This window comes from Melanotaenia boesemani, chromosome 23, assembly GCF_017639745.1.
Source record: "Melanotaenia boesemani isolate fMelBoe1 chromosome 23, fMelBoe1.pri, whole genome shotgun sequence".
NCBI lineage: Eukaryota > Metazoa > Chordata > Actinopteri > Atheriniformes > Melanotaeniidae > Melanotaenia > Melanotaenia boesemani.
This window is the reverse complement of record NC_055704.1, coordinates 19,002,249-19,578,964: the sequence shown is the minus strand read 5'-3', so window position 1 is coordinate 19,578,964 and position 576,716 is coordinate 19,002,249. Positions and strand designations below refer to the sequence as shown.

Genomic DNA, 576,716 nt, shown 5'->3' with positions numbered 1-576,716 from the left:
CAAGACTGTCAAGGGATTCTAGAGAGAAATGTGCTGGCCAGTGTCAGAAAGCTTGGTCTCAGTCGCAGGTCATGGGTCTTGCAACAGGACAATGACCCAAAACACAGCTAAAAACACCCAAGAATGGCCAAAAGGAAAACACTGGACTATTCTAAAGTGGCCTTCTATGAGCCCTGACCTAAATCCTATTGAGCATCTTTGGAAGGAGCTGAAACATGGCGTCTGGAAAAAGCACCCTTCAAACCTGAGATAACTGGAGCAGTTTGCTTATGAGGAGTGGGCTAAAATACCTCCTGAGAGGTGCAGAAGTCTCATTGACAGTTACAGGAATCGTTTGATTGCAGTGATTGCCTCAAAAGGTTGTGCAACAAAATGTTACGTTAAGGATACCATCATTTTTGTCCACATGTGTAACTACTGTTGCCATCCCTTTTTAGGTAAAAAAAAAAAAAAAAGGGCTTATTTAGTCACGTAAAATCCTTCTTTTTAAATACAGTAGTTGCCATTATAAAATATAAGAATTTTTAAAGAGAGACATATGCACTAAGACGACATCCACAGAGACAAAACTATTTTCTTTTTAAAGAAAAGCCTAATCTTAAAGGCAGATGACACAAAGTTGTCTGTTCTTGTTTTTTAGAAAAATATTTAGTCTTTTGGTATTTCATATCAAAAATCTGCTCTGTAATGTTACTGATTTGGGTTTCATATGAAAAGTGACAGGAAATAATCACACAAGTTTTCTGTGAAATTGATTTTACAGAGTAAAAGTAAATAATATTGGAAGTTATCGCCATGCACACACTCTACACCCTTTTGCTTACATTAACTGTTATACTTTTCCGCCCTGTGTCCATGAAGGGCCATAAATAAAGGCGTTGAAGAGGACTAAATTATGCACATTTGATATTTAAAAAAAGAAAATGTTTAGTAGTCAAATGTTTCACTTAAAAATCAAAGATTAAAGGATTTCCTTGGATCTGTAATTAAAGAAAAAAAAAAGACTTTGGTTGTGACTTTGAGAAAACTCAAACATGCTTGGAGGTCAAACTTGCAAACCCACTAATTATTTCAACAAAAGAACAAGTTAACATTGATTGCAAACTCAGTACAAATTAAGCTTTAATTGGGGATCTCCCACAAAGGCAGAATCCTCCTTTTATTTCACTCGTGCACACTTGCTCTCGACCATTTGTAAAAATGATTCATAAAGAGCAGCGTTGGGAACTTATGATTCTTTGCAGCCTTGATGCCTTTAACTATGCAGACATCCATGTGCATGTGCACACACACACACATGCACACACACAGACCAACCCAACGATTCATATCCACCATGCCATCCATTTTCATTTGCTGAATTTACACCCTACTCCAGAGATCTTGGCTTCCTCCTTTAAATCCATAAGTTGATTCACAGCAGATATAAAACACTATTGCTGTTTTTTTTTTTTTTTGTTTGTTTTATTTTTTTTTCTCCTTCAGATGATTGGTAGTTTACACTTTTATAACTAGGGTTTGATATTTCTTTTTGTGGGTCAGATGACTTATTACTGGACATACTGTAAATCCTCACTATGATTGACAGAGAATCTTGACCGTGCTAGCTAAATATAGCCATAGAAATATGACCACACTACTGGACACTGAATTGTAGATACAACAGCAGTAAAGAAGGCAGTAATGAATTTATAAAGTTCAGTTTTATATTGGATAAATAAGGATATTCTCTAAGACATTGCTTTACTGCCAAGAGGTGCATAAAAGGGTGAGCTCTACCTCAAATCTGTGTACTGCCATTATATAGACAAGAGGAGATGTATAGCCAAAGCTCACTTACTGACACATACTATATCTTGTTTTTGTGATCGGTGCAGTTGTGCTTTTGCAAGGAATTGCATGCTAACAACCTCAGCTATGTGTAGTTTATTCTAAGAGACTTTTTTTTGAGAAGAGGTGTGGTCTAATGACATCAACACCCTATATCAGGTGTGCATAATTCTTAGGCAACTTCCATTCCTTTGGCAAAATGGGTCAGAAGAGAGATTTGACGGACTCTGAAAAGTCAAAAATAGTGAGATGTCTTGCAGAGGGATGCAGCACTCCTAAAATTGCCAAGCTTTTGAGGTGTGATCATCAAACAATCAAGCATTACATTCAAAATAGTCAACAGGGTCGCAAGAAGTGTGTTAAAAAAACAAGGCGCAAGATAACTGCCCATGAACTGAGGAAAATCAAGCGTGAAGCTGCCAAAATGCCATTGGCCACCAGTTTTGCCATATTTATATATTTATAGGACGGCTGAAAAACGACCACCACTGAACAAGACACACAAGATAAAACGTCAAGACTGGGCCAAGAAAGATCATAAGACTGATTTTTCTAAGGTTTTATGGACTGATGAAATGAGAGTAAGTCTTGATGGGCCAGATGGATGGGCCCGTGGCTGGATCAGTAAAGGGCAGAGAGCTCCACTCCGACTCAGACACCAGCAAGGTGGAGGTGGGATACTGGTATGGGCTGGTATCATCAAAGATGAGCTTGTGGGACCTTTTCGGGTTGAGGATAGAGTCAAGCTCAACTCCCAGTCCTACTGCCAGTTTCTGGAAGACACCTTCTTCAAGCAGTGGTACAGGAAGAAGTCAGCATCGTTCAAGAAAAACATTATTTTAATGCAGGACAATGCTCCATCACACGCATCCAAGTACTCCACTGCGTGGCTGTCCAGAAAAGGTCTAAAAGAAGAAAAAATAATGACATGGCCTCCTTGTTCACCTGATCTTAACCCCATAGAGAACCTGTGGTCCCTCATCAAATGTGAGATCTACAGGGAGGGAAAACAGTACACCTCTCTGAACAGTGTCTGGGAGGCTGTGGTTGCTGCTGCACACAATGTTGATCGTGAACAGATCAAGACACTGACAGAATCTATGGTTGGCAGGCTTTTGAGTGTCCTCGCAAAGAAAGGTGGTTGTATTGGTCACTGATTTGTTTTTGTTTTGTTTTTGAATGCCAGAAATGTATATTTGTAAATTTTTAGTTGTTATATTGGTTTCCCTGGTGAAAATAAATAAGTGAAATGGGTATATATTTAGTTTTTGTTAAGTTGCCTAATGATTATGCACAGTAATAGTCACCTGCACACACAGATATCCTCCTAAGATACTAAAACTAAAAAAGCCCCACTCCAACTTCCAAAAATATTCAGCTTTGATATTTATGAGTCTTTTGTGTTCATTGCGAACATAGTTGTTGTTCTATAATAAAATTAATCCTCAAAAATACAATTTGCCTAATAATTCTGCACACCCTGTAAAATAAGAAAAACTTTGGTGTCATTGATGATTTCTGCCAATTATCCCGATAATTATTACAGAGCTGTGAGAGTGGTAATGCCATTAGCATTCATTAAGTAATGGTATGAGAAATGTGAAGATATGTCAAGATAATTTCATAAAATCTAAAAGCAGAATACTGTTTTTTTCAAAATAGAGTGAAACTCTATTTTGTAAACATGGTTATATCAATATTCTAGAGTCAATACTTCGATATCTGCCTGTCAAAATATCAGATTTGATACTTTTTTAAATATTAAAATACCAATGTGGCAATACATAGCAAGACATTTGTTTTCACAACTGGGAAGGGTATCCTATTATCCAACCCAACACATCCTAATTATTTGGGACCCTAAGGAAGAGATTGCACTGCGATGGCTTCATGCAATAACGTAGCTGAGGCATCTATTGCTATCTGGCTCCTAGTCCACCTCTCAGGTAAGATTATGGTTGGCTATGGGAAAGCAAGGAGATTACAGTTTACAAACCCTATTCTCACCCTAACCGTCTGTCCCGACCCATACCCGTTGGTGGAAACAAGGCTTTTGTGTCTCCTCTGTGTCACATGATTATGGTAGCCTAGATGATATGATGATACAGTTGCTTCAATATTTTACACCTTTAATGCAGGTTCTCGAGCATTGTTTAATTATACTCATTAAATTTCTATTATATATTTTATTATATTAAGTTTAAGACATGTAAATAACTCTAAAGACCAGATATTTTATTAGCATTTAAAAAATATTTATTTTAATCTAATCTTTATTAATTGTATTACAACTTGATAAATCTTTCTTTTAAGTATTTATGTTCTTAAGTTTTATTGACATTTCAAATTTCCTTACAAAAATATGTTAATGCTTACAGTACAAGTGTGTGAAGCAAAAAGTATCAAAATTGATATTAGTTTAAAAAAAATACTATCAAATTGAGATGAAAAATGTTGTTATGGTCCATCTCTAACTTTTTGTGAGGCCATATTGAACACTTTGAGTTGGAAATCTTGGAAGGTTTCAGAAAAGTGACTAGATCTCTGGCATGAAACCCCGAACACATCCTTACAGAAATGTAAAAAATAAATGACTATTTGCTATAAAAGGCATCTGGAGGAAAAGTTTCATTTAGAGGCTGCTCAATAGATTTCACATTGACTTATTCACACAGTACACAGAGCTCATACATTTTAAATGTAAATGTAATACCTGCTTACAAGAAAAAAATGTAATAAAATCCCAGAAACTAGAAAATAGAAAAACGTTTGTAAGTTTTGTTGCCATTATGAACTCTATTTGGGTTGCCTGTTGCACTCTGACAAATGTTTAGGGTCTTAAAAGTGAGATGAAGTCAGCTGATTTATTGTTGTGGAGGAGGATGAAGCTCCCAGATTATTTACTGCTCATGTTTCATCCCTATCAGACAGGAGTATTTTGTTGTGATCAAAACAATGGGATGTTTGGTATTTGAGAATTATGTTTTTCAGAGTCTTTGTTCATCCAGAGAGACATTCTGTGCAGCTCAGATATCCAGATTTAGTTTAAAAGTGAAATTGATGTGTTACTGTATTAAAAGAGGCCAAAATAAGACGGTACAGTATCCGATAAGGAAGACTTCTAGACATCGACCTCCCGAGGTATTCTGATCAGGTCTGACATGGAAGAGATTTTGAGGCAGAACCAGAACATGTTTAAGGAATTACCTTCCAAATCTGAAAGAGGAATGCATCAGAATCCCTACAGGATTAGCTTTATCCACGGTCAGGGAATATGGTAATGCAATCACAAGTAGTGCCATAGTTGCAGTATACAGAATATATTTAGATATTTACAGAATTATTTCGACTAACCTTTCAGATTGTTCTTGAATCAGAGTTTTGTCTCACCCCGGGTTTATTTGTGAGCTCTTTTCTACTGTTCTCACTGACAGTCTGTGCAGTATGCTACCCAGTGGCCTTCAGCTGGTTAGAAGCAACACATAAAAAAAGAGGAATGAGTAATGGTGGTAAGAAGGAGTTAGACTGCTCTGAGATCCAGAGGAAAGAAGGGACCATAAAACCTGCGACTGGTGGATTTATTTATTTATTTTGTGTCCAGAGGCACAACTTGTTAAAGACCCTTTTAATTCCTACCAGTGCCTTTGGGATAATATCACTTCCTCAAATCAGACTTAATCTTATGAGGTCCGGAAACAACATTATGACTTCACTAACCAACTTAGCGTCAGGAGCATTTTTAAGCAATTAACAAATTCTAACTCAAAATGTGCCAAAAAGCAACATTAAAGGAAGAAATCTGTGGAAAAGAATAAATATTTTTCTTCATTAGCAGTGGGATATACATTTGTACAAACCTGCATAAAAGTAAAAGATACGTTAATCCTGATTTAACATTGGTTTTAGGCAAAGGAAAACATTAAAAAGCACCTTTACTGTCCCTGTGTACTGGAATTTCACCGATTGTGGGTGAAACTGGAGTCAAAATAGAATGCTGCAGCAAACGAAGTGGTTTATAAAACAAGTGATGAACAAGCACTAATCTCAAACAACCTGAGGCCCAGTATTTGCATTGGGGAAAGTGCTATTTATTCTTAATATATGCTGGTTTGTATGCTCCAAAACCACACACATGCACAATAAAATGTCACTGGTAATGGTCTTTTTCAACTTCTTTGACTGTGACATTTAAAAATCTTTGGAAAAGCTAGACCACTTTGCCCCAGGGAGGCATGGAGAACAGTGAAACCAGCCACATTATTGTTTGTAATTTTAATTGCTAATTTGATAGCGAGGGACAAGATTAGATTCTGGTTTTAATCTTTCAAAGAAAATTAAAAATCGGCTGTTTCCTGTGGTCCCCAGCAAGGAATTCAGCTACGCCATTTATTGTCAGTGCTTTTCTAAGCTGCATTGACTGTGGCACAACAGAACATGACTCAGCAGAAAGAAGGGCATCAAAAGGGACAAGCAAAAGGAATAGTCTCTATCCCACATTTAGATTTATTTCTCCAAATTTATATCAATACAAGAGAGCGGCTCAGAACTTCTCCGTCTCTCTGATAGATGGCAGAACTGACTAAGCACCAAGCATTTACCGATTCAGATGGTAGAGAAAGATGGAAGTGGTTTTGACAAAGCAATTTCAAGGATAGCCAGTCATGTTTCCTTCTCTCAGCTTTAAAGTCAAACAAAGCCTTGATATGTAGAACTTTGGGACCCTGGTCATCTCACAGTAGTAGATATAGATTAATGCACCTAAGAATAAAAAAAGAGAATATATACTTTTTTATAAACGAGACAAATAAACTAAACATTTTGTCATTTGCAACACATTTTATACACAGCATACATCACACCCTCTGGGCTTTAAAGGAAACATGAAGCTGAAAATGTTCTCAACATTCTTTGTTACCCTTTTGGCACCATTTTCTAAAGTTTCCTTATTTCTGGAGAACAGGAAATTAGGAAAATGAAACATGAAGCATGATCAAAGACTGATTAGTTGATAATAAAAGTTACAGTAATTGACTGTAATAAAAACACTCATCTCAAATATAAAAATCCAAGCATACCGTCAGGAAACGCCAAACTAAATATTTCTCTACTATCTGCCTTCCTTTGAAGTAATGTCATTTTCCTGAGGAACACAATTGGCAGGCAGATTAATTTCCTAAACTTGTAATATCTGGTTGCCAGATAAACACCCACATTGCATGAAATATTAACAAGTTAAGCTAATGGGGAGAATGATCAATGTGCAGAGGGGATATTAATTCTCCCAACTGACTTGAGCACAAATGTTCATTACTGCCAAATTGTTATTTAGTGTCTCATTTTTATGTTTCATAGCTCAAAACATTTGGTTTTAGTTTTGTATCACACTACTGCTGAAATGGTGAACATGTTTATTTAAAGTCAATCTACAAATCCTGTAAACACAGCATTAGAAATTATTTGGACATGATTCTGGTCATCAGATAAACGCAATTCTAATTTTAGTGTATTCAAAGCCTCATCAGCTCCTCAAGGAAATATCAGACTTTTTATATGCCACCATGTTCAGCTGCTACATATCAACTTCCTCCATTTATAGTTCAGTTATAATGGGATCTCCTACATATTAGGGCTGTTGAGCAATTGAAAAATTAATGAATTACTTTGTGATAAATAAATTTAAATCACATGAATCAATTTTTGTTGTTTAAGCACTTAAAATGAAACAAATGACAGACTTTTCCACTCACTGATAACAGTGTGTAGTAACACTGAAGTAATTGTGATTGCAGCTGAAGTCCAGTGACTCCTGATCCTTGTAAATCCTTGGTTCTGGGTATGACACAGGATTGAAAACAAAAGAGGAGAAACGTTCTGCAGCTGTCGGCTCTTTAAGTGTCATTCATGTAATAAAACAGCCTGACATGGGTTAATGATTTTTTTTATTTTTTTGCTTGTTTGTTGCTACTTATCCACTGGACAATTATAATCAGTTTTTAGTTGTTCTGAGCTAAAACTATTATAATGCCATGCTGCAGGCTGGGGTGCACATCGGGTCTGGAAGAGGTGCATGTCAAGCCTCCGAGGACTGACGAGGAGCATACGGTGGTGATGCCGTAACCGACCTTACGCAGATGCCTCCTGAGTATAAATCCAGCTTTAGTTAAATGTTTGTACTTCAATTTCATTGCCATTATAAAAATCTACTTTTAATGATTTTTAATAAACACTCAAGTTTAAAATATTAACAAGCATAACAGTAAAAACTGTGTTGTAAAAGTTTGCTAGTACTTGGTAATAAAGATCCACCATCACTGGTATTAAGACCCAAAACAGCAACAGAAAAAAATAATAAATGGACATAAAAAGACTAAATGAATGACAAGAAAAGAGTAAAATCTTTTTTTGTAACTTTTAATCAAATATCCAACAATGTAGATTCTTTAGAGGAGGGTTGAGGGCACTCATAGGATGATAATTGTTCATATCTGTTACAGATCTAATGTAAGCTGAAGAAATAATACGATTCAGCAATTAATTTTTTTACATTAAATAAAAAGAACATGATTAAATTCAGTTCTGGTCTAGTTGTGTGGAAGAAAACACATCCCAGACTAGCAGAACGGGTGCAGCGCTGCAGTTCAGTTTCCAGAAAAACAATATCTATGCAGCACTTTTCCTGGATCACTGGCACATCTTAAATGGCAAAGCATAGAAGTGGAACCTAAAGCTACACAGGGTGTGAGACAGGTGAATAAGATTAGAATAGATGAAAGCTAGAGATAAAAAAAAAGAATGATATAGTCTCTGTTGCATTTGTAGAGTAACGATGACAAAGATAGAGAGCAAGAGTTTCATTCTGAGAGGATTATACGACCGTTCAGAGTGGATACAGACCCTAGAGCTATGTAGGTGAGAGTATTGCTTTCACCGTAGTGGGATCATCCAGCCCTTAACACAGAGAGTAGCAGCAACAGGAGTGCAGATCTTTTCTAACCCTGCTTTAAAAAAAAAAAAGGATGTGACTCTTATGACAAAAGGCAAGCACGAGAGGTTAAATGAACTAGGAAGGCAGATGGAAAGTAACATAGGTAGCTTTTAAAACACACAGAAAAGAAGTGTGACCAAAAAACATGGAAAAAGAAGGCAAAAATCATCCATTTAATGCTGATGCAAACACTTACTGGAACAAGCCCTCTGCCATTGATTTCACAGCCAGAGAGAATTTCTGTTCGATACGCAAGTTATTTAGCACAGCCATTCACTGTGACCATCTCAGCTGAAGTAAATCAATTAAAGTTAAAAATCAAATCTCATTTCATTTCACCAGACCGGCCCCCTCAGTAGGATTTTATGTCAAAGGAAAGTTAAAGGTTTGGAAAATAGGAAGGCAGAAATCAACAAAGGCATGGAGGGAGATTAAGGGAAAGCAGAGAAAAGAGGATGCTGTCAGAAAACAAAAATTAGAGAAGTGATAGAGCGACAGAGAGACGATGAAAGCTGTGAAATTTGTGCTTTTTCCTTTTTTTTCTTCTGCCAGAAAAGGCCTCACCATCAGAATTACAAAATCACAAATGATGAAGATTACATGAGGTGCATGTAGGATAGTCCTCGCACATTCTTCACAACCAAGGTGTTCACGTTCAAAAAGATCTGGGTAAATGAAATAATACAGTTGACCTGCACCAGAAGGGAACTGAATTAGCTTCTTTTACAATCTATAAATAAGCTTTCCAGCAGGTCCTTCATTACATTTGCATTGAGAGCGTACCGTCATAGTTAAAACACCTGTTATCTGCAAAATCATCATGAGCAAATTCAGTATGACAAAAGATAGCAATCCCTGCTGTGATAGCAATAAATGGTAGCGTCTTATGATACTGTACAGATGACTTGATAAAGGACAAGCAAAGGTGTATTATTGACACCTGCATTAAACTCAGAAGAACTTCTGCTTTTGTTGATGTTTTACAGCTAAATAGCATGCACAGGTGGAAAGTCCAAGTCCAGGCTACAAAGCAGCTTTTGTAAATACACCTGAGCGCAACATCATATACTGAAGGATTTTCAAGTTACTCATCAATGCAACATTCAATGATACAGAGTTTAAGCAAATATTTTATATTGTGCACACACACACACACATACACACACATATATATATAGAGAGAGAGAGAGGGAGAGAGAGGTTAATAACTGTAGCCATGGACCATGATATTGAGATTTGCTTCCACAGAAAATTTAAATGAGTGAAAACTTTATGGTTGCCAGATAAATGTAGTATAATATCTATACAGCAGTTATATTAAAAGAGAGTTTTGCTTTGAATCAAATTATCAGGAGGAAAGTAAAACTATTGTGCATACTGTAAAATTGTTCTAATGTTTTAAATACAGTGTAAAATTAACATATATTTTCTCTAGTTAATTCCTTTTACAGCTGGGTTTGGAAACAGTGGTGCAATTAAAAGTAAGTAAATGTGTACATGTGCAGTACTTTATAGTGCATGTCATGACTGGTTTTACATTTAATGGGAGAGAAGAGGATTTATGACATTTATGATTAAAATAAGTTAAATCTGTAGCTGCTGAAGCGTTGAAAACTTAACTTTCACTCTATAAATAAAACTAAACTAAAGAACACAACAGTTTCATGCAGTACTTGGATCTGTGTTTGTATTACAGGAGAAGAAGTTGCTATTACTGACTTGAAGATCTTTCTGTTGTTTTGATAAACTGCAGTGCATCATCATAAAGTCTGGAAATAAAAATCTTTTGCCTGCAAATGAAAAGAAGAAAATGAAAAACAAAACAAAAGAAAAAAAAATGCAGATTGGTCCCTGAATTGGGGATAAAAGTTCAATATAGCAGTTTTGTTAATTGCTGTTATTATTTCTTTATATAGAAGAGCAATGCACACCTTCTCCTGTCATATTTAATCCAAATGGTGCTTCAAGTTTCCTTTTAAGATTCCTTGTATTTCACTCTGTTCTTTCTCTATCATTTACATCCCCATTGTTCTTTCTTACAGCAATCATCTCTTCCACCTCATTGTTTTCAACTCTGCTTTTTTTTTTTTTTTTACATTTTCCATTTGTGTCTCTTTATAATCTCGTTTTCTGATATTTTCCCCGAAATCTGCCATCTGATTTCCTTCTCCGAAAGTCTTGCTTCATTCTACTTCTTTCACCTTCTTCTCTCTTTTCACTCCAGGAGCACAGTCCCTTTTATCTTCCACGCTTGTTGTCTGTAGCACTTGTTGATTTCAACCTTGACACGTCTCCTCAGGGAAAAGCCGCTGCCATCTTTAGTGACTTTTTATGACTCTCAAAACACAAGGGAACTTTTGGAAGATCAAACTTTCAAGAGAGTAAATTTACATAAACGAATCCTCATGGGGTAATTCATTGTCATCAAGTTCTTTGGTAAGATGAGGACATAGAAATAGAAAAATGACATTTTATGAATTATAATAAACAGAAAATTAAACAATAAAGATTTAATTACATTTTTATTTTTTGTATTAAGCTGTTATTTGTTTCCAGTGTTTGCTTCAACTTGCATAACCTTGAAAGCCTCATTTAAAGTTAAGCAAGTCCTTCTGATGGTGTGTTCGAGAATGCAGAAAAATAGATGACCAAAAACTCAAATTCAAAATAAAACCACCCAACTGTAATGTTGTAATTATGTGATTATTGCGCAATGCATGGATGAACCTCCAACCTCCTCCTCACCTCTTTTTCCTCCTCCCTCTCTAAACTTCCCCGTTGGGTTGAAAACACAGTTTTTATAGAAACTGAGTCACTGCCTCACTGGAGGTAAAGGAACTGCCAGAAAAGAAACTAAATAACAGGGAAGTCAAACTTAATGTTTCTATTGTTTCCACATGACACTGGGCTCCTGTTAGGATTTCATTAATTTTTAGTAAAAGTTTAATAGGCTGGGGAGGCTGGGAGGACTCAGAATTCTCTAAAATGGATTAAAACATAACTTTTCACATTAGCTTGTTGCCTTGAAATTAACATAACTTCACATTTTCTAGGTGTATTTTAATTAATGTTCTACACTATACTGCATTATGCAATACATCAATATATTAATTCCAGTACTCAAGATAGTTTTTGTTTTGTTTTTGCCTCATTCATCAGGGTAGAAGGGTACATCATGCATAGCAGGGATGTCTCCAATAAGCTTCATGCAATATTTATATTGAAGGATTCCTTGATATGTTCTCGACCTCCTGGTATAGATTTAAAAAGGAGAAATATTACACATTGCAAGTGGAGCTCTGTTTATTCCAATGGTTATTCCAATATACAATCACACATGGACAAGGCTGAGCAGGCTCAGAAAGAAGCAGGCGATGGGTTAATAGAAAGCCAGCACTGGTAACTAAAGTTACACATTTACACAATTACATCTGCTGTTATTTGATTATGCTTCTGTTTCATGTGAATGATTCAAGTTACTGACTTAATTTAACTACACAAACCTAAGGCAGGTTCTTCATTTTTCAGTTTGAAATTATGTGATCCATAAATAATAGAGCATGTTAAGAATGTAGGTTCTATTTAGTAAATTATCTAATTCTTATGATGAATTTAACATGATTTAATTATATAATTCTAAATAAATAATAATATAATTATATATAATTATACAATTAAAGGTTAGAAAATAAGATAAATCATTGAGAAAGTGATGAATTACTACTTTATATCATGCTATGATATGGGGCAGCTAAGCTGAGGGAAAATTTCGTCACCCTCCCATCAAGTGGCCGAGGGTTTGATCTCCAGTCTCTCCAGACCACATGTTGAGATGTCCTCAGACAAGAAGCTGTCTCCAAACTGGAACTCTTACCGGTGCGTTTCTTAGCCTGTATCGCTGCATAAACTAAGAAATGCTGAACGTGTGTGTGTGTGTGTAAATAAGAGAATATTGTCACACTATGATCGCGACTAGAAAAGTGCTACAGAAATGTGGTCACCATTCATTTTTTTTAAGGGGTAGGAAAAAGAATAACAAATGTTGGGGTAATCGACATCAAGTGGGTAATTTGTTTCACTACTACTAGTCGATGTTTGGTAGCAAAGTTAACAAAGTCCTCAAAGACTGTGTGGAATGTGCTATTCAGACATGAATATATGTGTGCACTCACGCTAACTGATGTGCTATCCTTATTGATGTTATTGTTTGCTTCTCACTGTAATGTTTATCGTATTACTGGAAGAAATCCCGGAACAAATGACGTACTCTACACATCGGCTTTTTTTGTGCCATTTCAATGCTTTGCACTCAAACCTCTTTTATGTTCTGTTGAATACACATATATGAAACGAGCCCTCTTCATCGTTAAGGTAAAGTCAGGTTATATAGCACATTTCCAACAGGTCATGCTGCCCAAAGGGTTTTACAAACGACAACACATCTAAAACAAAGTAAAGTGAATTACAAATTAAAAACAATTAAGACAACAACGGGTGTTATGTGCTCCCTCTGTTTTGTACCAGTCTGCAGATGAGCAGCTGCATTCTGGACCAGCTAGAGACGATGGACAGAAGATTTATCCAAGCAAAAATTTCATTGGTATTTCAGTCCTTTTTAGAGAGCTTGTGGATGGGTACCCAGACGGAGCAAACGGAGCAGTACCACTGCAAACTGGAGGGGCAGTGTTGCACAAAACAGCTCATGTGTGACCAGCGAAAGTAACAAAGAAGAATAAGAAGCTGCGTTGTATTAAATAATTGCACAAACCACTGCTATCTGTCACACTACTGCTTTTCATGTCTCTTTCTGAGAAATTTGCATTATCATGATCTACTCCATTGTTGCTATTGTCTGAAACTGAAATTGGAACTCGTCTCACCATGTCAGGAGCCACTCCACTAAAGAGCAAGTCCTGGTATGTTTGTGGCCATCCTTGATGCTAAGACAGTTGCTATAAGTTGGGCTGCCAGGCTTGGTATGAACAGCTGAGATATGCTAATTCTTTAGAGAAGTTACTTCAAGATTAATTAAATTGCTGGACACGTTTAGATTTCTTGATTTTTCTTTTCTTTTAGACTCAGTTCTTATATTAGCCCACTGCTAGAACGTGGTAAACTGAGAAAAATGCTCTTATCACCAAAAAGTCAAAATAATAAAGACTGCCATAATGACAGTGGAAGGCAGCAAATATTCAAAAGCTATACTTATTTTAAAAATGCAGAGCAGTTGTGATACTTTGTTTAAGTCCCTGAGTTTTTAGTCTAGAACTTCAACCCATGCAGAAAGTGATTCAAAAGCCAGCAAGTGTGCATGCTGATAGCAGCTGTTTCTACAAACTGTTTTCTGTCTGCCTGTATGTCACTGTAAACCTCCGTCAATATGAACACATAAACGGCCTTTGTTAAGTATAAGCTGCTTGTATCGTCCGTCTTCCTTGACGGACCATTTACATAACACTGATTTCCACATCATATTTCTTACATTATGTGCTCTACAGCAATTAAACTAACTTTTTTTTAAATTATTCAAACTAATTCTGAAACTGACAAAGGGATTTAATTATCAAGCACAGCACATGCTCTTTGGACAGCTTAAATTGCTTCTTGTTCCAGTGCCAGAAGAGACTGGCTTGCAACCAAGAACTTCCAGCCATTGCTGCCTCATATGCTCATACACATACCTCAAAAACAAGCCACAGAGCTGGTTAAAGGTCTCACAGCACGTATGTGGGTAAAATAGTTTTACCTGCTGTTGAGTCAAGTTGACATATCTCTTTATTTAACTGCTTTCCCCACTATTCAGTCAGAACTCAGGGTCACTGTGGCCTTACATCTGCATGTGGAGTTTGCAAATGGATCGCATTGTGAGACTCTGTATTGCAGATTTATTTGCACAGTGAACCTCTGACAGCATGAATCATCAGATTTAGTTATTGACTTAATTTCTGTCACACAGTCTGTGGAGTCTTACTTAACAATATCAATCAAGAGTCTGATTCAGAACTTGATTGAATAGCCACATTTTTTTCTGCTCTCCTGAAATGGTATCTTCTCCAGTTATAATGAAATACCCTATGATCAACTTTTTATCCAGCTAAAAAAACTGTACTTGTACAGTACATAAAGATCTGAGTTTAAATGATTGCTAAAGGCTGTGAAATGCTGTTTAGCCTAAAGGTCAACTGCTTTGAAATCATACCTTGTTTTGCCCTTTGCTCTGCTGTACTAAATATTTATTTTTACATTTTTGAAAATTACAGTGTTTGTAGATTTAAAAGGGAGCAGGTGACTGTTGGGATCTATATAAAATCATTTCTGTGTATGTTTAAGAGACCATTGTTCTCCCATATTTTATTTCTTAGGGAATTTGTTTATCAGGCCAATTTAACTTATAATGACATATGTTGCCATGGTATCCAGTTCCCTACAAAAAGGATGTTACCAGAATATATACAAATTTTAGTTTGTATTTAAACTTAAGTGTTGTTTGTTTTAAATGAAAGTAACTCACAAAGTTATTGTTGATGTCGAATAGATGTTTCATTTGTGCAAACACTTGAAAGCAAAGCATATAAGAACAATTTCTCTCTATCCTTCATCCTAATGAGAAATTATGGCTAGTTGAGAGAAAGCTAGCTTCTTCAGTGTGGAAATACCAATGAATCACATGTTCCTTTCCACCACTTGTAGGGTCAGTACTTTTTAGGATTCTGTTTTTGGGAATAGTTGGTTTTAAAATGTGACAGACCGATCAGAGTCTTTACATGATGTACATATCTGTCCCCAATAACAGCATGATAACTTTAAAACATAGTCCTTTCTAGACCCCTCATTTAGTTAAATATGTGTTGAAATTGTGAAAACTGTTAATATGACCAACCTTTTGAGGTAGTGTTAATCTGATGCCATATTCCTCCATGGTTGTATTTCTTCATCCTCAACATTTACCTTTGACCAGAAAGAGATCAGTGGGGTTCTTAATATCCCTTTCATATTAACCATAAACATTAGTTTGGTCTACTATTCTAATTAGCTTTGGTTTATTTTATACATGTATTTAATCAAACGCCTGATAGTGGTAAAAGGAAAAACTGTTCTTATTAAAGCTGAAGGCTCAAAAAATCAGCATCTATCTATTTATAATATATGGTGTAGTAAAATGTCTTTATAATAGAAGAATCCACTTTACTTCATTCAGCAGCCTGAGGTTTATTGCAAAGTTATTGCTATCAAATCCCTGTGTTTAAGGAAATGCTGCTGAACCCAACAGTGTTTTTATATCACCATGTCAGACCTCAGGATGCACAGCATGCGCTAAACAAAAACTTCCCTCTGAATGAACAGGGCTTGAATCATTGAGGAGGGCTGTCCAGTGAAGTAGATTTACTGTATATTACAGAGCTGAAATTGCAGTGATGTGAGGTAACGCGTGCCCTTTCCATCATGACACTTGGTGCTGGGTCAGCCGCACGGAGTGATTCAGCTACAGTGTGATGTGGAAGTAAATCTGGGGGCTTGATGTATTTGATAACATGTTGTAAAGTAAACAAGCAGATATGGGTGACGTTTCAGACAGTTTCCATCATGTTTCGGTATTGAGTAATACAAACTCTTTATGTTTTGTTGTTGCTGTTTAAATATACATGTGTCTAAACCCCACTTCTAACATGTATAGTTAAAATATTTTACTTGAGATACAGTGATGGCATCATGTGTGATTGTATTCCATATTTGTAACCCTACTTCTGCCTGTTCGTGGCATACTGTGAAGACACTGTGTTCAAATGTGCTGTCCTTTAAGCTACTGTAGGCTTTCACATGATGTAGAAAAATCTACATTCATGATGTGTGCTATAAACCAGGGAGAGCCAGACACATTTGCAAGAACCGAGATATGATTTGAAATTCAAATGAGAGCACATGAAGGTAAATAAGTGCATCTCTGTGTAAAATAGTTGTGGATGTATGTTGCGATCAAAGCACCTGCACACACTGTGTTGCAAAGTTTAGCCAGGACAATTTACCACAGGTTTTTTTTTAGACTTCCTGTTCTTTAAGCAGAGAAAACAAGTTCAATTTAATGATAATTCACATTACATTTCTCATACTCCTCACTTTCTCTTTTGCCTTTTCTTAAGCATTGAAACGTTTAACTTTGTATAAGACATAAAAGGATCAATTTTGGTTGGAAAAAAAGTCTATTTGACTCTAGTTAAACAATCCAAATAATTTAATGCAACTAGTATCTTTTTAGGTTGCCGTCTCATTTTAAATGTGATTGATGTGATGTAACAGGCATATTGCACAGAAAAAATTTTTAGCTTTTGATCACATAAAATACAAGACAAGTAAATGGTTAGTTGATCAGAAGTCTGAACAAAGAGAGGAAATTAGCCAATTTTGTCCCAAAGAAATACATGAAAAAGTATCTAGAAATGATAATAGAGATCTCTGGGAGGAGCAAAATTACTTCTTAAATCCTTCAACAGGGTCAAAACGGAAATATTTACCAAAAATAAATTTCAAGTTTAATTTGCATATTCACCTTTTTGGTACCTTTCATAGCTGAAGTACATGCCAGGTGGCTGCACTCCTCATTCAGTAATTTGAATAATAAACAAATAAAGGTGTAATTACAGCAGTATGATACAATAACTATGTTTCACACTGGTGAACTTTGACTAGATAAGCCTTTATTTTCATAATATGACATATTCATGTGCTAAAATTATACTTTTTTGGTCAGCAATTTCTAACCAGACTAGCAAAAATGCCATCATATTTTTAATGCTGTACACATTTGTACATATTTATTATGATGTACAAAAACAGTTTGTTAATACTATAATGCTAGAGTATCCTTGTGATAAAGTTGGCCTCTGCTCTGCTACTGTCACCTACTTGCTTATTTGTCTCCTTTCCATGTGAACTGCAAGTAGCACCTGCTCACTGACCTGGAACCAGTTCCAGCAGCTAGCAAATGCTCATTTAGCCTGTGCGGTGGCTAACTTCCACCCCCCCCCAGTATCTGTTTGCTTTTCTATATTTTGTTAATACATATTGCATTTTATTGCAGCTGGAATATCAATAAAGCATTTCTCAGTCATCTGTTTCTATTGTTTCGTCAGATTCTATTGTTTGACAATAGGACAGCTAAAATAGCGACAAGTTGGACATGATATCATATAGTTAACTAACAAACAAGTCCTTAATATAGCTTATAAACCAAGACATCTTTCCAGTAATTGACTGGGCAGCACTAATGATAGATACAGTATATTTGATATAATAAGAGTTGATTTAAGCCTGTGTAACGTCCTCATGAACTGAACTTGTGTTTTATGCATATCAGTCAAACATTAAGTTTTTTGGGATTTGCTTATGCCATTAATGCAAATATATTTTCCAGGAACTATTGCATGGGTTACTAAAAAAGAGGAACAGGAACAGTGTGGGTATGCGTACATTCAGGTTATCAGTGCTGCACTATAATTGTCCTGTTGGGTTTATACTTTTAGAAATACTATGTTTTATGTATCCAAATCATTAGAACACGAATTCCCACTTCCAATAATTTAATGTCATTTTTCTGTCAAGAGGGAGGGTATGACGATCAAACCCTGAAGATTTAAATGTGATTACATGTCATGATATAAATCATGACATTCTTGATATCAAATGTAAAGATGCTGTTGGCATTATTTTCTCTAAAAAACCGAATGCATCAGAGCCCAAAGTCTGTAATGATAACAAATTATCTACTATAATTTTTTTAGTTAATAAAATTAAACAGGAGAGACCAGGAAAAATGGCGGTTTTAGAATTATTACTGAATTACTTCATTCAGTGCCATTACTAGAGAATAAGGGACACGAATCAGAAAGATGTCCATCCTGCATGTCATAAGACACAGAGTAGAAGACGTTTTCAGTCAGACAGAAGGTACCATACAAAACATGACTTGCAGGTTTGTTGATGTATCATCACAAATCACATGGTCCTCAGTTTCAGACTCAGGAGCAGCAGATCCATCATCATGTCCAAATGATCACTGAAGATGTGAGACAAGATGAGCTCATGTAGGCAGTTAGGTTATTTTATTTCTTAGTAACACATTAAGGTTTTTTCTATCGTATATGATGCTATAATCAGATTAAAATAATGTTGTATATAGCTTGTATGGGGTCTGGTCTTGTTACAAATAGTAACATATAGAAAATGTAAGCGAAGAAATGGGAAGTGAAGGTTGCTCTGATGGTGAGGAGGTTGTGGAGAGGAAAGAAGAGGAACAGGAAGACAGTGAGAATCTGAGCAATGCAGAAGAGTTTCTGCCAGATGAACCAGGACAATGGCCAAAGAAGCCATTTTGCCACTTAGAGGTGAAACTAAGATCATATTTATTATCTTTGCTTTAAATCAGGGGAAAAGTATTCATGAGAACTATTGATCGAGTCCACGTAGGGGCCCACCAAGATGGTTTGTACGCCCCTGTGATTGAATATGGTTGATTTTTTTAATTAGTGATAAAGTGACTACTACATTGAGATTTAGTTTCAATCTTCTCTAAACTACTTGTGACACATTCAGTAAATAAATAAAAAGTGTATGAGGATAACTGAAATCATTCTACAAAATAAGATACTCTTGCAAGTTGGTGATGCACACTGTATGTTCTACAAAAAAATGTTTAAATATAATTTAAATAATCAACTAGCCACACACCATAATCTTCAGTTAATTATTAATCTTATGCTGTCATTATTTTTACTATGTACACATGCACAGATGAACCTGTTGTCTTCACTCTGCCTTACATCACCCTAGAGGAGGATATAAACCCTGAGACTTCTCCACATTCAGTCCACTTTTACTCAAACCCTGAAGTCAGCAGGTAAGAGATTTTGAATTATTCTTCAAGATCTAAAAGTTTCAGTGATGAATTACTCTGTTAAATTTATTAAATTAAATATACCAGTTATGATCAACAATGAGAGATTAGGAATGACGTGCCTTGTAAATTTTAAACCTGCAGCAACTTGATTTCTTTATGAGTTTTTTTTTATTAATTAGTTAATTTTCTCATCTCTGCTTTTCATTTATTTGTCTTCAGTCTTTTCATTGAAAGAAAGTCACCTTAACATCAACAATGATGATCCTTTTCTTACTGGTTCTGCATTCAGGTAAAAACTCATTACTTTGATTTTTGTATTAATTTAATCATCTATACTGTCGTGTGTTTAGTGAATCATGTGTTACAGACTAGTGGTTAGAATAATTCTTAAAGCTAGATCCTATTATCAACAGTTCTTCTGGGTATTTTCACATGCTTCCAGCTGTTTTCTGACTTTAACATCATGTAACACATCTGCACAACATGATTATGTTTCATTGATGTGTGGACACGATAAACACTTAGTAGTTTTATGAGAAGTGTGACAGTAAATTGCCGCAAACTACTGTATTTGTTTTCAGACTGAGGCTACAGGATGTTGTTTATAGCATTACATTAGCTAAATAAAGAATCTGTGTGTGTGCGTGATTTTTCTCTCTCTTCCCTTTAAACAGGATTTCTGCAGTTTATTTTTACAACAAATCGTCTACGATCTTTTAGAGAAACTGGAAAACTGCAATGGAATGATTCTCTGAAGAATTGTACAGATACGGGTGGATCACTCATCACCTTGTATGATGAAGATGATGCTGGTTTTGTAGAAAATTATAGAAAGGCTAAATCGCCAACTGTCTGGCTTGGCCTGCACAAGGATCGAATCAATGTTTCCACCTGGTCAAATGGCAAAGTACCTACAATGTCTGAGTTTACAACACCTTCAAGTTTAGAAGAAGGGCAATTATGTGGAGCAGCTGAGGGCGGAAGATGGCCGGCTTATATTTGTAGTGAAAAAAAGAAATTCATGTGCCAAAAGGGTAGGTTTAAACAGCCAATATAGTGTGTGAGTGTGTGTGTGTGTGTGTATACATGTTATGTGTTAGTGAATATTTCAGGTAAATTCTGATATCATGCAGAAACCCAAATTCATTGTGAGTATTGTATCGATTATGTTGCTGTTTTGTTTTTTGTTTTTTTTGTTTGTTTTTGTTTTTCTTTCTCAAAATATGAGTGGGGATTTTAATGTATTATAGTTACATTTAGGTGAAAATGCTTTAATTCTAAATTATAGATGTAAAAAGACAGCTATAGGTTGATGTAAATTAGATCTAAAAAAGTTCATTTGTTATTTGCTCATTGGATAAATCTATTTTAAAACCTGTTGAGCAGGAAGTATAAACATAAAATGGATGACATGTAATCATTAAACATGTTTTCCAGAAAAATCGTTTGAATGTAAATAAGTAATAATAATACTTAATAAAATGCAAGTATCAAATTTCTAACAAATTCTCTTTGAATTTTCAGGTAGTAATTACATCCTAATCAATGAAACAAAGAACTGGTGCGAGGCACTGGGGTACTGCAGGAGACACTTTACTGATTTAGCGATCATTAATAACCAACAAGAAGCTGACTATGTCCTAAGTAGAAGTATGGGCACCAGATTTTGGATCGGGCTCCTGCATGACGAGTGGCGATGGGTGGACCAAAGCTGTTCAACATATAGAACCTGGAATAACATCAGCCAAACAGAAAACTGTTCAGTTATGTCAAGTGATACTGGCAGAAGTTTTAAGAGGCATGATTGTGAAGGTGCAGAACTAGGATTATGCTCCAAAGGTAAGCAATAAGCAGAGATAAGTTAATGGTCACACACAGCAAAGTTCACATCAGATTACATTAACTAAAATCACTTCCTAGAAATAAATTTTTTATGTGCAGTCTTTAATTTCTTCTTCATATAACTAAAAAAAAACTACTGTTTTTTTTTTTAGTTAAGAAAAAAATGTTAGTCACCATAAGCTGTAGCTTTACGACATGAGGTAATTTTTTTTAGTTTAATAATGCGTTACATATTTATATTTAATATTTAGAAAGTCCCACAAACTCAAAAACACTAGTGTCAACACAAACATCAAAATGTCACCCAGAAATATAAAGAGAAAATAGTCGAGTGCAGATTAGGGACTGAGTGGGTAAAGGAGTCACCTTCAAAAATACAAATCCTCACATTCATAAAATATTTTAATCAGTGAAAAGCTCTAAGATGTTCCATCATGAGGATGAGACAAGCTTTTTATTTATGATAACACTTATATTCTCTGTATACTCTAAGAGAGAGAGCAAATCATTGAGCCTCCGTGCCACCATGTAGTGTTGTCGGTAGGAAAAAGGTCATAGTGATAGATCAGAAAACACAGAAACAAAAACAGAGTTAATCCCTTCCAGAAAACTCAGCCACACAGAAGAGGAGGTTGGCATGTTACACATCCAATGAGTTATTGAAATTATATTGATGAAGTCGATCTTCTGTTTGTCTTGTAAATCTCAGCTCTGACTTTTCTTTGGTTTTCAGGCAAAGTGAGAATCAAAGTCATCACAAGCCCTCAATTAAGTTGGGAAGAATCCCTGGAATATTGTGAGGCAAACCATTCACGCTTGCTGTGGATTGAGGGTGAAGAAGATCAAAAAGCTGTTCAACAGTGGTTAAACTATACTTATACAGGCTCTTATCCGCTGTGGATCAGTATGAGGCAGAGTTCTGTCTTTGGATTTTGGATTTGGAGTGACAGGATTGTGAACTGGACCAACTGGGACAATGGAAGACAGCCAGAGTTGGACGAACCATTTCAGTGTGGCGTCATCAATAAGAACTTCACATGGAGTAATAGAAGCTGTTCAACACGGCTGCCTTTCATTTGTGAGGAGGATATTGTGTGGATGAATAAATGAATTACAGCTGCAGACGTGTTGCTAAAATGAAGGAAAATGTAGAATCAGTCTGAGTTTAATCTTAATGAGTAACCCTTAATCTATTATTACTGATTCTGTTTATCTGGTTCTGATGTGTTTATTTGTATTTAGTCAATATAACAGTTAATATTGTTTTTATTAGAACGCTAGTTCTGTGGGATACATATATCTATATATTTGCTGTGAATTTTTGTGGTTATTGGTTGTGTGCTCTCATCAGATTATTGAAAGTTACTTTACTCCACCTGTAATAGATTAATTAAACACTGGTTATTAAGTTGTAATGGAAGGCTGTAAATATCAGTGATTGATAAACATGAGTTATATTTAATAAAGAAACAACTTGATTCTTTCAAATTGACTGGACTCTGGTTTTGTTTTATAAAATTCAACATTAATGACTATGTTTTATAAAGATAACTTCAAAATAAAGGTTTATATAAAAAGGTGGTGTACAACCCAACCCAAGAACTTCTGACTAAATGTTTACAATAATTATGCTGAAGAACCATTTTCAGTCAAATACAGACATTTCGATGTAGATTTTTTTTTTTCTTTTAATAGATGTTCCATAATATTAAAATGTTATAGAATATTATCATTATTCTTTTATGCCGTTGACTATTACCGTGTGTAAATTGTTATGTATGTGGACAAACTTTAAAGGAAGGCTGAATCCATCACGTCCGTCTCGCAGAGGAAAGCCTGAAGATACGTGTACAAAATAAATGTGATTTTATTCAGCATAACCAAATGAAACATGTTACACTGTTTTTGCTTTTAAAAAAGTCCCTATTGTGTTTTTACTTTTAGCTTTTTGATAAAAGCTACTCTGATGTAAGCAGAAGAAACACACCAGCTCATCTGTGAAGTTTCCTTTTGTTTCGTTTTAACTTGGTCACATAAATGTTTTATCAATGAAAATATCTGGAAAGGAAAAAAACAATTGTCTCATTCAAAGTAAGAACACAAATAACAAGGATCACATACTGCTTACAAAGTTTGTGAAGTAATGAAATTATGACAAATCAGTAAAAGAAGCTAGCTATGATCTTTTTTTAATGTACAACAAAGAATATGTTTACACCATTAAAATCTTTTTTTGACGAATCTGAACATTTGCTGTAGAAAAAACAGTTTACTGGAGATGTCCATTGGTGCTGTCTTTTAGAAGGACTCCTACCTGTAGTGTTTAATTTACTGGTTCGGTCAATTAAATGTATTTCAAATTAAATATTTAATTATTTATTTATTCATTTATTTATTTTGGCAAACATCATATGCAGGAATTGTCAAGTTTGTCATGTCACAATCCACATTTTTAAACTTCATTTTCTTTAAATTAATTTTTTTCTCATGCTATTTATAAAAAAATACTTAAGCGGTACTTACACACACAAAATGTTCTAGTTTTAATTTATCTATGTTCTAGTAGCTTTTACAAATGTGTTTGTTTATGTCTCATTTAAAACTGATTAATAGAACATTTTAACCAAAAGAGATGATAACACAGTGTTTTCTAATTTGTAATTTTATTTAACAAGTTACATCAGTAAAATTAAATTAACAAAACAAAAAATACAGAAATATGAAAAAAAACAGAAATGTATTGGCACCATTTGGCATCCATCCATCCATCCATCCATCCATCCATCCATCCATCCATCGAGCAAGAGATACAGTACCAGTGAAGTTTTAATATTTTACTAGTTAACAAGTGAAGAATTTACTTGTCATCTAGTCACATTAGTTGAATGAACTGTATGGAAGAAATTATTCTAAGGTTTTGAAGGATTGTAATTTTGTGACTGAGATAAAATTGTTTGTGGGAGCACTGAACGCAGCAAACGGACATCTAAATACAGAAAATGTTTTTCAAGTCTCGTTTATTACTGTCACTCATTTCAGTTGTTTCTGAGTTTGTTAAAATGATGGTGTTGCCTCCTAAGGTTTCCATTAAAATAGCTGAAAAGGCGGTCATGATCCAGCTTTTATTTTCTGTTTTAATTTTAATAATTTATTTGTGTTCAGTAGTCGTATTTAAATCTGCTGCTTTGACTGGTCTGTGTGGGCACTGAGATCCCTCACATTTCCAGAAATGGAGAACAAGCAGTCAATACAGGAAGTAAAGATAAAAATAAAAACAAAATGAATAATTTAGACAGCTGTACTGAATTAAAAGTAAAGCTAATATAACAAAATGAATCTATTCCACAAGCATAAGCATGTAGTTATATTTATATCAGCTCTAAACCTCTCACTTACTTTAGTTTTGATAGTAGTGGAGGTATGAACAAGTTACACATATATTAAAATTGTCTCACTAGTGATATTTGTGATCAAGACGATTTTGAAGTTTATAGTATTTTGACTTCTTTTTTTTGACACAGTTTTATTAAAATACATTTTCTGAGCAGTTCCCAAAATACCAGCCACTAAAAAACAAACAATTTTTCTAATTTGATGTTAAGTTTAAAGTTTTTTTTAAGCTCTTATGTCATTCATCTACTTTAGATTGAACAGGACTTAACCCTGTAGTCTGGAGAAGACATCACTTCCAAAATTTTTGGAGAGGTTAGTGCCCCCCAAAAGAAATAAAAAGTGTTCCTCCAATGAGTCTGGTAAATTTTCACCTTCGGTGTCACCTCTACACCTAATAACTTCATATAGGAATACTCCTGGATGAAGCAGTACTTGTATGATGTAAATTGTACTCAGGGTAGTTCAATTCTGGTTGAAGCATTATAGTTACTGTAATGGGGAGACAGTGTGGCCAACTGTTTTCAAGCAGAAGATCATTCAGCAGAGTAAAAACTTTCCTCAAGTGACCTTGAAGAACTGATCTTTTGTGCTGAAGGAGCATCAAGTGAAGAAGACTTTCTAGCTCTGGTATTATGCTTTCTTCTTTTTTGTTTTCTTGGTCAAGCTGTTTTTTAAAGAAACTATATTCTTTAAGTTGCAAGATCCTTTTTAACATTTAGCTGTGTTGTGTTCACAAGCTGAGACAGTGATCTTGCTTCCATCATTCTCTACCTGATTACTCCTTCCTGTCAAGGCTGCAAAAGACCTGGCAAAGTTTCTGCATCGCTTTATTCAAGACAACTATGCTGGAGAAGTGTGTTTTATGTGTGTGAAACTGATTCTAGTGTCACTGTAGTGTAACCTGAGACATGACGGACATACCCTCTGTCTCTTACCCTGCCATCTAGTACCCTGCCATTTATTTTCAATAGTACATTATCTATCTATCTATCTATCTATCTATCTATCTATCTATCTATCTATCTATCTGTCTATCTGTCTGTCTGTCTGTCTGTCTGTCTGTCTGTCTGTCTGTCATTAGAAACATGTTCAGCCTAAGGCACTACATGTTATTTAAATATAAAATATACAGATGAGTGAAAGAAAATGTTCTGCACTAGTTAACAAGTAAGACATATATTAGGTTCACTGGAGATTTTTTTTCACTGACCTACTTCACGAGTAAGACAGTATGTGTGTTACTTGATAACAAGTAATATCAAACAAGATATGAACTTTTGTAACTAGAGACCATTTAGATCCTCACTTGTTAATTAGTTCATGTTTTTAGTCTCACTAGGGAACATGTAACATCAAAGTATACGTCAGCTGGTCAACTAGCTGGTGTTTTGTCTTTACAAGTTTATATGTAAGCTGCAACTTGCAGCCACTAGGTGGCTATTTGCAGTTCCTGGACCACATAGCTAATATCTCACATGTTAATGAACTGGCTGGGCTATTATGAAATCCTAGAGGTATGACTCGTTGGCATTTTAATTTTTGAACTGGGGAGCCAATAGGATGCCTCAATGAGCCTTTCCCCCACCTATTTATTTAATATCTTACAAGGGAGTGCTACATTTTTAACTAGTCCACTAGTGTTGATTTTGTCATTCACGTGTTCACAAACTGAGAAGGTATGTGAATCACTAGTGTTACTAGAGGGTATTTAGGCTTCACTAGTTCACTAGTAATCCATCTTTAGTCATGCTTATTCTCTAGTAAGATCAAAATGGGCATTTAATAATTAAATAGTAAGCTTTTTCATCTTTAGTAGATCATTAGTTACACATTTCGGCTCCACCTGGTAATTTAGTGAAGATAATTGCTGGTGACTAGTTAACTAGAGGAGAAGGCCATATGTTGTCTAGTTAACATGCCAATATTTTGCAGTTCACTAGTTAACTAGTAAAACATACTAGTCGACAAGTTTGGTCCAAAGTCCTACTAGTGTATTAAAAAGCTGATTAGATATTAATTTTATCCGACTGTTGTAGCAAGTGGCCTCACTAGTACAACTTCTGTTCAAACTACTTGCACAAAAGTGTCACAAGTTGTAGAAAAATAGTTACAAGTCAAATTTTTGTGTTCAACTAGTATAATAAAATTCCTATAAAATGTAAGCATTTGCTCAACTAGTCTATGCATAGTGCAAACTAGTAAAAGAAACTGATGTCTGATATCAAGGATACGGAATAAATGCTCACTCGGCTTGCCATAGTCCTTGAAGTGACTGTAGGCTTTCACGTGATGAGGAAAAATCTACATTTATGTGTGCTATAACCCCGGAAGAGACAGACATATTTGCAAGAACTGAGATCTGATTTGAAATTCAAACGAGGGCACATGCATATGTGCATCTCTGTGTAAAATACTTACTAATGTTGCTATCAAAGTTCCTGCACACATAAAGGTGTTGCCGGGAAAATTTACTAAAGGTAAATAAGAAAATAAGTTAATTTTAATAACTGACATGACATGACCTATACCAGGGGTGTCCAGCTCCGGTCCTCGAGGGCCACAATCCTGCAGATTTTTGATGTTTCCCTGCTGCAAAACCACCTAACTCAAATTAATGAGTCTTGTGCAAAACTTTATAGGCTGTTGGATCTATTTGATTTGAGTCAAGTGTGTTGAAACAGGAAACACTGAAAACCTGCAGGACAGTGGCCCTCGAGGACCGACTTTGGACACCCCTGTCCTTTACTGATCACTTTCTTTTTTGCCTTTACTTAAGCAGTGAAACTTTTAAAAATATTTAGATTCAGAAAGCATAGTCTGTTTGTTAGGTATTCATAAATCCAGGTGGTGGAAGAGGTGTCCACCTGGAATTAGTGAGCTTCTCACATAACATAGCAGCTGAATTGTATTGAAAGCACTTCAGAAATCAAAGAACATGATCCTCAAAGTGCTGCTCTATAAAGCAGGTAGATGATGGCATCTTCAACCCAAGAACAGTATGAGAAGCTAACTGTGGGTCCTGAAAGGTGTTCACTTGCTTATTGAGGTGAGGCAAACAGTCTCTGAAGAACTTTCATGATCTGAGATGTGGAATTTGGTTCAGATGGTTGGGATTTTTTAGGTACTAGAAGAAGGCATGATGTTTACCACAGCACAGGAACTCTTTTCTGACTCAGGCTGGTGTTGAAAAGATGCTGAAGAATCCAACATATTTGTACTGAGCAAGTTTTCAGAATCTTGGTTCTGACGCCATCTGAACATGCAGCCATGTTCCGGTTCAGTTTCTCCAACTGTTTGACTGCAGGAGACAGACAAGCTTGTATTATCAGGCTTGTCTTCTGTTTTTATTGTTTGACAATAGGACACCTGTTGTCCACTTAAGCAAGTGCATAATATCATTTCCTTGTGTCTTTTGCTTGTGTTTTCTATCAGTCTATCAGTATCAGTCTTTTGGAATTTGCTTATGCCTTAAATGCAAATATATTTTCCAGGAACTGTTGCATGAATCACTGAAAATGCATCTTTAGATGCAGAAAAAGCATTTGACAGAGTAAACTGGAAATTTTAATTTGCAACATTAAACAAATGTGGGTTTGGGTTATCTTTGATAGACTGGATAAAAATATTATATAACAACCAAAATACATGTGTAAAGACCAATAATCAAACTTCTCCAAGCTTCTGTTTGCAAAGAGGCACCAGGCAGGGCTGCCTGCTTTCTCCCACACTTTTTGCTATTTTGACTGAACCCAGACAAAATAAGACAAAATAATAAAAAAAATAAAACAAAATAAAGGAGTCTATGCCAAAAATATAGAACATAAGATAAATCTTTATGCTGATGATGTATTTGATGATGTATTACTTTTCCTCCAGAACTCATCGACATCTCTCCCCCACACAGTCACACTCAACAAATTCTCATCAATATCTGACTACTCTATTAACTGGTCTAAGACTATAGTTAGACCAGTTTAATAGAATTTTTGCTTTTGACCTGGACAGGGCCAAGTAGATAAGCAGTTGATGAAAGCCTGGGTTTGCCTGAATGCCACTGGCTGCTGTCACCTACTTGCTTACTTGCCTCCTTTCCATGTGAACGTCACCTGCTCACTGAGCTGGAACCAGGTCTTTGTTGGTGTCTTCTTGTAGCCTGTGGTAGCTTCTCAGTTTATGTGCACAGCACAGTTCCGACCTGATAATACATCAGGAGTCTGTGTTTGTGGTGCAAAAATATATGCTTGGGACTGGGACCATTAGATACTGCATCTCCTGCACAGTGCCTGGATAATATAACCATACAAGGAAATTAAAAAGTTGTAATGTGATAGCGGCCCCCAAAAATAATTCCTAAAAAAAGGTGAAAAGGTTTGTATGTCTCTTTACATGTTATGTAAGATGGTAATACACAGTTTCAACACTTCACATAAGCCAGAAAATATGGAAAAACATGACACGAGCCCTTTGTTTAGTCTCACCATGTCTATGTTTCAAAGCTGCGTGAGAAACTTTTATTTTCATATCAAATTGTGGGCAAAATAAATTTGACTGGCATTACCTGAGCCCTCAGTATCTGTTTGCTTTTCTACTTTTTGTTAATACATATCGCATTTTATTGGTGGTAGAATATCAATAAAGCATTTCTCAGTCATCTGTTTCTGTTGTTTCTTCAGATTCTATTGTTTGACAATAGGACAGCAAAAATAGTGACAAGTTGGACTTAATATTATATAGTTAACCTAACAAACAAGTCCTTAATATAGCTGTATAAACCAATACATTATTCCAGTAATTGACTGGGCAGCACTAATGATACATACAATATATTTTAAATAATAAATGTTGATTTAAGCCTGTGTAATGTCCACATGAACTGACCTTGTGTTTTCTACTTATCAGTCAAACAGTAAGTTTTTTGGAATTTGCTTATGCCATTAAAGCGAATATATTTTCCAGGAACTGTTGCATGGGTTACTAAAAAAGAAGAATACAGACAATAAAAGTATGTGTACATTCAGTTTATCAGTGCTGCACTATAATTGTCCTGTTGGGTTTATACATTTATAAATGTTAGGTTTTATATATCCAAATTATTAGAACATGGATTCCCACTTCCAATAATTTAATGTCATTTTTCTGTCAAGAGGGAGGGGATTGTGGAGAGGAAAGAAGAGGAACAGGAAGTCAGTAAGAATCTGTGCAATGCCACATGGCCAATGTCATCATGCAAGCCTTGTAGGGCTCTGTTCCTACACTGTACAGGCACTACTAGCAGATAGATCATGTCTCCTCTATCAAAGGACCTACTGTAAAGGATTCCTTCTTGGAGTTTGAACTTGTTCAATTCTCTCACTAGCAACTTGACTTCAGGGTGTTCAGAATTCACAGTTTTAAAGCTGGGCTTTTGTGCACTTGTCACCACAGTAATGACCTTTCCAATTGATGGGACTTTTGTCATTCTGGGTAAGGTGGTTTGGCCTTGGTCAGCAAAGAAACCATGTAATGAGGGAGCATCCACAGCAAGAGATTCTGCAAGAACAGAAACATTTGGTGGATTTGCAAAGTGATGCTTACACACTGCAGAGATAACATCAGTTGAAAGATCTTGGTTTTTCCCCTCTAAGATGTGCTTCACCATGTCATTAATCTCCCGCAAGGATTCTTCATCCTCCTGGGGTGTGGCTTGTGGCTGTCTAGACAGACCGTTTGCATCTCTGTTAAGAGTGTCCTGCTCAATACTTGACGGAGAATCTGAAGGTAGACAGGGAAGTCAACCAACAGTGTCACAAAGCACAAGGGACAGGTGAATGTTGTCTTAGGTTTATCTTCCTCTTCCATCTCCACCTGATAATACCCAGACTTGAGGTCCATTACTGAGAATCACTTGGCTCCACTCAGAGCTGAGAATGTCTCCTCCATGTTAGAAAGGGCATATGCATCTTTAATAGTGCGGGCATTCAGTTTCCTATAATCAAGGCACAGCCTGATCTTTCCATTTTTTTTCCTAACCAGCACCAATGGGAATGCAAAGGGGCTCTCAGACTCTCTTACTATTCCAGCAGTACATGGTGATGCAGCTGGTCAGGATAGACTCAATGACGCAGCTGTAGAAGTTTCTGAGGATATTTGGTGACATGCTGAACTTTCCCAGCCTCCTCAGGTTGTACAGCCGCTGCTGAGCTCTCTTCACCAGCTATGTGGTGTTGAGTGTCCAGGTGAGGTCCTCACTGATGTGGACCTTCAGATATTTAAAGCTGCTCACCCTCTCCGCTACCAGCCCGTGGATAAGCAGTGGCTGATGGAGGTTCATCTCCTTCCCTGATATCCACTATCATCTTCTTGGTCTTGTCCATGTTGCGGGTGAGGTTGTTGTCCTCACACTATGACACGAAAGAGGCCACCTCCCTCTTGTAGGCTGATGCGACCTACCACAGCAGTGTTGTCCGCAAACTTTAGAGTGGTGTTGTCCTTGTGGGAGGCCACAGAGTCATGGGTGAACAGGGTGTAGAGGATGGGACTGAGGACACACCCCTGTGGTGTGCCAGTGTTAGTGATGATGCTGGCCGAAGTCCTGCTCCCGATCCTGACAGACTGAGGCCTGCCAGTCAAAAAGTCCTGGAGCCGGTCACAGAGGATGGGGTGTAGTCCCAGGGAAAACAGTTTATGGGTGAGCTTGTGGGGGATGACCGTATTGAATGCCGAGCTGTAGTCAATAAAGAGCATTCTGATGTAAGAGTCTTTATTCTCCAGGTGTGAGAGGGAGATGTGCAGGTCACATGATACACAAGTCATGTGATATGTTTGTTTGGCTATTAGTGGGTTAGCATGACTAACAGATGAGATAAGTTTAAAATGATTCACACTCGATCCATAATATATTTATCTAGAAAGCCCCTACACTTACCAGATTCAGTGGCATTCCTGGTTTCCACCTTGGACACTTCCACGCAGCGCAGGAGCATGGACGTAACTGTGGTAGAGTTCACAGCCTTATTAATTTGTTTGCCAGGTGATCTCCCCAAACAACACACAACACAACAATTAAGGGTATAAAAAAAGAAGAATGTATTATAAGCACACCAAATGCCAATGACAATGGCCACAGAATACACATTATATATATATATAAAGGGAAGGGAAGCAAAGGAAAGCAGATAGAACATAACACTGTTCATTTTATAAACAGCAGGTCTTTATAATAAAAAATATAATCTGAGCATTGGTATTTGAATGGGGCTGTAGAGCCCGATGTCTAGCAACACCCCTGCCCTCACTGTCTCTGCAGTCTCTACAGCAGGGGTAGCCAACGTCGGTCCTCGAGGGCACCAATCCGGCAGGTTTTCCAGATTTCCGTGCTCCAACACACCTGACTTAAATTAAACGAATCCAACAGCCTATAAGGATCTCCACAATTACTCGTTAGTTTAAGTCAGGTGTGTTGGAACACGGAAATCTGGAAAACCTGCCGGATTGGTGCCCTCGAGGACCGACGTTGGCTACCCCTGCTCTACAGGCATAACTTATTGACCATGAAAGTCTATTTTCGGGTTCAACAGATAGATCCCAAATAAACTCAGTGATCAGCAATGTGGCTGATATTTATTACTGCACATCTGAACAAAACAGGAAACCTTAGCTTTAAGATTGCAGGGACTCCAGTTGTTCATCAACACAAAAACTTAAACCAGCAACAGACAGACGTAAACCACTTTCCCAAAAACCAGTGACAGATCTCCACATATCCAACCAGCTCTACATTGTATCCCTCTGATAGTAGTTGGATAGTACCTGATACCTTGATATTACCTGCCTGCAGCACTAAAGGACTCAGAGTAACGTATGTCTCCACCCTAGCATCACCACCTCTGCTTCTGTGTTATGGTAGATTTTCTGATGTTTAATGAAGTTGGCTTCACACACACATCAAACTGAACATCGTTGCTGTTTGTGAAGCTGAAATATCTCCACTCATCGCTGCGTGTCGGACTGATCACTGAGCAGTGAGTTAACCGCGATGCTGCGCCTCTGTCACATTTGCCTACAGACAGAAGAAGGTATAGTTCCTACATATCCTGAAAGTCTAGTTATACAAATGCTGGTATGATGAAAAGATATTTCACTATTTATCCTCACATCACTTCTTCTCTGATACTTAGATCATATCATAGGTCCGTTCCCACTTATTTATTTATTTATTTGTTTCACAGACTGCTTTGTTTCACTGGGTTTCCTGGGTAGGCTTTCTTGCCTCATATGAGTCTCTCATCCGAACCAGCTGGTGTGTCCTCTCTCAAATTCACTCACGCTGCAGCAGGCAGGGCACGTGGCAGGGAGGAGGACAAAGAGCGTGTATATGTAAGATGACCACTCCTAGCTCATTTTCTAACGCTAAACATAACTTAAAGGTCCCATATTATGCAAAATTCACTTTTTAATGGTTTTGGAACAGTCATACTGGTCCCCCCGCATGTGTAGGAGACCCGTAAGTGTGAAACTCTTTCAGGCGCTCTCTCTCCCCCCTGCTCCACCTCTAGGGAAGTAAGCGCTGAATTGAGCGAGTTTGAAAGCCTGTACGTTAAGACGTCATAAGGGACAATAACCACTCCCCACAGAGCGATGGACCCGCTTACCGGCTCTCAAAGCCCGCCCTCTAAAAATCACCTAGCGCCCAGTGTTTTTCCCTCTTCGGCAACCCTCGTTAGCGGACATGGCTAAGCGACAGAAGCACTGTTCTGTTTGTGGCTGCATAAATGAACACGAAAACGTTTTTTTTACTTCCATCCACTGAACCCACGAGGACTGAGTGGATTAATTTTATTTTTGGAGGAAATGTACCCGGAAAACTTCCAAAGGTTTTGCATGTCTGTGGCCAGCATTTCAAAGAGGACTGTTTCCACAACATGGGGGCATGGAAAGCAGGCTTCGCCAACCGTTTGAAGCTGAAGCCAGGTTCAATACCAACTGTCCGTGACACAGCTGGAGAGGTAAGAGCTGGCAGTTATTTTATCGTTTCGGCCTTATTAGTCTGATAGCTTGAAAATATATTAGCACTGTTGTAAATGTAGCCAAGTCACTGTTTCTACTGTTTGTATCCGGTGCCATTGTGCATCAGATTGATGAGCGTAGCTAGCTGTGTTCTCCGTGCGTCGCGGTTTGGGTCGGTAATGGGGGCTTCAGGAATGGGTTCCGGTGTTCCGGCGTTTGTTTATCCTTCACTACGCTGTAATCAGCGTCTAGTTACCGCTAAGGCCTAACCTGTCAATCACCTCATGACGGGCGATGCGATGGGCGGAGCCAACAGCTGAGCTGCTCCACCAGGGTTCCGCCCACCATAAACGGCACATTTCTGAAGCTGCTAAAAAGAGGGAGGTGAAGAGAAGCCGCTGCACTCAAACTGAGGGTCGATTTGTCCATACCATGGCGGAAATATTTCATTTAGATATTAATGAATGGTCTCAGATTGGGAATAAAGTGTATAATATGGGACCTTTAACTAACTGGCTGCCTTATAGTGTCTTAGTGGAGAGTTTAAAGTTAACATTTATTTATAGGGAGTGATACCTCTCTATGACACATTATTTTAACCTGATTACAACAGATAAAACACATTTAGTGTAGCTTGACCTAATGTGATAAAGAAATAACTCAGGGGGGTTGGACTACCTGGGTTAAACTTTCATTATTTGTACTATGTACACATGCACAGATGAACCTGTTGTCTTTAGTCAGCCTTACATCACCCTAGAGGAGGACATAAACCTGAGACTTCTCCACATTTAGTCCATTTTTACTCAAACCCTGAAGTCAGCATGTAAGAGATTTTGAATTATGCTTGAAGATCTAAAATATTCAGTGATAAATTACTCTGTTAAATGTATTAAAATAAATATACCAGTTATGATCAACAATGAGAGATTAGGAATGATGTGCCTTGTAAATTTTAAACCTGCAGCAACTTTTTTATTTATTAGTTAATTTTCTCATCTCTGCTTTTCATTTATTTGTCTTCAGTCTTTTCATTGAAAGAAAGTCATCCTAACATCAACAATGATGATCCTTTTCTTAATGGTTCTGCATTCAGGTAAACACTCATTACTTTGATTTTTGTATTCATTTAATCGTCTATACTGTCGTGTGTTTAGTGAATCATGTGTTACAGACTAGTGGTTAGAATAATTCTTAAAGCTAGATCATGTTGTCAACAGTTCTTCTGGGTATTTTCACATGCTTCCAGATGTTTTCTGACTTTAACATCATGTAACATATCTGCACAACATGATTATGTTTCGTAGTGATTTAGCATCATTAAACATTAAAGATGTTTAATAAAATTATTAATTTTAATAATTTCATAAAATGATGAATTATTAGTCAAAATCTTGATTATACATCAGGCATCACCACACAGATAGCTTTGATACTAATCTAATGGCTGTGCGGACACCATTAGAGTACAAAATTAATTAATTTAAGCTAGTCAAATCAGTCAGTTATCAATCGATCAGCCTCCGCACTTCATTTTTCGTGAATGGTAAATGGTCTGTACCAGTTTAGGATAAATATGTGATATTTATTACTAATCTAATCATGCACAAATGAAAAAGGGAATATTTACAAAAGGATTTCGAATGAAAATATGAATCAAACATAGTAGAATGCAAAATATGGTGTTCAAATCGGACACTTATTTCAATGTAATGTGTTAGAATGAATAAAATGTGTATAAGAAATTAAACAAACGTTAATTAATCTGTATGTTAATTAAACTAATGTTTAAGGAAACAAAAAAAAGGATCTCTGAATCCTAAAAGCGAAAAGAGGGAAAACTGAATTTCATCTGTTTAAAGCTGGAAGTTTTGGATCAGGCAGTTCTGCTGAGCAGTCTCGTTCAGTGATTTGGTTGGGTCGGTTGTGTCTCAGATGGCATAGGATCAAAAGAGTCCAGCTTTGGATCCATCCAAAATAAAACTCTGTGGAATTGGTTCTGAAGCGTTTGTCCGCCTGCGTTAATCAGTTATTTATTTATTTATTTATTTCATACATAGCTATGCACAACATCAAATTATAACAGAACAACAACATCAGAACACTTCTTGTTGCACCACCATGATAGAAAAGGAGCAGGACCACGCCCCCTCCCCTCTGGTTGGTTCTATTGTTGTAGTATAACTCATAACTCTGGATGTGAAAATCACTGCCTTTTTCTTCATTTAACCATGTCTCTGATAAAGCAATCAATTTAAATTTATGGTTCAATGTATTCAAGTAATCTTTGATCTTAGTGAAATTTGCATAGATGCTTCTACAATTAAAATGTATTAACGATAAGACATTATCCATCTCTACATTGTTATTCAACTCCTCATCAGTATAATATTTACAAGTGTCATTGACGGAATTAAACACGTGATTTTCCGGATCGACATCATATTCAGAATCATATAATTTATGTTCCGTGTAGTCCGATCTAAGTCCGTGTAGTCCGAAAGTTTGACTTCTGTGTGGCTCAATCATTAAAATTGTTTATAATAATAATAATAATAACTTTATTTATAAAGCACTTTTCATACCGGGGCAACACAAAGTGCTTTACATGAAAAATCAATTCATCCATATTAAAACAAAAAGAAACTACATAACATAACGCGGGAATATGCATAAATACACACAAAGCAAACAAAGGGGTTTCTTATCAGTTGAAGGAAAACACAAGTTTAGAAAGAAAATGAACACCTTCAAAGGACGTTCTGGATGAGGTCCATCTGAAATTCATCAAACATTTAGATGTTATTAAAAAAGTTAAAGTTCAGAAACTTCCCAGATCTTTGATATAACTTAAACACAGTACTCCCCCATTCCGGGTTGGAGTTGACCTTTGTTGACCTGTGGAGCTGAAAACCATGTCATAAATCTAAGTCCTGGGTTTTGCCAGTCAGACCCCCACTTTGGAATGAGAGGGACTGTTTGTCTGTAAGGAGAAAAAATCCTCAAATGTTTTATTCAGTCAGGATTAATCAAAAGTTCCAATCTTTATTTTGAAGATGCTGGAATCCACTACAGTTTCATTGATGTTTGGACACAGTAAACACAGTAAACTGCTGCACACTACTGTATTTGTTTTCAGACTGAGACTACAGGATGTTGTTTATAGCATTACATTAGCTAAATGAAGAATGTGTGTGTGTGTGTGTGTGTGTGTGTGATTATCTCTCTGTCTCCTTTGAACAGGATTTCTGCAGTTTATTTTTACAACAAATCGTCTACGATCTTTCAGAGAAACTGGAAAACTGCGATGGAATGATTCTCTGAAGAATTGTACAGATACGGGTGGATCACTCATCACCTTGTATGATCAAGATGATGCTGGTTTTGTAGAAAAGTATAGAAGCACTAAACTACAAACTCCATTTGTCTGGCTTGGCCTGCGCAAGGATCGAATCAATGTTACCACCTGGTCAAATGGCGAAGTACCTACTATGCAGTTTTCAACATCTTCAGATTTAGAAGGAGCACAAAGATGTGAAGCAGCTGAGGGCGGAGGATGGCAGCGTTATCTATCTAGTGAAAAAAATAAATTCATGTGCCAAAAGGGTAGGTTCAAACAGCCATTATAGTGTGTGTGTGTGTTTGTGTACATGTTATATGTTACTGTATATTTCAGATAAATTCTGATATCATGCAAAAACCCAAATTCATTGTGAGTATTGTTTTTAACACATGCTGCCATTTTTTTTTTTTTTTTGTTTTGTGTTTGTTTTTTCTTTTTCCTTTCTCAAAATATGAGTGGTGATTTCAATGTATTATAGTTACATTTAGGCAATAATCCTTTAATTCTAAATTATAGATGTAAAAAGACAGCTATAGGCTGATGTAAATTAGATCTAAAAAATTTCATTTGTTACTTGCTTATTGGATAAATCTATTTTAACCTGATGAGCAGGACATATAAACATAAAATGGATGACATGTGATCATAAATCATGTTTTTCAGAAAAAAAAATGTTTCAATGTAGATAATTAATAATAATTCTTAATAAAATGCAAGTATTACATTTCTAACAGATTCTCTTTAAATTTTCAGGTAATTACACCCTAATCAATGAAACAAAGAACTGGTGCGAGGCACTGCGGTACTGCAGGAGACACTTTACTGATTTAGCGATCATTAATAATCAACAAGAAAAGGACAATGTCCTAAGTAGAAGTATGGGCACCAGATTTTGGATCGGGCTCCTGCATGACGAGTGGCGGTGGGTGGACCAGAGCTGTTCAACATATAGAACCTGGCAGAACTTAACGGGAAACTGTTCAGTTTTCTCAGGTGGCAGTAGTTTTGAGAGACATGACTGTGATCTGGATGCAATAGGATTATGCTCCAAAGGTAAGCAATAAGCAGAGATACATAAATGGCCACACACAACAAAGTACACATCAGATTACATTAACTAAAAATCACTTTGTAGATATGCACTTTTAAAGTGCAGTCTTTAATTTGTTCTTCTTAAAATTAAACAAAAGACTGTTTTTTTTTTTTTTTTTGTTTTGTTTTTTGAGTAAAGCCTGGTACATATATAAGGATTTTTGGGCTGTTTTTGTCCCAATTTTGTCCTGATTTTGCCTAACCTCAGACGGCAAACGCCCTATCATCATGAGATTCCCTGTACAATTATCATTTGGTCCAAGGTGTGTTATAAGCAGATTTGTCCCAATAGCCGACAATTGGAAATATTGAACATGTTCAATATTTGTTCAATATTTCAGAGCTGATTTCTGAGAAACATCCACAACTTGTGCAGTGTGACTGCGTGGATGGTGACGTGGCACGGAATGTAGCCAATCAGACAGCGAGCTGGCTGGAGAACAAGGAAATAAAGTCTGTGTTCACGCCGTCTCCATTCTGTTATTTTTTTCATTTCTGGCTTTTTCTGTTAACAATAGTCCCAAGACCCATCATTCCCTTGTCCTATATATCCTCTTCCATGCTGTGTGTTGTGTTTTCCGATTGTTACTATGTTTCTTCTTCTTCGTTTTTTCCAGTTGTTGCTATGGTTCTTCTTCTACATTTGTGTTAGATTACGTTTGGTCATGTCAGATGTCCGGCTGAGCGGACTAGATTGTAGATTAGTTGCGGGACAGCATTGTTATGTGCGATCAAAACTGTTTAATGCCTGATTTTTTTATCTTCACATGTGAGGTCTCGAACCAATAAAAGATCTCATAAGATTTAAAAAATGTGTGTACCAGGCTTTAGGTAAGAAAAAAATGTCACAGTCACCATAAGCTGTAGCTTTACTGATGTGAGTTTTTTTTTTTTTTTTTTTTTCGTCTGTTTGTTTTTGTTTTTTTTAAAGAATTTCATATTTATATTTTATATTTAGTCCTCCACTGTCACAAATTTAAAAAAACAAAAAAAAAAACAAAAAAAAAACACTAGTGTCAACACAAACATCAAAATGTCACCCAGAATAATAAAGAGAAAATAGTCGAGTGCAGATTAGGGACTGAGTGGGTAAAGGAGTCACCTTCAAAAATACAAATCCTCACATTCATAAAATATTTTAATCAGTGAAAAGCTCTAAAATGTTCCATCATGAGGATGAGACAAGCTTTTTATTTATGATAACACTTATATTCTCTGTATACTCTAAGAGAGAGAGCGAATCATTGAGCCTCCGTGCCACCATGTAGTGTTGTCGTTAGGAAAAAGGTCATAGTGATAGATCAGAAAACACAGAAACAAAAACAGAGTTAATCCCTTCCAGAAAACTCAGCCACACAGAGGAGGAGGTTGGCATGTTACACATCTGATGAGTTACTGATGTTATATTGATGAGGTCGATCTTCTGTTTGTCTTTTAAATCTCAGCTCTGACTTTTCTTTGGTTTTCAGGCAACGTGAGAATCAAAGTCATCACAAGCCCTCAATTAAGTTGGGAAGAATCCCTGGAATATTGTGAGGCAAACCATTCACGCTTGCTGTGGATTGAGGGTGAAGAAGATCAAAAAGCTGTTGAACAGTGGTTAAATTATACTCATGTACAATTCTCTTATCCACTCTGGATCAGTATGAGGCAGAGTTCTGTCTTTGGATTTTGGATTTGGAGTGACAGGATTGTGAACTGGACCAACTGGGAGAATGGAAGACAGCCAGAGTTGAACGAACCGTTTCAGTGTGGGGTCATCAAAAAGGACTTCACATGGAGTAATAGAAGCTGTTCAACACAGCTGCCTTTCATTTGTGAGGAGGATATTGTGTGGATGAATGAATGAATTACAGCTGCAGATGTGTTGCTAAAATGAAGGAAAATGCAGAATCAGTTTGAGTTTAATCTTAATGAGTAACCCTTAATCCATTATTACTGATTCTGTTTATCTGGTTCGGATGTGTTTATTTGTATTTAGTCAATATAACAGTAAATATTGTTTTTATCAGACACTATTAAGTTGTAATGGAAGGCTGTAAATATCAGTGATTGATAAACATGAGTTATATTTAATAAAGAAACAACTGACTTGATTCTTTCAAATTGACTGGACTCTGGTTTTGTGTTTTAAAACTCAACTTTAATGACTTTATTTTATAACGATAACTGCAAAATAAAGGTTTATATAAAAAGGTGGCGTACAACCCAACCCTTTACAATGAATTTTCAATAATATTAAAAATGTTTTAGAATATTATCATTATTCTTTTATGCCATTGAATTACTTAAAAAGCTAATTCTATTACAAGTGTGTTAATTTTTATTGCAGCAACCTGAATATAATCAAAGGTTGGGACAGTTAGAAAATAGAAAAATAAAGCAGAAGTGGTCCAACAGAGCAACATTTAGCTAATATGTGGTAAAGCTGCATTTTAGTTTAACGATACATTTAAATCAAACTCTCTTCTTTGGTAGTATTTTACAGGAATATGTTTAAGTAAAGATGACAGAAGAGAAGGAAAACAATGCAAATACTCACTAGAAACACTGAACTGGGAGGGAGACTGGTGAAAAGCAATACCATCATCTGAAGAGGAGAGAAAGAGACGTTTGGATGTTTTCCAGGATATTATTCACAACGTGGACAAACTTTAAAGGAAAGCTGAATCCATCACACACCCACTCATCATTACAACACATCATTTTGACTGTGTTAATGTGTGTGTTTGCAGATCTCTAGATCATTTCTCACTCGAGGGAATAGTCTCTCGACTCGTCGGCCCGCTCACTTCTCTGACCGTTATGAAATGTTTGCGTCCACGTGCAGCATCATTGCTCACTGAAAGGATCTAAGCTTCTCATGAAACAGACTGCTCCTCAGAGTAAATCACCAGACACGGAGGATCCGTCTGACCTGCGGCCATTCACGTTTGTTGCTGCAAAGCCAAGTTTTTAGTTGGCAGAGCCAATAAAGAGCTAAGATATAGTCCCATTTTGGATAGAGCTCTAGTCACAAGTCTGGTGTCTTTCAGGTAGGCATGAATTGCAACATACTGAAGGAGGAGTGAGCAAATGTGGGGGCCAGATGAACCAGAGCTCAGTCTGATGCAAAATGTTAGAACAGACTGCATCAGTCTATTTACATAAAAGCATAGAACCATGAATTCAGTTTAGGGGAAATTTGATTCAGCTGCATAAGTCACCTGCTGTTAGTTACATACAAATCTGGGATGTATGAAGTCTAGTTTTAACAGTGTGTGACTAAAACCTCGACTTAAGGGAAATGCAAAGATTTTTGCCGAAACGATTGTTTGGTCACATTTAAGGAGAGAAATAAGAAGAAGATGTTATGGATTAAAAAGAATTAACGTTGCTAATTTAATAATGGTCATTATTAAATACATTATTACTACGTTATTTATTGTTATAAATACACATGCTTTGTGTATTTGTGTTTCCAACTCTGGGTCAGAGGGAGGGGGGGAGCCAATCCCAAAAGCCTCAGTCCAAGAGGCAGAGATTCGAACTGTACAAATCAACATTATATCACAATACTGACTCAAATTTATGAGACAACTGTTGAAACTCACCATCAAAATTTGAATTATTAACCAAACACATATGCTTTTTGACTGTGAGAGGAAGCCAGAGTTATATTTATATTCAACATGCAAACTCTACAACATTTGATCACCTAAATAAGAAAAAGAGAAACACCCCCTCTAGGTTGGACACCACTCTAGCAGAAATTTGGGGAAAAAAAATGAAGCGTGGATACCCAAACCACACTTGCAATGCACAAAGTAGTTTTTGGAATGACTGCATGTAGGCGCACTCACGTTACAGAGAAAAAAAAAAATGTTCATCAATCCATACATTTTATTCCACCCACCTGGGCAGGTCACACAAGCAACAGGTTCAGGAGACACACCCAGATGCCCCTCCCCTCAGCAGCACTCCTTATCTCTGCCTGAGGAATCCCAAGGTGTTTCCAGGTCAAAAGGGATATATAATCCCTCCAGTGATTCTTAGGTCTGCCCCAGGGTCTCCCAGTAGAAACTGCCAAGAAAACCTTCAAGGAGACAGAACCAGGAAGCACTATGATCACATGCCTAAACCACCTCAGCTGATTCATTGTGAAATCCAAGCTGCCTCTTGATGGGTGAGTTTTTAAACCAATCTCCCAGGCTGAGCCCGACCACCTTCCGAAGGAAACTCATTTCAGTCACTTGCATCTGCAATGTCTTTTTTCAGTCACCATTAAAATATTCAACTCTCTCCTCCCCACAATGGACCAGTGCAGTGCCTTTGTTAATGCCGATCATTTACAAACAAGATCCTGAGATACTTAACCTCCTTCGGTTTGATAGAGGCTCATGCACAACCTGGAAGGAGTGCACCACCCTTTCCCAGATAGGAATCATGGCCTCAGACTTAGAGAAACTTTCATGATCACTGGAAAAAGACAGACTTTGGGTCAGAAAAAAAACAGACCTTCCAAAACCTTTTCCCTTTCTGATTTTATAACTGTAACCTGCATTTGTGCAAAGGCAAAAGAAAAAAATGGGGAGAAAATCAGAGAAAACAACTAAGTGAAATAAAGTAAGAGGGAGAGCCGGAGGGAGGAAGAGAAAGTGCAGCAGATGGAGGGAGGAAAAGCAAGAGGAGCAGTGTGGCCTGTCAAACTATTAATGTCATGGTGTGAGCCCAAGGCTCCTGGTGACACCGGAGATGAGTGGATGCATTTAGCATAGCACATTCAATGTGTGCATGCACATCCGCACATGCCAGACAACTCTGCTTCAACTAGTCACTCTATTACATCCTACAATCACCCATCTGAACTCCCACTATTAAGTACTCATATACACAGATGAAGCACTTCTGACCTGCAGAGACTAGCAGAGATATTGTTCTCAAGTAAAGTGGCTATAAGTCTGTGTGAATGTTGGACTGACTGTCCAAATTCTGGGTCAATAGACAATATGACAATAACTTGACACATGCAAACAGTTACACATTAAAACACATGTTGTAGTTAGTAATAATCAGATTTTAGCAGAACCCTTGATACCTAATATGGATTACCAAACGCAGCTGTTGTTCTACATGTTTTCATTCTGCTGTTAACACTCTCTGACAGTTTTGTGTAAAAGTAAATATTTTTAAGCCAAATGGCCAAAAGGTGTTAGCTTGAGAACTTTATAAAAGCAATATTGTGAGTTTTTGTCAGGGGAAAATAAGCTTGGGTACACTCAACTTCAATTTGAATATATTTGTCTGCTGGGAGCTCCAACTAAATAAACACACACTGACTATAATGCATTGAATGGATTCAAGATGTGTTTATAATTGCCAGTTAGCCACCACTAGCTACTGTGTCCCTGCCCTTGATTCATCAGTGAAATTCTCTTATAATTAGTATTCCAGTCCAAACCCCAATAACCTTTCATGAGGTCCCAGTCGCTAATGGCTGATTTCACAATATCTGCATGAGTAATGGCATTTCAGACATGTTCAGGGTAGAGATCGCTAATTTACATTGGAAATTGCCCATCAGAGCTACCTAAGGGTTACGCTAGTTAAGATGATGCAGAGGTAGACCTGTCTGTAGCGGTTCATATGCATGTGTGTGGAGCTGTCCTTCACAAAATCACTTCTCTCAATAAACCTCAGACCACGAGAAGTTAAAACTCATCACAACTTCCATTTATTTTCATGGTCGCACTTTTCTGCATATTCATGCTCCATTATTCCCATGCACAGTCCTCTGAGCGCACTGTCAACCACTTAAGTAAAAGGTCACACAAGAGATGCCCTTCATTCCATGCCTCACTATTACCCATCTCTCCTTTATTTCTTGTTCTCCTCTTTTACTTTGGTATTTCTCCTCTCTAGTATCCTTATTTCAGATAGAAATAAGCACTTTTCTTTTGTATTGTTTTTAAAATACAGTATAAATACTATTTTCAAGTTGTCCCGTAACAGCATAAATACAAATCACATTTTCAACGGTGACTCAAGTAAGTGTGTACTCAGAAATCTAACCAGCCATCAAAAACAAAAATGTGTACATCAGAAAACAGATGCATTGATTTTCTACTTTGATGAAAGTTTTTGAAGACATAAATCTGTTGAGAAGAGGCAAAGAGCATCGTTCCTTATGGATTTCCTGGTCATTTTCCACATTCTGGAAGCCCTCCAATAACAAAGAAAGAAAATTCAGGTAAAATTCATAATGCTGCCTAGAGGGATTATTCTATTATTTCTAAATATTAGGCCCTAACTATTTTTTTCCATATTGCAGGCATCATCAATAATTAAAAATGAATGCAAATAAATGAAAGACAAGTAAAGCCAGAAAACAAAAAGCAATTTGACAAGTCAAATTTAATACACTGTTTTCCAAACACAGGAATTGTTTGGAAAAAGAAAAACAACCCTGAATACATAAAACTGATCTAATTTACTGACTGGCCACAGATCAGTTGGTATTGGCACATAGATATGCAAAGCCAGTTTGGGCAATTCAAAAATTATGTTCTTGCATAGTGTGCCCAGCAAAATCCACCTTACCATGTTCACAATGCTCACGACTACAGTTATGAACAGTTATAAAACTCACACAAACATATATATATATATATGTGTGTGTGTGTATATACAAAGTTGAACTGTTTTGTGTTATGAGGTCCAGGTCCAGTCAAGTAATTTGTGGTAATAACTTCATCAGTGTTGTCTCTGAATGAAATGAAAATGACTAAAAAGCTGGTGCCCCTCACATCATTTTCTTACCCTATGTTTTTTGTCTTCCTTTTCTCGTATCCAGATTTCACTTTCTTCAGGAAATACACAAAGCAAAAGTAAAATAATGCTTCTCAACAACATTGAGCCTACACACCTTAAACCTGCACATCTGAGGCCATTAGCTACTATCACTGCAACAGAAGTGTTTCAAAATCTTAATTATTAATTATTGTTTATTGTAATGTAAGACATAACACCTTAAATTGCTAAAGATGCAGTTATACTGGGAGCCACTTCTGACTGAATGGATACAGTGACCTAGGTTGATGAAGGGTTTCTAGCAAATCCACTGTATTCACGCTGCTGAATAATTTTAAAACATCTGTTAAGGCTGCTAAAAAGTGGTCAACATAGAAATGGATAAATGTTATTCAGGTCAAACTTTTTTTTCTTGGATCAGGACCTGGTCATTTTAAAGATACTTATGTGCTTTAGTTAGCTCAAGGAACTAGGTGATCAGCTCAGTAGTATAAAGTTAAAATGACCAAGTTAAAATTAATTTGCAGCAGTTCCAGATGCAAAATCTGGTCTGGGGGGAGTTTCGGGATCAGTGTTGAGCAACTACTAGTTAACTTTCTGGAAAGTAGTTAAACTGCCCAAGAGAGGAAGGGAGGACACGCTCGCCTCTCGTGTTGAGTGATGGAACATTTTCAGGAACTTCTAAATCTGAGTTGCATGTCTTTAATGCAGTAAGTCTGCGAGTCGTCAGGTACGGTGGCTGGGAAGTTCAAAAATATATTACATCGCGAGAAACACTTTTATATTGTAGAAACCGTATTTACATCATAGAAACTATGTTTACATTTACAAAACAAATTTACAAGTCTGAAACACTTTTACTAAGGGCTTAACAACTTTACATGCAAGGGTTGGTGTTGAATCTATGTCTCCCCTTATGTCTGTACTCCTCTAACATAATGTGACCCTCACATGTCACCATTTTTGATAGCCATCAGAATGTATTGCCCCCTGCGGTCACAAATTCTGACGGGTTACAGATTTTGGTGTAACACTAGCCAGGTCATTTCTTTGTAATTGTATTTCCTGAATTTGTAAAAGTATTTCGGTAAATTTGCAAAAGTGTTTTGCAAGATGTAAAATCATCCTGAAAATTGTAAAAATGTTTAGTGTCAATGGGAAGTTGCTCTGTTGTCGGTAAGTGTTTCAGCAATGCATTCAGAACTTTGTAAAAGTGTTTTGCAGCTGCACATCTAAGTTTGCATCAAGGATTGTAAAAGTGTTTCACTTTTTTAAAGTTGCTTTTTATGAAATACAAAGTTGTTAAGCCCTTGGTAAAAGTGTTTCAGCCTTGTACTTTTGTAAATGTTGTATAGTGAAAATTTAAGTGTTTCACTCGATGTAATATGATTTTGCACTTCATGGCCACCATAGTCAGAGGATCGAGCCCATCTCGGGGGGCAAGATAATTGACAAAGTTCTGGGTTGACCAGAATTTGAGTTTTTAAGGGCTCTTTGTGTTGTGGGACTGTCTCTGGGATAGTGGGTGTAGACACTACAAATACACTGCATCTCAGACATGAGAAACACATTGTAAAGCACTTTGTAGAATCTAGATAAGGTTAAAAGGGAAGGGAGTTTCACATCAATATTTGATTCACAAATCCATAAAAAAGGCTCCAGTCCAGTGGACCGTTTTTGTAGTGTTTTGTTGACTTGCAGTGGGTCTATGACTAGTTTCCTTAAGGATTCTGTTACAGCTGCTTAGAGCAAGTCTATAGTGCTGCTAGGTTTCTATACACTAGAAGTTATGTCCCTTTGTTTGGAAGTGAGTCGAGCCTTTTCGGTGTGTGGGTGTCAGACCTTGCCAAGGCTGCATTTTGTCTGTGCTACACAGTATTGTACATTGTGTCCTTCAGTGTAGTAAAGTTTCTGTTGCCATCCCTCTATAGCTGCAATAACATTGTGTTGTCTGTGGTTTGCAACACATCAAATAGTCATCAAGTGAACAACTTTGCTTTTGAAGTAAAAAAAAAAAAAAAAAAAAAAATGAAGTAAGAGATTAGCTATTAACCAAGAAAGTCATACAGATTAGCATTTATAAAAGCACATAAAGGAGCATAATATATAAACCAGCACTGCCTTACATTCTTTGAAAAATATGCATGTGTATGCTTACAGGCATACAAACACTGTTTAAACACTTGGTGCTGAGCAAGCCGCCTCTTCCCTCCACTTTTACAATGTCTGCTGATTCTTTAAAATTCATTAGAAATGTATTTATTGGGACATGCTGTTGTACGATATTTTACACTGATTAAATTATGCAAGTAAAGAAGTGTGTTTTACCAGACAACGTGATAACAATGTATGTGTAAGGAATAACATAATGGAAGTCTGTTGTCCTTTACATTAGAAAGCTGTAGCTTAGTTCTGTACCCATAGTAAAAAAAAAAAAAAAAGAAAAATCTGCAAAATAGCAGAACATGAACTGATAATAAGCTAGTAATTTGGGGTTTGTTTAACTAAGAAATACAAATTCTCAAAATGACAGTTGACGAAGCAGCTAACATTTGTAAGGGTTGGTGTTGAGTCTCAGTCATCCATGGTATGACAATAACTTAAATGGCAATTGGACTTCTTTTTTCTTCGGTTCTTATGATGTTTTGCTTCAAATCTGAAAGCCTTCTTCAGTTCAAAGATTCAGTTCTGAAGAAAAGATTATTCTGAACTGAAGAAGCCATTTGAATAAATGGTGAAATATCTTCAAGGACCAAGAAAGAAGTCCATTTGCCCTTCTTCAAGCTCTTAGGAACACCTGCATCTGATGGAACTTAATGTTCAGTAGTAAAGATTAAATACACTCCGTCACTAGAGCAGTTAATTGTAAGCATGGTGTGTCTGGGTAGTTCAGAGACAAGAAACAGAGAAGCATTAGACTTGTTATGGGCATTTTAGGTATTCTCAATTCTTTTCAGCTTTAGTAGCACAGTAACGACAATATAGTGGCTTTTCTCCTTCTTGTGAGTAATGTTTTTCTCTTTTCCAGGGCTGGTGGCTCTGCTCTCCTTCAGCAGCTCCCCTTTGTAGAATGTCTAAATTAAAAATGTTATTTCATGGAGCTGTCTTGACCCAGTTAAGAAGCAGAAACATGGGTCATAAAACCAAAACTAGGCAGGTTTTAACCAAATATAACAGCTAACTTTATTAACAACGCAAGAAAAAAAGAGAACAGCCTCGTGGTACGTCTGTTTTGAGTGTGATGCAGGTGGAGGAGGTGCAACACAGTGACCTAACATATTGTGGTCTATTGGTCATAATCCAGGCACGTGTGGTTGGAGTGTTTCAGCACTGGCACGATGGAGTTTGAAGCATGTTGGTACAATTGCTTGGGCAAGGGACAGGTTGAAAAAGATCTGAAGATCCCAGCAAGCTGCTCCACTCATGCTCTGCTAACGGGTTTGCTAATTTTAGCCACTTTGACATTGTTATCATGATAATCTGGGCTTTCTTTTGTTAGTGGGCTGATGTTTTAAATTGTTGAATTGTTTCTGATCTCTAACATTTTTGGATTATTCCTCCACAGTGTTTGACCTACATAAGATTGCAATCCTTGGATCACAGTGAAAAACAATTTTTATTTTTTTATTTTAAACTGCCCATAACAAATTATATAAAATAAAACTTGCCAATGGTGGTTATCAGCAGAGTTATCTTAGCATCCATACTTAGGAGTCAGTTCTGCAATATCCCTGGTATAGGTTTGGATAGGTTCTTCATTAAGGCCTGTTGACTGCGAACTTGCACCTGGTCAGACTCTGTATTAGACGATCTATAACGGCCAGCACATAAAAAATGGTGACTTCAAATACAGTATATTCAATTGCTTTATTATCTCCCTGTGTCTTTAACTTAAATTTAACACATTTTATAGTACTTTATTATCTCAGTGCCTTGCAACAGTCTTAACCTCCTTCTCTCTACAACTTCTTTATATGCACATAATCTCTTCCACATGTAGCAGCCTACAGTGCATGCACTTTTCTCCACCTTATTCGTTTCTTTGCCAACCTTACAGATCTAACAGTACCACAGCTGCAATGCCATCCAAGTGAAAAAAAAAGAGCAAACCTCCTGTTCTTAGAGAGAATCCAATGGTTTTAACAGAGTGAATAAGTAAAGAAGAGGTGCAAAGCAGTGAATACTAAAACTACTCTTATATTACTCTGTTATCGTTCATATTTAGAGGCCAGTTGATTTATAAAGTAACATCTAAGTGAAGTTCATCTTACCTCCAGCAAAGCCTGGATACTTGAACTGAATTTGGTAAAAGCTGCAGCTAGGAAGCTCTGTGCTGACACAACTGGGGAGAATAGATGAAATTGTTGAGGATCTTGAGAGGCAATTGTTTGAGAGGCTTACTAGGTCCCTACGGCGTGCCTTTCAAGTGGATGAGTCCACAGATACTAAATAAAACGAGTGATTTTACGGCATGTGATGGATCCATGAAAATGACTTTCAGGGGGGAATTTATTCTCATCTTTATTGCTGGCAACCAAAACAAGACGACAGGAAACAGTTGTTCAGTTTACTGAGTTGGACATTCTCTGTGTTGAAGCAATGTGGCTTTCCAGCTTTACTGGAAGATAGCATTGAAGCATCACAAAAGATTAAACTACTCACCCTGTGGTGTTTGTCATGAGTATGACAAAGTATTTAATTATGTCATTGTGTATTACAAACAACCATGTGTCTTCAAGTTATTTAAACCTTATTAAAAGCTGACTACTGACCTCACTGTTAAGAAGAATAAAGATGACTTAAATATGACTTCAGTTCACAGGAAATTATATTTTTTTTCAAACCCTCAAGGCAACACTATCATCTTCATTGGGTGCTGCATACTGTACATGCATGGAGGGAGGAAGAGATCACCACCTGTCTCTACATCAGGTGGGGCTGTCTTCCTAATTTGCCATAAATCTTTGGCTGTTTTTAAGTAATTCAGTGTAAAAAGACACTACTAGTTAAGGCATGCTAACATAAATGACAAGCTAACAGGAAAAAAAAGTGCAGTGAAGAATCGAAGCAACTGGAGGCTGTTTCAATATCACAGCAGCACTTTTTCCACAAGAGCCCATGAGGTAAATGAAGATGCCACAAAGAAAGCTACGAGGTGGCAACGCTGATTGTGAAGCATTGCAAACCTTTTACTGAGAGTGAATTTATTAAAGACCGCGTAATAAGAGCAGCAGAGAAAATCTGTCCTGAGAAGAGTTTGCTAATGTTTGCCTGGCTCATAGCACTGTGGCGTAGAGAATGAAAGACATTTCATACTGAGGGTCAGAGGAATGGAATTAGACTAGTTTCTAGACTCAGTTACTGGCGTTTTTTAATAGAATAGAATAGAATAGAACTTTTTTGTTATTGCAACAAAAGTTCAACGAAATTACAAATCCCTCCAGTCAGAGCAATAATTTCAACAACATAATATATAAGACAAAATGAACATATAGTAAATAAAATAAAGTAAAAAATAGCTGCTAAAGTATAATATTGTAAAGAAAATTATATAAATTATCATGTTTTACTATTATAGTATGTGATTCATTATACTTTGAACCAAGCTTTTATTCATTGTGTGTTTAGAATCTACTTTGTATCTACTCTGTACCAGTCTTTATATTTTAATCAATAAGATTTAGAAAAAGTACTCAGCAGCATTCTTTGTGCATGTGTGTGCCGGTTTATGCTTGGGAACCAAGGTCGAGGTGTGGATAGGAAGAAAAGAAGTGATTGGGCAAGAAAGAAGATCACTGCATCCTTGACTTTTATCTTTAGTGGAAAAATACTGTAGCGTGAAACTTGTGTAATTCTGGGAAAGACTTCATGGTAATGTCTTGTAATGTGTGAAAAAACTCAGTGTATCCATCATACTTGTATGGTGCATGCACTCCTTGCAAGTAAAATGGTATACATTGAATAACTCTTTGTGGTTCTTCCTTGTGTTGAAGGTTTAGCGTTGCAGTTCTGGTGTTGGGAAGAATTTTCCTAGCAAATATGTAATATATAATATTGCAATGCCCTCTTATTTTAGTTAAGGCACAAGTGTTAAGTGCAATATAAAGGACACATGAGCTAACTTACTAAAGCACATGAGTCGGAATTATCAAGTACTCAACCATTTGTTTGGGGCTGTTACTGCTGTCGGGTAAAAACTGTCCCTGAACCAGTTTGTCCTTGCAGTGATTGATCTTTACCGCCTCCCTGACCAAACATGTGAAGACCGGGGTGAGAGGTGTCCTGGATTATCTTGCTAGTCTTCTGGATTCAGCGGGAACAGTGCAGTTCTTCCAGTGTGAAGGCAGCTGAGGATCTTTTGGGCAGTGTTTATCACCCTTTGCAGTGATGTCCTCCTGCAGTGACCGTGCAGCAAGATGCTCTTTGTAGTGCACCTGTAGAAGGATACCAGCAACCTCTGGGTGATATTATCCTTCTTGAGCATCCACAAGAAGTGCAGTCTCTGCTGAGCCTTGATAAGCTCCTGTGTCTTTGATGTGTTAATGAGCAGGTTGAGAGGAGTGGACAATGAAGTAAATGTGACTGATGAGATTCTTGACCTCCAGAGCCTTAATGACCAAACAAGAAGAACAGATTTATTTCTTTTTTGTTTGTTACACTGTAAATGACATGAAACTACAGTGGAATAAAGTCACTGGGATTGTTACAGATGGCTCACCTGCCATGGCTGGCAGAATATATTTAGCTAAAAGAAACCAACCTTGTTTGTCATTCACTCATTTACATTCTTTGACTTTTTGCCCCCAAAGCACTCGATCTCATCACGCTGGTATCATTTAATACCGATACTCTCCTTGTTATCGATAATATTGATATTTGGCTCAATCAGCCAGGTCCTCTCAATGCAGTCCACGGGCAGCATTTGTGTGGTTATTTTTAGCTCACCTGGTAGAGCAAGTGTATACACACAAGTGCCTGCCATATCTCAACTGAGCCGGCCCTGGTACAAATCCTAACTTGTAGCTGCAAGTTGCCCCCTGATCTCTAAAAGCCACCAGACTGACATAGTCATTTAAAAAATACCGCAGTTACCTGGATTTGATGGCATCAGGTGTCCTACAGTAACAGTCCTACTGCAATGGAAAAAACTGTGAGAGAACCATCAAACCCAGAGCTAATCCCTGTTTAGCAACATCATTGCTCTGTATTAGATTAGCTTGATTAAATTTTTGCTAAGCATTTATTCACATTTTTTTATTTCACTGCAGGATTTTTATGATGTAACACAGAAATTAACCTTAGATGATCTGGGAAGACACGTAATTTACATTCACACTGCAGATAAAACTTTTTATCTCCTATATCTTTGTCTGATTTAAAATGTTTTCATCTGAACTGCACAAATTGGATTTTTCCAACTCGGACCTAGTCTGCTTTCAGTGTCGTCTTAAATTAGATCTATATCGGATGTTTTCAGTAACCTAAGTCTGTGTGATCGTGTCACATTTCATCCGACATTTACATCACTGAAGTCACGACACAATCTGCACCCGATGAGGCAGGACGGGGTTAAATGTAAACAATGGGCAAAACAATATTTTATTATACATACGTTAACTCTAATTGCACATCTTGAAAACTGATACACATACACTGACACGTGTAGCATCCATCCCCAAACAGCGCGCTGCGTGTGATGTCACCTTTTGATTCTGTGCATGAGGGTCACTTCAGGACTGTAGACTGTTCAAACTGGAGTCTGATGGAGGTCATGTTTAAATTATAAGGGGAGGAACCATGCAAAAAAAAAAAAAAACATCTCAGCAAAAGATCGGAATCTAGCGTTAGTGTGAATGTAGCCTTACCCTACATTTTAATGATGGGGGACAGCTGGTGACTTGGATATTCGGTAACTTGCTCAAAAAAGGCTGAGAAACACTGATCATGTTATGAAACTGGTGATAAAGCCCATTAATTATATTCACTCCAAAGTTTTGTGCCACCAACAGTTTCTACAATTTCTACTCGACAACCAGGCTGAATACAGAAAGGTTGTATATCACAACAACATACAGTGGCTCAGTCGGGAGTCTGCCCTGCAGCGCTTCTACTCTAGAAGAAATAGGACAATACTTGATAAAAAAAAAAGGGGGCATCCTTCACCAGAGTTATCTGATCCTGTCTGGCTGGCTGATTTTGGGTTTGTAGTTGTCATAATGAAGCATCTGAACGCGCTGAATACAACCCTTTAGGGGCAACAAGCAGTGGTAAGCCAGCTGTAGTCACAAATCAAAGCCTTTGGAACCAAGCTGCAAATTTTCCAAAGGCACCTGTCACAAATGCAGCCCAATATCACACATTTCTCAGCACTACAGGGAACCATGACCAGCTTTCTCCAGAACAATATCAGTGTGCAAACGAGGAGGTATGCAGCCGACATCTCATCTCTGACTGAGGAGTTTCAATAGCACTTTTGATATTTTCTGCTATTGAAAAGGTGATAATGCTTTTTTTCCTCACCTTTCTCTGTGGATCCTGATGAAGCTCCGGACCACCGGCAGCTGAGCTGCTGGGTGATGCCGAGTGATGAAGTCAGCACCAACAGCTCTCTGTTGTCAACTTTTACCAGAAACTGGATTAAGGCAGATTCCAAGGGGTTAGAAAAAAAATGCTGAGCTTGTTAGGAGTATTTTTATGTGGGAAGACAAGAACCACATGAGGACAAGACTAAGTGACTCACCAGAGGGACATCTTGAGCTTCAAAACCACTGCCTTTGAGCCAGACCAGAACTATGTACTGCAGTCCAGATCTGTGTCACCCTTCACATTAGTGCAGGCAGGTTATTTATTGAAGTCATCTGACATTAATAAAATTTTGAAATCTCAGTGAACTAATTTTGTTTTGTGATGATCAAAACACCAGTTAAAAATATTTGACTTGACCCTCAATGCGTTGCACCTCTGAATAAGATAACTGTTGGTGGTTATTTTCCTACTTCTATGTTTTGAATGTAAAGTTTACAGTAAATAACTAATTGCCAAAAAATTCAGTTTTAAATTAATCAAAATATAAATTTAAGCTTTGTGGAAGTTTTTTTTTTTTCTTTCAAAAATCTTCATTTTATATGTCTTTCAAGTACGAAAGGCAGAGTGAATCTGGCAAAACTTGCTTAGATTTCTTTATGTTCCATTTGAGGAAATGAAGATATATACATAGATCTAGAGTGTAAAATGGTCATAAATGAATAGACATGTTAATAACCAGTTACTGGTCATTTGCTAACAATGGTAATTTTTTTTGTAACAAATTAACAAGTAATGATCCAGCTAACTGCTTAAGGCGGATTTATACACATGCATCTGCCTGCGGTTGGTTACGTTTGCTCTCACACTCGAGCGTATGGGGTGCACGTCGTTTAGGTGTGTTGCAGTTTATCCTCCTGATCTGAAGGTGCTTCAGAACTAACCAGAGTCAGGACAGTTCCAGCAACTATGCCTGTATTTTGTGCAGCCTTCGCTTGCAATAACCAGCACAATATTAAAAGCCGATCACGTGGCATTACCTTTCACAATTTTTTTTATTTTATTTTTACCGTCAGTTCTTTCTGCATGTCTAGGAATTATTGATTTATTGTGTATAAATATAATATAATATAATATAATATAATATAATATAATATAATATAATATAATATAATATAATATAATATAATATAATATCCTTAGTTTCCTTACTTACCCTCAAAAGATATATATTTCACGACCCTCACTGTCCCCACCAAACAGCCCTTTAAGTGTGTCAATGTTTGGTTTCATTCATTCATTCATTCATTCATTCAGGAGGCTGGAATAACAATCCCACTGCAGGGCAGTTCCAGGGCATTTTTCGCCATCTTATGGTCCATTGTGGTGTCACACCAACTGGGTCAGGCAATGTGGCAACACAAAATGAGACAGTGTCCCGATCAGCTGTGGACATTCACTCTACTTTAATGGCAGAGGAAGAGGTCCCCTCCCCATTTGCAAGCATTTCTGCCTTTATATGTGACCACAGTTACCTGCCCGTCCACTTTGGTGGTCTTGTGGACAATGCCCTGGTCTACATTTCAGGGTCTGTTTTCAGAAATGTACTAAAAAAAAAAATCTGTCTTGTGAGGTGTGCCGTGCAAGCCTCGTCACAGCTGCTGCACCCTCATCCCTTAACCAGAGCTACAATGGCGGGCTGACGGTCCCACATTGTTAAGACTCAATTCAGAATTGAGAATCACCATTTCATGCTTTTGTTATTTGTTGTCTCTGTATTTCTTAAAGTAAGGCTGAACAACATTGTAAAATTAACTACCCTGGAGTTGCAGAGTGCCAGCACACGCAAGAAGCTGTGGAAAACAATTCTTTTTCAATGGTTTTAGATCTGTGTGTGTGTGCGTGCGTGTCCATGCGTGTAACAAAGATAATTCAAATTATCAAACTTGTTTATTAATGTTTCAATTAATTTATACAGTTTGATTGATTGATTTATGCTTTTATTATTATTTTACCACATCTTTGTTAAAGAGCAAAATAAAACTGATTTCAGCATGAAAGCAGGAATTTTTAATGTGTAACAGTGACCTGTATCATAACTACATCTCTGCTGTTTGTAACAAAGCAAACCGTGAGAAAATCGGGTAACAATTCATGGAGCTGTGATGATTGTAGTTGGGCATACGCCTTAGAAATGAATGCATTGGAGGCGCACGGGACACCTATCCAAGATGGCAGTTGATCGTCAGCTCCAATAGGCAGCATCAGTTTATGAGGCGTAAATGTATATACTGTATGTCTATGGGGGTGCATGTCAGGTCTGGAAGAGGTGCACATTGAGCCTCTGAGGACCTACGCGGTGCTTACGGTGGTGACGCAGACACCGCAGGAGTATAAGTGAGTTTTTGAAAATATTTAAGCTGTGCCAGTGGATCAAAATGACTTTAGTGGCCCATTTCTTTAAAGAAATCTAATTTAACATATTTAAATGTCCTGAGACCTCAATTTTCAGCTTTTTGGCAAATTTATATTGACAAGATTTTCTCTTTTACAACATTCACCTTATGAGTGATGCTAAAAATAACAGAAACTGCTCACTTTACAGCCTTTTTTTAGTAAAACTGCTAAATTTGCATGTATACCAACACACTGGAACATGCTGATAAGGGCTACTCAGAGGATTTCCCTATCCCTCCCTCTAACATACATGTAAAATACAAACACACAGATACCCACACAATCCAGCCTCACATGAATTATTAATTCAACTTGTCATACACACAGACAATAGGCACTCATTCTCCAATAGAAGATACACACACAAGCCTATGCCACATATCCACACAAACAGGCATGAAATAATTGTCCAACCACTGGAACAGAGATTGCGGTGAATGATTGCAGATATAATCATGAAAAAATAATGAAGGTGGCATCAAAGAACTATTTTCAAAGTGTTCTTGGCTCGACTGTTTCTTTCAACTGCTACTTTATACAAGGGCAGAACAGTGAGTCGATTGTAGCACAGAAAATAAGACTCTGGAAGGTTTTACAGAATAGTAACTGTACTTCACTAAGTTCAACATTTTGTCTTACTTTTCTACATCATTTTTTTCTGTTTAACTTTTCCTCATGGCTTGTCTGTGCACATGTCTGAATTTACAGCCCCCCTTATTGCACACCCCCCTTTTTTATTTTACCTTTTTTCCTTTCAGATATATTGCCCTATTTTTGTTTTTATTATCTTTACTTGTTTTTTCTGCATTTCTTGCATTGTTTCTAACTTTTTAAAGGGTTCTTGCTCCCCTTTTTAGTACTTCCTTTTTTTATTCTCATTATTATCCATCTCTTCCTTCTCTTTGAAACTTTAAGCTTCTTCATCTCTGGGCAATGCACTGATTTCTCACTTTTAGAAAAGAAAAAAGTACCTAATTGTACCTTTAGTAGTACAAAAGTTTATCACTACAGTGGTACCCCCAAAGGTACTACTCTTTGTACCCTCAGTAGTGGGTGGGTACTTATACACTTATGTATCTTTTATTACACTGAAACATAAATTTACCTTTTAAAACTTTAAAAATGCATGTTAACTTGAGGTCCCGTTTTAAGTTATTGCTGGATGGAAAACAAACAAAGAGATTTTGCTTTAAAAGACGGAAGGATTTTTCTACATTTTATGGCATTTGGTTGTTAGTGAACATTCTGGGTTCAGGTCTTCTGTGTAACTATACAGCATAGTTCCTAAATTATTTGCCATCATAAAGTCAGTTTATCATATTTCTTGCTCACACTGTACTTGCCTCAGTCATACCTATAATTGAATATCTACCCATTTAATGTTGTTAAACCTTAAATTCATCATCATTTTGTACCAAATGAGATTTTCATTCCACACTTTCTTGTTTGCATATCACTTCTATTCTTTGTCTTTGTGTACCTTTATGGTTAGACTGAAGAAAAGCTGACTGTGTCCTGTCATACAGTTTTGTAAAACATCTGCCCAACAAGTTTTACTGCTGTGATGGGAATGTTTGGGTGAGCAAAAGTCTTAGGCTGAATGTTAAACCAAATGGTCTAGTAATTAAAAGTAGGAATGACTAATTGTCTCCTGCTCCTCCCTCTGAGCAGAGGTTGGAGTGTGAGGATAAGCTCGGGTCTTAGTCGTGCCTCACCACCTGCTGTGTGGTACGCATGATGATTTGTCTCACTACAATCACTTTAGCATTTACTCTGATTTTGTAATACAGTATTGGTGTGTAGAAGCATACGTTGCATGAGTAGCCTCTCCCGTGGGGGGTTATGAATAGAAATGTAAAGCTCCAAGCCTGACATGGTGTTATCGAATTGCTCTTTCTGCCACTTCACACACATACACACTCGTGCACTCAGACCTAATCACGTTGCAGTAGCAGCAGGGGATGGCAGAGTAACAGTCTTGATAGATGTTGCCCTCTCACACAGCATCTGAGTTGGTCAAAAGGAGGAGAGGAGTTCTATCACTATGTGGCTCTATCCATTATTGATTAGAGAGGATAGGAGGAGTGTGCATCTCTGTGTGTTGTGCAAAGATAGTCGTAGAGTGGCATGGAGCAGGTTTATTAGCAGAGGAATGAAAGTGATGTAGAGGAGCAGCAGAATGAGATTAATTACCATTTTAAATATAGTTTAAACCTCATGTGTGCAGGATGTTGTAGCATCTAACAGCATGAACTGCTAAATTTGAACCAAATTACTCTCCATCCTTCATTTTTTCCTTTCTAACCATGTGGGATGAACTGAAGTGGCCACAAGCCACTGTTAAACTCTTTTCCATTGTGTGCAGTAGCAGCTTTTTCATGAATGCCCTGTAAGCTAAAACATACTGGTCCAGCATGCCTCTAACGCCCAAAGGACAGGCGTATCACCAGAAAACATGAAGGGATGACAATTATACTGTATCCTTTAGACACTGCCTCTGATATTCATGACTCTGTGAAGTAATCAGATTTGACAGGACAGTGGACATCAGCACCACACAGCAGGACACAAAATGAGATTCCAAATGTCTTAACTACAGGGTCAAGCATATCTCTTGAATGCAAATGTATCAATGAACAAAGGGCTTAACTGACCGGCTCAACACCACAATAGTGGTGGCACTACTACATAGTGGAAAACTATAAAGAAAATAAATAAATAAAAAAATGAAATTGTTTAGAAAAATTGACAGTCAAATTTTTATACTCTTTATGTTTTCTAAGCTAATTTGTTAAGCTTTATCTTTATTAAGCTGTCCCATACCTAAATTTCTTTAGCTATGGTAAAGTTTATGTCTCACTATGTGGCAAAATACAATTTTAATGTCTTGCTTTATTGCCCAAGTGATGTTGTGTATGCATTTGCAGTGCCTCCATTCAACATCTCTCTACAAGATGATGTGTACTCTCAATAATCTTGATCTGTCCACTTGTGTGGAGCAGGGCAGTGATGGTGGAAGATGTTCCTCACAATGTTGAATCAAAAACACAATTAGCTTGAGATTCAGCTGACAAAGTTTACTACAGTCCTTCACTTAGCTAGGAGTTAAAAAGATATTTTATCCCTTATTGCCAATTATGTCACTCTAAAGCCTTTTAGTTATGAATATGTGTGATCATAATGGCTTTTTACAGATTTTATGTTAATATACAGCATTGTTTGTGCACATCCTCAGAAATTAATGCTATGCATTTGCTGCTGCAATATGGGAATAACCACTAGGGGCAGTGTAGGGACTAATTAGCGGTCCAACAACCGTCTGCGGCTGCAGCCTCAAAATGAACACATACTGACCTTATCTACTGTCATCATGTTCATCATTTTGTTTATATCCTACAAATTTGGCAACTATATCTGGTCTGAGTACTCTACTGTGACCCCTTGTGGAATCCTCCAGTAAAAAGCATCATGTATAATTTAATGTAGCCCAGTCTCCACCAGTGGGTCTGAGTTGGTGCAGGATGGGTTGGTATGCATTTGTTTGTGTTTCCACTGGCAAAACTTAGGAAGGGTCCCAAAAAATGCTGTGTGTTTGTTTTTTGTTTAAAACCACATGCCATTTTGTCCATTGTTTCTATGTTTCTATGTTTTGAGGGCGGAGAGTGGGCGGGTCGGGAATACATCGGTGAAAATTATTACATGACAGACAGCAGCTCAGCTACCACTAGCAAGATGGAAGGTGATACACACTGACAAAGCACGTACGCCACAAAGCAGTATTTGAGGTGGAAGACTTTTCCCTTCCAAAATCTCCTTAGCTAAGCAACACAGTGGTGGAAGAAAGAGGTGGTCCTGAACGTATCAGTCTGAGCCGTAAGGTAAGCTGCCAGAAGTGTTGCTATAAGTTGCCACTGCTATGAGTTGAGCTGCTGGCTTTCGGCAGACGAGAATCAGCAGATAAAGAATAAAAGTGTTACTTTTACACCACTCATAAGCACAAATTCATCCATTTGCAGTGATATTTTCTCAAAAGCTCTTGTATAGACCAAAAGTCTAAAACTGGAGAATCTTCATCAGCCAACAACGTCACTTTTGAATATGTGTCGGTGGACATGTTGTGTATGCTTCCAGGCAAAGACATGGCTTTTGTTTACATTTGGAGGGAGGAGGCTGTGAAGTTTTTAAAATTTTCTCGTGACATAGAGGAGCACCAAGTTTACCTTTATGAAAAACAAAACCTGGTTTTACCCTGTAGGGGGGCATTTTAAGTCATATTTGACCCACAAAGTTTCGATTGTTAAAGAAATTATAAAATTACAAATTTTATCATTTTATCATGTAGTTTACATCACAATTAAATAATACTATGTTTTTTACAACAAGAGCAAAAAAAAAAAAAAAAAAAAAAATAGGGTGCAATACCCCTTTAAGTGATGCTTTTTTTTTTGTTTTTTTTTTGTTTTTTTGTTTTTTTACCACTGCATTTAGGATGTAGAAAATCATACATATTACACCTGTTTTAGCAAGTAAAGATGTAATGTTTGTTTTACTTTTCTACTATGAAGTGAAGCAAATGAATTTTTTTTCCAAATTATCCCTTTCAAAGAAGAAAGAGTATAGCAGCTTATGGCCTCTGAGACTTCGACTATGGCTTCCTAGTTGTGCCTGCATAAATGGATTAGTTAGCATGCAGGGGCTGGACCTTTAAGAATTACTCAGGAATTAACCTAAGAATAAAAATGGTGCCAGACAGGCACAGAATGGAGAACAATAAAGAAGTGCATTAAGCTTTCAGGGCAGCAAAATACTTAATTATCACTGTACTTTATTCATGGTGATCAAACTTATATCTCCAAATAACTGGGTGATGATTTATAGATGTTACCTTTCACTTTGACAGATTCGCTCATCATGTGACTTTTTTGTGTGAGGAAACATAACTCTGATCAACACCCATGGGATGATATAACTTTTATTTATCATTTCAGTAATCAGGTGTACAAGACTGAGGCTTCACTGGTACCTTGAGGCTTTTCTAAATGCCAAAGAAAACTCGAAAAGGACTGAACAGACGTTTGAAATAAAAAAGTTAAAACAGAATTTAGACTAATTATATACAGTATATTAAAAATCCATGAGGCAAATAACAGACTTTCTTGACTGCAAGCTGCTCTCACAGACTGTGGTACCAGTGATGGAATAGAAGCTGACATATCTTCCCCTCCTTCAGCTACGCTCAAGTTCAGAAATGCCTGTAAAATATCAACACGCTTAGCAAGGCAATGCCCAGAGGTGCTTTATGTAGCTGTGAAGATCTGCACTAGACATTTTTGTGTCATGGAAAAAATTTAAGTCATAATTTAGATTTATTTTCACACACAGGCAATTTAATTAAATATAAAGACTTCAATTGTATTAATGTATACAAACATCATATTTATAAGTGATTATAACTGAAAAGTTTTGTACCCACGATTAACGTAACACTGAATATACTCATATAGTAAATGTGTTTTCTATAACTGTCCTTTTTATTTCTTTTGTTTTTAAAGTAAAAAGGAAAAGAAAATTTGTTCATTGACAACAAAAAATATAGAAGTAAAGCCACTATGGTTTAAAAAAAGTGACTAATCTTTAGTTCAGATCATAAGTAGGCATCAAATTTCAGACAATAAGACCATTGCAAACCATCCAGTAATTTCCTTCCATGGATGAAATGAGAGTTGATCTCTCCCAGCATTGGTAATACATGCCTTTAGGGTAACAAACTTCTACAGCATTTAATGGAAAAAAAAGAGTCCTTCCTTCATTAAAACTTTACAATAAATCTCTTCTTTGTTTGTCTAATTCGAGCCTTATGCTTTATTTACATTAAAAGAATTTACAGTTGTTTGAATATATGTATTGACTAGCAATAAGAGAATCAAGCCTGTAATAAATAATTTAACAACACTACAAAGAAAGACTTGCACTTGCTTAATTAGCATATGCAATGCACACAGTTTGCCAGGCAAGTAAGTGTCCCATTATGTCTGTGCACGTATTCCAGCTCCAAATCATCTTGACATAAATGCTCTCTGAATTCAACCATGTGACATGCATTAACCTAATCAGGGAAGATGTGGCCTAAACTCATTAACACCACTTAATTAGATGCATATAATCATTTGCCAATGTATTTATTGCAGGTAAAATGAGCCAAGAGTGATTTAACTGATGCTAAAAAGTCAAACTCTGTACAATACCTTACACAAACAGGTCAAAATCGTGACATATTCTGCAGATAAATATTAGTTTATGACTAACTTTCCAAAGGAAAACAAAACTTATTTAACTGATTGTGAAAGAGTTAGGAAACTGAGCTGCCAATATCATCTGACAGAGACAAAATCCACATTGTCTTTATTAAATATTCATCTTTGAGGTTCAATAACATCTTGCAATGGCTAACAGTATTATATTCATCCAACAAATCAATTATTGAAAAGACAAAAAAAGCCTTATATTTTTGCACAGAGAAAATATTAATAAATATTTAGTTGCCTATCCATTTTAAACCAGCAGACCATAATGCATACAACAGCTTAATATTTTTCCCACTGTTTCATTTAATTGTTTTGCATTAAATATTTCATTTCATCAAATAAGCTTTTATTTAATCAAGCTTCCTAAAATGTGTGTTCCTCTGCCTTTCTTGAAGCTCATCATTTAAATGTTCAAAAGAAGATTTTTTTTTTTCCTGTCCTAAATGATGATGATATGATTTAATGCTACAGTACATCCATGCCTGTATGCCAAATGTGAAGCTGGAGACTGCAATCAGCTAGCTTAGCTTATCTTAGCTTAGCACAGAGATATAGTCAAACGGGAATCGTAAGCCAGGCAACTTTTTTCACACTGGGTTTTGTGACATATTAGTACATTACCAGTTGGTTAAAAGACAACTAGAGCCCACCAAGAAATGTCAAGTTTTATTTGTTTATTCATTTTGTTGTTTTTGTAGACCATATGTAAAATTAAGATATCTGCTGGACTGTCTGTAACTTTGGCATGACAGTGTAGTATTCACACACACTAAAGTTATCTTATGACTAATTACATCTGAGCAGAAATTTTTTTAAAAAATCATTTCAATAGAATACATCACTCTTTGTGTTTTCTCTATAAAATAAAGAAGCAAATTCAATATTTCAACCAGAGGGATATGACTGAAGCTGGAGAAGTTTCTCCCCTGCAAATAGCATGCAGACATAGAACAACTATGTGTTCTGCTGTGTGCACACTTACACACTCGACAGCTACCTCAGTGACACACCCAGCAGGCATGGCATGACATGACCAATCACTAAGACTGCAGTAAGATGCCTTTTGGCATTTTCTGAATGGTTCCCCTGAAAAGGAGAGTGGAGGAGTGCCATTTCAGCCATTAGATGAAATGCCTTGACGTGCTGAGGGCAGAGGAAAGGGCTTATATGTATGAAATTGTGGCTCTACAATGGGCAGTCCTTCAGGGGCATCCATTTTCAGAATCAAACACCATTACGATGATAGGCTGGAGCTTTTAAAGGTACAGTTTATCTACTGGCTAGAATGCTTTTGGTTTTTTCTTACTCTGTTCAATCCATTCTCTAACATTCTGATTGCACGCTGGCAGATAAAAGTGGTCTAAGTTGCAGGTGAAGATGCACACACCAACACATATGTGCGTCCAAATGGATAGGCAGTACCTTGAATCCTCAATGTATATGCAGTAGTATGTGTCCATACAATAGTCTATAAGTTTCTTTGTTGAACCCAAATGCATCACAACCCTTTGAATTCAATAATCAAAGCACTAATAGGAAACAGTTGCTTGGCTTCATGGGGAAGGTGTGGGCTTTTTAAAAAGAGAGGAACTTGACAAAGAAAAAACCCACTGGTGTTCTTTTCAACTTAGACTTTGTGCAACCACAGTGCATTGCAAAAAGGGTAAATGGCATAGTCCAACTTGACTGCTGTGACATATAAAGAAACTGTTTAAAAGAAAAATCAGTGACTATGCCTTTCTTTCTTTTGCTTGGAGTTTTAAAAGCTTGTGATTCCTTAAACGTCTGTAATGCAGTGCGACAGCTTCAAGATCAGTAGCGCTGAATACCACAAGAAGGTCACAAAGTTCCTATGGTAACTTAAATAAACAAACACACACACACGCACACACAAACGACAGCACTCAAATTAACTGTATAACAGTGTGACTTTAGTTTTGATTGAAATCAGATACATAAGTTTGTTGACTTTGAATCATGTAAAAATATGAATATTAACTTCTTTTTTGTTGCAGCATCACTGTAGTAACAAAAACAGATGAAATTGCAAGTATTGCTTCTCTGTTGTTGAATAGAGCAAATTAATAACGATCACTGTAACACTGCATGAAGAAAAGACAAATATTCTTTGTTGACTGTTCTTTCGCAGTAGTGATTATTTTGACCTCAATGGCTTCAGATTCCTTGTTGGGATTTCTATCTTGGAGACATAACAAGATACGTAAAATTTGGCTTACTGCAATTTTTGTAAAGTATCAAAAACTCTATAAAATATTATATAAAATTTAAAGGGCAATAAGTCATGCATTAGTCTAGGGAAGTTATTCCCCCCATACTGGCCCACTGTTTCTGTACCCTGTGATTATTTGGGATCTATTTAAAAAAAACAGGCCCATTTCCCTCTTTGAAAATGCTCAATAAATAATGCTGTTTCATTGTTATGTCCCAGTAATTGGCAACCACAATAGTAGATAATCTTCAAACGACACAGGGTGCTCTAACATACCTCCGAGATCCAAGCCTCAAGCTGAGTGCAGTTGTTTCGCTCTCAGTAGGGATCCACCCTGCTCTTAACCTACATGGGGAATTTCATTTAATTTTTTTCTACAATTCTTGGCCATGTGAACTGTCTTTGGCACCACACAAATATCTCTCGTTTGAATCAGTCTGCAAAGGCACACACATGAGTCATAGTAAAAACTCTGCCAACATGGAACCCTGGAGTGAACTGGAATGCCTTTTGGAAGATGAGAATTTTCTTATTCTGTCACCTTACTCGATTTTTTTTTTTTTACTTGTCTTGTCCAGCATTGTTGCAAACAGAATGATGGACTGGCTGCTGTGCTGTGCCAAACAAATTTGCTGGTTTGTTCTGAATTTATGTGATCTTGCTGGACTTGACTGGAGGGTACAGAAAAAAAGAACAGTAATAAAGAGAAGTAAAAAGGAAAGTGGGAAAAAGGAAGAGGAGACAAAGATACAAAAATACCAAAGACACACACACAAAAAAACTAAACGAAAGTAGCTCTTAGTGTATAAACCCACTGGACAATTCAGTGATTGTGTCAGCATGAAGAGTATGAGGAATGAGGAGTGATCAGAGAAGAGTGTGATCGTGCAAATGTGACCAAGCCACTCCACCACAAAGACTACCTTGGACCCACCCCAAGGGCTGCAAAGGAAGGCCCCAGCCAGAGCCCCCCGCAGTCACTTGGCACAGGCTTCGGTGGACCATGATCGGCAGTTGCAGACCCTGCCAGGCACCGGCCATCCAGGGCAACCAGAGCGAAGGGCCCCGAGCCCCAAGAGCCAAGAGGAGCCCCAAGAACCCAGAGATAGCCACCTCTCCCAAGTCAGAGGGCCAGCACCATACCCAGGAGAACCAGGCCCCCCCAAACAACCACCCGGCATGGGCCAGCACCCACCCCAATGTTTCAGCCGCATACCCCGAGAACCAGAGCACCATCTCCCTACACTCCTCTTGTTAACAGGGTGAAACACAAGGAAAGGAAGGCAGCGGCTGCTCTGAGAAACGGCTTTATTACAAGACGTCATTCATACATTTTACACCACTTCTCCGCTCTCTTCACTCCTGATGTGCGTTTCCCTCCGCGTGCACGTTCACTCACACACGCGCTGAGCTGACTGAACCACACACACAGCAGTTAGACACATCCCATGACACATAGGCTAGGTTCACACTGCAGGACATAATGCTCAATTCGGATTTTTTTTTTAAATCCGATTTTTTGAGAGTCCGTTCTCATTTCCAATTAAATGTGACTTGTATGTGATCTCCTGTATGAACCTTATGCGCACCAAAAGTGTCCTGCATGCGTAGAAGACACAACGACATGACAGTGAGTGTGCGGGTGACGTCTTCGTGTTTGCGGAAGTAAACATGGACGGTAACAGCGGAGCTTATATTGCAATATCCAATACATATATCCAAGTGGCCTGGGTCTCATTGAAAAAATCAGATCTGTGTCGTTCAGACTGTCATGAAAAGATCAGATACAGGTCGCATAGGGCCCAAAAAATCGGATTTGGGTCAATTCAGGCAGCAGTGTGAACTTAGCCATAGATGAATCATGACGGCCGCATCGACAAAGGGGTTTAGTGGAAGCGATAAAATGATATATATAGACATATTTTAACTATAATCTATCATAATTTCCCTGGTTCCCAGGTCAAGTTGAGCATGTGTTCCTCATCCATTGCTCATATTTTATGTGTATGTTCAGGGTGGAGTATTTCAATTCAGAAAATTCTCAGAAATAAAGCCACAGTTACTAAAGTAAGGATGTTGTTGCTCTTTGCTTTTTCGGAGTAATTGATTACGGTATTTGCTGTTGGCTGGGAATCCTTCTAAGTCTAAAACCAACCTTTTAATTGTGTAATTATTGATTAAAATAACCACACAACAAGCTCACAATGTGTTGCTATATGTTGAACTTATAGATCCTCTATTTTCGTGTGAGACTTTTTTGTATAATGAAGTAGGACATCAATTCATGAAAGAAGCTGAAATTTAGAAATAAAAGGTTTCTGCCCAACAGCACGGCAGCATTGTATCCCTGTTGATGGGAAAGGATCTGGTTATTATGCAAAAGCATTAAGATTAACTTGTTTTATGAATTGCAATACTTGTTATAACCTGACAACCTTGATTCCACTTTTTAATACATATTATTGACCTAAATTAATTTGTTAAAAAATAATACTTTTTTTTATTTGACTAAAACTAGACTAAAACCTTTCTGAGTTTTCATCGACTAAAACTATCAAACTTAGACATGACTAAAACGTGACCAAAACTAATAAGCATTTTCGTCATGACGACTAAAACTAAGACTAAAACTAAGATGCCTGCCTAAAACAACACTGGCCTCACTCAGCCTCCCCCACGCAGTACCCACAAACACTCCCTTTCACAGACACACATCACACTTAGCCCTCCCACCATGCCCTGTGGGAGATATCCCCAGGAGCCCCAAATCCAGCTTGTTTCTCCCAACCTCTTGATGACATCTCGGAACTATGACTTTGTTTCACGCAAGTAGTAAATGGCTTTTGATTAACCTTCATCACCAGTTCATCAAAAATTCCAGTTCATAACACAAAGAGAAGCAAAAAGATTGGCAGCAATTAAAAAGTACAGTTTATGCGCTTGTGAATTTTATTTAATATTTTTTCTTCTCCTTTTCCAAGAAAATATCTGAACTCTCACGCAGAAGACTTCTTATCACCAAGAACATCTGGTTTTATGTTCCTCATTTCATTGCCCAAACCAATTGCATCAGTCAGTCACCCACTTTTTCATCCAGCTCAGCCAAGTTCTCGTCTTTTTCATTTGTTGGTTCATTTTAGGTGAGTTAGGATGAGAAGCAGTACTATTTATCTCTGCAAATATTTGTTCTTATTATATGTGCACAACTTAAAGTTGCAGATACACTTTTAAAAGCCTTACTGCTATTTTTGAGCTGATGTTTTGTGTTAATATTTACTGAATTAAACCATTTCTATGCACAAAAGAATACAAGGTTTTCCCAAAAATTTTACAGTTGGCTGAATAAAACAGCTTTTAAAGCAACATGACAAAACGTACTATTGAGTTTCCTAATGATTAAATAGCTCTCGAAGGCCAGACTAAGATTTCAGGAGATTTGGTTATATTTATCCCAATCCTTGTGGAAATCAGTATTGATAATAAACATTAAATAAAAGTTTTTAGAAAGTTCTCCAAAATGCTGAACATCCCTTCTGGTGGAACTTAATTCAACTGACCTTTTTGATAAGTTCAGAATCAGCTCTCTCATTTTTGAAGCATTCAGAAAAAAAATGACTCACCAAGTAAAGTAAACATGCAGTAATTCAGAAGGTTTCTGTATTTCTATATCAGTTGGGGGTGAGGTGTATTTGTGTGTGCATAGGGTTGGAGATGGTGTTTGGGGAGGGAGGAGTAGAGCTTGGTGGTATCCTGGTACCCAGAGCACTTGGCTTGGGTGGGTGCTGGTTCATGTTAAATGGTCGTGCAAGGGGGGACTGGTCTTTTTGGGCATCAGGTGGGCCCTGCATTCTGCCAGCCTCTGGGTGACTAATGGTCAACTGGGGCCTTCCTCTGTCGTTTTCTGGGTGGATGCAGGATCATCCCTGTAGTAGGCTAGCTGGGATTCATGCTTTGGTGTCACTGCTGGCTTTTTGGTATTTGTGTGTTGTTGTTTTGGTTGATGTTGTGATTTTCATGTATTCTTCAGCTTGTCTGTCTTTTTATAGGTAATATATTGATCTGACCTTAAATGCCATACATGAAGCCAGGGGTCCTGAAAATGTAACTATGTGACGCTGTCATAGTGAGATTTAATGCTCTGATACTTCCTTAATTCAGTAGGAGTGGCTTGTCTTATTGGAGGTCCAAGTTGATCTGATACAGGAGATGATTTTTAGTATGATTTCGTATCTGCCTTGGAAGAAAAACAGCCCTGTATCCAAGGAAGGATGACTACACAGAACTGATTATCCTATCTTTTTTGATTATATCAAAGAATGTTCCCATCACACTGGCATTAATCTGTCCCTTTTTTTTGTGTATGACTAAAAAGACTTACCAGCTAAACAGAATTATTTCACAGTAATATGAGAGGTGATGCTAAACCACAATCAGAGGCTGGGTTTGCTTTTGACCCCCTTGGATAGGCATCTATCCACCATGAAAACTGGTTGTATAGTTCACTCTCTTGGAGACTGGAAGAAAAGTAGCCTCGATACTTGTGGAGACATGGATTGCAGAGCAGCTGGATGTCCATAATGGTTGGCTGCAGTAGGCTGTAAAACTAAACATTAGTGTGGTGGCCATTCATTCTGGAGGGGTATTTTTATGGGTAGATAAGTCCACTTGAGAATGAACTAAAATTCAATGTTGTTTTTACCCTTATTTACTAAAATGTGCTTCTTTTGGCTCCAGTTTCCAGTCAAAAGACCAAAAAAAACAAAAAAACAAGCAGTTTCACTACTTTCAGAGCAATAAGAACAGAAGAGCTGAGTGGGAGAAAACTAGTGGACAGAGACAACTTTTTTTAAAACCATCATTTATGTCTTTGACTCACGTCTCACGATCTTTTGAGTCATTTTTTGACCACAGCTGTGAACAAAGCTAATGGGGCTGAAAGGGTTTAAACAAAGGCTGAAACCAACAATTTTGTGTCACAAGGTGCCTTAACACCTCAAGCTGGCGGGCAAAAAGCAACGGGAGAAACTTCAGAGACAGAACATGGGTGGTATATTTGTAAATAAAAAGTTGGGGTTAAAAGACAGCAAAATATAGTTGGCAAAATCAAGACACAGCTGAGGTTACCCCTTTGTTTAATTTGTTCTTTTTTGTAGTTTAATTTTACTAAGTGTAGGTTGTTTTTCTAACAACAGTTTTATCTTTCTAAATGTTTTCCTCCACACTCTTCATTAATAGACATTAATATCTGAAGGTAAGCCAGTGGTGGATCAGCCAGCAGCAGCTTTGTATGTTTAATTTTCAGACTGGTCAAGTAACAAAGGTGATCGTCTGCTCCGAGTGCAGCTGGGAGCTGCTGCTGCATGCTTTTGGACAGGGGAGGGGCCTGCGCAGCACCCATTCCTCATTGAGAATAAACTATGTTCATATACGTCAGTCTCAAAAAGTCTCCAATAAAAATAGAAAATGTCGCTAGATTTGTCAATTGTCGCTTTTTGGAAAAAGGAAAAACAAAAAAAGGTCGCTAAGTTGGCAACGCTGCACACATCGTGTTGCTGTGTGAGTGTGCCCCCTTGAGGTGAGGCAGAGTACTGTTTGCCTCACCTGCTGACTTTTCTCACTTTATTCTACAATAAACAGGAATATTTCTTTCACAAATAAATTAAAGACATTACACAGACTGTAGAGAGTCATGGTGTATAACAAATATTTCTGTAAAGTTCATACTGGCGATATGCTGAGGAACGGAAACAGACATGCGTCATGCAACCCAGATTGTATTGGATGGCTCAGTCAGAGTTGAGGCACAGCTCGCCAGTGCCTCCACCAGGGTTTCTGCCCTGTATTTGATCAGGAAATACTCAAATTCATCAATTTTTACTTAATAAACTTTCAAACTGTTAGAGCCATACTGAAAATGCATTTTTAACACAGACCAGTGGAAAATATTAATATTTATTTTATGTTTTTTTTGTTTTTTTTGTTTGTTTATCATGACAGGTGAGGCACTGCCTTACCTGCCACTTATTTCTATGAAACCACAGTTTTAGTTTATTTCTGTTTATTTCTGTAATCGTCTTCTCCCCCTGCTTAACGGTTTATACTTCAGGAAACAATCCAATGCAGTTAGATTGCTTGACTTACAACGTTTATGAAGAGTTGATGTTAGGTGCCACCTATGCTACACTATAGCTAAGGACATTAGTGACATCATCAGTCAGAACTTATCACAAATCTCAACACTGATAAGGCAAATAGTTTAAGGAGACTGCTTGCTGCAGATCCATCCAGCATTCAGAATATGAGTTTCTCTCAGAGTTTGATGAGGTTTAGCAATGAGAGAGCTGTTTATACATCCGAAGAGCAGCTGGGATTGGTTTAACTTGGCTCACTACCCAAGGCCCCCCAAGTCTCATGCAAAAGCTAAATGGAGACAATAAACTATAAAGGAAATCCAGTAGCAAAAAAGATTTAACAATGCAGGGAGGGGGAATGGAAATGGAAATGGGAATTACCTTTGTATAAATGTATGAAAAAGAAAGGTATTTATAACCATTTTTATGAATTGTGTTATTTCTTCTTTTAGAAATGGAATTTAAACTATACAAATCATGATATTTAACAATGAATTATTACTTCAATATGAAATTCCCTTTTAATATTTCAATTTAAAATGTTCAGTTATGAAACATTTTGCAATTTTATTTAATTTTGTATGAATTAATTGTTGAATGAGAAATATATTTGTCAAGCAATATTTTTTATGTCACAATTAATTAGTCATCATCAAAATGCTGTTTTGCCATTTCAAAAGAATACCTGGTCCTCCATAGTTTCAAACCGATTTTACCCATCCTGTCAGATAAGCTAACAGACATGAACTTGACAAATTCCTGACTTGTTCTGTGTCTCTTGTGTTTCTGCTTTTCACCTTTTCTTCTTCCACCTCTCTTTAGTTAAGCTCTTCAAAACTGTAAGGAGAAAAAAAAGATTCCGGTCAGCATGAGTGACAACAGCAAAGTCAGCCATTGTTTGAGACAAATGGCTGTGACAAATCCCTGAAAAAACACGTACGGATTGCACTCCAACGTACAATAGAGGACAAGATTGTGCGTCAGCTTCATTTTCACTGTCAAGCCTCTCACTAGCAAAGTGCAGCCTGAAAAAGCAATTACATTCAACGGGGAGACATAAGCGTGATTTGAAATTAATTCTTATTGTCACACAGATGGTGTTGGTGGGAAGTTTTATTCCCCCCCATTTTCCCTGGATGGACAGACTCAGTGAGACAGAGCATCAGCAGACATGCTTGTCAAGAAACATGTCATGTCCAAAGAAAGTTCCCTGCATTTCTTTATAATTTCAGGCACCATTTCTTAGGATTATTTTGTGCTTTCACCTGCAGTTTTATACCTTTGCAATGCAAATTACATTTAAAATCTCATCAGGAATAATCAAATTTATCATTTTGATGCAAAACAGCACATCGGGGTCACAGTAAAAGTCAAATTAAGAGGGTGTTTTTGGATTTAAATACTAGATCCAAAGTGCAAGGAAGATGCATCTATTGCATTTACAAGCAGAGATGAGTCATCCAAGTCCCAGCACCAGACACCCATGGGTGTTGGTACACTTTGTAGTCGCTTATGTACAGCTGCTATTAGCTATTTGCATGTGGTTAGTATATGAATAACTTTGAACAACAACAGAATGCTTCAGATTTTTCTCTTCATGTGTTAAAGATGTAAATCTAATTAACTAGCTGAGATTTGCAGAAGAGTTGTCTCAACCGGAACCATGTGTTAATGTCTCATAAAGCACAGGCCTGTTAAAACACCTGCTCCTCCTTCACAGTTCCCTCTGCACAGCTTAGTTTGCCAGCTAATATTTATACAGCCACATGCTACCGCAGATGTTAACCACATGTAGAAAGCTCTAATCAGAGGCTAAGCATGCTGCCATGTAGCTAGGAGAGCTTCTTTTATCTTTCCCCTCTGTCTACCATTACCTCATTTTCATCCTCTTTCAGGGAACATTAAGCCTCCTGTAGACTGCTAAAAAATGAAGCCAAAGTCACAGATTTATGGTTTTGGTTTATATCTTTGTCGCCAGAAATATCATCAATGTGTTATCTTTCATTCTTCCTTTAACATTTATCCTCTTTCCAGTTATTTCTTTCTCCACAAGAACTCCCACATTTCCTTCTTCTTTTCTTCCTGAAAATAAATGCAGTTCCCTTTGCTCTGATTCTCTTCACAAGATTTAGAGCAGCTATCTTCTGCTGAACCATATGCCAGATGCTAACACCATGCAGGCAGCGCAGTAGCTATTAACAGCATGAGTCAGCTCAGCAGCTGCTTCTATAGGTGTGAGCCACAGAACTGTCACCGTTGCACCTCAAAGTCTTGTCAACATGTGACCTTTCAGTTGTGCAGATAATCTGAGCCCTTAGCGACAGATGTCCTGTTATGATACCAAAAGAGAAGGACAAGGGATTTATAATAATGTGCCCTGCTCTCCCATTAATCTAATTAGTCATCAGCTGGTCTTTAAGGGCATCACATTACTTGATGGATAGAAGATGACATGTTACAGATGCAAACATGAAGTTTTATCTTAGCATAAATGCTTTACCTTAATTCAAAAAGGAACTGAATTTATTTATTTATTTATTTTTGTATAGAAAAAAGGTTTGTTTATTCATCCACATGTAAATGCAGCAGTGGGGGATGAGAAAATGTTCTAACCTATTAAAATGCTGGGGGTAGAGTAGTTGATTTGTAATAAAGTGAAGTGTAAATAAAGCAGCATTTATAGTTATATTTGCAAGTTGCAGTTATGTTGTGATTAGCTTGCTGCACTCAAACTGAGAATCGACCACATGCTGAAAGTAACAGCAAACATGGTCATTTAGTACAAAGTTCAAACTACATTTTTCCAAAATAAACTTAATCAAATACCTGAATATGAGCAGTTCTGAAAAAAATAACTAAAACAAGGCTTGCAAACCTAAATCATCTCAAAATACTGCAGTTATGGGCAAGACAGAAAACCTTACCCTTGTCCATTAAAGATGTGTAAAAATAAAGAATAAAAATACCAGAGGAAATAATGCCATTCAATGAGCCCGTTTCTTGATGGATACACCACGATAAGCCGGTCAACATGTCTCAGTCACTGGAGGGACTTGCACGTTTACCTAACACGTGCATGGGACTGACTGGGACAGGTGCTGTAGCAAATGTGCAGTTAATCACAATGCTGCTGTGCTGCCAACAACAATTAAGAAAATAAGACGGAGCAGAAGCTGAGATTCAGGTACGTGTCACTGAATCATTTACTGTAAATTAAGAAATAGATTGGGATATTCTTTAGCGACTCAAAAGCTAATAGCAGCCAGTTCAGTTGAGAAACAATAGCTGCCGTTTAGAGATGGCCATTATTTATGCACTTGCTGTAACAAATGGAAATTGCACTGCTGCTAACATGCATGAGGTCAGAACTTACTTCTGAAATAGTTCAGAGGAGGAGGAGTTTTAATAGCTTTACATTTTCACCTTTGCATCATCCTCTCCAACAATAAATGGGAAAAACTGAATTGTGTGATGACCAACCATAGTCTTCAAAGCCTACTGTCCTAAGGTTTTAGATGTTTCCCTTCACATGATTTAAACTCAGTAGATCTCCAATGTATCTTGTGGTTAAGAAACATCTAAAACATGCAGGATAGTGGTTCTAGATTACCTGATTTAATGATTTCTGGTATACATGGTATGTATGATATGATAATATGATTGTGTTATTCCAAATATCACACATACATGCCAACATATTTTATATTCTTATAGGATAAGATGAAATAAGATAATAAGCCCTGTTTGACATTATAAAATATGTACTGGGGGAGGTTAGGGATCACATAATCCAAAATGGGACTTGTTTAAAGCGTCTATTGTAGTTGAACCTTCCTGGAGCACTGGCCAGCAGGTTGTCTGTTTGTGGTGGCAAATGGAGAATCCACAAGTGAACTTTAGTCTGAGGGAAGCTGTTAAGCTAAAGAATGAGGACTTTTAAGTTTAATTAATGTTGGTAAAGTTTTCCGGCAGTAAAATTCCAGATGCAGGAAGTCTTTTGGGGTAATGGGGCTGTCTTAGCCAGTTCTTCTCATCAAAGTCAAAGGGAGATCCGGGACAGCAGTTCTGGAATATGTCCATATTTTTAAAACTGGAGAGCAAAAAGTGTGCTCAAACTATTCAACCTCACTAAGTTTATGCCAAAGTGTTAAAAAAGGATGCTCTGGCCAACAAATTCTGGAGCAGCGGTGTGGTTTTTGCCCAGGTAAACTAACAAGGCAAAGAACGAGTATAAAGGAAAACAGTGTTTACTTATAAATGAACCATATTGTGTTTTACTCAACCTTTGCTCTGCTTATTTTTAAACATAAAAGTTAGGAATTATATTTTAGATTAATTTTTGTTGTTAAACCCAAACTCTTGTATTTATGATCATCCAGCCACAGGGATTCGGTCTGTTTTACCACTTTGTGATCTGGCAGCATTGTAGAGCATCTGGTCTCAAGCGGTTTGGCACATTTCACCTTGAGCGTCTTAAATACTGTATTTAAGTATTTCCAGAATATTAACAAGGATCTATTAAGTAAAACTCATCCGTTGACATGTTTTGTGAGGATTCACCCCAGCACCCATCTGTTTAGTCACACACACATTAGTCTAACTTTGTTGTATTGTAAAGATTGTTCCACTGAGTGAGTGTTTTTTAATAGAAGTATGTTTGCCTCTTTTTCATGCTCAGTGATTCATACGTAGTGTGTAGTGTACTGAACCCTTTGTTCAACCCAACTTCTATTTTATCCATTTTATTTTTGCATCATTAATTAGGCTTACAAAACTGTAAAAGCACCCACCCAGCCAGCTGTAACTTTAACAGGCATGCAAACATCTGTAAGAACCAGGATCTGTATCACTGTCGAGTCTATTTAAGGTAATATCTTCCCCTGGCACAGTCCATCTGACAGAGCTAATTACGATAAAGTCTCGGCTGGGAGGTTTCACACAATGCCTGAGAAACCTTAAACACAGAGATGCGGGCTGTTTTTCTTACTTTGTTTCCCTCTCAAATCACTGTTCCGTTCCTTGAGCACTCTTAACTCCCACGTGGAGGCCTTCCTCATTAAGAGGATGGAAGAATCTCAGATTTCTCTACCTTCTCCTCCTCAGCATGACAGTGTGGGGAGCTCTTGATTGACGGGTGAGACATTTCTGTCGTTGGCGTCTCTCCCAGGTGCTGTGTTTACTCACCAGGGTACTTTATACACACACACACACACACACATATGCACAGAGCACTGACAAAAACAATTGTGCACAAATGACATCAAATAGAAATAACTGGAAGTGAAACTAACACCGCACGCAACGCCACGGGACTACTGATGCATGTCCCAAAAGACAACCTGTGAAACTGTTAAAGGTGAAAGGATGGGGGTGCTAAAAATAAAACAGAAAGTCTGATGTTAGTAGATGCTGACGATAAACCATGCAAATCAGCTGTTCTCACATCAGTTTCAAAGCTCTGTTTGTGAATGTGCTGAATTTTGCCAACATGTCTTTCTGCCATGATTCAAGAATAGACCGATTAGCTACAAATACATCTGAGCATATGCAGAGAAATATGTGCGAGAGACTGATCCCAGCATGTGTTACATAGCAAGGAGAAAGTTTGCATTTGCCCCAGAGAACCAATAAGTTTTTAAATTAAACTCATTTCCCTGATAGCCAGTCACATGGATCACTTTGCACACTTACACTAAGAGAACATGCATTGTTGGTTGCCCTAAATATAATATAAAACTTAAATTTAGAAAACTAGTATTAACCCCCTTTTTGTCTATAAAGTGTATATGAAAAGAAACAGGGAAGAAAACAAGACAAAAATAGAAGAATAAACTTCAAAACTTCAGCCACAGTCAAAATGCTAAACAGTATTTCTTTGCAAAGACAGATACAACTGAGGTTCTGTCAGTGACCCTTGTGATGCTTCTAACTAACACACCTCCAGGTATTTGCATAAGTCTCATAGCTGATGGCACACTGCAGTAAAAACCAGGACAGGGGGTCTAAAGCAGCAACTCTGATCCTCTCTCCTAAAAGTTTTAGTTGTTTCTCTGCTTCAACAGACCCATTCTCCTCAGGCTCAGTGCAAGCTTGTTAATGAGCATTTAATTTGGGCCAGGTGAGAAAACACATATCAGGGTCTCAGGTAAGTATTTTCATGGGAGCCGAGCTGCCTTTAGCTTCTCTGTAGTTTAAACCCTGTTAATGTCTTAAGATCTCATGTTAATTATTGTGTCATCTGGAGGTCATGAAGCTCATTTACGCATGATAAATTAATTTATCTCCATAAATCTGCTTTTCATTTTCTTGAGACAAGCATTTGTTTTGTGATAACAAAGATGCTCAAGACAAGCGCCTACATTTATTGTTCATTTTTGCAGTTGGAAATAATTTATAACTAAAAGGGTTTAGAAATAACCAACCCGATATGTTTTGAAAACATTTTTTTCTCATCTAAAAATATAAATTATTCTGTTAAAGAAAATTATCATCACTATTTCAAGGTAAGGATAGTTGTTATTTAGAGAGAACTGCACCAAAATGCTTCCTCAAATTTGGCTGCACTCGGCTTCCATACAACACAGATCTCAAATTTAAAAACAAGTACAATACTTTGAAGATTGTGACATGAAGCTTTGGTTTGAGATGGATAAGCCAGTGGTCAGGATAAGGGGGATCCAGAGTCCTTAGAAATGCTACAAACTGATAGAAGGATAAACAATAGCTCATCAATCTACTGAGACCTAGTGAGACCTTTATGGTGGAGTGACCAGACAGAATAAAAATTCACAAAAAGAAACATAACAGTGCAGAAGGACACCTGAAGGACTCTCATATTATCTATGTTGTTTCATGATTTATTAAAGTTGCCAAATATTTTGTCAAACCCTGGGGATAAAGAAAAACAAAGTCAGTTTCTTTGATTATTGATTAGGAAATATAGCAAGAAATGTAATCAATATATTTTTAATTGTTTGGTGGCATCTTTTTTTGTCTATATGAACTTAGCTGTTTTCATAAAATATTTTTATCTTGTGACAATTATGATTGACTTGATCTGTCAGTTTGCATTGTTTAGATATTATATACAAAAACAGCTGAGAAAAAGACTAGAAGACATCATAAATTAGATTTTTTTCTGTCACAAAACTTGTTATGTCAATTAATCTTAAAGAAAACTGTTTCTTCCCAAGACTGCCATAAAAAAATCTTATTAAATTACATAAATCTTTTGCTTCTATCAAGTATTTCACTGCAGATTTAACAGAAAGTAGACTTCCTAACAGTAATCCAGAGATGCAGCAAACATACAAGTCAGATCAGAACTCTCTGACTCTGACATCTGGTCTGGATGCCATGGCAACACCATCCAGCAAGCAGGTCACCCCTGAGGCTCTGGAACCTCAGTTCTCTATTCATAGAGACAAACAACTCACACACTTAAACACACTCATGCTAAGTGGGAGGAAATATGTTTTTGCAATGAGATCAGTTTTCTCTAACCTCCCACTTTTTCCTGTTGTAGTGGCTGCACTAGTAGCAGTCTGAGATCGTTAATTTAATCATTTGGCTGAGGATGACTCAGATTATCGCCTCTATTTTTCTGCAAAGAAAACACTTGCAGTTTAAAGTAAAAAAAGTCCAAATTTTGTAACAAAGCTGACTAATAAAGAAAAATTGACCTTATAGAAGGGGTCAAATTTTACAATGAGCTCACAATTTCCTCCTTTTTGTTCAACATTTTTACATACTATATTACATGTGCAGTAAGGCTGTCTTTTACAATAAATGCCATTAAACCTAACAAGGTCCCACTGAGGAAAAAAGGAATAAAGCCACCTTTAAAAAGCCTTCAATTCAAAGCTACGGTCACTGCAAGAAAAGGTCATACTTCTTTATAAAAGTGTGGTTCAATCACTTGTGATACTTATTTTCCTTTTTCTATTTTTGTCTATTAATAAAAAACTGATGTTTCATACTGACTTTTTATATTTGTATGTGCAAAGCATGACATGAAGCTAAGATATAAAATGCTAAGAAATTGAATTTGGAGTGTGACAGAGGAAAATAATTCTTATTGGCTTGCTAAGTCTAAATTTATACATTATCGTCAGGTTGATAATTTATTATGATTTATTTTTATTTAATATTATTAAATATTTATTTTATTTTACTTACCTTTCATTTCTTTACTTTTTAAATTTAATGTGGTTATTTGTACATACACATTGTGTTAAAGGTCACATTGATTACATTGAATTCATACTTGAAGAAAAAAAAATCTTTAATAGAAAATGTATTTATTATGTAATTGTTTCTAAAGTAACCACACGTTCAACACCTGCGCCTTGACGCCAATGTTCATCTGCTTCACTAATTAATTGCACCAAAATCCATCCTGTACACAAACCAGCTGCATCACTCATAAAGTGACAGTGTGGTCAAACTGAGACCATCTGGTTTCTTTCAGGAAATATAAGAAGACTCATTGATGGACAAGTGTTGACACATGCAGGCAGAGATCCCCTGGTGCTTATGCTTTTTATCAGGAGGAGTTACTGACATCTGGTCCAGATGGAGATATCTCATAATTCCCAGAGCCACTTTTAATAAGTGACATGAGAACTTCTTAGATTGAAGTCAAAAAATGACAGCAGCAGCAAGAAAGACGCTCAAATGTGTGCTTGAATTTATGGTTATGATGTAAATGTTGGCGCCAGCAGGATGGAGGTGTGATAGAAAAGATACTTTTGGCTTTAGGATTGGATCACTGAGTAATGTTGTTTGATATAAAATCTCCCAGGAAAATGATGGGGCTTTTCTACGGAGCCCCCCAGGTAACATGGACATTTTTTTTTATTTTGCGTGCCCACGCAATACTTTTGCGTTCCCTCGCAATACTTTTGCGTGCCCACGCAATACTTTTGCGTGCTCTCGCACTACTTTTGCGTGCCCACGCAATACTTTTGCGTTCCCTCGCAAATACTTTTGCGTGCCCACGCAATACTTTTGCGTTCCCTCGCAATACTTTTGCGTGCCCATGCAATACGTGTGCTTTTCCTCGCATGCTGCAAGTCAAGTTAGTGTGCTGGATCGTTTGTAGACGGACCCGGAGAGTGTTTACAGTTTATGTGTAAAGACACAGTGTTTACAGTTTTATATGTGTAAAGACACACAGTGTTTACAGTCTTATGTGTGTAAAGACACACAGTGTTTACAGTCTTATGTGTAAAGACACAGTTTACAGTTTTATATGTGTAAAGACACTTATGCAGTTTTGTATAGTTGCAATGTGTTTGTTGTATTCTGTCAAATTGTGCCAGAAAAATGTTCTACCCTTAACTTGTTGTCATACTGTTATTGTCTTACTGAAAACATGTGGAAAGTGTCCCGTCCATCAGGTTCCTAGGCTCCACTGTCTCTTAAGATCTCTCTTGGTCTACCAACATCAGGGCCCTAGTGAAAAAGGCCCAACAACTGCTGCACTTCTGCCGCATCCTGAGGAAGTTCAGCATTAACCAGAGGCTTCTGGCCTTCTACCACTGCTCTGTGGAGAGTTCCTTCATCTACTCTCAGAGTGTGTGGAATCCAAGCTCCAAGGTTGAGGACAGGAAGGCTGTGCAGAGGGTCATAAAAACAACCCAAAAAATCATTGGCTGCCCCTGGCCTCCCTTCGAGGATATGTCCAGATCCCGCTGCCTAAAGAACATCAGGCAATCCTGAGGAACCCTACCCACCCAACCTGTTTTACCTGCAGCCCTCAGGACGCTGCTACAGGACAATCAGATCACACACCACCAGATTAACAAACAGCTGCTTCCCCTGGGCCATATCGACTGTAAATCACGAGCAAAACATTTAATCCCAGGTACCTAGGTTTATGACCTTTTTAATGCTCTTTGATGATTTTTTTAATGATTTATTTATTTGATTTCTGTACATATTCCATGTTACAGCACACTGGCACTATAAATAAATTAATTATATATATATATATATATATATACATATATATATATGTATATATATATATATACATATATATATATGTATATATATTTATTATTATTATTATTATTATTATTATTTAAAAACACAGAAGGTACACAAGGTAAAGTCTTTGAGTCTCACGTTTTTCCCTCCTCGGAATACCTCCAACTATTCAGAGAACTGCACTGATGGCTTCTCTGAGACACATGTACAAGTCAATAGCCTGATATGGATCTGTTGGTGCCATCCGGCGGAACTCAGACATGAACAAATTGCACAGCTCATATACATCAGGATCACATGGTATGGTCAGCCGAAAGACACATTCATTTTTGCATAGTTGCACATGTTCATTTTCAGTAGGTGAAAGAAAATCTCTCGTCCTGTAGAGTTCCGGAAGAGCGTACATTTGGACGGCCGCTGGGAACGTTTATGTTTTTCGATGGCCTGATTTGGTGTGCGTTCCAGACTTGTGCAGTGTCGTCCAGCTCATCCTGTGAGACAAACAGGAGTGAAGAGTATACAAATGTTAACTTTTAATGAGTTGAGATTCATGATATGATGGTTAATTATTTTATCTCACTTCACTCTTCCTGTCCTCTTACCCCCCCCCCCCCCCCCCCCCCAACCGACACACACACACACACACACACACACACACACACACACACACACACACACACACACACACACACACACGACCTATAGGGACAAGGCTGCTCCTAATCCCCTATAAATTAATAAATCACTTTTTCGAAACTTTTCTAGCATACAGCATTCTCTAATATTCTTTCTAAATCTGTAAAATAAGCAGTGCCAGACGCATACTATAGTCCATTACATTCCATCGACTTACTTGTATAAGTCCCATACAGCAAAACTGAAGTATGCTTTTGTCCAGAAAACCACCGTCAAAATATCCATTGTCTCTGAGATCAGCAAACAGGGAGATCCAGAACTCCAAGCACTCGCTGCGAAGAAACCGCCACCAATATTCAATTCTTTGATTAGCGGTGCTTGCCCCTTCCAGGAAGCTCTCAGGAGTCCGTATGGCTTAAGTTTATCGTAGGAGTCAACGTGCCAGATAAAGTTTGGGCCTTTACTAAAGTAGTTCCTTCGCCTGAGACGCCTTGCTTGCCTTCTTGAAACTCCTGAGGGATCAAGCTCTTTCAGCACCAGGCGCACATCTTCTTTCCTCACACAAAGTCCATGCTGCCTGCATTTAGCGTACATCCATCGGTACCCGTGAAGCTGTCCTGAATGCTGCAGCTCCCTTCGGATGAACTCGACCAGTACTGCAAGTTCTGAGTAGTCCTTTCGATGACATCCACTTAAATTCAGAAGTCTTTTTAAATGCGTCAAGCTTATATGTAACCCATGTTTTTGGGCAAGCACAGTTACAATATCTTTATACTGCAGACTGATCTCAAAATAAAACTTAATAAACTTCTCCAGAGGGTGAGGAAACTCCATTGTGTCCACGGTGACGCAACTAACGAGTGTGTTGTACATCCTGCTTAATATAAAAGTATTGCGAGGGAATGCAAAAGTATTGCGAGGGAACGCAAAAGTATTGCGAGAGCACGCAAAAGTATTGCGTGGGCACGCAAAAGTATTGCGAGGGAACGCAAAAGTATTGCGTGGGCACACAAAATAAAAAAAAATGTCCATGTTACCTGGGGGGCTCCGTACTTTTCAATTGTGCAACCAAATTTCTAACTTTTTTTTTTCTCTTTATTTTCAGTCAACCCCGTTCTCTTTTATGACGGTGCACAGTGGTGCCCGCTTCTCGAGCTCCCGGGACTAAGTCCTTTTTTAGTGACTTTGAGGCTGAATTTATTGGTAGTTCTGCACTAAAAGCATGTGTGAGGTAAAGCATTAAGGAACTCATCTATTTTAGAGACAGTTCAACAACAACTTTTTCACCCACACTCAAAACTACTCTTAGCAGACTGCAGCTGCTGAGGACCATGAAGTGGTGCTGCAGAACATGTGGACACGCCAGTAACAGGGAGCAGTGCTCCTGCAAGCAGAGGAGGGGCAGGCTAGGCGGCTGGCTAGGTCAGCTAAGGGCAAGCAGGCCATCGATTCTATCACTCTTCCTGGCTAACATTCTTCCCAGGATAATAAAATGGACCTACTACGCCAGAGGCTGGGTGTTTCAAGGTAAATGAGGAACTGCTCTGCGCTCTGTATAACGGAAACGTGGCTAAACGGCAGCATGCCTGACTCAGCTTTCCAGATCAATGGGCTACAGCTGTTCGGGGTTGACCGGGACTCCTGTTCGGGGAAAAAAAACGTGGAGGGGGCATCTGTGTTTTTGTCAACAAAGGTTGGTGTATAAACAGTGCACTTATAGGAAGTTATTTGTAACCCAGAAGAGAAAACAACTTCTTTTTCCTTTTATTTGTCGCAATACAACTGTGTACTTTTATTTTGAAAAAAAAGGAAATGTAATTCTCTTCCCTCACTTGTTTTCCTGTTCGGGTGGTCACGTTGTGTGATAGTGGCTTTCCGACTGGTTAAGAGTAACGTTAGTCCCGCCTTCCAGTAAGTGGACTTAATCATGCACTAGCTTATGTTTTTTTGCACTTGGAGAGTGAGCGAGGCAGGTAGTAGACAGTCTGCGGTAAGCTGTTTGAGTTACCTTGATGAGTTTCTGTAAAAAAAAACTATTATTGTAAACAAATTTAGCATGGTTTGAGTGCTAATTTAAGATGTTTACTGTGCTAAGTGAACGGGAACGCGAGCTAGAGAGGCTGTTTGCTGGGCTCATGCTGAAACTTCTTGGTGAGTTGAAACCATGTGCGTGCTAGAGGAAACATGCTAGCGCTCTGTTGCTATTAGCTTAATGCTAATCTTGAGTAAATGTTAATGTGTAAAAAATACTGGAAATGTTATTTCTGGTAGAGGTGTGATTTGGTCAAGTGGAATTTAAGTTTGCAACAGTGTAAGCAATTTCGATTAGTTTTTTTTTACTATTTTCTTGGTCAAATGTAATGTTCATTCAATGTTAATGCACATTTTTATTGCTTAATATGTTAGAGCTTACAGAAAATTCTTATGTAAAGCTGAGAATAGTAATTAAATGGGGTTTATTGTTATCCTTTGATCTTGAAGGAAAATATTTTTGTGTCATTTCATGTTATGCTTTTCAAAAGCTAAAAGATGGTTTAAAAATCAATCATTTCATTGGTTAAGGATAATGAACATAATTTCATGATTAATAAAAAAAGGAAAAAAGGGAGAAACTCATTTATTTGTGTACATGAGTTAAAACGTTTTTGTAAAACAAAGGATATTTTGAGTTAAAAAACATGCATGTGAAATATTGTTTATTGTTAAATAGTAATATGGAAAAAAGAAATTGGAAATTAAGCTATAGCTGTGTGAGAGCGAAAATATTTAGCTGCATACAATAATACCATTATTGTTGTGCAGGCTAGGTTTTTTTACGGTTGAAGAACGTTTGGATTGGATTCTTGGACACCCAATGTTCTCTGGATGGAGATGGCGAGCCTGTACCCAGAATCAAGTTGAACTCTCTTCTGAAGACCCTCGACTTAACGGTTAATCAACAAAGTGGTAACCATTCACACCCACGGGGGAGGAAAGGAACTGAATTAACAGGAAAGTAACTTGACTTAAGTTTGACTGAAGAAAACAAACACTGAGCTCAAGAACTGGGTTTTATTTCTTTTGCTGGCTTTTACTTTTATTGTTATGGTTATTGCCACTGTTGTAATTATTATTTTTGTTCCTATTTTCTTTCTTTTTGTACAAATAATAATCATTATTTTTGAGTATTGGTGCCTCCAGCCATTTCATTCCGCACTCGCTTTACTCCCATTGTACTCCTGATGAACTTAGTAACTGGTCCACACGGTTGTAAAGAATTATAGTCTACTCAGCATTAATCAGGGGTTACATATTGGTCTGAGGAAATAGAGCATCTGACTGTTAGATGCCAACCGCCCTACATGTCCCATGAGTTCAGAGCTGTGTTCATGACTATTGTTTACATCCTACCAGGTGTTAACACTAACACCAATGCTACCAAGGCACTACGGGAGCTACATGACACCATTAGCTCTCTGCAAACCAAGCACCCGGACTTTAACCATGTAAAGCTAATTGACACGCTTTCTAGATTTCACCAGCATGTCATCATACCTACACAGTGGAACAACATGCTGGACTGTGTGCACACATTCACGGAGCATACAGAGCCCTCCCCCGTCTCCACCTGTTATGGCCACTGCCTATTGCTGGCAGCTGCTGCTCTGACTGGAGTGGCTGGATTCAACACACCTCAGTCTCCTCCCCTCTGATTGGTGTTACGTCCCCTTCGGGACGTGAGTTAAGTGATGATCATTGCCGACAGCTGGGACTTGTTCAGCCTCAAAAGGCTGGGCCCTGATGTGTCTTTGGACTGGCTGCATCGGATGCCCATCACTCTCCTTCCCTCTGATTGGTTGGCTTTCAAGCCAACCGCCTTGCAGCTTCCTGGATAACTAGGAAATAAAAGAGCTGCTGCAGTGTGTAGTCGGGAGGGAGAAGTGGGCTGCACAGGCTGCTTCCCCTTACTTGGGATGAGAAAGAGGCTAATTAGCACAAGTGGCCTCTTCTCTTTGTGTTTGGCTGGATAATGGCGGCGATGTTTTACTGGGTGTTTGTTGTGCTGGGTGGTGGTCTGTTTGAGGTTGGACAGGTTGAGTGTGTGCAGCAGGACAACTCCTGCCTGCTCGTGTGTTCCCTGTGGGGGGAACGGTAGAACAGTCCATTTAGTTTGGGCCTACCTTTTGTTCTACACTCAGTATTGGTTTGAGCATCGCTGTGCTTTCGTTTGTGTTCAGCCATTTTGTTATCCTTGTGTTAAGTTTTAGGTTTATGTTGTGTTGGGCTAGCTTAGGCTTTTGTTTGTGACGGATGTCACTCAGTTTATGGTAACTGCTGGTTTTTTGTTTGGTTTAGTTTTCACCCCGAGTTATGGACACACCTTTGTTTCACTCGGTGGTTTTTGTATATGGTTTTTGGTTAACCCTTCTGTATTTCTTTTCAGCAGTTTCACTAACCCCAACACTTTACCTTTTTTGTTCCAGGTTTTATTTGTTGTTTTACATTTATGTCAATAAAATGGGTTGTGTATGACTTTTACACCTGTCCTCAACGTGCTACGCGATGGACCAATCAGGCTGCCGTTTACTAGAAGCCTATGCTGAAAAGGCTGCAGCAGAAGCCAGTTGGGAGGAGAAGCCGAAAATGGCTCAGGCCACTTCCCCTCACTTTGTGCACTGCGTGTGTGCATGTGTGTGGTATCAGGGTGAGACTGGTTGGCGCAGGTGGTCTCATCCTGATCTTGGCAGAAGTTTTGGTAGTAGGGCTAACTGGGTGTTCGCTGTGCTTCATGTGGGTGATTCCGTTTGGTGGCAGACCATTTTGTGCTGTCCTGTGTGAGGACTTAGTTATGGCTCTGTTTAAGTTGGATTCACCGTTCTACACTCAGTTCTATTTAAACTTTGCTACACCTTTATTTTGTTCTGTCATAGTGGGTGTTTTGTGTTTAGTTTTAGTGTTGGGCTAGGTTAGTGTTTTTGTTTGTGACGACGGTCACATTAGTTATGGATCCGCTGCTCTTTTGTTTGGTTTTAGTTTCCTCACCGAGTTTTAGTCACTTCTTTGTTTGCACTCGGTGGGTTTTGGTATGTTTTTTGGCTTTTCTTTCAGCAGGTCCGCGAACCCCAACATTTGTTTATTTTGTGTATTTTTCGTTACAGGTTTCACTCGTTGTTTCACTTATGTTTAATGAAATGTGTCGATTATAATTTTTCAATCTGTGTCCCAACATGTTTTTGTTGCGTCCTAGCATACCCCTAAAGTGGGTCGTAACACCACCTCCGGGTTTTCTAATCACACCTCCATCCTGCTGGTCCCAGCCCATCATCCTCTGGTGAAACGATCCAGGCTCACAGTCAGGATGGTCCCTGTGTGGCTCAGTGGTGCAGCCTATGTGCTCCAAGACTGCTTTCAGTGCACAGACTGGAAGGTATTCAGAGATGCAGCCACACAGGAAGGAGAAGTGCACCTGGGGGAATATATTTCATTTGTCCCAGGCTTCATCTCTAAATGTGCTGATGATGTCTCCACCACCAAGACAATCTCCGCCTACCCAAACCAGAAGTCCTGGCTGAATGCAGAGTTGAGAGCAATGATTTAGCACCAGAGCCACTTAGTTCATTTGTTCAGAGACAGAATAGCAATAGAGTCACCAGAGGTTCCATCAGCCAGAACTGTAAGCGTCCAGACTGTAGAACTTTGTTTGGTCAGTCTGTCTTTTCTTACAAAAGTGCAAAGCTGTGGAATTCATTACCAATTGAACTCAAGACCATATCTGAGTTTAAAACCTTCAAATCTAGGCTCAAGTGTTGGCTACAAACAAACCAAAACTGTACCCATTTGTAAATAGCACTGTATTTGTGTGTGAATGAATGAATTATAGATTTTTAAATGTGTGTATGGGTAAGTTTTATATAGGTTTTGTAATGTATCATTGTGCTTTAATGTAGTGTAGAAAGGTCCAACCAGGGACAGGAGTTGAGAATTCGAACAGACAGCAGCGATGGGATCACTGAAGGTGGAAACTAAATAAACATATTATTGCTGCACATACACGTTTGTCACCGAATGCTTTATTATGTTAATGTTGATTTAACAGATTAAATAAGTGTAACCACAACAATTTCATAAATTTTCGGAGGGAAATATCCATCTCGACCAACAAGCTAGCATTTATTAAAGATCAGGCATGATGGTCCTCATTAGCCTCTATATTTCTTACTGCTAACCGTCCTTACAATTCACTTTATAAGGTTAAATGATCAGCTTGTTAGAGCTTATTTTCATCTATTAAAGCCAGCCGTGTGGTAGCATGTAATGTCTCAGCAGTATGGACTTATAGTCAAAGACACAATGAAGATCCCCTTCAGACAGGACTCTGTCTCTCAGCTGCATTTCAATGGTTTGTATTTAAAAGTCCAAATCTGCAGTTAAGGTGGATTTTTTTAACTTTATCATGCTTAGCTTATGTTCTTCCATTTTTGTCTTTTTTTTTTTTTTTAAATTATGCTTCCTATATTATGTTTGTAATGTCTTTGTAAAGCCCTTTGAATCACCATGTTGTTGAATTGTGCTGTACAAATAAAGTTGCTTTGCTTTGAATGTAAAAGGTAAAAGGAAAAGTCTCACTGAGTAAAAGCTTGATTTAACTAAAAACGTGCTTGACCTACTGGTGGGACTGGCACCAACAGGACAAGAAAACAAATGAAACCTTGAAAAAAAAAAAAAAACCTAAACTTTTTAATGACATAAGACAACAGGGCAAGGCTATAAAGTAAATAGATCAGTTGTAGTATGCATAATGAAATGATAAAAATAAACCTTGGGGAAGGAAAAATGACAAACTGATGGATGTTAGTGTTCCTGTTGGAATAAATATTTAAAAAAAAAAAAAAAAGACAGTAATGGCTAAATTAGCTACAGAACGTAAATGTAGAACAGCTGTAACATGAGCTAATATCAATGAGTGTTAACCAGATAAGTAAACAAGTATGTGTGAAAAGTAAAGAGAGAAGATAAGAGTGATAGTGAGTGAATAGAGATGCACAGAGAAATAGGTTTATTATTAATTAGGAATAAATTTAGGTGATTATTAGTTATTGGTGAGACATGGAAAGCAAAAGGGGATCAAGGCAGTTTTAATAAATATTTAGACAGTTTAAATAAAATCTGATGGAGAAAAGCCAGTAGGCTCTGGATAATTACCTAACAGGTCATCTGCTCTGTGACTTTCTATTATATGTAATGGTTATATAAAACATTTTACAGACAAGAAAACAGTCAATCATGGTGAACTGTGCACCATTTGGATGCTCCAACTAGTCTGAGAGGAGCTTCCCAATGTATGGATTCCCGAAGGACCCAGAACGGAGGAAGAGGTGGCTTGTAATGGTCGGCAGGAAGGATTTTAATATAGCTGCACGAATAAGCAACAATAAGAAACTGTGCAAGGTACGTTATTTCTACAGAGGTGACCTTTTTATTAAATTTTTAACAGGTTTCCACTAACCTAAGTCATATTGAACATCAAATTCTACAAATCTATGAATAAGACCTGATCAGTACACTGAAATAAATAAGACCGAGTCAATGAGAGTGTCACGACTCTGAGTATATCGAGGGCTCTGGCTGAGGTCTGCTGACCAGTCACTTCCTGCGGTCCCGAGATCCAGGCTGAAATGAAGAGGTGACAGAGCTTTTTTTGTTGTCACCCCCAAAGTGTGGAACAGCCTCCCCATTAATATGAAGATCTCACCAACTGTGGACATTTTTAAATCTCGTTTCAAGACTTATTTTTATTCTCTTGCTTTTAAACCAGACAGCGTTTTGGCACTTTGGCTGATTATTTCTTTCATGTTTGTGTTTTCATAGTCTTTTATTTCTGTTATATTGTGTTTTATTATTTATGCTCCCAAAATGTTGTTTCTATTTTCTAAATCTTAGTTGTCCAGCACTTTGATCAACACGTGGTTTTTAACTGCTGAAACTTTGTGAACATTGAAACGATTGTGAGCTACAGACATCAGTTTAAACAGTGCTGGGAGTTTTTTTTTTTTTTTTTTTTGAACAGAATATTCAGTCAGAGCCTCTAATGTGGATTTCAGTAACAAAACTATCCAGCGTGTATCTAAAGTAACGCTCAACAGTGTTAAGTAAACAACCTCATATGTGTGTGATAGATGTAGGGCATTCAGAAGCAGTCCCACTTTTCTGGAAGATCAAGGGCATCTTAGACATCATGTGGTAAAAATGCTGCTTTCTATGTTGTATGAGCACCACTTGTGTGCATACAGTCAGAGCTCCAAACGTTGTGAAAGCAGATGATGTTGAGGAAGGGATCATCTCTGCCTTCTGCACATACTTTGTCTTCAAGCTGGCATACCGGAGATACCTGAAGAGCTGCATGGTCCAGAGGTGCATGGTGGTGACCATAGCAGCGCTTCTAAAGCTCCAGGGGAGAATTTACCTTAATAAAAGTAATTCAGCACATAGTACTTTATAGAATTTATTATTATTATTATTATTATTATTATTATTATTATTATTATTGTTGTTGTTGTTGTTGTTGTTGTTGTTGTTGTTGGCTCAGAGTTAGAGGAAGAAAAACCTGTAGATTTTTATTTTTGTTGTGATAAATTGAACTAATTACAATAAAACCACCAATGACGCCCTGAGCAATGTAGGAAAGACCAAAACTGTTAGTTCCACATGTATCTGATCATCCAGTGTGCAATAGCAACGAGCAATGCAAAGTAACATGTTTAGTTTGTTTATTTGTCACATGTTCCATCGTACAAGTACAACATGCATGTAAACTCAGCCCCATCCAGTCTGCAAATATAAGTGTAAGAATAGTAGAACACACACTTTTTGCTGTTGTTTTCATGTTCATGGTTTTCACAGTGTGTCTTTCTGCAGGTGCTCCTGATGATTGTCTGCTGTGTTTTCATATAGAGGCTATTGGATGTTTTCTGTTTCTCTACCGGTGTTGCAGCTGGTTATCCCATTGTTTCTGTTTTTTCTATCTTTGTCCTCTCTCCACTTTTTACTCTCCTTTTCTCTTCTGTTTATTTCCATTCAACTTTATTTGTACAGCAACACTCTGCGACAAAGTCCTCTCAGGGCTCCTTTCTTTCATATCCTGTGTCAAGTCCAGCTTTTAAATCTATTTTCAGCAAAAAAACTCATAAAAAAATGAATAATACTGAAGTATCAGAGGAGCGTTATATGTCATGGTCATAGGTGATGTTCTTGGTTTTGTCATGTTTAGTTTAGTTTCCAGTTTTGTTCTTTCCCTTGTGCGTTCAGTGTTTCTGTTTCCGGCTCGTTAGTTCACCTGGTCTGATTGCTCCCTCACTTCACCTGTTCCCTGTATATATAGGCCTTGGTTTCTCTCACTCAGTGTTGTTGTTTCCATGTTCAGTCTGTTGTTCCTTGATATTAAATCCTGGATAGTGGCGTTGGTTTGTCTCCTGCCTCATCAGTCTGCGTTTGGGTCCTCACCTCTGCTGTCCTGTCACATTATATCCATAAAGCTCCTCAAATGGGGGAAGTTAAAACATTTCCAAGGCAGGAGGAGAGCTTGTTTTATCTGTTATATATTTCTTATTTCATACATCTGACTTCTGTACGTATTATAAGGTGAGTCAGTTCAGGTGGTTAGGATTACAACTCACATGTGGAAATGTACACGTATGTTAATTTAAAGATAACTTTTAGCTCTTGACAATTTAATCATGTGAAATACTGGATTTTTCACTTCCAGATAGCAGTGAATAAAGGTTGTGGGATTTTGTAGATCCATTGTGAAGTTGTAATGTATAGAGAGATGTTTCATTTATAATTAAATGTATAAATACTGAAAATTAATATTTTATTCAATAAACAAATGTACCAGTGAAATGCATTTAAAAAGTTAATAAACTAAAAACATGTAGTTGCTAATCGTGACAATTGTACCGTTTATGGGATGGTGTAAAAAACAACACAGAATGTGGAAATTTAAAGTATTGATATCATGCATAGCATAAAAAGTACATTTTTAGTGGTATTTTTATTGACACTTCTATATATCTTTTAATGCATTTACATTTTAATTATCCATGAAGCATGAAAAGACGGATCAATCTGAAGTCGGAGCAGCTCAGCTGGTAAGAGGACAGATTGTCGTGGCTGAAGATGTGACGAATGCTCTGAATTCAGCTCCTGAGTTAAAGAGTCAAACCTGCTCAGAAACTCTGAGGATCCTGTGATTGGGCAGCTCAGGATGATGTTCAGCTGCAGCTGGAAGCAGAAGCTTCCAGTTCAAATCCTCTAAATGTTGTAGAAAGACTGATGTTGGTTTTTAAGGCCAACAGCCAAAAATAAAGAGTGAAAAACTTTAACAAAGTCTTTCAGAGTGTGTGGGAGAGTAGCTCACCCTGATGGGTGAAGCCCTGGAAGATCAGTAGGACTGGGATCAAAACCTCTGAATGACTATTTTTTACCCTTTAGATGCCAAATGAAGGAGTTAGAAAACTGCAGAGGCTGTAACTGTGTGTAACTGTGTAACTGTGAGGATAGCTCAGGGGGATGGAGACCTGGCTCAAGTTCAACAAGTTGTAGGTTCAAATCCTACAGCATACAGGTGATCAGTTCCAGACACCATGAATTTAAAGCTTCTTAAGGACCTGGGATTGAACGTCTTCATTCACATCAATTTTCATGCCCAACGACCAAAATGAAAAGATAAAAGCGCCACGAGAACAAGGTTGAGTGTGAAGGGTTCTTGGTGGCGTGGTGGGGTTGGCAGAGAACCGTAAGTCGCCAGTGGCGCAGCGTCTAGTTCGAATCCTGCCCGTCTCAGGTACCTGGATCAACAAAACCATCCTGCTCCGGTGGGTTGGGGAGGGGGCCGTGTCCCCTCCCCGTACTCTGGGGAGGTAACAAGTAGGGGTTATAAATCAGAAAACTAAAACTGGCAGGAATTTTACTGGGACCATGAAAGCCTGGATGGCATGGTATTTAACATCGGCATATTCCAACAGTTATAGCAGAATGTAAAATGCAACTTGAGACAGTTGCTAGCTAACTAACTAACTAACTAACTAACTAACTAACTAACTAACTAACTAACTAACCAACCAACCTGGGGTGTATCCTATCCTTCATAGGTGGGCCACATACATCATCATCATCACAAACACATACATATCATTCTATCACAGGTGTCATCTGTGTTGATCTATCCCTACTTTAAAACATCTTACTTCAAGGGGGGAAGTTAACTCCCCCTTGTGTTCTGGCGTCCTGGCTCCCCCTTGCCGTAGCATTTAGTGGCCTCCCAGATTTGAACCCTGGTCTCCCGAGTGGGAGGTGGAAGCCCCGCCAGCTGAGCTAGTCAGCGGCTCAGTATGATGGGCTGATAGCTCCAATAAATTTCTCTTTGCAAGTCCCAATGAAGAGTTAAAGAAGCTTTCTGAGTGATTCACTTCTGATGGTATGCTAGGGAATTGAACCCAGGTCTCCTGAACCAAAACCCACTGACATAATCACTACACCACCCCACTACTCCTGCATGTAGGGTTGAATGTTGTCGTGAAACAACAATCTGAGGTGCTGCAGCAGGATTTCACTGACCTGCTGGATACAATCAGCTGCCTGGATGCCTGGTTATTCATCAGTGGCCTCTCCCTCCCATCAGAGGAGGAGTGGCAAGATTCAGTAGTCTGTTTAATCTGAATACATGGCTGTCGGCTGCATGTATCACACATCCAGACAACTTCAACTTCTTCTGCCACTTTTTTAAGACAGATGGATTCTGCCTGAACAGGTCAGGAGTGAAGCTGTTCACCTCCAACCTGTTTTATTTCCTGAACAGACTCTGTTCCCTTGGACAAAAACAACAGACAAGAGAGACCAAAACAATGTGATGAGACAGAGCCTAGAAAACAACACCTCAGCCCCCTCCTGAAGAGGACCCACCCTCTTCATCTCATCATCCTCCATCCCACCCCTCCTGGACTTGAAGGAACTGGTCACTATTGCAAACAAACGAACCCCGTGCCCCAGTATGTTTTTGTCCCCCATAAATCTTTGTCCCCCAGCATGAGGGCAGCCATGTGGGATGTGTGGAGGGCTGGGCGGGGGTTCTAGGCTCTGGTGCCTGGGGGTGGTCCTCCTCCTTCGGGGTGGTGGGGTCTGTATGTGCCGGGGGTCTGGGCCTGCCCGGATGTGCTGCCGCGGTGTGGGTTCATACCCTGGTGGGTCCAATGGGGGGGGGGGGGGGGTCAAAGTGTTGCTTTAACCCTTGGATGCTGCAGGGCTTCCGGGATGAGCAAAATATATGTCAGCGTAAAACCAAAACAAGTCTGAATTACATAGTTTTAAGGTTGGACATTTACATAGTATTGTTTTCATAACAATTTAATAGTTCAGAATTAAATTTTGTCCAGGGTCTCTATAATTTCTCACAGTTATACCATTATGACATCGCTATCAAAAGCTCCACATCAAGGTCATATTTGAAAGATTTCATTGGAACATTTCAGTCCATTGTCAATTGTCTGTCCTGCACTTATACATAAAGATAAAGAAAATGGCCTGGTTTATATGTTTATACTTGATAGATTATTCATCTTTGAAGTGAAATTCGAGATGAAGCTGCACATTGTATACTCTATGTAGTCAGGTAGTACTATTACTATTTCCAGCATTAAAGAATTTAGTGTCTTGTTCACTGAAATCTGGGATTTGTTGCTTTGATTGCTAAACAGTATGTCTGTCAACTGCAGACATACTTGTCTTTGTGCAATTATAGAACCAAACCTTCTTTTAGTGGGGATACATTTAGAATTTTGTCTCAACATCAGCATTGCATCGATGAGTGAGTACATAAAAAACAACCACGGCTTCCAGAGGTGACCACAACCACTAAAAGAAAAGGTTGTAAGCTCACAAATTTACGAGAACACATTGCATTTCACACTTTTTCTAGTGACAAATGTAACTCACACCATCTTCTAGTTACAGGTGTGACTTGTTATTTTACTTTTAAATACCATCTTCTGTTCCTCACTGACAATAAGAGCAGGCACATGTAAACGACACTGGCTTTGGCAGATATAAAATAGTATTTTTTTGCTAAAATGTTAGATGTTATGCCAACATCACTGTAAAGTGGCATACGTCAGTTTTTGCAGAAATCTTATTGGACAAGCTCAGCAGATCACCCTCAGGTTTCAAAAGCATGACAACAAATCTAAACATTTGCAAAACATTCCTTTATTATAAATAAATCTCCTTTTTGTATAAAAACTGGCATGCTTCAACCATGGCATTTTACAGGTTCATGACCCAAGGCTACAACCTGGCTTGCCAAGACAGCAGGAGGAAACACACTCATCTCATTATGCACGGGCGATCCATCAGACAACGGTGAGACAAGAATGAAAAAATCGTCACGACCACAAAAATACTTACAAGTAGAGAACAACAGCAAACATGTTTGAGTCTCATAGATTTTTCTTACATTTCTCTTTTTAAATATCTTTTTTAAATGTAATCTGTTAAATCTGCTATTCAGCCCCACCTTCACCCTTTTATATATAATGTCTACACAGTTTGAGTTGGTTTTTTTATAAGATTTTTCATTCTTTTTATGAATTTTTTAAACTATTTTTAGGTTTTAATGGTTTTGCTGTCCACCACAGTGTCCTATGGTATGTCACTTTTTAGTTTTTTTTTTTTCCTTTATTATTTCTTTGTTTTTTGTTTTTTTTTAAACAGGTAAGTTCACGGTCGGACCAATGAGCTGTGAGCAGCAGCAAAGCAGGCACACTGACTGGCTGTTTACGTGGTCCCACCTCCGTGGTTTTGATGGGGAACAATACAAAATGTCTCATGCTTGGATTCCATTGGGCGCTCAGTCCATCCGCCAGTTCTTCAGCCCATGGGCTTTGAATGACGACTCCTCTCTTTCTTGGCCCTGCCCCAAGACACAGCCCCTCTCCTGTCCAATCCCCTTCCTTCATGGTCCCTTCAGATGGCATGATTACTGTAGCTGACATATGTCGTCTTAGTTGATGAAGCTGCGTGAAGACGGGTGAAATACAAAAGATGGAGACAAACAGAAACAGTATGTTTGTGGAAGAAAAGATAAAATTGAGGATGGAAGGAAATAAAATTTGTGTGTAAACAAATGACAAATGGGGCACATGAAAAGAAACAAAGGAGAAAAGGGCAGTTAAGAGCAGATTTGAGCTTAGATGATCAGCATTACTGTCACATTCGCAGACCACTTCAGTGGTTTGGGCTTCCAAACCCGGGATGTCTCGTGTCCCCTGAAGCATCCTGTGGTAAATGTTGGTGTCTGTGCAGCATCACAGGCCTCTAACTGCACTCTTGTTATATGATTCTTTTTCTTCATTTCACTTGTTTTGTACAAGCTGCTGTAATAATAAAATAAATATGATGCTGAAAAACATGGTACTGATAGCACAATTTCATAATTTACCTAATGAATCATTTCTTAATGCGTTTCCTTCACTGATGCAAAAAATCCTGCTAACAGACATGCTAGTTTTTTCTTTGCATGTCTGAAACTTATCTCCTAGCATGCAGGACTCACAGACCACATACTGACATACAAAATACAACTCCAGTTACAAGTGCACTCATTTCATTGCAGATAAAGACACGTTTGTACAAACTGGAGACAAATCTAGTTACATCACAGACTCATTCTAAAAGTTAGCATCCACCTGGGCAACTGAAACATGTTCATTCTTACACACTCCTCTCATTTTACATACAGAGATGCTGTCACAAAGTGAAAGAATAGTAGAGATTTATGCAGATTTAACAGTGATTTGAACTATGCTATTTATAAATAGTCGCTGTTACAGCTGTTTTAAAGCCAGAGAAAATATTAATGCAAGTGGTCGATATAAACACAGCATGCACTTGGGAAAGGTTTGTTTCTATGGAGCTAATTTATTGTAACATGCAATTAAAACAATGTAAATGTATTACCCTAAACATGAATGATTGGTAAATTATTTGCTAATAAATAATGTCACATGAGCACATGTCATATTCATAGTACTTGTCTTACTTTGTAAAATTTTCCATATGCTTCTGTAAATCATTCGTACCAGTCAGGATTTCCCTGTTTCACAGCTGACATCTGTGTACGTCACATCTGTATATTCTACATTATCAACTATCTGTTCATTGTTTTTCTGATTATTAATTTTGTTCAAATTGCTTTTAAACTGCACAGCCAAATTGAGGTAACACCTCTTTCTTATTTATTTTCTATTTTTAAGCATTTATCTGTATTAAGTCCTTATATGTTGTGTTGCAGATTTTATATTTAATACATTTTTTGCTTTTGAACCTTTTTTTTTGTTTTTCAGCAGTAACTACACTATTTCAAGTCAATAAATTAAAAAGAAGCTGTTTATCCTGCTTAATAACACAATTATGTCTGTTAGTAAAAACATCATTTTAACATTAATTTGGATTTTTACTAATTTAAAGTCTGCACATTGCTTATTTGATATTTAACCCTTTCTATTCCATTCAATCTTTATCCATCCACATTATTTGAATGATAATGATGGGTTATTTTGTCAATATATTTATCATCCAATCTCATGTAGTTTATATGTGTAATTATAAAACTTTGGTGTTCTCTTACTCACTGTTGGTCTCCATGCTCTCACACAGTTCAGTTTTAACTTCTCCATTTGGCCGATCTCCTCCCTTCTGGGCCAGTTTTCCCGACATGGTGGCTGCTGTCACGATTGCCTGTGGAATCATGCATTCAACACATCAACTTAACGCAGTGAACTATATTATGTAGGTATATTTTTAGAGGCATCATCCTTTTTTCTTGGTTTTTCTTTTAATTTTTTAGGGGGGTGGGGAGTTGTATGTCTGTCTGCCTCTGTGACTGACTGGACTGACTCCACTGGCTGGGCTTCCACCCAACAGCAGCAATAATTCCAACACCTGTTTGAAAGCGAAACTGATCCATCACTCCTGGCTGCTGCGTTTCATGTTAGCAGCTTGCCGTTGTGTCTTGTTTTTCCTGCATCCACATGTTGGTGTTTCTTTGTCTCGGCCGAGTGATGAATTTAAATGTGGTTGGTTACTTTGTGGTACTGTGTGGACTTAACGGCACACGTAATGAATTTATGAATAGATGGCAGATTTTCTTTTCTTTTTTCACTTGTTTCTGCTTTTTTGTGGTTTTGTGGATACATGCAAGTACTTTTTCCCAGGAAGCTGAGCCACATCATACACAGAGAGAGACTTGCGGAGTGCGTTGTGTACATTCAGTCTTTAGAATGTCTAATTCAGAATAAGATTTGATTTGTTACTGCAAGAGCAAGCAGTCATCTATTTATTGTATTTCCATATGTTGTGTTTGTATGATAATTTTTCCAGGGTGTTTATCTGGTGAGTATAATAACTCCCCTTACCCTGATGAGCTCAGTTGTTAAAAGACAGGTGCAACTCACCTTGAAGCTGCGTTTTCGTTTGGGTACGTTCTGCTCAGGGTGGAAGAGGATGATGTAGACTTTGGGCATGTAGAGCATCCCCAGAGACACGGAGGCAGACAGGCTGAGAGAGATTGTCAGGGTGGTGGTTTGGATGTACATCTAAAAAAAAAAAAAGATATAAACACAGAGACGTTGAGAAATTTTTTAATCACATTTGAGACAAAAATAAAACTTGAGAAGAGAGGAAAAACTGTTGGGAGGTTCATCAGCATAAAGTCACTGCAGTTTACAGCATCAGATAAGAAGGCAGAGAAAGAAATTTGACTCAAATTTTCAGATCTGCTTCCCGAAGGTTTGGATAAAATCTGGCTAATTAATTCTTTGCTTATGTAGTTGAGAGTGTGCCAACTAACTGAGAAAACTTTGTCATATAGACAGCCAAATTGATACTCTCCACTTCACTGAACAAGGTAGAAGACACTAATCAAAGGTTATAGAGGGCTGAAGACATGATGACACCTGCAGAGGAAATGATTATGTGCATCCTAGAAAAGAGTTAGGCCACATCCATTCTGACAAGTAAGTTGGAGCACAGCTATAATGAAACAAGATAGTCAGTCATAAAACTGCACACTGTAGTGAGCTGAGCACTAGTCCACATATCCTCTGTGAGTTTCATAGAGTAGTTTGGAGGAGGACAGATGTAATGACAGGCTTCACCCACAATCTGGAGGCAGCTGACAAGCTCTCAAGACATTTGGCTTATCGGGCAAACACTGCCCTCAGTGTATATAAAATGGATGGAAAATGGGTAAAAATGGAAAGCGGTAGCCTGAAGGGAAGAAACATGACACAAAAATGTATATTTAGGGAAGCAGTAAATAAGAAAAAAAGCTGATGAAGGTGCCTCATAGTGACATCCGTGAGGAGAAAAAGTGTGGCCAAAAAGATGATAGTGGTCAACATTATTAAAAAGTAAATACAGCCTGATGACACCAAATTCCACTTTCACACCAAAGCAGGTCCAGTGCTGGTTTTCAGTCTGATTTAGAACCAGTTCTTACTGTTTGACTTTGGCCCAGGATATTGCAGTAGTGTAACTCAGACTCTGCTGTTGTAAAGAACTGCTATTGGCAAGGGGTGGCGGCGGATTTATAAAGACCAACCAGACCAAATAAAACCTTGTAGGCGCTATGCTTAAAAGACAAAAGTCTGTTTGGAATCACCAACCCATTTCTAGAGATAATAACAAAAACTGATCTTCAACATTATTGTGAAATACATGCAACACTAAAAGCACGAGAGAACGTTAACACCAACAGTTGTTTACAATTAACCTGATTAATTTGTCTCCCTCTGATAAAATCCTACAGATAACACTGCAGTGAGGTTTTAAAAATATTTAAATAGCTGTTTAAAGAATATAATGACTTTTCTATATATATATATATATGTAAACATGTATAATGACTTTCAAACAATAACACACCTGATTGTTGTGTGTGATGTAGTAACGTTAAAGCTGTGCTCGTCTATTTATATTACACAGCTCAAAAGAAAGATACCCAGCCAACAACATGATTCATTTGAATTAATAATGAACATACACGAAATGCCACCTTGAAGCCACATCAGGTGTTACTATCCGGTGGGACCAAATCATGCCAAGTCCAAGTCATTCATATTGCTCAACCAGACAGTGCTGGTTCGGGGCCAGGATCTCATCTCCACCCAGCTCTTTCACCAGCCAAAAATAAAATGCTCTTTTCCAATAAAAAAAAAAACACAAAAAACTGTTTCTAGGCTGTACCTAAATCTGAACTTCCCCAAGCAGAAGGTGTGACAGAAAGTGAATGTGTAACTTTGGAAAATTACTTCAGAATTTATAGATCAAGTTATTTGTATTAACTTACTTGGAGACACATTTGTCTTTCATAAAGCTGCATTTATTAGTACTTGGGTTGAATTCATTCACTATTAACTCTAAATAGATCTGAAAAAAACATCATTCTTGAAGAGGCAGAGATTTCATCACCTTAAAATATATATATATATATACATATACTCATTATTATGTTACAAAACTTAAATTGGCCCACATAAATACATAATAACATCCATCTGCCCTATGGTGTAATGTGGTCACACTGACAGTTGCCAAAGGGGAAGGGAAGTATGGAGCGACCAATGAAAAGTGGCGTTAACACTAATTTTAAACTATTACACACAAAAATGACCATCCTGAATGCACATTAAGAGAAAGTATAAAATAAGTCAACATGGTAATTGCACAAAAAGTTCAGCTTTTTTCTGGGTGACCTTTCTTTCAAACAGTAACAGCACAAAGGTAAAGAGCTCTGCCCGGAGCACTCCTACAGGCTCTGACTGCATGCTAACTCTGAAACACGCACACGCGTGCTACAAAGCACTGACAGAGGATGAGATTTTGTCAGTTAAGCAGGAAGAATGAATGAAATTATAAATACTATATTTATCCAAGAGGAAAATTTCATACCAAAGACGATCATGGGAGAAATACACAAGAATGAATTTGCACATTTATTTATTCTTAGCCAAACGTATTATTATTATTTTTTTTTTTAACATTTCTTGCCAACAAACTGCTCCTGACTGATAGTAGTGATACACAGATCAATGATTCACCACATCAGAGAGAAACAGATGGAGACAGAAAAACATGTTTTTACATGGAGAGAGGGGAATGAATCAGAGCTCAAGAAAACACTTTAAATAGAATAGTCCACAGAAAAAAAAGCTGTATAAAAGGAAAAGAGAGATTCCCTTAAGCAGTGAACTGGCCTTATCAGAACAGCAGAAACTCTGCTGGAAGTCGCTTCCATTACAGTCAGCCTTTGGTCCAAAGTTGTATCTCCACACACACAAACATTCGTGCACACATACACATAAAATGAATGTGGTTATCCACCACCTTGCATTCTGGTTTACAATCACTTTAAATGTGAGTTCTAGAGAAACACCCTGCACTGAGAAACAGTTAATGAACTACGGATGTCTGTATTCATTATGCTGCCTTAAGGCTCTGAAACATTTCAGATGTATTGCCTCTACTCTATGATGGAAAGAGGTTCAGAGACAAAAATAGAGATGAATAATACTGGCTGATTTAACACCTGGGTAGAGATGACAAAGAAAAAAAAAAGATAGAGACGAATGGCATTATGAAAGAGAAATGATTGGGTTTATGTAATTACTTTCAAGGTCATGGGAAATGATGCTTTAGCTAAAAAATGTTGGTCAGTGTCAGTGAGTAATATTACCCACGCTGACTGGAGTGAAATGTTCATTACAAAGTAGCATTTTTATTGTCATTCATTTCATTTCTATGCTATCAAAGACATTCAGGAACTTATTCTGCAGTTGTGCTTATATTTTAGGTTTGTTTGAATCTGCAGGTACTAAAATCACATAAGGAAAATGTGGGTTTTGGAGAAATTGTAAACATACACAAAGTTTAGAATCAGTTGTAAAGGAGCTCTAATCATAATTAAATGTTATTTAACCTTTATGTTGATGAACCAATAGTACAAACTATGCAATAGCTTGGCTATTTTCCAAAGCAACCTCATTATTATTATTTTGTTAATAATGTTGAGATTTTTTTTAACATCCTTTAAGAACCAGAAACAGCTGAAGTATCTCCGTCAAATGGGGCAGTTTTGGCTTTAAAGGGAAGACAACGAAAATCAAGAGACTGTTCAGACCAAGATGATTGTTTTGACTGGTTGCCAAGGTAACAGGAGCACATGAAGACTGATAGGGGGCAAAGTCAGGTTCTGAAACTCCCTCATTATTCATTATTCATCGTCATCTTTCAGCAGCAGTGGATATATGGTAAGTCCTTAATACTCAATATCTGTATAAGACTCCAGTTCATGAGACATATGTTTGATGATGACAGGCAGCTTAATAGTTCAGCCACACATTAATGGGTGTAGAGAGAGCAATCTTCCTTTCACAGCAGACCCATAATAAGTGAAGCATGACAGTTAAAGTAAATGGTTAGTAGGACTTAGTTTGGCTACACTGAAGACATCACCCAGAAATATATTGAATTTATAAAGACTACGTCAGAAAAAAATGACACCCATTTCTTTTTTTAAACACTCTAAAATCAACTCACTCAACAAGAAGACACTGAATTCATCATGCCCTACAATAAACTACGTTATATCATAAAGTTATACTAGTTTCTCTAAAATACCAATGTTTGACAAGTTTGCATCCTTTACATTTTTGTAGACATCCTCTCATTAAAAAATTGTCTCAGAAGATTTACATTTGCACCTAAGAAACAGTACTGAAGCAAATAAATTCTTAAAATTGAAATATAATGCAGCAAAATGTTTGAAAGTCAGTCTGACAATATGCATGTTCATCCACAAATCACCATGCACTGCAGTTGTCCAACCATCTATTTTACACAGTTATCTTAGTCACAATTGTAAGTAAAACATCTTATAGTTGTATCTGTAGAAAAACTACCAATGGAGAAGAAGAATGGAAAGATAAAGAAGGTTGAAATAGCACATGTTCATTAACAAATCACTGGTTAATTGTTTCATTGGTGATTGCCAGCCATTTTGGGCTAATTGCAATTAAAACAAGCTAAAATGATCATACTGCCACCTCTGTGTTTTACAAATAGTATACCCTTTATATATTGAAATCCAGAGGCTTCTCTTTCAAACAGATCTCCTACAAGTATGCTATGTAACATTTAAAAAAAATCTTCAGATTTGCATTAAAACAGGATGAAAACCAGAGACATGTAGTTGCTCAGACGGTACTCTTGGTTTCTTAATGACCTGATGAGCCTTTACTCACATTGCTGCTCTGCAAGTATTTATTGTTCAGTCACTAATGGGAAGGGACAATGATCTTGAATTAATTGAATGGAGACTTTTCCAGCCTGATAAGCATCAACAACACTTCTAAAGTTCTAAGAAAGCTCTTTTATATAAGTCATCAGACAGTTTCTCAAGCATGTTGTACAGATGTACAATCCCTACTCTTTAAACAAGCCTGTTATTCCCTTCATTGAATTTACCAACAGCTTGAATCTGCTTTAAAATGATCTGCTAATCCTAGTTCAAGTTCATTTGCCACTCACAAATACGTGTCATTAGACAATTTGCTCCCTAAATATAAAATCAAATATAACATTTCCATATCATTTGAGTAACCTGGGTTATTTTACCTACATTTAGGTGAAAATCTGACGGTGTTTTAGACCATGTTTATATAGAAATATGTATAACCCGAAAAGGTTTCTAACACATAAAAGCAGACCCAGAAAAACTTTCTCTCACTTCTCATGTTTGATGAACCAAGACATAAAACAGTCTTTACACAGCATCTCTGATTATTGCAACTCTTTCCATACCCAAAAGCAAGAAAAAGGGTGGTGAAATCAAAGAGGTGTGACAAGCAATATACCCAGCTTAGCCAACAGAGAGAGGAGGAGATGCAGAAGGAAGAAAGAAAGAAAGAAAGCAAGAAAGAAAGAAAGAAAGAATTGAAGCCATTACAGCTAAATAAAATTGAGAAAAAATACACTAAACTTAAAAAAAAAAGAAAATAATCAAGTAGTGAAACATTTGCTGTGGAAGTGAACGTGATGAACATCGTAATGAGGTAATAAGTTAACTGAAGATTAATCTTCCTTCATCACAGAACAACTTTTACAGTTAATCGTGAGCTGCTATCACGTATCTGTACCAGAGCTCTTAAATATGAAAGCTATGCTTAAAGTTACTGTGCAGTAAATTTTATAAACCTTTATAAACACAAACAGTGAAGGGTAAGAGAGCATAGTTTTGTTTCAAAAGATATCTGCATCTTTTAATCAATCTCTTTTCCATGCTGTTCTAGTTGTTATGTTGTCTGGCCCTACGTAATGCACTTCAAACTATTCTATATTTCTCTGAGGAATGTTTCTCTGTCCTCATTTCTTTGTTTTGCTCTACTTTATCATATACTTTTAGTCTCCTTCATATATCTTCCTTATGCACTGTTTTTCACTTTGAGATTACTTTTTCTGCAGTCTCAGCTCCTCATCATTTTACAAGCTAACTGATAAGGATTCAAGGTGTGTGTCCTATGAAAAATATGAGCTGAGTCATTTAAATTGCTTACAGGTCCTGAATGTCATGGGGCGTGTCTGAAAGGTGACAAGGAATAGAACCCAGTTGCAGGATGATGAGGCAAGAGAGAGGCGAACATTGGAACAAGGGCTTCAGTTTTAGAAATAATAAAATGCACCAAAAAGGCAGAATGATTTGGAAACTATACTAGAAAACTAGAAGCCAAAATGTAGGCGAGAACACATAACAGCGGGACAGAACAGCAGAGACAATATGATGACAGGAAGGACAAGGATCTGACACAGAGTAAAGTAAACCAAAAAGTATTTATATAGAGGGAGTTAACAAATAAATCAGTAGCAAGTGTTATAATAAACAACAGAGGACCAGGTTCATTTCCAGAAAGCAGATTTAACTAAAAACATAAAAAAGAACTTATTTGAAAAATTTGCTCTAGGGATGTCCAACTCCTGTCCTCTAGGGCCACCGTCCCAAAGGTTTTAGATGTTTTGTTACTCCAACAGGCTTGTACAGAACTTGAAAAGCTGTTGGAGAGATCCATTTCATTTGAATCAGCTGTGTTGGCGCAGGGACACATCTAAAGCCTGCAGGATAGTGGCCCTTGCGGATCAGAAATGGACATATCTCAACAATTTGAAGATACCTCATTTATTCTGACTTGCAAACCCTCAATGCAAAAGTTGCAGCAATTGCATTGAGTGTTTGGTTCAAGCCACCACTTGTAGTTGGATATACTTTCTTCAGGAAATCTTTTTTTCTTTTTTTTTGCAGAAAGGACAACTAGAAGAGGAGAGGAATAAGAGATTTTTAAACCCTTTGGGAGCTCACACAGTTTCTTTTAAAGTCTACTTTTTCATCCACAGCTTGTTAAAACCTCAATCTACACTTCTTGACACAGATATAACACACATATTTCTGACCATGGTCAACATGATGAGAAAAAAAAGGCTGTGACACAAGAGTCTGTGTCATAATATTTTAACTTTGAATCACTGCAGCTTAATTGGGCCCAAGCTCACTGCTCACTGGCCACAAGTGCCTCATTAACTACTACAAAATAGCACTTAGGGACATTTTTTTTCCATATAAACCAAACTGGTTTCAGGTCTGTGTGTGTGTGTGTGTGTGTGTCATAAAAGAAGCACACCGGTTGTGTTACAGCTATATTTTCCCTGCCGCAGCTTGTCAGCGTTAGCTCTTATAAACTTGCATACCGGCCATGAGCTTGAGCTAAAGCTCTGTGAGAATCAAAATGTTCTGCAGGTTGCAGAAAAATTGTGTCACACAATGAGCAAGTGAAACAGAAGTTATGTTTGCTGTTATCTTTGCCCAATGTTCTAGTAAATAATCCTGTTCCAGTAGCCTAATGTTGTGCAACTGTGAGAAAATTTTGGCTGCTAATGATGAAAACCCTTTTTAGACAGTCAATGAGCTGCACTACATAGCCCCAACCCTCTTTAGTAATTCTAATGAAATTATTTCAGGAAGCAGGCAACACAAAGATGCTCTTTGATTAGGTGACTTTGAATTTAGGGAAAACTACTGCGGTCCACTACTAAGTCTTTATTCAAAAGGATCAACTAACACTATTTAATTAAAGTTGTTGTTTTTTTTAATTGCAACAAGTTGTGCAGGAAACAACACTGGTCCTGCTTGCTTTGCATTCATTGATGGTCCACCCTAATACTTTTTATAATTCGATGTCCACATTGTCATTACACTGTTGACTAATTCAGTTGCTGTTACGTAAAGGATTATTTCTTAAACTTTGCTTGACCAGAAAGTTGTGATGAGTTAATTGTCTGTGGTTTGCATCCTGCACCAATGCCTAAGTAAAGCCTTTTAAATTAGTTATAAATACATAAATTAAACTGTGATGTGGGGCTTTTGAATTGAAAGTGCACCACAGGAAAACTTGGAAATCTTTTGTGTGCATGGTAACTAGAAACTGTAAAGAGGAACAATTAACTATGAAGCTGCAAGTCATTGTAACAAATAACAATGCCAAATGTTATGCGGAGTAGCGTAGACCGACAGGACTCTCAGACAGTTATAACTTTAGCCCCGTAGGCATATTTATTTCTCTGGCGGAGAAAGTTGCGGTGTTTCCGCCTCTCAACTGGGTTTTCCGGTAAAAGTACAGAACAGAAGTAGGTATAGACAGTGACGTCACATTCAGGACATACTGTGTAAGGAAACATTGCCCCCTGTAGGACACAATAAGTAATTGCGTACATGTTGTGACAGTTAACACCAAACTTGTATATTTACATAAATGCTCAAACATGGGTGTGTTGTCAAACAGGGTTTTGTTTGTGTACCACAAACTATTACATCCTACCCTTTAAAGCAATCTTTCTCTAACACTTTTCAGCAATGTACTGTCTATAGAATACTTTTTCAGCCAAGCACCCCAGCTAATGCAGAGCTTTATTTGGTTGGAAACAAAATTAAACAATGTTGTGGTATTACTGCTTGATTCGTCATTGAATGTCAATAATTTATGACTAGATTCATGGCAAATTCATGATTCTCATCACGGTCTGGCTGCCATGCTGTGTAGAACAAATTAGCTTTGCCAAGTGGTGCCTTTTGGATGTGAGGCTCTCCTTGAATCTTAAATGTTACTTTTTTTATTATTCTTTTTATTTAATTAATTTTTTTTTTTTTTTTTGGTTATTGCTAAATTTACAGATAACTGCTGGACCGGATCAGAGTAATAGCAGAGGGGAGAGAGTAAACAGAGGAGCGAGAGAAGGAGCACTGCAACTGTAATTGTACAATCAAAGCCAAACAGAAAAACTAGACAACCAGCTGCTACTCCTGTAAAGAAATGGTAAACATCCTGAAGCCTCCAAGAAAACACAGCAGACAATTATCAGGAGCACCTAAAGAGCACATTTGGTATGTGCCAGATTGTGTCAAAAATCCTGGTAAATATACAAGATTAATCTAACATCATTGTAGAAATTTCTGAGTTGTAGGTTTTATTAACATCAACATGTTATCTGGGATCTAAACTTTAAGAATATTTAGAGTGACTCCACTGAAAAGTTGAACCTTTTTTCTATCTTGAGTGGGGTTTTTTTATCACAGTATTTCTGGCTGTCAATCTGGAGGAACACTGTATTCCTATGGTATTTCAGAAATGCATACAGATGTGTCAGATTAGATTATTACAGTAATCTGATTACTCTAAGATAACAGACTTTGATTGTCAAGTAAATGGAAATAGTTATCTAAGAATGTCTTTAAAATTCAAGAACATTAAGTGGTGTTGCTCAATTAGCTGTAAATAAATTGATATCAAATCAAAATTGTATTGAAATAGGCTGTTGTGAATTGAACTGATTTAGGAAATTAGTGACGATACCCAGCCCTACTACTGAACTTTGGCAAATTTTTTGCACTGTGGTAACCCCTAATGAAGGCTAATGGGCCTGACACAATGGAGGCGACGTCACTCCTTCTCCATTCATTTCCTATGGAACGTGAGCGATGAGGCGAGAATCGCTGCCCTCCTCCAGCCAAGCGACAGGCAACATTCGTGCATGTGAAATGTTGCGCTCGTTCATGAAGCCGTGCACACAGGCGCTTGTGACACAACACGAAAATAGAAAAATGTTCAATTTTTGTCGCTGTCACATGGCACTACGACCAACCAGCCAGGGGCTTCATTGACTGACCAATGAGCTGAGAGCAGGCTAGACAGCGAAGTCTGCAAACACTTTCAACATGGACAAACAGATCATTTTAGCTGTGTCTAACTTTCCTATACTTTACAATGCTTCACACAAAGATTATTGAGATGCAAATAAAAAGGCAGCTGCGTAGCGGCAGGGTGAGTTTATCCAAACGTAAGTTCTAGATTTATCTGGATCAGCCTTGAAGTCCGCCATCAAATGATGATATTCACCATGTTGTTTCCTTGTATGCTGTCGTTCTCTTGTCACAACCTGTAGCCAATCCAATGATGATTCTTGCTTTTTCTCTTGCTCTGTCACTTTCTCTCTTTCTTTTCATAACTTCTTCTTATATTGTCCTCTTAGGTTTCTTTGCTGATTCATGGTGCATATCCAAAACAGCCAGTGTGTTGATTTACAGTTGCTAGCATGTGATGTGATGCTATAAAGCAAAATGCAGCTGTCACGTGATTCCTCAAGGCTGGAAAAGAAAAAGTTTCTTTGCCCTGGCAATGACAGCCCCAGAATTGTGCATAATGAATGTCTGTACCCAATCACAATGAGTCAGAATTTTAAGGTCAGAAACATATGTAGTTTAAGTGCAGACAAAAAGAAATAAAATTATCAACTTCATGGTCACTCCTCACATCTTTGTTTGCCAGGCTTTATACTCTGCATTCAGGCTTAAATGAGATCTCCCACATTTAATCTGAGTGAACACTTACAATCAATGGCAACTAAGAGATGCAGAATTATTGCAACAGCATAGCAACAGCTTTCAAGGCAATGAATTGTGAATTTCTCTTGGGATCATCAACACCACACTAATTAAATTTGGCTTCTACAATGGTTTAATTTATCCATTTCCTAATGTTTTAATTTTGTTTTTATTATCATCCTTGTGACTAATTAATCCTGAATTAATTATTTTAAACATCATTCATTAAACTTACCTACTATGTACTGGGGTTTTTCAATAGAGACAAATGCTGAATTTTTAAAAATCCCTTAGGACACAAATGAAACAGGGGGCAAAATTAAAAGTTTTTGTTTGAATTTTTTTTAAATAATAATTATAATAATAAACAGAAACATTGTTTTCAGAGATTGGAACTTGAATCATCTTACAGAAACTAAATGAATACATTTTTTTGTGCATGTGAGTGTGCTTGCATGCAGGTGTTGTGAATGTGAAGCTTGCAGAGCTACAGTAAATATGTGACAGGAAGTGTCGCTGTGCAAGGTCCCCCCGGGTGTCCCCGCCTCCCCCACAGCCACACACAAAATCATTCAGCATCTCCCTGTTTGATGTCAGGATCTGACACTTGCTGTACATCTCCCCACTCTTAACCAAACAACCAAATCCCAGCAGAGTGCTGGTAAAGGGGGTAAAAGCACATTCCTTCAAAATGAAATGAAAGTGCACAGCTTTTGCCCACACAGCCTGCTGAAGATAATCACCCTCATGAATGGTAATTTCTTTCAGAATGAAGACAGTTATGTCTTAATCCAACAGAGGAAAGAAAAAAAGCCACAGTTTAGAATTAATGTGGTTTCTGTTCACCATTGATAATTGTTCAATGCTAAAACAAGTTTTACAATCGTATGCTGGAATATTATCATTTCCACAACATACATACATTTTTCATTGTGTGTATTATGAAGACATTTTCCAACACAAAACCTGTTTTCTCTTATAGTATCCACTTTTCCACTGACAGCTCCTTACACACGCAATGTTTCTATAGAATTAAGAAATGAGGTTTTGAGAAAATGCTATGGGGTTTAATTTTGTCAAACATCCTTGAAAAAGCATTCTACCTAAAACACTGTAAGCCAACTAAAGCAGTTTAAGCACAGCATAAATTATATTTATAGCACTGTCAAGATACTGTAATCTAATACAGTATCTGACAGAAGCGAGTACATCCCTCACATTTTTGCAAATATATTATTATGTCTTTTCATGAGAAAATAGTATAGAAATGAAACTTTTATGTACAGAACACAAAACTAAACTTTGATATTCTGTATGTCAAAGTTTCACTGTATAAAGAAGGCAGATTTTATGTTTTACTTCATGTTTATTGAAATGTCATATATCCTAACATGAACAAAATTAGCTACAGGAAAATTTCCTGAGCTGTAGTATAGATGAATTTTCTGTGTTCAGAGAACGCTATGAATGGGATATTCTCTTTTTTGTTCCAAGTAGGGGTTGGGTAAATACTTCAAGTAGTCATTGTCATATCTGGAGTTGACAACAGTGAGGGAGTAAAATCTCATAAATTTGTAGCAGTATTAAAGGTTCAGATTGGCATTACATGTTTGTTTTCTTTTTTAGAAAAAAAAAAAACAGTGCCAATGCAAATAATCTGTCTAGTGATGTGAAAATCCTCGACAGTATTCACTCATATTGCTGCATTTTGGGAAGTTTGAGCTTTTCATATTGTAAAAATGTGCATTTTCCCTGTCCCCATTTTGATTAGCTGATAACTAACACATGGTTACTACGATTCAACAGTAAGTACAAGTACAGTACAAGTATTGCTAGTTTTGTTAAAACACTTTAAAAATACTGGTCCTTTACACTTTCTGTCTATCCCATGGTATTTGTAAATAACTGAAGATTATATTTAAATTTTCTATGCCTCTGAAAACATCTTAAATTACCCTTGTTTGTTTACGTAATATTAGGTTATAACTATTACATAATTACTGTTATGATCATATAATAAAAATTTCCCTCAAGCTTTAATACATTTTTATTTAATTCATTTAGTAGTGTGATGACCGACAACAAACGTTAAAGCATTTAGCTTATCTTAAAAGTATAACAAACTGCAACTATGATAAATAAAATCTCTAAGCAGATGTCCTTGAAACTGAACAAACTGACCAAAAAGGCTGTTTCTGGTCAAGGAGTAACTCTGGAGCAGCTGATTGTACAGAGAAGAATGCGGCACAGCTGCTGAACAATTGAAAAATTCTTCACCTCTTCATAATACAAGGAAGAAACAACAGAGTTTGTTCAGTGTAAGACATCTTCAAGTTCACTGAAAGATAGAAAGGTACAGGAAGTCATTTCCGACTGCAGTTGTCAGCCTCCAGAACAAGTACTACAACATTCCAATTTCCCTCTGGGACAAATATAGTATATTTCATTTCATTTCATTGTTTTCGCTGACTGTATGCATGTTTGCATGAAGGTGTTCTGAAATCAGGAGCAAAACTAGCATTTAGGACAACGTTCCCCAGCACAACGAACCTGGATTCAGCTCAACTCCACTACCAACTTTTAGTCAAATCAACAATGCTCCCCACCATTCTGTGAAAACTGTGAAGTTAACTGAAAGCAAAGCATGTCATGTTTGCTGCTCTGCTGCAGCACTGCTATCAAGCTCATCTGCTCCACCTGCCCTGATTGCCCATTCTCCACACCTGCTCCCCACCCTACTTAAACACACTCCAGTCTCCCGGCCAGATGGTCATCTAACCTTGTCTTGTTCTTGAGCTTCCTTGTATTTGCAGACCTCCCCTCTTTTTGACCCGGCCACGTCCCTGGATTTTTGCTCCTGCCCTGCCCACGTCGGATTGTTCTCCCTGCTGGTTGCCTGCCTGGATATTCACCCCTGCTTGGAATGACCACAGAGTTTTTGCCTGCCCCCTTTGATAAGTAGCCTGATATCTGCCTTTTTGTGCTTGACCATTGCCTGCCCTCTTGACCATGTTTTTGGATACTGGATTCATGCTGTAACGCCTGGAGTTCTTTCAGAATACGGCGACACACAGTCAGCCCAGATCCTCCTGCCATATTCCATCAGACAGCTCCAGTTTCTCTCTGACTCCTCCTGCTTTAATAAACCATACTCTGTTCAAACCTTAAGATCTGTGTGAGGCTGAATTTCCAGGTCTTCAGGAGAAACCATTACAAAGCAGTTACACCTTAAACAGAGTCTACAAAATAAGTTAAAGTTAATTTTTCTTCATCCCACTGTCTTAATATTTATATTACAGTTTTGCATCTGCATACATATTAGCTAGCATGTCTTCCTGCAACTTCCATGATTGACCATTGTCAGTCCCACCCTTCTTTGAATCATCTCCAAAGTAACACTTAGAACACTCACGCTGCCTGAATCATTAATTTGCTTTGCAACCTTTTGTCTTGTATGTTCATTTGACATTTTGCCACCTTTTTCTACATGCTCAACTCCCAGTCCTTCCATCTCTTTTGAGCATTGTGTTCACCTTCTGACTTCTTCTGTTTACAGAAGATTGATTACCAACAATTACTCCCAGTTAGGGATCTGGCCTGTTGCTGAGTTTATAAGGACTTTGCTCAATATTCCCTTATAAACTCCTGGGAATCTGCAGGAAATGGCAAAAGTCAGGAATCTTACTTCTTGGAAAGCAATTTGCAAATCTTTTTTTTTTTTTTAAACTTGTACTTCAGTTTGGATTTTTGGGTGCTGTTTTTTTGTTACAATAATAAACACCAAAGTATTCATGTCTATATCTAGTTGAAGTGCTCAAAATTCCTTAAACTATTAGTTTCATGTATAGAACCTGATTAGTTGGAAAGTAACAGCTTATTGTCTCAAGCACTTGTAGAAACTTTAACATACAAACATAAAAGAAGAGTAAAAATGATTCAAACAAGTCTTTGAAAGCAACTGACACACACATGATTCAAGAGCAATACACCTGCTGTGAAGAAACGTGAACACACATTCAAACACACAGCAAGTGATTTTGCAAGTTGAGGGGAAATGCTTGCCTATTCCGCTGCAGGAGGCAGGAAGATAACCAGCTGACCATATTAAAGATATCCAGAGAAAAGGAGAGGTGGCTCACAGGGAGACAAAAAGGGAATCACAGAAAGAGGAAAAGACAAACAAAAGACAAGAGTAACGTTAATGGGCTTCTGCCCATTGTATCTGGCAAAGGAATGATTGGGCACACAGAGAGATAGATGGAGAGAGGCTACATCCTGTGGTTAGGGTTTTACAGCAAGCACAGACAGGCAGAGGGGAGCATACTTGCACATTCTCATCACACAACCTTTCACATGTCTGCAGGGTGCAGCAGAAGCTGTCTAAAGCCAAGGACCTTGCCATAGTAGCGTGACCTATTTCAAAACAATACCACCCCCCATAGGTGATGGTTACTGTAAGAATCCTTCTCACTTTTTCCTTCTTGATTCATTTCTCACATTCATTTTCTAAGTCTCACAGTTTCCCTGACATTCTTCTCTGTGGTTGTAACTTTTTCTTTCAGCTGTTCTCACTCCCTCATTGTGTTTTGCTTTTTTCTTCTCTCTCTGTGACTCAGAGCTACATTGAGTATTCAAGGCAGTTTGAAAGACAGGGTTAATTGTGAGGAATGAACAGACATACCACAACATCCACCCTTTTTGTCAGGGTCTGTGGCTTGTAAATTGAAGATGAGAAATACATCAGGAAAAAGTGATTAAGGGAACCAGGAATGGAAGAAAGGCAAAACCTTGGCAATGGGTGGTTTAGATAAAAAAATAAAAAAATACATAAAAAAAAAAGTAGGATTCAGAATTCAAATTCAGCATCCAGGCTTTGCTTATTTTGTTCAAACAGTTAATTGTCCAGAAAATCCAGAAAGTAAAGAAAGTCAACTAGACACCATCTATGGATCCCAGTGGTCTGAAGAGTACATAACTGTTCAATAATATGAGATGTATTTGTGGGAAAGGCCATTTAAGACTTGAAAGAGGAGCAAAAAGATTTAAAAATCAATATAAAATCTAACAGGAAGCCAATACAAGATGGCGAGCACAGGGGTGATATGTTTGTGCCATTTTGTCTCAGTAATGAGTCTAGCTGCAGCGTTTTGAAACAAATGGACTAAATGAAGGGAATCCTGCCTGTATTATAGAAGTCAGGGTGAGAAAAGACAAAATCACCAACAACACCAGACATAACATTTTCAATAGACGCATGAACTGAATTTAAAAACTAATTTTACTCCTACTCTCCTTTTCTACTAAAGACGAACCCCTACTGGTTAGGTGATGTGCTAGAGCCGGTGCTTAGCTGGTGCTTCCAAAAAGCCTATTTGGTTTTCCACCAGATGAAGCCAAGTCGGTGCTGCGTCATTGCATCATCTAAGACACAACTGAATACGTCGCCTTGAGGAGAAGAAAACAGGAAGAGCTCAGGCAAAGATTAACATGGAGTTTACTGTGTCCTGCTCTTGTTCTTCCAAAATTGTCTAGATTCCCACAGATTGGACAAGTTATCTGTTCGTGGCTGTGAACGTTTGATTGACATTGGATTCTGATAAGGAGGCTGTCTGGTGTCAGGACACATCCACGGTCAAGATATTGGTGGTATTGAATTGTTCCGGATTTTACCACTTTGTAGTTTGTGCAAAACTTCCTTGTGTGTTCAGAGTCCTCCCTGTACATCTGTGATCGGACCACAGCCATCTCATTCTACAGAAAACATACATTATTGATTGTGTTAAACATTGGCATGTATGAGCTACCGGTGGTGAATACAACTAATGTTGAAGGGACTGACCTTGGGTCGGCTTTAAGGGAGTATTTTAACCATGAGGATTAATAACTGTCTGGCATTTCATTTCTTGTGTAAACAACTTTGCATACCATAAACTTGTATTATTCCATCAATAAAGACGAACCTAAGCTGCAAAGCAGTTTACTCTGACTTTTGGTTTTATTGAAGTTTGGGTTAGAGTCAAATAAATAATTAAGTTTGGTTTTAATTGAGCCATGAATGCAGTGCAATAACACTCTCTCTTTCACACACACACAAACACAGACACACCGAAACATACATTTGTCACATTGCTGAGCTGAGATAATAAGTATTTCTATGTACTAACGAAAGCTGTATTTCCATGGTCAGTTCAGCTTATTGCCAATGTTTATATTTGATACCAATTTAATAAATATTTGAAACAGATAATGTGTAATCTTTGTTGCATTTATGCCAAAGCCAACTAATAATTTGAAACAGATGAGACATTTTGAAACAAATAATTAAATGTTCAATATTGTTAAAATTGAGTACATGAATACAAATCAAATTCTTAAATGTTGCTTATTTTTATTAAGTAAAGTTGTTTCGAAGCAGCCTACAGGAGGGAGGTGGCCTCTCTGGTGACGTGGTGTGAGGACAACAATCTCACCCTCAACACAGACAAGACCAAGGAGATGATAGTGGACATGAGGGAGGAGAGGAACCCTCATCATCCACTGCTTATCCGCGGGCTGGAAGTGGAGAGGGTGAGCAGCTTCAAATATCTGGGGGTCCACATCAGTGAGGACCTCGCCTGGACACTTAACACCACACAGCTGGTGAAGAAGGCTCAGCAGCGGCTGCACTTCCTGAGGAGGCTGAGGAAGTTCGGCATGTCACCGAAGCTCCTCAGCAACTTCTACAGCTGCCTCGTTGAGTCAATCCTGACCAGCTGCATCACCGTGTGGTACGGCAGCTCTACTGTCACGGACCGCAAACGCCTGCAGAGAGTGGTGAAGACTGCATCTAAGATCACCAGGACTCCCCTTCCCTCTCTGCAGAGCATCTACCAGCGCAGAGTCCTCAGGAGAGCTGCCTCCATCATCAAAGACCCCACCCACCCTCAACATGGACTGTTCACTCTCCTCCCCTCCGGCCGGAGGTACAGGAGTGTGAAATGCAGGACTAGCAGACTCAGAAACTCTTTCTTTCCCTCAGCCATCAGACTCCTTAACAGTTAACAGCAGACTGGAGTCTGTAACAATGGACTGTACATTTACACATACTGACTGTTTACATTATCAATGCACCTTATTATTTTTATTTGGTATTTGCACATGTATCATACCGTCTACCTCATGACAGTTCTTTTTTTGCACAATTACTCATTCAATGCTGAATGTTGCACAGTTTATGTAGCACGCTGCACATTATGTACATAGATTACTTTACTTACTTATATTTTACCTATAGTTTATATTTATGTTTACTCTTTTGCATGCTCTTCTTAAACTAGTCTTTTCTATATACTTTGAATATTTATGGCATTCGGTGTGGACTGTAAAGTAAGAATTTCACTATACAGGGAAACCTGTTTCCTTACTGTGCATGTAACAATAAACGCTTTGAATCTTTGAATCTTTGAATCTTGAATCTTGTTTCTGATAGACTCCACTTTACCATATGCTGAAGTCAAAGTTTTCCCAACTGAAAATAAAAAAGTCCTTGGAGGGGGTGTTGGAGAGCACTCCTTCCGGGGACTCCCTCTTTATTCTGGGGGCCTTTTTGGCCCGATAGGACTCCAGAGGCAGCAGATGGGTATCAGCAGGCTAAGCGGAACGCAGCTTCGGCAAAAACTGGGTCATGGGAGGAGTTTGGAGAGGCCATGGAGAATGACTTCTGGATGGCTTCAAGGAGATTCTGTTCCACCATCCGGCGGCTCAGGAGGGGAAAGCAGTGCTCCATCAACACTGTGTACAGTGGGGATGGGGGGGCTGCTGACCTGGACTCGGGACGTTGTGAGGCGGTGGAGGGAATACTTCAAAGACCTTCTCAATCCCACCAACATGTCTTCCGATGAGGAAGCAGAGTCTGGGGACCCTGGTGTTGGTTCTTCCATATCTGGGGCTGAGGTCGCTGAGGTGGTTAAAAAGCTCCTCAGTGGCAAGGCCCCCGGGGGTGGATGAGGTCTGCCCAGAGTTCCTTAAGGCTCTGGATGCTGTAGGGCTGTCATGGCTGACACGCCTCTGCAGCATTGCGTGGACATCGGGAACAGGTCCCCTGGACTGGCAGACTGGGGTAGTGGTCTGCCTCTTCAAAAAGGGGGAACCGGAGGATGTGCTCCAACTACAGGGGGATCACACTCCTCAGCCTCCCTGGTAAGGTCTATTCAGGGGTGCTGGAGAGGAGGGTCTGTTGGATAGTCGAACCTCGGATTGAGGAAGAGCCCTGTGGTTTTTGTCCCAGTCGTGGAACAGTAGACCAGCTCTACACTCTCTTCAGGGTTTTGGAGGGGGCATCGGAGTTTGCTCAACCAGTCTACATGTGCTTTGTGGACTTGGAGAAGGCATTCAACCGTGTCCCCTGGGGACTCCTGTGGGTGTACTTCAGGAAGGATGGAGCGGGAGATCGACAGGCAGATCTGTGCGGCGTCTGCAGTGATGCGAACTCTGCATCGGTCTGTCGTGGTGAAAAGGGAGCTGAGCCAAAAGGCAAAACTCTCGATTTACCGGTCGATCTACGTTCCTACCCTCACCTATGGTCACGAGCTGTGGGTAGTGACCGAAAGAGCAAGATCGCGAATACAAACGGCCGAAATGAGTTTCCTCCGCAGGGTGGCCGGGGTGTCCCTTAGGGATAGGGTTAGAAGCTCGGTGATCCGGGATCCGGGAGGGGCTCAGAGTAGAGCTGCTGCTCCTCCACATTGAGAGGAGCCAGATGAGGTGGCTCGGGCATCTGATTAGGATGCCTCCTGGAAGCCTCCCTGGTGAGGTGTTCCGGGCACGTCCCACTGAAAAAAGGCCCCGGGGAAGTCCTAGGATATGCTGGACAGACTACATCTCTTGGCTGGCCTGGGAACGCCTTGGGATCCCCACAGATGAGCTGATGAAGTTGCCGGGGAAACGGCAGTCTAGGTTTCCCTGCTTAGGCAGCTGCCCCCGCAACCCGACTCCAGATAAGCGGCAGACAATGGATGGATGGATGAATTAAGCATCTTTACAGTGTAATAAGTTTAGTCCTGAATCCTTCATTCCAACCAAGGACTAAGATGTTATGTTCCACTGTATAAAAGGCTACACATAAATCCAAGAGAACTAAAATCAAAGTCCCCCTCCCCTTGTACACAGCAGCAGATCATTGGTCACTTTAATAAATCCTGTCTTTCTTTTATAAAGTGCACTAATAACTTCCTGCAAAAAAGACAGGGCAGTTTAGAGACTAATTTGTAGTTATTAGAATGTAAAGGGATTCAAATCTGGTTTCTTTCGCAGTGGATGAACAACAGCATGTCTGTCTTGAAAAGAACCAGAACCAAGTATTTTTTTTTAGAATGAAATTTAATTTAATCATTCTTCTTCTCTTCTCTCTTTCTCTTTTTTTTCATTAAAATATAATATAAATTAAATAACAAACACAGACAGGGACATTTATGCATGTATTTTGGAATGTAAAACCATTCTTGGGGAAAGCTGGGTTTTATGAGACCCAAATCATCAAGAGTGCGCCTTCTAGGGGAATCATACAGAGCTACTAAATGTATGAAAATATGAGCCTACAGTAAAAACAGTTGCAAACATCACTGCTGCACAGAAAAAAAAAAAGTTTTAACATAAGGAAAAATCACTTCACTTAAGAAGATTTGGACTATAATCAAGTTAAATAATTGCAGTAAAATAATCATACCCTCATACAGAACAGGGCTGCACGGTGGTGTGGTGGCCTCATAGCAAGAAGGTTGCTGGTTCAAGCCTTGGCTGGGGGGCCCTGCAGCAGACTGGTGAACTGTCCAGGGTGTACCCTGCCTCTCACCTGCTAAAAATGCTGGGATAGGCTCCAGCCGTGATGGACTAAGCGGTTAAGACAATGAATGAATGAATGACTGAATGAATGCACTACACAACAAAGCATTTATACTTAATGAAGTCAGTAATAATGGATTAGTTTTATATAGAACTTTTCAAGGAACCCAAAGATCCATCCCATTTTCAAAGATCCATCATTATCTTTGATTTACTCCATAGCTGGTGTGACGGCCCAAACCTCTTTGGATCTTGTTTTGTTTATTTGTGTCAAGTGTTTCTGATTTTGCATTGCAGATCTTGGTATTGATGGCAAATGGCTGACAGCTGGCCAGAGTCTCCATATGTCATAAAAAAGTCTGACCTTTCCAGAGTAGGGCCCAGGTCCATCTAACCTTTTAGTGTCATGGTTTGGTTTTGGTTCGTCATGTTAAGTTTAATTATGATCTTGGTTTATAGCTTCTATAATTTTTATGTTTGGTCATGTTTCCTTGTTTTTATTCTTGGTTTTTGGTGTTCAGGGTTTAGTTTTGTGTTTCTTTGGTTTCTGTTCGTTAGTGCACCTGTCTGATTGCTTATTCAAGTCACCTGAATTTGTCAGTCTATATTTAAGTCCTGGGTTTTCAGTTACCCCCTGTCAGATACATATTGTTTATCTCTGTTGTGTATGGTTTCATCCCTGTAATGTGTCGTTCCCTGTTCCTGAGTTTTTGGGAAATAAACCCTCTTACCTGCACCAATTCTGCCTCCTGCCTGAACTATCTGCATTTGGGTCCTCACCTCTGTTGCTACACATAACATTAAGGCCTCGTTTTTTATTTTTTTATTTTGTTGTGTCTTATTAGTTTTGAAGAGTTAAATTTGTTTCAGTTGAATAATAAAATATCTTTTATGTAAATTCTATTATTTGCTCTGGTTCATGAGCTGACAATAACGGCAGCGATAAGCCACATGTGTAGTCACAGCTGGGGTAGGATGGAAATTTGGCAGCGTCCATACATTCTGCACCGGTGGCTTTTTCAATTCTCCACAATGAAGAACAGGTGGGTGAAGTGTCTTGCCAGATTGACTGGGATGAAGTGGGAGTCAACTGAATGACCTGCTCTACCACCTGAGCCACACCACCAACTGTACTGTTCACTGCCACAGAAGAAATTCTTGAATTCAGAAAAATCTAATAAAGTTATCTTACTGCTCTGGCAGATTGTTTGACTTGATCGGAGTCTGAATCTTCTCAACTTCAAATGTTTTTAACAGTGTGCCATAGAGATCCTCATGCTCAAATTAAGGAAAAATACAACTCAAAAAACATAACCCAAAAACGGTTGGATTCTATGTTAGAAATAGAGCACAATACAAATGTTAGCCAATGATGAGGATGAAAGTTTTAAGAGATTTTGGAACAGTTTCCTTTCATATGTGAAAACTGCTTATGAAACTGCTGCGTTTCACTTTCATTATGTTTCACAGTGTATACTTATCATTGGACAATGAACATCTGACAATGTAATAATGGTACTGTCTGTCTTGCTTTAATTAAGTTTAAAAAGGATAAAGAGCTAAATTACACAAACGAAATTAAAAACAAAATTATTCTGAGACCCGGTAAGGACCAGATAATTTTCCACCAGTCAATGGCTTAATACATAAAACCTTATCTTTGAAAGAGTGAGCCTTATTTTTTTTAGGACTGTGTCTCATTAACATCTGCAAAAAATGTCCAATATCAGCTAATACAACCATTTTGGTCAAAGAAAAGTATTTTTTAAATCAAATTTTGGCATGGATGTGAATAATTTTCATTTCAAGTGGTATTTTCATAAAACTAAAGAAATATGACTATAGACTGAAGTGTGGTTGATTGGAAATCATGTTAGAGAGTGGACTTTGGAAAAAAGATCTGTCATAAAATATATTTAAAATGCTCCCACTGAGAGGGTTTCTCGGTCTCTCTGACAAGTAGCATACATGGTGCAGTCATACAGAATGAGGCTTGCACTCACAGATAAAAAGACAATGTGCAAATCACTTCTTCTGAGGTTTCATCATCACTTTTGTGCCATTTATCAAACGATTAACCCTTCTGATCTTTTGAAAAAGATGCACATTTCACATACATAAAAATTTCAGAGGAGGTGTATGACATAAACTGTAATTATGTCTGGAGAGGACATACCAAAGTATCCAAGCCTGACACCATTATGAGGAATTCCTTGCGTATGTATTCATTGACAGCAATTTGATGACAAAGTTAATCAAATTGTGAATCATGATGTATTATAACCTCAGACTAACTTCACTAAAGACCTGCCCTCCTCTCCTTATTCTGGAAAAAAAGGACTATACCCTCAATGAAGTTCTGCTCATTAAAGCTTTATCAGCAAGTCACATCATTACCTGTTTACTCCTTTCACTCCTCTCTCCTCCCTCTCTTCTGCTCTCTCTGTTAGCCAGCCAGCTGCCACACACTCCAGAGGATATTCCAATTAGAAACAACACACAGAGACACGCAAATGTGCACTGGTGGATATTCCAATTAAATCTAACACACTGCACAAACACACTCAAATGCAGATACACGGGAAGTTGCTGGTGGACGTGCTAATTAGCAGTGCAAATATGGCTTGGACACTGTTTTGCTCATCCAGTGAGATACGGCTGATAATGTGCACACAAACACACACAGATATACTCTTATAAGGTCATTTAAAAAGAAGAAAGAAAAAAAAACCACACACATGCACACAGATGATTTTACACATGAACACATCCCACAGTTGCAATGACGCATCAGCACCTATAAATGGTAACAAGCACAACATAATATATAGAAGGTCAAAGTCTTACTCTGCCATTCACACTCAGTCATTTAAAGGTTAGAGAAGCTGCCAGTAGCAATGCGATGACCCGTTTGAAAAAGTTAAGTAGATGAAGCCTTTGTCTGAGGAAAGTGAGCAAGTTACCTCATTGTCTGTTAACGCTCAGACTCTATTGTGTGGATGTGGTAAAATCAAAAAAAGGTCAGTGATGGGAAGTAAAATGAAGACATAAAAAGACTCAGTTGCTTATAACTTTCCTCCTCTGATAACTACCCCAAAACTCTGGATTCTTGTGGGTAAAAAAAAAAGTCAGAAAAACACTATGAAACATCCAGCAGGCGAATGATTTCCCTGATGTGTGATTAGACAGGATCACTTTGATGTGAGATTCTTTGCCAAGCAGCTGAGGCTGGTATCTTGCCCTGAAAAGAAAATGGGCTGAGATGTAGGGAAAGGGAGAAATGAAAATTGCCTGACTGACACTTCGAAACAGGGGGAGATTATAAGAATTTACTGCCTTCCAGAGGCCAGCTCTGTACTGGGATGCCCCCTGGACCCAATAGAGGTGGTAGGAGAAAGGAGGATGATGCATAAGCTCCCATCCCCTCTAGAACACGGTGACAGCAGAGCTCCTTCAGCGACAGACACCTTCACCTCAAATGTGTGAAGAAGTGCTTTTGTAGATCCTTCCTTCCTGCAGTGGTAAACTGTATAACAAGCACTGCTCTCAGTAGTAAAAAAAAAAAAAAAAGTACAATGCACAATAATAAATAGCCTAAATTATTATAGTAAATATTGTAAATAATGAAGAAATCGTTACTTTTTTTTAATCTCTTTCAGTTTTGTTTTATTGTATTCTTTTTTATTTTGTTTTGTGGTTTTACTTCTGATCCTTTCTGTCTTGCTGCTGTTGAACTGGAATTTCCCCACTGGGGGAATGAATAAAAGGTCCTATCTATATGCTGAGAGAGAGGAAGGATGTTTGTGCATTCAGTGGACACAAAAGTTTATAGAAGAGAATGGCACAGAGGCACAATAATAGTATTTGGGATTGTGTTGGTGGCTGTCAAAACACAGATTGATGTCTTCTTTTAGACACACAAGCAAGCTTACATTTCCTGAAAACGTTTGGTTTTAAATCTCTGTAATTTAAGGACATGCATCATATTTGAGAGCAGTGAAACACTTTAGGCCATCAGTCTGTTTGCATGCCTGAGCTGCTTTACTTCTTATCTGTCTACATGTATGTCTATATATCTGCACATTCATTTTATAAAGAGATATGTGTTCAGCTTTGTTAAGTGCAAACATCTGCAATCAATGACCTGCCATGAATCTAATTGAGTGTATGAAGTGTTTTACTTTTAGAACCAGAGTAGTCACACTATCAAAAAATGGAATCGATAACCCACCACTGCAAAAGTGCCAGTAGACACAATGATATGAATCAGATAAGCTATATTGGCTGTTTGGTGTGTGTGTGTGTGTGTATTAGCGTCTGTTTTTATGCTAAGATGAAAGGATGTGTCCCTCTTGGCTGCCAAACTGGAACCCAATGAGTTACCGATAACCATCTTCTCAGTGGTTGTTTTTCCAATGTATTACTTAAAATCCATAAAAATCAAGAATGAGTTTCTTTTTTTTTTTTTTTTTTTTTTTTTACTGCCCACCTCAGGTTACAGCCACAGGTCATAATCTGTGATGATGAGCAATTCACCGGAACAATGTATGTTATCTTTTAGGTTTACTTAGTTGAGGAGGTAAATCCTTTAAAAAGAAAAAAATAAACAACAAAAATATTCAGTTTACTTATAATTTTTTCAAGTATTTAGGTTGGTAAAAAAAACAACGTTTTTCTCTTTTTTGTGTTTCCCTGTCAGCATCAGAAAAAAAAATTGGCCTTGATTGAGTATCGGCTGTTCAGTTATTAGATCTGATATTACTTGTTATTGGTGGTAATACTGAATTTTATTAACTTCCAGTGAAGTAAATTGAACACAAAATGAGCTATAAAGCTGCAGTCTGTTTTCATCTGGTATCACTCAGTGGTTTTTAATAATGTTCTTGTCATAAGCTGATGCGAGGTGCAGATTTGCAGGGTTCAATGACTAAGTTTAATTAACAACCATCATTATGAGTATTAGGATGAAAGCAAAAAAAAAAAAAAAAACAGGCCTAAGAGAGGTTTGTTCATTCTCTATAGTTATTGGATCATACCAAAGAAGCTATAAAGGTTATTTGCTTTCTACTTGTAACAGCTCAATGAATCAGGTATCAGGTAACTCTTCTGATAACCTGTTTTGAATCCTTGTGTTTCTATGACTTTCTAGAATACTGGACAAAGGACTGACTCCAATCATTCAGCCAAAAAAAAAAAACTCTCCTGTCTCCGTGAGCTGTTGCTGGCTGATGCTAAACTTAAAGCCAGAAGTAAACACATCTGTTCCACAACACCAAGACCCAAAGATTTCATCTAAAAAAAAGTTCAAAGGATGGAAGTCAAGAAATTTGTTTTGCAACAGAAAAATATTAACATCCAACATAAAAGAATTAAACATAAATTTTTATCAAGCTCAAAGATTGTGCATTACATACACAAATACAGCATTCAAATCAAAGTTATGTCACATGATTAAACTCAGAACATCTTCTAAAATCAACTTGTCTGTGAGTCCTAAATTAAAGCTGCTAACACGTGAAGTTAATAATAGTTATTATCTGATTATAGTGCAATGCTGTGCTAGGAATTCCCCAGTCTGGGTGCTCTTGTGAATGCCATTTGAATATCAACACATTCTCAAAAAAGCTGTACACCAAGCACCTTCAATATACACATTCATTATAGAGAAACTCACCCTTTCTGCAGACTGTGACGTTCCAAAGAAGATGGGTATGAATGCCAGCCAGATGATACATGTGGTGTACATGGTAAATCCGATGGGCTTGGCTTCGTTGAAGGTTTCAGGCACACCTCGTGTCTTGATGGCGTAAACTGTGCACGTCACCATAAGCAGGATGGAGTAACCCAGGGAGCAGATGAGGGACAGATCTGAGATATCACATTTCAAGACTCCACGTGCCGCCATGGGGTCCTGGGTGCGCTGCTCTCCGTAGTCCACTACTGTGTGGGGTGGGTCTACGGCAAACCAGACGAAGACACCGAGGAGCTGAACTGAGATCAGGGAGAAGGTGATGACAAGCTGTGAGGCAGGAGAGATGAACCTGCAGAAGAGGAGATTATTGATATGAAAAAATGACATGGTGGTGTGTCACCATTGCATAAAGATATCCATCCATCCATCCATCCATCCATCCATCCATCCATCCATCCCCACTTATTCCAGTTCAGGGTTGCAGGGAAACTGGAGACTATCCCTCTAATTAGAAGGTGAAGCAGGGTACCTCCTGGACAGGTTGCCAGTCCATCAAACAAAGAGAGACAACCATTCACACTCACTCCAGTTAATGTCCAATTTACGTTCTAAACAAATCAACTATAAGCCGTTTAATAAGAAAGTTTGGCAAAAACATACTGTGCTTGCATGATAAATGCAAAGATATTTTGCTCAAAACCAGCAAAAACAGAAGATTTCAATAGGAATTTAAAATGAACAAGGAGATATGCAGTGAAAGGGTAAGCCACTCCCAACATGAGGTGCCATTATTTCAGTTTTTTAACCCTAATCTAGGAATATTCAAGAGCAATAAGTTCTCAAAATGTAGTCTACATCTTAGAGTTTATGGTTGCTCTGGCCAAACAAAATAGTTTGTTTTGTGCAGGTTGAAGTCAATCGTTTTCCATGACTCCATCTGTTCAGATAGGCATTTAGATTCATAGCATAACTCAAAAAAAAAAAAAGAAAAAAAAAGTTTTTTTTTTGTTTTTTTTTTCTTTGAATAAACTCCATTATGCGAAAAAGATGGGGCCCAATATGCAGCCTTGACGTACCCCATAACTAAATGGGGGTCGAAGATGACTGGTTTTAATATGACTGATGTCACTTAGGGGTTCCACATTTAATGCCTATGTATATTAGATTAGAACTTAAAAATATATATATTTGACTTCATAAGATCTCTAGAATTTATCTTTTTTTAAAAAAAAAAACATTTCTTGTCCTGAAAGTAAACATTGAGGCATTTTTGTGGTATCTCCTTATTTTCAACAATGAAGGTTTGAGGCAATGGAGATGTTTTGAAAAACAGCACCAGAAAGACAAAATGTAACATTAATGTAAAATGCATGAAAGAAACAAAAAGAAGAGACACCATGATATGCAAAAACCCTATATCTAGACAGCATAAAGGGAAAACAGATAATCATCTGAGCACGAACATTATTAAATGCTGCATTAACATTTCAGCCCCTGAGATGATGCTTACTTCCAGAGTCACTTACACTGACTGCAGAGTGCAATAGGTGAGTGTGAGTTCATGGCACACATAAATTATGTATGAAAAATAAATGATGAGTAATGATTGCAGGTTGCTTAATAAGGAGGAAGTTGAGGTTAAGTCTTTGAGGGATTATACACAGCGGAGTGCACAAAAACCACAATTTAAGCACAATAACTGACACTGAACATGCATAAGGCAAACAGAGCATGCACCATGATAGACAGCTTTTCTTTTTTATTTTATTTTTTTTGTTTTTAGTTACCTTGGTGCCGTTACAGACTTTTTTCCTTGTTCAAAGATGCGATGTATCCTGTTGGTCTTTGTGAGCAGTGCAGCATAGCTGAAGCACATCCCCAAACCTAAGAAAATCCTCCTAAAAGAGCACACACCCACATCCGGTGTGGCGATCATCAGGAAAGTAATGGCATAGCAAAGAAAGATCCCCGTTAGCAACACGTAGCTCATTTCCCGCCCGGATGCTCGAACGATGGGTGTGTCATTGTAGCGAACAAAAGTGACAATGACGAAAGATGTGGTGATAATGCCCAACATGGAGACAAAAACTGGGACGATGGCCCAGGGGGAGTGCCACTCCAGCTTGATGATTGGGATTGGAACACACCCAGTACGATTGACATCAGGTCGCATCTCATATGGACAGAGCTCACAGGTAAACTCTGAAGCCTAAGGGAGAAAGTAACAATAATGTATATTAAAAAAAATAACTGGTGCATTAATGTGTCATTTAATCAAAGGATATATGTATTTTATAATGCATTCAGTTCAATTGCAGCTCCAGCCATAGCCTTTCTGAGCCAACTCCAGCCTTCTTTTAGTCCACACACTGACCAATAACAAAGCTCAAGCAACACCAGATGACACCATTTTACACCAGGTGTGTGTGCACTGCATTACAGCTGTGCCAAAGCCTCAACAGCTATTTGCAGCTGTTTTAGTCAATGGTTTGGTCCACACTGGGTTAGGGCTGCAACGATTAGTCGACAATTAAATAGCCGACAATGAATTTACCTGTCGACAAAAAAAAAAACCTACAGAGTGAGACACCGTCTTCTTCTCTATCTCTGCTGAGAGTTGCACATGCACAATAAAGTCCGCCAGGGGAAACTATGGCGGCAGACCAGGGAGCAAATCGACGGTAGAGGACGTCAAAAGTCTGGGATAAAAAGTGGACCTTGCGTACCACGGAAGTGCGTTTGCAACATTTACATTTAAGGAGGAGGAACGTCGGACTTACGTAACAACCTCATGCAAGATTTCAAAGCTGAAAGTGAAATAAGAGTCATTTATAATAATCATGAGATTCATAATTCGATTGGTCGACTAGTTGTTTTAATAGTTGGTGAATAATCGACCATCAGAATAGTCATTAGTTGCAGCCCTACTGGGTCAAAGGCATCTCAAAAGCGCGCTGTCGCGGCTCTCCATTAAAGATACACAGCAAGTTTATTTTTGATGAAACACACATCCAGAACGCATCAAACTCAGCAGCTCAGATACGGGCAGACAGGAAATCAGACGTTTTTTTTTTTTTTTTCATCATGGACAACAATACGTTTAACCTGGAAGTGGAGAATCACAAAATTCTCCAGTTTTCTGCTGATTACTTGATCTTGCTGATCCAGCTAAGCGGACTGCACTTGTGGGTATGCACCCGGTGTGGACTTAGGCACCACGGAGGTTGGAACAATACTGCAGGTATTACTGGTGTAAATTTGGCATTAAGGCCCATTCACACCAGCCTTTTTGATTCAAGTCCTAGTCTTTTTGCTCCTCTTCGTTTGGGGTATTTGTGTGTAAATGTGCAAACCCTAACCATACAAACACAAGTCTTGGTCCTTTTCAAGCGGACCAAATGCAAGAAACGGACTACAAAACAAAGTGCATTATGGATTTAGCACACATTATGAATCTGGAATACTTCAGTATATGGAGAAGTTAATTTTTGACTCAAAAGCTGCAAGATGTTTGAGCCCTGTGGTGGAAAAACAAGCCCAAATTACCACTAGCAAACTGCTGCTTGAAGAGTCTGAAATGTACCTTTGTTTTTTTTTTTTTTTTTTTCAGTTTCTTTGTAAAAAAAAAAAAAAAAATGGCCCAACATCAGGGTCAACTTACTGGGACATTCGCTCAACGGAAGGTTCATGGCTTTGTTTAATATTTTTTAACTTGTGAATAATCTTTCTCACTGTAGAATATTAGACTTTAAGGTGTTTAGAAATTACCTTACAGAAACTGGTAAAGGGATGTCTGTTTTTAACATACTGTTTCTGCATTATGTCTTCGGTTTTGTTAATAAACAGTGGAATATGTAATGTGCTGCTTGCTATTCATCTCAAAACGTGTGCTTCTTTTTAGGACATAGAAAGAGGCAGATTTTTTTTTAATGTTTTGATGTGTAAAACCTCCGAACTGAATTTTTACATAACTGTATTTTAGTTATGCTTCTACACAATATTCCACATTTATGTGCCAACAGACTATTGATTTTACAGCAAATGAATGAAAGCATAAAAATATGTGGGTCACCCTGACAAGAATCACCTGCTGCTGTTATGACTGAGATTTTTTTCCTTTATTACTTTCTGGGCAATGAAAGTCTTTGCTTATAAGCTTACTTGTTCTGGAATTTTCTAACATAATGAGACAGACAACAAGCTTTCAAACTGTCCCAAAAATATAATTAACATAAGAGATATCTTTATAACATACAATCAAACCCTTCCCCTTGCATCATATCATGTACTTCCATTTGCTTTAACAGCATCGTTGGGGTTCTACTTGCATATAGAAACTTAAAATGGTACACTTGTTTTGATTGCTTAGGATGCTTTGAAGCAAAAATTGCAGCTCACAATTGTAACTCTGGAGAAAGAGTTGGCACTTAAACTGGTCTGAGTGCACATGCACATCAAGATGAACCTCCTGTCTCTGCAGCAAGTCTAATAGTTAATTAACTGTTAGAACCTTCTAATAAATGGGGTTTGGTTTGTACAGAAAGTGCAGAAAGTTCCACAAAGGTTAGACATTTGGTCCTGGTGTATATTTTAATACTTTTTTTATTCTGACACATAGCTTTAGAAACAGCAACCTGTGAAGCATATGGCCAAAAAGACAGAAAGGAGTGCCATGAACTAAAAGATTAAACTGCATTATTCACTATATCGTTTTGATTACACCTATTAGTTCTGATGTGTTTTCTTTTTCGGAGCTCTACCTGATAGTGGTATCCCTCACAACGTTCGCAGTGCCAGCAGCACGGCACACCTTTCACAACTTTCTTCCTTTCACCTGTGCGGCATGGGATGCTGCACACGGAGGCTGGAAGACTTGGGTCACCGGTCCTCCAGCGCATGGCCTCCATCTGAAGGAAAAGTAAAGATACCGGTATTTTTTTTTTTTTTTTTTTGTGTGTGTGCGTGTGTACAAATGGCAAAATCAAACATTTCAGTCTTCTCACTGGATATTATCCAGCAAAGAAACTGGCAGCCATCTGCCGATACACACATTATTGTGTGTCAACAGTCCTATAATACTATAGGTATCTTGAGGGGAGGTTTGAGAACAGTTAACAAAAGCAGACCCTCTGATTGTTTTTCTGAGCGCTTCCAGGCACAAATCTCACACAAGCTAAACTGAAAGGCAGCAGCCCCAGCAATCTGACCATAATCAGACCTGGCACAAATAGGCCATCTGTATTTCCTTCTGTGTGTGCATGTGTGTGTGTGTGTGTGTGTGTGTGTGTGTGCATATGTTCTTCCATGTGTGCATTTAGGTTGTTTGTGCTTATGTCACAAATGGCATTATAGTGAAGCAGTTAGCTTCATGTGTCTCTGGTAAGTGTGCATTTCTATGTGTGCTGGATTTAAATTGTGTGTACCTGTGCATGAGTCTCAGAGAAAGTCTGTTAGTACATTAAGTCCCTGAGGTCCATGCACTGCCATGAGTGTTAAAATGAAGCATTATGAGCACAAGCGTAGCAGTCCAACAACTAGTTAGCAGGAAGCAGTCACTTGTATACCTGAGCTTTTTTCCACTGAGTGATTTTTTCCTCATTATTTATTCATAGCCCACATTCACACACAAACATTTTAGCTAAAAATACAATAAATAATGCACTTTAAACAAATCTTGTACCTCTCTATCATTAATCGCATAAAAGTGATATAAGCTGCCATGATTCTGTTTAAGCTATAAAGGATCCACATTACACATTTATCATGAAACTCATACTTTACATGCAGTTCTTCTCCATCTGCAAAGACCTGGCACTATTTATTCCAAACACCACTCAGGCTGTTTATTGATCATGAAAATGTCCTCTGTGACTTCAAACCCAACCGGGTTGTTAAACAAATCGCAGACATCTGTTGATTCGTCAGCTGTCACAGTGTCTAATCATGTGTGTCTCAGCTGCATGTAGCCCTTGCATTGACGCAGTCTCTCTCTCTCTTTCTCTCTCTCTCTCTCTCCTTCTCTCTCACTGTGTTAGACCGTCCATCAGCCAGGATGCATTTTGTGTCTATTAGTCTTCTCATCTGTCATCTGGCTTTTCTAATGAAGTCCTGGGTGGATTTATAGCATGGCACTTCAACATGCTCAAAGAGTTTATGTGCCTGCTTGTGTGTGAGGATTAGGTTAGTCAGAGAGAAACTGAGACAAATAGAGTGTTAATTCAGTCTGCTTGAACACTATGTTTTGTCATCCAAGTACATTTATACTGCTAGATTTTATAGTTGAAAATTGAAAAATCTGTCTACAACAATTTTACCTTTGTCTGTTCATTTTTTATTCAAGCTTAATCCAATTCAGGGTCACTGAGGAGGTTGGAGTATAACCCAGCTGACATCAGGGAGGGAGTAGTGTTCATCCTAGATGGGCTGCCAGACCATCACAGCACAGAGATAAACAACCATGCACACTCATACTCACTCTTAGGGGCCAATTTATGATCCCCAATTAACCTTACATGCATGGTTATGGACCGTGACAAAAAGCTGGAGTACCAGGAGAGAATATGCAAACTCCACACAGAAAGGCCGTTGTTCAGGTTAGAAACAGGAACCTCATTGCTGCAAGGCAAGAAGGTTCCTGCAACCCCCATGTTACCACTGTGTCAAAACCATAAGAAAAGAATTTAAAGCATTTGGTCAGAAAAACAGAGCAGAGTGAGATCAGAAAAAAAGTGTAACTGAACAAACTGAAGTTTGTTTTCCAACAATTAAATCCAGCCTGGCTGAGTTTACACAATTCTGACAAGAGGAATGAGAGAAACTTGCAAAGGAGAGGTTGCGACAGTCTTGTAAGATTATTCCAAAGAATTCCAGGCTGCCACTACGTCCAAAAACAGTTTAACCAACCAATATGTGAAGTATCATTCTCCACTATGTCATATATCAAATTGTTTGTTTGTTTTTTTTTTTGTTTTTTTTAAGAAGTGTGAAGATTTATTAGGATTTCACTTTGGGATCAGAATCCTGTTGATTCTGTGGGACCTAATGCAGGTCTTGATGAAGTGGAAGGTTTTATGGAAGCCTCTTTTCTAAGCTAGATTAAACCAAAATGTTGGAATTAGCAAATTAAGTTGAGAAGAAGATTTAATTTCAAAAGCAAAGATGCATGGCCGAAAGGCTGTTACATACTCTGCGAGACTGAAAACTTTTTACTCCTGTTTGAAAACTTTTTAGTACTGTTAAAAAGAAGTTCTCCTGTTCACTATTGCCCACCAACACATGCTTGAACAGAAATGAGAGACAGACTTAAACAGAAAATTCAATAAAATCAGTTTCCTTAGCTAGGCTAGTGTGGGAGGGGTGAACAGCAGGATGCAGATTTTATAAGCAGAAGATTGAACTGCAACAAGGTGAGCCGTGTTACTTCTTTCAGTAATTTTAGCCAAGAGTATGCATGACTCTTACACAGATACTGAGTTAGTTTGGTGTCTATTACATAAACAAAAGTCATGCAAACATTTTATTTACTGCTGAGACAAAAAAAAAGGCAAGTGGAGACTTCACTGAAAGATGGAAACCAAACTTCTCTCCTCTCAGATTTGATCACAGCAAATATCAAGAGCAGTAGGGGGTGGAGGCAGGTGGGGGTTGACTGATAACAAAAGTCCCAATTGGAATTTTTCATTAAAAACAAAAAACATTATAATGACACAATCTGTAATATTCTGAATGGAGAGAAAGATAACCTGAACTGAGAACAATAACTGAAATAAATCCAGCTGAGTAACATGGGATTTTTAATTCAGGCAGCTGCAAAGAGTGAAGCCAAACTTTCATTCTTTTAGGATATATTACATTTTAATGCCTCAGAGGCACCAATAAATTCCTCAACTAGAAAAAAGTTTCAATTTTTATAAAAAAAAAAATTCAATTATTACACAGAAGTCATCCACTAGAACAATAAGATGGAAACACACCCGTAACAGTAAACTTAACAGCCAAGAATAAAAAAATGTATTTGTTAACAGAAGTTTGGAAAAAAAAAATAATAATAATGAGTGAAACAGAATTGTGTTTTTTTCAATTTCTTTTAAACATTTTAATTAGATATCCCCAGTTTTCAGGGGAATTCATTTTACTGTCTAATTGTTGCTATTGAACCTTTGTCAATTTATAGTTTAGTGCAAATGCCAAGTTTGTTTGTGTGTGTTTCTGTAGGAATCTCACTTTGAGGTGTAGTTTATTGGTCCAGGAGCCGATGACTCTGTACTCAGCCGTGGATCTGTTGGTGATCTGGTACTGGAAGATGTCGTATCTCCCTGGAGCGTCTCCATTCTCATTGAACACTACTGGTGTACCGGCACTTCCTGAAACAAATGCAGAGCATCATCTGAGTCATTTATCACAATGGCGTAGTGATTTGGTGTCAGCTGGTTCAGGTGTTGGCTGATCGTGACAGGAGTGATTTCTACTCCCTAAAGGTGAGATTTTATTGCCAAACATTTTACAAATAAAGGGTAGATCACTCCTCGAGCTGCTTTTGGTGAAAAAAAAAAAGAAATGGTTAAAGATAAATATAATTTTTTGGGTATTTTAATGTTATATTACAGCAAAATTAAAAGGAAGATCAAGATGTAATATTATGATAGTGTTTAATTAAACATTTATACAATATCTTAGAGGAGATTTCAAAACATTGAGATATATATGTTGATAAAGCCCACCAAACACGACAGTGTTAGTTATTGGCAATACTGTGCATGACTACATGAAACTAAACAACAGCTGTTGACAATCGGTAAATGACTAAAGTAAATGCAAACATTCTGTAAGACTCAGCATATTCTCTGACCTGATTTGCTGAAAATTAAGCTACTCAAAATGCTTTTTATTTATTTTATTTTTTTTATTTTTCTATTATTTTATGTCCTTTTCTAAAAATGGCAGTAACATTTATGAATTTCTAACTGCTTTTATTCAAATACAATATAATTTAACTCCTGCAGTGTTTCAGTCAAAGCTTTGGTAAATACTTTTTAAATGACGATACTTTCTTTGAAATAAGCACATTCGGAGAGCACCATTTGACAGAGTGCTCTTAAAGATGCAACATATTACTGAAATAGCAGTGTGTAACACAGCCAAAAGTCAATGACAGAAAAAATCATATATTATTAAAGTTTCTATTGGTATCTAATCACTTTACCAAAATAACTATTTTTATTAACTTAGAATAAGCCATTTATTTCTACTTGCTATGGGTCTACGTACATGGCAGCTGACATATTTGTGCCACTATTTTTTTACTATAGTGTCTCTGACTAGACACACAAATCTGTGTGAAGTGAAAATCTTCTGAGCCTTTTCAACTGCAGTACAACTGCTTTATTTGATGGGTACTACAGCACTGTTTGGAGTAAGTGATGCCTTGAAAGGCATACAGAAGAAGACAGCACACATTTTTGAAGTAGTTCCCTGTAGTGCAGTCACCGTTGTAGTAGCATATTTTTATATATACAAAATTTAAAATTTTAATCAGATTAAACACAGCTTTCAAATTAATCATGATTAATCACCATTTGTGACTATGTGGGAAGTTTGCCCGTTTTAACTGTATTTTATCAACAGAATGAGCCAATGCTAAAAATATAACTGACCTATATGTTGTTCTGAATAGTCTCTACCATGTTCTAGATCAGGCATGTCAAACTGGTCCAGCAAAGGGCCGTGTGGCTGCAGGTTTTTGTTCCAGCCAGCCAAGAGCACACAGTTTGACCAATCAGCTGTCTGAAGACTGAGATCAGTTGATTGAATCAGTCAAATCTGGTGTGCTGCTGCTTGGTTGGAACAAAAACCTGCAGCCACACGGCCCTTTGCTGGACCAGTTTGACATGCCTGTTCTAGATTATAATTTAGAATTCATATATCATCATCTCACCAACCGTCTCCATGGTGAATAGTTCTGTAATAAAACCACCAGATGTGACGACTGACGTTAAACAGCCAACATTGATGAAGAAACTGATAAAACTGATGATCTGAATAAAAACATGTTTTTCCTTTTATCATTGAAGTGTGAGTGTTTGTGCAGCAGTGATAAAAGTCCTACAGCAGCATTACCCAAAGTAAACACCTGTTGATAAAACAGATCATTGGCTGTTTGTGTTAGTGAGTTTTTCTTCACTTTTTTATTAAATGATTTTTTTTAGTTGTAATAATCAGTTCAAAATTTAATAAAATATAGACCTGAAAAACATCTAATTTGTGCCCCCTTTTCCTGCTCAGTGCACCTGCCTGGCCCCCCATCAAAACTTTCCTAGACCCGCCCCTGCACAACTGAAGTATAAACCCTGGCTACCAACAGCCAACGACTGTGTTAGAGAAGGTCCTGCCAAAAACAATACTTTTGGGTAAATATGTGATGGTGTGAACTATGAACCCCAAGTTTCCTCCTTCTCAGTTGAATAATAAACACATGCTACAAGAGAGAAAAGCTGATGAGCTGATCACCGACAGCCAACTAGATGTAGTAACTAATTTATGAATAACATAACTTAGTTACTGCCGTTAACGTGTTGACAGCCCAAATATATATATATATATACATATATATGTATATATATGTCAAAATGAATGAAAGAAATTCTTATCCCTTCACCATTTGCAGCAGATCTGGATGCTATCAACTCTATCATGGTGATTAAACTTACCTGTTTGCATATTTCTGACATTCTCTTGTGATACAAAAATGCTTTTCAATTGCCAGCTTTTGTTTGCAAGTTGTACAAAAGTGTGAAGAGAACCTCTACTTTCATTTAAAACACTCAGAAAATGCCATGCACAGTTCATGGTGGTGCTTCTAAAAGTAAGATTCTTCATATCTCTCTCTTCTTCTTCAGTGGGTAGAGCAGGTCAGATGCATCTATGGTGTATTGCTGCCATCTACCAGGTAACATTTCTCTAAATTCTAAATCAGACACACTAAAGCAGGGGTGCCTAAGTCCAGCCCCCGAAAGCTATTATTCTGCAACTTTTAGATGTGTCACTTCTTCAACACACTTGAATCAAATGAATGGCTTGTTACCAGGCCTCTGCAAAGCTGAATGACGTGTGTATGAGGCAATTCAGCCATTAGATTTAGGTATTTGGAGAAGGAACACATCTAAACGTTACAGTAGTAGCTCACAAGGTCTAGACTTGGATGACCCCTACAATAACGTAAAGTTGATGATTTATGTATATTAGGTGATGATGAAGAGTGCTGCCATTTGTCAAATCCCTTTTCATTAATAGGTTAAAACTGTGAATGAAAACACCTTAATATGGAAGACATAGGCTGTGCAATAAAAACAAATGTCAAGCAACGCTTCATTTGTATTCTTTGCTTTGCAGCTTCTTCAGGGATGTTAATAACCAAGTTTCTCGTGTTACAGTACAATTCTACATTTACTAATGTAATATTATTTCAGCATGTTTATGAGCTCTGATGGGAAAGGCCTCATCTGTACTCTTAGCCGTGTTGCACCTGCTCATGCCTGTGTGTGCTGTATAGTGATGTGATTGAATGTGTGCACGCATGGGTAAGTTTATGTGTCCTCCCAGATTTGGTTTTCTCACCACCAATAAGCCTTAACACAACCTTTTATCCTCTCTCTGTCTTACTTGCTGCCTTTATTTTATGCAGCGATACAATCAAATCATACTGCTGAATCTGGAAAGCATGAAGGAAATGCAATTACAGTGAGCATAAGGAGAAAACACTGCATTATGGTAATCCCACCTGTGTGAGATAAGCCATTTATATGGTGGGTTGATGTGGAACAAAAAGGAAATAAAAAAAAAACAGAGTTTATGAGCAAAAACTGGATGATATTGTGAGATTGGAAACTGAGGCAGTAGGGAGTGTCAGAGAAGAAGGAAAGGTTTGGAAAGGAAGGAAAAAAAATAACTGAAATAAATTAATGAAAGGAGAAAAGTGCTTGAGATAAAAACAGATAAACTCAGGGACACAAGGTGAGGGAACACAGATAAAAGGAGAAAGGTGGGGAGAGATTTAATTGTACTCTGAAGGAAAACCAGTCACAAAGATGGGAAGGAAAGATGAAAGGTGAAAGAGAGAAAGAAAGAAAAAGCAGAAAGCAGTAAATACTTTCTCAGTTTGAGCAAAAATAATGAGAAATATACAGATAATAGGTAAAAGATAGATGGAGTAAGAAAGGATAATGAGTCTTATTGAGAGAGTGTAAGAAAGATGAATGGAGCAAGACTGAATCAATACTGAGACCAAAGTAGATGTCTCAACTTCTTATTGATGCTTCACATTATGAAGAAAGTCTCTGCAAGAAGTGTTGTGTAACTCTGTGTATTATCCCACTTGCTTTAACTTCCTGCTTTACTCACACGACTAGACTTTTTAATATCGACCAGTGCAATTATTTCTCAGGTCCTTGAACTGTATTATGATGGAGCGCCACAGTTATTCAAGTTCAGTTCCACTCTACAGTTTCTCTTCCAAAGAACTGCAAGCAGTGAGCAAAATGCAGCTAAATGTTTTAAATCTGATGGCAGCAACAAATTAAACATTAAACGAACCTTACAGTAAATGCCCAGTGCATGACTGGGCATTTACTGTAAGGTTCGTTTAAGGCATCTGCCTGTTAAAAAGCCACAAACAGAAACAACAAATGAAAGGTTTATGACAAGCACGCCATCTTTTAATCCCAATCTTCTTTTTGATTTCAGCAAAATCATAAAATGCACAGAAAACTTTGGATTCCATGAGTCACTGAATGTTTTTACTTGGTAAAACATCTGAACTGCAGGCTGAACAGTCCAGCATCTGGACCATGCTTCTAAGCAACCATGTTGCTTTAATGCATGCAGCATATTTAGTATTGTGTTGTTGAAATATGGAATATATGTCCCTGAAGAAGACATTGTCTCAGTGGGAGCTCGTATTCCCCTGTATGTACCTTTCAGTATTGACGGTGCCTTTGCAGATGTGCCAGTTGTCAATTCCATAGGCATGGATGCACTCCCCTACCACCAGGGATGCCAGCTTTCTAAATGAGCGTTGATTATAAGACAGGCAATGTCTTCCTCATTAATGTTTTTACAAAAAGAAATTAGACTATCAGCTGTCTGGCCTCAGAACAGTTTTACACTTTGCCTCCGTCAATTAAATTAACTTGCAAATTAACTTGATAACCTGCATTTGTGGACACAATTAACTGTGTCCAAGGACCAAGTCCATATGGTGATTTCCATGCAGAATCATTTCCTTTCTTAATGCAGTTCTACCTGGTGACCCAAAGATTACAGCAAGGATTTCCAGCCTTTTTCTTTTAGCAGGAAGATTTCTCCAGATTCTCTGAATGTTTATTATATTCTGAACAGCAGCTAATGATGAAATATTGAAAGTCTGCATAATTTTACATAAATAAAAATCTGATTTTACTACAGAACTTTAGATACAGCTTTTTGCAGATAGCCAAAGATTTCTGCTCCCTTTACATTTGAGAGACTCTACCTCTTAAAGTGCTTTTGTATTGGCACCATTATATTATTGACATGTTACTGATTAACATAATCAGTTACAACATGTTTATCCAGCTGTTTTGAGACATAGTGGTCATGAATAAGATTTCATTTCATACTATGGTTTACAAATAAAACTGTGAAAGCTGAACAAAAACTGCAGGTAGCAATTGTCTTGGCTAGGAATTTTTTTTATCATAGTTTTGCCATCTCTTGGCATTTTTGAGAAAGATGAATAAAAAGTAGCATAATTTACCCCAAATACTCAAATACACGATAACATGAGGTAATTGAGCCAATATGATGGTAAAACAGGTATTTGACAGCCCTCCATCTGTTTCCTGTGGCAGTTTAAGGAATGCATGAGCATGCTTGCTTTGCTTTGGGGCTATCTGTGTTTCTGTAGAAGAATTCATTTTATTCTAATCAAATATGTCATTTGAAATGTTTTGTCTGCTGGGTGAGTAAGAGACAAACATTCCAAAAGAAAAAAATGCTACATGTGAATGTGTTGCCATGCTTTGCCTGACTCCATCTCTTCTGATGAGCCACATATCAACTTGTACATTTTCACAGCGTATTGCTTAAGCTGGAATAACCTTGAAAAACAAATGATTCACCTGTCGCCGTGGTAACACACCTCCACCTCATCGTGTCGTGATTCCTTGTGTTTATACTATTTACCAGGACAACGTTGCACTGCAGAATATTTTGTGATTACCTGAAAGTCGGTACTCCACCCAGTCTTGATCCTTTTGTTATTAAACAAACATCAGCACAAGATTACATGAATATTTCATATTCATTTACATGTGCCCCTTTTCTTTCATAACTGCTGTAAACAAGGTTCCCACAATGCTTCAAATTCTTGTAAGAACTTGAATTTGTAGAAGCTCCTACGATGAAAACAGAAAGCACTGAAGGACCACTAAGAAAACACAAGTGAGCACAACACACTGATTCACTTGCATTAACATAAGAGCCATCTCTGTCAAGTGTCTGAGCTTGAGTTTAATATTTGGGAGTGTATGAAGTGCTTAGAATGTGTTTCCTTTGCTTGTAAAAATCCTCAAAATGTTAACTGAAAAGAGAATGCGAGGGCCTGTAAGTGCAATCTAACATTTAAAAAGGGCAAGGTATCATAGTGAAAAAGTCCCTGCCGATGTGGTTTCAAGGAAGATGTTGGTTCTCTGCCAGTCAAAGACCAAATTTTGCAACTTCCACGAAGAATTAAGCTTCACTTCTGACTGTTGGCAATAAAATATTATTTGTCCTGGAACTTTCTCAAGAACTACCAGAGAAGCTCACAATGCAATAATTACAAAATTAAGCAATAATGAAGTTAAGAAAAGACAAATGGCAAAAAAAGAGCAAAGTTGGCGGAAGAAAGAAGACCAGTTGATCGTCATCCCCATTACAATTAAAGTACATTTGCTTTCTCATCTTAGAAAGCTACAAAGTAGAATACAAGAACGCAAAAGAGCTAGACAGCACAAATGCATCTACCCCTGCAGTGGTTAACTTCACAGAGACAAAAAGACAGATAAAGGGAAAAAAAGTTGGAGGAAAAGTAAGCCTGACATTTCCTGAGGACCTGCTGTCTCTCTGATGGAGAGATAAAGAGGTTAAAACTCCTGCAACACACCAGAACAACTTTATTATTTAACTATTGCATTTTGGCTCAGGACCCTCAAGGGGTCACTGTGCAACCAGTACTTCAAATAATTATGAAAAGAAAAAAAAAAAAAAAACAAACAAATAAACAAAAAAAAAAAAACAATCATGTGCATCCACACACAAAAAAAAACGCGATTGGGCAAAGACCAATTATTATTCCAGACTAGAAAAGGGAGGAAAATGTTCAAAAGAAGACATTAGGGAAAACATGTTTACTCCATATAGAGACATACAATCGAAGGCTGGCCCAAACCTTGAAGATGTCAGGCTCATATAACATGGGCCCACCCAAAGAACCCTTAGTCAAAGTGCTCCAATAATAAAGATGTAAATGTATTTGAGATCAATTAGCACAGCTTTTTAAAACCTGGCTAACAGAGATAGAAACAGTCAAGTGGAAGTTGAGGGTCGAAAGGACAGCCTACATGCAGAACCAGTAACCGCTTTCGTGTACAGTATCTTTTCAAGCCAAGACTGATTGGGTAGGGGGTAAAAATTGACCAACCTTTGACATGCCAGCAGAACTGGCCCACCTAACGTTTGCATTACAGCATGAGAATATGGTGCTGTGATGATGTGACTAGCATACACTGTGTGCTACTCATGACTATCTGGGTAGATGGTATGAGGGATATATGAGACCCACATGGTACAGATCACACTATAGTCCAGCACTGATGAGATCATGTTACACCTTCTCTAATTTTGCACTAGCGTAATGATTTGTTAAAGGAGGCATGGGCACAGAAAAGAAACAGGCTTTTTGGTTCATGTGCAAATGGTCAAAACTGGTTTAGAGAGGGCCTCATGAGTGAAGCCATATAGAATAACTAATGCATGAAAAGGGGTTAGATAGACCTAAAAATAAAGAAAATGAAGAAGTGATGGGCTGATAGAGAAAGCACTAGAAAACTAAATGTTTACGACAGGCAAATGCAAAAATGACACTGCAGCATGCATTAATAAAACATGGGTGTGTGTGTTTGTGTGTTCTGACTTTGTGCCAACAGGCGCCCATCTGTGTGCCATGCATCGATAGTGCTAATAGGGGAGAGTGACACAAAGACAGACAAAGAAACTCAGAAAGAGAAAATGAAATGACAGACTAAAAGGGATAATGAAGCCTGAACTCATGCCTCATGCCACAGAAACAGTCATTTTCACAGCGGTCTCCAGCGGAGGAGGTAACAGAATCTAAGCAGCTGCTTAATTCCAGTCACCACAGCTTCTTGCTTTTTTTTTTTTTTTTCCTCCTTGTGCTGAAATTTTTTATCAGATAAATTCACTTCTTTTTTTTGTCTTTTCTGAGTAAGTTCTCAATGATTGCTGCAAATATACCCTCATGGCCAAACAGCTGCTTTTCCTTCCTCTTCTCTCATGTTCAAAGCAGACCCCATACCCTCTGTTCATTTTTTACCTTCTGGCTTTGCTTCATCCCTCTGCTTACCATCTCTAAATCTAGTTTTCCCCTCCTGTTTTCTGTGCGTTTTCAAAGCCCCAGCTTTCCTTCCTCCTGCTGTATATCTGAAGTGTTCTCTCCCCTCAGCCTGTTATCACTTTGCCTTGTCTAAGCAGAAAAAATAGACAAGAAGACACTTGAGAGAAAGGGAGTAGATGAAAGAACATCAATAAGAAACAATACTTAGTTTTAAGAAGTCTATCTGCTAAACATTCTTCCCTGTAAAGACATTAATCAAACACTTTGCTACAGAAATGTAAATGTAGAGGACAAGCTGAGAAGACAGTGTGGATGAGGAGTAAAAATTGAGGTTATTTCGTAAAATGATGTACTTTACATGGACACAGAGCCAGCTTTGTACTGCAATCTCAAGTAATTTACAGAAACAATATTTTTTTCATGATCTGCAGTCTGAGTAAATGGGAAAGAGAGAAATAAGAAGAGGCAAAAAAAGAGGGAGAAAACAATAAAGTTGATCAAAAGAGACAAAAAGAAAATGTAATTTAAAAAGAATGGAAGTGAGGGAGTGGAAAAATAAATAAGCCAAAACAAACATGACCATGCTTGGCAGCAGAAAATGTCAGGAAAAAAATAAAAGAGAGACTGGGGTGGCATGAAAAGGATGTTACATTTGTGCGAGTCATTAGAAGCATATTTCTCGGTTTTAATGAGTGTTGTTGTGCATATGCATGAGAGGAAACAACCAGTTTATTTTTTCTTTCTTACCTTTCTCTTACCTATAAATTCATTGGTCATTAAGCATGGACAAGCAAACTATAAATAATTATACAAATGTTATATTAATATAGTCCAAATTATTAACTGGCATTCAAAATTATTCTCAAAAGCTGGAAAAAGAAATGGAAAAAATAATCAAAATTTGTACATTTAAAAAATATTGATGTAATATTAGTGCTTTATTTTGTAAAAAGTACAGGAAAAGTTTTGGTACCCCAACAGATTTTAGATTTTGGGGAAATGGTTTGTTTGCATGCCTCATTTGGAAAGGCTGAATTGTGAAAAAAATCTGAGAATTGCTAATATTCGGACTTCTTAACCATAACTTATGCACCATTTACATACGTAAATATGTATGTCTGAGTAAAAGGCTGACAAACATCACTGCCCATTTTCATCCATGCTGGATTTACATTTGCAGGTCTTAGAAAAAAAAGAAAAATAATAAATTAAATGACATTGTCATTCATTTTATTAGGAAAGCAAAGACAACTCCACATCTAACATGTAAATGTTATAAATATATCTATTGCATTAGCCTTGAGTGCAAAACTAGTTAGTTAACTGTCACATTTGCTACAGAAATGCATTTTTATGCATCTACTTTAACTGCAGCAGAATAATAAGAATAACATGTCAGAAGTTACAAACTGCAGGTTAAATTTGTAAAGAGCCAACACAGATGTGTGGAGGTTTCAAATCATGCCACCTACACACCTACCACATACTATATGGAAAAACTGCAGTCAGTGAATGCTTAATGGATTATTTTATGAAGAGCTGCGATAACAGAGTTTATTTATTTGTTTATTATTTCTGTATTTGTTTGTTTATTCCTTTTACTTATTTATTGTCTGGTACTTTTACTAACATTTTCCGGTTGCAGATGGAATTATTAGATTTACTGATACATTAATTTAACAACTGGACTGCGTCTCTAACTTTTTGCTGACATGCTGCACCAATGTGTGTTTGAGTAATCCTCAGCAGCTATGACAAACCTGCGATGAAAATGTGCCTAAGTTACACAATTAACCAAGTATCCAAGTTTTAACTAGACTAAAATCCACCTTGTTTTCCACATGTGTTTCAGCTGGTCTGAGATGTCAGTCATGGTGTTCCCCAGTGTGTGACAGCAGAGAGCACTGTTCATTATCTGGTTATTTTGAGACCTAATTTTTCCAAATAACTGATGGTTTTAATCATTCATGTTAGGCTGGTTGGTTAACCACATATTATTTGTCAAGTTACCATCTTGGAATACTGATGAAGGTTTGTCTAAACAATCCGACACATTGTCATTAGAGAAAACGAACAATAACATCTCCAAGGTACACTGAATGAAAAGACTCCAATGTCATTGACTGTTTACTTCAATGACAATAAAGAGTTCAAAAGTGGCCACAAAGCTCATAAAACCTGAGGTTTACAAAGTTTGGTGTTCTTTACAATCTTTTTATATGCTTATTTAACCACATCTTCCTTTATGGCAGTTGGTTAGGTTTAGGCATCAAATACACTTGGTTTACAGTATTATAATTCATTAAATTAATAAACATTTCACTGCACAACCCACTGAAAACTGATTGTAAAGGCTTTGAGTCCCATAGTTTGTTGTCGGTCCTAGCACAACAACAACGTTCAAATATGACAAATATAAACATATATGTTGATGATGCTCAATCATCTTTCATGACCTTTTTTGTGTCATTGCCTTTATCCATCCAAGCTGATTATACTACAGCACAGCCTTACCACACAAACACAGTATTAAAATAAAAATATGCAGACTTTATATCAGTCAGATCAATGCTGTCTGCCATCTGGTGAAGTATGCCTGTAATTTTCTTTTGCTGAAGCTTGCATTTTAACATCAACGCCACGATCCTGACATTAAAAAAAATATATATATGTGGTGTCAGAGGAAGAAAAATGTGAAAACCTAAGATTTAGTAGTCTTTTGGGATATGAAAAAACAAATTATTTCTGTCTGTCATTCCTTAAATTCAATTAGGCTTAAATTCTCAGTTGTTTTGTATCCACGTAGCTGCATTTGTCTGTTCTTTGTTTGGTTTTTGTCAGATGGCTTACATATCCATCTATTCTGACTGAGAAGATAATGACTCAACAAGAGCAAAACTGAACAGTGGAACATGGCCTATGTCCACTTGAGCTGCTGGTCTGTCAGTATATTATTATAGTAGAGCTATTTGGGTGTCACTCCATAACTGACATGGACATTTTACAACAACACAATCACAGTTTGCAGCTAATCAAAGGATCTTCTAGTGAGATGTGAACTGTAAGAGGGTAAGCCCTCAGCTAGAAAGAATCACCTGGAAAAATCAGTCTCCGACTTACAACCTGCTGCTTGTAAGTGGGCAGCAGGTAGTGTCAATTTAAGGATTTATCTTTGTGTGTGACAGAATAACAGCAGAACACAGCAAAAAGACACCTGTGGATCATTGTAATCAGCAAATAACCATAATTCTCTGTTTCAACAATGACATCACCTGACATTTAGGAACTCACTAATGGTAAACTAATGTTCATTCTGCACATTCCTGGAGCTGCCGTCGCCCCGCAGCATCCCGAGGCTGAGAAACAGCACTTTTTTTCAAATGCATACTGGTTAATTCAGCAAAGAAACACAAGAGGACATTATCGGAGGAAGCAAGGAAAAGAAAGACAAAGAGCTCAGAAAAGAAAGATGGATGCTAAATGAAGAAATAGCAAGGAACTTTTTGAAGTTTTGAACGTACTTGTGTTTTAAACACAAAATGACAATGTAAACCACACAAACAGTGACATCTATTGACCACTGTTGGAATTGTTGACATATTTTAAGTCAATTACTCTGTTCCACAGCAGGACTGAATTGCTTTCCCAAAAGTTGATCAGAAGTCTCAGATGAATGGTTTTCTGTATATTGTAGTTTTGTTTTTTCTTCTGGGACAACAAACAAACAGACTCTTCGAACACTTTGTTATTTTTTTCTTTAAAATTGACAAGTTGTTAGTAAGACAATGATTCTATGTCCATAAATATTATCTGAAGCAAAATGTTAAAAAGGTTAGAAAGTTAAAGGGCATCAGGTATTTTATCAGTGAAAATATCTTGGTTAAAATGACCAAAAAAATAAAAAATAAATAAATACATCAAATAAATGACCTCCCCCAGGTTAAATAAATGTAATTCTTGAGTGGACGTGATCTAGATTTGTAGTGTTTCCAGCACAACGTATCCCCTCATCTAGTTTCCTTCCTTCAACCTGGAGTGTGAACATCGAACTGAGACATCTTCCTCTTTCCCTCATTTCTATTAAAGCTATACTGCCTACAAAACATTCCTTTTCAGGTGCTCTTGCAGTTTCTTGCCCATTAAGATCATCAAGCCAAAGTAAAGTTTATTATATCCCAGTCAACTCAACCCATCTGCATTACTGTCTTTCTTTTCTATTGGAGTTGATTTTACTCTGCATTTGGATGTCTCCATTAGTCTATTCTTTAATTTTACTTTTGCTGTGCACTGCCTATTCTACCCATTTTTCTTTCTTTGACAAATAAATAGAGAGTAAATGACTTTTCCTTCTCACTCAGTTTCCTGTTAGCCATTACTGATCGAGCAAACTTCATCCCTTTTAATTTTTTTCCCAACACACCACTTTTTCCATTGTTTCTGCACAATCTTCTGCCAACAAGCATTTACATTCTTCAAGTAAGTAGCCCGTTCTTTACCTCTTTGCACTCTGATTGATTCTCCTTCCCCCTGTTCCCCCCCTCATCTATTCTCTTCATGCACTTCTCTTTAACACCTTGGTACTCCCTATTCCCTCTAACCCTATCTGTTACCTTTCCTTCCTCAAGCTCTCTTCAATAATAATGCCTAGTCAAGTTTATCAACTCAAAGCAAGTTGCTCCTCTGCTACTATTGTGTCCTCCCAGAGGTCATTATGAACAGGTGAACTTCGTCACCCTCAGCTGGTTAGTCTCATCAGTGCAATCCCACCCCATTTCTGTATATCCCCAGGGTTGTTCAGTCAGGTGTACAGATCATGATCTCAAAGTCAAGCCTCTCTAATTAGAGCAAGCTGGTTCCAGTGGGGATGTCCATCTTGACTCTCAGCAGGAAATATTATCCAGCAGTGAAACCAATCAGTTTCTTTCTATGACATGATGCAGACACGTGCATGAGCCTTTAGCATGAAAGACAAAAGTTACAACTTCTTTTTCTATCCTCGCTTTTACTTTGCTAATTTAACTGGCAAGCTTACAACTAAACTCTGATTAGTGAGAGAGTAAAGTAAATTTATATACAGCCTGATTCAATACATGATCAATGACACAGAAATGACAAGAAAGCATAAAGAATATAGTCCATTCTCAAGACTTTCCAGAGATCCACAAATCATGTTGCACAGGAGCTTGTGACTTCTCAAGAGGGCCATTTGTCAAAGTGGTGGAGTCAGAGTGAAAGACTAAAGCTGCAGACTGTGGCATACGTATTTTTTTTACATTAAGTTTTGTCTGATTGGGGGGATGGGATCAGGGTATAGGAATCATCATTGTACGAATATCATTTCTGTTTCAGTCAAATTCAGAGTTAAGTATGAGTCTATATTCAAGATTCAAGATCTTTATTGTCAATATGCAAGCACAACAAAATTTGCAGGAGTCTCTTGGCTTAAGCAAATATAAATAAGAAACTAGAAATATAACAGGCACACACACTTTAATAAAAAATAAAGCTATAAAACATTATACGATACAAGAACACCTCTATATTTACAGAAAATGAGACCAGTGTCAAGTGTTCACAGTCCAGGAAAGGTCAGAGAAAATGTGGATGCCCAGGAAGTTAATGTCGTCCACATGTGCCACTGCCTTCTTGTTGATGTTAAGAACCAGGTTGTTCTTGGAACACCTTTTTGTGAGACTCTGGATCTCTTCTCTGTCTCATCATTGTTGGTTATGAAACCCACCACGGTGGTATCATCTGCAAACCTCACAGCCATGTCCGTGGGAGGATGGGAGAGTAGTCCTGTGTCAAGAAGGTGAAAAAGAGAGGGCTGAGCATACAACCCTGTGGCATTCCAGTGTTGAGGATCAGTGGTGAAGATGTTGACTTCCATATCCTCACCACCTGGGGCCTGTTAGTCACTGATCCAGGCGCAGAGTGATGCTGACAGACCCAGGTTGTGGAGCTTCAGGGCCAGGTGTTAAAGGCTGAACTGACGTCCACAAACAGCATCCTAACATAGCTGGTAAGATGCTGCAGGTGAGTTAGGGCTGTGTGCAGTGTCATTGAGATAGCATCCTCCATAGAACAGTTCTCCCTGTAGGAAAATTGCAGACTTCTACCAGTTGGTCTGCACATAATTTTAGTGGTAGAGTGGGGTCGTGGCTGACCTGCTGGTCTCTGCTCTTGTACTGTGTGATGGTCTTCATGCTTTCCCACATGTTAAGTGTGCTGTTGTCAGGCTGTTGTGGTGTGGACCCCAGCCTGCACTTATTTGGGTGGTTGCTATTGGCACACCTGAGTGGACATATCCCCAACATATTGTTTCCTCACAGCAGCTTTAAGCCAGATGTTTAATACTTTTAGTAGTTTTATTCAGTTTAGAGACAAAAATTAAGGAGTCATGTTTGTGCAGAATGGGGAGGGGGGGCAACTGCTTTGTTTGTGTGTGTATGCATGTGTGCATGCGACTGTGTGAAAGAATATAATGAGAGGGCTTTTTTAAATTGCTATTGCTATTTTACTGTTTGAAGGCTTGTTTTATTTTAATATGCATTAATTGTTTTTATCATATAAAGCTCTTTGTGTTGCCTTTGGCATGAGAAGCACTTTATAAATAAAGCTTGATTTGATTAGATTTGATTTAACTAATCGAACATGAGTATGTATTAAAAAATTTGTTAGATTAAATAAATTAAATAATTAATATATTAATGGATATAGAAAAATGTTAAAAGAACTTCAAGATTTTTTAAAAGTTTTTTTTATGAGATTTTTTTCTTTATACTTGACTTTCAAGGTTTCATTCAACCTGTTTAATTTTTCAAATTTTTGTCCTTAACTGCATGTATTACTCAGGCACTTTGCAGCTTTTTCTGTACTCCTTTAGTTTAACCAAAAGAAAAAAGAGCATGCTTTGGAAGGTGGTTGTTAATCACACAGATTTCCTGATTCAACAAGTCTGTTTTTCTATTCTTTTTTTTTATTTCAACTCTTTAACTGCCACTTCTTCTCCACCACAGAATGAAGTTACATTGTGTTTTTTGATTAAAGCTAAAAAAAGAGTCCAATAAGATCTTACATTTTATTCTATACGGATACAGCTTGATCTTTAACTTGATTTGTTTTTGTTTGGGATTTTCTCATTTATATTAACTCTGGTCTACGCTGTGTACTGTTTTGTGTTTGGCTGTATGAGTTTTATATAAGTGAATGTGAGTGTTTGCCCAGATAAGCCAGTAAACTCACAGACAAATAAAATCTGGACAGCACGTTGTGTCACTGCAGCTCCAGGGTCAGATTCCTTATTGTTAATCTTATTTGCTCTGCAATGCACCAGACCCTGTAGTAGGCTTGTGTCTGTGATTCAGAGGTAAGTCTGGGCGGCTTACTTCAGGTTAGCTCTTCTTTTGAATAAATGTTGCTTATAAAAATATATATTAGTTTATTTAATAAAAAAAATAGATAAATATTAAATAATAAATAATTAGAAATATATATGTTCCACTCATACTGTGTCAAGTCTAGTTGATATGTATTCTTCAAAGCGGTATGATACATAAACATGGTAAATTTCTTGCAATCATGAATTATCATAGTAAGGCTACACAAGCCACACTCAGAATAAAAAAACAACAATAATAATAAAAAAAAATCAACAAAAAAACAGAGTTGTTTTGGAGAAGGAGCATTTCAAGGGTTTGAGGACATGGCTCATTATCTGTCAGCTATTGGCACAAGCCAAGCATGGGTTAGTGTTTCAAACAGCTGGGGACTCAAGTCTGGGACTCAGACTCACGTTGCTCCTAAGTTGCACATACAGTGACTTCAGATTTGAGTCATAATTTGAGTCTTATGAACAATCTTTTATTTTAATATGTTTCTTCCTGATCTTCTTTCTGTCTCTTCACCTCCCATCTGGTGTATGTGATTCATTTCTTCATCACTGACACTGACCTAACGTCACAAAACAGATGCGTCTGCATGTGCAAACAATGTCAACAATGGCAGCTCCACTGAGCACACCTGTTGCCGCCTCACCATTTTTTTTTAACTTGTGGGTATAAAAACTTTATATAAGAGATAAATAAAGAAATATACTGGGTCTGCCTCGTGTAAATTCATCAACCACCTTCAACACACCTGGAGAGGTTAGTCACCGTAGTATAAAAGCTTTACGTTGGAAACTATGTTAGCAACAAGCTTACTGCCACAAAAAAGAAAGCATTTAATAATGCCTAAATAATGTACGAAAATAATGTTAATTTCATTAGATTGACAGTCATAGAATATGTTATTGTGCCATGTCCTGCCTCAGATAACATTAAATTAAGACCAATAAACCATCGGACCCATTGGAAACAACTTGATGTTAAAAGGTCTGTTTATTTGAAAAATGAGTTACAGTTGTTTCTGCTTTTAGATCTATCTATCTATCTATCTATCTATCTATCTATCTATCTATCTATCTATCTATCTATCTATCTATCTATCTACCACCTCTCTCTCTCTCTCTCTCTCTCTCTCTCTCTCTCTATACATATATATATATATATATATATATATATATGTCTTTCTCTTATGGTACATATTAAAAATTCTTAGTTATTTCATAGATTAGGAGCATATTTACAAATCTGAAACAATTTCCATGTTCATCAACAGGTTTTTTTTTGCAAATTGTCTACAGAAATTGTCCACAGGAGAGGGATAGAGGGTTTGTCAGTTCAAGCTAATGATCAGTGCTGTTATAAAATGTTGTCATATAAAGGGAAAGTATGGATCAGATAATAAAATATCAAATGTTGATACTAAGACATTTTCACCCTTTTACAGAACATTGTTAATTTTGAATTTGATGGCAGTAGCACATTTACAAAAACAGAGCAGGAAAAGGCTGGAAAAGTAATTGGCACAAATCAAAATCAACTAAAGAAGCATTTGAGAAATTCAAAATAGCCAAATAGTTTTTATGAAATAGTAAAAACAAATTCAGGTTTTAACATCTGATATGTTGTTTATGTTCCATTAGGAATAAAATATGGTTTTATGAGATTTACAAATGATTGCATTTTGTTTTTATTTACATTTTACACAGTTCTGGTGACCTGTCCAGGGTGTACCCTGCCTCTCACCTACTAAACGTTGGGTTAGGTTAGGTTGTTGGGTCAGCTTCTCCACGACCCTACATTGGATGAAGTGGTATAGAAAATGGATGGATGGATTTTATACAGTGTCCCAACTTGTCTGGAATTTGATGAAGATAAAATAATCATTGATAATAACTTCTTTCCGTGGCTTAACTACATAAATAATGTTCAGAAAAGATTACTTAAAATATAGCCTTTCACATAGCACACCTTATAAGACCAGACTTCTTTTTTATTTCTCAGCATAAATTCTGTTCCTTTCCGTTTCTGTCAGTCATATTAATCTCTTAGGTTGTGTAAGTGAAGTGGGCTTGTAGCGGATTCAGCCGGTGAACAATCCCTATTTTAACAACTAAAAATCCTCCTCTCCCTCTAACTCTGCCCGTTCTGTCTCAGAGCTCCTCGACAGGTAAATTGGTATGGATCCAAATTGAGCATCCAGCAAGCTCAGTTGACTTTCATTTTCTTCCTTTGAGTGAAACAGTAAATAGTTAGAGCTACCCTCAATATTTACCCCTTATCTTCTTTGTTGTTATCAATATCATGTTGATCTGAAACAAAGGCCACATTCACACTGCAGGTCTTAATGCTCAAATCAAATTTTTATTTTTATTTTTTTTTTTTCTGTGGTCACACATTATCAATGCAATGGAACCTTCATCACGCTGAACTATGAGCATTATGTGGCCCTGAAGTGACACAAATGCGCAGAGTAGCGATGTGCCATGTGCGAAAGAGCCGATGCTTTGAAGAGCTGGCTCGCATTGAGTGAGAGCCGGCTCCCAATTTTTTTTGCTGCATGCTTAGCTCTTAGCGCTCAGCCCCAGCTCTGCCCACAGTACTGCTTTGTTTGTATTGGCCTGCATGGACAGGTGGCCAATCACGTGTGAGGATATAGGACCATACCGTTTTGTGAAAACAGAGGGGGAATGGACGGCGCTAGACAGCAGACAGCCATGAGGACAGTATGTGAATGAGTGTGTTGTGTCATCAATCCCTACTCACAGAGAGGAGAAACTGGATCAGTCATCCAAGATGGCATCTTGTTTTTCTGAATGCCAATCCACACTGAGGATATTAATGCTGCTTTCTTGAGTTTGGCTGTCATTCTGTTTTGTGGATTTGTTTGCTGTTTTTTGTTCATTTGTCAAATAAAAGAGCTTCTTTGAAATATTAAACAAAAAGTAAGTGGTTTTGTATCAGAATAAATGCACAAAAGTAGGCAATTTATAAGGCTTCTCGTAAAAATGCTAAACACAAAAGGGGTTTAAAAACCTGTAAATTTTGAGAAATTAAGGTAAATTATGGCGCTTCAAAGATGCTAATTTAGAGCCGTTCAGGAGCCAAAAGAGCCAGTTCTTCTTTAGGAGCCAAAGCAAAAGATCCGGCTCTTTGAAAAGAGCTGAACATCCCATCAATAGTGCAGAGCAAACACATCACGTAGTGAGTAGTATTTATGGATGTAATAGATGCTTTATGTCTCTTTATCAATTTGGAAGTACTTGCCCGCTCTGAATCGATAAAATTATGCCTAGTTGATGAATAAAAGAAAGAGACTAAGAAAAAGGAGAGCACAAATGTTAACAATGGCCTTTTGTGGAGGAGTGGCTTCTATATCTGTACAGAGGCACACAGTCAATGCAGCTGAGTTTTTCTGTGCAGAGTCCTGCACGGATCCAATTTTGCTAACTCCAAACCGCTCGACCCGTGGATAACTTCCACTGAAATCTCGACCCGACAATGTTGGATATAAAACGTGACCCGACTGCATGTTAACACTTTGTAATTGTATAAACAAACCTCATGTCCATCCCTTTATTGCATTAAATTAGACTGCATTAGATTAGTTAACAGATGTAGCAAAAGGATCCAGCAGGCTTTACAGGCCTTCAACCTTTAAACAGAAGCACAGCAGAGGCTCAGACCCTTTAAAGATAAATCTAGAAAGTACCCAAAACAAAAATGAATAATACATCTGAACTCAGATCACTGCTTTAAGAAATATGACATATAGATTCATATTATGTTATGCTCTTTAAAACACACTTATAATCACCAAGCCACCCGGGTTTCATTTTACAATTTGCTATAGATCACTGCATCAGACCTTAATAGTGAAAACAAAATTATATTTCTGAAGCAGGAACAACAATAACTTCAAGTGGGCAAAATAGAGTAATCATCAGTTTTCTGTGGAAAAAAAATAAAACAAGAAGAGATTTCTTTTCAAAAACTAGATGGTAAAGGTGAACAGAGAGCAACTGATATTATGGAATCACTGTAGCTTGTGTTAAATGTGGTACAGACAGTGGAAAGAGTGGAAATAGTTCAGCACCAGAGAAAAGAATTTATTTTTTTTGTACGACTTTTTAGACGTTGAAACAGATTGATCTATAGAGGATGTGACAGTAAAAGATGTCCATATGCACATTTATTACATTATAATTTTTAAATTTTAAGAGTGTTCTATCAGAAGGTGTCTCCAGATTATGAAACAGCCTTATCGCTGGACATCCAACATCTCATTTCGTTTTAATACTATCTAATCCAGTATTTTATTCCCTTGGCTCTCTAGCAGCTCGTTCTGTGTACGACAACCTTCAGTGATTGAGAAGGGTTTAGTGATTCATCTGGGGATTCAGTTTGTGACCTTGAGTTTATGGGATGATTTCTGTCGCCTCTAGGCCTGCAGCAGATAAAAAAATAAATAAAAAAAACACAAACCTGCTGCTGCAGTATGAAAGAGCAATCAACACCTGTCTGCAAATGGCTTTCTAACACTTGTAGCAAAAGCTGACAGGAAACAACATGCACTGACAAATATGTTGCTCTCATTCTCACACAGGCATTTTCATGCTTTTTTAATATTACCCCCTACATCAGACAAGCATTCCTGTAATCTACACAATAGAGCAGCCTCTCTGTATGCTTTTCTGCTCTCCCTCATTCAGATTTGATGTATTCCACACTGTACTGGGCAGAGGAACACAGGAAATGAAAAAGGAGGCAGAGGAGCATTGAGAGAAAAAAACGGACATTAATAATAAAGTATTAAAATTAGATTTTTGACGCTATTTGGAATTCAGCAAATGTTTTTCACCTACTTAATGACACAACACTAAATATCTTGAGAGGTAAAAACACAGCACCATATTTAAGCAGAATAGACTAATTAACTAAAACTGATGGCTTACAAAAAAAAGAAAGAAAATACACACATTCATAGAATTTCTTTCATTATTTTTCAATTTATTGACCTTCAGCATTTCATTTCAATGCATCTAAGTTTTCCATACATGATGATTTAAACAAATATAGATTTTCTCATATGTTTGCCTTTTGTCCTCATGCAAAAGCAGTTTTGTGGTCCTAAAAATGACAGGAAAATACTTCACCCTGGAAGAAAACACCGTCCAGGGTAAAATTTATTAGATAATCCAGTTGTGCTGTTTCTATGTGAACTGGCATTTGTGGCTTGACGTGATTTGTGCAGCCATGTGTGTGGCTTGCATCACAATACGCACTGTTAAAGCAGCACTACTGAACTTTAGCAGCCTAACAAAGTCTAATTTGGCATCTGTCATGCATCCCGTCTCCTCTCTGGGATCGTACCAATAAGTAAAAATCTGATTTTGATTCTTGTCGTAGCTCTTGCTCTGTCATGATCCCTTGTTCTTTTTCTTGCTTCCTCTGATAAAATCCTCTAGTGTTTCTTTGCTAAAGCAGCCGCAGTTTGCATTCTAATTTGCCAGTGTATTGATGCTGGTGTGGGATGTGGTGCGTTAAAGCAACGGCAGCTGCAGGAATGTGCATAATGTCATTGTGCCATCAAAAACAGGTCAGAGGCACAAAGTTTTAAGGTCAAAAAGTTTTCTAGCATTACTAGATAACTTTTTGATTGTGATGGTGCTAATGTGTTTACATGTTTGCATATAAAAGTAAAGTTAGTTGCCAACTCAATCTCCGATGCAAGACAGAGAGATACAGAAGATCCTTCCTTCCAGCAGCTATCAGGCTGAAGAACAAAGCCCTTAATTAATTAATGTGATTGATTTACTAAAAAAATTACTACTACTACAATATTGAATTTCCCTTTGGGATTAATAAAGTATTTTTCATTCATTCATTCATTCATTCATTCATTCATTCATTCATTCAACTACATTGTCGAATGAAGGGGTTAGAGATGGAGGCCAGATTACTGCTGTTCAATCATGTCAGTGTGTTTTCATGGCACTGTGTGGACATGATTCTTTTGGGGGAACCTCTAATTCACTGTAGTTTCTCTGGTGTAAATTTATGTGGCAGTGTGTTTGTGCATTAGAAAAAAAGTTACTGTTGCCTGAGTTCATAACATCCATGTTAAGGGACCAATAAATACGGCTCAGATGATGGACTCAAAAAATAGAAAAGACGCTGCTATCTTGGTCATTCTTATCTTATGAGTCTCCTTCTTATGATTTAACAAAGGTTAAAAATATGCCTTACAAACAAAAGTTGCTACTAATTAAAAGCAGGTTTCTGGTAAAACTGAGTTTTCAGAAGCAACTTTAAAGAAGACACTGAGTTTGCAAGTCTATGGAAAGTTGTTTCATTACAGCCGAGTCCTGACAGAAAGAGGTATAAGATCTATGTTCCGAATTTTTCACTGTGCTCTGCATTAAATTGTGCAGTTCGTTATCTCATGAGTCTATCCTTCCCTTTATTTCCCCATAAATATAGTTGATGGTAAAAGAATATAAAAGATGTCTAAGATAATACACATGCATTCTTGAGAAAGGTGGCACCCTTAAATTTTACACTAGTGCTAGCAACTAAAAGAAAAGAAAAGAAAAAAAAAAAAAAAAAAAAACGACTTTGATTTAAAGTCTTGCCATTTCTTTCACTTTAATTGCAAAGGTTTATTTTTTCCAATTCTACGCTCTGTCTAGAAGCACTGATAGCAGAAAAAACACACTTGAAAGAATAGAAACATGGGATGAGGTGAGGAGTTTATAGGCCAGGTGGATAAGGGGTCTGGCTTTGCTTAGTGAGATAGTGTGTTTTCTTTGTATGCATCTATGAGATGTTCCTCTGTGTTTTTCCAGCATCTAAATCCATCTTGAATTGGAGAATTTTTGTATTGATATGTGAAAAGGTTGAAAGCCAGTAAAACTCACCCGTGAAGTTTACAGCACGAATGTGGCTGAGCAGCTCTTTGCCATCAATGTTGTTGGCCATCCGTGGACAGAGGCCTGGGTACCCATAGCAGAGCTCCCGATGCATGCGATGCAGAGCGTGTGCCATGGCGTAGACTGCATCCATCACAAACTGAACCTTCCCTTCTTGCTCGTAACTGGAATCCCGGCCAACTTTTTCTAAACCTGTTAAGAGACACAAGAGCATACAATTTTTATATTTAGAATAGAAAACTTCAACAGTTAAGATGGCAAACAATTGAGCAATGATGGAGAAAAGTGGTGGCGACTGAGGAAAAACGACAGTGGAGGATGAAAGAAAAGTAAGGCAGAGACAAAAGCAGGAAGTAAGCGAGAGAGAGAAAAAAAAGAGATGAAAATGTGCAAGACAGCTTGACCAGTGGACAGGCAGCAGGGCACTCAGCTTAGCAATGACAAATACCTCCTTACAGTCCATTCTCGCCCTGGTAGCAGAGCTACTGGAGGAAGAACAACATGTTCCTTCCTAAAATCCTCTGAACTACTGATAATGGCATTTCTGTGTATGAGAGGATGGTCAGAAAGTGCTTGCAAAGGGAGAAAAAAACAAAATTCTCTTTCATAACCATGTTACAAAGCAACTGGCCAGGAGCAATAGCCTTTATTATATATGATAGTATATCATTAGGCTGTTTTGATCCTTTCCCTTAGCTTACCTTACAGATTAAAAAATTAAAATATCGTGCAAAACTTAATTTATTTCAGTGATTCAATTTGAAAAGATAAACTATTATATACAATCATTACATGCAAGGTGAGATATTTCAAGCATTTATTCATTATAATTTTGATGATTATGGCTTACAGCCTATGAAAACCCAAAGATAAAAATCTCAGAACATTAGAATATTACATGAAATTAATAAACCATCTTGTTTAGTATAGTCATGCATAAAAACTCAGTACAAGGTTTGAGCCCCTTTTGCATTAATTACTGCCTCAGTGTGGTGTGGCATGGATGTCATCACCCTGTGGCACCTCTGGGGTATAATGGAAGAACAGGATGCTTCAGTAGTGGCCTTCAACTCTTCTGCATTGCTCAGCCTCATGTGTCTCATTCTTCTCTTGGCAATGCGCCATAGATTTTCTATGGTGGTTCAGGTCAGGAGAGTTTGCTGGCCAATCAAGCACAGTAATCCTTTGGTCATTGAACCAGGTTTTGGTTCTTTTGGCAGTGTGGGCAGGTGTCAAGTCTTGCTGGAAAATAAAGTCAGCATCTCCAAAAAAGCTTTTCTGTTGAAGGAAGCATGAAGTGCTCTAAAATCTCCTGGCAGACGGCTGCATTGACTCTGAACTTAATAAAGCCCAGCAACACCGATGACATGGCTTCCAAACTAACCCAGACTGTGGAAACTTCACGCTGCACTTTAAGTGTCTTGGATGGTTGCTACTCCATTCTTCTTCCAGACTCTGGGACCTTGATTTCCAAATGGAATCAAGGCCTTTTCTCATCAGAAAGGAGCATTTTGAACCACTGCTCAACAGACCAGTTCATTTTATCTTTAGCCTAGGTAAGATGCTTCAAAAGTGGTGTTTTGTTCAGGAGCATTTTGAAAGGAGGAATGTGACATTTGAAGCCCAGATCCAGGATCCATCAGTGTGTGGTGGCTCTCGAAGCACTAATTCCAGCCTCAGTCCACTCCTTGTGAAGCTCCCTAACATTTCTGAATGGCCTTTTCCTCTCTAGGCTGCAGTCATCTCTGCTGATTTTGCACCTTTTTCCTCCACACTTTTTCCTTCCACTAAACTTTTTATTTGTGTGCTTTGATGCAGCACTTTGAGAGCATCCAAATTCTTTTGCAATTAACTTTTGAGGTTTTCCCTCCTTGTGGAGAAGGTCAATGATGGTTTTCTGCACAACTGTCAAGTCAGCAACGTTCCTCATGATTATGAATTCTACTGAAATAGACTGAGAGACTATTTAAATGCTCAGGGGTCCTGTGCAGGCGTTTTGGATTAAATAGCTGATTAGAGGCTAAAATATTGAACCTTTTCACATTATTCTAACTTTTTTTTTGGGTGGGGGGTGGTTATCAGCTGTAAGCCTCAATCATCAAAATTATAACAAATAAATGTTTGAAATAACTAATCTGCATGTAATTAGTCTATATGATATATTAGTTTCCCTTTGTAAGTTGAATTACTGAAATAAATTAAGTTTTGTCCAAATTTCTAATTTTTTTTTGGTCTACCTGTACTTCTGAAGTCAAATTAATTACTGCAGAATAATGTTGAGGAATAAACATTTGCATATGTGCATTTGGGCTGCATGCTAATGTGCAAAACATACACTTGTAGGCATACACTCACCCAACCTCCATATCTGCCACCGACACAATAAGCAATGTATATTCACTCACAAAGAAACACAAACACACAAATAACCTCCAAAGTGCGATTTATTGAGGCCTTTTATGTAATAACTCATTAGCATAATGAGCTAATGAAGAAGGGGCGAGTGAAAATAAAACCTCTTTGATGCATTAAGATGGAAATCAGAAACTGAGTGAAAAATTCATTTTCTGGTTTTCCTCTGAAAGTTCAGAGAGGAGCCAGCACTATTCATTCTTTGCTGTGATTGCTTTATGTATCACTTCCACCTCATTCTCTCATACTCCCTCTTTATATCCTCTCCTCTGTCTCCCTCCTCCCTTTACTGCATCTCTCTTCACCCATTTTGTACAAATGGCAGTCACCTTCGGGCGACTCAAACTGAATCCAAACCCATCTGGGCCGAGCTGAATTAACAAGACCAGAGGCACCTTCAATCAATACGAGCACCCATAAGGAATTAATGATGTCTTGGGGATGAAATCCAATCCGCTGTTACAGAAGGCTGTCTGGCGCTCTGTATGCATGTCTATATTTGTGTTTGTTGTGACCAAGGTGATGCACAGGAGCACTAACAGAAAGTTAACTTTCAGAGCTGCATGTGTGGCAAGAAGAAAGTACTGTAGTCTGTGGGAGACTCCAATCAAAGTACAACTTCCTCTCTTTCAGCTGTATCTTCTCTAGTAGAATGTCAGTTTTTCTCTGCTGTATGTGACAGAATATGTTCTCTACTGTACTCTACACTTTTCCTCATAGCAACCTGTCAAATCTCTTAAACCAGTTCGGCTTAACTGAACATTATTGGCTAAAGCAGGTTGATTTCATGCAATGCAATATTGATTTTTGTGTGCACATATAGCAGAGGTGATCAAGAGGGCCAGTTTGATAAATATACGTATGAGAACAATGGGAACAATCAAAATGTATTGATTTGTTACTGTGACCCAGATATGAAAAAGTAACTTGCTGCTGTTGCTCATCAAGGCTGGTCAACAAGAAAGGCAGCTGAATAAATTGCACTAACCTTTGTTTAGATGCAAAAATGTGTATTTTTGGCCAACAAGCTGCTCAACATTCAGATTTACCCACAGTCACACATCAGTGGTCACTGAAAAAGAACTTTTCTCATTAACATCTGGTGACGAGCCCAGTTTTTAAACCCAGCCAAATCTGAATGGAGTCTTCTTTATTTCCTGCCAGATGCAAGCACACTCTATGGAATAACTTTTATTTTGTTTGTTTCCTCCCTGCTGTTCTTTCTTTGATTATGATTGAGAAAGATTTGGTGTACAACCCTTCTGTCTAAATAGATGTTTTGAAACACATTTTGTTGGTAACAAAGCAGTGCACTGCTGAGGTGTATGATAACAAAATATATTTTTAAAATGACTTTTTGTTTAGGATTTCTTTTTTTTGTCGTCTCTGTTTTGTTAAGTGCGGTTTTGTCTCAGCTGTACTTTCATAATTGACATTTAAAAAAAAAAAAAAAAAAAGTTATGTTTCAGACACCTTGAAATGTTGTATTTTGATGTTTTTTTTTTTGTTCTGCTGTTGTATTTTTTGTGTAATCTTAGTTTTGAGTTGTTGTAACGCTTTTGATATTTGTCCTTGGATTTGATACTAATCGGCCACCGTACAATCTGACTATTGTGTGTCAAACTGTAAAACTAAGACCTCAAACAACCCTAATAATAATGGGACCTATGGTGCTGAAGCCAAATGAAAGCGTTGATCAACACTGTGGGGTGAATATCCTATTTGACAAGCTGCTGTGTGTTACTATGGAAACAAATGCTGTTAGAACAGTTGAGCAAACGGAATTTAATGTAATTAACTAAATGATTGACTGCTTGGATGGTTTAGTTGGGTACCAGTTAGCATCATTTCTAACTCACAGTATTTCATAACAACTATTACCTAACACCATGATGTAGATTTTACACTGAACAATAAAGACTCCATAGACCATTTTCCAGCACCATTTAAACCAGTCAGCTAAGGGAACTAAAACAATACAAATGGAGCTTTAAACTAGAGTTGATCTGAAGTAGTCTTTCACTGAAACATTGGTATTTATTTTTCTTTCTTTTGTTATGTTGTCAGGAGCCTTCATTGCAGCTTGCATTGTTTATCCAATAATAGATTGCCCATGAAAGAAATTTACCAATATCTTCAATTAAACTGAGAAGCTATTTCTCAGAATGTGATACACTGGTACATACTTAGTATAGCTATAAAAAATGAAAACTTGCACTTGACTTGGCCCAAATGACATCAGAAGTGTTGAGGGAAGTGCATTGCATGAAGTGCACGATGCATTACCTTTGATTAGTTTAAAGTTAACTGCATAATAAAATGGCAAAGACTAATAAAACTTAACTTAAGGAAGCTTAATTTATGTGCACAAGTCTGGAATATGTGCAAAAGAATTAAATATTTCCTCAAGCCCTGTTGACTGAAGCAGCAGACTGAACAAAATGACTGTCTTTAAAATACAAAAACTGTAAGAAAAAAATTAATAAAAAAATAAACAGTATCAGTGGGGATCAACCAGATTTAACAGCTACAAAATACTTAAACATCCAAAAGAGGATCAACAAGTATGAGTGTATGGGGGAGACGAAAAGGACACAAACACTCAAAACCTCCGCTAGAGTTAAATTTGAGTGGGTGGTGCAACAAAGAGGCAACAAAACTGGCAAAACAAGACTAAAACTCCAAACCAAATAGGGCTTTGAAAGAGCATGTCAGCCTGGGATATCTTTTTAAAGCTGAATGTAGCATAAATAAATCTCTGTTCAGACTGTCAGATTACAGAAAAATGGGTTATAAGTTACAAAGCCAAATATTAATGATTTATACTTTTACCAAGTACATAAAATTAAGTTTCAAATCATGAGAAACTGATCTGATAGAAATGTTTAAACATAGGAAATGTGTTTACTGTTGTTCATGTGATATTTTGTTACCCAGATGATGGTGACACATGCAGGAAGCCTCTCCTTACCAGTGGTTTTTAATCCTGGTTTGATGTAAGAGTCCCAACAAATAAAACATTCTTCCATGTTGCTTTTATTTGTCCATGTATTTTATAGTAATGTTTTGACTGACTTTTTCTGCAAAAGGATTTAAAAAAACAGATGCCTTTGCGGTCGAAATAGATTTGATTTTCTCTGTCAATTAAGTCTGCTGTAGTATGTAATTTGAGTTTTGTATGATTTGACACAGCATAGACTAATTATTCATTTATTTTTTTTATGAGTGATGATGTAAAGCCAGATTACTTTTCTGTGATTTTAGAATTGTTTTCTACGTTATAATAACGGTACACAGACACATATACTCTGTATATGCACCCACACCCACACTAGATGACTATGTGACTCATCTACTGCATCTTTCCCAAAGCATCAGAGGATGTTGCAACTTGTGCTTTGAGGGGTCAAAGCCTCAAAACTATTTAAATGGTAATACAGAGAAACTCTGTCACTCAGGCTCAACGAGAAAATAACAACAGTGGCAGTGAAAATATGGATTTAAACATCAGGGGAATTGCTCTATTGTACAATCTAAACTGAATAAAATATGTTCTAAGAGTGAAGCATCCTCGTTTCCTCACTAATAAACCTCACACCCCAAGGCTGTCTGTCTAATGTTCTACCATAATCACAGAGCTACTCTATTTTCCGGACTATAAATCGCTCCAGAGTATAAGTCATATCAATCATAAAATGCATCATGATGCTCAGGTACTGAGAAAGTATGAAAATGTATACATGATATTTGGTATATAAAGACACCGACACCACTGTGTAAACAAGTCTGCCCTGCCGCTGATGAAATTTCACGTTAAATAGGAAATAACCAGGTCAGTTGTTCATTGCACATCAAGACACAGACATTGAGCCGCAGTAGAACCGGACAGGAAGTTGAGACTTCAGTGTTTGTTTTTCTAAATTACATTTGCAGAGCATTGCCACATTTCCGGAGGAAAATTCCACTCTCTTATTATGGTCTGTAATAGTTCGTAAATAGACTTTATGTTCATATGGATCCATTCATATCATATAATTTACATTTGTAACATCTGAAAAAAAAAAATCATAATTCTGAAGACATGGAGGCTTATTTTGCCATGACAGTGCGCCAAGATCGTTTATGTAGCGGAAACCCTGAACACATTCAGCTTCATAATAGCATAAAGAACATACCTGGGAGGCTGAATAGGCTAAGTTTACATAACAAGCCAGCAACTCCAACAAGCAGGTTACCAGTAAGCAAGTTCACCAAGCTCCTGATCCCATTGCACATCACTGAATCCATTGAAATCTTCATCCTCAGTGTGGCTTTTAAGCAACTCCCCCAACTGCTGCTCAACTACTGTTTTCAGCTGCGCATTTTACTACCTTAAGTTTGTAATCTGCACAATAGGATTTTCTTCTTGGGGGCATTTTGTACCTTACTATCAGTCGCAGGACCAGCCAAACTATGAAAAAAGGGCAACTTAATACGGTAGAAAATACAGTAAATTATGTCAAAAGTCTGGAAATTAGGCTAAACAATACACGGATTGGGTAAAATTGTAAAGTAAAATTTGTAAGCGAAGCTTAAAAACCTGAAAAAACAAAATCAAAACTCTGAATGAAAATTTAATACAACTGTTAAAGAAACCCGAAGGTCATAAGTTCCTTCATGAATCAAACAAGATTGCTCCATGTACTCATTTCCAGCTAAATGTCATGTTTTCTGAAGTTGAAGGCTCCTTTTTTTCCTAAAATACATTATAAGCTCACGCTTGTTTGCATTCAGCATTTGTGCAAATTCCCATTCAGTGGAACAGCAGAACAAAGTATTGTACTTTGAGCCATAGATCAAGCTGCCATGCAATAATGAGAATTTCTCTCTGCTGTTCTTATGAGATGTGAAAAGACATGATGCATCATTAATCAGCATATCGCAAGAAAATGCAATCCTGCCCTGAGACAGCTAAACGACTGTTACTGTTATGAGTAGCGCTAACTGGAAAGATACTCCTGTGTCTGTTTCCTGGGATTGCATCAGGTGTTGAAACTGGAGCAAAGGATGTATATATGTGTGTGTGTGTGTGAGAAGTCTAATACAATGCAGCTTTGTTGAATCTGTCCACACATAGTCAGCAGCTTGTAGGAGCATGTGACGTCAATGAAATCCATTTACTTTGTTTCTGAAAATTAGATGTGCAGGTGCAAAGCTAAAAATAAAGCTTTGCCGCAGTCTTTGATGCGTTGATTCCAAAATTCATTATGGTGCACTTTTGAGAGAACTGTGGAAGAGATAGATGGGAATCCAGCTTGAGATGAATAAAATGTTTACATGTTGATATGCAGTCTGTCAGTGTTGTAGGCATTAAACTCTATTCCATTTTCCAGCCAGCAGCAGCTAAATTAAATTCAGCCTTTCTGCTTTCTGTTAATGACATCGGAGACCACAGGCAGCTTGGTTGGTTGGCTGCTAAGTAAGAGAGGATTTGCACTAAAATTCTGAGTTAAAAAAAAATACTGAGGCAGAAGTACAGATGAAAAGTAGCTTTTGATGTCTCATAAAATTTCTGCAAACCAAAATCTGCATGAGGAGGCAATCATCTCTATATCTGTCTGCGAGTCATTTTTGCATTTTGTGGTTGATTATTTGTTCATGTTGCATAGGAATGGAGGCTAGGTGCTGTGAGGTGTTCAGATCTGTACAAATGCATGCCTCATCTGGGTTCTGCTTAAAAGGCCACAGGCATGGAGAGAATGAAATGTTCAAAAAAATGTTTTCATGTTGAAAGTTTTATATGAAATGAGATTATTGGCTGTTTGTTCATTCTGACACCTGCTATTATAAATAAATATTATTGTTGGATGACGTATAAACTAATAAATTTTAAGACAACAATAAGTCAAGGTGCTTTAAAGGAAGTTTTTCTAGATTAATTTATATTTTCCATCATTTACAATATAGATTTTTTTGTCTTGATTTTTATTAACAGCTCTTCAGATGCCTTTTAAAACTGCATGAAAGCACAGTGGCATCTTCCAACTTGCCACTTCAACCCTGGTGCAGTGTATGACTCACTGATAAGAACAGAAGGACTGCAGATAAAAGACAAAGATTTATTCACAAAGCTTGAAATAAAAAGAGAATTCTGAGCAATAAGCTACAGATTTACATAATAAATGTAAAATAAATTGCTATTTTTTGTCTTCCTATTCAGGCACAGAGAAAATTTTTGTAACAGACTATGATCATGTTATTTTTCTCTTCACTTCAGAACATGTTTGGGAGTCTCAAAAACTCAAATAAAACACAACCCTGACATTTTGAGTTGTTCAGAATTCCAGGAGAAAGTTATGTCCAGTGTCATCCGGTTGTATCTCATAATTTTAAGCTCAGGTGATGCTGAATTTGTTGCACCTTAAAAATTGAGGAGTTAAAAAACTCTTATTATTTGTTTTGCAAAAGACATATTCGAATCAAATCTATATTAATATAGTCAACATAAGAAATACGCTCTGCCCGTGTTTATTTTATTTCAATCTGTCATTAAATGCACCATCAGTGCAGTACCAATGTCACTGCAAAAATCAAAGGTTAAATACTGGCCATATAAATTATAATTATTAATTTTAGCCACAAAAAAAAAAAGAAGAAAACATGCTTTGTATGTTTAAATAGCTTGGACCAGCTCAACACACGACTTGCAGCTACATTGTGGCTAAGAGAGAGATCAATCACCTGCCAGCTGTCGCTGGTCAAACAGCAAAAGAAGTATATGAGTGTGTGGTCGGAGCACTCATTATTTACAATAACAACCTCTCTCATGCCATAAAAACTTTGTCCAAGGCTTATTAAGTACTAAAGATATCAATAGAGTCAAACCCTGAGGAAGAAAGGGTGGAGAAGAGTTGTCACTTCACATCTCCAGAATCATCTACTTGACCAGAAGTGTAAGTGTAAAGTGTAAAGATTTGTTACAAAATGAAGAAATAAAAGGGGAGCATTGGTGTCCTTTAAATATGTGACACATATACATTTCTCAGCCTCAATATTGAAATGGCTGACATGTAAAGTGTCCAGAACTACTAACCCTGTTCCAATGCAATGTTCTGCAGTGAAAAGCGGCACCATGGGATTTACACTGATGCTACTTTGACATTTGCTACTTACCTAAACACTTTTGCAGCAAGACATTTTATCTGCTTTGTGCCATCTAAAAGCTGCTTAGGAAAGGCTCAAAGTACACGATAATGAGCCTAAGGTATTCATCCACTCTCCAAACTCTCAACATTCTGACTGATTACGGCTCCTTCGGTAGCACAAGGACATCCTACTCAATATAAGGCTGATGGTAATAATATTTTAGATGACTCCTATATTTTCTAATAAAGCTACTAGTCAATGATTTCAGGGGGATGCCAGACTCTTTCAATCCCCTAGTAGCAGAGAAAGAGTGAAGGGTCATGGGAGTTCTGTTGAGTCAAATATGCTAGTCTGACTGGAGCATTGATCCTTTATTGGACTGAGATTTGTCCAAGTCAGAGTCTATTGCTGTTCTGTGTTTGGTAAATCAATGGATCTGTCCATGGTGCTGAAGCAGCAGACAGATTTAAATTTAGGCAATTTTCTCTCCATCATGATCAAAGTGCCAAGCAACAACATATACTGTAGATGTCTACAAGGAGGATTATTGCAAGCTGTTCTGTACAAGAATCTTATAAATATTACATCTCTATGTAAACACAACCGGTCAAGCAACATGGCTGCATAGAGGATTTACTTTGTAGATGTGATATGTAAACTAATTGTGAAAGTTTTCAGAGACGTGTAAAACATGTGTCAACAATTGGATGTTGGGGGTGTAGCATTAGAAGAAGTCATCGCTTATAAACACACAGTTCAAGACTATCCTGACTCCCATTAAAGGCCATTGTTTGGTTAAAAATCAGCACCAAAAAGTACTTGGCATGTTATGACAATTCATGGTTTGTCTGAAAATGCAGCTTATATTGCAAACCAAACATTTAAAAAAATGTAAAAGTTTAACTTTAGATGACTAGAATTTCAATTCTATTCAACGTTACATTAATCAAAATCACAAATTTCATTACCAAATGCCGTGTCTTTTATATTCTATTATATTGTAATGTAAAAGCAGCACTTCCACATCAGCAGCTGCGGTTATATCTCCAGACAAATTTACCAAGAGGTTCCACAATGAGCAAAACCACTAAAAGTGCAAGCTTCACTGACTTGCTATAGCAAAGCTAGAGCTGTATCCAGTATAAACACAAACCATTAAATTAAGGCAGTGAGGTGAGACTAAAGCTAGAATGGCTAAGTGCTTTGATGGATGCCTTCATGGACCAGTGTGTCATGCAGATTTTACACATATAGTGATTGATTGCAGCACAGATGACAGACAGATTAATGGTTTCAACAAGCTTCTTAATTAAACATCAATTTGGAACATACATCCAATCCCCCTCTTCACAAAGCTCATCACCTAAAAGTACTTTTTAATGTATGGCTGTTATTCTCCTTTCTTCTTTATGCATGTTTGCTCAAATTATGGAGGTTTTTTGTAAATGTAAAAGGAGGAAATTTGTTTATATACCTCAGAAAAATGAAAACTCCGATCAGATGTAGATGAATATATTTACATAAAGGTTCCATAATTAGCCTCTCTCCCATTTATCAGAGTTGTTTGAAAGACATTAAGGAAAGACATTAAGGAGATGACAGGAGATGCTGCCTACACACTACATCATCTCTATACATTTATAACTCGTTATTACAGCACAGATACGCTTTCTTAATATGTTTTTGCTTTACAATATAAAAGTGCCCCACCAACTCATGCAAACCCCCACATTTGTTCTAACCCTACTCTGGCTCAGAGCGAGCTTTGAGGCTAATCTTCCAAGAAGAAATGAGTAATCAATCGAAGAGAATAGGAAATGAGTATAAGACAGAAAATGTTCTCTGCATACTTTGACAAGACAGCATTAAAGCCTGGGGTTATGTCAATAAAATGCTGCACAAATACAAATTCATCGCATTCAAGTCGGCCTGAGATTTAGAGTTTGAACCAATATAACCAAGTGTTTGTATGTGTGTTACTAATCTGGTGTTTGCATTCTGCCTGTGCAGAATACAAGAAAATCATTATTTTTCTTGAATTATACAAAACATTTAACACAGTCTAAACAAACATACTGTTTTATATTCTAGTATGATTCATCTGCCAGCGTTCAGATCAGAAGCCCCCTACATTGGTTGTGCACATAAAATATATTTTTGGGAGTTCGAAACAACATTATGTGACTTTACTGTAATGACTGTAATGAAAACCGCCTCTTCAGATGGTAAAATTTAGTTGTTTCTATTTTTTAAATGCAATTTTTATGGGTAAACAATGGCTTAAAATGCCACCTTGCAGCTTAAACTAGCCTAAATGTGACATATCGTGACAATTTCTTAGGTATTATGATGAAACAGTTTCAGACTTTTATTGCGTGTCAACATTTTTCTCCATGTTTTGCTACATTGGTTTTGGATTTGTGTTTTTGAAGGCTGTAGAAGTAACATGGGACTGCATTCTTTCCCTGTTGATCCTCATGTTCATCCACCTGTTCATCCTGTAGCTGAGCAGAGGTGAGCCACAGCAGCAGATGACAACATCTGCATGCAACCCCTGCATATTTACTGAAACACAGTAAAAATATAGGTTTGCAACAAACATGACTTTTTCCAACATTGTGTAAGTTAAGATGAGAGTTTTTTCATCTGCCACCTGTCTTCACCTCAATCCTGCCTGTTTCCCAAACCATCTGAACCTTCTGAATCATCATGCTCTCATAGGTCTGCAAAATGACGTAGCCTGTTTGATATGAGCAAAGTGTTGTAACAGTTAGTATTCCTACAGTATATAATATATGGACTAATAATGTTTTCCTCCAGCTCCTCTTAGCCTTTTGCATTTTTAAAAGTTTGCAGTGGGTGGAGTTACTCAAAAGCAGAAGGGTGTAGTTATACTTTAAAGGTATAACCACCTTAAAATGCTTCAATTTCAACTAAAACTAATTTTTATGGATTAAAGACTTGAGACTGTTTTCCTGGACTACTTTTACTGAACCCTTGCTGATGTAACAGTGCTATTTGTGTTGCTGTATCATCTACTACTGGAGTATAGTATGGATTAAAAATTAAATTGGAATGGTAAATATCATTCAAATCCCAAGATGCCTGCCTTTCCAATGGTGTGTAGCATGAGTAGGTACTCGGAAAGTAGACTGAGTAAAATACATATTAATTTCTCACATCCCACCTACAGGAAATCAGGTAACAATAGTTTAGTTATTCTACAAGTGTTACTTCTGACAATGCAGGGTTTCCCAAAGTGGTAAAGTAGTAGTCCCAGAACATATCTATGTGGCAACATGACAGTAAAACTTTCTCCAATAAAAAAAAAAAAAAATAATATTGTGCATTTGAAAATCTGAGCAAACATTTCGCCAAATTTTAAGTACTTAAATGGCCAAAGAAAGCATTAGGTGCAGCAGTAGAATGAACAAAGTCAAAATGAGGCCTGGATGTAAAAATAAAAACCGATAAAAGGGCAGGGTTATGCCTGGGCTCAAACATGAGTTATATGCTTTGGGTTCAGGTGTTTATCTCCTCTTCTTCCTCCTCCTCCTCCTCTTCCTATTCTTTTACCATGGTCTGTTTCAATTGTTCATAGACGATTTATAGAATTTTCCCTTACTGTTGTTTTTACTACTGGCACAAGTGCCAAGAATCACTTTCCACCTCTGAAAGATAACTGGCTAATTGCAGCCATAGAGCAGCTCCTTGTGCATCTACAAGTGGCATTTTGGGAATGGTAGTTCAGTTTGGGTCTATATAACTGAATAAGTAATTAAAAACCTTCCGTTAAAAGTTAATTACAATGAAACTTTTGCAGAGTTTCATTGTTAAGAAACAAATTTTGCTCATTATCATCACTCACTATTGCAAACCTTGACAGTCCTGGTCAAAATATTTGGCACCCTGAAAGAAAAGTATGAGAACTACAAATCTTTAGAAACAGATGCAATTTAACTTAAAAAAAATTACACTTGCTAAACAACAAAAAGCCAATAAAATAAATAACTAGTCATTTTTTCAGGGATTGGGACCAGGATACAAGGTGGAAAGACACAAATTCATGACTTACAGAGATGGATGAAGGTAGGAGGATTGTTTAATTAAACAGTACACATTGCAGGAGTTGGAACACTGGGAACTAAAATAACCAAACTATGAAAACTGGAACACTAAGACTGGAAGAACAAAGACTACAGAACACAGCAGACTTACTGCTGAGTAACACACAATGAACAGCACGAAGAAAGGAAGACCTGGAGCATGTTTACATTACAAGACAAGAAGCAGGTGTGACAATTAATGATCGGAAACAGGAACAGGAAGTAAAGCGCACAGAAGACACAAGAGGAAACAACTTTTCAAAATAACACAAGAAATAAGGCAGCATTAAAAAATGGCAAAAGACCATAAAACTAAATAGACGGCAACAGACCATGTCACTGTTTCAGATTACTTCACAGAGTCTGAAGCTCTTTAGATTTCTTAGGTGATGTTTAAACTGCTGCAAAGCCTGTGAAACAGCTGGCTGGAAAATCATATTCCTGTAACCACCCTGTATGCATATCACTTGTCTTTAGGTTTATTAATACAAAACTATGGAAATTTTATTAAAAACATACACATGCCCATTCAAGATGTACTTTAGGTTTTTTTTTTTTTTCAGCTTGTAGGATTACAAGTGCAATGATCCAATCACTGATGTGGTTAAAGCTGCAAAAATATTAGAATCTATCAGACTTTAGAGTTCTCATTGATCTGCCCTCTTATCCTCGTCTTTCATCCATGTTTCTTTCCCTCCTCAAACCTGCTGTCTGACAGCAGCCAGGGTGTTTTCTGCTTCATAAAGATCAATTTCCAGCAGAGCACCTCTTTTCATGAATAATGTGATTCCACTGACATATGTGGCTAATTTACTATATATTACATCTCTACATTATTACTGATATATATTACCACTGATAGTACACTCAGCCAATATAAATTATTTATTAGTCATTATTCATATTTTGCTGAATCATTGCCGCATGACTTAGCTTGTCTCTCTCTTTTCTCTGCATTTCACTTTTTTCATTTCCTTTTGTCATTTTGCTTCTTTTCTATCTTCATTCTATAGTTTTCACTTGACCAAATGTCATGTTGGTGTCACTGCAGGAATGTGTTATTGTATTTATGTAAATGAAGTCAGGAAAAAGAGAAGATGAGACTGGAACTTGTGAAAAAAAGGGCTGGGAGAGAAGAGATTTGGTGGCTAGAAGGGTGCAGCTATTCTCATGTCATATCAGTTGGGCAGAATTAGTTTTGTCCAACTTAATACAGAATTATACATCAATCCGTAGGCACAAATATGCACGAACACCTGACATTACTGCACATTCTTACACAAATGCTGATATCCTTTAACCTCATATAATCAGGCTGGTGGTGTCGTGATAAATTTGACTCATAAAAATGCCACCTGTATAGATCTCTTTGCAGAAGTCGTTTACCTTTTAACATTTCAATCATCCCTTAGTGGTATCCATAAAATGTCATCTTTTTTTTTTTTTTTCTTTTTTTTATAGCAGTTGTAAAAGTGTTATATTAAAAGGTGTTAAAAAAAAAGAAATATGTCACCAATCTTTAATTTTTTATTTCCATTTTTTACAGTGTCAAATTAAAAAAGGGAGAAAAAAATTGAGGCAAGAATTTGGTCATTGGTTAGTGGAACCACCATTTATCACAGTTTATAAAGAACTGAGAGGCTTTTATCTTGTTTGAGTCCACTGAGCCTTTCTGGAGATAGTATCTCATTGTTGTGAGATTTTAAGCAACCATACATGTGTTGCCGTTTTCCTGCATAGCCTATATGGAAAATGTGAAGACCTTGGGCTTGCACCACTTGAAGAAGTCTATTCCAGTTGATGAGCTGTGTTTAAGGGTCATTTTGACTTTTTTTTCCCCCTAAAAACACATTTTTGTAAATGATAACTTAACTTCATCAGTTTGCAGGTTTGTTTAACTTGCAAACATTTGATGTTTAGTTTTGCAGTAAGGATACAACAACAGTTATCTTATAAATGGGGATGTGTGTAGGAGTGGAATAAAATGGTGCGTGTACCCCTCAAGCATGCAGAATGTGTGAATATGTATGTCCTTGTGGTGTGCACAGAAACACTAATGCATTCAAATAGCAACAAATGGCTTCATGTAAACATCCACACAGATGAGGTTTATCCCACTACAACTAACAGCTCTTTATTGCAAGACTGCCTCTCATAAATCAGCCATAAGCCACACATTCATGCACATTCACTCAGGAAGCAGTTAGATAACCATGTCCTCTACAGAACATAAAAAAAAGGATCATTTCACTGCAGGTAAGACACTTTATCTCAGCTAGTGAAAGCTTTCCCCGCAGAGAGACGTCAAGCTCTGTCTGTGATCTGTGTGTCCACTCCTGTCCATCTCTAATTGTCCATCAGGTTCTCCGTCTGTGTTTGTCTCCATCTATCAGTCTGTTCAGCCCTAAAGCCTTTTCACAGGGGAGGGAAGAGTTTATTCAGCCTGTGAGCCTAATAACTTCCAGTCCCTATCGACCTCGTTAGGATATGGTCTATTTGCAACGAGTGAACAAGTGTTTGTATGCAAGAGTAAATGCATGCTGAGCTAAGTCGGGATGTAATTAACTCCTGGAACGGTAGTATGCATCTCAGACAGACAGATCAAATCACTGGTGTAGGATAGAGATTTTGCATCATCAAAAGCATCAGTTTTGCTGAGTAAGAAAAGCACTGCAAGTTCAGAAAGCAAGGGCATCAAACTATTGCTTAGTAGCCTTTAGAAGATAAATTGCCAATTAATAACAGTCTATAAAGTATTAATTATTTAAGCTGAACTAGGGAAATATAAAACTCCTTGTGAGGAGGGTAGGCATTTAATAATCTTCAATGTTTTGCCTTTTAGGAAGTATGTTAAAGCATAGCCTTCATCAGGCAGCTGCAAAAGAAACTAGTCTCATGGTAATATCTGGCACATGAGGCAACGTAGCCCACAGAGTTAAACCCATATGTACGTATGTATGTATATGTATATATATATATATATATATATATATATATATATATATATATATATATATATATATATATATATAAGATTGCATACATACATAAATTTTATTATGTAAAGACCAAGATTGAAAATATTTGTTTGATGTGCAAGATGTTTGAGCTGTTTGAGCTGTGAGGCAAGCCTGCATGAGAAACTGTCATGCAACCATGGCCAGTATAGTCGCATGGGGTCCAGCGTACCTTGGAAAGCTATTTTCACTGAAAACAGTCCCCCTGTGGCTTCCAGAGATGTAACTTGAAACTTTGATATACAGGTAAGAAGTCATATCAACTGAGAAATGAAATACAACTGAAGCACAGCTGAGTTTTCTGGACACAAGGTCACTGTGTATCAGATTGACTGAACAAATGTGGATGTGTGTTGTGGTCAGATGAGACCATGTTTCACATACTTTTGGGTAATAGCAATGTCAGGTTCCATGTACAAAAAAATAGAAAAAAAACATGCAGCCTGTCATAAGAGAAAGTGGTAAAAGCCAGTGTGTGATGGTTTAGGTAAGCATCAGTGTGTATCCCATGTATACCGTACATATAAGATACCATTCATGCAGAGGTGTGTATTATATTTGCAAACATTACATTAACTTATTTTCCAGAAGGTAATTGTTCATTTCAGCAGGACAATGCCTGACCTCATGCACAACAGGGTGGCCTCATTGACATAATGTGTCCTGATCCGTTTCCCACTAAAAATAAATGGCACATAATAAAGAGGAAAATCAGTAACAATGATACGTAAGCAGCTAAAAATACATTTAGCAGGAAAGGACACAGCTTTTTTTTGCAAAACTCCAAGAGTTAATTAAAATCAATTCCCTCACAAATACAAAGTGTAATTAAAGGGAAGGGATGTGTAACTAAATAGTAAACATGTCCGTATCCTAACTGTCTAAGTGTGTTCCCGGCATCGAGTTTAAATTTGGTACATATAACGAAATTGGTCAGTGAGGACACAGAAAACTATTTATTTGGCTTCTTTCTTTAAAATAAAATATTTTTTAAAAGTGAACAAATTACAGATTTAAGCTTCTAATACATTTTTTTTTTTAAAATAGCCCAAATTTTCTGAAAATAAGAAAGTTGATATAATAAAGGGAATATTGCCTTTGCACTGCATGCATCTTGTATTTTGTACTGTATTTGGACCTACATCCAATATACTATTTTATATTTTTTATATATACATGTAGCTGAGCCTATGCAGCATACAAGATTCAGGTACAAAGTACTGTTTATGGCATTATAAAAAATCAATATTATTACAAAATGCTCTGCAGAAAACAGCTCTTCTTTAAGAGTTAACAAGCATAATTATTTACATTTAATGTAACACTCATTAAAGTCAACTAATTTGTCACATATACACATTATTTATATATATATATATATACATATAACAAATCTGATTTGCTTCTATGACCATGTGAGCAATTTAAGCTGCAACTAAAACACAAAGTATGCAGGGCCAGACTGGGACACATAATCAGGTTAGGAGTCAAACACTCACCCAGGCCATCCTTTCTCATACACTGCATGTACAGTATATGCACACACTCATGCAAGTGTAAATACACACATATATGGTCTATGTAATCACCAACGCTCATTATTTTAGACAAACTACAAACCATTAGTCCAGTGCTTTACATGATATGATTTGTGTAACAAAAATGAAAAAGTCAACTCAACTTAGCTAACAACTTTGCAAATAACTAGCAACTTTGAGAGGGACTCCTAAAATTTTTCAGACAGGCAATCTACCTGTGGAGGCATGTTTGGACCAGCAGAACACACTAAATGTTTCATGCAGTAAAAAATGTCTTTACCATGTAAAAAGAAACACACCCACAAACAACTAGCCACAAACCTGAGGTATACATCTCCTGCCACAACAGATGTGTGTGTAGATGTGCTTCCACACCTGGTTTTCTCCTGTTTTGTTTATGTGTGTGTGGGAAACACAGAACAAGGATGTGATGATTTAGAGATCAGAATGAGTCACGCTGTGATGAGGCTCTGTGAGGAGTAATGAATCCATCCTGCAAAGCATGATTACACACAGAAGGAAGCATGACAGAAAGCAAAACTGTGACAAGTCATGGCTTAAAACACATTTGAGACCCAAACAAATGAGAAAAAAAGAAGATGAACAATGGTCATATTCACCGGGTGGTCTGGCAGGTAACAGTTGCATGTAGATTGTGTGTATGTGGGTGAGAAAGTGAGAAAGATGGAGCTTGCCAACAGAACATACACCTGTATCTTTGGAGTGGTATAAGTAATGAACACAGCCCGTGCACTCGTTTGTGATTTTATCTGCAGCCTCTGGGAACATGAGTGTGTGTGAGCATGCAGGCTTATCTGTGATCAGGTGTCTGCCTCAGCCAGCTTCCCCTCAGGCATCAGTTTTACCTGACTGCACACTTTCAGCAGAACAGACTTTTACTCCAGCTTTTGAGTCAGTCGTCCGAGCTCGAGTGCTTACAAGCCATTTGTGAGAGTCATGGGGTTCCCTTTTCTTGTGTGAGCTATTTTCTTGCTTAAAAAAGGAACTTATGAATGTCGAATGGTGCAGTAATGATGTATAATTAAATCATTAAAATTATTTTTTGGGAGTGGAGAACATATGTCTGATGTTAGTGGTCACAGCACCAACAATGGAGATATTACAAACTGAGAGTTATTGTGTAGCAACTACAACACTATTCTAATATTGCTTTATGTAACTTTAATAATGGCACAAAGTTAAATAAAAACATGCAGCTGAAAGTAGGATTTTAGGCTTCTTTTATTTAAAAGAAAAAGTTGAATGAGACAAAATAATTATTCAGGAAAGAATAAAATACTCTTTTTTTTTATTAGAAAAATAGATTTTTCTAATTATGGAGAGGCCTTGCAACCTCTAAACAGCTGCAAACTAATTTAACAGGTCAATCAATTCCATCAAAGTGACAGTGTGTGTTTACTGATGGGATTTCTTTTATAATGACTAGAGTGCAACCACATAATGGAAAGAACAACAGTGTATTAGCTTCTTTTATTCTCAGTTGCATCATTCATCTCAGTACCTGTATGGGGGGGGGGCGACATTATGTAATGTTAAAAACCTGATCATTTATTTTACTGATGGCCTCAGATATAGAGGGATTGTTTGAATTATTTCATGCACACACACACAGCAGTATATCTAGTTGATTTTCAACTATTTGGATGTGGAAATTCAATTTGCAAGCCATCCGATTTATTAAAGCTGAAATGCAGAAAGAAGTCTACAGCTATAAATGTGTGAATACTGGGCAAGAAAATTGCTTTAATGCTGTCGTTAAAAAGGTTTCTTGGCTGTGCTGCTACCTTTTCATTCATGCAAACAGGGTTTACACAACAGGGACTGCAGACATGGGAGTCTGTACTTGCTGTATGTCTCAGTCCTGTAAAGGCAGCCTGACAGTGTGGCTGATCATTTTGATGCTACAGCTTTAACTTCACATATGTAGAAATTTTTGTTTCTAAAAAACTACACTTTGTTCTCCAACTTTGCAGGATACATCTGTGATATGTTCATAGAGTATAAACCTAGCAGAGCTCTTAGATCCAAAGACTGGTCAACTAGTCCAGACTAGAATCCAGACTAAACATGGAGAAGCAGCATTTACTTGTTAGGCTGTAAACAAGTGGAAAAAAACTGTTAAAAAAAATATTTTCTAATGCGCCTATGCATGAAATCTGCATGCTAACTTTTAACTTATCTTGCTTTAAATAATTTCAATTTAATTTGGGATTTTATTGTGATTTTTGCCATTTGTTGCTGCCTTTTACAACCTTTTAATGCTTTCTTTGCACCCTAGTGAAATGCTTTTTATGTTTCATGTACATGAAATGTGCTGTACTAAGAAACTTGCCTTGTCTTAAAACTCTGGGCTTCTGACTCAGTTTGATGGCACACTGATACTCATTATACATTTTCCTGTGGTGATCATTGCCCTGCAGCCTCGCAGGGCTTAGAAACCACACTTCATAACTTTGTATTCCAGCATGGAGCATCACATGACAGCTGTGTTTTACTTTACGGCATTGTGTCACACCCCAGCAACTGAATATTAACACACTGGATGTTTTGAATACTGATTCCAAGTCCAACAGCGTCTTAAAGAGGCCCTTTTATGTGTCTGACACTTCTCTTAACTCCTCTAGTTAGAACTTCATGTTATAACACAATTTACACTGTTCAATAAAGATGATAAATGATAATGACGGTGTTAGAAATTTGGTAAGGCACATCAACTCCTTCCTCCTTTTCTCAATTTGACTGTGATTTATAAGTCTGTTTACTCTAATTTGTTGTTTGGATTTTATTATAGTATATGTAACTGATTATCACTGCATTGTTGAGCTGTAATTTATACATCAAAACATGATTTTCCAACCTCTACTCCTGTTGGGTGTTTATCTACCCTTGTTGATACTATCTCACTTCCTATTTATCTTTCTGTCTAAGAGCAGCCACATGCAATAATCACAGCCATTTCCATATACTCTCATCAGCTGCATCACCACAGCGACCTTGAGCAGCCTGCTGCTGATTGGCTTTTCTGTTGATGATGTGAAGGCTGCAAATCCCAACAGTTGGAATTAATGGACTTTGTCACAGGAGGACAGGGCCCCTTGAAACGTACACACCCACACACAGATGCATTGGTTAGTAATACGGCCAATGGGAGTCATAGCCCTTACAAACCTAATTATGTGAACTGATGGCAGGCATCAGCTGGGGAATACTCACATTGCCACACACATAAACATAAAGATTTGATCAACTGGCACCCAAACTGCAGAGGTCATACTAACAAGTCATGTCCCATGCCATGCTAAATCTGCTCTAAGTATGACACTTATGGGCTGGTGACAGGCATAGACGCTGTGAAAGTGCACACACACTGTCACACGGGTTTCAAAGAACTTGCAGAGATCGGTCTTCTGTAAAATAACAAGTTAATAACAGGCTGCAAATATCCTCATATGATGGGAAAATACTAGTGAAACCACACAGATCACATAAACCTAATACTAGAAAATTACAGCAGGGAGTTGTTGATGACAAAACAAATTCACACACACAGACTCTGTGTTTCCATTTTTACAAGCACAGACTCCTACACTCATGAAAAGTTTCTTTCTTCAGTCAATGGGGGAGAAATGATGACGTCCCAGTTTGTAAAAGCAGTTATTAATGCTTCAAACATAACCATGAAATACATCATAAAAAAAAACAAAAAAAAAACTATACAATCACACACCTCTGATGCTCCAGTAAATTCAATTCTCTTTGAAACAACCTAGATCACCATGGTAACTAATACCAGACTCATGAGACAGAAGTACTGAATCTCATGTTATGACTGATGTTTATTAACATCAGATTTTTTTTATCTACAAATGACAGTAAGTCAATACTGGTTCATTCATTCAACTGACTGTGGGCTTAACTGTGGGGGGGGGGGGGGGCTGCCATAGGTCATGTTGCAGAGCAACAGGAGGAAAAGCGTTAACAGCCCTCTTCCCAATGACACACTCCATCTCCTAATGTGTATCTTAAAGTGTTCCCAGACCAGAAGGGATACATAATCCCTCTGATGTATTCTGGGTCTTCCCCAAGGTCCCGTCCCAGCTTGTCATGCTTGACAAACCTCCAAAGGGAGGCAGGTAGGCGGTGTTCCAGTCACATGCCCATATCACCTCAGCTGATTCCTTTCAATGTGGAGAAGCAGCAGCTCTCTTCAAAGCTCCCAGGATGCTTGAGCTCCTTACCCTTCACTAAGGCAGAGCCCTTCGCTCTCCGAAGGAACCTTAATTTAGTCCCTTGTGTCTATAATTTTATTCTTTTGGTCACGACCCAGCTCTCTTGACCATTGGTATGGGGTTGGAATGAAGATGGGCCAGCCCTTCTGTTCAGTTGGTGCAACAGCCATATTACTACTGACCCCACACTAGTCGATATTTGTAGGGTTAGATTTGGCATTGCTACAACAGGTCTGAAAGGGTTGGTCTGTAGACTGGGGTATTAGAAAGTGTTAAAGTTGCTTCTAGGGTGAACTGGCCTGTCTGGAATGTCATAAGCTGGGACATATAATTCTTGTATATCGATAAGATAAGATGAATAAAAACAATTATAACTATCAAGCTGTGTACTTTGTCAGGGGATAAAACTATAGAACATCTGTGTAATACAACAAACTTCCTCACATTGGCACAATCATCTTTCTATCAAAAAGAAAAAAAAAGGTCAATTAATACTTGTGCTTGTCGTTGATATCTGAAAAGAAAATGTAGGCTTATTTGTCCAAAAGCTGGAAAACAGTTATAGACAGGCATCTCAAACCATCTTACCTGTACATTTCTTCAGGCTCCCAGGTCTTTTGCCATGCATCCCCAGCTTACAGTTGAAGTTCTCCTCCCAGAACTCAGCAAACCAAACATTTCTTCTGTTGTTGGACAGCGAACGACTTCGGAAATAGCGGTCAAAAGCTGTGATGAAGACAAACAGGGTAAAAGTCAGAAACACACGGGGATGAGGGGCTTTTTCATTTTCGATACTGTACAGTATACTTCTCAAGTACTCATCCATAAGGAAGACTGAACCAGCAACACTCTGAATAAAAGATCACTTTTCAACACCTTATCTTGTCTTACAGTGTAAAATGAGGCTGAGACTTGTGCTTCAGGGGTTAAGGGCTTCAATTCAACCAAGCCTGACAGCACTGAAAAAGTCTGATGTTCACAGCAGTGTAATACACACTGACGCACAGACGTGTCTTATGAAAAACCCGTAGATGACTGAAAAGCCATTTCTGTGGAGCGTAACGAGAGAATGAGAGAAAGGGGAGAAAACATCTTAAATGCAGCTTTCACAACAGCTTGGCTGCTTGTCCAATTTAATAACTTCAGAAGAGGAAAGAGACACGGACAAAAACAATTCCCCACTAACAGGAATGGAAATGCATGTCAGCAGCTGGCGGGATGAAATGATGAGCCGGGCAAAAGACAGGGAGAAGGAATAAAACTCCTTGTACTTGTAGCACTTTTTTCACCGAGCATGTACAGGGAAATTAGGGAAAGAGCTTTTTGAAGAATTTCCATTGTTCTTGTAGAGCTTGATGCACAAAACAGCTGCAAAGAATGAGTTAAACTCATTTGCCAGCACAACATGCACTAGTTAAGCTGTAACAACGTGCATCTGTAACATCCAATGCAACCATCTGATTGACTCAGACACCCTGTGTCATGTCTGACTCGGTGTAAAAGCTGACAGGAGCTGCCTTGATTGATCACATCTTCTGTCACAGAAATGGGTTCTGTCTGCACCTGTGCTGCTTTACTGATAGATCGACCACTGGGAACAGTGGGTTCACTCCCCATGTTGCTCAACGGGAAGCACATGTCATATGAATCAAACGCTCCCCACTATGACAGCAGATGTGACGCTCATAAAAATTAAAATATAGGCATCAGTGATTCTTCGACTTTCTTTGGGGAGAAATAACTGGAAAGAAAACTGTTGTCACCAAGTGGGCACTTGTGTGGAAGCAGAAAGTTTCTACAATTATAGGCAGAATATTTAAAGAAACAAATTATTTTTTTTCTTTCTGACAGAGAGTAAGATAATAAACACCTTCACCATATCATCAAGTCAATGTGTTTGCTTCCTGCTGTGTCAAATGATGTGCTATGCAACCCCAGCTTTAGCTAAAGATGAGAGAACAAATTACAATGCCAGGAACTCTTAAAATTCAAGAAATTTAAAACAGCAAAGTATTTTGTGATGTCCACTTCTAATCTACACTCTAATTGTGCCTCAGCAAAAATATATATATAGTCCCAAACCCAGTCCCTTCTCACGACTTGGTCATCCATCTACATTTTGTAGAGGTACGGTGCCCCTTTTCCTTAAGGGATCATTGAGTATTATTCATCTAGCCATCCAAATGCCCCCAACACCACAGTTAAAGGACTTGATGACCACTTATCTTTGATGCCCATGAGAAAAGGTGTTCCTTGAATCTAAAAAGGGGTAGGGCCAGGTAATGGAGCTAAGTAGAGGGATTGAGTTTCACATTGCTCACCCATAACATTATAACCACTGAGAGGCATTTTAACAGAGCTGTCAAACTAGTAGCAACACCAATATAGTAACAGCCTTCCGACAGAGGATAGCAATGGACCACCCAGACACTGATTGGGAAGGGCTCAGAATAGTCCAAACGAGTTCACCTGACCTCCTAACTTCACAGATACCAATCTGATAAGATCTAATATAGTCTGTGGAAAGCTAGCCCAATCCACAAAGGACCCACAGCACAACCAAGGATATTTCTCTCACTTTCCATACAAGAAACTCTAAAGACCAAGTCATATTTTCACGGAGGTATCCATCTTATATACATATGTCTTACATGCATGGCATGATATTTTCCCATTTAACTTACTGTTATACAACCTGGTCACATACAACTGCAAGCACATTACAACCCACCATGTCTCTCTTTAAAAAAACACAATAAAATTGTTATCATGGTTAGAAAACCTCATCATTTTCACCTCAGCGACATTAAAAAAAAAAAAAAAAAAAAAAAAAAAAAAATACAGCATTCTCAGTTTTGACAACTATCAAAATTTCTTGGACACATGTCACATTTCTAAAGTACTGAATGGACTTGCACCTCCACCATTAAGCACCTGTATTTATAAAAATGAACAATAGCCGAATCACCAGGGCAATAACTGGAGGAGACTGTAATATTCCCAAACGATGAACAAAATTCCATGAAATCGTTACATCATTCAGAGCACACAATGCTAGAGTAAGCAATGGTTACACAGAAGTATGCATGGACCATAAGGTGTTCTGGCTGAAAAAGAGCAAGTCTGACTCTTTCAAAAGATCAGAATTAGATGGGTTCTACCACTTCTAGAAGTTACCAATTAGCATATTTTGCATGGTACTGAGATTCTTGCCAACGCAGTAACAAGCCTTTTCTTTTAATTTACATAAAGCCATTCTAGCTATAGCTAGACTTTGTGATAGACGAGGTAACCTTTAAATAAAACCATATTTCTGGAAAATGCAACTAGCTGACTAATTCCAAAGGAAAACCACTGGAACACTGGAACAGGTGAAAAATAACTAACTACTTCAGATGTTGAATCATCCCTTCTGTGAAGGCTGAAATCAAAAGCTGTTTATGGCATCTGTTAATGAATAATTGCACTATGTTGGTTCATATGACCAGTTGTATCTAACATATTGATACTTCAGAGGATACTCTTTTTTTAATTAATCTTATGTAGGTACCATCTCACTCTGTGCCCTTTTATCGTCTCTAGTGAGTGCATTCCTTATGTGGAGCTGACTTTGATTCATTTAAACTTCTACTTCTCTCCCTCACTCTCATTTTATATCTTGTTGCCTTAGTGGCCCTCCAGGAGTCAATTATCTAATAGGGAGCTCTGACAGGGAGCAAATGAGGAAGTCCTTCATGGCCTTCTGGCAAAAACGTGTTGGGGATCAAGAGTCTGTGTTTTTCCTCTGTTCACTTAATCTGATTTATCCGACTGAGTACACACATTGTCAGGCTCTTTGTCACAAGGCTTGATGCAAAGAAAATTAGATTGTTATAAGTTATTACCTGCATGCATCATGACTTTTTAACATGCTACCAACGTGTAAATCTAACTGTCTTTAAAGACATTCTTACCATCCACAGATGCTCGCTTAGGAAGAATAGTGATGGCACCCTCAGCCACTCTTTCCTGACCAATCACAGGAGAGATCTTGGAGCCCCAGCTGTCTGAACCCACCCACAGGAAGTGGCCAGTCTGGTTGTTCCTTTTAGCGGCATCAAGAACTCGTCTGTTTAAAAAGAAAAGCAGAAAATAAAATATTAAAGGATGGCAAAAAGAAGTATTTGGGTGCTTCAGAGGTGATCCTGTGGCCATGCAAGAACTCTTGTCTTAGCTACTTTAACTATGGTGGAACAATTCTAGGAGAATGGCTTGTTTAGGTTTTTGTAAATGAAAAGATTTCCCTGTCTAATTTTAATTCCTTCCCCAGTATCAGCACAATAAGAGGGCTAATAGGCATGCAGCTGACACGGCTGTTCTGTAGAATACATTGAAAATGAGAAAAAATAAGAAAAAAAAAAGTATGACTGAAAAACAATTTGAAAATCATGCAGCAAAACGTCAAGAGCACAGCACAAACCGTATATCGTCCTCATTAGCGAACATGATGATGGCCCTGGCATTGGAGGTCTCCAGCAGACGCCTGATGATCTTGTCAAATTCCCCTGGCCTGGGCTCCCTGGGGATCTTCAAGGACTGGGCGATACACACACCACCTGAGACAGAAAAAAGAAAAGAACAGAATGCATCATTTATGACAGTCACTGATTTGCACTTTTCATTCAGCGCTCATCATTCGCTTTCAGCCAGTCTTCCTTGATTCAGCTGCACTCATTTCATACAACTGGGTCCTGAACTCGGTTGAAAGCACTCAGTGTTGAGACCTTTGATGAAGGGCTCTGGTGCTTCCAGCAGCCACCCGAACAAGGGTAATTAGCATAGCAGTAGAAGCAGAAAGCAGAATAGCCAAGAAAATCCAAGACAGAGGACAAAGCGATATTGGGAAAGGGGTTTCAGGGGGTGTAAAAATACCATAGAAGAAGTATAACAGTCATGAAAAACAAAGTAAAAAAAGACAGAAATAAAGAAGTGGAAAACAAGCAAAGAACCACATTACAACAAAAAACTTAATAATTTACAGGAAACAGCAAAAAAATTATTTGTAATAAAGAAAAAAAACAGAAGAAAAACTGAGGTGAAAACAGAACTAATAATAAAAATGAAAATACATGCAAAATGCTTAAAATATTTGGTGCTGGAGGTTTTAATTGCAAGAGAGAACTTTGAAAAACAACAGGGGAAATATACATGGAACCAAACTGTTATTCAGAAATAACAACACTGTGGAGTGTGGGGTGAAGAATATCTGAACCCACATCAAACTGTGCACACCTTGTTTCCTGTTGCTAAGGAAAATTGTATTATTTCACTCACAATAAGCGTTAATTAGTTTTGATTCCCTCCAGCTATGCATACTGTTTAGCACTAATCCAGAGTTTAGATTTATGCACCGACCTGTGAACTGGCTATGTGGCATTCTGTCTTCAGTCCAGATCAATGTAAGGTGAGTACTTGTAATTATAAGGATTATTTCATTCTCATTTTAGTCTTTTGTCTCCATGTGCATGTGTACTTACATTTGTGTTTGTGTGTGAAAGAGAAAGTATGAATGATATCTTCTTTCTTCCCTGCCTTTTCCAGCCCATTTATTGAACATCTCTACAATCTGTCGCTTTCACTATATCACAATCTTTAATCACATACACTTGCATTTGTGGACAGACAGTCATGCAAACACCAGAGTGCATGACTGCTAAAACAAATACTCATTAGCTTCAAATTAAAAGCCTCTCAAGGCTAATCGCTAAAATGACAAAACCTGCACAGACACGGCATCTTCACCCTCTCTGTCGTCCTCTTCTTCACACACACACACACACACAAATGCCGAACCAAACACACTATTTGTCACAAATGCTACTAATTTTAAATTGGTTTCTCAATGACCATTTCTAAGCACTTTTGTAGACAGTGATAACAGAAAGTTTTTAACAGCCTTAAAATCTCTTCATTTTGTCATGCTTCAAGTTAATTTTGCAGAGAAATTTATTTCATATAGACGTTTGTTCCAATGATGCCAAACCAAGCTGCAGCTGATGTAAACCTGCCTCAAAAACAGTTTCACATTGCATTTTAGAAACAGCTGTTAGTAGATGTTCCCAGCTTTTTTAACCTTTTTTTACTTTAACTGAGGTGTCTATGGGTATCTTCTGTTCTTTCTCAGCAGTTTGCTCATCTTAGTATATTCACAGCCTGAAATAACTGGAAATGATTTTGACTTAAGAAGATTAGTGTACCCTTTCCTGTTGTAGAAATTGTCCCCACAGAATGATGCTGCCATCGCAGTATTTGCTTGTAGAGAGTTCTAATGATATGATACTCAATCTTTTTTTGTTTTTTTTCCTTATCTACACGTCATTAAGATGGTTGCCAAATAGATCAATCTTACTTTCCTCTGATCAGAGGGTTTCGCTTCTCATGGTCAGAGTCATTTAAGTATCTTTTGGCAAATTCCCAGCAGGCTGTCATGACCCTTTTAGAGAGGAATGACTCTACACTGGCCAGTCTACCGTAAAGGCCTGATTGGTGGTATTCAGCACTAATGGATGTCCTTCTGTATGATTCTCCTCTTTTCACAGTGGCACTCTGAATCTCTTTCAATTGATGGTTGCCAGTCTGATCAAGAAAAGAAACAGTGGAAAGGGTCTAAATAATAGCCAAATGCTACATCAAATGTTTAATATTTTCATTGTTACTAAGGAATATTTAGTGCAGGCTGATAAAAAAACTGCTTCTATTTTAAGTTGCACTTGAATAACAACAATTAAAAAACTTGAATAAACAAGGCATACAGTATACACACACACGCGCGCTGATGTTTGTATTTGATCGCCGTTGTCCTTGGAGCATCATAAAAGCGATTAAATCATCATTTGGTTTATAGCATAGTACCCATCATCAATAACTGTCTCCATTCAGAGCAGACTTTCCTGATAACAATATCACATTTTGTCAGTGCACTTATAAGAAAGTGTTTGCATACACACACACACAGCTGTCATCACTGCATTCATGCTCAACGTTACTCTTAAAACCCTTCTGGTAATAGCTGCTCTGTATAAGGTAACACCAAATATTAGATAATACTATGAGAAACCTAAACAGTAAACATACTGAAATGCTTTTATGCTAACAATCTTCTCTATTTAAATACGTTTAAATCAGCCACAGTTTTTTGAGTAGTGCGACAGCTTGTATCTGTTAACCTTTAACTGTAGCAACTGTTTGCTCACAACATGAAAGCACGTGCTTTGGCTGACTGTGTTTTAACTGGATCATTTACTGTTTAGTGACTTCACATCACATGCTGGGAAAGCTAATGGGAGATCAGTTGGAAACCCTCTTCATTCACTTCAGATAAAACTTAGTTGGATCCCAGTAATAGTTTCAATATAATTCACCAATGTAACACATTCATCTATGAAGGGCTCATAGAATTATGAGCTCTTCGTCCACTGAGCAGCAACACACCAAGATAACCTGATTACGACGCTTCAGTGTGAAGCTGAACGCAACTGAATTTGACCTCTTTCCATATGGATGAGTGTGTTTGTTCAACTCGTTGAACATTGGTGAAAGTCGTATTGTTTTGATTCAAAACATCCCTTCTGTGAATGAGTTATTGATGTCCCCTCTGCAACTGCTAAATATAAAGACGCAATGTGCAAACTGTGATGATGAAAATTTTAAGTGTGCTCAACACCTCTTCAATCGAAACCCCCAACAGTTGGCAAATTAACTCCATTCTGTTTTCAGACTGAAATCTTTCCCTTGCAGGACATGAAGCACCGCTGTCTCAGCATTTAATTAGCAATCTGTTTCCCTCCCACACACTCCTCTCGCTGAACTATTTCATCTATTACCCAATGGAGGCATGAATGCAGCAAAAAAAGGGGGAATTAGTAATTTTCTCAGTGTGTGCTTCTGCTATTTTCTTCTTACCTTCAGTTTCTCATATTTGTCAGAGAGTTTAAACAATGTTACGAACGAGCTTTCTTGCTAGACCTCTGCTTTATCATCCATTGCTATACACATAAATGAAGGCTTTTATGTCTTCATTTGTGTGTGCTTTGGTTGTGTTTGTAGCTGCACACAAAAGCTTTAAAAGCAAATTTATTAGCAGTTTTCAAAAGGAATCAGTTGCGCACCATGTGGCTGTACTTAAAAGTGCAGAAGTGCCACACACACTCATTGTACATTAAGGGATTTTGTAGTGTATTTAAATTAGCATTATGGCTTGGACACAGAGATGTTAATGTGACCTCCTGTTGAGCAGGATGAGTAATAATGGCAACAATAAAGAAAGATGTCTTCAAGCCATGGCGCCAAAGAGTGTGTCTATTTTTATGCATATTTCTGTGTTAAATAAGTGTGTGTGACTCAAAGAATGAAAGCTAGTGGAATCAAAGTCCTTGCCTTTAATGATTATTCCATTAGAATAAAGCTGTGTCACCCACTGATTATTCTCAGTGTGCCCCAGTAACTCTGATATGAGCACACAAGCCTTGACAATTGTTACTTTTATACATTCAGGGTAAATGGAAAAGTTCAAATTAATTTCTCTCTCTTAGCAACATTTCTTTGATAAAAAAAAAAAAAAAAAACTTTCTCTGCAACAAACACCTGCCAGTGAATTGTTACTAGGGAAGAATTCTTGCGCTAACACAGCATCTCAGCACATGAGAAAACACAAGCACAAATACTGTGAATTTGATGCTTTTTTTCTCTCCAAACCTCATTAGCACATGCTTTAAAATTAAACTTGCCCTCTGCTTCTCTTTGTTCATAGCTTGCAGCGCTGCAACATAGGCCTTTGAAGTCACCGACTTTTGTGTTTCTGTGTGTACGGATGTATGCTTGGCCTTTCAGACATGCTGTTGTGACTTTCCGTTTCATTTCAGTAAGCAATGGGCCTTGTTTGCAACTGTGTGAACTGAAACTATTCTGGTTTTCCTCCCTGGTGTGGATTAAATTGTGTAATAAATATCACATTTTTTTTTTTTTCCTTTCTTTATAATTCTCCTGTTCAGAGTAGAAGCTTCTTCCTTTGCGTGGTAATGAATCATTGAGGACCCTCACTAAACCGCTGTCCCAAGAAACTTTACATCCTCCCATTAAAATGTGCCTTAAAGGACGAGGTTTTCGAACATTAAATTGGCTTAAAAATTAAGGGCGGCTCCAACCCGAACCCACAAAACTGCTGTTCAGACCTGAACTCAGCCTGAGGTGAAGAAGCTTTTGTGAGCAGATAATGGAGTTAAGCTTGAAATTGCTTATAATTTGCTGATAATGAAATACTGATAAGGGCATTGGAGAATGAACAGGAGTTACAGAAATGGTAAATTCCTGATTAACATGATGTGAATGCACACTGTGTTGCAATTATGAGCACATACTGTTGCAACACAGTTGCTCATAAAGCTGAGTTAAAGTATAAATGAGAGCACCAGTTCTATTTCTACATCTATATAAAAACACAAATTTACTCATATAGTTATAACTGCTGGAGTTATCCTTCACTCTGAGTCTAACATATTTGGGTTATTATTTTAATCCTACACCCTGCAGAGATCCTCATATTCTTTAATCTGTTTTACCCACTGAGCTGCTCTGCAGAATATATGCTTGTACTCAACTGGTCCAGGCAGGGAGGGGAGAATGACATGAGAGAAAAATTCCTCCATAAGTATCCATTAATATTCACTCATTTATTTAAACTTCTCTTTTCAAAAATGGTTTGTAGAATCCAAATCGCAGCATTTTGCATTTTAATGAGCTGAATATTAGGGCCTTTAAAAAAAAGAAAAACTTACTTTTTAAATTTAATTTTGGAGTAAATGTATCAATAACATAAAAACACTTAAAAAAAATTCAAAAGCACAGAATATTAAATTTAGACCATTGTTAGCTGAGAAGTTTACTTACACAAACATACATTATGAAATATCAACATCTCGGGTCTGCAAATAATACTGTAAAATTATAGAACTTAAACCTGGATAAAATTAATTTCAATGCTGACTGAATATGTGTTCAGATTTAATGGGTTTGGAGTTTAAAAATGTCCCAAAAACAACTATGATAAGGCTGCAACACCCACTAACCAGACAGATGCACACAAGCAGTGCGAGTGTAAAAACTGACTTGTTATGCTGCGGTAGCACAGACATTAACAAACTGCCTTCCTATTAACTTCCATCCATCTATCCATTTCTTTTAAGTCGGTCAGGCTGTAGTAATCATACTCATTGTAGTACTTCTCCTCGAAGCTGAAGATTAGGCAACAGGTAAGGTACACCCCAGATGGGTTGGCAGTCCATCATAGGTCCAACACACAGAGATAGAGAACCAGTCACGGTCACACTCACTGAATTTAGAATCACCAACTGACCAAAGGAGCGTGTTTTCAGAGTGTGGGAAGAACCCAGAGCATGAGGAGAGAATCCACCCATGTGCAGGGAGAAGATGCAAACTCCAGGTCTGTGCTGTTTTCAGACACAGGAAGAGCAGAGTGGACAATATTCAAAGAAAATTTGTCCTGTTAACACCTGACTTTGCTTACCAGCTCAGTGAACGTGTGTGTGTGTGTGTGTGTGTGTGTGTGTGTGTGTGTGTGTGTGTGTGTGTGTGTGTGGTGGCAGGAGCAGCAAATCTGTCCTCACCACAGGAGTCAGGAAGTCTAGCTGAAGTCAGCACTTGCTCAAGTCTTAGGAGAGATAGCTACTGCTCATATGTCAGACGTGCAAAGACAGAAGTAGAACCTGTGAATGCAGTTTCTTTTCTATAATTACAAAAATATTTATGATTATATATTCAAAATTTGAAGATATTTAGGAATTACTAAACAAAACAATAAAAACATTGAGCCAAAATAACAACAATGATTATATATATATTAGTCTTGCTAACACATCATTTTCCCAGAGTATGCTAGTGTGCAGGTCAGCTAGGAAAGCTATTTATTCCTATGGGAATCTCCAAATTTCTCCAATAGACATGCAAAGCTTTGCCTTCTTTTTTCTTCCCTTCATCACTGAAATTTGCATAGAAATATTTTGACATCTGTGGTGGATTTTAGACAAAGATATACAGTGTTATGAAATTTAATAAACACTGCTACATGAAACTACTTGCCTGCTAGCAACACACTGATCCCTATTTTTGTTTTTAGTACATTTAAGTAAAAACTTTACGATATGCTACTTCAGTAATAGCTAGAAATTATCTAGTAAAACAGGTGGATACATTTAGATTTATGGGATTTTTAAATAAAAACTAACAAAAGGAATGAAAACAGTCTATGTATGAGGACATCAGTGGGAAATGTTCATCTTAAAGACCAAATTTGCATAAGGATATAATCAAACATTTAAATGTCATGCACTTATTTAAAACTATAATATTCATACAGACAAGCTTGTTCCAAATGTAACACTCATTTTTGCATAAGTTTTGTCCAAACTGAAGAGTAACCAATACTCATTCATTTTTTTTAAGATTAATCTTAAAGCCTAGCTCTTTGATAGAGCTTATATTTAATTTATCATTTGTTTTTTACTCACCTTTCTCTTAATGAGCTTTTAAAATGTTAATTTTTTTTAATATTCTTATTTCCACTTTCAGTGCTATAAAGAAAATTTGTATTTACAAGCGTTTGTGCTTTGTGCTTTTTGTAAAGCACTTTTTGATACACAATGTTGAAAAATGTGATGCAAATAAAATGGATTTATTTTTATTTAGAAGTATTTAAAAGAAAGGAGAAAGCTTTAGAAGAGGAACAGCACTTCATGACAGAGAGGTTGGATAAACAAAGTACCAAATAAGCTACTACTATCCTATAAGCTCAACTACTTGCTAGTCAAACTGCTCACTGTGTGTGGAGGTAATGCACATTGGTCAAAAGTCTACAGACTATATGATGAGACAACATACTGAATCCCTGGGTGCCAACAACATTGAAATAGACAGATATTGAAATATTTTTTTCAATCACAAATAAGGCAAAAATCAGCCATTTTAAGAGTCATTGAAGCTTCTATTAACAGTTAAACATTTACCAATTTGGATTTGGGTTGAAAGTGTGTGCTTTGGTGACATTAATACAGATTATGATTAAAGTATTTCACCAACCAAAGAGACCTAGACATGTATAATAAAGGGAAAAATTAATTTAAACAAAAATTCATTTCGGACTGCTTTATAAACTACAAAACATTACTATAATTATGTTATAAAGATAACTAATGTCTTAGCATAATTTACAAAGGATTTTTAATATCTATATTAAGAAAATACTATAAACCACATGTTGGATATCATCAAATAGTTCTATTTGAAAATGAAATATATTTAAATAGTATCTTACCCTGTGACATAGATATGCATTGAATAGTCTTTTTTTAGAGAGAAATACAAACTAGTATTTAGCCAACTTTTAAATTAAAGGTCCCATATTATGCAAAATTCACTTTTTAATGGTTTTGGAACAGTCATACTGGTCCCCCCGCATGTGTAGGAGACCCGTAAGTGTGAAACTCTTTCAGGCGCTCTCTCTCCCCCCTGCTCCACCTCTAGGGAAGTAAGCGCTGAATTGAGCGAGTTTGAAAGCCTGTACGTTATGACGTCATAAGGGACAATAACCACTCCCCACAGAGCGACGGACCCGCTTACCGGCTCTCAAAGCCCGCCCTCTAAAAATCACCTAGCGCCCAGTGTTTATCCTTTTCGGCAACCCTCGTTAGCGGACATGGCTAAGCGACAGAAGCACTGTTCTGTTTGTGGCTGCATAAATGAACACGAAAACGTTTTTTTACTTCCATCCACTGAACCCACGAGGACTGAGTGGATTAATTTTATTTTTGGAGGAAATGTACCCGGAAAACTTCCAAAGGTTTTGCATGTCTGTGGCCAGCATTTCAAAGAGGACTGTTTCCACAACATGGGGGCATGGAAAGCAGGCTTCGCCAACCGTTTGAAGCTGAAGCCAGGTTCAATACCAACTGTCCGTGACACAGCTGGAGAGGTAAGAGCTGGCAGTTATGTTATCGTTTCGGCCTTATTAGTCTGATAGCTTGAAAATATATTAGCACTGTTGTAAATGTAGCCAAGTCACTGTTTCTACTGTTTGTATCCGGTGCCATTGTGCATCAGATTGATGAGCGTAGCTAGCTGTGTTCTCCGTGCGTCGCGGTTTGGGTCGGTAATGGGGGCATCAGGAATGGGTTCCGGTGTTCCGGCGTTTGTTTATCCTTCACTACGCTGTAATCAGCGTCTAGTTACCGCTAAGGCCTAACCTGTCAATCACCTCATGACGGGCGATGCGATGGGCGGAGCCAACAGCTGAGCTGCTCCACCAGGGTTCCGCCCACCATAAACGGCACATTTCTGAAGCTGCTAAAAAGAGGGAGGTGAAGAGAAGCCGCTGCACTCAAACTGAGGGTCGATTTGTCCATACCATGGCGGAAATATTTCATTTAGATATTAATGAATGGTCTCAGATTGGGAATAAAGTGTATAATATGGGACCTTTAAGTTATGGATTGCTGTGTAATGCATGGTTTGTACATTTTTTTACATATTTCACTACCAGACTGACCACTTAACTATCTGCCCCTTTAGGATTGTTAGTGTTGTTAAGTCACATTAGTTATTTACATCTTCCATAACACTGCACAGGAAAAGTATTAAAATCACACTATTTTATTGCTTCAAAGAAGTTTTCATCTGTTGAGAAAGATTTGAGTTTCATTACATTAAACACTAAAAGGAGAATACACGCTTTTCCAAATGTTACTAATGCTGCAGTGAGAACTAACAAAGTGTGATACACGAGTCCTTGGGCAAGTTTCCACTTAGTCATCTGACCTTCCAACACCTGTCACGCATCACCAATATGTCTAATCGATCTGATCAATCCCACTGGCTTCCTGCTGGATGGTAGGTGATTTAGGGTGGAATTGAGCGTGGCAGACAGGAAGAAACACATGACGGGGAGCTTGATGGGACAAAATCCAAAGTTAAAAGATGAGAAGTAGGATAGATGGAGAAGGGGCTGATAAGGAGAAAGAGAGATGAATCAGAAGATGGAAGTGGGAAAGGGACGGATAGATGAAAAGATGTATACGGTGAAGGAGGAGGGAGATAAGCAAAGGATGATTGGATGTCAGAGCACAGATAAAAAGCACAAGGTCAACGTTAAGCTCAGAGATCACAAAGCTACAACATGCCCACTCCTCTGTCTGGTACTCTCTATTCACCCCACGCTCTCTATGACTTCTGAGTGTCAGTTTCTCTTTCTTTAACCTAACTGTTGCAACATCCTCCCTCCTTCCCTCAAAGAACTTTCTTTCATTTTTTGGCACCCTCTCCTCCTCCTCTCTCTCCCTCCTACACACACTACCTGACAATAATCAGACATCCAATTACAGGAGTGTCCTCAAACTAGGGTTGTGTGTGTGTGTGCATTCAACTGAGTGTGTATGCGGAAGTGAATACGTGTGTTGGCTTCTTTCCTGCACACAGCAAGCACAGGTATTAGATTCCTGCTGATGCCCGTTATTCCCTAAGCTGGAATGCCCCACTCTCCACATGCCCATGTCGTATCTGGAGATGAGAGATCTAACATGTAAACACACAAGTTCACACAGGCTCACAGTGAATACACAACCTACTTTAAACATTTCTGAAGAGAAATGAAACCCTTGATCCAAACAGATAACAGAAATATGATAAAAATTTATTATTAGAAACAGGTGAAACATCTATGCTGGACAGAAGAAGGTGACAATTTAAAAAATGAAAGTTTTGTGCTGTTTGGCATCTGTAGAGTAGATTTGGCAAGTTTTTCATGAGTGCATCCCACAAACTCAATTCTGCTGCTCATCCCACAAATGAATTTCAATTACAAATGTGGCACCAAGTTTTTATTCTCAAATGACTTTAACTTGTCTTCTACATGGCTACAGAGAGTTGGCACAGATTCCTCTTTTAGACACAATCTTACTAACTTGCAAATTACCAGCCTTTTTAAGTTTTTCATTTATTCTATCTTTATTTGTTATTATTACCCAACCCTAACAACAATAAAAATAATTTAAGAATATCTACACTACAGGTCAAAAGCTTGGAGACAAGTGTCTTCATGCATCACTTATCACCATCCTGTCTAAAGATAGAAATGTAATTTTTTTTGGCCACGTAAGTTAGTGCTTCTGTGATTTTTGGCACCTTTTCCAGGACTTCTGTCAAACTTCCTTTTGAGACAGGAAGGGTGATAAATAAATTATATGACCCACAAAAAATTGGATACCAGCCAAACCAGAGTACAGACTATCTATCCGCTGTCTGTTTATTGTTATTATTATTTATTAAAAGACAATGGGGCAAAAGACACCCCTAGTAACCCTCCACTAACAAAAAGGTTTTTAACCTTGTTGATATGTTTTATAGGAACTATCATGGCCAAAATTAACCATCGATGCTGTGGCTGGTATTATCTTTTTTAAAACCTAAAAGCACAACCTACAGCCTTAAGCCTATTTCAGACCAAATACCACATGCAGTGCTTGCTCCTGGGTTACTGCTCAGCAAAAAAGCAGGTACGACTGTTGGTAAGTGTGAGTTCCTCAGTTTGATTTTTTCATTGTCAGCAACACAGTTGCACCTATTGAGAACAAGGTAGCAAAAGGATGTTGTAGGTTCAAAAGGCCTAGAGAGCAGTCTGGGGAATTTAGGCTTGAAGCTCTGTTTCCAGTGACTAGTTCCAGGTCTTTCTGCTCACTGTGGACCAGTTTGAGGATACTGTTCAGGATATTTAGACACAATATTAGATTTTCCTCCATTTTGCCTTCTGTGTCTAGATGGATGCATCAAATCTACTGGCTACTCAGGCAACTCACCGCCAATAGATTAGTGCTGAGCATGTGCTCCGAGCAGCGAGAAACCATCAATGTGCAGCACAAGCCACTGAAGTAAACCAAAAAAAAAAGCCTTATTGTTCTACATCTTAAGATCTTATACAGCACATTTGTTACCATAGACTATACTTTCTATAAAATACAATATTAGCCACTTAAAGATATTTTGTTTAAAGGGACAAGTTTTGATAACCGGGAAAGATCGGATTTGCTTTGACTACATTAAAGGTTCAGGGCATTTATGAAGAATGATCATCATGAACTATCCAGTTTGGATAAAATATGTTTTATTTTTAACATTTAAAATCAAAATATACTGTAGAAGTTCTCTTTTTTTCACTCTTGTTCAAGTCAACTGTTTTTATTTTTAGGAGATGAGGCAATGTATCAGCAAATGCTGTGTTTTTGATGATTAATTTAAAAAGCAGAGGAGTTCCTCCTAAGGGCAATTTCTGCACCATGAAATTAATGGAGGGTTGGGTGCAATTCAGTGGAAAATGTATTTAAAATGTTGCACACACATGAACTTTATTTGGGTATGTGCAGCTTATTTCCTGTCATATTTAATATATTGTTGCCTTATGGTTCAATGTTTTGTATGACATGGACATAATAGACAAAAAGGCTACAGAAGTTAGGAGAGCTTAATATATTTCTTGTATCTTAATATCAGAAAGAGGGCAGTTTGCTCAAAAGAAAGAAAAACACAGCTGCTGTTTTTCTTTTTTTTTCTCAACTTGCACTTGATGTGTACTCCTAATGAGGCATGCATTTCCCATTAGTTAATTCTGAAGTGAAAATTCATTCTAACACTTCCACTAAGGCACACAAATACACCAGGATGTAACATATTTTATCAGTCATATCCACCAGTTGGGATCCACCCAATCATTTACCCAGGATGCAACTCGTAAAAACCCAGAAACAGAAATGGATGCAATTGTGCTTGAGCTCAAACATAAATAAAGTTTATCAATCTTTATCTCTGCCAATTCACCAGGATTATTCTGTCAACAGTGCACAAAGAGGCAAATGAAACACATATTGCACAGCAGAATTTTGACGAAGTCACTCGTAATTGACAGTTACAGTGTTAGCAAAACACAAACTCACATCTGTATTAGCTATTCATCGATAAGCCAGCACACATGCAAGCACCCTAACAAGCCAGCCCATGGAAAGTTCAGTTAGCAATTTGTTCCTGTTAGAATCCGCCACAGAGCAGAATATATAGACGACATTATGGTTTTTGAATAGCAATGACCACACAGGCTTATTGCTGCTGATAGCATCTTTATTGGAAAACATGACGCCTGAAAGGCAATGAGAAGAATGAGCTTGGCTCTCCATGAATACATTACTGGCTGTGCATATACCAGGGATTGTATATGTGCACACTTCATACCACAGAGTAAAAAAGGCTTTAGTGTAATATTGTAATGCATTTGCCTGGAGTAAGGCATTACACTTTTAATACCAATAAAAGTTTGGGCACGTTGTGAAGATTATTCACTTGGTTGGTTTTCAAAGTGAAAAGAGGCAGAAAAGACCTCTGCAGATAAAATTAATTTTTTTTTTTTTTTTTTTTTTTCAAATGCCTTTTTCTTTTATTACATGAAGAAAATAGAAAAGTAACGGTGAAATACACAGAAGTTATATATATATATATATATATATATATATATATATGGATTAATAGTTTAATGCTTGACTTCTCCAGTGGTTTAAAAACATGCTATCAAAGCTTCACAAACATTTGCACACAAACTGAAAGAATTATCTTTAAAACATTACTTTTAATGTTGCACATCACTGGCCAGGGATGAGATTTGTGGTCTTATGCTTCGGAAAAGTCAGTAACTCTTTTTTTCCTGTCAATTTCTTTATAACTTTTCCTATTTTTAAAAGTACTGAAGTCTGTCCTCAGGAGGTTCATAGACTGAATAGGAAAAAAAAAAACTGTGAACTTCAGGCTGATTTAGGTAGCTGACTAGAGTAGCTGCAACTTATTGTTTGACACTGAATTTTAGCTCCAAAGTCAAGGAATTCTACAATCTCAAGGGTACAAATTAAAGCCCGACCAATATGGTTTTTTGAGGCCAATGCCGATTCTGATATTTGGCAGAAAAAAAAATCTGATAAATGATTAATTGACCATTTTTATTAAAAAATATGAATGAATAAAATAACTTATATTTTATTTATTTTATTTTAAACTTGCCTTGTGAATTGTTTTTTCTATGGCTCATTCATTAATATTGCTATCAGTTGTACTAATGAATTTGTCTTTAGATTTAGACCATAGGTGTATGCTATATATAAGCAATATAATGAGTGATTTACTGGCAAAACCTTATTTATGCAGCCCTTTAATGATAAATCACGTTTTATCGACTCCATTATTTTCTTTGCTATGGTCACAAATAGCCTGGCATATGTGTTACTCCACAACACGTTTAAGTATTTTCTGATATAGTAAAACTAAGAGTGACAAGACATCATGATGGTTGCTGAACACAGACAGTAATATTCATTATTTTAACTTCTCCCCTCCTCTCTGCGTTCACATCACTCCTTCTTAATTGCGTCTCAACACGCAGTTGATGGAGTGATGAACGCTTGTTCTGTACTCTCAAATATTTTGTACACTTATGTCATTTCTGCAGTTACTTACTGCCTTTTATGCTGTTAGCTAACGCTATGCTAGGTTGGTATAACCACAGCAATGTAACTATTAACATAAACGGACAGGGAGTAACGTAAGCTAGGTTAGCACAACTTAAGCAATGCAACGTAAATGAAAAACATGACTGATGCAACGAAGCATGGGTCACTATCAGGACACCTGGCAAACAGTTGAACTGAAACTGGAGACATGTTGAATCCTTTTTAACTTCACAAAGTCAAATAAATGTACCTGTAGTAATACTGTACTGTAGTGTAGTGCTGCCTGGCTCTAGCTGCTGCAGCAGCTAATGAAGACTGACAAGTGAAGGGAGTCAGAGAGCCATCTAGTGGACAAATGGCGCAACAACATCATTCTGCACAACTCCGACACTTGACAGCATTTACTGTTTTCTGAGAAATTATGAATATATCAGCGTTTAATTGGACAACTCTGGCCGATTTTGATTATTTTGAAAAGGACTATAATCGGCCGATTTAATTGGGTTCTAAATGTAAAAACACAGCAGCATTGGTGTTTAAATATTGTTAATGCTACGTATGTGTGTAAAAACACAGTGTGGCACTAGGCTGTTCTTTTTACCTGCAGATGGCATTGTTTCAACTCTATATTTGAATTTTTTTTTCAACTCTGCATTCAGATTTGCATATTAAGAGTGTCTTTGTAGTGTATCTTGTTTGCCTCAGAACCCTACATCTGTCTGTTAATCTAACTGCAGAGGGGGGAAATATGTACTAGGTATACCATATTAATCATAAAAACACATCACTCAGCTGTTTGTATAAAGTCGTAGATGCACTGATTCAAACATGGTTTTATTATGCAAATCCCTAAAAAAATCATTGCCAATCAGTGTGTCATCCTCTAACACTTTTTTTGTTGTTGTTTTTCATAATCCAGTGTATGTGTTTTGATTTGTACCTGTGCACACCAAGGTTTTATAATGTCTGTGAAATTAAGGCCTTAACCCTTGTGATATACCTCCTGCGATCAGAACCATTGTTTTACCACATGCTTTCGGCAGCCCTCTCAACTCAGTCACTTGGGCATTAACCATAAGGTTTTACTGGCAAATCAATTTGAACATTGGGTATTAATGGGAAAACTTGCTATGATAAATGAAACAGTAGATAAAAGGTAGATTTTGCAAATCTTTCATGCATTCATCTGATATTTGCATGACAGTGGCAGCATGTGCAAACAAACTGTCTTAAAATGAGGATACTCGTACAGTATTTGAATGGCACTTCAACTGAGCATAGCTTTTTTTCATACATCCTTGACAACATCTTATGATGCAATTCTCGTAGCTTGGTGCTATGAATGCACCATTTAGACAACAATATCCAATTTATTGTGTACATATGTGCACTTTGCTGGCATAAGGTTCTGCATCTCATAGCATTAGTGGACACAGCCCTTCTTCCGATAGTTTAGGTGACAAGGTGAGGAGAAAACATACATGAGTCAAAAGTTTCCATTTTCATGACAAGGCATAGAGATGCTTTGTTTTTTTGTTTTTTTTCTTCTTCTGTTTTTTCACAGAGATTTTACTCTTAACACCAAGTGGTTGATATTTTGGTGACTCAACCTAAACTTGACTTCACTTAAGTAGGAAGGGAGGTTCAGTGGGGGGGTGCAATAGAGGCAAAAATGCCTCAGAGCGATTTCAGCACTTGGGATTATGGTTATCAGAGGTTGTGCTGCTTATCTGGTCAGGCCATTTCACAAGCACAGTTGACAAAGAGAAGCAAATAAAATGTGCTGTATGTTTTTCTTTATTTATTTTTTTTTTTCTTTTCAGAATTCAAACCTGCTCATTAGATAGCAAACATTTTAATGGCAGTTCATACAATGAAAACCAAATTCAATAAAATGACCTTTCATATATGCATAATATTTTATTTTTGAGTGTCTTTTCACACTAAAATAACATGGAAAATATGCAAAAACAGGACCCAACGTTTTTATTTTTATACTTTCCAAGGTGGCAATTAAATGACTTACAAAGGAAATACACTGTAAAAAAATTCTCATAATATTCACTCTCTAAAATAAACACAAATGTTGTCAACAGTAACTTAAAAAAAGTTCTATTTGATTGATTTGGTAGTAGCCATTTTCAAGTCACCCATGCTTTCCTCTGCTCTTGTATTTCTTTTTCCATCATTTTTCCTTCCATCGATCACTTTCATAATTATTTTCTTTTGTCTACCTTCAACAGCAAGGCGCACATCTCTCCGTTCATACCTCCCTTGATCTCCCCATCCTCCGTCCAATCAGTATCCCACTGTGCATCCTCCAACTCAGTCAATCCTCCCCCAATCTACTGTCTGTACAAGATCTATCCATGCTCTGACTTTGTAGATTTCCTCTTTTGTCTGTAGAGCAGACTTTGTTGTGCAATTCCTTTCCCGTTGGCCCATCCTTACAACCACCCCTCTCCCTGTGCTCCCAGTGGGCCATATCAGAAGCATATGGTTTGCCCTTACTCCACCTCAATTACGTTACCCTCTGCAACAGAGAGAAGGAGCCACTGAAATAGACACCAACTGGTGGATCTATCTAATTAGGCTCTTTATATCACCATCATATTGAAAAGGTTAGTTCTTCATTCACTTGGCAGTGAACCAGCCATTAGAGCATCCACTTGTGAATGCATTGCCCATTAGGTTAAGATTGAAACAGTTTGCCACAGCACTAAGCTAACACTGGCTACGCTTTTGAACTGTTTTTATATAGGTAACACCTGACAAGACTGAGAATCTAATATAACAAATAAAACATGTGCACACAAATATGGGAAGAGAGCTCTTTAGTTTGTCTCCTGAGTGATATGTCATTTGATTATACTGTTTGGCAGAGTGCTCGGTTGCACTGAATTGTGAAGGACAGCAAAGCATGTTGGAAAAAGGTTAGAGACAGAGTCCAGTGGCATTTACTAAGTACTTAATAAGGTGAGTGTGTCACAGACAAACAGAGAGAGGATGCAAATTTACTCTGGGTGAATAACCACTCACAAACACACACAAGATATGTTTTCGGCCTAGCGCATGCCATAATCACGTGGGTTTATGCAAGAAGTGATACACACAAGCACATAGAAAACAAAAAACATAGACATGTGCACACACACAGGCTGACTGAACCTTGACTTTTCAATACTGAAAAATCACAGAGAAGAGAAGAGAAGAGAAGAGAAGAGAAGAGAAGAGAAGAGAAGAGAAGAGAGGTTTTTGAACAATCAACCTGAATGTATTGATTCATGCTCTGGGACATGAATTTCTTTAACAGAGAAGTTTGCTATTAGCAGTTGAAGTAATTTAAAGGTGGCACTACAGGCATGACTGTCATACAGGTAATCCTAGCTTCTATCCATCTGACTCACCCCGTTGCTGCTTTACACATTACTGACTACTTGGTTAAATTTTGGCATGAAGCAGTTATCAGTTAGGGTTATGTAATAATAATTACTAATAACTAGTTGAGCGTAGAAAAGCATTATAGTTTTAAAAACCTTTGAGGTTTCAATGCCTGACCAGTCCCAACCTTTTTACTAAACTTACAAAACCTGTTGGACTCTGCAGCATTTGATTTAATTGACCATAACTTCTTGTTGGAAAAACTTGAATGTTATGGGTTTGAAGTGTCTGCAATGTCCTTTCTTATGAACTGTCTAACAGATAGAACATAAATAGTTTTCTTTAATGGATATTTTTCTGATGAGAGTGCTGTGTCTTGTGGAGTACCACATGGAAGTTGTTAGGGACCTTTATTGTTTACCGCTTTTAGTAATGACCTTCCACTTGTTCTGAGAAATACAAACATAGGAATGTATGCTGATGACTCAACCTTATATACATCTGCACTGACTATCGTGAGTTGAATTCAGTTTTAAAAGAAGATTTAAAATTATTTGTAAACTGGGTAATACACAACAAACTTGTTTTGAATGTCTCTAAAACCAACTGTATGGTAATCAGTTCCCATCACAACATCAGTAAAAGCCCTCAGCTAAAACTGAAAATGGAGAAAGTATTTATCAACCAAGTGCAAGAGACCAAGCTGCTGGGAGTTGTCATAGAAGACAAACTTTCATGGAAGACACATATAAATAAAATAGTTAATAAAATGGGAAGTGGGATCTCTGTCATTAGAAGATGCAGGCCATATTTGTCACTAAAATCAGTTCAATTAATAACAGAAGCTTTAATCTTGTCAAATCTTGACTACTGCCCAGTGGTCTAGTCGAATGCCTCAGCAGACATTATCAATAAACTCCAAAGAGTGCAAAATAGAGCAGCTCGCATTGTTCTTGGTTTTGATGTTAGAAAACATGTGTAGTTGGAATGCATAAAGATCTCAACTGGCTAATGGTAAGAGATAGATTACTTTATTCATTATTAATATTTATAAGAAATGTATCCACATCAAAAACCCTGCACATTATATACAAAGAACTATGTTTTAGTTCAGAAACTCACAGTTATAGCACAAGACATGCTGTCAGAGGTAATTTTTCACTGCCAAATATAAATATCCATTTATGATATTTAGGCAATTATTATTAAATAAATAAATAATAACAAAATAATTAAATAAATTATATAAATTATATAAATATTTTAGTTAAATGGGTCATTGGCTAGAGTTATAATTATACAATGACTTTATTGATGCTTCGTGATAGAATGTATAAATATGTATTGTTTTGATTATCGTTGAGTGTGTAACAGGACTACATTTTATTTTATTTTATTTTATTTTATGTGTTTTACATTTTTATGCTTATAATTAAAATTATTCTAAGTTTTATGTGTCAGACCCCAGGAAGAATAGCTGCAGTTTTGCTGTAGCTAATGGAAATCCAATTAAAACAATAAAACAATAAAAATAAGACTAATTACTTTGAGTCTTCCTAAGTGCCTAAACATAAAATACTGAACTTTTCCTCTACAGCTCCAATAGTAGTCCAAAAAGTAACATTTAAGTACCATTTTAAAATTTAAGACTGGATGGTATGACTCATTGCTCACTTGCTACCAACTTTACCTTCAATCTTACCTCTTTTCAGTCATTTGTTGCTTCTGCTTTGAGTTGCCATTTGGTTAGGTTTAGAAACTGAAACATAGTTAGGTTTAGCCTTTACAAAGTAATCGGTTAGACCATGAAAAGTTTTGGGCACATTTAGGCAGAAAGCCATTGCAGAGCTAGGTAGATAGGGCTATTTAATCTAAAACTTCTTAATATCTGTCAAAGAAGAATTAATTTACAGCCATAAAGACATATTTTAAAATTAATTAAACTGTTAACACTATGTGAGGGAGGATTAGACATATCTTTGCAGGTTGTGTCTTCAACACACAAAAATAGCATGGGCTTAAAGTCAATGACTCACTGAAATGAACACGCAACAAAAACAGTGGTAAAGCAAGCTCATTTTCAATGCTCTGACTTCTGGATGAGTCATGTTCAACTCAACAGCACACTAAGTTCTTTAGATTTGCTCAAAGAAGACACACATTGCATTTCCTCATTCATCTTTAAAGTTTTCATTTCAAAGAGGCCTTCACTCTTTTGGTTTACTTGACAAGTTTCTCCCCACTACTGCAGCTGAAGATAAACATTGTGGCAATGAAAGCATGAAACACTGGTCCCTAACAACTTAGAGACAAATTTCCTAGGAAAAAATTAACTTTAATGTTGAATAATTCATAACATTTTTTCTACTTCACTTTGAAGCAGTCTGTATACTTAAATAAGAGCATTGTTTATGAGGTAATGTTTCTTTGTTCTTTCCCTTCTCTTTCCCTTAAAAAACATCTAATGTGATCCATCTCTATGCTGGATGCCCTTTGACCCTGTAATCCAAGGAGAGTAAGACTGATCTGCTCCAGTGCAGGCCCCCATGCTGATTATGGCCAATCAAGAAGCCACATAACACCATTATTTCAGCCTTCTTCTCAACAGGAGTGTCAGTATCCAACCATCGATTCCTCCCTTGTTTAATCCACCTCTCTGGTCATATTCATCTTTTCTCTCTCACTGTCTACCCCCTGCCTTTTTTCTCTTCCTCTCCTGCTACACTTTTACCTCCATCTACCAATATCTGTCCTCCCTCTATGTTCATTTCAATATCCCTCCTTTCCTTAGAAACTATCCATCCGTCTATCCCTTCCTCAAAGGCCCTTGCGGCAAAAGCTCCATAATGAAATCTCAGCAAGCCTTATTGTGTTGATCAAAGCTGTCAGAAAGGAACTAAGAGAGGAAAAATACAGCCAGCAACAGGGGAAAACAAGGGCTCAATGGTGCATTTCCAGTGCTCTTGTTTCAGATATTGTTTAGCCTCCCTTCCTTCCTTTCCTTCTTTCTTTCAGTTTACATAAACACACCACCTCCAACTCTTTCCACCCTTTGTCCCCTCAGTATTTCCACCCCCATCCATTTAAGTGTTAGCAGAACCTCTTGGGGTAATGTTCACTCCAAACAGAACTAAATGTAATTCTATCAAACGAAATCTGCCCCTCAAGTGGCTTTCTTAAGGCATTTCCCTTACACTTTATCACATAAATATGAGTTCTACTGATCCACAGCAGTTGCACCTTTGTTCATTTATCTACAAAATCAGAGCTGGTCAAATGTTTAAGGCTACAGTTTGTGGTTTTTAATGCTTTTAGGTTATCATTCTATAAAATGTTATACTGCATAGTAAGTGTTGTTAAAGCTAAAGCAAAAACAGGGAACCATAACACAACAACACCTGCTTAGGTAAGTTTAAGTAGTAAGTAAGGACATATCTTAACAGGGAGCAAAACAGCCACAATCAGATGATAACGTATGATAAAAAAAAAAGAAAAAACAATCCCTGCATTTTAATTTTCTTCTGGGCATCCTGCAAAAATGTTTCCCTCTACTGAAATATAAAGCAAAAAGCTCAACAACATTTTTTTTCTACACACACCATGACAAAGATCCACCATTGATTTAACATTGCTAATTTCCATGGTCCCGGCACGTCATTTTTTAACAATTATGTGCCGCAAACCCATAAATAAGTGTCAAGACCTCGTGGTTATTTCACATATTTCTGTGAGATCAGGTTGATAAATTGAAAGCCTGATCAATATGAAATCATTAGTGTGCCTCTATTTTGATCACACAGTGCGCAGAAACTTCAGTGAATAGAAAAAAAAAGAAAAAAAGTGGAAACTAAACTAAGAGTATGAATCAAAGGAAGTCATTTCAATTTAAAGGAGATTAGACTAGGAAGAAAAGGAAGATATAGGAAAACCTATTTGAGTCGAGAAAGCACTTTAAATAAATATGTTGAACATGGGTACGACAGGGAAAAGAAATAGGAATTTGCACCATATGTCAGCCCCCAGCCTATCAATTCAGTGAATAAAATGAGTTAGCATAGACTTAAGCGGGTTATCTCCTAGTGATACTGATAACACAAACTATGCAAGCAGAGTACACAAGTACAACATGTACATAGCCGGAAATCAAGGTTAGCATATGCACTCCTTTTGCATGCAAAATGTGAATCTGTACAAACCCCTTTTTTAACAGAAGAAGAAGAAGAAAAAAAAAAAAGACCAAGCACTTCCATTACCAGGCAGTCCTGGAGGGTATTTCCTCCGGAGGTCAACCCTCTAATAACATTACATTAACAGAGAGGCAGCTGTGTGACAGCTTGACATTGTTGCATATCAACAGTTTCTCTTTCAATTACTACGATGACAGAGGAACCACAAGCAATCTAGCCAGGCATCCGCAAGGGGTCCTTTGTGGAGGCTTTGGAGGCAATGAGCCCATACGGTCGCAACAGAGCAGCTAGCTGCAAGCCATGTATGAAAGAGCCAGAATTTTCTCAGGCTGTTTAACTTTGTCAAAAATTAGCATGTTCTAAAAAAAAGTTCACACTTGCTTGGGTAAATGAAGGCTTATTACATTCCACTGACGATTTCAATATTTCATCATCCTAGCAAACATATTGTGCTCTCACGAGAGCAACAGTGCGATTCCAATTATTTAGTTTTATTTAAATTAAGTTACTCCCATTTGCTCATTTGTTTATCTTACACAGAGAAAAATCACAATGGCTTGAAACATATAAACTACAATATGCAGACAAAAAAGCATTGCATTGCAAAACCTATTAAGATTAATTATTGCTTGTGTGTTTAAGAATAATGATGTAAATATATTTTCACTACAGACTTTAAAAGTATATGTTGTAATATGTCTAAATGGGTCGACTCCTTACAGTGAACAATAATTTTACCCTTGAACACACGTAACAAGTGCCTCTAACTTCCCAGTCATGATTATAATTTTCTCTTTTAACTTTATTTGTCGTCTGATTAAGCAGTTTAATCCTAATCAAGGAACTAGCTTCTATAATGTTGCTTTGCTTTGAGAAAATTGTATGCCATAAATGAACATGCCATGATGCCAATCCCAAGAAAATGAATGCTGTTCTGCATCAGCAAAAACAAATTCTGACATTTTCTATTATCTTCCACTGGGTGTTGTTCAGCTTAGCCTACACCTGCTGTGTCACAGCTCTCCTTGATAAATTGAAATTTAGAAGGCAGCAAGGTTTTCTTTCACATTGGTATAATGCATAAGTAGGTAAGTAGGTTCTACAGAGGCCATCCATAATTTGTTCATTGTACCCAGCCAACAATCCAAGCTTTCTGTGTGAATAAGTATCAAGAATCCAATTACTCCTAATGATACTAACCAAATATTTTACATCATTAAAAAAAAAATATATATATATATATATATATATATATATATATATATATATATATATATATATATATATCACACCTGTTTTCAATAAATCTTTTTCACCTTTATGCAGCTGCATATCCATACCGATACAGAATACAGATATCAAAATTAACACATTAGTTTTAAGAGATTAATCTGTGGAATTATTGGATTCATTCTTTGAACACATTATTGGATAAACAACAAAGTTATTACTTGTAAAAATCAGACTTTGCCATTATCTCAGTGTGAGAAGTTGTGGTGAACCGAATCCACCAAAATACCACTTTATCCTCTTTATTTATGAAGATTCTGACAGTTTTCTCTTACAGTATTGGTGTTATCACACTGGTATCGACTGATATCAATACCAATGTTGGTATCAATATTACTGATATTTGGATCCATCCGCCCATCACTACTTTAAAAACTATTACTCAGAGTTTCTACTAACAAGTATAACGGGTGACATGTCAGAATTGGGATTCAGGTTACACCACATAAGGTGGATTTATGCAACAAATCAAAAGCGCTACACAGTGTTAAGGTTTGATGACTAACTGATACTAACACTACTGGTAGCAGGAAAAAATTGCTGAGTAAATGACTTAAGTGACTCATTGCCTATAAGCAAGTCATACCTACCTGGCCTATTTCACAAGAATTAAAACCAATCACCAGTAATCAACAAGTTTTAATTTGTGGTACATGAGGGTTGGAGGTCGGGAAATCTCCAGACTCATGACATGACAATTGTTGGGACGTGCAGCTAGGTGATTCTGCCACAAAACAAATCGATAACTTGATCAGAAAGTCATTTTGAGGGTTATTGGTGGTCTGTGTAAAAGGGCTGTTTCTCAGAAGCCAAAAGTACAGGAAAACACATGACCCAGCCATTTCTGCAACAGCTCGAATCAATAGCAGGATGATCAGGGAAGATATTGGCAACATGTGAGCGTGATGAGCAATACTCTCCCTCAGCACAAAACAATTGAATGGCAATCTATCTTTGCTACAGCCAGGAGACACAAACAGCCTGTCAGACAAAAGATGACTGGTTTCACACATGCTCTCTCTCTCACACACATACACAGAGTCGGATTAAATCTTAAAGACTCAGAAAACTAGGTGTGAAAAGAATGTGTTGGAATTAGGACAAACTTTCTTAAAGCTTCTCCCAGTTTATCTGGCATTCACTTTAATGGGCAGAAGCACTGCATGTGCACAAATACGTGCTATGTCAAGAAACCTCTTAAATGCTTTGCTAAACAGGGGTTTCTGGTCTCTTATAAAAACAGAAAGAAAAAAAAAGGAGAGCGAGAAAGAGAGAGAGGAACCCCCCCCACCCCCCACCCCCCAGCCGCTCTTGCATCCGTTGGGAAGCCCTTAGTCCTTGTAAACAGCTGCATGGCTCCTGGCTAGTAAATAAAGCAAAAGGGAGTGGGTGAAAGTGGAAGGCAGGTGGAAAAGTGTTGGGAAAGACAGAAAGAACGCAGAGGAGAGATGTAGGATAGAGATGGGCAAGGGCTGAGGCTTGTAAAAAGACATGAGATTCATTAGGAATTCACACTGTGCACTGGAGAGCCCTGATGCATCACAGTAAAAAAAGAGAGGGGATTACAGATGTCGGGGGGTAGAGAAGAGTAGGGGCAAGAGGAGGGGAGGAGTAGTAAAATGGAGGGAGGAAAGCAAGTGAGTGGAAAAGATTGTGGAAAAGCAGAAGGAGGTGAGAATTTGGGCACAAAGACAGTGAAATCGACTGAGACCGACTCTGAGACATCAAAAAGGGAGACAGGGAGCAAGAAGATGGGCTGGTGTGTGAAGGAGAAACGAGGAAAGCTGTAATGCAGGGAAGGGGAGGTGTGGGTGTGTGTGTGTGTGTGTGTGTGTGTGTGTGTGTGTGTGTGTGTGTGTGTGTGTTGGGGGGGGCAGAGAAAAAGGAAGGAAAAGTGAAGCAAAAAAAAAGGAGACAAGCAGCCAGTAGAAATGTTGTGGTGCCATAAAATGCCAGCTGTATGCCGCTGCAGTCTCTCGACTCTCCACTGTGAGTTATCACTGTGACTGCTACCTGACACACACACACACACACACACACACACACACACTCAAACACACATTCATCCGCCCAGTTTACAGCATGTCCACTGATTACTTGGATTTCCTTTCCTGGTCTTTATGAGCCATGAAGATGAAAGCAACAGCACCATTTACTGCCCACTAGTGGGCATGATGGTGAGGATATCTGTGTTTGTGCAAAACGGTGCCCAATTTTTTGTGCACGTTGTGTGAACCTGCGCATGCAAAGCAGTCTTGCCCGGTCCCTTTAAAGCAAAGTTGTTTCTATGAATGTTACACTACAGCCTTATAAAACATTTCCGTATGCAGATATGCACAATAGATTTTCAGTATGAGCATAAAAGCTCATCTGCAGTGCAAAATAAAAAGAAAACTGCACAAGTAACAATTCTCACGTGATCAGAGTTTTTAAAAAATTGATGTACCATATCATTAGTTTTGCATTGAATATATTAAATATGTACATTTGAAATTACTGCTGACCGTTTTCTTTAAACTTTGGAGATTGAATTTCTGTCTTTAAGGCAGCCACTGCTTTAATCCATTTCCTTACGCTATAGAAATCAACTTTCAAAGACTTAAATCTTGCTTGAAATGGGCAATCCATCATGAGAAACACTTCACTGCCTTTTTTTTTTTTTTTGCTGCAAAAGATGCATTGTCATCTTGTGGTAACACATTTGTGCAGGGACAGATTTAAATGTTGACGTTTCTGGGGACAATATGACATTTTACATCTTCTGGTGGTGAAGGGAAGCATTTTCATGCATGAGATGGCCACGTTTCCAATGTCCTTCCCAAAATATCAAATTAAGATCACTTGCTTGAGAATGCCTCTGGCATCCTATTATCAATCCTCAGGTGTCTGAGCATCCTTGTCTGCAGCAACAAGGAGAGCTGTAAGAATAGTTGACAACTTAATAGCCTTACACATGCAAACCTATCGGTGTGTCACTTTAAGTTGTTTCTAGACCATTAACTTAGATAAATCTACATTTTATTTTACATTTGTATGCTTTGCCATCCTGTTAATGTATTCATTCTTACTTCCTGGAGAGTCCAGGTATAAATGAAATATAATTCGGTGCAAATAAAACCGATTTCCCTACAGACTGTGACTCACTGCATAATTACTTGATGAAAATGTCCTTTAGAAAAAACTTTAGTTGCTTAATTATGCATGTACATGCTCGAGTTTCAGTCCGATGAGAAAGCTCAAGGAAAGTCTTAAGCCCACTCAGTCATAGCTGGTTTCCTTATTATTGAGTGTAGGGGTGATGCAGAGAGTAATAGGGTGTCATAATACATGCATACGCATGTCTCACTTCTGCACAAGCACACACAACCACATAAAAAAGGCACACGCAGCGATTGACGCTGTTTAGTTTTATCTGTGGTTCCCGTAGGCTTTAGACCTGGTTCATTTTTTTCTTATCTTAATAAGGTTGTTGTTAACGCTAATGTGATGGACTGCCTCTCTCTGGTAATAGATTCACAGTGACACACACACACTTACACAGACTATTCTAGTTTGCCCATGCACTTAAGCATTTACACACAAACTATTTCATGGTCAGTTACAACCATTCGACCTCTCAAGGAAGCAGAACTCCAAGTTATGCTCACTCTGTAAATATACAAGGTTAGGACATGGAGAAGACCCAGTCAGTTCTGTGATACAGCAACACAATGTTCGGATCAAACTGCAGTGGCAAATAGTTTTTAGGTAACTTTTAGAGTAGTTTTATAAGATAATATATATTTTTTAAAGCATTTAAACTGCACCTAAAATTGTTTAGATGATAGGACTAACAAAGATTTTTTTCAACAATGAGCCTGTTTACATGAACACCAAAAATATGATTCTGCTTTCCTGAAGTGTTCATGTAAAGAGCAAAATCTGATATCCTTTATTAGATAACTACCATTATATGATTATGAGAAATTGGATGAACATACCTACATTGATCCCTTATACCCCAATATCTTTGTTCATGTAGACTAGTTTATTTGATTTATTTAGTCTTTTTTACAATTGGGCATGTGCAAAAACCTCCATATCTGTTAAAATGATGGTAGAAATGGTATCACAACATGAGTGGAACACAACCAATAAGATTTATTTAACCAAAGGCTATCCCATCAGAATCTCACAGGCTGGTGTCTCCTGATAACCTAAAGTAAAAATCTAATTAGGGCCTATTTCCAATTATATTGTTTTTCACATTAATCATAAAGAAAATATCTGCCTCAGTTTATTAATCTAGATATTATTTGGATTATGTATTGATTTAATGTTATGGTCAGAAAGTATCTTGACTTCATAAAGTCGTTCTCACATTGTAATTTTTTGGGAGGGGGGGATCTTGGAGCTAAGTGAGTGAAGCAGTGACTTAAATCATAATTTGATTAGATAAAATACATTTAAGAGCAGAAATGTGCTGTTCTGTCCATCTCCACTACCGTCTCTAGGGTGCTCTAACTAAATTCTCTGGGTCCTTCAAATCAATTTACAGCTCTACTGATATATATATATATTTTTTACTCTCTCCACTCATTTATCTTTCTATCTATCCTCTTTCTCCATTTTTTCTGTCTATTAGAGTCACTCCAATCCCTTGACCACTACCTGTTCACTCTTTTTTCTTGATTTTTCTACAACTATCTCTCTCTCTACAATCTATATTTGCCTCCATCCATCACCCTCATTCGTCTCTCCTTCCACCCTTCAGGTCTTTATCGCTCTCCCTTTATTTCTCTCCATCCCTCTTTCCCCATTGCATTTATCTTATCTACCATTCCTCTTCCCTTTCCTTTTCAGTCTCTGTCACCAGGAGTGACTGGCTGAAGTGAATTGATTTTGGTTCCACCCAGTCAATGTACAGGGAAGCCTGGAGTTGAAAATTGCTTCAGTAAAAGATTATAAGGCAGATCCATAACCGCTATCAAAGCTAACAAGGTGAAGCACGGGATCTCACAGACTTTATACACCTGTATAACCACAGTCTGACATAAATTGAAGATTTGTACAGATTAAACAAATGAGATGTGACATGTTATTTAATGAGCTTAAATAGTACTTGATAGAGGGCAAGTCCTTCCTATTTTAAATCAGCTTTACAGTGCCACGCCACATTAACGCGCACCTTATTGGCTGATTGATGTGAGGCACCAACTTCTGAGGCCATGGTAGCAACTTTAAATTTCTTTTTTTTATTATTGTTTTGGTAAAAGGAAAACCAGCTAAACGTTATTGTTTTTTTCTTTTACTAAACATCTTCTGCATAAATCATAATCCAAAAGTGTGTTATTGGTTGTAATTAAAGTAAACACAACCCACAGGATTCCAAGATTGTTTTTTTTAATGCAGTCGGACATGCAGCATGTATTAGTTGTAAGTGCAACGAGTGTAAAAACGACATTAATTCAGGACAGCCTTTCACAGTCTGAGGGCCAGACCCCCAAAAGGGTCCCATGATAATTTCCAGATCATTGTAAAAAAATGTAGTCTAAATATATCAATTATTAGAGGTTTCAAAATGAATGTGTTAATGCAAAGAGTTTAATCTTTGAAATGAATGTGTTAATTTTTTAATGCACTAATGTGTAAATGGGTGCTGAACATAATTAACCAAAAAACACTTTTTCCTGCTTATTACTAAGATTCTAACAGTTTTCAAGCCTTACATTTAGAGGATGACGGCAGGATGTCCTATTTGATAAATCACACAATTAACCACCTCCAAGATATGTCATCATAGTAATACTTCATGTAGCACTTTCATGTCTTTATTGTAACTTCTCAGAGTTTTCTTGTGACTTCGAAGGAGACACCAGTCAGCAAGATGGATAATCACTGTAATACAGATTTTTCCTAAGGGGTTAGAAAGGTAGCAAAAGCTATTATGACCAGAAAAAATCTTAATAGATATATTCACTTTACATCTTTGTCAGCCCCCCCGAAAAGATAAAGCCAGAAAATAATACTTTTTTTCCACTTCTTTTTCATTTTTGTTCCTTCTCCTTCATAGTCTCTCTGACCTCCATGTACCTTTGTTTGTCAGCTGCATCCCATTTTTCCTCACTGCTTTTCATGTGCCCAAAGAAGGAATACAAATCAGTGCTGTAATAAGCCAAAGTCAAAGACAGACAGAAAGAACAGGAGAAGATTTAAAACACTAAGATCGATAAAGAGAAAACGAAGACAGAAGGAAAGGGATTCATGAGAATGTCAATAATATGGCTGCATTACAGACTGTAAATATTAGCTGTGTGTGTGAAAGGGAGACATACTGTTTAACTTCCATCACATCCACTGGAAAGAAGAGAGGTCTCAGCTCTCACCTGCTGGGATTTTTCCTCCTGAGGGAAAAGCTTCCTCTCTTTCACAGTTCAGCAGCCCTTGCTGGCATACACCTGAGTATAAAAGCCTCTTTCTTCTATGATCACTCACTTTTCTTGCATCCCTCACACACTTCTCTGAACACCTTTTAAAGCATTTAACTTTTTCTTTCTTTATTTTTACGAGTGTAACTAGCATCTGAGCCAGATCATTAAAAAAACTGCTTTCTCTTATTAAGATGTACACCTCTATTTTTAAAGTTTGATTTAAATTTCTGACCTTATTGACAGTAAATAACTATATATTTTTTTGCCTCTGTTTTTCTTCATCTACTTCATATACATTTTAGAAGAAGGTCCATTTTAATTCTGCACTAAGGATCAGCCTTTAGGCTACTAGGCTCATCCTTAGCATGAAGAATGTCCACAGTAACTAAATCTTTTATTACGTATGCAGATGACAAATCCATCCTACTCTTTACATTTTTCCAAAGAGAAATATTCTGACATTTCTCAACTGATTTCAGACACACAGTCCTCCAGAAAGGTGAACACCTCCTCATATTTACTTTAGATAAACTCTGTTTCTCTCTTTTTTTTCTTCTTCTTTTTTTTTTTTACAAGTAAACATGTTATTGTTAGGAAATCATTTCTTTGAAATCCTCAACACTTGTTGACATCGTTTTATGCTGCATCTGAGCAATCAAGGAGGTTTACTCATCTGGATGGCATTTACAAAATTAGTGTCTTTTCTGTCACCAGCTTTAGTCAATGAATTAGCAAGATTTTTGCTCTGTGCTTAAAGCTGTTCGGATGAGTCGTGACACAGAGAAAATCAATAGTTATGCAAGCAATTATTTTAGTGAAGTAAAATCCCTACCACCCTAATGTTTACTTTAGTCATATCTGTCCATTAATTATATATCTTTTTATTTTTATCCCAGTTTAGCTGAAAGGAAAGCTGAATTATTTTGAGTGGGCATGGGTAAGCTGGTTTGCTAAGATTTGTTGGGCATTTAAATCAAACTATTGAGAGGCATTATGTAAAAAAGTGAAAGATGTATAAAAGGAGATAAGAGATACCGCTCGTCGTCTCAGTATAGTTGCAAAATGCAAAACCTTTGAGAGAGAATAATGGAACCATCATGCAACATGTCATGATGTGAGATGAACAAACAACAAAGCTGACGGTGATTTCTCAGATAAAGTACCAGACCATGGACCCGGCACTGTACATTTTTCAACAAATTCAAAATAGTTCTTTTCTTTGCTTCTCATAGGTAGAAAATATGCATAACTTGTGCGTGATAAATGGACATCCCATTTTTCATCTTAAAAAATGGAGCACACGCACAACAATTAAAGGAAAAAAAATCAGTCATGAGTCATTTTATTTGCACATAAATATACATAAAATATTTCTTTTCTGAATCAGATCATCAGCTTTATACACTAAAAAAAAAAAGAAAATGACAGACCATATTGTCACTTATTCAACTAGAGATCCTCTACACTAGCAATATGCCATATTTCAAGCTGCTCCAACAATATAAATTGGAATAGACGCCTGGTCTCCCACAGTAATTACCCACGATGTTCTATATATTGATGGATGAAATAACTGTGGAGGTCTGTCACACTATGTCTGATTTAACCAATGTTTGTGTGAACAAGAATTGCACAACTTTTCTGTCAAACAGAGAGACCAGCAAGGACAGCATCAAATAGCTTCCAAGCTGCTTAAATCATACCCTATCTCTACCTGTCCCTCTTTTTAAAGGCTTGTTAAATAAGTATCTGCGATTCAAATTATTCACTCCTCCATCTGAACGACATCATCCTCACTTTATTTTTTACATTCTTATTTGCAGGAACAGGTTAAATTAGTTGCTCTCGCACACCATCACTGCCTTTTTTTTACCCATCTCTCTGCAACTTAATTATTCTCCAAAGGCCACACTTCAGTGTCAAACTGAATCTTTTGTTCCCTTGCAACTCTCCTCACCCTTCCAAAAATATGACTCCATCCTCCACAAGCCACCAACCTTATTGTCTCTTTTGTCCCCAAACCTCCCCATGCCTCGTTTTACATTTCACTGAATCAGAGAAAACAGAGATGTGAACTGTCCTTACATTTAGGTTTGTCCTTCTCCAAAATGCCCAGGGGGGTCATAAAGTGGAGTGAAAACAATAAGCAGCAATCATTTCATATCAGGTTCACAGAAACAATCCTTGCACAATGACCAGCTCCAGAATCAAGATGAAAGAAGATGTCAAACCTGTAGGTGAACATCGAGAGTCCTTTCTGAAAAGGCTGCTTTTACAGGGTGCGAGTAACACATCATCATTACCAAATTAACAGGTGAATAGCCATACACACCTATCAAAGGGTTTATTCTTCAACATTTTTTAAATCATTTTACAATAATATGTAATCGGAACTCAAATTAAAACCACAAACACTTACTCATCTGTGATAACAGGGAAAAACAAGGGGTAGGAACTTTGGTTGGGAATACTACTCATGTTTAAATTTTAGTATTTAGTTGAATCCTGTGATTTAGGCCTTTAGACTGATTGGAGTAGCACTGCATTTCAGCTAGGGCCTGCTAGTGTGCGCAGTGAAGATTAACAACTTTTAGTTTACAAGTGGACATGCACTTCATAATGCTAATGAGAGAAATTATAAAAGGTAATCATAGCATTCAGAGGCACTTTAATAATCTTGCATCCGTGAATCCAAACAGTGTGGGATTCAGACTGATCTGATTTGTCCTTCAGTCCAAACCTTGAAACCCCAGCTTATTCAGACTGTTATGCTTTCTGACATTCCCTATCATCTCTATGCAGTGGAAGGATAAAGTAATAGGTGGAAAGATGTAGCGGAAGCATACGCATGATCAAGTTTGTGGAAACAGACTTATTTAGACTGAGGACACTGGCATTGGACAGCCTTAAGTCATTTGGATGCCATGATATGTTCACTTTCTGCTATTTTTTTCTCAAACATGTGTTTATATGAAAAAAGGCTGATTTGAAATTAAAGGGCTATGTCAGATATCAGTCTTTACCAGTCCTACCATGTTATTTCCTTTCCGTGACTGTTAAGAAACCAGGTAATTTTGTGCATTATCTGCAGCTTGCACAACAACGGAAGTCTAATAAAAGTCTTTAAATGCTTTTTTTTTGGGGGGGGGGGGGGGGGGGGGGGTTGTTAGGGTTGGACTAACTAGTAGAGCTCCTCATTCCTGGATTAAAAACCATCCAATATAACTGAAACCATGCAGCAGATATTAACCCATTTTCAACAATTAATTTATTGAATAAAAAAAAACATTGTGGGACAAAATTAAAACCTTTTTAGGGAAATTTTTACAATCACTCCTTTTGAGGCTTTCACAGTGTAAGACTAGAGGCCCATTTATGCTCCCTTTTGTACATAAATAGTGACGCCCGCTTCAAACGTCAAACATCGCCGTCCTCATACTTCCATGCATGTTGTGCGTTGCCATGGTTGTTAAGTCAGTTCTTCCACTAGTGGGCAGTGGTAAGTTCAGAGTTCACTTCCTCGAGCTAACATCAGTTTCAGAAACCGATAGCCGCTGATAATGCATCGCTATAAAGTTGTTTCCAACCTCCCAACACACCCTAAACACTCGCATTTAGTCTTTCTTCAAAAGCTTGCACCATTTCTATAGTTGTTGTCATTGTCTTCATTCTTCTGCATTTTTGCTCCCTTCCTGATCCTCTGCTTCTCTGCTTTGTTTCTTTTGCTGGTCACTTGTCAGCTATTGTGCTCAGCACTGCCCTTGCGATTTCCGGCGGTATTGCTCAGGTCTTCTGCACCAAGCAATGGAAAGCTAAGCTTCCTGACAATGGACTAAATTATGCACGTAACCAATGCAGAAGATGGACTAAACTGTCCGTCTGTGTATCTGTCTTCGGCGTTAAATATAAATTGGCCTTAAGCTGTTTTCCATTATTGCATAAGTCACTGTTTACATGGAGATTGTCTGAAAACAAGCTGTTGGCTCTTGATCAGCACCTTGCTGGAACTCTCAACTGCCTATTTAATTTATAATGACAATATTTTTTAAAACAGAAACACAACTACGTAATTGATTCTCCAGCATCACTCATCGTGGCTAATCTGTACATGAAGAACGTGGAAAGCAAAATAATATTATTAAACTCCTAAAAGGGAGCAACACCAAGCCATTGGACAGCAACAGACAATAAGCTGCCTGTGCTGAGAATACTGAGGAAAATAAAAGTCTCAACAATGTTTACCACAGACCAATGCCAACTTTTTCCACTCATTCCACCCACTTTAAGAAAGCACTTTATACCTGTAGATATTCATTCTGGGCCTTTGTGAAATCCACTATGAAATCTGAAAAGTAAACAGAGTCAAATAAAGATGAAGAGAACATATGCCAAATCACAGCCAGTCTGCATTTGGCAGCAGTGTCCGAGAAACCAGAAGGCTCTTCTCCAAACACAAGATGCAGTTCAAACCCAACACCACCCTCTTGTGAAAACCTGTTAGCTTGTCAGATAAGCAACTCACAAAACCTGACTGCAACAACTGTGAAAGGGTGAGGTTACATTCACACAGCAGGTGTTAATGCTCACTTCTAATTTTATGCTCAGATAAAAAAAAATTTCACTTGGTTGTTCAAATTATAATTTAGATACAACCACTATCAGACTCCAGTATGAGCCATCTATGACCCTGAAGTGATCCACATGCATGGAGGATGTCACATGTGTTTACAGAGATGAATATGGACGCTACACTTGATAGCATTTCAAAGTTGTTTTGCAGTTAGACCCAAAAAGAAATTATAATATTGTTTTGTCCATTATTTCCATTCAATCCTACCGTGTCCCGCTGCACAGAATTGTGATGTGAGTCACAAATGGTAAAAAAAAGTAAGATTTATAGTGTCTTTAGTGTCCTAACAACCTAAAATTCAGACTTGAAGAATCAGATAAGAGAAGAAACCTCTTGAAACCAGAAAAGAAGTGTAGCCTTCTATTCAAGCACTTACAGTTGATAAAGATGACACATTTTAACATTTTTCATCCAATTATACAAAATCATGTCCTCGTGTTTAAAATACACTTCACAGAGAACCCGAGGGTTCTGGTGTTCCTTTGGTAATTGCATGATCAGGTGTTTTGTTTAAGCACCTTCAGGAGAATGGCCAGATGTGATGTTAAACCGTCCTGTTATAGTGGTCACTGTAGCAACACTTTTCCACTTACCTTTTTTTTCTCCCTGTCTGTGCTATGTGAACACCTCACACATCATCCCTACAGGCCATGTTTTTTTTTTTTCTAATGTCTCTTTTTTTGGTAATCTCTTAGGTACTCATCCCATTAGTCTAGTATAAATAAATTGCCCTGCCAGGTATCAAGAGCAACAGGTGCAGAGTGCATCATGGGAATTCATTATAAAGTCAAAGAAAAAAATGCTAATATATGCTAGGCTGCAAACTGTACTCATGTGAAACATGATCACATTGAAAACCCTGAGAGATTATATTTATAAAGTCAAAAGAAGGCAATGAACACCACCAAAATAATGTATTTGGGTTTTTTTTTTTCTTTATGTACAGTTTTTTTTTATTTATTTAATGATCCATAAAATGTTGCTGTTCATAAGTATTAGCCAACTAAAAGTCATTAAAGTCTAATTGTTCATGTCAAAAAGGCCCTAAGGGTTCTAATGAGTGCATTTGATGCAAATCTAATCACTTACATCCACCAGGATCTGGATGGACAGTAATGCATATAGCCCAAAAATATGTGTAAACATAAAGTGCATACTTGTCACCTGTACACAAGTAAGGAAAACTAAAGTAATGGACGTTATTCCAGTCATAAGAGTTATCATGGCCTCTTTTGAGGCAGTGCTGTGGAAAAGTATGCAAAGTTATTCAAACTTGTCACTAATAGAAAAAAATACATTACGAAAAAATCACTGTGCTAGAAGGCAATGTTTGTAAGATATATATATATATATATATACATCTTTTTTTTTTCTTTTCTTTTTTTTTCTCTCCTCCATAAATGTTTTCACATTCCTTCCCAGTATGCAAACATAAACAGCAGAAACCACAACGAGATTCATGGTACCTAATTAATGTTATGAAAGAACAGCCTATGACTATAATCACAATGGGCTTTCACTGACAGTACAAGCTGATTGGTTATTAATGAGTGCTCATATGCACACTTTGAAATAGGCATAGAAAAACAATTAGGCGCTAACATGCACAGACACATATGTACAACATTAAAGCTAAAGGTTGCAAATGGCTCAAGTTCTGTTTACACTGTGTCTTTTAAGAATTTCTCAAAATACTTTAAGAACTGATTACATCAGTGACATTCCTATGGGCCTTCATTAGCTTCTTCTTCCACTGTGTCTTTCTCACATGATTATGTATACTCACAAGCACATATTAGCCTTGCAAGCCAATTACACAGGCAGAAACGGTGGTGCTGGTGAACTTGAGGCAATTAGATGTTTTTTAACTAGAAGACCCTGAAGTCCCAATAGATGAAGCACATACACACACATTCATATGTGTTCACCTTTTCAGTTTTATAATGTGCTGCAGACTAAAGTCCTGTATTTTTACCTTTAGATTTACAATAACCACCCTATAGTGATGCAGTAAAAGCATAATTTTAATAACTTCTTTTGCAACTGATAAAGTTGGAAAATAACAAAATATACTGACTGAAGTATTCATTATCAGCAAGATGAATCACCTTCTGCAATCATTACAATGCAGTGCTCTTAGTTATGACTGAGAGCGTTACAATATTAGCTTTGAGGATTTTCTGCTGGTGAAATTATCTTGACTGGATTCAAGTCAAGGCTATGGTTGGGTCATAGGGACAAATAATGCATTTCACTTAGCCAAGTGCATTGGCTCACTGTCAGGTTGGAAAGCTAATCTAGTGTCCAGGCTGAAGTCCCACAAGGTCTGGGGTTTGTTGTAATTGAGGATATCGCTTGTTTCTTTGAACACACCTTCCTCAAGCTAACCATTCTCTTAAAATGTACTACAGACAAACAATTCAACACTATAATACTACCACCACCATGTTTGGCCTTAATTCAACTGGCTTCAGCCTAACCCAGGGGTATGGAAGTCTGGTTCTAGAGAGCAGCAGTCATGCAAGTTTCACGTTTCCCTGTTTCTACACATCTTATCAAATGAGTTACTGTGCAGAACTTGATGAACTGTTGGATTCATTTAACTTGAACCAGGTGTGTTAGAGCAGAGAAACATCTACAACCTAGAAGACTGCAGCTCTCCAGGACCAAACTTGCCTACCCCATCTGCTGTAAAACTCAGATCAGTGGAGTGCTGCAGTGACTGTACTAAAAGTTTCCCACATCTCCACACAGGATATCTGGAGCTGTATCAAGAGTGGCCATTAGATTTTTGGTCTGTACCTCTCTTACCAGGACTCCTCTCCCTTGCTCAGGTCAGTCAGACAGCCAATTCTATCACGGACCCTGGCTGTTCCTAATTTCTTCAATTTCAGAATTAAGGAGGCCACTGTGCTCTCGGGAAGTTTCTCTGCCAAGATACAATCAAGTGTGAGCTCTGCAGGCCAGCTCCTGCCTTATCTTTTCATCTTGGATATGCATTGGCAGCTGTGGGCACTTACAGACAGGTGTGCTTCTTTCCAGTTCATGTCCATTCAGCTGATTTAAGGTATGGAACCATCTCAGCAGCAATGAGGTAAAATAAGGGGCAATGGAGCTCATTTCTATTCTGAATTCTTCTCCTGATGTGATATTTCAGTTTGTAGAGTGCAGAATGAGAGAAAAACAGAAAACTGGCCATCAGTCAGATGGATTTAGATAGCTCAAGACCATGTACTGAAAGTTAAACTCTACTCCCACAACATACTATTTACATAAACATGTAAATGTAAAAATCTGCCACTGTATTCAAAACCTGATTTCTCAAAGACTTGCATTTCAACTATTTCAACTCCTTCAGATGCTTTTCACTGATCAGAATGTGGACAACAGAGCAAACAAACATTGATAACTAGAGTGTTTTAATACACTTGAACATGCTGAGAAGTACATAATGCACAGATAGAGATGTAAAGAAGTGAGCACGCATATTTTACAAAAACCAAAGCTGATGTCAGTTTTGAAAGTTTTCACAGCTGAAGTCTAAGCCCCCTCCTCCTGTGCATTTTAATCTGTCACACCAATGGAATACACCAAACATTCAGAGACGGTATGCTGCTTTCTGATGTTAAGTTTTGATCACATTCTCAAAATCATCAGTCATAACAGAATTCCACTGTCACAAATCCAACAAACAAGGATTTTTGCTGCAGCTAAAGAAAAAAGTGTTTTATCTTTCCAAATATCAGGAAGAAGAATCAAAGATGATGGAAATATGAATATGAACTTAAGTGCTGACTGTTTATGAAATGCAATGTGAAGCTGGAAAAAAAAAGAAGCAAGCTGAAAAGAACACAAGTTGGCTCAGTGACCCCCCCCCCCCAAACATGAAGCATGAACACAGCTGGTGTTACAGCTGCTTATGAACCTTGTCAAATCAAATGTCCTGTGGTACAACAGCTGTTAGGTAGCCTGTCAAAGGTAGAGAACCATGAAATGACATTCGCCTCACAATAAAGAATAAGACCTCAATGTCACTTTGAGATCACGTAAATGTCTCCGCTGTACAGAAAAACACTTACTCACTGCCTGATGATTTCTTAATCTGTACTGCTCTATCTTTACACATCTCTCTGCTTCAGTGTTCCTGTTTTGAGAAGAAAGATGCTGCCAACAAAGATACCAATTGCCTGGGGCATAACTTTATCTCTCTTTACAAAACACAATAGTTCAAGATGGTAAAAAATGATGGTGATTTGATAATTTTACTTAGTGCATGCTCGGTGTAATCACACAAAACAAAGAGACAAATCACATCTGGGACAGATCTAGGGCAGCCTATTTGAGGGGAAATGGAACTTTATTATTTCGAGAAATAAGGGAGCATAAGAAGAATCAAGTGTGAAACACACAAAAGCAGGGAATTACATTTTAAAATGAAAGCACCACAATTAAAGATCATATGAAGAAATAGGCACTGTAATTTCACAGCAAACAGAGAGAATCAATAAACACACACACACACACACACACACACACACACACACACACACACATATATATATATATATATGTGTGTGTGTGTGTGTGTTTTACCTGAAGAAGAGCAGTTACACACAAAAACACACACAAAAAAACAAGCAGGCAAACACAAAACAACTTTGACAAGTGACATTGTCGCTGCTGCCAAGACCAGACAAAATGGCTCGAAGACAACTGCAGACAGCAAAAGCATGAGTAAACAGTTATATCACCATCCCGTCATGAGGCCACAGTGGGCATACTTCACACTGATGCATTACCGTCATCACTGAGGCCGTGAGATAATCTTTTGTTCACAAAATGTAAGTCATGCTTCCCAACAACTCTGTGTTGAGGTATACAGGAGCATAATGTTGGAAATATATCATAGAATGTCAATGCAATCACACATTTCATTCATTATTCATGAACAATGGTCAGTGTTGTATACATTTTATTTTTCATCCTGTTGTTTCCATGATCTGTATCATGTACGACATGGATGTTGTTTGTTATTTTATGTATTTTCATGCTCTTTAGGGCCTTTTGGCATCAAAAGTATACAACTGTTTATTGACACCACTATATTACTAAACAACATCTTTAGTGACCGATATATCCTAACAGACTACTTTCCTTCGTCTACATTAGTGTCATCACAAGACAATGCAGTTTCAGCCAGTTTATGTCACATAGGAACGATAACCTAGCTAAATCATATATCTTGTAAAGCACGGAGGAGTACAGGTAGACTAATGTTGCAACTGTTGGCTGTTTTCCTTTCTTTACTCATACATTTTTCACACAATGTTGCCATCCAGGGATTTTATCCTTGTTTTCAAAATCAGCTGCAGGCAGATTGTCTGCATGTCTGATATGTGTCATTGTGCAATGTTGCGTTCATGGAACTGTGCAATTCTCCAGCTTCAGAGCCTTGATAGTGCCCTGAGGAAAAGCAACCTTTTGAACAACATAAGATATCAAAGTCAGATCAAACTTTGTAATATAATGCATGGCTATTGATTGTTGGAGTCACTACTGTGAAACGCTGACATCCGTTTGTTCTGTGGTTGTTCTGTTTTGTGCACAAAGCAAATTAAAATACCATTTAATACCTGTGGTTTATTTATGGGGTTAAGTACATCCGAATAATGTAAAATAAAGAGAAGGTGCAAAGCAGACATGCAAAAGAGCTTGTGCTTATTAATTTAAATGAATATTCAGATGAAATATAACTAGTCAAATGGCACTGCGCTCAAATACATTGATTAATTAGTAAGTGTTACTGTGTGTTGAGCCCATCGAGAAACTGAGTCTATGAGAGTTGGTTGTTCTGACTTTACACAGACTGGCATACCTGCTGACCCGTTGAGACATGTTGACATTTTAATAAAGTGAAGGCTCTGCCACTTGACTTTCCACTGCCCTGGAGGTCTATTGCAGTGTCTCATGTTCAACATTAAACCACTGGCACAAGTCAGGGTAGGGAATCTCATGAGTTACTGAGATAAAGAGGGGGAGAGAGTGAGGTAGGGGTAATAATAAATAAACTAAAAAAACAGAGAAAATCAGTATTTGAAATTGAAAAAGAATGAATTGGAGTGAGAAATGAGCAGCAAAAAGATGTGAAAATGCCATGGATGCAACACTAAGAGATTCCAGAGAGAAACTAGCTGACTGGACATTGCCCTCAAAGCATGCCTCGTCATGAGCTGGTTTCCATCCAGTAGTGGAATAAATCAGAAGCAACCCCTTTGAAGTGGTGCTTCACAAAAAATTAGGCTTGGATCCTGGTTTGGAATGAAAAAAAGTAGCTTGTGTAAGATTGGCAGAAGATGGCAGTATATATCAATTTGCATGGGGAAGTTGACGCTGAATGGAAACATGAATTTGGAAGGAGAAAGAACAAAGAAAAATTAAAGCACTGGCCAAAATGCAAAGGAGGAATGTACAAATGTTTACAGGAATTATTTTTTACTGGGTCTGCAAGTACACACTTTCTTTGCTGCTGATACAAATAGCCATAAGTAAATGATTCGCTATGCAAGAACTGATTTGTTTGCATCTCCTCTAACACACCACAACTCTTTCAGGAAAAATGCAAAAATAACATCAAACATACATTTAAGTGGAAGACATTATTTTTTCCATCAACATTACTAAAACAAAAAATGCACAAAAGAAAAAAAAACACTATTAGGGACCTCAGTAGGGATTGTGATCAATGCCAATACCTTGTACAGTCATTTCAGGAAAAGGGTGGCAACTTTGAGTAATTCCATTACTTCTGTAACATATTTAGGTTTTTTTTTTTTACTGCCACCTGCTGATGGGAATACGGTTGCTGTCGCATGAGTATGAGTCATACTAATACTCTGGAGGATTACAACAAAGTGATGATGAGGATTAACAGCATCATGTTTGTTCTACATTCAGCTAGATGTTTTCCTACCTGATTACAAATTAATAAATAGACTAGTATGATGCAATGTGGCTGTGAAAACATGGTGACCATGAATAGATTAAACTAATGGAACTGTGTGTGCTATATTGACTGGGATGATAGGCCACATTGGCCCATACAATGAAAACTTTGAACTATAAAGCTCCCATACAAATCACTTTTTCCAGGCAGATTATTTGAAAAGAGAGAGTCTCATCTCATTGGATTTCAGATGCTTAGTTTGCTCCATTTCCTTGTAAAGAATGAACAACCTGGAGACAAAATCTACAACGTTGGCAGTTTTAACTGCCCATTTTTCACCAAAGCCCATGTTGATAGCATGATAGCATTTTCATTTCTCAATTTTTATTTCTATATTTATTTAAATATATTGTTTTATCTTATCTATTTTGATTTATGGAATTTATGAAATCTTGTTGGACCTGACCGGAGGGGACAGAAAAAAAAAGAGGAGAAGTAAAAAGGGAAGTAGAAAAGGGAAAAGGAGACAAAGATACAGTAGATAGAAGCAACAGCCCTTCAATCCAACCTAACACCAGACAACCAACTGCTACACCTGTACAGAAACACAACAGAGAATTTCTTACAGCTTTTACAAATAAACTAAGCTGACAATCGTCAGAAGTTCGTAAAAAAATAACCAACTTAGCAACAATAAAGATGTATCACAACAACAACCAAAATACCAAAGACAGTAGATGCAGAGTATGAGGAATGAGGAGTGATCAGAGATGAGTGTGATCATGCAAATGTGACCACGCCCCCATGGAGGCTAGAGGCAGACTAGGGCAGCCCAGAGACCCTGGCGATCAGCACCAATTCCGGAGCATGAACCCCAGCCACTCCACCACAAAGACTACCCCAGACCCACCCTAAGGGCGGCAAAGGAAGGCTCCAACCAGAGCCCCTGAGGTCCCAGGGGAAAGGCCTCGATGGGCCAAGATCGGTTGCCGCTGACTCCACCAGGCACCTGCCATCCAGGACAGTCAGAGCAAAGGGCCCAGAGCCCCGAGAGCCCAGAGGCAGCCCCACCCAGTGTGGACCAGCACCCACCCCAATGTTCCAGCCGCCACCCTTTCAGCACTGCCTGTCAGCCTGGATCCCGGCCCTTAACCAAGCTAGCAAAACAGTATGAGTTCAACAAAGTGCTAAATGACACCATCAGAGACTAACTGGTGTGTGGACTGAGAAGCAAGGCAATCCAGAAACACCTGCTAACAGAAAGTATGTTCACATTGGAGAAAGTTATTGACATTAGAGTCTGTGAGCTCCCAAGAAGGCTCACTATGGAAAACTGGACCAGGTCTTCACTGAAGTAAAGGACCTCAGAACAAGTTTTACAGACTAAACAGGACATTTTGTTGCACAGTTTTGACGTAAGGCTAAAAATTCTAAGAAATGTGGAAAAAAGAGGCTTGCAAGAGTAAGTGAGTTGATAGAAACATTAAGCAGAACAAAAATTGAAAAAAAAAAACTTTAAAGAGGTTATTTGTACATAATGTGCAGCTAAGTCACACCTCAAATGAGAGTATCTCATCAGATGAGTCAACAATTAATGTACTGTGTCACTTACACAATCAACAGCTGAAACTGATTTAATTTTTAATTTAAGCTTTAATTTTAAGATTAAGAGACTTTATTATCATTGCAAACATAAGATCAAATGTTCTTGGTGACAGTTATATAGCAACAACACTAAGATAAGAACAAGATAAACAAATAAAAGTACGCTAAAAGTGAGGTTGACAGTAGCAACACAGTGTGGAAAATAACAGTACATAATATTATATATACACACATACATAAATTCACCTTTACGTACATATGTATGCACACACAAACTGTATCCTATCATTTATGTTCTATCTAAATTCAATTTGAAACATTATCAATCACATTTGATAGATTTTCTTTAGATTAATCTCCGTTAACTGTAGTTAAAATTGCCCATAATATTTAGGAGATCCACCACATCATGAAGAATGCCCTACCAGAGTCAGTTCCGATGTAAATCACTAAAGAAAGGTTTGCTGTGTTTCAGATCAATGGAACAAAGCTAATCTCGCTGTCAGTCAAGCCCAGAGCTAATTCCACTGACGGTCAGCAGTAAATGTCTAATTTGACTGGAGCACAAAGAAGACAAGAACAAGGGAAAGCTGGATTCATGGCATGCCAGTAAAACCACATTTCTTCCAATCAGCAAACAAGTGCTAAGACAGCTTCACTTGTGTCAAAGTTACAAGAATCAGAAGCAAATGAGAGAAAAGTTACAAAAAAAAAAGTCTAAGAACTAACTCTCTTTGTCGCTTAATGTATTCCTATAACTGAATTTTATTAGAATAAAGAATTACAACTTCCCTCCATTTATGGTCTGGCGTGCAGTGCCAATTTGCTGCTGGGAGACTTTGTGTGTACTCCTGGTAAAACGAAGGGAGAAAATGAGAGGTAGATGGGCTGATGAGATTTTTATTCCCTTCCCACATCACTCATCTTCCTCACTCTACATATGTCTTTTAAAGAGAGATTGCTCTCTCCACTCTTCTATCTTCAACTCATGTCTGTGTCTCTTTTTCAGGCTTGCAGGTGTAGATTTAGTAAAGCAAAATGCAGTAGAATCCCACAGGAGCACGAGCAGACGCCCACAGCATCCCACAGCTCCTGATAACACAACAGGCTGTCTCTGTTTGTATGCCAGGACTGTTGTGGTGATTGAAACGATGATACAGACCATATTGTGGGCTCAAGTATGATTTGTTGTATTTATGACATGAAGGCTTTAAGGATCTATACAGAGGAACTAGATCATTACACCAGCAAAACTGCACAGTGTTTGATCCTCGGATATTGGCTGTTTAGATCTAGATATTGAACTGTTGTGAACTTTTTTACAGACATGAAAGAATTCTAGCATATGATAAGGTAATGTGGATCTAAAACATAGAAGGTACTTTGATTACAAATCACACAAAACACAATAAGTACAAGTTCCTATTAAAATGAAAGGATCTCTCTGGCTCCTTTAATGTATGATAATACTACAAATAAAAAAAAAGTGAAGGACATCATGAGATATGGTGCATCTCTTCTACCACAGTCAAACTTTAGGTTGTCCATGTTCCTTATCATGGTCAGCTTGTAACCTTTTACAGGTAAAAACGTCTTTTAGCAAGGTTAATACTGTAACACTATCTTGGTTTGCTGTTGCCATTTAAAACAAAGGGAAAATTGGCACATTGAGACATTAATCCAAAAAGATAGCGATCTGAAATCCCAAGCCAAAAAGGCTGGTTTTCCAGACCTCACATGAACATTATAATTAGAGTCATGTAAAATCTTCAGCTTGGACAGCATTTTCCAAAATATTTTCATAATGATGACAAGTACAAAGACATAAAAGATATCAATATTCAAGTACCGGATCAAAGTCCCTATATCTTCATTTATTCTTCATTTTATTTATAGATAAAGAAATATTAAATGATGAAGTCAATGAAAGGAAATAAAACTTGATTTAGTAAGCAAATAAACACAACTGCAAATGAATACATGTGGGAAGTAAGCCAGAAATACCTATTTATTTTGCATTTTATATAATCCAATTGTGGCATTTTTATATATTTATTGGGCCATTTATTAATTTTCTATTTAAATTTGATTATGCAGTTTTAGTCATCCATAGTTAAGGCAGCTGGGTAAGAAAATGTTTCACTTCTAAGACCACCATTTAAAATCCTTCCCTACAGCACCTTCGTCTCTACTTGAAAAGACACATGCACACACTGGGAAGTCACACATTGCTTGGTGGCATGGTACACACATATGTAAATTCACATGGTCGCACATGCCCACAAGTGTAGCTGCATGAAGACATATGGTCATTCCCACCACAGGGGAGGAAGTGGCCAGAAAAGCTTTGGCACAATCTACACAATATCCATGTGTATGTGCAAGTGTGTGCGTGGCAACACTCAGTGTGGTGTTTCTGAAATCGTGGCTCCTTCCACTCCACAAGGAGGCCATTTTGCTTTTACACTTCAGTGAACCTATGACTGCACAACAGACAGAGAGAAGAAAGAGAGAAGGAGGTGTGCCGCAGCTGAGACAGGTAAGTGTGAAGAAAAATAAACAAAGAGAAATAACAGCTTTGAACTAATAGCAGGAGTGAGAAGCTGGGGGGTGGGGGGATCCAGGTGTCTGTTAGATGCAAAGGAAAGGGCTTGAAAAATATAGGGGAGTGTTGATTTCTGTGTGTGCGTATATAGGTGTAGGTGTAAGTGTGTGTAATATGGCTAAGCCTCTGGATTTGTCTCCTCAGAGCAATTCTGACAGAACAAAGGGATTAAAGTCATCACACTGCAGGGATTTGTTACGCATATGCAATGCAGGCCCATGTACACATCCCACACAGAAATTTAGAAATAAACACAAATAAACTCCTTTACATCTCGGGGAATACTACACATTAAACATCCAGAGATACAAAAGAATAAAGAAGAGCTAAACAAATCTGGTAAACTATCACATCACGATGAGAAAATAAAAGGTCAGATCATGTGACATTGATGATATGTAACAGCTTTTCCACAAGGAGCAAACTGAAGATATATTTTCTAGATTTTTTCTCCTGTCTCTTATACATTATTCCAAAAAAGTTTGAGAGGATCGATTGCATTTCATCCAAAGTTTAGAGTCAATATCTCCCTCTACTTCTCTCAATCAGTTTTTGTGAGTTTTTTTTTTTTTTCCAATTATAAAACTTCATGAAAAAACATTCCCATAATTCTGCAGATATGTTATCCAGGCCGTGTACTCCTCTGACTTGGAAAGCTTCAATACTGATTAAACCAGATCAGCAAAAGAGTAGATTTGAAATTAAGCATTTGCAATTTCCAAACTGAACATGTCAAACTTCGTTTAGTTTTATAAACCTCCTTTTAGGCCACTTTTGTCATTGGTAATCTTGAATTACAAGCAGTTGGTCCTGAAATTGAATAGCAACCTGTCCAGGGATCCAGGGTTTACTTTCTGGAACATATTTTAGAATATATTAATAAATAAAGCATAGCCAGGTTTGTTTTTAGAAAGTATAAATATAAATAAATGTCCACAGCCACTGAAAAAAAAATACTAAAAGTAAAAAAGCTATTTCAGTTGCTCCTCCCTGTTATGGCATAAATGCTTGTTTTTAAGGATTTATGCCAAAACTTCTTTTTGGCCAGTTTACTTATTGCATTGCTGTCTTCTTTATACATTAGTGTCTGCACTTCTGCTTTATTATTTGTAAAGAAGGGGAGTGTTATTGTCTCAGTGTTTCATCTATTGGTTAACCATCACAGTTCAGAGATCCTTCCAGCTCTTAAACAAATAACTTGCTTACGCAACTGGCTGTGATGACTCGTATTCTCTCTAAATTATCTGCTTAAATATAGTTCTTCAGACAAATAAAAGAAAAGGCCATGCTACATAAGTGACTGCTTTTAGACCACTGCTGCGCTCATCTCTTTTCTAAATTTGGAGATGCTGCTTATATCTTGCAATGTTAAGATGGCAACGTTCCAGATCTTGCTGAGTGACGAAGATGATATTTCTTTAGTTTTATAATACCTGAGGGAAAGACACTTTTTTCCCTATTTCTGTCTCTGAACCATCTTGGTATGTAAAAATGTAAATATTCAGCGCTGGTAACTTGGCTGGAAGTAGTTATAGAAAGGTAGGAGGAAAACAGTTTGAGGCATAATCCATTACACATCCATGCATCCTGACCTTTCCCATGCAACAACTTTCAACTTTACTCCTACTCTCAACTCGTTAGTTGTAGTTCAAAATAAGTGGTTAGGGAATCAATATGTAGGGTTAGGTTAGGATATTAAAAAGAAGCTTAAAACAATACACTTGGTAAGCGGTCACACATTTAGCTGACCGAAAAAAGTGACATCATAACATGATTGTGACAGATGGAAATGTGCCTATGGATTCCTGTTACAGGTTTACTGCTGAGACATGGCAATATCGTTGTACTTATTATCTGTTCTAACTCAGGGGTGCAAATCAGTCTGGCAGGAACAGTGGCTTCAACTGGCTTTAAGACTAATTTTCTCTTTAATTTAGTCCCAAAGTTAGTTAAGTAAGAGGGGTGAGGACTGTGTTTGTGTGAAGTGCATGTCTGGCAATTCCTTGGGAAATGAAATGCAAACTTTGGGCAGATTATTTTGATCTTAATATAACTGTTAATCAGGACATCAAAACAAGCTGAAGCAGACAAATACACACAAGCACACACACACAAAAATGCATGTCTACAGTGGTGGTTTCAGTTTGCCATTTTCATCTGCCTTATGATTAAGACTTTCAAGCTTATAGAAAATATAGCAGTTTCAAAACAAGTCATATCCCAAGGTTTATAATATGATTAGAGGATGAAGACTAATCTCAACTGCAAAGCTGTGCTTATAAAAACTGTCAATGTAATTTAAAGCAAAAGCACTAATTGGTTACAGGCTCTGGGTTTGAGAAAAAAAAAATCCACACTTCTGATGGGTAATCTGCATAATCTACAGAGCAGCGTCTATTTATCCATCCATCCATGATCCATTTATTCTCTGGAGGGTCACAAGGAGCTGGGGTCTATCCCAGTTGACATGGACAAGTGGCATGGAATACACTTGACAGTTTGTCTGAGCCTTTGTGTTAGCGCTATGATGGATGGACAATCATTACTGCTTATAGCCAAATTAGAATCACCAATTAACCCAACATATGTCTAGATGATGGCGGGAACTCCATCTAGAGGTCCCAGACAACTAGTGGTGAGGCGACAATGCTAGCAACTGTACCCACACAGCTTGTACTAACAGACGTACAAATGGACGTCACTTGCAGCACAGCACACATGCAGTCACAGCTGAGCATGAACATGTATGTAAATTGCCTGGAGTGCTCCACAGACAGGAGTTGATAAAATGACCTGCTGAGATAAGAGTTTATTCATATTAGGCAACGAACACCTTATTAGATTTAGATGAATAATTGATGTGTGTGCAGAGAAGGATAAGGAGATCAAGAGACATTCACAGACTGACTGCAGGCTGCTTGCTGGAGACAAACAAGCTGGTAAAAAAACAAAAAAATTAAAATAAAACAAGGCGAAGACTAACAAGAAGTTTGACTGCAGACAAAGCCTTTTTCTATTTTTTGTGAAAGTTTCCTGCATTCTGCTATGCTGTAAAAACAGCCGCAGGCACGTGCATCGACAGCCACAAACACACTCACTCACAGGGAGGTAACATAAGCAGCAAACCACTGCTTGTTAAGGAGCATATTCCCTTGTATTTTCTACCTCATGAATTTAGAATAGGGTCAAAGATTCTGGAAGGAACAGGTGAACACAATTTTTTGGGTTTGTTTCTTTCATTTTCTGTGTAATTTTTTTTATGTTTTCTCAACAGACTAAAGATATTGTTTGGCCTGCAAAAGAGTCAGAACCTTTTCAGTGAAACCTTTTAATTCTAATTAAACACTAGCCTGAAGTATTCCATCTCTACAGGTCTTATTCTAATTCCAATTGAACATGTGCACTCATTGTCAAAGGCCATAATACTAGTAAACCTCTGTGTGTGGGAAGTAATTTCACTGAAAGCAGCTCATATATTCAGGTCAAGAGCAAATATGAAATCATAAAACATTCTCCCTCCATATGTAAAACCTTCACCACAACTCTTTATGTCAATGTTTAGAAACACAGCAGCTGAAAGACAAAAAGGAATTGATTCAGAATCCTGAAGTAATGCTAAGCTCTTTCATTTTAACTACATATTTTGCTCAGTGATTTTAGAGGGCAGGCTTAGCTAGCCGGGGGATGGGTCAGTGGCAGGATCCACTACCAGGGGCAGTGGTTATTTCCCTTTGTGAGTCCATAAAGAGAAAGATCTCAAACTCACCAGTTTGAGCACACATTTGCTAAAAAGTGGAGCAAGCAGGTGAGAGAGGAGACAGAATTTTTGATTCTGAAAGTGACTTTTGCATAATATGGGACCTTTAACAATTATCTGTAAAAGTCTACAAAATGAGGCTCTGCCTCTCTGAGGTGCTCTTTTTATACCCAGTTATGTAAATGAGCTGTTTCTTGTTAACCTAGTTAGTTGTCAAATGCTTCTCCAGTTGTTTTTGGATTAATGTCAATTACTTTTCCATTCATTTGCTGCTTTTTTTTAGATGTGTTGCTACCATCAAACTCAGAATAAGCAAGAATTTTCCATGAAATGGTAAAAAGTTTCAGTTCAAACATCTGATATGTTTTTGTTTTCTTGAGAATAAAATATGGGTTTGTGAGATTTGTAAATCATACCACTCTGTTTTTATTTACATTTTATACACAGACCCAGGGTTTCTGGAACTGTGGTTGTACTTATCAATATGTCAAATAAAAATTTAAAGATATCAACAAAGATTTATTCAGGTGAAGCAAAATCAGTCTCAACGCTGTCTTTTGTACAATGAGCTCTGAACTTAAGGAAACAGAAATCAACCAGATGTCATGGAAAAGAAAAAAAAGGAAAAAGTTCAACTGCTCCACAGTTTAAAAAGGTTGCAGACAATCAAGGTGGGAAAAAAATTACATGAGTACTACTGTACTCTACCAAGAGATTAACCGTCAAACACCTGTGACAAACCATCTAACAGATGCTTTGCAAATCCCACCTCTATCAAGAGTTCATTTATCCAGAAAGGCTTATTAGAGAAAAGGAAGGGATGTCAAAAAGTGCCAGCTTCATGAAGGCTAATTTGAGACTCATTGTCACCATTATTGCAGTTATTGCACTTCTCTGATTCCCTTCCACTGATAATTCCTAACTTTTCTTCAGGGCTCTCACCAGGAACTGGTAAAGAGTTTAAAAGTCGTACATGGTCATATTTACAGGTTGTAAAACATATGGCCACACATTTACAAAAACTACATATTTTAAGCTACACATCTTGGTATTCATAAATTACAGGTTATTTAATGTCACATTAATGCTACAGTATAATAAAATGTCAGTATAAATAAAATGTATAATCACACAATTTCTAAGTACTCAGATTTCCCAGCAATTAAATGTTAAATAGACAGTTTAAACCAGATGTAAGCTAATGTTGCAAGTGTTACCCGCATGCGTGGAAATGCATCTATTACATTTGTCTCTTGTCAGTTTTTTAGTCCTCACTTCAACCAACAAAGTGAAATATAAACATGTTAAAACAAAAGAAAACTGTTCTATGCAAATCAGTATAAATTTAAATGTTTCCAAATGTTCATGTCAGTCCTACAATGACTGCAGCAGTAAGATTGACCACAAACAGCAGAGACAAAGTTTGATATTCAGCACCAGTCAGTCCTGCAACAGATGGTGTGGTCTACAGAATATTGGCTTCACCATTTACTCCATCTGGAGTTACACGATAAAGCACAAGTTAGAGAGCAGTACATATATATATATATATATATATATATATATATATATATATATATATATATCATGATATAATAATCATGATTAATTAATTTAAAAAGCTGATTATACAGTTTTTAATCAGATTAATCACAGCTTTTTTAATTAATTAATCATGATTAATCACTATTTGCAAGTTTTTATAAGCCTGAAATTTGCTCGTTTTTACTGTATTCTATCAACAGAAAGAGCCAATTAACTGACCTTCCCTACATCAGATGTCAGTAATGGTCGGTAAATGCAGCATGTAATTTACTTCTTTCTATATGTTGTTCTAAATCATTTCTACCATGCTCTAGATCATTAATCAGAATTCATATATCATCATCTCTCAAACAGTCTCCATGGTGAAAATTTCTGTCATAAAATAAGCAGATGTGACAACTGAATTTAAACAGCCAACACTGCTGAAAAAACTCTGATAAAACTGATGATCTTGATAAAAACAGGTTGTTTCTTTTATCGTTGAAGTGTGAGTGTTTGTGCAGCAGTGATAAAAGTTCTGCAGCTGCATCTCCCAAAGAAAACACTTGTTGATAAAATATATCATTGGTTGTTTGTTTTACACATTTTTCTTCACTTTTATACACCTTTTTTCTGGTCACTGCTGCTGCCTGGCCCCCATCAGAACTTTCCTAGACCCGCCCCTGCATAGCTGAAGTATAAACCCTGGCTACCACCAGCCAGCTACTATGTTAGAGAAGGTCATGCCAAAAGCAATACTTTGGGGTATACATGTGATGGTGTGAACCATGAACCAGTAGTTTCCTCCTTCTCAGCTGAACCATAAACACACACAACGAGAGAAAAGCCAATCAGCTGATCGCCAACAGCCGTCATGATTCACGGAACAACATGAGAGAAGAAGGAAGAAGCAGCTGCTCCACAAACAGATGACCAGAGAGCTGCTAGAGTAGACACCTTGGCAAAAAATGCAGGATAAGTTTTTAAAACAATACAGGAAGAGTGCGGGTGTGGAACACTCTCAATGGGAAAAGATTGTGTGTTAAAACACCCTAATTCTGCATGGAGGCGACATCCATTAGTTGCTCCATTATCATTGTGTTTATTCTCAAAGCCATCCATAGAACCACCCGGCTGGTCTTCTCCAACAAATTAGACCAGTACAGCCATCCAATTCACCACTGGAAATGGTAAATTGTATCCAACAGGTCACCTGGAAGAAGTCCAATACAAATTAGTGAAAATAAGCCATATCACCACCTGGCATCAAACCTTTGGACATACTTTGTTTAATAACTTAATTTTCCTTGCCCTGCATGAAAAATGGGAACAAGGATTATGGTCCTATTAATGGGTGAGTTCAAACAAATTCTAGCTATATTACCTTAGAGCTTCTAAATTTACAGAGACAAGACAGAAACAAGTTCTCTGAGATACTGGGAATAGAGATGCCACAATTATAGATTTTCTCAGTACAATTACTGTCAAATAAATTATCACGATTGTAATATTATTAAGATTATTATGCATCGATCCCAGTATAGAGCTGTTCTGTACTGAAATGCCCCAGTATAGTCAAGCCAGCAGCGGATGCGAGCTGACATTAAATGGAGAAACATCTATCACTGATCAATACATCCACTTTACTTCTATCACGTATCAAAAAGACTAAAATTGTGATGTTTCTGACAATTAAGTTTTACCATTAACTCGTTCACATAATTACACATATATGTCATTCCTTGTAGCCCCCGATCCAGCTGTCAAGTGGTCTATTTTGATCAATAAAGTTAGATCAATGTAAGACAGTAACCACTTACATTTGAGTCCACCTAAATCATCTTATCTTCATTTTCTCAAGATAACAAGATGAATTAGCCCATTATAACGAGAAAAAGGACCTTGTTATCTCGAGGTAACGATAAAATGAACTCATTATCTTGTGATTAGAATAAAACTTTATGTGTCATTTCAACAGAAAGTGCAACGAAATTATTTACGATAAAAAAAAATAATCATAATCGAGCATGGCTGCTGTCATAAACAGCTACATATTAGTGAGGTACAGACACTATATTTAACCCCATTATGATAATTTCAGGACCACTTGTGTTCATGCTAAATGTGGCAGTGAAACAAGTGCTTTATGAGTTTCTGAGGCACAAAAAGATGGTAAAAAATGTGTGCTGCCATGTGCAGCATTTGCACAATCTCTGGAGTGTAGAAAAATACCTGTGGACTAAAGCTCTAAGTGGGATTGCTCCTGAAGGATTTCTGTGACTGTCTTCTCCCATGAGATCTGGTTCAGGTCCCACAGGATGCTAATCCCAAAGTAGCCTTTAGCACATAACACATAGCTGAACGGGTGGAGACAACCAAGCTTTTGGCAATTTCAGTCTTAAAGCTTCACATTTCTACTGTCTGTGTTTAAGTCCTGCTTTAATCTCTGGCTCAACTTCATTCATTTCAACACTGGTTAAAGCTAGTTAAGTACAGCAACCAAAGCAGTGCTGCAAACCAACTCCTATTTCAGCCCTCTGCTGTAGACATTTGCTCTTTTACTTTGTCACTCCTACTTTTTCTTCTTTCTATTTTACAGTACTCGCCTGTTTTTGATGTTTTTACCAGAAAAAACAAATGTTCATTAATTAAAAGCAGTCTTTACTTCTTTGACTTCTTGGGGCCATTACATTTGGTCTGATTACAACCAAAAAGGGGATTTTTTTGTTTCTTCAAAAAGGGTTCCAGTTTTATGTTTGGCCACTAAGGGCTCATCATGCTCCCTTTACGGACATAAACAGATATGTCTCTGTCAAATATTGTCAAAAGGCACTGCTCACATACTCCCCGTGAATGCTTTACGTTGGCATGGTCAGGCTATCCATCCACTCGAAGGGCAGTGCAGAGTTCACTTCTGAGGTCAGTTTCACTAGCAAAATACATAGGAAACAAGGCAATGATGGAGAAGATCACAATAATGCACATTCTCCAGAAAAAAAGCATAAAAAGGAGGTAGCACAGTAGATGATGGTGATCTGTGTGACCATTAAATACATCACGGCTTCTTCTTCTTTGTTCCTTTTGCCGATCACAAGTGAGCTAAACTGCTTCCATGGTCTCCAGGGGTACTCTCTGAAAACATACTGAAACATGCACGCAATGAATGCAGAAGACTGATAGAGGTCTTCATCTGTCTGCATATTTATGGAGCATAAAGGAACCTTTACAATGACTGGGAGCGGGATTGAGGTGAAGAAAGGTTGCTGACTGCGGCTTTAAATTCTGATCATGTCTGTCAAATTACATGAAGCTGTGGCAATATCAGACATGCTTCACACAAACTGAGTGTGATATTTTTACTCTGTGCTGCATATGTTCTTGAATAAATAAATAAATAAAGGACATAATTCACACAAGCGTTGGCGCTGCAGTATACAGTACATGTTATAAATTTCCTGTAAAAAGTAAGAGAAAAGCCTTGTATGAGGTTTGAAAGCATTGATGCACATCTATCTTTAGAGCACTTTTTTTTAAAGTAATTATTCTTAAATTCTTGTACACCTCATGAGGCTACTTTCTTAACTCTGAAAATCAGCATGAGTCCAAAACCAGTCTCTCACTTGAATTAACAGATTAATGTGAACTGCTTAATTTCACAACATCTAACCCCTCTACAAAGAAAAAGAAACTAAAAAAGGACATGCTAAATCAGCCAAGCATTGTTTCCCCAAAAACAAATTAAATATGCTAGAAAGCTCAGCAAGGAAACACCTGTAATAAAAAAAAGAACACACACACCCACAAAGGCAGCAAATGTTGGAGAAAGAAAAATACAGAGGGATGAGAGAAGAAGAAAAAGTAAGTAAAGATATAAGGCCATGTCTAAGCCTGCATAAATTCCTATTTTCTCTTTTGAATAATAACAGTTTCATTTTGGAGTGAAAAATGGGGAAGGCTTGGGTAAGTAGTGAAACTTTTAAATCCGTGGTTCCATGCTGGCAGAGTGCGAATAAATTACTTTGTCAAACTGTGGAGACACAGCTATGTTTGTTGAAGTGGGAAGTGTTGGAAATGCCTCCAATTCCCAGCAAATACCCTTCATTTGTCAGGGTCCTCTGCTAACTGTGTCACAAAATTGGGTGTGCACTACCTGTCACAATTAGATGTCACTTAGATGTAAATATGAGGGCAGCAATGTAAGAAAAATAGTGTCTTTTGATAGGTAAGACTCCACTGGCTTCTCTTTTCTCACCTAAAATTGCATTACCAGTTAAAACAGACTGGGTTTGTTCATTATTTTCAAGCTGGGCTCCGACAAGATGAGAGTTTTTCTGGAGGGAAATTGGAGAAAGCATGAGTGTCAGTACATTTCATCCATCTGTTTTTGGGGTAATTTTCTTTCTTTATCTTTGGTTTTTAAGCGTTCAAGCAGTATGCTGTAGGTCTCTTCATCTAATTTAACATTTAAAATGTTGGCTTTTTCCCCCTCGTCTAGCCATATAGTCAAAATGAATTTGCATCTTGCTGCATTTAATTATTTTGTTCAGGCAAGGCATCAACATCCCTGTGCTGCTTTCTCCTCAACCTAATGAAAATGAAACAAAAGTTGAACTATAATGGGGTAAAGAAAAAGTTTTTGAAAAGCTACAAAGGCTGGATGTCCACAGGGGAAATCGTTCACCATCTGCTCGCCTGGTAACAAAGCTTGATATTTTTTAATCTATCACTTATCTCCCATTTCTTCTCCATATTCAGAAATAGTTTTGAGATAACAAAGTACCTTAGAAGCATCAAATCAGATTTCAGTTCCCAAAAGCTGCATAAAAACCTTATATATACTTGCATCTGTGATCTTTCTGAAGAAATGTGGCACACTCACAGATCAGAAAATCAGTTAAATGTAGTTACACAAGTGCCACCATGCAGATACAATTTAATATGCTTTTAAAGAGCGGGGCTTATGCAGATAGCTCACAGGCATTACATGAGGAGAACAGGGAGGGGTAAAGGAAGGTCAGGAGATGGGTTAAAAAAAAATGAACAAGTAGAGAGTGAACTGTGACAAGGGAATTAAATGGTAAGAAGAAAAATATTGAACTTGCAAGCCAACAGTCACATAGGTCTACCCCAGGAATTGGATTGTTGAGGGGCCAAAAGCTGGCAGGGTGTTGAGTGAAAAAGGAAGTGAGGGGACACAGAGAAATAAACAGAGGAATGAATCTGAAAGACTGCTTGGTTGCTGAGAAATAAACAGACACAGAGACAGATTGAGAGCATTGATTACTCTTCCCTCATCCCAGCATCCCGACATGGATCGTTGTCGAAGCAACAATGCAATCGCAGAGCAGACACAGTTGTAATTCTGCCCCATTCACTCCCAGCTAATCAGCCTCTGCCAGCTCCCCATCCATCAGCCTGTTGGGCTATACGTGTGTGTTTGTGTGAAGTTGTGCGCACACTCACCCACTCAAAGGGGAAGTGAGAAAGACACATGGACAACACAAGGATATGTCCATGCACAGGTTTGTAGTAATCTAGGCTTGATTTATCATTGCTAAGACAGGACATAACAGAAGATACCTGCCTTAAGTCCAGCAATCAGCTGCCAGCTCTGCCAGGTGGAAGACAGCAGGACTCTGTGTCTGTGTGTGTTTAAGGAGGAAAGCATCACACCTGATCTGCAACTCCAGAAGAATCTTAAAACAAGGTTGTCGCTCTGAATTTCAAAAAAGTTTAGATGCTACTAAAATGTAAAAATAAAGAGGAAATAATTTAATAAGCCAATATTTTAGTGCTCTGTTCCAAAGGGCGATGGCTGCTGGAAGGAATGATGTCTGCTACCTTTCTGCCTTGCACTGGACTTGACTTGCCTCACACTGAACACACTATTGTGTTGTGTAAAGGTTGCCAAGAATCATCCATTATTTTCAACAGCTTGTGGAGCGTTCTTTACTGGACAATGAGCTCCAGCGGCTCCAGATTTATCTCCCGTACAGGAGCAGCTTTTTTGATCAGTTTGTTCAGTTTCTTTAAATATCTGGCTCTGATGCTAAACATTGCTCTGAACTGAACCTATTGAAGAACATGTTCTTTTGTTTTTATGTTGTCTTCAATAACTTCCTCTCTCACTCCCTGAAGGCCTTCTTTTTTATGTTTAGCAGCAGGGCTTGTCATGGGAAAGCATTTCACTGCTCTTGTTGTGACAATGCTGTCCACACAGAAGTTGACATAATCTGTCACACACTCAGTCATGGCACTGAAGTCATTCCTAAAGGAGGCAGGGCAGAGGAGCTGTATGTATTTTTAACATTTGCATAAAATAAATGCAACATGTAAAATAACTTGTTGGTTATTTTACTGCTTTGGTGGAGCAGCTGGCAAACTGTTTTAAATTTTGCAGAGAGGGAGACGCTGCATTAGGATGCTGTGTTTGTATCATAGCAACGACAAAGCTGATCACTTCAGAGGGTGTGTCCGTGGCGGTACGAGGTATGATGTAAATCACTAGCAGAATTACACACGTAAACACTCTGACTAAATAAATAATATGGACGAAAACTCACGACTAACAGTTTGAAGTCCCTTGTGCAGATCTTCTCCTTTACAGTGACAGGTCCAGGATGGCACAGGCGGTGGTTAAAAAACACTGCAATTTCACTGTTTTTCTCTCTAACTCGCTCCTGCACTGCATTCTCTTCACTTCCTCTTCAATTCCTTTGGAATTTGGTGTGTTATTTTGCTGATTATCTGATTTTGGAGAGCTTCAACAGTTGATCCCATTGGTAAACAACATTTCTGTTGTCTACTGCTCAATATCTCAAAGACCAAGAAGATGGTTGTAAACTTCAGGAGGAGACAAATCCAGTTCAGTTCCTGTCACCATCTACGCCTCTGAAGTGAATTTTGCCAGCAGCTACAGATACTTTGGAGTACAACTGAACAACAAATCGGACTAGACCTGTAAAATTAATGTGTCAAAGCCAACGGTACTTTTTTGCTAAGACTTAAGCAGACTACCCAAATTCCATCACACTGGTCTCTTCAGTCTTCCTCATCTATCAGTTTGAATCAGTTTCATTATTCTCCACATGCTGTAGTAAGCTGATGTTTGCAAAAAAGCACTGATTTGGTACATTAAGTCCACATCAGGGTGTGAAAAATATTATTTCTTCTGAAATAGCAGGTGGTTGTTTAAATAAAACTCCGCAAACCAAAACTTAACACAAATAGATAACAACTAATGAACATTTAATAAAACCCAACATGAACAATGTGATCAATGCATTAAAATGTGTAGTTGCTGCCATGGTTTAAACTTTGCTTCCATTCTCCAAGCATGTTGCTTTATTTTGCTTGGCATTGTGCAGTCATCTCGTCTAGGCTGAAATAATACAGTAACGCCACACAACATCCATCAATTCATTTTCTATACCCACTTTATCCTGTATAAGTTCACAGGAGCCAGTCCTTCCACCATGGAGCCAAGCCCACTGATGAATAATAGGGTAATTTTCCTGACTGTTGGGTGATTGTGGTGGAGGGGATACAGTTAAAGATTGGGCCAACCATTACAGCTATTACACCTCTGTAAAAACGATTTGATGTGTACATAATACCTGACTTAATTCTACAAATGAAGTCGGTTAATGACTCTCAGAACAATGCTTGCCTGATTGCCAGAGACAGTCCATTGTTGAAGAACTTTGAAGGAATCATTTCCAAACACCTGAGGGTTTCCAGGACTACAATGATGATTACGTTTAGAATTTGTTGTTTAATTAATTCACATAATATAATATGTGCAAAAGACTGTTGGATGCAAAAGTTGTTCATTGCAAAAGTCACCACAGGGGGGGTCTTGCTTCAAAATTTTAGAAATTTTACAGGTTTGAGTAGTTTAAGTTAGTTGTTAACTGGCTCCATTGTAAGTAGGTTAGCTTTGCTCCTTGTCAGAATTCTTCCCAAGCTGGACTCGGATTACATCAGGGTTTTCGGCTGAGCCTTATTTTCGGCTGTGCATCGCAACTTTGCATGCACATATGTATTAGTGCATGGCAGTGCAGTAAAAGCAGGATTACTCCCAAAAAGTAAATTCTATTACTACTGTTTGCAGCTGATCCAATCAGAAACATGCCATAAGGATGGAAAGTTTTGTCAATACAAAAAAGCAGCAAATTAACTGGTTGGTTGGACAGCTCATAACAAACAATGCTGCTGTCCATGATGATGAAAGAAGGGGAGCATATCACCTGCATCGTATCATATTATTATATTTATCATATTAAATAAATGAGCACACAATGCTGGCAAGTTAATGCTATTAACTTTGAATTTAAGAAACATCTGGAACTACATGGAAAATAAAATTAAATATAACCTGAAAGCAGACTATTTTTAGAGCTCTGCCTTAGTTTTTTGTTTTAGGGGATGTCATCTGCTTTTCAGCTCTTTTGTAATACAAAGCCCTGCTCCTAAGTTTTCCAAATTGAGAGTACTTTGATCATTATTATTTCTACAGGAATACACTGTCCGCTCATAAGTACTTCCCACAACCCCACTTCAAAAAAACTAAATATCTCTCTAAGGTTTTGAGTGTCTTCTAGATGCTTCCAATGATGGTGACTGGATCATTGACTCGCTCAATACAAATTAGAGCTAATGCCCTTATTGTGCACCATGTCCTTCTGTGAGCATACTAAGTGGGATAGAATGTATTTGATATATATTTTTATGCTGTCGGGCTGAGGCAGAATCAATTATGATTGTGACCAATTCTACACAGAATTTTGATGCTATGATTAGAAAGTGATATTACAGATTGGTACACCAATAACTTTACAAATGTTCTCATTGACATATTGCTTCATTTAGTCTGCATGCCTTATTCAGCCACTATTGAGCTTGATATGTAGGATTATGCAAGATGCTCTAATGGACCCTTATCTTGTTTGCACCATCCTATTTATTTCAGTCAGCTGCCAAGTTATCCAGCAGTCAAAATCTAACATGGCATTTGAAAATTCTCTGTGTTTTTCCCATCAGGACACAATGGTTTGGAAAAGATCCTGAGCGAGTGAAAACATCAAAGTTAAATGCTGCTTTGATCTCTAAATGTAAATCTAATTTTCCACGTATGATGCTCTAAGCTCAAAGCCACTAAGCTATGCTAAGCCTTTTCTTTAAATCATGTAAGTGACAGTTTGTTTAATGGTGAACATTTTTTTAACCAGATGTAACAAAGATTGCATTCAAATGAGCAGATATTATGTTTACTTGAACTCATATTGAATACTATTGAATTAAGGTCTATCTTTATTAGTATGCAAGTGATATGCATGTCAGATTTGCATGTGGTGTTCATCCATATCAAAGGATTTATTCACTTGTCTGTTTTATCAAACAGCCCTTCTTCAAAATGGTAGATATATTACAGGTTGAAGCTTTGGAAAGGAATTCTCAAAGCACCTTGAGGTTTTACAGTTAAATAAGTATTTTCTATTTATTTTATTTATCTGTTTTTTTAACCGTTCCAGCCAACATTGGTTCTTGCCATTTATTTTAACTGTGACCCCCAAGCCTTGCTGTGCAGACACAGATGAGAAATTGAGGGAAAAGAAAAAGAAAAAAAGAAAAAAAAAACAGATGAGGGTGGAAAAAGAAAGAAAGTCACTGGAGCATAACGGTGAAGAGGCTTGAAAGTGCTTTTAAGTTGTGCAGGCAGGTTTCTACTCTCAAAAACACAAAGTTTGCACATCAGAACAGTGCACACACACAAAACATAAACGCATACACTTCCATATATACGCATAAACAAATATGCAAATGCAAAATCGCAGATAAAACCCACAAAAAAAAAAAACACCTCCACCTGACAGAAGCTGTTCAAACACACAGACACACACGTTTAACAGCTGGTGCAGTAATATTGCTGAAATTTCTTTTAGGGCTTAGCAGCGAATGGCTGAATGTTTTCACTCCCTGATCGGCTGGTAAACTTGAAGAGGCCAAATAGGACAGAAAATGGAGAGCACGATCACATATAAATCCACAAGCACACACTAATACTCCATATCTCTCTTTGTCTGTACCACTGTCTGCCCAGCACCCTTTCTTACCCTGTCATAAGGGAATATGAAAAGTTCTCACCTCTGTCAAGAAAACCACTGGAGCTGAAATGGACACTATACATACAACTGAGGCGCAGTTTAAAATGCATAAAAGACACTAAATCAGATTTCACCATGGGCAAAAGTAAGCCGTGTCAAAGTATTTGGTGTATGGTAAATGCTGGTGAACTGTGAAACTGAAAAACACAGATTTACATTTTGATTTGCAGGGTTTTGAAATCTGCTTTGTACGGAAGCGTCCAGCTGCCACAGCCATGAAAAAAAATATCGAAGCAGTTTCTCGTTAAAACGAGATAGATTCTCGTTATAACGAGATATAAATCACGTTTTAACTAGATGTATTTATCTCGTTATAACGAGAATCTTTCTCGTTATAACGAGATAAGTTAAAAATGTATTTATCTCGTTATAACGTGATAAGTTTATTATAAGAACATAGCCTGTACTGTATGCAGATGTTGTTACGACCTATATTGGAGCAAAATACATTTCATGGAAAATATACTCATCAAGCAGAAACTTTTCAGTTCTTTGTGACAATGATTAATTGTTCTACTCTGGTTTATTGCTGTACAGAAATGTGGGACAGTTATGAGAAACACGTAGGTCACCTGCCTGCGCACAGTGACACGGTGCGTGCCTGTGTGTGTCTGAATTGCCACAGAGCAGGCATCCCCAACCTGGGACCTCTTGAGCCAGTGTCCTGAAGGTTTTCAGTGTGGTTTATTATTTCCAGAGAAATTCCTAATTTACTACATGGGATTAAGTTTTACTTCATTGGAGAGATTTGATGAAGCTTGGAGGAGACTTGTTGACGTTGCACCCTTTAAGTAGACAGGACCACGTCTTTATGTCGGCAACTTATTTCTCCCAGTCCCAGCGGTGCATAAAGCCTTTATAATTTTCATTTTTATTGTCAGGAGACAACATATTATTAACTGAAAGCAGCGCGCACACCCTATTGTCACTCAGACACATGCACGCACCGTCTCACTGCGTGCAGGCAGGTGACGCACCGTGTTGCTTATAACGGTCTTGTGTGCAAGAATAAGGTCTGCACCAGCCTGTTAACGACCCATTATTTGAGTCAGGTGTGCTGCAGTATGGACCTACTGAAAACCTTTCTCGTTATAACGAGAAACTGCTTCGATATTTTTTTCATGGCTGTGGCAGCTGGACGCTTCCGTAGCTTTGTGACACGCAGCAGCCAAGTGTTTCATTATTATTCTTTCAATTCCCACCAAGTTACTGGAACAAGCCTTAAAATACTGATGTAGATTTACAGGTTAAAAAAGGATCTCACGCAACAGAATGTGATGGGAATCAGCAGCCATTTTCTTTTGGGTGTTTTACTGGAGAAGCTAGGGGGCAATTGCTTAAAATGGCTTTTTCTTTAAATGGAGTGGATGGAATTCACAGCACTGCTCTGGTAATAATTGCCTTGATGACCTCTGGCAATACTAATGCCATCCACAGAGGGCTGCTAATATTTATTGATATTGTCAATTCCCACCCAGGTGTAAGACAGGGACAATAAGGCTAACATCAGCCAGACTATAAATTAATATGGAGATTTTTAAAATTTCCCATCTCTGCATCTTTGTGGTGATTTCTTTTAAGAGATGAATCACAAAATCCAACAAGATGAGGGACAGAACTGCTGTGTTATACTTTTTAATTCCAACTGACTGTAACTGAACTCATTCTGGACAAGTCTCCACACAGAAACGTAAAGTGTAACGAGCACAACACAAACAGTTTAAACAAGACTGCAAACAATTTAGAGTTTGGGGCCCTTCAGACAGAAAAGACAGTTTCACCTTGAGATGAAAACCACGGCTTGTGTAATTAGTTACGAATGGACGGTCTGATGTCTGTGCTACACGTTTGTGTGTGAGTGTGAGTGTGGTGATGAATCGTAGAAGTCTTAAACTATGAGGGGAGTGTAATCAAGGACAAAAAACAGAGCTACAGTAATTCAACCTGAGAGACATACAGTGACAGTTGAGAAGTTTTTGTGTTTCAGGAAATTATTTTCTAACACAAAGGTGATCTAAAACTATGAAATATAACTTATAAAAAGATGAGGGATATATATACATATATATATATATATATATATATATATATATATATATATGCATAGTGGACATCAAAGTGCATTTTAATTACCATGCAATTCCCTGTTGCTGAATAAAACAACTTAAGCTGGCAGCAAGACTCAGATAATGACAAGGATTGCTCCCATTGAGGAGGCAAGACTGCACCGAACAGGAGCTAAAGTGGCAAAGCTAAGCAAAAAGGTAAAAGATTAGTGTAGAGCCAGAGAACTAATTAAATGAATCTGGAGATAAACGTCTAATTATTTTCTTTCTTCTGCTTATTTCCTTCACATCTTCAGCTCTACCTTGTGTCTAAGGGAGAGGACTTGTTTTTTTTAACAGGTGAATTTACTCCACACACTCAGACCTTCTTGCTTTGATTCCTTTACCTACAGGGTCCCATACACAGTCACTAATAAAAATATTCTACCCACAGTCGCTGTTCTTCCCTCTTTTCATGCATACACACATCAATTTTGAGTCTCTCTGCTTGGGTCTGAATGTAGATGTGGCAGATGAGGTAGTTATAATCCCAGCTGGATTCCACTGGGAGGGTAGGACGGATACTAGAAGGAGAAAGGGCCGTGACTTGATTTAAAAGATGTCTTCTGTAAACCTCTTGCTCTATAGTGCACAAATCTCTTTGTTACACATTCACAGCTTGACATTGCAGGCTGTAGTGTCAGTGCTGTGGTGTATGCTGTATGTGCCCCAGTGAAGGTCAATAGGAGGGTGGCCTTGTGAGATGTGATGCTGGTCAGCTGGAGGTTCTGAGGTGGACTTTTTTCATGAAGCTTCCACTGTCTGAGCTTTAAATTTAAAACTGATTCAGCAGGACATCTGTCTCCCACGCGGGAGACCTGAGTTCGAATCCCACAGGGGATGAATATTAATACCTTTTAGTTGGGCATTTAGGCCAGACCCATAACGCTACTGTCTTCAGATGTAAGTCTCTTTGGAGAAAAGCATCTTATAAATGACTGTAAAATAGAATAAATTTAGACTTTAAATTTTGGCTTTAATGTGGGAACTATTTTAAGCATCATTTTCTGTGGAAAATCATTATTCCCTATAATGTATAAATGACCCAAATCTTTCTTACCACTACAGAAGAGCCAATTTCCTCCACAGTTCCATGTGAAACCACTCTCTGAAATGAATCTATGCATCATTCGTTTATCAGTGGGCTACAATGGTTTATTGGGTACAGACCCGGAAATCTTGTGCATCCCCTTTACTTTTTTGCCCGCAATTCAAGAACAGTTTCTAATAATGAATAAACATGTTTGGAGCATGTTTACTGAGCTGTGCCTGTTAGTAGTTCTGCCTGAATTGATAGGCATAGCTGGGGGTAAAATCACACAGGCTGCAGGATGCAAAAACCACAGTAATGTTGCAGGATGCAGGCATGACTGAGCAAATTCTGCAGATTATCACGCTGGGGATGATTGCATATTTGAAGCAAAACAATTCAAAAAGATGCATAAGTAATGGAACCACATCCCTTCATAAATAATGTAGGTTAACATAAATTAGCCAAGATTTCTGCCTAATGACAACTCCACTCCTACACTCACTGATAATGGTAAAAAGTATAGAGTTCTCTGTGCATCCGGTTTTGTTTGTCCAGCATGAATGTCAACAAATTGCTGCAGCATCTGCTACTTGTTGAAATATTGCTATGTAAAACAAATCAACAAGCTAGCATCTCTCTATGTTAGCATGCTAACATTAGCTAGTTAGCAAAGACTACATGTAGCAAGAGTTCTGAAACATTCAGCTCATGAGGCAGTGCCATACAAGTAACGGCCACTTGGAAGTGGCAACAAACATTCCCGTCTCCAGTAGATTTCCATTAAAATAGTGTCAAGTTTCATTAAATACCAAGTCAACAAATTTCCCCCTCTAGATATTATGGTTGCCTTAGCTTAATTTACTTGTTATGATCCTTCTTGGTGTTAATTTTTTTATATCAAATATATGTGTTGATGGATATTAGGCCAGAAGAAAAATAAAGGTGAGATATTCTATACTGGGGAATGGGCTGTACATCACCTGTGAATGTAGTAAAATTTGCATTAAAATAGATTTTATTGAGTGTTATTGTGTCAAAAAAGCCATATTGTGAGATGGACAATATAACACTGTAAAAGACGTATGTAGAAATAATTTACTAAAATGCTAAGCTAGCTGTCTCATATTAACGAAAGATATACTGCAATTAATTTGCAGATGGATTTTGGATAGACACAATTTGTGCAGCAACTTACAGCACTTTTTTTCAATATTTGAGAAAGAAAACATCCTGTAAAATGGGGAATCTTGGAAAATTGCTTAATTTTCAATGTTTCAGTGTCACCAATGTCATTTTATTCTTTATTTAGGAGAATATTCAAAACAGTTATTTCAAGTTTCAACTCCAGTCTAAAAGATTATAATAATTCTATTACTTTAGACAGCCACATTATATCAATCAATTTTTTCCTCTCTGTTTTGCTTTGGAGAAATTTTGCAGTGACAAGAAAGCCAATGCCCTCCACTGCCAACACTTAGTGCCACAGTAGTACTGATGATCTTGTACTGCAGCAACAGTGTGGCAGTTCATGTGTTTAACAACAGCATCCAGGTTTGAATTTATGCATTACTGTAGCCTAAAATAAAAGCTATTTCCAGCCCTTGCAAAACAAAGATTTTGCTGACTACTGTGTGGGCTTGGCTGAAAAATTAGTTGTGCAGTATTTGCTACCAACTCCTCCTGGGGGTGGCACAATGCTGCAGCTGTGCAGCCTCCAACAGAAGTAGGACATATTCTATTTCCACCACTATGTTGGAGATGCAAATATTTCAATTGCATTGTGTTCAGTAAGAAAGTCATGGGACAAGAACAGGGAAGCATGACGAGGCACCGATAAATGAGCTCCGTCACGAGAACAAGCACCCAAGACACAACATTCAGTGACCTGTGACTTATGCTAATAGGGCTTGAGCACCTTACTCTAAAACTTTCAGGCGATTAGCATGCATGTACACACTCACAGGCAGACTCTCTCACTCTCTCATAGGCACAGTCAAGAAACACCAGTGAATGATTACACACCAATTAATATGGCTCTGTAGTACCTGTAATCAGATTGCCTTGCAATTATTACACTGTAATCACAAAATAATCACCTAGGAATTCCCGTGGCTCTTCGTGTAGGCGCATATCATCCACCACAGTGTGTATATGCATAAACTTTATGGGTGCATTTCTGCAAGTACATGTGCATTTTTGCCAAGCCGGGGAGCACTGTTGATCTATAACAGGATCATTACTCTATGTTGTGGTGCTCTCAGATCTAATTTCTTATATTCCATCAATTTCTCACAGTATGGTTTAATTCATAATTTTAGTGCAAAGAAAAGACCAAAACACTGGACTTTTTATCATTCACTTTTACCTTCTCCACTCCAAGTCTTATTTATCAACATTTTGTCTCCTCTGCCACCCCCTCATCTTCTCTGTATGGTTCATAACGTCAGAGCTACAGATTAAACAAGTGACTGACTGCTGCCACAGCATGCAGCTCTCCAATACACACAAATAAGAATCAAATACACTATGCTGACCTATAGCACAAATACCCACAGTGCTAAGGACTGCTTTACCCAGATGCACACACACACTCAAAGAGATCTGACACCACAGAAAATATCTGTGTGCTGACTGTCACAGCGTAAAGCCTCAAGTGAACTGGCTCAAGAAATGGACAGAAACAAAGATGGACAGCTAGACTGCAGCAGGCAGACACACACTCAGCTGTCATACTGGCAACAGCACAGAAATAATGCAGAAAAGTAGCAAAAGTGGGAACATCTCAAGTAAAAGGAGCGATCAAAATGGATAAAAAGAAATGGACATTCTCTCAGTGGATTCTTTACTTGGCTTTAGCCTCATCAGTCTGTAAATATTTGTCAACATCCAATGTAACATGTTTTCCATAAACATTTGAGATATAAACAGAGAAAAACAGAGCATTTTGATCTGTCAACATCAGTTGAAGTATTTCATAAACTGATTTGAGGCTGTATTCAGACAACTTGATGCTCTCAGGACCACAGAGACATGTGCACTTTTAAGATGGAAATCAAAACAGACAAGGAATCCATCTCTTGGTATTTCCTTATTTTTTTATATCTCTGTCACTGTCATTTCCTCTAGTTTAACCTTTTAAAGCCCATTCCAAGAAAAAATGGAGAGAAAATTGTATTTCCTTTTAATCTGAAGTTTTTATTTGGTCCTTTAACAAAACGTATATATATATAAAAAAAAAAGTTAGGATATTTGCCATTTATTACCGTGTGATGTAAAAATTATTGTAGCGTATTGATGTAATATTAAAGCTTCCACCAGGGGACAAAGGACAAGTATCAGATTGTGTAAAACATGGTTTTAAACCAAGTTTATACAATAAAATCATGCACAAGGCCTCAGAAACTGTATGTATCAAATATGATACATGCAGCATTGTATTCAATTCATACACTGATTTAAACTCAATTTTCAAGTTTAAGAAATCCTTTCACACCTGGATCCTTTGCATTTTTCTGAAGGTCTAAGGGTTTATCACAATATGACAACACCAAGCTCTCTGCTGGTCCTTCTCATAATTCCAGCATTTGAGTAAAAGAACAGCACTTGACAACACTGCAAAGCCATCTATCTGTTAGTCAGGGGTCTACCATCTAAACCTGTGTGTAAGAGGACAAAACTCAAGCACAGAGAAGCCTGTGGTTCATTTATGGTGTAAATAAGGTAAATGTGAGAAGTGTCTGAACAATTATGTAGAAATTGCAGTGTTAGCTTGTGATCACACCAGTGCTGAATGGATCTTACAAATGGTAAAAACTGGAACTTTGAAATCTAATGTTGAGAAGGATTTGTATTTCAAGAACAGCAAATTGTACATATTTAGTATGTATGCTGATGCAATGCTTTAAAAGAAACCCATTAGGCTAATTTAGGTCCATATTTTGTTTTAATTGTGCTGACATAATATAATGATGCAGAGCATCACAGCTTACTAGAAATATCCAAGTAAGAGTAGCTAGAAAAGGTTCTGCTGTTAGCTTTAAAGACGTTAATTGTCTTTAATACAACTCGTGCACTTACCATGAAATCAGAGATTTTCAGGCTTTCTAAATCTGTGATGAACAAATGTCAGCTTGTCACAACATATAATAAACCTTAGAAAGTGAATATTTAAAACAAACTAATTATCAAGCTATGGCAGTCTACAATCATGTAAAGAAAAGCAATGTTTTCTTTAACTTTTTTATGTTTATGTGTCTGCATAAGGGTTGACTGGAGTGGAACTCAAAACTGATAAGAAGATGATTTCACTCTCTGCTAGTCACATCAGTGGTCTCATCACCCTGCTACACGAAGCATAAAGCATAACAAGAAAACAACACATAGAAAGAAATTCTACAGAAAATGTGATTGTTGAAGAATACAGATGGCAAGAAGTGAACTCTCAACTCTTCAAAAATGTGTGTGAATTCTTTTCCAAAATGCACAGTTATTGCAAAAACAAAACAAAAAGTGGAATAGATATAATGTGATTTTTGTTTTAAATGATACATTTTGAACAATTTCCATAAGGAAAAAAACCTCATGTCCTAAAAATGTCTTGGCTCTTTTTTTTCCAGATATCACAAGTTCTTGAATAAAGGACATTCAAAGATATTTCAGCAGAAGGGTACCTTCATACAAATACAAAAGAGGAATAGCTACTTTTGGTTAAAAGAACATGAAAAGAGGCAATAACATTCATGAGTTTGAGTCTTAATAATTACTGTTGTGCCCTGCTGTTTTCAGATGTCTGCTGGGACTTAATGAACTGTAAAAGAGGCTTTCCACAGTATGAAGCAGCTGTAAGAAGCAAGTACTGTAAGGATCACTTATGCTAATTAAAAGGTGAATGAGCATTATCTTCTTGCTGTAAATTTTGTTTACTTTGCTCTCACTTATATAATCATATAGAAGCACCATATAAATGTAAATGTTGCATTAGCAACAGAAGTTAACTCTGCAGCACTATAAATATGGCAGCCATGGCCGTAGCTAGAAACTAGACTAGAATGTAACTGAAATATCTTTTCCTTCATTATTAATTTTTCTTATTCTAGTATTAATTCTCAAACTAAATTTCATTCTCTTATTAATAATTGTCATTAACACGAACACAGTGGAAACTAACTAAATTGTCAGGATAGGTAGGAACTACTTTTTCTTCCGCCTGTCATTGTCATATGTGAAATAAGGCACAGCGTAGCGTTGTAGCAGCAGGCTGCTCACTCACTGTTCAGTGATCAATCAGTCTGAAGCAGTTATGTGTGGCGATATTTCAGTTCCATAAACAGCAATGATGCACAGTTTGATGTGTGGAAAGACCTCAAACCCCCTTAAACATCTAAGAATCAATATGAACACAGCAGCAGAGGTGAAGGAGAGGGACAGGTGCTGCTATAGTTCATATACTATTTAGGTACAGAGTTTGTGTACTGATAATCAAACAACAGGTGGTACCTATCTTAAAATTAAGGCTTCCCATTTTGTTCAAATGTGCAGTAATAAATATGGTTATGATATAAGTAATGAAATCAGTGTTACAATAAAAACCTGCATAATTCACTATGGACAGGGTGCTATGTTCCTAAGATCAGCTTCCATAATTTCAACAGGCCTAGATAAGATGGTTTAAAACCGTCACTGGGAGCTTTAAAAGAAAATAAAAAAAACAGAAAAATATTTAACAAGATTGACAATAACATTAATCTGTCTCATTTGGATAACTCTGATGGTTAACTGAATATTAGGTAAGAAGGTGTATGTAAGGTGTATGCCCCAGTGTTGTTTAAAACAAAATCTGATGGCCTTATTCCATTCGGTGTAGACTAGTTAGGGGGCCGCCCCCGGCGGGTCCCGCAGGTTACCTGCGGTTCGGGTTGGGGCGGGTCAAAGAATTTTCGCTTCACTGCGGGGCGGGTTGGTGTGGTTTACTATTCTGAAATATCTAGTTCTATCTATTAATTTTATTTTTTGTCAAACTGAAAATAAAGACCTTATTCAGTGTCTACATTTTGTTACTATAACATGTAAGACAAAATATTTATTGTTTTGTATTGCACTGATATTATTAAGTCTCAAAAATAACCCTAATTTTATTTAATTTTATTTAAAACACTTTATTTATTTGCCTATTTATGTTTATAGGCTTAAAGTTCAAATGAAAATTCATTTGTGTTGCCAGTTTCCAGTGCCAATTTAGGAGACTATATGCACCTTTTTTCAGACTAAATAGCATTCATCAATATCATAACGTGTTTTAATGGGGCGGGGCAGTTCGGGTCGGGTTAAAAAAATAGAAGCGGAGGTGCGGGGCGGTTTGGTGGCGTCAATTTTATTTAAAAGAGCGGGACCCGCGGGTCGGAAAAAACCCCGACCTGCGCATCACTATGGCCCTCAAAGAGATATGTTTTGTTATTATAAAGATTAACTAAGAAAGGTGTAGATAACTTTAAATATTTTTGATAATATTTTTGATTAGAGGGAAGTAGAGAACAGAATAGATGAGGAAAAGAGACGGGAGGACATGAAAGAGAGGGAGTGGCTTGAGTGATACATAAGTTGCTTCCATTTTAAAAAGATGTTGGTCTTCACTTTGGATGAGGAGAAAGCAAGGACCAAGGTTTCCCTTGCCCGGACGTGGGTCACCGGGGCCCCCTTCTGGAGCCAGGCCTGAAGGTGGGGCACGGAGGCGAGCGCTTTGCCAACGGGGCCCGGTCGGGCTCAGCCCGAAAGGGTGACATGGGCCTCCCCTCCCGTGGGCTCACCACCTGCTGGAGGGGCCATAGGGGTAGGTGCAAAAGCTAGCTCAAGGGACGTGGAATGTCACCTCTCAAACGAGTTTTCTCCGCAGGGTGGCTGGGCTCTCCCTTAGAGATAGGGTGAGAAGCTCGGTGATCCGGGAGGGGCTCAGAGTAGAGCCGCTGCTCCTCCACATCGAGAGGAGCCAGATGAGGTGGCTTGGGCATCTGGTTAGGCCTCCTGGACGCCTCCCTGTTGAGGTGTTCCGGGCACGTCCCACCAGAAAGAGGCCCTGGGGAAGACCCAGGACATGCTGGATGGACTACAACTCTCGGCTGGCCTGGGAACGCCTCAGGATCCCTCCGGATGAGCTAGTGAATGTGGCCGGGGAGAGGGAAGTCTCGGTTTCCCTGCTTAGACAGCTGCCCCCGCAACCCGACTCCGGATAAGCGGAAGAAAATGGATGGATGGATGGATGGTCTTTACTTTGGTCTCTTGAGATGTGTGGGCTATAGTGGGCGGTGGACCTCACTATTTCTAAAACCCTGGATACGGCCCTGATGTCAGCAAACATTTCTATAAAGGTCAATCTGAATAGAAGAGCCTATGGCACAGTTACATGAGTATAGACCTAAAAGGAAATACGATGTCTGTGACACGCTTATGTCTCATTCTGCAATCTACTGTAAAACCTGCAATTTGCACAAAGACTGAACTTTCTCTGTAGTTCCCCAGAAGATTTAAACAACCGGTTTTCAACTCAATCTTTGCTTGAGTACCTCTAAAGCTGCAGACTGCAGCCAGTTATCATCTACCATACAAAAGTGCACTGCCAAGGTATAATAGTGATCATGTGGAAACAGTGGATATGAAGCTGCTAACTTGCCTCAGAAGTTTTGTTAATGATGAAGCCCTTTATGCTGCTGTCATCCAAAATTTAACAAAGGAGAGAAAGGCCGGCAAATGTTTTGTACAAAACAGAAAGAGCTACAATCCAAAGGTGATGTAAAACTTTACACATTAATAAAAATCTTCTCTCTAATGTGCACCCTAATGTCTCAAAACCACACTTAATTTGGAAAAGCTAATGTATGTCTTGTAGGCTGAATCCTGTGCAGTGAATGGCTTCAACTGTAAAGATCAATGGCAGCTCCTACCAGTTTCTCTGGAAATCTGGATGAAGGCCTCCACACCGCTTTCGCCATAGTTGCCCTCTGAGGCGAGCGTGGACACATAGTTCCACTCCATCGCTGTGACAATGTCCATCATGGCCTGGGCCTGATAGGAGTCTGGTGGCACCACACGGGAAAAGAAGTCATAGCGACTGTTGTCACTCAGTTCAGGAGCTGTGGAGGCGTAGCTGATCTGGGGGATCTGGAGAGGTAAAACAAAAATGAAGAAGATGAAAGGAAGAAAAGAGAGGCTTTGCTAATTTGTAGCTTGATTATTTATAATTCAGAAGCTTACTCCGAGCAGCTCCAGTGTAAAAGTAATTTTTGAAAAAAAAAAATGATCATGAAATAGCCATTACAAAAGCAGGAATGAGAATGATTGAGAATATAAATATGGGATGACATAAATAGGTGACAAAAAGGTTAGCTAGCAGTGCAAAGTGTCATTTTTGAACCCTGCTGTCATGAGTGACAGATTAAGAGTAGAGAGATGATCTGATGCTGAAGGAGAGACAGGGAAGACAGCAATGACCAGACAGCAGGACAGACTGACAAAAAACACTCCTCAAAAATAGATAAGAGGTTGAAAGAGTGACAAAAGAAACACACACACACAAAGAAACACACATACATGTTGGTGGTGATAGGTAACGTAACAGGCCGAAGGTGTTTAATGGCTGACAGGCAGATTGATTTTACCCCTGACGGAGGGGGACAGCTGGGTGGGGGAAGGGTTACCCTGTACCCGCCAACATTCACAAACACACACATTAATGTTGGCCACGTCTCATTGGTATTCATCAACAGTAAGACTTCACTGCCAATCTTGACCAAAGCATCAGGGGCTGTCAGCTGTCTTTTACACACACATACACACACACACACACAAGCTTCTTCAATTGCTGAACACAGCAAAACCCACTGGTACAGCTTGAAAAGTATGAAAATGTGAACGCATAAGAGTGTGTGTGAGCGTGTTTTTTTGTGATACCGGAGTGTTGCTGAAGCACATTACTCACTGTCTTTATTCCCTTAAGGCACCATGTGAAGTCTCTGTCATCCTGCATCTACACTTGTCCTTTGCCATTTTAAAAAGGTTAGGTTTTTATTTTGCAAGGTTTCTGACAGTTCTGAGGATTTGCTGTAAACAGCTCAAAATCGCCTTAAATTTCAAGACTCTATTCCATCAGGAAGCAAAATTGAGTCTTAACGTGAGCACTATCCACACTTAGAGCAAAACAAAGACAATATTCCGAGGATAAGGACACTGAATTATCCATTTTAATCTGATTTCCATAAATATTTGCATTTTTTAAAGGTAGAAAATTAAATTTTGGGGGGGTAAACAAGTGAGGTGTTACCTATAGACAAAACTTTTTGTGATTAAAAATGGAATCTAAAAGCTTTTTTTCATATTTAACAGTATTAGCCCAGATGCTTTAAGTGTGAATTTAAATGTGAGATATGAGCTTTTATTTGCAGTTTTGAAATGCAATAAGATGACTGAAACTTTTGCATTTCATTTCAATAAATATCAAAGCTGGGCGTAAGGTAAGCATCTAATTAATTCCTTAAGTGAGGAAATTTGTATTTGGTAGATTATTTCTTTGTTGTAACAATGCTCGTTGGCAATAAGTCTTATACCGCTGGAAAACCTGTTTATTTCCCTTTTAAAATGGTGCCACATTTGTAAGGAAAATGCATTTGTATGAGGAGCAGAGTTGAGGATGTAGGTTGCGTCCATGAAAAACTTGCCAAATCTCCTCTGCCAATATTAAATAGTTTATTCTGCTAGATTTTTGTGGGTGCAGTCACACATTCTCACAAACACACTTTCCTTACAAATGAGGCACCATGTAAAGAGAAACCAATACACTTTCCAACTGTATATGATTTACTGCCAACAAGTATTGTTAAAACAAAGATATATACATATATATATATATATATATATATATATATATATATATATATATATATATTACTGCTTACATAGTCCATATATACACACATACTTTTAGTTGTTGTACTATACAGAAATCTAAAGCTATTCCACATTTTTAAGTTAGAAAAAACCTTTTTGCATCTTTTTAAGTGGTTTTCTAAAGTTTTTCATTGGATATTGACTCTTCATCCTTTCTCATTTTTAGTCTAGTCCTTGTACTTAACTGTTTGCAGACGAATCCATTTATCCATTCTTAACTGAGGGGATGAGTCAATGTTACATCTGGGAAAATAATACATGGAAAAACACACCAGAGCTCCAGTATAGGTTTATATTTACTGTCAGGACATTTTCAGTGGCAAGGCTTTGCTCCTCAAATTTTGGATAATGCAACATATAACATAAAAAAAAGCAAAGAAACCATTTTAGAAAGTATCTTTAGAGACTATTATTAACCACCTGTCGCAAAGACCCAGAAATTGCTCCAGCTTGTTTAGTTGCATCTACAAAACATGCCAAAGAGCAGCCAAACGTCAGCCAAATAAATACCTATTTTTTCTTTTAACAGGGCCCTTTCCAAAGAGGTATTAGCTGAAAACTTGTCATATCTCAGAATCGTGTGTAAGGTCTGTCAAAAACTGAGAAGTCGGTGCAAATATATTTGCACCTCTATAGAGCACAAAGAAATAAGAACTGGCAGGCATGAAAAAAAACTGACTACAGCAGATAAATGATATCTAAAAGACCTGACAGGACCTTAACTCTTTAAAGTCCAGCTGTACTCTTTGGTAACAGTGACTATAATTAATTTTATTAAAAACTTATTGAAATAAACCTTCCTGAGCCATCTTTACCACTTGGTTTGAGTAAGTTATAACAATAATGACAGTTACTTAACTATTAAAAAAAAACAAAAAAAAACATTGATTCTTAGAAAAAAATGCAAAGAAATATTTTTTTCTCTTCTCTTCTCTGGACCTTCAGTCAATGCAGCTACTTTTCACTGAAGCCTCATCAGAGACGGTCTCCATGCAAGGGTGGCTGAAACTCAGGAAAATTGAGAGAAAAAGATGAGGTATGCCAAATTACACTAAAACTGTTCTAAAAATAAATGGCAACTAGTCTTATTAAAGGATGAATCCTCCTCAGAGCCTGGACTTCAGTGTTACTGAAACAGTTTGGGATGATCTGGACAGAGAGGAGCAGAATAAAAGGAGGCCAACATAAAAAGAAATTAGGGGTGGCACAACTCTCAGTTATATAACTTGAAGAATTTGTACACTGGAAGAAATGAGTCCTTGGTGTGTTGTGTTTGTTGAACATGAAGATTAAAAACCTTGACACGCTGATCACATTTGGATAGACTTGGCAGCAACAACACTCAATACTCTGCACTCACTGTTGCCATGACAGTGATGTCTATGTCTATTAGGAGGCTGCATTCAGAAACATTTATCTTGGTATAGGATTCCAGTAATTTATATCTAACTCCACGACATGTTCAGCATTACTAACATTTAATTGAAGGAATACATTCATCTGATCCAACAGTTTGTTTTACCTCCATGATAACCATCAACAATTAATCGTGGACGTTGTCTTGTTTAGCAGCTGGATCCAATTTAAGAAGAAAGCCATCATAAGCTTATGATTTCTGCTGTAAGATAACTTCTCACTTCTCTCAGTGATCTTAGGAGTTTGTGTGTGAGATATCTGATTCTCATTATTAATCTGCTCTGCCTGGGGAAAACAATCAAAAACTTTCATAAAGTCCAGGATGTGTATGTATAATTTATAGAGAATAGATATAAACAAATCAAAGCCAAGCTGGCAGATAGAAACCACTCCTTTAACAACTTGTGTGCATGAGGCTCTTCACTGCATCTGCCTTTGTGTGTGTGTGCATCCCCGTCCTTCTACTCTGTGTACATTTAAATATGTGAATACCCATTTCAAAGAGAAATGAATGCTAGGCTCCAGGAATACTGAATGTTTCTCTGTTTATAACAAGAATGGGAAAGAAACCCAGCAACCTGGACAAACCTGATACTTTGATCTTTTGTTATTTCACTCCTTGGATGGAAAACACACCAGCACAGACACAAACACACTCCTGCACACATGGCACAGTCATCGTCTCATCGTATTCCCCAAGTCATTACTCGCAGAGTGGAGGAAAAGCATAAAAAAAAGAACAAAAAATAAGAGAGGGACAGCCACAGTACAGATTTGGTTATAGCCAGGACTGTTTGCTGCAGGCATAGAACCAGTACTGTCTTCCACACCTGCATATTCTATAACCAAACATCCCTTCAGACATTTATGTGGTCCCACATGTACTGATTGGCCAGAAACACACATACTGTGTGCATAAGCAGAAGAACCTACGTAGCCTGAGCATGTCTAATGTCATGTAACATTTGAGTTTTGTAAATCATTCATGTTGTGCAAGTTGCCAACGGCTTGTGGCTTTTTCAAAGTAAGTGGAGTTGGAGTAAGAGGTGGGAAATGAAGGGCTTGGTTGCTCCACATCGCCGGGGAAGAAGATTATTTCTTCAATCCCCTTTATTCCATTTGCTCTAATGAATATGTGTGAGTGTATATGAGAGAGAGAGAGACACAAGTGTGTAATAAAATACAACAGCCTGATGTGTTGTTTCTATTATCATTTTCTTAATCTCACGTATTTACCATTGGGGTGATGCTTCTATGTTTTTATACCCAACAGTTAGCAGCATTAAATTGATCATCTAGAGTCATGGCAGTATATCTCTCAGATCCAAGCTGAAAAATCATTAATTATTGGAGGAACTGCCATCAGTTTTAATAAACACTAATATTCTGTTACATAAAAATCCTAATGGCTTTAATTAGGTGGTGGGATTTGAGTGAAATGTCTCTAACATACCGCATGTAAGTCTCTGGATGCAAAAGCTTGTGTCTTCTGGGTTAAAAAAAAACTGCTAGTGTGAATGATAGTGAGAAGATAAACTGAACAACGAGATCGAGACGATAGCTTCACTGCAACAATCCAGAACACACACTTTAACACACTTCAAAATCTATCACAGGGTTCCTAAAAAGGGCTGGGTTAAGGTCTTACAGTGATCCCAATCCTTTAAACACAACTGAAAATCTGCAGAAAGATCTTAAAGTTATACTGAATATAAGATACCTAATTTAATGGAAATCCATTAATCAAGTAATGAAAGACTTACAAGCTGTGATATCACAACCCTGCTGCTCCACTAAGCAGCGCTGGGACTGTAAACATTTAATACCTAAAAATCAAATATGCTTGATATTATAGCTGCAGCCCTTATGACTTTGCAAGTAGTTTGGGAGGTTCACGATTTAATTAAAACTGGACCCCATACATTACCTGATATATGAGTCGATCATTGGCATCAACAACGGTCTCAGAAGGGTTTTTCCTTCTTTATGGTGAATCAGTGTTTAATTGATTAATTAGGCCATTAATCGTGATGTTAGTTTCATAGAACTAGTTGGCTACTAATTCTTTATTGGGTATGTTTTTTATGTGCAATAAACAAGAATTTATGTTGAAATACATCTTCTTTGGTATCAACAGTTGCTTCGCTGCATCTCAAACTGAATCTTTTATGATTCTGCAACGTCTCAAAAATGGAATTTGGAAATGCACACCTATCCCAGATTTGTGTCTAATAATAAAGCTGGTTAATATTTCAAATGTTTTCAAGGAGCTCTGGAAAAAAGATAAATAAATAAAATTTTACTGTGAATTAAAATTTGAAGGCTTCAAGGCACAAAGCTCTTTGCAATCTATTTTTAGTCAAAGTCTAGTCCTCATATTCCATCCAATACTCATTTGAAACCTAAACTCACAATTTTCCCTTGCAAAAATAGATTCATTTAAAGAGCTGATTCATTTTACCCTCCATGAAAAGAAGGCACACCAGCATGCTAATCATGCCTAATTTTGTGGGGTTTTTTTTTTGTTTTGTTTTGTTTTTTTTTTTACTTTTTTTTACAGAGAACTCTGTAGGAGTGAAACCAATACGAACCAATATCTTTGAATTCCTGTAACAATAGACAGTTTGGTCCTTCTCGTCTGTTTCTTAATGGCTTTGGTGGCAGAGAGGAACAGTTTCCAGCCCTCACTATAGATCAGACTCAATCCCTCATGGGAGCAGAGCGGTTAACTAACAGCCGCATTTGGACTCTAACAAACCTAATGATCCAGGCCAGACACTTTTCTGTACATCCCTATAGCTCTGGACCTAAGTTGAGACAATTCACTTCACAGAGTTGTATTCATTCTCACAGAGGGACCAAATAGAATAGGAAATACTGTCAAACACACCATGCTTGAGACTACTGGAAATTTATCTTATAAAAACTTCTGTACGGTCAGTAAATCGAGTTAAAGAAACCTAAGAATGACCACAAATAACCTCCTGAAATGCCACTTAAAAAGCCCATGGTGCAATTTTGATACTTTTAATTTCTAGCCCAAAGGTTTGCCTAAACATCTCCTGCCATGTAAAGTCCTGACAGAGGTGCCAATACGACCTAAACTGGCCCCTGCCTGTGTTTGTGTGTGTGTCTGGCAGTAATGGAGCTGTCGGGGGGCCAGAGCCTGAGCATTAGTTTGATAGATGGCAGTGGTGTGAAGCTAATTAACCCCAGTGCATTACACACATACATATCCTCTCTGTATGTTACAAGCACAGAAAAACAAAAGTGTTATAAATGGACATTAACACTAACACGGGCACGGCGAGTCAGGTGTATAGTGACTGCTGAGATTTTTAAATAGTAAAATCCGTCAAGCAATATGAACAAAAACAAAAAATAGAATGCAAAATACTGGAATTTGTGGAAGATTTGTCACCATCAGAACAATGCTACAAAGCTTGTGTGTTTTTTAACCAGACCGAGACTGAGAAATGCCTGATAATCAGATAATATAATACCAAAGATGGAAGGTACACATGCTGTAAATTGATCTGGCTGTCAGGATCCTTAGTTTGAGTTAGTTTGGAGAGTTATGTGCTTCCTCAGAATGGGATTCAGCATTTTAACAACCAGCTCTGGTCTCTGTGTAATGAGGAGAGCACTGGCATCATGGGACCTTACCAGGCTAATTTGCCAGAATGAAGACTGCTGGAGCTGAGACTTAGGAATCTTTGCTCTGGCTAACTTCACTGTTTCTGCCTGCAGCCATCTGTCTCTTCTTTTCCTCTCAATGATTGTCCTTTTTCATTTACACCTGTCTACATCCTTTATGTTTTAACCCTGTCTTGCAGATTCTTCAAGGGTTTTTGAATTATGACTATAGCATGCAAAATAAACAAAGCAGTAAACATGTTAAAGAATACTAAAACTTTTCCAAAAAACAAAACCACAAACCACAAACAGAAAACACATTAACATGACTTTAGAAAACATAACAAAAACAAGGCCAGTTTAAAAATAAGAAAATTTAAATTATTATTATTATTATTATTATTAATAATAATAAGCAGGGTGCAGTTTTGGCTTCCTGTAACTCAGTGAAATAATTTTAATTGTGATTGGTTTAAATTTTGGAAAACACAGTAATTGTTTTTGGTTTGTTCCATGTGGGTTTTCTGTATTTTTTATTTGAGTTATCTGGTTAGTTTCGTCCTTTTTCTTGCAAATGCTATTTAAAAATAAAGAAAGAAACATCTGACTGGCAATACCTTATTGATGAAAAGCTTGTATTTAGTGCAGAAAAGCACAAAGTCGGAGCAATTTAATAACACAAAGGCACAAAGAGAAAATTAAATCAACCCCATTCTATCTCAGATCATTGTTTCTCCTTCTGATGCTGTTTTAACTGCTGAACAACAATGACAGCCCCTTTACAGACTTGGTTTCATGCCCACCACATCACAGCGAATTCAGAACAGAATATCAGCTTGTCATTTCTTTGTTGACAAGCAAATAAAAAAATGTTGGATAGGAAGAAAAAAAGAAAGAATTAACGGGACAACGGGTTATTTAAAAGAAATAAAAAAAATACTTTGAGGGAGCTTATAGAGAAAAGAGCTGAGAAAGCAAAACCACAGAGAAAACAACATAACCAAGTGTCAATAAGCATGATGCAGGGCGAGGGAAGTGATGAGAAACTCCTCGCTGCAGCAAAGAGGAAGGAGAAGCGACAGAAAATACAATGAGAGGGAAAGATGAGAGAGAATTAATGAGGGGATGTTTAACAGAAGCATAACGACTAGAGAGGAGGTAGGGGAAAAAAAGAAAATAAGAGGACTGATGAGGAGGAAAAACTATGAGAGTATAAATGTTGCAGAGAAATAAAAGGGTTGGCAGAGGAGAGAAAGACACAAAGAAGCCGAACGAGGGGAAACTGAGATAATTGGTGCAAAACAACAAACAGAGGCAGGGGGTAAATCTATGTATACTCCAAGAAAAAAGCTTGACAAATGAAAGAGCTGAATAAAGCAAGAATCTAGAGAAATAAAAGAAAAAGCTGTTTAAAATGCCAACAGGTTAAGAGACAGGAGATGACACTGATAGAAAATGAAAAACAAGGGCATAAAAAGAGGATTATAATGTGGCATAAAGACGATGAAAGTAAGAAAGAAAAAGAAAAATCTTAACAGAGAAGCTTCAAAAAAAAAAAAAAGGCAAGTAGACATGGGGTCTGTACTTAAAACTCATCCACTTAACACCTCAAATAATTTTCAAATTTAATTTCTATTCTTGCAAATATTACCAAAAACTGCACTGCCATATTTTGGTAATCAAAATATAGATTAATGTTCCTTTAAATGTCTTAAAATCCCATGGATGGACTCAGTTATTTGTTTTCTAAGCTCTCTTAACAAACACTGAATTTATCTGGGAGTCTGATATATAAGCGAGGGAGTGAATAAATTGCCCAGTGAGCCATTAATTCCCTGAAGCTCTTCAGTGGCACACTGTAGCACAGAAGGAGTTTGTGCGATGATAATAATGCCTTCCCACTGAAGTCGTAGGACTTGCCCAGCAAGACTATTTCACCCCTGTCTGCTTTGCTACAGAAACCAGCTACCCACTTCCAATATTAGTAGCTCATTAAATGGCCACTGTCAGTTGTCATCACTCCTATAATTATGCATCAAGTTGACCATATTGCACATACTACTAGGCAAAAGGGTGCACACTTTCCACTATGATCATTACAAGTCACAAAGGAAACCTTTTTTGCAGTTGTGTGAATAAAAGTTAAACATGCTTTGTTCGGTTAGGATTAGGGACCAAAGCTACTTGTTTAGGTTTAGTAATCAAAACAATTTAGTTAAGTAATGTATAAATGTGACAGGGTTTGAAAATGTGTAACTATATCACCTCAATGCAGCTTCTTGGATTATGAGCCAAGCATGATTTAACAGACAAATCAGCAAAGTATTTTCTCTTTAGGACTAAGAACAGGGTTTTCAGGATTCATTAAGAAGCAGAAAGATCTGTCAGAGATACATTCAATGTGGGCATTCTGTGCTCTTTTATAAGACAAAAGGATTTATTCTCTAATTACTTAATTGAGGAAATATTGGACAGCTCTAATTTCAAAGGGCTTATCTATCAGTTCTCTTTGCAGCATTTAATATAGCTTCCACATAGGAAGACAGAGCTTTACAACTTAATAATAGATGAAATTAAACAAACCCATAATTAGCAGCCTGTTTGACCTTGTCAAATAGGCTGCTAACATTTGCAAGTAATTACAGGTAAATTGTAAACCAATAATGTGTTTAATGTGATTTTTTTTTTATTAAACCACTGGAATCTGCAGACTAGAAGCTGGACTTTTAATTGAGATAAGAATAGCATGGCTTACTATAATCGCCTTGAAGACAAGATAAAATGTGTGGATTACAAGTCACTGGAATGAAGGTATTGACCAATTATAAAGCCAGTCCTAGACAGCTTAACCCCATCAAACCATCCATCTAAGAATTTGTTCATTTTAAACTAAGACTTCCAATTAGCTGTATAAACACATTTTAAAACTAAGCTGTTAATATCTGCCAAGCATTCATAGACGGTGTTGGGGTAATTCAGGTATTTTGTGCCAGGAAAAATGACCTAGTCTGACAATCTGTTCAGTATCACCAAGTGGGAACATTCATGAACATTCATAAATACAGAACAGAAACTAAGAGTCAACCCTTCTCCTTCCCTTGCAGGTCTTACATGCTCCAGGTGACAATGAATTAACCACAGTGACACCGAAAGTTCTGCAAGAGAGGCAGGAGCTAAAACACCCGCTCACCGCCTCAGTTCATTTAAATTTCAAAAGGGAGCCTTATTAAAGAGCGCACTTAGTGTCTGAAAGATTTACAAATGCAGCAACTAATCTGCACCTGCTGCTGGGGGAAGGTCAGAGGGTTGGCCGGAGGACAGGTGAGCGAAGTACGGTGCTGCTTCCAGAATCACACTGTACTCACACACTAGGTGAAACACACAGAAACGGAAACCCTGAGGTTAAACTGGTAAAATAATGTGGGGGCCTTTGAGCCTGATGCAAGTTTCGCCAGGGCAACATCTGTGTTCGTGCACATACTCACTAATACACACACCTAATGCCAAATTACTGGCAAGGATAGCCAGAAAGCCGGAGGCCAGGGACCTGAGGCTGCAGCCTTTAATATATCCGTCAATACATCATCACTTTCTCTCTCAAACCAACACATGTAGCTCAACACACACACCGATACACACAATCACACAATCTGAGGCCAACACAAGCTGCCACACACTGAAGAAGCATCCATCTGTCCTCCCCTGACTTTAAATGCCCTGAATACAAATGTGTTGGTACATAAAAACACATGACAATTGCTTACATAAACACACACACACACAACCAGATGTCTCGAAGAAAGAAAACATGTCCTCTTATCTTAACTACCAATGAACACCTTTCAGTGTGGGCATTTTGACAGATTGCCTAAAGCTGCCCTGGCTATGGCCTCCTGTCATTTCAGCCTTCAGACATGGTGACACTGTGGCAAACTGAAGCTTTGCAAACTATTTTAATGTCTTTAGAACCTGCATGAACTGACTGTTATAGCATGATGCATTTGTAAATCCGTTCTTTTTTTTTTTTTAATTGAGGTGTTGAAATGACCAGAAATGCATTTGGCAAAATTAAGTTGGAAAAAATTGTGTGAGTTGCTTAAAAAGGTTAATTTCAGGTTTTATTTTCACCAGAAAATAAAAGTAGCAATGGGTGACATATTTGAAATTAATCAGTTTGTATATCTAGGTTATTTAAATTACAGAGAACCTTTAACGGTGATTTAACACTGCTTTGATTAAGCTCCTCCTCTCATCATTAAGTAGCTTTTTTTTTTCTGAAAGGAAAAGTGCTACTGATTATTCTGGAAATAAGTGGCATTAAGGTTTTGGTGGATAGTCTTCCATGTCTGCTTTCTTTTGCTTTTTGTTTTTTTCTATCCATGTATCCAGGGAGATGCAGAGTGTCTACTTGTAGCTAAAGATCTAACTGAACGTTGCAGGAGAAGAGAAAAAATACAATGAATACTCCACTACTGTCATGCAATGTCATTACTGAATATTCCAATTATATAACTTGTGATATATGAACAAGTAATTTATAAAACTGATCTCTGGTGTATTATTGAGGGGTGCATTCCCACTTCTGCAGGTGGACATACTAGTTGTAAATTATGCCCAGAAGCAGAACGCCCTCTAATTAAAATGAAGCCCTCATCAATACTTTTGTGCTTGTCCTGTTTCAAGTCAAAATATCTTTGCATAGTTAATATTGCACATGTTGACATTGCAAAAGAGATAAAGTTCCAATTTGTTGTGTCTGAGGAAATGCTGGTAAAATAATGTGCGGGACTTTAGAACCTGATGCAAGTTTTTCCAGGACAGTTTTCAACTTTTTCAAAACTAGACTGCATCTTGAAAACCTGTCACAAAGTTGCATCAGGTGCTGGACTTGAGGGTTTTGTGCTCTACCTCAGTCTGCACTCTTCTGGACACAGGTCTTTGATGGTATTCCTCAGATCTCATCGGCATTGATGATTTTACCTCCACATCTGCTGCCCACCCCTGGGGAGTATCACAAGGCTCTATTTTTGGACTACTCTTATTGTCTTTCTGCCTGCTCCCACCCGGAGCAATTTTACAAAAACATAACATTTCCCTTCATCTATATGGAATTGACTGTATAGGTTTATTTTCCTCTGAAGCACATTGGCGCATGATTTGACCACTTTTAACTGCCTTATTGGCATCAGGAGATGAATGACAGTAAATTTGTAATATTTTTCCAGATCTAACAGCATCGGTGGGATGGACTGCATCAACCTTTCCTCTGGCCCCATATGAGAAATCCAGGGTCGCAAATTTAAAACAATTTCATGTCAATGCAGTGGTAAAATTAAATAAAATATTTTTTTTTAAAAAATCAAGCCTGCTCTGTCTGCACAAGACCTTGAAAAAGTGCCTATATAACCTCTCAACTTATATTGCAATGCATATCTTCTAGAATTAGCCAAGCTTCCAAAAATGCTGCCAGCTGATTTTTAATTAGAGCAAGCATGCAAGCCAGATCACATTACCCCAATTTCTGTATCTTTTTCCCTTGGCCTGTTTCTTATGTCTTTTGGTTTGGTCAGCGTAGTTGTTTTTAAGGTATATTGGTACAGTAATACATAAAAATAAAAAAAATTATAATATATTTATTAATAATAATTAAGGCTGTCAAAAATAATGCGTTAACGGTAGTAACTAATTTATGTAATTAACTGAGTTAATATTTTTAACACGTGCGAAACATCTGTCATTAATGATGGCGAGACATGGAAGTGTCTACAGGCAAGATGAAAAAATTAGTTGACCGGCTCTATGTATAGATTCAAGGGTGTCAAAGGATCCTAAATCTCCTACACAGTATCTTAAAGCAATAACGCATGTGCGGAATTACAAGCCCCTTACATCCATCATTTCTCTAATATGACGGTGGGACAAGGAGAGGACCCTTCTCAAACACAGTAGTTGGCTGGTGGTAAACAGGGTTTACACTTCTGCTATGCAGGGGCGAATCTAAAGAAGTTTTGATGGGGGTCAGGCAGGAACACTGATCAGGATAAGAGGGGCACAAATGAGACCTTTTTTTTAGGTCTAGATACAATGAAATATTGAACTGATTATTGCAATTAAAGTAATCATCCAATGTAAAAAAGTGAAGAAAAACATGTAAAACAAAACGGGCAATGATCTATTTTATCAACAGGTGTTTACTTTGGGTGATGCTGCTGTAGGACTTTTATCACTGCTGGAAAAGGTGTTTTTGCCTTTTTTTTATTGAAAACAAAAAATCCACAACGGTCACTGGAATAACTCAACACCCAGCCCTAGAACATAACCGCGTTTCTTCCATGTTTCACAGTACAGTGTTCTTTTCTTGGTGTACTTCATTTTTGTGTCTGTGTACATAGAACTGATGAGCTTTGCCCAAAAGCCCAAAAGTTTTGTATCATTTGTCCAAAAGACTATCTCCCAGATACTTTGTGGCTTGTCAATTTGCATCATAGCAAACTCCAGTCCAACATTTTTATGATTTTCTTTTAACAGTGGTGTCCTCCTTGGTTGTTTTCCATGAAGTCCACTTTGGTTCAAACAGCGACAGATAATGCAATCAGACATTGGTGTACCTTGACCCTGGAGTTCACTTTTTATATCTTTGGAGGTTGTTGTGGGCTTTTTGGTTACCATTCCTATTCTCCGCCTCTTCAATTCTTCATGAATTTTCTTCTTGCATCCACATCCCGGAAAGAGACAGTCTTGTGGACCTTAAACTTCAAAATAATATGTGCAACTGTAGTCACAGAAGCATCAAGCTGCTTGCAGATGTTCTTACAGCCTTTATCTTTAACATGCTGGTCTATGGTTATCTTGTACACATCATGTCACCAAACAGCACAGTGACTACTTGTCAGCTTTTAAATGGGCAGACTGTCTGATTACAAGTTTAAAGACACCTGTGATGCTAATCAAAAGACACACTTTAAACATGTCCCTGTGGTCAAAATATTTTCAATATTTTCTGGGGATGTCACCCTTTTGGTCCAGGCCTGTTTTATTGTTTTTTGTTAAAATGATTCTGTTCAGCAAAAATTCAAACGCAATGCCTGATTTTTATTGGTTAATTTTCAGGTAAATCTGATCAGTTTCCAGTTATTCCAGTGATCATCGTGGGTTTTTCTTTCAATCATCCTGATGATTTGGGGTTGGCTACTTGTTTTCATTTCTTTTATTTTTGGTTGAAAATGCTTTCACCCACTATCTCATATAGCCTTCTGTTTGTGCACATTATTTGAATAATATATTCCTCCCCAGCTGCACCACTTCAGTAACCTGACTTCTCATGCACACACACACACACAGACACGATGGAACTACCAAACTAATTGATCCACAGCAGCCACCTGCAGCTTCTCTTCTATGTTTTGTCTTTCCCTGCAGTTAGACAAATGTGCCATCCAACAGCGCATCTTTGTGAGATTTGTGTTTGATAGTGTTTTAATGCAAGTGCTGACACAAGAACGCGTGTCAAACATCATCCCTTGAGACCTGCCAGCATTCATTCTAGGTACTCCTGTATTCATGCTTGTGTCCCTCCACGCACCTGTAGCTACAAATAGCATAGGTTCTTAAAAATGTACTATCAATGTTAAACTTGCACGCATTACTTGTATTTAAAAATACTGACAGGTTCTGAGAATTATAAAGAGGAAGTATGGTTTTCCTAAAAGCATTCCCCAGCATTAAGCTCATTAGGCATTTATTCCCATTGTTGAACTGCTAAATGAACCCCATACATCATGCAATATGCCAACAGACTTGCCTAGAAAGCACTTTAAATCTGTTTACTGAAAAACAAGTTAGCAGCAAATTAGAGACTAAGCTAGAAAATCTTTCAAAACCATTGGAGCATGTATGCTTTGGTTATGAAATAAGTGTATGATACAAGGATACTTCGTTGAAACAAAATAAGGATGACAAATGTTCCTGGCAGTGGAAATAAAACAGTGCATCCTCACATGTATCAAGCATGTACAACAATATACACAACTGAATGGAAAGTGTGTTTTCCTGGATTATTGTGGGGGCTGGGACTCCTTTATTATTACATTATGAGAGCATGATATGTTGTAAGTCATGGGTTTGAGCATGTAACCCCTCACAACATATCAGCAGCACTGGTTGAAAGCACTTTGTTTATAAGTTTAAAAGAAAAGCCATCTCAGAGTACTTCCCAGATGGATCATAACATTATGATGTGTCACTGAAGCCAATTAAATGCACTAGTATTATTGTACATTTGAGGTTTTTCTGATGGGGGTTCTGTTTTTTTCTGACATAACTGCTGTAAGGCAGTATATAGAAATATATAGGATGAATAATGTCGGTGTTTTAGAAAATTATAAGTCTCTTTTCCCCTTTCCATCTGCATCAGTTCCTTTCCCATGTTTAAAGTGTGAATAAAGAAAAATCATTAAAAACAATAACGCCTACACTTTTATTGAGCTGTGTTATATAATGCAGTGACTTAAGCTGAATCAATAATCCTGGTATGACTTGATCACTTATTTTCTTCCCTGTATGGGTGCCATCTCCTTTAACATGTGTCTCTACTATTTGATATGAGCTTGTAATACCTCAGCATGCCAGTCAAAGGTTATGATGTTTACCTAAAATTTGTGTTTTAGTGGGAACTGACAAGCCATTAAAAGATCAATTTAACTGCCCACAACTACGCTTTCATGCTTGCTTTTTGTTTGTGTCACCTGTGCGCCTGTAGATAAGAGTTATTGTTGCAATTATGGTTTAAGTAGTCCTTTCAGCTGTCAGGTCCCTGGAGGGCTCCTGTACTCTGGGTCAGAGGGCAGGATACCATTAAACCTTTTGCTTTGCTGTTTGTGCCACAAAGTCACTGGTACAGAAAAAGATTCAAGGATAAAAGCCCAAGTCCTGTCCTTCACAAGTTTGATGTATTACACTTAATGCAGTGTAGCGTGGCGGTGTCTCCATAATTTGTGAAACAGCCAGAATTCTAACTTTGACCCAATATTGGTACCAGCATCAGGCGCAATCACAAATTTGATACTGGCAAGTCTGTGTCTACATTCAATGCTGTTACTTATCACCTAATGATGTTTTGTACTGGAAGTTTCAGCAAACAGGGAAAATGCTCTTGCATAGCTTTTTTTTTTTTTTTTTTTCCGATTAGAAAAATTATTCAACCAGCAGTTCCACTCATACACAATTATTATCTTTCACACATAAATTGATTTGTCAGAGTTTAGAGATACTGGACAGGTAGAGGTGGAGCGTGCCAACAAGAGCCTAATAAAGAGTGAGCAGTTTACAAGATCAGCAAGTCCTTCATGGCAAGTTTTCATTATATGAAAAAAGAAAACTCGTGCAAGAGGAAAAGACTCCAAGAAACAGAAGTTGCATTGCATTATTAGCAAGTAAGTAAGTAAATGTTTATTTATATAGCACCTTTCAAGATAAAATTACAAAGTGCTTAACAATAAGATAAAACACTAAACAACAGTAATACAGAGAGAATAAAAACAAATAAAACTAAGTAAAAAAACTAAGTAAAAGCAAGTTTTAAAAGATGTGTTTTTAGCTGCTTTTTAAAAGAGATCATGGAGTCCACAGATCTCAGGCTTAGAGGAAGGGAGTTCCAGAGGACAGGGGCCACTGCTGCAAAGGCTCTGTCACCCTTAGTTTTCAGCCATGTTGGTTTAACAACCAGCAGATCTTGATGACTCGATCTCAGGGACCTGCTGGGCACGTAGAGCTGTAGGAGATCCCTGATGTATTCAGGTGCCTGGTCATGTAGGGCTTGATAGGTAAAAACCAGAATTTTAAAAGGCACCCTGTAATAAATGGGCAGCCAGTGCAGCTGGATTAGTAGAGGAGTGACATGGGTGAATTTGGGGAATTTAGTTATCAGCCTTGCAGCAGCGTTCTGAACCAACTGGAGACGGTCAAGCGATTTTTTGTTTAAACATGTGAAGAGGGAATTACAGTAATCCAGTCTGGATGAGATGAAGGCATGAACGATCATCTCCATCTCAAATGATGAAACAAACTGGACTCATAAGGGCAAGTGGGCCGAGACTCTGAGCTACCTCAGGAAAAAATCTGTCTTTTTTCATCATTAAGTTGAAGAAAGTTATCAATCATCCAGCTCCTGACAGCATCCAAACACCCAAGCAAGATCTGAATCGACTGGGATTCTACTTCGACTAGCAACTGTGGGAAAAAAAAAACAAAACTGAAGCACTCCAATGCTTTAAGACGAGCGATAAAGAACACTACATAAATTACATATTTATTTTTGATCATTCTGAAAAAAATCAACCACTGTATGCTGTGGAAAGTTTCGTATTTTGCAGCCAATTGGAAAACTGTAATAAGGTTATTTAACATCCAGGGTGTGCACACTGTTATGGCTGCCTGTCATTTCTCTAATGACTCTCTCATTTTGCATGTAAATGCCCGTGTGCCATTACCCACTGGAGATTAGCTATGCTCAACACACCTTGTTTCCTGTCTGCTGAGCATTGGCCCCACACCTTTGCCTTCTACCAGCTGATTGGCCTGGCAATTATCCAATCAGCAACATTGCAGCTACACTCTGAGGAAATAAAAGCGAGCTGCAGCTGTGGACTCGTCAGCAACTGTTTTCACAGACAGTCTGCCCTTGGTCTGCTGAACTTTGGTGATTCCAACTTTGTGCGTTGAGTGGTGGTTTTTATATAGCAGGATTAGTGTGTTTTGCTTTTGTGTTCTTCATTTTGTACATAGCTTACTTCCTCATCCTTGGTGTTTGGTAAGACAAAGCCATTTTGGCTTCTCTTTTTGTTGTATTTTGTTTTATAATTAAATGTTAGAACGTGTTAGGCTAGATTTTAGGTTTGTGTTTTGTATATAGTAATTTGGTTGAATTTAGATATTGGAGCTGCTTCACATTGTAGATTAGTAGGCCAGTTTTTCATTCACCCTTGTGGTTATTCTCGGTTTTGCTTTTTTTCTGGATTATTGACTTTAGAGAATAGCTATTATATTGGGTTTTTGATTTAAGCTGCTTCGCTACCCCCAACACATTACTCACCACTGTTGTTTTTTATATGGTTCCTCATTTCCACTTGCCACAATAAAAATCTGTTAACTCCAAGTTTTACATTTGTCCTCGGTTCTCATTTTTTGTTACGCCTTTCATACCCCTCTATTAGGTCGTAACACACACAGTTGGAACTAAATGCACTAGAAGCTGCAGATAACCTCAATAAATGTAAAGATTTTACATTTATATTTAGTCTTTCTAATATCTAGCTTTAATGCAGAGCTGTGTGCAGAACATATCTCTCACACAAACATACCACCCCCTCTTCCTATTTGCACATGCCCAGAAAGAAAGTTCATTAAATAAGACTGTTAACCGCTGCCTCACAAAATTCAGGTACCAGAAAGGACCACAACTCAAAAAATATGAAGTGGCACATTTTTACTGTAAGCTTGAAATAAAACACTAGCATATCCATTTGATAAACACAGGCATATTTCAGTCAGGATCGGTGAAAAGATGTTTGTAGAGAAACACAGAACAATCCTGCACATTTCATGTGAAGGTTTACACTCGTTGAAAACACAGCAATGTTTACAAGAAAACTCTAAAAGTCCTTGAAGGGCCTGGCCAGGGTCTGGACTTGAGGTCAGGGGAGCATCTTTGGAAAGACTTGATAGAATCAACAAGCTTAAATGCTTCCTATCCACAAATGCTGAAATTGAATGTTTGATGAATGAAAACCTGCACAGAAAAGTGTGAAAAAAAACTTTCCATAATACATAAATATATAAATCACTGTAAAATGTGATCACCTCTTATTTCATGTACTATGCACAAGTTGATGACATAAAACCCCCGAATGCGTGTTGTGGTGCTGATTAAACTATTAATTTTTTCAAGAATCTAACAGTCTGTTCCCAAGGCAGCCCTTGTGTCTTCACAAAGAAAACGCACAAACACACTCTGACATTTTAACATTTGTTTCAAGATTCAAACAGCAGTGCAGCAGATGGTGAGACATTCTACTCATCTATTTCTTGTGCTCTCAACCATCACTAAATGGCCATTCAAGCAAGCCCACCGACAGGTTAACACAGTTAAATAGAAAGTAAAATGTTTTTGCAACTGATTTTAATTAAATAAAACTTTCAAGTTGGATTGCAAAAAATAACTGATTTGCTTTAAGTAAAACAGATAAAAAGTCAAGTTTGGTTCAAATTTTTTGTCCATAATGTGGTTTTAATTTGATCAAATTAAGCCTGATAGGTGTTACCTCCACCCAAAAATAGCAAAACAAGTTTTTAAGAAAATGATAAAATCATTCACTTCAGTTTAACTTCAATCACAGATGGTAGCTGCACTCAAACACAAAGTAGTTGTGTTCCACGCAACAGGTGCATACCTAAAAAACAGCTGCAACCTTACAAATAAAAATTAACCCACCTGTTTATTAAAGACATCACCAGAGTTCCTCCATTAAAAAGAAAAATTCTCCCAACACATCACTCCTGCAGGCAGGGATAGCGCAGGCAGGAGTCCTGGAGGATCGGCTTGTTATCTGTACCATATGGTCTCGAGGGAAGCGCCATCACTTTATTTTTAGGGAATGAATACACTTGCAAACTGTCATGCTCCGTGGTTCGGAGCCGGTTTTTCCCAGCTACCCTGAAGGCATCTTCCCCGCACGCTGGCTTGATTACTGATGCGCTCCACCTGCGCTGAGCACTTTATATACCTGCCTGTTTCATCTCTCAGTTGCCAGATCGTCTTGGTTCTACCCTGTACGCTTCTAGCCCTTATTTCTCAGCCTGTTTGCCCGTCTGTTGTTGACCCGTTTGCCTTGGATTTGGATTCTGCCTCAGCCTGCCCCTGTCTGGTACTCTGCCTGTCTCTGTTTGGATCTCCTGGCTCTGGACCTCTGGAATCGATTATTGGACTTGGATTACGGATTACGGACTACTCCCCCTAACCCCCACGAGGATTCTCGTTTCCCACTCTGTCAGCCTGGCCGGCAGTTCAACCTATCCAGATACTAACCCCTCTTTTGCTCAGCAGCTTCTCCTACAGCACGCAGCAGATTTCCCCCCCGGATTCCCGTGGCTCTGAGCTTGAGGATTCCTCCCTCTCCCGCTGGATCTAACTCTGCTGGTACGTCAGCCACACCATTACGCACTGTAACCTGCCGCCCCCTGCTTACTAACATCTGTTTCCATATTCACAGAAGCCTGAACTTAGAAGACCCGGATTGCACATTCCTTACATTGTAAACAAATAAAAGTTTGTACCCATCCCTGGAATTCTGAGTCATCTTGAGTCCAAACCTAGTAGCATCATGACAGAACGATCTGGCCAATCAATGGACTCCTCAGAACCCAGGGATTGGCGAACTAAAGTTGAAAGTGCTATCTGTCAACAGGAAGCTGGATTAAACGAACTCATTGTACAGGTCAAGTCTCTGGCTAAAAGCATCTCCCAGCTGACCCCGTCCGCTCCTGTTGAAACCCGTCCCCCTGTACGTTCCCCTACAGTTGTCCCGGGCTTCGAGCCCCGCGTGGCGCCACCAGAAAGGTATTCTGGAGATCCAGGTCAGTGCCGGGCCTTTTTGACACAGTGTGCACTACAGTTCGAATTACAACCTTCTTCATTCCCCACAGAAAGAGCCAAGGTGGCTTTTGTCCTGTCCCTCTTGTCAGGAAGAGCCAGGTTATGGGGAACCGCGGAATGGGAACGGAATTCACCTGTCATTAGCACTTTTTCGAGCTTCTCGGAGGAGCTACGCCGGGTCTTTGATCCCATTCGCCCAGAACGGGAAGCATCCAGAAGCCTGTTCTCCCTCAGTCAGGCGAACCGGACAGTGACAGACTACGCCATCGATTTTAGGACCCTGGCGGCTGACAGTTCTTGGAACGCGTCAGCCCTCTTTGACGCATTTTACAATGGTCTTTCCGAGCGAATAAAGGAAGAGCTCGCCGCCAGGGACCCGCCTAAAGATATTAATGCCCTAATTGATCTCTCCATCCGCATTGACCAACGTCTCCGTGAGAGGAGGAGAGAAAGAGGAGGGATCCGGGACCTTAACCACCTACCTGCTCTTCCCAGATCTTCTCCTCCACCTCTCTTCAAAGAGTCCATTCCGTCTCCGACCTCTGACACAGAACCCATGCAACTTGGTCGGTCCAAACTGTCCCAAGCCGAAAGAGACCGGAGGTTAACCCACAGACTCTGTCTCTACTGTGGTCAATCAGGTCACATAGTTCGCGCATGCCCAGTAAAAGAAGGGGCTCGGCGGGGGTCGGGAGAACCCTGCTGAGCCGTACACTCCTCAACCCATCCGTCTCCCGACCCATTTTCCACATTCAAGTGACCGCAGCGGGACTGGACCATGAACTTTCTGTATTTATAGACTCCGGCTCAGACTCAGAGTTTATTGACAAGAATTTGGCTGAACAGCTAGGTCTCCGTTTTTCTGCTTTGCCAAACCCTGTTCAGGTCCGAGCTCTGGATGACCATCTCCTGCACCAGGTCACCGTGAGAACTGAGCCCGTGCCGGTTGTCATAGATAAGTGTCATCATGAGACACTCAGCTTTTTAGTTATTGACTCCCCTCAGATTCTGGTCATATTTGGTATCACCTGGTTACAGCTTCACAATCCTCAGATAGATTGGCAGAACGGCAAAATCATAAACTGGAGCACGAACTGTCTTACCACCTGTCTCCGCTCATTTCCACCTGTTAGCCCCAGGGTAGAAAACACAGAGACCGATTACCCCTGCCTTTCACAGGTACCAGACCTTTATCATGACCTAAAAGAGGTTTTCAGCAAAAGCAGAGCCACTTCCTTACCTCCTCACCGCCCTTATGATTGCGCCATTGATCTCCTGCCTGGCACCACTCCTCCCAGAGGCCGTCTATATTCCCTGTCGGCCCCCGAAAAGAGAGCCATGGAACAGTACATCTCCGAGTCATTATCAGCCAAACTCATTCGTCCTTCCTCCTCTCCTGCCGGAGCAGGTTTCTTCTTCGTGGATAAAAAGGACGGCTCACTGCGACCATGCATTGATTATCGGGGACTAAATGACATCACCGTGAAGAACCGTTACCCTCTGCCCCTCATGTCCTCCGCACTGGATCTCTTGCTGCAGGCATCCATTTTCACTAAGCTGGATCTACGAAATGCATATCATCTAGTCCGCATCCGCGAGGGGGACGAATGGAAAACGGCATTCAACACGCCAGATGGTCATTATGAATATCAGGTCATGCCATTTGGTTTAACCAACGCCCCTGCTGTGTTTCAGGCGCTGGTTAATGATGTGTTACGTGACATGCTTAATAAATTTGTGTTTATTTAGATGACATCCTCATCTTCTCCCAGAATCTCGAGGAACACGTCCTCCACGTCCGCACGGTCTTGCAACGCCTCCTACAGCATCAGTTATTTGTGAAAGCAGAGAAGTGTGACTTTCATTGCCCGTCAGTGTCGTTCCTGGGAAGCATCATCTCGGCAGGAGGCGTGGAGATGGATCCCTCCAAGATCTCCGCTGTGCGTGAATGGCCCACGCCTGTTAACCCGCAAGCAGCTCCAGAGGTTCCTGGGGTTTGCTAATTTTTATCGTAGGTTCATCAAAGATTACAGTGTCATAGCTTCCCCTCTTCACCAGTTGACGTCCGTCAAAAATCTGTATGTCTGGAATAAAAGAGCCGAAGCAGCCTTCACCCACCTCAAGAGAGAATTTACCACAGCTCCCATTCTGCGCACCCCTGATCCATCTCGCCAGTTCGTGGTGGAGGTTGACGCCTCCGACTCCGGTGTGGGGGCTGTCCTCTCTCAGCGGAGTCCTGATGATGCTAAAATGCACCCCTGCGCTTACTATTCTAAGACCCTGACCCAGGCCGAACGTAATTATGATGTTGGAAACCGGGAACTGTTGGCTGTCAAGCTCGCGCTACAGGAATGGCGACACTGGCTGGAGGGCGCCGCCGAACCGTTCCTTGTCTGGACTGATCACAAGAACTTGGAATATCTACGGACTGCTAAAAGACTTTCACCTCGTCAGGCCCGTTGGGCCTTATTCTTCAACAGGTTTGACTTCACTCTTGCTTACCGACCTGGAGTCAAAAACATTAAACCTGATGCTCTCTCCCGGCACGCTGTTTCTCCGGAGGAAGACGCAGATGAAGCCGGGGATTTCATCCTCCCTGCCCATGTTCGTCTGGGAGTCACTCGGTTACAACTGGAGGATGAGGTCGATCGGGCTCAGGCTGGCGCAGTCATCCCGGATGGCTGTCCTGCGGGTCTGTTATTCGTGCCTCCTGGTCTGCGCTCCAAGGTTTTGGTGTTCTGCCACTCTTCCCGCCTGGCATGTCATCCTGGAGCTACGCGCACTCACCATCTGTTGTCCCAGAGGTTTTGGTGGCCCTCCTGTCGACGGGATGTTCAGGAATTCGTGGCTGGTTGTCCTGTCTGCGCCCGATCCAAGTCCTCTCGACAGCGTCCTGCTGGTCTTCTGCGCCCTCTGCCCATACCACATCGCCCCTGGTCCCACATTGCTATGGATTTTGTTACTGGCCTCCCTCCATCAGGTGGCATGACGGTTATCCTGACTATCGTTGACCGGTTCTCCAAGATGGCCCACTTCATCGCCCTCCCTAAGCTGCCCACAGCCAAGCAGACGGCGGACCTCCTGACTGACCATGTTTTCCGGCTCCATGGCATCCCGGTGGATGTTGTTTCTGACCGGGGTCCCCAGTTCGTCTCGAAGTTCTGGGCCGAATTCTGCCGTCTGCTGGGGATCCAGGTCAGTCTCTCATCTGGTTTTCATCCCCAGTCTGATGGTCAGTCTGAGAGGGCGAATCAAACATTGGAAACCTGTCTCCGCTGTCTGTGCTCCGAAAACCCCTCTGCCTGGTCCCGCAACCTGTCCTGGGTGGAGTATGCACACAACACTTTGCCCTCCTCAGCCACAGGGCTGTCTCCCTTCCAAGTGGTCAATGGGTTTCAACCTCCGCTGTTTTCCCCTCAGGAAGAAGAAGTGCGGGTTCCTTCGGCGCATGCGGCGGTCCGCCGCTGTCACCGGCTCTGGCGGCGCGCTCGTGCTGCGCTTCTGGAGACGTCTCAGCGCTACCAGACGGCGGCCAACCGCCTGCGCCGGGCCGCCCCGTCCTACCGGGTGGGTCAACGGGTTTGGCTGGCCACCAAGGATCTTCCGCTACACCTGGAATGTCGGAAGCTGGCTCCCAGGTTCGTGGGGCCGTTTCCCATTGCGAAGGTCATCAACCCTGCGGCTGTGCGTCTTCGTCTCCCGCGGACCATGAGGGTTCACCCTACGTTCCATGTTTCCCGGGTCAAGCCTGTCCTCTCCTGTCCGTTGGTTAACACAGTTAAATAGAAAGTAAAATGTTTTTGCAACTGATTTTAATTAAATAAAACTTTCAAGTTGGATTGCAAAAAATAACTGATTTGCTTTAAGTAAAACAGATAAAAAGTCAAGTTTGGTTCAAATTTTTTGTCCATAATGTGGTTTTAATTTGATCAAATTAAGCCTGATAGGTGTTACCTCCACCCAAAAATAGCAAAACAAGTTTTTAAGAAAATGATAAAATCATTCACTTCAGTTTAACTTCAATCACAGATGGTAGCTGCACTCAAACACAAAGTAGTTGTGTTCCACGCAACAGGTGCATACCTAAAAAACAGCTGCAACCTTACAAATAAAAATTAACCCACCTGTTTATTAAAGACATCACCAGAGTTCCTCCATTAAAAAGAAAAATTCTCCCAACACATCACTCCTGCAGGCAGGGATAGCGCAGGCAGGAGTCCTGGAGGATCGGCTTGTTATCTGTACCATATGGTCTCGAGGGAAGCGCCATCACTTTATTTTTAGGGAATGAATACACTTGCAAACTGTCATGCTCCGTGGTTCGGAGCCGGTTTTTCCCAGCTACCCTGAAGGCATCTTCCCCGCACGCTGGCTTGATTACTGATGCGCTCCACCTGCGCTGAGCACTTTATATACCTGCCTGTTTCATCTCTCAGTTGCCAGATCGTCTTGGTTCTACCCTGTACGCTTCTAGCCCTTATTTCTCAGCCTGTTTGCCCGTCTGTTGTTGACCCGTTTGCCTTGGATTTGGATTCTGCCTCAGCCTGCCCCTGTCTGGTACTCTGCCTGTCTCTGTTTGGATCTCCTGGCTCTGGACCTCTGGAATCGATTATTGGACTTGGATTACGGATTACGGACTACTCCCCCTAACCCCCACGAGGATTCTCGTTTCCCACTCTGTCAGCCTGGCCGGCAGTTCAACCTATCCAGATACTAACCCCTCTTTTGCTCAGCAGCTTCTCCTACAGCACGCAGCAGATTTCCCCCCCGGATTCCCGTGGCTCTGAGCTTGAGGATTCCTCCCTCTCCCGCTGGATCTAACTCTGCTGGTACGTCAGCCACACCATTACGCACTGTAACCTGCCGCCCCCTGCTTACTAACATCTGTCTCCATATTCACAGAAGCCTGAACTTAGAAGACCCGGATTGCACATTCCTTACATTGTAAACAAATAAAAGTTTGTACCCATCCCTGGAATTCTGAGTCATCTTGAGTCCAAACCTAGTAGCATCATGACACAAACACCTGCTGAGAGGAAGCAATTCCTTTCCCCAATACCCCCTGTGTCTTCCATCCACTCACCAACTAACTTGCATGCACACAAATGTTTACTTTAATCACCTCTTAGATCTACTTTAAGTTTTTTTTACAGATCTGGCACACCGTGTTATATACTGCTGAATGACTAAGACCACTGCACTGCTTGTGACGTCCTCAGTTGTCTTGTCACTCCAAACCTTGTGTGTGACTCACTGGTGGCTGCATTAGCATGCACGTAATTTCCTGGACTCTGTGAATACTAATTCTTATAGTTCCCCTTTGTGCATACGCCAAGTCCGTGTGCATGTGGAGGATGTGTTTAAGTGTGCCAGCATGCATGAAAGTCTGACAATGTAATTGAGTTATGTGGGCTGGCATGAATATAGAAACACCCTTTGAAGGAGTGTGTATGCATGTGTGTACACATGAGTATTCAAGAGCATTTGAATGCGGCTAGCAGTCTGCTATTATGCTGTTAATGTGTCCATCTGAGTAACAGGCGGCTGTGTGCACACAGACTTAATACACTAATGCAGTGTTGGCTAATAGAAAGAACTACCGCTGAAATCACACTCTTTCAACAGCATATTAATATAATGGGATGAGTGGAAGGAGGGAGGAGGAAAGAAGGATGGGGAAAATAAAGGGTGGATGGATGGATGATAATATAATCGGCAGGTGGGAGTAAACTGAGGCAAAAAGAGGGGAAGTGTGGAGTAGGAAAGAGTGGAATAAACAAAATGAGTGATCTGGAAGTGAAAAGAGAATCTGAGGGAGGATGGATGGATCAATATGAAATATTTATGATGGGATAGAAGGAAAGGAAGCAATGATTAGAGAGATAAATGGAAATGAAACAGGGTTGAATAGAATTAGGGAGGTTTCAAATCACAGCTCATGAATTTGATTATAATGACATGATAAACAAAAAAAGTTAACTTTGGCTATCAATGTGATCCTTAGCCAACTGGCTGTTTGGGGAAAATAAATCAACTTAACTTGGCATGTATTCATAGAAGCAATAAAGTATTTGATTCCTAAGTAAAAAACATGTAAAAAAATGAGAAAAATTAAGATTTTAAGCTAATTGTTGGCTCATTAGTGGCAGCTCGACTAAGAAACTCAAAGTAAGGACCATTATTAAGATTCAAAGCTTGCAAGTGTTTTTCTAAATTTGACATTCTATCAGAATATATTGCAATACTTAAAGTAGCACTACATAACTTAAAAATATGTACTTCTGACTTGATTTGATATTACAGTGTTATTTATTATGTAAATAACTGGAGTCTTGGTTTCCAAGCAGCATCCCAAGGCTAAACAGCACTTTACAACTTAGTTTTTCCAGTTTGGAACATCAGTTTACAGCCAAGTTTCACTTTACACACCACACCACACACCACCAACAGAATATCAACACTGGCCGTTTTGAATGTGCACCGTGACTGATACAGTAGAGAAACATTAGAGCACATTATTGGAGTAGCACTGGAAAAGAAAGAGCGAAAAGGTGAGGGTAAGAGATAATAAAAAATATTCAACTTAAACTGATTTTACTCAAAATCTCAAAGTACAAGTGGGATGCAAGGTGGACTCTGAATTAGCCATTGTTGGGGGTTCACAGTGAAAATCTGACAAAGTTCAGTGGTGCTTCAATAAGAAGTTAGATATAAAGGCAGAACAAACCCTACTGTAGACATTTTCTGTTTGTATTTTGGGTTTTTTAGGACGTTAGTCAGCAAACAAACTTTTTGTTAGCAGCTTCTCATGACAATTGCAGCACTGGCCCCTAATTCACTCACAGTCAATCAACAATTGACTTATTTTTATTCAGCTGAGAAAAATCCTTTTCTTCCCCTCGTTTTCTTAATCCTTCGGTGAGGATTTTGAAGTCTAAAATTTTTTCTTTACATGCTCTTTTTTCTGCCTTTGATGAGTCACTTTCTTCTTACAAAATTACACTATGTCAATACCTGACCTTCTGCTTTTAATTCTTCCTAACGTCACTATTAAGAAGTTAAAAAATAATGCTGGCTCTGTGTTGGGAACGTCTCTGGAGCCAAGAGAGCTGATTGTGACTGGACAGCATAGATATTAAGGCAGGGACTTCAGACAGAGGCTTCTTCAACTTTGCTGCAACAAAAACCATTACATTCCTTCTCATAGCGATATCATGATGCAGTTACCATTTATGGCTAATATTTTTTAATTATATTGTTCATTTGATTTTCCTTGTTTGTTACTGCTTGAAAATTATTCCATTAATTTAATTTGTACTGTAACAATATAATTTCTCTTTGGGATTAAGTACTCAATTAAATTTACAGGAGACACAACTTATCCCTTTGCTTGCTTTGTATTTTCATTATACCTTCTATTCATAGATCTTCCTTAATGATTTGCCTTCCTTCCATATTTTCTTTTCATTTGTTTTTATCTGGCAGCCATTTCTTTGGTTAAGATCTGCTATTTGGTGTTGCAACCATCACGTGTTTCAGAAATTAGTTAGTCCAGTATCATAAAGTATTTAGTAGTAATGCAAATACAAAATTGGTTAATAGATTTTTACTTTAAATAGCTTGTGTGGCTTTACTTTTATTAAAGTATGTCCAGAAGCAGCATGGTGGTGTATGGTCATTAGTGGGCATTATAGGTCAAATGTAAAATTCCTGCAAAAAAAAAAAAACAAAAAAAAAAAACAACAGTGACAGTTTAGCACCAAATAAAAGAAATGCATACTTTTTATATATATATATTTGCTTTTTCTTACCATCTGATTTGCAGCAATAACTGCCTCTGTGCCACCCCCAACCTCATCCATCTTCATCCTTTTCATTTGTACTCCCTCGCTCCCTCATTGCCGCTCCTCACCTCAATTTCCCTTTTCACTTATTTACACCTCTGTCCAAACACCCCTGCAGATGTCCTGTTCTTTCTCCCCTCACAGCTCCGAACCCCACCAGCTGTGCCTTTATCCACTCAGACTGCAAGCCAGGGAGCTTTGATCACTTGACTTTAAACACGAGCAAACAAAACTGCTGTCCTACAACAATAAGCAGGTGGGGATCAGGCATGATTAAAAGTGAAGCTGATATTTGTGAAGTTCACAGAACTTATTCACACAGATGTCACATACTCTTTCTTTACACTTAGTCCTAAAAAACACAGCTGAGGATTGTTGTAAGAAATTGCATGGCTTCCCCGAGGGTCTACCTCCTGTCCTGCTTTCTTTTCATTTCTCATTGTGATGTCCTATTTTCTCTGTGTCATTCTCACCAATTCTCACCCTCCGTTCGAATCTCCCATAACAATCTCCCATGCTGTTTCACACATTTCTGTTGCTCTGCTCAGCTGTGCTGCTCGCTGTCACTCAATACCACTTTGCTTCAGTTGCTCAATAGTTCTGAAGTTGCAAGTTACTTTAGTTCGTGTCCTGTTAAATGTGTCTTTATAACTTAAGGGAAACATTTATTGTTGTCCTACCCAGTCTCTCTCAGTTGTACTTCTGCTCTCACACTTATCCCATTTCTCTTGATAAGAAGTTTGCCTTGAAGTGACATGTGATCCAACACTGAAGTAATTGTCTGGAGAAGCAGACTGTGACAGCCAACAAGCATTAGTCAGGTGACAATGGTCCATGTTCAGCATTCATCCATCAGCTGCAGGCTTTAGCTGTTCTTTTATTTAATATTGCTTTTAAACTTCTGCTTTGTGACTTTTTTTGTGATTGTGTGGCAGTACGTGTGTGCTATAAAAGCAGCAACTACTTTAGCCTATGTGTATTTTTACTCATCGCCCCAAACACACCGTCTGGAGTTTACGTATTTCCCTGCACAGATCTGCAAAAGGAAGGTTTGCCAGAAGGGTGGATAAACAACGTAGAGGAACATGCTAACAAACTATGAGCTATTTCTACACTTTAATTCAACACTACAAGAGTTTCCAATCTTAAAAGTTTGTGCTTCTAACTCATTTTGACACAGCAACATTTCTAGGGCCATTATTAACCTACAGCATCCCAGGCTGAGAAAATAAATGTCATAACTTTTGTGTTCCGGCCCAGATTATCACGTGTAGGTCACAGGTTACATGTTAGCAACTGGATATATATGAACAAACTGGTTGCTTTGGACACGCACCTTGGCTAATTCAGCAAAGAAACCCAAGACCACATCGCTGGAGAAAGCGAGGAAAAGAAGGAAGAAAGTGAGACATCAATAGCTAAAAAAAATAGTCTACATCGGACTGGATTTTACTCGACGGAGAAAAGACACAGGATGAAAGTCAGATGCCAAAGCAGCCTGGTTAGAGGTGCTCAAAGAGTGAAAATCTATGAAAGTTAACACAATACCATTTGAATACTTCTTGCATTACCTCTAACTTATATCTTTTGGGTTTAGTTAGCTATAAGATGTCTTAATTTTTAGCATAGCGGTATATGTTAAATATGTGCATGCATAACAGACCTGGTTTGAAATGACTTAAAATGAATCAGTCAAATGAATTGCAGGATGAAAAAGTGTTTAGTCTAGTATAACATTTTATAAACTGCACAGCTATTGCATTTAGCTGATTTTATAAAAGACGGGGGGCAAAACCATTGCAAAAACATTTTAACAACGAGCATGTTTTTTTTTTTTATTATTTTCTTCTATTTTTAGTCTTCCTGTACAGTGTTTATTTGGTCAATGTTTTTAATTAAAAGTAATTATTATTTGTAGTTATTTAAGAAATATTAGTTTAGATAACTAGTTTAGTTTTAGATAACTTAATGATGTGGTGATGGTGATGTTTTTAATGTTTAAACATTTTGTTTCATCAAATCAAATTTAATCTTTAAAGCCCTTTTTATACAAAAAGCAGCACAAGCATAATATGAACAATATTTTTGCATATTACAAGCAAAAGCCTTCACACACCCAAGTAAATAACAATCTAAAAACACAAACTTGATCCTACTCTCTCACAGACACATGCTCATCACACTCGTACACACAGAGAAAGCACGCACACACACACGCATACAGACACACGCAGACACACCTCTCTGCACAAACATAAACCTGGAGTTTCTGTCTCTTTACTGAATATAAATATTGAAATTTAAATTAACACCTGGCTTGATGCTGCTTTGAGAATCCCACAAGGTGCCACCCCACCCTCGTCCACAGAAGGTGTTGCTACAAGAATCGTCCAGATCAGCGCAGGCCGTGGTCCACACCACAACCATAGGGGTGCAGTGGAAGGTGTTCTGTTGGTTTGGCATACCTTGTCAGAATAACACACCATAGCCTTATAAAACAGTTTAGATTACTTTATCAGAGCAGCACAGTTATGTATGCCGTTCTGATAGGTGGAATAGACAGAAAGAATACAGTTTATAATGAGATATGCTGTTCTGATAGCTGGTGCTGACAATCAGGTGTCTGGTTGTCGTTCTGAAAAACTAAGTTGCAGCATTACTTGGAGAGAGCCCTAGCACTATTTCCAAATAGTACTGGTGTCAGCAGTATGTGCACTGAAACCTAGAAGTGTGGAGGAGTGTTATGTTCAGCAGTGAGTCCAGATTCTGCCAGTGGCTGCTGGTTCATAGAGTCACAGTGAGGAGAAGATATGAAGAACACTATGCTGATGCTCCATGTTCCCAGGTGCTGTCAATCAGACACCTTACTGTCAACACCTGGGGTAGCAGAATAAATAGCAGAATAAAGTTTTTTTTATTTCTTCTACAGGCAAATATAGTATTGTTCCTACTTCTGATAATGTCATGATTATTCTAATTATTATTAATATTGATCTTCATGATATTCTATAAGTATATTATGAAGTATATATGAGGTAGGGTGTGGCAAGGAGGTGGGATTGAATAAGTGCTGGTTTCTTCCCACTTCCTTTAGACAAAGACTTTTATGTATTTTCCTTTTGGTTTTGTTTTTCTGTTTTTAATCTGTTGTCTTTATGTTAGAAAAAAAATTGTGTGAAATTTGAGAAAATGTTAAAACTGATGAAAATGTAAATGAAAAATAAAGAAAAAGTCATTTTGACATTTAATTGCATTTAGATTTCATTGCATATTGCTTAAATTCAAAATTTGTCCATTTACGTTTTAATATACATCTGTTTATACATTTCAGGTTTGTAGTATATTCCAAAAATAGTTAGGTGAGGCAAGGCTAATAATGACATTTAAAAAAAAGATCAGGATCTAAATTACAACGGGTGATAACAGGTGATGTGAGCAGTGCTCTAGAAAAAGACACATATTGGGTAAAAACGCCTGTATCAAGAATCTGGTGTTTTCACTCAGACACAGCTTAACACATGTCCAGATTCATCCAGGGCATGTTTGGCTTCCAGGGAAGAACGGGGATCTCACCTGCCAATACTAATGTTTTTTACCCAGTTATGCTCCGAAAAAAGGAGTCTTTGAGAAGAAGATATTCGCAGGGGATCTCTCATTTGCAAAACAAATATGTAAAAGCAATGCTTCTCAGAGGAAGTTTAGAGATTTCCATTTTTTCCCTCAACAGTGCACATTAAACAATTCAAGGAATTGGGAGGAATTTCTGCACAAAGTTAAGAAACAGCCAAATCTTTGTAATTATATTATTTATTGTATAAAAGCTAAAATAATTCCAAACACCACTTCTTACCTTATTTGACCTAATGATTTTCCTCTTACAAAGACTTTCTGTTCTTCTTCTTCTTGAGAGTTTACCAGAGGAAGTATTAGGATAAGCTAATACTAGAGCTCTCCTTACTGTGTAATGCATTTGTCTATGTAGGGTATAGTCTGAAGCACCAGAACTGCTTTTTTTCCATCTAGAACTGGCTACCGATATTCAAAGTTTCCCCAATTTCAAACACACATTTAAACATGGAAGAAAAAGTGACAGGGTAATATAGGTTTGTAGCAGTGCCCATGGCAAAGGTAATTTACACTTCTGTGATGGATAAATTATTGCAGAAAAGTACATGAAGATTTTAGAGCAACATATGCTGCCGTAGGACTTTTTTTTTTTTCCAAGGACATGATTTTTTCAATAAGACGATTCAAATAGCACATTCTACACATATTACAAAGGCATGGATGAGGAAAAACAGAATACATATTAATGATATAATGAGCTGAAGTTGACAGGAGAAAACATAAAACATTTTGGATTCATAATATAAAAGTTAAAGTTAATGTAATTTTCATTTCCCACACCATCCCAACTTTTTCTGATATATCTGCAGTGATGTTTTCCATCAGCATACATAACTTGCACAGCCATTAGACAAATGTCAAAGACATAAAACAATGCTTTTCTCCTAAAGCATCTTATAACCCTTCATTGTTTTGTCTTTCCTCCCTCCTGTCATCTTGCCCCTGGACTGATGACTTGGTATTTTTTATTATTTCTGGCTGGCTGTCTCAGTCCATCTGTCAGTCTCTCTCTGAGAAGGACACTAATATGACTTCCACCATAGAATAGAACACTTTCTAACTGACTGGGTTTAGTCTGTCAGGCTGTCTCTTTGTGTGAGAAGGACAGAAAGACAAGATCACTCTAGGACAAGAAACTGTCTGCATTCCCTTTCTCCCTGTCAAATAACTGCAGAACCCATTAAAACTGAGGGTTTTTTTTTTAGTGTGGCAATTGCATGTTCAGGGATAATCAAAATGCTGTTTGTCACTTGGACAGACAAAAGATAATTGCTGCCCTGCAACATAGATACTCACATAATTGAATCATCATTAACAGCACAATCTGCAGCATTCATTTAGGGAAAGCAGCTGCTTAACTGGGCACACAAGCCAGTAAATATAAATCCTCAGGAAATAAACTTGCTTGGCGGTGACTGGAAGGCGTTACGAGGCTGCTGGTCAAGCCCTGCGGCCAGTCAATCATATGAGTGGATTAGTAGCAGCTGGCTTTATTACACAAATGCTATCAAACTTTCTGGAAGGCTTTATTTGCTTTAAATTGATATCTTTTACCCATATGATTTGTCACTACAGCAACAATATGGCCAACTGGAGCACTGTAAGAGAAAGTCTAAGTGTCTGGCCAGTTTATTGTTTTTACTTTGCTGTAAATAAATGGATTTGCTAACAGGCAAATGCTTCAACACAGAAAGGGAAGGTTGTGCTCTGGTTTAGCCCCTGACAAATCATGGTAATGGACATGCAGCATAGGCCAAGATGGACAGTTGTAGTTGTCTCTCTTAGTGCTTGTACATTTTTTGTTAGTCCACCACCAACCAGTAGGCACATCCCCTTCATCTTTTTGGATTGTCAGCTCAATAAGGAAACACCCCCACTTTATCCTGTGGCACAGCAATTTTTCCTTCAACTGTTGCTAAAATCACCCAGATGGTTAAGAAGACCCACATGACCATGACCCTCTCAGATTGACATGACTGAAAAAAAAATGAAAAGAGAAAATTCTCTGCTCCCTTTCTGGTGTTTATGCCTTCTACTTTCGTCTAATCTGATGCTGTCATTGGGTAATACGATTTATCTCCAGTTCCAGCCGTAATTAGTCTATCATAGTGTCCTTCACTCGCTATCACACCAGATATGCAAAAGTCCCATAGCGTCATTTAATGAAATACAGAAAGAAAAATCTGATTTCAAAAAGACAAGTCAGATAAAACACATTCAAAGCCTTAATAAGCCCCATTTCACTTTTGGATGGTCAAGCAAAGGCTAGCAGTGTGGATGATGAAATTGCACTGACTGCAGAAATTGCATGTCTCTTCTTTTGTATTCTATTCCTCTAGCCGGATGTATCAAAGGATCAGAGAAAAGACAGCAACTGTTTCTGTGTGTGTGTGTGTGTGTGTGTGTGTGTCCTGATGGCTTTGAAGCTCCCATTTGGCAGCCTGCTGCATCCACAGTCATACACAGAATACACAGTCATAGTGAAAAGTTTGCGTCCACCTCGGCTATATCCATGTGAACTGGGTTTTCTTTATTTTTTTGACATTAATCCCACTTGGTATCCTCTGGTATGTGATGAAATAATAGCTTTTTATTTTTTCTTTGTCTGCAGTTAGAGAGAGGTGTACATACACTGATAGTTTTTGTTAGCATTACTTTTATATCGCTTAATTTGGGTCACTTATCCAAAGTTTTCTGCCACCTTTGCAAGGTCAAGAAAATGCGATGTGGAGGATGAAACTACACTGATTGCAGAAACTGCATGCCTCACCTTTTGTATTCCATGAGCTACTGGAATTTAGTGTTTAAATAAAAAAAAACTTTGCAATCTATCATACACCCTGACTTCGTGGCTTTTTGGTTATTACTTTAAAAGTTTATATGGAGTCACTTGTGTACCGACAACCAAAAACGTCCAAATATACCAGTCCCCCTGTCAACAAAGCCCTTAACATGATTCTGCCTCCCCTGTGCTTTGTAGAAAGGAACTCCTTCCTTATTTTTTTTTTAAAAACGCAAATGCAGTCTAGGGATCAAAATGTGTCTTATTGAGTAGTATGAACAGCTGTCGTCTCCCATTATGTTTGTAATTTGTAATTAATTTGCTGCCATACAAGAACTAAACTTATACAGGTCCATTTATTTCTTCATCCCATGATGTCAAACAGACACTGACTTTAAAGAGAAAAACTAATGTCTTCTACAAGATAATATAAATCTTCCTACAGGAATATCCCCGATTCCTACCCGATCAGAAGCTTCTAAAATCAGAACGGACTTTTCTGTTAATGTCCAAGCGGTTAAAAGACAGTCAGTTTAGTCTGATTCCACAGATTTTATGATAGAGTTTAAAGAGACATTGTGTAACATTTTCTGTTGTTTACTGACCAAAATCATTGCCTGCATGTAAATATGTGGTATTACTGGTGTATTATGACCTCTGCTAATAATCTGACACATTCTTGCAAGTGGAGAATTTTAGATTTGTTTATACATGTGACAGGTAAGCCTGTAGGGCAGCGCCGTGACGGTCTGCCATCTTGAAACTACAGCCGCCGGCAAGGGACAATTAACACCAACTACGTGTTTTTCCCAGAAGGATTGAAACTGTCAAAATAAAAAATGAATACAGAAATATAAAAATGGCTCAATAAACAAACTGATGTACCAATAAATAACACAACAAAATTAGCAACTCCAAGCAATTCCATTAAGAAACCTGTAAAACATGACACAAATGTGTATTTCTTTTGTCATTTCCAGCTGTTTTAAATTAACTTTGTTAATTTCCCTTTTTATTTACTTTTCTGTGTCATTTTCAGTTTAATTTATTTATTTATTTTATTTATTTATATATTTGGTGGTTTTTTATTCTTTCCTCCTTTATTTTTATGTCTGTATTTATTTTGTGTTACTTTTCTTTTACATTTTCTTTTCCAAGCATATTCATTTCTCTGTTTCCTTTTTACATTTCTGTATGCATTTTTGCCTCATTGTGTAAATAAGGGAGGCGGTCTTTCAAGGCATGTCTTGGGCCAGATGCTCTCCTATTGGTCCATCAAGCCTGAGCTGTTAGTGCAGGGAGAGCTTCCTGCATGGCTGCCTGGCTCTACCAAGTGATTCTGTGGGAAGGAAACAAAGGTTTTAGGTTGGCAGAATTTTTTAAAGAAATTTCTGCCAACCTAAAATTGGTGGAAATTTTTTTATTTTTACAGTTTCAGTCTTCCAAAAGATACAGCAGGAGAAGATTAAATGAGAGAAGCTTACTACGTTAGCAAGTAAGCAGCACCAAGCATATGCAGCAGCAGCACAGGAGCTGTTTTCACCATCGCCAAGAAAGTGAAAAAGGAGATTTAAAAGGCAGTGTGTCCAGACGATACAAAAAGGCCAAATACAAAACGGAAGGAAAAACATCAGGCTAGTTTTCCCAAGGTAGAAGAAGCTCAAGAAGGCGAAAAAATTTTAATGGGATGCTGAAGTTGCCAGCTTTCTCCTTGATGAAGTCAAAGGTACTGTCAAAATTAGCCTAAAGCTAACTTTTTTTATTCAGTTTTGTTAGACATTGTTGCTTGTTACCATAGTGAATACCACAGTAGTTTCTGCCTCGCTGGTACAGAAGTGTATGTTTATGAGGTTTCAGTCACTTTCATATTCACGGTAAATGCCAGCTTTCAGTCACAGTAAAGTCAAACTAAAAGCCGTTAGGAAGGCTTTATGATCTGGCTTTTACTGTGACAAAAAGTGTTGAGGAGGGTTTATTCATCGAGATCTGTTGCCCTGTGAGATTCACTCTTCCGCCTAAACACAGAGGAACCATATCTGACAGTGAATTTCCATCCACCAGATGTTTTCCCCCTGAAGTTGGGGTCGGGTTGCTGGTGTTATGAAGGGGCAAACGGCATTCTCATTGTTGCAATATGTGTTTGAGAAAGTGAGACACTAGAATGCACTATACATTAGAACAATTCCAACGTTAGATGGCAGTCATTCTTACACAATGTCTCTTTAATATGAAATAATCTGTATTTACTTAAAAAAATTACTTTAATTATTTACAAAGCAAATGTCTAAACCCACTAACAAATCTGCAGGTTGGTCAAAATGAGTTTTGATTACTTCAACCAAACAGCGTGCAATCTTGCAAATCCAACTGTATGTGTGCACATATAGAAATTCAGGCACCCACCTAAAACCAAATGTAAAGCTGATGTTTGCACAGGTGCTGGCAGGAAAACAAGAACCCAAGCTGGATTGTTTGAGACAATTTGGTTGATTTGGTGACAATGCTTTTTGTTTTCTTCAATGGAGCGAGGTAGTTTTGGGAAGATGCATTTCAAATGTTATTAAAGTCTGACAAGATTCATTTAATCTCACTCTAAACAGCAGATGGTGCAATGCAGGGATCTCAAACTCGGGTTGTCTTGCAGATGTTTTCCAATCTGTTGGATCAATTTCAGTTGAATCAGGTGTGTTGGAGCAGAAAAGCATCTGAAAATTGCAGGACAGTGGCCCTCAAGGACCAGAGTTTGAGATTCGATGTGTTTTGGTTCATTAAGGAGTTTTAGTTATCTGATTTCACATGGTTTAACCCCCTCTCAAAACACGCACACACATTTCTCTATGCACCGTTTAGATTTGTCAACTTGTATGTCCACATACTCTCCATTTCAAATCCCTGTTTGCTGCTTCATTCATTTTTTTTATTGATACAATCAAACACAAGTATTTATCCACCATTTTCATGCTACTACACACATTTTCATGTGTTTTCAGTCTCCTCTTTTACACCTCACAAACGTCAGTGCCATTTCTCTACTCTAATTATACATTGCTGTCTCTTCACTTGCTTTGATCAGGTTGTCCGTTTCATCTTTCCTGGTTCCACTCTTGCTTTGATTCTCTCTTTACAGATCTCCCCCTCGCCTTATCCATCATTTTTACAAAAGAAGCTCTCTATTTGCTGAAACTGCCGACATCCCCAATGATCCCTTACTTTTTTTGTACTCTGTAGAAAAGCAATTGAAAACATTGACAAACGAAAATGCACATTTTAATCACAAACCAACAACAGAGGAATTATTGTGTTTCACATAAAGAGAGAAGTGGGCGACTGTAAGAAATGAGAAAGGTAGATTGGAAGAGCTCTAACAACTATGACAAATGCAGCATAGGCTATGGAGTAGAGAGAGAACGTCCTGACCTTAGCTCAGCGGATCCACGGAAATCCATTCCTCTCTGAGCAAATACACACACGTACATAGCCACACATTTACACATCATCACAAAAAAAAGGGCATCGACAAACTGTCTCGTGCACTCGCACATTTCCTTGGCAGAGGGAATCAACTATTACAGTGACTGTCGGTCATTACACCTTATTCCCCCAGTGATGGATGTAACACTTTGTGGTGCTGCAAAATGTGCTTTGGAAATGTGTTTGGAATTGCTTTGTGGCACTGCTGAATGCTTTTGGAATGAGATCATAACAGGCTGAGAGCCACTGTAATGCCATTGAGAAGCATGTGGCAGGGCACCGCCTCATTGTAAGTGACTGGTGTTAGTCTGTGTATGTGTGTTTATGTTTTTTAAGGCCTATTTCTTATATATGACATATGCATGTGTGCTGTATAGTAGATTGATGATTGTATGTCTGTGTTTATTTGTGTGGGAAATAAAGCGTGCATTCATACATGTTTTTTTATGTGACACTGACGATTTAGTAGTTGTTTGCCAGACTTGAAAACTGCAGCTCTGTACTAACTGAGAGTGTTACATGGTTTGTCACATGCATAACACTGCCCATGTCAAACTTTGCATTTAAGAAAAAATTACACTTATTTTCACTTTATGCAGTCATACAAAGATTTAAGGGTTACAGCTTCAACATTACAGAAGATTATCAGGCCTGTTAACAGCACCGTAGCTATCCTGTCAATCTGAAATATAAATATGACAAATGGCAGGTGGATTATGCTAATCAGGAAGCTTCATGCTACACAAGTTTGCATACCTGTCAGCAGGCAGATTCGCTTGACCGGTGACATTTAGCATTTTTAATATTTACAGCGTGACATTTTCCTGAACAAAATAGATGTGATACCTGTGATTAAGGGACATGTGTACAATAGCTTACACTGATCAGCTGATCAGGCAATATATTGAAGGTACAGTGTGTAATTAATGACATCAATTGAGAAAGATGGGTATAGAAATTACTTCAAATGCAAAGCACAGTTGTGAATGGAAGTTGGCAGTCATTGACCAAAATTCTTCCAGAAAAAAACCTGCTTTCATCTGCGGGTGGAACCAGTGGCTTCAGGAGCAGTGATGACTGCACTAGTGTGCTGTCTTCTTCAAACAATGCTATAGCCACTATCTAACAAAGCCGGAACTGTAAATCCAGTAAATGGCCTCCTTGGCTGCACCCTGCTACAACTCGCCTCTCAGTTTTAATTACACTTAGACATCAAAACACAAGAAACACAACACACAAACAACACAATGGGCTCTTCGCTCTGCTTCCCTGGATGGCAGGTGCCTGGCGGGGTCTGCGGCTGCCGATTTTGGTCCACCGCGGCCTGTGCCTCATGGCCACGGGGGGGCTCTGGCTGGGGCTTCCCTCTGCCACCCTCTGGGTGGGTCTGGGGTTGTCCTCGTGGTGGGGTGGCTTGGGTTCGTGCTCAGGAATTGCTGCTGATTTCCCTGGGTCTCTTGGCCGTCCTACTCTGCCTCTGGCCTCTGTAGAGACGTGGTGACATTTGCACAATCACACTCATCTCTGATCACTCCTGTCACTGTGTTGTTCGGTGGGTTTATACACTATGAGCTACCTTCGTCTAGGTTTTTTATGTGTGTGTCTTTGATAGTTTGGTTGTTGTCATGATACATCTTGTTGCTGTCTTGGTAATTTTTTTATGAACTTCTGATGATTGTCAGCTTAGTTTACCTGTAAAAGCTGTAGGAAATTCTCTGTTGTGTTTCTGTACAGGTGTAGCAGTTGGTTGTCTGGTGTTAGGTAGGACTGAAGGGTCGTTGCTTATATCTGCTGTGTCTTTGTCTCCTCTTCCATTTTTCTACTTTCTGTTTTACTTCTCTTTATTATTCTCCTTTTTATTCTGTCCCCTCCAGTGAGGTCCAGCAAGAGTACATAAATTCCAAAATTCAAAACAAAAGAAGAAGATAAATAATAATAATAATCATCATCATCATCATCATCATCATCAGATTATCACAAGGCCCTGCAATGGACTGGTGACCTGTCCAGGGTGTACCCTGCCTCTCACCTGTTAATGCTGGGATTGGCTACTAAGTGGCACAGAGAATGAATGAATGAAGATTATCAAGACGAGCTTTATACCCATAAAGATCCTCTTGGCAAAGCAAAATTGTTCGGCACAACACAGCAGCCAGACCATCATTCTGTTTGCTACGATGCTGGACAGGACAAGTTTTAGGAAGAAAAAAAAAAAGAAAAAAAAACAAAGCTGGTACTGCAGTTTTAAAGCTCAGAGGGTTCTCACTTCACACACAGAATTGTTTCTCCATTCAAACACACTGTAGTAAAAATGGTGGCAAAAAGCCCTATTTCATTTCCACCAATGGGTGTGGGTTGGGATGCTTGTTTAGAGTAACATATTTTCTTTTTGTTGATTAAATCTCCACTTAAAATGGCGTTAAGGAAGAACACAAACTGTTGGATAACCACCATTCTCACAGGGTACCCTCGGCTGGTATTTGTCCACACCCTGACTGGTAAGAGCCCTTGTGTTGGGATGAGGGGGACCTTCGCTATATTATGTGAGTGGCTGAAATGTGACAGTTGACCAGTGTACAACACAACTGCAAGATCTACGTGAAGCACAGAAGCTCATGTAACTCTCACTGAAACAAAACTGCAAGAGAAAGGAGTAAAGCTGCAGTCAATGCTGCACAAACCCCACAGCTCCAGGGCCATCCAAGAGTAATCAATGGACCTCAGCCTCATCGATCCGGGACATGGATGCCAGCCACGGATAGATTGAGCAGGTGTGATCCTCTGCCCTGAAGCCTGACTCCTCTTGACTTGAAACTTTACACCTTAGAAACCTCCCGTGATATTTGCAAGTCTCTTAAACTTTCCCCCAGACTGATGGAGTACAAAATAAAAACCATTACTTTTATTAATGTAAGAGAGATTTAAGTAATGCACAAATAATTGATGAAAACTGATAGCTGGGAAAGAGAAACTTACATCTCATAGCAGGTATTCCCATATGGGATCTGTGTTCTACCAACACAGATCTTGTTTAAAAAAATTATTGAATTGAGCATCTTTAATTTAGGATTGCCTTGTAGATTGAATTCCAGAGAGAGGGGGAAAAAAAATCATACAATACGCACTCATCATGAAAGAGACGTTATGAGATTAAAGGGTATAAAAGCAATGTTGGCCCACATCTCTCAATGCATTTAATGGGGAGTTGAACGGACACATGAGGCATAACCTTAAAATTAATTCATCACACACATCCTAAAGTAGGGCTTAAAGCTTTGGTGAGCTCCGGATCGATCCGAATATACAAATGACCCCTAAATAAAATGAAAATTAGACTTTGAAATGGGTTTCACTGCATTTTAGATCAGTGCTTGGCATAATTGACACGACAGATTGTTGGAAAATACTGCATTTCTCTGTATTCTAACCTCTATATGACAGCTTTAAAAGAAAAAAAAAATATCTGTGAGCAACAGTGCTTGCCTCCCTGGCACTAACACACACACATCACAATAACCACAGGTCAAACAAACCTGACATCTGGAAGGAGATGCCCTTGGGTGAGCAGGATTTCAGCCGGACAACCACCTTCAACATGTCAGGGAGACAAATGTGTCTGTGTTTCTTGTGTTTGTTTTTTTTTTGCCAAAGATAACGTCTTCCGGCAAAAAAAGAAGCAAACACACACACACACACCAAATGTCCACTTGAAGGCAAAAGAAATCCGTTTTAGTGAAGTGTTTTCAACCATCTGTGTGTTTCCTTTGTGGAGTTGCCTGGTGTATATTGTAGATGTGCTTCATTTACTGCTATGCACCACTTTGCATTTTTATTTTTATTTCAAGGCTTTTAAAAACATTTAGTCAAACTAAATTAGAAATATTTCCACGTGTATAAAAATACATTTTGTTCATTACATTCTGTCCAGTTCCAAAAGTTTGTTTCCTATGCTGAATATTTATATTACAGACTGGCCTAAACAAATTTAATTTATAATGGTTCATTTCATATTAATGATGAATGGTAAATAGTCGTGTCAATTAGAAAATGCAAAGCAAGCTGGTCATTATTGCCAAATGAGTTGCTTCAGAGTGATCCAGACCCCACGTAATTGTCATAATGATCAGATTTCAGCTGTAAGCTGAAATTTTGTCATCCAGGTTTAATGCCACTATTTATAGTGTGTGCTCAGGCAACATTTAGAGAGCCGTGTGACAGACTAAATGTTTCAGCATAGTGCTGAAAATTATAATCAGGTTTTCAACCTACAGCAAAAGTCAGCCAATTTTTTCAATAATTTTCTTCTGGAATCAGTATTTCCATTCATTTCTAAGTCAGGCTGTTCATGGTATTCACATTATTCAAGTTCAAGCAAGAAGGCATGTTCAACAGATGCACACTGCAAACCAATCATTTGCATACAGCACCTACAATCACACAAGGTAACCTTTTGATGGATCCTTGATAAAAGATAGGTCCACAAGTATAAACATTGTTTGTGCATAGCTGAGATCTTCTCTGCATGAATGTATGATTTATACATCCAACACGTGTCTACCAGCAAATGCGCATCAGAGTGTGTGTTTGCAGAGACAAGGCACAACAGTGATGAGTCACCTGTGTGACTGACCTTTCACCAAACACACACACACACAGGTTCAGTCTGCGCATGTCACCTACTGATTTCTTTTCAGTTCTGGGTGTGTGGACAGAACAGAGAAGGTCACAAACACAAATGCACCGTCTGTTGCATCAGAACTTTGTGCATATATTTGAAAATCTGTAAAATAAGTGTGTCTTCAGGTGCAAACCCTTCCAGAAACCAGCATTCATCAGACTGGTTTCCTTCCATTGTAATGTTGCTGGCCAGTTTGTCTCCACTGGGTACTGAGAAGCCCCTCTGATGCCTGCTCCAGTACACCTGCCTCCAAACATGAATATTTATGAGAATACACTGCCAAGCTGAAGATACTAATTATAATATTGTGCCTATTCAGCAAACCTGGTTTGCATTCCCACCTGCCATCTCTATCTTGGAAATCTTTTTCCTCCCCAGCTTAAAACCAGGAAGCATCCTCGGGAAACCGACTATCAATATTTATGACCAAGTCAACAAGTCAAGGAAACTATTTATATGTAAAGTGTGTATGTTATTATAATGTCACAGCTATACAGCAGCTTCTTTTCCTACCTAGAATTTAAAAACAAAGAAAATATTTGTATTTTAGACTGCAGCTTGGCCAGGTATTGAATATACAGCACAGACCCTTCATGAACACTGCTACTGGAGACTGTACAGTTTTCAAACCTCTCAATGTTTTAAACAAACATGTCATACAAGTCGAAATTATGTCAGTTTTCCAGCTGTGAAGGTTTGCTGCATGTTATATCAGATCCCAAAGATGCACATCTTCATATCTTGCATATCTTTGGGATCTGAACCATAAGAAAAAGTTTTCTTTTGGACAGTTAAAAAAAATCACAGACAGGACATAATGCTCAAAGTATATAAAGAACATGCAAAATATATAAATTAACTGTAAATTTGCAACCCCTGAAAATCTTGCCGTGTGATTTATATGCCTGAGCTCCATTTCCAAACTAGCTAAGTGTATACAACATTTCTAACATGTGCTAACAGATGATCAGTATGTAAAGTGGTGATTAAGAGAATTATAAAAAGTATTTCCAAATTAAGGAGAAAATAAGGTCCTACATTTTCTGCTAAAACATGATATACATTAGCTTTTTAAAAATAAATAAATAAAATAAGCTTGTGTGCAGCCACTGGAAATAAATGATACGATGTTATTTGGCCAGTTTTTGCCTGTAAAACGCTGCCAGAGGGACAACTTCTGGACAACTTGTGCCTATAGATTTACTTTCCTCCTCTCCTGTACTCCTAGACTTTTTTTTTTTTTGTTGCTTGTTTGTTTGTTTTATTTCAGATTCTGATTTATGAGTCCTTGTCATGCTGGACAATGAATTTCAAACTAGTCATATGCCTCAGTGATGGCATGGCTTAATAAACAAGAATCTGTTTGCTTTGTTTGGTGTTAAAGAAATAAATTCCGATCATATCCTAAACTGCACTGGCAGCTCAAAACTCCAAATGCTGTTATATGAATTTTGCTTTTGACATAAATGAAATACACTTTAAAATGAGTACATTTGTGTTTGGTTGATTATTTCTCAGCTTTAATAAATGTTGATGTTGTGTTGAAAATTGCTCTTCTGTTGAATGGTGCCAAAACTCCCCCTGCAACATTCTCCTGTTGGTATTGACTTGCACCTAATTGATAGACAAATCAAAAAGAGATTCAGGAGTCAGTGGTCAGAATTTGGGACTTCACTCCATCTTCCAGCATGACAATGTTCTTCCTCACAGAGCCAGGATCATCTCAGAGTACCTCCAAAATTTGGGAGTGGAAACGCTGGAATCTAGATGCTGTTGTGAAGACAACCATACTGATTGACATTCAACATCTTCTGGTTATCGGTATGAAATGCCTTGTGATCAGGCATAAAAATGGCCAATATGGGTTGTTTTTTTTCCATATTACTGTGGGAGACTGCAATAATCCAATCAACCAAGCAACTCAAAACAAGAGTGATTAGACTAATGCAAGGGAATCTGGGAACCATCCACGTGTTCAGCTGTGTTTCTAATTCCAGAGAGGCACAATCCTTATAAGTTGTACCTCGTTGTAAACGTAAGACCAATTTGTATTATGAAAAAGAAGAAACAACTGACCACACACAATTTCCCCACTTTTTGTCCTAAGTACAGCTTTTACCTAATGCTGTATTTTCATTCGCATTGACACATTTATCACATCTAGGCATTTAAAGGTTAAATTAATATCCAATCTTCTTAGAAGGTGGTTGTTTTGTTCACTGTAAATATGGTCAAAATATTTCCATTCAGATCCCAAATGACTTGAAAAAGAGAATAAACTTTCATCAGTTACTATAAATGGCTAATAACAGCCAAGGTAGATCCAGCCTCATATATGAAAATCATGTTCTTTCTGGAGGGTGAAACAGAATGCCATATACAGCAGATGGTAGGAATGCCAATGGGAGACAACAAAGCTACTTACAAGGTTACATGAAGGCCAAGACAAAGTATTGTCTCCTTTCCTTGTTTCTACAGCAGTGTCATCAAAAAACCTGGAGACACAGCCAAACAGGTGCACCAGTAATGATCCATAGATCACAGGCATAACCAAACTTATAAGGTTCGCACACAGGACACACAAATCCATGCACACAACATCAAATTTGAGGATTTGGTTTATTTTTAGAAAATGAATGGGGCTTGCCATGTTTAAATCCATTCCCTAAAGTGGTTAAACATTTTGCAGAGGCAGAAGTCCTTCGCAAAGTTTGGAGGAACAGGGGCTTGAGGGAGGGGGGGGCTGGCTGAAGTACGTCTGGGAGACAGATGGTGAGAAAGCAAAAACAAGACAAGAGAAGGAAGAATCAAATAAGAATGAATCCATGAAGAAAGAAGGTTGTTTATGAATCCCTAATCTGACAAAAATGAGGAAAAATGTGCATATTAAAGAAATTGAGTTTAAACTATGAATCGGAGTCACTGTTGCTCATAAGAATATAAACTCAATATTGAATTTATACTATAGAAGTTAAAATGTGATTTAAAAGTGCTGGTAGCACAAAAACATGGAAAAGAAAAGTAAAAAAAGAAAGCAAAGCAAGTTAGTAAAATTAAATATTTAAAAGTAAGTAAGTAATGAGAGCTTTGTCCAAGCCTGCTGTATGTTTTCTCATGTTCCAGTTTTGTGAAAGGCTTATAAAAATATTAAAATATTAAATAATTGGTGTACAGGAGAATAAACAAGATAATGTGAAGTGTGTTTTCTTTTAACTTCTTTATTTTCCGTGCCGTCAACCTTCCAAAGAGCTGGCAGATGTACCGTCTCGCTCTCTCGAGGGCACTTCAGCAGGACAAACAACAACAAACACCGATCTTAAGAGCAAGTCAGCTTTGCAAGAACAGGTTGGCACATTTTCACTCAGTTTGCATGTGTCAATATTAGCTGCCTGAGAAGGGATTTAGTCTGGCAGGAGATATCCATATCAATGACTTAGTACCCTTCTTTTTTTTCTGGCATTTAGGGAAAAAAAGGTGTTAATCAAAGAAAAGCATACTCAAACAGATGGACCCACCCTCTGTTGATCTTCCTGACATTTTTATTCTTTCTGTCAAACATTTAACTGGAATTTACTAAATAGTTGATTTGATTTGAGGGTCAATAAATAAATACTTGTGTCATGCAGAGATAGAGTCATAGTGGACCAATTCTAAATGGAATTTTATAAAAGTATATTATGACTGCCGCTTATTGGACTCTATTCATGGCTCTGAATCATATCCTAAACTGCTACTGGATGGCTTTGACTAAACAACAATGACAAAGCCAGATCTATTTAAAAGGAAAACGCAGAGACACAGAAAGAATGTCAGAGCAAAAAAATAAAAAATAAAAAAAAACACAGATATGGACATGGGAATTAATAAAAACTACCTTACAGCTGGCAGCTTTATCTGGCTTTTATGGAGCATATAATAACGAAGAATGAGATACCAGAGAAAATGTACAATTGCTTCAGGATGTTTGATGGACAAGAGTATTTGCTGTTTCTCACAACATTACACAAGCACACTCAGCTTGTCAACAGCTTTATATAGATTTGTTTTTTCCCTCCTGAATGCTGTTGCTTTAATCTTTCCAGAGGGATCGAGGATATGTGGTCAATGTAGGGCTGTGCAATATATTAAATTTTCATTTTCATTTCATCTCCAAATGATCATGAAAACAGTGACAGACAAAAACTATTTTCTTTAAAATAATTTTGCCATTTTACTCCGTCATTTTATTTTGTCGTGTTCATCTGTCACTTCCGAAGGCGAATCCCAAGAGTTGGCTCTCTGCCATTGCTGCGGACATTGTTGCAAATTAGAGACTTATGTTATATTTAACGAGTATTCATTCCCCTCTAATGACTCTTTTTAAGTTATTTGAGATTAATTATTAGGTTTAAATATTATATTTTATTATAACAGAGCTTTTAAAACTAAACAAGTAAATTTCCCCTTCAAGTTTAAAATCCAAAAGCTTGCACAACCTCACACAAGCAACCCAAGCCCACCGCTCATACATTAAAGGTCCCATATTATGCAAAATTCACTTTCTAAAGGTTTTCCAACAGCCATATGTCTCCTCACAGCCTGTGTGTAAGGCCCAAAAGTGAGAAAATTCTGTCACCTTTTTCACTTGCTTGCTCAAATTTTTAGCCAATGTGTGCTCAAACGGGTGAATCTGAGATCTTTCCCTTTGTGGGAAATAACCACTCCCCCTAGTAGTGGATACTGCCATTGAAACCTCTTAAAAAGGAGATGAAATTGTTAATTCCGTCCAAATGTTACCAGAGTTATAACACTATACAGTGCGGTGGCTCCAGAGGGTACAAAGAGTGACTTTAGGTGACCCAGAGATACGCTGATTGACATGACAGGAAACAGAGTGTTTGACTGTTGCACACACTCAAACATCACGTTTGATATGACAGGCAGGATTCGTGTACACCAAAGCATACAGACATGCGGTATAATGCCCCTTGGAGTTTGAGGCAGAGGTTGCAGTGTCATCAGAGCTGACAGTCAAACATGGTGAAAAAGAAATCTGCATTGAGCAGAGGGTATAAAAAACAGCAAAGACAAAAGGAGAAAAATCCACATGGAGCAAAAACTATAAGAAGTGAGACAACTTTCTCAGCATCAACCATGCCTTTGACAATGTGTTCATTTTGATGTTTTACTGTTAGCAAACAAAAAAGCAGGAAAGAAAACATAGACTACAAGCAGGCATCTAAAGATGAAGGAGAGTGAAGTGAGGAGCACAGTGGGGTGGACTGGTTTCTTCAGGTATCTTAAAGTGTTTATAGATTTTGAATCACCGAAACCTCCCACCCAGATACCCCTCACTATTTTACCTCTTAGCGCCCCCTTGCTAGCCCTTCTCAACCTCTCTCAACTGCTCTCAGCCTCTTACCTCCTTGTCAGTGGCCATTAGTTCAGCCTGGCTGGTGATTTCCCCAGCAGAAACCCTTCTAACCTCACCCTGCTCCAGGGAAGGAACTGAAACACATTTTAAGGAGCAAAACATCCTTGGATAGCTCACAAAACACAGGGGCATGCCACCCAGGAAATGTCTAGCAAGCTGCTGCTGCCTGTCTTTATTGTTTTGTTTTTACCCCCCCTCATTCATTCTTGTGACTCATGCTAAACACAGAGGTATTAAATTAAAACTCCTTTTTTACCCTTATTCTCATTCTGCAAACAAGATGAGTGCCAAAGGTCGATACAGCAATTAAATAGTTTTTGCCCTAAGATACCTTCTAGATGCATGAAATACCTTGTCTAGTATTTAACTTAGAGCAGGTTTATAATATTTATAAATGTGTTACCATCTAAAAATGTGGTTTTAATTAAATAAAAACACTTTAGATCTTGCTTTTATGCATCTGCTTATTTTCTAACATTAGGAGAAATATTTCAGAGGGCTGTAGTGGAGGCATGTCGTCAACATTTGGCGAAATTTAATGTCTGCAAATGCAACACAACTGCTTCACACTTCTCACTTCAACATTGATCATCACTTTTACCTGTGAAAACTACAAACAGCAGATCATGTCAGACGTAGCTGGGTTACTTTATGAGATTTCAATGTTTTAGGATTTCTGCATCAAGCATTACAAACATAAGTTTCTTCTTTTAGATCTTTACCTATGTGTGTGTACCTGCACCTGCACATAAATAGAAGTTTTCTGGTCTTTCTGTTTATTATGTGCAGACATTTTCAAAAAAATATAAAACTTGACAGCCTGCTGGTGAACTCTGATGATATGTGAACTAAGAAGTGAAAACAACTTTGTTGTTTGCACCTTTGTGTGTGTGTACAGATGGAATATGTGTATTTGTATGTGAGGACCTCATTATGAAATCCTGAAGAAAACACACATTAAAACAGAAGAACAACAAACTTCCTAACTGACTAAATACAGCCTTATATTGTGTGTGTGTGTGTGTGTGTGTGGGGGGGGGGGGGGGGGGGGGGGGGGGGTGATCATTAGTGTGTAGAGAGGGTCCTGGGAGGGTGTGCTGGTCCGTGGTTGAAACTTCACCGGCAGCATAATGACATGACCTATTGATCTAGTAAAGGTTGGTGGGATGTTACCAACCTCTGGAGGTTGGAGAAGGAGGCCAAATATATGCACCAATGTGTAGCTTTGTGGGTTTTGCATGTCAGAAACTGCAGAAATTTTGGGGGGCTCATTACTCTATTGTACATTATCTCATACTGTAACTAGGGGAAAACTATCTCATTATCATGATCAGGAAAAGAAGTCTGCATCATATATATATTGTTTTTTTGTTTGTTTGCTTGTTTGTTTGTTTTTTTGTTTTGTTTGTTTTGTTTTGTTATGTTTTGGTTTTTGTTCCGCAAGCTGCTAATAATGCGGCATTCTTAAGCTTAAACATTAAGGCTATTCATGAGAGCCTCAGTTTTTTATGTTGCAACATATTTTCTTCAGCACTTCAAAACTTTACATCTATTGGTGAAATCCAGATGTATAGTCAGTACATCTGATTTCACACAGCAAAAAGACACTAATAGTTCAAAAAGTGCAACACCTAAATAATTCAGTAACTTTTTGGTTTCAATAAAGGGACCAGGTTCATGAAGGAAGTCCTGAAGGGTTTCCAACAATTGATTGTGAATCTATCTGAATATCAGCTGAATATGAAAAGAACAACTTCAGATGCATCATTTATGCATTGGTAGTCTTGTTCAAGGCAACGTCCAAACAGAAATGCAACTGATTTTTAAAATGCTTTGAGACATTTAAAAAAATGCGTGTCCGCACAAAACCACTGAAAACGCTATAGTATGTCAAACCTGTATGTGAAGCTGTAATGCTACCAAAGACATATACCAAAAACAAAAAAAATGACATCAAGCCTGGACATAAACCCTGAGATGCAAACAAACATAAGAAGAAGAAAATGACAGAGAACTGAGCTTAAAAGGAGACATTTGTGTAGCTTCTGCTGCACAGCTACAACTGCCATTGTTGTAGCTGTTGGCGGGATTTGTGCATGTGCGTTAAGAGAAAGGTGGAGCATCATCAATTTAGGAACAGTGTATATGGGTTGTAAACATGGAAACAAAATGTTGGCAGTTTAATTTAGAAACCAGAAATCAGTTTCTAAAACAAACCATTTTGGGCTCCCAAAACAGTTTCCATGTGGATGAAACATCTATAAAAAAAACTATCGCAAATACACCTAAACACGTTCCTATATGGACATGCCCTAAAAGAAGAATGTTAAATTTACAGATTTTTTGATCTGAAGATGCATTTCCATTTATTTAGCAAATGCTTTCATGCAAAGCTACTTACAAGTAAGGATAAACACTTAAGTATCAGTACAGAAACAAACACTGGTGTAAGAATATAAGATTATATGATGGATATTCATATTCAGAATAGGCTTTTAAAGCCCCCTTACTGAACTTTGGCATAGTTTCACACTGTGGCTCTCCCTAAGGAAAGATAATTCAGCATCCTACTTGCACCCTGTCTCTTCTCTGAGCTGTCTCTAACTAGTAAAAGTCAGCCCAATGTAGACTTTTGTCTTATCTCTTGCTGTCAGCTTCTCCCTTTCTTTTCCTCTCTTCCTCTGATAATGTCCTCTTGCGTTTCTGCTCTGACAAAGTCATGGTGCACGTCCAAAACAACCATAAAGCAAAACACATTTTTAATGTGATGCTCTCTGGCAGTTGTGAAGTACCATTTCTAAGCCGCAGGATGCTGCAGGGCGACAAAGTATCCAGAAATGTACATATTGCAGAAAAAAACACAGGTCAGAAATCTACCGTTACCATTGCAAGAACTTCCCCAACCACAAACGTATTTCTTTGTTGTTTAATGTTTCCTATCTTGTTAGCAATCTCAGAGTCTGGAAAAATAACTGGTGCTAGCTAAATACCACGGTATCTATGGAGCAATCATCTTTTGGGATTCAGCAAGAACTCATCGCAGATCAGCAAATCTCTTTCAGCCACATGCTTCTTTTCAGATTTGCATGGTCCATGTTGGTTCCTACTATATTCTCCCCTGCTGAAAATGCCCTAGTATCTTTCTGTGAAGTGCCTTCCACTGGCTTCACCCAGCTGTAACTCATCTACCAGCCTTGGTTGCAGTTGCTTTTCTCTTCTGTTGTGTTACTTTCCCCTGATATTCAACTAAAATCTGCATAATTTAATTTGCAACTTCATGATTTCCCAAGCCAGCAAAGATGGTGGCAGGTTAACCTGCCCTTGACCTGTGTGTTTGACTGACATCATACACAGATTCTATGGAGAGAGTTCTGCAGCTCTGACTTATTAATAAAATTAAAAAGTGAGTCATTATTTTTTGTTGTGCAGTCCCACGGAAAGCTGGACACCTGGTCTCCCGAGTGCAGACCCAGAAGTCACTCTCGGAGCAAACGTTAACAACTTGAATTTGATTCAGATGAACATGAATAAGTAGTGGACTACAATGAATAATGGTATGACTTTTGTTTCTTTGGCTGATTAAACACAGACACCCAGATACATCCTGGACCATCTGTAGAAGTTGCATCGTCAATGCCAGGAGGCCTGCTAGAAAAGCTATGCAGTCATTGAGGCGAGAGATAACAATGGCCCGTAACAGGAGTCATTCCAACCCTTTTGTGCAAAACTCCGAGAAATGAGATTGCATTAGCTCTCAGACTATGCAGTCATCTTTTTCTGAATGGATGGGAAACCTAAAAAAAGAAAAGCAGTCAACTCTATTTTAACTCATGCTGTAGCAGTCGAATAGGAAACAAAATGAAACTGGTGCCATGTCAAAAACTGTAAAACATGCTGCCAGACAGTTTTTCAAGTGATCTCCAAGCAGGAGTAGGAATGTAAATGGCCAGCAGACTCTAATCAATAAGTGTGTTGTCCCTCCTAATTAAATCTGACACTCATAATTGGGAAAGCCTACAGTAACATGCTTGCTGATACTCTCATTAATGAAAAGGCTAGTGCAACATCATATACACACATGAAAAGGAGGATGGTTGTATGCAGAGGTCATTTTATTTAATACAGCCATTCCCTGCAATGGTATCACCCTGTTGATCTAGATTGGTCACAATTTAGGGGATTTGGACAGAACAATTTAAGAATTTACAGCATCTTTTTTTAGGTTCACAGCTCAATATGTTAAGCTACATTAAATTTGAATGAATTCAAGTATTTTTATGTGGCTAATAAATGCTAAAAGAGATAACAATGAAGGAGAGATGGGAAAGCAAATATAAAAGTGGTGAATATGGTGTTGAAGAGGTAGAAGGAGGATAAAGGGAAAGACACTGAAGATAAACAGATGCGTCTGTGAAGAGTTAGGCGAAGCCGGTGGCCAGGACACAGAGTTATGATCGAGTACAAAATAACACCTCCTGTCCCCTCCATGTGTGTGTGGGTGTATGTATTGCTCTGATTCATCATCCATTTTTTCTTTTCCATTGGGTTACTGTCTCTTCCCCTTTCTCTTCCCTTCCCTGTCCTCTCCTCTTTTACTGGAATCTTTTTCTTGCCTAAAGCAGCTTTGCTACCTTTTCCCATTTTCTCTCCTTCCGGTAACATCTCTATACATCTTATAATAGCCTGTTTTCAGAGCTTCGACTTTTTCAGGCAAACAGTAAAGGCGATGGTGCATTATTGATCAAAGTAGTGAAGCTGATCTAAAGAGGTGTGGGGTAAGAAATAAGGGGTGTTTAAAGAGTCTGCATCCAAGGTGTGCCCAAAGTTATCAAGTTTTCCATTTCAACCTTGGTCTGATCATCATCTTGCCATCTTGGAGTTTGATGTTGGGATGTAAGAGTGGTAATTCTCCCACTAAAGGAAGTAAATATGATGTCTACTTTTTCATGTGTTGCTGGCATCCAGTTTTGAGAACCTGGAAGAGTTCATTGGGCAATATTCTTTAAGCATCCAACTACAGGCTCTTCCCTGCCCAGCTTCATTGTGAATAATTTACAGTTCTCCCACTGAAATTGGTTTGACTGACTGATGCTTTAATAGTTTTTGTCTGTCAAATCAATGAAGTCTCTTTGACCTGCCAAATACAAGAACATCTCCTGGAAACCGTCAGTGGAAACACAAAGAGGAGTTTGGTGCTAGAATGAGGGACTTTGAGAGGTACCCAGTCACACAGTTATCTTAATGCACATTTATGATCTAAGCTAATAAAATGCATACGCTCGTGAACAGAGTTTAATTTTTAACAAATATTTTTAGTAAATTAACTTTTACTTGGTAAACCTTATATGCCCAGGTACCGCATGTAATGCACTTCTGCATGGTGATCTACATCAGTGGTTCCTAACCTATTTTCCTGCCTCACTAAGTACTGAAACCATGCTTGGTTTTATGCTTTCAAATGTGAGTTTCTCACCAAAAGTAATGTGTTCTGGCTGAGTCCTGCAAAAGTTAAATTAACAACATTTAGCCTTAGTCTCGGTGAAGAAGGAAAACATTGTATCTGGATTTTTTACTGGGCTATCAATTTATAAGCAGCCAAAAAATATGACAACTCCAATTTCATTCAACAAAAGTCATATCAAGGCACTTCTAAAGTTTTAGTTCAATCCAATTATCATCCAATAAAATCCTCCCCAGTCCATTTATCTAATACCTTTAAAGAAATTAAGTTTAAAGAGAGTTTAAAGAAAGAAAGACCCAATATTTAGCATTTCTGTCATCTGTATTTAGCTAAAATTGTTTTTAAAAAGTATATATACAAATTATATATTAATAGAAATGTTGTACTCTATAGTTGTATACATGTTGTCATATAAAGCCAAAAATATCATACATTATAAAATAGTTTGCATTCAGTGCTAAGGAAACATTTTAAAAAGTCCACCATGTTGCTGTTTTTTTTGTTTTTTTTTCCCCCCCTTTTTACCACTTCTGTCATCTCACACCCATCGTTATGATCAATCTTTGTCCTGCCCTTTAAAGATTTCCAATACTCTACCTCTCCAATGTCCCACTAATTTTTTTTTATCTTTTTTTTCAGATCAACATATCTATCCCAATTTCTACTTCTGTTGTAGTCATGCTGGTATTCTTTCCTTTTCTATATCCCTCCACCACAAGCATCCCTGTCCTTCTATCATTCATCTCTGAGAGCACAGCCACTGATGCCTGCTGCGACGCAGAGGAAAAAACACATTTTCTGTCATATTGCCATGTCAGTGAAATTTAGGAGCCATGTGTGTTTGTGTATGTGTGTGCATGTCTCCGCTTCAAGGGTACTTTCATCATCAAATTCCATTTCCTCTGCAGACAAACACTTCTGCCGGCAGGCTGACAGACAAGAGGGAATGAGAAATCCAACGAGTGTGTGTGAGAGTGTGTGTGAGTGTAAATGTGCGCTGGCAGGGAAGACATTAGGATGCATTGGCTCTTGTTTTGTCGTCCTTTTGTTTGTTTTTTCCTACCTGCAACTGAAGAGATGGGTATTGACGCTAATTTTCATTTTGAATTTTTTTCTTATTTTAAATTGCTGTGAAGAGGTTTTAAATGAGAGGAACATGGTGAACATACATGCATGCACACACGGCACAACCCAACACATAAAGGCTCAAATGGATGTATACTTATTGAAACAACAATAACAGTCTAATGTACAGAATTTCTCACCAACATACACTGTGAGACACCAGCCGCACTGCAGTATGACAAAACTAGTGCTTCCCTATGCGCAAACACCCACACAGACATTTATAGAACTACTTTTTTTCCTACAGGAAGAAGGGTTGCTCTTTATGAGCTGCAGACACCTCCAATGAGTGTGTTTGTTTCAGTTTGGCATGCACCTCCTGACTTTAGCCTAAATCTGCTTGTGTAGGTGTGTGCATGTCCTGTGCATAGGGACAACCCCATGGTGAATGCTATAATCAGCTGGTCACTGAGCTGGCAAAAGCTGGATATCCCCTTGGCACTCAGCTCTAAGTGTGTGACACAGGAAGTACGAAGCTTATACAAGGTAACACCGCAGAGAGAAAACAGTTGGCACTCAGCAATGCACAGACAAACAGGAAATAGAAATCTGTAAGCTGTGAAAGCTATTGATGGAAACAGCCTAAAGCCTGAGTTCTCAAAGGGATGATTTGACTGTTCAGTTATTACACTGCAAGTTGATTAACTACTAAGTGGAGAAGAAACAGTGACAAGAGGGTTAAAGAGTTCTTTTTTTACCTCCTTTTACAGCTAAACAAAGCTAATGCCTTTTGCCAGAAAGCTAAGTGTAGCTGATTTTAGCTAGACCAGCTACAAGATAATGAGATCTATCAGAAGATCTACAAATGACCCACCATAGTGGAGCACTTGAACTTCAGAGTTTCAATTATCTGGTGAGAAAAGAAGCCTTTGTCAATGGCACACATCCACATGGAGCAACAAAAAGGTGAAGGAAAATTAATGAGGATGAGATTATGAAAGGGGTAAAAGTCCAACAGTGAGCCCAAACTGAAGCATTGGTGGGTGAATGAGATGAGGAGGGAGCTGGAGAAGAGGTGTGGCAGCTTAAACTGTTTGCCCAATTTTTTCTTTTTATTTTTTTGCTTGAATAATTTAGAAGTATTATAGTTTTGGTTTCCCAGAGGAGTTCGAAAAGTTCAACTTGGGGTCTTTGAAGAGACAGAGTCAACCTCCATTCACCCATACCACAAGGATGCTACACTTTGCCTTGTGGACTTTTTAGCATCATAGAGTCAGTGAACCATTATTTCTTCAGCTTGACATTTTGTTTTTGGAAAACTTTACCTTGGCAGCCAATGGACACTACCACTGAGAAAGACCCCATTTAGAAACAGCAGGTAGTGTTAGTAAGAGATGAGGTTACATCCTGGTTTAGCTTACACTGACAGTTTTCATGAGGTACAACAACTTAAATGAAAAAGGAAACAGATGCTGTTCAGTTGCTCTCATTTAGTTGACTTTCAATATCTGCTGGCAGCATATCTCACAAGAACAAAACTCTTCAGGCTATTAAAATTGCAAAGGGATAAACAAAAGCATTAAAAAAAACACTGCACTGGCACATGCAAAATTAAAATAATCCTTTGGCCTAAAAAGATGTAAAGAGAAAAAGCTCAACATTCTTTCATGAGTCCAAAGAGAGATCATAGACAAATAGCTGGCATCATTAGCCTGGCACAGAGTTGCTCTGCATTTGCCAGCATTGGTTCTCTAAGCATGTAGCAAACATTCCTAATTGTATATTTGATACAATAAAATCATATAAAGCACAAAAACTAAAAAAAAAAACTGCTCACAAAGATGGCATGGGGAGGGATTTGCAAAAGATTGGAACCGACATAATGGCACATGAAAACCTGTAAACAGTTGGTAGTGGTGTGTCTGTGCTCATCTACTCACAACTAATTGCATATTGGATAAAAGTCTCAAAGGAGCATGAGCATGTTTTATAGAAAAGCCTGCACAGGTAAAAAAAAAAAACAGCAAGGGACTGGAGCTGGAAACGTAACAAAGTCAAATATCTACAAGCTTTCTAGCATTTCTCATTTGATATTTTATGGTGTAAGCAATGAAAAAATTAAAGTAAACTGTTTATTTCATACAATGATGGTCCTATAGGGAAACTTACTGGTTGGTAAACAGCTCTGACAGAACATATAAAAGAATTTGATTAAAGGCTACAACATAACATTAAGATATATTTTATTTAGAAGCAGGCAGGACTGGGGTACAGTAGTGAGACAACAAATGGAGACGGTCATTGATGGAGCTAGAATTGCATCAGCAGCCAGTTTGCAGTCACTATATTTTATTTAATGCAGTTGAAAATAGATTTAGAGCTGGGTTATATTGTTTGAGTAAAAAGGCTAAAAGTTGCTTGATGGTATAAACTGTTGTAATTAAGAATGCTTATGTCAATACATTAGTTTTATTTATTAGGGCATTAAAAATTGACTTCAGAAATACATCTCGTAATAAAACAGATGAAAGTGTGGATTTTACTTGATCTTAACAGAATGCAGCACTGGACAAACTAGTAAAGTCTCAAACCACTTTTGTTTACAAAATGTGCTGGGAAGTAATAAAATATTAATGTGACAATGTGAACGTGTAACATCCTCGAAAGCTGGAACTAAAGAAAATGCTTCACCTTTTTTTGACCTGCAGCTTAGCAGGAAAAGTGGAGATGTTTGTGAATTTAAGGTCTTCCTCTGTTTACTATCAAGCCAACTCCACTGCGTATTTCACTGCTTCGCTGTGAGCAGGCTGAAGCTAGAGGTGTTTACTAGAGATGAGATGCTACAATAGTCACCTTAGATGAAAAATAAGAAAACAAACAGGGCTTGCAAAGTGGAAAGTTTTTAAATTAATAGCAGGATTTTAAGATTTAAATCTAATTTCTGCTTCTACTTTTGTAGAAACCTTTCAATGGATTTAACCTATTGCATCAGAGGTCATAAACATCAAACCTAAACTATAACGGAAAAATGCAGTTTGAAATGTGTTTGCAGTAGTAATTCCAGTAAATACCAGTTGTGTCAAGAGCATAGACTTTATATAAAAGATGGGCGAAGCCTCTGTGACGTCACTCGTAGGTTTCTGAAGAGCTGAATTGAAGCTCATTGGGCCGTTCCCACTGTCGCCATCTTGGTAGCATCATGCGTGTCATCATTCCCGGAACATCCAAAAATGGGCAAAGAGGTGGAGCTGAGAGGGGGACTGTGAAGGTGGGGGTGGATGATTGACACCCATCAAACTCTAAGTTGCCTGTAGCTAAGAGCTAACTGAGCTAACCTGGAGCTAACGGTAGCTAACCAGCTAACGGAGTTAGGTAGGCTAAAGCTAAGGCGCGCTGTTAGCCAGCTAAAAACTGTGTTTGTGCTGCACTCTCCCTTCTTTCCGCGGATATTGGATACCTGTCAATCAAAAGGACACGCCCCTAATTACGCCAAATTTCAAGATTAAATAACATCCAAACGGATGAGTTAGAAAAAAATTCACCCCCCTCATAGTTGTCATGAAGGTAAACTCGTTCTATTAATCCTAAGATGGATTTTTGTACCAGGCTTTAAACATGTTTATTTCTGCTCTGAAGTTGGTCTTTTAACATGGGAGTCTATGGGGATTTGCTGTATGTTGGAGCCAGCCCCTAGTGGATGAGAGGTGAACTGCAATTTTTTTGCTCTTCCTCATAGGCTTCACATTTTACCGGCCGAGGTTGCTGCTTGGTTAAGAGGTACTAATTGCATCCATGAGACAAGATGTGATTTGGCACAAACAGGCTTTCAGATTAATGCTCAGGGAAAAAATGGCTGCACCATCTCTATCAGTACTAAGCTGTTAGCATTCCATACACATATTCATTTTGAGCTCAACACTTTAGAAAAAAAAAAAAAAAACTTTTTTCAAAATCTGGTTGAGGTACAATCTCACCAGGGTGTCCAGAACAAGGACACATTGACCCACAGCACATACATGTAGAAGAACACGTACAGTACCTGCAGCTAATACACAGATGCACACACAGACCTGGAGGACACTGCTGTTTACTCTGCTCTCAGTTTCAATTTGCATGATCAAACTGACAGAAGTGAGACTGCATAACTTTGAAGACACCTGGCAAAGAAGCCCCCCTCCCTTTGCTAGCTGTAACAGAGACACTGCTCCTTTAATGTCTTCAAAACATATAATTCTGTCCTTGATGGCGCTCTGTTCCACTTATATGAATCTGTCCGCACAGGCTCTCAAATCTTGATTATAATTTAAATTTACTTTGCATCTTTATTGTCAATAAATGTCCTCATTCCAATGTCCTTGCCAGCAGCTGTGTAATGCACATCTAGTCTTGGCCTCCCATTTATGGATATTTTGTTCCCTCTTAAAGAAAGCTCCCCCTTGTTTTGGTGTCTTATTACCAAAACACCAATAGGTCACACAGAGAAGAGAGCGCTGCTTTTAAAAGGTGATGAGAGGAAGCGATGTGACCAGCTGATAATGGGGATAATGGATTCTTTACGGCCCTTCAGTGTTTCTACATTCTGCGAGGCCTGTGCACCCACGGCTGCAGCGAGCTTGTAATCTGTCAGCTGCTCTGATGTAATGGTGTCTTCATGCAATTTAACAAACGTTTATTTGTCCATTGTGTTATGTATCAGCTTCTCTCTCGCTCACACTGATTACTGTATTGATTAGAGCTCTGTTAGGAAGGTTAGGATCATGTATCTTGACCCCTAGTGTGCAGGGAGACAAAGCGGAGAAGTAATCAAGACCAGTAAGACAACATATTTGTGTCTCTCTGAGTGAGCTTAGTGCATATGTGTTGGCATCAATTAATAAAATTTTGATGACAATCACAATTTTTGGCCTCAAATAAAATGATGTAAAATTCAGACTATGCCAAAAAAATGGGAATGCTAATTAATCATGATTATCATTTTGGCCTATTTTAGATGCAGCTAAGAGAATAATTGAACTCTACTGAGGTTACATCGTGGTTTATTGCTGTGGATTCTAAGTGCAGGGCTTAGTACAGACTGAAGACAAATTTACATTCAACAAGTCAGCACACATTGCAAACAGGTGTATTTAACTAAATGCCTTCATTAATCTGCATTTAAATGCATCTCGGGCCACAATGAAGGAACAACTTTTTCTCTGAAGTGACAACACAAACATCAGATTTACCACAAGAATGTGTCCTCACCATCCCAGATTCGTAAAGAAAAAAAATAGAAACGTAAAGGCAGCATCAAAACTCACAGGATATAAGATTCATAGAAAACCTCCTGCTTGTGCCTTTTTCATTTCTGCACCGACAGTGAACAAATCAGCCATGAAAGCTCTGGAACTGCTCTGTCTGAATTGCAAGTCATGTTACTGTTTTTTCCTAAATAAGCATGCTTACTGCTGGTAAGCTACAGAAGTGCAGCATACACTTCAACACTTATGCACACAAAAAGAGGTGTTGATCAAAAACTAATGATCCAAGCAATTTTTTTTTTTATCCCTGAATTAATATTTACAAGCAATCCAGACTTCAGAGAGTGAGATTAGGACATGCTTCTGGCTTATTTGGAATGATCCAACAGGAATGTTAGGAAATAAAATTAAAAACGCTTTGCATTAATCAAATGAAAGCAAATCTTAGCTTTCCAATGGCATGTTGCATGTTCATACACATAGCACTTGTGCAAACAGAGAAGTGTTGCATATGTTTTGTGTTTATTTGCATAAAGAGTGGAAAACTGAGACTTGATAAATTGGTAACTGAGGCACATGTGGAGACACATACTTATATTTGTCCAACTGTGATCAGATCAACCAGGGACATATTATAATACCAAATGTGAACAGGCCTCTAGAAAAGCCGGCTTCCTTTAAAAATATCCATCTGCTCCACAACGGAGGCCCTTGGCTGTGTTTTTTCTGAGCAAAGCTGAGCTTCCATTCATTTGGATTCTGGAATTGTTAACACATGTGATTACTTTACTTAAATTAAGTAAACCTGAGCAATTAAACAGCTTATTCTTTCTTTTTAATATCCAGATGATGTTTAACAGTCAGAGTCGCTTTTCATCAGCTGACCTCCAAAGTCTCTTTCCAACTCCCGAAGTGCATAGGAGAAACAAAAGGATGTGCTTTTTTTATTGGGAAAACAATCTGCTCTAATCTGCAGAGAGATGACTCTCATCACCCCCACCTCAATTCATTCACTCCAATAGCTCACCACCCACGTACAAAGACACACACATTTCCAGATAGTTACACAAAGATGCTCTTTTATCTGTTGCTGAGCTCCTGGGGGTTGGTGTCTCAGTGTGTGTTTGTGAGAGAGAGAGAGAAAGCGACTATGTTTGTGTGTCCTACGATGAATCCTTTTACAGTGTCACCAATCGGGAAGGAGGAAGTCCCCTCCAGTGCCTTTTATATCATGTCTGCCTCAAACAAACAAAAACAGCAGCATGGACCGATTTCACTGAAAGCAAGAAAAGATGGAAGGACTGCCAAGAAAATCTGTACTCTTTTACTAAAGAACAACTCCATATTAAAACCTTCACGGGGGGGGTGAAAGCAAATGTGGCAAAGCTCTAAATGGCAGGAAATAAATGGATTATAAAATGGAGCATAGACCTACTTCTGGTGGGTTCCCACAAGACAAGCCATGCAGTCCACTGTGATTAGATCCCAGAACGACAGACTAAATTTTGCTTCCCTATGGGATGAAAAACAGAATTTTCTAAAAGCTATGATGTATTCCAGTGCTGCTGTATGCAGAGAAGATAGTCAGACGTCCTGCTGATGCACCCTTGAGCAACTTCAGCTATCATATTCTGTTTTCTTTATTGCAACTTTACCATTTAAAAGAAAACCAGCAAATGAACATGCCCCTGTATATTCACGGGGCCGTCTTGCACGTAATCATTCCCCTGCTGGCTGCTGCAGAACTTCATGCACACGCCTTAAAGCAGTTAGGGCAGCACAGCCTGTTACTGATCCATTTTCTCACTCACATTTTTACCAGATGGACTTTGGATTCAAGCTGTTCTCACCTCATTACCATAAGGTAGCTTTAATTTGAGAAGTTGACTCCCAAATTGGGCTTAAAAAATATTTTAAACCCTATTTTGAGGTTGAATAAGGCACTGGGAAACTGAATGTGACCGAGGAGAGATTGATGGGAAGTGGAACTGCAGAATACAATGTATTTTACGCACAAAAAATGAAGCATTTTAATCAGCTTGTAGAAAAAAAGAAAAGAGATGCACTCAACCTGCTATTATCTTGCTTTCAATGTCAAAATCCAACAAATCCGTCCCTCTGCTGCACACACAGCCATCCCAATCTCCCTGTGGCACAGTGGCTTAGATTTCTAAGTATTTACTGTCTCAGATAACCAGCCAATCAATGTTCTTGCTTCAATTAGCCTAATCCCAGCATCTGGTGGCTCTGTAGCAAGATGTGCATGTGTAGTGCTGTACAACTGCATGAGTGCAAGGATGATGGGATGTGTGTCTATGCAACTGTGTCTTACCTGATAGATGCTTTCAGGCCAGAACTGCAGTCCCATGTCTGTAAGCTTAAGCTAATCGAGTGGCCTCTAAACACACACACACACTCTCACTGTGGAGAGAGAGGTTACAGGGATGAAAAAAGACGTAAAAATGCACTAGCAACCCTGACTGAGTGTTGCTAGTTTGCAACCCTGACAAGCAGCTGGGAGAAATAAAACTGAACACCCTCTCAGATCAGACTCGCTAACAGAAAGAAGGATAGGACTCTGCTATCATTTAACTTATGATGCCTTGAAAACTGAGTTTGTAGGACAGCTAACCTTTCTGAGATAAAGAAAAGCCTAACTGACCCCATCTGTCATGTATCTAATCTAGTTTCCTGCTCTGCTACTTGCATATTTGCATTTGGAGATACCTTGCTTTTTGTAAAGAACATCAAATGAAATTTGTATCTTATTATATCATGTCAAGGTTATTAGAATTAACTGTGAGCACATGAACAGACATCACAGCTTAACAGCTGTAGGTTATTCAGATAAATATGCACAATCTCACACAGTGGTATTCATCCCATGCAAGCAGCTTAGAAGAAACAGTGAGCAGCTCTTGTGGCCAAAGCATAGAACCTCTCCTGATCCTCACACACTCGCCGTACACTATGCACCTTCAGACTGATTTGCATAAAAAGCATTTCTAAGTTCCCTTCTAAGACCTTAAATTGACAACAAAGAAATGTTTTTAATCGTACCGCCAGGTAAAATCTGACAAGTGAGGTTTATTATACAAAACAGATGTACAAATAAGATAAGACAGTTTTATTAATGCCCATAGGAAATTCATTTGCCTGTAGTCCAAATACACACACAAAAGAAGTAAAAAAAAAAAACCTGCACTGGCACAGGTTGTCAGCCCATGAGACAAATGTACAGGCATTGAGAAGGTTAAAGACATAGGTACAAAGGTTTTAATCACATGAACAGCACAAAAATGAAGGATGGGATCACACGAGAGTAAACAAGGACAAGTAAAGATCACACATGACTAAAAAATTTTTTGAAAGTAGAACAATTGGCTAGAAAGATTGACAGAAGAGCACAAATATAAATGAATAAACATAACTAAAGCCTGGTATGAACGGCAGGAACAGAAAAGTCAAGTAGTATACTAAACAAAACTGCTGAGATAAAAGATCAGAAAGATCATTTTTAACATAAACCAGGAAGTAAATAAACAGCTGACTTAAAAACATGCAATTTAAGAATTAATGATTAATACAGAGCTAAAACAATTCCTCCAACTGTAATTTCAACATAATGTGCTGCACATTTTGGATTTTTGTCCTTTTTTTAATAGAAAATTCATTTCAGACATGACAGCCGAGAGAGGCCCTTGCTCTTCAGTGACATCTCATCTCGCTATTTTCTGTACAGATGTGTTATTTTTCCAGCTCAAATGACGGCTTATTTGATGAAAATTAAATTGCAATTTTTTCCTATGACAACATTCTGAGATGTGATGGGTAGTACAGATTATCCATCCCTACAGAGCACATAGCAATCAGGCACAAAGGATTCTTAAAGATTCTACTATTATTTTATTTTCAGAATATCAACTCTTTACCTTAGTTAGCTGCTTCATGGCCAGTAAATAATAAAAAATAAATAAATAAATAAACCTCCCTGTTCCCATTACATTAGAGCTGAGGCATTGGAGGTTGGTGTATACGGCTTCTTAATTCTTACTTTTGATTTAACCTCTTAACTTATTACATTGTTTTTTTAATATGCATCTGAATCTGCAATGACAGCTAAAATGGGTTATTCATCAAATGTTAACTTTCTTTTGTATGTCTCATATAAAATCCTTCAAAACAAACAAAAATCCAATAAATTATCAAAAATCTTATTTTTTTTTTTTTTTTGCTTAATGAGAGGTTGCAAAGACACTAATTAGTCTCAAATCTAATCTTTAAAGCTTCTTTGTAAGAAAAAAAAAAGGAAAATAGATTTTCACTACACAAACTATGAATAACAGGATTTTGTTTTTTAAGAACAGACAGTTTTCGTGGCTGTAACTGATGGAGACACATACAAACCACTCAAATTATCATGCATGTAAAGTTGTGCTTAGTTTTTTTACAGTTTCATTCCAGAAAATAGGAAATTGTGAACTTTTTAGTTAAGATTAAAAAGTTTAAGATGGAATAAGTAAGGCCACTGGGACTCACCACATTATCCTCATGGCTTTATGTTTAGCTATTCTTAGATAATGCCAACAGCTAATAGCTTAAAAGCTGTTTTTATTCTATATTTTTCTTAATATGTGAGAAGACACTTCTGGTATATTCAAGGAAAAGGGAAATTTGAAAATGCAAATTAAAACAATTTGTAAAAGTCTATTTATTTCCTTCTTTATATTCATCAAAATAAAAAGATTGGTCTATATTCACAGAGAGTTTTACAGAATTTAGAACAGACTTGCTAAAGCAAAACTTTATATACAGAAGTGCTCTGAAATGGTTCACTGCTCAAAAGAATCCTCTAAATCTCCTCTCTAATAAAAGAAAACAGACTTTTTTTTTCTTTATCCACTGAACAACCTCATAAAAATCAGGCTTTTTTCACATTTCAGCTCAAGTGTTGCATCACAAACATCAGCGATGACACAAATGATGCCGTTTACGCAACTTAATTTCATAAAATGTGCACAGAAACTTGAGTCAAAAGCACATTTGAGTGTATGAGTTTGTGATGATTTGTGAATGTTGGGTCCACAAGCAGAAAACTCACCTTTGCATTAGAGGTCACACAGCTGCACACTCCTGCATCTGCAGGCCAAGACGTACAAATCAAGCACACAAAAACACACACAACTGGGACACCTCAAGCATGTCTGTGCATCTTATTCTTCACTCTCTTATCCATCAGTGTGGTTTTCAATCTCTAACACACTCTTTACATTTCACAAGTATTCATCTTGGTATAGCTACATGTAAAAACGCCCACACAGGCATACAAGGACAAAACACACATTTCACACACACTTCAAAAGAAGCAAAGGTATTAAACAGCGGTGCCACATAGACACAAAGTTGTCCAAATCATTTACCTGCATGGTTATTCTTCCTGAGCTCTTCCAGATCCCACACTGCTTCAGAAAAGATTTTAAACCCACTGCAGAGTTTCCTTCCAGCTATGGTTAAAATTTACATAATGTGCAGGAGCTAATATTAGAAGCTGTCTGGAAAACCTGTCAAAGAATGCTATGAAGGAGCTTAGTTCATTTTGTTCTACAACATACATGAAGCCAAAAGTCTTATTCGGGACCAAAGCTAAGCGAGGGGCGATTTTGTGATTGACTTTATTTTACAAAACTTTATAAAGTTTCCTACAGAGAAATGGACGACTGCAGTCAAAAGTTTATTCATTTATTTATTTGCTGCAAATTAAATTGCGGCTCAAAATTATGTTTAATTTATTTAAATTTATATAATTAATATAAATGAAGTCTATGGTACAAATATAGTTTGTATAAATGTAGTTTACAGTCCACACACAATGTTTTTATTCAATCTAAGATTCTATTTAAAAAGAAAAAAAAAAAAGAAAAAGTAATAATGGACCAAAAACAACCTTCTCACTTATTGATCAAATGGGTAAAAATACAATTTGTTTAAAGAAAACTGATTTAGTGTTTATATATATATATATATATATATATATATATATATATATATATATATATATATATATATATATATATATATATATGCACTACACCGCCCAGAGACTAAGAAACCTTACTTTGCATCTTGTGTTTCCAGCCTGCAAAATACAGTTTTCCTTTATGGTACCATTTCACAAAGCCAGTGGCTAGATAAGAAACTTTTTCCATACTAAATAAAGTTTAATTAAACATAAGTAAATCAACAACATCACAGATGGGACAAAGAGACCCAAGGATATATTTTTGGAGGACAAGAATAAACATCGGGTGGCTTATTCATTCGTTTCCTCAAGAAAAAAACTATTTATGACAGATTCTAACTTAGCCTCACTGCCTTTGTGATAACAGATCCACTCACTTGTTCTGTGTTGTGTCATGTTTGCTTTGCTTGTTTATATCAGTGAAGCTCTCAAAAGGCAGGCTTCAAATCAGGGGTTGTTTCTATACCTCTGCAAGTATAGGCTGTGAATCAGAGGAAGGAAAACAGTGGTTGATTCATATGACAAAAAAACATAAAAACACACAGTACTGGTCATCGTTTATGCATAAAACCTTTTCCATGCAAGTCACATTGCAACATGTTAATACACACCAGACATGTGTTTTATTGCTTTGAATCACGTCTTGTTTCAAATTCGATTATGGCTGCAGCTTTTTGATACATGTTATTGATCAGAGATTGAAATGCAACTTTTAATCATTATCATCTCTGCCTATCATATCCGAAAATTATTTTTTCAAGCAGAAATGTTAAATCATGCTTTTCAAGTTCAGGAAGTTTGCCAACTTTAAAGCTTTTCTGCTTTCTTACAATGCATGGAACTGTAATAAATAGCCTACAATGTGTATCTTGTTGCACACGTATTCATTTTGCATCCCATGTTCAAATGCTTTAATGATGTAAATTTAAGCAAAGAACTATACACTTTAAGTTCTAACATTGGCTTAATACCTACAAAGAGGAGATAAAGATGTACAATAGATAAATTTTCTAATTTTCCAATCAGTCCTGATTAATATGTCTCAAGGTATTGCCTGTTTAACTTATGTTTTTCTTATAATTTCTCACCGTTATATTCTAGTGACTTAGTTATTTAGGAAGAATAATTAATAACATTATTTTGGCAAAACCACGTCTACACCAAATTTCTGGTGCAAGAGCAGGTGAAAACAAAAAGTTAATCAATCTAATCTAAATAAGATTAACATGAAATCATTTAAAGCATTACATATGATTTGCACAGATTTGATTACATCAAATTTCTTGCACAACCTCATACATGCAAAATACTCAGATTTATCAAGTTAAGTTCTACAAACTCAAATCATTCTAGCTAGATAAAGTTTCTAAAACTTCATTCTTTTAGGCAAAATGTTTGCATATTTTTTACATAAATATCTTGGATCTTTATGTAGCAGTACACAAAAATTATAATATTTAGATAGATAGCTAGCTTAGGTAGCTAGCTTAGATAGCTAGCTTAGATAGCTAGCTAGCTAGATAGATAGCTAGCTAGATAGCTAGATAGCTAGATAGCTAGATAGCTAGATAGCTAGATAGATAGATAGATAGATAGATAGATAGATTTGGTGGGTTCTGGTGGTGTCTGTGCTGTCCTCTTCAGCATGACAAATCCAGAAGGTGCCCAAAAGCAAAAAAAAAAAAAAGCCAGATTCTCTAACACCACTTTAAGATGTTAAATACGAACATACAACATGGTGGAGTTTGTCAGCTGTAAAAGAGCTAATTATTCCAACTCTTCTGGAAAACAAAGCCATGCTCTGAAACTGCTAAAAACCTTCAGCTAACAGCACCACATGATCAGTAAAGCTTTGATCCAGTTTATTTAAACAATAAGCTCAGAAACTGTGCAATAAACAATAATGCATTTTCCCTAAAATAAATTAGTTTGTACAGTTCTAGCATGATATGGATGCAGGTGATCACTCCCACAACAGATCTTTCATCCAATTGTCAAATTCAATAAACAATAAAAAGATAAATAAATAAACATTAAGAAATGTACTATATACACATACACAAACTTTTCCTCAAAATCTGGGCTTCCAGAAATAAACAATCATTTTCTTAATTTTATATGCATCTGGGACGTACAGGCATCAAAGCACAAAGATTCTGTGTTCCCATGTATTGCATACTGCTTTTAACAAGCAGGGTAAATCTATAAAGTCAATCAAGGTGAATGAGGAACAGAAGAATAAACTTTAAAATAGAGTCTTACGAAAGACTAAATCAAATTAGATATAAATAAGCCACAACAGGGAGTCAGAAAAGTCAGATATACATAGTAGTTTGAAGATTTGACAGAGATACAAAGCAGTTTGTGTCTCGAGGAGAATCAGCAGGGAAATTCATTGGATAATTTAAGAGAGAGGGCTGACAATGTCACTGATGGACAAGAGGAGTTTTTATTAAGACAGGCAACATTAGTCTAACAAGTCATTTTACCTTCAGGCAGAAATCAAACGCAGACAGCTGACAGATTCCACCTTTCAAAACACACTGGTTTACCACCAAAATCACCCCATCCTTCACTCACAAACAACATAATTCATAATAAAAAAAAATTCACACACACCTAGATCTCCTCTGAGGGCCAAATGCTCTTAGACAGACCTACTTAAAACTTGTCTCTTATTTTTAGATCCTGGGATTTAGCACAAAAATAACTATATTCTTAAATTAACATGTACATATCCACACTTGCAGGCATCCATAATCTAAGGGGCATAGCCAAGCCAATTAAAATCAAGCAGTTGTGAAGAAAATAGGAGAAAGCATGTGTTATTTATAGCTTCAAAGTCTCCTGTCTTACTGCGGTATATGCTGGAGAAAAGTGCAGCTGCCTCACCTTTGCAAAGATATGGGCACTTACTATCTGCTTGTAACACAACAAACTGCAGGATCTTTCAACAGAATTACACTCAGTATACTCACACACACAATCAAAGAATAAAACAGCTGAGAGAGCAAAGATGAAAGAGAGATTAAAGGAACAGAGTGACAAATTAGCATAAAAAGGGATAGAAGTGTGCAATAAATGGAAGAGGGATAAAAATTATTATCTAAGATGACATCACAGAAAGGAATAAAGCTGTAAGTGTACCTACAGCAGGAATTAATTTTCAGCAAAGCAAAGGACAGCACTGCAGGGGAAGCAAGAACCTTGTTCTCTATACTTTGGGCCTCAGAGAATGAGTTGTCTGAAATATCACAATGTCTTGTGTTACCTCATGGGATAGTCTCCATTTCCTTTTCTAGCTGACCGCCTCTCTTTTACCCCGCTGAAGTCGTACCATGTTAGATTTTTTTCCTTGTGCAAAGTGATGTAAAGTGTCATGAAACCAATAATATAAAGCCTCAGCAAGTGTGTTTTGAGTATTTGACCAGTTTGTCTTCCCTGCACACTGCAGCCTGCAGAGACAAGCAAAAATAAAGACACGCCTCAATCAGGAGGACTTAAATTATTCCCAAATATAGAAAGGTAGGCATTACAGACACTTAATCCAATCACTGTCAAGTGTGTCGTCTTAACCCCTTCCCAGTTGGATTATATGTTTTCCAAAATACATTTTCATGACATGCCCATAGTAAAGTGAGGGCTGCTCTATAATTAAAGTGAAAAAATGTTTGGTTTTGGTGTTATTTAAAACAAATATTACACTCGTGTGTCTGTTAGTCCTGCATTTTGGTAGGATGTACCTGTGCCCTGATGGAAGCAGCAAAAGTTCATGAGCCAATGGGTGGCTTTGGTCTGCAAGGATTAAACGAGCCTTGTTTAGCACTCTGGTTTGATGCAGGGCTGAAAGGTCATTCAGGGAGATCCCTGCAATATTCCCACATAGTCTAACAATCCCCTGCAATCTATTCTTGCTCTTGAGAGAAAGGGAGCCGTACCAACAGATAAAAGAGAAGGTTAATAGTGATTAAAAATTTGCATAAAAGTCTTGTCAACATTAAAACTACGAAGCTTCCGAGAAAAATACATGCGCTAGTGAGCCTTCCTGCACACAGCGTCCACATTTGATGTGAAAGCCTGTTTTTCTTTTTAGGCCTTTATTAAAATTCATGTGTCCATATATCTGAACCAATGGCATGGTGAATTTCCTCTGATGTAGGAAATAAACCATCCATTTATCCATTATCTATGCTGCTTCGTCCAAAGAAAGGTCATGGGGCAGCTGGAACCTAACCCAGCATTTAGCAGGTGAGAGGTAGGGTGTATCCTGGACAGGTCACCAGTCCATCGCAGGGCGGCAATAAACCAGTGATTAAAAAAACAAAAACAAACAGCTGGAAAACAAGATCAAACAAACTGATGTAAACATTTCTTAATACTGAAAAAAGTGTGTTTCCTCTGTATACACACATTTCTTTATGAAGTTCACTTCAGCAGCAGAGACATAAGCTAGTCTAAACAAAAAGGGTCTGAGTGTTAGAACAGGATAAAAAGCGAAGGACACACATCCTGTAGTTCACAGATCAGAAACTTTTATTAGACTGTGCAGTGAATTCATGAGGATTGTCAGGAAGAAAAAGGATTGCAAACGTTATTTTATGTCATGGAGCTCAATAACGTCTTTTTAAAAATAGCTATCTTTATTGTAGTTTGATATCTGTAGGGGGAAAAAAAAAATAAGGGGTTGCCACTTCAATCTTCAAAGATGGACCTGAAGAAGAAACCCTTCAGCTTGCAGAAAGAAATGAGTTTTGGTACCAGACAAGTATTAAGATCAAGTATTAAGATTTTACTCCCTCCTCAAGTCAAGTGCGTTGACAGAGGGGAGTGTTGGGTCCCCAGCCTTCAACACATAAGGCCATCTCTGTCCATCATTCAGTTAACACACCACACATGCAAACCACACACACAGAAAAGAAAACACATGCACAAATCCATCGATATCTATCCAATAAGCCAACAAATCCCATTTAATGTGCTGGTAGATAAAACTTTTCACTTGTAATCGATGGCATGAGAAAGTTTAAATGAATGTGTATGTCAGAGCATATGTGTAGAGTTGTGATTAATCCGGGGTTACTAGTAGGAGGTGGTGAAGCCCTGAGGCTGTACTCTGCTCTGATGAGATCTTGACAGATAAGGTTTACTCTTTGCATCTTTCTGTCAGTTTCCCTCCTTCAGTGCTTTCAACCCCATATTTCTCATTACTTCTTGTCTTTAATTGCTTGCTCTATCTCCTGTTCATCAGTTTAGAGTGCTTCATCCCATTTACTCCTCATCTTACCAACACCCTTCTCATCTGAATGAATCTCTTACCATCCTTCTCTTGCGCACACCTTATCGGCTCTTATTACTTATTGTCCACTTCTCGGTGCACCTTGAAGTTTTCTCATCCTTTTATTTTCCCTTTCCATCTTTCTTTAAATCTGCCTCCCCCCTCTCCTTTCTTCTAATTTTCTGGCTTTCCTTCTCTACAGGTGATTAGCCATGTAGAGGTCAAATCATGTGAACCTTGTGAAATGAACAGCTTTATTTCTCATCAGCAGTGGGTGTGCAAATATGGGTACACACAGTAACACACCCTACTACTTGCCAGAAAGGTCTATTAAGTTGTCTGCTTTCTTCCACTTATCATGAACTTGGAAGCCATCTCTTTCCGCAGACAATATCTTGTGTCATACAGCTCTCATGCATGTCAATACACTGAAAACAAGCAACACAGAAACACAAAACCACAAAGGTCTTGTCAGGATACTCCCAGCCGTCTTCAATGAAATTTGACTTTGAATTTTCAAGCCATGGTCGAGAACTAAAAACCCGTCACAGCATAAAAACTGGTGGGTCGCAATGTGCAATTAGTTATATTACTCCAATAATACAGATATAATGTCTATCAATGTGATATTTTAAAAGCTCAATAGTAAATTTAAAATAAAATAATAAAAGCTTAATAGTAAATTTACACAGCCAGGCAGCAGAGGAGAGGGCAGATGGGGTCTAAAGCACTAGCACACTGCTGATCTGATGTTTTGTGCCCCACAATAACAATCCTCATGCTCACTGTCATGCTTCTCCAATTTTTAACTCAAACAGGTGCAAAATTACACAACATACAACACACTATTGTACACTGTTTTAGGACATGTCACTTCTCCCTAAAATTTAAGTTGAAAGAATTCAAATTAAATGCACAATTCTTTATTTTCATTCAGCATTTTGCTGACGAGTTCTACAGCACTGAAGGCTGTTCGGCTTCCTCTAAGTTCTTTAGTACACTGAAAATAACTGTCAAGTTCCCATGAGTCTGAAACACCCTGAGCTGTGGCAGTCACATTAGCATGTATGGCCAGAGATGTTATTCTGTTTGTGGTTATAGAGCAAGTGTCTTATCCCAGTATCATCTTAATGTTTTTCCATCCGGTGTCCTACAGTTGTATTAAGTGTAATAATATTGTAGTGCAACTTGGAATTCTTATATGGTCGTCCAGGTCCATCATAACTTTATCATAACCCTCTCTATCATATAAATCTTGTTAGTGGTGGTATTTTTATGAGTCTACTGTAGCTGACTGAGCTGAATAGAAGGCAACGTTGGACATTTTGATGTTGATTCTTCTATGTGGAGGCTCTGTTGCCTCACTTATGTGGCAAGCTAGAAGATGAGTTTATAAATTTGTTGTCACTGTACAGTAAGAAAGCTGCTTTAGACCAAGTCAAATGGTCATTACTGTAGAATTTATTATGTAATATCCACAAATGCTTCCAAACTCTCCTTATTGGATATTTAGAGTAGTTGGGATGGCTTTTGCTCCGTAGTTTCCTCCATTTTCTTGCAAACATAACATTGGCAACATTAGCATATTTTACTGAGAGGGTATGAGCTCATTAGGTCAAGCTGACACTAGAACACCTTCTGCTGGATCACAGTACAAGCTGTAGATTGACAATTCAACACTTCCATCCATACAGCCTGTGATCTTCCAGACTTTTATTTCTGAATTTAAACAGGTAAATGATTTTCAAAGTTTTAGCTCCTACATGAAACATCTAAAAGACATCTCTGTACTTAAGACAACACTTATTGTCACTTTAACTGTTTGACAAATGTCACTTTTAAGCAGCTCAAACCAGCCACTAATCAATAATTCAGCAAGCAATCTTGCTGCCTGCGGACTGGACTCTTCTAAGCTTGTTGGTCTGTAATTCTAACAACTCTAAAACCTTTAGATGCAAGGCTATAACAGTACAGTGTTACTGCAATGCACTTCTGCAGTGAAATAGAAAAAACTCTCCCACACATATTAGCCAAGTTTCGCTCTGCAGTGGTGTATGCTGAATGAGGGTGGTTTTTCTGTTTTGCTCTGAGTTCCAGTGTTTTTACATGAAACGCCATGTCTGTGCTGCAGCTTCCAGGCATCACTTTGCTCTTTACAACCCCCCAAAATCTTAGATCTGGGGTACAACACAAAACCCTCTATGCAACTGACTTCTTCATTAACTGTTCTTAATGTTTTCTGATGCTTATTATTTTGTTTGTTCTTTCTCCCCACATTTTTACTATTTCAAATTCATTAACTGTGATAAAAGAGAAAAACACCAAAAGTTGTTAATGTAGTTGACATGCACACAAATGCACTGAATGGGGGGAAAAAAAATCTGTGAGAGCAGCCGGTCTAACACACCAAAACAAGAAATTAAAGGGAAAGACGCTAAGTTAGGTGGAAGAGAAATGGAGATGAGAAATGAGAAAGAAAGGCTTTTTATTACTTGTTTTTCTAAACTGAATTTCAAGGCTCATCTGCTAAGTGTGATGTTGGTGTTCACAGTCTTCCAGCCTCGGATAAACACAGACTCAGCTCTGAGGGACAAGCAGCCAACATCATCTGTTCTATGGACACAAACAGAGAAAAGGGATGAGAAGAAATGCCAAAAGGAAAAAATAATGAGAATAACAGGGAGAAAAAGTCTTAAAAAGTAAAATAGTAAGTACATTTTTTTAAAGTGTATGACTTCAAATTCCTATTTAAATTCTGTGTTTCAAGATTTCCTGATATCCTCATAATATATTCACTCATTTGCCTGTTAAAGTCAGTATACATTATTTTCTGACATCATGTCTTATCACAATGGACTATAGCTCAAGACCTTGAGCTTACAGGGGCAATAACCATTCATTCTCTGTACCGCTTATTTCATTACGGGTTGCAGGTAAGCTGGAGCCTATACCAGCATTTTAACAGGTTAGAGGCAGCAATAACCATTTACAGAAAATGGGGATCATTTCAGCCTCACTGTCCTAGTTCTGGCCACCCTTTACAATTGTGAATAACAAACTCAACAAAGTGAGTACTAAGAAATTATCCAGGAATATGGAACAACTGCCTAATAGTTTTACTGGGTTGAACACAGACACACAGCATGATTATGAAATAACTATTAAGTTTTTGCTATGGACTGTACTGTCACTTTGGACATCATCTAGGTAGGAGGCACCAAATTTACAGTAGCAAGTGGAAAATAGCTTTTTACTGTGAAGACTGTCTAAAACGCATAGTCCATTTTACTGCACTGAACTTTGAGGGAGAAGCTTCTCCGTGCTTCTGCCTTAAGAATTATCAGTATTGCTTTGTTCAATAAGTGGGATAACACTTTTTCTTATTTATTAAGTATTGCATATCTAACCTGTTACATGCCTGCAGTGCAGGGTAAATTCTGAAATGAAATATTGTTTAGCTCTAATGAAAATAACTGCAAAAACAATTAAATGTGTAGTCACAGCAGAAAAGTGGGCAATAAAGATTTCATGAGCTACAACCTCTCGGCGAGCTCAGTTATATTTTAGATATGTGTACTTTACTGTCCTAAACCTCTCAAATTTTCCCCCTTTTGATTTCAATCTTCTCTCCCTGCCCCTTCCTGTTGGGTCACAACAGTCCATATCTGACTAAAATTGTTTCTAAGAGACACTGAAGATAAGGTTTATCACTCAATCTACTTACCCCACCAAAGATTAACTGTGCATTCTTGGAAGGGGACAATAAAATACAAAATGAAGAGACTAAGGGCTGATAAGACTGTGCTGCCTGAAGGCTGACGACTCAATGCCACACTGGCTGAGAAATCGGTGACTTTAGGTGTGTGTGTGTGTTTAAATCTGTATCTGACAAACAGCGACATTACAGGGCCAATGTCAAATTTAGTCTGTGCATGTGTGTAACAGCTGGCCAGTTGTTATCTCCAGTAAAGTCGATCTCTCGAACTACATTACCATCAGCCGATTTACTGCTGACTGACAGAAGTAAGAGTGTTTGAGGCGTGTATGTAGTAAGCTTCAGCTGGAGTGTTTGTGTGTGTGTTTGTGTGTCTTTTTGTGGGTTGGCCTCAGCGGTGCCACTCAGGCATGACAGGAGGAGAGAATTAAAAGCCGAAGGCGCCAAGAGACCTTCTCACATATGAATGTGTGTGTGCCTGTGTGTGTGTTTTTGTGTGCCTCTGTAAAAAATGACCTTCTCTCCAGACTGGTGTCACAGACGGTTGGTTTTGGTACCAGTCCTTTGGCTTTATGGAGGCCTATGGGTAACATATACTACCTTCTGGAAGCAGGTTTAAATGTGAGAATATGTGTGTTTCTATGTACACCAGCAAAATTGGAAAAAACACTTCTCCCACTGAACTGGTGTCACTTTCTTCCTTCTCAGTGTTCCACTTCAGCAATACTTTGTATTGTTTCAAATGGGTTGAGTAATACATTTTAATCAATACTGAATATAAAGGCCAATTAAATACATAAATAGATTTATTAAATAGAAATGTGTAAAAGAGGCAAACATTCCTGGCAAACAAATTTTAAAATAATACATACACAGTTATTCATATTATGGCCATATAAATGTCCTTTTTAGTCAAGCATTAAGTGAAAAAAAGGAAAGGAAAGAAAAGTGCATTACTCTTAAAATTGTAAGGTAAAAACCCAATGTAAAAGCAGCCAATGTCCAAGAGCTTGGTAAACTATTGAGCTCAAGGCTGCTATAAAATAATACAGGATTTCAAAGTAGTCTGGAGAAATAGTTCTCCAGGCCCTCTGAAGGCCTTTCAAACTTTTTATTTAGACATTGGCTGCTTTTTTTTTCCTCTCTCTCTCGCTTTCAGTCCAGTCCTTGTACCCAACCATTTCCAGAGGAATGTGACTGTTCACTAACTTGATCATTCAAACATAAGGGGTACTTCAACCTTAAAACTCAGTGCTTCTGACTCGTTTTAATGGCAAACTGACTCATGCACATTCATGGCTCTGCATAACACAGCAGCAACTGGATATCAACACATTGGCCATTTTAAAAATGTACACCGGCTAACTGAGTAAAGGAACACATGAGGGTATTATCGGAAGAAGCAACGGTAAAAAGAGAGAGCTGGACAGAACAAGAGTCAACTTTGAACTGACTTAATGGTGGGAACTATAGCTCAGACAGGAGACAGGATTCAAGTCAGATGTCTAATTATTCTTATATAGGATGTGCCAATAAAGTCTCAGCAGTGCCGCTTCCACTGACTTTTATTATTTTTTTAATTGTTGCTTTGCTCTGGATCAAAAGACAACAATGTTTGTATAGTCAAAGTTCTTTTAATTTCTTAAAATATTAAACAAATGCAGAATAATATAATAGTTGGGTCAACATCATTTAAATTATGCAAATAGAAAATTTGTAAAAATGCAGGCAAAACTTATTTAGATCTTGAAACCCCCAGTTTACTATGAGGGACAAGAACTGGAGAGGAGAGAAGGCATCAAATGCTGAAAAATATAATCTGTCAAAAAATAAGAAACTTGTTTCTTTCCATTAATACCTTGGGCTCGTTTGTGCTTTAAAACAGAAACAATAAATCGGTCCACGTTCATCAATTATTACATTTAGCCATAATAACTTTGGATTCAGTAAGTTTACCTAACAAATACCAGCCCATAGTACAACCCATCACCTAATATTTCTTCGTCTGCACACTGGCTCTTACCCCCAAGTATGGGGCAGGTTTGGATTTTAAACAAATCCTCTCTGTGGTCAAGGGGCAACCTTACTTTGTATTCAGCTGAAGTCACACAGGACCTCTTCGACATACATAAACAGACACACGCTCCATTTCAGCCTCTCTCACTCAAACAGACCATCTCTCCGAGCCTCCATAGACCCAATTAGACGGCCATAATTACTGCCAGACAGAAATGAAAAGACGGAATAAAAAGCAGGCTCCATTTTTTAACCCGGACTAGGTATTTCATTTCATTAACGGCCCTGAACATGACAGCGAAGAGAGCAGAAGAGAGAAGATACTGCAAGAGAGAAAGAAGGAAGTGAGAACAGAGGAGCATTCAGGAGGGAAAGGTAAAGAAAGTGGCTGAAATTAGAAATGTAGGAGAGATGAGGGCAGGAAACTGGTGGAGAGAGTAGACATCTGACTTATGATTATGTTGCATAAGCTCTTATTTAGCAAAAGGAATGAAGTATGTGTGAATATTCTACTTATACATAATTTAATAACAAATATTCGGAGTAATCCGTCTAACCTTATTGTTAAATGTCTCTTTCAATCATACCCTTACAGATACGAAGGCAGTTAGGTCTGAAAATATTTTCACTCTGGTATTATTTGTTTGTCTAGCTATCTACCAGAACATATTCAGGTTGCATTTATTTCATAAATATAGACTTAGAGTGCAGATTCATGGCTCTAACTTGAGGGCATTTGCATTTCTTTAACATCAAAACCAACAGGGTTGCTTTCTATTTTAAATTAAGACATTGTCTATCTGGACCATAGTGTCTTCTCCAATCTTCTTTTTATGACTCAGCTAAATCTGAGCTGACAGTATGGTCTACTTGGCCCTAATACTCCTCTTGTCAATCTAAAGGAGGTAGATGACCACGAATCAATGATTTCAAAGTGGCAGAATTCACACCAATGCTTCTGTGATAGATATATAAAATAAATAATGGCAAATTGTCTATGCAGTGCCTGCCAATACCATAACATTTTCACCATGTCTTTTTTAAATAATTTTGTGTGCTTCAGATCATGAACTTTTCAGGCCTTCTCTAAACTTTTTCCCTTTTCTAAATTTTCATGCAGGTTCATTTTAGTTTCATCCTGCCAAAGAAAGCTGTTCCACAACGCTTCTGGCTTTTTAAGATGGTGAACTACAGTTTTGTTCTGTGACATCTTCTCTTTGTGGTAGACTAAGATAAACTGTGTTACCTCCTGGAGAGTGCTCTTCACTTGGCTGGTTGTCGTGAAGGAGATGATCCTGTGATCATCCAACGTTCTTTCTTTAATGGTTACCGAGGCCTTTTTTATGTTGCAGAGCTCAGCAGTGGGTCCTCTTGTTTTTCCTCAGATTGCCCAAGTACAACCTGAGCTCATGTGACTGCATGTCGTGAGTTCACGAATCTGATGACATTTTTTTATTTTAGTGGGAAATGTAACAATCTGCATTCAGCTCAGGATGTTTTATAACTCTGCAGTAGTCACGGGTATCGATCCAGCTCTGCTCCCCGGAAATTAAAACATGAAACTTTGATGGACGCAATTTGGTCTGTGCTCAGAACTGCATGAGTTAAATAAGTTTATCACTCAGGGGCTTTGGAGCTGACAGAATCACCAACCCCCGATAAAGAAATTTAACTGATTCATTTCATCTGTGTGCATCTAGCATCTCACTCTCAGTCCTGTAGCATGTAGCCAGCATTGCATGCTGCAGGACTACTTATTCTGCTTTATCAGAACAGCCAATTGACATCCCTTCCCATCATAGTAGTCCACAGACTTGTCCTTGAAAAGCATTAGCATGAATTATTTATTAATGGGGATTTTTAGAACATGAACCCACATATATGCTGTAATTTTAGTGTACAAGGATGTTGGAATCAACTAAACCTCTTACCTCCATAACTGACAGAGTAATAAAGTCACAACCTATACTTGTCCATGAAACAGGCTTTCAGTAAACTGATTCCTAAAGCCGTTGCTCTAATTTAGATAAGAATACCCTCCAACCAAAGATCAAAGTCTACATTTTAAACACATATTATTTTTGTAACTTACCAGAACATGTTTTGGTGAATTAATAAAATAAAATTTTAAGTTCAAAATTAGTCCAGAATTCCTCATATTTAGAACAATGGCTTAATTTTTTTCTTCCAAAGTTACATCTTTGCTAGAATGAAAGAAAATGCCAGAAGAGGACAATCAGTCATTATTACGAATGCATCAAGCAAAATGCCACTTTCTCAAACAAATGGTTGATTTAATAACAGCACAGCTTTCTTCATGCAGTCATCAAAGACAGCACAGATTCATAAAACTGCTGTTTCTGCCCACAAACTGGCAGTGAAGTCAAACACATTTGATGCTCGTCAGGCTGAAACAACTATTGTGCCAGCTGTCAAACTAAAAAGTCAGAAACTAACTAGAGGTATGTTTGGCATGTCTATAGCTAGTCATGTCAAAGCCTTTACCAAAACAGATTTAAATGAATAAGCTATTTAACAGATATACTTTTCTGGACACTTCTATGCCAGGGCTACTCAATTCGGTCCAAGAGCTGCAGCCCTGCAGGTTTTTAATGTATCCCTGCTCCAACAAAGCTGACTCAGATTAATTAATGATTGTGCAGAACTTCATAGGCTGCTGGATCCATTTCGTATGGGTCAATTGTTTTGGAACAGAGATACAATGAAAAATCTGCAGGACTGCATCCTTCATAGAACTGACTTAAGTAGCCCTGGTCTTAAAGTGAATAAATCTGAAAGCGCAGCTGTTTCACTTTTGTGTTTACAACCTATACTCATGTTTCCTGAGCCAATAATGCCACAGCCTTACCTCTCCCTTAACCTGTACTGGCAAACCTCACAAACAACTACAACAAATGGTGGATTACAGTGTTCATGCTGCAGAAACTACTGAGCATGATACGGCTTTTACAGCTAATTCTGTCAAAATCATCAATCCAAGAATAAAAGTATTTTTAGCTATCAGGTGTGGGAAATGGACCCCTGTTGTGTCCTGTGATGACTGGCACCATGTCTTAAATCTTTTGAGTGTGGATTAGCTCCAGAGAAACCCCCTTAGATACTTGACCAAATTTAAATTTCCAGAGTTAAAAGTCAAGGGCAACATCTTGGGTTCCTATCCATTCACAAATTACTGCAAGTTCTTTGCCATAACATAGGAGAGATGGGAAAGACTGAATCAGGGACCTAAAGTTCCCTCACATAACATTTAAACAAATTCTATTGACTTGACCTGTCAGTGGCCAGCAAGCAAAAACGCCTCAAGCATAATTAAATGAACTAAAACTGAGGCAGACTGGAGAATTTCACTTGTTTATACCAACACATCTGTTTTAAATATGCTAATGTGAAGTGGGAGCTAATAGAAAATGTAAGGACTGTGAAATATGTTGGTTATTCCAACTTAGCACACCTGCTGCTGCATCCCAAAATTACACATACACACTATTAAACACACAGTCATGCACATTCAAGCCTCACCGCTTCTGTCTGCCAAAAACCTGCCATAGCAGCAGAATCCTGATAAAGGCTCAGCTCGACACATCCTCTCCATGGCTCCATTTCTCTCTGTTGTTCAGTATATCTTTTTCAAAGCCTACACACATAAACGTTGAGCTAACAATGATGTGTGTGTGTGTCTGTGCGTCCATTTCCAAGAATTTGTCTCTGGTTGTGAGACATGTGTAAGCTTGATGTTGTTTCTGACTGCAACAATGTTTATGTACGAGCTAATTTCATCAGCGTCAGTGTATGTGGTACACCCAGAGACTCATGCCTCAAGGCAGTCTGTTATCACCAACAGACTGCTAAATTAATCAGCAGCCCTCAGGCCTCTTGACCAGACACACACACACACACTCATATGTTTTGCAATATTGCAAAGGAATCAGTCAAACGGGTCAAACGGCACCCCGCGGAGAAATGCCGAGACAAGGTGAGGAATCTAAACCTCCTGCACACATTAAAACAGTCACGAGTACAAGAGAGAATGGGTAAAGAATGTTTGTTAAAATTATATTATCATTAGAAAGAAGGAGGAAGCAGAAATATGAACAATCATCTGTGTGCATGAGAGAGAAAACATTCCACCAGGTTAGATATGAATACATTACCACTGCTGCCAGCACACAAGGGGGAGGAAATGATCGTGGAATCCCTGCCTGTATGCATGTGTGTTTACGGAGAAGAAACAGAGTGTGTGTGTGTGTGTGTGTGTGTGTACTGCAGCAGTGTAAATCTAATTCCCTTTCCCATAATGGCACCTTCAACTGAGGAATGCCCACTCCTGCTCCCTCACTTTGTCCCCTCATTCTCTGACACACACACACAGCATCAGCACATGTTGCCTCAGAAGAGTCAAAAAGGATTCTTCTCTCGTGTAAAATGAACTCTCACATCATAAAACATCAGCAATCCTATTACTGACACACACCGAGGAAGAGGAAGATCTTAATTGTGATGTTTATAATATAACACTGTATTTCTATATAATGATATATATTCTTAAAAATGTGACTTTAAAGCTGCATCAGTGTATTTTGGCTTCTCACACACCATTATTTCACCACAGCCATCCAGTTGCCACACAGTATAAGCCATCATTAGCATTATTTAGCTCCCATCATTCCCATTTTATATGGGATACTGATGTTTAAAGCACCTTGGTGAGGTCTGAGGAACAAACTATCCTATATGCCGTAGCAATTCATGGTCTAAGACCACACTGCCATCTCCATATAATAGGGGTGGGAATCTTTAAACGCTTCATGATTTAATAATCAATTAAAGGTCTGTAATGCAATTATAAAACGATTATTGATGGATCTTTTTTGCCCTCTACATGACTTTTTTCATCTTCACTGCAGGATTACTTGGTACTTTCAAAGCAGAGTATTTGTATGATAAATTTACCTTCAAATAGGAGAGATGTTCCCATTTACCTGGAAGTTTACATTTGCCAACATTTTTTCCAGCTTCAATAAAGAACAAATAGAAAAAAGTGTGGCTGAAGCAGCATACTTGTAACTCTATACGGACATCAGCATATTCTGAGTCACACACAAAGAGTTGCAGAAGCTTAATCAACATTCTCATGTTATGTCTGTTGTTATCATTCCCTATTCGTTATTCATTGCTTGTTAATTTTACATGAAATTGTCAGCCAGTCATCTTTGATATACAAACATGGACAAAATTGTTGGTACCCTTCGGTTAATGAAAGAAAAACTCACAATGGTCACAGAAATAACTGACAAAAGGAATAATAACCATGCATCAATCAGCCATGCTTCAAAGGAATTATTTAAAAAAATAAACTTATTAAACAGACCTGGACAAAAATGATGGTACCCCTAAAAAAGACTGAAAATAATGTGACCAAAGGGACATGTTAATCCAAGGTGTGTCCACTAATTAGGATCACAGGTGTCTACAATCTTGTAATCAGTCAGTGGGCCTATATGTAGGGCTACAGGTAGTCACTGTGCTGTTTGGTGACATGGTGTGTACCACACTCAACATGGACCAGAGGAAGCAAAGGAAAGAGTTGTCTCAGGAGATTAGAAAGAAAATTATAGACAAGCATGTTAAAGGTAAAGGCTATAAGACCATCTCCAAGCAGCTTGATGTTCCTGTGACTACAGTTGCACATATTATTTAGAAATTAAAGATTCATGGGACTGTAGCCAACCTCCCTGGACGTGGCTGCAGGAGGAAAATTGATGACAAATCAAAGAGACGGATAATACGAATGGTAACAAAAGAGCCCAGAAAACGAGATTAAAGGTGAACCTCAAGCTCAAGGAACATCAGTGTCAGATCGCACCATCCGTCCTTGTTTGAGCCAAAGTGGACTTAATGGGAGACGACCAAGGAGGACATCATTGTTAAAAAAACAAACCATAAAAAAGCCAAACTACATGTTGACAAGCCACAAAGCTTCTGGGAGAATGTCCTATGGACAGATGAGACAAAAATGGAACTTTTTGCTAAGGCACATCAGCTCTGTTTTTTACGACAGAAAAATGAAGCATATGAAGAAAAGAACTTTGTCCCTACTGTGGAACATGGAGGAGGCTCTGTTATGTTTTGGGGCTGCTTTGCTGCATCTGGCACAGGGTGTCATGAATTTGTGCAGGTACAATGAAATCTCAAGACTATCAAGGGATTCTAAAGAGAAATGTGCTGGCCAATGTCAGAATGCTTGGTCTCAGTCGCAGGTCATGGGTCTTGCAACAGGACAATGACCCAAAACACAGCTAAAAACACCAAGAATGGCCAAGAGGAAAAACACTGGACTATTCTAAAGTGGCCTTCTATGAGCCCTGACCTAAATCCTATTGAGCATCTTTGAAAGGAGATGAAACATGCCGTCTGGAAAAAGCACCCTTCAAACCTGAGACAACTGGAGCAGTTTGCTTATGAGGATTTGGTCAAAATACCTGCTGAGAGGTGCAGAAGTCTCACTGACAGTTACAGGAATCGTTTGATTGCCTCAAAAGGTTGTGCAACAAAATATTAAGTTAAGGGTACCATCATTTTTGTCCAGGCCTCTTTCATGAGTTTATTTCTTTTAAATAATTCTGTTGAAGCATAGTTGAAAAGTAATGTCTGTCTTTCATTGGTTAAATTTCATAGAATTTTTATTTATTACTACTTTTGTCAGATTCAAGTTATTTCTGTGACCATTCTGAGTTTTTCTTTCATTAACCGAAGGGTACTAACAATTTTTTCCACGTGTGTAAGATGCTGCTGCAGTGCAGCTTACATTGTGTAAAAGCAATCGATACTGCTTTTTTTCCATTTAAAACGTACATGACTTTTTGGACTTATTGTAGAGTCAGTGTAGGATCACTGTGTTAATAAATATCTCAAAGATGGGACATTCTTTGTCAGCTACAAACTGCACAACACAGCATCAAAGCCCTGGTTCTCAGACTGAATGTAAGCAAATTCTTCTTGGCACCAAAGGCTCTGATAGGTTTTAATTTACTTTGCCCTTTCTAAGTAATGATGAAGCCTTGACATTGCATCTTTGATGATCCTCTGGCCAGAAAAAGATGAAAAACACCTGCTTCTATTCACCATCCGCCAAAGTGTTTCCACAAGCGGAGGGTGCCACAAACAGATCTTCAGCATGCTTCACTTAAGCTTTTCAAAATTCCTCTTTTTGCTTTCCTTCAACATTTCCTCAAATAAGATTTGTGGATCAATTCAGAATCTTCCACTTCTGCATCTTGACACACCTATGATGATCACTTCTTCATATGAAATCATGAACATGTTACAATTGGCAAAAAAAACAACACATGTAACACGTACATGTAACACAAAACACTGTCATATTATAAGTTCAAAAGGCAAATATCCTTCTACATTAGCTCCTCAAAAATTGTTAATGAGAAGGCTCAAAGAACAACAAAGGTCCAATCCCAATCCTTCCCTTGCTCATTCCCCTTCATTTTGCAAAGTTGGCAAAATATTTTCTTTAAATCGACACATTCAAGGCTCCATTAACAACCTAAATGTCAACAGTAAAACTCACTGATCTTATCAAATTGAAAGAGAACATCAATTAAATGTCTGAGTTCTGCACACAGCGGGACAACATAGATCATTATGGCTAAAATGAAGCAAGACAACCCCCATAAAATAAAGTGCTGACATCTGAAACATGGATTTACCTTCAGCAGGCCAGCGGAGCCACCCCACTGGGACACACAGGAGTTCAGAGCATGAGCCTTCATCTTTTGAAGGTTTCATTTCTCCTTCGCTCTCTTACAAGTTTAAAATAAGAAATTTAAGCTGTACCTTGAAATCCCCTAACCAAAGTTAATTTTATATTTGAGGTTATTTCTGCAGCTTCTTAAAGTCAGTTTAACTTTTAAGAATTAAGAAATTTCACAGCCTGAACTCAAATATTTAAGGTGCTGACAGCTGTGCTGTCCAAAAATTACTTCTTTTTCTAAAGGTCTACAGTTATTTTTAAGTTATTTACCTCATCAGTCCTAAACTTTAGAGAACCTTTCATTCATTTTAATCCATCTGTTTTTATTTAGCGTGCTTAGTTGCAGTGTTGCATCTTTTCTTGGATTCATTTTGATTTTATGAGAAAAAACTGAATGTAGTGCTATTAAAGCAGTTTGATAAAAAGGATATAAAAAGGAACTTTTGGGAGAAACTCAGAGTGTAAAATGAGAGTATCGTGCAGAGACGTGAAACAGTTTTTGAAGAATGGAAGAATTAGTTTGTTTAGATTACAGCTGGAAAGAGAGGACAAAAAGGTTGTACACCCCTGTATCTCATTATAACTTGACTACAAACCAAAATTAGATAAATAGAAAAAAACTGAGAATGTACAGTATGCGTCTCCTAGCCACTGTGTGCACATACGGTATGCACCAGGGTGTGAAACTCATTTTTTCATGCATAAACCTTGGCAGGTGTCCAGCTCTACTTGGACGGAGCTCAGTGAGAAAAGGAAAAGACTTGTCTTGTCTTAGCCATTAAATCCTCCTCTGAGACAGCGAGTGAAACACGCTCCAAGAGTTTTATGTATTGTTGCAAAGCTGCTTTTTATGGAGTTGAGCAGTGGTAAGTACTCCCAAAAGCTTTCTGAATCACCTCCCAAACAGGTATTATGATACATGTGAGCTTAGTTCACTGACAGTCCATCAGTAGAAAAGCAATGTCAACCGTCTGCAGAGGATTAGGCAATTAAACTCAATTCTTTACTGCATTAGATCTTTTTTCAACACCACACACAATCAGATAAAAAGATCTATTTCTCTACCGGCAACATGAATGCAAATTTCAATTCCAATTATGCAAATGTATCCTTAATTTCACCAGAAGCATAATTCACTTACACTCATCAAGAACTAATCATACCATCTGCTGAGTCTCAATTAATATTCATAATAAATCTATTTTAAGCAAACAAGCTTCCTGCAGTTAAATATATTTTCCTTTTTTCAGTTATCAAAGCATTTCTTATTTATCTTGCATGGCTTAATCTCAGATTATGTCAATATTTTAAGACAAGGGCTCATGTTTCAGTAAAAAGAAATTGCACAAAAAGTAAGAAAATTTGTGTTTGGTTGATTATTTTTCCCCTTTGATTAATAATTTGGCATTGTATTATACATAATTGGAAAACCTGATTAGTCACCTTTACATCAAGGTATAGCTTGTAAGGATCATATGTTTGTGGGTTGAACAACACAGCTAAACATGTGGGTAGTGCCCCCCAAAATGGTAAAAGATACTAGTCACGTTGACCACTCCAAGCACTTTAACACTACATGTCCCATTCACCCATTCACACACGCACTTATCCACCACTTTTATTGTTATATACTAACCGCTTTGCTCTATCATGCACATTCATACCCCAATAGACACATCAGGAGGCATCGTGGGTTCAGTCCATATCCACTGGATCGGATGACTGCACTCTTCCAAAGTGATAAGGAAAAAAACAACACATATTGGCCATTTTTACACTTCATTCATTTTACATTCTCAGGGACCTCGGTAGTGTGTAGAAGATTCATCTGCAGCCAACAGCTTGCCAGCATCTCCTCATGCTGGTTTACCAGCCTGGTCACATCTTTTAAATTCCAGCTCCGGTTCAGTGTTAAGCAGATTTATATATTTATATATATATATATGTATGTATTTGTTTTTTTTGTTTTTTTTTACATGAGATGACAGATTATCACATGAGATGACATTAAAATATGATCTGCTCTATATTCTAATGCACGGTCAGGAAGTTGACATATGAACAGCTTCACTTATCAACTGCAAGATACAACCTGTGGCCAACCACTGAAGCCTGAAGGTTCCTCTAAGTTTGATTTTACTTGCATCCTTAAAAAGCTAAATGAAGCTTCAGTATTTACCAGTATTAAAAATATAATATAATTTTCTTCATTCTGCCTGAAATACACAAACTTAAGACCCACTACTTCATTGCTAAGGGGCAAAAAATCTACTTCAGTTGTGCAAACAAAATAGCTCACAGGGTTTATTCTGTTGCTCATGAAAAAGTAGTTGATGTGGCAATCTGTATCTTAGACTTCAAAGCACTGATATGAAAGCTTAAACAGGAATGTGTTTGATAAAAAAAGACTTCCAGACAGACATTTGCAAATTTTAAAGCTGGTAGGTTGGGAAGGGTGGGGGTTGGGCTGCCCATGGTGAGAACAGTGAAGATTGGTTTACATTGTGCTTTACAATAATATATTTTGGTCACACGTTTTGGATCCCTTAAGGATAAATCCACTCCAATCCAAATACTTTGCTTAGATGTTGAGAATCTGAGCCTTCAGGTAGTACAAACAAAACGTGTCCAGTTAGCCTCAAATTCTTTCCAGTAAAACCACAATCCTGCACCAGATGTAGAGCCCTCATCTCGACTTTATAAGTTTGGCTGAGAGTTGCAAGAAAAGTGAGAAACAAGTCAGAAAGATTAAGTTTATGGAAGGAGCTGTAGCATACTTGGACATGGCAGCGAGTCAGTGTGAATGTTGCTCTTTGAAGGTCATGGTTCACTAAAAGAGAGACTGAAGCACACGGGAGAGTTTTTTTTACAACAACCCCTCTCCCTTGGTAACATTCATATCTAACATGAGGCTACAGGGGGTGTCAGTAAATCTGGTTTCAAGAGTGAACTTGTGATCACAACTGCCAAGCAGGAAGCATGCAGTTTACAGACAGTGTCTCAAAAATTGTATAAGGTCTAACAATGTGAGGACATTAAGAATAAAAAGAAAATCCTTTTAACGGTGCAAATTCCTTTTACAAAAATTAGTGTGGACATGAATGAGCACAAAGAAATATAACCCTGATATTGGAAATAAAGGACAAGTCAGAGGATCATCAAAGTCATCATGATTCATTCTTTGGAGATAATGAATAATTGTTCAGTATTTCATAGCAATTTTGATAGTTATTAAAGATATATCTCAATAGCTTAACACCCAAGTAGTGACGACGACTCACAGTTGGGACAAAGCGCACACACTTCTCTTCAATTCTGCACACAGTTTTATTTAAACAGTACCGCTGTGCTTTAATGAGGCTTTTTTCCATTGCAAGATTTGACATGTCCCTCAATTGTCAAGAGTGAAGCAATGAGAGGACGTGTGAGGTCACGAATACAGAGGCGATAACTCTGCACTGAATGGAAGTTTTTATTAGCAGGTGGGATTTCTGGATTAATTAAGTAAATTTATTTTAGAAAACAAACAAAAAGAAAAACACAATCTCATATGAAGTTGAAGTCAACACATAATTTATATCCTGCTGTACAGCAGTGTTTTCAGTCTGCTGTTTTTAGCTTTGTGAGGTTTTTTTTTCTAATATTTTTCCTTCTCTACTTTCTGGACAAATTTATTGTGTCCTGCTGTTACCAGGTTTGTCTTTGTTGCACTGTTATTGGCAGCCTGTTGATTCTGGTTTTCTATTTCACTCTTTCCCATCTCAGGAACTCTTATCACTCTTCATATTATGTTCCTGTTACAGATGCTGCACCTGAAGTCCAATACATGCCTCCATTTTTCTCCCCACATCTGTCTTCTACACTAATCCTTTCATCATTACACCCAGCCCACAGTGAATTAATAATTTGGATTGGCCCAAAAGTCCACATAATATGTATTAGGTACATCAAATGTACACTTTCACTATAATTTTTTTATTTTATTACCAATTACTGTCACAGTAATTGCTTGCTCTTAATCACATTTAAATATTATGGTGTATGAATGCATTTGAATAAAATTATAAACTCATTAACAAAGCAGAGGAAGGTGTTTATTATTTGTATTAATGTCCAATTTAATAAAAGTAAATAAAATGGCTAAAAGGCATTTCAAGTGATAGGGGAAAAAATCATGAACACTATAGACAGGAAACTCTTCGTGTGCTACTCTCTTCGCTCTCCCTGACAGACCTGAGGACACACATCAAAGCTTTTCTAAATGTCATCCTAATTATCACCAGTGCTGCATTGAAATATCAAAAATAAACGAAAATACCAAAGCCTCAAGGTTTTTTTTTTCCTCATTACGTAACCAAAGAGCTGAACTCTCAAAGTGAAATCAGAATGAGAGAGGACTCTATAGCGAGTCAGGTTGTGTGGGTGTGATTCATCGCGAGTCACATCTGACAGAAGTGATGACCATAAGTAAACTCTGCTGACTTCAAAGAATGAGGCCTTCAAGGACTGTTTGCACCATTACTGTTAATATGTACACCACTAGAGTTATTGCAGGTTGGCTTGTTTCTAAAGCGCTGCTATCACGGGCTTATTGCTAGTTCAAACGGGTTCTACACATTCACAGTTCATCTCAAAGGAATTCGAAGACCTGGTGTCTTTCTCACCACTAGGTCAACACCTTGTAGACTTAAAGTTAGAAGATCTTTGTCACAGAATAGTCTGATGTAAACAGAAAAGACAGAATTTGTAAGTTAAATGTCAGCATGAAAAGTGCAATAGCAGAAAAGTTATGTAGCATTCCTTTTTTTTAAAAAAAAAAAGTGTCGCAGACATGATTTTTAAAGCAAAATATTCACATTTTTTGCAGAACTAATGGGTAAATTCTTAGGAAATTAAAAAAAGAAGCCAAATCTCACATGTTAACTTTAGGTTTTGTGTTGCTTTGTGCAGGACAGTCACATGACAGAAGCTGTGACCATATGAGTAGTAAAATGTAAATTTTTTTTATGTATTTTGAGCATCTAAAACTAAATCATGTACATAAATTGCAATGCTAAGTATAACCTGTTGAGAGCAAAGCGGAAAACTAATAAACACAAAACAATGAGGTGGGATGAAAACTAGAAAAAGGAAAATAGAGAGTAAAACATTGTGCAGTACAGGATTTAAACTCGTGATCTGTCTTCTTTATGCTCCACAGTTCCATCTTTTTGCATTCAAACAGTAAAGCTCAACTTCACATTAAAACATTAAAATTCCCAATAAATCTGCTCTCATTCACATCGTTGCCCATCTGGAAATTCCTCTACAGAGACTAGTAAAGATTTATCCAAGACTTTGTCAAAAGACACCTTCATAAAATGTCAAATCTAACAACAAAGTCACCTTTTTGAACTATGCATTTACACACTAGCTCCACAGCAAAGTAGACAACAAGAGGGCCAGTCAACTACAGCTACTATTTACATAAACAGCATTTGCACATCCTTCATATGAATTTACTCCTATTTAAAAACTATAATCAGTGAATCTTGAAAAGTTGATACCCACACAGCACTGTAGGGAGCTGAGAAGACAGAGGAAGAAGCAGGGAGGCAGATGAAAGGATGAAAATATTGAGCAAGGGATGTAAACGAGGCATAATGACAGAGGGAAACAGGTGATGAAATAGTAAGACAGAGTGAAAAGGGAACCCTGGAGAGACAGAGGGAAAGGGTTTGATGGTGAAGTTTAATTCAGGGCTGAAGAGATAAAATGAGATCTTGATGGAGGAGGTGAGAGGTCACACTCTCCTCTACTCCATGTGATTTTTCCAAAATACACACATACATCTCTGTTTTTTGTGCTTTATCTTCGATCTTTTTTTTATCTGCCTAATATATCATTTTTCTCCTCAATGGTCTTTTTTTCTTTGACATCCTTTTTCTCATTTGTCTGTTTTACATTTTGTGTCCTCCTTGCCTTTCTATTTTCTCCCACTCATCCTCCATACATAATTCAAGCTGAGATTTCAGCATGAAGGGTGTGGCCATTAAAAATACATGGGTGTGCTGCAAAGAGTCCGTTTACCGGTGCTTTACTTCAGAGAAGGGGGAGGGGGGGTGCTGCAAGGGCAGGTAGAGGAAGCCAAGGAGAGAAGAAGGGGAGCAGAAGTGCAGTAAGGCGAGATGAAGAGACCATAGGAAAAGATGAGGAAAGAAAAATGGCGGAAGGGGAAAAGTAGCGAGCAAAGGGACAGTCAGCGGTGTCTTTGTGTTACCTCCTACCAATTCTAGAAGTTAAAAGCTCATATTTGTTCACATTGGAGGTTTATGTGGCAAAAGAAAAAGGTTAAGACTCATTTTTCAATGTGATTGGCTAATGTCGGATTCATAGGATGTGAAATACTGGGATAAGCATGTCAAATGGCTGCTCCCTGGAACAATCCCTGAGCTACAACCTACTGTAAATGCTAAAAATGTACAAAGTTTTAGCACATTTTGAATTTGATGATCGCAACATATCTAAAAAAAATAAAGTTAGGACTCTTTTAAAAACTGCCTCTGAAGAAATTTTTTCGCAATTTTTTAGATGCAGTTTTGCCCAGACTGGTAAATTTCTGCTCATCTTTGTGTCTAAGAGGCTCTCACTCTCTGAAGTGCTCCTTTTATACACAATCATGTTGCTGACTTGGTCCCAATTAACCTAACTTTATGTCGAATGCTCCTCCAGTTGTATTTGATGTGTGCCAGTTATTTTTCCAGCCTCCAACTTTGTCAAGATGCGCTCCTGTCATCAGTGTCATGGATCGCAGCAGCCGGAGATGAGGGGATAGGACCCAAACGCAGGACAGGACAACACCAGAGGCCATTGGTGGAAGATTTAATAAAAAAAAAAAAGACACAACTGAGGAAACTGACAAATGAAGACTTTGGATATGACAGGACTAACTGACACACACAACGTACTGGCACAGGACAAAGGAAAACCTGGAGCATATATACTGAGGGACAAACGAAAAGCAGGTGTGACGAATGATGACCGGAAACAGGGAACAGGAAGTAAAGCAAAACAGAACGCAAGGGAAAAAAAATCTAAATAAACCGGAAAGAAGAATGAAGTCAAAGACAAACTTAGACTGCAAAAGAACATTAAACCCACTGAGCATATTAATCAAATTCAAAATAAGCTAATATTTCATAAAATGGTGAAATGTCTCAGTATCCTTTATGTTCTTTATGTTCTATTGGGAATTAAATATGGGTTTATGAGATTTGAAAATCACTGCACTCTGTTTTTATTTACATTTTACACAGTGTCCTAACTTTTTTGGAATCGGGGTTGTAGCGAGGCCTGCTTGGTTCTTTCATATTAACAACATATTTGCTGTTTAACAGGAGCAACAGATTTGCCCATCACTTCTAATAAAACATGTTCATCACCAACACTAAAGCGTAATGTTACCTTTACTATAACAACTTCCCAAAGAGTTTCAAGCTGCCAAAATGCATTGCTTTGTGATGAGTTAAATTATTTAACAACTATCTCAGTCAGTTCTGTCTAGAAATCATGTAATGTTTATATTTGCACACTTAGCCTGATGTTAATCAAGTGGAATAAACAAGAAAAATGTAACGTAGATTTGCAGTCAACTGACTGACTGAATGTATTTTATTCCATGCTAATCATCGTGGGTAAGCAGTAAAAGGGTATTAGAACTGCAAGTGAGAAGGAAATGACAAGTGTGATAACAGCTAAAAAACATTGTTAAGGATGGGTCTTGACCCAGCAATCTCAATTAGTGCCTTCCACCATCTCGCCCAACCTCCTTTAAATGCATCTTTGGCCGGCTAAACAATAACAACACAAAAAAGGAGCATGCTGATGCAAGACAACAATATGCAGACAGTTTTAACCCATAAAAGCCCAACGTGACATACATGTTACATACAGTTTCTGAGATATTTTGCTTTAATTTAAGATATAAACTTTGCTCAAAATCCTGTTGAACACAATCTAATACTTGTCTTCTGTCCCCTAACAGATACCCAGAAGCAGAAAACCACATTATATTTTAATGTATCACATGGTAATAATCCCTCCCAAAAAAATGTAATTTTTTTTGTTTCATTTTGTTAAAGGGCCAAATAAAGACCTCATATTTAAAAAAATGGACTTTTCTTACCATTTTTTCATGGGTCGGGCCTTAATGGGTTCATGTATAATGTTTAAGCCTTAATCACCAAAGAGTGAACCATCATAGATATACCTAATGAACAACGTGACTAACATGCAATGTGGATTCCATTACTTTTTCTCTCCTATTATTCCCTTAAAAAGAATAATCTGTCACTGGAATTATAATTAACAAATGAAGCACTAGTTTTACTCTTCTGCTTAACTAGAAACATGTGTTACACCAGACTTTCCTCACATGCAGTATGTAGGGAGAGAGTGGGTAATGGCTGAAGACAAACAGAGATAATGCAGGAATGATTTGCATATGTGTGGATTATATGCTAAATAATCTCAGGGTATAGAATTACATATAAGCCATAGTGATGATTGGGGGATTATTTTCTTTAAAGAAAAAAATCATTGCATCAGTGCTCTGAGAAGGAGTTAAAACTTTTCCCTGGATCTTATGTTCTTTGCCATGCTTTGCCCTTGTACTGGTTTCTTACTAAATGAAAAAAAAAAGAAAAGAAATGCTTATTTCATGTGGTGCTAATTGTTAGTCTGATGTACAGTTTCAGAGTGATGGGTAGAGGAGAGAAAGGACATCTCCTGGCAGGCAATGAATGCAGATTAAAAGGGGGGGAAATATTTTCAGTCTTTCTCCCATGACCTCAAGCTTAAAGGGGTAATTGGCAGAACTCTGCAAGTAATGGACCCTTCTGCTCCCTGCCTGTCCCCCCAACATGCATGCAAACACGCACATGCATGCTAATACACCCAACCCAAAACAAACCACACTCAGACGGCCAGGGCCGGATAAAAATGCAAAGGCCCCTGGGCAAGGAGTGTTGAAAGGGTCCCCCATCACAACCTAAAGGATACTGTTAATACAGGATTTACACCCCATTATTGTAAAATTACAATACAATACATCAATACATCTTTCTTTCCTGTTTCTGTCCTCCTCTCCTCTCCTGTCTCTGTCTTTGGGGCCGTCCCCATGACGCTGAATTACAGCAAAACCACAAATGTTTTTTAGCAATCCACCCTTTCATCCCCACAAAACCAGGGATTAGCTTTCATGAAATCAATCATGTCTGAAACCAGGTATTAAAGTGAATAGGTTTGAGTCCTCCACCGTCAGGTAGTATTGTAAGGACCGCACTACTGGAGGATATGACGTCAGTGTGATGAACGCGCGCCAAACACAATAACAATAATGGCGTCCGTGACCAACTGTGTTATGATGCTGCTTCAGACAGTCCTGGCTTGTGTACAGCTTTAGAACCAAAATGCACAACTTTTACAACACAGTATTGCACAACTGTGCCATCACCAGCAGATGTGTCATTATCTGTGCATGCGCTACGTCTTGTTCTAGCTCGGGAGTGTTACTCTTTAATCATCTTAGCGCCCCCCACAGCCTTGTAGTATGTACTACAGTGGTTTTGTGGGGATGTTGAAGCCTTTCTCCTAGTTTTCGCCACCGTTTTCACACCTAGCCTTTGTCTTCTTCTCCTGTCTCCTGGTGTACTTTTGCTCCTCAGCTTTCCAGGGCTGCCTCTGTATCCCTGTACCTTCCTTCTCTTCATGTAACAAAAGGATAGAAACAGCACAGTTCAGTTTAACTAAAACTTTTTATTTCTCTTCCATCCTTGTTTGGCTGCATCTGTGTCTGTCTGAAGATCGTATCGTCTCATTTACCTATGGTATATCCTTTCTTTAAAACACATCTGGTAGGTCCCTGGGCTCCTTTTCCAATTTCATTTTATGCCGACCAGCAGAAACATAAACATATGTTTTGATGATAATACATTATTATAGTGATGCAGTGACACTTAATATGTCATGTTATATAAAAATCTCCTAAAGGAGGACATCTATTTTAAAACACACAAGCTTGCACACATTCTGTCAATACCACCCTCAAGGACTGGATTTTTTTTTTTTTTTTTTTTTTTTTGAGACCCAAGTTTTCTGCTAATGTTTTTCTCATGTCTTCTCGCCTTTCTTTCATAAATAATAAAAAGCTGCTATTAACATGGCCAAAAGTGCAGCAGGAAATGGCAAGCAGACAAGACCACAAAAGCAGAAGAGAGACAGATAGAGGCATGCCAAGAGCAACAAAGCAGGGAAGTAGAAACAAACACTTAACCTCTTTATTTCCCCTTGTTCCTCCCACCTGTTCTCTATGATCTAATGTAACACTGCTGCAAGATGTAAAAACACATCTTGCAACACACCTTTTTCCCTAGAGTCCTCTGATGCTCTTTAACTGAGCTCTTTTACTCTGACATTTACCGTTTCGCTGCCTTTCTTCTCCGCATCCGTCACTTTTATTCCCATGCCTTTTGTCTGTCTCTTTACCGTCACATCCTCCTCTTTTAAGAAGCAAAAGTAAAAATAAATAAGAAGAAAAGATTATGACAACAGCACAAGCAATTGAAAAATGATTAGGAGACAAAACTGAATAATAAAGAAGGAAATTAAAGGAAAAACAGCACATCATCAAATCCATGCTGGATCATCAAACATGGTGATCATTCCTTGCTAATATTCAATATGTCATACCAAGCATAGACCTGATATCCACTGATTTTTTGAATCTGCTTCAGCAGCTACTTATTAAAATGTGGTCTATGAAGAATCCATTGTGATGGCTTCCCCCCCGTGCCCACCTTCCTTGTCTAATTTTCTCTGCATATCTGACCTTCTTTCACTCACATTTTTTAAAGAATACCATAAATCGGAATATGTTTTTACATTTTTTTTAACTATTTGGGGTGTTGCTGTTCTAACTTTGCAAAGTCTAAACATTAAAAAAAAAGGCTGCTTGAAAGAAAACGCAGACTTAATGAAGCACTTGTTTCTATTTTTTCCTGCTAAATATTCAAAATGTATGCTTTTCAGGTCGACTTCTTGTCTATACACTTGTAACAGGCTGCAAAATCATTTACAAATCATGCATTTTTCAATTATATATACTGTGTGCGTATATTATTCATTCATTCTCAGTACCGCTTAGTCCATTACGGGTAAGCTGGATGCACACATTCACAGACGCACTCACTCCTAGGGAGAATTTAGAGTGACCAATTAACCTAACATGCATGTCTTTGGATGGTGAAAGGAAGCCAGAGAACCTGGAGAGAACCTACCCATAAACAGGGAGAACATGCAAACTCCACACAGAAAGGTTACCGCCCCCACATTTAAACCTATATATATATATATAAATATATATATATATATATAATTTTGGGTCATTACTTCCTTTACAAAACTTAATTCAAATCTCAAAACATCTAAAGAGTTTATTGCCATCTTCTTTTGTCCATGTTCCACAATATCCATCTAAATACAAAGAACATTTCTCTCCTTTGATTATTTCATGGTGGAGGTGCGAACTTTGTCTCCACCCATGTTGCCCCACATCCACATTGTTGAACTTTTCATCCCTGTGTGTATTTTGCCACTTCGTAAGTGTGCACAGCAATAAGATCCTGCAGCATCCTCAAAAACTGATTGCTGCCACCTCAGCAAACAGCCCACTCGGACCATTTTCAGATAGCAGAAGCAAATTAAACGCCATCTTTCTTGTACAAGTTTCTTGTTACTGCAGTCAAAAAATGTTCCAACAACAAAAATTTGGTGATATAGCAGACACAACAGCAAGTTATACAAACTAGAGGTAACAGATTCAACAAAACCTCCATCCACGGTCATTTCCAGGATGCCAACAAATTTCACACCTCTGCAGTCACACACTTTGGTGTGTGTGAAAATCTACATGGTCTGAACTGAATGATGACCCAAATAGATTTGTCAGATGTTACACACGGTATTCACACCAAGCCAAGATGGCACACTACCCTTTCTAATGACATGGTTGCAAGTGTTTTAGTTGTTTAGAAGTGGATTGGTTCAGAAGCAGAGGCAAAAAATGTGTCAAAATCCTCGGTTGGTTTTCACTCTTATTTTGAGTTCTTTGGTTACTGGATAACTAAACTCTCCCACAGTAATAAAGGAAAAAAACAACACATATTGGCCATTTTTACACTTTCATTTTACACACTGTCAGGGACATCAGTAGTGTGTAAAAGATCTATATGCAGCCACAACAGCTTGGCACCTCCTCCTCATGCTGGTCACCAGCCTGGTCACAGTCTGCTGTAGGATGACATCCCATTCCTCAACCAGAAATTGTTGAAGGTCAACCAGCATGGTTATGTTGGTTACTCTGGTATTTACTGGTATTTACTGGACTAACCACACTACCTATATGTTTATCTGTGTTGCTCATTCCACAGAAGCACAATACTCACAAGTTATACCTCGCTGTAAAAGGTTTCAGGCTTTTAAATGGCATATAATATTACACCAGTTGGTATTATTAAAGGGGAGAAATCATCAACCAAAAACAAATTTCCTTACTTTTAGGGTTAAGTTTAGTTGTTTTAGTTTTACTGTATAAAATACACAGATCTGTTATAAATTTTATAAACACAAACATATTTATGCACATAAGACACAAGCTATTGAAAGAAGTTAAACTGCTTCTGTACAGCCTCATTCACAGTCCAGATACAATTATTATGCATGTAGGAACACTTCACAAACAAACAAGAGAGTACATAACAACCTCAATGACAGCTATAACCAAATAAAGAGGCCTTAACAGACAGCCTTAACTTAAAGGACCATACATCAGACATCCAGTTCCTTTTCATCCAGACTGAATCTCCAACAAAATGCTACTGTGCTAATATCCTAATCGTCTTTACTGTTTCCCAACTTGGCCCACAGAACACAGATGAGGCTGATGGTGAAATACCACAGACAAACAACTATTGCAATACAGTACAAATATTACTCCAGTATTACTTTTCTAAATATATAGTGGTGTGTGCTAGTATCTTTAATTATGATCATTACCTTTGCAGTGTTAAAATGTGAGCAACCACCTGGTTGACATTTACCAACTAATATCATTCAGGAAGTACTATTAGTTAAAACAAGGGACACTTTATTTTAACAAAACCTAAATTTATATTATGAACCCTTTTCAACAAAAAAAAGAAAAATGTAAATTTTTTAACAGTAATAAGACAAATTAATGTATGTTTATCTTTTTTTCTAAATCTGTATTTGTATTGGCTGTATTTATTATTATTATTATTATTAAATTGAGTGTTTTACTTTGTCTTAACCCCAGAAAATTCAGCATCCACTGTTCACAAAGAGAATTGCAAATTTTGATCCCAATCACTGGAAAGCTTTTCACTTCATCTCAATTCGTCTTAAATGAGCTGACAGAAGGATGCAGCGTTTTCAGATTTTGTCTATTGACTTTTTTCCTTGTTGTAAAGTTTATGCATCACACAACTTCTGTTGGTCCTTCTGATTTCACTTTCTTTTCTTTCTTGTTAGCAGCTCTTGCACAATGTGACGGAGGATAGACATAAGGGCTATTGCCACTAGCTGACATTGATGGCATCAGTGTAAAGGTATGGCAAGGCAAGGCAGTTTATTTGTAAAGCATTATGAAACATTTTCTATCAAAACTAATGGAGAAAACTTAAAATTATGAGAACAAGTTGCACACTTCAACACAGACGCTGATATGATGCAGGTTTTCTTTCACTGGCGAGCTGTTCCAGGTGGTCACCATGGTGGTGAAATGCATGCTTAAGCCATTTCGGAGAACCAAGAGAAATTCAGGCTGGAATGTAAATTTGCATTTCAACCAACAGCATTTACCACAATGCTTGATGCTTGATGACATGCAGTTATAGGATCAATAATAGAATATAAAAGCGCATTTTAAAATAACCAAAAGCTAGGACAAACAAATAATTATCAACAATGTTTCATGACTTTTTCTGCAGCAGTCAATATCTCTTTCTCACAGCAGACATTTGGTTTTTCTAAAACAGAGGTGTGACTAATGGTACTAAAGTCTTTGTTCCAGGAGAGTGTGCCAGGGTGCTAGTACTCTATTTGCCAGCCAGAACTCCATGGGGGAGGTTTACTATGGGTGTTCACTCAGTGGTTATCACTGGCAACACATGGAACCCACCAGAGCACATGGATTTTCTTTCACTCCCAAAAACATGCACCCAGACTTCTTATGCTCAAAAAAGTGAAGTAGAAAGTTAGGTTGATCATCAGGTGCTGTGCAGAAATACTCCTTGTTAAGATAGGTGAAAGCAGAGGATGTAATACCCAAGTAGAGTTTTTTGCAGACATTCTGACATGCCAGAAAAGCCAGGTGAAGCTAACTAAATTTATGATGGATGCTTTTTGAGGTCATAGTGGGCGAACACTGGAAATTTTATTAGTTAAATGCACTTCTGAAAGCTTCAAATGTAAGAGAGGTCTCTAAAGTGTAACCAATGAGTTGCATTGTCCGGCTGTGATGTGTAAAATCTGTGACTGTGTGTAAAGGCTTCACTTAGCCCTTATCCAAGCCTCCACTCAGCTGATGAAAGGAGGAGGAGGAGGAAAGATGGAATCTCATTCCACTTAAATGCACTCTACAAACTGGTCCTCTCACTCATAGTACTCACACAGACTCAGCCTGTTTGACTCTTTCCATCTTTCTAAAAATTGCACACACATTCAGTGGTTGCCACACAGGGAAACACTTTCTCCCATGTGGATTCAAAACAGTCACAGTCAAGTGGACACAATAAATCCACCCAATAACATCTCTACTGACCACTTGTTTCTCATCAGAGATCCTAAACTTTAAATGACTTTCTTAGCTAAACGATACACCTCCATTGTTGTGTGTAACCCATTCAGTCAGGATAAAACAGGGATACTTTACCTTTCTCAAATCCATGGATACGTGTTTCAAGACACTGGTAACAAGCAAAATCACATCTTGACTAGCAAATAGGCAGTACTGTGGAGGCTGGAGGGGTGGTGGTGGATTAGGTTGGTGGCCATTTATCTGGGAGACCTGGGTAACCCCAAACTTGAAAACTACAGTTCCAGGCCACTGTAAGTTTAGTCCTATGAAAATCTTAATGTCTGCTTTGATTAACTTTAGTTTGCACTTCCTAGTTGGTTAACTGCTGGGTTAGGTTCAGGCAATTAAAAGACTATCAAGTTAAGACAACCAATGATTTGATTGTGTTTAATAAAAGATCACAATTTGTCCTCTTAAATTTCAATCTCACGTTTGGAAGATGCCATATGCAAGTAACCAACTAATTTGTGTCAGGACTAATTTGACCCGTTGTAAGGTCTCAGGAATGACAACGATAAAATGACAGAAAGTTTCAAAGACAGACACAGTATGTTTGGTTTAGAAACCTTACATTACCATCTACGATACCGCTGCTGTTATTTTTTTCTGCAGTGATCTTGAAATTAATCAAATACTAACCTCTTATTGTCACCATATTTATAGTTTTGTTTAAAACCTATTTTTTTTTACAGATTTTCTAATCAGCCCCAAGGAGTGGAATCCTCTGGTAATATGTAGTACAAGCAAGTATCTGAACAATTAAGCTCACAGTGGAGCCAAAGTTTGAAGAAGATAAGAAGTTAAAGTTCAGCTGCAGACCAATACACATTTTGATGTTTCACTGCACTTCCAGCATAACTGTACTCACAGCATCTATGCAAATAGCCAAATATGATGTAAAAACATTTGTTCTGTACTAACGTTTTCAGTTGATTATCACCCTTTCATATTTTTAAATAAAGGGAAATCTACTGCATGGCCTTTTACAGTACTTGTTGAATACCACATATCAGTATGTGTTTAACCTTTACTTGTTATGGTAATAGTCTGAATAATTGCACTTTTTTATTTATTATTTGTAGTTCCCTGCTTGCTAATGCAGAGAAGAAGAAGAAAAAAAAAAAGATTTGCAACATCCAGCTGCATGTTCACACATTACATATGGCTCTTGTTAATGAATCATCTCTAGGCAACACTCAATAAATGAAGCTAATAAATAATTTCAGAAGGACAATTAAATCTCCCTCCATTAACCATTTGCTCATTAAGTCTGACTTCGTCAGTAGAGGTTGGATGATCGCGGGCTGCCCTGCTGTAGCAGCCATGATATTTCACTGCTGCAGATGATTTGCAGTGAAGCAACGAGCAGATTTCGACACAAAACGAAGACCTAGTTGTATTTTAATGAGTCTTCCTGCTTGCTCTTTGGTGTACTCGGTGGCTTCATTAGCTTCACCCTCTTAATGTATAATGTCGCGATGAAAGAAATCAACACCACATCATTACACCCTAGAGGATCCACAGTCTCCTCCAGCTAACTGTCTTCTTGGCTTTTTTTATCTTATTTTCTGTCTTTTCCCCATCTGTCCTTCCACTGCATCTTTATCCAGACTTTATTTCCACATGTCTACTTCTCGCCTAATCCTTTCTCTTTTGCTCAGTCTAAATTCCTTCTCTCTCATCGTCAAGTCTCCTTCACACGCCTTCCCTTCTCCGCTGTCTGTCCTCTCATTATTTCATTAAAACAGTGAGCAGGATTAGAACAAGACTGTAGATCAAACTAAGCCTGACCTCGAGAATAATAACAAAGCCCATTAGGAATTGCTTCTGAATTGGCATCTGAATGAAATTACAGCATTGCCTGTTAATTGCGATGTGATGCGGCTGCTGGCATTATCATAGAGCTGAATGCCAAATTAATTTGTAATTCAGAAGGTGCTGATATCCCTTAAAAGAAAACTATTCTTGTGTGGCTTTTAACTGCTCTTAAAGCACCTTGCCTGTTTTATGTATGACATCTTCAGCAAACATTTACCCCACACATTTGCATAATGTTACACACATGTATTTACTATAGAGTGAGGAGGTTCATGTCAAACATGGGGTAAAAATGTACCTCAAACAACCAGAGACCACAGAAAGCAATCATACATAGGGAAATGAAAATATCACAGCAATCACACCATGCAGCAGTTAATCCCCCAGATGGGTAGGCAGGAATAGAAGTTGAATTATGACAGCAATAGTAAGGTTTTTCAGCTATAATTCCTCCCGACACATATGTGGACGTATGGATTTAAACTGAATTTATGCAGTGTGCAAATGTTTGTATTCATTCGAAAGTAGGGACGCTTAAAGAAAAAATAATAGAAATCTCTTCAAGTTTTAAATAATACAATGCAAGTGCTTAAGCCCAGTGGTCATCAAAGTGGAGACTGCAGCCCCCTGGAGGATCGCCTGGGGGTGCTAGGGGATCATCAGAAAATTATAGGGAAACTAAGAGAGGGGAAAAGTGCAAAACAAAGTTCAGCAGAAGGTTCGGCATGACAACGTCATAATCTGTGTAGACTTGGCAGTTATCAGGCTGCTCTGCTCAAGTTAGCAAAGAGTTAGCTAGCACAAAGTGGACAGGTTTTTGATAACAAATAGACCAAAGGGGCAGGGAGTATACAGTGCTGAAGAGATGATCGTTAATAATTTTCTTATGCTAACAAATGTAATATCAATGAACAGTGAATAAAAGTAAGAAAATGCATTCTAAAAATTGATGTTTCTTTACACATTTTGTAGGATTGTCTATTGGCTTGGGGGTCCCTGGCCAGAAGCTAATGTTGTTTAGAGCTCCTTGACATGGAAAAGTTTGGGAATCCGTGCTTTAGCCAATTCTCTGTATTGGCTCTGTGTAGTAATTCAGCAGAAGGCGCTCTAGTAACAGCTATATCTCCAGCTATAGCCTCTGTAAAATAAGCTAAATCTATTAAGTTGGTGGAAATAGGTGAGCACGGTTGTTCTGAGAAGGAGTGCTTGGAAATATTTTTGATTTTACGCTGTAAATATTTCCACAAAACTTTAAACAAATTGACTATCTTGTTTTATAGTAAACAAATCTAGAGTGAGTCTAAAAAATGAGAAAAAATTGGGTGACAAGCTAACTCACCAGCTAGCTTGCCACAAAACTGAGGCAGCAGACCAACCACCTGTAGGAGGCAATTTCAGGTGCCATGTCATACTTGTCACAATGTCATCACCAAAAAGAAATTTCTATTTTCCCTAAAGCCTTATAGTCCATCAATATTTTGTTTTCAGGAACTTATGATGGATGGAACTGGAGCCATAATATATTACAGCTGCATCCTGTTGATGAGAGCAAACTACACAGCTGTTCATGTTTCACAAGGCGCCAGCCAATGGTGAGTGGGGTACGTGATTTAACACCATTCACAGAATTGCGTGTCTATTTGGTTAAATTTAGTTTGATAAAGTGGCAACCCTAATTATGAGCTGCAAAACTTTGACTAGCAGAGCTTACCCACCAGTACGAGCTCTGCTGGACGCCTCAGAAACAGCATGGTAGAGCGTGGGAAAGACTTCTGCTTCCGACCTTGGCCTGGGAACACACAACTTCAGATAAACCACCAGAGACACAGACAATAAGCCTCCTCCTCAAAGGAAACAAGACAGTGTGTCTATGTGTGTGTTTGCATGTGTTTGAAAGCCTTGGGCAGAATCAATTGCAACTGATGCCAACTGAATGAAGGGGTAGAGTTTCTAGAGGGTGTGTGAGTGTGTTTAGTGTTTCCTAAACTCCTTGAGGCAAAGTCTTTCCATTTGCTCTCACCAGGGGACAGTCACCACTTATCAGTTTATGAAATGAATTTCATTTTCATCTTCTGACACAAAGCTTGCAGGTGTCACTGAGTGAAATGTGCCTTTCACTTCATTGTAGGATTTTCTTTGAACTGCACACAAAGCTGCATGCAGGCAGCCTACTAGCCGTAGCACTCGTGAGGGTTTCTTGTTTTTATAAAAACACAATTTGTCAGACAGATTTTATACTATTTACTTAATTTGTTTTCCTGTGCAGACTTTAGCAGGTAATATAATCCTATTGTAGACAGGGATAATGCTAGCTTTAAGGAGTTTTAATAGGTAACTCATGGGTTTATGATCCACACTGCTGATGTGATTACCATTAATGCACACTCAATATGAAGCCGTTAGCGCTTTTAGGATGAGTGTTTATGGGGGGTATGCAAACTGTAAATAAGCATTCATTTTGACTGAGAGGCTTTTATTACATATTCTATAAATCTGTAAACTAAGAAATCCACAGGGACACACCTATCAGGTATTTGTGCTTAATTAAGTCTGTTTTCCACAGATCTGACAAGCAATGCACATTGCACCATAAAGTTTCATTTGAAAGAATCTGCTGATTTGCACATCCATCTCATGCTGCAGTGATGGTTTCTTCATAAAATAGTCAAGGCTTATTTTTTAAACCTAAAAAAAATGCTAACAGTGAGTAAAAAGAAGCAAAAATTCATCATTATCACATCATACTTTTACATAAATAGATTGCAAGAATGAGCAAAAGGAATTTTATAGAGAAACTTCATGGTATGCGCTTCATATTTCTTGCATTCTGGCAATTCTCACTCTTGATTTAGCTTATTAAATATATCAGATTTTTCAAATATACTGGAGTTCTGCATAGGTAAAGCTATAATGTTATAAAAAGAAATAACTTGTTACCTGCCAATCATTTCTTAACCTCTCTGAGATCATCTGTGATTGCTTTTAGGAGTTGTAACTGCTTGTTTAAAAAAGCTTTCCTTTTTTTGTTTGTTTTTAGGCTGTTTTTTGTTTATGATAATGTTTTTCCTTTTTATTAGGTCAAAATTAAAATAGGAATGAAAAATTTTGGAGTAGGTCAAGTATTATTAAGAGAAACCTTTAACCAGCATCAACTAAAGAGCTTGTTTTTGCCCCTGACAGGCTACGTTTGCAACATTATTAAAGTTAAAAACAAATTAGCTGCTTAACATGGACCATTTTTCAAATCGTGTCATTGCCACTTAGGGCAAATATTCCAAAATCAGTTCAGAAAATCTGTATTGAAGATAAGAGAGAACAGCGGTTGATGTCAAACTTGGAAAATCTCCACATGTCCAAGGATAAGAGTAATTCCAGCTACAGAAGTGCAACTAATGGATTTGAGTGTGAAAACTTGCACTACCCTCTCCTATAGGAACACATGCCAAACAGAAGGCTGTCCGCAGCCTGATAACATGTAAACAAACTGACAGGCTGCAGGTGATTTCTGTGCTCTCGGGGTAATGTAATAACCAAACCCTGTCAGTGGCAAAAGGAAACACTTACTTTAATGTCTGTAATTTCCCCACTGCATTTATATCCAATACTTCAGTCCACTTCAATATTAATAATTCAAAGCCCAGAAGATGTAGATAGAGAAATCAATTTCAATCCTATAGTGTCTAAAATATTTTTTGTTCTAAACCATAAGGCACCTCTGACATATGCACATGGTTTCCTGTTTGTCAGTATAAACAGTATAAACAAAAGTCCACAGCAGGATATTAATTAATCCTTTCATCTCATTCATGCCTTGTTGGAAACTTCTGATTCCCAGTTTTGAGCATTTAATTTTGATTCCATTGTTAAAAGTGATGCAAACAATAGTCACTATAACTATCAAGAGAAAGATCCCCATTCTAGTAAATGATATACATTCTTCTATAGGGTAAATTTTTAGCTCTTAATAGCTAAATTCCTTTGAATTACCTCTGCAATGTGCAGCAGCAGTACCCTGGTTTTCCCTTGGGGATTACCAAAACTTCCATCATATTATAACTTATGACATCCCTTGTCTTCATTCCCTTCACCCTGCAGTGCAGAGAGATAATGTTCAAAAGAGGAATAAGCTACAAAAGAAGCATCAACAATTCTTGTTTGATTTGATTCCTCTCAGCTTTGATTGTCAGCAAGGGGCTCCCTCTGCTGCTAGGCATGAAAAAAAAGAAAAAAAATTGAATTTTTCCACACAATCTGTTTAAATCTCTCATCTGCTGTGAGATTAAAAGAAACACAAAAACACACACTCTCATTCTGCTGTATTTGTTTACTGCCCCCCTTGTGCTGAGTGGGCGACTAGCTGTGACTGACACTGTCGGATTATCTCATTTAAAAAGACATATGAATCCTTTCTGCATGTTTGTGTGCAAGTGCACATGTGTGTGTGTGTGTGTGTGCATCCTCTATACTATTTTAATCTTCTAGTGCATTATTCATGTTAAAGCATCTAGAGAAAGACAGTCCTGGAACATGTAATAGAACAGCCACAGGCCTGTGGTTGACATTATATCACACATACTGTATACACAAACATACTGTACAAATATGCTCACTAAACACCAAAGACTCCCACACAAAAATCATCATCGGACATGCAATACACACATACCACAAGTGCAAAATGTGCACGCAGGCACACGCAAGGCCCTAAATCGTATTAGGCAAATGAGAGTGTGGCACCACAGAGGCAGAAAAGCGCTCTGTTCGAGTGCTGTTGGTGTGACAGATCCTGGAATAAATCATGTTTAGTTGTTGTTGTTGTTTAATATGCAAATCTTCCATTGAAAGAGCAAGCTGGTTGTTAACATGTGCGTCCAGAAAAAAAAAACATACACTCGCACTAACAAAGCCCTCATGCATGCACGCAGCATATGGATTTTTCTATACCAAAAAAACAAAAAATATGTGGTCACAGTCATACATACACTGTGAAAGAGCGTGGGATAGATGTGGATGTGAAATGCCATGGGCATCATTAGTAGACTCATATTTCATAATCATACGGCTATCCATCAACCCTGGGCGGCTAATGATGGCACACTCACGGAAGCACACATACCTGAGGAGGCGCAACTATTCTTTGTCATAGAGAGGAGAGTATCAGGAAGGACACAAACACAAACGGCCCAAAGAGTTGCACGTGTCCTAGAAAACAAAGCAATGTACTTGCAGGCAACACGTACTCACTCTCACACACACACTCACACACACTGCTGCAGTGAATAAAGTGGCTCTTGACAGATTTCAGCTGTAATTGATACCCTGGCTTGGCAGCCATTTTTATTTGGCTCAACTTCAAGCCAGGAATAATCTAAACTGTACACAGAAAGTACACACAAATGCATACACACACGGCCCATTCTTACAAGCATCACTTGACACATCTTGACACATCACTGTCTCATTCACACACACATATCTAAACATTTGATAATAATCACGCTGTGCACTTCAAAAGGCAAAGAACAGCTTTTTTTTCCCCTCCGACTGGTAAAAGTGGGGAACTAATATAGAATCTCACAATATTTCAAACAATATCACTCAGCTTTTTCTTTCCAGCGCTATCTGTATGGCATGGTATCACTCATCTTTTGGGGCAAAGGTATAAACATTTGAAAAGAAATGCTAAAAAAAAAAGAGAGAGAGAGATAGAGAGAGAGAGAAAGTGGCTAAATCTTACCTTAAAGAGGCGCAGGATATTGGCAACCATGATGGACACCGAGCTGGCAGCAGCTCCAATCACCCCAACGATTTTATCCGGCTTGGTGAAGATCGGAGGGTCGCCATTTGCACAGCGGACATCTGAGCCATCCCTCTCTATCAAGGCCTGCACAAATGTCAGGGACTGCTCCAGAGCGTACGTGTCCCTGGAGCAGGTATCCAAGATCCGGGCCCCAAGTGTGATGTTGGGCAGCAGTTCGGGGTCCTTGTTGATCAAGTCAATGGCAAACATCATGGCCTCCAAGCGATGGATCCCTTTTTCCTTTTTCAGCTCCCCGCACGGTGTGCCGCGGTCACCCCGCGAATGCACCGGAAATAATCCGCCGAGTATGATATCGCCGTCCAGTCGGATGGAGTGAGCGTACTCAGGGGCCAGCTGGGGGTCTATGGGGACACGTTGAGGAGAGGTAATGGGAAGGAGCCAAGTATAAGAAGTAGCCACAAGCAAGAAGATGACAGAGGGAGAGTGGGGGTAGAAAGTTTGGCTCCACTGAGGCTCCATGATCAGAGAAGTTAACAAACAAGGAGCAGATAGAAGGTTTCCAAAACAGAGAGTTTTATTTTCTGGAATGGAAGTTTTCCTACTGGTCAACAAAGCAGGGGTGAAGGACCCCAGGTGTGGAGCTAGCCGAGCCCCATGAGCAGATCATATTCCAGAAATGATTGTGCAAAAATCAAAGAAGAGCAGCAGGGAGATGTAGCACGGATGTAGTGGAAATCTAATTAGGAGATAAAGCATGTAATCCACAAGTCACATCCTCAGTAGAGCCTGTTAAAGAGAGACAAAAAGATGTGTAAGTACCAGAACGTATGCAAGTATCGGGGTGTTTGACTCCACCTGACAAACAGAAAAAAATCCAGCACAGCTATCAAAAACTCATATAACAAATACGCTTATTCAGCAGCATGCTTGGATGCTTGCAAACCTGACATGTCCAATCCCTTTCCATAATTTAAAATCCAAACTGTGTCAGTTTGTAATGACCTCTACGCCTTCGTTCACACACAGTCATCTGTTGGCAGATGAGCAACAGAAACAGCTGTCAGAGTGACAGCAGAGAACCTTGTGGCGAGCTCCTCATACCTGCTGCAGTGGCCAAGGAGGAGAAGAGGAAGAGAAGGACGAATAAAGCTGGGGAGGTGGAAGGAGAGGAGGAGACTATGTGGGGAAAAAAAGAGATAGCAGTGCTGTGGAGCAAGAGTGTTGCATCATACAGACACCTGCCGTTTCTGCTGCTGTTAAATTAACACATTACATCCAGCGAGTCCTCCACAAAACCACACGAAGCATCAAATCCCAATAGGTAGAGCTGGATGTTATTGCATGACATTAACAGTATTAAAAGGTTGCTATACTGTATCTGCTGTCACCCCGTGCAAGGGGGTTAACGCCTCCATCCCAGGCAGTATTATTGTCATGTTCTGCCCACTAAGCAGCCGTATCCTTGAATGGTGCAATAAGTTGGTTTGAACAGGGAATGGAAATTAGTTATGACAAACTGGTGGATTTCTACATGGTACGAGAGCAAATGTACTTTCATTACCCAAGGCCCCTGGGAATTTATTTTCTCATTTGCCTCCCCTGATCTCAGATACTTGATTTGATTTTGTGCGTGCAGACTGTGCAAAGAGGCAATTTGTACAAATTTTGAACCCCAAATAAATATTTAAACATGGGATAATTAATCTTTTGCTTGACAACTACAGATTTCAGGAAAAAATATTTTCCAATGTATATTTAAGAGATCTTTAGCTAGAAAATAGAATATTAATAATATAATCTATATATTAATAAAGATTGAAATCCACAACGCGTGGAGTACACATTATGTTCCATAATAAGTTCATTATATTTCATGACATTTTAGAGTGACTTTGTGACTCTACAGCCCTTTTACACACAAAATATTTATACCATACCAAAGAAAAGGTAAAAAAAAAAAAAAAAAACACAATGAACAATATGACTTCCTTAAATTGAGAATCCTTTTTAGCAGACACATCTTACGTAATTTCTACATATATAGGCCATCAATCTGAAGCACTATTCTTTATTATACTCGCCCTGCTTACCTAATAAAAGCATGCTTTGCTTTTGAGGTGGCCTATTTTACAGAGTCAAGCCTTTTAATTAGCTTTTGCTTTTCTTTCCACAGAGAATGCTTTTTCAGCACAAATAAACTATAGAGAAATATCCTAATGTTAAACGGAATAGCTTGGGGAAATAAGATTACTTGCCTTCTTAAACATAGGTAGACAGTGGGATGGTATCACTTTAGAATTATTGTGTTAAATACAAAGTCATCAGGTAGTTATTTTGGCTTGCCACAAACAGGTGGGAAACATTTTTTTTTTTTTTTTGTAAAATAGGAAATTTAGATACAAGCACTTCTATAGGGTTGCTTAACTGTTTGTGAAGGTTTGCCCAAGCAGATCGACTATCCTGCATCTTTTAGATGCATCCCTTCTCCAACACATCTGAATTAAATGGCTGAATCCACATGCCTTTCAGCTCTGCAAAGGCCTGGTAACGAGCCATTAATTTGCTTCAGGTGTGTTGAAGATAGGACGCATCTAAAAGTTGCAGGATAGTAACTCCTGAGGACTGGATTTGGACTCCCCTGTAGAGGATTGTTTATTGGTTTGTAGCAACTTTGTGCAGAAAAGATTTGATTAAAAAAGAGAAAGCTGTAGTTCGGTACTTTACCCTCTTCATCTCACAACAATACAGTTCGTAGTGACACCTACCACCTAGCTAAAATCAACAGCTAAAGTTTTTTCTCCACCAAAAGAATGATATCCCCTAACCCGATGTAAATTCATCTAAGGAATATCTATCTAAAATATATATATCTAAAATCTAGCAGAGTTAAAGACACCAACCCTGTGATCTTCTCTTATTCTTGTCAGTTAAGGATGTGCAGGAACTAGTCTGATCCATGCAGGTTGCAGCCAACTAGCCAAAGGACTAAAGGTTCTGTTGCAACACAACCGTAGACATGCAAACAGATCCTGTGTCCATGCCTCAAAACATTTTACAGAGGGTTCAATTGAGAAAACCAGCAACAGTAAGAAAGTTAAACTCTATACTGAGACAATCCAGCAATGAAAACAAGGGGTGTGTCTGCTGAGTGAGTGACAAGCAGATAGAGGATATTATTCAACTGATTCTTTACAAGGGGGAGACTGAAGATAGCAGCAAAACTCACTGAGAATCAGAAAAAAAACCTCTAGAAAACAAAAAGTGGGAAACATAATCATTAACAGAAAGAAACAGATGCATGAAAAGGGCCCAAAACCTTTCAATTAACACACATTATTAGCTGATCATGAAGCTCAATTTGTAGAAGTTTGTAGATACTCATCACAGAGCTGAACAGCAAAGAATCATCTCCAAAACTTTTTATATTTTTCACTGCCCAGCAGGGATTTACCCAACGGACCCACACCAGGTTCTAGGCTTAGATGCCATCACAGCATGAGACACACTCTTAATGAATATAATTCAATTCTGTCCCAATTAATTCATCAGTTTCTCTCAACTCAAAATGGAATTAGGTCAAAGCCACTCGTACAGCCGAGCCCCCGCTATGATTAAAACCCTCTGCTTTATATAGGTTAGCCAGCTCTGATTCATCTGCTGCACATTCTCCAACATTGTTTATTCAACACTTTCTCCTTGGTTTGGGGCTCCTCTTGGCACAGACTCAGAATGGGGTTTCTAATGAGGCTTGGGGGCCTCTGTCATTAAGCCGTACCACATTACATGCAACTCTGATCTACAACTGACTCTAATCTAATAAGGTTCAATACAGCTTCCAGACACAGCATCTGCTGATCACTTCTCCTGTTTTTGCTTCATCTTTATATGTGGCTGATGTTTTGACAAGAAGCCCCCACTTCTGTGACACAACCAGTGTGAAATTCTAATTTAAAAATGTTCACATTCATTCAGGCTGTAACTACATGCAAAATGTCTCAAGAGGGGTGCTAAAAAAAATCAGATTGGGGCAATGTGTGAACGTCTGGTGACTGAGCGGGGGCTCTGAGGTTATTAAAAGTTTCATGTCTCATTTACACTCACACTCGTTGAAGATTATCATGTTTCCAAGGGGGGAGAAGGGGTGACATCCTTGTCTGTGTGTTCTTACATCAAATGACACACACCTGGTTTTATTCTTATCATCTTGACTATTAGTGTCTTGCTCCCATGAGTCTTTTTGGTGCTTTACAAAAGCTGAAATAAACCAGATTTCAGCACCCATGTGGCATGCTAGAGAACGAGAAGACAGAGGAGAAGGAGGTTTCCTCCTGCTGTGATGGTTAGTGGTTCAAAGATGAAGAGGGTTAAACCCCAAAAGGCTTCAGCCGGCTCATCACTCTTTTTAATTTACACCCATGACTGCTGTCGAGGCGAGTGTCACCCACTCATCCTTCTAGTCTGGGTTTATTTTCACTTCTCTCCTCCTTGCTTGCGTCATTCCTCCCCCCACACTTTCATCCACTTCTTTTACCTCCTTTTTGATTACTACCATCCTCTGCTTCTCTGCCACCGTGCCCTCCTCCTTTTCCTCGCTGCTGTATGGCATCACCTTCTCCGTGCAGGCCATCTAATCTCTCCAGGGAGTGTGCTGCTCTTTTCAGAAAGTGATAGCTTTTCTGCCGCCCTGTTCTCTCTCCCATCACAGCCTCTTCATCACATCCAAGAGTTGCGGTCAGTCTTCTCCACTGTGTCCTTTACCTCTATATGCTGATCAAGAGCTGGGGTCGAGGCAAAGATGCAATCAGATGGTCATCTTTCCCCTCAAACTTATCACACACATCCTCCACTCAACATGTCTAGGTCCCTGCTAATGCATGGACATGAAGCAGATTCATGCATGGAACTGATAAAACACACCATGCAATACTTTCTCTGTCATTTTGAACCCTTTAACTGTTTCGCCTATAAAAGCAGCTTCCATCGCTAAGAGACAGAAACACACGCCTATGATGAAGATGAAGTCATGTGTCTGGAGATAAAACCGCAGCCCACAGGTTGAGAATTAAGACTACGTGAGATCAAAGTCTAGGCGTGTATGCTCATTATGCAGCCCTATAGGCGTCATTCTGTGCAGCGGCGGTGGTATTCTGATTGCACCCTAATTAAGACAGTGTCATCCTCGGCTAATAATAAATAAATAAATAAAAAGCGGAGGAACACCAGTGAGAGGGAGCAAAATGTCGTTCTCATTAATTAATGTGTCCACTTTTATCCCCCATACTGTCCATAAGAGAAGCAGATCTCTCTTAATGTTTTGTTAAATATGTTTACTCACCTGACAACTATGCTGCACAGATCATAGCTTGGGGGGGGGGGTTCACTGAAGGAATGCGAGGAAGCAATAAATGCGTGAGAAACACCCACAGAGAAATTAACAGAGGAGAAATAAAGATACCTCATGGATAGAGAAAGCCAGATTCTTCCCACTATGTGTAAAGAGGAGAAGCTCCAGCTTCCTCCCCTCCTGCAGATTCCTTGGGGTCCGTGTCCGCCTCAGGCAACTTCCTTGCGGAGCTCAGCAGTTTCACCCCTCCAGAAATACCAGTCCTCCTGAAGTGAGATATACATATATTTTCTTCTTTTTTCCACAGCAGCAGAAGGATTTGAAGACCATTAAACCATCCGCAAAGCGAAGAAAAATGCACATGTAGCTGCTGTTAAAAGGGAAAAAAAAAGAAAAAGAAAAAAGTGTCCAGTCGTGACCAGCAAGTCTGGGTTTTACGCGCAAAAATGCAACAATTAACTCCGCACTTGTTTAAGAAGACAATAGAGGGAGGCTGCCTGTGTTGAAGTCGATAACCAAGAATGAATTCAGATACAGAAAGAGAGGAAGAGAGAGAGGGGGGAGAGAAGGAGAGTGAATGAAAGGGGAGTGGGAGGGTGAGGGTGAGGGGACAGACCAGAGGAATTCGTCATGCACGGCGCTGATCAATAATGTTGGTAAAACCCACCTGATTTTGGATTCATAGTCCTCTTGGAGCTTCCCGCACTTTGCGCATAAACCCTCTCCTTTAACTCCGCTCGTGCTGCCTCCGCGGACGCACGCGCACACCCCTCACCAGCACCCTTTACTCCAGCTGCCTCCGGTCGTCGGTGCTGAAAGGGACAGCGCACGACTTCCCCGCTGCCAACTGAGAGCCGCGCTACGTGAAGCATCGGCACAGCTCACACAGCGCGCACCAAATCATCGCCTAATTGCACCACCGTCCTCCACCAGAGTCTAAGGCCTTTCAATCAAGTTTATTACTGATCAATCGGATCGACTATTTCCACAGTACAGGGCTTTGGTTATTTGCACACATTAATAAGTCATCAAAATATGCTCACAGAGGCGTTGCGCCACTCTTAATTGCTTTAACTTCAATCCATTTTCACTGCGCCCATTGATCCCCCCGCTTGTAAAACCAGAGCGGCGTGTCTCTTTGTGGTGAGTGGAATTAAACAAATGAACCGCATCCCATATGCTGTGCAATAACAATTTGATAAGCTATCTGGAGTCAAAAACCAGGCAATCGCAACAGACCCATGGTGTTTTCTTGTGTGACTGTTGGAAGATGTGCGCAACATCTCCAATTTGGAGACTTAGCTGCAGGAGCAGATGATGGGACAGGCGCGGAGCAATGGCGCCATCTCGTGGAGGAAAGTGTGCAATTGCAACATTGAACATGGAGCAGGTGGAGGTCTTTTTGCTGTCAGCGAAAGAAACGCAGAGCAGGAGTCGCCCTTTGGGGCGCGTGTTTGTAAAATGAAACATGATTATAGATTAAATGTAATAACAGCTCCATCAATTCAGTATTTCCGCAGGAATGCTTCACTGATGATTAACTAATAGCAGATCAGCATTGTAAGTGGTCATTTTTCACTCACAAGTACCTTTAAATGATTTTAGCACATTTTGATGACTTTATTTATTTAATTTATTTAAAATATCCTATAAAAATAACAATTCCCATGACTGAAGGATTTCTGCTGTAATTCCAGTCCGTTTATCGGAAAATGTCAGGGATCCTTAGCGGTCCTTATTACGCCCAAGCTGCAATATGTCAGTTTTAAATGTAGAATATTCTTGAGAAGGCTTTTTAGAGATGGCAAACCAATTTCTCAAAGCAGCTGGATGCTATAATTTCTAGGTAACACTAGTAATACTAGTCATAATCACAGGACCACTTTCAGCTCTAAAATCAGTGCAATAGTGATTCTTTTCATTTAATGGTCTAAAATCAACTGAAGCATCACTGTTTGGTGGACTCATGACAAATCATCGTCCCTTTATGCATCCTCAAAAGAAAAGTAAAAATTCAAATGTCTCAGGAAGCTGTTTGTGAGCGAAAGATCAGTAAGCAAACATGATTGATGGGCACGCATGACTCATATCTTGGAACAAATAAAAACAAAGTCAAACAGAAATCTGCTGAGAGGTTTGAAGTAGTACATTTTTATTTATTAAGTGGTTGGTTTGAACATTCTTGTCACATCTGAAAGGCTTCTCTAACTATGCTTTTCCCTTAGAGATTGAGTCTAACATATTACAACTCATGAAGGGAATGTCAAGAATTAAAAAGGAAAAAAAAAATATTTAAAAGTAAGCTTGAGGTTTTCTACTTCTGTCTTGGTACATTAACAAAAAAATCTTTCAAACAGAAATACAAAAAAAAAAAAAAAAAAACAACATGGTGGAACACAAACCTGCCTTCAGATTAACAGCGACACAGTTGTAAATAGACATGTCAGAAACATATGGTCTACCAACACAAGATAATAATTATGTGACTAGAATAACTATTATTTATACCATCCGTGCAGGATGAATCAGTATGTACAGTACATGTGCTCAAGACCTTGTTGCACAAGCATTTTCCGTTATAAAAATAAAGTTTGGTCTTTCCTTTTCTCTGTTTTTGTTCCATTTAATGGCTTTCTGTATGAACAATAAAACACATCTACTGTACATTTGGTCTTCCTCAATCTTTCCCTCCCAGTTCTTACCAGTGTTTCAAAGACTACCTTCAGGAGCTGTTATCAAACACGCCTCCTATCTAAAGGTGAAAGTATATTTTAAATTAAATTGATGCTGAACTTAAAAAAAGGACTGAAAAGGTAATTTAATTAGGCTTCATTGTAGTTTTAACAGAGCAGAAAGGTTCATGTAAACATTTAGGAATAGCTTTGCCTCTTATATAATATTTCTATATACACCTCCTTAATAACAGACTGTTCTCATCAGTTATTCCAGCTGTTATATGTGTGATTACTGGGCTCTAAAATGATACATTGCAGAGCTAAATGACATAAGAACAAAAATTCTTCCAGTTATTGGTTTTTAGAGCTAAGGCAGTATGGCTGTGACCTGTTGTGAGTTGTGATATCACTCATTACTCTTTTTCTTAGGTGTGTAAGCATGAAGGGGTAATAATGGAGTTGATCCAGGTGAGATGGAATCAAACTAGCAATAAGTATTTGTTAAATGTTGCAATTACAACATCATAATTGGGGTTTTGATTATTTTGTTTGAGGGAAAATATCCCTTCAGTTAAATAAAGCTGCACAGCTGCCTTGAAGAAGCATAACTTGAAGCTTCTCCAGCAGCCACGCTTTTATTGGGGCTGAAAAGTCAGCTATAAATAGAGATGGAGCAGGCAAAGTAAAGGAATCACCTTTCTCAAGTATGCAACCAGTCTGAGCATCAATGAGATGTGCGAAAACAACATGTATTTTTCAGAAGAAAGTGGAAAAATACACTTCTCTGTCTCCTTCCTTTGACAACGTGGTCTGGCCGGAGCTCAGCGTAGAGCTGGCTGAAGCACAATATGGAGCAGCAGCAAGGAAACAAAATTAAACTTGTTTTTCAATCTTAACAAGAAACATTTATGTGTGAAAATAAAGTTTCATTTCAGACTGCAGGTGAAACACTTTGGCTAGTTTCTCTAGTGAAAGGAAAGAAGTATGGATGGAAACATATTTTCAGTCAATTTAAACACTTAATTTAATGTGTAAATATACATGTAAGTTGAGAAATAGCTGCTCTGAGATGCTACTGTAATAACTAAGGACTGGGTATGGTGTGGATATATATGGATCAAATTATGCTTCGTCTTAGAGATTCATTCACACATTCACAGACTACCATCATCCTCTTGCTAAAGGCAGGGTATTAGGAGCAAAGCAGTACATATCAGCTGTCTGCATATGGATCCATATTCACAGAAGTAAATACAGATGTATGTACAACACATGTATGTTGTTATGTACATACAGCAGACCTATGTGGTTAGCAGCGCCACCATCCAGCAGGCTGGCTGGCTTTATCATAAAACTACATAAACAATGTCAGTTTTCAACACCATTTTTGGTTCTTAAGCAAAACATGGAGTGTAAAATCCTTCGCACTACACTCCTGTCATTGCTCTTCCTTCATGTTTCCAGCTCTTCCCTGTGATTCCTTCTATTTGTCAATTTGTTTTCCAGCCGAATGTTTTAATTTGATTGGTCATTGTTGGCAGCTCGCTGTTCTTTATCGCCATCAGTCTGTGAGGAAAGACAGGAAAATGAGGAAGGCAAAAAAAAAAAAAGAGAAATGAGGAAATAAGTCAAGCAGAAGTTCAGAAGCAAGATATGAGAAATATGAAGGGAAACACAAGCTGAACAGAGATTTCCCATTGATAAAGCAAAAGGAAGAATTAAGGAAACAGGTGGGGAATGTGCTGAGTGGTAAATCAAAGGCATGAGAACAGTTGTGGTTTTTAATCTCTGGTTAAAATTCACGATGAGGAAGCTAAAACACAAATATTCACTATTTTGCTGGACCAAATGAAATCTACTATATTCTTACACTGGATCTTTCACCAGACCAGGGATTTGGAGCGAGTGCTGACTCCTTTCCTCCTGTTGGCTGCTGTGGTGGCTGCGTTTCGATGGCTTCGCTTGTGAGACTCCAGGTACAGCTAAATTTAAAGAAAAGATCATGAGATTATACTTTCAAAGAAAAAATATTGAAGACATTGCATTCAAATCCAGTACCTTCTTGGCAAAGGCCCGGCCACACTGGTCACAAGCATGGAGGGAGAAGTTCTTGGTCACTCTGACTTCAGTGGAGGATGTCCCCGTGCTGCTCTCTGATTGGGCATCGTGACGTCGGGTGTGGGGGGTTTGGTTGCTGGACGGGGTGTTGGCGGCGTTACGCTGGTGTAAGTGTTTCTCACTGCGGCGGGTCAGTGGGGGGCTGATGGGGCGACTCTGCTGCCTCTCCTGTTTACGGGTGACGGGGGGGGACGGGGTGAAGACCTGTGACGAGAGCTCCTGCTGCTTCCGAGTGACAGGAACCGGAGGCGGAGCAGAGGAGGACCCTGAAGAGGCGGTTGGCGCAGTTGTGGAGCACTCCTGCTTGCGAGTGACAGGAGGTGAGGGGAAAGAGGAGGATGAGGAAGAAGTATGGCGTCCGTTTACTTCCTCCTTGACGCCGCTCGTCCTCTTGTTCGTGCTGTTGAGGACCACCTCTGCCAGCCTCTTCACTGCCCTGCTCTCCAGCTTAGGCATGATCTTTGCCAGGTATGCTGACGACTTCTTGTGGACGACAGTCACGTGACGCAGGACATCGCGTTTGCGACGGGACTCGTAGCGACAGAGGGGACAGCGGTAGAACTTTATGAAGATGTCGTTGCCGTCGGTGTGCAGCTCGATGTGCTTGGTTAAGTTCTGCCGTGAGCTGAACTGTCGTTTGCACAGTTTGCAGAAAAGCTGCTTGAAGTCAAAGCCCACCGACAGTTTGGTCATTTTGGTGGCAATGCCGCCGCTGCACGTGCTTCCCCCACGGGAGGATGCTGAAGATGACGATGAGGTAATTTTGGGGCTTGCTGGGGCCTCCTCCTCCTTTACCTTCATAGCATTCTGCGAAGCTCCTTTCGCTGTCCCAGTGCTGTCACTGGGAGATGGGGCCGGACTGCTGTCCATGTCCTCCTCATTATCGTCTTCATCCGAAGGCTCTACTGCTTCCTCCTTCACTCTGATATTGTTACTGGGGCTTAAGTTAGAGCTACTGCTGTTAGGGGTGGGTGCCGTAGCAGCAGAGGCTGAAGTGGCAGCAGACCTGTTACTTTTGATGCTGTAGATCTTGTGAACTATACGCATGTGTCTCTTCAACATGAGCTGAAAACAAAATGACAAAATCTCATCTTATATGCTCATTTATCCCCAGCTGAGTTTCTTTATTCGACTGGAGACCTTTAAAAAGACAAATTCAAACCATCAAACCAACCTGAGAGCTGTAGTTCCTCTTGCAGAGCGTGCAGCGACAAGAGGCAGAGTTGGTCGGTGAGGAAGCTGGGGGCTGACTCTGAGGTTTGCCTTGGTTTGAGTTTGGAGATTTAGAGTTTACGGGGGTGGACTTGGAGCTGTTGCCACGTGTTGGGGAGGAGTTGTTGTTCTTCCTGGGAGGTGTGACTTCCAGTGAGAAGGGCTGGCCCGGCCGTGAGGCGATGCTGGGTGTGATGGCGTCCCTCCGCAGACCGCGATGCACCTCGTCAAAGTGGCGGCGTACGTTGGCTTTGGTAGCGAAGGTTTTGAAGCACACTGGACAGGACTTTCCGGTTGGTGTGCTGAGAGTCCTCGGCCGACCTTCAACAGGAATGATTATTTTAAATTATACACATTGTACAGAAAAAATTCATTTACCATAACAAAGCAAAAAATAACATGAATAAATACAAGCCCTTCTTATCTTATGAGAATTAGTTGATATTTAGCATAAAAAGAATGCCTTTGCCTTTGCAGGGAGACATCTAAGACACACAGGATAGTGTGTCTTGAGGACCAGGGTTGGGAATCCCTGGTGTAGTCTACGAAAAGCATCCTGACATAACTTCCTAGGAGTCCAAGGTGGGTAAGAGCTTTGTGGGGGGCTATGTAAGCAAACTGATGTGACTCAAACAAATTTGAATATATAACCATGACCAGTTCCGATGATAAACCTTTACCTTTTACCATGGAGAGCAGGCTTGTAGGAACTGTGCGTGTCTCTGTGAACTTTCTGAGCTCCTCAAGTTTTGTCTGGTGCATTTTGCGGCAATGACGTCTGATACTGCGTCGAGAGTTGAAGTCTTGACCGCAGAGACAGCAGGAAATAGTCACGTCCTCAACCTGGATGAGGCCAGAAACAGAAAACTTACTTACTCTTCATTATAAACATGATGATGCTGAAAACTACAGCAGATGTCAGTCAGGTATCATGTCTCTAACATTCATTAAAAACGTGTATTTTCACTGTGAGCACCCCCACCTACCCCACTATTTGACCCCTCATCTTCAGGCTGTGGCTGCTCCTCTTTAGCCTCTTCCTCAGCCTCCCACCTCCTAGGTCCCTGGTTTTGTCCTGGGCTGCTGTGGCTTTCTGGTTCAACTTGCTGGTTGGACTGGTTGTTGTCTACACCCTCCGCTGCTTCTCCTTCCCAAGCTACAGGACTTTCTCTGGCACTGAGAGGGACAATCAGACATATCAGATTGATTAAATAAGAGCGTGCACATGCTTTGTTAGTGTTGCCATGGCTATGAAGAAATAAGGGAAATTTTAATGTTCTAAGTTTATATGAGCATTATAATAACCTAGTTGTGTGTGATGGATATCTTGCCAGCTCCTCCTCAGTGGTGAGGTACTGGAACACCGCCTTGGTGGTGGTCTGAATGGGCTCTAGACGGACCACATAGTCCGGACGGTCGGCTTTGGGATATATGGCGTCCAATAAATCCTTCATGGCTACACTCTGTCTGTCATCCCCTGATGACCCTGCAAAACAATACCTTTTAAAATAAACTGCACAGCTAAACCGCTAGTGATACATGTTACTTGTTTTAAGGCAGAACCAGATCAGATTTATTCTCCTTAACATCCTCTAATCTCTCAGTGCCACAGAAAAGCAGATTATCAAGCTCCTACACTGCAGCTTCTGTTACCAACGCATGTAAGGCAGCATAAGAAAAGTGTCTTTGCCATCGGTCTGAACTCTACTGTTGCTTTCCAAACATCCAGCCAACACCAGAAGAATAAAGAAAGTAAGCTAAAATGTTTATGATGTGAACTGGTTCACTTTATCAGGTACATAGCAGAGACGATGTTGTGGTTTAGTCCACAGAATCGTGTTTTAACACCATTAAGAATGTAAAAATTGATATTGCATAATAGCAATTGAACACAAGGTAACCCAAAATAGAAATATTTCCACTTACAGGATGTTATGTTGACATCAGGACATCACAGTTTGGATTTTAAAAACAAAAGCAGAACCCTTACCAGCCAAAACTTAACAGAAACAACAAATACACCCTGTTGAAATGTCTTTTAGCAACACACTGAACCCGAAACAGTTGTAAATTAAGCACAAACAGATAAAAGCATTAAAATCTAAACAGACAACATAATCTCGTAGGGGTCAGTCACCTCTCTCCTTCAATTTTCTGTTGCATTACTGAACAAGTAGGCGACGTGGAAAAAAATGTTTAATGCAGTTAGAACTATCTGCATTTCTGGAACATTTCCTGTTGTGTGAATGTGGTTTGGCACATTTTTAGCCACAAAGAGCTTTCTTTCCTAAACAAACAGACTAATCTTGCTACAGAACATCATCACCGTTGGCATTTTCCTCTGGTAGAAAAATTTATTTATTGCAAAAGAAAATGAGGTACTGAATTTTAGGCACCATAAATCTTAAAGTAGTCAATAATTATAAAGACAAATCTTTGTGGTAACCCAACACAATCAATGTATAGCGATGCTTAATGGGGGGAGAAAAAAAACCACAACAATTAAGTAATTTATCAATACAAAACCAACTAAACCTCCAGTCATGAGCTCTTGATTGAGGAGAACCAAGTTACAGGTGCAGAAGACAACTTCATCGGAGAAGATGAAGATCAGATCATGATGGAAAAAGCTCTTCTGACAGCAATCATTAGCGTACAGAGAACTGAAGATATAACTGATTGTTTGTGTTGAGATCGATTTCTCTTTTGTGATTAGAAGAGGCCTGGGCAACAGAGAAATGACTTGAGTCTCAGGCTTCATCCTCTCCTGGAGTTTCCTTGTACTTCTAAGCAGAAAGGAATAGAGACGTGGACGTGCACTGCAGCTAATGAGAAGTGGCAAAAACACAAACACTGAAAGATCAAAGTCTCTTTTCTTGATGATGCGAGAGGAAAAACAGCGAGTAACAGAACTGACTGATGGATAAAACAAAATATTTTGAGCATCTGAGTATGTGTGTGTGCACTTATGAAGTGTACAGATGGCAGATGGTGTGGAAGCGAGTGAGGGACCCTTGGAGTGACAAAATGCTAAAGTAAAATGTGAACAAGCCCAAAGAGATGATGAAGACAGAGATTGTTTGTGTGTGTGGGTTTGTGTGCATGTGTGTCAAGTGAGTTCATGGAGACCTTGTGGAAGTCAAGTTTGATCCCTGCTGTGTTCAGGGAATCACTGATGGCCTGGGTGAAGAGTTTACTGAAACATCTTCAGCTTTCACAAAAGCTCTGGACTTAGATTAAACAATAATTTACTTGTTCTACTGCTTGTTTTCATATTGAGATCAAAGTGTTTATGCTTTTTAATCTATCTCTTTTTGTCCTTTGATTTTAGGGCTTTGACATGAAAGCTAGCATAACAAATATTTATGCACATCTTAAAGTCACTAACCGTCAGAGTCAGGCAGCCGTGACAGGCAGTAGTACTCCTTATGTGTGATGAGGTTGGGAAGGCCTCTGAACAGACTGCGACACAGTTTACACTCAAAGATGGTGTCCACCTCCCTCAGCAGCATGTGTTTGAGCTGGCTGGTGCCTGTAAAGACAAAGAAAAGCAACCATGATTGCTTTCAGTCTTTCCAGTTTTTTGACAAACATGATCAAACCCCAAATGTTGAGAGTTTTGCAAAGAAGCCTTCACACCGTTGTGATGCTCCATCTAGCAATCCCAGAGAAAATGATAGGCTTTAGGTTTTGTTATGATCGTTTATAATCAATAAATAACCACAAATCAGAAAGAGGCACAGCTCACATCTTCCAGAGTGCAAATCAGGCTTTTGTGAATTTAATGTTAGATTTATATAATCGCTGATGTTGATGACGATTTCTGATGTTTGTCTTCATTTTAAATGCTGCATTTGCATCACTGCTGTCACCACTTGTTGCTTTTTCCAACACTACCGTCAGCATGCTGACTCAAGTGTTCAATTCTAATCAAGTTTGTGTATACTGAGGTGTTCAGGGTGTTGTGAGATAAATGACTCTTATTTGTTCAGAGCATACAGCAGTATATGCTGTATAAGCTGGTGGATATTTAATTTAATATGTGCATGGACATATTCTCTCTGTCACACTTATTTTATGCAATAACTGAGTAAACACTGCTAATGTAAACTTTTGCTACTGAATCAGTTGAATGCATGTTGGTGAGGTGCAGCAGGATAAGCACACCAGCCACACAAAGCTGGGGCCCTGAATGAGAGCAGTGACAGCCTAAAAGGCATCCTAGTCATCAGACTAATGTTTTCATTACTGAATCAATAAGACAAGCAGCCACTATCAACAGAAAAAAAAATCAGACAGAAACAAAAGAAATTGACAAATTGCCCTCTCCAAGTTCCTGACCTTTATTTCTGCAGTTGGATTACAACCAAAAACTGTGCCCACAGCAGTGTAATGTCAATTTACTTTTATGTCATTGGGCAGTTGGTGCACTCATTCTCCACTCTACAGAAGTTAGCTTTGTCCGGTAGGTTTTAAACAGATGAATAATCACAACTACAGTAGTTTTGCAAATGACCACAGTTAGCTCAAATAGGCCTACAAGCACCCTCTGCCTTCAGCTGGGTTGTGAGTTGCTGTCTGTTTTTGACTTAAGTGATTCCTACTGATTCTTTCTACTTTTTGGACTTTTTTGACAAGTCAATACTTTTTTTTAAGAAACTTATGATACACTTTTTATTTTGAGATTATGATATGGAACTGAATTAGCTTAAGGCATTTTGCCAAATTTGACCTCCAGCGGGCCAGACAAGTAAAATAATAGCATAATAACCTAGAAACATTAAAAAAAATCTCTTTGTTTTAAAGAGGCACAAGTAGATTTTGATGTATACATCCTTTTACAAAGCATGTTACAAACTACCTAAAATTCTTTGAGAAGAATAAGTACAATTTCAACATTTGTGCAGACACTGTCCTCTGGTGAAGTAAACATCACGACTTTTTGGAGCTGATAGCAGCTACTGTTATTGTAACTCTTTTAAACTCTCAGGAATGTAACACTGGCTGTAAATGAAGCTTCAACATGTAAAAAACAAAGGTGATATGAAGCGTGACAAACCGTAAGGGAGAAGTGGTTTGCATATGAATGACTGAATGCTTTAACAGACTGGAAAAGCCTGTTTGATTTTCCTCTGGAAGAGCCTGATGAGGTGACGGAAATGGGGGACAGGGTCATCATACAGCTGCTTCTGAACCCAGAGAAGTAGCTCAAGTGATGGATTGGTTGATGTATAGATAATACCTGTGTCCTTCTGATATGTAAATCCACTGTCACTTAGCAGCTATTCAAATTTCTCATGACAACACAATAAAAACAGGAGACATGCATTTAAAAGATGGGTGCTATATAGAAAATAAATAAATAAAAGGAGAACGATAACAAGAAAACACAGAGACACAAACCAGATCTGAAGCATTCAATTATCTGCTGAATCCCTGACTTGGACGTCTGTAGAGGCTGCTGGAGCAGAGGAGGATCACCAGGCTCCACACAGAGACCTAGACAGATGGAGAGAGACAGCATTATATCAAAGTCAGCTTATAATTACATCAGTGTATTATAGTCTCTGAAAAGTACAGCATCACCTGGAAAGAAACAAGCAAGGAATATGGCTGTGTGCTAAAAAAAAAAAGCACTCACAAAAAGGTGTGTACAAGATGGTGATTCAACCTGACCTCGTTATCCTCCATCTCACATATAACACACATGGTATCACTAAAACACACACATAGTGTATAAGAGAACACACGTCAAGGCTTTGCCCTCTAAGATCAGTATCTTAGGAGAAAGATAAGACGGAATGCAGACGTGAAAAAATGAAAACAATCTTGACGAAGGTAACATCTCGTGGTGCTTGTCTTGCTTGTCTCAAGAGAGGCTGACAGAAAACACACAATGGGGAGCAGAGACGTGCTGATGACATTTTTTTCCCCCATTTAGTCCAATGTTTTTCATGGCCAACACACTGCCGCTTAATCTATAAAATCATAAACTGGAAAGCATTTATTGATGCCCATTCGAAGAGATTTTTGTCCTTGCTCAGCCTCAATAAGAGGCAGGGCCAAGCAGGAGACAGTGTACCTGATGATGGTAATAATTCAGTTACTTTCTTTGACCTACTGACCTGCTTTTGCACAAGTTTCACTTCATTTCTTTTAACTGCAATTGTCACAGTAAGATATGTTGACTTGAGGCTGCATGTTAATACACAAAATAGATACATAATGCAAAAAAGCACAACAAAGGAAAAATCTTGCACGTGTCTTCATGGCGTTATTTTTACGTCTGCTTTGTCTGCATGATCTTTGCAATGTAGAAAACACAGACGGTATCAAAAGTTTGACAACGAAACTAGAAACAACCGTAAAATGTGGAACATCGTAGAATTTTTTTTAAATGTGGGTGTGTGCAAAAACACCTAGGGTATTCAAAAAAGCTGCATCTGTTTCTAGTGAAGCATTAGAGAATATGCTGGCTGACAAACAAGGAGGAAGGTCACCAGTAAACGAGAGCAGCCTCCATAAACTTCACCCCATGTGTGTGAGCTGCACCTGGAGGCTGTCCTGCAGAAGATCCATGGGGGAAAAAATCACTTGTTGACCAAACTTCAAATACGAGGGAGCGCAGGTTCACATCTCAGTAAACATCCCTTTGCTGCATGTCACCCCCTCTGTCCAATAAAGGCCTCTTAAGTCGACGCCAAAAGTACATTTTCCTATTGATTAATTTATTGTGCAAATTGTATAAACTAACACATGATTGGTCAGATTGCCCTGAGAAATATGAAGCTACAGAGTAAAACACAAAATTCAGGGCATAAAATGGAAAACATGGAAATTTGTAAAAAATAAAATGAAATCTTGGGAAAGAAAATGGATTTCATAAGGTCTCTAATACTGCAGACTAGTTATAACAACATATGAGAGAATATTTCAATATCCCCCCCCACCCCCCCACCCCCCGAGAACTTCATTTTTACTTCAGCACCATCTGGACAGGAGCAGAATAATAACACTATCAAACATCACAGATGCTGCAGTCACCTGATGTGCTTCTCACAGAAAATATGGAAACCATAATTTCTACAGTAACAGAAAAACATTTTCTTATTGCAATAACAAAACTCCATATAAACTACCAGAAATGTTTCCAGCTGCCACTAATATCCAATGTTTAATTTGGATAAAAAGCCACAGAATTAGCCACAATTCATATTTAGCCAAGCTGGTCAGGCGATAAGGCTAGAAGTTAATGTAGTAAATGTGTAAAGCTTTGGCATTCAGCCTCATGTGTTTTTTAATACAGGGGGAGCAGTGCAATGTGGCCATTGTGTTCGTAGGTGATAGCTGATCCAGACTGATCCTGTGACGCAGGTTAAAACTGTGTCAGCCTACGTCAGCCAGCCTCCCCTCACGACCCTCATCTCTATCAGGGTTAGATGCTGTTCATTCATGAGAGCGAGACGTGTGAGACCGGCATTGAGTGGATGCATTTCATACGCATGTCTGCTGTCTGCTTGTGGTAAAAGTGAGAGACAGACAAAAAAATGTGACACACAAAGAATGTGAATGTTTTAGATGTTTAAAAGGAAAAAAAGGGAGAGATAGAGATTATGTATTAATGTGTGACAGAAAGTGTTTTCCTCATCACCATCCCCCCACACCTCTTCATGTGAGCTGCAATAATCCCAGCAGAATGGGTCACTAACCCCCACGACCTCTGACCTCCCCCCCCCCCTCTCTAAAAAAAGGGTAAAAGATCAACCACACTCACTTTTACAATGAATGCTGCAAGTGTTCCCTTTAGCAGAAACATTAGAAATCAGCTCACAGTAGCTCACAGTAGAAATCAGCACAGTAGAGTTTACGTGTGAAACATCTACTCCTATTTCTTTAACAGCCAGAGAGAAAGATGACAGCTAAAATTTAAACAGCCAAATAATTGGAGCTTTGATCACACTCTAACAGTCTAGGACACCTCTGGTTTCTGAAAGGCAACAAACTGGGAGAGAGAGAGCACATTATCAAGCCGGACAATAATCCATAATTTACCACAGCCAACAAGTTCTGCCAGCAAAAGAGGAGAACATTTTGAGTCCCATCCTAAATCCTGACACGATCAGGATTATTGTTCTAAATTAAACCTCCAGAGGCTTAAGTCTCAAGATGGCACACTGCATTTCTCTTAACTTCTTCAAAGAGTAGCCCAGGTGTTTTAATACCCTCACACCATACAATCTAAATCCATCCAAACAAACACAGGGTTATGCAAAAACTAGCTGAATCCAAACTAAAAGTTTATAGATAATGAACAATCTGGACTGGCTAGTGACGCTCACTGTGGTGCTCAAAGTCAAAACCAGCTCTTCTTTTTGGCAATTTCTCAAAGAAAACAAATCATTCAGTTTTTGTTTCTGAGCACATGAACAGCCATACTCCTGTGCTCTGGCAGCAAAGCTACACGGGAGGCTAATAGACATTTTTAGCCTGAAGGAGGATGAATCAAAGCAGCAAAATGTGCGGAGGTAAAATAAAAACCACCTGTGTTATGATCACTGTTGCAGGCAGTGGCAGGCTGAAACTGCTCCTCAGTCTGGCAGCTCTGGTCCCTGGTCTCACCAGCTTCGCCCGTGTAGGTCTCAGGCAACAGAGGGGGAATGGGCTTCCACAGAGGCTTGGCTTGGGCACCACAATCGTTTTTTTCCTGGACGTCCATTTCAGTTTCCTTGTGGTCCCAGCTTTCTGAAAGCGGCCCAGCTGAAGTCTGCAGATGGATTTGATCTGCTCCTCTGGGCTCCGCTTCTGGTGGGTGCTGAGCGTCCAAATGGAGTTGACCTTCCTCCATTTCTGTCTGACCACCAATCTGGGAAACAACAGACAGCAAAAAGAACAGAAATCAAACCAATTTTCTTCTTTTGATTGAAAAATTAATAAGAGCATCACATAAACAAGTCCACTGTAAATACAATTAGCTTATGTCTATTAAGTAAAAGCACATAAACATAACAGCTGGGCGTGTGTATATACTATGCATGTGTGTGTCTGTGTGTGTGTGTGTGTCATATCTCAAGAACATCTAGAAAATCTGTTAAGGAACATTAGCTTTATCGCACAAAGCCAACTTTGAGCAAATTAATGACTTAAACTCCACTCCACTGCAAACATACACCTGTTCGTGTTTTGTGCAAAGTTGTGTCTCTAAGCAGACATCCCTCCTCTCCCAGGGTCCGCTCTTTTCTCCTCTTCCACCCACCAATTCGTCCTCATTTTCTCTCTGTCTGTACATGTCTCACTAACTCTTATTGTCCGCGCTGCCCTTGAAGATGGATAAATGACTCCACATTAGGCACATTACATCACATCACCACAGGACAACTGGACCACTTGTGCATGCACACACACACTGTATGCCATAGTATTTTCAAAAGCCCAAAAGATAGCTGTTGAGCTAAGCCTTCTATATAACACACATAAAACCCAGCTGCAGCTACTGAACACAAACATTTTATCAAAACTAGCAGGTTCTGACCTCTTGAAAGAGAAACATTTTAATTATAAATCTATTTCATTAAAAATTCATACTTCTGTGACATTGAAACAAAGCAGGCAACACCAACATCACATCTTTCTGTGCAAAAGGAAAAAAGAAACATCAGGGAGTGTCCCCATTCAGCTAGCATTTAAATTCAGAGTCAATCAGTCAACTATTCATGACTCATTTTGCAGTGGAAATCAGTGGAGGAAAGCATAAGAAAGAGGAATTGATTAGTAAAGGTGGACTACCCATGAATTTCCACAAGTAATTTTCCACACTCATACTGTTAGAACATCAAAGATTAATTATCTCTGTTATTGTCATCATGAGCCTGGGTATAAAAAACAAATAAGCTGTAATGAAGATCTCAGGTATTTGGTCTTTGTGCTTCAGGATGTCAAATTAGAAAAATACATAACGGATAGCATCTTAAAATGCACTCATAGATTTAACTTGTTGGGATTTATGTCCGTTTCTGAGGAACTGAGTAAAACCTCAAAAATTAAGTGTCAAAATTAAATGAGAAGTTTGGGGAGCTGAGTGTCAGGATTAGCCAATATGATGATTAAAAATAAGACCATTCAGGTAAAGAAAGTACTAATGAGTTGATCTCACACATTGGATCAGACTGATCCCATACTGGTGTTTTGGAGAATATGGACTACCTTCTTGATACTACATGCACTGGTGCAGAGTAAAAATCAGAGCTGGGCTACTACCGATTACCGATATTAGCATAGAAAATACTCGCCAATCCTGCCAACAGTAAGGAGATTGGGATCAGCGAGAATTTCTGTCTAAACACCATCTGCTACCATGGAAACAGAATCACAATTCCTTATCCTGTCCAACATCACCACACACAGACACAGAAAGTTATGCAATTTTGCATGACGACTGTTTTGAGTTGCTAACATTTAGCATCAGAGTTAGCAAAACAGCGACATGCCTCATATGCATGGCTGAAGTTTCCAGAGGCGGCATGAATGCCAAATGTAACACCAACAACCTTATAAAGCATTTGGTTTGCCATCACATGTAAGAGCAGGAGGATTTTTTGGAAATTAAAGGAAAAGAGCAATAAACCACAGCAACAACAAACACTGCAAATGCTTTTAAAATAACCATGAGAAATTCACAAAAGAAAGCCAGAAAGCCACCGTAATACCAAAGTTTTAGAATTTATTGTCCTGGATGACTAGCCCCTCAGACATGGAGAATGTTCACAATAAGTCCAATTACAAGATTTTTTAAAAATAGAAATTCTTTGATTTGAGTTTATTAAAAAAAAGTCTTCATGTGTTAATTCATTTTTTATCATTTACCCTATGCTAGGCTTTTGATTGATAAGAATATCATATATTAAAGTCTATAATAAATATAATTGATTAGTATGATAAATTAAGACTTTTTAATAAAAGAATACAGGTATCAGATCGGTAATCAGTATCGGCAGATACCTAAACCCCAGATATCGGAATCAGTATCGGACAGAAAAAAAATTGTTTAGAAAAATCCCAGATGAAAATAGGTTGCTGCCATTACCTCCAAGATATTTTATCTACTATCTATTTACTGCTGACATTTAGCAATCCAATGTTGGATATTACTCGCCCTCACAGTAAACTGAACTGGTTCTCCATTTGATCAAAAGCCTGGGAAGCTGCACACCCAGGAGTTACTAAATCACATGCAGCAGTGCATGTAAAGCAGGCAATTGAGGAGATTATAAATGCATGGGAAACAGACAAGCAGCCTATCCACGTGATTAGGTATCATACTGCAAGTAAAAAAAAAAATCATTTAAAAAAGACACGATGAAACATCACAAATGATGGTTGTTTCCTGCAATGCAGAGCAGCCAAGATGGCACTAATTTGAATAACCTGGCTTTGCTTATGGTAGGTTAATTGCAACTGTGTCTATTAGAAAGATTTAAGCAACAGTTTGAGACTTAGCATCTACGGATACATTATCTTAAATGACTCAGATGGCTGTAAAGTGTGAAAAGAAGAAAACAGCAACAGCTCATGACCTCAAGCAACCCCATCTGTCAAAGAAGGTGGATTCTCTTGGGGCTAGGACACATGTAGCTCTAAATGGAACCAACATGCTGTTCTCTTATTAATAATTTCACAGCTAACAAAATCATTTAAATACACTTTTTTTTAGGAGTATTGTATTTGCTCAGACTCAGACAAGCGCATCAGAGTATGTCAGCTGACACATTACCACTCAAGCAGGACAATAATACTAGCTAAAGGGAGTAAAGCTTTAATTGGCTGAGTCGATCCACCCAATCTCAGTCTCACTATGCAGCTGAAGAATTGAGGGTGTCTCTGACTGCAAAGGACTGTACTAAACATATTTAATATAATTTTTATTTTATTTGTATCCCTTTCCAATACCTTTTCACCTTTAGGTTGATTTAGGTCTGAACATACAGGAAAAGTAGCTTCATAAATCACTCTATGAAGGGAGGGGAACTGCAACAGCAACATCTGGGTATTTTTTGTCTTCCAGTACCTGTCTGCGCAGACAGAGAGCTCTTCCTCCCAGCTGACTTCTGGGCCTTCACAATGCTGCCAAAACTGGCCTGCTGCAGCACACGTTCACTACCAGCATACACCTGCAACCATGCAACAAGTCTCTGCATGAGCCAAGTACGGTAACTGAATGAAACTCTTTAGCTGGATGTACTTCTAAAATATTATCTGTTTCTGAGCTTTTCCATAATGAATACACAAATGAGAAATGAGTCATATCTCATTGTGAATTGTCTTTATGTTTGCAGGTAACAACAAGCAAATGAAACACACGACCTAAACTTTACAGGATATATTTCTAAAATTAACTTTACAGAACCGTCTTCCACAAGTGAGCGCTTACTGTCAAAATGACAAATATATGTAATTACACTGCTTAGCATTATTAAAATGCAATAAACATAAAATGCTCAATGTGGGTTTTGTTTTATCTCCTTTTTAAATCTGCATATTGAAAAGCAGAGCTCTTGTTTATCTGTGCAGTGACCAATTAGCAGTCACACAACTGGTAAACTACATGAGCCAAGGGGGGCATTAACAACAAAAGGTCGTGTTGCTAAAATGCACACCCACAACTCATTTCTACGCCAGAATTTCTTGTAAAACCAAGCAATTAAAAACACACAACAAACATAACAGCCAGTAAATGCACAGCACTGTAGAGTGCAATAATATTTTGAGTAATCTGTAAAAGGCAATTACAAGTACATATTTATGTACATACGAGGGGAACTGGAAGAGCCACTTCCAACTACTTCTGTTAAACACGCTGAGATCCTCAGCTTTTGCCTTCTTTGACAGGTGTTGGTGTGAAATAATACATTTTGACATGTTTTCAATCACTGTCTCCTTCCCGAAAAATTAATATGGCACCACACACTTATTAGGTTACTGTAACTGAGCAATAACAAGCACCTCAACAGTCACATGCCCAGAACATGTAAAATGCTAAACCATAAACACACATCACAAAAAAGTTTCTGTGGATGTTAAATGTATATAACCAATGTCTAAAAAAAATGACTATTTTCTAATTGAAAGATTTTGTAATGCATTTGTACACATTAAATTCTATCAGTTTGTGCTGGAAAGAAGTGGTGTACTGTATAGTGTCTCCATGTGGCAGGTGGGGAGCTGGGTAGGCTGGATCTATAATTATTTTATACTTCTGTTTTAAAGTATTGGTTTTAGTGTAGGAGTTCTGTTGTTGGAGGAGACAGACTGCTGAAAACTGTTTTACCAGACTGGATGAGGTAAAGATATGTGGCGATTTGTGTATATATATATATATATATATATATATATATATATATATATATATATATATATATATCCATCCATCCATCCATTATCTTGACCGCTTATTCCATATGGGTCGCAGGTGAGCTGGAGCCTATCCCAGCATTTTAACAGGTGAGAGGCAGGGTACACCCCGGACAGGTCATCAGTCTGTCGCAGTATATATATATATATATATATATATATATATATATATATATCTTAGTATGCTATTTGAATTGCACCATAGCTCATATAACATATTTCTGCCCTCTTGTGGTAATTAAAATTACAACTGTTTGATCTACTGAGCCAGTTATACCTGACACATGCTACATGTACAGGCTGCAGAGCATACTCTTTTCCAAATAAGACAGATATTGTCTTGTCATCTAAATACTAAATCTAAATAATAGTTAAAGTTGTAAGCTGAAAAGCTGACATTTTTATTCATGCGATTTTTTTAAGGTGAATAGAAGTGTGAAATGTTGGTCTAACTGGATGGGTTGCAGTATGGTTGCAGCATACAATAGGTGCCACATAATTATGAAAATATTGAACTTGCATTCAGCAATAAGGCAGTAAGATGGAAAAAATGACCTCTCACTGAAATTGAATTACATATTTTGCACATCTATGGCCAAAATGCATAATTTGTGATTTGATTATTTGTAATTAAACAACTAAAAAAACGTAGATGCATAGATTAGTTGTTAGAAAATCATGGTTTATCCTTACAACTATAAAGATATGGGAATTGATCAATAAAATAATATAAAATTAAATAAAGTTAAAATCACATTCAAGCTCATAGTTTAGAAACTAAACTGCAGAACTGAGGCCTACGTCTAAAATAAAGCTACTAAACAACAGTTACAGATGTGTCCGACCTTAAAGTTTCCACTATGCTGCCCATGTAATAACCAACCGCTTATCTACTAGGGAAGATTGGTAGTTACACTACACATCCAGCAGATGGAGACAAAGCTAGCATTTAAAATGTTTTCCTAGTTGCAAAGTTTTGTGGTCTCCTGACAAGAGCAGACATATGAAGCACCAAACAAAACAGACAAAAGAGGCCATAGCAGTGTTACCGCCACACGACATCAGTGTAAGCGTACAACCACAATCTCAGCTTCATTGAGTGAATTTATCAACAAATAAACACAACAAGAGGTCAGTTTGTTTATCTAGAAACAAAGGTCAGGATGAAGTCTGTGTCGGAAATTAAATCAAATACTCAACATAGTATAGCCACTGTGTAAATTATATTATCACACAGCTGTGGTCTGGAATAATTAGATTTCTGCATGGAATTAAATGCACCTGTACTAAATGCTAGAGTTATTTGAACTACTTCAAAATTTTTTTATTCCTTTTTCTGACACAAAACAAAAATTACAATTTTGTGATTCACACTCCCTGACTGAAAAGGAGGAAAATAACATTAAATAACAAATCATTATCACATTTAAAATGGTATACCTTGTCCCTGAAAGTAGATTTGAAAAGAAAAAAAAGAAACCTTTCTAGATTTCCTAGCTTCTGAAAAAGCCCTAACGAGCTCCTTCAAATTCAGGATGGAGACATTTTCTGAATCCCTACTCTTTGCATTTAAAATGAAATACTTAAGCTCTGTGCAATAACTCAGCTACTTGAAATGATGGATCTGCTTGAAAGCTGGAGTTGACAAGAAAGTGTCTGTTACAAGTGGAATGAGGGATCAGTCTAAAACAAATGACGCTCGTTAGCTGGTGTCATGTCATAGAAAAATGGTGATTACATAGGCAGAGGGAAGAAGAATCTAATGTAAAAATTTGCAAAAAAAAACAACAACAAAAAACAAAAGTGAGAACAGTTAAATGCTGCATTAGAGCTGCTAATGAGAGTAAGTTTTTTACTTGTTAAGAGTTAACTGAATTAAAAACATGATTAATTTCAAATGGAACAATAAGTATATTAATATATAATATACCTACCTAAGTTCTATTTATATCAGGGAGACAAATTAATGAGTAGTTGAGACTTTAATTGGAAAGTGTCTATTATACCAACTGCTGAGATCCTCAAACAACCTTGTTTAGGAGTTTTGGTCCTTTATTTAAAAAAAATTAATCATTTCAGTTGGTATAATCCCTTCAGGCAGCAATAAATTTCAAGCTCCTGTGAACTTATTCCTCTTTCACTCTTCAGTCGTCAAAGAAAAAAGCCTGACGGCCTCAATGTGTGCAGAAAACTGTACAGCCCTAATGCTTGTACGGTTTCCTTTATATTCTTGAAACTTATCTGGCTCTGCTAGAACTCTTTGGTGGCAGGAATTTTAAAGAATATTCATTTTGAAGGGCCAAGAACAAGAACCGTGCTTGCATGTGGATGACAGGCACAAATACAGAGAAAATTCATTTTAGCCAAAATACCTGAATTTGTGAGTATGAAGTGAAAAGCAGTGAACTGCTATGTGTTAGCATGTTGGCTCCTGTCCCTCCTGATGACCTGTTGAAGGTGTTTCTGAGTTTTACTTGAAGCATGCTGGGAAGCGTTCTAGCACCTCGTCATCCAGAATCTGAACGTCGTGTTCGAGAAAATGTATGCTGATCTGTGATTCCAGCCAAATGCAAGGAGCATCTCAGTAAAACTGAGACTTCAGAAAGGGTCAAAAACTTCCCTCTAGTCATCGTTTACATCTACAACATCAGTATGTTATCCACAGGTTTACCCTGGGATCCAAAGACTCATTTAAATGTACTACTGTATGTAGACAGTTGCAAATCCCAAACGAAGACCAACAGGTGCCAATTAGTTTCTTGAAATGTATTTCATAAAAACCCATCAAGCAGCAGTCTGCTGAAACACACACACACACAAAAAAGCAACATTCTTGCTTTAAACAAACACATTTGGCCACATACGCACACAAATGATACATTAACACACTTAAACACAAGGGACCCTCCCGTTTCCATGGCAACAGACGGACATGGTTATGAAGATGTGAGTCCTGATATGACTCAGATAATGAGAGTGAAGGTGTCCTGGGCTCAAAGTGAGGATTGGAGACTTATTAATGTCCTTGGTCCAATATCCTAAACAGTAGTTGATGATCTTACTGTGCCGGTCAGGTAAACAAACTCAATCCAAACTGAGTGTGAAATGTTTTAATATCAGTGAGAACTCAACCTTTTAATAAAGGAAACATCCACATATCCACATGACCCCTAAAAAATCATTAAGTCCTGGATGTCCCATGATGCCGTAAAAAGATCTTTCAGAAAGAAATGACTGCTTGCTTGACAAGTTTTTAAATCAATGAAAGGGGGGAAAAAAAGGCATTTCCTTCCTGCCTCTTCAGAGGAGAGCTTGATAAACAACTACTGATGAACAGGGGAACAGTGGAACAATGATTTCACATCCTCTAACCCAGCAGAAAACGATGAGCTTCTAATGCTTAATGAATAGGTGAGATGTGAATGATATGCTGATGGACTTAGAAATAAAATCTTTGGACAAACAAGCCTGAGGACGAATCAATTAGGGTTAATATTCTCAAATTAAGCTTATCTTTTTCTTGCTGTAAACGTCTTGGGGTTCTGATATATTTAAATCTAGCCATTTCCAGCTAAACAAGATCCCCACTGCTCAAAAAATACACCTGATTGTAAACAAACATGGTCTGTTTGTGTCAGCCAAAAATCAATTTGCCAATGTGCTTCCTATTTTGAAACATCTTTTACAAAACAAATTGACATTTGCACTTTCAGAGGCAAAAGATGAAGTTAATCCAAGTAAGTAATAAAAATATTAATTAAAAACAACTTTCTTCTTTAGCCTTCTTTGTTCTATTGACAATTAAGACATATCAGCCTAAATCTATATGTGTGTAGATGTACAGCCATGTATGAATGATGGTTTCATGTTGCATTAAGTGGAGTCAACAGTGTTTTCTGATATGTATGCTTTGGCTGAGCAGAAGCAGTCTCGTTGCTGATGCTGACTGCTGGCAGTCACACCACAGATGCCGCCTGGCTACAGTATAGAAAGTGACGTGACCAACTGACGGCCTCAAGATAAACACTTTCTACAAGCTATCACTGCTTGTGACATTATTCATGCTTTACTTATCATAATCTAATTAATACATCAATATAAGCTCTTTGTTTTTGTTGCCAAATGCCATGCCAACGCATATGCTAAATTACCCTTTTCTGCATCTGGAAATTTGACTGTATGAATAAAAAATATTTCATTAATCCCAGGGGGAAATTGCAAATGCAATACCAATCAGCCACAAGATTAAAACCACTGACAGGCAAGATGAGTAGAACAGTGTTCTGCTGGGAATACCTGCATCCTAGTCTAAGGGAGTTCACTTAGCCTCTAAACTGGGGAGCAAACTCAGTCCACAAAGAACCTACCCCACAACCCACAAGACCCAAAGGACCTAATGCCAAAATATTGCCGTCAATGATAGCCAGCACACTTTATGGCAGGTGGTCATACTGTTATGGCTGATCGATGTAACTACAATATATAATAATAAAAAGTATGGGCACATAAATAATATTATAGGAATATGGGCCCAACAGGCTGTTGTCAAGAGCTGACATTATAAAAACTGCATCCAGTCCACTTGCAACTTTATACACTTCAAAATGTTTAATGAGGCCAATTTTCTAAAAAGATCATCTCCCCATCTATAGTTTGTTAGCTTAACAGAAATTGCATTTGGCTACCTGAGATTGGAGATGATACACGGATGTAAAAGACACTCAACTGTAAAACCATATAAATATAAAAAAATGGGTGGAGTTTACTACTGTAGGTAAATCATTAGTAGCAGAAAATGAACATTCACGCTGAGATATGATTGTCTCATCTTACTACCAGTGACTGCATATTTCCTATGACAAAAATAAAATTCTAGGAAACGCTCAAACCATTTTATTCCCAACTGGACAAGTACCTGCAAGGAGGTACACATGAGAAGTACAACGCAATGGAACAAAACTGCATATGAAACCTAACCATCAAATTTCAATACATGTCTAGATATTGTTGCTCCACAAAGTTCACTGGACTGAAACAGAGACAATTAAAGGTTTGCAATCAGCTGAACTTGTTTTTCTGTGATAACTCTGATCACCCAGTCAAGCCACAACATACTTTCTGACAGAACATTGCGAACAAAACATAAGGAAAGAGTGAGACTTAAATATCTACTGAAGCATCCAAACAAATAGAAGGAAATTTTGCAGAAATCAGAGTACACTGCAAGCTCACAAAGTACATTAGAATAACATAAAAAGATTTGCAGCAGTATAGTGTAGAAAAGGAGCACGGACACAGATTTAAATAAATATAGCCTGGGGATATGCATAATGGGCATTTTCAGGCCAGGTGTGGATGTGCAGCTCTTGGTTTTTGATACTGAATCTCCAAAATCAAACTGAAATGTACAGCTAGCTACAAGCACTGTAAATGAAGGTTAAACAACAAAGCAGAAAAGCAACAAATGCCTATGAAATCCAAAACACACACTTCCAAATCACCTGAGATCACACCCCACCCTGTTGAGACAGCAAACTTAAGCAAATACTCTACAAAAAGTCAGGGACACTTCTATCTCCAGGGTAAAAAGTAGGCCTTTGTTGACAGGTCAGGCTGTACTGAAAGCAATCTTCACCTTCACCGCTGACACAGCAAGATATCTGTTAGGGTTAGGCTGCTGTAGTGGGCTTAAGAGGATGAATAACAATCTTACTCCATAACTAGTTGACCTACTAACTGCGGGGCAGATGCTGATTTTCTAGTTGCCTGGCTAAATGGATATTTCCCCACCTGTGCTTCTATTTGCCTTACCCACTTGTTGTGTGACTGGCAGGTAAACAAGTTTGTTGACAGGCATAACTCATGTTGGAATGACAGGCTGAGTCAGTGACAGACCCCAACAACACATCATTAAACTGGCCGAATCATACAGTGACATCACTGAACTGTAGCCAACAGCACCACCTCTGATAAAACCCAGTGATACCTGGAATATTTCAGTAAGGAAGAGAGCCAGACAGGCCTGGATCTTGTTATCTCAAGTTAATCCCATGTCAAAAAAGTATAATGAAGGGCCAACAGAGATGGTCAAAAGATAATTAATATTGCATATCAAAACAATAAAGTACCCCCCACACACACACACTTTTTTTTTCCTTTTATTTAATTTTGTTCTCCACACTGATGTCCTACTTACTGCTCTGCCCTCCTGAGAGGAGGTTTTACTGACCATCTCTTTGTGTCAAAGTTATTAATGCACTGCATTATAACTTTAAGTGGGAGTAATTGTACAAGGCCTAAACAAACTAATTACCCTTGAGCAGATGTGGAGTCTAGAGCAATATGAAATGCAAAGTTTCCAGTCAAAGTGAAATAACAGCCACAGGCAGGTTTCAGAGTTTTAAAAGGAGCAGCAATAATTTGGGAACCTTTATCAAAAAATTAAACACACATAACATCAGGGCTGCTGTTTTGACTACTTCTATAACTACTTGACACACGACTTGGCTAAATGCTGAAGTAAATGGTGTAACATGTAGAGACTCCAGTGTGTATACAAACTGACCCCCCCCCCCCCCCCCCCCCCCCCCCCCCCCCGAAAAATCATCTCATTTTTGTCTGTATGATTAAACTGTACAAATCACGTGCTTTTCATTTGCAGAAGAGCATGCAGTTTGACACTCAACATTTCCGTCTCCATAATCCAAATAATTTATTTTTTATTGCTAAAGAACCTTCAACTAGCTTTTTTTTTAATTATACATTACTTCATCGCATGGTCCCACAAATGATTTCCTTTCTGACAGGATATGCAACTGAGAATTTCAGGAGCTTCTACCTCGTGTTTCGGGTCTGTTGGATGAAACCATGCGCAGTGGCCAAAAGCGCAGCGGCAACAAATAACACCTTCCTGGATAAAAAGCCACCATCACCTCCAAAGCTGAAACGCGTGGCGCGTCGTGGATGTAACATAAAAAAGACAAGCGGGTTCCAATCCGGTGTCCGGCTCATAATCCAGCCTTACCCTCTGCGGTGGTTATAAAGGATTTACGGTCACATTATCACGATCCAGTGGAAAGGCATTTATCCACTCGTGAGCGAGTTCTCAATAGCCACATGCACCGAGCACCATGAGGGAAGCGCTGGACGGATGTACTACTCTCCGGCTGGCCTGTCGAGCCCTGTAGCAGTTTTAAACCGTGTGTGTACGCATCCACTTACGCATCGTGGGCAGAGCGATGGAAACCTAACCAACCCGAATAAACTGCGCGATCTTCCGTGTTGATACGGAATCCAAAGTCAGTACACTGCTCAAGATTGGAAGCGCACGGCGGTTTGTTGCTGCCTGGGTCCGCGTCTATTGGTTCCCTTTCAGCTGGGGCAGCGTCAGCACACACACACACACACACACGTAGTCTCCATTTGCAACTCCATCGGCCCCCATGGGCGTGCGAGGCCGCGGGCTGTGACGCAAATGGCACTTGGTGATTTGCAAATGACATATCTTTCAAATTCAATGTCGATGTCATTGGGACTGGTCCGATTCAGCGGTTATTTCACGGGAAAAAATATCCATCCGATGGTGGGTGACGAGTACGTTCAGGCGGACGAGCACTTCGCTCTACGGGGATGCGGTTGCATAACTCGGGAAACTTAATAAAAATGTGCACGGAGAGAGCGATGTGCAGTTTTAGTGGATGATGTTTCGTGGTTGCTTCGATTTGATCCCGATGGCCTGCAACACTACACTCTGTACGCGAACAGTCATCGACTTTTGGCCACAGGAGGAACCAAGCAGTGCGTGTACACAGGAACCTAGTGGCCTCGCTATGGTGGATGTGTGGTGGCCAGTGCTAGGACGCATGCACGTAGCTGACGGGGCGAGACAGGACAGCCTGAGTGGGACTTAGGAGCACATTCACAGGCCATAAAGGGCCCGCATGAATACTATTGTGCTCTTTTATCCAAGAGTCCCCAACTATTTACAAAAGGTTGGCCAACACTAAAAATATCGCGGCGAAATGGTGGCGGCGGTTACAGCAGCTGCCACTGTTCTCTGCGCAAAGCAACAGCACAATCATTGCGCAGCGCCGGACTTCCCCAGTTTTTTGCAAAGTGTGTGGTTCGTCCTAAGCACTTTATTATTTTATTTTTCATCTTTGTCAGGCTGTCCTAGTCTGGCAGGCAGCAAACCAGAGCGCAGGGCAGTCGCCGTTCTCATGGCACGATTTGCATCGCCCCCATTATCCTCCTGAAAATCTCTTTTTACACGGTTATATTGTCAGGCTAAAAAAAGCCACTATTTTCAGCAACAAAGGAGCAGCTTAATTTGATCAGAGGAAAAGCCAAGTGCAAAACGCTCCTTTCAAGCCGTAAAAAAGAGGCCCCTCGTAACGATTGCAGCATGGCAGGGGAGTGCGGCGTAAAAACGAGCTAACCCGAATAAAATACACACAAAGACACAGCTCAGCGCTGCCACAAGAACGTCCATCACCATTATGGTAAAAACCACAAATCATCGACGGTCTTTTGGGTTAGCCTTTAGCCGATAAGAATGCTACCCTTCTGATTGTAAAACGCTGCGTTTTGCGGCTCCGTGCCACCTTTTCCAAGAAGCAGCTTGGCGCACAGGACCGGTGACCCTTCCATCTTTGCGCGTCCTTCTATCGAGCGAAATCATCAACTATCTCTTATTTTGACAGTTTTCTATCGAATGTAAGACGTCGCAGTAAGTGATTTTTACCTTTGAGGAAGTAAACGCTACGTGTAAAGGCTGCTACAAGTCTCTGAAACTATTCCTCTCCCCGCCGCGGCCAGGCAGAAACAAGAGGGCGATGACGCCATTTTCTGCAAAAACAACCATGCTCGGGAAGCCAGAGCGAAGAAGGTTTAACCCGCTCCGCAGCCCTCCAGTCCCGCTGAAACGTGTTTAAAACAAGTCCTTACCTTGTTTATCTCAGATGGGTGTTGGAATAACGTGATTCCAGGGATAAAACTACGCGGTCGTTGCTACTTCGAGACCAGAGATTGTTTATTTCGCCTCCCAGCGTCCCCGGTTCACTCTGAACAAGTTCCTCTGCGAGCCGCTGCCTTTGTGCACCCAGAGGAGAGCCACTCAGCATTAACCAGTCTCTGCGCAAAGGTGCACCCTACACGTCCAGTTTTAACTGGAAATACGAGGGTTTCGGGGCCAAACTGTGAAACAAACGGAAGGATTTAATCTAATTAGATTTTTTTTAAAGTTTAATAAATCGTTTTCTTTTTCACCACAGTCACGTTTGCAGTCCTGGTTTTATCGCCCAAAACGCGCAACCTTTTCAGGACACGCAGCTCTCCACGAGTCCACGACGCAAACGCAAAGTAAAGCAGGGGAGGTTACACCCTTCCAGAAGTTAATCCAACAGATATAGTTCTCTACTTTTCAGTAGTTTAATTAAATACCAAGTCATTCCCCGGATTAGCATTTGAAAGACAAAGATGTCACTGGCGTTCAGATTTGTGCCTAAAACATGTTAAAATATGTCATTTAAAAAACAAATCCCAACTTATCAGTTTTCTTCAATAAAGGATATAAGTGCATTTAAGCATGGCAATATACATACAAATTTTAATTTCTTTATTTAAAACTCGAAGAAGGATCCATAACTTTTAATTGAAACATCCCTTACTAAACTAGACTAACTCTGAATAAGGAAATAAATCATAACACATAAGTTTTCTCTTATTTAAAAAAAAAAAAAAAAAAACCTTTTTAGTGCCTCCTAGCAAAGGTTTGATAATCAATAAATTTTTCACTATTGCTATGGTTTCAAACAGCCTAATTTATGTGCCAAAACAAGTTATTAAAAATATACTTAACAAATGTATCTGGGCATGGAATGGTTAGCTAATGGGCTTTGTCAATGGGCCACAGAGCCCAAAAGATGAGATGTCTCCAGATCCTGAGCTGTTAACATAACTGTTCATCTGTTTAGTTAGATGGCCAATCAAACCACTTATGAAGTGTATAAAAAATAATATAAAAGAGATGCAAAGAGGATTAAAACTACTACTGAGTAAATTTACCAAGAGATAAATGTGAACTAACAAACTAGCAAAAAAAGGAAAAGTAAGAATACAAACAACTATCAAATAACTGTAAGTGGACAGAACAATCATCAAAACAACAACTTGGATGTAAGAGACACAAACCACTGCAATTACATGAAAAAAAACAACCAAGAGGAGACTCAAACTTACCACAAAAATACTAAACTAAACTAAATAACTAAACAGACAAACAAAATAAGCAAGTAAGTGTAAAAACTTGTCTTAAGAGAAGCATATATACATATATATATATATATATATATATATATATATACATGAATGTGTGTGCATGTATGTATGTATTTATGTATACAAACACGATAGACTAAAATAACCTTTATGAGATATAAAGAAGAAAAATAACTATGACCCCACTAAGCAACATCAGTGTTAACACAGAGACATGTAATGACCACAAAGTAAATCAAAACACTCATATATGGGAGGAATGGGGGTCTTTTACAAGTATTTGCCCATGGGTCTGTCTCATAATCCCCTCATAGATGTGGGTCAGTGGTTGACTCTTGGCTTACAAGGAACTTTAATAATGTTTTTAAATGTTTCCTATTCTTTTGCTTACTGAAATTAGCTATCTGACTAGCAATGCTAAAGTCAAAGTTAGCATAGTAAGTTTAGCAACAGGTTAGGCAGTGTTAGCAAAAAAATATATATAAGCTATCTAAAATGTTTTTAGCTTCACGCTAAGTGCACTCAGTAATTCTTCTTACATTTTTCCTTTTGATTATTCTTTTTTCTGGTCTACCTTTACAAATTACAGCTATGGGAGAAATATTACAGGAACAAACACAATTTAGAGACTGATTCATCCAGGCTAGTTAGCTTAACTGCTAGAGCCTAGCAACAGTTAATAAGTTATATTAGCAGTTATCCCTTGCTTTGAAAAGTGGTGCTAGGGTTTAAAAAATGTTTAAATATAACCTTATAAAATAAGGAAGACAGCAACTGTTAACAAAAAGCCAAAAATGTCATGTTATGCAAAAAACAGCATATTCTTACCTTATTTCCAGACTGTTGAAAACAAATGTATTTGCTTGTGTTGTTAGCTCAGTAAAACTGACATTAATTTGAAGGTAAATAAGATAAAAAATCAATTAAATAACAACTAATTTTGATTTCTTGGCTAACTAAGGGTAGCTAGCTGCCTTATTAAAAGAAGTGATGCTAATTGATATCAGCTGAGTCAGGTATCATGTAATAACAGTGAGCTTGATTAGACAGATGTGACAGATGTGCTGCTGATATAGAAACAAGGCTTTTACTGCTGGAGTAAAAGTTTTCTCAGTAAGAGCCAGAATTATACAGAGAACATTAATTTGTAAAAAGTTTCATAGCTTACAAAACCTTCATGCTGTTCATTATTACAGCATAATAGGGACTGTTGCTCTGATAAAGAGTTAAAAATATTAAATACTGAGCAATGAAATAACAGGGTCCTGCAAGGTAAAAGATTAAAGTACCTCCTCAGTGAAAGAAGTACTACACAAAAACAATATTTCAATAACAATAGGCTACTTACAGTTAAAATAATATTACATTCTTTATTGACACTTAACCTTTGGACCTTTGGACAACAATCAAGAGAAGAATTAATATTTTTTTAACAAATAAATTATATAACAGTTTAAAATATAGTAACAATAGGGAAATGGTCAAAACATGAAAAAGTAATGGGATAAAAAAAATATTTGGTATTAAATAACCAAATGAAGTTGCAGAGAAGGCTTCCAGGTTTACTTAAAGAAATTCTCAATAAAATTCATTACTCACTGGAAAATTTGCTCTAGGAAATGGTAGAACAGGCTATTAAGCATCAGTAAACAACCGAGGCTGCTGCAGGTGGAACTAAATTAAACAAACTCATCTATAGTTAGAATATAGAACATACAGTTGATGTAGACAATGAGAAGACTTAACTTAGCAAGTAATTGAGGAAAAATGGCCACTTTTTACCACTGCTAAAACAATGGGAGCCTAATTAATGTTTTCTCATGTCATAAAAACCCTTTAATTTAAAAGGGTCAGGTTTTTAAGTTTATTCTCAGAAAAAGTTATTACGTTTTAAGTTTAGTAGAATTAGTAAAAGTAAGCATTATTTTCTATTTTACAGTTTGTCACTAGTTTTGTGGTCTTAGAAATAAATGTGACTGATTAAAAAACAAAATAGTGGTACCATCTGCTTTAGTAGGATTTTTCATACGTATAGATATGGATATGGAATGCAATGTTCTCATTGGTCATCAAACAATGATCATTAGCATCACTAGCATCACCCCCTTGAAGTGAAGCCCTTTGGTAAAAATAAAAAACTGTATTGCTACCTTGAAATACAAAGTGCATGCAGACAAAAAACATTTGATAAACTACAACCTAAAGGTTACAGCTTCAGGCAGCACTTAAATTTTGATGCAAGCACACTGATGAAAGGGGGGAAAAGCTTGTTTTGCTACACCTATTGAAACAGATGCCAGCATTATCCTGACAGCAGAAATATATTTTAGGTTGAATATCTTAATGAGACAATGTGCAGATCCATTAAGGAATCAAACTCTTACACAAATCAAGAAAAGACAAACACTGAATAAGTAAGGGTTGAGTGGACTCTAAGAAGTTCCATAAGAGTGATAATCCCTGCTAGCTCTTTCCCTTAGACTCATGAAACCCCCGCAACAAAAGATGCCCACCACTATCGCCTATACACAATTAACTAAAGCACCAGCATTATTCCATTATCATAAGAATGCTGTTTGCAGTAGGGGGGAGAAACTCCTCGGCATTCATGGACATTGTCGAATAGAACTGAGAGCTTTTATCTTCTCAATTACATGCAAGCTGCATTTTTAACACCACCTAGTGAAATGTTTTGATACTTTCTGTGCACGATCATTTGTTTATGCTGGCCATTTAAACTGACTTGTTCACAATTACAGGCTAGAAAGTAGCATTTTGCGGGGACAGGGAGACTTTTGAGGATGCAGGACTTTAGTGAAACTTCCAGTGGAAGCACAAAAGTAAGCAAAATTATGAAATCAGTCTGATAAAATCCTTAAAAGTGTTAGATTTCTCTGTAGGATTATCTGAATAAATGCACTTTTATGTACCGTTCTTTACCCAACTTTACCCCCCACCCATACCATCTTGATCTGATAACATTTGTTGGGGTGGTGTTAGAGATAAATGACCACAAGGTGTCAATGTTGCCAGGAATGTATTTTGCTGTGTGTCATTTCAGTCCATTAATGGGAAAGATGTCGAGGAGAGCAGCAGGTGAAAGAGGCTGCTGGATGTCATGCTCAAATAAATCTAATTGGATGTAGCGATTTGTCTGGAGAGCAGTAATAGATGGTAGCATGGATGTGTGTGCTTGTAAGAGAAGCCACCACTTTAAGCGTGGTTTGAAGTGTGCCACAGCAATGCTTGAGACTGCTCAGGCCACAGTCATTTCAGATTTAACACAGCAGGTTTCAGCTCTGCGCTCTCCATCACACTCTAGTCATATTTAGATTCTTGCACTGTTTTTATTTTTGTTGCTTTTAAATGGACCCTTTTCTGCTTTTTTAAAAGCTGAGCTGAACAGGAATCACGAAGCAATAATAAATCAGCTCCTTTTTGTGGAAAAACTCGTATAAACACGAACTTATGGTCCACACAGAGCGATCCATTGGGTATCAAGACATCAGCGGATCAACATTTTAATTTCTCTTTCACTTTGATGTGCAGTGTAACTCTTTTACCGCACCCCCTTCTCTCAAATTAAGGTCCCTTTTTTAATCTGATCACATGCACTTTCATTTACTGTGATGACGGAATTATCATGAGAAAGGCCACATGAATTTATCTACAACTCTTAAACTAAAGACCAGATGGGCTTTCTATTCACATCTTTCACCTTCAGCCTCAAACTCAAAATGTTTGATAAGAACACTTTTCTGCTCATAACACCGAGAGAGATTTACTTATTTTATTACTTGGTTGGGTACAACAGACCACTGGATAACCTACAAACCCTCAGGTTTTCAATTGGGTTACATTTAAAATAATAAATAAGGAGGTTTAAATATTTGTACAAAAACCAATCTACATTTAATAATGACCTGATTTTATCAGCGGAGGTCAAATCCCAAAAAAGATATATATATATATATATATATATATATATAGGGTCCAGCCAGGCATACTTCCTGTGAACCCACCATCTGCAGGTGATATCTGCGAGGCTCCGGTGTAAAGTGGACTCTGCAGTGGTCAAAGATGGAGGCCGTGGAAGTATAATGCTGCAGAATCTGGCTAAAGTGGCATAACATCACTTTAATGGTGTGGAGGGTTGCAAGTTTGTGCAAGAGATTGAGAAATATCAGTTACATTTAAATGAGTTAATCTCAATCACCCTGGTTGAACTTACAAGACTGCTGTTTTTGCTTATGTGCTCAACAACAGTTGAGATTACCCAGTTTTCCTGGAGTCTCTGGGTAGGGTACTGGAAGGTGCATCAAATAGGGACGCTACTGTCCTGCTGGTGGACTTCAACACTCGTTGGTGACAATAGCAACACAATTTGAAAGGCATAATTTGGAGAAACAGACTGTCCAATCGAACCCTGAGAGATGTCAGTCCAGTTTGCCAATAATAAGCACCATGTTTAAGATAGGAGTGTTTGTAAGTGCACCTGGCACCAGGACACCTTCAGTCGCAGATCAATAATTGATTTTGTAACTCCCTGAGCTGAACTGAAAGGTGAAGCTGTTAATTTGCCAGTCAATCTACATTCTTATCCTCATCTATGGCTATGAGCTGTGATTAATGACTGAAATAAAAGTTTGTAGATACAAGCAGAGGAAATTAGCTTCCTCTAAAGGGTGGTAAGGCTTGTCCATAGGGACAGGTTAAGGTGCTCAGTCATCCATGAGGAGTTCAGTTCCTAGTTGAGATGGTTTAGGAACCTGGTTAGGATGCTTTTCAGATGTCTCCCAGGAAAGATGCGTTGGACATGTTCTATTTGGACAAGGCCTTGGGGATAGGTCCAAAAGCTACTGAAAAAGAAGAAACTAAAGAAATTATATTCCTTAGTTGGATTGGGAACAACTCATTGTCCTCCTAGAAACATTGAAATAGGTAACTGAAGACAGGAAGAGATCCGGGGGATGTCTGCTTAGACTGTGACATCTGCAACACAATTCCAGACTAAAGGCAGATAATCAGTCTTTAGATGTTAGGATCATGTAAAGGATTAGATTTCTATAGCACTTTTCAAGGCACCCAGCGCTCTTTACAGTGAATCCATTATTCAATTACCCCACGTTTGCACTCGGTGGTGGTAAGCTACATGTGTAGCCAAACCTGCCCTGGGGCAGACTGACTGAAATGTATCAGCCAATCTGCTCCAAAGGCAATATTTAAACACATTCATGCCCCAGCAATGCCGACACTGGAGGCAAATAGAGTGAAGTGTCAACAGATTGACTAGGATGAAGCGGGATTCAAACCACCAACCTTCCACTCATTAGACAATCTTCTTTACCTTCTGAGCCACTGCATCCCAATCAAAGGGTCAAAGGACAGGATCTCCATACCTACAGCTCTTGTGGGATGTTCCTGGTGTCAGTGGTCCAGGCCGCCGACAGTCATGGGTGACCAAAGTACATGGAAAGCAAAGGCCAGTCCATGTCATCCAAACAGTAGTAAAGCTGTTGGAGCTTGAATGGTTGGACAACATTAATGTTCATTATAACGGAAGGATATCAGAACACAGTGCATCATAGTGCATGGAGCCAGATCCCTCAGGTCATCAGGGTCAAGTCTACTTTCGGTTCCCAGCTTTAGAACATGAAGAGGCAGCTTTTAATTTTTAGGGTCCTCACATGTGGAATAAACTCCCCACTCTAATGCTTTTAATGTTTTATGTAAAGCACTTTGAGTACCTAATTGGCTCTACTTGACTTTACTCAACTCTACTTGGTTTAGGTCATTTTCGATTACATTTGAGTACCACCTCAATGTGGGTAGGGCCATTATGACAATAAGTGACCCGCAGTCTGCAGGTATTATTCTTAGCTTGAGTCAACTCACTAGGGATCCTGGCCAAGTAGGTGCTAAAAAAACACATTGTACCAGGTGCAACTATCTAATGGAAAACCTCAATAACCAAGTTGAGTAAAGCCAAATGAGCAGAAGTGGAAAAAATAATTTTGTTGTATATATAGCTGCATCTCCACAGACCAATGGAGTGGATCAGACTGAACAATGGAGCAATGGAATAATCACATTTCCTTTTATATCATGTGAATGGTTTGGTCCTAGTACATTGCTTACCTGGGGAAGACATGGAGCCAGGGTGTATGTGCTAGCATGTGCAATGTTATGCTGGAAAATAATAGGTCCAGCCATTTGTTTGAATAATACCATCTACTGTACCCAAATACGTTTGGTCACTAAGTGTCCTCCTTCACATCAATATTTTCTGATGGCAGTATCCTCTTTTGACAAGAAAAACACACATTGCAAAAGGCTTCATGGAGAATGGCTTGAGAAACACAAGATTGAGGTGTTGGCCTCCAGATCCATACAGTTATTTGTGGGATGTGCTGGACTAAGGAGTCCAATTCATAGTCACCATTTATGTGTCTTTAAAAGACGTCCTACTGACAGTTTGGTGCCAGGTATCACAACATATCTTTAGAGGTTTTGGGATGTCCATCGATGAGTCAGGGCTGCTTTAAAAGGAGAACCTGCTCGGTATTAGAGGTTTGTCATAATGTTATGGCTGATCAAGCAAGAATAGGAGTTTTAAAAACTACAGCAACTGGTTTAAGTACTTGTGATCATAACCTGTCAGCACTTTTATTTATTATTATTTGTGACCTGAGCATAGTCTGTATCAACTTTTGATATGTTATCAGGTTTAGATTATCTTTTAAACAGAAGGGTTAAATGATTTGCAAACAGATTCTATCTTCATGTTTTGGAAACACGGATGTGAAAATGCAGGAAAACTGTAGAAATATGGACAAGATACTAGCTTCTATTTACATTAGGAGGACATTCTTCAGGCTTCAGCAGTTTAAAAATGAATAGTGAAAAATGTGTTACTAAAGTTTGAACAAGGCCATCACTGTAAGAATCAAAACATTTCTTTTTTTCTAACTTTTTCTTTTTTAACAAAGGACAATGAGTCCTCATTTTGGGCGGATGTCTAATTACAGAACACTATGTCCTTTATCAGGATGAGAGGATTTGATTGAACAGTCTGGGGATGAGATTGAGATGTCTAGCCAATCTGTAACACCACAATCTGACTTAATGTTACATTTGTAGCAAAAACATTGATGATTATAAGAATTTTTTTTAGGGACAGAGTCAATAACATCACCAGTGGATCTTTGCTTGGAATTTAACATGATGCTTCACATAATAAATGTCCACAAAGACAAGGGTTGATCACAACAGTTAAGATTTGGGGAGATTTGCTTGCAATGCATCAAGAGGGGGAGAAAATGTGGTTTTAATTTATCAGATGTTAGACCTGGACCTTGACCTAGCAAGCCATCCTGCAGAGAAGAAGCTTCTGATTCACAAACTGATATAATAAAAAAAAAAAAAAAAAAAAAAAAAGGTTCATAAGATCTACTTTCTGTAGAGGATGTGGTTAAAATGCAACTTTCATATGCTGTATGTGTTTGTCAGATCTAAGACTGAGAGGCTCCAGCACAAAACTACTCAAGATGCAGCCAAGATGAATGACATTAGTTTCAAAGATGTGATTTGGTAAATCACACTTGAGCAGGCGGCACATAAACATATATATTAGAGGATTAACAACTAAGTAGGCAATGGGCACTATAAGAGGAAAACCAGCACAGATCCTCTTTATCAAATAGTTGTTAGCATGTTTCAGCCTGGACAGGAAGTCTGTTGGGAAATAAAATCATAAACTGAAGTTTAATGGCCAAATACTCTAAGATATGGTCCTGAAAGCAGACATGACTTATTTCAGTGTTATATTTTGACTGAAAAATGCTCATTACATACACATCTGGTCAAATTTGAACAAAACTTCTATACTTTATAAAATATAACTCAAGTTACAGAGGAGAGTTTGCTTCTTTCTCCAGCAGTATAAAATGATCACACCAAGCACAAATGGTCATAAACTGCTTGAACAGAAAACATTCAACAGGTACTTGTAATGATGACAAGTGTAATATACAAAAAACATTCATCAGCAGTGGAGGATGCTCCTCACAATTTAAAAGCTGCTTCTTTAATTTACAAACAACACAGATCCACTTTAAGTCATTTAATAAAACTTGAATATAAGACCCTTAATTTTTATTTTTTTTTAAATACACCATGTTATGTCATCTTTGACTGGAAATCCATTTTATTTAATCCAACCCACTGAAATCCCACAAGGCAGTTTTTTTTCCCCTAGACGTCAACATTCATCACAGATCGGATCAGATAACGACAACAGTGTGCTGATTTGGGGGCCTGACTAACCAGGAAAATACTTTTCAACTTGTTTAACTTTAGCTCCCAGAAACACTTTTACAAATATAAAGGTATCTTTTAACATCTCAAATATTCATATAAATAAATGCTGATTAATGATTGGGGCAATATGAAAAAAGTGCAAGAACTAAACAAGAAAAAAAAAGGAACAGGAGGGTTTGAAAGAAGTTAAATTCTTTAAAATGCAACAGCAACAATGAGCTTTGTATTAAATTTTAGCTGCAAATAAGTAACCTCCTATTTCTGCAACTCGAACGTGGAAGTCAAGAGGCCTTTTCCTAAAGACACCATCATGTTTGAGAAAGTAGCTGTGGCTTTTAACCAATAAACTAATACTATACTAGCGTATCTGTTCTTATCTTATAATAAATTTGCAGACGCTGCACACGCTGCAAAAATCTTGCTGTCATGTTGGACAGTAAACTGTACACAGCAAGTACCCAGATACACCACGTACCTGCAGGTAAAGTCAACTCGGCAGGTATTAAACTGATCTAAACTGTTCTTACACACTGATCGATAAAGTATCATCACAGGAAGCACTTCTCAGTATTTTGGTAAAAAAGAAAAGAAAATAACACAAATACAATGGATTATGTACAATTCCTTCATCATTAAGTGCTTACATACAGTTAGTCGTCACTGAAGTTGTTGTACCTCGTGGGAGCGTTGCTCTGTTAAAAGGCAAATCAAAATGCTTTCAGTTACTTTTCCACTATCAGTGACTCCACATGAGAGGGTGTGGCACTGATCAGACAAACTGAGGGGCTTTAAATTCTTTTTTTTTTGGTGTTTTTCAACACATTATGGCATTTCTTGCCAAGAAAATCTATATAAATATCATTAAATGTACATACCATAAGCCATTTTTTAACCTATAAAAGGCTATCCATCATTGAATTTATCTGTTTCTGCATCACTCGACGTGGTCATGAGTCATTAGAGAAAATATATGCACAAGACTGGGGCTTTAATTATTGATTTTCCTTTTTAACTTAAAAGTATTGTCTGTTCAATCAGCTCTTACACTTTTGTTTCCATCTTATACATATTTAAAAGACAGCGGGGACTTAGAGGAATGGCTATGTCGCAGTTTCAGCACAGGGGACAACTGAGCCGCCAGAGACAAGAAATAGTACCTAGCTGAAGTAAGTGAATGCATTTTGACAAAGTTCTGACTTGTCATATCACAACAACCCAGATAATCACACTGACTAGACCCATCAGTCTTGGAAGATAAAGACATTTAAAAACTATAGCATGAAAAAAGGTGGAACCACAGGTAAACAGGTAATTTGGGCCCTTTAGTATGAGAGTTAAAAACAAAAATAGGACCTGGTTTGACAAAAAAAATAAAAATAAAATAATCCACCTTTGTTATTTAGCTAATGTTAGCAGTGTTTAGAAGACACACTGGTGACTCCCTGACCCATTATCTCTACAAAAGACAGAATTGAGGGGGAGGTCTGAACCTGATAAGGACCTGACAAAGAAGTCAACGTGAAACCTTTGAGACCATGGGATCAGATGACTAAAATGACTGTGTGCATACATGTAGTATAAGGTATGAAATTTGGACAAAAATATGTTGCAGCTTGAGAAAAAGCCACGTACATTTAGACAGATGACTTCATTTTCACAGCTACGATTACATTTTGAAACAGAACTAAACATTGGTTCATAAATCAAGCACTCGTTGGCTGGATATACAACTAAATGAAAATAACATGAACAGTAGCAACTGCCAAAAAGTTTCTATTTGGCTGTGTATGTGTGTGTGTGTGTGTATTAATAATGGGCTTTATTTGCTACTGAACAAATACTTGAATGTTTTGAGAAACTAGGCCATTCTCATTCTTATTGTAAATCACAGATCCAGGTTGGAGGGAAAATATACTCCCCTCTTTTACATCATATTAAGTAAAAGGGGGCAACTATTAATAAATACAAAAATAATAACAGATATGTACAGATATGAACTAATAATACTTTCAACATACCTTCAAAATGCCATTGAATCTTTTCTGTTTTTGCTGAAAATGTCTTCAACTCAAACCTTAATGGTCATTTAGACAAACATTATTTAAGAATGATAAATTATTATACAAAAAAAAAAAAAAAAAAAAAAAAAGCAATCCAACACCATTGTAATAATTCCATTTTGGATTCTAGTCAGGGAGTTTGCATTCCTCCCGATATCTAAACCAGAAAAAGAAAAACACAGAACAATTTCAATAAAGTCAGACTTCATCCTATAATGAAATACAATGCATTGACATGGCATCGTTGGTAACACAAATGCTGTTATGTTTTATTCCCTTCCCTCTCATGAACAGGTCTTTTGTGTGGCACCACTGCAGACGGCCGTGGAGTCCGCAAAGAAGGAGGCAAAAGGGGTACTGAGGACAGTAAGTGCACTTCGAACACAGGCATGCTGGGATGGACCGGGTGTACGGGGGAGCCGGTAAAAAGAGAAATGAACGAAGCTGGTTGGTACACAAAGAAACAAAGGAGGCGGCTAAAAGAGGGGAGAAAGCTGGATAAAACCCAGCCGAACCCGCTGTTATTTCTTCCCTCTTTGACTCAGTGAAAAACACTAAATGAGGAGAGCATAGCTGAAGTCCTACAGTAGTTGTGTCAGTAGGTCCTTTAACCATCAATCTCTCGAAAACAATCAGACAGCTTTCCTTGCCAGCACACTGGAAACAAAACTTAAGTAGTGGTGCTGTCAACAATGCCTGGTACACTTGAGGCAAACTCCCTTTACAGAGAACAGTTTTTGGGTTTTTTTTTTATTTTAATCTTGTTCTGTATAGACCACAAGCACAGTGAAGCAGAGCAGCTTTCCAACAAAAGGATCCATAATGAGGGGCAGGGAGTGGAAGTAACTGCCAGCCAACTGTGGGCGAGGACTTCACAGCCCCAATGTCACAGTGGGTGAGCTGAACTGTCATTGGATAAATAGTGGTGACATCGGCGAGATGAGGCAGTCTGATTGCTGCTGTCACTGGAAGAGTGGTGAGGTCAAAGGTCACAAACGGTGGTGGCCTGTGCAGCTGCCCAACATTCTGTCCATGGAACAGGTTTCTGTCAGTGATGCAACTTGGCCTGCAGAGACAAACACACACCTATTTACTGGCTGCTGTTTCTTGCTTCTAAAACTGTTTTACAGCACATATTATTTATTTAAAAAAAACAAAGCAGTTATATGATTACTTACTAACACTTTAAGCTTTGCACCTGTGTGCTGCCATTAGACCAAAAGATACACGCTCTAATGAGAACATGCAGATGGTTATCTGAGATCCCACCTTATCATGGTTTTCTGTTAACATTTGCATACTTGCAGCACCCACAACATACAAGTGAGAGCAAAGTAATACAATTACTCTTGGAAGCATAGGTCAGAAGAAATAAAGTCTGTTGCTAACACTTACCTGTCTCGGAGATTCAGGCGCTGAAGCCAATATCCCCCCGCTGTCGTTTGCTTTCCCAAAGAGGCTCTCTAACCCTCCCGGCCTGCTCAGCTTGCTGGCCTTCCCTTTGTAGGAGCTGGGACTCCTCCTCTTCCTCCCCTCTGCTCCTCCCCCATAAGCTAATGGTCCTGAGGGGGGAGCCATAGGCTGATGTGGGGCTGGCTCCCTGGGAGAATAAGGTATACTGCTGGTGGCAAGTTCTCGACTAACGAGGAGCAGAAAAGGATAAAAACTGTTAATAATAAAAGGCAATCACATTGTTTGCATTACATGTTGACACACTGCTCTGCTTTATATGATTACCCTCTCATACCTTCATTGTTTTAATGTAGTCCTGGCAGCAACCCCAATATCCCTTGTTAGGGCAATTAATCCCATTACAAAGAGGTATTATTAAACAGTTAAGGAATCATGTCATTCAATCCTGAATACAACGGTTAATTGGCAGTTTTCAAAGAGTTTTGAATAAATGTTTACAGCTCTGGACCAACCTGTTCTGTGAGTTGTAGCTTTGAGACCCATCAGCTCTGGATAGCCAGTCATCTGCACTGCTCAAAAGCCCATTATCCCCACGACCAAGTCCCTTTTTTCTGGCTGGGGAGGCACCAATCGCCCCCGAGCCTTGTAATGTCGGATGAAAGCTGCTGCCGTTCTTCTTGTGGTTCTCCACAGTCGGAAACAAGGAAGAAGATGAGAGGGAGGAAGAAGTGTGGGAAGAGTTTTTTCTCTTCTTGGGTGCCACAAGAGGGTCCTCCGTGTCTTTGGATGGTCGACTGGCCTTGTGCGTGCCATTACGGGCTTTTCCAAGCTTGAAAACCTGGGCTTGTGGAGAGTCTCTGACGCTAAACAACCCGGCAGTAGACGCAGATTGTGGAAACGTGGCAGTGTAGCAGAGGGTGTTGGAGGGGGAGGTGAGGAGAGGGGAGGCAATGGAGTTGGGAGAAGGAGCTGGCTGTGAAGAAACACAGGTACCAGATGGGGATAGGGAGGGGAGGCTCTCAGCAGCTAGAGGCACCTTCCTGAAACATTGTAGAGAGGATATTAAGGAGGTCAAATCAGACTGCACTAAACCCAAACTACTTATCAGTACTGTGAATTTTACTAAAAAAAAAAAAAAAGAAAAAAAAAAAGAATTTTTTAATTATTTCTGGACTTTAAATGATTCTCCAAATCTGATTTAATCAGATTCCCCAATTTTTCCCTCTTTTGTCATTCATGTTTTTCTCTCTGATGCTCTTTGATTAAAATATTCAGGTTTCTTGTCAGGTTACATTTTCACAGAAAAAGTTCAGGTTGGCGAGCACAGCATTTCCTCTCACACCACCTGCTCATACTCAGTCCCTGTTTGCCTATAATAAATATCTGCCACCTGCTGTAGGTCCTTTCAAGTTCAGAATTTCATTAAATGCCCCCAAGCACCTAAAGATTGCAGATGTTTCATTGATTCCATGTGTGGAATCTTTACAGAGACTTTTAAGTAAAATAAGCTTGAATAAAAGGAAGCAACTCACCTCCACATCTGTGCGTTGAGGTGTTTCTCCACCATGCTCTGTAGTGCCAGCCTCATTCTGTCCCATCTTCTGTCGAATACATAGTAGCCCCGTCCCATGAGCCTGCTGCTGAATACACAAAACTGGAGACATAAGAGGAAGCTGTTAAAGATACATTTAGAAGAAAAAAAGATTACATCAGATGAAATATAAACAAAGTGAGAAAGGGTAGTGAAAAATCAGGCAATAGAAGAAGAAATGTGGATAGAGGCATCAAATAACAGAGTAGGAGTAAAGATTGTAAAAACTGAGTGATAAGAGATGTGAGGTGACATACTACACTATAAAGCCAGTTCCTTAAAACTTGGGGTCTTAATAATAAGGAACATAAAAACACAATGCAATGAAACCACAACTCTATTGGCATTAGGGCATAGAAAAATATTTAATGTCAAAAGTGAGGCATTTTACTCTTAAATGGAAAAATGAGCTATACTTGAATTTACTGGCAGTAACGCAGCTCAGAAAAATTGGTGAAAAAAGTGGAGAAGTAAATCATATGAACAAGAAACTGCTGGAGGAACATGTTGCCTATGACTGGGTTATCTGGCAGCATGTTAGTAGCATTACTGGGTATATAGAGAGCACCTCAGAGAGGCAGAGTCTCTCACAAGTAAAAGATGGGCCGAGGTACAACAATCTGCAAAAAGTGTAACAGTTAATCCACAATGTCAAATTCTAAGAACTTTGAATATTTCATTAGCTACAGTACATGATATAGTTAAAAGATTTCAAGTATCTGCAGACAACCTTGTGCAAAAGGAAAAATCAGTATGGTAAATTATCTTCGGGCACTCATGCAATGATGCATTGAAATAATTGTCGTGGAAATCACTGCAAAGGTTTGGTTACACTTACAGAAATCATTATCTTTGGACACAGTTCACTATACCATTCACTAATGCAGGTTAAAGCTCCACCATGCAAAGAAGCCATATGTGATCATGCAGAAACACCACCATCTTTTCTGGGTCAAAGCTCATTTAAAACTGACTGAGGAAAAGTGGAAAATTGTTTTGTGGTTAGATAAATCGAAATGTAAAACTCTTTTTGGAAATCATGGTCTGCCTGACTAAAGTGCATCAGCCTGCATCTCTGATGGCATGGGTGGGGCATTAGTGTCTGTGGAAGCGGCAAATAGAAAGGCACAATCAATGCTGAAAGGTATATACAGGTTTTTAGGAAAAACATCTGTTTACATCTAGATGATGTCTTTTTCAAAGCAGGCCTTGCATCTTTCAGCAAGACAATGCTAAACCAGATGACGCATCTATCACAACAGCATGGATTTATAGTAAAAGAGGACAGGCACTGGACTGGTCTGCATGCAGTCTAGACCAACTGAAAACTGAACTGCCTGAAGCACAAAATACAACAAAGATGACTCAAGACTGTTGAGCAGCTAGAATCCAATAACAGACAAGAATGGGACAACATTCCTCTCCAGAAGGTCCAGCAGCTGGTCTCTTCAGTTCCCAGACATTTGCAGGCTGTTTCTCAAAGAAAAGGGGGTGCTTTACAGGAGCTAAACACAGTCCTGTCACAACTTCTTTTCTTTTAAACATGCTCTTCATTATAGTGTGAACTGTATGAAATAGTGAACACTGGATGTTTTTCATGTTCTACTGTGAATAAAATACTGGCTTATGAAATTTGAAAATCAAAGCATCCTGTTTTTTCATTGATCAGCATACCAACCTTTTGAAACCTTTTTTAAAAATCTAGAAATAATAATTAAATTGGAAAAACAGATGCCTGGCACAGTGGACATTTATAATTTAACTAAAAATATACAAATACAAAAAAATATATAAACTCTTCACCTAAGTAACAGGTTTTCTCAAACCCATATGCATGTGCACTGAATGTCATTACATTATGGACTATTAAAACATTTGTTAGTGTAGCATAGCTGGTCCTGGTCATTACCCCTAAAGGTTGTGGGTGATGATGGGAGTAGTGAAAAGCAGGTCTGTCTGTGTCGTTTGGAGTCTCTGTGTCCCCCTCATCACTGGATAATCGACCGCCGTCTCCAGCTGCTATCGTCCAGCTGTGTGGAGACTGTTCAAGGTTGGTGGCTTGGGCAGAAGGTGCTGCTGGGAGTAGAGGACTGGAAGTCAGCGTGGAAGAGGAGCCCCCTGGGATCCTGGGGTGGATATATAAAAAAGAAAAAGGTGTGAAAAATAATAAGGATAAAACGTTGCTAAAAGAGTGAAGAAGAGGAATCCTGTAGATTAAAAAGGAGTAAAGTACAAAGACAGAAAGGAAAAGGAGGCAGGAAAGGAATGAAGAACTTTAAATATGTTCATTTTTTTAAATGATGATGATCTGAATAAAAATCAGAAATGAGTTTTTTTATAACACTCTGACAAGGGCAGGCTTCTATTACTGCCTCCCAGTTCTAGTAGTCTGTGTTTACAGCATCCCCTGGTGGAAAAAACACATTGACAAGATGCATCCATCACATTAAAGCATCCAAATACAGATGAAATGCTCAGAAATGACAAATACAAAAACAATCCATTACTAAATTCACAAAGCTGAAGACTTATTCAGCATTTTTTGTGCTTATCCAAAATAAATCAACAGACTTTTGCCCACAGTGTATTACTTTATCTTCATAGAAATCATGAAAAATTGATAAGAGAACAACACAATCTTGTTGTAAACAAATATTTGTACATGAAAACCATTTCTAAGATAATCACTCTCATCCATCTTGGGTTATTTTTTGCAACTGGCTCATTCTTTCACTGTGTTGGCAACATCATCCCACCTTGGTTTGTGTGCATTTGCCAGCCGCAGCTTCATTGTGGAGAGGGGTCGTCCATTGGGGCAGTGCGGCTTGCTGGGAGATATCGACTCCTGAGACGCCATACTCTGGCTGCAGGCTTCTTTCCCTCCATGTGCTCCATCTTTGTCTTTCTCCTTCTCTTTCAAAGCCTCCCTCTCCTTTGCCTGTCCCTTGTGTTCTGCTAGCAGGATGTCGAAATGTTTCCTTCTGCCGGGGACGGCTCGGCGGTGTGTTAAGGAGTGAGTCTGTAACAGAAGGAAATAAATAAATAAAACCCTTAGTAATTTCACATTTCTCCTCCTTGCAAGTTAAGGGTTTAAATAAGGGTTTTGTTATTTTGGGAAAGGCTTTGTTGATGGTGGCTCAAACATTCTTCAACAAGCCTGAATGTTGTACTCACAGGGGCTCAAAATCACTGCATAATGGGTCTGCTCACATCACACAGGCAAATATTACCTGCATCCAGCCAGCTTGTACAGCCTTTCCAGGTACTTTGGAGTAACCAGTCATCAAACATTTGGTTTTCCAACAGTTATTTACAAAATGTGTTAGCGAGGTTGCTGAATCATTGGTTTACAGAGGTAGTCTAGCTTCGAGGGGGAAAATTTTTCTGGTGGTCATTTAACAGAAATGCTGAAAGTCTAGCTGGAGTGGTTCATATATCATGATTCTAACTATGCACACTTCTGAAAAGAATGTGACAAGCTGAAGTAAAAGCAAAGGCAACACTGGTTCTTGGTTTTCATGCTCATCTACCCTTGTTTCAGCAAGATGAAGGACCACAACAAGGACAGTCTGGCACCAGCAAAGTCTGGTGACAAACTGGATTTTTCATAGCAAAATTGGTAAAAATAAAAAATTCCAAAGCAAATGGCATTGTTTTGTTTACAGGAAGCTTGCTGCCTTGCTTCCGCAGAAGTCAATTTACATATAAGTGATTTTGATTTGAGCAAACGTTTTATGCAAAATATGATCATGTTTTCTTTAGAATTTTATAGTGACCGGCAAAAAAACATTGTGGTGTATTCTAACACAGTCAGCTCAGAATCAAGAAAAATTCTTTCAACGGTGTTTAAGTGGGATTAACTTTATATGTTGCTTCCAAATTCTCTCACAGATCTCTATCAAGATCACTTCTCTTTTTTTTTTACTATATGTCCTCCACTTGTGCAAAGTTTTAAATCTAATATTAGGAGTAAAAACTATAGTAGTTATATTACAAATCTCATTTTACTCTCCTTGGATCTTTGTATCAAACTGTCATTTTACATGAAGCACACTCAAAAATAAACTTTAAATGAGCTGGCACAGTGTGAATAATAACCACAGATGTCATGATCTGCTTCTTTTTTTCTCTTCTTTTTGTGCACATGGAAGGGGCTATTATCGCTCACAGAAAACACTGCCCCCGAATGGCTCTAAATTTGACAGATGCGTCTGAATGAAGCCATTAAAAGCAATAATGTAACAATAAACTAAAGTATAAAAAAAGTCTAAATGACTGAATGGTATTTTTTAAACAGCCACAAGTGTGTGTGAAGAGAGTCATATTTGCATATCTCATAAAATGACCAGTTTAGTTCACTTAAGAATATCTGTCTTTTTCTTTGTTTGTTAAGGCAAAACATGATCCTGTAAGTTAGCATTGTATTGGGTATTTAGGTGTTCAGTGTAAATCTATTCACATTAAAGTGTAATATATACCATACAAAGCATTATATGAACAATTAAATTGGACTCGATATGGAAATTGTCAGATTAGAAAGACAGAAAACTGCTTTATTTCCTACTGTAAGAATATCTCTCCTAGCACAGCTTGCTTCTGCTTGAGTCATCGCCTCACTCTTTCTGAGAGGTAAAAACCACTACCAGAAAAAATAAGGAGTTGCACTAATGATGCAAGTTTCTGTTCTTTATAAGAACAAAAACTGAATAATTCTCCAGATTTTGACGAGAAAAAGTCAAATTTCCACTCAGATACAGCTGATAAATACATCCAGTAAAAGTAATACCTACCTCCAGCTACATTAATTTACAAAGAAATGTTGATATTGCCTCATATTTTGGCCTTTAACTTTTATTATGCTGCATGTTAAGATATGGAAAAGAAGATGCACTTATTATTTTGACTATCCAGTCCAACCTTTAAAAAAATACATGAACACATTAACTTGACGGATGTTTAATAAGTTAATAACCAGTCTGTTTGGAAAGATTAGCAAAGCTTGGTAGAGATAATTAGAGGGCAGTAATAGAGTACAGCTAAAAGATGTTGTAGTCTCATCCAACATCTATAATTACCTCATCAAGTAAAATGTGGGCCCTGTAATGTTCAGCACTGCTACCCGACATTAAGAGAGAAATTGGTAATGCAGACAGAGAGGCAGACAGCATCATAGCAGTTGTTGGAGACTCTCAGTGATGTTTGTAGTCTGTTCAATATGATTACTGTCATAAACAAAAAAAAAACTGCTTTCCCGGTCAGCTGCTGTAGACGGGAAGCAAGAGGAAGGGTCACAGACTATTATTGCCTCTGCAGAAATCACACCAAGGTGGAGAGTGCGAGGAAGGATTGTGCATTTGTGTGTTTACTTGCGTTACCTTGCAGGTGAGAGACCGTGTGCATGGCCGTTTCGTCTCGGGGTCCTGCACTCCACAGTGCTTGTTAGGATCAAACACTCTCCCTGTAATACAAGCACAGACACACACACGCAAATACACATTAGACTGAAAGGCCATCATTGGGTAATTTCTTCCTTCCTTCCTTCAAATATCAAATCTCATTTGATAGGAGTGGGAGCACTGCAGTACCATGAATAAATAAATTTATTTCTTCTCTCAGACAGCACTTCACTCATTCTCACTCTTACAGATCACATCCAATCACATATTCCTTTACAGTTTCGATCCTTCAGTTGCAGAATAAGGAAACTTTGATAGGATTATTGATGTCTCAGATAATTAGGAATATTTCCAGTATCAAACACATTATCTGCACAGGCCCCTTCATACTGTGACAAACCAAATTTGACGGGACACACTGACAGCAACGCAAGCAGCACCAGTGACTGACGGCCCAGTAAACTCTTGCATGCCCTAATGAATGGATTCTGGAGGGAAAATTTACTTGATGATGAAATGAAACTCTCAACTTTAAAGGTTGTTTGAGATGATGCAACACTTCCTGTGTGAGCAAAGACAAAAAAGAGCAAAAATCCCTAAAACATTTATAATTTATGTTTAAATCAGGATTTAGAATATTCTAATTAAGTTTTTCTGCTCAGAGGATATATATATATTTTTACTATTAATGAAAACTGACAAGTACCACACAGGAAACAGATAGCGTTAACAATGACAATGGCAAATAGACAGACTTTTTTCCAGATCACTCATGCAATCACTTAATTGTTAGTGAAAAAAATTGAATTATCATGCAATTGTCTTTTCTAAAACAAATACCTGCACAAGCCTAAAAAGGTAACATCTGCAGAACTTGCAGTCCTTCTCTAAACTGTTGCACCTGGTTGATTAGCAGAGAACATTGCCACAACAAGAGAACTGGCAGAGTAAACAATCAAAAGGATTGTACAACTCCTTAATGAGTGTATTTTAAAAAAAAAAAAAGTTGGTTATTCCCAGTCAGCTGTGTCTAAAATTCAGAGCAAGAAAAGAACAGGAAGGGATGAAAAAAAAAACTAGGAACTTCTGTATGGTGCAGATACAATGACACATAAATGTGACTTGGGGTGGCGCATAGTTCAACTGGTTGAGTGGCTGCCTCATGTACGGAGGCTTCAGCTCCTCGGTGCAGCCGGCCCAGGTTCAAGTCCTGTCCTGGGGCCCTTTGCCGCATGTCTTTCCCCGCTCACTCTGACCCCCTTTCCCTATCCAAATACACTCAAATAAAGGCCAACAGAAACCAAAAATCTAATTAAATGAATAAAAATGAAAAATTTAAAAATAAGTAAGTAAAAAAGATAAATGACTCCCTGAAGAAAACAAGCAAGTTTCCAGTTGCTGAAGATACAGGGTTGATGCCAAAGAAAGAACCAGAGGAGACGGTTCTTGGTTTTAATCATCACCTCCACATTAGATCCACAGATTTGCACTGAAGTTGTGTGTATTTTCTCAATCAAAAGTAGGTTTAGTAATTTTTGCCACAGAGCAAACAGCATTCAGGCATTTAGGACAGATTCACACTTACGCTGTTTGGTCCACTTTAGAAGAAACCTAGTCCACTTCCACGTATAGTACGTTTTATCTGGAGCAGAATGAAACTCATTCATACTCTGATGAGTACCAAAGCAGCAGACTCTGACCCTCTCATAAAAGCAGGGGTCTGGTTTCATTTGCAAATAAACAGTGTGGTTCGTTTGCAGTGTGAAAGCAAACAAACTTTGGTGTTGCTCCATTGTTTACATGCGGTGAACGAGTCGGCTGAAGGGGAAGGATATTCATTTTTGGTCCAGATTTTCTTCTTCATCCTGTGTTTTTATTTTCTTGGTCAGTTGTAATTGTAAAATGTGCTAAGCCTTAGTAAAGTGCAGTGTGAAAGCAAAACCAAACCAAAGGAATTCCCCACCCAATCAAATAGTCCCCCAGAGTATCCTAGTGTGAATGCGCCCTGATCACCTCAATGACACGGCCAATGAACAGTCGGAATATTCCTTGTGTTTTTACAAAGTCAGAATGTTCTGCTGTTGAATGATCCGAAACAGGAGGGTTTTTTTTCTTTATTTTCTTACTAAATAAACATCCTCCAGGAGTGGAGATTCATCATTTTCACTAGGGGTTTTAAAAAGCCACAGAATGAGGTGTAGCCCAAAGCAGACTAAAAGGTCAGGGAATTTAACAACAGAAAAGAGCCGAGACAATGACGGCAAATAATTTAGCTTGTGTGCACTTTGGTGATCATCGGAGGCAAATGTTGACCCAAGGGGAGTTCTGTGAAAACTCCCTCTCCTCAAAAGTATTGAAAGTTGACAAATTCAACTTTCAGAGGAAGTTGCCATCAGCTGCCTTTCCATCAGACTGTCAAATAAACTTGAAGCAAACTTTGAAAATGTCACACAGCAGAAAATGAACATCAGGTCAGTTTCATAGCCTGGTTTGGAGCGGATATTGTAGGCTGTGTAGGAGGAGCTGTAAGCTACCTAATGCATGGCTGTGATGCAAACACTAACAAGAAACTGAGGAAGAAAATTCTAATAAAACTCCTCCTCTTGCTACATCAGTGAGGATTAACCATCTTAATGTTTATTCCCTGCGAAGAGAAATACTTGATTATGTGAGCAAGATGCTTACTTTATCAGAACCTATAACTAGCAGCTGCTTTTATTTGGCTTCATATGTGTCAGCCAAGAATTTCTATTAACCTTTTCTGATGCTAATCATTATGTGCCTCAAAAAGCATTAATAGCAGCATGACTAGAGTTAAAAAGCCTTTTTAATGACTATATATGATTATATTAAAATTTGTTTTATTGCTCTTACTGGAGTCGTTAAGGTGTTTAAAAGCTAAGCTTTTTCAAACACAGTCAAATGTAATGTCCATAAATATAAGGAGACAGTCCTTTTTTATCCAAACAAAGTACCAAATCAACAACAACCTCCAGTCAGCAGGTCATCCTAAACAGTGTTACTGTCAGTGGGCTGTAATCTTGTGCTGGCCTTTCCTATAATCCCTGTAATCGCTCTGTGTTTGCAGTATCAGACAACAGGTCCAGCGTGTGCAGCAAGAACAACAAACGCGCAGAGTAGTAAACAAACTCACAGAGACGTAAACAAACTCACATGCTCACTCACACAGTTCACGTCTGACTGGAAAAGGAGGCAAAGCAAAGCCAGCACGGGCTGAGAGACACTGATGAGGAGGGGAAACCAAACACGAAAGCAAAAGGCACAAAATGAACAAGAAACAAAATAATAATGCACAGACTGAAAGGGGTGAGTAAATAGTAGGAGACAGCAAGAAAAGAAAACACGACAAAGTGAGAGAGAGAAAGCAGGAGATCGAGAATGAAGAGGGGGAAAAAAAACACACAGGAGGTGGGAAAAAAACCTCTCAAGAAAACGAGAAGCTTCTTGGCAGCGGGAGCTCGTGAATTAGAGAGTGTAAATCAGAAGCACTGACAGAGACAGCCAAACAATACACTCAAGTATCCATCACAAGCCTTTTCACCACATTGTCGTTCTCTTTACTTTGAGATCAGCACTAAGATAACATGCACATCACTGTTAATTCAACAGAAGCTTTCTGAAGTTAGAATGAGAAAGAAATGTGGATGGACATGAGCAAGGAGTGATGAAGGCAAAAACTGAGAACTAAAAGGGATTAAAATATAACAACGTGTCTCCATTTTCAAAACTCACATTTTTGCCCTGTCTTTGCACTCTTCAGCTAAACCTTTGGGGCTGGAAGCTCTCCAAAAAGAGTTAAGAAATAGGGCTTGTGCTTGTAAGAGAGTCTGCATGCATGCATTAATGGAAGGAGGGAATGCCAAACTTTTCTATCTCAGGAATGTTAACAGCCTAAAACCTCAAGAATCACTTCTGTAACCAGTGGGTTAATAGTTTAAAACCCTAAACAAGAAAATGAGGGCATGAAAATGGCATTTTCTACATGATTTCTGACCTGAGAGTCTCGTGTGTGACCTGGAGGAAGTCTTAGTCCCGTTCTGTTGCTTCTTCTCCATCTGCGACAGCGAAGGAAATGATGGCAGAACAACAGATCGGTGAGCGGGTGAGGATGACAGGGACGACTTCCGATCAAGAGGGGAGGGAGACTGTGTCGATGACGCCCGCCTGTCCAGAGGGGAGCGCGCCGGACTGGGCCGCCTATCCAAAGAAGATGGAGGGGTGATGGAGCGCGGTGTAGACGGCCCGCTGCTGCCGCGACCATTGGTGAGCTTTTCACTCGAACGTTGTGATGCTGCGGGTGTGAGGGAGGAAGATTTTAGGGGAGAAGGGGAAGAAGAGGAGGAGGAGGACGGGGTGAGGCGCATATGTGATGCAGAGTCGGCTCGGCCGAGGCAGGGCATCTTCTCCAAGCTAACGACTGGAAGTGATACACTGGAGAAGAGTAAAAAGAAAGTAAAAGAGTTTAAACACAGCACAAATTAGAAATCATGTGACATTTTATTAGACTCTCACAACACTCTGGAGATGTAAATGATAATGTAATCATGTTAAAATGAAAGGTTTACACACCATGTCTTGTTCCGTGCCCCTTTAGGAGGGTAAACAGCAAGTGGTGCCTTACTGAAGCGGGAGTGAGGGTAATCTTTAGGGACCCTGAATGCTAGCGTGTCCCCAGGGCTGGGAGCCACAGTGGGGGCCACAGCAGGTGCTTTGGGCTTCATGGGAACCAAGGGGCTCCGGGAGGGGACTGGGGAGCTGTGCCGCTTCTCTAAAACAAGTCAAGACAAAAATGGAGACAAATATTATACGTTTCAGTTTAAGTAGGTGTCACACTTAAATAAAAAGTAAAGCTCATAATCATGCATTGCCAGTGATTCTGGGTATTTTCTCTCTGATTTACAGCTAGTTAGCATTTAAGTGCGTCACTTTTGAAGCTTTTTTTTTTAAATAAATAAATAATAAAAAAAATTAAAATAAATGAAAAAAAAATACCACTACTTTGGTACCAGATATGTTGTAACACGAGCGAAAGCAAATCTGTGCCACAACTTCTCCTTAAAAGAAAAGTTTCCAAATCAGTTTCATAAACTTTTCCTCTAATTAGCAACATGCCTGTTACTATCTAAAGTGTCCTTGTGTGATGAACTCCACCATACTGCTGTTGCGTGAAGTTCAACACCAGCCAACTGTTATGAATACCTTTTGACCCAGATCTGACGAGAATACATAAGTGAAAACTGCTGAGACACAGTAGGAAATGCAGAAGGGGAGTAAATCACAAGGCTGTCAGGAAGAGGGGTGGAAGGGGGTGTGGGGGACGTAGGAGAGGAGAGGAGCTCACACTTACGGTTTTTGCTATGCATGTCTTTGTGGGAGCAAGGTGGGTAGGGGGGTGGGGAGTGTGGTCCAGGACTGTCTCTCTCTCTCTCTGTCTGTCTCACAGGGAAACTATATCCCAGCTACCTGAATGAAAACAGAGGGGTGGACATGTCGTAAACTCTCAGAAATGAGATGGGGATGTGGGGAAAAAAAAAAAAAAACACTAAACACATCTTTTGTAATAATGCCCTCTGAGTCCATCTCTTCCTTAAGCTGCTTCAGAGGTAAAGAATCAACATCTGTAAGACAGGCTGGCGGAAAGCAGTTTGGTGCGTTTTTTTTTTTTAGGATGAGATCGTAACTGTAATTTCCTGCCTGCTGATAAGAATCAAATAAAAGTGCAGGAAGTGGTAAAACTATGAAGTGTGAAGCTCAGTTAGAATTAAAAGGGAGCCATTTTTTAAAGTTACTAAAATGGTAAGGCTTGTTTTGTTTTTGTTGTTTAATTTTTTTTAAAGAAAATGGCAAGTCACTATTTCTCACTTAAAAATAAATAAATAGCATTATTGTACATTCATCAATATGTCAGAAATGAACAGAAGAAATATTCAAAAGCTCCCACAGACACCTCTTCTCTGGCCTGTCCCTCAACTCCCTCATGTAACTGCTCACAATGCTCCAACACATGCACACAAGCTAAAGCTAACATTGGTGAATATAAAATACATCCCAACAAATTTACAATTTATCTTACTGTACATTGACGTTTAACAGTTCATATATAAGCTTTAAAAACAGAGAAATGTGCTTATTTCAGCTCTTTGGTGGGAAGAATAAGCTCGATAACCAGCATAAGAAATGCTCAATTGAATTTAGATTGAGTCTCAACTCTTTCCCCTCACTGTCTTATTGCTAAGCATCTCTTCCTGTAGCTGTAAATCCATATTTAATGTGCAGACAGTGCTGATGTCATGGTTTACCCATCAAGCAGCATGAGGCACTGTATATATGTTACTAATAGAAGAACATTCAACATCAGTGCCGAGTCTGACTTGTGAAGTGTTTGCTCAGAGAGCACGAGAGTCTGTGTATGCGTGCTGCAGGTGACTGAGCAAGAGTGCACACAGTGTGTCCACAAGGGTCTCGCTGTGCTAATTAAAACAGTGCAGGTATGTGTATGGGTATATGTCAGAATCCATATATTCTGAGCATGCATGCAAGTGTATGTGTGCATACTACGTAGCAGAGTGTGCATTAGGTATACATGCAGAGCATGATTGCTATGTGGGAGCATAATTTGCATGCGCACTTTCATGTGTTTTTACCATGTGTGGCAGGTGTGTAAATAAGCCAGTGGAGGTAAACAACCAGGGAGACAGCTGTATTCAGATTAGCAGGGTCAAAGTCCAAAGTTGTGTCCACAGGTATGCAGTACAAATTTCACATATTTAATCACACATTTTTTCACACACATTCCCACATTGGACATGAACCCTTTCAGGCAACTCAATTGTATAGCTCAATGAATCTATTCTGTAGAAATAGAAGAGGGAACACTGAAGATTCCAGGCTTATTCTGTGGTTTCAGGAATTCTTTGTTACTTTCAACACAGCCAGGAATGAGATAGAGAGCAAATCTCAAGTAACATCATATCAGATATGCTGTGGTTATTTGGTCAAGCCATTTTAACCCGATGCTCAGTCACTCAATTCAACTTTGAATTTTCATTTTATTTGGACACATGCAGATTTTTACTTCATAAAACTGAACAAAAAGCCATCCTGTAAAATGAGCTGCATAAAAATAATAATTTACCCCTTGCATAAATATGATTTAATAACAGCACAATTCAAAGATATGTTTCAGGCAAGAAGCATAATTCTCATGAGCAAAAATGAATAAAACACTAAGCTTCTTAGAAATCTGTGTATGCAGTAAGACTTAAAGAATAATCGACTTATTTTTTTTTTCCCCCCAGAACAGCCTCAGGTTTATTATATTTTGCAGAAGGACCAAACCAGGGGAATCAACAGCCATCTGGAAGCTCACCATACTGACTTTACAATATATGGACAAATGCCCAGGCAAGTTCACTAAGCCACTCGACCACAAGAGCACCCTCCCTATAACACTCTCCTGCCTGCCGGTTGTTATGGCAATGCTGAGAGCCCAGCTGGCTGCTGATTGGCCTCTGACTTATCCTGTGGGCGGAGTCAGTAGAAGATGAGGAAGCAGGTTCTCAGAGCTCAGCTGAGTTTGTTTACGTTGAGTGAGAAGCATGAAAGAGAGGAAGAGGAAAATCTGCCACAACAAAGTAAGAAGAAACATGCCTTCGGACTCACAGTGGACATATTCCAGTGTTGAGTCAACGACATTTGCGGTCCTAAAAACACCAAGTTGCATTTGATAAAGTGTAAACTAAGAACACTGACAAAAAAACAACAAAAACAAGATGCATATCTAAAATAAAAGTTGACTCAAGTGTTTCTAAGGCATGCCCCGTGTGTAAAATCAGAGTAATCTTTAAATTTAGTCAGACACTGGTGGTAAAGTACATATACCACAAACTTAAATAAAACAAAGTCCCAAAAATGAAATAAATAATAGCTACGATGCACAGGTGGCAGTGTAGCTGGTGGCATTTTATGTCAGCTAGTAGTTCACACAGCAACAATAAGTACTAAGTTATCATCACCACAAGTACACAAAACTAAATACAACTTCCGTGACAAGGGGTACATCTCTCCAACAGCAGCGAACAGCGTGTTAACAAGACCACATCCCAGTAACACACACTTTCACAAAAACAAACTAACAAAGAAGCAAAAGCAGCCCAAGGGATTGTCAACTTAGGAGTGAAATGAAACCAAAAGGAAATCCAGCACCATTCTCATCCAACTCTAAGCTCATTTAATCCACCACTGTAGTGAGAAGTTGCATGGCGAGACAGGCAGACACTTCCACCGACGGCAACAATACGACCCCTTTCATCATGCGCTTGACTTGCTCACATGCAGGAGAGCAGCGGTTTGCAGAGGAAGACGAAGATGTTGTAGCAGATGAGAACTGGAAGGAATACATTAAATCATCTGAAGATGCTGTGGAGACCTGATTTATTTAAACGCACCGCTTCAAATAGCATACTGTAGATCTACTGTGACACTAACTTTCTCTAGTTTCTGGTGGTGGTGATCAGGGCCCAAAGGTGCACAGGGTTTGAAATACATTATGCTAATAAAATTTGCCCTTAAAGAATTCACATTGAATTAAATTTTTACAGATTACATATAATCTTTGAGGTTCACTCACAAGCACTGAAAGCATTTCTTTGCATGTTTCTTTGAAAGCTCACTAAAAAGAGTACGGTGCTAACACTGCCAGTCTGAGGGATTTAGTTTGTATCCCACTGGGGCACTTATGCTAAGAATATACATGCTTGCCTTACTCTAAGGAGATTTAAATAAACAAATCCACTAAATGGAACAAGTCTCTGATGTATAAAATATAGCATATCTTAACCTGAGAGCAAATTATGTAGCATGTAGTTGTTAGTCATGATCACTCCCTTCTTCAAGCACAGCAAAATGAGCAGCAAACTGGGCATGTATAACTAAAAGGCACTGACCCCTGAGGCAGCCAACCCCCTTCTCTTCCCTCTGTGTGCATGCATTTCTGTATATGCAAAGCCTCAGAGCTGCTCTGATGTACAGGTCAAGCATGAAAGCTAATCCCTCGATGGATACACATAAAAACAAATAAAACACTGCAGTGATGAATCAAAATGCCACTCAGGGTCACAACATTTAAAGCAGAATTCCCAGCAGGGAACAATGGTGCTGTGCTTGGGGGGGATGCTACGGTGGCATGATGGAAATGTGCAACAATAGCAGGAAATGCATAAAACATCATAAAACTATCTTGACAGGGTGAGTTCCTAAAGGCGATCTGTTCAGCTAAGGTCAGGGGGAGCATTTTTTCATTTCATGACACAGAGCAGTTGGGCATATAATGCTTTAAATTAAATAAAGGAGTCATATACAGTAACAGGATGACTTGAGGATGACTTCTAAGGCACAGCTGCACACTTAAATGATTATACGCATAAAAGTATATGATGAAATCTACCTCTCTGGCCAGCTACAGTGTCTGATTGTTATCCAGTTATGGCCTGAAGATAATTTTATCTTTCAGGGTGCTGTTGGGAGATTCCAACTCCTGACTGTGTGTGCATGAGTGTGTCAGACCTGTCACCCAACTGAGCAGAAACTCTGCCAACAAGGGTAAAGGAGTGGCAGGAGCAGGCACCAAACAACAGTGGCTGCCAAGAGTTTATCTGTGGGTTTGTGTGTGTCTCTCACAATACCGCTGACCTCCTTCTGTTGAGAAACAGAAAGCGAGGAAGTGAGTGAGAGAAGTGTGCTTGTGTGCGTGTGATCATTAAGCGTAACCATGTGCCCGCCACAAGCTCCCTCCTCCACCCTCCACTCAGCCCAAACAGAAGCAGAAGCTCGCGGGCAGATGCGAGCGCGCTCAGTGAAGCCACAATCAAAAACAAACAAGAGGTGGACAGGCAGGGTAGAGGGCCAATAGGAGCTGGGTGTGGCACTGTGAATTCAATGACAAATCAATAACTGTCTATTTTCTATAGATTTCCTTCCAAAACATCCATCCCTTTTGGAAATTTGATTTTAATTATATAACATGGTTTTATGCAGGACATAGATTACAATCTTTAAAGCAAGTCACACATGCTTCTTTGTCCTGAATTCATGAATGTATATATTTATGTTATTCAACTTCATGTTTAAACAACCTTAAAATTGGGGGTAAGTGTGAAATTTTAGCTCATTTGTTCCTATTTTCTAACACATCACTTTGACAAATCCTTCTAAAAGTGTATCTGGAGGGAATACCAGCCTGCTGTCTAAGCACCACCTTAAGAGAAGAGATGTTCATAAATGGGTGAATGTACCTGTTTGTTAGAAAAATGCTTGTTTACAAGGCTAAATCTGTAAATTATTTAGTGTTTATCAGCTTTTAACAGCTTGCTGAGTATTAGAAAGCATGAACTTGTGGCATTTGTGTGAAGGGGATGAGTTTTAGGAAGGTAAAGATTTCAACTGAAATAGTTTTGTGTATCTTGGTGAAGTGCATAAATACGCCCTGATGCTTTTGTGTGCGACTTTGTCCTGAAAGGCCTTCATGTGTGGCTCTTACCATAGTGTGTGAGGATGCCCTGAGGAGTGACCACCTTACTGCAGACATGGCAGACAACAAGACAAAAATCCTCCAATGCTGGGAAAGGGCTATAGACAAGCATCTCTGAAAGAGACACAAAGAGCAAAGAGTCCACATTTTTATTCATAAAGACAAATCAGGATGGAAAACTCACTTATAAAACAGAATAATAATTTCCAAGAAGATACATGGATTCAAATTGTCAACTTCAAAACTTCAAAATTAGTATAATTTTGCAGGACATATTTATAAATATATTCTACCGTCAGACTGCTATGCTCAGCAAATTGTGTTTCCAGCCCTTTTTACTGAGCAGTAGCTCAACTCATTATCATCCATGTAGCAAAAGAAAGTTCACTGACTTACCCTGTAGCTACACTGAACACATGAGATATTCACACTATTCACAGAGCGGACTTCTGGTGGGATTTATCTTTTCACTGGCTGCACCTGCAGCACATGACGCAGGCTTGTGTGAGGCCCAAGCCAGACATGACTGTAAGCTTTTTTTTAATATGACTGTGTTGTACTTCAGTGTTTTGTAATCAGCACAGTGATGCAGATTCCCTGTTTTTTACTGAGTTTTGTGTCGTATGAGTAATCAAACAGAGACGTCAGCAGACTGCATAAGGGATGATGTTACTAAGCAACTGCCAGTTGGTAGTAGCAAAATAAATGACGACAGGGTAACTGAGAGCCCAAAGTGGAGATCCAGCTAGATGGTATACAGAATGAATATGTATGACAAATATATGGACATAGAATTTCTTTATAGACTAAAATACCTACAACTTGTAACTTTGACAGTTAAGCTAAGCAGATTTCATTTATGCTTATTATAAAGTGCAAAATTGAGTAAAAAAAATATGGTATTGTAGTTTAAGATTAATTGTCATACAAAAAAACAGCTTAAATAACTTCATCTGTTCTATAATCCAGTAATACATTATTTATATATTATTACATATGATATATGCAGCAGCCACTTACTGGAAATTTTTTTACGAAACTTTAAAAACTATTTCTTTAAATTTGCCTTTTGGGCTTCATGAACAAAACACATCCTGTTTAATTTGCCAGGTGTAAAGCAGAAGAGCACAAAATGACATCAGTGGTGGAAAACAGTGAAAAAACAATACACTGCCAGCATCTGCCAATAAAAAAAGGTTTCCTTGAGTTCATAACGATCAAGCTAAGTAGATCATTAGATTGTTTGATAAGTGAATCACAAAACAGGAAGCCACACGGCCTCATGTTTTTAAATTTTAATATGGAAAAAGTTTCTCCTTTTAACGTGATTAATCAATTACGCAAAAAAAAAAAAAAGCTGGTGATTTATTTTAATACACTGACTTACAATCCGTTATTCTATATTTAGCAATGTTTGATATTATCATTAAGCTTTGGAGCCATATCAGTCCGACTGGGGGCTTAAACTCTATTTCACAATTATCAGCAGCAAAACCAACAACTTACCACAGACACATAGATGATTACTGTGTTTTCATCACTAGAGAGACAAGAAGAACGGAACAAAGGAGTTTGTGTGTACAGCATTCTAGTTAGAGAAAAGCAACAAAAGACACCTTGTCCAGTAAACAGGACCTGAAGAAACAAATATGTCCACTGGAAAGCAACCGTTATCTGCTCTGGCTGAGCTTTGAGAACTTAAGAAATCAAATTATTAGCAGAGGGCTGAGAGGGAGGTGGGATGTGTGGCAGGGATGTATGTGTGTTTGGGTAGGCATGCAAGAGGAGAGGGGAAAAAAGAAAAAATCTGAATGTGTGGGTGTCTGAGTGTCATCACGACCTTGCATTGCTTCCGAGTTTGTTGTCATCTGGACAGCCAAAGAGACAGAACGTCATACTAAGTACTCGTTTGGGATGTGTATGTGTATGTGTGTGTGTGTGTGTGTGTGTGTGTGTGTAGAAGCAGAAGCTGCTGGGTCACTCAAGGACGAAGTGTACCATATTACAGGCTTTATGTACGCAGAGTGTGTGTGATGCTTAACATGACACTCGAGAGCATGTGACTGAAAGGGCCACCGTGTGTTTACATACAGTTAAAGGTCAGAAATGGTTTCATTAGATTAGGGTTACATACAGTACAGGGGCTGTTATCATTTTTACTGTTGGAAATACTTCATGACTACAGTTATCTTAATGCTGGTTCACGGTTACTTTAAGTAAATATATAAAAGTAAAGAAGCAGAATTAAAATTTAGAATACTACAGTGTCGATAAAAGAAGTGAAATAATACTGATGTTATCACATAATTAAAAAGAAATGAGTATAAAAATTCTGACAGTGTTAAATAGTTAAGATATAACAAATGATGTTTGCACTCTGAGCTGTTAAAGAGGCTAATTAGAAAGAGTGCTGGCAGGTTAGCTGTACTTGGTAAGTGGTTTCTGTTTGGAATCAGGGTCACCAAACCGAGCTTTTCCTGTCACAATATTCAGAGCAAATTAGCAAATGTTCTTGTTAAAAGAATACAGCCAAGGTTCTGCAAAGATTATGATGGCAATTTATCTTTGAATGGCAAATTTTAACATATTCAGTGACATCAAAAAACACAAGCAAGAGAAAAAAAACAACTAAAGAGAGCAATTTCCTCTGCATCTGCCAAGTCAAATGCAAACTAAGTAGGTATTTCAGCTGCCTGAACAGTGTGTGTATGTGTGTGTGTGTATGTGTGTGTATATCTCAAGCCAACGGCCAGAGTCTGCCAAATGACTGACAGGCCAGAAAATGAGCTACAAAAACAATCAGTGACTGGTGAATATGCATGTTTGGAGCTACGAAAACAATCCTTCATTGGACACATTGATTGTGTTTAGAATAAGCACATCAGTTCCCATCGGTAAACTGATGTTTGGAGAGCAAACTACATAAACTTGATGTGAACAAAACTGTTTGAAAGCATAAACTATTACTTTTGAAACAGCAAGTTTGGTTCACTAACACAACAGTTACGATGCCAACAGTAACAAACAGAATGTAAATGAGGGTAAGTCAGTCAGATTTGGGGAAATCTCTGGTTTTCCAACAATATCAAACGACCCGTTTGAGAGAAGGAGAAGGTGTTAGAGTGACGGCTTCAACTTAAGTTGTATTTTAAACAGGCACACCAGAAAACTACTGGTGTGGCACCAAAATGTCTGACAGAGTAAACAAGCTGACTAGTACTTGGCAGACGGCTTCGGCTGCAGAGCCCAACCTACACAAACATTCATGTACAATTTTACTGTTTTTTGGGGGGGTTTTTTTCCCCCACAAAATTTTGGATGATTCAAGATGACACTGGGTTTTAGAGACAGTGTTTTTTCTCCTTACAGTAAAGCTGGAGCTTTACAGGAAAGGCCTTCAAATAATCTCCTAGAGCCGATCCAAACCCAGACCATATCACAAGCATATTTATTTATTATTCCTTCACATGAATACACACTCTAGTAAATCCTCAGTTTCTGAGTTTAATCTGGGTTAATAAATAACAACAACAAAAATAGTAATAATAATAATAAAAATAATAATAATAATCTGGGTTAATAAATAACTGAAAGAATTAACTGAGACAGCTGTCAGTTATGATTTTACCAATATTTTCAACTTGTGATACAAGTTTTTGATGTAAACATGTTTTTGCCTTTTTTAATTAACAGCGATGAAATCTGGACTAGACTGTGTGATGCATCTGGAGTCTGCGTCACTTTTTATCACGTAAACAAAAGTTCAGAATTGTCATGCACACACTGTATTTTTGTATCTAGGGGTTACCTGGCTAACATGACTAATTTCATGCCTAATCATTTAACTACAAACAACATTGCTTCATTTAGTTCATGACTCATTTTGAGTCTAGTAGATAATGGAGACTTTCTAAATCCTCAACAGAAAAGGTTTCAAAGCCTATATAGGAAACAGTCCTGCAAATGTGGTCCAATCCATTGCATCTGAGTCCATCAATAATCTAAGTTCATTCAGCATGGGCCACATTTTCAATCATATTTGCAGAGATTCTGTCACTGTACTACAGTGGGCTACATATAAAGGAATACCAGTGTATACTGAGGTATTGCCTAAAGCATTATGATAACAGCTTGATGGCTTGGCTGAATCCTGTCTGTACTAGAGTGACTAGTAGGCACTCAAATAGCAGCATTACAGCACTGTCTATTCCCACTGAGACAATGACAGTGGTTGGCAGCCTAATCAAACTGAGTTTCTGTTGGTTGTCATCATCTCCACTGTGTGAATGTGGGAGAGCAAAACAGAGACAGTTACCAATCACAACCTGAACTTCACATCAATTACTGCCAAGCTAGCCTCACCACATACAAATAAGTGTGCACATGCTGAAAAAGTCTCAAGTGAGTACACATAATAATAATAATAATAATCAAGGATGAGTCAGTTTTTAGTTGGATGTAAATTAATAAATATAACATTTTCACTCGTGTGCGAGTGTCCTTGTGCGAGCACGTCTGCGTATCAGTCTCAGCAGTCCTCAGTGTCATGTTGCCGACAGATCAGCAATTCTGGAAACACTGCTCCAGTCTGGCTTTGACAAGAGGACGATGAGGCATGCGAGTGTGCGTGGGAGGGGAGAGGGGGTTTGGTATTTGACCAGCAAGAGTGAGAAGAGTTTCCCCGGCTCCACGTGTGCGTCACTGTGTTCCTACGGGGGCTGCAGCTCGCTCAAACTTTCAGGGATGACTCAAGTGTGTTACACTGCAGCGCATGCTCCTGTGGGCATTTATACATGGTGATGTGTGAAGGAACTCCTCTGGCTCCGTCTCTAGGGTGGAGGGGTTGGAGTGGGAAGGCACCAGCGCATTGCTCAGGGGCACTCTTCCCCCCATACACAAAAGCCCTTCACATGACTAATCAAACCTAACTTTATACAGAGCCTTTAATCTAATCTAACAATCTAAGGATACTCCAAAACAGGCCCTTGTAGCTGACTTTAACTGATAAAGAACTCTCATGAATAAACGGACTATAGTTTGTTTTGGATTACAGATATCAGACCACTATGGTAGACAGAGACACTTATTTCAGCTGTAGTTTTTTTTTTTTTTTTTTTTTGTAAAATAACAAAAATAATAACTTTTCCTCCTTTCATCACTGAAGTCTGAAGAATGAACCAAAGCTAATGCAGATAACCCAGCCTGTTAATCAGACCAACTATTTGCCATTAAAACACAATCAGCCACTGATAACATTTCACAAGGTCTGGAATAAAAAAAAAATCTAACTCGGACAGTCATTTGCAATTTGTATGGAAGGAAAATAAAAGATTCTGGATGACAGATAATGGATGAATGCATCAGAGAAAATAGAATATTAATAACCACATAATAAATACAATAAGGGCTCTTTGAGTTCAGAAATTTGTTGTCTCGTTTATTATTATTATCCAACTGTTGTATAAAATTAGATTAGGCAGAAATAAAATAAATAAATTAAATAAATTAAAATCAGATGTAAGCTACTGGTCACCCTACTCATGAAATAATCTGCATCAGCCTTTTGAAGAACTTCAGAGAACAATCCAGAAGCGTGCAGTTAATAAGCTGGTCACACAGAAATTTTAGTGTCATGTCTTGTCAAAAAAGTGAATATTTGATGTTTTTATTTACAATTAATAAAAGTAAACTAAGGGTCCCTTCACTTAGAACATGTGATCAGATAGGGTTAACAATATTGTAATATCTGCTTTAATACCCAGTTATGAATCAATTATAAAATAAATATATATATATATATATAAAATTTTACTAAATTAATTAATTTTACAAAATTAAATTTTATATATATATATATATATATATATACATATATATATATATGAGCCATTTTTAGCTTAAGATGACTCACATGCATGGATGCTTACTGTAGGATGTTTATTTACAAACAGACTCACAGCAAATTATTATTCCCCAAAAAACTATTATCCAAATTAAAGTATACATTTCAACACCAGCAATGTTGCCCAGTAATTGTTTTTTCTCTTAAAAGTGGTTAAAATGGAGGCAATGGAGCTGCTGTGCATGTGTAAGAAAACAATAACAAACCATCCCCGTGTGGTACGTGCCAGCGCAGAGTGTACGGTAGTACAACTTCCTTACCTTCTTTGCCAAGCTTCACAGCTTCACCGGGGCAGTAAAGCTCTTTGTCACTGTTATCCAAGGACGAGACCGCGTCTGAGTAAACAAAACAGCCGCTTACAAACACATAGGGGTATTTACAACAAACTTTGGGGCCATGCGTGGAGCCCTGCTGCTCCGAAGCTGGCTATCAGGTTAGCATTAGCTTGCTAACGCCTGCCTGAGCTGGTTTACTAAATCAAGTAGAGCTGTCAAAGCTAACAAACTTACGGCTGGACAATTGAGAATACCATTAGTGAACGCGTCAGTGGTACAAACCCTGCACTGAAATGCTAAGCTTCGCTCACCTGCATGTGCATACCTGTCAAAGCAACCAATTAATACTGCATTTTATAGTAATATTTTGACAGTTAGTTTGCTGCGCTTTGACAGACCCTGCATGGTGGGGGAGCTTACTCAACTCAATCACAGACAGTTGGACCACGCACTTCCCGACAGTTTGTCAGCAAAAACAACAACGCTACCGACAAGCGAACTTACTGTCAACAAAACGTAATTTAGCCGCACTGACGAAGGAAGACCATGGCTTGCAAAGGAAGGTATCCGGACTTGGTATTTGGCGATCCAGTGTCGCCATTGCTCTTCCTTCTTGTTGCTTTGCTGAGAGCCGTTTTTCCTCTCTCGCCTTCGCACGCAGCAAGCGAAAAACGAAAGAACGAGATATGCTGACGTCACTGTCGGGATGTGTCGGGTCGGCTCGGTATCTGTCGGAGGGTTGAGAGGTTGAGCGACAGATAAGCTTTACAGGAGTTCAAAAGTTCACCATGTAGCATGGGATAACAGAAGTGCCACAATAAATAACCAAATAGGAAATGCAGAAATATTTCCAGGAAGAAATCAAAGAAATTGAGCTTGGCAATATGATGTAGTGTAAATAAAAAAAAAAGGAAAAAGAAATAAGAAATAACTGTTGTAAGATATAGATGATGTAATTACTTGCAAGATCTGAAAAATAAAATAAATAAATAAAAATGATTGATGCATAATTTGTATCTTTTTATTCATACCTTTATTCATACCTTTATTGCGGTTAATGTACTTCATTATCAATGATATGTTTTTTTTTATTTATTTATATCATTCAGTCATTTTACATTTTTAGTTTTCCTAATATTTTCCTCTGCTGCTTTTACCATAGTAAGGTAGGAAAAAGCGCAAAACACAAGAGAATATGGCCAATTTCTTTGCTTTTTGCTTTTTAAAATGTGGTCTTGATTTTAGAAATCACTGTATAAGAGAATCAGTTAACTCATAAGATATATTTCCAATACTTTCTAATACTTACATTTTTGTGCAGTTGTGCTGCCTTCTTGGTCAGATCTTTCTCAGAAAAAAAAGTTCTAATCCTAATGATCTGGTTAAATAAGAGAGAAATGGAAATTAAAATTGTAAGACATCAAGACCAGCTTCTGTTAGATTTTTTGACAGAATTTCCTGATGCCTGCAGCTTTCTTTTCTGCAATCAGACCGCTTTCTGTAGAAAAACCTGTGAACCTGTCCTTGCTCGTCAGAGAGGCCATCAGATCCCATGAGACCAGTGGGAGACCGGGGGAGTCTGGAATAGGTTTAAATACTTCTGACTCTCAAGTTGTTTTCTAACAAAATCAGCAGTGTTACTCACTTTATCTGCCAGCTTATTATAATGTTGTGGGGTATCACTGTATGTGGGATTAATAGACAATGGGTTGGAGATTCAAGGCCATTTGCTGGCATCTTCTTTCAGCTGTTCATTAGGAAATGCCAAAGCAATAGACAAAAGATAAAATAATAATAAGAAGAAGAAAAATGAGTGAATGAAAAAATAAATCACAATCACAAAGAAATATGGAAATACATAGAAATAGTTTAAAAAATTAACTTATTTTCATATTTCCATATTTCATTCATTTTTCCATGCCTCAACAACAGGACATTAATCTATGATATCTTATTAACCTTTATTTACACAGGTAGTCCCATTAAGACATGCAGTCTCATTTACAAGAGAGACCTGTTACCAGGGGAGTTTAACTTACAACCTGGGGTCTAAAACCAGCCCTGCTAGAGGGACCAACCTGGCTCACAGAGTGAATTTGGCTTATATGAAAATGATATAGAAGATATTAACTGAATTTTTTAAACAATGTATCCATTGGAGGTTTTTATGATCATTTTACTAGGTTTGCAGATATTTTGTTGTATCTTTCTTACTTAATAGATCTTATTTCAGTATGTATTACAAGGCGAGTCAGTTCAGGGGGTTAGGATTACTACATTCATGTGTACAGGTGTGAACATCTAAAATAGCCTTTAGCTCTTGACAGGTTACTCTAATCATAATGTGAAGTCATGTATTTCTCTGTCCCACATACCTGTAATTAAATGTTTGGGTTTTTTTGTAGATCCACTGTGATCTGTGAGGTGTGAAGCATAAATGATAAACTGAAGCAAATTAATTGTTGAAACGGCACTTTTCTCTCTCTCAGGTTGTTAAAACATGTTTTCTAAATGGATCATTTAAAAAAACGTTAACATTTTGATTATGTACTAGTTCTTCTTCCCACTTAAACTAAGAGAAATATTAGGATTTTCATTATTTATAGATTATTATGGTGTTATTTTACTGGTATGGCCCACTTGAATTAAAATTGTGCTGGTTGTGGTCCCTGAGCTAAAATTAGTTTGACACATTTGCTTTAACCAGTTTTTGGATAATTACCTAATTCCAACTAGTCAATGCTTTTACATAGTTCTGTAGATCACACTGGATTACAAATTGGTATGTCAGTCTATTGTTATGACTGTAAATCTCCTGAGCAGATTTAGGTTACCTACCTACTCCACATTTTATTATCTATAATTCTCATGCAGTGTGCAAGGTAAACAAACTTAACAAACACAGTTAGTTTGTTTGACTCATAGTGGCATTCACACATGTATTTTCTATCATAAATACAGGAACTCTTTCATATAAAATAAAGCAGAAAATTATTTCAACCTGTAGTTTGAGGCCAGTAACATTGTGCAACAGGACCTTTTTGAGCCCTACAATGTTCCAGTGACTGAGCCAAAGCTTTTCAATGCTCTATTAAAAGAAATCATGGTGCTGTGATGGCACACCAGAAAGTTGTTAAGTTAAAAGGTAAGACTCCTGGAGGAGAAAACTGTAACAGCAAAACAACTGCAGAAAGAAGACACACAAAACAAAAAAATTAACTATTAAAAGACCATAAAAAAAATAAAAAAATAAAAATAGAACAAATAAAAAGAAGTGTCCAACCTGCTGTGGACAACCATCTGCAAAGTTTAATATCCCCTTTGTCACATGTTCATCCCACACTATAACCCACATCCTTTTACCAGACCAGCTCTATACGTGCTGACACTCATCCTTGGAGATTTGATGGCTCCCTAGTAATCATAGAAGCAGGGCCATAAAAAGGTTTGTCCTTTAGGTGCTGCTAAGAAGGCATCAAAATAAATGACAGCTTCCACAGAGAGCACCAGCTGTGTTTGAGTTTGAGGGGGAGCAATGTCAGTGATCCACACAACTATGAAGCATTCTTGAGGAGGATGAGAAAGATGGTGCAGCAGAATCTGCTGAAGAAAACCAGCATGTAAATAATTTTTTCAACAGGGAATTCTTGCATCAAGACATAGAAATAGCTTATAAGTTTTATTAAGCTTTTGGACATTTGTAGTCTAAAGCTTCAAATTCGAGGACAGCTCCAGGAGTCTAGAGGACAAAAAGGGCACTGCACATCAACTCAAAAACCTTTTATTTTAACTGTAAAGCATGGGGGTAGAAGCATCTTGGTTTGAGGTTTCTTTGCTACTTATTGGTCTGGTGCTAATTGAAAACGTAATCCAGATTTTTTTGTTGGAAAACCTCAGATCAGCAGTCTGATCTGGAGATATGAAGACATCCCAGAAATACTGATTAATTTATTAAATTTTGTAAAGGAAGTAATGGTGTAAAATTCCTTTTCATTATACATATTCATAACTAAATATAAAAATTGGTCTTATCCTTGCTGGTGAAATATGTTGAAAAGAAATTAATTAAATGAAAAATCTAGCCCAGTATACCTGGGGTTGAACCAATGACCCTGTCATTGCTGGAAGATAATGTTACTCTTAACCACAGCTGTTTGAGCAGGATAAAGAAGCAGAATTACAGCATAAAGGAAGAGTAACTTTAACAACAGGTTTTTTTTTACTTTAGCACTGAGGAATTTTTATTTAAATCAGAAATTTATCATCAAAGTAACAAAACTAGATAATCAAATCCCCTTTTATTCCCCTGATTAAGCTCTTTTTTAAATAAAAAAGTAAACATGTGACTCCTCTTAGTGGTTCTGAATGTGGCGCTTGTGGCACTACACTGACCTCTTGTGTCTGAAAAGAGACTCTGCATTTCTTTTTACAAAGTAACTACCATTTAAAAAAAGAAAAATTAATAATCAATATTAATATTTTTTTTCTGTGTTTTCCACTAAAAATGATAAGAATCACCAACTAATTAGTCCCAAAAGCACTCTGTCTCACACACATGTTTACTGTTTTGGAGCCATCTAAAACAAATGGATTCAGATTACATATGAACCAACAAACTCATCTTTTTAAGCTGATTTAGAGAGGGTGTGATGAAGACACAGTAGGGTGGAGCTCAACAGGAAATGATGGCCTCAAATGAGAGTGAGGAAATGACACCGATTAGTTTATCATGCAAGATCTACAGTCTCTACACAATACGTATTGGATAGTCAGCACTTGAATGGAATTCTTCTATACAGACATTTCTTATCAAATATTTTTATTTCCCTCTAGCTCTCTCTTTCTTGAACACACATCAGTACTCAAACAAAGGATGGCTTTGTCACATAGTTGTGTTTGTTTCCTTATGCAGTGATCTTTGAGCGAGCAGAACCAATCACAAATGTCAGGGGGCAACACAGAGTACTATTTTTTACACTTCACATGAATCATATATTGGTTTTATGTGCAAAAAGGGGGAAATGGCTTCTATAGCTTGAAGTGTTTATTTTCTCTCCCTCTCTTTTGGCTTGAAAACTTACACAGATTTAATATAAACCTATAAGGTGAGTCCAAACTGTATAAATTCACCTCGTTTTTCTTTTATAAAGCAGAATAAATTGTGATGTAAAATTAAAGCTGAACAGATCTTATTCCACTGCATTCACACAAACACACAGAAAAAAATTACTAATTTTTATTGAAAAATACACTGAAACTGTGCATGTGACATTCAGTAAAATACACGTCTCTGCAATAGGACGGGTCTGTGTGTTAAATGCATAGGAATCATTAACAAAGCTATTTCTTTTTGGATGATGATTACCACAATGCGGAGGCATAACCAGTAAACCCCCCTCCCTCATGCACACACACAGATACACTTGCTCTCGTTTCACTTCATTTTTGGGTATGGCTAAACCCCTACAAACAAAAAAAAGGAAACAAAAACAATAAAATCAAAGAATGCTCAAACTAACCATCTACATTTAACTACAAGTGAAAAAAACAATACAAAAAGTATGGCACGGTTCATAAAACACATCACCGGCTCACTATTTGGTGTCACATAACACAGAAAGCTTAAAAAAATAGGCATTGGAGAACAACAGGAATTGGTTCCAACATCAAGAAAATACACAGTGAGATATGAAAGAAACTTAAACTGAGAAAAAAATAGTGCTTTGGCAGATTATTGTCAGATATGCAAAAAGTTATTGATAAAAATCATAACACGTTGGAAGATTTATCCTTTAACTGGTACCTTGGTAGTAGGCATGGCTGCAGTCATACAGCAGATTTATTTCCTGGATTTGTTAAGTACCAAACTCTCAAGTATCCTTCATGGACATTATACTAAAGAATCATATAAAGCACCACAAGTGCAAAAAATCCTGATAATTCAGTTTAAGCTTTACATTTTGCACTGTTTAGCCTGAAACTTAAAAACAAATATGGTTAAATGGTACAAATCTTCTAAATGAATAGATAAGTTTAATCTTCACACAGCACTTTCATGCCAAAAACACACAAAATGTGGCCAATTTTTAAATGTACATGTCCATGAATGCAAATTTCTAATGGGTAATTAAGTGTTTGGTATTATGAGAATAACTCATCATCCTGAAATTGTTATCACAATGTTGAAGATCCAAATGTTCCTCAGTGAGCTCAGTGGACATTGCCAAATATGTAACCTACAGGAGCGTTATAAAAAACACAAGTATAATAACTTTGAAAAATACCAATTCAGCTCTGTGAATATAAGGCATAACACACCTTATTTAGTGTGACAAAAGTTCAACCTATCTAACCTTTATCTGTTTATATTTATTGCTTTCACGGTGCAGTATATGTGTTATGTGTTTAAAAACGTCAGTACTACTTATTTGGGCTTCATGGGCTTGTATTTGTGTGTATGTGTGCGACTTTGCACATCAGTTTTGCTTGGAAATGTGGGTTTGTCTGTTCCTGTATGCATGTTAGATTGGCGCAGGGATTTGCTGTCTTCCAGGTCCAGCTTGGGAAGAGAATTTCTGGGAATGCCAACGAGTTTCCTTGTACACAAACCAGGAGTTCCCTGCCCACACAAACATGTTAAGGTAGCCGAACATCTGAAAGAACATAGACAAGAAAAAAGAAACAAACAAAAAAGCAGGACATTACTAATACTAAAAGACCATTTTTAGTAAAATGTTCCTTTTTATAAATGTAATTCATGTTCAGAAAAACAACTGAGAAATGACCCCTTTAAACACTAACAACAGCATAATTAAATCAACTAACAATTATCCATACTTAGATAAATAGGTAAATATACCATGGATACATAATTTAATTTAATTGACTGCATCACTACAAAACCTATTTACTTTATCTTTAAAGATAATAAATTAAATGCTGTCCAGACCCATCTGAAACATGACTACAGAGATGCTGTCAATCGTCTCATGTAATACTAATACTGCTATTAAAAATCAACCGTAACTTAATTACATTAGTTTAGAAGGCTGCTATTTCACTTACCCTCAAACTACTAAAGGCAAAACAAAGTTGGTCTTATCTCTTTCACAAATTATTTTAAAGCTGGGATTAATACACCTTTGTGGTTTATCAGTGCCTAAATTTAATCTACCACTGATGTGCCTCTCAACTGGCAACAAGGATAGTAACAGAGGCAAAACTATGAGTATAATAGACAACTGGGACTGCAGAACACAATGTGCAATCCAGTGATGCTACTGTCACTTAGTTAGCATATTATAGGCTAGCAAACACTGATATGGCAATGAGCTTCTGCCATTTCTCTTTGGTGATGATTACCAAACAACAACAGATAAAAAAGAGAACTTTTTGTCACAAGAAAGTGGAATGAATACATGAAAAGGGCTTCAATAAGACTACAAGTGCCAAAGTCAGCATGCTAATATGCTAGCTAAGATCATAGTTGGAACCTGTAGGTTGGAAAAATAAAGCTAATGTGTGATATTCATTCAAAAAGTGCCAATATTTCTCATGAACTTCTAAGAGAATACATTTTCTCTACGCATAATTATCATGTCATTAGTAAAATTCACTCTTTCTGATTAGTAAGCTTTTAAAAACCTAGTACAAAACCCAAATCTACCATACTGTGACTAGCAGACAAAGTAAAAGTGGGTGCCAATGCCATCTAAACAAAATGCTTAAGTGTTGGAAATTTAAGATTTTCCTTCTGAGCTCAGAAAAGAACTCTCACGGGTAAGTATAAGAACATAAAAAAGATTTATTCTGAAAATGAGGAAATTATAATCTGTTAAAGACATCTTGGCTACAATTTTTTTTTTACTTATTTAAAAGTAATGAAAATGTTATAAAATGATGCCGTTCAGAAAATAACTAAAATACTAGTTAGCTTCATATTTGTTGGTACCTTAGTATCCCAATTTATTCTTTAGAAGGCCTGAATGACCACATATCTTGCTAACCAGGCTAGCTAGTGTTAGCTAACTGGCGCTCCTCCATATTGTCCAAATATGGCCGCCTCTAGCTCAGAAAAAAAAAAAAAAACTAACAAAAAAAAAAAAAAAAAAAAAAAGATGGCAATGATCATTTAAACTCAATGGTTCAGAAAAGTAGTCCACATACAAAGGTTGGTGTCAACCATGTGTTTAATGCATTCTGAGACCATGCCATGTTATATTGCTGATTTAGCACACAGGCTAACATTTTTATTTTTCCTATCTGGGAAAGTCAAAGTACTGAACGTGAAGAAAAAACAACTTAATGGATCATTTAATTCACATTTGTTCTAAAGGAATACTTACCAGTAGGTTATCAGATTGTTATAAATGTCATTATAATCCATATAATAGTCTTGATATTTCATACACAACTGTCACCCGCATGACAGCGAGTCAGGTGATAAACATCTTATAGTTGAGATAGTTCAATCTGGGCCAAAAGACTACTGACAGACTAACTGATATATCCAGTTATCCTGCTAGAATGGCCAAAAAGTTTAAATTGGATTTGAACTTTAGAAATATAGCATGAAGGAATGAAAGATTGTTAGATGGGCAGCCTGTAAGTGTAGTAGTACATGAAAAATTAACTCTGCCAGAACTGATCATGCCTGAATCTCAATTGATACATTCTGACCTGCGAACCTACGAGTTATCCAATATAAAGTAGAACATCTATAGTTAAAAATTAAATTCAGGCATCATCTGCTCCATGTAAATAATTTGTAACCTCACCACAGAGATGTTGAGGGTCCGCATGCTGGCAAACTCCGTAACCTCACAGGTGATGTTGCCGCCCTTGCAAAATGCTAGCGTGGAACTGATGCCATTAGTATCTGTGGCGTCCTTCACATTCTGCAGGCCCTTCGCCCAGGCGGACGAACACACCAGCCAGAGGAAAACCAAGATTGCTGTGATCACCAAGTCCTTGAAAAAGACACAAAAAACACCAGTTCAGACAGTTCTTAGAATATTTTCATCCTCACAAGATCTACATAACCAACTCATCACTTTTTGATCAGTTTTGGGTTTGCTCATTTAATGTATTTATACTCACAAAAATGGGTCCAAAGTCAGAGTCCTTGTAGACGTGCATGTAGCCCAAATAAACCAACAGAGCTATCATGCTATACAGGAAGCAGATTATCCCGATGCCTACAAAGAACTCTGCCGCAGAAGCCGAGTCTCCCATCATGTGTGTAGTAGAGACGGAGTTATTACAAATAGTGGTGTTTTCTGCAATGAGCGGGACCTGGCTTAACCTGGCCGAGTGACAAAGAAAAATGTGAAAAAAAAAATTAAACAAAGTAAAAAAAATAGTCACTATTTTCTTAAATGGTTCTATTCAGTTGCCTAAATGTGTCATGCAATTAAAATATGTCGATTTCCTTACCTAAATGGATAGTGAAAATTGGCGTTGAGTGTTTCATTTCTGCCATCGCCACAGAAAATAGATATGATGTTCCTCCCTACGTAGCCCCCACAGCTTCCAAAAGCAAATATGGCTGTGAGCTGTTTAGACAAACACAGAAGAATCTTTGTTGAGACTGACTAGAACTCCTTGTTAAATCTGATAAAAAACAGAAAATTAAGATACTAAAAAACAGAATTAGATCACTTATCTTGACTAATTGATCACAATACACAAATACTGAATGACCATGTGATTGTGAAGCAGAACATAAGCATTCAGCCTTTTTCTTCTTTAGTTTTTAAAAGAGCATAATTTGAGAAGTGGTCTGCTATCTTAAAAATGTGCTCTCTCTAAAGCCTCTATTCAGCTCCTGGATTCTTTCTTGCAGAAAAGCATCTGATTCAACCACGTGTGTAGACCATGTGACACTAATGCTGTCTTTGAAACCAACACAGAGTAAATTCTTTTTGTGATGGTGGCTGCAGCTAAGCTCAACCCTCCAACCACTGGAACATTGAGAGTAGAATTCATTCATATTCTTACTGATATCGCTTTATACCATCACTGGAGATGATTGTCCAGAATAAAAATGTGCACTATAAATCTCAACATACAGCTGGACTGATGAGATAATCAGCCTACTAACACACAATCTAAGGGAAGCCAACTGAGGCACAACAAGCAGGCAGGGTTTTTAAGCCAAGCCGCAAATGCAGCAAATTCAGGCCCAAACCATTATGCTACCACCGCCATGTTTCAGAATTTGGATAAGGTTCTAAAAGGCTCTTTTTTCCTGAAACCAAAAACTATTCTGTGCTTACTGGTCTTTAAAATATTATTCCGGCAAACTTCTATCTTGTCCATGTGCTTTTTTAAAGAAAGCTGCAGTGGTTTCTCCTTCCATGTACACCACTGTTATTCAGTGTCCTTGTTATGGTGCATTCATTAACTTTGAGGGACAACTTAAGTTCCTTAGAGCCCGAACCTTTTCCAGTAAGTTCTCTGCATCGTTTTGTTAGTCCTTATTTTATAGTACTGTGTTTCCAGTTTCCAGGGGCAGTATAAGAAGCATGTGGAATAATCTGAGATGTGGGGTGCTCCGGGTTGAGTCGGGGCTGTTGTTGGTTCTTTAGGTTTGCTCTAAACAGACAAAGCTCTGCTTTATAAGGGAGGGAAACTAAATATTGATATTGACTCTGCTTTTCATTTGTTTCTTTGATTTATTATTGTTTTTTAATGTGCGTGTGTGTGCTTTTGTTGACTGTCCCTTCTGGCTTCAGTTTACTTTCAGCCAATTAACATTCAGTTTGATATGCAGCATCATCTACAAGGCTTATGTGCTACAGACTTTTTAGAGGACTACACATGTGTTTGTTTGCCTTGAAAAAAATACCAGTCTGTATGAAATGCGGTGAACACAGCTAGTTAATCCCATAAACTAGTTCTAAGAAGTTGGCCTTGTTTATGTCATACACCTTGTTCTTGGAGAGATTTTGTTGCTTCTGGGAAGTTTAACTACGTTTTTGAGTTACCTTCATCTGTACATGAGCTGTCTGACTGTGTACTGGTGGAGTTCAAACCATTTAGAGATGGTTCTGTAAGCTTTTACAATCTGATATATATCAGTACCTTCATTTTATGAGGTTTCTGCACTAATATGAAATTAAATGAAATGATGGTTCATAAAACAAACATTTACAAGAAACACATTAACTGACTTTTTAAATTCAGTTTTAAATTTTAAATCAGCATGACTTAATCACACATACTCTTTTTATGTTCTTTAATGCTCATGTTTTACACAAGACTCACATGTGCTATGCTACACACCCACAACACATGCATGCATGCACACACACCTCAAGACTTCACTCCAGATGTTTCTCCAGATGTCACTTTTAGCCACTTCCTGTGTTTCTGGCTACACACAGCCACTTCTCTCACATTCTTGTTTCACCAAGTCTGTCACTCTTCCTCTACGAGGTCACGAAACAGTATGAACAACTGTAAATGCTAGCTTAAGTTAAACACACTAACACACACAGAGACTTCATATTATTCCATCTATGCTTATATTTTTATTAAAAGTACCAGAGAGCAAAAACACTACCAGGAAAACTGAGCATTTTATACCGTTTCCAGTTTTACATTTATGTTCTCCCAATGGCTAGTGGCACCTTCTCCAAATACTACAAATGCCAAAGATCACGAATGTGAGGCACTACCCTGCCAACCCTCTGTTTTTTTTTCTCTCCTTCCCTGACATCCGCAGCCCCCCTCAGTACCAGTTAACTGACACGAGTGAAATTTCTCAAGCTGTGAGACAGATGAAGGAACTTGCACACACCGCAAAACAACAGATTTTTTGGAAATGGTGTTAGAAACAGAATAATCAGCGTTTTCATTCAGGTCAGGTCAATCCTAAAGCCAGAACAGAGAGGCCAGGGCGGTATTTGTACCCTCAAACACTCTTTCCTGTTTATTATTTCTTTGAAGATACCATCTAGGAAGGCATCAGTGTTTAGGCCTTGCCATTTATTTACTAACATAATACAGCACTTTTTGAGGTAATTGGGTATTGGACAAAAATGTTACATTTTATAAAGGCAAACCCAGGAGAAACAGCCTTTGAGCCCTGTGCCTATTTTTGGGGTCAAATATTGCATGCCACTAATAAAATGTTACAACTATTTAGATGTGTACATATATATATATATATATATATATATATATATATGGCACATAGCTCAAATGAAAAAAATCTTCAGGCATGTCCCAAAATACCAAATAGTTTCAGGATGCAGGAAGGAAGGATGCAGCTGTAGCTCTAAACCTCCATTAAATCATAGTACAATATGTGAGTATTATTTCCACAAAAGCTAGCTGATGAAGTGAAGGAGACAAATTTTTAAAGTTTTACTACAGACCTCAGGTTTTTGATAAAGAATACTTTTTAATGATCTCTGACACTCTATTATTGTTCCTGTACAGATCTGTGGAGCTGACACAGACACACACACACACACACACACACGCACACACACACACACACACAAATATATGAGGTACAATTAAATTCAAACTCAAAATTAGCTGTTGTAGTTATAGGAAACCCCCTCATGCTACTTACACTGATGCACAATCACATACAAAGCTATGGCAGGTGTCCTCTGCAATGTTAGCCTATCTATTTTATAACATACATCACAAACCTTCAAGTATCTATCTGTGTGCATGCTCAGAAAAAGATAAAAACCTGTTAAAAGTCTTTAATTTTGCAAGTCCCAGGTACCAGGTATTTTCTTATTCATTCCTTTGTACTTAATATTTAATTTCCAGCCCTTGGAAGATCTCAGCACTTCATTTTCATCTTACAAATTAAATTAAAAAATTAAAAAAGGGAAGGATCACCAGTATCACTACACCAGTTTGAAGTAAATTTTAAAGTGCTTTCCATATTTTTCCATTTCCTATTTCCTAAGAACATGTATCATGGAGTTAGCCATGCAAGTCACTGTGGTCAGACACAAGGATCCAGTCTTCCACTGCCACTGCCAGACAGTAAGCCAAAAGTTTTATGGGGAAAAGCCATTGATTCCCCTACTACCACACACTGCATCCCAAAACAACCATTCCTTTCTATTAGCCTTTTTGAAATTATTATAAATATTTGCACTTGGTGATCCAGATTATTAATATAAAGATGTTTTATTTTTCATTTCTCTCTAATGTGACCACAGTTACCACAGGAATGTGTATGTGAGTGTGTGTGTTAGACAGAGGAACACAATTTCCTTTCTTAGTATATGGGCCCCTCATAAAGTCTTGCCCACCCTCTGGCCATGTATAAAATCTAGTTCCACCACTGGCTGAACCTCATTATTCTGATGTGTGTTGCACACAACTGATTACTCAGCTTATCACGGAGAATTAAATATGCAGTAAATACGAGTTACAAAAAGCCAACACATCGAAACACACACAAACACATGAAGACGTGTCTTGAGTCAGATGATTGAGTGTTTCTGCTGCTCTGTCCTTCTGTAAGTGTGTGTGAGTGCATTATGAGAAAGTAGAACAGCTGAGAGAAACTGGCGGAGCTGCTTTACACACACTAGATTTATCTGACCCACTTATGTAGAGCAGAACTGATTACTGAATTCTCAAGAAACTGTTGCATTCCCTCCTGTTACACACACAAGAAATGTTTCACCATCAGTCATGGCAGTTATTTCAGAGGTAAATTATTGGTAAGAGATATATTAATCTGTAACTGTGCCAACTCAAGGGCAGGCCTGTGCAAGAAGCAAATCCAACCAGACTGAACAAAACTGACCTCAATTCAATAAATGTGTAGAATAAAGCTATAATTACCAAGGCTTACATTTCTAGAATGAGTCAGATGCTTTTCTTGTTTTCTTTTTGTATTTATGCAACTTATTCTTTTGTATAATTAGTTAGTTTGTGCAAGTGAAATGAGTGTAATCAAAAAAAGAAGAAAAAAGTAAACACACAAAGTTTCAAGACATTTATTTAAGCTGCACAAAAATGTTTTCTAAAGCAGATTACTTCAGTTTTTTTCTAGAGAGCGAAAATCGCTGAGAAAAGAGAAAATTCCAAGTACCAAGGAGGGACTGGACCTCCCTGTCCTCTGGGTATGATATATTACAGAGTAACAAAAAAGGTCCTAACTTACCCACTCCACCAGTTTAACGAAGCCCAGAGGCTCCTTCAGGGGGGACAAGTTAAGCCGAAATCCGGTCATCATGATTGTGGGCTTCAGATCCAAAGTCTTTATTCAGTTTTTCCCTAAACTGCGGGAATGATGGTCCAACGAGAAGGAAAAAAGTGGGAGTTGTTTGACACAATGACGTGGTTTTCCTGCTACCGCTGCAAAAAGAAAAAAGCGGACCACATTTAGTTATTTGAGGGGGATTTTACAGCCCGACTTTAAACCCAAAAAATACGACAAAATGGAAACTGCAAGGATCTACTTACTTAAACTACCGCTTGGCTCGCAAAGATAGATAAAGTGCAAAGATAAAGTGATCAAATCCTTTGCTTATGTGGGGTTTTTCTTTTAGTGGAGTCTGAACAAACCCTTGCGCTCGGCTTAGTAAAGCGCACACGATGCAGCGGATACAGCGCGTAAAAGTGTGCCAACCTTCCCCTCAGTGCGCGTCATGTGGATTTGGTTACAGGAAGATGATGACAGATGTGGTTTAAAAAAAAAAAAAAAAAGTTCAGCAAGAAAGTTTTATCCCCCCCTTCTCTCCGCCTCTGAAATAAAAAAAAATATATCAAAACTTACAAATGTGGCTTAAAATATCGCGCAGCTGCTGTTTAACTAATTTCTTTTCCCTTTCTTGCTTTTTCTCACCCCAGAAAATCCATGCAAATTAATAGCAGGAGCTTCAGTTCCGTAAGAAAGCTGTAGTCAGCTCAGTTTGGAGGAATCGAGAGTCCCGGTTCCACTGATAGGTAGGACCGCTATAATAAGCTCCCTCCTCCTTGCTGAGTTTGCATGAAACGCCTCTTGGCTCCTGGCTGAGTCATATGACCCTCAAAGGAAGGGGCAAAAAGAAAAAATTCCCTTAACATAGACAGAAGTTTTAACTCAGGAATCAGCCGAAAAATGAGGAGAGATTCACATAATCCGTTTCCACAAACGTGCTCAGTCTGTTGCGCATCTCATTAAACAAAACTGAGTAGGATACTCACATGAAACTATATATATTTGTTGGTGTTTTAGCAACATGAATATGCTCAACATTATGAAAGATTGTGGAAATATTAAACAGCCCCTCAAGAGGTCCGGGTTTGTTCCACTTGAGCAATAGTTATTCTAAAAGTCTTTTAAAGTGTTTATTTTGTTTTTTAGAGCTTTTTTTCACCACTCATTCTCAGTCCAGTTCGTGTACTTAGCTATTTTGCAAGTAGTTTTTTCTTTCTATTTATCCTTGTTTTGGTGCAGCTACTAAACAATGCCCTATAAAATATCAAGTTAAAAAAAAAAAAGACCTACTAATTCTGGCTCTACATAAACATGGACACTTACCAGAAGCTTGTGGCAAAGACACATCATTTGCTCCCATAACTTTAGTTGCATTCATGGCAAATTCCTAAGATAACTCTGTTTGATTAGAAATCATAAAATATTATTTTAAGCCTATGTACTGTTAGCTGAAACATTGTCATATCTCTGTGTGGTGTGTAGTGTGTCCTTAAAAGATTTAGAGAATTTGGACAAGTGGAGGACAAAATATGCAATGCAGTGCCTTTAGAAAACAAGACGTACGGCAAATAAGACAATAAGAGGACTGAAAGTCAGTGGCCAGGTCTGCTTGTTAACACAAATATCTAATCAGTCAATCATATGAAACAGCTCAGTGCATTTAAGCATGCAGACATGGTCAGTATAACTTGCTAAAGTTCAAACCAAGAGCGGGGATTTAAGTGACTTTGAGTGTGAAACGGTGGCAAACAGAAGCTGAAGACCACACTGGGACCACCCCTGTCAGCAAAGAACAGGAAACTGAAGATATAATTCACACAGGATCACCAAAAAATGGATTTGGAAAATTGTTGCTGGTCTGAGTCTTGAGTTCAGCTGCAGCATTCAGATGCTGTAAACAACATGAAAGTATGGATTCTTCCTGCCTTGTCTCAGCTGTTTAGGCTGCTGGTGGTGGTGTAATGGTGTGGGGGAAATGTTCTTGGCACACTCAAATCATCTCCAACTGGTGTCTTGAACATGACAGTGTGCCTCCACAGTCACTAGATCTCAATCCACCAGAGCAGCTTTGCGCTGTGGTGGAACGGGATGTGCAGCCGACAAATCAGCAATTGTGTGTCATGTCAATATGGAGCACAATCTTTGAAGATCTTTAACACTTTGCTGAATCTATGCCATGGAGAATTAAGACACTTCTGAAGGGAAGAGGACAAACCCAAAACTAGCAGAGTACCTACTAAAGTAACCAGTGAGAGTATTTGGAATTATACTGAGCATTTTGTAGACCCAAGACAAAGTAAAAAAAATGCTATATAAGTGTATTGTTTTCCCATTTATAATACCAAGTTTCACTTAACCACCTTTCCCACATTTTCCTGCCCATGTATCAGGGGTGGCCCGTTATTGAAAGCATCAGTTACGTGGAAAGGAACTAGTCACTTGGAAAGGAAAGATGAGGCAGGAAGGATTGAGTTTCAATCCTCAACTTTGCCACTAGATGTCACTAAATCCCACAGACTGGACCTAGGTTAGAGCAGGGAACTGAAACTCCACAGTCCTGCAGGTTTTAGGTGTTTCCCAGCTTCAACACACCCAACTAAAAGAAATGGGGCATTGTGCAGAACCTGACAATAAGCTGTTGGATTTCATTTGAATCAGGTATGTTGGAGAAGGGAAGCACCTAAAATCTACCTACCTTTAAAGAGTGCAAAATACAGTATATCTATATGTGTAATTCTAATCTCCATCTGTTCTGAGGTCACTATGCCAAGTGGCTAACACCAGTCCATGCTATCTTGTACCATCTCTACACATCTCGAGCTGAGACAGTGACTCACTTTAGCATACAGTCTGTCCCCAGACCAACCTGAGAGGGAAAGGGAAACAGCACTAACAGTCAATGAGTCCTGTTGATTGAAATGCATCCAAGGCTGAAGATTAATCGATGAGCCGGGTGTCTGGAGTTAGAATTTAGGGGGAGCATCTGTATTTGCAATTCCACTTTGTTGTTAACATCTTCTAGCTTCCCTTTCTTCAGCCCACATTAGACTTCGTATTGAATGTACATTTTTTTGTTATAATGACAAAGTTAGTGTTTCTCAGTCCTGGTCCTCAGGACCCACTGCCCTACATGTTTTAGATGTTTCCATACTTAAATGCACCTGAATTAAATGAATTGTTACTAGGCTAGCAAAGAACTTGACGAGGAAATTCATTAATCTGAACTGGATGTGTTGGGAGTGGAAAAAACATCTAAAACATGCAGTCTATGGGCGTCACATTCCCCGACCTGTGGCCATGTTCTGTGTTAATGCAAATCCAACTGTGTGATTGCAACTCTGCGATTGGCTGTGGATCTGAGAGACCTCCCTGCTCTTCCGACTCCCTGATTGGACGACTGCCATCCAGCCAAACCAACCAACGGAACACCTGGCCTTTAAAAGGAAGGAAGCACCAACATTCGGGACAGCTGGTCATTAGGCCCTCAGCTTGCCATCAGGGATTGTTATTGAAGTGTTGGTTGATTGATTGCAGGTGCATTTGGTTTTCCCAATAGTTACACGATTGTGCTTGATTTAAGATAAATTGAGATTGTTTGCGCTCATTGTTTGTGAGTAGCTTTTTGTTTTTGTTAGGTTTTGTAGCTATATTTGGTTTTGTAGTTTAAATAGCTTTCTGATTTATTTGGTGGTACTGATTTTGGTTTGTTTTTCAAAAGAAGCTTAAAGTAAGTTTAATAAGATTTTGGTTTGTATAATGGTTTTAGATTGTATAGATTGTTAAAGTTAAAATAAGTAAAGAGAACTATTTTTCCTTTAACCGGACTAGATTTTCCGTACCTTGGACACCTTTGGTTGTTTTGTTTTTGTGTTTGAATTGGAACCTGGGTTTGTAAAAAACACTGTATATATCTTTAAGTTTGGTCCGGCTTGTTTTGTTGTCGACCCCTTGATCCCCTGGATTTTGAGGCGGGGTCGTAACAGTAGGACCTGAGGACCAGGATTGAGAAACACAGCTCTAGAGACACAGTACCATTCGACTTACTTACTTGTATCATTACTTTGGAAGCAAAAGGTTTTTTTATGCTTTTTATGTTTCTGTTTTTCATGTTTGGTGGATACTTATGCAATCAGTCCCAGTCAGAGGGCACAATAAATCAACCATTTCAAACTTACAGGGTGGCATCTTTAATCAATGTATTGTTGACAATATAGCAAGTTATGTTAGTTAAAATATCAGTTGTGTTGGGAGAGAATTTGGAAGAACCAACATATACATAAGATTGTAACAACATAAAAGAAAAAAAGATTTCACAAACAGTTTTTTCATACATTTTGAACACAAGGCATTCACACAGGACTACACACACACACACAAACAGAAGTTAAAAGCTTGATGTCACGAGAAACAGTCGCACTGCCAGTTCAGTCAAGCAGTTTTGGATATTCTTCTGTTGGTACAAAAATGGTCATTCTGACAAAAATAATAATATTATCTAGTATGGTTGTCTCCCTAACCTGCCGTCTCTGCTTTCAAACTACTTGTTTATGTACAAGTGAGAAGGCAGTATGGCCGCATTATAAGGATATTCACTGCAATATTTCTGGCATTAATATTTTTTTTTCACCTTTGTCATACAAAATAATATTTCTCTGAGGTAAGAACTTAGACAGTATCAAAATATTAAAATAAAATTTTACTAAATGCACCCCATGATTGGAAAAATTAACAACTACTGTGTGATAACTGGATAACAAGTAATGTCACAAAACAGCAGCAACAGTTGCAAAACCAAAAAGAAAAGAAAAAGAAACAAACAGTGAAACTAAAATGATCTAGCTGTGGCTTTTATGGGCTTGTCTTGTGTTTCAGCAGGATAATCTGAGCCAAGGGGCAAGAAATGGGAGTCAGTGACATCACAGATTTCTTCCTTAAAAGTGTAGAGGACTAACAAGGTAAACGAGGAAAGCTCTAAAAGCAGCATAAGGGAAAAATACTCAAGGCTGGGTTAGCAAGGTAAGAGTGAATGATACAGCTGAATGCCTGTCTACAGATTCCTATTAGGGGGATAAATGATCAACTGGAGTCTCACAATTTTTCAACAGGGCTGCCTTCAGCTGCTAGCATGCTCAGTTTAGCAGCTATGCTAACCCTTTTCATCATCATAGAGTGCTAACATTTGCTAAGTAAAAAGTAAAGATGTGGTTGTTGGTTATGTAATAAGGAAGACATTAATGGGTAAAATATAATGGCATTTTTCTCTCATTAATCAGAAGCATTCACCTCATGTGTATCATGAATATTTTAAATTTTGGAGCTTAGCACCTCACTGCAGAACTCTGGATATTTCCACTCAAATATTTGTTTACTGTGATGTCACCAGCTCCCAAGTCCTCTGCAATCCTTCACTCCAACAAAACAAAGAGACCCACCAAACCTAAAAAATGGTTACCTAAAAGAGCTCCGAATGGACAGATTAAAAACTCAGAGACGAGCATGAGCCGATCTATACCAGGGCAATGAACTCAGACATGTTCGCACTCTTCCAGAGACACCTTTGTTGAAGGTTGCTTTGCCTCTCATGAGTTAAGGCAGTGATACTGAGGGCAATGTTTCTGCTGAGCGCCTCTGCTCTTTCATCTACCAAAGCATGGTGGGTACATTTTAGTGTCGGAAAATGTCCTCGCTTGGCGTATTGAAAGAAAACCACGCACACCCTCACCGCCTGTCTAATCACCACAACACTGGGTGTACTCTCTGATTCAAAGGCCAGCAAAAGTAAAAGGAAGAGTGCTTTCTATTCCCTCCGTTTACAAGCATTTTTGCATAAAGGAATATGACAAAGTCCTTTAAAGGAAGATAATGTCAATACACACAAACACACGCACATCAGGACCAACATTTAACATACATTTCAGCCCAGAAACCACATACATTATGTAATCTTTCATTAATATTTAAGTTTTTATCATCTTCAGTCCAGTGAAGATGACTTCTGAGATGTTTTTATTTTTTTTTTACTTTTTTTATTTTTTTTTTATCGTTTCTTGGTCTTACACAGAAAAGGCAAGGCATTCATCATCATGAAGATCCAATCCCAAGTAAATGACTCTCCCTAGGACAGGAGGATTATGACAAACACTACATTATAAATGTTTATAGCTCAACATTGAAAACATAGTGGATGGATAAACCTTCCTTCCATTTGTGTGTGTGTGTGTGTGTGTAGGATTGGACTTCCATGATGTGAATAAGTGTTGGGCAAGAAAATAGCAAGGAGATGATCATTTATACTCCTTCAGAGATGCACTAGTAGCATTTGTGTCGACAGAGTGCATAATATAAGTACACGATAGAGCTTTTATAATTTAGACCATGACTACTAATTAATGGCAACAGAAATGTGGGAAAAGTTAATACTTTCTTTAAGGATAATTACAGTTTAAGTGTTCATGATTATTTGCTACCAAAGTGAAGCAAACAATTAACTGTCAATATTATCATTGCACAGCTGTATACCATCATTATCATTTTCTTCCTTCACAAAATGGACAAGCTAACATGTGATGTTTTTCTTTTTCTCGAAACATTTCTGTACAGAATACACAGACAACGATCACTAGTGTGGCTTGATAATTCCTCTCCCTCATGATCTGTCTCACTTTGAGTCACTGCAGATGCTTAAGGCCCAATCAAAATAAAAGCCTACAATCACTTCACCTGCTTGTGTGTCGGGTGGAAAAGTGTTGTTAAGGTGTAAAACACCCAGTGCAACAAGCTGAAGTTTAATTTGAGGCAGCAGCACAAAGATGGAACTACTTGTTTTAACATCATCAGGACTTTCTCTCTTTCTCTAAACACTCACACACAGGAACATTTTAACACTTGCGCTGAATCTATCATTGATCTGAGATGTGTGAATTTCCAAATTTCTTTTTCCCTCTCCATCGGATAACAAACAGCATTTCTCTGTGGGTGAAATACTGCAAATCTTAAGGGGGTTTCAGGTTTTGTGGGAACTTGTCAGGAGGTTCTTATTGGGATTAAATTAGCAGTGCACATGCCTCCATTTTCTATAGTGATACTGGAGGGGAAAAAAAAATGGAGGTTTAAAGGAGGGGCTGATTATGGGTTTTAGGGAACGTGTCTAGGTTTAGCAGGACTGCACTCAGTGCAGCAGCTCTTCAAGCTCACTCTCTTTGAGCTTAGCATTGTCTCTGACTTCATCAAATGTGTACGTCTTCACGATCTTTCCATTCTGAAAGACTGTGTGCAACAGGTCCTGTGTGGGAACAATGAGGGAATGGGCAAAAGAGAAGAGACAAAATTGTGAGGTTAGTATTTGTACTGCTCCAGAACGCACTAACATTAATTACTTTCTTTCTTTTTAACTGGGGTTGTCTCAAATACTTATAAATATACAGTGTTCCATCTGATGGGTGTCAGAATGCTCCTAGTTTGGAGAATAAGGGTGAAATTTTGGCAGGGGAGGTAAGCTAACACATGCTGTACTTAATATGGGGACAAGCTAAATTTCACCGTTCAAAACAATTAAAAGCCTAAAAAGTTTCATGCCGGTAATGTGGGTGTTAACTCTGTGTTGCTTTTGCATCAGTCATTTACCTTGCAAATAAACCAAAGAACATCTGTGTGGCTATGCCTCATTACAAATATACGTTGGCCAGCTACTGTACAAGCACTCTGCAGCTGGGTTTCTATTCACTACTCTAGCATATCAGAGAATCTAGTCTAGCATATCTAAAGAATCAGATGTGGTTCCATTGACTGACTTTAAAGACATGAACCAGGTAGTGTGCTGTCACCACAAGGTAGCAGTACAGGCTACTTTGCTCACAGTTAAAGTAATTATCCAAAACAAACTTGATGACTTAAAAACAAACAAAAACTATTTATTGGCTCAGGTGGGAAACGGCTTTTGAGCGACAGACACGATTAGCTAAGTTGTTTTCATGACCCCCCTTGTGAGAATTTATTTATTTATATCGTTAGATGTTTACCATTTCCTTTAAGCTTTTTTTTAAGTCCACAAATGTCCCAAAAATCAAAAACGGCTACTAAAATTGGAGAAAATAACTATCAGATGCAGAAGTGTAAAAATCCGTCTGATATAAAATATTTAGGACTGGTTTTCTCTGCATGAGGCAGCTCTTTAGTGGCCATGTTGTCAGTGGCTGCTAACTTGATTCCTCACGGATTCTCCAAACTGAGGGCATCCTGCCTGCCATCTCCTGTACGAAAGTCACTGAATATTTTTACATTTTTCAAACACAACCCCAGTTTTATATATATATATATAGAGAGAGAGAGAGAGAGACAGAGAGATATGAACTCACCACACCATACTCCTCCAGGTCTCCCTTGCCCTCCTCCAGGGTGACAAAGTCTCCACTCTGGGTCCGGTGCAAAGACAGGCGACCTTTCTTTGATCTCTTGTTGGGGTCTGCCACTGGATCCTTGAACACATTCACCTGAACCACAGCACAAAAAGACATAACATCAAACAAAAAAACAACTTAAACAGAAAGAGAATTTTAAATCAGAAACTGTGTTTCAACCACTGAAACTTTTCACAGGACTAGGGAATTTTGAAGAGATTGATTTTGAGAGAGAAAATAAATCATGTGGGAGACGCATTTCCCCTCAAACAGCCCCAGTCTGCTGGCTGTACTTTTCTGTTGGCACTTTTGAGGTTTTTGGGGTTGAATATTTCTGACTGGCGGGTACTTCCAGCATATTACTTCTGCATTTCTGTCTCAGTTATCTAAGGACTTAACTTCCCCACAGCTTGTAAGCTCTTTAACAATCTGTTAAAGATGTTTTTAAAAGTTTTTATGCAATATTCAAGAGGTTGTGCAGTGTCAGTAAAGACTGTTTTTAGGATTGCATCCCAGCAGTTTTAAATCAGTTTGGTCCATTTCATGCCAGTCCTCACCCCCAGTCCATTTGTGACTACATAGCTGCATTTGAAGGAGCAGTTGAGCAGATCTCTGGTCAGCTTTTGCAATAAAGCCCCTCCAGATCCGAAGGCAATGTTCTCAATGGACCACTTATGCTGCTTCATACCCTCCACTATCTGTGGAAAAATATCAACTGTCAAAAATGGTTGTTGAAATTTTGACACTATAAAAGATATAATGAGCGGTACAAGTCTCTGTACCTCTTGCAGTGTGTTGATGTCAACTCCGTCCCCTTGTATGACTCTGATGTAGGGAGGAAGAACCTTAAAACCTTTAGAGTTCTCCTCTGGAGGAAACTTCTTACCAAGAATCTCCAAAACCTGGAAACCGTAAAAGAGAAGGATAAGGTTAGCTTCCTGGCTTGTTTAATGATTGGAAATGAAAGTCAAACTGCTAATGTGTACCTTCAACACCGTATCGAGTGGGTTTCCTGAATCTGGTCGGACAACCAGCGGCGCATCTGCACCACGTGTCTCTATCAGCCCTCGTAGGTCTTCTCCCCAAATCTTTTCACATGCATTGTAGATGTCATAACTGTCACTGACTATGGAAACGGGCACATTGGGAAACTGCTTGATGATGTGCTCGAAGGCATCTTTTTCATGGTCCTTTCCCCATGCTGTGATAGTGCTGTGAGGAAAAATGGCAAAGCAATTTATTATTTATTTATCCTCTTGCACAGCTGCACACATTTTTGAGGGTTGAACAAACTGGGATAAAGACAGGGACAGATTCCTTCCATTCTAATATCAGGAAGGAAAAAAGGTATACAACAGCAAACACAAAAGAAAAAGCAAGTGAGAAACAAAACGAAACAGCTAAATAAAAACTGTTCCAAGCCACAGCAAGTCACCAATGACAGTCACAAGACTCTGATCAAGTAAAAATACCACATACTGTCCAGAAGAGGGTGGTGTACTCCTGGTTTTTAACATGGATCAAAGCATAAATGATTGTCATGGTTTTAATAGGTTTATTTCTCAGATATAAAAAGTACAAAACTGAATGGCAATGAATAAAATTATGAATAATGGTCTTTTATTGCTGCTACTGAAGGTAGAATATGAATCCAAATACCTAAAAAGCCTTCAACATTCACACACCCCTCCACATAAGGAACAGTAGAATGAGCAACATCAAAATCGGTGGATTAGCCAACTAATCTTCACAGCTCAACAGAGGAGAACTGTTTACCATTTACACATGACTTCTTTTAACATTCTTTTGTCCTGAAATCCATGATCTAAACTTCAGGGACTAAACCTGGGATCACGTAGGAACAAAAGCAGGTGAAATCTGTGTAAAAATCAGATGTGTGGTGCAACCATAGAAAAGTGGTTAGTATACTACAGATCACAGAAGAAACAATACCAAGTCACTACACGCCCTAAAACAGTTTAATGTTGTAGGGCATGAAATATCTGTGGCATGCTTTTAACAAAGCGTTACCTTGTGAGAAAAGGGCACAATATAAATTCCCTTAATGTTTTAAGCACCTGAGTGTGTGCAGAGTTTATTTTTAAGATGATGGAACATGTCCAACAAGTCTAACAGTTGCTAGCATAATGCAGGCATCTATATTCTAAGCTCTTTTAAGATAATTGTTATTTTTGTTGGTATCTTCCCACTTTTGACATTTGTCAGATCAGCACACCAGGTTCATAGCAACTTCTTTACAAATGAAGCATTTACCTGAACAGACCTTGTTTCTGCACAAAGTGGCCCAAATTTATTTTAGTTTAATGTGTTGAGACCAAATTCTAAATGGAAATACAACATGATAAATTTGTGGTTGCTAAAATTGGAATACATGTTTGTTTTTTTTAAAAATAAATGTAGTAAAAATATTTGATTTTTCTTTATAAGGCATTTCTATGGTCTCAATATAAAGTTTTGGAAGTTGTAGATGAATTGTAAATAACTTCAGAGTTTGTATTTGTTACCCTGTTAAAAAAAAAAAAAAAAAAAAAATCTCATCTTTACATCTCTATCTGATTGGATGATGACAAATCAAACTGTCCAATCAGAGAGCAGATGGCTTCCTGTCCTTCCAGACCACTGCAGGCTCCTGAAGGGAAGTGGATAGATTTCGAAGACAGGTGATGGTGTGCCCATAATGGTCTATTAAATGGCGCTGGATACAACAAGATGAATGTGATACAGTTGCTGTGGACTCTCTCTCTTTGCAAACTGCCACTTTTGCCTCCACCCAGCCATTATTGGCGGTTACTCGCTTCACTCTCCTCTGGGGTAGCCGCTGCTGAGAGAGGCTCATGGTTCTTCCCAGCTCCTCCAAAAACAAGCACTGCTAGTGGGTGGCTGCTGGCCCTTCAGGGAGACAGATGGTGGGATGTATTGGAGCCCAGGATATTATTCTGTTCTTCGACAGCCACCTCTCTCTCTTTCCCACCGTATATTATTTAACCTCAGGTCCTGAGGAGCTGCTGTCAGTGGCAGAGCTGGACGCAGCCGGATGAAGCAGCGGCTACTCCGAACTCTAAGGGCTGTTATAATAGTAATTCCAGTGCATGGATGGCAGGCACTTCAGGGTCTGCATACAATTTTTCACCTTGCATCCATAAACTGATGTTGGCAAAAGCACTTCTATTTTTCTTTACAAATAAAAATCTGTTTTTTAAAACCATGCAAATCCTTTTCTACACATTAACAAACTTGAATTTCTTAGATTTTTTTTTAAACAGGGTAACAAATACAAACAAATACAAAATCTAAAATTATTACAGCTGCAAAATCTTTATGGCTTAATACTGAGTTCTTACATTTCCTTTGCCCAGCTGCTCCAAAGGTGACCTACGTCTTTTCTGAAATCACCCCTCCCTTTCCCTTTCCTCAACATCAAAATCAAAGTGGAATTTCACTGCAACTCCTCCCACTGAGGGAAAAACAAAACAGATTTTAGGAGGGGGCAATTACATAACAGTTGCTATGACAACCACTGCAACCATCCCAGAATGCACTGATGCAGGAAAAAAAGTGCGCTGGAGCAGTCATGGTGGAGAGTATGAAGTCACTGTGTGCACATGAAACACAAGTGTGTGTGTGTGCGTGTGTGTGTGTATGAGATGACTTGATCAGTGCCATGAAATACCACCAGAGACGTGAGGGCCGTGCATCAGGGCAGCAGCCAGTCAAAACCACGTTTACAACATGAATTTGAAAGGTGACCAAGTTCTTCTCAAGAAACTAAATTAGCTCCAACTTCAGCCAAACGAACTGAAGTAATTTTTTAAGCTAATAATCACCACATCAACAGCTTTGGTGAATAACTAGAGTGAAAAGTTGGTTTTAGAACCGTCCCTTGGCCAAAATAGACTTTCTCACTGAGCAGCAATTGAGAGGAATTACACCTGTAATTAATCTTGTATATAGTAGTATAGACACCACTGAGGGTTTTGTGAAAGCTTCAGAAAACTCAGAAGACACTTTAAAGGACTGTTGAGCACTTTGGCAGACACCCATTATTACTTGGAGGGTCTTGTACAAAGTATGTAATAATTTAATAGCGCGATGAAGTACTGCTCTGTATCGTTCCCAATGAAATCTATAAAAGAGGGACCTGCAGGTTACAAAGACAAACATTACTTCTCTCTGCAGGGACACAAAATTTAGTCTACTCTTCTTAAATAATTTAAAACTTGGGGGAAAATTGTTGTGCATGTACCTGTGCTCTGCAGCAGGAACAGAGAACCCTGGCACTGGATCCTTGGTACCGTAGTACTTCTTGATGACTCCGATCCCAGCGACGGTGTCTGTGCCTTTGAAGTTAACCAGATGGGCGGAGGCGCCGATGCCAGCAGTCTAGTAAAGACGTGGGATTAAACTAAATTAGGCAATATTTTTGATGAAGATGTCATGGTGTATTGCAGCTTAATGACATAAACAGGAGGACTAGTTTAATAATTAATAATTATGACCTTTATGTTTTCCAGAAAGTGTTGACCAACTCCTTTTTCCAAACTGCTTTAAAAATGTACACTATGTTCTGATCTGGCTTGTATTATCAGCTAATAAGCTCTTAGTACTTGTCAACAGCTGCGTGAAAAGAAATCCAAATCTTTCCCATAAACCCTGCATGCTAGAGCTAAAAGCTACAGAAAACAGTAGTCAGTGAACTTTGAGAAGGAATTACTTTGTATAATACATTATAAGCTGGCTAACATTGATCCATAACAATCTTTATGTTGCAAACATACTGATTAAAAAAATCCCTGGGTATGCAAAAAGCTCAACTGTACTATATTTGATATATTTATTCTTTAGCTTTAATGGTCTTGTTTAATAATTTTGATCATACTGATTTAATTAATCTTCTTCATACCTCTTGTGAGGACACACCCCTGTAGCCAAAGTCGTGTAATTTATACTCTAGGCCCTCAAGGTTCCCAGAAGTCTCTAGGAGATACTTGGCAAGGATCTTTTTTTGCTCTCTGGAGTTGGTCGCCACGGTGATGGGATACCAGATCTGAACCAGGATGGTCTGGCAGAAAGAGAAAAAAAAACATAGCAAATCAGTCAGTCAGTCATTGCAAAGATTCACTTCTTTTTTCCCCACCTGTATTTATAAAATCTCTAATTTCATCCACATAAAATCAACATTTCTCCATCAACATTACCAGATTTAGCCAGTGGTTGCTGGGTCGAACCATTGCTACTTTCCCAGAATTCAAATGGTATTAAAACCCAAAACCAACAGGCTCAGAGGGATCAAAGCAGTCTGCTTTTTCACACAAGACAATCTCTGGGAAAAGTAAATTCCCTGATGCTTCGTGTCAACTCTGGAACAGGGTCATAGATTGCAAAATGAAAACAAATGGCTTATCTGTACTCGACATCACCTGGGAAATCTCTTGAATAAGCTAGTGACACAATCTGAAGCGGCGTACACATGCATGAGGATCTGCCAATATAGATGTCTATCCATGTACTTCTTTCTAAGAAACTGAACTCTTCTCAATTTTAGTTTCTAAAGATTAAAACGACTTGTCCCCAATCACTCTACTTCTAAAGGGGGAACAAAGGAAAGAAAAAGGGATAAAATTAGCTTTAAAAAGTGATAAGCAGATATGTAAAAGCAGGCTGTCTTTGCAATTTGAAAGGATCCTGTATCTGTATGTGTTTACCTTCATCACAGAGCTCACTGTGTACCTTGAGAGCAGGAAGCGGTGTTCATTCCAGTTTTTTTGGCAGAGGCAAACCTCAAAGCTGAGATGAGAAGGCAATTAACTGTACCAACTGCCAAAAACTACGGATGGAAATTGTTCCGAAAGGATCACACCCCTTTGCCAAGAGCAGAGGAAGACTGTGGATCCGCGCCAATAAAAAAGCTTGGGGCTATACGAGTCCCGAATTCATAAATATCTCTGTAGTGCTCACATTATGTTTTAAAATGCAAAAGTCTGATTGCGAGACATGAGACTTGATGTATTCTAACTACACAGACAATATAAACTCATGTATGTGTGTGTATTACATCATGCGGTTAATGACTTAGAAACATTCAGCCATTTGTTGTCAAACTGTGTCGCGACCTGGTCATTTTTTGACATGTTTAAGAATAAGTTTATTAATAAAAAGCGGTCCAATCCAATGACTCAGACTAATCCAGCTGTGCCTCATCTCTTGCAAAGCACGCTTAGATGTGACTTCTGTAAAATGTGACTTGAGCATTTATGGATGAGAACATTTTTACTACAGATGATCTGCCCGGATTTTGTAGCTGATTAATTACATGGTGTATTCATTATGGAGCGTTATTACTGAATGGACTGTTTTTAACAGCATTTCATGACAGGAATTAAAATCAATTCAGAGACGAGTAAAAAAAAAGGAGCATGTAAAGAGAGAAAGCAAAAAGAGAGCATAAAAAATACTTTTCTTCTTCTTCAGTGGGTGAAAAGATAAGCTAACCCTGCTAACACTTTGTAGCGTGTTTCCACCCTATAACCCCGAGCAGGTCACATGCCTCCTCAAAATATAAACTGTAGTATGGACTCATGTGACTGTCAGAGCAAGGCCATCATCCACACACACACACATCCACACACAAACTTGTGGAGGCCTCTGTACGAGAGCACTCATTGACATAATGCATTTCCCAGCTTCTTACCCTGACCTTAACCTAATTGTAACCTCTCAAACATCTCTTTGAAGGTTTTCACATAGCCGACCAAAACATCCTCATACCCAAGGACTCAAACATACTGAATTATACACAATCTAGTGGACTGTGTAACATGAAAATCTGTAACTCTATGCAGAGTGAATGCAGCACACAAGTTGAAATTCTCCATTTTTATTTAGTTAATTTAGATGACACTTAGAAGTCATTCTGAATGTGTACCTGAAGTCATCCTGCGATGGTTTGAAAGGGATAAAGCTCAGAAAAATGGGACATTATCACAAGTAAAAACAACACTAAGGAGGAATGTGCACACGCAAGCGCACAAAAGCGCCCACACACGTGCCAGTGTGACTTCTCTTGACTTCTACTGAACAAAATGGAGGGAGACAAACAATGAGGGAGGGTGCTGAGAATGTTGAAGGTTATGGGAAAAGAAAACAGAAACGAAGACATACATAAAGATACTGCAGGGGAGAAAGAGGACACAGATAGAGCAAAGCGGAAAGAAAGAAACACTGACCTAATGATGCAACTCAAGGACACCAGGGTGAACACTGTGGCTAATTTTACATCAGCCATGAATGATGACTGTGTATGTGTGTGTGTGTGTGTGGGCTTATGCATGTATTTATAGCAGCAACAGAAACAGAAAAGGTGTGTATAAGTGGTGTAGCTAAATTTATCAGGACAGCAAGTGCATGTGTGTTTTGTCACAATGCCCTGGGCTGTGGGTGACCTACAGTGTAACCATACACTTATTTCTGTTACACAGTTGAGACTTATTTATCACATTGTTGATTAAAATGGGGTCAGATTTCATTTCTAAGCCTTCTAACATGTAAGCTAGCAGCTACTGGATTTTTGGATCAGAACACATCCACAAAGACACGCTTCTGTTAATTCGTACTAAGAAATCCCTGCATGATTAATCTTTGGGAGTGGTCAGACATGACATTTATGATTCTGGCTGGGAAGCAGAAATCGGTTAGATATCACTCGTCTTACGCAAACATAGTTCTGTCAAGTCACTGTTGATAGCCTGCTCATTCACCATAAATGTCTGGACATGTTTGGTTGTGAGGCATAAGTCACACTACACAGCTCATCTGAACAAGATTCCCATAGAACACATAAATGACAATATGATTAGAGGAATTCTACTTACCAATAATGCCTATAAAGCAGTGGTTCCCAACCTATTTCCCTTAAGGACCCTCCTCATGCAACTACCAAATTAATGAGGGGCAGGAAAAATAAGGGTTGAATGGATTAGATGCACATAGAGTGGCTTACTAAGTAACTATTTTATTTTTGACACAGGGTATAAGTCTTAAACCACTGTTAAATAACAGATTTTGATGACTACAGGCTAATTTTCAGGCTCTTAAAATGCTGGTTCCTTTATGAATGAAACCTCCAACTGATTAAAAACTTAACCATAAACACCTCAACTCATCTCTTGGTGGACATGGCCTTAATTTCAGTAATGTGGAAATTACGGACGGGGTGTTTTGTTACAAATTATACAGAAAAAAAACAGAAACCACAAACCAGATGGACTCCGAGTGACAAACATTAACAAACTTACCTCCACCCAGTTAGTGAGCCAGTAGCATTCAGGGTCTGTACTCTCCACTGTGAACAAAACATTGCCCCGAGGAATAACACTTCCCTCTGGCACTGCCTTTATTTCAATGGGCAGGTGTCCATTGTACTTCTGTAAACACAGAAGCAAAAAAGGTCTCGTTTATACAGTCGCAGCCTCCTCTTTCTCCCATTTTGCTGGAGATGACTTGATGAAAGTGGAAAATGTCTGGCAGCAATACAGTTGAGACAGTGGATCTTCTGGAGCTATAAACTATGTGGACAGACTGAAAATATACAAAGCATCTGCATTTCAAGTCCACATTTATTGTGAGAAACAAGCAGATTCTCAACACTACTAAAACACAGCAACAGACATGTTGTAGACATGTTTTGGGTGCATTGTGTAGGATGGATTCTAAACACAAGCAACAAAATGATAAAAAAAAAAAAAACAAACAAAGATGCTGCCAGACTGACGTCTGATAAAGAAAGTGAAAGGATGGGACAATAAAAGACTAATAATACTGATAATGTTAATAATAACAATTGTGTGTGTATATATATATATATACACACAATTGTTATTATTAACATTATCAGTATTATTAGTCATTCATTATCCCATCCTATATAACAGTAACAATTGATATTTTGGAGACAAATACTTGTAAAGAGTAAAGAAGTGGGCGTGTCCAGACTTTCGACTGGTACTGTATATAATTGATTTATGCATCAACGCAAGTAATACAGGTAGCTGTGCTCTCTCCAAGGTCCTGAAAGGTCTCTGTTACAGTTGACTGTTATTCATTTCTATACAGTACTATTAGATTTAATAAGAATGCGTGTCCAAACTTTTGACTGGTAGTGTACATCAGAAAGGTTTTTCTGTATTAAAATCCAAACAATAAAGTTTAGCATGAATGCATGTCATAGACATCAAAATTCATTTAAAGCTTACAGACTTTCAGCCCTTGAAAATGTTTACTGTAAATTAATATAAATGAAGTTTAGATGGTGCTGATTACAAATCACGAGTAAATCTGCCGCCGACAAACACGCTTCATGTAGTACGGATGGGCATGTGGGTCTGAGACAAACACATAGTCTTGTAAAAATAACTTTATTATGGTATTACACAGAAAGATTAGTAAGCATTGCCTCATGCTGGCTATCGGATGAACGCAAACAAAACTTGTTTAAAGCTTCCTCTAAGAAAAACCTGTTTCGTATCAAATCTTTTACCTCCAAAATGTACGTCCAGCCTTTCTCGTTAAAAACATCATCCTGGAAGTGTTCTCTGTACACCTCTTTCGCCTCCTGAATCTTCTCCGGAGTTATTACTTTTCCTGGAGAGCAAGAAGGACAAGATGGAGAAAGCAGCAGAAGTCATTAGATTGTTAATCTATTGTCTGTTACTGTAATTAAATTAAGGGCTTCCTGTGAATGCTGACAAGGCATCTTTGTCTAAACACACACAGACACACACACGCCCCAACAACCTCTTTGTCACAATACAAGTCGGACCAGTCTCAAACAATGAAACTGACTACAACTTACAAATGCATGAGGATACTGTGAGATTTTAAACACGTAAAAACGAAGGACTACCTTATTTGATTCTTTGCTTGGTTTTTTATGTGAACAAAGTAGCCGAAGCCCGAAGTTGTTCTGCTTAAATCTTTTCCATTTAATTGAATGGTAAAAATAGCGCGGTCATCATCTGTAAAAATCACTACAAACTGCTTTGACTTTGACAGATTTTACCTCAAGGCTTTGATAAATGAGCTTTATCACACAGTACGCCGTCCAGTTTCCCAACTCTGGAACTCAAAGTCATGACTGCCTGCTGAATCAGAATGACATCCATTCTTTATGTTAATGTTAAAATGTCAAGCTAAACTTATTACAGTTAAGTTTCGCTAAACAGACATTAAGCCTGCACTCTCATGTTGAAGAAAATTATGATGCATATGTTCGGGTCGCAAAGTATGAGGATCAAGGATGCTTCCCTAATGGTTGGTCTAATCACTGAGGGCAGGAAGGGACGCTCTGCTCAAGACAGCTGGTCTTTCTCCCTCAAACATTAAAAGAGCAGCTGTGCTTTTGTCTTCTCTCTGTGTTCTCCTGGCACTCTCCCCCCGCACCTCTGCTACCGCACCATGAAATCCTCTTAAGAGAGACAAGGGGCCGACGGTTTGTTTCCCCAAACTCCTTCTGCCTCTCATGCTCTGACTTAGAGTCACCTTTACTTTTACAGACAACAAACTTTACCAGCTTTGAGTTTGTACTTGCCCTCATGGTGTAATTCATATAAAGCATATTTTACCCTTGATGTTTTTTAAGTTAATTTAAGTTGGTAAGGGCTTTGATGGAAAGAACCTGCATCGCTGAGGAATGCGATGCATCTTGAACAGCTTTAAACCAAGAAACTATGGCAGAAGCCTCTGCAAAGTTAGCTTCTTTAAGCTACAATGCTTGTTTTATTATTATCGCCATAATTAAAATCTTCTGATTTTGAGCATAAAAGCTAAGACTCACTGACAAACAGCAGAACAGTGGCTGTACTGTGCAGCTCTTACAGTATGAGAGGGAAGCAGTACTGGAATGTTAGCCTTATTTAATTTGTGTATCTGACTGGAAACACTTATTTACACAAATAAGCTGAGGAGACAAAAGCAGAAGAGGAGGCAAAACCTCACAGGGTCTGGCAGCATTTTGACTCAGTAAGGCTGCTCATTACACAGCAAAATGAAAACATGACTAAAAACCTACCTTTTAAGTATTTGTTGAGGATATACTGTAGGCCGTAGAAGACGGTTTTGTCATATTTGACTTTTCTGCTTTTGGTGGAATCTGTCCTTTTCTCGCGGCACTCAAAGTAGGAGTACACTTTACTCGTGTTGGGGGGGTACTGTTTGTAATGTGTGACCTGCAGAGACAGAGCATGATACGAGATAGTCAGGTCATTTGCAATAACTGACTAGCTAAACACTGGATTACAAAATCAATGTCACAATAAACAACTACCCTTTAATGCCCTTATACTTTAAACATCAATATAAATGAGAATAATCATTACTTGGACTGCCTCCACGTCATTGTGCGACACCCACAATGAGCCTCATTTACTAGTTCATTAAGAGACATTAAAATGAACGATTCCTTAATTTCAAAGGTAACAAATGTCTGAACTTCTACCCACACATGTATGTGCAAAATGCTTGCCAACATCTGCATATTAAGTCACCCACATTTCGAAATATCTTCACAGAACAGGGTCAACGCTATGCTTTCTTAACTTTGCAACATTCTCAGGAACTCATGCAATAAACAAATGTTGAAGTATTTCAATGATGACATGTCTTACATCTACACGGGTTTAACCAGAAAAACCCTCGTATTATTTTTCAGTATCAGAGCAGATCTTGACCTGAAAATTAAAAAAAAAACAAACATCAGCATTTCCAGTTAAGAAATGAGAGATTGTGGTGTAAGTGAGCTGCAATCGAAGGGATAAAAGTGTCAACGGTGTGAGACACGTCCAGGCATGTTTCAAGAAGAAACTGTAAGGGGAAGAAGACTAACTACTGTTAGGAAAAAGAGACAAAGATAGAGAGAAGGCACTGTGGCTTGCAAGCATCAATTAAATCCCAAATGAGTTTAGGGATTTCCACTGAGTACACAGGGACATTTGAAGATTTAACCCGTGTCACAGCAGCACGGAATCCACAGATCCTAAACCACAGCAGCTGCAAATGCAAGAAAATAAGACAGAAATCAATTGATGCTTCTTAAGTTTGTCGTCTCAACTTTTTAAGAATAAAGGCTTAAAACATCTGCCCAACAGTAAACAGAGATATTTTAATCCCTAGCAAGGGATCACAGGGTAGTCCTTCAGGTGATTAAAGCCTTAGGAAGGGCTTAATTTCACACTTAACAGATAAAATATATGCATGGAGAAATGAAACGTCTCCTCAGCTGCCGTTTGCATAGACGAGAGGTGGATAAATGTCAATGAACTACTCAGTTTCTTTGACCCGACTGTGTCCTTTCCTCCGAGCTTTCGAGGACTCAAAATAGAGTCACTCAACATGACACTACGCAGAACCACGTGTATTCATATTCACTGGTACACAGACTAATGTGTACACATACATAACATAAAAAAAGAAACCTCAAAACTGCCAGAAATCTTAAGTTTAAATGACACACAAGCTACACCTTCCCTCTAATATAACACAATGACATGAACAAGTGAGAGAAATAGATTATACAACATAATGTACGTCGACAGTATGACAGTTTTATTTATAGAAATCTTCTGTTGCCATTTACATGGATCCTATTACTCCACTATTGATAACAATAAACGTGCAATTGGAATAAAATCCTCATGTGACCTCTTTAACCAGGAAACATGACTTGATCAGACTCAGTCAAGTGTGAATTTTCAGGTGACACACTAGCTCAAAACTACTGGCAGTTTCGCATACTTAGTTGGAAAATTTGTTGTTAAAAGGAATCGAGCCCCCCTTCTCCCACAGACCTTTGCTAAGGACACTCCTTCCTGAGGCTCCTGTCCTTAGTGAAGGAAGGGGTGCTGTAATAGCTGAAGTAGGCTTCTGTTGAGCTTGCTACTTAATTTGGAAGTTCAACTTGTTCAGGGTCACTGTACTAAATAAATAACATTTTATCAATGAAGTTGGAAAACCAAACATTTTTCTTCTTATTGTGTGATATCTCCCTCAGATATTAGGCAGGCATGTCTGATTAATGCTTTGACACATGCCAACACGCCCCTTATTATTTTTTTTTTTTCACTATCCATGTAAAAGGCCAATCCAGAAAATTTTATCAGAACAGCTGTAATCAGCCTGAATAAATATTGATCCATTCAGCTATTGTGTGAAATCTACCCATCATATAAAGCAGTATAACACTATGTTTCCATACAAATGTAACCAATTTAAAAACTATGCTTTTAGCTTATTTTTCATCTCATTGTATTTTATGCACAAACTAAAATTGTGCATAAAATAGCTTGATAGAAACACAATTAATAGCAGGGCCGGGTTGTGGATCAACTTAAAATAAATTCTCTCTATTGCAAACAAAACTTTTGGGTATCTGCTTCTTTCCAAACATTGCCACATCCAAATTGTGCAGCTAAAAAGTATATTACCAAACAGGACCTTTGTAATGGTGAGTCAGCTGTGTGAAACTCTTCCCCCACCCCAAAGGACCATGAACTTTACACCGCATACGTCAGACTCTGGATTTGGGATTTGAAAAATGTCATGTTATGTAAAAGTGGTCACATGGAAACAAACTTGTGACACTGCTTCAAAACTCTGTGAAAACAATTAAACACTGCATGTTTTCATCTGTAATATGTCACCAACAACAGACCTGTGTGGAGTTTTAGGGTTTCTACACAAGAGGCAAGCTCTCCTTTGAAGCTAAGCTTCAGGCACACAGGTGTTGTTATTTTTCACATCCTCCAAACAAAATGGCCCGAACCTTTGTCTTTGGTTAAACAGCAGGCTAGTGGAGTTTTTTCTATGGAATACCCTCTCTCTTGACAGAGGTTATTGCACAGTCATGCACATGCAAGGTACACACATGCTAGCTATTTCCACTGAAACAGCAATGCACAAAAACACAGTACAACAAACAGACATGGAGACGTTAATGAATTTATTATACTGTGTAAAAGCATTTCCTACCTCATCCAAATTATTCCTTAATGACTCAGTAACTGGGTTACTGCTTTGTTTGCATGGCTTAAGTAAATGTTTAACAAGACAATAATTTAAACTTTAGCCTAGTAGGGCAACATTTACTAAATGTGGAATATTAAAATTTATCCGCTGAAAGAAAAAATAAAAATAAAACAAAAATCTCTCTGCCCCATTAATTCTGTCTGAACTGCTGTGTCTGCATGCACCGTCTCGCTCTCTCAGGTCAGCAGACCAGAGGATGTACATGTCCCAAGTATGTGATGCAAATTCAGAGGCAATAGTACCTAAACTTCAGCTCAAAAACTAGTAAAATTAGCCAACACAAGTTAAGCAGGTTCTGTTACTTTCTGATTTTAAATCTCATTTATAAACACACTTTTACTCCCTGGTCTTTGACCCAGAGTGAGATGTAACCTCATTTGACTTTTATGTAGTCTTTGATTATTAGTTCTTGTATATTTCTTTAAGATTAGGAGTTTTAAAGTATTTTACAAATAAAATGGTGTGGTATGGTCATTTTTGTTTTTAACAACATCCTGATAAATCTACTACTAAATCATATCTTGTGGTTTTATTTCTTTTTTATTGGTAAAAGCCATCTAAATCAGAACTGGTTTTTGTTTACTGTGCTAATCAACTGAGATATTTAAATTTTGGTTTCATTAAGTTTTTTTCACTGAGTTAAGTCACTTTTATCTACAAGAAATACTTCTTCAGTTTTACTTTTTTTTGCTTTTGTCTAAAACATAAAAAAACATTTTAGATAATCACCTTCCCTTGCAAATACTAATCAGTATCTTAGTAAATAATGTGCTAACATTGGCTTTTATTATCCCAGTATACAGTATGACCCACTTGATCAATATGAGGACAGATACATTTTGGGCTAATCTATTGTCTTAAGTTTGAATTTCCCTCCTTTAAAAGTGTGGTACCAGTTACCAGCTTGAACACTGTGACTCATTAAAAACTAAAGGAATATGTAGGTGTGCCCATTTAAGTACATACGTCAAAGAAACAGAAAATGAAACCTAAATGAGGCTTTTGAAAGAAATTAAACTGAAGCACCCTGGATGGATTTCTAAATAAATAAAACACATTTAAACCACAAACACAATAGAAGGCCTTAAAAAGCATTACTAGTAACCTCATTTAAACAACTTTTAAAACAAAAGCTGATGGAACTGAATCATTCATTTGATCAAAACACCACTGACAGATATTTACAACCATTCATAGAGCCATCCATGGATTTCATGTTTCCAACACAATGCAAGAATAATACATTTTACAGGGTTATTGTTTACAACTCTGATCAGTTATAATCTGATTTTACTTCAAAGTTCTTCTTGTATTTCCTTCATCTTAATGGTTCTCTGTCGACCCCCTCACTCCCTCCCCCATCCTTTCAATAATTTCAGTCTTTTTGTCCCATCATCAGCATCACTCAGTGATGTCACATGACTGCTGTACATGGCAACCGTCCCAGCAACCACTTGCTACGTGCCATTAAACATTATTGCATGTGCATTTGTTTGCAAGTTCATGAAAGTTAAGGTTGTCTTTTGACTATTCGTTTCCAATTACTGCTATATATCGTTTGAATGATCCATATTTATAACCCTAATTCAGTACTTTGAACTAAGACAACGCTAGTGGATACATAATATAACCCTTCCTCCTTTCAACTTTCGGTTTTGTTTTCTCCGAAATCGTGTTGGCACATTTCACCTAGATAATGTGACTTTGTCCTTGTACAGTTCTCTGTGCTGTCCACATCTGTTGCTAGCAAATAGCTAATATTAGCTTCTTTTTTATATATATCAATCCCCTCTGTCTGCCTCCTGCGCTTTCTGTGAGCTAGCTAGCTAATTCAGTTAGCTGGTATACCACCGTGACTAGCAAAGCCGGTGGAGACCTGGCTCCACAATAACAGCAGCCCTGCTGGGTGTGAGTCGACTAGCTCTGACAGGGATGCTTGCGTTATGAATCTGGTACCCCGTTTTAACTGTACCAGCCTTCTCCTCCTCCAGCTCATTCGGCCTGCGGGGAACCGACGGAGACCGGCCACACACATCAGTGTGATGGCCTTGGGACTGATGATGAAACCACCTTGACTTTATCAATTTCTATTCATCACGCGTTTCCCTCCTCCCAGCCCCCCTTCGTCTAAACCCATCATGGATACGGTACCTTATATGAATCGGTGGCTAACAGTATGTTGAAGTTGGTATCTCTGTGCTCCATCGTTTCCTCCTTGGTTGTGAGTCAGTCGCAGCTGTCAGTGGGTTGTGTTGCGCGCCGTGCTGCCCAAGACTCTAGCCTGATAGCGTAACTGGGGGAGAGGGGGAAGGACGACAGTAGAAGACTGGGCGGGGGAAGGGGCGGGCTTCCGGTAAACCTCGACAATATTCGGAATCACTCGGCTTTGTTCTATCGTCATCCAATCAGGTAATGTCTGTTAATGTAAAGATCGTCTATTCATACGAAGACAATTTACTCAACATCGAAGTCTAAAAACAAACACAAAAAGAAAAACTGTGACTTTTCTACACTGAACTAACTATAACTTTTATGAATACAGCTTGATAATACGATTTAATTTACTCACTATATCATGTTTAAATGTTTAATGATTACTTGAAATGTATATAAAAGTTTAATAAAGTATATATTGACATACCTTACTGTGTAATAATGGCAGGCAAATATGTTTTTCAACTTAAAATCCTCTTCACATTCAAGGAAGGATTAAGACACTAATTAATTTACTATTGCAATACCTATCTGCCAAAACGTTGCCTTGATAGTGTAACACAATGCCAGTTATGAAAACTGGTAACAAAGAAGAAAAGTTAGTGTTTGGACCATTATTAAATGTTAAAAGACATATCCATTACTATTTGCTTTTGCAGATGCAATGATGTTCAGTCTAGAAGTGACTGTACTCAGTCACAGCCTCATGAAAAGATATTTAGCTACTTTCATCTGCAGTTGTTTGTACCAACCAGATGCTGGCAGTCTTGGCTTTTAAATGCATTTGTTTGTACATGCATTTTCTCTTTTTATGGCCCTGCTGCATGATTCATACAAGATCAAGTCTTGCACAATTAAAAATACAAGAATTCTTTGACACCTTCTATTCATAATAAAATTGAAATCCATTCAGATTATATTTCAAAGAGTTCTTATGGAGTCAAACATTAAAATACATACCATCTTGATACTCTATTTGAAGTAATTAATCTGATGTGTATTCCAACCTTTGCATAGTTTTAAAGCACCCTCCCCACCTCTAAATCATAATGTGTGATTACTTTTACATGATCTGTAAAAGTTTCATAGGGAAGGTTGTGGTCTGAAAGGATTCACTTTACACTTCACAGTCAACCATCGATGTGTGGAAAGGAAATGCTGCAAATTAACTGCACAAAACTTAATAATAATTCAAATTTAAGCTACAATAAAGCTATTATTTTTCAGTTCCACCATGTTGCAAAAATCTAGGAGTCCACAAGATTTCAGTACACAGAGATGTGGCCATGGTAAAATGGGAAAAGACACAAGCATCTTTAAAAGAGCTACAAAAACCATTGAGACTGGCCCAAGAAGTTTGTGTAGGGACTCAAATATTTTATTAATGGACAAGAGTGAATTGATAATGAAGGTGTAAGGAGCCCATATACAAGACTAATTCAGGATCACTTTAGGGGACCGACATGACAGATGGGAATTAATGGTATGGTCTGCTATTTTAAATGAGAGTCAGTCCTTGGAACACGCTGTTTTATGCAGGGTTACATGACAGATATAACATCATTTTTTAAAGAAAAAAATGTTCCACGTAAGGTAACTCAATGACTTCACTGCCTGGCTAAATAGCAGCAGCTTCAGAGATGACTAAATAGTGACATTGTTTCCTTCTTAGCTGAATTAAATCTTGCTAAAAACTTTTAAAATTTTAAAATGCAAAATTCACAGGAAGACAATTTGGACATCAATTGGTAGGCTGTGGTTGCTGTTCAGCAAACACTGGTGAAAAACAGGGTTTGTTTATTGACCACTGGATGTTTTGGAAATGTTAAAACATTTTTTAAATGTATTTTTCCCGTTATTATATCGGTACAAGACAGTTTTTAAAAAGTAAATAAAAATCATGCAATTAACTTGTAAAGACCTAGAAAATCCAGACTCAATAAAGACGTCAACATTTTACATAATCGTTATTCTTCAAGTGATGCTTATAAGTGGTAATGAAGGGTTAATTATGACACACTGTTGTGAAGCGCCTGGCGCAGCGACGGAGACACCCAGGTCGGTGAGAAATTCCAACCCGCTGGACGGACGCCTTCCCCGGCCAATAGCAACGATCTTCCCGGTTGTGTGATCCTGCAACAAGGAGGGACTCTGGCTGTATGAACCATTTCCGCACGTCAATAAAACTAGTTTAAGTGAAGAGGAAGTGAAATTTAGTTAAAGCTGACATGAGCTGCTTTGACAGCACTGCTTTCAGTTTTGCATGCGCCTTATATGTTTCGGTCACATGATGTGACGCCTGGACGGATAAGCAGATGTACCGCGCTGCGTTTTCTTGCAGGAAACACTGTTTTTTGAGGGAAGAAATTTTGGCTGAAAACAAAGAAACCATAAAAAAATGTTGAAGTTGAAGCTGAAGTTTGACCTTCGCAGAGATGTGGTGTCTGACATCCTCAGGAAAGAGGCGTCGGTCTGTAGGGTGAAAGGTGAGGCGTTCAGGTGTTCACCGAGCCTGTTGAACAGTTAATCTACAAGTAACAGGTGCAAATGAAGCTACTTAAGCAAATACTGTTATAAGTAAGTTAAAATTACACATTTATTACGAAAAGCCTTGTTCTTACCAAACTTTTTTTTTTTTTTACTTGCTATAAATCAGAATTGTTGTGATTTTTTTACGGTTTGCATATTCAACAGCAGATGGCGCCATCTCGCCATGAAAGCAAAAAAAAAACAACAACAAAAAAAAAAAAACACACTTTATTCATTCAACACAAAAAACAGCAGAATCTTTTTGAAATGCTTATTAGCACGTCATTACTTATTATAACATGGAAACGGACAATATATATATTTACTTACTGCTGTCTGGGGGTAAAATGATGCTGTTGTACCTGCAGAATACACTGAAGCTGTGGACATTTGCATCCTGAACACTGAGAATGATGGGAGTGTCCTTTATTCCTGGAAGGTAAGTGCATTGTGAGAGACTATAGTCAAATATTCAATATTCAAATCCCAGATTCTGTTTTCTGAAATCCCTGCAATTCATCTTTAAATGGGCACACACACAACAAAACCCCATTTTAATTTAGAATAAATCAGCATTACACATATTGGTATTTTTGGAAATTTTCCCAAGTTTAAAAAGTAAAATTCTGTGAGCTGAGTCTTCTGCACTTCATACATTTTTAATGATAGATCCTCTGAAAACTGCACGGCTGCAGGAGGTTAAAGAGAGTGTGCAGCCTGCAAAGACTAAAGCTAATCTCCTTTTTAGAACCACATTCACAGCTTTATGCATGCCTGGCTGTGCTTTGGTTTTCTAAGCAGACCTTTTATTTTCAATCTTCTTTTTTAAAAATGTGGCAAAATGCCGTGTGAAGTAAGGCTTGTCTAGTCAGGATAATGAGGTAATTAAGAGGTCAAGCGTGACTGATGTGGGAAAGTAGGTTAACTCATTCTGGCTAAATCAGGATTATCAGACTGAGTAGTTTGATTGATGTAATGACACACATCCAAACTAAAAACTTCTTCTCTGTTCTGTTTGGACAGGGAGTAACAGGAACCACCAGGATTGGAAAATATGACTCCAGTACCAAACATAATAAGGTATTGTGTGCATTGACACTGTCTGATAGGTACGAGCCTCCTATTGGATCATTACTACTCGGGCGATTTTCTTTTAGCTGGCAACAAGCTATTTAATCCCAACTGATGCAATTAGTAGCTTCTCATTTTTAAAACAACCATGTGGAAAGACACATCCCGTTGTTGTGGACGTAACATATTATTACATATTATTCAAATGCAGTGTTGCGGGGTTAATAGTGAAAGTAAGAATATTTCCTCAAGGGATTGGGACTGAATGACTGTGTAGCCATAAGAAAACCACTAATCAGTGAGGCCAACTGGAGAAAAATGCTTAAATTTGCTATGGCGAAAAAAGATTAGACTCACCACTCATGTGGTCTGATGAGTCCGGATTCACCCTGTTCCAGAGTGACGGGAGCATCAGGGTAAGAAGAGCAGCAGATGATGTGATGCAGCCATCATGCCTAGTGCCTACTGTACAAGCCTGTGGGGGCAGTCTATGATCTGGGGTTGCTGCAGTTGGTCAGGTCTAGGTTCAGGTCTAGGTTCAGCAACATTATGTGTCCAAAGAATGAGGTCAGCTGATACCTGTGAATGAGCAGGTTAATCCATCAATGGATTTTTACTCCCTTGATGTCAAGGGCATATTCCAAGTTGACAATGCCAGGATTCATGGAGCTCAGATTGTGAAAGAGTGGTTCAGGGAACAGGAAACATCATTTTCACACATGAAGTGGCCACCACAGAGTCCAGACCTGAACCCTGTTGAGAATCTTTGGGATGTGCTGGAGAATGTTTTGCACAGTGGTCCGACTCTCCCATCATAAATACAAGATCTTGGTGAAAAATGAATGCAGCTCTGGATGGAAATACATCTTGTGGCATTGCAGAAGCTTATTGAAGCAATGCTGCTGTAATTAAAGCTAAAGGCGGCCCAGCAAAATATTAGAGTGTGACCTTTTTATTTTTATTTTTCTTGGTGACAACTTTTTTATTTTTTGGCCAAGCAGTGTATTATGTTTATTTTATTTTTTTTCTTCAGTGCTGCAGATTTTTGCTTTTTGTGTGTGAGTGTGTGTGGCTGCATCCTCACACATTCATTCCCAGGTGTTTTCCTCTCCAACAGCTCCTGTACACATTTGACAAGCAAGTGTGTGTCAGCAGCTGCTCTCTGAACAAGGAGGAGACGCTGTTAGGTGAGCCTCTGTCATGTATAATTAAAGATTTATTGGCAGCAGATGCTGTTAACACTTTTTTCTTGACCTCAAAATCAAAAATATCTGCACCTTTGGAGGAGTTTGACTATACAACATTATGATTTTGCAACTCAAGAACCTGTTAATACCAAAGCAGGGATGTGGTTTAAATAGCTGAAGAAGACTCATTAATGTAGCCACTGTGGCTTTTGTGCAAATCATGCATTTAATCACATGCTTGCTTTTTCTCCCTTTTTAGCTGTCAGCTTGGTACAAAATTCCAGAGAAGAGCGTCTCAAACCAAGTAACACCTAGGATCTTGTTATTAACAATTACAGCCATTTTTTAGATTAGTTTTTCTAAATAATTTCTGACAGCATTTATTTTTACTAAAATCTTCCTTTGCATTTTCCAGTGTCCAAGTGTCTAACTCTTCTGATTGAAATCCACCCTATAAACAACACCAAAGTCCTCAAGGCAGTGGACTGCAGGGTCAAAGTGCAGGTAGAGTCTATATATATTTGTATGTGGGTTGTTTATGCCACTTTTATTCAGGTTTTACATCAGCCACATGCTGACATTGCAGTTACTCTGTATCTCAGCTTAGAGTGTGCATATGTAATTTACAGGCTCTGCCAGCCTCTCATTGCCAATCTTTCATTTTGTTTTGCTCACTTTATGTTTTTCAGTCTGACTTTCTCAGTCATTTCATTTTTAGAAACAGAAAAATGTCATTTCATTAAATATGAAAGTCAGCAAATTGAGTATTTAGCAATGCAAGCAGCAAAGCTCCCTGTGCTCATATTTATTCGCAGGAGTCCCAGTTAGTAAGACAGTGGGGTAAAATAATTGTGATAATTGGCCAAATGCAGAGGCAAAAGTTTGAAATAGCAATGAGGTAAACAAGTTTGTTTTTGCAACAACATCTTGGCCCAGAATCAAAATTCATTCGATATATTAGCCTGATTTTATTTATATCTTTTTTCTTGTTTGGTCTTCTGCTTTAAAACCACTTTTTTCTGTGGAAGCAGAATTTTTTTTATCCTGCTTGACTAGTCAAAGCAAAGCTGATGCAACATCAATGAGAGAGCTGATCTCTGCAAGTTAGGGAAATGTTAAAATGCCACTCTGTTCAGTTTTTACAAGCCAACACTTTTATCAAATAGAACATTTTCAACATTTGCAATTACAAATAAACACAATAATATATCAACTTGAATACGAGGCACACTTTCAGAAGTGATTGTTTATACTTCCACTGTTTAAATGTTCAAAAACTACCAGGTAAGGCATGTCTCCACAGTGGTCAGTAAGCCTTCTTTTCCAGGAAATACAGAATTGGAATAATTGTAGTACCAAATAATGCAAAAACTGGACTGAAAATCTGTGGTAACAGGTCCTGTTAGGTAATGAATCTCAGATGAAGCCCAGATCTCAACATTATTAAAGCATTGTGGGTTCACCTTGACAGCAAACAGAAGAAAAGGCAGCCAACATCCAAAGAAGAGCTAACAGTCCATGTTAAAGAATGAAAATGGTCATATTCAAATACTTAAACTTAGCACAGACAGTAAGATTCTTTCTCCCTTTTAATAATACCAGTTGGAGTTGTACATAATTGGAAAGCCTGATTAGTAACCTTCACAATGAGGTATAACTTAAAAGGACTGCACTTGTGTGGAATGAGCAACACAGCTAAATGTGACCATCATGAGGAGGAGGCGCTAAGCTTTTGTGGCTCTGTATAGATCTTCCTTACGCTACTGAGGTCCCAGTGTAAAATGAACAAAGTGTAAAAATGGCCAATATGTGCTGTTTTTTTCCTTATTGCTATGGGAGGTAAATCATCCAATCTATTAAGGAACTCAAAACAAGAGTGAATACCAACAGGAGGATATTGCAGGGAATTTTGACACATCCACACGTTCCTCGTTCCACAGAAGCACAATCCTTACAAGTTATACCTGGTTGTAAAGGTGACTAATCAATTTTTCCAACAATGTATACAACTGCACTTGGTTTTAAATAGACTAAACACAAATTTCCTTACTTTTTTTTTGCCAAGTTTATTTACTTTCTGCCCTTTCAAGCTCTTTAGAACTCTGTTGTTGCCTTTTATACTGCATTTCCATTTAATTAAATTCCACCTATTTCCTGTTTTCCTGTTAAAATAAACAGGGAAAGACTTTGGCATTGTACTACACTGTATGTGGCATGTTTTTAAGTGTTCATTAACTTCAACAAAATGCTAAGAATCCAAATGCTTGCCACCTGCCAGGGCCCAAATGATTGAAACTTATGGCCTCGTTTTTTTCTGTTAGATACAAGAAACTACTGATTTAGTTTATCTCCTTTTCTAGTTTCTCCATCAGGAAACTGACAGGAGATCAGTGCTGGAGAGCCATCTGCTGTTGTTCGCCGAAGATGGATGTAAGTCCCTCTGCCCTTCTGCTTTTCTGCTTGTCTAGGCTACTATAGCTTATATTCATCAATCTGCCAGGAAAAAAATAGATGGAATGGGATGCAGTTGCGTAGTTATTCTCTTGTGTTTTTCAGATGTGGATCTGTACCATGTGCTGCTGAGCAAACAGGAGGGTTATAGAGTGGTGAGTTACACACATGATATAAATGAATAGTGTTTGTTAGATCGGCTAAAGATCGCATTCAGGACTTTGTGGTGTGCAGTTTTTGTGAGCGCATGGTCAGTAATTAGTGAGGAAAACAGCTAGATTTACATAACCTCAGTGCAAGGAATACACCTACAGTATACCAAGTGTGTTTTCCTCCAGAGGAGGTTTACATTAAGAATTTATTGAGTCTGCAAAGCTGAATATGAATGTGTTTGTGTGCACCAGGTGATGGCAAATCCCGAGCGTTTGTCCAAAACAGCAGAGAGAATCGTAGAGGATTTCTGCTGGGTCCAGTGGGACGGACACATGCAACGGCTTTACTATCTCACTCTCAAGGTGAGGCAAACAAATACATAAAAATGATGCCATATATACACACATATTCATCCACATGGCTGTGAATAATGTAAGAATAACATAAAATGGGTAAAATGTCTTACAGGAAAAGTTTCTGCTTCAGTGTGTTCAGTTCTTCCCAAACCATAACTGTGAAACGGTGGTATGTCATCTTTAGTTCTTATATGCTTTTATTGTTTGTTTATTTTTTTGTGTTGGAATAATGCAACATGCTTGGTGTTATTGTTCAACAGCTGGAGCTCCTGTTAGATTTGCCAGCAAATTCTTTCCGCACAGTCAAGTAAGGACACCACTGATAATATTTTGTGGATGTTAAATTAAAGTTTGCTGTATAATTTCCTATACCTTCTTTGTTTGTGTGCGTCTCTCCAACAGGTTTGTAAATCTGGGTTTTGACCATTATCACACTGAAAAACCAGAGCAGGAGCTTGTCAGGATGCAGGTGTTCACAAACAGAATAGGTAACACAGCTAATCAAATCTCAACTAGTTTAACAGTTGTAGATGAGCTGATATTGAACTTGACTAACTCTGGATGTTTCTGTGTTTTGTATTTCTGGGTGAAAATAAGAAAGTAAGTCAACATCAGGGCGTGCAGTATGACGTAATCTGCAGAACATGACAGGGCAGCAAAATGCTAAATAAGTTGGATTGTTAATTTGAGCACAGAAGATCACCAAATTATCATCATCTAATAATAGTAATGATTCACTGATCAAACAAGAAAGCTTTGCTTTCCAAAATCCCAAAAATATGTATAACTGCATTAAGCAAATAAGATAAGAGTATTGTACTTGATTATATATTTACTTATATAAATGATCCAATAATACACGTCAGTGGCAAAAGTATAGGGATGTGTAGACTTCATAGTTGTCAAAAAGTTAAAGTTGTGCAACTTTTTTAAACAATAAGGATTTATAAACATAGGATCATCATTGGGAATGTTACTGATTTCATTTTCAGTTTTATTATGGATCCTGATTCTAATCGATCCCTGGATTTCATCAAAAAGTAATAATTTTCATATTGATAAAAAAATCTGCTCACATAAATCATGTGTGTGGTTGTTTATGTAGATATACAGTCTATTCACACACACAGGCCCTGACAGAGAACGATCCTTTATTTGTGAAATAGCAGCTAAATCCGTAGGGGGGGTTTATACATCTTACACAGTTCTTCTGCAGACCTGTATACCGGCTGGGCTCAGGAATCCATGAAAATATTTGAAACTCCTCTTTTTCCTTGGATACCCAGTACCGGGTATTTTCTTATCAATTCCTGTTTGTTCCTGCAGCTTTATTATAACATACAAAAAAGAAATGTAAATGTTCATCAGGCTGATAGCGATTGCAAAAACATCTCCCCAAGAGTTTAGACTTCACCAGCCCACAGTTTGAAAGATTGCATACAAATATTAGGAATTCATAACCACTGGTACTCTCCAGTAACAACACTGAGTTATCTTTGAGTCTGTGAGGCCACAAAGAAAGCCACGGTATCTGGATTATGAGCCTCCACGTTTTACTCCTGAAAGATATTTATAGAAAAATAAGACTTATATTTTTTAATTGGCCTGTTCAGAGTTGAAACTTTTCTGTAGAAACAATTGGGCATGACTTGCATGACAAATTCGCTGTTACCAGAAAGGTTAAGGTGCAATTATTTCTGCACAAGTAACAGCAGATACTACAAGCAAAGATTCACATACTTTTGCCACACTTGGGATAATTAATGTTGAGTAATTTTTCTCAGTAAATTAATTATTTACTAATTAGCTGAAACTAACACAATTTAATCTAATCTAAACTAATGATGCTTTAGGTCAGAGATGTAGAAAACTCTGAAAGATTCACAAACTTTCCACCTACACAGGACACTGTGTGACAAATAAACAGTGTATTTAAATGTAACACTGCTTAACTGATGTGAAATAATCAACATGGGCTTATTTTATTTATTAATTTAACAGCTGATTGAAGCACAGCATTTTCACCCAGTTGATTTCTTCTAAATGATGGCTTGTCCTATTACAGATGTTATCTGTGTTAGTTGATAGCAAATGTAGAATTAGTTTATGTCCCAACTTCTTTAACTGTCCCGAATGCACATGATTTATCACCCAATGTGTGATCCCTGACTGCTCTGATTTGTGGTTTACTTTTAGGAAGTATGTGTGTGTGTTACAGCCAGCTCCTAAAAGATGAACAGGAACTGATCTACACTCTGGTTTTAGTTCATAAAGGTACTGTATTTATGTGTGATCTCCCAATTCCTTACTCTGTCTGTCGCAGCTTCTTGGTGCACATGGTAACAAACCTGGTTCCTTTCACATCTTGTAGACTGCAGCAAGACGTTCCGAGTTTCTCTGAGCAACGACAAACCACCACAGAAAACCACACAGCTCCACCCGCTCTTCATCCCCATAGGTTATTGCACACACAGACACATGCAATGCAGGCATACACACTCAACAGAACACTTAGAATTCCAGCCATTACAGGTAAGTTTGTAAGCACAGTCAAACCCATACAAATGAATGTGTGTATCCTCAATTTGCATAAGGTATTCCAGCATTCCAAGATTTTATTAATTGTTTTTAAAGTTTTAAATGGGTTGGCTCCCTCATACTTGTCAGAGTTGCTACACCAGCATGTAATATTTTTTAGTTTTATTCTAGTTTTTAATTCTAGTTTTGTTGTTTTTATTATTTTGAAGATTTTAGCTTTTTTTTTTTTTTATCAATTTTTTATTTCTGTTTTTATTTTCATTGGTTTTTATTGTTTTATTGTGTAGTGTTTTATTTTCAACTGGAGTGTTTTTGTTCTATTGTTCAGCACTTTGGGCAACTGCTGTTGCAGAAAATGTGCTATATAAATAAACTTGAACTTGAACTTGAACTTGGACAACATGTACTTTGACTGTGATACTGTGTTTTTATATGTAGGTTACTACATCCTGGTGTATCTGCAGGGTAATTTCCTCCATTGTATTAACACCAGGCAGCAGGAGATGCTCTGCCACTCCCTCTTCCTTACTGGTAACACAGTTCTTTTAATGGCTGCATGGTAGCTTGTTTTACTTTTTTCTCAGCTACTGTACATACTTGCTTTCTTTGACATGATTTATACTTTTTCTGTTGAAAAGATAATAATAATCAAATTGAAGTGTGTTTCTGTGCCTTTTTCTCTGCTCCAACAACATTAAGGTCATGATGCGACCTTAGGATTGCAGTGCCAGGCAGCTGATGTGACTGTGCTGCATTCAGAGGAGCAGTGTAATGGCTGTCTGTTGCAGCTGGTCAGTGGGAGAATCCACACTGCTCAGCTCAGCCCTGCTTACCTGCTTCAGATACTGAGATCCACACGTTCTAAGTGAGTGGGATTCAGAAATGAAGAACTCAAGGAGTTGTTATTTTGATGTCTTATGCATATACAAAAGCGGAGTAAAGGTGTAAGGGAGGCAGGCAGATGATGAAGAAGAGTTTTTTGTGCATTCCCTTAAGCCAGCAGACACTTTGAATTGAGCCATCTAGCTTGATAAAGATGCAGCATTGGCCTCCTTGCTGTTTATCTCCTGGACAATTTTTCATTCTGTTCACTTGCTCCCTTTACAAACTTAAATCCACTTTGTAAACAGCACATACATCAAAATACAGTACCTGACTGGTTGGTTATCTGGCTTGTGCACCCTCCTCTGTGTCTGTGCTTATGTTTTTTTAAAGGCAAGTTTGTTGTTTTTTGTCCTTTTCCCAAGGTGTCCCAGCAGTAAGACTGACCCTCAGCGCCTGGCTGCCCTCCACTGCCTGCTGGTTTACATGGGAAATGACCCAAACCTGGAGCTGAAGGTGCAAATGCAGACAGCATAATGGAGTGTGTGGAACAAAGATATTGACCTTTAAAGTAAAGTCTGCACCTACTGAGCTTACACCAGAATCTAGCAATGAATTTCTATTCAAAACATTATTTTTGTAGAACGTGAAATCAAGAGAAGCAAATGCATTGATTGTTGCTTGGTTTAAAACAGCAAAACAAAACACAAGATCAATATGCTCTCCTTGTGGGAGAGAGAACACAGTGGAGGTGGCAGGGTAACGAAGCAAGGAAAAAGAAAAGGGAAATCTGTCAGAGTATGCAGCTACATATATCCCAATGTACAGACTTAAGTCACTGTCAGGCACTTTCCCTAAAGGAAAATTGATGCACAGCTAAGAATGATTAATAGATCCAGGTACAGTCTGCACTCTCTTTGCACTTTTGTGTTAATGCTGTAGGTGTCAACCCTGAGTTGGAATGAGCAGCTGGAGAAGGCAGAAAAAGAAAAGACAAGATGCTGTAATAAAATAGGAGAGGAGAGAAGACAAGTGGGCAGAGATGAAAACCAAGTCAAAGACAGAAAGGAAGAGATTTCTTTCGGGCACTGTGCCGACTATGAATGAGACTCTTATTAGTGTTACATCTAAAATAAGATGTTCCAGCCGCTCTGATAGAGTGCAATGAATTTTTCTTTAAAGGTTAAATGAGTCACCAGCCTCATTAGTGCAGCTAGCACTGGGAAACGGGACACTACACAGAGCTTTTGTAGTCTTTCTAGTTCTGTTAGTAGGACCAGCAGACCGAAAGGTAATGGCTTTAATAAAGGTGATTGCTCATTAACATTTTTCTTTGTTCATATAAGATTACAGCTTCAAGGAAATATCATCCAAATGAAGCTTTCTTACTCCTCTTTTTTTCCATCACATGTTATGGTTTAATTCTAAGCTTAAGTTATACATTTACAGGCTTAACTGACTAGTGGCAAAAACGTATTGGTCTCATGAATAGAGATCTGATGCTCGCTGGTTGTGAGATTTACAGGATGAAGGGTATTATTGTAGTTGTTGTTGTGATACAAACTACACTTAAATGCAGAGAGTTCTTATCAGCAGCTGGACCTGTACACACCCTAAACAGAAAGTATACTTGAGGCTGACGGGAATGGCTCATGTTTTCCAGGTATCTGCTCATCAATTAAAGTAAAACTATTAAGCTATGGCCTGAAAAAGAAGTCATCTGGTGGTGATTAGTCTGCAAGCAAAACCAAACCATCTTTCCCTCCCTGTTTTCAGAAATATCATTTCATTCTCTGGGTTTTACTTTATGCCCCTATGATTCCAAAATTTCCATTGCACATAATTAGAGCAAAAACTTCTACAAGACCCAGAGTGAAATAAACTGTGTCAATTTTCCCAAGATCCTCCTTCAAGCCATAGATTGTGGTCCTATATCATGTGTAAAATAATTCTGTTGTTGTTTGAATTTATTCTATTCATTGGCTTTTGTTGTTTTTATCATTAGTCAAAGTTTCTGCACTAAAATTTCTTGACAATGTTTAAGTTTGAAAACTATTCTGATAATAGTTATGTGCTCATGTGTGAAAACTAATCAACCACAAAAATGTTTGGTTATTCATTAGTTTAGGTTATGAAAATACTTGGTTGGGTTTAGGACAGAGAACTATTCAGTCACTAAGGGTTAGATTTAGGCCAGAAATATATTTAGCTAATGGATTAATTTGTTTAGGTGACAAAAATACTTGGTTTGGTTTAGGCCACAAAACTAATTATTAAGTTTAGGCCACCAAGTATCAGGTTAATTGGTTGGTTTAGCTTATGGAAATACTTGCTTAGTTTTAGGACACTTCTATTCAGTAATTGGTTTGGATTGAACACTGCAACTTCTTGGTTAGGTTTAGGGAAGACAGGTTTAATTTAGGCAGCCCAAGGTCACCATAGAAATTACTCTAGAGAACTTTTATTCCTACCATAAAATATGTCCAAAAAAGATCCTAAAGGAACTGATCCTACTTTTGAAATAAAAAGATGTACCAGAGTTTAGGCAGAGGTTTAGAGGTTTTATGTGCTGTAAGCTTAGCTAACTAGCGTCAGGCTCAAGCTTTTCATTCTGTAACACACAGAGATAAAAAAGTACATTTTCCCATCCAAGTGAGCAAACATTTGCTCAAAAGGAACCTATTCCTGTAATGTGTTGAGAATAAACTAAAACCAGCCATTCTGCAATATGGATTGTTCACAATATAAGGAAATGTAACACAGAGACTGAGCACCCCACACTGTAAAGTAAAACCTGCCTCCTGTGTTTCTGTTATGCCTACAGATTATTGAATGGCTGTGTGACAACGTGAATGCCTTTGAATCCTTTGATCAAATCCAGGAGTTCATTTTAGGTCAGTGGCAACTGAAGTCTCCTGAGCATCACTTCCTTCTAGAGTCTTGGTGCTCTCTTGCTTTTTTATGTGTCTTTCAGCCTGTGATTACGTGACTGCTTACATCTTGCCCACACAACCCTGAATTCTTTCATTATCTCCTTTTGACTCCTAAACTAGTCCTCAGACTTGTGCCTGGAATCCCACGCAGGCTTGTAGAGTTAGCAAATAAATGTACTTTTTTTTAAGTATTATGACAAGTATGGTTAAGTCCTAGTAGACACTACATATTTGTATGTCTCAGCTTGTCTTTCAGGTGTTCTGTGAAAACAATAACTTAAAAATATTAATTTACTCAAAGGAAAACTGGCGAAGAATAGATGATTGCAAACAATAATGAAGCACCTGGCAGAATACATTTGCATTTATTTGTGTTGAAATAACTACTTTTTAAATTAACACAGGTGTTATTGTGCAGAACAAAAAGACAAATATGCAAATTAATAAATAAAAAAATATGTTTACTGTGCTTATGTTGTTAGCAGTGGGACATTTGCTCAATAAAAATTCAGTGTTTTGTGTGTTCAAAATCTTGGAAATAAGAATTCTGTATGAGCTTTATCTGTTTGCCTGTCTCTCTTTCTCTTACATAGCTTCTTTGTACAGAATAGGATATGAAAAGTCTCTTGGCTTGGATAAAGTCCTGCCATACTCTTCTGTATTTGAAAAGAAGGTATCACACACACACACACACACACACACACACACACACACATACACACACATTTTTGCATGCATGTGCATGTGCATAAATGCATAAAAGGAAACTGGCATTTCTCTGTGTGTATTGGTGAGAGTGCAGAGGTGGACACACTTGCTCTTCACTTAAGTTCTTTTGGGCCTTGAGTACTTACATAAACACACACTTTGGTTTTTCTTTCTGTTGTAGGACATCCCATTGTGTTTGTTGGAGGTCCCTGGTGTGTTTTGTACCACTAAACAGCATCTTGAAGCTGTTTTCAAAGGGAAGGTGAGGACACATGTTTATTAATAAGCAACATGTATGACTTGTCTTTATCAGGTGTTAAACTGGGTAATAGCATCTCCAGTAGGCCTCCTCTCTCCTCAATCCTGTCTCCTTTAGACTGCTTGTTTTCTGCTGTTGTTTTTTTTAAAAGATATTTGCATTTTTTTAATTGCTTATTAATGTCACCCCGGAAAACAATAGGTTTTTACATATTCTAAGTCTGCGCGTATGCAGTTCAGATGCAAATATCCTCCGTCGTTATGTCCTTGCCTTGTCACAGTGGTGTTGTTTCTGCATATATTGCCGTGCAGGCCAGGGGTCTCCAGGGTTTCTGGTCAGAGCTGCATTTGAACACAGAGAGGACAAAATATCTGGACACAGTTCCCAACCCCAGATACAGAAGCTTACACATTCAGGATGACTGGCAAAAACTGGTGAGTGTGTTTGTTGTATGTGATTTTGCAAAGAAAGAAAAAAAACTAAACTTTAAATCGTTACATCCACATTGGAAATGCTCGTTAATGTGCAGGAAAGGAAAATGTGTTCTCTGATGCATGTCCTTGTCAGCATACCTGCGGGCCTTTGTCAAACAATGGCAGCCTACTTTCAGCCCTCCCATGATGGTTTTGTTGTTTCAGAAGTCCGAGAAGAGACCCTCCAGCCACATGAATCACTTGGAGGAGAACACAAAGAAGTAGGTCTGCCTTGTTAGGAAATGTGCACCAGACTCACCCTGCTGAAACCGGAGGGAAGGAATGCATGAGTGCTCCTCTGCACTGTCTATAAAAAATTACATATTTCTCTCTAATGAGGTGCTACAATGTCACACTTGTAAACCTCATAAGGCTCGCAACACCACTGTTTTAACTTGATAAGGTCGGATAGTTGGTACTTTTTAGCAGTGTGCCCTGGTTTTTACAGTATAAGGTGATTGGACTGTTTATTGGTTGTTAGAATCAACTTTGGGTTATGTTAAAGTTTTCAAACCTAAACTTATTGCACTTGAGATGATCCAAAAAGAAAAAAGTAATAAGACTAATTGTGCAGGATCTTAACAAATCCAATAAAACCTTAGTGAACCAGATTTTATGGTAGAATCCAACCATTTAACGTTTATGACATTTTATTATGGAAAGTTGTTCATTTGGAAATGCAGTTTTTGATATGGTGGGGTTTGCCCCATTTTCCTTTTGTTGTTTAATGTATTTTGCCTTTCAGGGTCACTGTACTAATCTGCTGTAAACCCACTGGGCCCTGCAAAACTATTTGAATATTAAAAATGGCTCATTAGTTCATAATTTGCTGCTTTACAGCCTAAACAGTCTTTAAAGCAGCAGGGTGGCATCTGTAAGATGACTAAAAGTAAACTACAAGTGGAAGCTGTTTTGCAGTGCTGCATATATTTTAGGCATGTAACACAAAAACACACGAAAAGCTCCAGTTATTGTGCTTCTGGTGTGATGAATGGAAATGTGGAACAGGGGTTTAGTTTAGTTTCCACAAGCAAAGGCAGTGCAAAACAGAAAACACTGACCTCAAAGAACAACATCTGTTCTCAGTCTGATCGCCTTGTAAATGTCACAACATAGTTACTTACTTCTGCAATGCTTTACTCCCCTTGGAGTCTTCTGTCTTTTCTGATTTTCAATATCTCAGTAAATTTAAAGGGATACAATAAAATAATTATTATTTGCATGAATGTGAATGTTAAACAGGTTATGTTCAACCCTGATTTAAAGAAATGAAAACAATGCATTTGCAAATCTCATAAAACCATATTTTATTCCCAGTAGAAGAGAAACAACATATAACATATTGAAAATGAGATATTTTAACAAACAAACAATCATGGAAAATATTAACTTATTTTTAATTTGATGGTAGCGTCACATTTAAAAATAAAAGTTGGAGCTGGGGCAACAAAAAGACTGGAAAAGTAACTGGCTTAAATTGAAAACAAAAAAGAAACAATATTTGACAATTAATTAGGTTACCGGCAACAGATCAGTAACATGACTGGGTATAAAAAGAGCATTTCAGAGAAGCAGAGCCTCTCAGATGATAGATAGAGGATCACCAGTCTGCAACAAAGTGCATCTAAACATTGTGGAACAATTTCAAAATATTGCTCATCAATATAAAATTATGAAGACTTTGAAAATCCCACCAAGGACAGTGTATAGCATTCAATCAGAGGATCAAAAGGGAATCTCTGTGCGCACCGTGCAAGGTTGAAGGCTGAAAGTGGATGCTCATGATCTTCAGGTCCTCATAAGGCACTGCAATAAAAACGTACACCATTCTTTACTGGAAATCATTGCATGAGGTCAGGAAAAATTCTAGTTTTCACAATCTGTGAACACAGTTCACCATGCACGAATGCAGGTAAAAGCTTTATCATGCAAAGTAGAAACCATATGTGAACCTGATCCATAAACAATATGTGAACCTGATCCATAAACACATCTGTCCTTTCTGGACCAAAGCTCATTTAAAATGATTTGATACTGAGTGGAAAACTGTTCCGTGGTCAGAACAGTTTTTATTTTTTGGTAAAACATTGGATGCCATGTCCTGCAGACTAAAGGGGAGAGAGACCGTCCAGCTTGTTATCAGCAGGGCTGCATTAGTGCCTATAGCGTGCGCAGCTTCAGCACCTGTGAAGCTCTATTAATGCTGAAAAGTACAACAAGCTTTTAGAGTTGGGGTGCCCAAGTTCGGTCCTTGAGGTCTACCATCCTGAAACTTTTAGATGCAACCCTTCAACAACACACCTGAATAAAATGTCATCTGCATGTCATTCAGCTCTGCAGACGCCTGGTAACGAGCCAGTCATTTAATATCTGCTCCCACCCAGACAGCGTCTCTTTCAGGGAAGACCTTGCAGATTTTAGCAAGACAATGCTGAACCACATCCTGCATCCATCACAACAGCATGGCTTCACAAGAGAAGAGTCCAGATCTTTCACTGATAGAAGACATCTGGAGCATCAAGAAGGCAAAAATCCAGCAACAAAGGTCCAGGACTGATGCAGCTAGAGTCCTGCATCAGACCAGAACAACTATTCTCTCTTAAAGCTCCAGCATCTGATCTGTTCATTTACCAGATGTTAAAAGAAGAGGAGATGCTACATAATCACCCTATTCCAACTTTTTAGAGATGTGTTGCTGCCATCAAATTCAAAATGAGATTCAACATCTGAGATGTTGATCAAAGATGGTTTTAATGAGATTTGCAAATAAATGCATTCTGTTTCATTTAAACTTTAGGTAGTGGACCAACTTCTTTGGAATTGGGGTTGCATGATTCCAAAAAATTCACTTTATGTTTAGAAATGGTTTAGAAAGAAGAAACAGAAGCAGTGATTTGATGATGGAGACATACCTGAATGTACCAAATTAAACAGACGTCCGATTTGTTTGCCTCAGAGATCAAACCAACGGACTTGTAAAGTTTCTCCTTTAGGCCAAACTCCAAACCTGCTTATGAATGTTTTGCTTCCATAGATTTATGTTTGCTGCAGCAGTGCAACATTCCACTGCCTCAGCCTAAAGCCTAAAAAGTCAAACATATAACAATACTGACTTGATAAATTGTTTTCCTTGTTTTCTAGAGTTCTTTCAATGGTGGACACGTGGTGTCTTGGTAAGAATGCCTGAACACACACATACACCCACAAGCATCGTTCCAGAGAAGCACACTGTCATAACACATGAACTTTAAAAAAAAAGGAAAAAGAAAACCTCAGCTTATAATGTAATACCAGACTTTGTGGAGGTGTGTTTGGGTTTGTGTTTTCCTTTGAGGCAGAATTCTTCATTCCCACTAGAGAATTTGCTGTTTTATCTCAGATGGAGAAGCTGTAAAAGAGAGGATGGAGGAAGGGAGGCAAAAAAAAAAGGGGAAAATGAAGAAAAAAAAAAGGGGCAGGAATAGATGAAGAATGCTACAGTTACATAACAGCGAGGAGCCCGGTACTTCCCTGTCCTCTCTCTTATTTGCCTTTTCTTTTCTGCCTTCTCTTTCTTTCATGACTTCAGTGCAGCTGTTTTATGTCAGCCTTAACACGGGACCTCCTCTTACCCTCAATAAATCCACAAATATGATCTCATATACCCACAAACCTCCTTAGATTCAGTCAGAAACACAAACTTACAAACTGTTCTGTATTTTCCTGTACTGTGAGTACAATCCTTCTTCCAAAACCACTAGATTACCATGCAAACCGTAAAATGATCAATTAGCTATCAAAAGTTAAAGATATTTCTGTATTTGTTGGAAACAGATATTCATCTGAACTTGTTACTGGCAACGTGATTCACAAACACTGAATCAGGGGAAGAAAATATCTGAAAATGTTGTGTAATATCTATTTTAAAAAAATGATCTTGTGGGACATTTTACACTTAATCAGGTTTATTGGCAGCATGACTGTTAAATGACCTAACAACAGTGTCACAGAGAAGAATTATGGTTGTCAGCACAAAGTTGCAAAGAATTTAGGGATTTCATCATTTATGGAAGAGATGTTTTGTGTGCACATGGAAAAACGGTCTTCAGGCCCTCAAGTAGCAAATAAGATGAAATAAAAAACAAAACAAGATTACAACAAACAGTGTGTAGTATTTTTAATATGTAAGAGCATATAGAGAATACATCATGATGCAATACATTAATATTGTATTGCATTATATGGGCTGTAAGAGGAAACTACTAGAGTTTAAACTGTGTTCTAAATTATTATGCATTACATTTACTAAACATTAAATAGGTTATAAAGTTTCTGTCTGGATCTCATCTGAAGATCCCAGAATTTCCTCCCAAAGTTGCTGTTTGAGGTATACTGCCCCCCACCATCATAGGTTTTCCTTTAAAGGATGCTCTACAGGTGCTTAGCAGGGTTGAGGTCATTTGTTTTCTCCCATCATATCCATAGCAGCCAATGGTATTTATTGCATTATGCGATGGTGCGTTGTCTTTACTCCAGAAGGCAGTTTTTCCTTTTATACCATGGCAGGAAATGGTCAGCTAGAATCTGCAGAGGTCACTCCACATTATTCCAGTTTTAAACATCACTCCACCACCACTTTTATGATGTTACAGCCTTGTTAGAAGAGAGTGGCCATCCATCAGTTATCCAGAACCCCGTCCATCTGGACAGTGTAGCACAGGCTTCATCAGTGAATAAGATCTTTGAACGTTGGAGATGTTTCTCGTTTTGTGAGCATTGGTTAACTGCAGCCTCTGGAGTATCCTGCATGGAGACGTTCTTGGGATTCCAGAGAAACCAGCAGCTTCAAATACCTGCTTGCTGCTCATCAGTGGCTTTTTAACAGCTGCTCTCTAAATATGATGCATTTGCCTGATGGAGACTTTCCTTGATATGCCTTGATCTAGAAAAAAAAAAACTGTTTGCTCACAACACATTTTTAACAGTGTGATTATCTCACTAAAGTTTTCATTAAATGTCCAATGTTTTCATTCCTTTCCCAAGGCATTGGACTGTTTCACCCTCTTTTTTGTAGAAGATTCTCCTTTTTTTCCCCCAGATTGAATGGAAAGTCGACATGCTTAATTGTGTGGAACAACCTCTGCAAGTAGTTTCCTTTTATTTAAGCTCAACTGGGAAACTAATGATCAAACCTGTTAGAGGCAGTAATCAGTGATCAGGAGAAACAACACAGAAAGACTAATTCCCTAATTATTTTATTATCTGAAATACTACATGCAGAATCATTTGGTACACAGTCAAACAAACACACACTATAAGTGTCTGAGGCCAACAATAGATATGTTTTCTTACTAACTGATGTATTCATTATTAGCATACAATGTTAGGTGTAGGAAAAGAGCCAGAAAGTAGCAAAGATGATTACAAGAGCTTCACATTTCAACTACTGAAACTTACAAATATTTTATATTTTTCCAGATAATTTGCTTTACCTATGAATCATTTAATCCTTACCAAAATTATTGATTAATTCAACACTTTGATTGGAATTTAACATCTTCCTCTTCTTCTTTTGGCTGCTGTTAATAATACTTTCCATCTGTTTCCATCTCTTCCTGGCCTCTGCATCTTCCTGCGCCACACCAGCCACCTGCACATCCTCTCCCACCACTTTCATAAATCTCCTCTCTGGCTTCTCCCTGCACTTCTTGTCTAGTAGCTCCATCATCTTCCCTATGCACCCAGCCTCTCTCAGTCTGGACTGTCACTCTTGACATTCCTGATCCCAGCACATCCGCAAAGCCACTAACTCTAAATCCACAAAGCTGTCAATAAAGATTATTGAGGCAATATTGGTGAAATAAATTATAAGTCTTTAAAGCTTGTGAGTGTTGCAGGAACTGATGTATCCTTTTAACAGTGTCAACGATGCTAAAACTGCTTGCTGTCTGCAGAAACATACGTTTATTATTTGGAGCTGTTTAAAGTTAGCCTTAACCCTGATACAGCTATTTATATCTGTTTAGATGTGGCATGTTACACTGTAACATCAAAAAGCCAGCGTCTTATGTTCCTGATCAAAGAGAGTGTGCATTTGTGTATGCAAGCATGAACTCATGAGAAGCTTGGACCACTTTTATGGGACTGACATAAAACTGCAGATGCACTCATTCGCACAGCAGGGTTGCCGCCTCCCAACCCCTTGATGCATCTTTAAAGTTAAAACGCACCAAAAAGAAGCTAATAATACTTTTTTTTTCTAAAAGTCATAAACAGGTCACAAGTTTTTGATTTTTCCATTTTTACTGATAGCCTGTTTAATAATGTTACTGCACCAACAAACCTGAGGCGACCTGTCATGATCAGCATAGTGTTGCTGCAGCATGAAAGGCTTCTTCAAACACCTCTTTTATGTTTCTTTTTCTTTTACTTTCTTCCACAGATAAGAAGCTGGTGCCACTTTTTCAAGAGGAAGACCATCAACAAAGGGCGCTCATAGGCCTGGTGAGGAACAGTCACTTACTAGAAAACACAACAAAGGCTGCAGTATTTGAGGTATAAATGTGCTTTCAGATTCTAGGGAACATTTTTTGGGAAGACTTTTTCCTGATTTAAAGACAAAGGAAAAGTTTGCATGTGTAAAAACATGTGCAAACTTGATTGCACATGTAAATGCATGTTGCAGTTGATTTACTAACTGGGCACCCAAGTTTGCTTCTGTTAAATGGACAAAATAATACGCATCATTTAACGCATTTGCCTTTGTGCAATATGCTCTGCCATAAAAAGCTAAATATTTGGAGGAGTAGATGCACATAGATCAACAAAGCACCTGCAATGTGATTTACCAAACATGAAACTGGTTGCACTGGCTGTTTTTGCATCTATATTTAGCACATTTGAAAGGTAGGTGCAAACTGGCATAACTTTATGCACAAATATGTCACGAATGGCAGGTGTCGGAAGAGGTGAGGACCCAATTGCAGGCAGTCAGGCGGGATCGGTGCAGGTACAAGAAGGTTTATTTCCAGGATCCAAAACAGAATACTTAAACCAGAGGGAACAGGCAAATGTGAAGGGTGAATGATGAGGCTCTGACAAGGAATAACAGAAAACCAGGACTACTTATACACAGAGGGAATAACTAGACACAGGTGAAGTGGATGACTAATCAGACCAGGTGAACTAACGAGGCAGGAACAGAAAACCACAGCACACAAGGGAAAACTAACATGACCAGAAATCCAAAAACATAAACATAAAGTCCATAACCGTGACACAAATAGCTGCAGTTATTGTTGCAAGAAGGAGGCATGGACACCACGAAAGGTGTACGTGTGTATTTGATCAATATGTCTTGGGCTTAAAGTTTTAATTTGTCAATAAAAACTATTGTGTTGTCACTTATCTTGCTTTGCAATCAGCTCTAGTGCTTAAACCCGGTAAATGTGCTAAATATTAGTCAGAGGCATCTCCAGCGCCGGCCCCCTGCTGTCTTATTTGCAGACGTTTTATTATAAGCAGTTTGGAACTGTGTCTTATATCGTGTCACCTCCTCTTAACCTCATCTGGTGTTCTTGTGGTTTTGCCAACTGCATTTACTGTTTAGCAAATACTCTTCTATGTTGAAGTCAATGTGGGATTGACATTACGGCACCAATATGCAGCCATTACCCATCTGTACAGAGTCATACTCCAGGTTCTGGTCCCTGATTAAATATGGATTTGCACATTGATTTAGGTTTAACCATCTAACAACTAAAAGAAATATCCAACCCAGGAGAGAAAACTCACAACCAATGCCCATACAGATGCCTGCTGCAAACAGCGCGCTAACAGAGACAAATAAGTGACCAACCCATGTATGTAGTAATATCTGAATTGTGCTGAAATCATCTGAAATAATGTTTCACCGTTGATTTTTGCCAAATGCATAGCTTATAGCCAGAGTTTTGTATGTAACAAAAGACACAGTTTCAGCCAACTGCTGAGTGGGCTTTATCAGAGCTGGTAATTTGAGCAAAGTTTATCTAACACTAACACACTTCTAGCTGTTTGCTAATGCAATCCAGCCTGGTTTCTTATGTTCTTATGTATGCAGAGAAAAAATTGTACAGGACTGCAATTTATCATCTCCCTGGCAACCCTGTTTGATTTAGTCCTCCACAGAGTACGTGTGTGCTGATTAATTTTGGTGTATAATACTGTGCTAAAATGGAGTATAGAATAGTTTTTAGGTGTTTGAACAGAGACGAAGGTGAGTTGCAGTGATGGAAGTCTTTGAATAGGCAATCTGCATATTCATAAACCTGCACATACTAAATGAGGCAAAGGAGAAGAATTACATGAAAGCCATTTTAAAGCAAGAGGGGATTAATTTATTTTCAAACAATGTAAACATGTAAAGCAGAGAAGAGCTTTCAGGGATTTAATCAATATTTGGAGAGGGGGTTTGAAAAATACTGTTTGGATGAGTTTGTTGAGCCTATTTTTCAATTTAAACTCCATGATAATATATGAGTACATTCATTTATGAACTCACCAGCCACTTTATTAGGTTCAGTTGCTTGTAAATGTAGACATGGACAAGACTGCTTGCTGGAGTTCAGACTGAGCATCAGAATGGGGAAGAAACAGGGTTTTAGTTCCAAGTCCAGCAAGTGGCAGTTGTCTGGGTGAAAATGCCTTGTTAGTGGAGAATGGGGAGACTGGTTGGAGATGATAGAAAGGCAACAGCAACTTAAATACCCACTGGTTACAACTAGCAGAAGACCACACCAAATAAGAACTAAGCTAAGCTAAGAACAGGAAACTGAGGCTACGATTCACCCAAGGTAACCAAAACTGAACAATCTCAGACTAGGAAAATGTTGTCTGGATTGATGAGTGTGAGTTTAGCTGCAACATTCAGATGGAAGGATCAGAATTTGTTGTAAACAACATGAAAGCATGGATCTCTCCTGTCTTGTATCAACAGTTCAGGTTATTTGTCATGGTGAAGTGGCACAAGGGGGGATATATCTGGCACACTTTGAGCCCCTTTGTACCAAATTAACTGTTTAAAAACCACAACCTGCCTGAATATTGTTGCTGACCTTGTTCATCCCTTTATGACACACTGTATCATCATCTGATGGCCACTTCCAGCAGGATAATGCACCATGCCACAAATGTCTAATCATCTCCAAAAGGTTTCTTGAACACAACAATGAGTTAACTGAACTCTAGCCTCCTCAGTCACCAGATCTCAATCCAATAGAGCAGCTTTAGGAAGTGGAGATTCTTATCATAGATGTGCAGCAACTACAATGTGCTATCATGTTAATATGGAGCAGTATATTTAAAACAAAGAGCTCAGATGTTTCAGAAGTACCCTTCCCAGTAAGATAAAGTTTAGCATTCTGTTATTCAAAATCAATGAGCAGCAGGATGAACAAATTCAAGGAACAAACGCACAGCCTGAAATGTTTAACAGCAGCTTTTGAGCTTCAGCACCTACGCTGACTTTGGTTTTGTTCATTTGAATTACCATTGTTGATATGCAACATTTAACAACAGCTTCTGGTGTATTTTCCCTTTAACCGTGGTTGATATACAGATCCTGAAAAAGTCCACTGTGAACTGCTGACAACCAACTATTTCCCTCCATAGTCATCTGTTAAAGTGAAGTTCCTGTTACACTTCAGATGAGTCGACACTTTAAAAAGAGGCCATCTTAAGGTCCCTGTCCTGTTTTTTTTTTTTTTTTTTTTTACTGTACGCTGTTTGATGGACAATTTCATATCTTGTGGTTTCCCAGTGCTCAGCATAGTTTTTAAAGAGCAGATAGCTTCAGTTTAATGGAGTTCACTGGAGATGCTAGCTATTCTTAGAATGACCCAGTCCTCTGGTCATCCTCTGGTTTTTATCCACTTCATTCATGTCTCCTTTTGCAATTACTCATTTTCCTTTTCTTTTTTAGACTTGTCATTTAAACAATTTTAGACCATTATCTTCTACACTTGTCAACCCCTCACATCTACAGGTCCTCTCCTCTCCCCTACCAACTTGGAGAAATTGTAGTTAAGGGGAAATTAGATGTGAACTCAGTCTGACCCTGCTGAGTACTCTGCAGAATCTGCTTAAAGCGTGCAAAGACAAAGTTTCACTCTAAGCCACACACACCTATACTTGCCCATAAAATAATGAGCGTGTGCTTTTTGCATTTGCAGACAGTTGACAAGCTACGAGAGCATCTCAACAGATACCTGCCTCGACTGGGGAAGAAGAAGATTGACTCGCTGGTTGTCAACTATGTCGCCAAGCTGGTTGGTGCTCTGTGTTTTTGTGTCTGTGTGTGCCTCAAAGACTCTATATCCTTCTGGTCCTACTTTCTAAAGAAGGATTGCTGCTAAAGTTATATTTATTTTATATTTCATCTTATCTTTTTACTGGAAGGTTAAGGGAGGCAGTGAGGATCACTCAGTGAGAAAAAGCAGGACGTTTTTTTACTTTATCTAAATAGTTTGACACTTCAATTTAGAGGGGCTGTTGGAAGCAGCAGAGTACTTGTTAGGTCCTCTAACAACACAGTGTGTGGTTATGGCAAGTATCTTCAACCCATAAGATGTTTTTAGCTTTGTGTATCCTCCAGAAGGTCGATAGTAGCCATTATGTCCAGATGAAAGATGAGAGGGGTTGAAAGAATGTGGCGTTGTGCTTTACTGACATCTGTTGATGAGTAGAGTAACATCAAACCATGCACAGTTGTGCATTTTGTCTGTTGTGTTCATGTGGACTCCAAAAACTTTGAGACACACTACCTGGTTAAAACTTCAAGTATGAAAAATTGATGTAAGGGATTAATTGCATTTAAATTTACCCAACATTTGAACAGTTTGACTGTTAACATTAATGCAGCATTCTAGTTAACTAACTTCGCTACAGCATTGTCTCTGAAACCCCTGCAGAACCTGAAATATTTTAATGTAAAGATGCAGATAAAGGTAAAAAAAACAAGGAATATTTAGCATTAAAGTGACTCTCATGAAAGGACTTTCAGCTGATTAGCATATGAGCACACATGCATGTGGAAGTGGAAGCGTGTAGGAGGCTTTATCGCCTGAATTTGTTTACAATAAAAAACAAACAACAAAAAACAAAAACAAAATTAATATATTAAAAAAATCTGGAAAAAATAACAAAAAAGAAGACTGTAACCAAGTAAAGTACAGTTTAAATGAAACAAAATAATAATACTAAATTAATAAAAACAGATAATAAACTAAATAACATGGAAATAAAAACATGCAAGAGTAAATAAAAGCAAAAAAAATAAATAAAACAGAATGACTAGATTTAAAAAAATAAAACAAACCAGAATTGGTTTGATGCGAATTTGCAATGCCAGGCATTTAAAGGCAAAGCTGCAGCACAGCAGAGAGGGATGCTAAGTGTCATACAGACATATTAATGGAAAGTGAACTATATTTTAGTTAAAGTTAACGCATTTGAGAAATATACTTCCTGCATTCATTCTAAGACATTGTTGATTAATAACAGCCAGTAAATAAAAATAGGAACAAAAGAGCCATTTTTAAGTGCCTTTTAAGCACAGAATCCAAGAGACAAACCATGCTTGTTGTATAGGTGGGATCATACCCATCCCCTGTCTAAGTGTCATAGGGGCTGTTGGTTCTTAGTATTCCTGGGAGGTAAAGCTCTTCTCCATTTCGAGCCCTGAAAGCAGACATACAGCATATATCAACACAACAGTATTAAATCAGGCCAAGGGTAAGGCTGGAATTGAATAGAAAGCAGGATGCACCACGTTTTGGGACTTGCAAATGACAGGGTAAAAATAAGAGTAGAGATATCCTCCCTGCTCACTGTCGGATCAGGCGATGGTTCAACTTGCTGCCGCAGACTCTGGAGTTTTAACCTTCAGACTCAAACTAAAAGGAACAGAAACAGAAGTGTCTGTAATGGTTTTGAAACATAAATTTGGTAAGTGAAACCTAGAGGGTAACATACTTCTTTAAAGTTACTCACACATGGACCCATGAGAAACAGCATAAAGGGTCATCTTATTTTAAGTGCCATTGACAAACTCACTGGCTGCTTCCACATCAAGCTGAGTCATGTATTAAAATCTCTGGGTGGTACTCTTTGATAAGGACAGACTCTCCTTCTACAAATAAAGAGGATCTCACCCTCTTGTTGGCTCTTATTGAGACTAATGGTTGCATTGATGTAGGAGAGAAGTTGGAGATTAAATAGATTACAGCTTTTAAGAGCCAGGGAAGTTCCACCATGATACATTACAGCCACACTTCACATTATTGTCACAGATATTTATTTCCTGCCCCCATTTCTACAAACAGCCGAGATACATTCCTTTATATAACACTAGCGTACGTCAGGGAACAGAGCAACCTAATTGTTGAATATAAATGACCTAAAGCTGGAATACATATTTATCACTAATGCAATGAACTGAAATTTGCTACAATATTCTTGGTTTATTTTAACACATAACTTGTTTTATCTGCAAAATTACTGCTTTAATATTAGGAGGAAGGTCCACACTGTTTACTCATTGTGTCCTCATTAAAAACAAATAGCTGAGTTAAGGTTTTATTCTAACAGAAAGCCATATAGGGATTTGTGAGTAGAAGTCTCAGCATGGTGTGTTTGCCTGTTAAGCTACTATCCTACATTTATTGTATTTTACTTGATTAGCAAGTTGGAAAAGAAAGAAATTCAACTTTGGATAATTTATTATGCTTGAGAGCTTGTCTTTTGTTCTTTTCGAGCAACACATATTTTGGACAATATTTTATCTAAATGCACATTCAGTTAGCAGACCAGTAGAGCCGTCATAAGATAATGGAAAACACTTCAGAATAAACATGATAAACTTAGCAGAAGGATTAAGAGAATTTGTGTTTTGTTTGATTATTTCTTCACGTTAATAACACCTATTTCTATTGTATTACACATAGTTGGAAAGCCTGATTTGTCATTTACAATGAGGGAGAAGTAATGATTGTGAAATGAGCAACAGAGTTAAACATTTAGGTGGTGCCCCCCAAATTTTCCCTACATCCTAATATATGAAAAATAGGATTTTTAAACCTTGATACAGCAGCAAACATGTGATATGCATGTAAAGAAAAAACAATGTATTTATGTTCTTTGCAGAATGTGCAATCTACTTTTATATGACTCTCATTTTCCTTGTGTAAGTTCTCTGTTCTTGATGTCTCTTTTATTGTGAGCAAAAATAACAGATTTTATCCTTTTTTGGTTGAAGAGATGACCACAACGAGAGGGATGCTGTCTGATTCTATTTAGGAAGGTTTTTGTCTAGACGTGGGGAATCTTAAGCAATATTTTTGATACCCAAGTCAGGTTTTACTTTCTGTTTTGGTGCATTTTGTTTTGGAATTAGAGTCTGCTGCTCTTTGTGGTTTTTTTAAGGTCACATGTACCTGAAAAAGTGATGCATAGAGTTACTTTTACTTCTATTGTAGACAGTAATAATATAAGTTTATCATGTTTACAATTAGGAAAAAAATAATAATTTAAACTAGGGTTATATTAAAATAATTAAACATACATTTTATGTTAGTAATACACAAAATAGCAAACAGGTATATTGATTTTTGTACAATTTTTAAAATTTCTTGACTCTGTTTTGATGGTCATTTAAGTTTGCTGTGATAAAATGTTCATCAAATAGGTTTTTGACCCCGACAGCTCTTTTTCCAAGAGGTGATGTCACCAGGTGATAGTAATCATGATTTGTATTCACAAAAGGTTAAGTCTTTGAGGAGCAAAGATGGGCACAAGACCTCCAGTTTGTCAACAAATGTGTGAGAAAATCATTAAAAAGCTCCCAAAGAAAGTTAAGAAGGAATTTGCATGTTTCCTCTCTTCAGTGCATAATATCATTAAACGGTTCAAAGAAGTGTAGAATGTGTAGGACAAGCAGGACACCTGCAATGCAGCATCTAGAACCATCACAATAAGGGATTATTTTGGGAAAAAAAAACTTTGTGAATAAGGAATTACACTCACAAACAGCACCAAAAGGGTAGAGTTGAATTTGCTTCACTTAGAGGCATCCATATGTGGGCTGGAGCATCTCAAAGTGGAAGTATTTATTATGGTCTAAAATATTAGCATGCAAGATCTTTTGTGGGAGAAATGGGAGATGTGTGCTCTGGGCTAAAAAACAAGAGACTCTAATTTTGTCATAATCAGCTTGTCCCCACTCTGCTCATGGATGATGATGGCTTCACTGACCTTGGCTCTAAAAGATGCTGTAGACTAGAAGGAATTCACATTCCTCCACCAGACATCCACAATATGCAAATAAATCCTTTTTGTGTGTTTTTCTATTCTTAAAATTTTAATGAAGAATATGAAAAAAAAAAACTCCAGAGGAGCTTATTATTATGTTTGTGTTAAAAAACCTCTCTTTTCCTTCTTTTTTTAACTCCTGGGTTAGTCTGTTACATAAGTGGAGATAATTGAAATTTCCACCCCTAGGTCATGAGAGGATATTGCTGTTGGCATTAGGTGCAGGTTTCCCACTGGTGCAGAGAATGTGGATGAGGGAGATCCTCTTCCTGTTATTGTTCGTGAGATGACTGAGTGGTCACTTGTGGAAAGATGGGTGCAGCTCACAATTTCCAAACACATCCAGTGGATTCAAATAATCCGAGCTGCAGACAAGATGTGCGTGCGTACTGAAACATGTGTTCACATCTTGTGCTGCTCTTGTTCACAAATGAAATGGGAAATAGGGGGAAAGGGAAATCAGGAAGCAGGGGTACAGAGTGTAGAACAGGTGCACATTAGCAGAAAAAAGTATCAGGATTGCATGTTTTATGCATCTCAGAAAATTGTGCAAATTTTCCAAACAGATGATTTCATTTGTATCTAATGGAGCATTTCCAACTCAGAGCTCTAATGTGTATCAATGTGTGTATGTGTTTGTGTTTAGCTGGAACTCATCAGACACATGCTGGAGTCCGCCTGGCTGAAGCACAAACTCGGCCCTTGTGCTTTGTGCTTGTAAGTAGCTCTTATTTGTCTTATCTTTTTAAAAATCATGATTTTGAATGTTTATCTTCCGCTGCATGTGCTGCGCAGTGTGTCCACATGTGGAAACTGTTGATCCTTTGTGTTACTTAACATTTTTCTTTTAATTGTTCCAGGATGAAGCCAGGCAGTCCAGCTGAGTGGTCTGTGTTTCACTTTATGTTCCGGATCCTAGAATCCACCAGGAGTCTCTACCTGCCCCTCCCACCTGGTATCATACACAAATATCATGCTTTAAGTGTTATAATCTGGTCTCTCTAAGATAGAATAACAATTAAAGGTGGAATATAAAAGGCATGTAATGTCTGTTTAATCTTTGTAAATAAAAAGAAAAGTTTTCCAGGAGTAATGCATGTGTAGCTGGCCTTATGTTTGATGTTTTCCCAGGTTCATGGCACGGCTTTTTAACTAACAGACACAGAACTTTACCCCTAAATAGCAAATGTTAGCATTTATGTGCTAAACATGTCATAAAGTATAAGCACTGGCAAGCATGTTAGCCTTGTTTTTATTTGCCTTGATGTGAAAATTATTATTATTTATTTTTTTTTACCTTTAAACCATGTTTTCTTTTTGTCTCGCTCCAGGCTATCACACTCTGTTTGCAGTGTTTGCTGTGCGCTGCCTTCCTCATCACACCTTTCTGCAGTACATTGACCATGGCTTTCTGCAGCTCACAGAAACCTTTGTGTCTCGTCTCATGACAGGTACATGCACAGAATTCCTTAAAGGGTTAAATGGAAAATATAATCATGTGAGACTGGAGACGTTTCTTTACAGCTTCATTATTTTTTATTTCTTGGATCACAGTGAACTCTCAACTGTGATTAGATGGTGCGTAATAAAATGCTGTATTGTCCCAAGTGGGGAAGCTCAGTTGTAAAATTCTGGGCAATTATAGAAAATGGATGGATGAACGATGATGATGAATTTAAAAAGAAATGATCGTTTGGCCAATGGCTGGTAGTTCATAACGACTGTTTTGCTATTTATTTTCCCTTTAAAGCCAATGAAAAGAATAACAGTTTCAAAGGATTCAGCCATTTGTCACACTATGTTTTAATGGGCCCAAATGAATTAGCAAAAATAGAACCTGTATTATAACTTTTCACATAAAAAATTCCTTCTGTTCACAAAGAAAAAAAAGGGAGAAATTTTTAACCTGTTAAGAGACATTTTAACCTGTTAAACCATAACCAACTGAATAAATGTTGACATGAACCAACACTAAAGGAAAATGAGTATTATTTTTAGTTTATAACAAATATTTCTAAGATGAATTGCACTGTTATGAAGTATTGTTTTTATTGCACTACTGACTTGTGCTGAGATGTGTTGTGGCTGATTACCAAAAATAGACTACAGATGAAAATTAGCTCTGGCTAAATTCTGAACATTTTACATACACAATGTAAGATAATGTGAATTGTACCTTTTAAATAAGAAATATATCAGTTTCAGGATAAAGTCCATGCAGCACAACCAGGTGAACAAAATGCTGCGTAGCTACACAATATGAATCCATAATTGTGGGAGTTAATAAGATTACAGATATCTAAGTTTGGTAAACATTTGGGGTAATTCAGTTAACAAAATAAGTCCAGATGTTTATTGACATTTTAGCAGAGAATTGTTACACAAAATACATGATGAATAGAAAAAATACCAGAAAAAAGTCCCAAATGTAAAATGTTGTCACTTCAATAAGACAATTTTTAAATAAGTATTACGTTCAGTAATATCTTACTGAATTAATGCTAAATGTACTTTTCTATCAGCTTTAATATCTATTAAATCACAGTATAAGAAGCTGAAAATACCATAAATAATTCAGGGAGCTTGTTATTCAGAAGCTAAGTAAGCTTCTTTCACTGGTGCTTTCTTTTCTTTGACATTTAAAAGGAAAAAGTAAATATATAAATAAAGCAGTGTATTCAGACAGTGATCAAAAAAGAAAGAAAAAAAAACCCACTCATCAAAACGACCCTTTTGCTAGTTTGTGAAATGGACTATTCAATTAGCTGAATAGCAAGAAGGGGGGTAGCAATGACTTGAGTGCAGAGTTTGATAATCCTCAGTTTTTTCTTGTCAGATATCTGATTTGCTTGAGCCAGCTAACAATCAGCAGGTAGACGGACTGCAAGAGAAATCTTTGGCACAGCACATTCAAAACCTGCCCAATATGGTGCATAAGTTTTGAATGAGTGTTGTTCAGATCAGTTGACAGTAAAGATCCAAATGCGTCTTTTTAGGGGCATCTAGACAAAGAACAAAAAACCTTACTAACCAAACAGAAGGCAGAGCTTAGGCAGTAAGTAAATCTGAAAAGCATCTAAATAAAAGGAGCAAAGAACAAAAAACAGTTGGAAAAAATTGCTAACATATCCACTGAAACAGAAGGGAAGATGATGACAAGAATCTGGAAAAAAATAAGACTTAGACAAAACTGATTATCACTCTGTAACTGAAACCTGGTGTGAAATGAGGAAATCGAGCCAAACTGACCTGAAAGAATAAAGGAAACACACTTTTAAATAAGAACATTAAATCAAGCAAAATCAAACCTGTATAACAGGAGCTTTGCCAAAGCAGAAGGATATACAAGCTACCTTGAAAATGAGACCATGGCCCATGTAATGTCCTGTTTAATAAATGCTGCCACCTGTAAATGCAGAGAAGTGACAGTATTAATGGTTACACTGGGAGTAATTAAGAGCAGGTCACACCGTAGAGCTGCTGTTACTTCATCCTGGCAGGGTGCCACCGTAATCTATCTGTTTGTGTCCTATTTCATGTGGTACTTTACCAGTTTGACAGTGTGAATATAGCAGTGTAGAGGGGGCTCAGAGGTGCAGGTTCTGAGCACAGAAGTCTTATTTAAAGGCACTGATACTGTATATTTTCTTTATCTTGTGGATTTCATACTATGGAGCTGTTCAAAAACCAAACACTGTTTTGGCAGTGAGAGATCAACACACCCAAAATATCTCCCCTTCCTCTTAAATTTAGTCGTAGTTCATGTGTTGCTCTGTCATAAACAGAACAAACAAAGGTGGAGAACAAGCGATCATTTAAAGCACAGAATCTGAACAGTTTTAAACTTCAAAGCGGGGGAAGAGGATGTTTAAAGCATTTTGAAGTCAGCGGGTCTGCATGTCTCTTCTCCTCAGGGATTAATCAGATATCTATGCGTCTGTTTGAAACTTGAGTTTCTTTACTTTCTTTTAATTTTTAAGATTTGGACAACAGTGATGCCAATGAGAGACTAAAGTTCAGCATACTGAAGAGACTCCCTGAGGTACTGTACTGTATGTTTTCTTCACAATGACTCCAGTGTGTGAGAGAATAGATTCATGCAAAAATCTTAATGACTGGAACCTCCAAATAATTTCCTGTGAGGAGTACAAAGATGGAGGTTAGAGTTGAGTGTGAATGGTGTACGGAGAAAGAACACACTACTACAGTAGAGAAAGATTTGATTCTTGAAATATTCTCTCCCTAAATTTCCCTCTCTGCTCCAATTAAGGGTTTGAAGTTATTTTAGGCCTAATTTCCCTCAAGCCCCCCTGAAGCCAATCACAGAGAACTTGTGTAACCAGCTGGTGTGTGCATGTGGGTGCATGCTGAGGACGAATTTGCAGCGATGGTGCTGTGTCTGTGTGTTTACATCTTTGTGTAACTGCCACGTGTTTCTGCATGGCTACAGTATCTGTAGCTGCATGTGTGTTTGCCCATGTGTTCTGTCCACACTGTGATCTGAGGAATGTCGAGTGTTCTGTGTCTCTGTTCTGTTTCCTGCCCATCAGACTTTTGCTGGGTGAGTTTGGCAGGCAGGAGAGATTTAGCAGGTACAACACGCACTCCAGCAGAGCTGGAAAACAGGCGATGTTTCTCTGCTGTGGAAGGTTTTGTACCTCAACTAAACCCAGCAACTCTCATTGGTAATTGAAAAACATTGAGTGTAGCAGTCAGAACGCTCTCAGTTTTGGGAATGAGAAAGGCCTGCTAAAAACTAAGCAAAGCGAAAGCAAATTTGATCCAGTCTAAATCAGTTCAAACCTCAAAAATGTAGATAGTGGTTGAGTAATTGAAGTAGATTCTTTACACTGTGTCACCTCCATATCAAGTGACCATGTGGCAAAAATCCCTCTGTATGTAGCGGCCATATTTCCAACCATCTGTAAACGTTTTCCATGGAGACCTGCTAGAGGAGCATTGCAGTTAAAGTAGGAGATAACAGTTGCCTTAGCCAGACGGATGGTGGCACACTGAGAGACTAATGAAAACAGCTCACAGTACAACTGACTAGCAATCCTGATACCCTGTTTTTTTGCAGCCTTTGCTGTGGAAGACAGATCAAAAGGTGATTTTAATGTCAATATTGTGTTGGGTGGACTTATTGGCAGGGCAGCTATTTTTTAGAGTAGCTGATGGTCTATTTTCCTTTTTCTATGTGGATACGTTGAGTCATTCTCCAGGACTAATAGGTTGGGTATTTTCTGCAGAGCAGGGATATGAGAAACGATGCAGACATCTGGGTGAGGATCTGGGTTTAGTTTCACTTTTAGAAGACCCCTCTAAGCAGCTTTCCAAAAAACATGATGTGTGCAAAGGCACAAAGAAGACACATTGTGAAAAAGACAGTAAAAAGTGTCTTAAGAAGTTTTTGTTCTGAAAAGCTAACATTCCTTTTCTTTTAGTCAGTCACAAAAGTAACAGCTGTTTGCTTTAAAGTGATTTATCACTGTTGTATTTTACAGCACTGAAAAGTAAGGATTTCTCTGAAAGCCCTCATTAGTAGTCTGCGCCTCGATAACGGTTTTGCTTTCCAGTTGGCAAAATAGAAAGGGACAGCTGCACACAGGCACCAGGGAATTTGTTTTTGTTTTCTTTAGAAAGCATGAGCTGCATGTGTAAAATGTAAAAAATTGTTTTTGTTTTCTTTTGAAAGCATGAGCTGCATGCCTAAAATGGTAAATATTCTGTGTGTAGTCTTTGGAGCAGAGGATCTGCCATATGTGGGACCATCCTGTTAGTTCAGCCTCAATCTCCAGAGATTATGTTAGGACTCTGTTGGAGAAACACAACAAAAATAAGGTAAGAAATTAGACACATCTTCTCTCTCATACCTACCTCTTTAATACTAATATACCTACCTAAATCTGTGGGAAATCTTCCAGTTTAACATGCAGAAAGTCCTCTAAAAGTAAAATCTTTTTACATACATTTTCCTGCAGCATTACACATAGAAAGATTATGCTATTAGCAAGCTCCAGCTAACTGGCACTGACTTATGCAGTGACTTCCTAAGAGGTATGATGACTGCCTTAAAAAGTGAACCTGCAGCTAACTTTACCTGTAAGAGTTCAGGTGACTTGTTTATGGTGTGATTGCAGATATCTCTGAATTCTATAAAACCCTGCTGTTGTGTTTTTGTTTTTCCTTCCCCTTTCAGGGATTTGCATTTAACGGGAGAGATGAGCCTGGCTTCAGACCTGAGTTTCTGCCACTTACCTACCTGGCAAAAGTCCTCTCTGATGTGGAGGCACAAGGTAGTATGTGTGTGTGGGTCCTGCTTGGTTTAGATATTCAGGTCTTTTGAGGATTTGCAAGTGTGCTTGGCCAAAATGTGACCACCTCTCTCTTTAATGTGCAAGGAAGTGTGTGGTGTTACATCTTCTGTACGACTTTCTTTGCCTGCAAACAGCACTGAACCCATTCGAAGAGCAGGAGAACGTGGACGCCAAGTTTGTGGAGGAGACGGCTCTGATGCAGACGTGGATCCTGCTGGGCTACGAGAAAAAATGAAGAGCATGGAAAGGGAGGAGAGGGATGAGGGTTGGATGGATTGAAGGGGGAACTGACGCAAAAGGAAAATGTGTTTAGGTGGAGAGCAGTCATCCCTGACTTGGACCATGAGGACATATAATTGATGGATGGGAAGATGATGGAGGGACATAGAAAGGGTGGGAAATGAAAGATGATTGGAAAGACTGAGACTCATAAACAAGTTCTCACTGATGATAAATTAGGGTGGGGATAGATGGATGGATGGATTTACAGGCTGAGTTCACCTGCTTTTTAAGAAAAAGAAGCATAATCTTATTACACAAACACAAGTTGAATGTATGGGAAAAAAAGATAAACCAGTAAGAAACACAGTTAAAACTTCAACAATATCAAAATTATATTGAAAATCAATAACTGCTGGCAGTTATTTGTATAACCTCATTTTCTCTAGTAGCTACAATTCTTCCCTCAACTCCTTTCTTTCATAGAATTTATGAAGATCAACGTCAAATATTCTGAACAGTATTTATAAATCAAACACGCTTGTTTCTCCTTCTTGTGCTTCCTGTAATGCTGCTGCACCCCATCAACTTGATTACATGCCGACAAAAGCTTTGCAGACAGAGAGGCTTGATATGGTCTGCTGTGCATTAAATCTGATTTTAACACTGACTTACAGGAGCTTTGCAGCAGAATGTCTGAGCGAGGAGAAACTGGCGGAGTTCGTACTGTATAAACAGACTGAATCCAAATTAGGAGATTATTAAAATGATCAAAACAAGATGCAAACCTCATTTTCAGATAAGTTGGGAATAATAATAATAATGGTGTCCAACTGGCGTTCGTTGTCTTTATGTGCATCTAAGAGTAACTCCAGAGAACTTGGCAGCTTGGCCGTGTGGCTTCCTTCTTGTATTACACTTAGGTTACAGTTTTGGTCAGTTTTGTTGAATGAAAATATTTTGTCCTGGTATATTTTAGCCCATGTGGATAAATTAATCATGGTGGCATAACAGTTTCTCATGAAGTTTCCCTTCAGGCCTTGAAGGTCTTGATTTGCTGCCCTGGCCCTTTATACATTTAGATTTCTCCTGATTTCTTTTATAACACCAGAGTTAATTCCAATCTTGCATTAGGAAATGTTTTTGTAACTTACTGATGATTCTCTGACTAAGTTTAATACAAAGAGCTGAGCTAAATTATCCTTTCTTTAAAAAAAAGAAAAAAAAAAAACTGAATCTTTGATGGGTATTCCTTTTATACCCAATCTTGACACCCTCACATGTCAATCAACTATGTGCTGGTTATATATTTTATAACCTTATCTGTCTTTATTTGCCTCTTTCTCAACTTTTTTTTCTTTGCGAGTAAAGAGCTGGTACTGAATTTTCAAAATTAAATATATTAAAGCCAATCGATAAAAATGCTGGAAATCTTTTCTTTGGAATGGGGTTATTTTCTTTAGAAAATTTCCCAACTTTTCTGAAGATGAGGTTAATTGTACAGAGTTATTTACAAAGCAGCAACATCTGGTTTGAATATTCTCTCTATCTGAGCTCATATAGTAAATGGAAAATTCTATGTTTGTTGTGGTTTGTGTTCATAATCCTTTTTAAAGTGTCTGAATATTTGTTCCCTGCATGCCATCCAGTTCTTATTTACATCTCTTGTTCTGCTGATTGCCAAATGTTCTGAAAGAAGGGATTTCTTAATCAGTCCTCCTGTTTATGCCAGAAAATCTGGGTAAAAGGGATTATAAATAAATAAAGATTTTTTACAGTGCCTTTCTCTTATATTGCTACACATTTGCAGAAGTGGAAACGGAGAAGCTCTTTTGTTTCCAATGAATTTCTTCTCAAGTCACTAGAGTCACCGTGGAGGCTCAAAATAATTTGCAAAACAATCTCAGCCTTCAGTTAAGTAGTTAATGATGCAAAAGGCTCAATAGGAAGGAAGTAAGCTGTCAGATTCCTGAGAACACCAGAGTGTTATGGATAAACTCAGCAGAGCTCCACTGAAGTCAGGAAATAATCTCAGTCAACACACACGTCATTTTTAATGAAGAACACACATTGTGCACTCTTGAAAGCTTGTGTTACGTTTGTCTCCTGGGTTTCTCTTCCTTTTCAGTGCGAACAAATCGCTCATTCCTCACCTGCTTGCCTCCCCCACGCTCTGTTATGCAGTCAGCGTTATGTAGCCAGCTAACAGTCAGGGGCTAAGTTAATCTGACAACTCCCAGCGTCAGCCTGCAATGGATGATCACACACACACACACATATCACATCAATGCCTTATCTCTTAAGAAGTCGATTCAAGCAACACCAGCTACGTTTAACACGTTGTGCACCAGTCGTTTAGTTTGGTCTGATACCCCTATCAGATGAGCTTAGACAACATTAGTTCTGCTGTACAGCATTAATTCACAGGATTTTACTTGTTTCAACATATTTTTAACAATTTATTTAAACTTTTTTTCTAAACAGATTTTGCTTTGTCAATTTTTATTTTGCATTACTTTTTGAATTAAATTGATTCATACAACATCAAACACACAAACTAAAATTAAATTTACTCAAAACATTTTTTAAGGGGTTTCAAAGGGAATTGACTTTGTTTTGGTCAAAACTAACCAACTCTGAACTCTACACCCACTTTACAGCCACTCTTTCATCCTCTTTTTCCCTTTGACTCTCCTGTCTGACTGCCATCCGCTTAATTTAAATTTTCTCCTCTCTGTCATCCTTTATGCTCTTTCATTGCCTGAGCTTACTCCTCTAGATTTATCATTTCAGGCATTAAGCAGGCTCTCCCACCCTCGCATACAGCATAAACCCGTTGCAATTTATTCAAAGATTACAACCGTGAAGGGTGAAACAACAAGGCTGAGGAATGTGTTTGAGTATCCCAGCATCCTTGAGAAATGAATTCTATCTTTACAAGAAAGAAATTTAAAACAGTCCAAAATTAATACAAACCGTGCTGATGAAGGTTATGTAACAGTACACTCACATTTCCCCTTTCTCCCTCGTCTTCCCTATCACTTACAGTACGTAGTTTAGCTCCAAGCAGAGAGTAAACGCTGCCGGTAAATTTCAAAAAAGGGAAACACAATTACAACCAGATGCAATAATGAGTAACTCTCACATGACAAAGCTGCAGCAGTGAGCTGAAGTGTGAGCACACAAGGGGCAGAGAGGAGGAGGAGGAGGGAGCAGCTATTAGAGGCGTGTGAGGAGTAGATAGATCAGTGTGTGTGTGTGTGGCTAAAAATATGTTTCAAATTCTCCTTGTTTTTGTTTCAACAACTCCTCAAGTTAAGATTAAATGGCACCAATGATTATGGTTTTAAACTCAGAACCACATCAGTTTGCATTGATTTTAATCTTCACACGTGTGATGTTTCTAGTTCTCTAAAGGTTCGGGTTTGGGTTTGCGGAAGTGCCTCATGTTGGCTCCTGGTTGTGGTGGTTTCAAGGGGGCCATGGCTCCGTAGGGTTTGGGCAGAGGGAGCCGGTCGTTCTCGGGGATGTAAGCATTGGGCCGTGCCTCGGCTGTGGTGTACTTTCCATTTGGCAGCTGCCTCCACTTGTTTTCCTCAGCAAGCTGCGCACACACACACACACAAGCACACACACCAGAAGCAGTATTAATATTTGATGTTGCATTGCTCAACCTAAGATTAAATACTTAAAATTGAAATATTCTGATAATTAAGTAAGTGGCATAATCATCACTGCAGTTCAATTCTTTTCTTAATAATCTTTGACAAAAGGACACTTGAGTGTGTGAGCTCTGATTAATAAGGCTGGTTAAGCTAAAGATCAGCTCCAATTTCGTATTTTGGAGTAGAAGTCAGTGAAGTCAGATGGGATCTTGGCTAGCAACCAGATAAAGGACGAAACTTGCTACACGTATCTATCTGGGAAGTCATTCAGGGACATCGTTTGGAGGAGAGTGAGAGTTTTCAAAAAATACTTGGTAAGTGATGGGAGGCATCTATCACAAGCGACTTTGAACCAATCAGATCAAAGAAGCACTGCCAGTGGAGCCAATTGCTAAATCAAAGTCTAGCAGTGGCCAAATGGGCAAAGAGCAAAAACTTGAGTGGCTTTTAAATTAACTGTCAGTGACAAAATTCTGATTTTAGTTTAGCTTTAGCAGTATCTACCACAGCCTGTTAATGACTGTTATCACATCTACAGCCAACCAGTGCCTCAGCCACAAACAGCTTGAAGTCTGATTAGATGCTTTCTTTCACCAGACTTCATGAAAAATTCATGAAAATTCAGGTACCAAACAAAGTAAGTAATATTTAAATCAGAGCCTCTGTTTTAAGAGACTTGATGTGAATATAAATTAGTCTTATTGCAACAAGTAGCCATAAAACAACAAAAATGAGACATAATGGCTACACACCAAAAAACATCCACAACCACAACTATAGATGCATAAACATCACAAAAGCAAAACAAAAAGACAACAAAGACACAAATCAACTATAACAGGAGACACAAATGACTAGCAGGAGACATAAAAAGAAACAATGACAAGAAGTAAAAACTAGAGAGATACTACATGACAGAAACGAGATGCAAAGCTATAAACATCAAGAGAGGCCATGAGAGATTTTTTTCTTTCCTTTTCTTTTTTTTTATTTGATGCTGTCATTTCCACATTATAAATTAATTATTCTGTTATCTCAAGATAACAATGTCTATTTTAATCTGATAACTTAATCTATATTTAATTCAACCAGGATTTTGTTTTTTCAAGATGACGACATAAAGTAGCTTTCAATCATGAGAATATCAGCCATTTCTTCTTAAGCTCATAAAACAATTAAGTGAGCTGGGAAAATGTGGTCCCTCTGTTAGCTGAGTTAAGTATAGTAGTCAGCCAACTGTGCTCTGCATCAGGTTTCTGGAACTTGCTGTAATGAGAAAAAAAAATAATCAAAAAACAAGATTTGTCATTATCAAACCTTTTTGACAAGCATGGCTTTGGTCTTGAATTCATGTAGAAAAGTGAGGAGGTTTTTACAAGCCTCTGCACATGAACCAACTGTCACATAACCCAGTGATTTCCAACCTAGGGGCCTGGCCCCCCCAAGGGGGTCCCCGAGGCTTTTAACATTCAGAGCAACTGCGATTAATGTCCACACATTGTCCCTATTTTAAGAAAATAAAGTAAGGCTATATGGTATTAATTTAACTTTGGCTTTATGTAAGGACATGACTCAGCCGGAATACATTATTTATGGTAAGAATCTAATTTTTGAAAGTATAAATCGAAGCATGATTTCAGAATGGGGTGGGGCAGGGGGTCCATGGCTTTTTAAGTATATGCATGAAGGAGGTCCTTGAGGAACCACCAAAATAATCCATTCATGGGTAAAATGGCAGCAGTATTTTGCTTGATTAACAGTACAATGTGGCTGTAAATCCATATGACTGGTTATGAAAGGCAATTTCAAACAAGTTTGGATGTTGTATAAAAATGCCAATAAAAACTGAAGGTAATAATTTGCACATCTCAGAAAGCCATATTCCATTCCATGTGTGCAAGAAACAGCATCTATTGTTTCCAAAATGATTTTTAAGTTGTTCCACTTTGCGTCGGACCATTTTAAACGAGCTTTGGTCCAGATGGCGGAATTTCTGGATTGTGTTCACATACAGGGCTTCCACGATTAGTTGATTAGTCATGATTATGTCGACTATTAAAATAACTGGCGACTAATCAACGTTGTTTATTTTTTGGAGCTTTCTTTTTCCCCCAAAACTCCTGCTCTAACTTCCGCTGCCTTTCTGGCCTTGATGCACATGCGCAGTAGTGGCAATTGGGGTCAGCCGTGACATCACCGGAAAAGTTAAGTCCAAACATTAATATCATAGCGAGCCGGCAATGGAGCTCGAGAGTTTGGGAGCATTTTATAAAAATTCAAGAGAAGCAAGTGCAATGTAAAATCTGCCTTCCATGGCAGTATGACGGTGATGCACAAGCATCTTAAAAGGAAGCACGTTGTGGCCGATTTAGTTTCTGACGAAGAGGGAAAGTCTTCTCGGTAAGATAATTGGCTAGATAGCTGCTAACATTAACGTTAACAGTGAGCTACTTACTTGCATTAATGGCTGTAATGTTAACAGTAGTTAATGGTGATTTCAATGCTCTTAGCTCACATCATTTGTTTTCATGTTTGAATAGGAAATAAGACAATGCTGATGTTTTGTTCAATAATGTTAGGTGACTGTTTTAAGCACTGAGCACAAAATGCACTTTTTTAAAATATTTGAGTCAGAACAAAACTTATTTTTCGTGGATAATTTATTTTTGGTTTCAGGTGCCCACCTAATTTGATTTTGTAGCACTATTCAATACTTGAAAAAGTAGTTATGTTTAATGCCACAGACAAATGAAGTGAAGAAAAACCAATACAAGTTCCTTGTTTTCCTTATTTTACCACAAGCTGCAAAGTTAATTAAAAGTTGTTGAATGAACTATCATCTTAATTGTTTTTATTTTTAGATAGCTATAACACTTAGAGAACACTTTGAGCTGGAAGCTAATGATGGTTATATAAGAAGAGCTGCATGCTGGTGCGATAAGCTATTTACATATGATCGATTAGTCGACTAATTGCCAAAATAACTTGTGACTAGTCGATTATGAAAATAATCCTCTGTGGCAGCCCTATCCACATATGACCTCTTCTTTGCATCAGAGAGCTTTAATCTGCATTTGTTGATTGCACAGTGAACTGTGTACAAACAGTGATTTCTGGAAGTGTTGCTGAGCCCATGCAGGGATTTCCATTAAGTGTCTGCAATGCATAGTTGCCTAATGGCCCTAAGATCACGAGCGTCCTGTTTTGACCTTCAGCCTTGTTCTGTGCCTACAGAGATCCCCCCTGATTCTCTAAATCTTTTGATATTACTATAGATTGTAAGATCTTCAGTTTTTGTAATTTTACATTTTTTATAAAATTCTTCCATAATTTGTTGCAGGTGAACTTTTGATCCTCTTTCAACATCTGATATGTTGTTTATGTCCTATTGGAAATGATATTTGGGTTAAGAGATTTTCAAATCTTTTCAATAATTTTTTATTTAGATTTTACACAGTGTCTGTTTTGGAACTGGGTTGTCCAGTAGAAAACCTGTACAAAACAATCATGAATCATTTAAAAAATAAATTGTAATTTTTGCATTATATCTGTCTACAGATAAAACAAGATTAAGTAACACTTTCCTATAATTATCGGATAGTTATCTGTTACCCAAGACTTAATTAATTAAAACCTACTAGACTTATTTTTGAAGATGGGTCCGACCCAAAGCTAATTATCTTTTGTTTTATTAACCAGACTGATCGTAGTGTTTTTGCACAGTGTGAAAAACCTTCATTATACTGAATTTACTCTGGGTTTTGGTAGAGTTTCTTGTAAATGTGAAAGGAAAACGTATTTCTTCCTGTAATGAAAGACATGGACAAAATTGTTTCAACCCAGTGTGTGTGATGGACTGATAGATAATCACAGTTGCTTGGACTACTGAGAAAAAAATAAATAAAAATCAAACCAAGCTTCAAAGAGATGGTGATTTTTGCACACACATGGAAAGTTTATCTGCTTACATGTAAATTTAGAAGTGCATACAAATCAAGAAATGAAGGCTTTGAATGTAAAACTCAAACTGCTACTGAGTAAAGATCCCCTTTTGAGGTTCCTCTAAAATATTTTATAGGCATGATTAACATTTCCTCCAATTTTTTGTAGGGGTTATTTTTTCTTCTTGCAGAATATTGTTTTTTCTAGCCCAACAGCTGGAAGCAGGCATAAAAATGTGAGAAAACATATTCTAGTGAAATAGCAGACATGACTGGAGACAGCTAGACTGGATGCAAACACAGCTGATCCTTTTATGTGTGCCACCACTTTTGTTTGACAGACTTCCTGACAGGCTTTTCCTGTTTGTGCATGTTGAAAATAGTTCTTAGACTGAGTGTAAACAGTTTTCACTCATGTATGCCACAACCTCTTTGTCCCAGAGAATCTAAATCACCTCCCGCCTCTGTTAAAACCTTGCAACACTCCTGTTCTTTGTCTTTTACCTCTCAGTGTTTTAATCTATCTCTGACCAGTGATCTGTGTGCTTCTTTACCCTCTTCTTCTCCTCTTTATCCCTCTGTCTCCTCTTCTTGTCCCGAAGCATCCTCCTCCACTCCTCCTCAATTTCAGGGTAAGGCGACAGGCCCTGGTCCAACCGCTGCTGGCATCTGTCCATCTGAAAACACAGGAGCAGTGCAAGAAACATTCACTTTGTATTCATTTCAGTCTATCCATGCTACTCTCTCCTGGCTCGGTTTAGCTCTGACTGCAGCCAAAAACAGATGGTTGCATTAGAGTCAGACTCTGGGTAAAGTCATGCCTCTCCATTTTCTGCTTCTAGTTCATGTGGCGTGCTGCAGGGATACATCAGCCATGGGAATTCTACAGGTTATTAACTCAAAACTCCTGAAATATTTACAATACGTTTGGGAAATCCACTCATTTTTACCTGTTTAATTTTTTATAGCGACAGAAAGCAGAAAGACCTTTTTCAAACCAGTGTCAGAATTTCTACATTTCTTGTTTGAATGATAATTCCTCTTAAAACTCATCAAAATCTTTGGACATTTAATATGTTCTTACTTTAACTCAATAGGAAATTATTGATAATAACACAATATAATGTGGCTAGTTGATAGTTACTACACCCTAAAATAATTATTAAACTAATAAGATTGGTTGTTCTTTTGGATGTTAATAAAAATTCAACAATTTAGAGATATGTTGATATACTGCATACATACTCCTGCAGGATTCAGTGTAGAACTGCAATAAAGCAGGCAATTGGCCATCAAATTAATTGAGTGGATTAAAATTAAGTTTAATATCAGAATCACCCAGCTTTTTTTTAAATATATATATCATGTAATTTTTTTGTTTGCACAGCAAGAGGTGCAATCTGTATCTGTGTGCTTTTTTCTCCTGCTCTCAGCATAAGCTCCATAGACAGCTTCAGTGCTGCATTTCCACTGCATTCTGACATCCAGGTGAACAATCAGGTATCTGTATTCCACCAAAACCTGTGTCCTCTCCCAGGATGGAAATAGTGTTTGGCTCATTCCTAGTCCTCCTAAAACCCACAGTCATCCACTTTGTCTTGTTTACATATAACATGAGCTTACTGATTCAACGCCACGCCACAAATTGATTGACCAGTCTTCTATACTTCTTGTTCTACACTTATGCATCCCACAAGTGCAGAGATGGCAGGACTCTGAGTTGTAAAGGAAGTCTGAAGTGTACACAGTAAAGAGAAATGGTGCTCCTGTACTGCTGACCACCTTTTTAGACACACTACCTTCAACTGAGGCCTATTTGTCAAGTAAGCTGTGTCCCAGTTCAGGGTTTGCACACTTCAAAGTACAGATTTGTTGGCTGCATATGCCATCATGGTGCGCCAAGCACTGTCCCAATTCGAAGGAGCCTCTGAACCCGCATTTCATTTGGTCTCAAACGAAGGCTGCTGGTGATGCATCCTTCGCAGCCTCTTTTCTCCCAGGATTCATTGCGCACAAGAAGGTGGCAAATGAGGAACCAAGCTCAGAAAACTATGTATTTTTTTAACTACACTGTTACGACCCAACACAAGGGTATGGAAGGGCCGTAACATACACTTTAGTAGAAATGTGACAAAACCAAGTACATTAAAACCACGTTTATTAAACGGTGGCATTAAAATTCTGTAATATTTCATATTCATGGATTTTTAAGGGGTTAGTGAAGAGACTACTAGTGATGTGCCATGTGTGAAAGAGCCGCCAGCCATGAGGAGAGTACATGAATGAGTGCGTCTTGTCAATGAAACCCTACCATCCAAGATGAGCCATCTTATTTTTTTGAATGCCAACCTGCACTGAGGACATTAATGCTGCTTTGAGTTTGGTTCTCATTCTGTTTTGTGGATTTGTTGGCTGTTTTATGTTTATTTGTGCAATAGCAAAAAAAGTAAGTGGTTTTGTATCAGAATAAATGCACAAAAGGAGGCAATTATGAGGATTCCCGTAAAAATGCCAAACACAAAATGGCTTTCAAAACATAATTCATTAATTTTTGAGAAGTTAATGTAAATTATAGGGCTAAAAAAGATGCTAAGTTAAGAGCCATTCGGGAGCCAAAAGAGCCGGCTCTTCTTTGGGAGCCGAGCCAAAAGAGCCGGCTCTCTGAAAACAGTTGAACATCCCATCACTAGAGTCTACTGGCTGGAAAACAACAGAGCATCAGATAGTTTTTTTTTCCTCCATTATTACTTGGTCAGTGTTAACGTTCACTACTGTGTCCTTTGATATGCAAACAGTAATTTCAGAGGTTTAAGAAATTCCCAACGTCCTATGTTGCTACTATGGGAAATTCTTGTTGACTTGTTAGGCTTTCCCATTTCACAAACGTTAAGCAGACTTTGAAGTGTGTAGACTATGGAGGTCACTCCGTAGCCTACGTAGTCTGCACACTCTGAAGTGTGCAGACCCTGAATTGGGACACAGCTATGGTCAAAGATCCAGGCAGTTGTGTAAGCATCCGCCTCTGTTTTCTGAAGCTTCTCACAAACACTGCAGGCTGAATACAATTGAAAGCACTTGAGATGGATCAAAGAACATGGTCCTCAATGAGCTTTATCCAGATGGAAGTGGGTTTGCTGAAGCAAGTACATAATAGCATGTTCAACACCAACCTCTGGATGATAATCAAACTGTAGGGGGTCCTGAAAGATGCTGACTTACTTGCTAAAGTGGGCCAAAAACAGTTTCACCATAACTTTTATGTGGGATGTTTGGACAATTGGTCTGTGGTTGTTATGAGCCGATAAATGAGATTTTTTAAGTACCAGAACAAGGCAGGATATCTTCCATAATATGGGAACATTCTGCTAACAGTCATTCCAGCTGCCAATTAACCTGTTCTACAATGTCCTTATATGGCGGGAAATATTGGTAAGGATGTGTTAAGATCCATGACTGATGTCCTGCTACATACTGTAGCAGAGTTTTGAAAGTGAAGCTGATGGTCTGTGCCACTGAAGGGAAGAGAAGGGAGGAGAATACTGACCACTGCTCTATACTAAATGGATTGAAAACATGTTCAACTTACTGGTTCTGTCTAGACATCCATCATGATCCCTCTTTGCCTCGAAGCCTGTGATCTTTTTCATCCCTAACCACACATCCATGGAGCGTGTTCTTCGGCCTTTTTCTTTAAACTTTATCTTCTTCCTTAGCTGTTTCTGTACACTCCTCAATGAATTCCTACCTCCCTGAAAGCTTTCCTGTTTATGTTCAGCAGCATTTTCAGGTCACTTGTGATCCAGGCCTTATTAGTACGGAAACATCTCACTGTCCTATTGGGGATGAAGTTAATCTACCCGGTCACATACACAGTCATTAATGTCATCTCCATGTGGCTCACAGAGTGCATTCCAGTGCAAACCACCACAAAGTCAGTCTGGTCATTGGCTTCTGTTAAAAATGTTTAAGTAAAGATAAAACACATCAGATTCTGCTGTCATTTTCCTACTGTAGTTGAATTCATCTTATATGTTTGCATAGAATAAATCAAACAAAAACATTTTTTCTGGTGGAGCAGGAGGCAAAATGTTGGGAAAATGGAAATACAGCAAAGACGGAGATGTATTAGGAATCTTCAGAGACTTTGATGAGTCTATCGAGGTGTCTCGTGCATAGATCTTCTCCTTCCCAGTGGCATGTCCAGAATGACATAATCTGATGTTAACAAGCACAGCAATACTTCCACTTTTATTTTTGGTGATACAGCTGGTGGTTCAGTATATGCTTCCACAACCATGTCTCAGTGAAACACATAAAGCTGCATTCTGGATATTCCTGCTGTGGTCTTGCCAGAGCTTTAAGAGAGTCCATTCGATTTGCTAACAACATGTCCCATAAGGATTAAAAAAAATATGTATCTTGCTCCTGCCTGATGTCAGGCAGGTGCAAGATACATATTTTTTTTTATTTTTTTTTTGCATGCATTCACTCGTCAACTTGTTGGGAATCTGGAATTTATTCTGGGCATTACTTGAGCAACTATGTAAACTCTTCTGTTGGCATGCTTCCTATGCATGGTAGTGTCCATAGTACCAGGAGAGATCAGTTAAGAAAGCACAGCTTTTAAATGAATGTGGAAAAAAAACTCCCAAAAATCAATGTTTCACAGAAAATAAATAAATAAAAATGACTTGATTTAAGATTTCTTCAAGATACAAAACACACACAATATGTTTGGAGCTGCTACAACTTATTAATACAATAGTGTGGCACATTTAAAAAACCACAAAGTAGATGATATAGTACAATATAAGAAAAATATTTCTCTTTCAATCTAATCAGCAAGGTAAGAGTCTTTTAATGATCGGTAAAGCAGAAATAATTGTAATAACTGCTCCTGTTGCCATAGTTACAGTTGGCCTGGTTATAGATCTCTGCCTTTTATTTTCTCAATGAAATATGAGTGAATGTATTAAAGGAACTGAAATCACATTTAAATGTCATTATCACATAAAAAACATTGATTCATCTACAATCTTTTTAGATATTCCTGCTTACTGTTGTTATGGCTAAGAGCCAAGCACGGTTTCTAAACATTAATCTTAAGTCCCCAATGCTTTTACTCATTATTCATTTTTCTGCTAACGCATAGATTCCTGATGTTTTTTTATTGGCACACTTTACATTTTATGAACCCCATGGAGTCTTGATTTGTTGTGTGTCTACCTGTAGATGCGTTTTACTGAGTAAATAAGCAACATAAACATGTTTGCAGTGAAAAGGGTGACACTTAGAAGACACAGTTTACTCTCTTCGATCGTGGTCAGTGAAGAGTGACAAGAATAATGAGAGACCGAGGGGAGAATTTGCAAATAAGAGAACAGTGTGGACTTCACAATGACACTGTTGTCGATATGTCGTATGTGCGGTGAGTGACTGGGACCCCCTCTGACCTGGAGCTCTTTCTCTTTTATCTGTTGCTGTTCAGATAAAGCAGCAGCTTGCTTCATGGAGAGTTCTGCAGAAATGGCCATTATACGGTGGTTGGTGTTTATGATGTTAGTTTGGACCTCATTCAGCTGGAACCAGGAACACATACACAAAGATTAGATACAGAACAGATAAAGATGTGAATTAATTAGTAAATGTACTAGTCTGGAAGTTAATTTTTTCTACTGCTACTCCATAGTTATTTTAGTGGCATACTGTACCTCTATGAGCTGACCTTAGCCCTTACATTGTCATCTATAGTTCATTTAAGCTTCTGTGTGGTAGCTTTGCATCTCAAATGACTGTAAATATATCTTCATCTTACTACTAAATGTTTATGTATGTTTTTAAATAAAGAAATTTCTTCAAATTGCTTTTAGTTGAGCAGTTAACGTCCTATTCTGTAAAGGAAACAAATGTGGAAATGCCAAAAAAGAGCAGTTTCTCTAATGACCACTTAAGACTAGCTCCATAAATGAGTCAAACTCCATGAAGCTGCAGGCTAAAATGTAAAAGTTTAGAGCAGATATGATTGATACAGATATTTGTCCTCTGGCTCTCAGCTCTATCCCTTGTAGTATGCCACTTCTGACAGTAAAATTTCAAAATGGCGACTAGATACTGATTGAACTCGAGGCTTGAATGCCAACAGATGGTCACAAGGGTTATGCTATCTTTTATATGCAGTCTGTGCTTTTGATAAGTTGACCAGATGGGTACAAAGGCATCAGCAGAGAGGAGAGAAACTGTAGTATTCAATGAACTCCCAAATGCTATTCTGTATGCTCCTCACATGCATCACAAAAAAAGACAAGACTGAATTAACAACTGAGAAACAGAAAAGTTTCTGAATCTGAGTGCAGATTCTGCAATATGATCTGTATATGATCTGTGTGTATAAAAGCAAGGCCTTATTTAAGTGGTCTACCTTCTTTGCCAGCGAGAGTCTGTCCTGCTGGCAGTTCTCAGCTTGCTCCCTGAGCGGCTTCGACAGCCGGGTCACCTGGTCCACCAGGAGTTCTTTTTCCTGCAACTGCATTTCTCGTTCAGCTAGATTCACCTCAAGCTATACACACACACACACACACACACACATACACTGTAGACTTGTGAACAGATTTTAAAGTCCTCACGATGAATAAAATTTTCATGATGTTATTGGTACCTGCTTTATTTTCTTGACCAGCTCCACCATTGAGGGGTCCTCGCCTTTTAGTTCCCTGTAATCGACTGTTGGATTCAGACTTTCCAGTGTCTTCTCTCTGGCCTCTGACAGCTGCAAGATGAAGGAAATTAGAGGACTACACAACAGAGTGATAGTATCTATGTAAGTTAATATATCGTAATATAAAGAGCAAAGACATATTCAGTATTAGATTATAGTGCACATAAAGGACAAAGAAGAATAAAATCCCAATTACTGACACACAGTCATGAAAATATATTAGATACAGGACACAATTCATAAACTGAACTAATACTGTGGATGTGTACAGTCAGAGCAAGAATCCAGAGTCAGTGTGCTGCTGTCTGTGTTTCATACACCTTGTTTTTTAATCCCTCATGCATTTATTGCATGGGAGATAAAAAAAAAAAAAAACCTACACACATTTAAAGCAATTCTCAGCTAAATGTAGTGCCTACGTGAGAGCTTCATCCCAGTAGGTGACAAGTCACTAGCAAAGTGTGATAAGAGGAACCAAAACTTAAAAAGACATGAGATCCCTCAACGAGACCATGTTCTTTATTGCCTGACATCCCTTAAGACCACAGAAATAGAAGGGGAAGCCGGGATGCATGAGGAAGCACAAAGAAGAGGAGTCAAACGAGTGGAGTGACACAAAAAGCAGGCAGGGAAAGGGTAGGGTAAGAGCTTCAGATTCACGCCCTGACACTCTTATCTTAAAACTGCTGCAGTCAGTAAGTGAGGATGAGGGTTAGGGTAAGTAAAATGTGCTGACATGACTGTTAAAGAGTCCATGCTCACAAGAAAACATGCAAAAGGCATGCAAGTCAACGTGTCCAATGTGTAGTAGTGCTTGTAAACTGTAACATGGCAATTTATGTGTGTGTGTGTGTTGTTGAGCATACATGTGACAGTAATGATAATGGTGGGATTTTCCTATTCCAAAACATTGGTGTCTGAGAGTAAGGGGGAAAAAAATGAACGTTTCCGAAAACTAGACAGAATGTCGTCAGGTAAGCTCTATCTCCATGCAGATAGACAGGAAAAGAGAGCGCAAAACATTTATCTTAGGGCATTTTCCACCCTTTGGGAGACGCTAAATGCACACGTCCTGATCAAGGGGCACAACAGCTGTGCTTCGGTTTTAAATAATTAAAATGAGTGAATTAGAGTTAGAAACCTCAAACATTTTATGCTGCTGATGTTAGCGGTGTAACGATACATAAATCTACATTGATTCAGTGAACAACAGTCTAATGGCATCACTTCAAACTGATAATATCAATCACCTATATAATGATCATTTGTAACTAAGGCAAGAACTTGTGGAATTCTTTATATTTGCTTTGTTCTGACAAAAACAAACAAACAAACAAAAAAAATATCTACATCCAAAGATGTTATTTAACTATGTTAAAGTCTGACTTTTCTACTTTGGTTATTATAAATCAGTTTATTAATATTTTGGGACTTAACATATATATTATAATGTACTTTAATATCTACAAATAGAAATGTATTCTTGCTGTTGTCTTTTACTTAATGCATTTTAAAACACAATATACAGAATGTGTCAAAGTTTTTGTTGAAAGAACAGATTGTTTTTCCATTGGTACATTGCAGGAATGTACATAATAAATGTCACTGTGCCATCAAATTGAGAAACACGTCATTTTAAGTTGAGAAAGTTACATAGTGCTACTTTAAGGGGTCTTGGACACAAAGATTTTGATAACAAAACACAGAATTTGTTGCTGTTAAGTGACATGCAGGTGCTGCAGCACTCTAACCTAAAAAGAAACTGGAGGAAAAAATCCCTGAAACACAGCTAACTGCAGAAGCAAATTTTCTCTTAGATGTGACTCACTTCTATTACAGAATATAAAAATTCTTCAGAATCCATATGAAATACAAACAGAAATGTTCCAGTCCTTACAACCTAACCCAAACAGATGGGAATGAGCAATGCAGATGACTGTGGTACTTTAATAAGGAAGGTAATTCAAAAGCACATGACCCCATTACAGCACAATGAATGTAATCTATATATAAATATACACAAACCTGAGATGATCAAAGAACCATGACGGGGACAATAACAAGGACATAGGCAGAAAATAGAAAAATGAGGAGTAAAACAAATCAGATGACATGGACAGAAAAAAAGACAATGCGTTAGAAATATTAATAGAAGCCTGGAGAGATTGGAGAGAGCGATGAAGACAAATATAAAAGACAGAAAGGTTATTGGTTAGAAGGCAGAAAGTAAAGAGACAAGCGAGCTGAGGAGGAAAACAGGGTGTAAGGAAACGTCCTACACAGGTAGACTGTCCTGACAGGACCTCGCTTATGAAATGGCAGCTCCTCTCCACTGAACCGTGCAGACTTGTACACCAGAATGTTTATGTGCCTATATATCAATTTAAGTAAAGGAAAGCATAGAACACAGTAATGATTTCCATTTTCATCTCCCTTCATGAATGAGATTAATGAAGCCTCCCTCTTTGCACCCAGACAGCAAATCTGATTAAAACAGACATGGATGATGGGTCTGTTAAAAAATCTGCTTTTCTCCTGTCATCACAAGTTTTTACTTAATTGTATGTCTGTCTTGTGATTAATCAAGGCCTTTGTTGAGTTTGAGTATAGAAACAAAAGAGCTGAAAGGCAGAAAGGACTGGCAGTAAGGAGATGACAGACTTAAAAGGAGATGTGCTCAGAGAGATTGATAAAAGATGGAGAAACAGAGGGAGATAAAGAGAGAAGAGCAAAGATGTCAGGGAGGCCAGAGTGAGAAAAGGAGCAAAATATTGGATGGGAAAGCAGGCAAGAAAATACATACTTGAAGAGAGAAGAGAAAAGATATGCAAAAAAAAAAATAAATAAATAAATTCATGATTCTGAGCTGACTAACTAGGACCAGAAGTATCTACAGTTTGTACCGGGAATGGGACTTTGAAGTGATTAATTCCACATAACATGAGCAAGCTTTTCTTGTCAACATCTAAAGTGACAAATTTGGCTATTTCAGCATGCAAGTTACACAACATAGTAAGAAGCAGAAGAGTTTTCTTCCATTTCCACCTGGGCTCAGGTGTCAAGAATCCATTGTGGACCTCCCGCTGACTGTCATGTCGTTCTTGACCTCTTTCCCTCCGCTGACCACTCCTCTCCTGCTGGTTTCCACTCATGCCGAAAGCTTCGGACTTGTTTGCGTTCTTCAAATCTGATTTAAAAAGACTGCATTCTGTTTAGCTCAATGCTGCAGCTCAAACTCTCAGGGAGACATTTATATTCCCACATCTTATCACGTTGGACTCCACAGTCCACCAAGTCTCCCCTTCCTCCAGCAACTTCAAGCCATACCCTGAGGGGAATTCTGTGCCCCCCAGGAGGACAAGAATGACAAAAGGCAATCAAAGGCAGGAGGGGTGGGGCTACACTCCCTTAGATCACTGGTGTCCCTAGTGTGTGTGGGCATTTCGACACTGAAACAAATTTAGGGCTTGACTGTAGTGGTTGTCAGGTTGGCCTCTTGGGCTTGCCTGGCACTTCTAATTAAATGACTGCCTTCACCTGGCCTGGTAGCCTGCTATAAATAAGAAGAGTAGCCATGACCAGACACTACCAAGCCTTCAGCACATATTGGTTGACTTTGTCTTTAGCAAGTTGTAAATTTCAATTTTTTCTTTTAATTTTTTAAGTGTTTCTTTGTTTTGGGTTTTTAAAAACAGTTATTCTTGATTTCAGCAAAGGTGACTAGGAGAGGATTGGAATCCAAACTAAACTGGTCAGCCTGCTACTGTTTATTTATTTTATGACTTTTAGATTTAGGCTCTCCCCCTCAATATTTTAGAACTAACTGCGGTGCTGCCTCTGGTGAAATTTTAGTTAATAGTTTTTGATTAATTGTAGGCCACTGCTGGGGATCTGGCTCTTAATTGTTTTGTGTTTTTTTCCCGTTTACTATCACTTTAGGGATTGTGTATGTGTGTTTGTGTGTGGGGAGCATGTGGTGTTTGTTCTTTTGGTTTTAGTAACAATAGGGCTGTCTCCCCACCAGTAGGCCTGTCTTTTGCAATCTTATTAACCTTTTTTTTTGCCTTTCTTTCAGAGTACCCAGAGATGGCACCAGGTTTGTGCATTTTTTTCTCCACCCTCCAAAATCGCAAAGCAAATTTAAAAGTTACATTATATGCAGATAATATGAAAGTTACATGACCTAAACCAACATACAAAACCACTGGGAAAAACGGAAGCAGTAATATTGTAAATCAGCTTTTTAGATTCCTCCCCTGGTTGCCATCTTTGTTTTGCCTACAAATGGTTAGGGTGAAGTCTTTCAAAATGGATTGTACATTACTTTCTCCATATTCAGCATTTGCATCAGCTCCATGAACTGAGCCTAAATAAACAATCTAAAATAGCAGACAAGCAGCAAATTAGATTCACCACCATGTTTATGGAAGTCACAGAGCCCTTTCCTATCACTGACTCCAAAACTGACTATTTATCCCACTACTGCTGACAACTGATTTGAAAACAGTGGTCTAAAAATTGCCCGTTTTTGTACACGATCAAAACATATACAAAGAGACCGAGGAGTACAAACAAAGAGACGTAAATATAGACGGGTTCCTATGCAACCAGAAGGCAAAAAAGCTATCTCAACCTGGCTTGTTTAGCAAGGTTAACTTTATCAATGGCCTAAAAAATAGATATTGCTCAAAATTCTATGGTGATCACAACTCTTTTCCAAGTACAGAAGAGATTCTTGATCCAGTCCTATTCCAGCAAAACAGCAAACTAGTCCTGCAGCCAAGTCTCTGAAGTGCCCACTTTATGTCTCAAAATACAAAACTCGGATCTCATACAATGAATTTCTTAAAACCACACATGAACATTAAAATGTGAATTTAGAGATTTGCTTGTATACTTATTTTCTCTTAAAAACATCCTCCCTGTACTTTATCAGGACATGCAGTTACCTAGAACTGTGAAACCTAGGTTGGTCTGACACAGAGGCTGGAACTTATTACATTATCTTGGAGCGTGCCGTGTATACCAATAAATAAATCCATGATTGTGGGCTGCCTAAAATTTCCCTATAGTTTAGTGACAAAGGGCTGTTTGAATGAAATAAAATGACTGATTGTAACACTGATGTTTGAATATGTTGAGGCGTCTTCTACAGAAGGTGTGTGTGTGTATTTCTTTTTTTACTAACTAAATCTAACTTGCATTATTACAGATTGAGCCCAGAGAAACTATCATTGCAATCATGTAAGAGCAGAAACACATGCACACCACACATACATAAACACACACACACACACACACACACACACATACATATATATATATATATATATATATATATATATATATATATATATATATATATATATATATATATATATATATATATATATATAAATATATAAATAAACTGTGGGATCAGTCAGAGATATACCAACTTAAATTTTCCATAAGCCTATTTCAAAACTATGAAATATAACGCTGTTTTATTGATGAGTTATTTCAGTTCTGAGTCAACGGGATTTCCCAGGGATCATAATGTACTTTTTATTAAGGAAGTTTCTTACAGTTCTATCATTCTCAGCAATGATTCTCAGTGTGAATGTGGAACAAAAAGTTCACCTTTTTTGAGCAATAGTCTTTTCTTCCTTTTCTCATCTATATGGAAAAATGACTTCTTTTCAGTTATTTAAAGTTCATATCAAATAGCAAAACCCATCAGAGACGTTTAGCATATGATATCCAGATACTGTGAATGAATTCAGACTGTTGAGTAATTACTGAGGAACGAATTTAAGCTAGTTTACCTCATTTCTAAGCTTTACATTAACTTTAGTAGGTTAAAGTGAAGGTTGAGTACATCTCTTTCGTAGTCTTGGTTGATCCATCTTTCAATCTCACCCATAAACACCTAAGCCAGTTAAACACTACATGATGGATGGCAAACACACAAATTCTGTCAACCTTCTCTTCAATCAGTTTTTTTTTTTTTTCTCTACACAATGCCTGTAGCCTTTTCATACTCTTCTTACGCACTGACATTTGTGTCTTTGTGTCCATGTGTCTCTGTGTCAGTGTCTTTGTTCTGCCTGTCTGCCTTTTGTTTTCAACTGACAGTTACAAATCATAGCTCCTTTATTGCCTCATGAGAGCTGTAAAACATAGTAGATATGACAGCTTCAAAGCAGCCTCCAAATTTGCATTTTATTTGCATAATTTCAGCCCAATTAGTCGTCTACATGATTGTTTAAAAAGCCACACAGAAGATGGCACACTACATGTTTAACAATGTTATAAATATGAATAATTACCTTGTTTACATACTACATTCCAGTTATAAAAAGTCTTTTAATGAACAAATGGGTGGATTAGTAAAGCAGAAAGGTCACCAAAGTAAAACTGCAGTAAAATAATCAGAACAAAGGTTATGAAAAGTTAATTAGCAGAACATGTGAGCAAAGGAATTGAACTGAAGCTTTTATACACACCAAATGAGCTATAAATTTTAATTAAATGTTCAAGCTTACAGTAAGACTGCCTGCATTAAACAGATGTAACAACAAAAGACAATGTCAACTGTTTACTTGATTAAAGGATAACCAGCAGCAGAACAAAGATTCATAGCCTAGCAAACAGAATAAAAAAGAATGAGACACTAAGTTAAAGACTGTTTGGGGCAAGCTAAACCATGTGTGACCTTAAAATTAATTAGCGATTTTATAAACTTATTGTTGAGTGGAGGATTGCTTTAAGGAGTGAGTGAGAGAAACTGTTTACCCAGCAAAACATTAAAGTCAATTTACAGTGAAACTTCAACACTGTTCTGTCATATTACAGTGATGTAGTGTCACATTGTAAACAGTAATGCACACTGGGAGCGCATTAAACCTGCAGCATTTTAGAAGAATGCTGTTATTTACTGAAAACCTCACTGTAAAAAAACTGAGCATCCTGTGAAAGGGAAAAGTATGAGATATAAAATTTAGAAGAGAAGTTGCCTACGGGAGCTTTATATTTTCTTGCAAAAGTGCGTTTATGCAGCTTGCGTTGTATTTGTGTCTTTGAACTGCTTCGTGGCAGACGGATAATTTGATAACTCATACTCAATGTCAGCTGGCACTCCAGAAAAACAGAAAGAAAATTCTATTTAGTGTTACACTAAAGAAGTAAAACTGTAACATGTCATTCAGAAATCCATCCATTTTCTATACCACCTAGTCCAGTTCAGGGTCATGGGGAAGCTGGAGCTGCTAATTATCGTGAGGAAGCTTGGTACACTCTGGACAGGTCACCAGTCTATCACAGGGCCAACACAAAGAGACAAACAATCATTCATGCTTGCTCCTAGAGAGAATTTAGAGTGACCAATTACCTTCACATGCATGTCTCTGGTCTGTGGGAGGAAGTCGGAGTACCAAGAGAGAACCCACACATACACTGGAAGAACATGCAAAGCCCATCATTCAGAAATTGCTGAAGTAAAAATAGTCATTTTGATTAGTAGTTGTTCCATAATCCCTGCGACTCTTTATTGGATTAAGTATAGACAATAAATGATGATAATCGTGATCAGTACAGCATTTTTTTTGCCACAAAGACCCTGAACTTAGCAGAGTGGGCTTCCAGCATGTGTTTCATCACAACATGCTACTCTGTGGCTATCTTCCTGAAACCTTTTGTTCCCCCCGATTCAATGATGTCGATGAATTGCACCTGTTTTATTTATGTAACAAAAACATGTGCTGTGTGTGTCTATTCCCAATCATCATACAAAGACGTTAAAAGCTTTAGTAGCGTGGTCTATGTTGATATGCTAATTAGCCATGAGCCAATCACCATATTTTCTACTGACTGTCGTAGGGCACACCATACTGAAAGTTGAGATGTACTAGGAGAGCCCAATCTGAAATCGGATCTGGTCATTGCTAACCAATGGCCTGACTGTTGATTAAAAAAAATGTACAAACAATGGCTATATAGTATTTTAATAAGAATGTTACTATTGTGTTATACATTTACAGAAACACTAAATTTTCACTAATATTACTCTAAAATTGCCTAAAAAATACAGCACCTCACTGATGTGCCAGTGAAATTTAAATTTAATTTTAAGTTACTAAAAATGGTGTTGAAAGTTTAAAAGGTCCCATATTATACATTTTTTCAAGAATTTCATATCAGTGTCAGAGGTCCAACAACATTGTTTTCAAAGTGTATTACAGCAGATTCAGCATTGGTCCTTAATTTCAGCCATTCATAAAATGGCTCTAGTGAGCTCTACTGATAATGGGCTGTTTCTGTGTCCAAACCTTTAAATGTTCATGAGTGGTGCCTATCCACACCCACTTCACATCCCTCTCTAGGAGAGGATCTGAATTTTGCTGGTGCCTGCTCTTTGATTTTAGAGGGCAGGCTCAGCTGGCTGGGGGGGCAGGTCAATGGCAGTATCCACTACCTAGGGGAGTGGTTTTTTCCCTTCGTGAGGACACAAAGGGAAAAATCAAAGACTCACTCATTGGAGCACATAAACAGTGGAGCAAGCAAGTGGGAGAGGTGACAGAATTTTCTCATTTTTGGGCCTCAAAGACAGGGCTATGAGGATACATAAGACTGTTAGAAAAGCTTTAAAAAGTTAATTTTGCATAATATGGGAACTTTAAAAAAAATCCAAAACCTAAATCTGTTCTAAGAACCTTAAGGAATCTTTCTGTCGGTCCTCTACAGGAAGACGCCTCTGTTGAACTACTCTTACACAGCCATGACCACATTTGGCTTTTATCCCATCATCTGAATGTCTGATGTGGTATTTAGCCAGCAGTCTCCAGAGAAATCACATTTAAAGAGGCGAGTTGCCAAACGACCTTCAGTGTTTGAGGAGTGGAGTTTCATACAAAGCTTCCCCTCTCTGTACCTGTCTGACTTGAGTTTATACATTAACTTTCACACACATGCTGTTAAAACACAATTCACTGAGGGTTTCCCCACGGTGACAAGTTCCAGGCAGGTTGGACAAAGATTTAAGAGAGGGACCGACAAACAATATGATTCAACACCACAGGGACACTGCAGTGTGTCAACAGCCCCACCCATTTATAAATCTTAGTCCAGTACTGAATTTATGTGTGTTTGTGAGCAATATTCTGCAACCATGTACTGTAACTAGACATAAGAAAATGGTAAAAAAAAAAAACATTTAGATGTCACCAATGTCACCTACACCACACATCTCCTAAAGTGTGTTAATGCACATAAACTTACATGAATTGTCGACATCATTTAAATCATACGCCAACCTCTGTTTATTTTGCGGCAATTAAAATTCCTCAGAGGAATGAAAGCCTCCGAGTATATTGAACTTCAATAGTCTCACAGATGGCCTAATCTATCTTTGTCAAAATTTCCCATCGAAGGGAGGGGGTTTTGTCTGCAGTCAACAGATAAACTGGTCGCAGATGAATACGAATAGACAATATGTATGATAAACTGACAGCATTCCAGTTGCATGGAGATTGAATTCACACAGAGAATAAATTGGCAGGGAGAATGAAGGAAGTTGGCAAGCTTCCTCCAAAAGAAAAAAAACCCAGTGATTCACTTTTTGTGCCCAGGAGAGCTAGACGGCTGTCCAAAGGAAAAGTGTGACTTTAAAAAAGATTTGCCTTTTAAACACAAAGGGGAAGGAGAATTACTGGGTGGTTGGATGGGTGGACAAACAGATACACTGATATATTAAGTTCCAAGACCGTAATTGGCTGACTGTAGGGCTATCTGGATATAATTTTTACTACATGATTAGTGGTGCCAAAAGCCTTAAGAGTAACAATATTATTGCAAAATCAGTAAATTTGAATTAAAAAGCTTCATAATTTTGTGGATTTAACAAGTCAGGTTCTTAACTGGTCTTCCTCAAAGTTTTTTCATTTTTCATTTTGGTAGTTTTGAATCAGCAGGAAGAAAATTCTCACTGGGGCTCCGCAAGGCTCAGTTCTTGGTCCACTTTAACTTTAAGTGCTTGGTAAGATCATAAAGAATTAGAATGCATACAACCACATGTCTTTGGGAAGGTGCCTGGGAGAGTGTTAGGGTTGGGATTTGTTATGGTCTTTTTTCTACTTTTGTAATCACAGGTTGTATTTTATCCTTCTGTCAAATATCCAAACAATTAGTAAGGTGACTTCGATTTACTCAAAATGCAACAGTGGGAAGCTGGGTAGTTCAGCTGATTGGGTGGGATCCCCATTGCTATGGTGTAATTTTGTTCATTTGCAAGTTCCATTTTTTAATACAAAGAAACAGATGGAGAAAGAATCTGTCACCATTTTTAGCAGCAGACCAGAACATATAACAGAAAGTCTGTAGGAAAGTTAGCATCAAAATACTCAGTTTAGGAAAAAAAAGGCAATTACTTTTGAAATGTGACCTTTAGAGAATCACAGGGACAGTTTGACATGAACTGTTACACATGAACTGTACAGCCATGTCTGTTTTAACTCAACCTTTGTCATGGTTGAAGTCTCATCCATACTCATCTTTACTGCATTTCAACCACTAGTGCCAATAAAAAAGAAAAAAAAAAGCTGAATGCAGCAGCAGAATAATTACACAAACATGGAAACCTGAACACATTACTCCAGTACTGAAGCAACTTCATCGGCTCCCAGTTCAACATATAATCACCTTCATGGTCTGCCTCCCTCAGTACAGCTCATATCTAACTTGATTAGGTCTCTCAGGTTTCTGAAGGTATTTTAGCTGCTCCCAGATTTAAAGTCTACAGTGGCAAATCTGCTGATGGTGCTTTCGGTTAGTGTGTTTCAGCTCTGGGACAAGCTGCCTGCTGACCTTAGGTCAGTTTCAAATGTGCCTACGTTCAACAATAAACTCAAAACTTTTGTTCACTCAGGCCTACAACACACAGCAGGAAGAACCATGCTTGAAAAAAAAATCTTTACCTTGATATAACAAGAATTGTTTTCTTGAGATAATGGTTTAATTATTAACCACTATTAATGGTTTAATTATTAAAAAAAAAACAAAAACAAAAACAAAAAACAGTACAACAAGGTAGTCTCTTTGTTGAGAGTTCATGAAAGCCATTACTAGGAAGCAAACAGAATAACACATGCATGACTTAACTGTTATAGATGCTGACCAATTGCAACAACTACCACTTAAATTGGGAGCTAAAAACTCATTAAGCTCATCTTGATCTTAAGGAATCCCAAGTAAAAGAAGCCCATAATCTTGTGATAACCAGTTATCACAAAATAACAGTGTGTGTGGTTATTTAGAGAAAACAAAGGGCTGGCTTCTTAAATAAATAATTGCAGGCTTGGCTACTCTTGGCTTGTGTATACAAGAAATAACAGTTTATGCATGTTTTTGTGTATGTATATGAGTGTGTGGATGCTAATACCTTCGCCTCCTCTTTAATTCTAAAAAAGCTAAAAGATCGAGATATCCCCATAATAAGGTAAACCAACATCAATATTTTCATCCAGAGTTCTAGTATCAATTATGCTCTGCTGGAAGATCTGTGCCTGAGTAGTCAGCTAGCTAACATCAGCATGCTAGCATATGAGAAGGATGCATGCATCTCTGGTTTTTACCTTTTTCTTTGCAAGTGCACATAAAATGTATTTACAACGTATACAAAAAGGGATTAATGCTCTGTTGTGGAAAACCTGAGCTGGTTCTAGGTTTCTCTGTGACTGAGAGAAGTCCAAAATAGCCAAATCCAAATGAGACTTAGTTGGAAGCTGGGGATCGAAGGAGTAAAAGGACTAAATAATAAAAGAAATGACAGAAAATGGAGAAAAAAAAGGTATTGTAGCAACTGATAAACATCAGAAGGAGTAAACAGATGGAGCAAAGGGAAAAGGGGTGTTTTTCAAAAGAACAGCAGTGTGCGCCAACACTGCATTCGTCCAAAAGAGCACAACACCCAGATATGAGAATTCTGGTCCAGCAACAAGTCTCGGATAGTCATTCATTTCCATAATAGAAACACACCCAGTCCCTTAATGCAGTACATGGCAGGGAGGCTCATAGTGTGTGTGTGTGTGTGTATCTGTAGGCTGTCTCCAATTTTTAAGTAGTCTGCTGCAAAGCTGAGTTGTTTGTGATTCACTGTTTATTTGTGTCTTGTCTTTCTCAAGAAACCAGTGGCACAGTTTGTGGTTCTTTGGAATCGTCCCTCAAGATTTAGATCTTAATCATCTTTCTGCAAATCCATCTGTGTTCTAAGTTAAGTTAGCAAGCACAGTTGTGACTTGTGACAGTTATGAGAATTCAGCTCTGTTAACAATGCTATGAGATGACTGGTCAAACACAGTTTTGAGACTAAACAAAAGCTGATTTTAAATTTTTGTTTTAAATAAAGTAATGCATACACTCACTTGAACTGGGTTTAAATAAATATAAAAAATATTAGCTCATTTTAACTGCAAGCCAGTTAGAATATGAATCTTTATAAACACAAAAAGAAAGTCTATGCAGTATGTTCACTAGAGCTGCTCAAAATACTTAAAAGGATGAGGCTCTGTTCTTGTTTCAAAACAGATATTTGCTCATTAGTGCTCTCCTGGGAATCTTGCCTGTTCAAACGATTGTCTTCTGGGGTACTGGACAAAAAAACTAGCTTCACACAAAGAGACAAGTTGACCAATGACAACCAACTTAAATACACACTTCCTAACATCCTAAGTGACATAAAAAAATAAAAAAAAAAATTCTTTTTTTAGTCTAGTGAGGAATGATTGGACCATGCACACCTAGCTCCTAGGCTTTAGGTATAGTCAGAGAAAGTCTCTGGCTTGCAGATATGGACACGCACAGAACACACATGCATCATTTGCCAGAAGATTACTACAATAACTTCGCCAATGCATACATCTAGGCTTTTCAGAGTAACTTGTATGATCTGGACACACCAGGAAGGACTAACTGACAGATCTGACTGATCCGAGATTAGGTTTTTGGATTCATGGAGCCGAGCCACATCCTGATACAAACATGGTCATGCTGTTAGAGAAATATGGACATCAGTATCCCGCAGTCACAATCTGCACTAATTAGTGGCTGTGTATGAAGAACTGCTGTAGGGAAAACATAGAAAACCCTAGCAAGTTATCTTTAGTTCTTTTAAGACAATTAGCTATCTAATGGTGATGCAAGAGACATAAAACTGATGAGGAGCTACAGTTTGGCTTTGTTTTAACTGTAGGGAATTATAAAGTTGGGTTTGGTTGCAGCTTTTACAAGAAACAGAGGGTGTTTTCAGTGCTTAGCAACAAAGTCTAAAAGACAGACTAAGTGGATGTCTAACAGCCATCATTAGAGAAAAGTTATCACTGTTTACATAACAGAAATGAATTTAATGAAGCATTCAACAAACACACATCTAACCTCTGACCTGTTTGTTTGAGGGTCGGGTGACACTCATATTAATTAAATGTGTTTATGCAGCTTTGCATACACTTTTTTTTCTCTACCTCTATCTGCAGCATGGTGATCTCTTCCTCCAGTTTTCGCTTGAGGAGCACCTCCTTCTTCTTCAGGCTTATCTGTCTCTTCTCTTCATTAATTTCTAACTGTAACTCTGTCATGTCCTTCTCCAGGGTCTCCACAGCCATGATGCCCTTAGAAATGGCTGCCTCCTGGTTGTTCATCTTCTCACAGTAGTTGACCAAAACCACCTCATGCTCTAAGAGTTGGATTCCCCTGTAGATATATGGAAAGTGACAAGAACACATCATTCTTGGCTATGCAGGTTAAATATTCTACTTCATGGAGACTTTGAGCGATGAACTTACAGGAAATTGCGGCGCTGTATGGCAGTTTCATGATTCCTGTTTATTTCAAGGAGTGATTCCTCCTGCAGGTTGATTGCCTGCGAGAGTCTCATCAGTTCCAGTTTGTTATCTTCAAACTCTTGACTGATCTGACATTGCTTCCAAGCAACCTACAAAATATAAGATTTAGGAAAAAAAAACTTTTTCTGTAAGAGAGTGGCATCTACATTTGTGTCGGTTGCTCTGGCCTGGGAGTAAACTGACTCTTGAACAATATATTGCTTGTTTTGCTTATAAATGTCAAGTGCCTGACAAAGCAGTTGGAACGAATCATCACTTGCAAATATTAGTTTTTAGTTTTAAACAAACTAGAAACACATTTGGATTTTTATGTAACATGGTATGCTTCCACTTCCACATAATTAGGTCAAAGGAACAGCTTTAAACCTACTGGATGGCAACTGATAAAGCTCAGAGCATATTACTCCATAAACTCTTATAAACTGAGCTTTGTGTCTTGTGAAAGAAAACATAAATATTGGATGGGAGTTGGCTTCCCTTTTTCTACACAGCTGTTGAAACAAGAAATCACTGAAAACAACAAACTAATAGTTGTGAACCTGACTTTGTCCAGCTCTGGGCCAACAGAAACACATTAATAATCGTAGCATATTTTAACCAGTTTTTCTTGTTTTGGTTAGATTGATGATGCTGGTTCATAGCTAAAATGTGTTTTTAGTAGTGTGTGTATGTGTGTATGGACCTTGGAGATGTCATTGCGCAGTTTCACTCTCATTTTGGAAGCATTAGAGACCTTCATATGAGCCTTAGTGAGAGATCTGGTATAGACAGACAGAAAAGAATAATAAAACATACAGAAGTTTGTTATTGCATTGCTGATGTTTTCCAACAAACAATAACAAACTTGTGATCTGGGGACTATACTATGAAGCACATTTAACTAGTCCAGTTTTTTTTAGTGATCTGGATCTCGATCAGCTAGGTCTAATCAATGGTGTGTGCACCTTCATCTAAAGTTGACAGCAGATGACCAATGCAATGATTCCTAACAGGCTGCAATGCAACATGACTGCTGCAGCCAAATATGGAAGAAAATATAACAAAGTGCAAGAATGACTGTTAATTTGTTAAGTGCAAGAATTATGTGAATGCAAGAAATAATAAACAATATCACTGCCAAGTTTAAAAAGCACAATTTACAATTGTGTGTTTTATTAAATGAGTGTGTTGTAAGTGTAGTTTTATGGTACATGAGTAAGATTCATCAGTATCAAGTCTGTCAGATGAAACACTGTTGAGTAGGATACACTGCACACACATACTGCAGTAAGGTTGGTTTCAAATCTTTAAAAGTCCACAGGAACAAACTTTAGAGTAAACAGTCTCTGTTTAGGCATAAAGATGAAAACCTGTATAAACAGTCCAGTTGGTCTTTGTCTTTTAGAGATTTGTACAGTTTCATCATCATCCTATTGATGTCTCTTATCTTTTCACTTAGATAACTGATTGGTTAGGAAGTTTTGTTTTTACTTGTTTTTTTCTTTTCCGTCAGAAAAAAGGTGTCATGGTGATACAATCCTGTAAAAAGTGAACCAGCTTCTGAACTGATTCTGAAGCTAAGGGCAGGTAACTGTCAACCCAAGCTCTACCAAACCACTGAACAAACCTGTCTTTGTTGATGGCAATTGTGCGCTGGATTTCCATCTCATTTTCTAGGACTTTAATCTCCTCCATCAGCTCTGTGATCGTCTGAGAGGAGATCTCCTTTAGTTTGACATACTTATTCTTCTCTTCTACGATCATGTCACATAGCTTAGAATATTGAGATATTCTAAAGGAGGAAAAACACCAATTAGTATTTGTTTAATTTAAATCTACTAAAAATAAACTGAGAACAGCTTTTTTTTAGACTTTGTCGCTGTTTACTTGTAAAAAGAAGTTAGTGAATACAGATCAAAAATAGTTCTTTATAATCTAAATATTAAAGTATCAGATTTCAAATGAGTGAACAAAAACTTCTGACTAAAGTCTTATGTAGGGTGACACTTCATTCAAATTCAATTTAAAATTCATGTATCTTCTGAGGAGTGAACAATAATTATTAAATACAAAAACAACAAGAGAATAAACAATTTCTAATTATGAGCCTGCTGTGTTTTTGCTTTCTGGAGACTGGTTCCATGTCAAGCGCAACGGCATCAGACTACAATCTACTGCCGTGACCTTAATGAATGTATCCAACGAGTCTGTTGTTGAGCTGGGTGCTGCTGTAGGCATTAGTCTGTGTCTGGACACTCAACTGTGACCAATTTGTAAAACACTGTTTTCTTTGTAACATCATTTTCATCATGATACAGACTCTGAATACAGAAAAACAACAACACCTGTGCTGTAATGTTGAATCCACCTTACTGTGCTCCACGACAATCAGCCCTTTTTCTCTGAGCTCCTGCTGGATGTGCTGCTTCAGTTGCTGTGGGTAGATTAAAAAGGTAAAACTACAGAATCATCACTTTTTTTTGTGGGTGGGTTTATATACCCACAAAATGTCAACCTTCAGTGTGCACTTGCATGTGCATTTTTTTTATATCATACCAATGTCCCTCTTGACATTTTGAATAAATAAAGAAGCAATGAAGACAATCTATTTTCAATGTGTGTGTGTGGGCTGGTGTGGCACCTCAGTCCTCAACAGTTCACGATGCTTCTGGCCCCTCTCCTCTGCTTTGATCTGTGTTAGACATCTGAGGTTATGGAGTTCTACTCTGAGGCGGTTTGACTCCCTCAGCAGCTCCTGAATCATCCCATACTGCTGCTTCTTCTCGCTCTCCTCCTCAGCCACTGATAGCTGGTTGAGAACACATTTCTCCAGTGAAAAACCTCATGAATATTTGGATGAAACTGAGGGTTTATTGACAGCATAATGGGGCAGAAAAGCAGACCAAGTCTATCATAATAAGTAAGACAGACAGATGTTGAATACTGAAACATTTCTGTGCAAAGAAAGTGAAAGCTTGTCTTTAAAGGGATCATTAATTTTTTCTGTGGGGTACTGTGTAAGAAAATTATTCCCCGGGGAATTTAGTTTTATCCACTTCTTCAGGAAAGATGCTGGAAAATTAAATATATATTTAAAAAAAAAAATTATAGTATATTCATTTTGAAAAACTGCAAATGAAAAGTTAGAATTAAGGTGCAGTTTATCACATTTTTGCCATCTTCACCACACATTCACACCTGTTTTTCGAAGCTGACTTTGAGAGCATCCACCTCTTTCTGAAGCTCCATCCTTTGCTGGATACTGGCCTCACTTTTGGGAACAGCATCTAGCTGAATATTCAGAACAGGAAGTAAAGTCAAAATCAAAAGCCCGTTCAAATTTTCATCGTGCTGCGAGAACTCATCTGCTTTAAGTTGGTCCTGGGTTGTAGCAAAGATCCAAAGAATGTGTGTTCATCAGATAACATGATAAAGAAGGAAATGCCATGAGGGTACAGTGCACATCTAACCACAGTTCATATACAATTCAGTCAGTGCATATTCAAACCCATATTAAAACACTGACTGCAAAACCAATACTATGCATCAGTATGAGGTCTGATACTGATGTGGATACTGTGACATGTCAAAAAGAATTATTTTATTTTACCCACAAAAAGCCTTTAATAAACATTAGCTGTAATGCCATGTGAAATTCAAAATGCAATAGTATAAAATAAAAATATTAAACCCATCAATTGCAAAGCAACCCACAGATTCCTCTAAACAGTGGTCAGAGTCACATTTCTGAGTAACTCTTTGCGTGAGAGTCATAACTGAATGAATAATAGTTTGCAACAGTTCTGTTTGCATCGTTTCCTCAAACTGCAACTTCCCTGATGCGTCATTCTGATTTCCTTCCATATTTTTTATTGCTCATGAAATCTGCTTATGCATTTCCGATGAGTCCTCTTTTTCTGTTTTCTCTTTAAAAACTGTATATGTCAGGAAAACAGCAGGAAGATCAAGAATAAAAAAAATACCCTGTGGTGTAATACAGATCAACAATTTAATGTGCAATGTGCTGCTGACTGGTACTTTGAAATAGTATAAAATCAATATATATAAATATAAAATGAATTCAAATGAATAAAAACAATTAAATAATCATAAAATAAAATGAAAATAAAATAGATATCCACAATTTGAACATATTACAGGAACTATGACAGAGACTCCAAATACTTCCAGGTGCTTAAAACCACAGTACCACCTTAAGCAGATGTTGCATCATTTCACAAATCACCTGTCCTTGCAGCTCGCTGTAGAGAGATTGCGTGTGTGCCAGCTGCTCAGTGGCCATGGTCAGTGCCTGTTCCATCCTTTTCAGGGCCTGCATCTGCCTGAGGAGAAACAAAAACAGCTTTCAAATATTTATCACCACCACCACCATGAAGATTCTTTTTCCCTACAGTCATACAGTGCTAAGCCTGGATGCCTCTCAAACAGAAAGGTTTGCAACCAAGTTTGAAAAGCAGCAGAAGAAACGTTTTAAAAGTTTTGATCTGTTTTTAAACTGTAGACGAAAATAACTCCTTTGGTTTGGATTTTGTGACTTTGCGGACTTGATACATGCTCAAAAACTATATATATATATATATATATATAAAAAACAAAAAAACTAAAGCATAAGTAAAAACCAAAAGAGGAGGAGGAAGATGAATCCAGCATTGTTTTGGACACAAGCTTTAGACTATAACTAAACGTGACTTCTTTTAAGTAAAAGTTGACAGGAGGACTGTAAGGGTTTTAGGTTAGTGTGGCCATGTGGGAGGGGTCTCTATCAGACATTTTATACCTGTTTTTCTCTCTGAGCTGCACAGATCTGCTCTCATACAGGTGCTTTTGGTCACTCATGATGTTCTGCAACTTCATTTCCAAGATGCCTCTGGTGATGAAAAACACAATGACAAGGCTCTCCCCCAGCTCTAAAACACAAAACCAAAATTTGGCACCTGTTTCCAATGAATTCAGCTTTCTCCTCCCTCCTGAACTCTTGCTCTTTCAGTAGCTGTCTACAATCGTTCTGACAGGCCTCCACTTGGGTCTTCACACCCTCCAGCTCCTGCACCATTTCCTCCCTCATCATCCTAACGGACTGGTTACGCTCATCCACCACCTTCACTTCTTTCTGGATCTCTGAAATCTCCATATTTACTGCTTCCATCTTCCTCATTGTAGCTCTGTTTATTTGAGAAGTATAGAGGAAAATTAACAAATGAGAAGAATGGATTTGCATATAAAACAGGACAGAAGTTTCCATTGAATCTCCATACTTGCAAAAGTGCATATCTAATGAAATAACAGCATGCACATTCATCTTTCACATGTACCCCCCCAGAATCCCTGGGCTTTGTGAATTGGAAATTACAAGTCATTGCTTATGAGACTCATACAGACTGCATTACATGCAAGCCAAATATTGACATAAAATAAACATAAAAAGGAGTTGCTGTGAAACCACAAGTGAGTCAGCCTGCAGCTGCACCTAAATTCAAGAATTAATGATTAGAGCCTGAAACACAGGGTTAAAATTTCTCTGAACCCATAAAAACCTGATGCAACAGATGACTGTACCTGTATGTATACGAGGCGGGGTAGGTTTTGAAGTCTTAAATTATAAGCACAGATCCTTATGAATTATTAACTATTTGACTGATGCAACAAATATTACACCCATGTTTTAGTTCTTGCTTGGATCATAATATTCATCTCCACAAAAATGCTAAATATTCAGCTCATTAAAATAAGAGCACTGGGAAGACAGTTTGCATGAAGAAATCGGAACAAGTGAACAAAGAAAACAACCAGTTTGAGTTAAACGGGGAAAATATGTACAAAGACTGCCTCAATTTCACATCAGGCCTAATCACATGGCGCAGAAGATATTAATGGTAAAAAATCTTGTCATTACAAAGAGCATAGGTTCATAATATGGAAAAGCTGATCCTACATAAGGTCCTTTCAGTTTTGTCTCGCCACAGCAGTCTGACTAGTCCACCATTATCTTAATGCCAAGTTGCTCACTCCTCATATGGAAAAATTACAAACTGGTTAATTATACTCACTCCCACTTAGAGCACTTCCTTTCATTCTCCTCTGAAAGCTGGTTGGCTAGGCTGATGAGTTGGGCTTTCTCAGCCTTGTAACAGCCATGCAGAGACATAGATACAAAAATGTAGACGATTTATTTTATTAATGTTGTAATGCTGTTAGCTACTCTCTCTCTCTCTCTCTCTCACACACACACACACAAACCTCTTTGAGTTCTATGATCTCTTTCTTTTCTTCAAGTTCTTTCTGTTCTTTCAATATCTGTGTTTCATGTTCTTCCACATCTTCCATCAGGCTTCTGTGCATGCAAAGGGAGCAAGATGAACACAAAGTCCAATAATCTTTGGAACAAATTTCTTTAAATGCATTTTTGGAAAAACCAGCTGCAGTTCTTCTTATTAAACTAAACCTAGAACAGATTATGAAAACCAAGAATTTAATACATGCACAAAAAAAAAAAAAAAAAAAAAAAAATCACCAACTGGGTAATATAAGCAAGATGTTTTCCCGTAATGGGTTGTCATGGGCTGGAGCTGGCTAACACCATGCATTACCACAACCTGTACAGAATCAACAAATAACCCAATAGTTTTTTTAACAGCAGGAGGTAACCTACAGGCTTAGGAAAAACATGCTAACTCAGAAAAGCACCGGCCTGACAGCAGATTGATACCACAACCTTTTTGCTTTGAGATGACAGCACACCACCAAGTCACTCCCAAGTCACAACTTCATGATGGATTACCTGACATCTAGTTGTCTCTGGGCCACTTCTTTCCTCAGATCCTCATATCTATTGTGTAATGCCTCTGTCTGTCTCTCCAGCTCCTAGAGGACCCACCAACAGTATCACACCATCACATGTATCAGGTCAGTAATGATGATTTATGTGAACACATTTAAAAAGCCTAAATAACACCGCTTTTCAACACTAACTTTGGATTTAAAGTTAGAAACTATTTACTAAACAACAACAAATGTTACCCATAATCTCTGACTAAGATATTAATTTAGCAAAACCTGACAAATTCTTTAGTTAATGTAAAGGTACAATGACATAATTGATGTTTAGTATAATATTGTTCTCTCTTTCTCCACAAAGTATTTTTTGAACACATAAAATGACTGGATTAAACCTATAAATGACATGTGTTTATAGCTTCTGCAGAATACTGACTAAATACTGGAAAATAATGCATAATATACCCAAAAATATTAATTATACATATAAGAATTAAATGGCGTTTTCATCATCTTTGACAAGTATTCATGATTTTATGTAACATAAATTTCAAGAATGCAAACTTCCCTGTCTGCCTATGAGTGCCTACTGGAGAATGTAGATTGTAGCTGATAAAATATATATATTGCTCTTCCTCATCCTCGAGTCTCTTTAATCGGTGGGTATCAGTCGGCTTGTGGAAATAATCTGAAGTTGCACTTAGTTACACGGAAGTTGTGGTAAAGACATTTATTAAAGTTATTAATGTAAGCCCCTAAATCCATAAAATGAGGTTTCCACGGTTCAACATTTAAACTTGTTTTGCTTTCAGCTGCACAAGCAACATATTAAAGTCTGATGATGGGAGGTTTGCAAAGCAATGCTTTCTGAGACTAACCTCAGGTCTAAGATTCCTTCTTGAATTTATAATCATTTATAATCAGATTTTCTTTAGCAAATCATTTGAAAGCTAATATAGTGTAGCTTTGCAAGGATTGGAAATGCAACACTGCGTCATGATGGAATTCTCAGAGATTAAATTAGTTAATATGCCCTGAGTGTTATGTGATGTGCCAGTTAATGAGGCTCTTTTTGTTCCCCTTGAAAATAAATAAATAAATAAAAAATCACAAATAATAAAACAATCTTTTTGTTGCTTTTGTTAACTTGAACGTCATGCTCTCTCCTTTAGTAAAAAAAAGATTTCAAGTCTTAAAATTAAAATCACAGATTAGATTCACAAATTTTTTAGCTTGATATTGCTTTAAATGACAGTAGCACGTCTTAGAGGGATTGAGTCTGAATAGAGACCTAAAGTAAAACTAATTTTTGTTCTCCATCAAGAAAGGTTTTACTGTTGTAATCCACATCTCTGTAAACAGACCAGAATGGTGCAACAATGAACTTACAGGAGGTTTAGCTTGATTCTCATTTTCTTTCTCCAGATACTGCTTCTCTTCCCAGAGACTGCACAGTAGCAAAGAAAATGAAGGTGAGGCAGTATGGAAAAGTGAAGAAAAACAAAACAAAACTAAACTAAATGAATAAGTTATTAAAAGAAAGACATGGCAGGTTTCATTTCGCAATTCAACTGAAAGAGGAATCTGCAAACAGAAATCTGCATTTACATTTTTAGAATGTGACTAATGTGCAGTTTCTAGTGAACCAAACCCCAACTAAAAACAACAAGATGCAAAATCAATATATTAATGTATTAACATAGCTAATATTTAATAACTTTAACTTCTGACAGACTTTGTGCTGTACCAGCAAGGCCACAGACGGCGTATAAATGCACCATTGTATACGTAGTACATACTTCGCCTTATACAAGCACATAAATCTTGGTTCACAGCATACTCTATGAATGTGCATATAAGAACATAATTTTAGTGAATTTTTCATCTTCCTGCAGCAGATGCTTTTTGAGCAGTCGATTAAAGTTTGGAAGAAATAATTTCAAGTCAGCTCTGTCATTATGAAAAACCTTACAGCAGCACATACTGTACAGCTGCACATTTCACAAAGCAAATGATATTAATCTTCCTGACAAGTTGATATATTGGATATTAACTGATACAGAGAAAACTGCATGAGAGCTACAATGTGTGACTGTAAAACATGCTGCATTCCTGCATATGTATTTGGCTAAAGATAAAGGACACCATGATTTGAAAAAAAGAGAAAAGAAGCATATTTGCACGGTGAGCATCTGTTTGTCATATGCAGACTGATGGGAAAACAAACCGAGGAGATGACAGGAAGAGGGGAGAAAAGGCTGGATGGGATGATAGGAAAGGCGTTTCTGAGGAAGTGAGAAGGTGAAAGCACTAGAGAGCATACTGGAAAAAAGCTGTCATAAACAACAAGTACAACCAGAATGTTTATACTGTCTACTATTGCATCCCCAGAGAGTGCTCTGCAAATGGTTTTCATTTAACTTTTCAATTAGTGCTGGGCCAACAGCTCTCTACCCCTGAGTCTGCACTAAAAACCACTGTATCCTACAGATCATATCTTTTCATACAGTGGAGACTTTTTGTGCAGTGAGTGGTTTAATGTTGCTGAGGCAATGCAGAGATGATGTGAGCAATGTGAGGTTTATTAGCTCAACTACAGCAGCTGTTTTTTCTCATGACTATATTTACTTCTCTCCTGGATAGCAGGTGAAAAAAGACCATAAAGCAATAATTTATGTAAATGGTTTAATAGCCGAAGCTGACCAGAGAAGCTGCTGATAAATCTGATTACAGTTTTTTCTTTATATTCTCCGCTTATTTAAACCACTTTAAAGACTTTGTATAATCTCAAATATGCACTTAGAAACTTTTTTCCCCTTTTAAACCAACCAACAACCTTTGGGTTTTAAACTGGTTATCCAGTCTCCACACACTCTTAAATGTTTCAGGCCAGAATACACAAAAGTGACACACTATCCTCGTCTAAACAACTGAGCTATGCCAAAAATGTTGCCAGACGCAGCCTGTAAGGATAGGTCATAAATTTGTTTTTCTGTTTAAGAGATAAAAGCAAAAATATTTTGGAAAGATGTTTGAGAACTGTTATCATGTTGCCTAGCAACGTTTCAGTAACCTCCCTTTGGCACTTAACAGAAGTCAAATTTGTGTACAGAAAAAGAGGAAAAGATACCAGAGTGAGTGGACTTTTCCATTTCTGTGTCTGTTTTTTGGCCTTTTGGAAGGAATTGTGTGAATTGGGGGAGAAAAAAGAGAAACTACAGGTCTGATAAAAAAAGGCTATCTATCTATCTATCTATCTATCTATCTATCTATCTATCTATCTATCTATCTATCTATCTATCTATCTATCTATCTATCTATCTATCTATCTATCTTTCTTTCTTAAGAGTTCAGACAAGTGTGTTGTCCACCATGTACATATAAATTAGGCAATGAAGCACACACAGTAAAAATTACAATTAAATTCTGATTCCTATTTGAGGCAGATGAAAGTTAACCAAGCAATACACAAGCAGTATATTTGAGTGCATGTGTGTTTAACACTCTTTCACCTTCACCTGCATCTAAAGTCAATAAAAAGATGCTGCCTCATGGAGCTCCCCTCAATCTTTTTCCCTAGGAGAAAATGTGTATGTGTGTGTGTGTGTGTGTGTCTTACTGCTCACATAAACTCTCCCAACTAAACATAACGCCTGTCTTAAGCACTCAAGTTTCACTCTGGTTTTTTTCCTTACTCTCCTCTCAGTTGTGTGACATCTCACTTTGCATTTTTATATCTGAGTCATTTGACATTTGATTGAAAACTTGACTGAACTGAAACTTTTAGTGACAGTGAATGCAGTTTGCATACGTGCATGCATGTGCACATCTCACCACTTCAGCTCATGCTGTGTCTTGTATTCTCTCTCCTCAGCAGCTTGCAGTTCATTGTACGCCTGCAGGAGCTGTCGCCTTAGTTCGCTGACCTCACTTTCAGGCTCCTCAGAGACACTCTGCTCCTCTGTATTCTGCATCTCGCTCTGAAGTCTCTGCAGCTCAGCCCGGAACCTTTTTGCTTCTCCTAAAAGATGGACCTCAGACTCCTGGACACTGTTGGATAACATAATTATACAAGTAAATAGTTTTTCATTGGGACTCCTTATTCTGTTCATCCTTAAAGCCTTGAGTGCATATTGGAGTTCTTGTTTCATTTGACCTTAAAAAAGTAAATTTTACATCGATTTTCTACTTGCAAACATGCCAAATATTCTGCCCTTGGCTATAATGAAAGTTTTCATGTTTTAATAATGTTTTATCAGATGCATCGGGATTTCTTTCAGAGAAACTGCAACATCACCTGTAAGATAAATTCATATAAATCCTTACTTATCATATCTCCAAATAACTGCAATCCAATTTTTCATGCATATAAAAGCACGGCAGCTGCTGATTTGCATGATACACTGAATAAATCTGAGTATGGAGCCAATTAACTTTAATGTGCACATACTGATTTTCTAGTTTTCCCTAGAAATTAAAGAGGCTTGTTTTGTCAAGAAGGCAGAGGTCTTAGAGTTATTTGACTTTCTAAAATGTGGCTCGGTGACTTGAATAATCAGTGATCAGTTAGCTAGTGCTTCAACCTGTGCTGTTGTAGTTGTTGAAACATACTCAGATTTGAGCCAGCCACATTTTCCAACTCTTTCCCCAAATTAGACATTTTTGGAACAACCTTTTTTCCAGTCTTTTTTCTATATGATGTAAAGAGCACATTAAAGTAGAATAAATGTATTTAATAAGGAGTTAATCCTGTTCAAAGACATGTTGGAAGCATTTTGGCCATCACATATCTCCATGCTTATCTCTCTGATGCTATGTACTCAGTACCTTTGTAGTCAAATATGTATTTAAATGTACACATTTTTATCAAGAGAAGTATAAACTCTTACCACTTCAGGGTCTGATGGAGTAGGTTGTAGCTTGCTTTCAGTTTGACAACTGTGGTCTGGCTGATTTTTCCTGCTGACAACATCTAAAAAAAAAAAAAAAAAACTAAATAATAATAATAATAAGCAAACAACACAGGAAAATGACCAAAAAAAGGAGAAATGAGTCATGGATCTGGAGACACAAACTGATATGATAGGAATTATATGAGTTCTTGGAGAGTCTTTGATCTAAACTAGATCTGCCTGTACAAAAAAAAAAAAAAAAAAACAAACAAAGAAAAAAACCCCAACATTTTATCAAATACTATATTGTTTAGATATCTCTTGCTGATATTTTTCCTCCTTGACTGAATGATCATTAAGGGAAAAGTCCTGAGAACCAGATACACAAAACTGCTTACTGGTTAATAATACAATATTTAGGCTAGGCTAAGTTAAAAAAAAAAAAAAAAAAAAAAAGTTAAAAAACAAATCAGCTTCAGTTTCCCACTTCATAATAGATAAAAAAATAAATAAAAACAAAAAAAGTCCTTGGCTTCTGCTGCAACATGCAGAAATATCAGGTACTGTTGTGAGAAGCCTTTTCATATATCTGTGAGGACTTGCCAATTCAGAATCAATCTTAACAAAGCTCCCCTTTCATAAACTCATTAAAGCTGCTATTGCAAATGCAGAGAAGCTCATCAAGATCAGAGAAGAAAAAAAAAACAACATCTAGCAAACTGCAATCTCCTAAAGAGAAAACTATTTATTGTAAATAGCCCATAGATAATGAAAAGTACACACAGTTCAAGATTACAGGCACCATTACTCCTGCATGATTAAAAACTATGCAGCTGAAAAACAAAACGCAACAAAGACAAAGATATCAGGTCAAACATGCCGCAAAAAGGGAGAGTTGTAAAATGTCTCTCCTGGGAGCTCTGTGTGAATGTAGCGGTGATAGAAACAGAGGACAGGTGCTGTTCCCCTCTTATCTTCAGAGCCAGGCTGCTGGAGTGGCGAGTAATGAGGGATAGCCTTGTCTGTATCAAAGAGCTGCAGCACTGAGGATATCTGAGGTTGAACTGTGTAGCAAGTAATCTAAAGGCACTAACGCATACAAACATTATGATTACACACATATACACGCGCCGACTGATATCTCATCCCAACTTCAAACAGTAAGAATGGACAACTGTGTTAGATCTAACCCATTATTTTCTTCATCAGCCTGTTGTCTAAAGCTCATACAAGCACCTTGCCGTGCTCCATGGGCTGAAAGGACAGATATGAATGTTGTGATTGATGTGGATCGTTAATGATTTGTTTAAATTTTTTTAGTGCAGTCACAAGAGGTTAAACTACTGTAATGGAAAACTGTAACCAGTGTAATGTTCACATCTTAAAATGTTATGTGGGATTTTTGTTATGTGTAGCTTCAGTAAATTAAAATAAGTATAAGTATAGTATATATAAACATAACTGAAGGCCAACCAATATTTTGAAGTCAGTCTTTATGGTTTCAGCAGCACAGATGACATTGGTGATGTGACTGCACACGGCATTTATCTGAGACCGGCAGCTTCACTTATTCTGCAGCTGAGACTTATCTGCAGCAGTAGAGGGTATTGGAGCTCTTTATGAGGTGGTTGCATGAGGCTTACATGTGGCAAACCACCCTCTGAAGTGAGCTAGAGGCAATTACTAAAATATATTTATGCACACAGTTGTACATCTTTTCACCAATCCACCCAAGGAAGCAGGGATGTGATCTGTACAGCAGAATTACTAAAACCTTCCAGGAAAATGAGTGGCGTGTATATCAAAAAGAAGCCACTGGGTTTAATACTCTGCCCCCTCAGGGAGAAAAATAATGACGATGGCGACCAGGCGCAGCCCTGCATTCCACTGGGTGATGGAATAAGCTACCATCTCTCTCTGTCTCTCTGTCTACCCTCATGTCCTCCTATTGACTGTTTGAATTGGAGGTGAGCCTACAGCCAGACTGAATTACTTTGCTAGGGGAAGTTTTGTGCTGTAATATTTTCCTTCTTCCACTGAGGCTGAGTCACTGCTAAATACTGGAAATTTCAAGAACATGTGACATTTCACACAAACACACACACACACACACACACACACACATACATATACATACATATACATATATATATATATATATATATACATATATATATATATATATATATATATATATATATATATATATAAGGTAGGTTGTGATGAAAACCATTAACTGATGCTAAGGGTCCAACGTGTCCCAAGAAAATACTTCCCACACTATTACTCCACCACCAGCAGCATGAACCGTTAATAGAGAGCAGGATGGATCCATGCTTACAGCAAATTCTGACTGTATCACCTGAATGATGCAGCTTAAAATCAAGACTCATCAGACCAGGCAACATTTTTCCAATCTTTTATTGTCCAATTTTGGTGAGCCTGGGCAAATTGTAGTCTCAGTTTCCTGTTCTTAGCTGACAAGAGTGATCTTCTACTCCTGCTGCTTCAAGGTTACACGTGCTGTGTGTTCAGAGAAGGTATTCTGCAAACCTTGTTTGTAACCAGGGATTATTAGAGTTGCTGTTGGCATATCCAACCAGTTTGCTAATTCTCCTTTCAGCTCTCACGTCAACAAGGAATTTTCATTCAGACAACTGGTGATGGGTATTTTCTCTTTTTGTGACCATTCTCTGCAAATTCTAGGGACTGTTGTGTGTGGAAATCATAGCAGATCAGCAGTTTCTGAAATACACAGACAACCTGCCTGGCACTAGCAACCATGTCACACTCAAAGTCACTTAAATCCTCTTTTCCCCCATTCTGTAAGTCATTTTGACCATGTCTAAATGTACCATGTTGCTGACAAGTAATTGGCTGATTAGCTGTTTATATCATATATGTAATATAAATCCCATGACACATTCGATGATAATGAATAATAAAAATGAAATAATAGCTTTAACCCACAAATAAATAATGTATGTCACTATAATGAATTTACAATAAGCTTATGACACAACAAGACTCCAATTAGAGTAATAACCACCCTGAGATGTGGTTAAGCTACGTAATTCATTCAGCAGTTGTTATTGCATGATAATTTCTATAAGATGCTTTGTGAGATTGCCTAATGTATGGGCAAAAGTAAAATTTAAATCATGGCAATCCTTAAACCACTAAAACCAAGATAACACATTACCATAATATACAAACACGTTTAATGTTCATTGCATTTTAATAAAGGCTTCGTTGTTTGTGTTGATACAAACTGAACCATTCATAAATCCATCAGTGGGAACCCACAATGGTTGAAATGTATAATTTTATCAGCATCTGGAGCCTCGGAGCAGTGAGGATGAGACCATAATTCAGTACGCGGCATGAAATACCCTTAAGGACAGCATTTAGTGTGTTATTCCATCTGAGAAATGCTCTCAGCCACAATTTCCCATCAGGAGAGGTAGGTCAAAAAATGTTCTGCAAATGTCACAGCCATTTTGATGTGATGTTGGTACTCTGTTTATTTAAGTCTTTTTGTGGTTAAAATGTGTAATTTCACATCACTGTACTATGAAAACATATTCCTAATGAATCATGAAGAAACCGAATTGAAAACAAGTGGCAGTTAATGATATTTACACAGTCGAGCTACATGGGTTTAAATCAAAATATTTGATTAAAAAGAGCAAAGAACAAAACAAAACTAGAGCAAAACAACAAAAAAAAAAAAAAACAAAACCAAAAAACTGTCACAGTGTTTAAAAATAGTTTTAAGTTTGCATTTTTCCCAATTTTTATTGCGAAAAATGTCCACATCAAGTTCCAGTCCAATTTTGTGTTTACAACATTCTGGACAAACTTCATAAAAATAGAAAAACAGGTTGCTTGTACTGCTATTATGGTCATTTTATTTCTTTGGAGTTGGATTTTACATTGTGCCCACCTGAATCCAATTTTGAGACTTGAGATTTGTGGAGGTGATCCAGGGAGGCTTTGGAGTCTGAACAGGTTCACAAGGAGGACTTTAAATTTAACAGACACTCAAATCCACAGAGCAACAAAGCGTGAAAGAACATCACCCTAATGTCAGTAGAGTGGATAGTTCCTCTGCTCTGAGTCATTTCGTTCCTCTGGGAAATGAGCTGACTTCACAGAGAGGCAGGACGAAAGTAAGTAAAGGATTCTTTTCTCTCTCTTTACCTGTCTCTTTCTGTCCATCCTTTCCACCACCACATCCACACGTAATCTTTCTGCACCACAGTACTTTTTCACAATGCTGTTGATCATGTGTTTTGCAATAGTACTGCCCCTCCCATCCTCTCAAACTCAGCACTCTCTCTCTCTCGCTCTCCCTCCCATCCTTCTCTCCAACTCCCTCCCTCATCCTGATATTAATGACACAGCTATCTGAGGCAGCGGCAGTTCCCTGCTCTTTCCTCCTCCTGCAGGCTGCTCTCATACGCACGCACACACTCAAGACGCATGCACACACTTATACAAGCACTTTTAAACCTATAAGACACAGGACATACTCTAACATCCTCTTACTTATAATCTGCAGACACACACACTCACGCAACTAGAAGCATTTACATTCCAAGTTCACACCCGAGGCAGTCAGACACTCTCTTTACCCAACACTTATTTCTCTTTTACAAAACCTGATACAAGACAAAAAAATGAAGACAACTGTATTCTGCATTTGTGCTAGTCTCCTGTTCACAGCTGCCTTGGTTCCACGAAGCAGTCGAGCAGCAGACTTCTCTATTAACTCTCACCAGCGATGGGATGCTGGAGGACCCTACAACCTGGGATCCGAGTCTGATACTCCTACCTTTTGCCCCATGAAACTGAGACCCTCGGGCCACTGTGGAAGCTCCAGGGCTGGATCAGAGGATGGAGAGGACTGCCCCTACCAGCTCACCCTGCCTCCTCTCACCATCCAGCTGCCCAAGCAGTTCAGGCTGCTGGAGAAGACAATGAAGGAGCTGCAGAGCCTGAAGGAAGTGGTGAACAAACTGAAAAGCAGGTGCCAGGACTGCCGTGTGACACAGGAAAATGGAGCTTTTGGATATCAGCAAGCGGACCAGGGACAGACACAGAGGGATGCTGGAGAACGTGTGGGACTGGACCTGACAGCACAGGAGGTGCAAGGTGGGTCCAGCCCTGAGGAGAGGGGAGACAGGATGGTTCCTGGAGCTGCTGTGGATGGTACTAGGCTGGGGCAAGGTTCCATTTTTGGGAAAATTACACCAAGTCCAAGCAATATGCAGGAGATGCAGGTGAGAAGCAAAGCTCATTTCTGTTAAAAACAGGTATAAGATTTTTTGACAAATGTAATGTTTTATTAAATAAAGACAACTTATTTTAAGTACACTTGCTTGTAAATTAAAAGTTAAGCATATTTTTTTGTTATCTCAATGTGAATATGTATGTTGAATATGATATAGATGAGATCCACATATGAAGATAGTCTTAAGGACTGTGAGAACATTGCAATAGCAGCAGTGCACCATTTACTGTGCTTATACCAAAATCATGCATCTGTAAGCCAATGTCATCAGCGGTTATTTGGAAATATTAGAGACAATAATCTAAACAAGTGAACATAAAATAGCTAATAAACCATTTATTTACAATGTGACCTTAAATTTCCTCAGTAAAACACACCCAGCTGAGATGTAAATAGAGCAAATTTTAAAAGACCTGTAAAGTCTGACCTGGCACCAATCCACCAGGGAAAATTCCTGGTACTCTAAACAGGGTGGGGAATCAGATGCCAGCCAAATGACCATAAATTTTGGCTGTCGGGTAAAGCTTGTTGTCTCTCATAGCCACTTTGGCAGACAGCCAACAATCGCAGACACTGTTTCTATGTTAAAATTCAAATTGACAGATGAAACAATAAAGGAACCTTCAGTAATCCACTTGTCTGTGCCAAAAACAATTTCCTCTGCTCACGCTCTGGCCTACCTCAGGTGAAGCTGAATAGGATGTCAGCCAGCCTGCGCAATGCCAGGAGCCAGATCTCAGCACTGCAGGGTCGTCTGGAGGGGCTTAACCTGCTCAACGTGGACAACATTAAGGCTATGGTGGACAGACGAGTGGAAAACATCACTGGAACGGTCAACAAGCTCAACTCCGACTGCGTCACACAATGTCCAGTACAGACCAGTCCTCAATGTAAGCTTGCTTGTACTTGTCGTTAGGTAGCACTTTTTTGCCAACATTTTTATTTTCCTTATTCCCATTATTGTTCTCCTTTTTTAGCATAACATTATAGCATAATCTTTACACCACCACCACCCCTGCCCCTCCCTCCTCTGCATTTATTTTTTCTTTAAACCAGCTATGAGTTTTCAGTCAAAAAACCAATAGTTTTCAAATGAGGAATTCTATTTGTATTAGTCTTCAATTTCACAGCTTCCCCTCCTTTTTTCCTGTTGTTCTTGTGTATTTTTTTGCAACCTCTCTAAACAATATCTACAGCCTCCTTCTCTATTATGTTCTTTTCTTGTAAACCGACCACAGATGTAAACTCCAGCACCACAATAAGTATAGCAGTTTGGGTGGCAGGGATGTGAAGTCTCAAACGCAATCATCTTTGAGTGGACAGCGATTTACAAATCACTTAAAAAACACACACAGTCAGTTTCTGCATGGCCATCTTCACTGTATGAGCCCCCTCTTTCTAAGAAATGGGAAGTGAAATATTTCAGAGAAACAATGACCTTGTCTGCTGCACGCACTGGTTTGTTGTGACATGCCTTTTCCATTATCAATATGACCAATAATATGCACAGCAAGGATGATCAATACATAAAAATGGAAATTTCCTCTGTTTGAGTGCCCAGAGAGTATCTCTGTATCCTCTAAAGCATTATACCCGAGCAGTCTCTTCAATGTTAAATAGTTGTAAGCTGAAATCATGCAGGACATGAGTTGAGCAATTTGATCATCACCTCTTAGATAATTCCAGTCCTTTGACCCGCCATTCCCTGATTGCAAAAACTTCCAAAAAGGGAGGCAGATACTTGGCATCACACTGTGAACATAAAAAAAAAAAAAAAGGTTAAAATGTGGAAACTCATAATGATAAAAAAAAATCTATTAGCAGGATTGCAAACTAGCTTAACATAACAAACAACCCATTTCACATCGAAGTAAAAGCTTACTTGGATGAGAGCACAGCAGAAATGCAGACCGCTTTTCAGGAACAAAGTGAATAATATCCCCCAATATCGTGAATGTGACACTATATTGGTGCTTTCATGTGGAAAACAGATGTGAGCTTATTTCTAAGCAGATTAGCTGGGACAGTGGTGTGAAGGGAATCCCATCCCTTTCTCTTCTGCTAAACTTGCTTCTTTCTCCCTCAAGCTTTCCTTCAATTCCTAATGTGTTTCCCCCTCATGCATTTATCTTCAGCACACACACCTCTCTCAAGTCCACTTTTGCTTCTTCAACTTCTGTATCTTTTTACTTGTCTTTCCAGTCGACCTCCCACCGTCTCTCCTTCCATTTTTCTTCCACTCGAGGTCATGCTCTAATTCTGCATACGAAGACAAGCTCATTATCTCTTGCCAATAACACATGTATCAAAGTAGGCAGCTCTCCTGACACCGTACTCGTCACAGATGGCACACAGGGTCAGCTACACTTGTCTTTTTAACTCTTCAGATTAAAATCTCTAAAATGATTCTGCTTTAAATGAGGAAGTTGGTGTATGAGGTCAATCTGAAAAGTGTAAGAAAAGACACTTTTACAAAGAAAATTGGCCAATAACTTGTGAGAAGACCAAAGTTTCATAATGTTAAGTTGGAATTGTCCAGAATGATGACACAAAAAAACTATGAAAACTTGACATGTTAAGTAAAAAATCTTCAAACAGTCCCATGCTAGTCCAATTTTATATTCTTCTTTAAGAATAAAGAACAGATCCTTAATTAAAAAAGTACCTCTTTATTCATTTTTACTAATCGTTTATCATGATCTCGAGAGTTAAAATGTCTCCTGTTATTCCCGAATAAACAATCCAGCTGCCAAATTGCAGCTCAGCCATTAAACAGTCGTTAAATTGTGCAAACTAAGTTTATACTTTTACTTTTCCAAACAAAGTCGAGGAAGCAGATGACATGCAGGAAATGTGTTGCTGGATGTGTGAACTGCATTTGTGCCGATCACTGATGTACATTACAATTCAAACATTTATGCAAGTTAAGGTGTAAATATCATCACATCGGCTGAAGCAGTTGCCCAGCAACAGCAATGAAACATTTTAAACCAATACAGGATCACAATGTCACTATCAAGCAGGACTAATAGAATCTTTCAGCCATAAAAGCATATTGACAAAGTGTTGTAAACATTTATTTAATTCCATCCCTTCTGCCAATTTCCATTATTGCTGCCAGGACAAATTTTTCATATTTGGGTCTTGAGGCAAGTGGACAGCAATGCGTGTTACTGTTAAGCTACATTAACTCAATTATTTTAAAAAAAGAGGCTGGATACCCAGTTCTTTGTTAGGAAGTGCCTGTCTACAAATGTGATAAGATATTTTCGCTTTGAGTTTCTGTCCATCAATACTGAGCCGCTGTACTTCATCTTTACTGTTTTGAGAGGAAAGACTAGACTATCACTGTTAACACACGACACATTTCCTTCCTTGTGCTAAAGCCAAGTGTCTTGAAATTATTTGTCAAATTTTTATCAAATAGGCCTTGTGGTATTGAAGCAGTCAAATCTTCAGTCTGTCAAGAAGCAATCTTTGAAAGCTTTTCAGAGTTATCAGCTTGAGCTTACTTGTCAAAGAAGTCAGTTGGCAAGAAGGCAGAACGTAATTACTGCAGCACTGTTCAACAATATCTTAAAATTAGATTTGATTGTATGAATAAACTCTTGAAGTTGCCCCCAGAGTATGAAGCACATTCTGATAAGATGTACCTACAAGTATGAAAAAGGGTATATCCTCAGTTAAAAAAATGCAAATACAAAATTAATTTCTTGGTTTAAAAAAAAATCACATTCTGTGGAGTTTATATCTTACAAACCCATTCCACAGCAATGATTTTCTCTCTCTGAGGTCTTTGGTTCAACCTTACTGTTAATCAGCATTAAAGGAGAAAAAAAGCTTTAAAATCTGCACAGCCACTAGAGGGCATTGTCTGTTGATGACGTTTGCAGTTCTAAATGTGTTATTTTGAGAAATTTAAAGAAATGGCTGCTTCTGTTTTTTTCTTGCTATAACCTCAGTCCAGTTTTTTAATAATTGCACTCAATCATCAGACAGACAGCCAACGATATAAACAGTCTTTCAGACAGTCATAGCACACTGTTATTAGAGATATTCAGGCCAGGCATGGCGCCAGAGTTTCTGAGCTGGAGATGGCTCTTGCCCGTCTAGGGACACTGACTACCCGGTCAGATGGACGGGAACAAATAGGGAGGGAGAAGTGAAGTGGAGAAACTGCAGTTAGACAATTATTGTGAAAGGAACACTGAAAGAATTCACAGGTCAACACTTTAAATGCCAGAAGCTGACACAGCTATTAAAGTGACAAAGATTTGTACCTCAAGTATTTTGTATAACATAGCGAGAATATCCAATGAGTTAAAGCATCTGAAAATACCACAATGGCATATTACTATACTTTAAACACAACTTAGACTAGACCTCTTTTCCCTATACATGTGATGCGTCCCATGTAGCCCAGCTCTTTTATAACTAACACCTCACTTAAGAGATTCAGAACCATAAACTATGTAAACTTAAAAGGGGTCCACATGTTTCCCGCCCAACGTCAGGATGAGTTTAAACCCAGGAAGAGGAAACACCTCTCTAATTCATTTACATGTTCTCATATTTTGACAAGTTTATTCCATTCTGTTCTCAAATGCTGAATGATAAAGGCCATTGGACCTTGGTTTGGGGGCTGAACTGATGGCATGCAGTGCCACACAAGGAACAGGAGCAAGATAGAAAAGTGAAGTTGTATATGATGGCCTTGTAGTATAGCATATCCCTGATTCTTGACATTATGTCTAACATAAATATAAATTATATTCAGTGACAAATGATTCTATGCTTGACAAGCTAAACTCTGATTTGATTCCTACATGAATCGTTTCATTCAGTCACATGGTAATTATTTGAGTTTGAATGCATTCCCTGGAAATTAAAGCATGAATGCTACTTCCCCACTTACTTATGTAATTTTCTTTTTTAAGCCTTCCTTGGCCTCAGGGACTTTTTTCTATTAGTCTCTTGGATGGGCACAGAAAAAAAAGCCAGACCAAAATAAAAGATTATGGAATACTGTCTAGTAAAATGCCCTTAAAATTGCACTCTTGTCTGTCTTGCTGCCATCCAACAGTTATTTTAGCCCCTCGGGACTGCTCAGACTACAACGCATTGGAGGTGAGGAAGAATGGTGTGTATCGTGTGACCCCAGATCCCCGCAATGGGACATTCGAGGTTTTCTGCGACATGGAGTCCTTCGGAGGTGGTTGGACTGTGATACAGCAACGTGTTGATGGGTCTGTTAGCTTCAATCGTACCTGGAATGAGTATAAAAAGGGCTTTGGGAACCTCAGGTATGTTTTTAAAAGCTTTACACACAAACTTAAGTAGAAAAAGGTGGAGCTCATTTAAGTCAATAAAAAGAGGTTACATCATAGACCTCTGGCAATACAGTGATGCAGATAATGTTGGGCAATTGAAACCTCTCTAAGAAATAATCCATTTAGATGATCATCGCTAGCTTAGCCTGGATACTTCAAGCAGTGAACAGAAAATCTACACATAATTGTAAGGCTTTGAGAGAGGAGGGAAGCTCTAATAAAAGTCACAACTGAGATACATTATGGGTTTTGTAGAATCCAACATTTTATGAAGCTCAACTCCCAAACTTTATTGAAGTGCAGTATTAAACCATCAGGGTGCCCTATTATTAGTGGAACACAGGCAACAAATGAAACTAAAGATTTCAACAAACAGCAATTTGAATCAAAACAAAGTGAATGCTCTGTTGGGGTTGGATTGTTTTTATGTCTGCATAAGGGCAAACAATTTTCAATGCGGCAACATTAACACTGAAGAAAGCAATTATTTTCCAAACTGTAAGGGGTGCTAATGTTTTGAAGCAAAAGGTTAGGTTGACAATTATTTCTGCAGAATTGGACTAAATTTGATAAAATACTGCAGTCTCAGGGGCTCATGCTGCAGTCTGCTACTCAACTTAGGTCCCCTTGTTTGTGGAGTTTTTGACAGCATTGTCACCGTTGGCTTGCAAGACTAAGTCTAAAAAAAAGACAAAATAGCCTTTACACACAACCTACAAATAAAAAACTTATTTAAGAGTTGCAGCTAAAAACAAAGACAATCATAACACCACCTGCACCCTAAAAGTGTGGACCAGTTTTATAAGCTGTTTTCTCATCCACAGCTAACTGGAAACTAATATTTTCTAGGTTAAGCTTGATTGATAAAAGCCTTCAAAAATGTTATAAGAAACACAATCATTTCAAGCTCTTTCTATTACTTATAGGATTTAAAATTCATCTACAGGCAGCACAGCAATCTAATTAATGGAGCAATTTTTACTGAAAATAATTTGCTACAAGTACATTTAACCCCTCATCACACCTTGAAAGTGCCCACTCTGCTTTAGGTCCTATAATAACAATGCACACCTGTTCTCAATATCACAGATTGTTCACCATCTGTTCCCACTAACACTGACTGATTAACTCGAAGAAAGCTGGGTAAATATTCCAACTAGAGGAAATCTGATTAATTTAAAGTGGTTGCACACTGTGTTTTAAATCAGTTATTAAAAACTTCTGTTGATGTTGCAACAACAGTCACTAAGGGCTTCAATTATAACTACATTCAAATTTAAGCTCATTATCTTTAATCTCTTGTCTTTTCCTGTTGTTTCTTTTTTTTCTTTGTGAGAAATAACCATGGAAACTTCTTGAAAGCCTTACCTGCAGCTCTAGCATTCCCTCCCACTAAAACAATAATGCCTTCTCGCATCCATTTTTCAATGTCACACTTCCCTCCTCTAGCACCTCATTTCTTTCCCTCCCACATGTGAGAATAAGTACATTTTGTTTGAATAACTGTATTCATTTTTAAACCAACTGTGCCATGATATGAGCTCATTTATGCTTTGTTCACCCCTTGTTGATCTACTTTCTGTCCTGCAGAGGTGAATTTTGGCTGGGCAATGACCACATCCACTTGCTAACAAAAGCCAAAGATATGATTCTCCGGGTAGATATGGAGGACTTTGAGGGTGTCCGGGAATATGCAAAGTATGATGAGTTCTATGTGGCTAATGAATACTTGCGCTACCGCCTGTCTGTCAGCGGATACAGGTACAGTATTAGTTTGCATGCATGTCGATGCACTTCAACTCTGAACCTATCTGATTTATCAATGTCTCATTGTAGTGGGACAGCTGGAAATGCCATCAGTTTCAATAAGCACTTCAACCATGACCAGAAGTTCTTCTCCACCCCTGACCGTGACAATGACATGTATCCCTCTGGAAACTGCGGTGCCTACTATAGCTCTGGCTGGTGGTTTGATGCCTGTATGTCCGCCAACCTCAATGGAAAGTACTACCACAAGAGGTACAAGGGAGTCCGGAATGGGATCTTCTGGGGAACATGGCACAACATGACGACAGAGTACTACCCTACCAACTACAGGCAGGCTTTTAAAACTGTCAAGATGATGATACGGCCCAAAAACTATGCTCCTTAAGATGACAGGTCAATATCTTGAGTATGGTGAGGCATTTAAGGGAAAAATGCCAAGAAAATGAAAGAAACAGTACATGAAGTCTCATACATTCTCCTGTAGTCATGCATTTGCACACATGCATACTTGTACACCAAAAACATAAGCACTGTAGATCTGGGGTGTCCAGAGTAGGTCCTCAAGGGCCGCTGTCTTACAGGTTTTGGATGTTTCTTGCAACAGCACACCTGAATCGGATTAATGGGTCAACATGCTTGGACAGAATTTGATTACAAGCTGTTGAGGAGAGCCATTTGATTTAAATCAGGATCTTTTGGAGCAGGGAAACATTTAAAACTTGCAGGACAGTGGCCCTCAAGAACTGGAGCGGGACACCCCTGCTGCAGACAATTTGAATGCAGTATGAACAAAAAAAATTGTGAAAACATTACTGTGCTATTACTTTTTCCACCCCTGTGAGCGTGGCCTTCAAAATAGTGCCAATAAAAGATAATGGCCTGTGAACAATGATATATATATATATATATAAATAAAACAAAACAAAACAAAAAAAAAAACACAGAGTGTAAAGGCCAGCCTCCTACAGGGGCCATTATATTACATGGAAGGTTAGAAAGAGTGATCTTTCACTAGTCTCTGACATTTCTCCACTTTCTGTCCAGTTGCCTCCTGCTATAAACCCTGCTGCGACACAGCGGAGCACATAGTAGTAATAAAAACTAATGAGCTATCATTTTCTCTGCTGTAAATGATCTAATAATTAACAGGAACTACTCAAGTGAAGTATATGAGAAGCTGATGATACAGTTTTATTTCTGAAATTCGTTGTGAAAGACTTTCTGCTGGGGTCAAACCAGTTTCTAACCCTTGAGGGAAGCTTTGCACAAGTTAAAGTTCCTATGCCACTTGTTTAATTACACTGAGGCTGTTTGCTAATGTATCATTATCCTAAACAATACAAAACATCCCAGGAAAAATGTGCAGCCTGATAGATTTCCCTTGAGTGCTGCCCACGCATATTCTATATTACTGATGCTCTAGTAAATTGCTCCTGACAGCAGGTACAGAGTACAGCATTAAACAGTTTCAACCCTATTTCTAGGTGCACTGAACTACTGGACACTTCTTTATGTCATACACCAGTTTGCATCTGTAAAATTCCCCTCCACTCACCATGTGTACAATACTGCTATCTAATGTTAAGAAACTGTATAGCACCATATAATCCATTTTATACACACTGTGAATGGAAAAGATAAATGAGGGATATGTTTTACTTTAAGGATGTGTACAGTATTTATTTTCTTTGTGAGGTATGAGAACTTTTCTATTATACACTCTGTAGATCATTCAGTACAACGCCTAATGATTATTGATAGCTGAGCATTGATAAAGACTGTGCATAACTGTGACCATTCTTCGTAAATATACATATATTTGGAGCTGTGTTTGTGTGTACCATATTGATCTTTTCTATTATTCATATTCATCTGTCATTCCAAAAAAAATGCACTTTTTTTTATTAAAAAATAAAGTTTAAACTACATGGCTGGGTTTATTTTAGTGTTTGACTACTTACGTTTATAAAAATGTCTGCTCATCTTTAAAACATCTTCTGCCTTAAGACTGAGGAACATATACAGTATAAAGAAATTTGAGAATGCAGTGTTGTATGCACTTAACAAATAGTATAATGAAAAGCTGAATCAATAAAGAAACTGAACAAATGACTACACTGACATAAACATTAAAAGAATATAAATGACAGAACCGTGGGACCATGACTTCAATGTCTCTTTTCTGTTTCTGATGTTCAAGTTAATAATAAAAAAAATACATGCACATCTGCATAATGAGTTCAGGTTTTGAATAAATATGGAAAACAACGGAATTTTTAGTACACATTATAAGACACAGAGCACTTCACAGTACCAAATTCTAAACATCTTTTGCAAACAAAATATTGAAGGATGCTCCCTTATATACACTATATTGCTTAATCTTTTGGATATAATATGATATGTATATGATCTATAAAGACTACCAACTACTTCCATCAGGATTCCATTTCTGGGTGCTGCTCTGTGTTAGGAATAAATATAAAAACTAATTTATTCCACGCTGTATTGCACCACTTAACCAATAACATTTAATTAATTTTTTCTTGAAAGCTCTCGATGGAGTTAATAATTATTCACTTGAAAGTATTTCTATTGTTTCTGTGTTGATGATGATCTACTTTATGGTTTAGGCGTCAGTTTTTAATCTAATGTCTGTAATGATTGTTGATACAGTACTGCAATGCAATTTTCCATGCAAATGGACAATAAGTCTATTCTTTTTTTTAAAAAATCTTTTGTATGACAACCCATTGATGACTTTCATGAAATATATGATCAAGTAATGAGGATCATGGGTCTTACCTCATCTAAATACACAAAAGCAGAAAAAGTAGAGATGTCAGCATTGACAGACGGCTGACTTTCTGTATGTGAAGCATCGGGTGCCAGAGCCACCAAAGGATGAAGGGCTTCCTCTTGTTCTTCTCTGCTGGGATATATGTCATCTTGTTGCTCTTCAGACAGATTCACTAATGCAAAATACACATAACAACTCTATAGAACACAGGATTTGGGGGGTAAAAAACAGTACCAAAGAATAACAATGGCAAACTATTAGAGAAATATGTAGGGAAAAGACAATGTAAATAATTGCCCTGTATAGTGTCTGTAAACTGTCATTTTTCCAGGTTTGTCACTCCAAATTGTATCTAAAGCTTCCAAATTTATAGCTCACTATGAGGAACTAGTTCTTCCATGGTTGTCAAAAATGTATAGCTATGATATCATGAACACAGAAGAAACTATGTTTGTATTTTACAGCATTTGTGTTTGAGATATTTTACTAGTGGAAATACACACACATATTTATAAATTCAATATATTTCTAAAATTGTGTAATCAATTAAAAACTCATTAAACCTAAAAGGCAGCAGAAAAAAACTAAACAAAACGCCAAACTTTACATAAACCGATGCATTCAAGATATATTAGCTTTCCTTGGTATAATAATAATAAGAAAACTCATGGGCATCGACGTGTGTGGTTAACAGGCACTGTCGTTAAATTAGCACACAGATAGGCTAGTGACTTTACTATGTTTGTGTTTTTTTACTAAACACCGACACAAATAAGAATACAATAGTCTTACTTTTGAATATTCTTTCGTCTTCGCTTTATCTTGGCAACAGTTTTCCGATAAAGCTGCGGCTGTATATACAACTCTAAAAAGTTTGGAAGGCTAATCTTAGCCAAACCAAATCACAGTTTTCTCTCCAGCTGAACGTCGTCAGAGTGTGTTGTAGTTACCATAACAACGACGTCCACGTCCTGTAAAATGAGGCACACTGAACAAGGTAAACATTTATTTCATTCTAATCGCGACGATTTCCCCCCGTTTTATTCACCTGAATAAAAATAAATAATTAACAAAAAAGAAAATTAAAAATTAAAAATCAATGGTTTGAAATATCATTTGAATGCACAAGATAATTTGGAATATCTTGCGAAAGAAAAAAAAAAGATTTTCCTTAACAGAAATAACTAAAAATAAAACTCTTATTTGATTTTGCTGAGAAACTTGACATGCAAGAATGATGAAATCTTGTTAAATAAAATGATGTTGACTTTGATATACACACACAAATTTGAATAATTACGTCATACTCTTTTTTGTTGTTGACAAAATTAAGGTTTTCCCTGACGCTCTTGTGGATGTCCTTTATTACCCCATAGTTAAAATAAATAAATAAATAAATAAATACTACCAACAGCATTAAAAACTGTTACAAGAATCACAACCATCTCTGAAATCTCTGGAGATTTCACCCCCTTTCTCATTGTTACATATTAGTGTTGCATCATCAAGGATTTGTCGAATGATTCATAAGTAGGTTTTATTACATTTTGTCTCTTTTTAGTGATTTTCTTCTATAATTTAATTAAATAAATCATGCAACAATTGACTTGTCGAATACACCAAGGAATATGAATGTACAAAACAGACAGGTAGAACCATTCATGAATAAACCAAGATAGGTAAATAAATTTAATTCAAAAAAATTTTGAGGAGAAACATCATTGGTAATAATAATAATAATAATAATAATAATAATAATAATAATAATAACAACAACAACAACAACAACAACAATAATAATAATAATAATAATAATAATCATCATCCAACGGTTGTTTTTAAGAATGTTAATTTGTACACATTCTCTCCACTTGTCTGAAAGAGGAGAAAAAAAAGGAAAGAAAAAAAGATGAAAATGTAAAAATTGACTACTAAAATACTCCATCCACTAGATGGCAGCAAATAGTAACTTAGTTTAATGGCACAAAACCAATATGTGTCATACCTGGGTTGCAGCATCAAAGAACAGCTGTATGAACACATCGAGCTCTGTAAGAAAGTAAGAAACCTGAATCCAAAGAGAAATGAAGGTTGATGATGCAACACTGATATTCTCCTGTTCATTTCTTTCCCACTCTGCACTGTGGGAACTGGCAAGGGCCATCACTCACTCCCTGCAACAGCTGCTGGGAGTATGGCATATCAGCACCAACATGCCATTATATGAATTTCCTACTGACATTTGACAGACATAAATCTTTTCTGGGTGCTCTACTAACAAAGAGACACACCTCTAAAAATGGTGGTGAGCACCAAAGAACTAGCATTTTTAACCTAATTTCCTTATTAGTCTGGCCATCTTAAAATGGCACAGTAGTTTCAAACTTCTTCTCCAGACCAGCAGTTCATATCAGCAGAAAGACAGAAACTGGTAGCTGTGAACTGAGGATACAATTGTTCTGCAGAAGTATTGAAGCTGCGTTATCTTTTTAGCAAGGTCTTTGTGTACAGTAGCCACTAAAAATTACACACAGATGCAGCCACAATGTAAAATCAACAAACTATGTGCACAAAATATGCTGGCAATAATCTAACAGGAAAATAATTATAACTATTAACTTTGTTATTTCAAAGGTATCTTTACAATAATGACTTCTATTACTAAGCTCTGGGTTATTTGTAACTAATTTATTTAACTATTTTAAGAATTTTGACAACATAATTTTGTACATAAAGTCAACAGCTGAAATGGCAGATATTTCCAGTAATTGCAGTTATGTTTGACACACTGTCAGCAGACTTGCCAATGAAATGTGTTAATTATGTAGTTTTAATTTTATCAGCACTTTTTAAGTCAGTACAAATCACCCCATGCCCAGGAATGAATGTTTCTGGCGAAGGCTATGGTTCCCAAATTAACCTTGAAAAGTCTCCAACATTGTGGTTGTGTGAACCTCCAAGTCCTGGCAGACTTAAGCTGACATTGTGATAAAAATATGTCCCTCTTTGTGCCCACAAGTATTACTATATTTGGCTAAAATAATAATGCTCCATTAATTTCCATCCATTTCAGCTATTTGGGTTGAATAAATTAAATAGACTGCAAATGTGTGTAAAGAAAATAAAAAAAAACTAAAGTTATGAATAATAAAATGGATATTTTTCTAAATGATATTGTTGTATAGTCATTATTCAAATTTTAAAATGTTAATTGTGTTCCATCATGTCTTCTCGTCAACTAAACCACAAGTTCTTGGTTGTGATTCATGGGCTTTTGCCACAGTTAAGAGTAACTGCTGGAAGTTTTAACAGTAACTGCTTGGAGGTTTAACAATCCTCAACAGATGTTGATGATGCATGTTGTGTCGGGCCATGAGAGCGGGTAGCAGGACTAAAAGCTGGTGTTAACATGCACGGTTTGATAGGTATGCTTTACTCTGAACTTCTTGTGAATTGAAATCATATAAAAAACTATGTGTCTGTTGTGTTTTTTAAACTTCATAGCCCATGCACAGCCCAAATTTCAGTTAGCAAAGGCCCAACATGTATTTTCATTGTTGCATTGCAACTGCATTAATGTTTGTAACTTTACAACACCCTCTACTTTCATTTCTTTTTTTTTTTCTTTTTGTAGGGTGAGATATCGGGCCACTATTTTAACTCTTCTTATTTGAACACGCAGTGTGCAGTGTAATTTCTCCAGATGCATTTTCTGGTGTCAAGCTTGCTTTTCTCCTTCAAACAAAATATCAGGGACAGCGCACCAATGGATTTTCAATAGGTCTTACAGTCTTGAAACAAGGTTTCAGACACAATCATTTGTGCATTTTAGAAGAAAAATCTATACCCCTGGAGATTTTTCTTTCTTTTTCTACCATACATTTTATAGATAAAATGGTTCTTAACAATAGATCAAACTGCGTGAGAAGTGATGATTGCTGCCATGTGTTTTTTGCAAACTGGATGGAACAATGAAGTTTAATCCAACTTCCTATTGTCCTTGTTTGATTAAAACAACATATAGTTCAAATGGACATTCTGTATAAATATAAGGCATAAATAAACCATAACACAAATTAATCAAACTACCAAGTGTTGATCGCTGAGGAATTACATCAGACTCAAAGTTTGCCAAGACCACTTCTCAGTTTTCCAGTCCCTGCAGGAACCCTGCAGAGAATCCAAGTCATTCTTCCACAGTGTGTCAGGGTGGCAGACTGCAGACGTAAAGACCTCCTCTGGCTTTAACTCCTCTGACTCACATGGTTCTTGCAAACCACGAAATAAAGAATTAGGACAAAAAAAAAAAAAAAAAAAAAGTAAAATGTACTGTACATTCACATCTGTGTTTCCCTATTGATGTCTCCAAGCCATCTTAGTCAGTAACAGCTGTGAACATTTTCTTGACTCATTTGGAATAAATTCTGATCTTTGGAAAGAATTTCATCAGCAGTATCCTGATCATGTGTTATATGTTTTCAAATCATTTTATACTAGTGTCAGATGAGGACAGTATGTCCACATGTACACAATCCATCCAACATCTCTGCTCTTAATCATTATAAGTTCATTTTAAGTTTGATGGCAGCAACACATTTTAAAAAAGAATGACTTAGAGCCATGTTTACCCCTGTGTAGCATCACCTCCTCTTTTAGCAACAGCCTATATACATCTGGGAACTGAGGAAAAAAACATCCTGGACCTTTGGGAGAGACCTGTTGTCTTATCAGATATAAGATTTTAGCTGTCCTGGGTCTTCTTTGTTGTGTTTTGTGTTTCATGAACCACCAAATGTTATGGATAGGTGAAAGGTATGCACTGCACGCAGGCCAGTCCATCATCTGGAGTCTTCCAATACAAACTCACAATAATAAATAATAAATGTAATAAATGTACAACATGGTTTAATACTGTCTTGCTCAAATATGCATATCTGAATTGGAGTATATGTTGCTCTAAGACCTTTTTTTTTATACATTTCAGCATTGAAGGTGTCCTTCCAGATGTGCATGTTGCCAGTTCTACAAGCACTATTAGACTGGCTCATGTTTAGATTTGGCTTCTCAGCATGGCAGATCCTTAACCTGTATTTGACAGTGATTTCTGGAAGAGTTTCTACGATGGAATCATGCCTGTTCAAGGATTACAGGGATCCAATATTAACTTTCAGCCATGTCTCTTTTGCCCAGATGTCTCCATATTATCTTGTGATGATATTATGTTCTATAGATGACAGCATATTGAAAGTCTTTGCAATTTTACCTTGAGGGACCATGTAAAATTATGAAAATTACTCCATGATATATAGATGCAGTGGGGTTTTTTTCAGAGTGCTAAATCTCTTTTGAGATTCTGTCTCTTTATTGTGCTCTTTTTATACCAAACCATATGACTAAGCTGCTGCCAATTATCCTAACTAGTTGCAACATGTTCCTCCAGCTGTTTCTTTTTTGTATCACTTAAAGTTTCCAGCCTTTTGTTATCCCTCTTTTAACATTTTTGAGACATCTTGCAACCTTTAAATTCAAGATGAATCCCTATATATCTCTGACATTTATCATTATATTTGTTCTATTGTGAATAAATGAGGGTTGCAAATATTTACATTATGGTTTTATTTAAATTTTCAACACTGCTCCAACTTCTTGAAACTGGGGTAGCATCTGAGTGTAGCCTTTACACCAAGCCAACGTCTCATAAACTGAAACAAATTGCTAACTGCATGGATACTTAACCATGTTAACCTCTCACTTTAATGGACACTTACATCAGCTATCAGTTTGAATTTATTATGCAGTTTTTGCCTTGGGGGCACTTTTCTAATAAACTTTATTAGCTGGAGATCGTTGGTGCAGTTTAACATTTGCAATTTGGTGTTTGGGATTTATATTGCATCTTCAAAATAGATGCCTCCATTGCCAAAAAAATTTCACTCAATGAGATAATCAAGCTTAGGCTGCCTCTTTTGAACTTGAAACAATGACTGTATTTATACTCTAAGCATATAAATGACAGTTTATGGAACAAGCTGAGGGAAAAACTAAAGATAATCACACATCTTCTGGGGGAAGAAAAATACCAGCCTAAGTCCATACTTAATAAAAGACTGAATCAAATGTGTTTCACCCAAAATGCCAGCTTGTATTGTAGTTTACTGGAGCCCAAAGAAACACTATCTTTGTTTCAGAATTTACCTGTTAAACATAGAGAGGCTGTGTGTGGTAAAAAGGTGGATTTAATTATAAATGTCTTTATATTTTGGGTAGTGTTACGTCCTCGAGCTCTAGGGGTAAGGAGGACGGAACACAAAGAGAGCCGAATACCAGAGTTAAACGAAAAGACAATTTATTTCAACAAAATGGGTCCAGACACCGCTCTGGTATCGGCCACACAAAACAAAACGAAATGGTTAATCAACGTAAAGTGTCCCGTTACAGGGTAACACAAGCACTATAATAATCAAAAGAGAATGTCCACAAAGAAACAGGGTAATCAACTTAAAGTGTCCCGTTAAAGGGTATCACAAAAGACTAGGATAATAACCAAAAGAAAATGTCCACAAAACGGGAAACACGCACAAAGGCGGAATTGGATATACCAAACAAAACCAAAATGAACTTCACCTCACTCAGGGTAGGGAACACCACACACATCAACTTAAAGTCCTTAATGTTATTCTTTAACTCGCCAAATTCACACACAATAGTCCACAATTCTCTCAGCCTGGCAGGCATGTGTCCCACTGTCCACAGCTGCCCCGAATGATGCTGCTGATGAGGTTATGTACGGCTCCAAGGACGAACAGCCCGCCTTCCGATAACGAGCCGGCCAATCCAGGTGCCAGGTGAGGGGGTGGGGCGGTGCCACATGATGCACCCTGTCAGTCAGCTCAGCTGTCACCAGGCTGCAGTCCTGCTGGTCGCCGAGCCGGCAAGCAGGCGGCCGTAACAGGTAGCAAACCAAACATGATGGAAAAGGTCCTTTTGGTAGATGCAGTGTGGCTCAAAGTGCTTCACATTATTGAATGCATCGACCATACTGAATGTTTATACCTTCAAAGCCTCGAAAAGTTGGCTGATTGATTCCAGATATGTGACCTTCCATGACTTGGAGGTGGAATTTATCCCAGGACACTTTACAAAAGTCTGTGGGGATTAGAGTAAAATTGCAACCACCTTCAAGTTTCCACTAAGGAGAGGAGAAAGAGTCCTGTATCTATTTTACTACTTTCCACAAGCCCGCATGAATTTCATGGTCAAAGATCTGGGGGTAAAATTAGAATAACACGGGTTTCACATGGGTCATAATGACTTATTGAAAAGATCCCAAATAAACACAGTAGGTCAGGCTGTCTTACTGCACACAGCAATGGCATAATCAACATGTCTCAAGAGATGAATTAGTTCAACCAGTTTCTCAAGGAAACATACTCAAGTTGCATAAATATCTTTCAGTTTGATTTATACGGCATGAAAATTGTCCCTGAAGCCACTATAAGGAACTTTACATTTATTCTATACCACCATGGGATTCACTAGTTGGATGCACAATCTAGGTGCCACTTGTGTGACAATTTCAAAGTCTGAGCTTGTATGGGCAAGACTTTTATTGCATGCATGCTTTTTATGGTCTGCCTCTCAATTACCATGCCTCTCTCTGCTGGACACACACCAATAAAGCAGAAAATAACTTTAAAACAGCCATCAAAGCGGAAAGGTTTGTTCACCTCTTGCACAAGTGTGGAAACATCCAGGCAGGTTTGAAAGACCTGATTCAGTCATTAACAACAACAACAACAACAACAAAAATTAATTTATTGTTCTGAAAAAAATGTTTTAAATAAACTAAATATATTCTGCTCAAGGAGCTCATGAAAGTAGTTTGACTTTTTACTAGTTGTCATGAAAGATTCAAATGTTTGTGTTACTGGGATCCTGAAGTGGACTAAGTGGTAAAGATAACGAATGAATGAGTATTTATGTTAAAACCTTAAAACCATTGATCATTGTTATTAGTATTATTTATTATTAACATTAGCTATTAGCACTTTTTTGCACATGCAAACACCACAGTAATATATTTACTGATGGAGGCAGTAGAGCATATTTTGTGACTTATTTAATGAAGCACAACCTGTCAGAGATGATGAAGAAGGCAAAATTAATGTAAGAGGGGAGCCAAATTGGATTTTGACCTTGTAACTGGTGAGGTTGCAATGGGTTTTCCAAACTCATCCAATTTATGGGACATTCCAATTTATGTTTCTAAATGGGAGCTCAGATATCCTCAGAAAGCCTTCAAATTCAAATGGAACACAGCACTATGTTTTTTTACTAGGTTACTAGAAACAAAATTTTGACTTGGTCAAAGAGCAGTAGCCACCCAACTCAAAGACTACTTTTCCAGCTCTGTGGATTCCTTCAGTGTGGTTTCAGAGATCACCACAACACTGGGACGTCCTCATTTAAATCATCAACAATCTCCTCTCTGGTCACATCAGTTCACTCATCTTCCTTAACATTACAGCCATTGACACCATCTGCTACACCATCCTTCTTGACAATCTAAGCATCATCAAATCAGCTCTCTCCTGGTTTCAATCCTAACTCTTGGATTGAAAATCTTTAGTCGTCACTGGAAACTCTTGCTCCCCCCAGCTTTAGGTCATGTACACATGCAGCTGGGTTTTTGTAAAGCCAATGATCCTCCTTCCTCCATTTAGAAAAAAACTAGAGTTCATCCGCACCTAATTGTGTAAGTGCGTTGTTAAGCACATTCATAAGCATGGCAAGCCTTTGGGCAGTTGCACAATCCACAAATCCTATCCAATCAGAATAACTTCCTGTCTCGCTGCATCACCTCCACAAAACATGAAAAACAACGTCTTTGATGAAGAACATGCCTTGGAAGTGGAATGGTTTGGTGGTGGAAAATGATAGTCGTTAATGCTGCGTGCGGTTTTCTACATGGAACAGTACTTGAATTTGTAAGAACAAGCAAGCAAAAAGTGCCTGGATGATTGATAAAACCAGCACGGTTTTGAGGACATCCATGCTATTTTTGAGTGTAAACACAGGTCATACATGTGACCTTTCAAAACCAAAAATCCTGATTATTTTTGTCCCCATGCAGATGCATAAACAGAGTATTCGCAAATCTTCACTTTGGTTGGACAATTTTGAAAAATGAGTTTTTAATGCCATAAATCTGCATTTCTGTGTGGATGACAGGCCAAATCATAGAAAAATATCTTTGTTTTGTGAGATGCCATGCTATGTGTGGACAAGGCCTTAGTCAAAGGTGAAGGTGTGCCTTAAGGTTCTGTTCTTCAGCCTCTTCTCTTAATGACCTGCTACCCTGGACAGACTATCCACTAATATGATCTGCAGAATTTTCATTCATACACTGAGACAACACTCACTTTCCTCTTTTGGGTCACTTATCAAGTCCACCACCAAATAAGCCTTATTCCACAAAAACATCTCCACAACCAGGAGAAGAGAAGGAAATGCCCAGCGCTCCAACGTCTCCAGAAATCTGCTGCCAGGGTCCTTCAAAGTAATGGCAACACATGGCAGACTCTGTACTGCTCTTCACCCAATACACCAGACTGTGTACGTTTTAGTTACAGAGCATTCAGTACCTCAGTCTATACACCTGTCGCAAAGTGATGCAGAAACATTTATCCACGGTTAAAGATTTTTCACCATTGCAGTTCCTTATTACTGAGCTGTCCCAAATGTTCTGAACAGCCTCCAGCTAATTAAAAATAGTGTAGTGAGGGTTCTGATAATTACTAACAAGAAAGACTATATTTTTCCAAATTTAGCCTCTCTTTCTCGGCTCCCTGTTAAATCCAAAATAGAACTTGAAATTCTTGACTAATCTTACAATTAGGGGTGGTTAACAGTCTCTTAGTTATGCTGTTAGACTGCTGGGGGGGATGTCCCATGATGCACTGAGCACTTCCTTCCCTTTTCCTTTTCATCTCTCTGCTATTTATTTTCCATGAGTAAACATATTCCAGTATTGGCATTATTAACTTTTATGTCTTTTTCTCTCTTAGCAGGACTCCCTGGCTTAAAATTGTGGTGCTTGGTGAGCCTTCTGTCCTGTTTTTCTCCAGCCCTAACTGATCAAAGCAGATGGCTGCCCTCTCTGAAAAGTATATTTTTTTTCATTATTTCTTCACCTTTCCACTGTTGCAGCCCAATGCATGCTCAGGTTGGGAGATTGAACAAGATTCAATCCAATTAGTTGATTTTTCTAAGCTAGGCTATTATGTAAATAAATTGGCTTATGAACACAGTTATTGTGATTCAGAATAATGTGGATTTGTTTTAATTGGATCACAATTAATTGGCTTGAATTGATTATGTTTGTAAAGTGCCTGTAGGTGACTTTGCTGTGAATTGGTGCTATACAAATAAATTGAACTGAGTACAATTTACAATAAATACAAGACAGCACAACAAAGAAGAGACAGTTTTTGGAAAACAAAAACCTGCATGCATGTTTAATCATGTGAGTGAAGATTTAGCTCTTTACAAACATCTGAAACATCCCATCTCCTCGGGAATGTTCTTAGAGAAAAGTCAAAGAAAAGGCCCAAAAAGAGGAAAGTAGTGAATGTAGTGTAAAATGATTTCCCTGAGAGTTGCATGTTTGCCTGCTAACAGGGATGGAAACAATTAATCACATCTGTTCACCAGATTTTGAGGATAGCCTCTCATTTACATACATGCTTAGTTGATCAGTGTGTGTGTGCGTGTCTGTGTGAATGTGCTCTCCACAGAATCAGGGAGGAATCCTATGGGGTTGTCTGACTTCCTTTCCTTTAATCCAGGCCAGAGTTATCAAAGGACGCCATCTTTGTCTGTTAAAATGGTCAGGTTTCAGTCCTCTGTCCATATTCTGTCTTTCCATTTTTTCTTTTTTGATGTATATAAAAAGACTCAGCTCTTACATTTATTCTAGTCATTATCATTGAACTTGTTTGTTTACATAATGTCACTGTGAGCATATTTCATATTCCGGCAATATGATATAGTAAATAAGTAAAAACACACATACACACAACATCTGGTAAGCCTAGACATTTACAACATCTAATAAATGACAATAGCAACATCTCTGGGGGAAAATAGCCTCTTTATATACTTGGAGTGGCCATATTAAGCTTAAATTGAAAGTCCATGCAGGAAAATAGTATTCTGAGTTGTGGAAATATGTGCCTACGTGTTAAAACTGTGGCCACCGTGATATAGTAACCCCTATTATTAAAAGAAATCATATGATTAGCTGTGAGGTTTCTTCATAGGGCAGCACTGAGTAGGCCTCAGGTTTTTATTGGACCGAGAACATAGAGATCTGATCTGGAAAGTTTTCAGCCAGCAATGAGTGATTTTTGGCATCTGGAAACAGAAGAAACTAACTGACAGATATTATATTAGATTATTCAGATATTCGTATTATGGAAATTTATTACTGTGATAAGAAAATTATATACATAATTAGCAGATGCAGTGCAGCATTAATATTTTTGCAGATGTGTGTTTTAGGCAGAGTAACAAATTCAGCTGCACCAGTTTGCTGTTTGATGGAGGAAAGCAGATCCTTCAAAACCAAAACAATGGGATCCAAACCCAGAAGACCAAATTAATATAGGTTTACGTGTTTTTCTTCTGTTTGTTTATTTTGTTATTTTTTAGACATAATTTAATTTATTATAATATTTAAGGTTTAAGTGTGTTTCTGTTTTTTTTTTTTTTTTTTTTTTTTTTGGGAAAAGAGACACTTTCAATAAATTCTACTGATGGATTCATGATCATTTTTTTTAGTTTCACTGCTGCAGAACAAAATGTGCCCAAGTAAAAAAAAAATATTCCAAACCACTTCTCTCCCCTTTTAAAGCAACCGGTTCTGTTTGTCTTTCGGAAAAATCTTGTCTCCAGAATGAAACCACTGATGTGCGGTTTTACTTTTTTTTCTGCCAAAATCTTCCCATAACACCCCAGTTTCTTCAGAATTTTTATAAGCTGACGTGGTATGGTCTACCAATTGTTTCTTTTTCTTTTGCTTACCATTGTAGGCGTTGCCATGTCTAATACTAACTATTCAAGGTTCCAAGCAAGCTAAGCTGATATTATATGGTATCACTGAACCCTCTGCAAAGCATTGGGTGGCCAGCTCTCTTCTTCCATGAAGTAACTGAAAGTTCAACACAATCTGCAATGTAAATCACATGCATTTTCTTTTTTTTTTTTTTTGCAGACTGTGAACAAGAGTAATGAAAAAATAAGCATGTTTTTTAAGTTCAAATTTGGATTTATGGATTTTTTTTTCTTTACTGAGTGGAGCTTAGCTCTGCCATGCTCAGTTGATATTTAAAATATCAAGTGAAAGTGAATTAGCTGCTTTCAGTGATGGTAGATACACCATTTAATTACTGAATGGAACAGTTTTTCTACACCCAACTCTTTAGTGTTTTGAGGTTATTTGTTGTTCAGTTGCTCCTTGGTTGGATTTAAGCACCAATACTTTTGGGTTTGGTTGAGTTTCTTTTATGGACAAGAAGAAATTCTCCGATGTGACACAGGCTTAGATAATTAGCAAGCTTAGGATACAAATGAATTTTAGATAAAGATTACAGCAGGACGTTAAAGCTGTTAAAAAATGGTTAAAAAGCTGAAGCTACAATCAAACTGATGCATACAATCAGCAGAATGTTTTCTTGTCAGTTTGCACCATCCAGATACATCATCTACGATGTTTCTTTCATCAAAAGAAAACTGTCTAAACCACCACATCTAATGACACTAAGAAACCTAGGCTACATCCACAGGGAGTTTTCTGTAAGGACAGAATTGTTTCAAGAAATCTGTTTGTCCACACAAACCACTGAAAATGCTGTTTCATCAATGCTAAACTTGTATACCAAAACCAGAGAATAAAACATGGAACATGTGCATAAACTTGTGCAAAGAATGAAGTTACGCAGGGAGACATGTGTGTGGGATGACACTGAGGAAGAACTTTTACTCGCACTTGACTACAAGATGACCAAACTGCCAGAGAGTGTTGACTGGGAGTCCTGCCAGTCCAAATATAATGATATAGTGGACACACTTCAGGCCTGATGGATTGAAGAACATATGGCATGTGTTGTTTCTGTGTCCACTCGCTGCTGATAGTGACAGTAGTGGAACAGAAGATTCAGCTGTAAAAGCCATATCATGCTCAGTAGCTTCGTCCTAGCTGGTGATAGGGTTTGGTCATACAGGTTGAGGTAGGGCTATGGTGTTATCGGAATAGGAAAGATATATATAGATAAACATTGAAACAAAACAATTTCAAATTTTGTTGTTTTTTTTTATAGAAGAGCTTTTTTGGGCTCCCAAAACAAAGGTGTTTTGTCGAAATGTGCTATCTTGTCGAAACATCCTACCACAGGCTGAATTTATAGGTCCGTCAATCTGTGCTACCCCATGAGAAAAAAATACCGCACAAATTTTTCAAACAATTCACAATTTGTGCTCTCAAAAAATATTTATTTTGTTTAAAGATCATTAATCCTCATATATATGGATTACTGATCTTTAAACTAACTGAATATCTATAGCTGCAGTCTTAACAAATAGCAACACTCAAACGCGAATAATTTATGAAGATAGGATGCTTAGAGAGAGTAAATGACCTAATTAGAATATGCTACCTTATATATTAATGCAAGTAAGGTGATTCAAAAATAGAAATGACCACATTAAAGAATGTTACTTTATCCAGGCTGGATGATTTAACTGCACAAATGAATGAATGTATCTATAAATATATTACACAATAATGAAAATCTCAAAATAGTTTGAATTATTTCTAATATCTAATTTATATAAGCATGCAGGAAAATATATAAACATGATTACTTAATGTATTTCACAACACACATTTCTCAAAACAACACCGAGGCACAACAGCTGCTCTTAAACAGAGCGTAGAGTATCATAGATTTGTAGGCATATCCTCAACCCCACATATACATGCCATTTTTCTGTTTTTCGCATGCACAGAAAGCATAGGTAGGATGTCTCAATGGGTATGATGAAATGTTAGAACCTTTAGCAGATACACTTTAACTTGTCTCCATAAGCCCAGTTCCTTTCATTCTTCTTTTTTGTGGTGTCACTAACGTCTACTTAAAATTAAGTTACATAGAAAAATCAATAAGGATTTTGCCCGTAGTGAAGTAAGTATTTCAATGTTATTCGTAATTTTCTTTAAAATATTGGCACACAATTAGCCAGCTAGCTAACTTAGGCTAACTGTCATTCTGCCCAGGAGATTCCCAACTACTAGCCACCAAGGTGACCATTGCAGGAGGAGCTCTTTACATTGCCTATGACTCCGGGCTGCTGGGAAGCAGTAAACAGGGCTCAGAGGCCCTGGCGAAGGCCAAAGCGGTAGTTCCACCTGCCATAGAGGAATGGATGAAGTACTTTGGTCTGGAGGCTCAGTTTCCCACCATGCCCAAGATTGAATTTGCCCCTGTGAAAGCGTGGAACTCTGGGGTGCGATGTACAATTTCAGGCCTTTCAGAGGCTCCAACAAATGCAACTGAATATACAAATCAGGGACTGCAGTATGTAAAGGACCTTGTCAAATGAACAGGAACACCCTTGGTGAACCAACATTATCTATTTGTTTGACTTTTGCACTTGAGAAATGACAATACTCCTTGACACGTTGTAGTTCCCCCTGAAAGGAAGAGTCACCACGAAAGAAAACTGAGATTCGGC

The 576,716-nt window shown here is 38.1% G+C and overlaps 9 protein-coding genes and 1 long non-coding RNA gene across 21 annotated transcripts; 4 read left to right on the top strand and 6 right to left on the bottom strand.

Moving 5' to 3' along the window:
- Positions 1-19,607: 19,607 nt before the first annotated feature.
- On the top strand, positions 19,608-20,687 carry LOC121634823. The gene is made up of 3 exons (XR_006009303.1): positions 19,608-19,706; positions 19,926-19,995; positions 20,381-20,687. It is a non-coding gene; the product is annotated as an uncharacterized LOC121634823 (long non-coding RNA).
- A 31-nt stretch (positions 20,688-20,718) lies between these two features.
- On the top strand, positions 20,719-40,359 carry LOC121634822 (C-type mannose receptor 2). The gene is made up of 3 exons (XM_041977757.1): positions 20,719-20,740; positions 21,231-21,545; positions 39,831-40,359. Exons 1-3 carry the CDS (start codon positions 20,728-20,730, stop codon positions 40,208-40,210), a joined length of 708 nt encoding a protein of 235 aa, XP_041833691.1. The 5' UTR covers positions 20,719-20,727; the 3' UTR covers positions 40,211-40,359.
- Positions 40,360-94,648: 54,289 nt separating this feature from the next.
- On the bottom strand, positions 94,649-367,596 carry grm8a (glutamate receptor, metabotropic 8a). Of its 7 annotated transcripts, XM_041977614.1 has the most exons (15): positions 367,109-367,596; positions 366,433-366,707; positions 361,074-361,883; positions 253,514-253,730; positions 181,822-181,957; positions 181,316-181,470; positions 177,951-178,088; positions 154,903-155,106; positions 132,173-132,312; positions 128,710-128,856; positions 125,737-126,158; positions 123,932-124,298; positions 97,910-98,050; positions 97,088-97,193; positions 94,649-95,470 (listed from the first exon to the last, which is right to left on the bottom strand). In XM_041977614.1, the coding sequence occupies exons 3-15, from the start codon at positions 361,614-361,616 to the stop codon at positions 95,421-95,423; spliced, it is 2,766 nt and encodes a 921-aa protein (XP_041833548.1). In that variant the 5' UTR covers positions 361,617-361,883; positions 366,433-366,707; positions 367,109-367,596; the 3' UTR covers positions 94,649-95,420. The 7 variants fall into 7 exon arrangements, with proteins under 7 accessions (XP_041833548.1, XP_041833549.1, XP_041833551.1 ...); XM_041977615.1 differs by lacking the exon at positions 366,433-366,707; XM_041977617.1 differs by lacking the exon at positions 367,109-367,596 and having other exon boundaries at positions 97,084-97,193; positions 366,433-366,973.
- A 980-nt stretch (positions 367,597-368,576) lies between these two features.
- Positions 368,577-397,175, bottom strand: znf800b (zinc finger protein 800b). Of its 3 annotated transcripts, none has more exons than XM_041977920.1 (11): positions 396,957-397,175; positions 380,988-381,309; positions 377,850-377,945; positions 375,835-375,978; positions 373,752-373,932; positions 373,433-373,622; positions 373,127-373,289; positions 372,409-372,767; positions 371,175-372,299; positions 370,987-371,098; positions 368,577-370,682 (listed from the first exon to the last, which is right to left on the bottom strand). In XM_041977920.1, the coding sequence occupies exons 2-10, from the start codon at positions 381,289-381,291 to the stop codon at positions 370,997-370,999; spliced, it is 2,664 nt and encodes an 887-aa protein (XP_041833854.1). In that variant the 5' UTR covers positions 381,292-381,309; positions 396,957-397,175; the 3' UTR covers positions 368,577-370,682; positions 370,987-370,996. The 3 variants fall into 3 exon arrangements, with proteins under 3 accessions (XP_041833854.1, XP_041833853.1, XP_041833855.1); XM_041977919.1 differs by lacking the exon at positions 396,957-397,175 and adding an exon at positions 394,797-395,099; XM_041977921.1 differs by lacking the exon at positions 396,957-397,175 and adding an exon at positions 384,508-384,554.
- A 6,763-nt stretch (positions 397,176-403,938) lies between these two features.
- atxn7l1 (ataxin 7-like 1) lies at positions 403,939-432,280 on the bottom strand. Of its 2 annotated transcripts, none has more exons than XM_041977639.1 (12): positions 432,138-432,280; positions 431,619-431,693; positions 425,466-425,570; positions 419,498-419,696; positions 418,923-419,359; positions 414,887-414,969; positions 412,268-412,530; positions 411,421-411,637; positions 409,453-409,574; positions 408,433-408,960; positions 407,903-408,146; positions 403,939-407,573 (listed from the first exon to the last, which is right to left on the bottom strand). In XM_041977639.1, the coding sequence occupies exons 1-12, from the start codon at positions 432,232-432,234 to the stop codon at positions 407,556-407,558; spliced, it is 2,388 nt and encodes a 795-aa protein (XP_041833573.1). In that variant the 5' UTR covers positions 432,235-432,280; the 3' UTR covers positions 403,939-407,555. The 2 variants fall into 2 exon arrangements, with proteins under 2 accessions (XP_041833573.1, XP_041833574.1); XM_041977640.1 differs by lacking the exon at positions 432,138-432,280 and adding an exon at positions 420,276-420,391 and having other exon boundaries at positions 431,619-431,636.
- Positions 432,281-436,854: 4,574 nt separating this feature from the next.
- sypl1 (synaptophysin-like 1) lies at positions 436,855-446,530 on the bottom strand. Its single transcript, XM_041978140.1, has 6 exons — positions 446,088-446,530; positions 445,786-445,979; positions 441,069-441,187; positions 440,733-440,937; positions 440,411-440,602; positions 436,855-438,286 (listed from the first exon to the last, which is right to left on the bottom strand). Exons 2-6 carry the CDS (start codon positions 445,855-445,857, stop codon positions 438,155-438,157), a joined length of 720 nt encoding a protein of 239 aa, XP_041834074.1. The 5' UTR covers positions 445,858-445,979; positions 446,088-446,530; the 3' UTR covers positions 436,855-438,154.
- A 6,234-nt stretch (positions 446,531-452,764) lies between these two features.
- nampt1 (nicotinamide phosphoribosyltransferase 1) lies at positions 452,765-470,620 on the bottom strand. Its single transcript, XM_041977191.1, has 11 exons — positions 470,466-470,620; positions 465,304-465,460; positions 463,774-463,877; positions 462,533-462,661; positions 459,142-459,300; positions 458,485-458,621; positions 455,207-455,432; positions 455,003-455,122; positions 454,778-454,918; positions 454,179-454,313; positions 452,765-453,106 (listed from the first exon to the last, which is right to left on the bottom strand). The coding sequence occupies exons 1-11, from the start codon at positions 470,517-470,519 to the stop codon at positions 452,993-452,995; spliced, it is 1,476 nt and encodes a 491-aa protein (XP_041833125.1). The 5' UTR covers positions 470,520-470,620; the 3' UTR covers positions 452,765-452,992.
- Positions 470,621-472,620: 2,000 nt separating this feature from the next.
- LOC121634973 (gamma-secretase activating protein) lies at positions 472,621-508,649 on the top strand. 2 transcript variants are annotated; one of them, XM_041977947.1, is made up of 32 exons: positions 472,621-473,014; positions 473,426-473,496; positions 474,081-474,137; positions 475,246-475,315; positions 475,575-475,619; positions 475,731-475,819; positions 477,676-477,745; positions 477,872-477,921; positions 478,171-478,281; positions 478,388-478,444; positions 478,536-478,582; positions 478,678-478,763; positions 480,541-480,549; positions 480,647-480,733; positions 481,252-481,344; positions 481,513-481,678; positions 482,061-482,151; positions 484,460-484,529; positions 485,162-485,241; positions 485,458-485,538; positions 485,847-485,969; positions 486,174-486,229; positions 489,150-489,181; positions 492,430-492,491; positions 496,199-496,294; positions 500,980-501,050; positions 501,194-501,288; positions 501,665-501,784; positions 504,314-504,375; positions 506,070-506,174; positions 506,533-506,629; positions 506,785-508,649. In XM_041977947.1, the coding sequence occupies exons 1-32, from the start codon at positions 472,927-472,929 to the stop codon at positions 506,883-506,885; spliced, it is 2,538 nt and encodes an 845-aa protein (XP_041833881.1). In that variant the 5' UTR covers positions 472,621-472,926; the 3' UTR covers positions 506,886-508,649. The 2 variants fall into 2 exon arrangements, with proteins under 2 accessions (XP_041833881.1, XP_041833880.1); XM_041977946.1 differs by having other exon boundaries at positions 480,472-480,549.
- Positions 508,650-508,963: 314 nt separating this feature from the next.
- ccdc146 (coiled-coil domain containing 146) lies at positions 508,964-562,851 on the bottom strand. Of its 2 annotated transcripts, none has more exons than XM_041977752.1 (23): positions 562,716-562,851; positions 561,929-562,095; positions 546,728-546,810; positions 545,673-545,888; positions 543,228-543,285; positions 541,843-541,925; positions 541,302-541,395; positions 541,112-541,185; positions 539,999-540,226; positions 539,842-539,931; positions 539,290-539,386; positions 538,242-538,334; positions 537,685-537,852; positions 537,389-537,477; positions 536,671-536,835; positions 535,747-535,822; positions 535,005-535,153; positions 534,684-534,912; positions 521,131-521,241; positions 520,894-521,031; positions 519,929-520,054; positions 515,030-515,152; positions 508,964-510,473 (listed from the first exon to the last, which is right to left on the bottom strand). In XM_041977752.1, coding segments are annotated over exons 1-23 (2,859 nt in total). In that variant the 5' UTR covers positions 562,717-562,851; the 3' UTR covers positions 508,964-510,272. The 2 variants fall into 2 exon arrangements, with proteins under 2 accessions (XP_041833686.1, XP_041833687.1); XM_041977753.1 differs by having other exon boundaries at positions 520,894-520,998.
- On the top strand, positions 551,156-561,051 carry fgl2a (fibrinogen-like 2a). Its single transcript, XM_041977754.1, has 5 exons — positions 551,156-552,015; positions 552,712-552,916; positions 557,110-557,329; positions 558,947-559,117; positions 559,193-561,051. Exons 1-5 carry the CDS (start codon positions 551,413-551,415, stop codon positions 559,506-559,508), a joined length of 1,515 nt encoding a protein of 504 aa, XP_041833688.1. The 5' UTR covers positions 551,156-551,412; the 3' UTR covers positions 559,509-561,051.
- Positions 562,852-576,716: the final 13,865 nt, after the last annotated feature.

What these genes read in the sequence shown, in the direction of transcription:
- LOC121634822 (XM_041977757.1), top strand. An exon ending in ACTAGGATTATGCTCCAAAG is followed by an intron (nt 21,546 to 39,830) that starts GTAAGCAATAAG and finishes TTTGGTTTTCAG; the next exon opens with GCAACGTGAGAATCAAAGTC.
- grm8a (XM_041977614.1), bottom strand. Translation starts at nt 361,616, where the DNA reads ATGGAGCCTCAGTGGAGCCAAACTTTCTACCCCCACTCTCCCTCTGTC. An exon ending in TCGTGCTGTAAACTTCACGG is followed by an intron (nt 132,313 to 154,902) that starts GTGAGTTTTACT and finishes CATTTGTTTCAG; the next exon opens with GAAGTGCCGGTACACCAGTA. An exon ending in CCAATAAACTACACCTCAAA is followed by an intron (nt 128,857 to 132,172) that starts GTGAGATTCCTA and finishes CTTTTCCTTCAG; the next exon opens with ATGGAGGCCATGCGCTGGAG.
- znf800b (XM_041977920.1), bottom strand. Translation starts at nt 381,291, where the DNA reads ATGGAGGAAGGTCAACTCCATTTGGACGCTCAGCACCCACCAGAAGCG. An exon ending in CAACAGTGATCATAACACAG is followed by an intron (nt 377,946 to 380,987) that starts GTGGTTTTTATT and finishes CCATCTGTCTAG; the next exon opens with GTCTCTGTGTGGAGCCTGGT. An exon ending in ATGAGGGGTCAAATAGTGGG is followed by an intron (nt 373,290 to 373,432) that starts GTAGGTGGGGGT and finishes GGCCTCATCCAG; the next exon opens with GTTGAGGACGTGACTATTTC.
- atxn7l1 (XM_041977639.1), bottom strand. Translation starts at nt 432,234, where the DNA reads ATGGCGACACTGGATCGCCAAATACCAAGTCCGGATACCTTCCTTTGC. An exon ending in GGGCATCCTCACACACTATG is followed by an intron (nt 419,697 to 425,465) that starts GTAAGAGCCACA and finishes GACTTGTTTTAG; the next exon opens with AGAAGCGGCACAGCTCCCCA. An exon ending in ATCACCCACAACCTTTAGGG is followed by an intron (nt 409,575 to 411,420) that starts GTAATGACCAGG and finishes TTATGTCTCCAG; the next exon opens with TTTTGTGTATTCAGCAGCAG.
- sypl1 (XM_041978140.1), bottom strand. Translation starts at nt 445,857, where the DNA reads ATGATGACCGGATTTCGGCTTAACTTGTCCCCCCTGAAGGAGCCTCTG. An exon ending in TCGTTAAACTGGTGGAGTGG is followed by an intron (nt 441,188 to 445,785) that starts GTAAGTTAGGAC and finishes TTGTCTAAACAG; the next exon opens with CTCACAGCCATATTTGCTTT. An exon ending in CTGACTTTGGACCCATTTTT is followed by an intron (nt 440,603 to 440,732) that starts GTGAGTATAAAT and finishes GTCTTTTTCAAG; the next exon opens with GACTTGGTGATCACAGCAAT.
- nampt1 (XM_041977191.1), bottom strand. Translation starts at nt 470,519, where the DNA reads ATGGAGCACAGAGATACCAACTTCAACATACTGTTAGCCACCGATTCA. An exon ending in GCTGGACGTACATTTTGGAG is followed by an intron (nt 462,662 to 463,773) that starts GTAAAAGATTTG and finishes CTGTGTTTACAG; the next exon opens with AAGTACAATGGACACCTGCC. An exon ending in GTTCCTGCTGCAGAGCACAG is followed by an intron (nt 455,433 to 458,484) that starts GTACATGCACAA and finishes TTTTCCTCACAG; the next exon opens with CACTATCACAGCATGGGGAA.
- LOC121634973 (XM_041977946.1), top strand. Translation starts at nt 472,927, where the DNA reads ATGTTGAAGTTGAAGCTGAAGTTTGACCTTCGCAGAGATGTGGTGTCT. An exon ending in ACTGCAGGGTCAAAGTGCAG is followed by an intron (nt 475,820 to 477,675) that starts GTAGAGTCTATA and finishes CTCCTTTTCTAG; the next exon opens with TTTCTCCATCAGGAAACTGA. An exon ending in CTACCTGCCCCTCCCACCTG is followed by an intron (nt 501,289 to 501,664) that starts GTATCATACACA and finishes GTCTCGCTCCAG; the next exon opens with GCTATCACACTCTGTTTGCA.
- fgl2a (XM_041977754.1), top strand. Translation starts at nt 551,413, where the DNA reads ATGAAGACAACTGTATTCTGCATTTGTGCTAGTCTCCTGTTCACAGCT. An exon ending in AGTACAGACCAGTCCTCAAT is followed by an intron (nt 552,917 to 557,109) that starts GTAAGCTTGCTT and finishes GCCATCCAACAG; the next exon opens with TTATTTTAGCCCCTCGGGAC. An exon ending in AAGGGCTTTGGGAACCTCAG is followed by an intron (nt 557,330 to 558,946) that starts GTATGTTTTTAA and finishes TCTGTCCTGCAG; the next exon opens with AGGTGAATTTTGGCTGGGCA.
- ccdc146 (XM_041977752.1), bottom strand. An exon ending in AGAATCAAGCTAAACCTCCT is followed by an intron (nt 541,926 to 543,227) that starts GTAAGTTCATTG and finishes TGGGTCCTCTAG; the next exon opens with GAGCTGGAGAGACAGACAGA. An exon ending in GCTGAATTCATTGGAAACAG is followed by an intron (nt 539,932 to 539,998) that starts GTGCCAAATTTT and finishes TTTCATCACCAG; the next exon opens with AGGCATCTTGGAAATGAAGT.